The sequence below is a fragment of the Macaca nemestrina genome, chromosome 12 (assembly GCF_043159975.1).
Source record: "Macaca nemestrina isolate mMacNem1 chromosome 12, mMacNem.hap1, whole genome shotgun sequence".
Classification (NCBI taxonomy): Eukaryota; Metazoa; Chordata; class Mammalia; order Primates; family Cercopithecidae; genus Macaca; species Macaca nemestrina.
In genome coordinates this window covers 58766191-59342906 of record NC_092136.1, presented here as the reverse complement: position 1 = coordinate 59342906, position 576716 = coordinate 58766191, and the positions used below count along the sequence as shown (strand labels likewise).

Here is a 576716-nt window from a genome sequence, read left to right as displayed (position 1 = left end):
ACAGACATTTCTCAAAAGAAGACATTCAGACAGCCAACAGACACATGAAAAAATGCTCATCATCACTGGCCATCAGAGAAATGCAAATCAAAACCACAATGAGATACCATCTCACACCAGTTAGAATGGCGATCATTAAAAAGTCAGGAAACAACAGGTGCTGGAGAGGATGTGGAGAAATAGGAACACTTTTACACTGTTGGTGGGATTGTAAACTGGTTCAACCATTATGGAAAACAGTATGGCGATTCCTCAAGGATCTAGAACTAGATGTACCATATGACCCAGCCATCCCATTACTGGGTATATACCCAAAGGATTATAAATTATGCTGCTATAAAGACACATGCACACGTATGTTTATTGCGGCACTATTCACAATAGCAAAGACTTGGAATCAACCCAAATGTCCATCAGTGACAGATTGGATTAAGAAAATGTGGCACATATACACCATGGAATACTATGCAGCCATCAAAAAGATGAGTTTGTGTCCTTTGTAGGGACATGGATGCAGCTGGAAACCATCATTCTTAGCAAACTATCACAAGAACAGAAAACCAAACACCGCATGTTCTCACTCATAGGTGGGAACTGAACAATGAGATCACTCGGACTCAGGAAGGGGAACATCACACACCGGGGCCTATCATGGGGAGGGGGAGGGGGGAGGGGGAGGGGGGAGAGGGGAGGGATTGCATTGGGAGTTATACCTGATGTAAATGACGAGTTGATGGGTGCAGCACACCAACAAGGCACAAGTATACATATGTAACAAACCTGCACGTTATGCACATGTACCCTACAACTTAAAGTATAATAATAATAAATTAATTAAAAAAAAAAAAAAAAGTCAGTGTATCTGAACAATCCCAAAATAACTTCTCTTTACAATTAGAACTGGTATGATTTGGCTCTGTGTCCCCACCCAAATCTCATCTCATAGCTCCCATAATTCCCACATGTTGTGGGACAGACCTGGTGGGAGATGATTGAATCATACGGGCTGATATTTCCCATGCTGTTCTAGTGATAGTGAATGGGTCTTATGAGATATGATGGCTTTGAAAACCGGAGTTTCTCTGCACAAGCTCTCTCTTTGCCTGTGGCCATCCACGGAAGATGTGACTTGCTCCTCCTTCCTTCCATCATGATTGTGAGACTGCCCCCCCCAATCGTGTGGAATAATAAGTCCAATAAACCTCTTTCTTTTGTAAATTGCCCAGTCTTGGGTGTGTCTTTATCAACAGTGTGAAAACAGAATAATACGGTAAGCTGGTACCAGTAGAGTGGGGTGTTGCTGAAAAGATACCTGAAAATGTGAAAACAATTTTGGAACGGTGTAACAGGCAGAGGTTGGAACAGTTTGGAGGGCTCAGAAGAAGGTAGAAAAATGTGGGAAAGTTTGGGACTTCCTAGAGACTTGTTGAACGGTTTTGACCAAGATGTTGATAGTGATATGAACAATTAGATCCAGGCTAAGGTGGTCTCAGATGGAGACGAGGAACTTGTTGGGAACTAGAGCAAAGATGACTCTTGCTATGTTTTAGCGAAGAGACTGGTGGCATTTTGCCCCTGCCTTAGAGATTTGTGGAACTTTGAACTTGAGAGAGATGATTTAGAGTATCCAGCAGAAGAAATTTCTGAGCAGCAAGGCATTCAAGAGGTGACTTGGGTGCTGTTAAAGGCATTCAGATTCAAAAGGGAAACAGAGCATAAAAGTTTGGAAAATTTGCAGCCTGACAGTGCAATAGAAAAGAAAATCCCATTTTCTGAGCAGAAATTCAAGCCCACTGCAGAAATTTGAGTAAGTATTGAGGAGCTGAATATTAATCACCAAGACAATGGGAGAAAATGTCTCCAGAGCATATCAGAGACCTTTGCGGTAGCTCTTCCCATCATAGGCTTGGAGGGCTAGGAGGAAAATGTGGTTTTGTGGGCCAGGCCCAGGGTCCTCATGCTGTGTGCAGCCCAGGAACTTAGTGCCCTGCCTCCTAGCTGCTCCAGCTGTGGCTGAAAGGGGCCAACATAGAACTCAGGTCATATCTTCAGAATGTGCAAGCCTCAAGCCTTGGCAGCTTCCACGTGGTGTTGAGCCTGTGAGTGCACAGAAGTCAAGAATTGTGGTTTGGGAACCTCCACCTGGATTACTAGATTACAGAAGATGTATGGAAACATCTGGATGCCCAGGCAGAAGTTTACTGCGGGAGGAGGGGGGGTTCCTCATGGAGAACCTCTGCTAGGGTAGCGCAGAAAGGAAATGTGGTATGGGAGCCTCCGCACAGAGTCCCCACTGGAGCACTGCCTAGTGGAGCTGTGAGAAGAGGACCACCGTCCTTTAGACCCCAGAATGGTAGATCCACTGACAGCTTGCACCGTGCACCAGGAAAAGCCACAGACACTCAGTGCCAGCCTACAAAGGCAGCTGGGAGGGAGGCTGTATCCTGCAAAGCCACAAGGGTGGAGCTGCCCAAGACCATGGGAACCCACCTCTTGCATCAGTATGACCTGGATGTGGGACATGGAGTCAAAGGAGATCATTTTGGAGCTATAAGATTTGACTGCCCCGCTGGATTTCAGACTTGCATGGGTCCTGTAGCCCCTTTGTTTTGGTCAATTTCTCCCATTTGGAATGGCTGTATTTACCAAATGCCTATACCCCCATTGTATCTAGGAAGTAACTAACTTGCTTTTGATTTTACAGGCTCATAGGCAGAGGGGACTTGCCTTGTCTTGGATGAGATTTGGACTGCAGACTTTTGAATTAATGCTGAAATGAGTTGAGGCTTTGGGGGACTGTTGGAAAGGCATGATTTGTTTTGAGATGTGAAGATATTAGATTTGGGAGGGGCCAGGTGTGGACTGATATGGTTTGGCTCTGTGTCCCCACCCAAATCTCACCTTGTAGCTCCCATAATTCCCATGTGTTGTGGGAGGGACCTGGTAGGAGATGATTGAATCATGGGGGCAGGTCTTTCCCCTGCTGTTGTCGTGATAGTGAATGGGTCTGATGCGATCTGATGGTTTCAAAAATGGGAGTTTCTCTGTACAAGCTCTCTCTTTGCCTGCTGCCATCCACATAAGATGTGACTTGCTCCTCCTTGCCTTCCACCATGACTGTGAGGCCTCCGCAGCCATGTGGAACAGTAAGTCCAATAAACCTCTTTCTTTTGTAAATTGCCCAGCCTTGGGTATGTCTTTATCAGCAGCATGAAAATGGACTAATACAAGAATCTTTATCGTTTCCAGTTTTTAAAATGAAATGCATGAAAATAAATCAAATAACACATCAAGAGTTGAGGATTTCCAGTAAAAGGACTTCATTGCTGTCTGTCTCAATTCCTTCTGGTTTAAAAACAAATTAGTAAAATACGTGAATATATAATGAAATCAAATAACATTCATTTTAGAAACTTCATATCTTAAAATATTATTCTAAATATTGGTTTTTTAATTTAAAAACATATAAAGTCTCCATAAAAAGTCATTTTAACAGAGGAAAATGAAAATAATTTCAGACTGCCACAAATGTCTATAGAATAACTATCTCAATATTTTAACCAATACACAAGTCTTGACTGTAAGCTACAAATTGACTTTTTAATTTTTAAGTGGATTTTGTTCGCTCTTTGAAGTTTAGAGGAAATGTTATTAATTCTTAAATGTAAAAGATTCATGAAAAGTTCATGATTCTTAAGCACAACAATATTTAAGCATATTCTGTTCTAGGAAAAATAAACCAGAGACTTGACCAAAATAGAAACATCAGCAATTCAGGAAGCATTATCAAGCGAATATGGGAAATACAAATAAAATAGCGGTTTATCTTGTTTATTCATCACTGTCTTCTTCCTAGTTATCTTGCAAATTCCCTATGCATGCTAAGGAAAAAAGAAAACACAAAGCTTAGGAATTGAAAGCAGAGTATTATGTACAACTCTGAGAACTGACTCCTGGAACAAAACGGTGAAAAGTACCACTTTAATCAAGTGTGTGGACAAGGTCAGATTTAATTAAATCACTAATGAATAAAAAAATTCCTTAAGAAAAAACGTTTAAAAAGCATATAGTTCTTGCAAATCAACTAGTAAACTCAATTGGGTTCCAATATTTCAATAAGAAATTTGTTTTTATACATAAAAGTGTAATGAAATGCTTTCCTCCAAGTTGGGCATATTTGTGACTCTTCCCATCTTTTGAGTCATAAGTTCATAATCAGAATAAAAATGAAGAGTACTCTGAATCCAAATAGGGCCTTAGAAGGGAAGGAAATCACCCTTCTGCAAACCTATACTTTATGCTAGTTCCTGAAAGCTGATGATCTAAAGCATCTGACAGTTGATGATCTAAAGGAATCCTAGTGCAAAGAAGAAAATTTCTTCAAGTTGGGCATAAACGCAGCTGACTTCTGACTTCCATTTACAGGTTTACTCATTATCCTCCACAGACAATGAAAATAGACAGCCCAGGGAGCAGCAGCTGAATGTCTCAGATCTTCAGAGTTTGGAGTTAGGAATGCTGATGTTTATCTCCTTTGTCCCTTCAAAGGGCTTCAAGCATATTCTCAGTGTCAGATCAAATGACTCATGTCTCCAGAAGAAGTTTTGGGACAGGAAAACTGCAAAAGAAACAGGTGTTGTTGAACAGTTGGTTTTTCTTTTGTTCTGTGGAAAATAGTCTCAGCGATAGGAGGATCTCCTAAAATGATAAAATTGAAATGGTGATGGAAACAGAACCCCTGCCTCACATGGTGCCTGTCTTTCACATCGTTGCAACCTTCAGGACTGCTCAATGTTCACTTGACATTTTCTGAATGCTTTTATATTTGTTTAATTAATTCATAAAAGCCTTTAGCTAAAGTGAAATAAGTAGTCGGGCACAGTGGCTCATGCCTGTAATCTCAGTGCTTTGGGAGATCGAGGCGGGCGGATCACCTGAGATCAGGGGTTCGAGACCAGCCTGGGCAAACATGATGAAACCCAATCTCTACTGAAAAAAAAAAAATTAGCCAGTGTGGTGGCACATGCCTGTAATCCCAGCTAATCCCAGTTACTCAGGAGGCTGAAACATGAGAATCGCTTGAACCTGGAAAGCAGAGATTGCGGTGAGCCAAGATCGTGCCACTGCACTTCAGCCTGGGCAACAGAGTGAGATTCTGTCTCAAAAATAATAAAATAAAATAAAATAAAATATAATAAAATAAAATAAAGGATAAGTAAAGTGAAATATGCCAGGCATAGAAAGATAAATTCTGCATGTTCTCACACATAGGTCAGGGCTAAAATGTTGATTTCATATAAGTGGACAGAATTGTGGTTACTAGAGATTTGGAAAGGTAGGGGGAGATGAGGAGTAGAGAGAGGTTGGTTAAATAATACAAAATTGCAGCTAGATAGGAGGAATAAGTTCTAGTGTTCTATAGTACTGGAGGATGATGATAGTTAACAATATTTGTACATTTTCAAATAGTGAGAAGAAAGAATTTTGAATGTTCCCAACATGAAGAAATGATAAATATTTGAGATAATAGATATAGCAATTGTCCTGATTTGATTAATTACACATTGTATACGTGTAGCAAAATCTCACTCGGTCTCATAAATACCTACAAATATTTTGTGTCCATTAAAAAATTTCGTACAGTTTTTAACAAAAGGTATAATGTATGTTAACTTTGATTTCCCAGCCAAAATCAGTGAGTATAAATTTAAAAAAATCTTTGATAAATTCCTTAGAATTGTAAGCTGTATGATTATTAAATGAGATTCAAAGGCTCTTCTCAAGAGATCACACAAAAAAGTAGAAAAAGGTGAATTGGGATAAAGAAAAAACTGTGTAGAGATGGGGATTTCTGTGATAGAAGTGGAGAGAGTAGTGCTGCCGTCAAAGTGGGGTTAGGATTGGAGAGGATTACAGTGTCAGTGGGTTGGGTGGTACTAGGGCAGGAGACCTCATGAGTCACGAGGGATGAGATCTCAAGAAGGGGAGACACTGGGTCCAGGTACAGCTCACAGGATTAGAAGTGTCCAGAGTTATGAGGTTGGTAGGGATAGGGTTCCCATGGTCAGTGGAATGGGTCTCCCTGAGTCATTGAAACTGGGGAACATAGATACATGGGAATTTAAGATCACTTCAGTAGATTTAGGGATGTTCCAGTTAGTTAAGGCAGAGATGCAAGTATAGTGGGAAAGGAGTCACAAGGCATGTAGGGATGGGGCTAGGAGGGTGATGGATTCTAGGACAACATCAAATGACATGAATAAGATGTGAGTTACTCACTTACATGTGGAATGTGAAATTTGAAATCATACAGGTGGAGAGTAGAATGTTTGTTACCAGAAGCTGGGTGGCAGGGTGGGTGGGGGGAAGCAGAAATGTTGGTTAAAGGGTACAAAGGGAGAAAGGAAGCAAGAAGGAGAGGGTAATTCAAGATGAAGAAGCAGATATAATTCAAGTCGAGAATGCGAGCTTGCGGATGTCCTTAAGAGCACAAACTCAGAAACTTGGCTGTTAATTGTGCGAAGGGCCTCCACTACTTACTAGATGTGTGACCTCGAATGAGTTAGCTAAACTGTCTCTGCTTCATTTTTTTCATGCATAAAATAGTGTGATCTCAGGGAAGTGTAAGAATAACTGAAAATAATATATATTCCTAGAACATGGTATATGTCCCAATAATATTAGAGTAGCACTGCCAATAGCAGTGGAAGCAGCAATGAAAGCAGCAAAAGTCACATTAATACTGAAATGTAGTTGTGCATACACTCCAATCTCAATTGTATGGTCCAGAAGAAGAGGATCCAGGTTCTATATTTTGACCCAAGCAGTGGTTACAAATGTGTTTGCTTCATTGTTTCTTGTGTCTATATTTTATTTTCTCTGAAAATCAGTTTCAAGATAAAGTAGAATTTGAAATATATACCTCAAAAAGGGGGTGAGGAATGGAGGGAAGAAAGGTTCCTAGGCCCAGACAGATTTAGAGCATTGTTGGGTTCCTGTGGCAACAGTTATCCCATGTCATTGTTATTTTTAATGAAATTCAAGGGATCTTTATTTATTCCAAAATGGAAAAGATATGAACCAGGGCATGTTCTCCTAGGAACAACCTGCCTGATAGTTTATGTATCTTTGATGATTTTCCTTTGAACCATTGGAACAATCATGGTTATCTTGTAGTTTACACTGTTATTCCCATCCACTCCTCCATGAAGACACCCAGATCCTCCTTTGAGAGAAGACTTGCTGCCCAGCTCTGGGAAGTGAAGTAAGAAGCCAAGCTTCAGCTGTCAGATCTTCCCAATCTGCCTCAATTGCAGACTTCACCCAAGGCCACATCATTCCCGGGACAGCCTAAGTGACACAGAAAATTAAGAAAGGCCCAACTATTTCAGCCTGACACAGGATCCTCTTCTAATCTTCACTAACTCCAGAGCTCCCCACCTGGTTCAGGGTTTGTGAGGCCCACATCACCGTTCAATTACTTCCTCTGCCAAATCAAACTTTCACCCCCTTTCTTTCACAGATGTTGATACCAAATAAACATCTTGCATCCCACAGGTTTCACCATCTGCTTCTGAACAAAAAAACAATCTGAAACATCCTTCAAAGCCTTGGTAAAGATGGTTACATCAAGATAGATTTGAACAATGAAGTGGTGGATAATAAAGAAACAGTACAGCTGGGTGCAGTGGCTCATGCCTGTATTCCCAGCACTTTGAGAGGCCCAGGCAGGTGGATCACCTGAGGTCAGGAGTTCGAGACCAGCCTGTTCAACATGGTGAAACCCCATCTCTACTAAAAATACAAAAATTATTCGGGCAAAGTGGCACATGCCTGTAATCCCAGCTACTTGGGAGGCTGAGGCAGGAGAATCGCTTGAACCTGAGAGGCAGAGGTTGTAGTGAACCAAGATTGTGCCACTGTACTCCAGCCTGGGCAACAGAGTGAGATCTGTCTCAAAAAACAAGAACAAAAACAACAAAAAAGAAACAGTAGAAAAATAAAGTATAGGCTGTATGGCATTCTCCTTTCACAACCCCTGTAGGAAGAGAGCAGCATCCTTTCAAGGGGTAAAAGAATGCAGGCATTCCAGAAGTGATCGATAGGCAAGAAGGTAAACATGATGCAGGGAAGGTGATCCCTAAAGTAGGGCTTAGCCTGTAAGGGTGCTTGGCTTTGCCCAAGAAAGAATTCAATGGTGAGCCAGTGGTAGGGTAGAAGAAAACAGCTTTATTGAAGGGTCAGTGTTACAGCTCCAATGGTGTTACAGCTTCTTCAGAGCCCTGTAGCAGAGCAGGGCTACTCCACATGGACAGTGGGCTGAAGGTAGCAGCTCAGGGCAGTTTTGAAGTCATATTTATAGATTAAAGGGCAGTTTACACAGAAATTTCTCAGGATGTAGTAGTAACTTTTGAATCATCATGTTATTGCCATGGAAAAAGGTGGTAACTTGTGGACACTGCCATGGCCATAGTAAACTGACATGGCACACTGATGGGCATGTCTTAGGGAATGCTGCTTCTGCCCTGACCCTGTTTTAGCTAGTCTTCAATTTGGTCCAATGTCTGAGCCACACCTTTGGAGTTGAGTCCCACCTCCTACCTCATTCCCTTCTCAGAGGTAAGATACCCCACCCTAAGGGACTGCAGAAGGTGGAGACCCATCTTCTGTAACTGCTTCCTACTGAGTTTATGGGCATAAGCTCTTCTTAGTACCAGAGGAATAAAAAAATCTCTGAATACCTGATCCAAGGTGCCTAAAGTCAGGATGCTTTCATTCTCTGGGTTGGCAGGCAGGATAGGTTGGCAGCCTTGTGCCAGCATTGTCTTTTCCTGAAACTCCTGTAATCTTGAAGACACAGTTTACTAAGAGGTTAAACAAGCAAGGGGCAAAAATTAGTAATAAGAAGACAACTATCAGACCTCCTAAGAAGGGTAAAATCCAGCTGAAGCTTGAGAAGGCCCTTTTGATAGTTGACCAGTTATAGTTGGGGTCAGTGCCCAGGGTATATCCATGTAACCAGGTAGCTTGCTCGTAGATCATTAGAATGTTAATCTTGACGTTTCCACAATAGTTAATGTATGTGCAGTAGGTTTTATTAATAACTGCACAGACCCCACCTTGTTCAGCTAGTAAATTATCCAATGCTAGTTTTTTTTTTTTTTTATTGAGAACTAAATTTGCCAGAGAATCTAGGGACTCTTGAATTCCCTTTAATGTCTGACCTGTGCTGGTGGCTAAGGAATCTAGAGTTTGAGTTAAGTTCTTTAGGATTGACTCGTGGTGGACAGCACTGATATACGAGGGAAAAATGGTCTTAAAAATAACAGGTGGCTTCCTGGGGACTTGAGAACAGCTATGGGGTGTTCCTTTCTCCCACTCATGGCCACAAACAAAAATGAGCCCAGTAGGACCCAAACAGAAGCCCTAGGTGGTATGATGTTTATGCTTTGCTGCCACGTTGGGTCTATAGAGATAGTTTTGTCCTGTTTCAGTGGGGGTGGTTGAACAATCTTTGTTTTCCAGAAGAGAGTAGTGCTCCCACCTTCCCAGACTAGGCAGTTGTTTTTCCCTTGTGTGTTCTGATCTGGGAGAAGGCACGATATATGGTCTCCCCACTTACAAGTGGAATCCCATGTACCTTGCTGAGGCATTGGGAGCATGGCAGCTAAAGTTGGATCAGAGCATCACAGGGAAGCTTCCACTTTTTTGCCATTAGTGAAACGGTGGGGGACAAAAGATAGAATCATTAGTGCACTGGAGGTATAGATATCCAGTTTCCCAGGTCCAGGTAACAGTAGTGCTGGGATTCAGGAGGAATCCATTTAGTGGGGGAACTGGTGACCCCAATTTACAGTCTGAAACATTTTCTTAAGAAGATTTGAGAAACTAATTTGAATAGAGAGTCCTGTCTCAATTTAAGGAGTTATAGAGATACTTAACTATTTTCCTCTGCTTAGCCTCAGGGAGGAAGAGTGTTGTTGCCTAGTAACCATAAGAAAGTTCTGTCCATTTAACTTCCTCAGAGGTATAGTATGACGTTGCTGACATGGGCGGAGTACCTGGCATTAATGCAGTGGTCTGGAGTACTGGTGTTTCTTTAGCTGTGACCTTAGCTACTCTATCTGCCAGAACATTTCCTCCCTGAAAATAGAGGTACCCCCTTTTGGTGTCCTGGAAGTGAATAACTGGCACTTCCTTTGGGAGCTGGACAGCATCTAAAAGTTCCAAGATCTTGGAGTAATGTAGTGTGAGGGATCTCTTAGCTATTAGTAATTCCTTTTCTTTCCATATAGCAGCATGAGCATGGAGCACCAGGAACTCATATTTGGGATCAGTAAATATTTTAACTCTTAAGTCTTTCCCCAATTGGAGGGCCCCGATTAGAGCAATTAGTTCTGCTTTTTGAGTGGAAGTCTGGGGTGGCAAAACTTTTGCCTCAATGACCTCTTATTGGCTAACTACTGCATAATCTGCCCTTCTTACTCCCTCATGCATAAAGCCACTCCTACCTGTAAACTACTCCACATTGGGATGAAGCAGGGGCTCATCTTTGAGGTCAGGCCTGCTAGAGTAGGTCTGTTCTATGGTTTCCACATAAGACTGAATGGGTTAGAGATCTGTTTCCTGGAACATGAAGTCTGGCAACAGAGTAGCAGAGTATGAAACTTGACATACTTTAATGGTAACATCTAGGGTATCAAGCAAAAGGGCCTGATATTTAAGTAAGTGACCTCTTATCACTGTGATTGGTGTCCTTTTGCTTCTAGGAAACTCTGTACTTGGTGGGGGGCCATGGCATCTAATTCTTGTCCCAAGGTAAACTTACTGGCTTCTTTTATCAACAGAGTGGTGGTGGTCACAGCTCAAAAGCACCCTGGTCACCCAACTGTCACCTGGTCTAGGTGTCTAGAAAAAATAAGTCATTGGTCTAGGGCTAATCTGGAGCCTTTGAGTTAGGGCGCCCAAAGTCCTTGCTTGTTTTTCAGCCACACAGAGGGTGAAAGGTTTTTCTAAGTTAGGGAGTGCCAAAACAGGAGCTGTTTCTGGTTTTCTTTGAGTTAAGAATGCCTATTGGCAGGTTCTATCCCAAATCAAAGGTTTGTGATCACTGCCTTTTAGAGCTTTATAGAGTGGTTTTGCCATAAGACCAATCCTGGGAATCCAGATCTGGCAGAATCTGGCCATTCCCCAAAAGGCTCTTAACTATCTCTTAGTTTGAAGGGACTGGAGTGTCAAAATTGTCTCTTTTTTTTCCTGGGCCAAAGTCCTTGTCCCAGGAGTGAGCACATACCCCAAGTATTTAACCTTCCGAACAGAGTTCTGGACGTTATGAGGGGATACCCAATACCCTTACTTTTCCAGAAAATTAAGAAACTGGATTGTGTTTCTTTCAGAGTCTTCCCTGTAGGGCTCGAAACTAATAGGTAATCTACATGTTGTAAGAGGGCCTCATTAGTTAACTACAGTTCCCTTAATTCCTTATATAATACATTGCCAAAGGGATGGGAGTTGTCCTTAAAACCTTGGGGAAGGACTGTCCAGGTAAGCTGAGGTGCAGCATGAGTGTCTGAATCAGTTCATTCGAAAGCAAAAATATACTGGAAGCCTGGGTATAAAAGTATACAAAATAAATCATTCTTTAAGTCTAACACTGTGAACAAATGAGCATCTTCAGGGACACAAATCAATATTGTATAAGGATCAGGAACTATTGGTTGAACTAGGACTACTTCCTCATTAACTGCCCTTAGACCTGAACAAATCTATATTCCCCATTTGGTTTCTTTACAGGCAAAATGGGAGTGTTACATGGAGACTGACAGGACTATAATAACCCAACTTTAGGAACTTTGTTATTCAGGGCTGGATGCCCCTATGAGCTTCAGGATCAAAAAATATTGTTTTTTTTAAAAAAATTTATTATACTTTAAGTTCTAGGGTACATGTGCACAACGTGCAGATTTGTTACATATGTATACATGTGCCATGTTGGTGTGCTGCACCCATTAACTGGTCATTTACATTAGGTATATCTCCTAGTGCAATCCCTACCCCTCCCACAATAGGACCTGGTGTGTGGTGTTCCCCTTCCTGTGTCCAAGTGATCTCATTGTTCGATTCCCTCCTCTGAGTGAGAACATGCGGTATTTGGTTTTCTGTTCTTGCGATAGTTTGCTGAGAATGATGGTTTCCAGCTGCATCCATGTCCCTACAAAGGACATGAACTCATCCATTTTTATGGCTGCATAGTATTCCATGGTGTATATGTGCCACATTTTCTTAATCCAGTCTGTCACTGATGGACATTTGGGTTGATTCCAAGTCTTTGCTATTATGAAGAGTGCTGCAATAAACCTATGTGTGCATGTGTCTTTATAGCAGCATGACTTATAATCCTTGGGTATATCCCCAGTAATGGGATGGCAGGGTCAAATGGTATTTCTAGTTCTAGATCCTTGAGGAATTGCCACATGTTTTCCACAAAGGTTGAACTGGTTTACAGTCCCACCAACAGTGTAAAAGTGTTCCTATTTCTCCACATCCTCTCCAGCACCTGATGTTTCGTGACTTTTTTTTTTTTAATATATATATATTTTTATTATTATACTTTAAGTTTTAGGGTACATGTGCATAACATGCAGGTTTGTTACATATGTATACTTGTGCCATATTGCTGTGCTGCACCCATCAACTCGTCAGCACCCATCAACTCGTCATTTACATCAAGTATAACTCCCAATGCAATCCCCCCCTCCCCCCTCCCTATGATAGGCCCCAGTGTGTGATGTTCCCCTTCCCGAGTCCAAGTGATCTCATTGTTCAGTTCCCACCTATAAGTGAGAACATGCGGTGTTTGGTTTTCTGTTCTTGTGATAGTTTGCTAAGAATGATGGTTTCCAGCTGCATCCATGTCCCTACAAAAGACACAAACTCATCCTTTTTGATGGCTGCATAGTATTCCATGGTGTATATGTGCCACATTTTCTTAATCCAATCTGTCACTGATGGACATTTGGGTTGATTCCAAGTCTTTGCTATTGTGAATAGTGCTGCAATAAACATACGTGTGCATGTGTCTTTATAGCAGCATAATTTATAATCCTTTGGGTATATACCCAGTAATGGGATGGCTGGGTCATATGGTACATCTAGTTCTAGATCCTTGAGGAATCGCCATACTGTTTTCCATAATGCTTGAACTAGTTTACAATCCCACCAACAGTGTAAAAGTGTTCCTATTTCTCCACATCCTCTCCAGCACCTGTTGTTTCCTGACTTTTTAATGATCGCCATTCTAACTGGTGTGAGATGGTATCTCATTGTGCTTTTGATTTGCATTTCTCTGATGGCGATTGATGACGAGTATTTTTTCATGTGTCTGTTGGCTGTCTGAATGTCTTCTTTTGCGAAATGTCTGTTCATATCCTTTGCCCACTTTTTGATGGGGGGTGTTTGTTTTTTTCTTGTAAATTTGATTGAGTTCTTTATAGGTTCTGGATATTAGCCCTTTGTCAGATGAGTAGATTGCAAAAATTTTCTCCCATTCTGTAGGTTGCCTGCTCACTCTGATGGTAGTTTCTTTTGCTGTGCAGAAGCTCTTTAGTTTAATTAGATCCCATTTGTCAATTTTGGCTTTTGTTGCCATTGCTTTTGGTGTTTTAGACATGAAGTCTTTGCCCATGCCTATGTCCTGAATGGTATTACCTAGGTTTTCTTCTAGGGTTTTTATGGTTTTAGGTCTAACATTTAAGTCTCTAATCCATCGTGAATTAATTTTCATATAAGGAGTAAGGAAAGGATCCAGTTTCAGCTTTCTACTTATGGCTAGCCAATTTTCCCAGCACCATTTATTAAACAGGGAATCCTTTCCCCATTTCTTGTTTTTGTCAGGTTTGCCAAAGATCAGATGGCTGTAGATGTGTGGTATTATTTCTGAGGACTCTCTTCTGTTCTATTGGTCTATATCTCTATTTTTGTACCAGTACCATGCTGTTTTGGTTACTGCAGCCTTGTAGTATAGTTTGAAGTCAGGTTGCATGATGCCTCCAACTTTGTTCTTTTGGCTTAGGATTGTCTTGGCATAGAATTGTCTTGGCAATGCGGGCTCTTTTTTGGTTCCATATGAACTTTAAAGCAGTTTTTTTCCAATTCTGTGAAGAAAGTCATTGGTAGCTTAATGGGGATAGCATTGAATCTATAAATAACCTTGGGCAGTATAGCCATTTTCAAAATATTGATTCTTCCTATCCATGAGCATGGTATGTTCTTCAATTTGTTTGTGTTCTCTTTTATTTCACTGAGCAGTGGTTTGTAGTTCTCCTTGAAGAGGTCCTTTACATCCCTTGTAAGTTGGATTCCTAGGTATTTTATTCTCTTTGAAGCTATTGTGAATGGAAATTCATTCATGATTTGGCTCTCTGTTTGTCTGTTACTGGTGTATAAGAATGCTTGTGATTTTTGCACATTGATTTTGTATCCTGAGACTTTGCCAAAGTTGCTTATCAGCTTAAGGAGATTTTGGGCTGAGACAACGGGGTTTTCTAAATATACAATCATGTCATCTGCAAACAGGGACAATTTGACTTCTTCTTTTCCTAACTGAATACCCTTGATTTCTTTCTCTTGCCTGATTGCCCTAGCCAGAACATCCAACAGTATGTTGAATAAGAGTGGTGAGAGAGGGCTGTCTTGTGCCAGTTTTCAAAGGGAATGCTTCCAGTTTTTGCCCATTCAGTATTATATTGGCTGTGGGTTTGTCATAAATAGCTCTTATTATTTTGAGGTACGTTCCATCAATACCGAATTTATTGAGCGTTTTTAGCATGAAGGGCTGTTGAATTTTGTGAAAAGCCTTTTCTGCATCTATTGAGATAATCATGTGGTTTTTGTCTTTGGTTCTGTTTATATGCTGGATTATGTTTATTGATTTGCGAATGTTGAACCAGCCTTGCATCCCAGGGATGAAGCCCACTTGATCATGGTGGATAAGCTTTTTGATATCCTGCTGGATTCGGTTTGCCAGTATTTTATTGAGGATTTTTTCATCGATGTTCATCAGGGATATTAGTCTAAAATTCTCTTTTTTTGTTGTATCTCTGTTAGGCTTTGGTATCAGGATGCTGTTGGCCTTGTAAAATGAGTTAGGGAGAATTCCCTCTTTTTCTTTTGATTGGAATAGTTTCAGAACACATGGTACCAACTCCTCCTTGAAACTTTGGTAGAATTCGGTTGTGAATCTGTCTGGTCCTGGACTTTTTTTGGTTGGTAGGCTATTCATTATTGCCTCAATTTCAGAGCCTCCTATTGGTCTATTCAGGAATTCAACTTCATCCTGGTTTAGTCTTTGGAGAGTGTAAATGTCCAGGAAATTATCCATTTCTTCTAGGTTTTCTAGTTTATTTGCGTAGAGGTGTTTATAGTATTCTCTGATGGTAGTTTGTATTTCTGTGGGATCAGTGGTGATATCCCCTTTATCATTTTTTATTGCATCTATTTGATTCTTCTCGCTTTTCTTCTTTATTAGTCTTAGTAGCGGTCTGTCAATTTTGTTGATCTTTTCAAAAAACCAACTCCTGGATTCATTGATTTTTTGGAGGGTTTTTTGTGTCTCTGTCTCCTTCAGTTCTGCTCTGATCTTAGTTATTTCTTGCCTTCTGCTAGCTTTTGAATGTGTTTGCTCTTGCTTCTCTAGTTCTTTTAATTGTGATGTTAGAGTGTCAATTTTAGATCTTTCCTGCTTTCTCTTGTGGGCATTTAGTGCTATAAATTTCCCTCTACACGCTACTTTAAATGTGTCCCAGAGATTCTAGTGTGTTGTATCTTTGTTCTCATTGGTTTCAAAGAACATCTTTATTTCTGCCTTCATTTCGTTATGTACCCAGTAGTCATTCAGGAGCAGGTTGTTCAGTTTCCATGCAGTTGAGTGTTTTGATTTTCTTAGTCCTGAGTTCTAGTTTGATTGCACTGTGGTCTGAGAGACAGTTTGTTATAATTTCTGTTCTTTTACATTTGCTGAGGAGTGCTTTACTTCCAACTATGTGGTCAATTTTGGAATAAGTGTGATGCGGTGCTGAGAAGAATGTATATTCTGTTGATTTGGGGTGAAGAGTTCTGTAATTGTCTATTAGGTCCGCTTGGTGCATAGTTCAGTTCAGTTCCTGGATATCCTTGTTAACTTTCTGTCTTGTTGATCTGTCTAATGTTGACAGTGGGGTGTTAAAGTATCCCATTATTATTGTATGGGAGTCTAAGTCTCTTTGTAAGTCTCTAAAGACTTGCTTTATGAATCTGGGTACTCCTGTATTGGGTGTATATATATTTAGGATAGTTAGCTCTTCCTGTTGAATTGATCCCTTTACCATTATGTAATGGCCTTCTTTGTCTCTTTTGATCTTTGATGGTTTAAAGTCTGTTTTATCAGAGACTAGGATTGCAGTCCCTGCTTTTTTTTTTGGTTTCCATTTGCTTGGTAGATCTGCTTCCATCCCTTTATTTTGACCCTATAGGTGTCTCTGCCTGTGAGATGGGTCTCCCGAATACAGCAAACTGATGGGTCTTGACTCTTTATCCAATTTGCCTGTCTGTGTCTTTTAATTGGACCTTTTAGTCCATTTACATTTAAGGTTAATATTGTTATGTGTGAACTTGATCCTGTCATTATGATATTAACTGGTTATTTTGCTCGCTAGTTGAAGCAGTTTCTTCCTAGCATCGATGGACTTTACATTTTGACATGTTTTTGCAATGGCTGGTACCGGTTGTTCCTTTCCATGTTTAATGCTTCCTTCAGGATGTCTTGTAGGGCAGGCCTGGTGGTGACAAAGTCTCTAAGCATTTACTTGTCTGTAAAGGATTTTATTTCTCCTTCACTTATGAAACTTAGTTTGGCTGGATATGAAATTCTGGGTTGAAAATTCTTTTCTTTAAGAATGTTGAATATTGGCCCCCACTCTCTTCTGGCTTGTAGAGTTTGTGCTGAGAGATCTGCTGTTAGTCTGATGGGCTTCCCTTTGTGTGTAACCCGACCTTTCTCTCTGGCTGCCCTTAACATTTTTTCCTTCATTTCAACTTTGGTGAATCTGACAATTATGTGTCTTGGAGTTGCTCTTCTTGAGGAGTATCTTTGTGGCATTCTCTGTATTTCCTGAATTTGAATGTTGGCCTGTCTTACTAGGTTGGGGTAGTTCTCCTGGATGATATCCTGCAGAGTGTTTTCCAACTTGGTTCCATTTTCCCTATCACTTTCAGGCACACCAATCAGACATAGATTTGGTCTTTTCACATAATCCCATATTTCTTGGAGGCTTTGTTCATTTCTTTTTCCTCTTTTTTCTCTACACTTCACTTCTTGCTTCATTTCATTCATTTGATCTTCAATCACTGATATTCTTTTTCCAGTTTATTGAGTCAGTTACTGAAGCTTGTGCATTTGTCATGTATTTCTCGTGTTATGGTTTTCATCTCTATCAGTTCTTTTTAAGGTCTTCTCTGCATTGATTATTCTAGTTATCCATTCATCCACCCTTTTTTCAAGGTTTTTAGTTTCTTTGCGCTGGTTATGTATTTCCTTCTTTAGCTCTGAGAAGTTTGATCGACTGAAGTCTTCTTCTCTCAACTCGTCAAAGTAATTCTCCATCCATCTTTGTTCCATTTCTGGTGATGAGCTGTGTTCCTTTGGAGGGGGAGATGCACTCTGATTTTTTGAATTTCCAGCTTTTCTGCACTGCTTTTTCCCTATCTTTGTGGTTTTATCTGCCTTTGGTCTTTGATGATGGTGATGAACTGATGGGATTTTGGTTTGGGTGTCCTTTCTGTTTGTCAGTTTTCCTTCTCACAGTCGTGACCCTTGGCTGTAGGTGTGTTGGAGATTGCTGGAGGTCCACTCCAGACCCTGTTTGCTTGGGTATCAGCAGCAGAGGCTGCAGAAGATAGAATATTGCTGAACAGCGAGTGTTGCTGTCTGAGTTTTGCTCTGGAAGCTTCATCTCAGGGGTGTACCCCTCCATGTGAGGTGTGAGGTGTTGTTCTGCACCTAGTGGGGGATGTCTCCCAGTTAGGCTACTCAGGGGTCAGGGACCCACTTGAGCAGGCAGTCTGTCCATTCTCAGATCTCAACCTCTGTGCTGGGACATCCGCTGCTCTCTTCAAAGCTGTCAGACATGGGCATTTACTTCTGCTTTTTGTTCCAAATATTGTTTTTTTTCCCATGGGTAATTAACACTGGGTTTTAAAATAACCTGGATTTGGGAGTACATTAACAGCTCTTCCAGGAACTTCCATGTCCCAAATAGAGGGGTCTACTCAAGAAGCAATATGTGATGCAAGAGAGGTCTTCTCCTTATCTTTGTTAAGGCCAGCACTTAGAGCTAGGAGAATCATCACTTCCTGGTCTGTTGCCTTTTTATGAGGCACCCCAAATTGAACTATATCCTGTAGTTAGGAAAGTAAGTCTCCCTCCAGTAGAGGGCTAGGACACTCAGGCATAAGTAAAACTGAGGGAAAATGTATGGTCCTCAACGGTGTAACCAAGGAGGTGGGCAGATCTCCCAATTTTTGGTTGGCCATCAATTCCTGGTGCTGGACAAGAGTGGTAAGACAGCAGCCCTGAGAAATTGGTTAAAAATAAGTAGCCAGCTCCTGTGTCCAATAAGAACTCAGTACTCTTGCCTGCTCTATCAGGGGTTATTGAGGCTCCTCTGTGGCAATGGTAAGGTGTCTAGTGGGACCCATAGAAGACCTCAGGCCTTCTCAGGCCTCTGCTTTCTTAGCCATTATACGTATGGGTGTTTCAGACTCCCTCTTAATCCTGGGGCAGTCCTTCTTCCAGTGACCTTCTTGATTACAGAAGGCACAGTGATGTTGGTCTCGAGGCTGGTCAGTGAGGGTCTCTCATCTGAGCATCCCAGATGCCAGTCTCACCACATTTCCTTGAGGTGGGTAATCCTGAGGCAGCAGCGCCTAAAACAGCCACTAACAATTGTGCTTATTGGCCAATTCCTTTGGTGCTTGCCTCTTCCTCTGCACTGTCCCTATTAATGTAAACTCTGAAGGTAATATCTAAAAGTTGGCTCTTGGGGGTTTGGGATCCCATTGCTACTTTTTGGAACTTCTTCCTAATGTCAGGGGCAGACTGAGTAATACAATGTGCACCCAGGAGAGCTTACCCTTCTTTGGAGTCTGGGTCTGTATTAGTATATTTCCTGATTGCTTCAACCAAATGGCCCTGAAATGAAATGGGATTTTCATCTTTCTTTTGAGTTATTTCTTTCACTTTACCATAATTAACTGGTTTAACCACACCCTTTTTTATACCACCGATTAAACAAATTAGCATATGATTTCTGTGTTCAGGATCTTGACATCCTCTCTGATAATCCCACTGAAGGTCTAGATCTGGAACTGCATCTACTCCCACATAAAATGGCAAGGCCTGGGTTATGCACAGCCACCCCATCTGCATGTTCATGAGCAATACCTAGAATTCTTTGTTTTTCCGCTACCGTACAAGAAGCGGATAATATTTGCATGGCATACCAAGTTAAATAAAAAGACATGATCAACTTAACAAACTCCTCTACATATTTCCCTGGATCCTCCAAAAACTGACCACATTTTTCCCTGCACAAAGCCAAATCAGGCATAGAAAAAGGTACATATACTCCAGCCACTCCTCCATGTCCATCAGCTACCCACCACAATGGACACATGTTCAATTCTGGGGGCTGATATGGGGCCCCATTTCTGGTGGTACTGGTTAGGCTTACTTCTTCAGGCAGTAGAGGATATGGGCCATGGCTTGTTGGATAAGTGGGAGGGGTGCCTGACGACCTTGAGGTGGAACCTTGCACTAGAGAACTGGTAGGGGATCTAAAGAGGGCCACAAGTCTCCTAGGAGTAGTAGCTAGGAGAGGTCATCTAAGATATCTGGCATGTTTTCTGGGTGCCTGGGGTATCATGAACCAGACATATTCTACAGGTAGTCCTTAAGTTAGAATCCTGGTAGAGGGTTATAAAAACCTGCATATTAAGGAACTTCTTCCCATTTTTCTTCCTTTTTACAAAGCAAATCTAATTGTACAATATCATTATAATGTAAAGAAGCATGCCTAGGCCAAATCTGTTGGTTTACCAATTTGTATTGAATTCAAACATTATTGCAATAGTAAATGAGTCTTTTTCCTTTTCAATTTGTCTAATAATTTGAATTTACTCCAACTGTCTAAGAGACACCCTAGTGGTGAGTCTTTTGGGATGCTTATTTTTGTCCCAACGTCTAGTAAGGGTCTCTACAGGGGATTTCAGTTAGCCTAAGTTTAGCAAATGCTTAATTACTTTTTCCTTTTAGTTTCCCACTTTCTACAAAATATAGATAGCAACGTGTTACAAAAATGGATTATGAGCTACAAATGGGCAGTTGGATTTTTTTATTTTTATTTTTTAGATGGAGTCTCATTCTGTTGCCCAGGCTGGAGTGCAGTGGCATGATCGCGGCTCACTGCAACCACCACTTCCCAGGTTTAAGCAATCCTCCCACCTTAGCCTCCCAAGTAGCTGGGATTACAAGCATGTGCCACCACACCTGGCTGATTTTTTGTATTTTTAGTAGAGAAGGGGTTTCACCATGTGGTCCAGGCCGGTCTCGAACTCCTGACCTCAAGTGACCCACCTGCCTTCGCCTCCCAAACTGCTGGGATTACAGGTGTGAGCCACTGCAGCTAGCCCGGCAGTTGGATGTCGAGCCTAAATTCCACAGAGAGTGAGGGTTGGGTAGAGAAGGGCTAAACAAATGGTGACTGTGGAAGGGAAGAAGGAGAGGTGCAAATGGCATGGCCCAAGGAGAGACCCTGGAGGTTTTGACTTGCTAGAGAACCTACCCAGTAACAGAGACATCAAAAATATATTCTGGTGGCCACTTGTCTACCACTGTGGGTGGCTATGCATCAGGCCAGGTGACTGGGGACTCCCAGTTCCTTTGATCAAGAGGGTCTTGAGCAAAGTAGCAGTAAGTCAGTACATTGGAAAGGGCCTGCAACCGGCTATTAGGAAAATAATACTTCTAACTTCAGGGCAGAAAAAGGTAGGACTGCTATTGTGGGTCCTACCACTATTGTGGGCTATAACCCACAATCCTGGAGGGAATGTCAATGCCAAATACCCCAGGGCATCTCCAAGACAACCAAAATCAATTCTGGAAACTCGGAGTGCCCTAGTTTCAGCCAATGAGGGTCACCACACCAAATGCTGATACCCTCAAGGCACCCAGGGTGCAGCTAACTGTGAACCCAAGACCAAGTTGGGGTCACCAAGCAATGTGACTCTGCCATCTCATAGTTGACACAATGGGAGACCTCTCACAACAAAGTGTCTTGCCTTAAGCAATTACCCAAACACAGTTAACAGGAAGTTAAAAGCAAACTGCAAACAAAACATACATTTTAAAACTGAAAATAAAATGACTGATGGAACAATAAAATGGAATCAAGGAGAAAGGACTTAGGGGAGGAGTGACAAGGATGTGTTTTGGGATGCTCAAATGATGGGAGACTTCTAGCCAATCACCTAGCCAAAGGCTTTTATTATATTTCCTAGTTCTCTTGATACTGTGCGGGTGGGAGCAGAGGGGACACTCACCCATCCACTAGAGCCAAAATGGCACTGACTATCTTCCACGTGGAACCTGGGTGGAGATCTCTCCAGGATCCCTCAGTGGGGTGGACTCAGCTGCTATGGAGGAAGGGGCCAGCATGAGGGCTGCTAACCTACCAGCCTGCTGGTCAGAGCAGGTCTCACATGAGGCAGTGGCACTGTGGCCACTGGTGGGCTCAGCTGCCATGGTAGGGGCCAGCATGAGGCTGGTAACTCAGCAGCCTGCCAGGTTGAGTGGGAGGTCCCACATAAGGCAGTGGCATTACAGCCACTTGACTGTCCTATTGTCTCCACTGCCTGCCAGGGAAAATGATGGTTCTGAAAAAAACCTTTGATTAGCGTTAGAGCTGTTAGGTGTTACAGCTCCACTTTGCTGCCTCTCTGCTTGGTATCCTGCAGATCGCTGTTTCTCACCATCTTGTTGACTGCTTTCCCACCCACTGCCATCTCACCATCACCCTGCCATTCATTTCTCTTGCCATCTTTTATGCCTCTGTCTTCTTTCTTGGCCCCACGTTGAGTGTCATGCTGATGCAGGGCAAGGAAGCCCCAAAGTAGGGCTTAGCCTATGAGTGTTCTTGGATTCATCCTGGAAAGAATTCAACAGTGAGCCAATGGTAGGGTGGAAGAAAACAGCCTTTTTGAAGCAGGAGTGTTACAGCTCTGGTGGTGTTACAGCTTTGTGACTGCTTTTGCAGAGCAGGGCTACGCCATAGGCAGTGTGCTGAAGGTAGCATTGCCATAGAAAGGCGCGGTAACTCCCAGATGTTGCCATGAGAGAGGTGAACTATCATGGCACACTGGTGGGAATGTCTTATCAAAAGCTGCTCCTGCCCTGTCCCTGTTTTAGCTAGTCCGCAATTTGGTCCAGTGTCTGAGCCCCATCTCCGGAGTTGAGTCCCACCTCATACATCAAACAGTGACCCACAGCCCTGTTGAGAGTAGTAGAGAGAATCATGAGACATAGTTGTTAGATGGGGAACTCATTAGTAAGTGATCATTAGATAACAGAAAACAGGCAAGTAAAAATAAAGCAGATAAAACCGATGAGCAGAGCCAGAACAGATAGATTTTTTTTTTTTTTCCATATGGACTTGGAATTGGGGGTAGAAGGGCTAGAGTTGAAGATGGAAGCCTAGGCCTTGCAAATGTATTCCTTAGGAGGAGGAGGAGTGAGATGGACATAGTAGTTAAATCAAGCCAAAACAAGAAGCCTTGCCTTGTTCCTATGTGTTCCAGTCTGAAATTGTTCTTGGAAGAGCTAAAGCTTTATCATCCTATGTACTGGGGAGGCACCTATGTGTGCAAGTAGAGATTTCCCCCTTATATCAGCCAGGTTAACTCCATAAAGTTTACCCAAAGCCTTTTCTGCCTCAGCATGTAGTTTTTCTTGGTCTCTGGAGTTCCAATGAGGTTAAAAAAGGGAAATCATAATATATAATTTTATAGATACAGAATGGCAGTGTCAAAAGCAACTACTGGTCTTAGTAAGAGCATCATAGACAGTTCCATGATGAATTAATTTGCTCTTTTTCTGACTCCCATGTTAACCATAGATATCCTTCTTAGGCTTCCCATCTTAGCTCTGAGGCCCTAAGTTTGGCTTCTGGCTAAAATTGCACAGAAGTTGCAGACATGTCTTTCACCAACAGATGGTGATAAAGAGCTGATCAGGATACTGAATTCTGAGATTTTCCCAACCCCAGTACAGTTAACATTTGGGGCCAGATAATTTATTGTGGGGAACTGTCCTGTGCATTATAGGATGTCTAGCAGCACCTCTGGCCTCTACTCACTAGATGCTAGCAGCACTGTTCATAGTCATGACAACAAAAATGTCTCTAGACATTGTCAAATGTCCTTGAAACATCTGGATTGCCCCATTGAGAGCTACTATGAAATGTGATGTTTAACTTTTAAATATGAAAACAAAAAAGAATAAAATTTTGAAGGAATTTTTGAAAATCTTTGTTGTTGTTTTTTAAAATAACGTGTATTCATTGAAAAAATGTTTAAAAATATAGAAAAACATAAGAAAGAAAAAAGCACAGAAAATCCCATCATTTAAATTACCTTCTGTGAACATTTTAATAACAATTCTTTCAGGCATATAACTACACAGTTAAATATGTATAAATTTGCATTTATGGCAATGTATAGTATACATACTCTCCTATAATCTTTTCACTCAAAATCAACTAAGGATATCTTTCTAGGTCAACAAATATTGGTGTAGTTTAATAATTAACTTTAATGCCTATATAATATCCCTTTATATGTAATTAACCAGGTCACTACTGATAGCCAACAAGCTTCCTACATTTTCACTATTATAAATAGTATGACAATTAACATCTTTGAGCATATGTTTTTGAACAGCTTGAGAGTGAGATTATTTCACACTCATTTCCTATGTGTCTACAATTTTGCCAGGACCCAGACCTTTAGGGAGTAGATCAGACATAGATTTTCTTCCAAGGATGTGCAAAAACTGGTGGAAAGAATGCAAATGGTATAATGGGAATGTTTCTAACACAAAGAAATATAAAAGCTTGAGGTGATGGGTACCCCATTTACTCTGATGTGATTATGATGTATTGTATTCCTGTATTAAAATATCTTATGTACCCCATAAATATATATACCTACTATGTATGTGTGTGTATATATATGTGTATATATATATACAAATTAAAAAATAAAATGAAATTCCTTTATATACCAGAAGAATGTGAACAGAAGACAATAAAATATAAGTAGCATGGAAATGTAGGGTGTAAACATTGACAAAAGATGAAGGCATAACTGATTGGATGTCAGGGATATCTTCACAAACGTAGGCCTTGAAATAGGTAATAAGCAAATTAATCTCAGCTCCTTTTTCTTCAACTATAGTTGTTACAACAATCACTTGTTTAAATGCCAATTTCTCTATTTCCCCTGCTCCCTGTGTGAGGACCATAGCCAGCTTTCTCTTCTTTTTCTTTTTTATATCCTATATTTATTACAGGATCTCACACTTATCTTTAGTGAAGTTTGCTGAATGGAGGTATTCATGAGAAACTTTCCTGCCTGAAGAGCATTCTCCAAATTAGAGAGAAGGAAGAATTACATAGCAGAAATAGGACTATGGATTCAAGTTCAAATTCTCTCTAATTTCCAAAACTCAAAGACAGATCAGGAAACAGAAACAGGAAAGAGGGAGTGGAAAAGAAAAAGGTAAATTAATATGCACTTCTGTGATCTCTTACTCTTTCTCTTTCTGTGATTCTCTTTCCTCTTTTGAAAACCTTATCCAAGGAGAAATATCAGTGACTTCAGAGGTGCAATTGGGGGTGATCCTAAGGCTTACCTATGACTCAGATGATGTACAGAAACATTTTACTTTCTTTATTTTAGTCTATAATTTGATATTCCTCTCAAATCCCCATCCACTGGTTAGCAGGAGAAAAAAACAACAACAAACCAAACTAATAGTTCAATCTAATTTTCATTTAGTCTAACCTGACAATTTAATATATTTTTAGGAATTATTCATGCTCTATTGGATAAAATGATGCTTGATCACTAAGGAAGCCTTCCCCTGCTTCTCATCCCAATGTGTGATGGAAAGAATGTGGTTTATTCCAGCTCTTGGTGTTGAGAAGGAACTCTAGTCTCAGGCTGGTTTTACTGTTGTGGCAGTTCCATCTGCTGGTCTCTCGAGCACTGTTTTTTATGAACCTAGTTGTTCAACATTCTGCAGGACACCACTGCTGAACTGCTAGTTCACATGGGTTCTACACTTTCTACAGGGACAATGTTTCTGAGTTGCTAATGCTGTAAGAAAAATTTTGCTGTCTGCAGAACCCTGAGTTGACTGCCACATCCTCCAGCCTGCAAGTTGGTCAGCAGTCCACACTCTTTTATTGTCAAGTCAACTCATTCAGCTATGGAGGCCTATTAAGAGCCCACAGGGTTTCAATTCAGTATCTAAATCACAGAAAAACTCAAGGCATCTTTGTAAAGTTAAACCCTAGGGGCTCTCTCTACTTGACTGTGATGTGCTACATGTCTGTGACTGAGTCCTAAAGTTGATGCATGGCATAATTAATCCATTTGGATGTCAAAAGACTGATATTACCTCAGTCTTATTTCTCTCTACTTTTCTTTCATAAAGAATTCTAACTCCTTCCAGACAAATGAATGTCTCTGGTAGAGTAAGAAGAAACTTTAAGTATGACATTTTTATCTACATCCTCATCTTCACTTTTGTTGTCTGATAAGGTCGAAACCTTATCCTGTGCTCTCTTCACTGCACCTCCAGGTGTTTAGTCTGGAAAGCTTGAGATTTGGAAGATCAGTGGGAGAGAGACTAGAAGAAAACAGCCTGCACACACCACATGATACCGGTCTTGAATTCTCACAGACAGAAACGCCTTTCTTTATTTCTAAAATTCTTTCATCATAATTAAGAATCATACGTGTTGGAAGATTGTCCATTCATTCAACACACATTCGCAGAGTACCTATTATGTGCAATGTGCTCTGGCCAGCACAATGTGTAACCCACTGTGTTAATTTCTATTCCTGCTGTAACAAATTACAACAAATTTGGTGGCTTACCAGATTTATCTTAAGTTCTGGAGGGTAAAGTCCAAAATTAGGTCTCATGGGGCCGAAAACAAGGCATTGGCAGGGCTTCCTTCCTTCTAAAGGCTCTCAGTAACATTCATTCCCTTGTCCTTCCTGCATCTAGAAACTGCCTGCATTCCTAGACTCCTGACCCCCTTCCACCTTCAAAGCCAGCAATGGCCATTCAAGGTTTTCAGTGTATTGTTCAAATTCTGACCCTGCTACCTCCCTCTTATAAGGACCCTTGTGATTATATTGAACCCACCTGGATAATCCGGGATAATTTTCTTGTCTCAAGATTGGTAATTGTATTACATCTACAAAGTCCTTTTTTTTTTTGCCATCTGAGGTACCATGTACAGGTTCTGGGGAGTAGGAATGTGGACGTCTTTGGGGGACATTTATTTATCAATAGCATACTCAAAGAGAGACTAGCCCTCAGTGAGTCAAATGACTACAAAACATGTGGCTAATCTTTTTTAAATACTTTTTTTTTAGCTAAAATATAACTGTTAAACAAATACTAAAAAATGCTCAGAATGTATATGTACAGCTCAATGAATCTGACACAAGACATACACATTCCAGTAACCACCATTCAGGTCAAGTTATGGAGCATTACCAACACCCCAGTATTCTTTCCTTATGCCCTCTTCTAATCACCATACCTTCTCTCACTCCCCAAAAGCAGTTTAACACCATAGATCAGTTCTGTTTCTTAGACAGGAATTGAAATGATACAATATGTATGTTTTGTGCCTGACTTCCTTCACTCAATATTATGTTTGTAAGATCTGTCCATGTTACTATATGGGGCTATCATAGTTCATTTTCTTTTCTTTCTTTTTTTTGAGACAGAGTCTGGCCTTGTTTCCCGGGCTGTAGTGCAATGGCACGATCTTGGCTCACTGCAACCTCTGCCTCCCAGGTTCAAATGGTTCTCCTCCCTCAGTCTCCTGAGAGCTGGGATTACAGGCATCTGCCACCATGCCCAGCTAACATTTACATTTTTTTTAGTAGAGACAGGGTTTCACCATGTTGGCCAGGATGATCTCGATCTCCTGACTGTGATCTGCCTACCTTGGCCTCCCAAAGTGCTGGAATTACAGGTGTGAGGCACTGTGCCCGGCCTCGTAGTTCATTTTCTTTGTTGTATAATGGATTGTATGACCAGATCACAGTTTATTTATCCTTTATGCTGATGAACATGTGGGTTGTTTTCAGCTTGGGGGTATTTTAAATAGTGTTTCTATAATTAGTTTTGCACATGTCTTTGGTGCACATATACAAACATTTCCATTAGGCATATACAATAAGTAGAATTGTTTGGTTATGGCATATATATATCATTAATGTCAGTAGAGAATACCAACCAGTTTACATTTTTTAAAATTACACTTTAAGTTCTGGGGTACATGTGCAGAACATGCAGTTTTGTTACATAGGTATACACATGCCATGGTAGTTTGCTACACCCATCAACCCGTCATCTACATTAGGTATTTCTCCTAATGCTATCCCTCCCTCAGCCCCCTCCGCCCCACAGGCCCCAGTGTGTGATGTTCCCTGCCCTGTGTCCATATGTTCTCATTGTTCAACTCCCACTTATGAGTGAGAAAATGTGGTGTTTGGTTTTTTGTTCTTGTGTTAGTTTGCTGAGAATGATGGTTTCCAGCATCATCTATGTCCCTGCAAAGGACATGAACTATCCTTTTTTATGGCTGCATAGTATTCCATGGCATATATATGCCACATTTTCTTCATCTAATCTATCATTGATGGGCATTTGGGTTGGTTTCAAGTCTTTGCTATTGTGAATAGTGCCGCAATAAACATACATGTGCATGTGTCTTTATAGTCACATGATTTATAATCCTTTGGGTATATACCCAGTAATGGGATCACTGGGTCAAATGGTATTTCTGGATCTGGATCCTTGAGGACTCACCACATTGTCTTCCATAATAGTTGAATTAATTTACAGTCCCATCAATAGTGTAAAAGTGTCTCTATTTCTTTGCATCCTCTTCAGTATCTGTTGTTTCCTGATTTTTTAATGATCGCCATTCTAACTGGTGTGAAATGGTATCCAATTGTGGTTTTGATTTCCATTTCTCTAATGACCAGTGATGATGAGTTTTTTTCCCCTATGTTTATTGCCTGCATAAATGTCTTGTTTTGAATATCTGTTTAGATCCTTCATCCACTTTTTGATGGGGTCTTTTTTTTTTTCTTATAAATTTGTTTAAGTTCTTTGTAGACTCTATATATTAGTCCTTTGTCAGATAGATAGATTGCAAAAATTTTCTCTCATTCTGTAGATTGCCTGTTCGCTTTGATGATAGTTACTTTTGCTGGGCAGAAACTCTTTAGTTTAATTAGATCCTGTTTGTCAATTTTGGCTTTTGTTGCCATTGCTTTTGGTGTTTTAGTCATGAAGTCTTTCCCCATGCCTATGCCTGAATGGTATTACCTAGGTTTTATTCTAGGGTTTTTATGGTTTTAGGTCTTAGGTTTAAGTCTTTAATCCATCACATCTTGACTTAATTTTTGTATAAGGTGTAATGAAGGGGTCCAGTTTCAGTTTTCCCCATATGGCTAGCCAGTTTTCCCAACACCTTTTATTAAATGGGGAACCCTTTCCCTATTGCTTGTTTTTGTCAGGTTTGTCAAAGATCAGATGGTTGTAGATGTGTGGTGTTATTTCTGAGGCCTCTCTGTTCCATTGGTCTATATATCTGTTTTGGTACCAGTACCATGCTGGTTTTATTACTTTAGCCTTGTATTATAGTTTAAAGTCAGGTAGCATGATGCCTCCAGCTTTTTTCTTTTTGCTTAGAATATTCTCGGTTATGCGGACTCTTTTTTGATTCCATATAAAATTTAAAGTAGTTTTTCCAGTTCTGTGAAAAAAGTCAATGGGAGCTTGATGGAGATTGCATTGAATCAATAAATTACTTTGGGCATGTGTGAGGAAGGTACTTGTTCTAGCATTCACCAAATTCCAGATAAGAGACATGAAGTTCTCCAGTAGTACTTTTCAATCTCTCATCCACAAACTTAAGATTAGTTTCTTCTTTCCTTATTTCTCTCCACCAACCTTCAACTATCTCTCTCTTTCATACCCTAAAAAAGATGAAGGCTTAATGCTTGTAAGCCATCTCTTGATCACCTCCATGTACATCCTCCCTAATGGTATAGCACCTCAGTTTAGAATGTGGAGGTAAATGGCAAATGTTGCTTTATTTTTAGATTTCAGGTAATATTTCTATGGTAGGACATTAGTATAGAGGCAATAATGTAACTGAACTTTTGGGAAGTTGAGTCAAGGAGTGTAAGTTTAAAATAATGTACCATAATATTTTAATTCATGCTCCACCAGACTCATCACTCAATTATTTCTTTTTCTTTTTGAACATTCTAGTAAATTTAAGAATATACTTCTGGAAATTCATTATTATAAATATTATTGTTTTACAGTACAGCAAATGAGGGCAATGCCCACTTTTAATTTATCATTTCAGGGCATGCTGACATCTGACAGCCATCTTTTGCAACAGAACTTTCTTTGGCTAACATGCCAGTTATGCCTACTTGCCCAGAAGATCAGAATGGCCTAAGATACTAATGTGCCCTACACCAAGCGGCCTTAATTGATAATTGATGAGAATTATTGCGTAAAAACCCCTAGATTTCTGATATAGTTTGGATGTTGTCCCCTCTAAATCTCATATTGAATTGTAATTCCCAATGTTGGAGGAGGAGCCTGGTGGGAGGTGATTGGGACATTGGTGTAGATCCCTCATGGCTTGGTGCTGTCCTCACAATAGTGATTACTCACAAGATCTGATTGTTTAAAAGTGTGTGATACCCTCTTTCCCCTACTCTCTCTCTTGCTCCCTCTCTCGCCATGTGACATGCCTGCTCCCACTTTGCCTTCACCACCAAAAGTAAAAGCTCCCTGAGGCCTACCCAGATCTGAGTAGTTGCTAGTGCCAGGCTTCCTGTACAGCCTGCAGAACTGTGACCCAATTAAGTCTTTCTTTATAAATTACCCAATCTTGTTTATTTTTTATAGCAATGTAAGAATGGCCTACACAATCTCTTACATAGGAGGTGAAATATACTTCTGAGATACATGTTTTACTCTTTCCAAGAATTCCTTAGGAAGATTAGGATTCAATTGCCCACAAAAACTTGCCTGATAACTCACTCATTATTGAGTCTTTTCTTTGTCTGTTTCCCTCTTGCAAATTCTACTAGTTTTTCCCGGAATTGCTTCCTAAATATACTATGTATTCAAATTCTTGCTCAGAATCAAATTCTGAGGGAACCCACATTAAGATAAACTGACTGTTCCTAAGCAAAAAGAACAAAGCTGGAGGCATCATGCTACCTGACTTCAAACTATATTACAAGGCTACAGTAACCAAAACAGCATGGTACTGGTACTAAAACAGAGATATAGATTAATGGAACAGAACAGAGTCCTCAGAAATAGCACCACACATCTACAAACATCTGATCCTTGACAAACCTGACAAAAACAAGAAATGGGGAAAGGATTCCCTATTTAGTAAATGGTGCAGGGAAAGCTGGCTAGCCATATGTAGAAATCTGAAACTGGATCCCTTCCTTACACCTTATACAAAAATTAATTCAGGATGGATTAAAGACTTAAATGTTAGACCTAAAACCATAAAAACCCTAGAACAAAACCTAGGCAATACCATTCAGGACCTAGGCATGGACAAAGACTTCATGACTAAAACACCAAAAGCAATGGCAACAAAAGCCAAAATAGACAAATGGGATCTAATTAAACTAAAGAGCTTCTGCTCAGCAAAATAAACTACCATCAGAGTGAACAGGCAACTAAAGAATGGGAGAAAAATTTTGCAATCTATCCATCTGACAAAGGGCTAATATCCAGAATCTACAAAGAACTTAAACAAATTTACAAGAAAAAAACAACTTCATCAAAAAGGGGGCAAAGGATATGAACAGACACTCCTCAAAAGAAGACATTTATACAGCCAACAGACACATCAAAAAATCTTCACCATCACTGGTCATCAGAGAAATGCAAATCAAAACCACAATGAGATACCATCTCACTCCAGTTAGAAAGGCAATCATTAAAAAGTCAGGAAACAATGGGTGCTAGAGATGATGTGGAGAAATAGGGACACTTTTACACTGTTGGTGGGACTGAAACTAGTTCAACCATTGTTGAAGACAGTGTGGTGAGTCCTTAAGGATCTAGAACTAGAAATACAATTTGACCCAGCCATCCCATTACTGGGTATATACCCAAAGGATTATAAATCATATGACTATAAAGACACATGCACATGTATGTTTATTGCGACACTATTCACAATAGCAAAGACTTGGAACCAACCCAAATGTCCATCAATGATAGACTGGATGAAGAAAATGTGGCACATATATACCATGGAATACTATGCAATAAAAAAGGATGAGTTCATGTCCTTTGCAGGGACATGGATGCAGCTGGAAACCATCATTCTCAGCAAACTATCACAAGGACAGAAAACCAAACACTCAATGTTCTCACTCATAGGTGGGAATTTAACAATGAGAACATATGGACACAGGGCAGGGAACATCACACACTGGGGCCTGTGGTGGGGTAGGGGACTGGCGGAGGGACAGCATTAGGAGAAATACCTAATGTACATGATGAGCTAATGGGTGCAGCAAACCAACATATTACATGTATACCTATGTACCAAATTTGCATGTTGTGCACATGTACTCTAGAACTTAAAGTAAAATAAAATAAAGTAAAATAAACTGATTGCTTATAATTTTTTCCCTTGGCTGAAAATTATCTTTGAATTCATGTTGTTTCTGCATACTTTGGAAGTATTGCTCTGATACCAAAGACAGAAAATGACACTATAAGAAAACAAAATTACAGGCCAATTCATCTAATGAACATAGTTGCAAAAATTCTCAAAAAAAGTATGCCCAAACTGAACTCAACGAGTGTTGAAAGGATCATTCACCATGATCAACTGGGATTTATTTCATGGATGCAAGGATGGTTCAACATGTGCAAATCAATAAATGTGATATGCCACATGAATACAATGAAGCTTCTGCATAGCAAAGGAAATAATCATTAGAGTGAAAAGACAACCTATAGAATGCATAAAAAAAATTTGAATCATACATCTAATAAAGGGTTAATATCCAAAACATATCAGGAACTCAACTCAGCAGGAGTAACCTGAGTAAAACATGAGGAAAGAACCTAAATTGACATTTCTTAAAATTAGACATAAAAATGGCCAACGGGTATATGAAAAAGTTCTCAAGATTCATAATCTTCAGGGAAATGGAAATCAAATGAGATATCACCTTCCATCATTTAGATTATCCAAAAAACAAGATGCGGTAAGTGTTGGTTAGGATATGGAGAAAAGGGAGCTCTTGCACACTGTTGGTGGAAATGTAAATTGGTACAGACATTAGGGAAAGCAGTATGAAAGTTCCTCAAAAAGTTAAAAATAGAGCCGATATAACCAAAGAATATGAAATTAGTATGTTTAAGAGATAGCCACACTACTGTGTTCATTGCAGTATTATTCTCAATAGCCAAGCTCTGGAATCAACCTAAGTGTCCAACAATGAATGAATGGATTAAAAAATGTGATACACACACACACACACACAAGAAAATCTTTCCTTTTTAAAAAAGAAGGAAATCTGGTAATTTGCAACAACGTGAATGAATCTGGGGAACATTATTTTAAGTGAAATAAGCCAGGTATAGGAAGAAAAATTTCACATGATTTCACTTATATGCAGAACCTGTAAGCTGAATTCACAGAAACAGAGAGTAAAATGGTGGTTACCGAATGTTGAGGTAGGGGGATTTGGGAGATGCTGGTCAAAGGACACAAAACTTCAGTTAGACAGGAGGAATGAGCTCAAGAGATTTATTGTAGTTCATGGCGATTACAGGTAATTAGAACATATTGTGTACTTGAAAATTGCTGAGAAAGTAGACTTTAACTGTTCCTGATGCAAAAAAGATAAGTATATGAAGTAAAGCATATGCTAGTTGGCTTGATTTAGCAATTCCATAAAGTATACATATTTTAAAACATCATGTTGTACTACATTAATACATACAATTTTTGTCAATAAAAATAATAAACAAATGTTTCATTTCTAAAAGGAAACAATAAAATAATATTGATTCTTTAAAAGGCTTTCTACTATTTATCCATATAGCAGCCAAAATGTTTTAAGCACTATTTACTAAGTAGTTGTCTAAGTACCTGATACTTATTATCTTATTTAATCTACCCAACAATATCATGAGAGGAGGCCTGTAAATATCACCACTTTTGACATCAGCAGACTAAGGTACAAAGGATTTAATTTAGCATCCAAAGATGCATAGATGACCAAAGGAAGACAGGGATTCAAATGCAGGCACTCTGGTCTGCTTTCTCATCACTACTCTAAAATATCCCCTCATAGCAAAGAAGAAGATTCACCAAATTTCAAATGAAAAAAACCCAGGACCTTCATCATCACAGACATTTAAATTCAGTAAAATACATATATGTACAACAAAAAGGAAAAATTTATAAGTGATTTTTGATTCATTCCAAATTTCTTAATTTTCTCAGTTTTTATAAAAAACAGATTAATTTTATAGATTAGCTTTACTTTTTATTTTTTAGGGTTTAGCTTTACAGATTAAATAATGTAATATTATTTCTGTAAAGAAAACAAGAATTACTGTGTTTTGACAAAGCACTGTTCTCAAGAATAGTAACGCCTATGTAAGCCAAGGTATTTTGGGAATTCTGCACTCAACAAATTTAAGTTCCCGAATTTTGCTATAAATCTTCCCACACCGATGAGTAGAATAAAAAAAATAAGGCATATTTAGGCTAGCTAGAAAGTAAATTATAAATTTTATATTTCCTTTTCTATGGACACGCACATATACTCACCTCAAGAATATAACCTCTTTCAATTGTTTTAATGTTCAAAAACACATTCATATATCCACAAGTCCACAATTTAAAAAATTTAGACAATATGCTCAACAAATTTCTCTCATTGTTATTGTACTCACTTTAAAACTGGTACTTTCAATTCTATTTTATTCATTCTTTATTTTAGTTTTAATTTTAGACCATGTAAAAATGCCCATTTTCAAAAAGACTGTCAAAATTTCCAAGTAGAAATATCTTTCTTTATCCTTTTCCATTCTTTCTTTCTTTCTATTATTTATTTATTGAGATAGAGTCTCTCTCTGTCACTCAGACTGGAGTGCAGTGGCGCCATCTCGGCTCACTGGGACCTCCGCCTCCCAGGGTCAAGCAATTCTACTGCCTCAGCGTCCCGAGTAGCTGGGATTACAGGCGCCCGCCACTATGCCCCACTTATTTTTGTATTTTTGGTAGAGACCGGGTATCAAAATGTTGGCCAGGCTGGTCTCGAACTCCTGACCTTAGGTGATCTGCCCACCTCGGCCTCCCAAAGTGCTGGGATTACAGGTGTGAGCTACCGTGCCCGGCCCCACGCTTTCAATGTAATTATTTATCATTACTCAAGTAACCCATATGAAGAACCCTCAGGTCTAGAGCACAAATGCAGTCATATAACCCTTATTCATTTCCACTAACTGCTCAAACAATCATCTACTAATAAACAGGAAATCAAATATATCTTCTGAAAATTGTTCTCTCTATTAATAGTTTAAGAATCGGCTTCAAAGGGAACACTCCTCCTCTGATGCTGAGAGGCTATTGGAATTTGGTCAGTCCAAAACTACTGCTGCTTCTCACTGCTACATGACGTTCAAATGGAAAGCTAATCCCCTACCATGTCTACTTGGTAATGTGTCAGGAAGATGCCCTACCACAGAGTGAGTCTACAACACCCATTCAAGGTTTTTCCCCCCATCTGGATATTGTATAACGTGGGTTTCCAAAGTCAGGATGATGTGTGCCAAATGAGTTTAAGTCAAGGTCATTGTACACACCAGATTCGCAGTTGAATAAAAAGTAAAATTTTAAAAATGTATGTATCATCTGAGAGTATAGTATTGAAGAATGAGTGAGTTGAGAATTTTATTTGGAGCAGGAATGAGTGAGTAGAGAATTTTATTTGGAGCAGGAATGGTGAGAGGCAGCCATGATCCTTCCCTAGAGCGTGGAATGTACCAGCAGCCTGTATTTTCCCAGGACCCTCCTCAAGGCCCCCATGACCTCCTTATTCCTCAGGCTGTAGATGAGGGGATTCAGGGCTGGAGTGACAATTGTGTAGAAAATAGAGATGATGTTGTCTTGTTTGGGGCTGTGGAAAGAACTGGGCAAGACATACATGAATGTGGCAGCTCCATAGAACATCCCAACCACAGTCAGGTGGGAAGAGCAGGTGACAAGAGCTTTCTTCCTCCCCTCATTTGATGGCATACGAAGCACAGTGAATAGAATTAGTGTGTAAGAGGCCACAATGGCAGAAATGGGGAGCAAGAGGAAAGTCACACCTGTCATGTATATTATAAGCTCATACCTGGAGGTATCACCACAGGCCAACTTCAGCAAGGGTGGGATCTCGCAAAGCAGATGCCGGATTTCCCAGGACATGCAGAAAGGGAGGTGCATAGTGTACATGGTATGTCCTAGAGCTACCAGGGATGCCAGGATCCAGGATGTGGCCACCATAAGCCAGCAGACTCTTGGGCTCATGAGAGTCATGTATTTCAGAGGATGACAAATGGCCACAAACCTGTCATAGGCCATGAAGGCCAGTAGGAGGTCCTCAGCACTACCCATTGTCAGTGCCAGGAACATCTGAAGGGCACAGCCTCCAAAGGAGATGGTGTTTTCTCTGCGCAGAAAGTCCGCGAGGACCTTAGGAGTGACAACAGATGTGAACAGGAGGTCCATGAGAGAGAGCTGCCCAAGCAGGAGGTACAAGGGCACGTGGAGCCGGGCTTCCATGGTGATGGCCAGGAGCAGCAGGCCATTGCTGGTCAGGGCCAACATGTATAGTACTGTAACTGTAGCACAGAGCAGTTCAGGAAACCCACTGTCATTCAGAATCCCCACCAAGATGAAGCTGCTTCCCAAGGTGGAGTTCCGGAGCTCCATGCTGTGGTTTTTTAGTTGCCTAGAACCAAATGTATTATTAGTGGAAGCTTTTCTGATGGTGTGCACTGTAGCTTTGGATTGTTCTAGGTCAATGTGCATTGGCCAATAGGAATCCCATAATACCGTATCTTTTCCATCTGTTAGTATGCCTCTGATTCCTGAATGCTGGTATTGGATTACAATAAACCATCAGGTAAACTGGTATTAGGTAATTTGGCATGTCATTAAGATAATCATTTAGAAATCCCTTCAAATAAGGTATCCAGAAGAACGAGCCTAAGCAAACATCTTTGTAGATAGATGAAAGCATCTCTCTCTTCACAATGAACAAATACACTGGGCATTGGTTTAAGATCTAGCTATTTTTTTCTGCCTTAAATGTACTTGGAATTCCAATTCAGTTTTTAAAGTTTTATTTATAAAAAAAACTCTTTACTGTCTTCTCCCTTAAACCAGTCTCACTGTTGTTGATTACCTTCCTCAATGGGAGAATCTCTGGGCTCTTGGGCTGCTTGGTCACCGGGACTCTTCAAATGCTACCCTGTTGGAGGGAAAGAGAATTCTGGGCTGAACTTGACAGTCATGGTAGTATAGATTTTAGAAATAAATCTAGAGGAACAGTATCAAAGGTGTTTTCCTAGATAATGATAAGATTTTTTCTCAGAAACAGGCAGGAATAAAGGCAGTAAATGATATTTGTGGCGGCACGGCAGGTGTTTGTGTTTAGGGCACATGATACAAGGAGTGAGCCACAAAGGAGGAGACGTTGTAGACACGGCCCAAGGCAATAGCATTACCTGTGAGCCACAGCAACACACTCGAGGTGAGAAGAAGATTTCTCCCCACAAATCTTAGGAATACAAGGAAAATGTTGGTTCTGCTGAACCCTGAATCCATATGGTAGCTCTGCTGCTAGGGGTTGAGGAAGAGAAGTGGAGTGTGAGGTGCATGTGGGACAGCGTTCATTTGGCTTGCTTTTTATGAATTCAGTTTTTTTCAAAGTTGGATGGAAGACTTAGGAGGCCTTTTGGAAGAGAAAAATAATTTTCGATCAAATTATTCATCTTTCCCTTCCATAATCTGCACCTACTTCTCCAAATATCCATTTATGTCACTATGCTGGTCAACTCAGAGTTAGAACCTTTAAGTGCTAATGTCATATAAAAAGCTGACATTGGAAGGCCCTTCTGTTCCAGCTCCTTTCATTCATTCAATAAATATTTACTAAAGACCTATGAAATCTCAGGCATTACACTTGGGCAACTGTGTAGATGTGAAAAATCGATCACACAAACACCTACATACATTCAATGATACATGAAAAAAACACACTAGGATAATATGTAAATGAGGTTTCAGGAAAGGATTCACTAAGGAAGTGGTATACAAACAACATGCTGAGGATAAATAGGAGCTGGCTAAATCAAAATGGCTCAGGATATAATTAAAAAACAGTGAAGGATGGTATCGTGAAAGTCAGAACCTTAAAATATAGTACAGGAATGTCCTCTTTGCATTTTTACCCAGTGAAGTGTGGACAAGAAACAAGCCAGAAAAATACCCCTATAAAACTGTGTTTCGGCACTCATTGGAGTCTAAGATCTTTCTCCTGCCTTACAAAACCAAAATTATAATTTTGACCTAGGAACCACTGACCTACTGACTGGAAAACCTTATTTGTCTGTTGAAAATGAAAAGAGAAGTCCAAAGACAATTCTAAGCACTATTTCTGCTAAATATTAGATTTGAAATGCCTTTATTTTTCTTGAATAAAAAGATGAATGGACAGGAAAATAAAAGGAGGAAAATAATTAGTGGGGTGTATTCCTCTAGCTTCCTATAACAAATGTTTGCACAGGATTTCAAAGAGAAGAAAAATCAGGGCTTGGGTGAAGTGGGGTGACTAGGACCCAGGATCCTACATACCTACCTCCTCCCTCTGATACAGGACTATTGTTTTCCCTCCTTTCCATTCACTGGGTTCTCCCCTCTGGGGTCACCTAAAGGGAAAGGCCAGAGAACACACACTGGGCTTACAGAGGAAGAGCTTCTTTCTGGAAAACTGCTGGTGGTTGTGGGTATTTAAAACCAAGAGAAGTCAGCAGAGCTGATATTAAGAGAGACATTGTTGTATTTCATGGAAAATGGTCAGTCAATTCACAAGGTAGAGCTAAATTTTTGGAAGTATATTGATATAAGTTTTTTTTTTTTTTGCACCTCTGCTCAGTATATTTATTTTTTGTATTTACTTCTATTGGCTTTTTATGTGGCACTGGACTTAATGCCAAGCAGTCCCACAGGGGAAAGGTGCTTCAGCATATTTTAGATCGTCTTCCTTTGAGGTACTATTCATTTGGGGACTCACATCAAACTATTGGAGGCCAGGAAAATCTAGATGTAACAAAAGGTAAGTACTGAGACTTTTACCAGGAGGCCATTATCAGGACTTCTAGGAACTCACGGCTGGTCGGTGGCAAAAAATTATTTTGGGTGTCCCCATATGTGCAAGATGGGTACATGTACAAAGTGGATAAGGTATAGACGGGAGTGAGTGTAACATAAAGCCTGAGGAACTAGAGAATCTGAGAATGAGAGCAGTGGAAGGTCTTGACCGTGTTTCTCAGGACTTCAGACTTCCCATATTGCCTTGAAACAGAGACACAGCCCTTACCTCATATGGGAACGTGCATAGCTTCCAGATAAAGAAGTTCAAGAAGGCCAAGAAAGAAGAGTTGGTTCTTCTGTCAGGGATGAACATAGGTGTGTGTATGGCTGCCTCTGGGATCAGAGGTCAAAGTCTCCTCCAGTCACTGGCACTGCAAGTCCTCTCTGGAAGTAGAGATAGATGCAGACAGGCAGCTGAGAACCTAGAGTAGGATCCTGCAGAAGTGAGGGGCTGAATCTCCTCCAAAGTTCTCTCATCCACTATCCGTGTGAGAAAGTCCTCACTGCTTTGGAATGACTCTGGCTGAGCTCTGGAGTCCAGGTCCTCAGATTTCACACATTCCCCTCATGCTGTGTTTCATGATAAAAGAGGAGCACAGCAGGAATGTGGGAAAAGAGGTATAAGAAGAACTGCTTAAAAGAGATCCGCCAATGCCCAGCCTTCCTGTCTCTGTGCCAACAGTGAGCCCTGTCCTGGGGGAGGGTTCATAGTCTCACCCTCTCAGCTGACATGACCTCCCCTGAAAATATTGCTCCAGCAAATGGGATTTTAATGAATCCCCTTGGGCATGTCTCCTGGCCTGCCATTTCTTCAAACTTTACCACCAAATGAGCTCTGAACCTTGAGGCCTTGTTCTGCCCCCTACGGACTCGCTGTATCTCACGCCTCATTGGAGTCTAAGATGTTTCTCCTGCCTCGGAAAACCAAAACTATAATTTTACCCTAGAAATCACTGACTGGAAACCCAGTCAGAGGTTGTTTCTGACCAAATAGACAGTGTCAGTAACTGATCTGAGAAGCAACACCTCCCTGTCCAGCCCTCTGTCCAAGTATAGAGTATGTTTCATGGGTTCTATAGACCCTGCCACTTACATGTCCATCTTTGTGCCACTAGCCTCGGCTATTACCAGCTAAAGGGAGTTAACTATGCTTTTGTTAGTATCAAGTCTTCCTTCATTGAGCTTTAATGAGGATCCAACACTAATTTATTTTTCAGTTCTTTGTTTTTCCTTTCTATTCCCTCTTGTGTGTGCACATTTGTGCACGGGCCTACATACTCTGTGATCAGTCAGCCGAGCTGCTCAGAGTTTTGGGCTGGTGACACAGCACCTGCTTCCACTCACCGCTGCTTTTAGTTCAGGCTTTCCCATCTTTCACCCAATTCTTTGCTTAATCTTCCTCTTTCTTTAGTATCTCTTTAATCACTCATTTTACCAGGAAATGCTGAAAATTGCTGCTGGAGTTAACACCTCTTTTATCTTTGAACTTAAACAAATTGAAAATAAGTTTCCACTTTCTGTTTATATAAAAAATATAATCAAAATTATTTCAGAAGTGCAACAGAAGAACTAATATAAAAATCTTTTTATTTTTTAGTTATAAAAGAAATGCACTGAAAAGAAGGTTTTAAACATGTAAAATATAAGAGCAGCATTATTCACAATGCAATAAAAACTGGAAGCAGCCTTTCTGCCCATCAACAGTGGAATAGATAAATGTGCACCAAAGAGTTACTATGTAGCAATCAAAACAAAGGAACCAGGGCATACGGCAAAAGAAGCAACTGAGGAAATTAACATTAAGGGAAAAAAGAGAGACCTTAGGATTATATATCATGGTACTTCTTTTACAGAGTTAGTAACTTAAGTGAAAATAAACTTTCTAAAAATATGTGCACATTCAATAAAACCACATACAAATGAAGAAGAAGAATGATGGATACAAAATTTGGGTTAATAGTTATAGTGAAGGGAGGCAGAGAGCTGGACTGTTGATGACTGTTGTCGAGTCCAAATCTTCTACTACTTGCCACAAGACAGCCAATAAGTGGAGAGACAAGGTGTTGGGGCAAGGAAGACAACCTTATTTCAGAAAGCTAGCAAACTGAGAAGATGGTGGACTAACATCCTAAAGAACTATCTAATGTTGATTAATTTTAAGCTCCTTTTATGTTATAGGGAGGGGGAACAGGGATGGGGCTAAGGCCAGGAGGTGACTGGTGACCACAGATGTCTGGGCATCAGCAAGGGTCTGAGAAGGTGGCAAAACTTCTTTGTTTATGGTCAACTACTTGTCAAGTCCACCTTGTTTCTATAAATCTTTAATCATTGCTATTTACATGCATACTTCCTTATCTCCTTGAGGGTCTGTTTCAAAAGTGAGAGAGTCATTAGTTCTAAAGTATAATCCAAACTCTTTTTGTGATAGCTTGGTCCACATGTAGGAATGAGCAGAGGCAGTCAGCTTGTGAGGTCAGAAGTATGATGGAGTCAGTGACATTAGATTTCTCTCACAGTTACATGACCTTATGGGAAGGTGAGGATATTATCAAGGTCCTAGCTTGCATTCTGGGAGCTGAGTTTATGGTAATAATCAATTAGTCCCTACATACCTGACATTCAACCTTTCTTTCTATTTCATGGGTAAAAGTAAAGATCACAGATGATTAAGTTTCTCAGATGAAAACTTTCTTACCCCTTTTCATTGTCTTATATAGGAACTGTTTTTACTCCTTGGCCTTTTGTTTCAGAGGAGTAAGTTCTCCTTCTCCACGTTAGAGTTGGCTTCTCCAATTATTACTGAGATTCCTCCTTTCTCATCTTCATTCCCTACTCTCTCTTCCTCTACTCTTTCATTTATATCTTCTTCTTTTATCCCAAGACCTCTCTCAATCCTTCGGTTTGGCCTCCAAAGATGATCAAGACTTCTCAGTTCAAAAAAATAATCTCTTGATTTTCCATTTCTTTCACGTTATTTCTCTAAATTGTTCTCATTTTTTAATAGGTTTTAAAAAAAATTTTAGTTGAAAAGTAAAAATTGTATGTATTTGTGTACCACATGATGTTTTGAAATAGGTATACATTTTAGAATGGATAAATTGAGCTAATTAACATTGACATTGCCTCACATATTTATCTTTTTTGTGGGGTGAGAACACTAAAATATACTGTCAGCAATTTCCAAGAATATAATACATGGCTACTAACTGTAGTTACTATGTTGTACAATAGATCTCTTAAACTTACTCTTCCTGTATATCTGAAACTTTGTATCCTGTGCCCAACATCTTCCCAATGTCCTGCACCTCTACTGTCCCCTAGTAACCACCATTGTACTATCTGCTGTTGTGAGTTCAACTCTCTTAGATTCCACATATGAAGAGAACATGTAGTATCTTTCTTTCTGAGTTTGGCTTACTTCACTTGACATAATATCCATGAAGTTCATCTATGTTGTCACAAATTAAAGCATTTCATTTTTTTTTCAGATTTCTATGTGAAAAGGTTTGTTTTATAAATTATGGATTCAATTTCTACAGCTGTTCAAATTTATCTTTGATTTTATGTTCAAATGTTTTTTTTTTTATTATACTTTAAGTTCTAGGGTACATGTGCACAACGTGCAGGTTTGTTACATATGTATACATGTGCCATGTTGGTGTGCTGTACCCATTAACTCGTCATTTACATTAGGTATATCTCCTAATGCTATCCCTCTCCCCTACCCCCTCCCCACAATAGGACCCAGTGTGTGATGCTCCCCTTCCTGTGTCCAAGTGATCTCATTGTTCAATTCCCACCTATGAGTGAGAACATGCGGTATTTGGTTTTCTATTCTTGCTATAGTTTGCTGAGAATGATGGTTTTCAGCTGTATCTGTGTCCCTATAAAGGACAAGAACTCATCCTTTTTTATGGCTGCATAGTATTCCATGGTGTGTATGTGCCACATTTTCTTAATCCAATCTGTCACTGATGGACATTTGGATTGATTCCAAGTCTTTACTATTGTGAATAGTGCCGAAATAAACATATGTGTGCATGTGTCTTTAGAGCAGCACGACTTATAATCCTTTTGGTATGTATTCAGTAATAGAATGGCTGGGTCGAATGCTATTTCTAGTTCTAGATGCCTGAGGAATCGCCACACTGTTTTCCACAATGGTTGAACTAGTTTACAGTCCCACCAACAGTGTAAAAGTGTTCCTATTTCTCCACATCCTCTCCAGCACCTGTTGTTTCCTGATTTGTTAATGATTACCATTCTAACTGGCATGAGATGGTATCTCATTGTGGTTTTGATTTGCATTTCTCTGATAGTGAGAGATGATGAGCATTTTTTCATGTGTCTGTTGGCTGTCTGAATGTCTTCTTTTGAGAAATGTCTGTTCATATCCTTTGCCCACCTTTTGATGGGGTTGTTTGTATTTTTCTTGTAAATTTGATTGAGTTCTTTATAGGTTCTGGATATTAACCCCCCTTTATCAGATGAGTAGATTGCAAAAATTTTCTCCCATTCTGTAGGTTGCCTGTCCACTCTGATGGTAGTTTCTTTTGCTGTGCAGAAGCTCTTTAGTTTAATTAGATCCCATTTGTCAATTTTGGCTTTTGTTGCTGTTGCTTTTGGTGTTTTAGACATGAAGTCCTTGCCCACGCCTATGTCCTGAATGGTATTACCTAGGTTTTGTTCTAGGGTATTTATGGTTTTAGGTCTAACATTTAAGTCTCTAATCCATCTTGAATTAATTTTCGTATAAGGAGTAAGGAAAGGATCCAGTTTCAGCTTTCTACTTATGGCTAGCCGATTTTTCCAGCACTATTTATTAAATAGGGAATCCTTTCCCCGTTTCTTGTTTTTGTCAGGTTTGTCAAAGATCAGATGGCTGTAGATGTGTGGTATTATTTCTGAGGGCTCTCTTCTGTTCCATTGGTCTATATCTCTATTTTTGTACCAGTACCATGCTGTTTTGGTTTCTGTACCCTTGTAGTATAGTTTGAAGTCAGGTAGCGTGATGCCTCCAGCTTTGTTCTTTTGGCTTAGGATTGTCTTGGCAATGCAGGGTCTTTTTTGGTTCCATATGAACTTTAAAGCAGTTTTTTCCAATTCTGTGAAGAAAGTCATTGGTAGTTTAATGGGGATGGCTTTGAATCTATAAATTACCTTGGGCAGTATGGCCATTTTCATGATATTGATTCTTCCTATCCATGAGCATGGTATGTTCTTCCAATTTTTTTGTGTCCTCTTTTATTTCACCGAGTAGTGGTTTGTAGTTCTCTTTGAAGAGTTACTTTACATCCCTTGTAATTTGGATTCCTAGGTATTTTATTCTCTTTGAAGCTGTTGTGAATGGGAGTTCATTCATGATTTGGCTCTCTGTTTGCCTGTTACTGTGATTAGATTGCTTGTGTTTTTTGCACATTGATTTTGCATCCTGAGACTTTGCTGAAGTTGCTTATGAGCTTAAGGAGTTTTTTGGTTGAGATGATGAGGTTTTCTAAATATACAATCATGTCATCTGTAAACAGGGACAATTTGACTTCTTCTTTTCCTAACCGAATACCCTTTATTTCTTTCTCTTGCCTGATTACCCTAGCCAGAACTTCCAACACTATGTTGAATAGGAGTGGTGAGAGAGGGCATCCCTGTCTTGTGCCAGTTTTCAAAGGGAATGCTTCCAATTTTTGCCCATTCAGTATGATATTGGCTGTGGGTTTGTCATAAATAGCTCTGATTATTTTGAGATACATTCCATCAATACCGAATTTATTGGGAGTTTTTATCATGAAGGTCTTTTGAATTTTGTCAAAGGCCTTTTCTGCATCTATTGAGATAATCATGTGGTTTTTGTCTTTAGTTCTGTTTATATGCTGGATTACATTTATTGATTTGCATATGTTGAACCAGCCTTGCATCCCAGGGATGAAGCCAAGTTGATCATGGTGGATAAGCTTTTTGATGTGCTGCTGGATCCGGTTTGCCAGTATTTTATTGAGGATTTTTTCATCGATGTTCATCAGGGATATTAGTCTAAAATTCTCTTTTTTTGTTGTATCTCTGTTAGGCTTTGGTATCAGGATGCTGTTGGCCTTGTAAAATGAGTTAGGGAGAATTCCCTCTTTTTCTTTTGATTGGAATAGTTTCAGAAGGAATGGTACCAACTCCTCCTTGAAACTTTGGTAGAATTCGGTTGTGAATCTGTCTGGTCCTGGACTTTTTTTGTTTGGTAGGCTATTCATTATTGCCTCAATTTCAGAGCCTCCTATTGGTCTATTCAGGAATTCAGCTTCATCCTGGTTTAGTCTTTGGAGAGTGTAAATGTCCAGGAAATTATCCTTTTCTTCTAGGTTTTCTAGTTTATTTGTGTAGAGGTGTTTATAGTATTCTCTGATGGTAGTTTGTATTTCTGTGGGGTCGGTGGTGATATCCTCTTTATCATTTTTTACTGCATCTATTTGATTCTTCTCTCTTTTCTTCTTTATTAGTCTTGCGAGTGGTCCATCAATTTTGTTGATCTTTTCCGAAACCAGCTCCTGGATTCATTGATTTTTTGGAGGATTTTTTGTGTCTCTATCTTCTTCAGTTCTGCTCTGATCTTAGTTATTTCTTGCCTTCTGCTAACTTTTGAATGTGTTTGCTCTTGCTTCTCTAGGTCTTTTAATTGTGATGTTAGAGTGTCAATTTTAGATCTTTCCTGCTTTCTCTTGTGGGCATTTAGTGCTATAAATTTCCCTCTACACACTGCTTTAAATGTGTCTCAGAGATTCTAGTGTGTTGTATCTTTGTTCTCATTGGTTTCAAAGAACATCTTTATTTCTGCCTTCATTTCTTTATGTACCCAGTAGTCATTCAGGAGCAGGTTTTTCAGTTTCCATGTAGTTGAGCGGTTTTGATTGAGTTTCTTAGTCTTGAGTTCTAGTTTGATTGCACTGTGGTCTGAGAGACAATTTGTTATAGTTTCTGTTCTTTTGCATTTGCTGAGGAGTACTTTACTTCCAACTATGTGGTCAATTTTGGAATAAGTGTGATGTGGTGCTGAGAAGAATGTATATTCTGTTGATTTGGGGAGGAGAGTTCTGTAATTGTCTATTAGGTCCGCTTGGTGCAGAGTTCAGTTCAGTTCCTGGATATCCTTGTTAACTTTCTGTCTCGTTGATCTCTCTGATGTTGACAGTGTGGTGTTAATGTCTCCCGTTATTATTGTATGGGAGTCTAAGTCTCTTTGTAAGTCTGTAAGGATTGTTTTATGAATCTGGGTGCTCCTGTATTAGGCGCATATATATTTAGGATAGTTAGCTCTTGCTGATGAATTGATCCCTTTACCATTATGTAATGGCCTTCTTTGTCTCTTTTGATCTTTGATGGTTTAAAGTCTGTTTTATCAGAGACTAGGATTGCAACCCCTGGTTTTTTTTGTTTTCCATTTGCTTGGTAGATCTTCCTCCATCCCTTTATTTTGAGCCTATGTGTATCTCTGCGTGTGAGATGGGTCTCCTGAATACAGCAAACTGATGGGTCTTGACTCTTTATCCAATTTGCCAGTCTGTGTCTTTTAATTGGACCGTTTAGTCCATTTACATTTAAGGTTAATATTGTTATATGTGAACTTGATCCTGTCATTATGATATTAGCTGGTCATTTTGCTCACTGGTTGATGCAGTTTCTTCCTAGCATTGATGGCTTTACCTTTTGACATATTTTTGCAATGGCTGGTACCTGTTGTTCCTTTCCATGTTTAGTGCTTCCTTCAGGATGTCTTGTAGGGCAGGCCTGGTGGTGACAAAATCTCTAAGCATTTGCTTGTCTGTAAAGGATTTTATTTCTCCTTCACTTATGAAACTTAGTTTGGCTGGATATGAAATTCTGGGTTGAAAATTCTTTTCTTTAAGAATGTTGAATATTGACCCCCACTCTCTTCTGGCTTGGAGCGTTTCTGCCAAGAGATCTGCTGTTAGTCTGATGGGCTTCCCTTTGTGGGTAACCCGACCTTTCTCTCTGGCTGCCCTTAACATTTTTTCCTTCATCTCAACTTTGGTGAATCTGACAATTATGTGTCTTGGAGTTGCTCTTCTCGAGTAGTATCGTGGTGGCATTCTCTGTATTTCCTGGATTTGAATGTTGGCCTGCCTTACTTGGTTGGGGAAATTCTCCTTGGTGATATCCTGAAGAGTGTTTTCCAACTTGGTTCCATTTTCCCCGTCACTTTCAGGCACACCAATCAGACATAAATTTGGTCTTTTCACATTATCCCATACTTCTTGGAGGCTTTGTTCATTTCTTTTTCCTCTTTTTTCTCCACACTTCTCTTCTTGCTTCATTTCATTCATTTGATCTTCAATCTCTGATATCTTTCTTCCAGTTGATCAAGTTGGTTACTGAAGCTTGTGCATTTGTCATGCAGTTCTCGTGTTATGGTTTTCATCTCTATCAGTTCTTTTAAAGTCTTCTCTGCATCGATTATTCTAGTTATCCATGCATCCAGTCTTTTTTCAAGTTTTTGTTTCTTTGCACTGGTTACGTAGTAACCTTTATCTCTAAGAAGTTTGATCGACTGAAGCCTTTTTCTCTCAACTCATCAAAGTCATTCTCTGTCCAGCTTTGTTTCGTTGCTGGTGATGAGCTGTGTTCCTTTGGAGGGGGATATGTGCTCTGATTTTTTAAATTTCCAGCTTTTCTGCACTGCTTTTTCCCCATCTTTGTGGTTTTATCTGCCTTTGATCTTCGATGATGGTGATGTACTGATGGGGTTTTGGTGTGGGTGTCCTCTCTGCTTGTTAGTTTTCCTTCTAACAGTCTGGACCCTCAGTTGTAGGTCTGTTGGAGATTGCTCAAGGTCCACTCCAGACCCTGTTTGCTTGGGTATCAGCAGCAGAGGCTGCAGAAGATAGAATATTGCTGAACAGGAAGTGTTGCTGTCTGACTGTTGCTATGGAAACTTCATCTCAGGGGTGTACCACACTGTGTGAGGTATGAGGTGTAAGTCTGCACCTAGTGGGGGATATCCCCCACTTAGGCTACTCAGGGTCAGGGACCCACTTGATCAGGCAGTTTGTCTGTTCTCAGATCTTAACCTCCATGCTAGGAGATCCACTGCTCTCTTCAAATCTGTCAGACAGGGGCATTTACCTCTGCTGAGGTTTCTGCTGCTTTTTGTTTAGCTATGCCCTGTCCCCAGAGGAGGAGTCTACCGAGGTAGGCCGGCCTCCTTGAGCTGAGGTAGGTTCCACCCAGTTTGAGCTTCCCCTTTGTTTACCTACTTAACCCTCAGCAATGGCGGGCGTCCCTCCCCCAGCCTCGCTGCCACCTTGCAATTAGATCTTCAACTGCTGTGCTAGCAATGAGGGAGGCTCCATGCGCGTGGGACCCTCCGGGCCAGGTGTGGGGTTTAATTCCCTGGAGTGCTGTTTGCTAAGATCCTTGGTAAAGTGCAGTATTAGAGTTGGAGTTACCCGGTTTTCTAGGTGTTGTGTGTCTCAGTTTCCCTTGGCTAGGAAAAGGGATTCCCTTCCCCCTTGCACTTCCCAGGTGAGGTGATGCCTTGCCCTGCTTCAGCTTTTGCTGGTCAGGCTGCAGTAGCTGACCAGCACCAATTGTCCGGCACTCCCCAGTGAGATGAACCTGGTACCTCAGTTGAAAATGCAGAAATCACCCGTCTTCTGTGTCACTCACACTGGGAGCTGGAGGCTGGAGCTGTTCCTATTCAGCCATCTTGGGTATGCCCCAGCATTTCGTTTTTTTAAAGCTGAATGGCATGCCATTGTGTGCATGTGTATGTATATGTACACACACACACACACACACTCCACATTTTCTTTATGCACTCATCAGCTGATGGACACTTAGGTTGATTTCAAAACTTGCCTATTGAGAATAGAAATGCTACAAACACGAGAGTGTAGATATCTCTTCCACATCCTGATTTCATATCCTTTGGGTATATTCCCAGTAGTGGGATTGCTGGTTCATATGGTAGTTCTATTCTTATTTTGTTGAGAAACCTCCATACTGCTTTCCCTAATGTCTATACCAATTTACATTCTTACCCACATCATTCAAGTGTGCTCTTTTCTCCATGTTTTTGCCAACACTTTTTGTCTTTTGTCCTTTTGATGATTGCCATTCTAACAGATGGGAAATGATATCTCATTGTGGCTTTGATTTGCATTTTCCTGATGATTAGTAATGTTGAATATTTTTCATATATCTGTTGGCCATTTTTACATCCTCTGTTGACAAATGTCTGTGAGTTTCTTTGCTCATTCTTTAAGCAGACTATTTTCTTATTATTGAGTTGAGTCCCTTATATATTTTGGTTTAAATCTCTTATCAAATGTATGGTTTGCAAATATATTCTCTCATTCCTTTCATATTTCAATCACTTTCATAATTGTCTCCTTTGCTGTGCAGAAGCATTTTAGCTTGATGTAGTCCCATTTGCCTATTTTTGCCTTTGTTTTTGGGGTCATATTCAAAGAATCTTTGCCCAGACCAATGTCATGGATCTTTTCCCTATATTTCATTCTAGTAGTTTTGCAGTTTCAGGTCTTACATTAAAGTCTTTAACCCATTTGAAGTTGATTTTTTTATATGGTATAAGATAGGGTCTAATTTCATTCTTCTGCATGTGGATATCTAGGTTTTCTAACACTCCTTATGGAAAAAACTGCTCTTTCCTCATTATAATTTCCTGGCACTTTTGTCAAAAATCAATTGACCAAAGTTGTATGGATTGATTTATAGGTCTTTATTCCATTTCATTCTATTGGTGTGTGTGTGTGTGTATGTTTTTATGTTATCATGCTGTTTTGATTATAATAGTTTTTTTTTTTAATTATACTTTAAGTTCTAGGGTACATGTGCAAAACGTGCAAGTTGTTACATAGGTATAAATGTGCCATGTTGGTTTGCTGTACCCATCAACTCATCATTTACACAAGGTATTACTCCTAATGTTATCCATCTCCCAGCCCCCCATTCCATGACAGGCCCCGGTGTGTGATGTTCCTCTCCCTGTGTCTAAGTGTTCTCATTGTTCAATTCCCACCTATGAGTGAGAATATGCAGTGTTTGGTTTTCTGTCCTTATGATAGTTTGCTGAGAATGATGATTTCCAGCTTCATCCATGTACCTGCAAAGGACATGAACTTATCCTTTTTTATGGCTGCATAGTATTCCGTGGTGTATATGTGCCACATTTTCTTCATCCAGTCTATCACTGATGGACATTTGGGTTGGTTCCAAGTCTTTGCTATTGTGAATAGTGCCACAATAAACATATATGTGCATGTGTCTTTATAGTAGCATGATTTATAATCCTTTGGGTATATACCCAGTAATGGGATCGCTGGGTCAAATAGTATTTCTATTTCTAGATCCTTAAGGACTCACCACACTGTCTTCCACAATGGTTGAACTAATTTACACTCGCACCAACATTTATTTCTCCACATTCTCTCTAGCACCTTTGGATTCCTGACCTTTTAATATTCCTCATTCTAACTGGCATGAGATGGTATCACATTGTGGTTTTGATTTGTGTTTCTCTAATGACCAGTGATGATGAGCATTTTTTGATGTGTCTGTTGGCTGCATATATGTCTTCTTTGGAGACATATCTGTTCATATCATTTGCCCCCTTTTTGATGGGATTGTTTGTTTTTTTCTTGTAAGTTTGTTTAAGTTCTTTGTAGATTCTGGATATTAATCCTTTGTCAGATGGATAGATTGCAAAATTTTCCTCCCGTTCTGTAGGTTGCCTGTTCATTCTGATGGTAGTTTCTTTTGCTGTACAGAAGCTCTTTAGTTTAATTAGATCCCATTAGTCAATATTGGCTTTTGTTTTCATTGCTTTTGGTGTTTTAGTCATGAAGTCTTTGCCCATGCCTGTGTCATGAATGGTATTGCCTAGGTTTTGTTCTAGGGTTTTTATGGTTTTAGGTCTCACATTTAAGTCTTTAATCCATCTTGAATTAATTTTTGTATAAGGTGTAAAGAAGGGACGCAATTTCAGCTTTCTACATATGGCTAGCCAGTTTTCCCCGCACCATTTATTAAACAGGGAATCCTTTCTCCATTTCTTGTTTTTGTCAGGTTTGTCAAAGATCAGATGTTTGCAGGGGTTGTGTTATTTCTGAGGCCTCTGTTCTGTTCCATTTGTCTATATTTCTGTTTTTGTACCAGTACCATGCTCTTTTAGTTACTGAAGCCTGGTAGTATTGTTTAAAGTAAGGTAGTGTGATGCCTCTATCTTTGTTCTTTTTGCTTAGGATTGTCTTGGCTATGTGGTCTGTTTTTGGTTCCATATGAACTTTAGAGTGGTTTTTTCCAATTCTGTAAAGAAAGTCATTGATAGCTTGATGAGGATGCCACTGAATCTATAAATTACCTTGGGCAGTATGGCCATTTTAATGATTTTGATTCTTCTTATCCGTGAGCATGGTATATTCTTCCATTTGCTTGTGTCCTTTTTTATTTCACAGAGCAGTGGTTTGTAGTTCTCCTTGAAGAGGTCCTTTACATCCCTTGTAAGTTGGATTCCTAGGTATTTTATTCTCTTTGAAGCTATTGTGAATGGGAGTTCATTCCTGATTTGGCTCTCTGTTTGTCTGTTACTGGTGTATAAGAATGCTTGTGATTTTTGCACATTGATTTTGTATCCTGAGACTTTGCCGAAGTTTCTTATCAGCTTAAGGAGATTTTGGGTTGAGATGATGGGGTTTTCTAAATAGACAATCATGTCATCTGCAAACAGGGACAATTTGACTTCTTCTTTTCCTAATTGAATATCCTTTATTTCTTTCTCTTGCCTGATTTGCCCTAGCCAGAACTTCCAACACTATGTTTAATAGGAGTGGTGAGAGAGGGCATCCCTGTCTTGTGCCAGTTTTCAAAGGGGATGCTTCCAGTTTTTGCCCATTCAGTATGATATTGGCTGTGGGTTTGTCATAAATAGCTCTGATTATTTTGAGATACATTCCATCAATACCGAATTTATTGAGAGTTTTTATCATGAAGGTCTTTTGAATTTTGTCAAAGGCCTTTTCTGCATCTATTGAGATAATCATGTGGTTTTTGTCTTTGGTTCTGTTTATATGCTGGATTACATTTATTGATTTGCGAATGTTGAACCAGCCTTGCATCCCAGGGATGAAGCCCACTTGATCATGGTGGATAAGCTTTTTGATGTGCTGCTGGATTCGTTTTGCCAGTATTTTATTGAGGATTTTTGCATCGATGTTCATCAGGGATGTTTGTCTAAAATTCTCTTTTTTTGTTGTGTCTCTGTCAGGCTTTGGTATCAGGATAATGCTGGCCTCATAAAATGGGTTAAGGACGACTCTCTCTTTTTCTATTGATTGGAATAGTAGGAGCTTGGTACCAGCTCCTCTTTGCATCTCTGGTATAATTCGGCTGTGAATCTGTCTGGTCCTGGACTTTTTTTGTTTGGTAAGCTATTCATTATTGCCTCAATTTCACAGCCTGTTTTTGGTCTATTCAGTGATTCAACTTCTTCCTGATTTAGTCCTGGGAGGGTGTATGTGTCCACAAATTTATCCATTTCCTCTAGATTTCCTAGTTTATTTGTGTAGAGGTGTTTATGGTATTCTCTGATGGTAGTTTGTATTTCTGTGGGATCGGTGGTGATATCCCCTTTATCATTTTTTATTGCATCTATTTGATTCTTCTGTTTTTTCTTCTTTATTAGTCTTGCTAGCAGTCTATCAATTTTGCTGATCTTTTCGAAAAACCAGCTCCTGGATTCATTGATTTTTTGGAGTGTTTTTGTGTCTCTATCTCCTTCAGTTCTTCTCTGATCTTAGTTATTTCTTGCCTTCTGGTAGCTTTTGAATTTGTTTCCTCTTGCTTCCCTAGTTCTTTTAGTTGTGATGTTAGGGTTTCAATTTTAGCTCTTTCCTGCTTTCTCATGTGGGCATTTAGTGCTACAAATTTCCCTCTACACACTGCTTTAAATGTGTCCCAGAGATTCTGGTACATTGTGTCTTTGTTCTCATTGGTTTCAAAGAACATCTTTATTTCTGCCTTCATTTCGTTATGTACCCAGTAGTCATTCAGGAGCAGGTTGTTCAGTTTCCTTGTGGTTAAGCAGTTTAGAGTGTGTTGTTTCTTAATCCTGAGTTTTAATTTGATTGCACTGTGGCCTGAGAGACAGTTTTTTGTGATTTCTGTTCTTTTACATTTGCTGAGGAGTGCTTTACTTCCAATTATGTGGTGAATTTTAGAATAAGTGTGATGTGGTTCTGAGTAAAATGTGTATTCTGTTAGTTTGGGGTGGAGAGTTCTGTAGATGTGTATTAGGTCCACTTGGTGCAGAGCTGAGTTCAAGTCCTGGATATCCTTGTTAACTTTCTGTCTTGTTGATCTGTCTAATATTGACAGTAGGGTGTTAAGGTCTCCTGTTATTATTTTCTGGGAATATAAGTCTCTTTGTAGGTCTCTAAGGAGTTGCTTTATGAATCTGGGTGCTCCTGTATTGGGTGCATATATATTTTGGATAGTTATCTCTTCTTGTTGAATTGATCCCTTCACCATGACATAATGGCCTTCTTTGTGTCTTTTCATCTTTTTTGGTTTTTAAAGTCTGTTTTATCAGAGACTAGGATTGCAACCCCTGCTTTTTTATTGCTTTGCATTTGCTTGGTGGATCTTGCTCCATTCCTTTAATTTGAGCCTATGTGTGTCTCCGCACACGAGATGGGTCTCCTGAATTCAGCACACTGATGTGTCTTGACTCTTTATCCAATCTCCAGTCTGTGTCTTTTAATGGGGGCATTTGGCGCATTTACACTTGAGGTTAATATTGTTATGTGTGAATTTGATCCTGTCATTATGATGTTAGCTAGTTATTTTTTCCATTAAGTGATGCAGTTTCTTTATAGCATTGACGGTCTTTACCATTTTGCACGTTTTTGCAATGGCTGATACCAATTTTTCTTTTCCATGTTTAGTGCTTCCTTCAGGGGCTCTTGTAAGGCAGGCATGGCGGTGACAAAATCTCTCAGCATTTGCTTGTCTGTAAAGGATTTTATTTCTCCTTCACTTATGAAGCTTAGTTTTGCTGGATATGAAATTCTGGGGTGAAAATTCTTTTCTTTAAGAATGTTGATTATTGGCCCCCACTCTCTTCTGGCTTGTAGAGTTTCTGCTGAGAGATCCACTGTTAATCTGATGGGCTTCCCTTTGTGGGTAACCCGACCTTTCTCTCTGGCTGCACTTAACATTTTTTCCTTCATTTCAACCTTGGTGAATCTGACAATTATGTGTCTTTGGGCTGCTCTTCTTGAGGAGTATCTTTGTGGTATTCTCTGTATTTCCTGAATATGAATGTTGGCCTGCCTTGCTAGGTTGGGGAAGTTCTCCTGGATAATATCCTGCAGAGTGTTTTCTAACTTGGTTCCATTGTCCCTGTCATTTTAAGGAACACCAATCAAATGTAGATTTGGTCTTTTCACATAGTCCCACATTCCTTGGAGGTTTTGTTCATTTCTTTTTACTCTTTTTTCATTAACCTTGTCTTCTTGCTTTATTTTATTAATTTGATGTTCAGTCACTGATATCCTTTCTTCCAGTTGATGGAATCAGTTATTGAAACTTGTGCATATGTCATGAAGTTCTCATGCCATGGTTTTCAGCTCCATCTGGTCATTTTAGGTCTTCTCTACATAGTTTATTCTAGTTATTCATTTGTCTAACTTTTTTCAGGGTTTTTAGCTTCCTTGCGATGTGTTAGAACATGCTCCTATGATATATGATAACATGAGCTATCAGAGAAATTTGTTATTACTGAACTCTGAAGCCTACTTCTGTTAGCTTGTCAAAGTCATTCTTTGTCCAGCTTTGTTCCATTGCTGGCAAGGAGCTGCTATCCTTTGAAGGAGAAGAGGCCCTCTGGTTTTGGAATATTCCTATTTTCTACTCTGGTTTCTCCCCATCTTTGTGGTTTTATCTACCTTTGGTCTTTGATGTTGGTGACCTACTCATGGGGTTTTCGTGTGGATTTACTTTTTGTTGCTGTTGATGCTATTCTTTTCTGTTTGTTAGTTTTCCTTGTAAAAGTCATGTCCCTCAGCTGCAGGTCTGTTGGAGTTTACTGGAGGTCCACTTCAGACCCTGTTTACCTGGGTATCATCAGCGGAGGCTGCAGAATAGCAAATATTGCAGAACAGCAAATGTTGTTGCCTGATCCTTCCTCTGGAAGGTTCGTCCCAGAGGGGCACCCATCTGTAGGAGGTTTCTGTTGGCCTCAACTGGGAGGTGTCTCCCAGTTAGGTTACATGGGGGTCAGGGGACCACTTGAAGAGGCAGTCTCTGCATTATCAGAGCTCAAATGCCATGCTGGGAGTACCACTGTTGTCTTCAGAGCCGTCAGTCTGGGATGTTTAAGTCTGCTGACATTTCTGCTGCCCTTTGTTCAGCTATGCCCTGCCCACAGAAATGGAGTCTATAGAGGCAGTAGGCCTTGCTGAGCTGCGGTGGGCTCTGCCCAGTTCAAACATTCTGGCCACTTTTACCTACTCAAGTCTCAGCAATGGCAGATGCCCCTCCCCCAGCCAGGCTGTGATTCAATCTCAGACTGCTGCACTAGCAGTGAGCAAGGCTCCGTGGGTGTGGGCCCTGCCAAGCCAGTCATGGCAGATAATCTCCTGGTCTGCTGGTGCAGTGCAGTATTTGGGTGCAAGTGTCCCGTTTTTCCAAGTACAGTCTGTCATAGCTTCCTGTGGCTAGGGAAGGGAAATCCCCTGACCTCTTGTGCTTCCCAGGTGAAGTGATGCCCCACCCTGCTTCTGCTTGTCCCCCATGGGCTGCACTCAATTGTCCAACCAGTCCCAGTGAGATGAACCATGTACCTCAGTTGGAAATGCAGAAATCACACGTCTTCTGTGTTGATCACGCTGGGAGCTGCAGACTGGAACTGTTCCTATTTGGCCATCTTGGAAAGGACCCCCCTATTACTATAGTTTTGCAAGCATATTTTGAAATCACATAGTGTGATGCTTCTGGCTTTGTTCTTTTTGCTCAAGATTGCTTTGGTTAGTTGGGGCCATTTGTAGTTCCATATGAATTTTAGAATTGGTTTTTCTATTTCTGTGTAGAATATCATTGAAATTTATTTCATTTCTTTTCATATTTTTATTGTACTTTAAGTTCTGGGATACATGTGGAGAATATGCAGATTTATTACATAAGTATACACATGCCATGGTGGTTTGCTGCACTCATCAACCCTTCATCTACATTAGGTATTTCCCCTAATGCTATCCATCTCTTAGCGTCCCACCCCCCTGACAGGCCCTGGTGTGTGATGTTTCCCTCCTTGTGTCCATGTGTTCTCTTTGTTCAACTCCCACTTATGAGTGAGAACATGCAGTGTTTGGTTTTCTGTTCTTACGATAGTTTGCTGAGAATGATGGTTTCCAGCTCATCCATGTCCCTTCAAAGGACGTGAACTCATCCATTTTTATGGCTTCATAGTATTCCATGGTGTATATGTGCCACATTTTCTTTATCCAGTCTATCATTGATGGACATTTGGGTTGGTTGCAAGTGTTTGCTATTGAGAATAGTGCCACAATAAACATATGTGTGCATGTGTCTTTATAGTAGCATGATTTATAATCCTTTGGGTATATACCTGGTAATGGAATCGCTAGGTCAAATGGTATTTCTGGTTCTAGATGCTTGAGGAATCCCCACACTGTCTTCCACAATGGTTGAACTAGTTTACACTCCCACCCACAGTGTAAAAGCATTTCTGTTTCTCCACATCCTCTCCAGCATCTGTGATTTCCTGACTTTTTAATGATTGTCATTCTAGCTGGCATGATATGATATCTCACTGTGGTTTTGATTTGCATTTCTCTAATAACCAGTGATGGTGACCTTTCTTCCCTGTGTTTGTTGGCTGCATAAATGTCTTCTTTTGATAATTGTGTGTTCATATCCTTCACCCACTTTTTGTTTGGGTTGTTTTTTCTTGTAAATTTGTTTAAGTTCTTTGTAGATTCTGGATATTAGCCCTTTGTCAGATGGATAGATTGCAAACATTTTCTCCCATTCTGTAGGTTGCCTATTCACTCTGATGGTAGTTTCTTTTGCTGTGCAGAAGCTCTTTAGTTTAATTAGATAGCATTTGTCAATTTTGGCTTCTGTTGCCATTGCTTTTGGTGTTTTAGACATGAAGTCCTTGCCCATGCCTATGTCCTGAATGGTATTGCCTAGGTTTTCTTCTGGGGTTTTTATGGTTTGGCATCTGCATATGGCTAGCCAGTTTTCCCAACACCATTTATTAAATAGGGAATCCTTTCCCCATTTCTCATTTTTGTCAGGTTTGTCAATGATCAGATGGTTGTAGACATGTGGTGTTTTTTTCTGAAGCTGCTGCTCTGTTCTATTGGTCTATATCTCTGTTTTTGTACCAGTACCATGCTGTTTTGGTTACAGTAGCCTTATAGTATAGTTTGTTGTCTGGTAGCATGATGCCTCCAGCTTTGTTCTCTTTGCTTAGGATATTCTTGGCTATTTGGGCCCTTTTTTGTTTCTGTATGAAATTTACAGTAGTTTTTTTTTTTTTAATTTTGTGAAGAAAATCAATAGTAGTTTGATGGGGATGCACTGAATCTCTAAATTACTTTGGACATATGTGAGAAAGGTACTTTTTCTAGCATTCACCGAATTGCAGATAAGTGACAAGGAGTTCTCCAGTAGTGCTTTTCAATCTCTCATTGACAAACTTAATATTAATTCTTTCTTTCCTTATGGAGGGAGAGGTAAAAGAGTACTGTGACAGACAGCTTCAAAATATTCCTTTTCACCAGCCTCCAACTTTCTCCCTCTTTCATACGCCAAAAAGGTTGAAGTCTTAATGCTTGTAGTCATCTCTTGATCACCTCCATGTACATCATCCGTAGTGGTGTAGCATATAAGTTTAGAATGTGGAGGATGACAAATGGCCACATGCTTGTCATAGGCCATGAAGGTACATGGCAAATATTGTTTTATTTTAGATTTCAGGTAACATTTCTATTGTATGACACTAGTATAGATGCAATAATCTATACTGAACCTTTGGGAAATTGAGTCAAGAAGTATAATTTTAATATAATTACCATAATATATATATTTTTAAGTATTAGTCACATTTTAATGTGGACATATTCAATGTTTGTACAAGAACTCCCGAATCTTCTGAAAGCATTATCATCACACATGGGTGAATTTCAATTAACGATGGTGCCACCAATTCAGTGTTCTTCCTGTATTATGATTACAGATGAAGGTGAGTTTTTAGATGGTCAGTGACTAAAGACTTTGAAGCAACTGATGTCACTTGCTTTCCATTTGTATCCTTCCTGCTCTTAATTGTTGCTTCTGCTAGTAAGCAAGATGTATTCTCCAAAACATACTAGGCTTTGAAAATGCAAGCTCTTTTGCTATGCATTAATATGATCATTTCTCTAAGTTAATGCATCATTGTTACTTCCCACTTGGCACATGGGAAAACGTAGCACAGGCAGAACTAGGGTTTGAAGGCAAACCTCGAAAAAGAAAAAAAAAAATAGATTTTGCTCTTCAATAGAAAAGAAGAAGTAAGGGCTGCAAACAAAACAAAAATAACCCTTGAGTTGTATTTGGAAAATGGCTGCTAGGCAGGCAGAATTTCTTGAGCACTTGGACTGAAGATGGCCATACAGTATGAGATGTTTGCTTTTTCCATTCAGGCAGAATGTGGTTGAAACATGCTTTCTTTTTTTTAAAATTTATTTATTTATTATTATTATTATACTTTAAGTTCTAGGGTACATGTGCATAACTTGCAGGTTTGTTACATATGTATACTTGTGCCATGTTGTTGTGCTGCACCCATCAACTCGTCAGCACCCATCAACTCGTCATTTACATCAGGTATAACTCCCAATGCAATCCCTCCCCCGTCCTCCCTTCACCCTCCCCCCACCCCATGATAGGCCCCGGTGTGTGATGTTCCCCTTCCTGAGTCCAAGTGATCTCATTGTTCAGTTCCCACCTATGAGTGAGAACATGCGGTGTTTGGTTTTCTGTTCTTGTGATAGTTTGCTAAGAATGATGGTTTCCAGCTGCATCCATGTCCCTACAAAGGACACAAACTCATCCTTTTTTGTGGCTGCATAGTATTCCATGGTGTATATGTGCCACATTTTCTTAATCCAGTCTGTCACTGATGGACATTTGGGTTGATTCCAAGTCTTTGCTATTGTGAATAGTGCCGCAATGAACATACGTGTGCATGTGTCTTTATAGCAGCATGATTTATAATCCTTTGGGTATATCCCCAGTAATGGGATGGCTGGGTCATATGGTACATCTAGTTCTAGATCCTTGAGGAATTGCCATACTGTTTTCCATAATGGTTGAACTAGTATACAATCCCACCAACAGTGTAAAAGTGTTCCTATTTCTCCACATCCTCTCCAGCACCTGTTGTTTCCTGACTTTTTAATGATCGCCATTCTAACTGGTGTGAGATGGTATCTCATTGTGGTTTTGATTTGCATTTCTCTGATGGCCAGTGATGATGAGCATTTTTTCATGTGTCTGTTGGCTGTCTGAATGTCTTCTTTTGAGAAATGTCTGTTCATATCCTTTGCCCACTTTTTGATGGGGTTGTTTGTTTTTTTCTTGTAAATTTGTTTGAGTTCTTTGTAGGTTCTGGATATTAGCCCTTTGTCAGATGAGTAGATTGCAAAAATTTTCTCCCATTCTGTAGGTTGCCTGTTCACTCTGATGGGAATTTCTTTTGCTGTGGAGAAGCTCTTTAGTTTAATTAGATCCCATTTGTCAATTTTGGCTTTTGTTGCCGTTGCTTTTGGTGTTTTAGACATGAAGTCTTTGCCCATGCCTATGTCCTGAATTGTACTACCTAGGGTTTCTTCTAGGGTTTTTATGGTATTAGGTCTAACATTTAAGTCTCTAATCCATCGTGAATTAATTTTCATATAAGGAGTAAGGAAAGGATCCAGTTTCAGCTTTCTACTTATGGCTAGCCAATTTTCCCAGCACCATTTATTAAATAGGGAATCCTTTCCCCATTTCTTGTTTTTGTCAGGTTTGTCAAAGATCAGATGGCTGTAGATGTGTGGTATTATTTCTGAGGGCTCTGTTCTGTTCCATTGGTCTATATCTCTGTTTTGGTACCAGTACCATGCTGTTTTGGTTACTGTAGCCTTGTAGTATAGTTTGAAGTCAGGTAGCGTGATGCCTCCAGCTTTGTTCTTTTGTCTTAGGATTGTCTTGGAGATGCGGGCTCTTTTTTGGTTCCATATGAACTTTAAAGCAGAACTCAAACAAATTTACAAGAGAAAACAAACAACCCCATCAAAAAGTGGGCAAAGGATATGAACAGACATTTCTCAAAAGAAGACATTCAGACAGCCAACAAACACATGAAAAAATGCTCATCATCACTGGCCATCAGAGAAATGCAAATCAAAACCACAATGAGATACCATCTCACACCAGTTAGAATGGCGATCATTAAAAAGTCAGGAAACAACAGGTGCTGGAGAGGATGTGGAGAAATAGGAACACTTTTACACTGTTGGTGGGATTGTATACTAGTTCAACCATTATGGAAAACAGTATGGCAATTCCTCAAGGATCTAGAACTAGAAGTACCATATGACCCAGCCATCCCATTACTGGGGATATACCCAAAGGATTATAAATCATGCTGCTCTAAAGACACATGCACACGTATGTTCATTGTGGCACTATTCACAATAGCAAAGACTTGGAATCAACCCAAATGTCCATCAGTGACAGACTGGATTAAGAAAATGTGGCACATATACACCATGGAATACTATGCAGCCACAAGAAAGGATGAGTTTGTGTCCTTAGTGGGGACATGGATGCAGCTGGAAACCATCATTCTCAGCAAACTATCACAAGAACAGAAAACCAAACACCGCATGTTCTCACTCATAGGTGGGAACTGAACAATGAGATCACTTGGACTCGGGAAAGGGGACATCCCACACCGGGGCCTATCATGGGGAGGGGGGAGGGGAGAGGGATTGCATTGGGAGTTATACCTGATGTAAATGACGAGTTGATGGGTGCTGATGAGTTGATGGGTGCAGCACAGCAACATGGCACAAGTATACATATGTAACAAACCTGCACATTATGCACATGTACCCTAGAACTTAAAGTATAATAATAATAATAAATAAAAAAAATAAAAGAAAAAGAAAAAAAAAGAAATGCAACTGCTTTTTATACATTGATTTCGTATCTTGCAATCTTACTGAATTTGTCTTTTAGTTTTAACAGTTTTTTTTAGTATTTTGGGTTTTTTATATAAAAGGTCATTTACAAATAGAGAAAATTTACCTTTTTCTTTCAAATGTGCATGCCTATTTCTTTCTTTTGCCTTATTGCCCTGGTCAGGACTTCCAGTACTATGTTGAATACAAATGGCAAGAGTGGACATGCTTGTCTTGTTCCTGATACTGGAGGAAAGCTTTCAACTTTTCTCCACTAAGTATGATGTCAGGTGTGGGCTTGTAATATATGGCCTTTATTATGTTGAGGTACATTCTTTCAATGTGTAATTTGTTGAGTTTTTCTCATGAAAAGATGTTGAATTTTATAAAATGTCTTTTCTGCCTTTATCAAGATGATCATACAGTTTTGTCCTCTATCCTATAAATGTGGTGTATTATATTATTTATTTGCATATGTTAAGCCATCCTTGCATCACTGGGCTAAATCCCAGTTGATCATGGTGAATGATCCTTTCAATAGGCTGTTGAATTTTGTTTTCTGGTATTTGGTTGAGGAGTTTTGCATCTATGCTTATCAGAGATATTGGCCTGTAATTTTATTTTCTTGTATTGTTCTTCTCTGGTGTTGGTATCAGAGTAATACTGGTCTTGTAAAACGAGCTGGGAAGTATACTCTCCTTTTAATTTTTTTTGAAAGATTTCGAGAAAGATTGGCATTAGTTCTCTGTTAAATGTTTTAGTCTTGGTAGGTTGTGTGTGTCTAGGAAAAACTTCATTTTAATGACTATATAATATTTTATCACATGAGTTCTCTAGTGTATACATAGGCATTTGCTGATATTTAGTTTTACTCCTCCAAATATTCTTATATGAAAGTCTGATTTTATCTTAGATCAAATTTCTAAAAGTGAAATTACTGTGATAAAGATCAAGACTCTGTTTAAAATTCTTGTTACAAAGAGCCAAATTGGTTTTCAGAAAGTTAGAAACACTTTGTTTTTTGGCTAGCATTATGTGAGAATGCCTGCCTTACTATGTTATTTCTAATTCTGTCTTATCATTGCTAATTTATTAAATACTTCAAGGAAATAAAATAGATGTTTTAATTTACATTATTTTGTTTTTTATAATGATGTTGTACAGATCTTTATAGATGAAAGTCACAAGCAATTTAACACTTATGTATGTGGCAATTTTTTTTCAGTTTTTAAATTTAGCTACATGGTAGGATTTGTTAGACAGGGAAGTATCACAATATTTATGTAGTTATAAAAATCCATATTATTCTTTATAATTTTCAGGGAATTTTACTCTTAAAATTTCCATTCTTATTTTAGAAAATACTTGCATATCTTTCTTTTACATATGCTTAATAATTTTGTTAATGATATTTAACTTTTTATTTCATCTCCAAATTATTTAGGTGTATTATGTATGTTGAGACTTTATTATGTTTTCAAAGATTTTCCTGTTAGCATTTTTAGTAACCTTAAAAATGCATTATTATTTATTGTAATTGCTTGACCATATACTGACTTCTTATACATATAGTAATAAAGAGTTTTTCTGAGCTAGCTCTCTAGTTCCAGTAGTCTCTCAAGGCTCTCCTTTTCTGTTTCTCCTCACTGACCTTTTAGTATGTTTTATTATCTGTTATTTCTGACAAGCTTTTAATTCATCTGCCAAATGTCAAAAAATCCCATTATTATATTCGTTGTGGTTATATTTAACTCATAAATTAATATGGGAATGTTGGCTCTTTGCAATATTCAGTCTTCTGCACCAAGAACATAGTATCTTGCACAGCCCTAATACAACCTCTTTCTTATTCTCTAAAAATACCATTTTATACCTTCACTCTCAGCTTCTGAAATTGCCTCATACATCATTGGAAAACTAGAAGCAATCATACAAGACTTCCTCATTTTCCACTACCAATTTACCATACATCTTCACATAACTTTTGGTCTTTGAAAATGCCTATAAGAGGCCAAATCCTCCACTAATACTCTTCATATCTTATTATTTTAATAGCCAAAGAAATTGGTCTTGCAATTACCTGATTCTCTTCTACATCATCTCTCTACTGGAAAATTACTATAGGTTACACACATGCTCCAGTATCTTCTATCTTAGGGAAGTCTTCTCTCGAAATTACATTTCCCTTGCAGTTCCCCCAATTCTCAGAGCAAATCATCTTGAAAGATGTGTCTATACCCAAAGTTTTCACATCCTTTTCTACCATCCATGGCTAATGTCACTGTAATCAGGCTTCTCTGCTCTCAGTCCCACATTACCACAATTGTGCTTGTCAGAGTCAGCAATAATGTTCCTATACCAAACTCAGTATCACTTCTTTATCTTCATCCTGCTCACACATTCAGCTACATTTGACACAATTGGATCGTTTTCTCCTTTTGGGAGCATCATTTTTTACTCTCAGGCCACTGCAACCAATAGGTTTTCTAACTACTCCACTGGATTCAGTCTTTACTTGGTCAACTTTTTCTCTTCAACGTGACGTCTAAGTATTGAAGCGGCTTGTGGCTCCATTGCAAGCCTCCTTTTCTTCTCGTTCAATATTCTCTGGCAATTTCATCATCCCATAGGTTTAAATGCATATCAGTTCCCAAGGACATGACTTCCTCTGAAGCACAAACTCATTTAGCTAATTGCTGATGTGACCTTTCTGCCTGGATGGCTAGTAAGCATTTCACTTTTAATCCAAAACTTAATGTTTGACTCGGTCTGCTAAAATTTGTTCATACCACAGTTTTTCTTGTTACAAAAAACAGCAGGCTGGGTGTGGTGGCTCACACCTGTAATCCCAGCACTTTGGGAGGCTAAGGCGGGTGGACCATGAGGTCAGGAGTTTGAGACCAGCCTGGTCAACATAGTGAAACCCCGTTTCTACAAAAAATATATTTAAAAAATTAGCCGAGTGTGGTGGCATGCACTTGTAGTCCCAGCTACTTGGGAGGCTGAGGTGGGAGAATCGGTTGAACCCACAAGGCGGAAGTTGCAGTGAGCTGAGACCATGCCATTGCACTCTAGTCTGGATGACAGAGTGAGACTGCATCTCAAAAAAAAAAAAAAAAAATTCTGAAGATGGATGTTGGTGATGGCAACACAACAATGAGTGTACTTAATGCTGTTGAACTGTACACCTTAAAAATGGTTAAGGTGGCCCAGAGATAAAAGGATGGTTCAGCATACACATCAAACAAGGTGATACATCATATCAACAGCATGAAGATTTCTTGTAATCTTATATATTTCAACAAGGTAGACGTGTTCTAACATTAACTATTCTTCAAATGCTTTATGAATCAGATTTACTATCTTGCAAACTTTCTTATTAAGTTAACATATATATCATTTTATTTTTGTGGGCATCATATTTGTAGCTTTCCAAAAATTATATTTTGACACAAAGACTTTATGACTCAAGGTTTATGACTCACATGTCTGACAAAGAATATTTTTTTTATGTTTTATAAACTGTTAAGTGGGAATTTTCATATCATTACCTATGATGACAAATGAGTATAAAAGGGCTTAGAGATTAAAAGCTATATTCCATAGTAAATAAAATAAATGTTTATAATTTACATATCTCAAAAAAATTTCAAGCAATTTTGTAAGAACATTTTCAATGTTACCATGTAGACAGCACTTAATTGTGATAATGTTTTCAGTCTCCAACTCTAAGCATATATACATATATGTGTTTTCTTAGATGACCTCCTGTTTGGAATTGTACCTCCTTCTTTATCTGCATGAATAATCCTGTTTCCTTTACAAAACTCTTCTTTTTTCTTTGCATGTTAATTGGGAAAATTTGAAATGTAAGGCCTCAGGCAATATTTCATTCATTTTGAGTTAAAATTTAGAAAGCCTATCCTATACAGCTTAAAAGAATGCAAAATGGAAATAAAATTGGGAATGCAAAATGGTTCAGTCAATATGGAAAAGTCTGGCAAAGTTTTATAAACCTAAACATACACTTACCATATAACCAATCAGTTTTACTCTGAGGTATTTTCCCAAGTGAATAGACAATTTATGTTCGTGTCAAAACCTGTACATGAAAGTTTATAATGGCTTTTTCATAATCAACAAAATAGGAAACAACAGAAATATCCTTCAACTGGTGAATGGATAAACAAATGATGATAGATCCATACAATTGTATACTATTCAGTATTAAATGGGAAAGGACTGCTAGTACGTAGATACAAGAATATGGATGAATCTCAAACATATTATTCTAAGTGAATGAAACTAGAATCAAAACCTTTGATGTCATTTGTATGACGTTTTGGAGAAGACAAAATAATAGTGACAGTAAACAGATCAGACAGTTGGCAGGGGCTTGGGAGGGGGAGGGGAGGAATACAAACAGGCACCTGAGAATTCTTGTGGCTGATGAAACTTCTGTGTCTTGATTTTGGTGGTGGTCTCATGACTACATACATTTATCAAAACTTGCAAAACTGTATACTAAAAAAGGTGAATTTTACTGTATGTAGATTGCACTTTAATAAATAATGAAAAAAGGAAATTATAGTGTTAAATAAATGAGTATGAAGCTTTTAATATTCTGCTTCTACAGACTTCAAGTACCCACAGGAAAATTCCACTCATGTTATGATTTTGTGAATAATTTTAGTTTGACTCTTTAAAAAATATAAACATTTTATTTTTCACGAATTAAACTTGCCTATTCACTTATTGAATCAATTTCTAAGTTCATTATTTCTCCTTGTATACATTTTCTAGGTGCCACTTTTCTCCTTGCTGAAATTATTTTATTGGGAGTGTTTGGGGATAAATACTTTTCAATGTCATTTTTAATTTGTCCTAATTCATTAATGATGGCTCAGCCATGCCTGGAATTCTAGGTGTGCAGTTACATTTTCTCAGCATTTTTTAATATATTTCTCCCTTGTCCTATTGATAGTCCACTATTATCTAGTTGTCTTTACTTAGTGGGTAATCTGTCTTTTATTTTTGGGAGAATATAAATTGTTTTCATTGATATTGATACTCTACAAGTTCAGTACTGTATGAATTCCTTTTTGTTTTCGTGCCCAATACTTGGAAAACTGTCTGCTTACTCTTTAATATCACTGGTGGCAGAACACGGTAACACCAAGACATGGAAGCCATACTGGATTGCCAAAGGTCAATGAGGGGAAGACCTCACATTTACAGACTCCTCAGGGAGCAGTCATATTGAATAGTAAATGGTCCAGGGTAAAAGAACCATAAAGAAGGAAGCAGCATGCCACATAAGTAAGGAAACCCACCTTATATTCTGGGACAGAGGGCTGGCCACATAAGGAGTCTTTGTGTCCTGCTCTATTTAGTTAATTTAGAAATGAGCCATCAGTGCCTCCCTTGTGGAATAGAAACATAGAGCCTAGGTGCTTATTTAGTGAAAGAAGAATACAGGAATACCAGGCGAGGAAACACACCCACGAGGATTAATTGTCATCCTGATCCTGGGCCAGCATTTCCAGGGAAGCCATTTGAGTTGAGAGGATAAGTCCCTTGGAACATAGGGGTACAATAGAGGGAAGAGATCATGGATCAGAAGACAGGGCAGCTTCTCTCAGGACAAGGCTCTGGCTCACCTTTGGCTCCAGGGAAAGTAAGGCAGGGGACGATAGAATATCCTTTGGGCAGCTCTTTCAATATTGACTCAATATCTACTTCCTCCAGGATGCTGCAGCTTTTATCTTTGCTCCCTGACCCTAGCAAGAATGAAGGAAAGTCTGAGTATCTGAACCCAATAACTCAGTCTGGTAACTGCTCTAGGGCTAGAGGGGCTCTCTTCCTGGGAACCTGTATAAAAGTAGTTTCTACTAGTGTTTCACAGGTGTGAGAACAGGAAAGTAATCTTCTTATGTAGGAAACTACCCAAATTCTGTATTAGCTGTCTGTCTGCATCCACTGCTATCTCTAGGGTAGACCTGCAGATAAGTGGAAGGAATAGAAGGGCCCTGATATCTGATCTCACTCGGACTTTTCAGACACTTAACCCAACTTTGCAAAATTAAACCATCTGAACACTGCTGAAGAAAGCTGCGTCCTTTCTGCCCATTTCGACTGGAACATCCTTGAACTTCAAACAATCCCTAGGAAAATCTGAGTGGTCGCACAGCTAGGCTTCTCACCGCCTGAGGTAAGGACTTTGTATTTTTTTCAGGGAATGGTGTGTCTCTAGGTAAGCTGAGTAGGAAAAATGGAGTTCAAAGCATACCCTAAGAATGTAAACTACCCGTTCTGCCAGATTCCCTAGTATAATGTTTAGGCTTCATAGCTTCTTCCAATTTGTCTATTCTTAATTTTCTGAACCTGAAAAGAGAACCAGTAAGGACCATGCTACAGCCCAGGCATGGGTATCTGCTTCCTGGTGGAAATTGCAATACTCGTCTTTAGACCCTGTGTGCTCTGCTGGCTCCTGATAACACATTTTTGCATCTATCAGATGATGAATATCCTAAAGGGCCATCTAAAAAGTGATGATATATCCATTTCATGTTCTTATACCTTTTAACCATTAAGGTACTAATGGCCGCATAAGAGGCCAGTGGAAACCAGTGAAATATGAAAACACAGATGCCATAATATGGGGAAATGATTTACAGAAGGATGCTTCACTTCAAAATCTTTAACTGCATGTTCAGAGTTGGCTTTATCTATCAAGTTTCATGATATACACAGACTCCTGTCAATCTTAGGCCCTTGTCCTTCTCCTTGGCTTCTCCGTGGGATTGGGTACCACGACATCAACAGCTGGTTTCTGGAAAAGGAGTTCCTCCCTATCCCTGTGGTCCTTCCATCCAGTTTAAATGTTCTGTCCCTGCAGGAGGGAGAGTGAACATCTGGTCAAAGGCAGGAGAGGGGATAGAATTATTGAGCATAATTACAGCATATAACAGATGCTCTCTTGTTCCCTTTCACCATTTCTCCCAAACACAAACATTCTGATCTTCCTAGGAAGGACCTCATATGTTATATTTTGGAGCCTTTCCAAGCTCACATCTTAATGTAACCTGTTTTAAATAAACACGTTTGCATTGACCCTAAAGTATTTAGCTCTAAATGCAACATTTTCCCAAACATGACATTCTCTTGTCTCAGTCCCTCATCCCTTCTCTCTCAAGCTTCTGTAGAACGTGTGGCTGGTCAAGAGAGGTAACTAAGGTGGACAAGTTTTAGCCTACTAATGAGGCTTTCATCTACCGCCTTGAGTACTGCAAACAAATGTGGCTCTAAGTTCTATGGAGAAAGAAGTGGAAGTGCTTTATTGAAATCCAGTCTCTGTACCTGTTTGGAATTTCATATCAAAACAAGTCTATGATGAAAACTAACTGGATAGGTACAAAGATAATCAAGGATGTGTGCAGCAGAATATTTCTTTAATCTTAAGGGAAAGGTAATTTGTTGTTTTTGGAAAGATAATGTATTGTTTTTGGAAAGATACATGTTCAGGTTTAATGTCCTAAATAAGATTTTATGTATGACGTCTTAATGTTTAGTTACTACTGTGATGTCTGTTCTCCATTTAGATGGAACTTTTATCAAAATACAATGAGAAGTCAGACGTTCAGAAATCAAGAGGCAAAGTCAGTTATCAGTGGAAAGGGTATCATCTCAGTGGATTCATGTCCTAAGGAGCCTCTGATATTACAAAACTAGAGTTAATCTTAGCAAAAATTCGTGGATATCCATCTTGTTCTAGGTGATGAAAGAAACCACAGCATGGAGCTCCAGAACTCCACCTTGGGAAGTGGCTTCATCTTGGTAGGGATTCTGAATGACAGTGGGTCTCCTGAACTACTCTGTGCTACAGTTACAGTCCTGTACATGTTGGCCCTGACCAGCAATGGCCTGCTGCTCCTGGCTATCACCATGGAAGCTGGGCACCATGTGCCCATGTACTTCCTGCTTGGGCAGCTCTCTCTCATGGACCTCCTGTTCACATCTGTTGTCACTCCCAAGGCCCTCGCGGACTTTCTGTGCAGAGAAAACACCATCTCCTTTGGAGGCTGTGCCCTTCAGATGTTCCTGGCACTGACAATGGGTGGTGCTGAAGACCTCCTACTGGCCTTCATGGCCTATGACAGGTATGTGGCCATTTCTCATCCTCTGAAATACATGAATCTCATGAGCCCAAGAGTCTGCTGGCTCATGGTGGCCACATCCTGGATCCTGGCATCCCTAAGTACCCTAGTATATACCGTGTACACCATGCACTATCCCTTCTGCAAGGCCGAGGAGATCAGACATCTCTGCAAATTCCCACCCTTGTCGAAATTGGCCTGTGCTGATACCGCTAGATATGAGCTCATGGTATATGTGATGGGTGTGACCTCCCTGATTCCCTCTCGTGCTGCTATACTGGCCTCCTATACACAAATTCTACTCACTGTGCTCCATAAGCCATCAAATGAGGGGAGGAAGAAAGCCCTTGTCACCTGCTCTTCCCGCCTGACTGTGGTTGGGATGTTCTATGGAGCTGCCACATTCACGTATGTCTTGCCCAGTTCCTTCCAGAGCCCCAAACAAGACAACATCATCTCTGTTTTCTACACAATTGTCACTCCAGCCCTGGATCCCCTCATCTACAGCCTGAAGAATAAGGAGGTCATGGGGGCCTTGAGGAGGGTCCTGGGAAAATACATGCTGCCGGCACACTCCATGCTCTAGGGAAAGCTCATGGCTAGCTTCCAAAATTCCTTCTCCTGAGAGTCAGAAGATTCATGCTTTGAATCAAAAATTAATGGTAAAACCAATACAGTGCAGAGTATAGCATGTAACAGAAAAGTGGATTTGTCAAATTATCTTTAAATCTTCTCTCCATGAAGTAATTTGTAGGGCATGATTTACACTATCTAAAACTACTCTTCGTCCTATTTAAAATTTACCCTTTATTTTCCCAGGAAGGTACTTAGTTAAATGGGTTCCCACCTTGGGACATGACCGTTAACCTTGGAAGTTTATATTGGATCAGAGAAAGGAAAGTTTCAAGTGGGTGGCCTAAGCAAAACCCAAACATCAAAAGGGGAGATGTCTTGAGATTTGCAAAAATTTAGACCAACTGACCTTATTAAAAGGCTGTATAGACTTCTTGTCTAATGCCCCGACTAGTAGTAGTTTGCTTGCATTTGCATTGTACTTGCTCTTTTTTTTTTCTTTCTAAACTTCAGCCGTATGAAACACTCCAACGAATGTCTTTGCTTGTTTGCTTTTGCTTGTTGGTTTTTGACATGGAGATACCTTGTAGTTCCTAAAATTCAATTATTAATAAAGTGAAGAAAATAGGAGGTGAAGGTAGTCCATAAGCAAGGTTCACAATAAACAACTCTACTTATTTCTTGCTAATAAAAAAAAAAAAGAAGCAAAATAGTGATTTTTCCAATTATCCAAGGCTATCTTGTAACATTCAAACCATTTCAGTGTTCAGATGCATAATGGGTGTGGATATTTAAGTCAGTGTGTCTGTGTGTTTGCGCTAAAGAAGGGGAGGACAACACAATGCATTTTCACACCAGCTTAATTATGCTGCACTATTATTAGTTTATAAGTCTGAGAATACTGAAAACAAAAGATGTGAACAAAAGCTGTGAGTTGCATTTTGAAGATTAAAAATAATATAAAATAATATGGCCAATTAAATGACACTCTTTTGGAGGATATTGCTGTTTGAAGATTCGCAAACACTTTTTAAGTCAATTCCTATAGTAATTTAAAACAGTAACTGAGACTAGGTTCAGAAAGTATAGTAGTATATCACGTTTGGAAGGCAAGGCTGAGTAGAGAGAATTCCTACACATATTTATATGAATTTCCTTCCATTTTAATATAGACATGCATTTTACTGAGTTGATGTGTCTGTGTAAAACAGATTTTTTTTTAACCTACTAGCATATTGTTATTTTACTTATATTATATAGTGGCAGTATACAGCGCTGCAAAGAGTCTAGGTTCAGTTATCAGCGTACAGAAGTTAGAATTGAATACACCCCACTTATTTCTGTAATTTTTAGCATATGACTTAGCCTGTTTGTGCCCAAGTCTGCAAGTCTGCAAGTTTGCAAAGTGGAAATTGACATTAACAATAAGACCTACTTTGTAGTGTTGTGAGGATTAAACAAGTTAATAAATATAAATATAAGGGATCTTTATATTTGTAATCAGTATGTGTCATGTAATAAGTGTTTAATAAATCTAATGCCTACAGAATAAATGGCCCTGGAAATACTGTTAAGTGATGGTATAACGTTATATCATATGGGTGTTTTGTAACATTATTAGCTATTTTATCATTGTTTTACCTTTAACATTGTCGTGTGTGTGTTTGTGTGTGTCTCTGTGTGTGTGTGTGTGTGTGTGTGAAATCAGTAATGTCAGTCTCTTGGATGTGTGACCTTTTTTTCAATAGAAAATTCCTATGAGTGAAATTACTCAAACCAAGGTTAAAAATCTGTTTAATACCCTTGATATGAAAAGACAAATTGGTTTTTTAAAATGTTAAATATTTTGTATTCTTACCAGCAGCATGTAAGTGTACTTAACCCACTACATTGTTTTTCATGTTAAATTTTACATATAAATAGTCTTCACTAACTGATAAGGTATAAAATTTGCCTATTTAAATTTGCTTAAGTAACTTGTTCACATTTTTCTTATTGATTTGTTGAAGTTTTTTTACAGGTTAGGGACATGGAGACTTTGTTATATTTGTGGTAATAACTTCTTTTCAATTTGTTATTTGGCTTCTAATATCTGCATGGCAGAGATTTTTAGACAGAGAAATATTTAAAATATTTGTATAGTGAAGGATATCTTTTATTCTATGTTTTTTTTCCCAGTGATTTTTACTGTTAGGATATAATTTTCTATTCTCATCGATGTCTTTGCTGTCCATCGTACAGTTCAATTTAGGTAACAATTTATATATTTTATATGTTTTGTCACACACTCTGCAATTTATGTTTAACAATAAATGTCAAATTTATCTTTACATGTGAAAATGGTGACGTTTCAACTTTTGTCAAAGCTACAATTTTTCTAGTAATATTTTAAAGTAATCCTTTCATTTTCTATTATTTTACTACCTTCATCAGACATGTTCTAATAAGCTATATTTTGGCTAACTCTTCAGCTCTAGCTTCTTTCTCTTCTTTACTCCTTTGGAAGACATTTAATTCTATCATTCACATCTTAATAGCTCACTGGTAATTTGATTGTGAATATATTTAACTGATAAATTAATTTGCAGTTTGAGCATTTTTACAATACTCAGCCTTGCCTTCCTGAACATGGTGCATGACTATACTTCTGGAACCTAGTCTCAGTCAGTTTTAAAATGACCATTCTACACCATCCTTCTAAGCTGATGCCTTGCCTCACACTTCACTGGAAGAGAAGCAGTTGGCTACAAAGCCCTCTTCAAATCTTCCACACATCTGTGCCTACACGTACACTTCCTGTTTTCCCTCATTATAACTGCTTGAACTCGGGAGGGGGAGACTGCAGTGAGCTGAGATCGCACCACTGCACTCCGTCCTGGGCAGCAGAGTGAGATTCTGTCTCAAAAAATAATTAATAAATTAAAAAAGTAAGAAGGCTTTCCATGACTCCAATCCCACTTAGTAACTGTAGCATTATTTTCAGCTTCTCTTCACAGGGAAAGAAATACAAAGGGAATGTTTATGCCCATTTTCTCCTCTGCTGATCTTCTATGCACATCTTAACCCACTTTCAATCAAGCTATGGTCTCTTTCTATGGACCTGTTCTTTGTCAAAATTATCATTAATGTGCTAAATAAAATGTTCACCTCCATATTCTCCTCCATCAACCTTTCAGCAACATTGATGTAATTGACCACATTCTTCTGTTGGGAATTTTTTCTTCTTTTGACTTCCAGACACCACACAACCCTGACTTACTTCTTTAATCCCTAACTTTTTTTTGCCATATTGGATTCCTTTTCCTTTTTGAATGTTTCCACATTCAGATGATACTAATATGGACTTCCCTGTCTTCTCAATCAAGAATCTGTTTCTGAGTAATTTCATCCACTTACATAGATTTAAGTTCTGTCCATATGCTTTTGAGTCCCAAAGACCTCACTATTTGTATAATCCACAGATTCATATGTTTAACTGACTACTTCTCATGTCTAATAGGAATTTTAAACTTAATCTAAAGTATAATTTTGATTCATCCCCCTGCTAATCTGTTCTTCCCTCAATTTGTTCCACCTAAATCAATAGCATCACCATCCACCCACGTGACCAAACTGAAAGCTTAAATATAACCATTGTTTTCTCTCTTTGCCTTACCACATAAACAAGTAAATTCTATTGGCTTCATGTATACAATAGATTCCACATATATGTATTTCTCTTGGTTTCCCTTACAAGTGTCTCAGTCCAAGTCAACATAACCTGTTTACTGTTGCTCTACGACACATTCCTAATAGGTCCTTCTTTTTCCACTCTTCCCCCAAGGTAATCATTTTTTCCCCTCTTACACAGAATGACCTTCATAAATATAAATCGGATCAAGCTATTTTTCCACAGATGCCCATTATCTAGTTTCTGCCTACCTTTCAGCCCACGTCCGAAACTCTGTTCCCTGACACTCACTCTAATCTCAGCCCATTGACCTTTTTGTTGTCCATCATACAGTCCAAGATTGCTCTTGCTTTAGGGCCAATTAGCAGCTATTCTCCTAGCCTATGATCTCTGTTAAAGCTTGTCTTAGTACTTCCCAGCATTTAGTTCTCATCTTAAATGTTAACTTCTCAAAGAAGTTACCAACGTAAGTAACATGCACCCAAACCAAAAGGCATTATGGCACACTTTGTTTGTCTTAATTGCACTTACCATTATATTAAACTTTCTTTTTTTATATTTTAGTTTACTTGATTACTCTCTGACTTCACCCTCCAAAATGAAAGCTCCTTGAGAGCATGAATTATGCTTTGTGTTTGTCATCGTTTATCTCCATAAAATCTAGGAATACCTGTGGCATAATATCTACAATAACAATGTGAAAATTATGAGCATGAGAGTGTGTGTGTGTGTATCTCTTCGCTGAAGAAGTAGAGGACAATGCTATGCTAATTAAAAATATTCAATATTTTTATTTCAGAATGTTAATCTTTTGATAAATAACCTATAAATTCAGTGTATGAAATTAAAAATCTCATGGCATATTCTGTTGCAATCGTTTTTGCCAAGGTCAGTAATGACATAATTGACAAATTTAGTAGCCTTTTATCAATACATAAAACTCTTGAAACATTCAGAAATCTTTTCTAAAAGGTCTCTTTTCTTGTCACTCCTGACACGCCTTTATTTGGCTTCTCCTCCTGAATTTCTGACTCTTGCTGCTCCAGGCTTGATTAGCTACTTTTCACTTCCCCAGAAATGTTGGTAACTCCAGGTTTGTGTCCTGGATTCTTTCTTTTTTTTTTTTTTTTTTTTTTTTGTGGTGGGGTTTTGCTCTGTCATCCAGGCTGCAGTGCAGTAGTAAAATATTGCCTACTAAAGCCTCAAACCCCTGGACTCCTGGACTTCTGGACTCAAGCAATCCTCCCAACTCAGCCTCTCAAGTAGTTCTTTCCCATTATCTTTCTGCATCGTCACGTCTCATCCAGGATTGCATTACAGATTTAAATTGGGATCTTTTAATAATTATACATATATATTTGTGTGTATGCATGTGTATATATACACACATATGGAGATATATATATATATATAAACACACATCTCATATATGTCTATACACATATACATATGTGTATACATATACATATATATGTATAATTATATATATGTTTATATTCACATTATATACACATAATAACCCATATGTATATGTGTATACACATATATATGTATATAAGAGAGAGACAGTGTCCATTTTCATCACTCTTATGATCTGCTGTAGGACCGGGCACCTGCATTTTAATGAAACCACCCATACATTTGGTTTTCTGTTTAAAATTTGCATACATCTTTAGGTGTGTCAAGTTGCATTTGCATTTATTTAACATCCAAATTTATTTCTCTAGTCCATATTTCTTTCCTAAACTGCAGTTTTATTCATTAATTCAAAAGTCTATTTCTTGAGCAGCAACAATGGTTGTACACTTTATTACAGTAGTAATATAGAGATCAGCAAAACAGCCACATCCTTTACTATTCTTTGCCATGGAGCTTACAATCTATGGAAGATTCAAACTTAAGCAAATAATTACATCCTTAATTTATATTAAAAGTTATCTTATTACCTAAAAAACAACATACGTTTTTTAGTGTATTAAGAATCACCTTGAACCTGTTATAAATGGAAATTCCTGAGATAAACTGCCCCACCCTACCCTTTGCTGAGAAACATTTTTAACAAGCAATCTAGGCACCATTGTGGGTCATGTTATGCAAAACTACAGCCTACATTATGAAATTCAAATGCCTGTCCTATAGTTTCTAAGGCATAAAAAGTGCCCCAGACTTCCTTTGTCTTACCTTTATCTTCAGTTTTCATCACCATCTCACAAATCCTCTAATCTTCAGCTTTCTCAGAATTACGTGCTGGGAATTCTTTAGTATTGAACCCAAGGCACTTCTCAGTTTGGACCCTTTGTCTTACTTTTCAGCTTTATAGCTCACTACTTTTCTAACTTTACATGTACTCTTAGAAAAATTCTACCATTTGTTACTCTTCAAATGTGCTCTCTTTTCAGTTTCAGATATTGTTAAATTTAGAATCCAAGGTCATGTTAGAAATATGACACCCTGAAGCTTTGTTTTTCATATGTATATCTCCAGCTTCATAAATGTACCTAGGATATATAATACGTGTTTAAATGATGTTTGGTAAATGGATGCAAGAAAGAAGGAAATGATTCCATTTGCCAGGATAAGTTCTCATGTTTGTAATAGTTATAATTATTATTTATTAGTACTTTGGTATTGACATATAGTCATATTCCTACTTGTTTTAACTTCCTTATTAGCTTGTATGGGCCAGAAGAGAAGTGACTGTTTGCTCCCCTTCCTTCCTTCCTTCTTTCCTTTCCTTCCTTCCTTCCTTCCTTCCTTCCTTCCTTCCTTCCTTCCTTCCTTCCTTCCTTCCTTCCTTCCTTCCTGCCTTCCTGCCTTCCTGCCTTCCTGCCTTCCTGCCTTCCTGCCTTCCTGCCTTCCTGCCTTCCTTCCTCATTCTCTCCCCTCCTCTCTTTTTTCCTTCCTTTGCATTTTCTTTCTTTTTTTTTTTTAAATTTATTTATTATTATTATACTTTAAGTTGTAGGGTACATGTGCATAACGTGCAGGTTTGTTACATATGTATACTTGTGCCATGTTGCTGTGCTGCACCCATCAACTCGTCATTTACATCAGGTATAACTCCCAATGCAATCCCTCCCCCTTCCCCACTCCCCATGATAGGCCCCGGTGTGTAATGTTCCCCTTCCTGAGTCCAAGTGATCTCATTGTTCAGTTCCCACCTATGAGTGAGAACATGCGGTGTTTGGTTTTCTGTTCTTGTGATAGTTTGCTAAGACTGATGGTTTCCAGCTGCATCCATGTCCCTACAAAGGACACAAACTCATCCTTTTTGATGGCTGCATAGTATTCCATGGTGTATATGTGCCACATTTTCTTCATCCAGTCTGTCACTGATGGACATTTGGGTTGATTCCAAGTCTTTGCTATTGTGAATAGTGCCGCAATAAACATAGGTGTGCATGTGTCTTTATAGTAGCATGATTTATAATCCTTTGGATATATACCCAGTAATGGGATGGCTGGGTCATATGGTACATCTAGTTCTAGATCCTTGAGGAATCGCCATACTGTTTTCCATAATGGTTGAACTAGTTTACAATCCCACCAACAGTGTAAAAGTGTTCCTATTTCTCCACATCCTCTCCAGCACCTGTTGTTTCCTGACTTTTTAATGATCGCCATTCTAACTGGTGTGAGATGGTATCTCATTGTGGTTTTGATTTGCATTTCTCTGATGGCCAGTGATGATGAGCATTTTTTCATGTGTCTGTTGGCTGTCTGAATGTCTTCTTTTGAGAAATGTCTGTTCATATCCTTTGCCCACTTTTGGATGGGGTTGTTTGTTTTTTTCTTGTAAATTTGTGTGTTCTTTGTAGGTTCTGATATTAGCCCTTTGTCAGATGAGTAGATTGCAAAAATTTTCTCCCATTCTGGAGGTTGCCTGTTCACTCTGATGGGAGTTTCTTTTGCTGTGCAGAAGCTCTTTAGTTTAATTAGATCCCATTTGTCAATTTTGGCTTTTGCTGCTGTTGATTCTGGTGTTTTAGACATGAAGTCTTTGCCCATGCCTATGTCCTGAATGGTACTACCTAGGTTTTCCTCTAGGATTTTTATGGTATTAGGTCTAACATTTAAGTCTCTAATCCATCTTGAATTAATTTTCGTATAAGGAGTAAGGAAAGGATCCATTTTCAGCTTTCTACTTATGGCTAGCCAATTTTCCCAGCACCATTTATTAAATAGGGAATCCTTCCCCCATTTCTTGTTTCTCTCAGGTTTGTCAAAGATCAGATGGCTGTAGATGTGTGGTATTTTTTCTGAGGACTCTGTTCTGTTCCATTGGTATATATCTCTGTTTTGGTACCAGTACCATGCTGTTTTGGTTACTGTAGCCTTGTAGTATAGTTTGAAGTCAGGTAGCGTGATGCCTCCAGCTTTGTTCTTTTGAATTAGGATTGTCTTGGAGATGCGGGCTCTTTTTTGGTTCCATATGAACTTTAAAGCAGTTTTTTTCCAATTCTGTGAAGAAACTCATTGGTAGCTTGATGGGGATGGCACTGAATCTATAAATTACCTTGGGCAGTATGGCCATTTTCACGATATTGATTCTTCCTATCCATGAGCATGGTATGTTCTTCCATTTGTTTGTATCCTCTTTTATTTCACTGAGCAGTGGTTTGTAGTTCTCCTTGAAGAGGTCCTTTACATCCCTTGTAAGTTGGATTCCTAGGTATTTTATTCTCTTTGAAGCTATTGTGAATGGAAGTTCATTCCTGATTTGGCTCTCTGTTTGTCTGTTACTGGTGTATAAGAATGCTTGTGATTTTTGCACATTAATTTTGTATCCTGAGACTTTGCTGAAGTTGCTTATCAGCTTAAGGAGATTTTGGGCTGAGACAATGGGGTTTTCTAAATATACAATCATGTCATCTGCAAACAGGGACAGTTTGACTTCTTCTTTTCCTAACTGAATACCCTTGATTTCTTTCTCTTGCCTAATTGCCCTAGCCAGAACTTCCAACACTATGTTGAATAGGAGTGGTGAGAGAGGGCATCCCTGTCTTGTGCCAGTATTCAAAGGGAATTTGTCCAGTTTTTGCCCATTCAGTATGATATTGGCTGTGGGTTTGTCATAAATAGCTCTTATTATTTTGAGGTACGTTCCATCAATACCGAATTTATTGAGCGTTTTTAGCATGAAGGGCTGTTGAATTTTGTGAAAAGCCTTTTCTGCATCTATTGAGATAATCATGTGGTTCTTGTCTTTGGTTCTGTTTATATGCTGGATTATGTTTATTAATTTGCGAATGTTGAACCAGCCTTGCAACCCAGGGATGAAGCCCACTTGATCATGGTGGATAAGCTTTTTGATATGTTGCTGAATCCGGTTTGCCAGTATTTTATTGAGGATATTTGCATCGATGTTCATCAGGGATATTGGTCTAAAATTCTCTTTTTTTGTTGTGTCTCTGCCAGGCTTTGGTATCAGGATGATGTTGGCCTCATAAAATGAGTTAGGGAGGATTCCCTCTTTTTCTATTGATTGGAATAGTTTCAGAAGGAATGGTACCAACTCCTCCTTGTACCTCTGGTAGAATTCAGCTGTGAATCCATCTGGTCCTGGACTTTTTTTGGTTGGTAGGCTATTAATTATTGCCTCAATTTCAGAGCCTGCTATTGGTCTATTCAGGGATTCAACTTCTTCCTGGTTTAGTCTTGGAAGAGTGTAAGGGTCCAGGAAATTATCCATTTCTTCTAGATTTTCCAGTTTATTTGCATAGAGGTGTTTATAGTATTCTCTGATGGTAGTTTGTATTTCTGTGGGGTCGGTGGTGATATCCCCTTTATCATTTTTAATTGCGTCGATTTGATTCTTCTCTCTTTTCTTCTTTATTAGTCTTGCTAGTGGTCTGTCAATTTTGTTGATCTTTTCAAAAAACCAACTTCTGGATTCATTGATTTTTTGGAGAGTTTTTTGTGTCTCTATCTCCTTCAGTTCTGCTCTGATCTTAGTTATTTCTTGCCTTCTGCTAGCTTTCGAATGTGTTTGCTCTTGCTTCTTTAGTTCTTTTAATTGCGATGTTAGAGTGTCAATTTTAGATCTTTCCTGCTTTCTCTTGTGGGCATTTAGTGCTATAAATTTCCCTCTACACACTGCTTTAAATGTGTCCCAGAGATTCTGGTATGTTGTATCTTTGTTCTCATTGGTTTCAAAGAACATCTTTATTTCTGCCTTCATTTCGTTATGTACCCAGTAGTCATTCAGGAGCAGGTTGTTCAGTTTCCATGTAGTTGAGCGGTTTTGATTGAGTTTCTTAGTCCTGAGTTCTAGTTTGATTGCACTGTGGTCTGAGAGACAGTGTGTTATAATTTCTGTTCTTGTACATTTGCTAAGGAGTGCTTTACTTGCAATTACGTGGTCGATTTTGGAGTAAGTACGATGTGGTGCTGAGAAGAATGTATATTCTGTTGATTTGGGGTGGAGAGTTCTATAGATGTCTATTAGGTCTGCTTGCTGCAGAGATGAGTTTAATTCCTGGATATCCTTGTTAACTTTCTGTCTCGTTGATCTGTCTAATGTTGACAGTGGAGTGTTGAAGTCTCCGATTAGTATTGTATGGGAGTCTAAGTCTCTTTGTAAGTCTCTAAGGACTTGCTTTATGAATCTGGGTGCTCCTGTATTGGGTGCATATATATTTAGGATAGTTAGCTCTTCCTGTTGAATTGATCCCTTTACCATTATGTAATGGCCTTCTTTGTTTCTTTTGATCTTTGATGGTTTAAAGTCTGTTTTATCAGAGACTAGTATTGCAACCCTCACTTTTTTTTGTTCTCCATTTGCTTGGTAAATCTTCCTCCATCCCTTTATTTTGAGCCTATGTATGTCTCTGCATGTGAGATGGGTCTCCTGAATACAGCAGACTGATGGGTCTTGAGTATTTATCCAATTTGCCAGTCTGTGTCTTTTAATTGGAGCATTTAGTCCATTTACATTTAAGGTTAAGATTGTTATGTGTGAACTTGATCCTGCCATTATGATATTAACTGGTTATTTTGCTCGTTAGTTGATGCAGTTTCTTCCTAGCCTTGATGGTCTTTACATTTTGGCATGTTTTTGCAATGGCTGGTACCAGTTGTTCCTTTCCATGTTTAGTGCTTCCTTCAGGGTCTCTTGTAAGGCAGGCCTAGTGGTGACAAAATCTCTAAGCATTTGCTTATCTGTAAAGGATTTTATTTTTCCTTCACTTATGAAACTTAGTTTGGCCGGATATGAAATTCTGGGTTTAAAATTCTTTTCTTTAAGAATGTTGAATATTGGCCCCCACTCTCTTCTGGCTTGTAGAGTTTCTGCCGAGAGATCTGCTGTTAGTCTGATGGGCTTCCCTTTGTGGGTAACTCGACCTTTCTCTCTGGCTGCCCTTAAGATTTTTTCCTTCATTTCAACTTTGGTGAATCTGGCAATTATGTGTCTTGGAGTTGCTCTTCTCGAGGAGTATCTTTGTGGCGTTCTCTGTATTTCCTGGATTTGAATGTTGGCCTGCCCTACTAGGTTGGGGAAGTTCTCCTGGATGATATCCTGAAGAGTGTTTTCTAACTTGGTTCCATTTTCCCCCTCACTTTCAGGCACCCCAATCAGACGTAGATTTGGTCTTTTTACATAATCCCATACTTCTTGCAGGCTTTGTTCATTTCTTTTTCTTCTTTTTTCTTTTGGTTTCTCTTCTCGCTTCATTTCATTCATTTGATCCTCAATCGCAGATACTCTTTCTTCCAGTTGATCGAGTCGGTTACTGAAGCTTGTGCATTTGTCACGTATTTCTCGTGTCATGGTTTTCATCTCTTTCATTTCGTTTATGACCTTCTCTGCATTAATTACTCTAGCCATCAATTCTTCCACTTTTTTTTCAAGATTTTTAGTTTCTTTGCGCTGGGTACGTAATTCCTCCTTTAGCTCTGAGAAATTTGATGGACTGAAGCCTTCTTCTCTCATCTCGTCAAAGTCATTCTCCGTCCAGCTTTGATCCGTTGCTGGCGATGAGCTGCGCTCCTTTGCCGGGGGAGATGCGCTCTTATTTTTTGAATTTCCAGCTTTTCTGTCCTGCTTTTTCCCCATCTTTGTGGTTTTATCTTCCTCTGGTCTTTGATGATGGTGATGTACTGATGGGGTTTTGGTGTAGGTGTCCTTCCTGTTTGATAGTTTTCCTAACAGTCAGGACCCTCAGCTGTAGGTCTGTTGGAGATTGCTTGAGGTCCACTCCAGACCCTGTTTGCCTGGGTATCAGCAGCAGAGGCTGCAGAAGATAGAATATTTCTGAACAGCGAGTGTACCTGTCTGATTCTTGCTTTGGAAGCTTCCTCTCAGGGGTGTACTCCACCCTGTGAGGTGTGGGGTGTCAGACTGCCCCTAGTGGGGGATGTCTCCCAGTTAGGCTACTCAGGGGTCAGGGACCCTCTTGAGCAGGGAGAATGTCCCTTCTCAGATCTCAACCTCCGTGTTGGGAGATCCACTACTCTCTTCAAAGCTGTCAGACAGAGTCGTTTGCGTCTGCAGAGGTTTCGGCTGCGTTTGTTATTGCCCTGTCCCAAGAGGTGGAGTCTACAGAGACAGGCAGGTTTCCTTGAGCTGCTGTGAGCTCCACCCAGTTCGAGCTTCCCAGCAGCTTTGTTTACCTACTTAAGCCTCAGCAATGGCGGGCGCCCCTCCCCAGCCTGGCTGCTGCCTTGCCGGTAGATCACAGACTGCTGTGCTAGCAATGTGGGAGGCTCCGTGGGTGTGGCACCCTCCCGGCCAGGTGTGGGATATGATCTCCTGGTGTGCCTGTTTGCTTAAAGCGCAGTATTGGGGTGGGAGTTACCTGATTTTCCAGGTGTTGTGTGTCTCAGTTCCCCTGGCTAGGAAAAGGGATTCCCTTCCCCCTTGCGCTTCCCAGGTGAGGCAATGCCTCGCCCTGCTTCAGCTCTCGCTGGTCGGGCTGCAGCAGCTGACCAGCACAGATCGTCCGGCACTCCCCAGTGAGATGAACCCAGTACCTCAGTTGAAAATGCAGAAATCACCGGTCTTCTGTGTCGCTCGCGCTGGGAGTTGGAGACTGGAGCTGTTCCTATTCAGCCATCTTCGCATTTTCTTTTCTTCTTTTTATTTCATGTGTCTACCAAGGTGCCTTGCTTTGAATAGGCAATTTGTTGAATTGATCTGAGAAAAGAGGTAGGAAAAGAGAAAAAAGAAAAAAGTGGAGGAGTGGGATGAAAATGGAAAAAAATTCCAAGAAAATAACTTCTTTCCAAATCCCTAAAATGGTCATCTATTTATTTTACAGTTATTCTCCTGAGAGCTCCTTTGACACCCTTGTTCCTTAAACTATAAATGATGGGGTTCAGCATGGGTGTCACTGCTGAGTAGAACACAGAAATCATTTTATCCCTTTCATTCATTATCTTGGAGTTTGGCCTCATGTAGGCAAATATTGCTGAGCCATAGAAGAGAACAACGACAATGACATGGGACGCACAGGTAGAGAAGACCTTCAGCCTCCCCTCCCTGGACTGCATCCAGATCACTGTGGAGATAATATTCTAGTATGAGACAAGGATGGGGGAGCCAGGAGCCAGGAGGATTACCACATCCATTGCAAAGATGGCTATTTCTGTGCTGTAAGTGTCTGCTGAAGCCAGCTTCAGGAGGGCAGGAGGTTCACAGAAAAAATGGTTAATAATATTGCTTCCTCGGTAGGGTAGGCTCATTGTGAATGTGGTGTCCACCAGAGATACAAACACTCCACTGGCCCAGGACCCTATGGCCAGCTGGACACATACCCAATGTGTCATGATGGTGGAGTAGTGCAGGGGCTTGCAGACAGCCACGTACTCATCACAGGACATCACTGCCAGCAGTGCACACTCTGTACCTCCAACCAGCAGTAAGACAACAATCTGTGTTGAGCATCCAGCAAAGGAAATGGTTTTCCTCTTCACCAGGAGGTGGATTAGCACCTGAGGGACAGTGGCAGTAGAAAAACAGAGACCAGCAAAGGACAAGTTTCTAAGGAAAAAGTACATAGGTGTGTGGAGTCTGGAGTCTATATGAATGAGTACAATGATCACCAGGTTTCCCAGAACAGTGAGCAAGTAGATAATCAGGAAAACGAAGAAAAGCAGAACTCGTGTCTCTGGATCCTGTGAAAGGCCCAGGAAGACAAATTCATTCACATAGGTTTGGTTCTCTTCTCCCATGAAGGTTTTATTCCTGTTTATAGGTCAGCAACAAGAAAAGGAACACATATTGATGAGTAATTTAAAAACTGCGAGTAACTTATGTATTTTATTAATTAGAATTCAAAATGGAACTACTGATTTTTGTCTCTTAATAGCTTCCATATGAAAAAAACCTGCATTTTCCTTTTGCTCAGTAGCACTGACAATTGAAAACCACTTCTGATATTTTCTCCCTTTGAATCTTTTAAGAGCACCCTCAGGGGAGAAATCATCCTGAGTGTGCTATATGACCAAGCCTTGACTGGACCACCTAATGATTAAGAGTCCTTAGCTATGTCTACAGTGCTCATTACAGTGCATTCTTCCTTTTGTGTAGGTTTGAGAAGCAAACAAAATGATTTGCTTTAAACCAATTAAGTTTTTATATGCTAACTGATAACATTTATGAAGGCTGATTTTTAAAATTATATTAGCAAAATGATCCCAATGAAGCACTCTGAGTAGCAATGGGAAATTAGGCTAAAGGAAAATATAGTAGTCTGTGACCCTGTCCCTCACCCAAATTCTCCTGTCATTTATTTTCAACACATAAAGGGTGCTGATACACAATAAAAATAACTGCTTTATTAGTAGCTGTACTCAGTAACATCCTTAAACTATCCTCTAATGTGTCCTCCATATTCTTTTCCTTTTTTCTTTTTTTGCACAGGGTCTTTATAATAATAACATTAATTATTTTGTATTAGGCATTCTCCTGGTGGCCAGTCATTATTGAATTTTTTTTTTTTGCGTTCCCTGAAAAAAATCCTCTTGAAGTCAATATGAGGTAGTTATAATTCTCTCTGTTATACAGTTGATAAGACAAAGGCTTATAGAAATTCTCAAACTCGTTCCTGTGAACCTTGCTCATTATTTCTGTATTTTGCAATTATTTTTCTTTCTTCCTCAAAAACTGCTTGCAGAGATTAAACTTTTACACAGTTCTCTCTATCTTTCACATCCACTTCTGGGAGACAAGCCCACACAGCGTTTCCATTTCCATAGTTTTAGGACTAAGCCACAATAACAGAGTGATCAATAGGGACAAAAATAACAGTCAAGCATATTTTAACAGTTATTTTTCAACATTTTGGGAGGCTCTTACCCACTGGACAACAGGAAGTATTAAAGGAATAAATACTGAGAGGTGACAAACATGATTTGCCGATAATTTGATTATATATACTAAAAGAACCAAAAAGTCAATTCAACCTTGATAACTGATTGGAAATGTGGTTTGATGCAAGACAAGCAATTAAACATTCTTGTGTTACTATATACCAAAGATAACCAAATAAAAATTATTGCAAAAATAATTCCTTCACAAAAGGAACAATACCTAAATTTAACAAGGGGTACACAAGAAACATCCAAGACCTATTTAAAGAAAAGTGTGAAACATGATATCTGAATAGATAAACAGACACATTGATTTTATAAATAGAACCACAAAGTCTTACAGAAAAAATTCACTGAAATTCCAACCATGTTTACAGAGAATTTTTATAGAGGAATTTAACATACTTATTCCAAATTTTATCTAGATGAGTAATTCAATGACAAAACATATTTTAAATTTCCCCTTATTAATGTAATGAATACTGAGTAGACATAAAAAACTTCCCCAATAAACATAGTGTATGGACATATCTCATTACATATGGAAATTTGATACATGATAAATGTGGCATCCTAAATAAATATATTTATTAAAACAATAAAGGACAATTACTTCTTCACTTTTAAAATTATTTACGTATGCATGTATATCCATATCTATACACACATAATGTAAGGATAAGCAATAATTCAACCTAAATGTATTACATTTAAAAAAAATTTAGTTTTTTTTGGTGGGAATGCAGATTGGTACAGCCATTATGGAAAATAGTATGGAGGTTTCTAAAGAAAATAAAAATGGAACCACCATATGACCCAGCAATCTGTCTTCTGGGTATGTACCAAAAAGAAATGAAGTCACCACCTAGTAAAGATGCACTCCCATGTTCAATGCAGTATTATTCACAATGGCCAAGATATGGAAACAGTCTGTCAATGGAAAACTGGCATTTTAAAATACTAAAAAAGTGAGATACACACACACACACACACACACTTACACAATGGAATACTATTCAGTCCTTAAAAAGAATGAGATCTTGCCATTTGTCACAACATGGATGAACCTGGACAACATTATGCTAAATGAAATAAGTCAGACACAGAAAAAAAATAGTGAACAATCTCACTTGTATGTGGAATCTAAAAAGCAAAAATCAAATATACAGAGATAGTAAACAAAACAGTGGTTAACAGGGACAGGGCTGGGGTTGGAGGAAGAAATGGGAAGATGTAGGTTGAAGGAAAAAAGGTACAGATATGTAGAGATCTAATGTACAACATGAAGACTATTGGTAACAAAATTGTACTGTATTTGGGATTCATGCTAAATAAGTAGATTTTATCTGCTCTTGCCACAAAAATTATGAAAAATAGGAAACTGCATGAGATAATGTATACATTCGTTTCACTAGGTTAACCTTTTTGCTATTTATACATATATCATAACATCACATTGTTTACCTTAAATATACATAAATTATATTTTAATGAAACTCAGCTTTATATAAAATCAGGTAGTCTTTCTGTCTAGCTGATTATCTATCTATCTATCTATCTCTCTATCTATCTCTCTCTCTATCTATCATCTGTCTATCTATCATCTATCTCTCTAATTTTTGGATGGTGAAAGCTTTCCTAAACAGGTACCCAAATAAATCATAAAGGAAAATGCTAACAACTTGACTATTTACAAATATCAGATTTCTATGTAGTGGATGCCACTACATAGTTTGCTGAGAATGATGGTTTCCAGCTGCATCCATGTCCCTACAAAGGACACAAACTCATCCTTTTTGATGGCTGCATAGTATTCCATGGTGTATATGTGCCACATTTTCTTCATCCAGTCTGTCACTGATGGACATTTGGGTTGATTCCAAGTCTTTGCTATTGTGAATAGTGCCGCAATGAACATACGTGTGCATGTGTCTTTATAGCAGCATGATTTATAATCCTTTGGATATATACCCAGTAATGGGATGGCTGGGTCATATGGTACATCTAGTTCTAGATCCTTGAGGAATCGCCATACTGTTTTCCATAATAGTTGAACTAGTATACAATCCCACCAACAGTGTAAAAGTGTTCCTATTTCTCCACATCCTCTCCAGCACCTGTTGTTTCCTGACTTTTTAATGATTGCCATTCTAACTGGTGTGAGATGGTATCTCATTGTGGTTTTGATTTGCATTTCTCTGATGGCCAGTGATGATGAGCATTTTTTCATGTGTCTGTTGGCTGTCTGAATGTCTTCTTTTGAGAAATGTCTGTTCATATCCTTTGCCCACTTTTGGATGGGGTTGTTTGTTTTTTTCTTGTAAATTTGTTTGAGTTCTTTGTAGGTTCTGGATATTAGCCCTTTGTCAGATGAGTAGATTGCAAAAATTTTCTCCCATTCTGTAGGTTGCCTGTTCACTCTGATGGGAGTTTCTTTTGCTGTGGAGAAGCTCTTTAGTTTAATTAGATCCCATTTGTCAATTTTGGCTTTTGCTGCCGTTGCTTTTGGTGTTTTAGACATGAAGTCTTTGCCCATGCCTATGTCCTGAATGGTACTACCTAGGGTTTCTTCTAGGGTTTTTATGGTATTAGGTCTAACATTTAAGTCTCTAATCCATCGTGAATTAATTTTCACTATAAACAAAATAAAAATATAAGTAAAATAATCTGGGGAAATATCTGCAAAAAATTAAAAAAGAATTTTATTATTATATTTAGTACATAAAGACCTCTTAAAAATTAGTAATAGGCCAGGTGCGGTGGCTCATGCCTGTAATCCCAGCACTTTGGGAGGCCAAGGCGGGCGGATCACAACGTCAGGAGTTCGAGACAAGCGTGGCCAACATGGTGAAGCCCTGTCTCTACCAAAAACACAAAAAAATTAGCCGGGCGTGGTGGTGCGCGCCTGTAATCCCAGCTACTCAGGAGGCTGAGGCAGGAGAATCGCTTGAACCCGGGAGGCAGAGGTTGCAGTGAGCCGAGATCGTGCCGTTGCACTCCAGCCTGGGTGACAGAGCTAGACTCCGTGTCAAAAAAAAAAAAAAAAAAAAAAAAAAAAAAGAGTAATAAAAGACTTATAACTCATTATGCAAGGTCTTTAATTCCTGTCCACAAAATGGATAAAACTGAACAATAAACATGAAACAAGAACATGTACATTAAAACAACAAACGAGATATAATATTTTGCCTTTTAGGTAAAATTTCTAAGGATATTACTTCTAAGTTTGATAATATAGTAAGACTACTATAATAGGTAATTAAGTGAAAAGCAAGTCATCATGCTTTATATGTGATACATCATTTTAATCTTTTAAATGAAGTGTAAATGGGTGCGTATGTTTGGATATATATGGGTATATGGGTATTTGTGTTTATATTTGTACAGATGTTTCTCCTACAGTGAGAGTCCACAGATCATGAACTGCTGTCAGCTATAAGGGGGTGGCACAGCTCTCTGATTAGCTCTGGAGGTTCTGAAGGTGTACTGCAGATTTGAATTTTGGCCTCTCTAGTTGATGTTTGGCCAACAGCAAATCACTTAGCTTTTCTGGGCCTAGCTTTCTTCAACTGTAATATGGTGTTGTAAGTAATACATATCTAATAGTGTTTATGTAAAGATTAAATAAAATATAAGCCATTTAAATAATTAAGGTCAGTAAACAAGCCTAGCTCATAATATTATATAATATCCCATTATAATAATGGGATCATGATCTATAAGTAACTAAAAAATTATGATGGTAGCTGTTAAGGACAAAACATAGTAACACATGGCTGATGTATTTGACTGAGGAAGATGATTATTGTCATTAACTATTTTTACCCTTAACATTCTTTTTCTTTGCTTATCCTTTGAGACTGAAACTGTATTGCTAGCAAAATTCAAAGTCAAGGCCAAATGTGGTAAGAGAGAATGAGGGGCATCTAAGCATATAGAATAAAGGACAAGGGCAAGCATTGGTTAGATTTAATCAGGTTAGTCTCTCTCTCTTTTTAGAAACTCTTTTTGTATTATGTTAAAATTTCAAATATATAAAGTGGAAAAAAACAGTAAATTAAATCTCAAGTACCTAACCTTAAGATTCAAATGTTCTGATCAATTTTGCTTAGTTAATCAGAGTTTGACTATAATAACAAAGTATATCTAAAACAACATAAAAACTTCTGTATTATTGAAAGTCTAAAAATTAAGATTGTCATATAAGTCTGACAATAGAACCTAAACTTTCCCTAAAGTTAAAAATAAAAAAACCCCCATACATAAGGATTCATAGAAATTCATTATTAAGTCATAGCAGAAGAGTTTATATACATGGTTTGTAGATCCATAGAAAATTGTTAATAGTGATTAACTCCGGGGAAGTGGAATTCTGTTGGGAACAGGGCAAATGGATACAGGGGGAATTTCATTTTTTAATGCTTATCTATATTGTTTTATTTTATAACCTAGATCTCATTTTTTAAGTAAAGAAAGAAAACAAGAATGTTTTAAAATAAGTGCATTTAAAAATAAAATATGAATAAATTATGATGATAGAATACAGACAATATAAACCGTAACTAATAATAAAGATAATGTTAGAGTGTTGCAAAAACAGAAAGACAAATTGTTGGATCAGAGTAGAAATCAGAATCAACAAAGGCTGCCTAAGAATAAGATAAATGCTAAAGTTAGCATTTTCAATAGACAAGTGCATATAATTCAACAAATCATGCACCAAGTACACACTAGAAAAGAAAACACTGATACATGTGACTCAAAATATTTTATATATATATATAGTTCACAAAGTAAAATGTGAATAATGAAATGGAGAGATTACTGTAATGTATGTAGCAGATCAAGTATTAATATCTTTAGTATAGAAAGTATTATGAAAAAATAATAAGGAAATAAATGATAAATATTACAAGAGAAAAAGTGTAAGCATGAATTGACAATTCATGGTAAATTTTAGTCTCAGTACCATTTAACAAAGGGAAATTAAAATTAGATGTCTTTTTTACTCATCAGATTGACACAATATTTAAAAATTTATAATATTCAGTAGTAATAAAGTTCTTGTCTTACTGGAAATACAAATTATTAAAATCTGCATGAGTGGTAAGTTGTTAATATAGAGCAAGGTATTAAAATGAATAATATACTTTAATAAAGTGTATTTAATCTTAATACTTTGTAATAAAAATAAAATGTTTTGTCAAAGCTGTGGACAAAATAAATTTGTGTGGATGTTTGTTATAGTATTAGTTATAATTACAAAGCTTGGAAAAAAAGACAAATACTCTTAAGTAAATATAGAACATCCAAATGATAAAATACTATGCAGCCACCAAAAATCTATGCCAAATATTTCATAACATAAAAAATGTCTGCAAGATGTTTAAGACAAAAAAGTGGAGTAAAAGTATTTTCCACTGTAATTATCATTTTAAAATTTGGCTCTTCAAGGTGTGCATGTGTGTTTTTCTGAGTGATGAGATTACAAGTGTCTTTTCCTTTTCATCTTTTTGCGATTTTATAGTTTCTATATATGCTATAACAAAAATATTTTTTACAATCAGAAAATAATTAATAATCTGGACCCTTCTTATTTCTTTATCCTCATCTCTTCCCTTTTTCTATCCTCCAGCTTTATGTTCTGGAAAGTTGCACACATCCTTTCCTAAAGTTGCTGTTTATTGAGAGGCCCTGTATTAAGCTGTTTGTATGCCTTATCTCATTTGATCTTCAGAATGTTCTTACTCTGCCCATTTTATGTAGATAATGGAACTGACCAGTAAGGTGATAAGGTACATTTTCTAGGAGTGAATACCTGGGATTGGACCCCAGGTGCCCAGATCCAAGTTCCATGTTCTTCATCACTACACATATTGCCTCTTTTAAAAAATTTAATAATTTTGAAATAATAATTAAGGAGATAGAGCAGGCCAAGAGTGAAATCAAGCTGACTCTAATTTTGCTGTACACTAATACCAACACTAGCTGCCTTTCTTAAAACTTACTAGTTTTGGCCGGGCGTGGTGGCTCACTCCTGTAATCCCAGCACTTTGGGAGGCCGAGGTGTGTGGATCACTCGGCCAGGAGATCGAGACCATCCTGGCTAACAGGGTGAAACTCCGTCTCTACTAAAAATACAAAAAATTAGCCGGGCGAGGTGGCAGGCGCCTGTAGTCCCAGCTACTTGGGAGGCTGAGGCAGGAGAATGGCGTGAACCCGGGAGGCGGAGCTTGCAGTGAGCCGAGATCGCGCCACTGCACTCCAGCCTGGGAGACACAGCGAGACTTCCTCTCAAAAAACAAAACAAAACAAAACAAAACAAAAAAAACTTACTTATTAATTTTTTCTTTGCTTTTCTTGATTTTACTTTTATTCCTTTAATTCCATTATCAAACATTCCCAATACCTCTCACTTTAAAGAGAAAAAAACAACACAAGTCACAATAACCAAGAGTTGGAAATGTCTATCAATGAATGAAGGGATAAACCAAATTTGGTATGCACAAAAATGGAATATTATTTAGCCTTTAAAAAGAAGAAAATCCTTCACATGTTGCAATAAGGAAGAATCTTGAGGACAATTATGCTAAGTGAAATAAACCAATCATAAAATTACAAATGCTGAATGATTCCACTTACATAAAATATCTAAAGTAGTCAAACTTCATAGAAACAGAAAGTAAAGTGATGGTTTGCAGTGGCTAAGGAGAGGGAGAAATGGGGAGTTGTTGAATGAGTGTAGAATTTCAGTTTTGCAAGATGAGCCGCTAGAGATCCGTTTTACAGCAATGTGAATATAATTAGCGCTACTGAGCTGTGTGCACCTAAAAATGGTAAAGATGATAAATTTTGTGTGGCTTCTAAACCACTATTTATAAAAATTATATTCTTTGAAGAAAAGAGAAAACCAGTGCAACCTCCCTTGATTCTATTATTCTTTGTATCTATTATATAAATTTTGTTTATTCTTTTATTATTAGATTTATTAAATACATGTCCAGCACTTACTGCTTCTACTTTGTATCACATCACTGGCCTCTCAAATCCTTTCAATCTCATGTTTGTTTCCATGATTGTATTGCATCCATGATTCTATCAAAGCCATTATGTTTTCTTATCCCATATCCTCTTCAGTCTTTATGAGACTTGGTATAATTTAACTATAAATAGTTCTGAAAATCTGTTGTTTCTGTGATTGTAGGATACTGTATTTTTCTGCATTTCTTCTTGTGTTCTACTAATCATGCTCTCTTAACCTTATTTCCAAGTTGATACTTCTGTTTTCTTCTATATTGTCTACATCTTATATGGAAAAACAAATCACAAAAAAATGCAAAATGCTACTACTAGAAAATTGTTAATTCTTATCTCAGTTTCTTATTTTAAACAGCTTTATTGAGGTATAATCAACATATAAACATTGTATATGCTTAACGTGTACAACTTGATATTTTGATATATACACATTGCAAAGTGATCACCACGATCAAGCTAATTAACATATCCTTTTCATACAGTGGTAAAAAGGAGATGTTAATTTTCATTTCCTTTTTCACCCTGTGTTGAAAAGACTTAATTTAAGATCTACCCTCCAAGCAGATTTCAGTGCATAATACATTATTATAATGTACATGATGTACATGTACATTAGATCTCAAGGTCTTACTCATTTTGCCTAAATTATATTTCGTACGCTTTGATCATCACTCCATTTCTTCCATTCTTTTAATTGTCTTCCAATTCTTTGAGTGGTTTGTCTACTGCCAATGTGCACAACAATCATTTTTACCTCTTTTCTCAACTTTTATCCTAGGCTTCAGCCAAAAATACTCTGCAGTTCTCCTAAATTTCACATTTCTCACAAGAACATTCTGACTTCTTTAGCTTTAACCATTCATTAATTGCCTAGAGACAGCTTTAATGTGATGACTTTCTAAAGTTCTTTACTTAGTCTAGAAGGCATTATTGACCTTTATCTTTACAATGTCCAGAAAATATTTGCACATGCTTCCTTTCATGCAGTTGTTACAGTCTTTTATATTTGTTTACTCGTTTGTTTCCCTGGACAGACTTGCTGTTTGAAGGTAGTGGAACATAAATCATTTATTTCTATCATCTGTATTTCAATATCACCTGACACACAGTACAGTTTTAATAAAAATTAGTTTAATGAATTGAATAAGCAGACTCATGCCTAGAACCACATCAACATAATCACTCCCTCAAGAGAAGTGTGAGTGAGCAGAGGGGGCTATGTTGGCTGTTGAGACTTTGGACTCTGACCTGGGGGTGGGAAGATCTTGACTTAGAAAGTTCCAGGATTGATCACCCGGTGAAAGGGAGATTATGGATGCACTGTCAGCAACATCTCCATGAAGACGGGTGAGGTCAATGTGACAGGGACTAAGGATAGGGAGGAGGGCTGCATGCCTGCTCATGTAGACTACCATGCTCACACAGCCTTGTGTGGCAATCCAGGGATGTCTGACTACAAGCAGTTTCTGTCTGTGTATCTGGGGCCAGAGGCTCAGGTTCTATCCTAATCTTGCTGGCTCTCAATGCCTAAACTCACCTGGCTAAGAAGAATGAGGAAAGGAGCCCTGAATGGGGTGCACTTAGGCAACAAGGGGCAGAGAAGAATCTGATAAATTAGCTTTTATTGCAGAAGGAAAGACAGCAGGTATCTATAGCCCTTGCAGTCTCTCTGGCATCTTTGGTCGAGGAGGAGTTACAATACAGAATTCATGAGGGCATTACTCAGAGAAGCAACAAAGGAGAGCACATATTCTCTCCAGAAGCCTGATGATAAACAGAGAGAAGCAAAGGAAGGAAAGGCAAAGTCCTCATGAACAGAATCAAGATTTCACACTTCTTAAAAAGATTAATTACTCCTCAGCATCCTAACCACTCTCACCTGGAGCACTGGCATGAGACAAGCACAGGACAAAGTGCAGCGATGAAGAGATAAGCAATGAAAGAAGAAAGTTGTGATTTCTGCAGGGTGCTAATCCATATTCTACTAGGCACTCTCCTCTTCAATTTACCAAATATGCTGAGGTTGGGACATCATCTGGGCCAAGCGTTATTCCAACTCAATTCAAGGAGCACCATCTTATTAAAGGACACAATCCCAAATTCACCTGGGAATAAGCCTGGAGGATTTCCTTAAAGGAAATCTTTAAACCCGAGGTCCAAGAGCTATCACAATCAGGATATTCCCTGGAGCAGTCAGTGATGTTAACTTTTTAAACTTTTCTACAATAAGAAAAATCAATGGGCATTTTAAATTGTAATCTCAAACTGAAATACCTGAATCTCATCTGATGTCAGGTATTAGACTGTTTCTCAAACCAACCTGTGGACCTCTGGGGTCTCCAAGTACTTTGTCATGTTTTTTAAAATAGAGGTTTCAGTAATGATAATGTAAAAGGTAACTGACGTAAACATATTCTGCATCTGGATGATGCCTGCTAAACTGAGAACTACCAGAAGAATTCAGAACTCTGCATTTGTACTCAAAATGCTCTAATTGTCTTCTGCTAATGGGGAAAACACACTAGAGGTACATGGTGTAGTACAATATGTCATGACTGTTTAAATGAAGGCTTTATTGTATCTTTCAAAATGCAGAAGAACAATGTGAGAACTAAGTCAGCACATAACACAGGACCATATAAATGTGTCCAAAGGATAATTCTTGATTTTCCCAGAGTCTTCCTTTTGAGTTTTCCCCAGAATCCACAGCATTGCTCAGGCCAAAGATTTAGTAAGGATATTTCTTTCCTCTCTCTTTTCAGTTTTCACATCCTATATACTCATGTGTTAGTATCTTCTCTGCCTCTCCATTGCTACAATCCTAGTTTAGCCCATCATTTCTTACCTGGGCTACTACAATAGAACCAATCTCACTGGTCGCTTTTCCTGCTTCCATGCTTATCCCCACAATTAATTACAGCACTCAAAGTGACCCTCCAAGACATAGTATCAAATGGCTTTCCATTGAACATAAAATAAAATCAATCACGTTTGAGAACTTCCAAGGCTACCATAGTTTAATTTGTGTCATTTAAAAAGGTATGTCCACCTGGAAGCTCTGAATGTGACCATCTTTGTAATAAATATTTTTGCAGATGTAATTAAGGAAAATCTCAAGAAGAAATTATCCTGGATTAGGGTGGGTCCTACATCTGGCCTCTGCCTGTTCTGTGACATTCATTACCACTCTCTTGTCACTCAGTCTCCAGACACATCTTCTTTCTCCGCCCTGATCTCAAACATCGTATTTCCATCCAAGCCATTAGACTCCCTATTCTCTCTGCCTGGACCCTTTTCCCTCACATCTTTCCTCGGTTGGTTCTTTGTTCTCCACCTTTTTGTCACAGCACAAATATTAATTGCTGTGAATATAAAATGTCCTTTAACCATCAGATGGTCTTTCTACCTACTTAAAATTGCAACCTACCTCCTCTTGTTTTTATTTTCTCACAGCACTTATTAACATCAGACATATTATGTGCTGTGCTTATTTGTTTATTTTGTATCACCCTCTTTCAAAATATAAGTTCTAGAAAAGAAGGAATTGTGACCATAGTTTATTGCTATGCATTCAGCATCTAGAAGATTAATAAATAAGTTAGATGGACTCAGTCTGTTACTAAAATTGATATTATATGAGTTGATTAAATACAAAAGTAATGATCATACAACCTGTGGCAGAAGTGAAAGAAAATTTATTACCTTTAAAATGTGAAAAACTATTTGTTCTAGAAAACATGGATATTTCCCAGAACAATGTAACTACAGTAGCCTGTTAATGTCTCAAGTGCTATACATTCATCTAGACACTGCTGCACAGTCATTGATGGTCTGGCATCTAGTCAGAAGTTGGTGCTTTCATTTAAAAATTATTGTCACTATTTGTATTTTCTTACCTTGTTGACTCCACCACTTTCTTGTTGGTGACCAGTTATATAATGTTTTATGAACTCAAAGTGATTCAGGAGCACTTTTTCATTGATCATTCCAATTATATTATATAACTTCCCTATTACTTAATGGCAAGAAAAGAGAGCGTGGTCATGAGACAGCAGTATGTCTAAGAATAGCTGCTCTATTTAACACTGCTTCTCAAAGGATCTGTAGTGCAGAGCCAGTTTTTTTTTTCTTTTTTGTACTTTTGAAATTTTCCATACACTAAGGACTGATACTTTTGTAAAGCATATATATCACTTGCAGTTCACAGAAAGGTCCTAGCTCATGGATCACACTTTGAGTAACACTGATTTATAGTATTGGATTTTATAACACAAGCAGAAATGTGAGATATGAATTTCTAGGTAATACTATACCTTTGTTAGTTGTGATTTTCGAAGATTTTGTTTCAATGCCTCCTTAGGTTGAGAACCTAGTGATCTTTCTATTTATGAAAGGAGAATGGCATGCTAGTCACTGTTTTTGAACAGTTGGACACAATTTTTCTTCCATTTCCAAGGAGTGCGATTGTCCCTTGAGATGGGCTTTTCAAACCACTACAGTCTTCCATCATCTGTGATGCACATGATACCTTGCACACAACTTGACCTCTGTGGGACAAACATTGCCTATTTTTTGAACTTTCAACTTAATCACTTAACAAATCTGTAGGTTGATAAAACCAAAAGTGCTGGTATTGGTATACTGACAATTGACCAGAGCTTTAGGTTGGGAATGTTATAATCTGACTAAATCAATATATAGGATTTATTCTGTGAGCAGTTTTATAAGCTTATGTCTGCATGATAATTCTCTGTAGCATGCCACATATTAAGACCCTTTTGTAGAGTCATCCTTATCTCAAAACTGTTTCACAGTCTCAGTCTTTTCTAATAGGTAGTAACCATTGTTTTAAAAGCCAGCATGCTACTATTTGTCACTCTCTACCCACCAACCCACTTTTCATGGGACAACAATATGCAGATGACTCCAGAATCTTGGACTGACCATTATATGTGCAAAACAAACATATGGACTGACTTTTTCTGTCCTAATATTAATTATTACATAAACTTTGGGTAGTCCTCATTCCCTTTGATAGCACAGACGGCAACATATTAAGTGCTGTAGGGTACAAAATTGCTTATAGCAGTAGGCAAGTTACCAGGGATGTGGGTTTAGATATTTACATGATTAATCAAGAAAGGTCTTTGATAGATAAGCACCGAAATGAAATGATTTCAGTAGGATTTATTATCTCCTTTCTTATACTGCAATTAAACAATACTTCTCAGTTTTGTTTTTTTATATGCCATATTTGATATTATAAGCTATGTATATATTCCTATATATATCTACAAAAAACACATATTGATCCTAAAATTCTGCCTAATACTTTAGAAATATCAATTTATATGTGTTAGTTCACACATTTTAGGTACGTTAGCCTTTGAATTATTAGCCTTGTGTATTAGTTCGTTCATGCAGTGCTTTAAAGAAATACCCGAAACTGGGTAATTTATAAGGAAAAGAGGTTTAATTGGCATATGGTTCTGTAGGCTGTGCAGGCTTCTGCTTCTGGGGAGGCATCACCAAAACTTACAATCATGGTTGAAGGCAAAGGGGAAGCGAGCACATCTTACATGGCAGGAGCAGGAGTTGGGGGCGGGGAGGTGCTATACACTTTAAACAAGCAGAACTCTTGAGAACTCTGATAAGACAGCACTAGGGGGATGGTGCTAAACCATAAGAAAGCATCCCCATGATCTAATCACCTCCCACCGGCCCTCTCCTCCAACACTGCGGATTACAATTTGATGTGAGATTTGGGTGGGGACACAAATCCAAATTACATCACCTTGCATTTTTACAGTTCGTAAGTCCAACTTTCTTTTATTACCCAACATTTAGAGATAGTTCAGTGGCTGATGAAAATAGGATGCCAATTTCACAAAAGATCTGCTTCTTTTTATATTATCATCTTAGTCCACATAATCTGAAAACCGTAAACACCATATGTATACAGTGAATTGACTATTTCATGCATTTATTTTCCCACACAGAATCAGTTTATATACAATACATTCAATTCAGCAAGGACACCATCATATAGAATAAACAGCACTAGATAGTAAGGACAGGCCATGGACACTGAAGATGTAGCAGCTAGAAGTCAAGACAGAAAGGTTGACTCGTATCAAGGTCAACCCATTTTCTATGGCTCATGTCATCCTTCACCCATAATTGCTTTATTTGTAGATACATTAAGAGGATATAATGAAGTGAGACATGAGCTCCAAGTTTAAACTGCTTCCAGGAAAAAAATAAAGTGCCTCTATACTTTTCCCACTTCACAAAAAGCAGGTTTTCCTAAGGTTAGCGGCACTAGTTTTTGTAGGACTAGAGCTCCTATAGAGGGCTACATAGCAAATGGGTAGGATGAGTCAGGGGATATATGTAAATCTAGAAAAGAAGACTTCTCTATACAAAGTAATGGGACATGTTTGTGTCATGGGAAATTTTCCAAGAGATATGAACCATGGAGGGGAGAATGAGCAGGACAGGGATGGTGCTCAATTTACATGGCTCACAGGCCTGCATCGGGGGTGGAAATTGGTAGTTTCTTACATACCAATAAAGTATTGGGTCCATTCCGCTTGATATCTAGTGTTAGACCTTCAGTTTGAGGGTAGGGAACAGGATAACAGTGGACTTTCTTCTAAAAGAGAGAAGTGTGCCTGATGAACACAGGTGAGAATCTAGGTATGTCACTGATAGTGCCTCTGCCATAACAGAGAACTGTTGCAGTAGATAAAAGAGACTGAATGGGACCAACTCATCTCTCAGAGAAAACTCTACCTTCTGGGATTGCTTCCCATGTGTCAGTCATTCTATTGCACTTCCCACAGAGGAGAACTTTATGGATACTGGCAAAATCAAACTTACAGAGGAGAGGAGAGCTTGTCTGAGGGGGATCAGCTGTGGAGTGTTGGTGTCACAGGGTTTCTGACATGACAGTTTTGGTGTGAGAAGGTTGCTTTTCAATTCCAGTTTCCTCAAGCCGGCAATTATCCTTAAAAGGAGGCAGTGGGCAAGGTATCAAAGATATTTGTTAGAGTGTGAGATCCCAAACCTTGTTGTTTAGGACAACAGCTTCCCTATGTGTGATTAAACTGGCTATAGTGGTAGATTGGAATTCCACAAATCAAAGAAATATTCACAGTATCAGAGCTTCATGGGAAAAAATCATTGACATTTCCCCACTGGAAATTGGGGAATCTAGCTTACTGACCTCTGCTATGATTTCAAAATCAATGGATAGCTATAGATGACGTTGGCATGAGATGAGTTTAACAAGCAGCTGTGGAGTTTAGAGACAAAAGGGGATATCCCTAGGTGAACATGGATTGGTGCACTGTAAGGCACAACATGTAAAAGAAGATTTTATTCACTGTAAAAATATTCTTTCATATACTAGCCAAAAAGCGTTATGAGGCAAATGAGTTGCAGCCTCAGAGAATAAGCCTGAGCAAGACTGCATTAGACAAATCTGAAAACATTCCTAGGGATGCAAGGGCACCTGTATGACTTTTGCTGATGTCTCAGACTAGAGATGTTTCAGGGAAAAAAAGCTGTTAAAGATGTTGAACCACTTTGGAATGTCTCTGCCCCCTGATTATATACCAATATGAAGACTACTGCCTCTGAGAGACACTATTTTCCAAATACTTTCCTAAATGCTTCTTTCACATCCTTGTTCCTCAGGCTATAAATGAAAGGGTTAATCACTGGTGTTATGACTGAGTAGAACACTGAGACCACTTTATCCCCTTTATTCATTTGCTTCAAATTAGGCTGCATGTAGGTAAATATTGTTGACCCGTAGAATAAGAAAACAACAATGAAATGGGATCCACAGGTAGAGAACAACTTTAGCCTCCCCTCCTCTGACTGTATTTGAATTACAGTGGAGATAATATTCCAGTAGGAGAAAAGGATGAGAGAGGCAGGACCTAGCAGAATTACAACACCTATTGCAAAGATGGTCATTTCTGTGCTGTAGGTATCTGCTGAAGCCAGTTTCAGGAGGGCAGGAGGCTCACAAAAATAATGATTAATTATATTCTGTCCCTGATATGGGAGACATAAAGTGAATGTGGTATCTACTAAAGACACAAATGCTCCACTGGCCCAGCACCCCGTGACCAGCTGAACGCAAATTCTCTGGGTCATGAGAGTGGAATAGCGCAGGGGCTTGCAGACAGCCACATAGCGGTCATAGGACATCACTGCTAGAAGTGAACTCTCTGCACACCCTGCTGTTAGGAAGAAAAGCATTTGAATTGAGCACCTAGTAAAAGAGATGGTCTTTCTCATGACCAGCAAATGGGATAGCATCTGGGGAACAATAGCTGTAGAGAAACAGAGATCAGTAAATGAGATTTTTAAGGAAGAAGTACATTGGTGTGTGAAGTCGAGAGTCAACCTGAATTAGGAGTATGATGAGCAGATTCCCAAACATAGTCAACAGGTAGATGATAAGAAATATCACAAACAGCAGAATCTGGGTTTGATGATCAGAAGAAAAGCCCAGCAAGATGAATTCAGTCAGATAGGTTTGGTTTTCTTTGTTCATTGACATTTATTTCTGTCTATAAATTAGCATAATTAGTACAATCAAACATTGACTATGATGGCGTGCCAAAAACCGAAAGTGAAGGTCTCATTGGAGGAACAAGTGTTCTGATGTAGAAAAATTTTGTAAATATTGAGCACACTTGATTTATAATTTTTCTATCTCTATATTTCTACTAAAGCCATGTGGTTGGTAGATACAGAGAATTCAGGAATATGCCTTCTTGTTGCTCCTTGTTGGTAGAACGTTATCATTCATAGAGCCATTGTTCAACAATTGTGTGGCTAATGTCAAAAAATGTCTTTATGGAAAATTACATGTTGTTTGTCTGAACTAAAGAAAAAGGATGCAAATATATGAATTTGAAAATAAAAAAGATTTCTTTCTCTTGCCTGATTGCCCTAGCCAGAACTTCCAACACTATGTTGAATAGGAGTGGTGAGAGAGGGCATCCCTGTCTTGTGCCAGTTTTCAAAGGGAATTTTTCCAGTTTTTGCCCATTCAGTATGATATTGGCTGTGGGTTTGTCATAAATAGCTCTTATTATTTTGAGGTACATTCCATCAATACCGAATTTATTGAGCGTTTTTAGCATGAAGGGCTGTTGAATTTTGTGAAAAGCCTTTTCTGCATCTATTGAGATAATCATGTGGTTCTTGTCTTTGGTTCTGTTTATATGCTGGATTATGTTTATTGATTTGCGAATGTTGAACCAGCCTTGCATCCCAGGGATGAAGCCCACTTGATCATGGTGGATAAGCTTTTTGATGTGCTGCTGAATCCGGTTTGCCAGTATTTTACTGAGGATTTTTGCATCGATGTTCATCAGGGATATTGGTCTAAAATTCTCTTTTTTTGTTGTGTCTCTGCCAGGCTTTGATATCAGGATGATGTTGGCCTCATAAAATGAGTTAGGGAGGATTCCCTCTTTTTATATTGATTGGAATAGTTTCAGAAGGAATGGTACCAGCTCCTCCTTGTACCTCTGGTAGAATTCGGCTGTGAATCCATCTGGTCCTGGACTTTGTTTGGTTGGTAGGCTATTAATTATTGCCTCAATTTCAGAGCCTGCTATTGGTCTATTCAGGGATTCAACTTCTTCCTGGTTTAGTCTTGGTAGAGTGTAAGTGTCCAGGAAATTATCCATTTCTTCTAGGTTTTCTAGTTTATTTGCGTAGAGGTGTTTATAGTATTCTCTGATGGTAGTTTGTATTTCTGTGGGGTTGGTGGTGATATCCCCTTTATCATTTTTAATTGCATCTATTTGATTCTTCTCTCTTTTCTTCTTTATTAGTCTTGCTAGCGGTCTGTCAATTTTGTTGATCTTTTCAAAAAACCAACTCCTGGATTCATTGATTTTTTGGAGGATTTTTTGTGTCTCTATCTCCTTCAGTTCTGCTCTGATCTTAGTTATTTCTTGCCTTCTGCTAGCTTTTGAATGTGTTTGCTCTTGCTTCTCTAGTTCTTTTAATTGTGATGTAGGGTGTCAATTTTAGATCTTTCCTGCTTTCTCTTGTGGGCATTTAGTGCTATAAATTTCCCTCTACACACTGCTTTAAATGTGTCCCAGAGATTCTGGTATGTTGTATCTTTGTTCTCATTGGTTTCAAAGAACATCTTTATTTCTGCCTTCATTTCGTTGTGTACCCAGTAGTCATTCAGGAGCAGGTTGTTCAGTTTCCATGTAGTTGAGCGGTTTTGATTGAGTTTCTTAGTCCTGAGTTCTAGTTTGATTGCACTGTGGTCTGAGAGACAGTTTGTTATAATTTCTGTTCTTGTACATTTGCTGAGGAGTGCTTTACTTCCAATTATGTGGTCAATTTTGGAATAAGTGCGATGTGGTGCTGAGAAGAATGTATATTCTGTTGATTTGGGATGGAGACTTCTATAGATGTCTGTTAGGTCTGCTTGCTGCAGAGATGAGTTCAATTGCTGGATATCCTTGTGAACTTTCTGTCTCGTTGATCTGTCTAATGTTGACAGTGGAGTGTTGAAGTCTCCAGGAAAAGAAGAAGTCAAATTGTCCCTCTTTGCAGATGACATGATTGTATATTTAGAAACCCCATTGTCTCAGCCCAAAATCTCCTTAAGCTGATAAGAAACTTCAGCAAAGTCTCAGGATACAAAATTAATGTGCAAAAATCACAAGCATTCTTATACACCAGTAACAGACAAACAGAGAGCCAAATCAGGAATGAACTTCCATTCACAATTGCTTCAAAGAGAATAAAATACCTAGGAATCCAACTTACAAGGGATGTAAAGGACCTCTTCAAGGAGAACTACAAACCACTGTTCAGTGAAATAAAAGAGGACACAAACAAATGGAAGAACATAACCATGCTCATGGATAGGAAGAATCAATATCGTGAAAATGGCCATACTGCCCAAGGTAATTTATAGATTCAATGCCATCCCCATCATGCTACCAATGAGTTTCTTCACAGAATTGGAAGAAACTGCTTTAAAGTTCATATGGAACCAAAAAAGAGCCCGCATCTCCAAGACAATCCTAAGTCAAAAGAACAAAGCTGGAGGCATCACGCTACCTGACTTCAAACTATACTACAAGGCTACAGTAACCAAAACAGCATGTTACTGGTACCGAAACAGAGATATAGACCAATGGAACAGAACCGAGTCCTCAGAAATAATACCACACATCTACAGCCATCTGATCTTTGACAAACCTGACAAAAACAAGAAATGGGGAAAGGATTCCCTATTTAATAAATGGTGCTGCGAAAATTGGCTAGCCATAAGTAGAAAGCTGAAACTGGATCCTTTCCTTACTCCTTATATGAAAATTAATTCAAGATGGATTGGAGACTTAAATGTTAGACCTAATACCATAAAAACCCTAGAGGAAAACCTAGGTAGTACCATTCAGGACATAGGCATAGGCAAAGACTTCATGTCTAAAACACCAAAAGCAATGGCAACAAAAGCCAAAATTGACAAATGGGATCTAATTAAACTAAAGAGCTTCTGCACAGCAAAAGAAACTCCCATCAGAGTGAACAGGCAACCTACAGAATGGGAGAAAATATTTGCAGTCTACTCATCTGACAAAGGGCTAATATCCAGAACCTACAAAGAACTCAAACAAATTTACAAGAAACAAACAAACAACCCCATCAAAAAGTGGGCAAAGGATATGAACAGACATTTCTCAAAAGAAGACATTCAGACAGCCAACAGACACATGAAAAAATGCTCATCATCACTGGCCATCAGAGAAATGCAAATCAAAACCACAATGAGATACCATCTCACACCAGTTAGATTGGTGATCATTAAAAAGTCAGGAAACAACAGGTGCTGGAGAGGATGTGGAGAAATAGGAACACTTTTACACTGTTTGTGGGATTGTAAACTAGTTCAACTATTATGGAAAACAGTATGGCAATTCCTCAAGGATCTAGAACTAGATGTACCATATGACCCAGCCATCCCATTACTGTGTATATACCCAAAGGATTATAAATCATGCTGCTATAAAGACACATGCACACGTATGTTTATTGCAGCACTATTCACAATAGCAAAGACTTGGAATCAACCCAAATGTCCATCAGTGACAGACTGGATGAAGAAAATGTGGCACATATACACCATGGAATACTATGCAGCCATAAAAAAGGATGAGTTTGTGTCCTTTGTAGGGACATGGATGCAGCTGGAAACCATCATTCTTAGCAAACTATCACAAGAACAGAAAACCAAACACCGCATGTTCTCACTTATATGTGGGAACTGAACAATGAGATCACTTGGACTCGAGAAGGGGAACATCACACACTGGGGCCTATCATGGGGAGGGGGGAGGGAGGAGGGATTGCATTGGGAGTTATACCTGATGTAAATGACGAGTTGATGGGTGCTGACGAGTTGATGGGTGCAGCACAGCAACATAGCACAAGTATACATATGTAACAAACCTGCACATTATGCACATGTACCCTAGAACTTAAAGTATAAAAAAAAATTTTTTTTTGTAAATGTCAAACACACTTGATTTTATAATTTTTACATCCCTATGTTGGATGGAAATGTTGAATCTAAGGTAATGAAGGGTGAATCTAAGATAATGAGTAAATAGATCAGAAAGAGTTAGGAAAGGTAACAGAGTCATGGGAAAATGGCTGGGACTCAGAGCTGGAATCTGATATCCCTGGAAAATATTGAGCTCCCTGTTAGAAAGAACAAGGTATCAAAGCAGAAATTCAGCCCTCCTGGCAGAACTTTCTTGAGATAGGGAAAAATCAAAGATGACAAACATATAAGTGTTTTTTTTTCACACAGAAGTTTCTATGTCTAGCTGGCAGTATAGGAGAAATGTGAACAGAACTATTGTGGCTCTAACACTAGCTCATGAGCTGTCGAGTATGACTTAACTTCAAGACAACTGGGTCACAGTGAAGTTTCTAATCCTGCATTTCCAGGAAGACTGGATCTGAATTTGATCCATCCTGAATCTATAGGAAGGTCCAACCTGCTGGAGGGTCTATTGGCTTTGAGGGACCAGAAAGGCAGAGGCAGGGAACACTTTGAGGAATTGGTAAAATCAAATGAGAAAGATTTTCCCTTTAGCTTCACTCTAAGGAGATGACACAGAGAATCAATGATAAACTCTGACATCAAAAGCCAATATAACCTCTTGCTTAAGTCAGTGTTTTTGAAACTGATTTATAACACATTCATGGTTAATGAGATAGAATTACTAAGTTAACAACAGTATTTGTTAAAATTTGAAGAAGAAAAGAAAAATACTATTTCTTACAATAATATGTGCATAGTTATGAGAAAATATTAATTTCAATTTGTGTGTGTGTATGCATGTGTGTGCACTGGGTTACAATGGAAACTGTGCTCCTGATTAAGGGTTTTTGTCAACAACTTTAAAACGAATACTGCTGTAAGTCAAATGTTCTTAAAGACATAAATAAAATAATTCATTACTGATCCAATTTCCAATAATTGTTGATAAGTACATATTTTTTACTGCTTCATTATTGTGAATTTTTATGCAATAAAGTGCATATTTCATGTGTAGAATTTGATGTTTTGATATATATATAAAATGATATACTTTTAAAAGATACTTATTAAATTGTACATGATTATTTGTTTATGAGACTGTCTCCCTGACATAACTGAGTTTCATGAGGGTAGTAACTCTATCTCACTCTATATGTCTGAATCCCCAGGTATGTAGTAAATTTTCAAGACATGTTCTCTGAGTGACTGAATTAGTGTATGAATACCTGAATGCATCCAGGAATGAATGAACTCCTCCTTGCGCACAGGCACTGTCACACCCACACACTCAAATAAATGTTGCTAAGCACTATTCATCCTATCTAGAGCATAGTATGAAATTGGGAAGACACAGCAGATGCTGGTCCACCTAGGTGATCTCTTTGGAATGGGGATTTTCTTGTATGTAACAAGGAGGAACATGAAGTATGATTACCTGGGCTACTCATGTACATGAGAGGGCATCGTTGGTAGTTCCATCTTCCAATGGAAGTAGGAACAAACCCTCAATCTGCAAACCTGTTCTCATTCTCATTCTTACCCCTACAGAGTTTATCAGTACTTCTGAAGACTACTGTACTGGCGCTTATAGTGCACACACACCCAACATAGTACTCACCGAGCTCTGGCTTCCCCCTATTTCCGAGACAATGGGTGGCCAATTTCAGGAAGCTCTGTCTTGCATATTAGGCAGTGCCTTGTGAGTCCAGAGGTTTCACCAAGAAGAAATCATGAGAAAAGCAACAGAGGAAGAGAACACCAGTGGTGAAATGACTGAATGATTAGAGGACAAGGATATCCTAGTAGTTGAAAAAGGGTAGATAGTTTGAACTACAATCATACTTTTGGTTTTTTGGGACTCTCAGCACCTAAACTGACTCCCCTCAAAAACAGCCCAGTAGTAAGATTTATAAGGCTGAGGATTCTAGAGAAGGGGAAAAGAAAAATCTCCTCTCTCAAATATGCTTTGGGTTACAAAAGTAAAGATTTGGGTTTCTCCTAGGACAGACAAGATTTCTAGTTTTGGAGGTTCTTGTTCCCTTCAGAATCTTTCTTGGTCACTTTAGCACCTCCTTTTTACCTGGCGTCTTAGCATGAGTTTTTCCTCACAGCAAGTACAATAGACATCCAGAGAGCTAAGCTGCACATCTGGAGTTAGGTATTGAATCCTGGTGATTCTCAACCATATCTCCTGACAGCTAAGCAGCTAAGCAAAACAGAGCTTTATAGCAGGTTTCATTTCAAACTCTCGCTGTATTCTTGGATGGAGTAAACAATTCTTTTTCAAGCACCAACACTGATTTAAATCTTTTTCTATGAGGAATTCTTAAAATATTGAGGTCCTGAGAGGTGATGCAAACAAGATTTTCCCTAGGGGTCTCTTGGAAGAAGTTCACTTTATTACCTCTTTACACAATGAGATACCTTGGGAGTTTTTTTTCTTGTATTTGTAGACTGAATTCTGTGAATCTTATCTAATTCGCATTACTTAATTAAACAAAGAAAAAACTGTGTATGCTCTGAGCCTCAGAAAAACTCAAGAAGCCACCTATACCTGTTTCGTTTCTCTGCTTAGCAGCAGAGTCAAGAGTATAAAGTACATGCAGACAGGTATCTTTACATCCTTTACTCATTTTTTTTTGTATTTTTACTGATATATCATTATTGTACATATTTTAGGGTTACATGTGATATTTTGATACATGTATAAAATGTGTGATGATCAAGTCAAAGTAATTGGGATATCCATCACCTCATTGATCTTTCCTTTGTGTTGAGAGCATTACAATTCTTCCCTTCTAGCTATTTTAAAATATACAATTAAATTATTAACTGGCTGGGCGTGGTGGCTCACGCCTGTTATCCCAGCACTTTGGAAGGCCGAGGTGGGAGGATCACGAGGTCAGGAGATCGAGACCATCCTGGCTAACATGGTGAAACCCCATCTCTACTAAAAACACAAAAAATAAGCTGGGTGTGGTGGCGGGCGCCTGTGGTTCCAGCTGCTCAGGAGGCTGAGGCAGGAGAATGGTGTGAACCCAGGAGGCGGAGCTTGCAGTGAGCCAAGATTGTGCCACTGCACTCCAGCCTGGGCTACAGAGTGAGACTCGTTTTAAAAAAAATTATTAACTGTAATTTCCCTACATTACTATTGAATACTAGAACTCTTTTTTTTTTAATCTAGCTGTATTTTTGTACCCATTAACCAACTTCTCTTGGTTCCCTCCTCCCCTCTTCCTTTTCCAGCCTCTGGTAACCAACTTTCTATTGTCTACTTCCATGAGACCCACTTTTGTACCTCCCACATATGAGTGAGAACATGTAACACATTTGTCTTTCTATGCCTGGCTTACTTCACTTAAATAATGACCTCTAGTTCACCCATATTGCTGCAAGTGACAGGATTTAATTCTTTTTCATGGTTGAATAATACTCCACTGTGCATATATATCACATTTTTTTCTGTCCATTCATCCATTGGTGGATACTTAAGTTGACTACATATCTTGGCTTTTGTGAGTAGTGCTTCAGTAAAGGGAGTGGAGTTATCTCTTTGATATGCCAATTTCCTTTCTTGTGGATATACCAAGCCGTGGGATTGTTTAATCATATGGTAGTTCTATTTTCACTTTTTTCCAGAAACCTCCATACTGTTCCACAATGGCTGTACTAATTTACAGTTTTACCAACAGTGTAGCATTTCTCTTTCAACTCATCTTTGCCAGCATTTGTTGTGTTTTTCTGTTGTTTTGAGGTGAGATATCTCATTGTAGTTTTGATTTGCATTCCCCTGATGATTGGTAATGCTAAGAATTTTTTCATGTGTCTGTTGGCCATTTGCATGTCTTATTTTAAGAAATGTCTATGTAGATATTTTGCCAAGTTCTAAATCAGATTATTTGTTTTTTTACTATTGAATTTAGTTTTTTATATATTCTGGTTATTAATCTCTTGTTGGATGGATAGTTTGTAAATATTTTTTCCAATTTTTTGGTTCCTGTCTTCACTCCATTGATTGTTTTCATTGCTGTGCAGAAGCTTTCTAGCTTAATGTAATACTATTTGTTTATTTTTAAAATTTTTATTTGTAATTATTATGGATAAATAATAGTTGTATATATTTGTGATATACATGTGATGTTTTGATATATGCATACAATGTGTAATAATCCAATCAGGATAATTGGGGTTACTACCACCTCAGGCATTTATCATTTAAGCATTTATAACTTTTTGTGTTAGGAACATTCCACTTGACTACTTTTGCTTTTGTTGTTTGTGATTCTGAGGTCTCACCCAAAAAATCTTTGCCCAACCCAGACCCGATAACTTATTCTCAATGTTTTCTTCCAGTATTATTATAGTTTCAGGTATTACATTTAAGTCTTCAATACATTTTGAGTTGTTTTATTTTATATGGTAAATATGAGAATTTAGTTTCTTCTGTATATGGATATCCAGTTTTCTCAGCACAATTTATTAGAGACTGTTCTTTCCATAATGTATGTTCTTGGTGCTTTTGTCAAAAATGAGTTGGCTGCAAATGGATTTATTGTTGAATTCTTTATTGTGTTCCATTGGTCAATATGTCTGTTTTTATGCAAGTACCATGCTCTTTTGGTTTTGTTGTGTAATTTAAAATCAGATAATATGATGCTTCTAGCTTTGGTCCTTTGTTGTCAGGATGGCTTTAGCTATCTGTGAAGAATGTTACTGGTATTTTGATTATAATTGTGTTGAATCTGTAATTACTTTGGGTAGTTTAGACATTTTAACAGTATTAATTCTTCCAACCCATCAGCATGGAGAATACTTTCATTATTTTGTGCCTTCTTTAATTTCTTTCATCGGTGTTTTATAGTTTTCCTTGTAGAGATCTTTCACTTTTTTTTGTTGTTGTTGTTAAATTGAATCCTAGGTATTTTTTTGGAGCTATTGGAAATGGGATTGCCTTATTTCTTTTTCAGATTGATCATTTCTAGGGTACAGAAATGTTGTTGAATTTTGTACGTTGATTTTAAATCCTGCAATTTCACTAAGTTTACTTACCAGTTCCAAGAGTGGAAGAAACATGAGTACTGATCTGCTTTACCACCAACTGACTAGAGTAGTGAAGAACCCTAGAGTCTTAAATAAATTTCAGTGGCAATCAGGCCATAGTCACCACAGTCATTGGTTAAGTCCTAGTGCTGCACTGAGATAGGACATCATGTTTGGGATGCAACCCAGCATGACATCAGCTGAGGTGGCCATAGGAGTGCCTGTGTCACTTCTCTCCAAATTCCAGGTAGCACAGTGTGGAAACAGATGGAAGGGCTCTGGGGACATTACCTAAGAACCCAGGGAACTCTCCTTGATTCCAAGTTCATCAGAGGTGAAGGACCTAGGCGTCTGCAAGAATTGCAGTGTACCTGGGCTTAGGGTACCTTCTAGTGCTGAAATGGCTGCAATCAGCACAGGTTTAGACATCTCAGCAGGCAGTACCATTTGAATCCCTGGAAGGCTTTCTGAAGAACCGGTACAAACAAGACCAAACTGTGAGGAATGAAATAGATACTTAATTATCCAGTGCCCAGATATTGATGAATGTCACCAAGCATCAAGAACATTAAGGGAAATATGACTTCACCAGACACACTAAATAAGGTGCCATTGAGTGATCCTGAGAGACAAAGATGTGTGACCTGTCAGACAGCAAATTAAAAACAGTTGTACCAAGGAAGCCGAATAACATTCAAGAAAACACAGAAGCTCAATTCAGAAATATATCAGAAAAATTTAATGGGGATTAAAATAATTTTAAAAAATCAAGACTACATTCTGGAATGTAAAAATAGACATCTACAGAACTCTCCATCCCAAATCAACAGAATATACATTTTTCTCAGCACCACATCGCACTTATTCCAAAATTGACCACATAGTTGGAAGTAAAGCACTCCTCAGCAAATGTAAAAGAACAGAAATTATAACAAACTGTCTCTCAGACCACAGTGCAATCAAACTAGAACTCAGGACTAAGAAACTCAATCAAAACTGCTCAACTACATGAAAACTGAACAACCTGGTCCTGAATGACTACTGGGTACATAACGAAATGAAGGCAGAAATAAAGATGTTCTTTGAAACCAATGAGAACAAAGATACAACATACCAGAATCTCTGGGACACATTTAAACCAGTGTGTGGAGGGAAATTTATAGCACTAAATGCCCACATGAGAAAGCAGGAAAGATCTAAAATTGACACCCTATCATCGCAATTAAAAGAACTAGAGAAGCAAGAGCAAACACATTCAAAAGTTAGCAGAAGGCAAGAAATAACTAAGATCAGAGAAGAACTGAAGGAGATAGAGACACAAAAACCCTCCAAAAAATCAATGAATCCAGGAGCTGTTTTTTTGAAAAGATCAATAAAATTGATAGACCGCTACTAAGACTAATAAAGAAGAAAAGAGAGAAGAATCAAATAGACCCAATAAAAAATGATAAAGGGGATATCACCACCGACCCCACAGAAATACAAACTACCATCAGAGAATACTATAAACACCTCTACGCAAATAACCTAGAAAACCTAGAAGAAATGGATAATTTCCTGGACACTTACACTCTACCAAGACTAAACCAGGAAGAAGTTGAATCCCTGAATAGACCAATAGAAGGCTCTGAAGTTGAGGCGATAATTAATAGCCTACCAACCAAAAAAAGTCCAGGACCAGATGGATTCACAACCAGATTCTACCGGAGGTACAAGCAGGAGCTGGTACCTTTCCTTCTGAAACGATTCCGATCAACAGAAAAAGAGGGAATCCTCCCTAACTCATTTGATGAGGCCAACATCATCCTGATACTAAAGCCTGACAGAGACACAACAAAAAAAGAGAATATTGGACCAATATCCCTGGTGAACATCGATGCAAAAATCTTCAATAAAATACTGGCAAACTGAATCCAGCAGCACATCAAAAAGCTTATCCACCATGATCTAGTGGGCTTCATCCCTGGGTTGCAAGGCTGGTTCAACATACGCAAATCAATAAACGTAATCCAGCATATAAAAGAACCAAAGACAAAAACCACATGATTAACTCAATAGATGCAGAAAACCCCTTTGACAAATTTCAACAGCCCTTTCTGCTAAAAACTCTCAATAAATTCGGTATTGATGGAATGTACCTCAAAATGATCAGAGCTATTTATGACAAACCCACAGTCAATATCATACGGAATGGGCAAAAATAGGAAACATTCCCTTTGAAAACAAGACAAGGATGCACTCTCTCACCACTCCTATTCAACATAGTGTTGGAAGTTCTGGCTAGGACAATCAGGCAAGAGAAAAAATCAAGGGTATTCAGTTAGGAAAAGAAGAAGTCAACTTGTCCCTGTTTGCAGATGACATGATTGTATATTTAGAAAACCCCATCATCTCAGCCCAAAATCTCCTTAAGCTGATAAGAAACTTCAGCAAAGTCTCAGGATACAAAATCAATGTACAAAAATAACAAGCGTTCTTATACTCCAGTAACAGACAAACAGAGAGCCAAATCATGAATGAACTCCCATTCACAATAGCTTCAAAGAGAATAGAATACCTAGGAATCCAACTTACAAGGGATGTTAAAGGACCTCTTCAAGGAGAACTACAAACCACTGCTCAGTGAACTAAAAGAGGACACAAACAAATGGAAGAATATACCATGCTCATGGATAGGAAGAACCAATATCGTGAAAATGGCCATACCGCCCAAGGTAATTTATAGGTTCAATGTCATCCCCATCAAGCTACCAATGAGTTTCTTCACAGAATTGGAAAAAACTGCTTTAAAGTTCATATGGAACCAAAAAACACCCTGCATTGCCAAGACAATCATAATCCAAAAGAACAAAGCTGGAGGCATCACGCTACCTGACTTCAAACTATACTACGAGGCTACAGTAACCAAAACAGCATGGTACTGGTACCAAAACAGAGATACAGACGAATGGAACAGAACAGAGCCCTCAGAAATAATACCACACATCTACAGCCATCTGATCTTTGACAAACCTGACAAAAACAAGAAATGGGGAAAGGATTCCCTTTTAATAAATGGTGCTGGGAAAATCGGCTAGCCATAAGTAGAAAGCTGAAACTGGGTCCTTTCCTTACTCCTTATATGAAAATTAATTCAAGATGGATTAGAGACTTAAATGTTAGACCTAATACCATAAAAACCCTAGAAGAAAACCTAGGTAATACCATTCAGGACATAGGCGTGGGCAAGGACTTCATGTCTAAAACACCAAAAGCAATGGCAACAAAAGCCAAAATTGACAAATGGGATCTAATTAAACTAAAAAGCTTCTGCACAGCAAAAGAAACTCCCATCAGAGTGAACAGGCAACCTACAGAATGGGAGAAAATTTTTGCCATCTACTCATCTGACAAAGGGCTAATACCCAGAACCTACAAAGAACTCAAACAAATTTACAAGAAAAAAACAACCCCATCAAAATGTGGGTAAAGGACATGAACAGACACTTCTCAAAAGAAGACGGTCATACAGCCAACAGACACATGAAAAAATGCTCATCATCACTGGCCATCAGAGAAATGCAAATCAAAACCACAATGAGATACCATCTCTCACCAGTTAGAATGGCAATCATTAAAAAGTCAGGAAACAACAGGTGCTGGAGAGGATGTGGAGAAATAGGAACACTTTTACACTGTTGGTGGGATTGTAAACTAGGTCAATCATTGTGGAGAACAGTATGGCAATTCCTCAAGGATCTAGAACTAGAAATACCATATGATCCAGCCATCCCATTACTGGGTATATACCCATAGGATTATAAATCATGCTGCAATAAAGACACATGCACACGTAAGTTTATTGCGGCACTGTTCACAATAGCAAAGACTTGGAATCAACCCAAATGTCCATCAGTGACAGACTGGATTAAGAAATGTGGCACATATACACCATGGAATACTATGCAGCCATCAAAAAGGATGAGTTTGTGTCCTTTGTAGGGACATGGATGCAGCTGGAAACCATCATTCTCAGCAAACTATCGCAAGAACAGAAAACCAAACACTGCATGTTCTCACTCATAGGGTGGAATTGAACAATGAGATCACTTGGACTCGAGAAGGGGAACATCACACACTGGGGCCTATTATGGGGAGGTGGGAGGGGGGAGGGATGGCATTGGGAGTTATACCTGATGTAAATGACGAGTTGATGGGTGCTGACGAGTTGATGGGTGCAGCACACCAACATGGCATATGTATACACATATACCCTAGAACTTAAAGCATCATAAAAAAAAAGAAAGCTTATTGAAAGAATAATAATAGAAAACTTTCCAAATCTAGAAACAGATATAAATATCCAGGTATAGGAAGGCTAAAAATCACCAAGCATATTCAACCCAAATGAAAGGCCAAGGCATAAAATAGTCAAATTTTCACAGATCAAGGACAAAGAAAGGATAATAAAATTAGCAAGAGAAAAGTGGCAAATAACCTGTGAAGGAGCTCTGATATGTCTAGCAGAAGACTTGTCAGCAGAAACCTAAGGTCTCTTATCTTATCCTATACCATAAGTGAAGTTTGTTTTGTGATATTGCAGAAAAATCAGTAGTAAAAGAATTATTTGTTGTCTTGACAGTAGAATAATAATTTATGAAGTCCTGAATTAAAAAGATGAGTATAAATAGGTTTAGTGGAGTAGAGTCATTTGTTTGCTGTTTTTTAGTAAAATAAAAGCAGATTTTAGTTCCAAGAATAATAATCACTTAAGTTATCCTGTTTGTTACAGATCTGGAGAGGCAGTATCCTGTTTCTCTCAAACCAGATATAACCCACAGAATAATAGCTGAAGAAAAAAAATATAAAGCTACTTCTCAATGATAGGGCATTATTGATCAGAACCAGGTATATTCTGTCCATGTGCAGTAAATCAATCACTGTGACAAGGGTTTTGAAAAAGAGAGTTTGTTCACAAGACAGACACATGAGGAGTCAGGAGAATAGGTTTTAAATCTGTTGCCTTGAAGATAAGGCTTAGGGATATTTATGAGTTAGAGAAGTAAGGTGGTTTAAAGCATGGATAAAGGTGATTGGCAGTGAAGTAATGAGTGAGATACACAAGCATATTCAGTATGATATGTATTCAGAATGATTCTAGAGGAACAGATTCCTAAAGATAAATTTTCAGAATTGGTTTTGAGCTTTCTGAAACTGGTTTCCCAATATGACTAAATTTGAAGGCACTAATAGCTTTATTTCTAGCACTGAAGAGAGCACTGGTAGGCCATCACATGATGGGGCAATATAGCTATGTAAAACATCACCGTGGAATGCTTCTAATCAAATCCCTATGGAAGAAAAGGTTTTGGGTAATAAGTATCTGATGCCTAAGAACATCTTAGCCAAACCAAAAAGCATAATGGGATTGACTGGTTACCTGCAACTGTCTGGAGACAGTGGGGAAAGAAAGGAATGAACTCAGGGCTTCAAATTTCCAGCTTAAACTATGCACAAATGGCCTGAAATCTTCTAAACATCCCTAGAGAGACTTTGATTTCCTATAGCCTTCTAACTAAGATTTCTAAAAGCCAAACTCAGTCCTTCATCCTGCCAGTAGCGCATTATAACACAAACTGAATTCGAAAGTCCAAAGGGTGTCTTCAGGTAAAATTGAGGCACTGATTGAGAAGAACAGGATTATGAAAATGGGCAGGGTGGGGGGCAAGATGGCTGATTAGAAGCAGCTGAAGTCTGTGCTCTCATGGAAAGGAATGAACACGTGAGTGAATTCTGCATCTTCAACTGAGGTATCCAGTTTCTCACATTGGGACTGACTAAGTGGACAGCTTGACCCACGGAGACTGAGGAAAAGCAGAGTAGGGTGACAGACCACCTGGGAACAGCAAGGAGCCCCCAACCCCAGACAAGGGAGGCATGAGTGATTGTGCAGCCCCACCAGGGAAACCACTCTTTTCCCATGGACCTTTGAAACCCATGGATCATGAGATCTTGTGTGCTCACGTCTCCAGGGCCTTGGGTCTGAAGCACAGAGCCATAAGGAGTCTCAGGGAAGCAGCCACTTGGGCATACACAGAGACCCAGGAGTTTTGCATACTGTGTCTCTGGAAATTCTGGTGAGGCAGGAGATCTATTTGGGCATTTCCCTAGGAAGGGAGCTGAATCCAGGGAGCCAAGTGGCGTTGTTCTGTGGGCCCCACTCCCACGGCACCTCACAAGTTAAGACCCACTGGCTTGTAATTCCAGCTGGCCAGCAGCAGCAGACTGGAGACTGCCTGAGAAGGACCAGCTTCCCAAGGGGAGGGGCGGCCGCCAACTCTGTTGTTCAAGCCACAGTTCTAGCCTACCAGCTCCGGGAAGTCTGGGAGGTCCAGATCAGAACTCTGATCTCTCTCTGGAAGGAAGCCCCTAGGAGGAGGGGGAGCCACAGTCTCTGTGGTTCAGCCGACTTAGTCTTTCCAGACTGATGGCTCTAGAGAGTCTCAGTGGTCTGGAAGAAAGGAGGGAACCCCTAGTGCAGTGCATGTGCTCTGCCAAGGGGCAGCCAGACTGCTTCTTTAAGTGGTTCCCTGATCCCATTCCTTCTGACTGGGCGAGACATCCTGACAGGAGTCTCCAGACACAACCTACAGGAATGTTCAGGGTGGCATCAGGTCGGTGGCCCCCTGGGATGGAGCTTCCAGAGGAAGGAGCAGGCGCCCATCTTTGTTGTTTTGTAACCTTCACTGGTGATACGGACCAAAGAAACTAGGGTCTGAAGTGGACCCCCAGCAAACCACAGTAGTCCTATGGAAGAGTAGTCTGACTGTTAAAAGAAAAATAAACAAACAGAAAGCAACAACAACAACCACAACAAAAAGACCCCACAAAACCTCATTCAAAAGTCAGCAATCTTAAAGATTGAAGGTAGATAAGCCCACAAAGATGGGAAAAAAATCAACACAAAAATGCTGAAAACTCAAAAAGCCAGAGTGCCTCTTCTCCTCTAAATGAAGGTAACATCTCTCCTTCATTCACAGAACTGGGCTGAGGATGAGATGGCTGAATTGACAGAAGTAGATGTCAGAAGGTGGGTAATAATGAACTTCACTGAGCTAAAGGAGCCTGTTATAACCCAATGCAAAGAAACTAAGAATAATGATAAAATAATACAGGAGCTGATAACAGGAATAGCCAGTTTAAAGAAGAGCATAACTAACTGGATGGAGCTGAAAAACACAGCACAAGAAATTTACAATGCAATCACAAGTATCAATAGCTGAACAGGCCAAGCAGAGGAAATAATCTCAGAACTTGAAGACTACCTTTCTGAAATAAGACAAGCAGACAAGAATAGAGAAAAAAGAATAAAAATAAATGAATAAAACCTCCAAGAAATATGGGATAATGTAAAAAGACTAAACCTATGACTGACTGGGGTACCTGAAACAGGCAGGGAGAATGGAACCAAGTTGGAAAACGTACTTCAGTTTATCATTCAGGAGAACTTCTGCAACATTCAAATCCAGAAAATCCAGAGAACCCCAATAAGATACTCCACAAAAAGAGCAACCCTAAGACACAGAATCGTCAGATTCTCTGAGGTCAAAATGAAAGAAAAAAATGTTAAGGGCAGCCAGAGAGAAAGGTTAGGTCACCTACTAAGGGAAGCCCATCAGACTAACAGTGGACCTCTCAGTGGAAAACCTACAAGTCAGAAGAGATTGGGGGCCAGTATTCAACATTCTTAAAGAAAATATTTTCTAACCCAGAATTTCATAGCCAGCCAAACTAAGTGTTATAAGCAAAGGAGAAATAAAATCTTTTTCAGACAAGCAAATGCTGAGGGGATTCATCACCAGTGCCTTGCAAGAGCTCCCAAGGAAGCAGTAAAAACTATTAACAGCCACTACAAAAAACACACTGAAGTACACAGACCAGTGACACTATGAAGCAAATACGTAAACCAATCTGCAAAATAACCAACTAGCATCATAATCTCAGGACCAAATTCACACATAACAATATTAACCTTAAATGTAAATAGGCTAGATGCCCCAGTTAAAAGACACAGAGTGGCAAGCTGGATAGAGTCAAAATCCATCAATGTGCTGGATTTCAGAGACCCATCTCATATGCAAAGACACATGTAGACTCAAAATAAAAGGATGGAGGAAATTTACCAAGCAAATGGAAAACATAAGAAAGCAGGGACTGCAATCCTAGTTTCTGACAAAACAGACTTTAAACCAACAAATATCAAAAAAGACAAAGAAGGGCGTTACATAATGGTAAAGGGTTCAATTCAACAAGAAGAGCTAACTATCTTAAACATATATGCATCCAAAACAGGAGCACTCAGATTCATAAAGTAAGTCCTTAGAGACCTACAAAGAGACTTAGACTCCTGCAGAATATCAGCAGGAGACTTTAACACCCCACTGTCAGTATTAGATCATAGAGACAGAAAATTAACAAAGATATTCAGGACTTGAACTCAGCTCTGGATCAAGTGGACCTGACAGATATCTACAGAACTCTCCACCCCAAAACAACAGAATATACATTCTTCTCGGTACCACATGGCACTTATTCTAAAATTGATCACATAATTGAAAGTAAAAGACTCCTCAGCAAATGCAAAATGACTGAAATCATAACAAACAATCTCTCAGACCACAGGGCAATAAAATTAGAACTTTAGAATTCAAGATTAAGAAACTCACTCAAAGCCACACAACTACATAAAAATTGAATGACCTGCTCCTGAATGACTCCTGGGTAAATCATGATATTAAGGCAGAAATCAAGAAGCTCTTTGAAACCAATGAGAACAAAGAAACAACGTACCAGAATCTCTGGGACAGAGTTACAGCAGTGTTAAAAAGGAAATGTATAGCATTAAATGCCCATATCAAAAAGCTAGAAAGATCTCAAATCAATATCTTAGCATCACAACTATAAAACTAGAGAACCAAGAGCAAACAAACCCCCAAACTAGCAGAAGACAAGAAATAACCAACATCAGAGTGGACTGAAGGAGACAGGGACATGAAAACCCCTTCAAAAAATCAATGAATCCAAGAGCTGGTTTTTTGAAAAGATTAACAAAATATACTGCTAGCTAGACTAATAAAGAAGAAAAAGAAAAAAGCCAAATAGACACAATAAGAAATGATACAGGGATATCACCTATATTACCACAGAAATACAAACAACAATAAGAGAATACTATAAACATCTCTATGCACATAAACTAGAAAATCTAGAAAAAATGGACAAATTTCTGGACATATACACCCTCCCCAAGACTGAACCAGGAAGAAATTGAATCCCTGAGTAGACCAATGATGAGTTCTGCAGTTGAGGCAGTAATAAAAAGCTTACCAACCAAAAAAAAAAAAAAAAAAGCCCAGGACCAGATGAATTTACAGCTGAATTATACCAAAGGTACAAAGAAGAGCTGGTACCTTTCCTTCTGAAACTATTCCAAACAATTGAAAAGAAAGGTTTCTTATCTACCTCATTTTATGAGGCCAGTATCATTCTGATACCAAAACTGGTAGAGATATAACAAAAAAAGAAAACTTCAGGCCAACATCCCTGATGAACATCGATGCAAAAATCCTCAATATAATACCAAAAAATCGAATCCAGCAGCATATCAAAAAGCTTTACCACCATAATCAAGTTGGCATCATCTCCAGGATGCAATGTTGGTTCAACATATGTAAATCAGTAAATGTAATTCATCACATAAACAGAGCTAAAGAGAAAAAACACACGATTTCAAAAGACACAGAAAAGACCTTCAATAAAATTCAATATCCCTTCATGTAAAAAACTCTCAATAAACTAGTTATTGAAGGAATACACCTTAGAATAATAAAAACCATTAATGACAAACCCACAGCCAATATCATACCTAATGGTCAAAACATGGAAGCATTCCCTTTGAAAATCAGCACAAGACAAGGATGCCCTCTCTCACCACTCCTATTCAACACAGTATTAAAAGTTCTGGCCAGGACTTTCTGGCAAGAGAAAGAAATAAAGCATACTCTGATAGGAAGAAAGGAAGTCAAATTATCTTTCTTTGAAGGTGACAGGACCCTATATCTGGAAAACCCCATCATCTCAGCACAAAATCTTCTTAAGCTAATAAGCAACTTCAGCAACTTCAGCAAAGTCTCAGGATACAAAATGTGTAAACATTTCTAGCACTCCTACAGACTAACAACAGGCAAGCAGAGAGCCAAATCATGAATGAACTACCATTCACAATGGCTACAAAGAGAATAAAATATCTAGGAGTGCAGCTAACAAGATGGAGGACCTCTTCAAGGGGAAATACAAATCGCTCCTCAAGGAAATCAGAGAGGATACAAACAAATAGAAAAACATTCCATGTTAATGAATAGAAAGAATCAATATCGTGACAATGACCATACTGCCCAAAGTAATTTATAGATTCAATGCTATTCCCATCAAACTACCATTGACATCCTTCATAGATGTAGGAATCACTATTTTAAAACTTGTATGGAACCAATAAAAGCCTGAATAGCCAAGACAATCCTAAGCACAAAGAACAAAACTGGAGGCATCACATTACCTGACTTCAAACTATACCACAAGGCTGCAGTAACCAAAACAGCACAGTACTGGTATATATGGACCAATGAAACAGAACAGAGGCCTCAGAAATAATGCCACACATCTACAAACATCTGATCTTTGACAAACCTGACAAAAACAAGCAATGGGGAAAGGATTCCCTATGTAATAAATGGTGTTGGGAAAACTGTCTAGCCATATGCAGAAAGCTGAAACTGGATCCCTTCCTTACACCTTATACAAAGTTAACTCAAGATGGATTAAATACTTAAAAGTAAAACCCCAAACTATAAAAACCCTAGAATAAAATCTAGGTAATACTATTGAGGACATAGGTGTAGGCAAAGATTTCCTGATGAAAATGCCAAAAGCAAAAATTGACAAAGGACATCCAGTCAAAGTAAAGAGCTTTGCACAGCAAAAGAAACTATCATCAGAGTGAGCAGACAATTTTGTAATCTATCCATCTGACAAAGGTCTACTATCTAGAATCCACAAGGAATTGAAACAAATTTACAAGTAAAAAAAAAATTAAAAAGTGGGCAAAGGACATGAACAGACCCTTCTCAAAAGAAGACACTCGTGTGGTCAACAAAACATATGAAGAAAAGCTCGATATCACTGATCATTTGAGAAATGCAAATCAAAACCACGATGAGACACCATCTCATGCTAGTCAGAATGTCAATTATTAAAAAGTCAAGAAACATCAGATGCTGGTGAGGTTGCAAAGAAAACCCGTTGGTGGGTGTGTAAATTAGTTCAACCATTGTGGAAGAGAGTGTGGTGATTCCTCAGAGATCTAGAGGCAGAAATACCATTTGACCCAGCGATCCCGTTACTGGGTATATACCCAAAAGAATATAAATCATTCTCTTATAAATATACATGCATGCATATGTTTATTGCAACACTATCTGCAATAACAAAGACATGAATCAACCCAAATACCCATCAATGTTAGACTGAATAAAGAAAATGTGATTATATATACACTATGGAATACTATGCAGTCATAAAAAGAAACAAGGTCATGTTCTTTGTAGGGACATGGATGGAGCTGGAAGCCGTTATCTTCAGCAAACTTACACAGGAACAGAAAACCAAACACCAAATCTTCTCACTTATAAGTGGGAGCTGAACAATGAGAACACATGGACACATGGGTGGGGGAACAACACACCCTGGGTCCTTTTTGGGGGATGGGGGGAGGGAGAGCATCAGGAAGAATAGCTAATTGATGCTGTGCTTAATACCTAGGTGATGGGTTTATCTGTGCAGCAAACCACCATGACACACATTTACCTATGTAACAAACCTGCACATCCTGCTCGTGTACCTCTGAACTTAGAATAAAACTTGAAGGAAAAAAGAAAAACTGGAATGGGGACATATAGACAGATACCAATGCCTCTGGTGACATGGGACTCCTGAGTTCTGCTAAGTTTCTTTATCATAGAAATAGCTCTTATATCCCTGTCTGGCAAGTTTAATCCTCTTCTGCCTTAAGAATTTGTACTCCCCTGAGGCAGCAAAGCACTGTTGATTTTCCTCAGGGCCAACCCTCACCACCTCTCTTTTCTTCTAAACTTATTAAGTAGACTCATGTCACAGCAGCCCTTAAAGGGTGAAACACAAAGTGTGTCCCATGAGATGTACTATATACTAAAAGAATGGCATAATTTTTTCAATTTATACAGACAGAAATCTGGGAAATATATGTGGATATGGAACTTGAGGGTTTGGAATTATAGTGGAAGGAACAAAAAGTTGGATCAGGCTGAATTTATTAATATGGATGTGCTAAGCAAACATGCTGAATTTGATGTTTCAGCTCAAGAGGTTAGAAAGGCTCAAAGTTTATTTGCTTTGTTTGCTGAAACATGGACCCACAAGTGGCCTACACTAAATAAAACTGAAATGGCAGGATTGTCTTGTAGGGTAAGGTATCCAAAAGCTTAGGGAGATTAAACTGTTAGAGTGTATTTACCATGTAGCACCTGCTTACCCACTCTAGGAGAACATACCTTTCACCACCACTGTGAGAAATACATTTGTGAGGGGAGATCCAGCATCCTTGGAGAATTCTGTGATTTATTTTCTCCTTAGGTCAGAAATTGCAGTGGAAGATGTTATCATCAAACTGGGAATCCTAAATGCAATGGGAATAATGGTATCCCAGGGTGGCATTGATCAAGTGATTGCACTTAATCATCACATATAAAGTGAGTGTGGTTGCTGTAATGGACAGAGGAGTTAAAATAGTAATCACAGTAGCCTGACACAGTTACTTATAGCATGGTTGGTTAATGATAATGTCCCTAGAAAAGAAATGGATGGGAATTTTGCTACAGTTTTACTTGGACAATATAAGGAATTCTAGATCAAGTGAACAGAATTCTACTTTAATCAATGACAAAGAGAGCCATAGCCCATCAACAAATCCCCAGACTTAAATCAGTTTATAGATGCACAACTCCTTGGATGAAGGACAGATTGAGTCCTCTTGAGGAAGGACCTTTACCACACTGCCAAAACTTTTATGCTGTTAATCTTTCTTTCAGTCTTCTGCAAAGGGACCTACAGCCATATTCCAGACTGATGTGTGTTGGTGAAAAAGAAACAATCAGCCTTTGGGGGGATTATTTGACAATGACTCTGAAGTGACATTGAATTCTGAAGACTCAAACATCACTATGGTCCACTAATAACAGTAGGGAGTAGTTGCTTATGGACATCAGGTGATCAATGGAGTTTTAGCTCATGCATCTTTCTCACAGTGGGTTCAGTGGGTCTTCAATCAATCCTGTGGTTATTTTCTCAGTTCCAGAATGCATAATTGAGATAGACATACTCAGCAATTGGCAGAATTCCCGCAATGATCTCCTGACATTTCAAGTGAGGGCTATTATGGTGGGAAAGTCCAAGTGGAAGACACTATATCTCCCTCTGTAAAAGCCACACCTCATTCTGGAGGGATTGCAGGGATTAGTGATGCCACCAGGGACTTGAAATATGCAGGGGTGGTAGTTTCTATCATCTCTCTGTTGAACTCGCTCTTTCATTTGTGCAGAAAACTGATGGATATTGGAGTATATCATCAGATTATTATAATCTTGTCTAGATGGTTACTCCAATTGCAGCTACTGTTCAGATGTGGTCTTATTGCTTGTGCAAATTAACACAACCCCAGGTACCTGATATGCAGCTATTGGTCTGAAAAATGTTTCATTCCTTTATGCCTGTTAATAAAGACCAATAGAAGCAGTTTGCTTTCATCTGGCAAGGCCAGAAATACATCTTCACTCTTCTACCTCATGGGTATACAAACTCTTCAGTCCAGTGTTATAATTTAGTTCATGAAGCCTTGATCATCATTCCCTTCCCTAGGAAATCATGATGATCCATACATTGATAATATTATGCATATTGGGCCTGGTTATCAGGATGTAGCAACTACTCAAGATATATTTATTAATATATTTTTATATCAGAGGGTTGGAGATAAACTCAACAAAAATTCAAGTGCTATCTACTATAGTAAAATATCTAGGAGTTTGGAGGTGGGCGAATGTTGAGCTATCACTTCTAAGGTGAAAAATAAGCTGTTGTATCTGCCCTCTCCTACAATTTTTTAAAAAGGTACAATACCTACCGGGCCTCTTTGAAATTTGGAAATGGTTTATTCTCCTCTTGGGTGTAGTTCCACTCATTTACCAAATGATCCCAAAAGCTTCTAGTTCTGAGTAGGACCCAGAACAAGAGAAGGTTCTGAAAAAGGTCCAGCCGGCTATGCATGAAAACTGCTCTGCACTTTGGGCCACACAATACAGCATATTAATGGTGCTTGAAATGTCAGTGGAAGATCAAGTTGTTTATTCAAGCTTTGTCAGACCGTCATAGGTGAATCACAGCAAAGAGCCGCCTTAGGATTTTGGAGCAAATTCTTGCCATACTTTGTGGGTAACTACTCTCCTTTTGAGAAACAGCTTTTGGCTTGCTACTGGACCTAGTATGCACCAAATGCATAACCATAGACCAGTAAGTTACTATGTAACCTGGTTGTCCATTTGTTAACTGTTATTTGCCCCACCAAGCCATGAGGTTGGACATGGAAAGCAGCAATTGATTATTAAATGGAGTGGTGTATATAAGATTAGGCTCAAACAGGCCTTGAAAGCATACTTTACATGAAGAAGTGGGCCAAATGCCCCTGGCCCTTACTTTTGCTGCATTACCTTCTCTCTCTCAAGTCTTACATATGGCATCCAGTTCTCTATGATGAGCTGGCTGAGGAAGAGATAACTTGAGATTGGTTTACAGTTGGCTGTCTGTAATATGCAGTAACCATACAAAAAGTCTACCAAGCACAGAAATACAACCCCCTTTCTGGTAAATCCCTGAAAGACAATGGTAAAAAGAAATCATCCCAGTGGGTAGGACTTCAAGCATTGCATTTGGTTGTTCATTTTGTGTAGAAGGAGAAATGGCCAAGGGTAAGCATTAATAGAGTCTATACATTTTTAGGCTGTGATAAATGATTTGGCTAAATGGTCTGGGACTTGGAAACAACATGATTAGAAAATTGGTGAGAAGGACGTCTGGGAAGGAGGTATGTGATTAGATCTCTCTGAGTGAGCAAAACATCATATCTGCGTTCCATGTGAATGCTCACCAAAAGTTACCTCATCAGAGAATTTTAATAATTATGTAAACAGGATGACCCCTTCTGTGAATATCAATGACCTCTTTCCTCAGCCATTCCTGTTATCACCCAATGGGCTCATGAACAAAGTGGCCATGGTGACAGAGATAAAGGTTGTGCATAGGCTCAACAACATGGAATTCCACTCATCAAAAACCTGGCTACTGCTAGTTCCCAAAATACCAACAGCAGGAACCATTACTGTGTCCAAAATATGGTATAATTTCCCAGTGTGATCAAAGAGTTACCTGGTGATGATTGAATACAGCATGCTGTGTGGAATACCATGCCAATGGAAAAGTCATTCTGTAAACCCATGGATGCTAGTTTTGATAGAAGTCTTGTTTTCAGAAAAAGGCAAAGTCATATCTAGAGTTATTATCTCTTTTAGTTTGAACAAAGTGCTGCCATTACTTCTATGGTAGAAGTAATGAAATGTATTCAGCTCCATCCACGTTTCTGCAAAGACGTGATCTCATTCATTTTTGTGGCTGCATATAATTCTACGGTCTATATGCATAATATTTTCTTTATCTGATACAGTATTGATGAAAACTTAGGTTGATTCCATTCTTTGCTATTGTGAACAGCACTGCAATGAACATATGGGTGCATGCGTCTTTTTGATAGAATGAACTATTTTCCTTTGGCTGTATGCCCAGTAGTGGAAATGCTGGGTCAAATAGTAGTTCTATTTTAACTTCTTTAAGAAATCTCCAAACTACTTTCCACAGTTGCTGAAGTAGTTTGCATAAGCATTCTCTTTTCTCTACAGCCTTGCCAGCATCTGTTGTGTTTTGACTTTTTATTAATAGCTGTTGTGACTGGTGTGAGATGGTATCTCATTGCAGTTTTGATTATCATTTCTCCGATTAGTGACGTTAAGCATTTTTTTGGATCTTTTTTGGCCACTTGTATTTATTCTTTAGAGAAGTGTCTATCCATGTCCTTTGCCCATTTTTAATTGGATTTTTTTTGCTTATTCATTTGTTTAAATTCCTTGTAGATTCTAGATATTAGATCTTTGTCGGATGCATAGTTTGCAAATATTTTCTCCAATTCTGTAGGCTGTCTGTTTACTCCGTTGGCAATTTCTTTTGCTGTGTAGAAATTCCTTAGTTTAATTAGGTCCCACTGGCCCGTTTTGATGTTTGTTGCAATTGCTTTTGGGAACTTAGCCATAAATCCTTTGCCAGAGGCTATGTTAAGAAGGATATTTCCTAGGTTTTCTTCTAGGATTATATTATTTATTTTTTGTATATTTAAATATTTTAAGACAAATATTTTAAATATTAAAGTAAAAGAAATATAAAATGTAAATTCATAACAATAAAAGGAGAGAGAAAATGTACTGTTATAGAGGTAATTAAATAACTCACTTGGAAATTCAATTTATCAAGTAAAAAATCCAATGACAAATGATTTGTACAATGAATGATCTAGTGGTTCCATATAAAACTTTATTTATTTAAATATTTATTAAGCTATTAAACTCTATTATATAAAACTCTATTAATTATATATTTAAATAAATAAAGTTTTATATAGAGCCATTAGATCATTCATTGGAATGGTGTTTGCTTATTTATTACCTTTTTCAAATTTATTGAGATACAATTGGTATGCAAAAATTGCACATAATTAATGTATACAATTCGTTGAGTGTGGACACATGCCTACATCATGTTGTCATCATCACACTCAAGGTAATAAATATATCTAGCATTCCCGAAAGTATCCTGATATGCTTTGTGTGTGTGTGTGTGCCTGTGTGTGTGTGTGTTAAGAACACTTAACATGAGATCTACCCTCCTACAAATTTTTAAGTGCACAATACCTTATTGTTACCTCTAGGCAAAATGCTGTACAGCAGATTTTTGGAATGTACTCATCTTGTATAACTGTAACTTTATACTCACTGAAACATAACTCCTTATATTTCCCTCTTATCACCCTCCATAACATATAAAACTTAAAAATCAGATGGTCTAAACCCCAGAAAGTGAATGTCAGGTTACAAATATATATGACAGTTAAGTTATAGTAATGAATGACCATAGATGCTGAATTAAAATTAAAAAAAACATTTTTTTATTGACAAATAATAATTATATGTATTTAAGGGATACAAAATGATGTTTTGCTATTTATATACATTGTGGAATTATTCAATAAGGCTAATAAACATATCCGTCATTTCACTTATTATTTTATTGTGGTCGGAACATGATAAAAATAACATTGCAAGATCTCATAATAGCAATAATTGTCCATTAGTAATTAGTAAAGGTTTTTAAGCAGAAATGTATACAGCAGAGACTGTTCTCTTTTGAAAAAAAGATGAGAAATTCTAGGATTGGGGTAAAAAAGTATATAATCCAAGTCAAAGCATTTTATACTATTTTTAGTGCTCCTGTAAGGGCCATGGCCCATGACACTTTTTCTGACTAAAGGAAAATGGTACATATCATTGGGAATACACAGTGTTTAGGCTAAAAGTAATGATATGATTTCTTTCTCCACTAAGAAGAATTATCCTTTAGTCAATTTTAACAGCTCTGTCAGAAAGGTGAGTTTTGCTCAGAAGGTATAATGCAGTATGGAAGCACATAGTCTAAATCCAAACAACTACAAAAGAAGGATGTGAAGGAATTTTTATATGTGAGTGCACACTCAGTCATGTCTGATCTTTCAGGAGTCATAGAAGACATAAGAGTAATATAGCAAAAGACTCAACATGGACAAAAGGAGCAGAATTCTAGTCCATGATATATCACTTATTACCCTTATAATCTGAAGCAAACTTCAACATGTCTAAATTTCAATCCACTTATGAGTGAAAAAAGGCTATACTATAATACTAAAAAAATGCCACAAATCACAAATACAGAAATTTTAGCATTAGTAGTGATTATGATAAAGATCTATTGAATACTTATTTGGGGCCTTGGCTCCACACTGGGTATTGAAAACCTAATAATGAAAAAGTCAGATTCTTCCATCCATAATCTTAAAGAAGAGACCAACAGATAAGTAAGGCATTACAGTCCAATGTGTTCCAGCCACAAGAAAGATTTAGGTTCAGGTAACCTATTGGAGGAAGGACCTAACACTGCCTGCAGCAGTAGCCTTCAAAGAGAGCAAAAGGACTTTCTTCTTAACTGCTCCCAAACAGCTGTGACCTGCTGGAGAAAAATCACACAAGGGGATAGATGATACCACCATACATTTATGGTCATTAGCTCAATTGGGCCACAAAAATTGGCTACCTGTCCTACAATGTGTTTTCAGAAAATTAACTCTCCACTTCTCCCAAAGACTCTTGACTTTGATCTTCAGTCTGCAACCCCACTCCATCTGCCAGCTCTTACAATGTCACTTCTTACTTTACAAAGATAAATGAGGGTATCAGATTGAATTTTATTTGACTTCCCACTACCAAACCATTAATGTTCACCCTCCATCTTACTTTTCTCATCTTTTCTTACTTCTTATCTCTATCTGCTCTTGATCCTATTTCTCAGGAAACTCATCTATCAGGTATCATATCTCTTTGTGTATGTTAACTTTATTCTAACCACAATCATTGAGCACCTATGTGATATGTCTATTCTAGTCATTTGGAATAGCTCAGTTGACAAAACAGACAAAAGTAGGCAAAAAGCCTTAATCTCAAGTAGCTACATCCTAGTGAAGGGAAACAGGCAGTAAACAAGAAATAAACAAGAAATAAAAAAAAGATATAAATGTAGGAATTGATAAGTTGTGTGGAAAAATAAATAGACCAAGGAAAGGAAAATCAGGAGTCCAGGGAGCAGTAGCAGGTTGATATTTTAAATAGAATTGTAGGAAGAAGGGGTGCCCAAGATGGCTGAATAGGAACAGCTCCAGCTTCCAGCTCCCAGTATGAGTGACACAGAAGATGGGGGATTTCTGCATTTTCAACTGAGGTACCGGGTTCATCTCACTGGGGAGTGCCAGACATTCGGTGCTGGTCAGCTGGTGCAGCCCGACCAGCAACCAGCGAGAGCTGAAGCAGGGTGAGGCATTGCCTCACCTGGGAAGTGCAAGGGGGAATGGAATCTCTTTTCCTAGCCAAGGGAAACTGAGACACACAACATCTGGAAAATCAGGTAACTCCAACCCTTATACTGCGCTTTACCAAGGGTCTTAGCAAACGGCACACTAGGAGATTATATCCAACACCTGGCCGAGAGGGTCCCATGCCCATGGAGCCTCCCACATTGCTAGTAGAGCAGTCTGAGATCTGACTGCAAGGCTGGACCGAGGCTGGGGGAGGGGCACCCCCATTGCTGAGGCTTAAGAAGTTAAACAAAGCCACTGGGAAGCTCGAACTGGGTGGAGCCCACCTCAGCTCAAGGAGGCCTGCCTGCCTCTTCTGACTCCTCCTCTGGGGACAGGGCATAGCTAAATAAAAAGCAGCAGAAACCTCAGCAGAGGTAAATGCCCCTGTCTGATAGCTTTGAAGAGAGCAGTGGTTCTCCCAGCACAGAGGTTGAGCTCTGAGAATGGACAGACTGCATGCTCAAGTGGGTCCCTGACCCCTGAGTAGCCTAACATTCCCCACTAGGTGCAGACCTACACCTCACACCTCACACGGTGGGGAACACCCCTGAGACGAAGCTTCCAGAGCAAGAATCAGACAGCAACATTCACTGTTCAGCTGATACCCAGGCAAACAGGGTCTGGAGTGGATCTCAAGGAAATTCCAACAGACCTACAGCTGAGGGTCCTGACTGGTAGAAGGAAAATTAAGAAACACAAAGGACACCCACACCAAAACCCCATCAGTACATCACCATCATCAAAGACCAAAGGCAGATAAAACCACAGAGATGGGGGGAAAGCAGTGCAGAAAAGCTGGAAATTCAAAAAATCAGAGCACATCTCCTCCTCCAAAGGAACGCAGCTGATCACCAGCAACAGAACAAAGCTGGACGGAGAAGGACTTTAATGATTTGAGAGAAGGAGGCTTCAGTCAATCAAACTTCTTAGAGATAAAGGAGGAACTATGTAACCAGTGCAAAGAAACTAAAAACCTTGAAAAAAGAATGGATGAGAAGATAACTAGAACAATCAATGCAGAGAAGACCTTAAAAGAACTGATAGAGATGAAAAGCATAACATGAGAAATATGTGACAAATGCACAAGCTTCAGTAACCAACTTGATCAACTGGAAGAAAGATTATCAGTGATTGAAGATCAAATGAATGAAATGAAGCAAGAAGAGAAGCGTGGAGAAAAAAGAGTAAAAAGAAATGAACAAAGCCTTCAAGAAGTATGGGATTATGTGAAAAGACCAAATCTACATCTGAATGGTGTGCCTGAAAGTGACAGAGAAAATGGAAGCAAGTTGGAAAACACTCTTCAGGATATCATCCAGGAGAACTTCCCCAACCTAGAAAGGCAGGCCACATTCAAATTCAGGAAATACAGAAAAAGCAACAATGATACTCCTTGAGAAGAACAATTCCAAGACACATAATTGTCAAATTCACCAAAGTTGAAATGAAGGAAAAAATCTTCAGGGCAGCCAGAGAGAAAGGTCGGGTTACACACAAAGGGAAGCCCATCAGACTAACAGCAGATCTCTCAGCACAAACCCTCCAAGCCAGAAGAGAGTGGGGGCCAATATTCAACATTCTTAAAGGAAAGAATTTTCAACCCAGAATTTCATATCCAGCCAAACTAAGTTTCATAAGTGAAGAGAAATAAAATCCTTTACAGATAAGCAAATGCTTAGAGATTTTGTCACCACCAGGCCTGCCCTAAAAGAGACCCTGAAGGAAGCACTAAACATGGAAAGGAACAACAGGTACCAGCCATTACAAAAACATGTCAAAATGTAAAGTCCATCGATGCTAGGAATAAACTGCATCAACTAGCGAGCAAAATAACCAGCTAATATCATAATGACAGGATCAAGTTCACACATAACAATACTAACAGTAAATGTAAATGGACTAAATGGCCCAATTAAAAGACACAGGTTGGAAAATTGGATAAAGAGTCAAGACCCATCAGTTTGCTGTACTCAGGAGACCCATCTCACATGCAGAGATACACATAAGCTCAAAATAAAGGCATGGAGGAAGATCTACCAAGCAAATGGAAAACAAAAAAATAGCAGGGTTTGCAATCCTAGTCTCTGATAAAACAGACTTTAAACCATCAAATATCAAAAGAGACAAAGAAAGCCATTACATAATGGTAAAGGGATCAATTCATCAGGAAGAGCTAATTATTCTAAATATATATGCACCCAATACAGGAGCATCCAGATTCATAAAGCAAGTCCTTAGAGACTTACAAAGAGACTTAGACTCCCATACAATAATAATGGGAGACTTCAACACCACACTGTCAACATTAGACAGATCAACGAGACCGAAAGTTAACAAGGATATCCAGGAATTAAACTCAACTCTGCACCAAGCAGACCTAATAGACATCTACAGAACTCTCCACCCAAAATAAACAGAATATACTTTCTTCTCAGCACCACATCACACTTATTCCAAAATTGACCACATAGTTGGAAGTAAAGCACTCCTCAGCAAATGTAAAAGAACAGAAATTATAACAAACTGTCTCTCAGACCACAGTGCAATTAAACTAGAACTCAAGTCTAAGAAACTCAATCAAAACCGCTCAACTACATGGAAACTGAACAACCTGCTCCTGAATGATTACTGGGTACACAACGAAATGAAGGCAGAAATAAAGATGTTCTTTGAAACCAATGAGAACAAAGATACAACATACCAGAATCTCTGGGACACATTTAAAGCAGTGTGTAGAGGGAAATTTATAGCACTAAATGCCCACAAGAGAAAGCAGGAAAGATCTAAAACTGACACCCTAACATCAAAATTAAAAGAACTAGAGAAGCAAGAGCAAACACATTGAAAAGCTAGCAGAGGGCAAGAAATAACTAAGATCAGAGCAGAACTGAAGGAGATAGAGACACAAAAAACCCTTCAAAAAAATCAATGAATCCAGGAGCTGGTTTTTGAAAAGATAAACAAAATTGGTGGACCACTAGCAAGACTAATAAAGAAGAAAAGAGAGAAGAATCAAATAGACCCAATAAAAAATGATAAAGGGGATATCACCACCGACCCCACAGAAATACAAACTACCATCAGAGAATACTATAAACACCTCTATGCAAATAAACTAGAAAACCTAGAAGAAATGGATAATTTTCTGGACACTTACACTCTCCGAAGACTGAACCAGGAAGAAGCTGAATCCCTGAATAGACCAATAGAAGGCTCTGAAATTGGGGCGATAACTAATAGCCTACCAACCAAAAAAAGTCCAGAACCAGAAGGATTCACAGCCGGATTCTACCAGAGGTACAAGGAGGAGTTGGTACCATTCGTTCTGAAACTATTCCAATCAATAGAAAAAGAGGGAATCCTCCCTAACTGATTTTATGAGGCCAACATCATCCTGATACCAAAGCCTGAGACAGATAAACAAAAAAAGAGAATTTTAGATCAATATCCCTGATGAACATCGATGCAAAAATCCTCAATAAAATACTGGCAAACTGAATTCAGCAGCACATCAAAAAGCTTATCCACCATTATTAAGTGGGCTTCATCCCTGGGATGCAAGGCTGGTTCAACATACGCAAATCAAAAAACGTAATCCAGCATATAAACAGAACCAAAGACAAAAACCACTCGATTATCTCAATAGATGCAGGAAAGACCTTTGACAAAATTCAACAGCCTTCATGCTAAACACTCTCAATAAATTCGGTATTGATGGGAATGTATCTCAAAATAATAAGAGCTATTTATGACAAACCCACAGCCAATATCATACTGAATGGGCAAAAACTGGAAGCATTGCCTTTGAAAACTGGCACAAGGCAGCGATGCCCTCTCTCACCACTACTATTCAATATAGTGTTGGAAATTCTGGCTACGGCAATCAGGTTAGAGAAAGAAATAAAGGGTATTCAATTAGGAAAAGAAGAAGTCAACTTATCCCTGTTTGCAGATGACATGATTCTATATTTAGAAAACCCTATCGTCTTAGCCCAAAATCTCCTTAAGCTAATAGGCAACTGCAGCAAAGTCTCAGGATACAAAATCAATGTGCAAAAATCACAAGCATTCCTTTACACCAGTAACAGACAAACAGAGAGCCAAATCATGAATGAACTCCCATTCACAATAGCTTCAAAGAGAATACAATACCTAGGAATCCAACTTACAAGGGATGTGAAGGACCTCTTCAAGGAGAACTACAAACCACTGCTCGGTGATATAAAAGAGGACAGAAACAAATGGAAGAACACACCATGCTCATGGATAGGAAGAATCAATATCATGAAAACGGCCGTACTGCCCAAGGTAATTTATAAATTCAATGTCATCCCCATCAAGCTACCAATGACTTTGTTCACAGAATTGGAAAAATCTGCTTTAAAGTTCATGTGGAACCAAAAAACAGCCCGCATTGCCAAGACAATCCTAATCCAAAAGAACAAAACTGGAGGCATCACTCTACCTGACTTCAAACTATACTACAAGGCTATAGTAACCAAAACAGCATGGTACTGGTATCAAAACAGAGATATAGACCAATGGAACAGAACAGAGCCCTCAGAAATAATACCGCACATCTACAGCCATCTGATCTTTGACTAACCTGACAAAAACAAGAAATGGGGAAAGGATTCCCTATTTAATAAATGGTGCTGGGAAAATTGGCTAGTCATAAGTAGAAAGCTGAAACTGGATCCTTTCCTTACTCCTTATATGAAAATTAATTCAAGATGGATTAGAGACTTAAATGTTAGACCTAATACCATAAAAATCCTAGAAGAAAACCTAGGTAATACCATTCAGGACATAGGCGTGGGCAAGGACTTCATGTCTAAAACACCAAAAGCAACGGTAACAAAAGCAAAATTGACAAATGGGATCTAATTAAACTAAAGAGCTTCTGCACAGCAAAAGAAACTCCCATCAGAGTGAACAGGCAACCTACAGAATGGGAGAAAAATTTGCAATCTACTCATCTGACAAAGAGCTAATATCCAGAACCTATAAAGAACTGAATCAAATTACAAGAAAAAAACAACCCCATCAAAAAGTGGGCAAAGGATATGAACAGACACTTCTCAAAAGAAGACATTCATACAGCCAACAGACACATGAAAAAATGCTCATCATCACTGGCCATCAGAGAAATGCAAATCAAAACCACAATGAGATACCATCTCACACCAGTTAGAATGGCAATCATTAAAAAGTCAGGAAACAACAGGTGCTGGAGAGGATGTGGAGAAATAGGAACACTTTTACACTGTTGGTGGGACTGTAAACTAGCTCAACCATTGTGGAAAACAGCGTGGCAATTCCTCAAGGATCTAGAACTGGAAATACCTTTTGACCCAGGCATCCCATTACTGGGGATATACCCAAAGGATTATAAGTCATGCTGCTCTAAAGACACAGGCACACGTATGTTTATTGCAGCACCATTCACAATAGCAAAGACTTGGAATCAACGCAAATGTCCATCAGTGACAGACTGGATTAAGAAAATGTGGCACATACACACCATGGAATACTATGCAGCCATAAAAAAGGATGAGTTTGTGTCCTTTGTAGCGACATGGATGCAGCTGGAAACCATCATTCTCAGCAAACTATCGCAAGAACAGAAAACCAAACACTGCATTTTCTCCCACTCATAGGTGGGAATTGAACAATGAGATCACTTGGACACAGGAAGGGGAGCATCACTCACCAGGTCCTATTGTGGGGAGTCGGTAGGGGGGAGGGATAGCATTAGGAGATATATCTAATGTAAATGATGAGTTAATGGGTGCAGCACACCAACATGGCACATGTATACATATGTAACTAACCTGCACGTTGTGTACATGTACCCTAGAACTTAAAGTATATAAAAAAAGAAATATTGAACACTAAATAATTGCAGATATGCTGTATAAATGTAGTTTTAAAATTATGTTTTTAAATTAATAGACTATTTTTAAGAACAGTTTTAGATTTACAGAAATAATTGAACAGAAAGTACAGAGTTCCCATATACTTCCCTAGCCCCCTGAGATAATTTCCCCTATTAACATTTTGCATTAGTATGGTACATCTGTTATAATTGATATACAAAAATGGATGCAATATTAACTAAAGTTCATAGTTAGCATTAGAGTTACTCTTAGTGTTGTACATTCTGTGGATGTTGACAAATGTATACTGATATGTATCCACAATTACAGTATAATACATAATGGTTTTATTGCCCTAAAAAAGAAAAGAAAAGAAAAGAAAGGTAGGAAGAGGCATTTTCCTACCATAAGCAGTGATCATGAAGGTGAAGGCATTAGCCATCTGGCTGTCTGATGGAAGAGATTTCCAGACAAAAGGAACAGGTAGTTTGAAGACTCTAAGGTAAGGCACAATGTGAAAAACAGCAAGCAGTCCTGTATGATTGGATCAGAGTGAGTGAAGGGGGAGAAATGAAAATAAGTAAGGGGTTGGAGAGGTGATGATGAGCACAATATTATAGTCCCTCTAAGCAGTTGTAATCACGTTGTCTTTTACTGAGTGGATTGGAGACTTTGGAAAGTTTTGAGCAGTTGTGTAATCTTATTGATGTGTTAAGGATTCCTAAAACATCTTAATCTTATTAATGTTTAAGAATCATTTTGGTACATTCTTCTGAATGGAATCACTTCCTACAATTTTAAAAAATGGTCAATGAATTATCTCTCTTTCTAAAAATAATTCTCTCGTTCTTTACTTGTCATATTTTTGTATCTGTTTAACTACACTGTATTATCATGTAACCCCTCTCCTTCCTTTTCTTCCACTGCATACTTTCTATTGTTGTTACTTCTCTGGAAATATTGAGGTCTTTTCCATGTTAAAAATGTTTGTTTCCCTCTCCTTGACCCCTCCCCTCATCCCATCTGCTACACCTTTAACCCTACCATGAGCTAGGTAGTTCCAAGCATAGAAAACACCAAGACAAACAGATACTGGAGCTGTCTAGCCCAGGAGGGACACAAAAAAAGAGAGAATTATACTGTACTAAATATTTCAATAGAAGATTGAGGGTAGAGATTAATTCTTTCTGATTGGAAAGCCCAGAAAGCCCTCACCAAGGAGGTGCCATGTGGACTGAATGAAGCATTGCAGAGTTTTGGAGGGGAAAAAACTATCAAGGAGAGAAAATAAAAAATGTACAGGCACAGAGAAGAGAGATAAAAAGTTAATGATGGAACGACTCACATTTTCATTCAAAAGACTCAGTGGTGTGGATGAGAGAAATGGACAGAGACAAGGCTGCAGGTTGAGGTTATATATGATTGACACTTTTACTTCACATGTTTTCCTGTAACCTTCTACTAATTCTCCCCATTTCCCACACACTGAGTCCTGCAATGCCTGACAGAATATCTCTTGTTACATCAGTTGCCTGTGGAAAATGAGATGAATCCCATTTACATGGTCTCTAATTAACCTGAGCCCCCTTGATTTTTGAAGTTTATATTTTGTTCTTGACACTTCGAAACTCACAGGACTATATTGCTTAGGACATTACCTAGATGTCTGCCTACACTCCACTATTCTGGATAGATGAATGAGGGACACATGGGACTGCTGTCCTACATTTTCTCCCCGCTGAACACTCGTGCGGTTTTCCTACTTTGCCTTCATATTTATTGTTCATCTCGGCCTTTGCTATACTTAAGCCCATGTAATCTGTTCAGTAATGATAATACTCATTATTTATTGGGTATTTATCACAGGGCAGATTTTGTACTATGTTCTTTCCAAACATTATATCACTGAACTCTAACAATAACCTGAGATGTTAAATATTATTGATCACACATTACAGATAATAGTTTACCTAAATTTACACAAATAAAAAGTGTAAGGGCCAGGAGCAGTGGCTCATGCCTATAATCCCAACACTTTGGGAGGCTGAGGCAGGCAGATCACCTGAGGTCAGGAGTTTGAGACCAGCCTGGCCAACATGGTGAAACCCTGTCTCTACTGAAAATACAAAATTAGCTGTGTGTGGTGGTGGGCGTCTGTAATCCCAGATACTCAGGAGACTGAGGCAGGAGAATTGCTTGAACCTGGAAGGCAGAGTTGCAGTGAGTCAAGATCGCATTATTGCACTCCAGCCTGGGTGACAAGAGTGAGACTCTGTCTCAAAAAAAAAAAAAAAAGTAAGTCAGAAATGGAATTATAATCTATGACTGCCAATCTCCAAAATCTATACTCTTTCTACTATGCAATAATCCTACTCTGTCTCTGCCCATTGCCACACTCCCAGTTCACACACCAAATATTGTGTATCCATAGTCTGCTCTTTCCCACCTCACCCACTCTCCTGAGCCATTGTCTTGACCCTTATAATGAAAGCAATTTTTCTTTTGTTCAAGTCTCTTATGTCCAAGCTCCTCACCCCTAAATTTAGCCTTTACACCCCAACTGAGCTTTCATGATTAAAGTTCCCGAACCTAATTGGTCATTTCCCCTGGGCAACTTGCCTCCCAAGTCTACAGAAATTCAAGGCCCACTGATATTTGTGATGCTCCTGACCCATCTTACTTGAAACCCTATACGAGTCTAAAGGCTGAATCTACATAGCTTCCCCCTGACATCGTACATTGAGTTCTGATGCAGTCAAGAACACATGACACTACATTGTGACTAGGTGTGTTCCACCCACTTCCTAACTTTAAAAGTCTTCGTTAGGAATAGAGGGTTAGTTCATCCCAAGAAGGAGGCTCACCTGCTGAGTCAAAGGAATAGAATTGATATGGATTACTCAGAAGATGCTACAGGGGGGAAGTAGGTTTTCTCAAGAAGGAAGAGGTAGTTATATGAGAACAAGGAGAATCGTGCAAATAAAAGAAGGAAGGTTATTTAATTAACCTTCTTCGTCTCTTTTGATCTTTGTTGGCTTAAAGTCTGTTTTATCAGAGACTAGGATTGTAACCCCTGCTTTTTTTTTTTTTTTTTTTTTTTCCATTTGCTTAGTAGATCTTCCTAGATCCCTTTATTTTGAGACTATTTGTGATGGGTTTCCTGAATACAGCACACTGATGGGTCTTGACTCTTTATCCAATTTGCCAGTCTGTGTCTTTTAATTGGCCTATTTATGACAGGACCCTCAGCTGCAGGTCTGTTGAAGTTTGCTGGAGGTCCACTCCAGACCCTGTTTGCTTGGTGGCTGCAGAAAAGCAAATATTGCAGAACAGCAGAAGTTGCTCCCTGATCTTTCCTCTGGAAACTTCATCTCAGAGGTGCACCTGGCTGTATGAGGTGTCAGTCGGCCCCTACTGGGAGGTGTCTCCCAGTTAGGCTAGTTGGGGGTCAGGGACCCACTTGAGGAGGCAGTTTGTCAGTTTTCAGATCTCAAACTCCATGCCGGGGGAACCACTATTCTCTTCAAAGCTGTCAGACAGGGACTTTTAAGTCTGCAGAAGTTTCTGCTGCTTTTAGTTCAGCTATGCTGTGCCCCCAGAGGTGGAGTCTACAGAGGCAGGCAGGCCTCCTTGAGCTGTGGTGTGCTCCACCCAGTTGGAGCTTCCTGGCTGCTTTGTTTACCTACTCAAGCCTCAGCAATGGCAGATGCCCCTCCCCCAGCCTCACTGCCTCCTTGTAGTTCCATCTCAGACTGGTATACCAGCAGTGAGCGAGGCTCCGTGGGCGTGGGACCCTCTGAGCCCGGTGCAGGATATCATCTCCTGGTGTGCTGTTTGCTAAGGCCCCTGGAAAAGTGCAGTATTAGGGTGGGAGTGTCCCGATTTTCCAGGTACCGTCTGTGGCGGCTTGCCTTTCCTAGGAAAGGGGATTCCCTGACCCCTTGCACTTCCCTGGGTGAGGCGATGCCCCACCCTGCTCCATGGGCTGCACCCACTGTCTGACAAGCCCCAGTGGGATGAATCCTGTACCTCAGTTGGAAACGCAGAAATCATCCATCTTCTGCCTCGCTTACGCTGGGAGCTGCAGACTGGAGCTGTTCCTATTTGGCCATCTTGGAACCTGGCATATGTCCTACTATTCCCAGTTTTCAAACAAGAAAATCAAGGTTCAGAACATGCAATAATTTCCCTAGGGTGACTATTAGTCAATGTTATGTTATAAATAATAGAATCCGTTCTAGGTAGTTTAAGCAGAAAGGGAATGTGGTTCTTACAAAAGTATTGAAACGACTGGAGAAGAATGTTTTAGACTAAGCCCCAGGAACAACTTTCAGCTTCAGAACTTTTTGTCTCTTCCCAATAGAGCAAGTTACTGTTGCTGCTGCTTCCACTATCAGGCTGATGAATCAGAAGATGCAGGCTTCAGATCTTTGGCTGTAATCCACCTCAGCTAAATGCATGCCCTACTCCCTGCCTCCCTCTGCATGTGATGCATGGGAATCAAAGTCACACATAACATTTTTAGGTTCCACATATAAGTGAAGTCATACGGTATTTGTTTTTCTGTGCCTGGCTTTTTTCACTTAACAGGATGTCTTCTAGATTAATCTGTGTTGCCATAAATGAAATGATTTCCCTCTTTTATAAGGCTTAATCAATGGAAGTGATCTATTGCACAGGAAGGTGACTAAAATAATAATACAGCCAGCCATGGTGGCTCACGCCTGTAATCCCAGTACTTTGGGAGGTCAAGGCAGGTGGGTGTTCTGAGATCAGGAGTTTGAGACCTGCCTGGCCAACATGGTGAAATCCCATCCCTACTAAAAAAAAGAAAAAAAAAATTAGCCAGGTGTGGTGGTGGAAGCCTGTAATCCCAGCTACTCGGGAGGCTGAGATACGAGAATCGCTTGAACCCAGGAGGCGGAGGTTGCAGTGAGCTGAGATTGTGCCATTGCACTCCAGCCTGGGGGACAAGAGTGACAAGGTACAATGATGAATAAGGTTAGTTTCTACTCTAAAGGAACTCACAACATAGTGAGGAAGTCAGACATATAAATACGATGGATATCTGTTATTCAAAATCAAAAGGTACTGTAGATGAGGCCAAATATTTAGTCAACTCACCTTGTCCCTGCCTTACCATATTAGTGACTACCATTCACCTGGTAGAAGTACTAGAGGTTGAAGATCTAGGAGTTGTAGAAACTGAAAAATGCCTTTATAGAATTTATTGTGTATTCACAATTTTTAAATAAGAGACAATTCAGAAATTGCAAGATTTTTATCGGTAAAGATGAAACTATTTCCTCATGTAATCCCTTTCTTTTTCATGCCCCTTAATACTCCAGATGTGCTAATCATCTTTCAGTCTTTCAGTGTGCTGTTATCTCTCATGATTCTTGTCCTTTCCTCTCCCTGCATCCCCTGACCCTCACTATTACCCACCACCTTTCATCTGTCTAATTGCTTCAAGCATTAGCCTAAATGTCTCTCTTACTAGAATACATCTCTGACTATCCTAGTCATCTGCCTACCATTTGCTTCCATAGTACACTTTTCCTTTCCTGTATCTTCAACCTATAACTTGTAATATAATTGTTTTTATCTTCCATACTCATCTCTAAACTATTTATTGGAAGAATTTGTGTCTATTTGTATTGTTTTGTTCACCATGATATCCTCACATACAATCACAGTGTCAGGCATAGAATAAAACATAAGAAATAATAAATACATACATTAAGCAAAGAAAGAACTGATATAATTACTGATTATATATTAGTGACTCAGAATGGATGTTTCATGTTGGTGATAAGTAAAATATAAGATGGATTGGTATAGATGGAGAGAAAATAAGATTTACGAATGCTAGAATAATTCTAAAATAATAATAATAAAATAATGGATAGGTCCTATTTAATTCAAATCAAGAATTCTTAAGCAGTAGAGTAATATTATAAGAGCAATATATGAGGACTGCTAATCAGGTATTTTGAATAATTTTAAAGTTATAAAAATGGTAGACAAATTTTGGACTTCCACTTAAAAGAGTCAGGATATACAGTGAGAGTGGCTCTTCCCGATTATTTCTTGTATATTTAGTCTCAATTTAATGAAATTTTGTAGAATTTTCTCTGGTACACTGTATTTCCTTATCTAGTCAGCACATGCCTCAATGATATTTAATACTCTCATTTGTCTTAGAAATTTTGCATTTGTTTTTCACCTAATTTTATGTAGACCTATGTTGTAGCAATATATTGAGAGTTTAAGCTCAGACATATATCAATGGAATGAAATTGCATTAGTTTGCTGATGGTAGTCATGATATGGCATGGACGGCCATAAAAATTCAAGAGCTCAAAAGAAAGTGTCTGAAGAGATGCAAATGTATGGCAAAGTTGCAGTAATATTATTTACTCCCTCATGAAACTATTGATTCACTCTTGTAATGAGAAATTAGCTGTTACAGACTCAGAAGGAGGCAAATATTGGAAGAAGATTGTAAAATGATCAACATTATTATTAATATCAATAGTAATTGATAATCACTAACATGATTTAATCACAGCTGTCATTATCACCACCATCACTACAACATAATTATCAGTTATCATCATATCTATACTAACCACTAGATGGCTTGTTCCTTTCAGACATCAACATTTGTTAGCTAATATGCCTCTTGAGCTACTAGCACAGAATTTTAGGTATAGAGAGACTCTAATTCAATGGCTTCTGGAGCCCGACTTGGGCTTAAGTAGTGGCTTTGATATAAATTAGGTATGTAGCTTTGGACAACGTATGTAACCTGTAAGTGCTTCAGTTTTCTGATCTGCATTATCAGGCAACTGATCATAACTAGTTCCTAAGGTACTATGTAAATCAAATAATTTATTATGTGTAATGTGCTATGAACAACATCTTGTACATGTTAAATATTTATTATATTATTTCAAGGTACTTATTAAGTATCTACAATGTATATTAATACTAGTTAATGCTTAAAGCAATATATATCAAGTATCCTGTTTCTCTTTTAATTTTTTTTTTTTACTTTGCCCGTGTTGTGATTTATTTAAGAATCCAGGCCTGTAGAGCAGTGATAATAATAAGCAGGGCTATGATAAATGTCATGGGAATGGAATCCTGCATGGGATACTGTCTTCTCCTCAAAGCAGCAGGGCTCAACTGAGCAGGAGACATTAGCCACCCCTCAAGGTCTTTTTGATAGCATTCTTGACTTCCTGGTTCCTTAGGCAGTAGATGAATGGATTTAGCATGGGTGTGAGGATTGCATACACAGCTGAGATTAGTTTGTTGGAATTAAACGATGCAATAGCTCTGGGCTGAATATATATGAGCATATATGAGCACACGAACATGTATGAGCACATGCTCATATATATATAGGAGCACACGCTCTGTGCAGGCAAGTGAGATAAAGAAGTAGAGCTGGGTCATGCAACCTGTGAAGGAGATGTACCGTCTCTGCAGGAGGAATCCATCCAGCATCTTGGGGACTGTGACAGAGACATACCAGACCTCCAGAAAGGACATGCTACTCAGGAAATAGTACATTGGCTTATGGAGGGAGCTAGTGACCCAAACAGTGAGCATGATGACAAGATTCTCTACCACCACTAACAGGTAGACCACAAGGAAGAGGAAGAAGAGCAGGACCTGCAGCCATGGGGCAGCAGGAAAGCCCACCAGGATGAACTCAGTGACCAGAGTGATGTTTAGCCGCAGCATCATTAAAAGCACTGAGCAGCACTGAAGTCTTCTATGGCAACACCACAAATAATAAAGAGGACCATGGCATCAAATATAAGACAAAAGTACGTTAATAATTCAGTCTTTTCTGTGAATGAGACTCCTAAGATAGTTTATGTTAATGGGGACTCATCTTCAAATGTGAAGCACATATTTTCATTGATGTTTTATTTTTAAAATAAAAGTCTCTTGAAATCAAAATGGACTTCCATCCCAATCTCATGCACCTGATGGCAATGATTGAAATGGCAATATTTACATCATTCCTAATTCCTTTGACAATGAATATAGACCTATTTGTCTGTCCCATATTGATTTCAGTTATTGGTTTAATTAGGAACTCATTGCACAAACATTTATTCTTATCTGAAAGGAAACATAGAAGATAGCATCAAGTCAGAAAAAGTTAAGAAGTTTAATATTTGGGTGACCCCTGAGCCTTGATCCACACAGATTATGCAAATTAGAGTCTGAGGAAAATTGGAAATTATAACTAAGGTAAGGTAGGCATTCTTACAGCTTTTCTCATTTTATAGGAGAGAATGTAATGGTTGAGTGATCTGTTCGGTATGACACAACTGCTACGAAATGAAAATAAGACTGAAATATTGTTCTGACTCTAAATCAGTGTCCTTAAATTCTATGCAGAGGTGAATTTTTGGTAAATTGTGTGGCTGATGATGGGATTGTGGATTGTTACAAATGTCCTGAAGGGTAGAAGCCTCTACGTTGGTGTTGCTTCCTACTGGGGCTAGACCATAGGTAAAGCTAGCCACTCTGTGCTTCCAGAATAGCTTCTTTTCCTCAAGAAAGTCACTTGATCAAAGGTATTGAAGCTAGTCCAGAAACTCTTGGCTAGTAAACTATGAGTGAAGTATAGCTTGGAGGCTGGGAGTAAGGGACAATCTTTTCCCACCCAGAAAAGAGTGCTGAGCTCTGCCAGTGTGTGCTGCTATGGAAAGGAGAAAGTGGGCCAATAATATGCATTTGACACGTCATCGTTTAATTCCTTGTCATGAACTCTGCCCAGAATATCTCTAGTCCAAGGAAATGTCAGAGTGAACCCTGATTGACCTACTACTCTTTCTGTGTAGTGAGCCTTGGTGCTAATTCACTTGGTAGGTCAGGGTTTCTAAATATCAGTTATTTTTTCATTCTCTGGCCTGGAAAGTTGTGGAGACAAAGGAAGGCACATAAATGTAGAAGGACAGATAGATTTTGTAATGCTGGAGGGAAGAATTTTTTGTGAACTAGACCAACTAGCTTACTAATTGATTTTATTAAATGTCCCCTATCCTTAAAGCATATATTCAGGTGCTGCATTCAGACCATTGTTCATCTTTTCTGACAACCTCTTGTCCATTATGTTCTTCTCTTGGCACAGAAAGAATGGTACGTCAATCAAGGTTCACTCTGACATTACCCTGGGCTAGAGATATTCTGGGCATAGCTCATGGCAAGGAATTGACTGATGCTGTGTCAAATGCATATTATTGGCACCACTGTCTCCTTTCTATAGCAGCACACACTGGCAGAGCTCAGCACTCTTTTCTGGGTGGGAAAAGATTGTCCCTTACTCCCAGCCTCCAAGCTACACTTCACTCATAGTTATCTAGCAAGGAGTTCCTGGCCTGGTTCTTCAATATCATTGCTCAAATGTTTTACTTGGGGAAAAGAAACTGTTCTGGGAGCAGAAGTGGCTAGCTTTACCCATGGTCTAGCCCCAGTAGGAAGCAACACCAATGTAGAGGCTTTTACTCTTCAGGACATTTGTAACAACCCACAATCCCATCATCTGCCACACAATGTACCAAAAATTCACTTCTGCATAGAATTTAAGAGCACGGACTTTAGAATCAGAACAATATTTCAGTCTTATTTTTATTTCGTAGTAGTTGTGTCATACCGAACAGATCACTTAACCATTACATACTTCGTTTTCCTCTCCTATAAAATGAGAAAAGCTATAATAATGCCTGTCTTCCTGGATTGTGTTGTGAGAATTAAATGTGAGAATGCATGGAGGACCTTTATCATAGGACCTGATGAAAAGTTATTCTCTACAAGCATCAATTACCATGTCATATTAGACTCATACATATTTACTTAATTATATATGCTCACATGTTTTTACTCATATATTCAGAAACACACACAGTCATTTACTTTCTCTTTACTCACTTTTCCTGGTATAGTCTGGTGAAGAAAATAACCCCAAATTCCTGGAGAACAGGATTGTAGACCACTCACGCCGTATTCCTAGTTTACTTTTTAATGAATTATTTTTATTACTTAAGCATACCCATGTTTCCTTCACATTTTCCTCCACTTTTTGCAACAAATATAACTCCAGCATGCTCTAGTTTTAAGCACGTAGGGATATAGAACAATGTCATTCTAGTGTCTTTGTTTTAGAACCAATAACCTTGAGCTTTGGGCACCCTATGGGGAAAAATCCTTTCATTATACTGTAAAACTTCTTTTTTGCAGTATTGAACATGGTGGTTCTTAAGAGAAAACAACACTCTGACAGACTTCTTTAGGAAAAAGAAACACATCCCTTATGCATTTGGCCAACATCCAGAGGGTCCAGGGCTGCCCAAATTTCCCCAACTTGGAGTAAAGATGTGTGAGATCTACTTTCCCATTTGCCACCTCAAAATACTCTTTATCCTGTTCAGTAATGATACCTTCAGTCATTTCCCCAAGTTCTTCCTCATCTTCCCTGGAGCTTTCTTCAGGAATCAATCAATCTGTCTTGGTTTCTCCAGCCAATCAGTATGGTCTGTCTGTCCTTACTCTGAGAATAGAAAATCCTTCAGATATTTATGCTGATCATGAGAAAGCAAAGTGTTCCACAGTTTCTTGTACTTTCTAACAATATGTGTATGGCCATTGCTTAGTCTGCATGGTGGGTATTGCAGCTCTAAGGCAAGAAGACATGAGAAGGGACAGAATAATATATTCAGCTCTAGCCTACCCTTTTCCCATGTCTTCTCTCCAGGGACCAACTTACACTGTCTTTCCTAGCTCTAGGGAAACTTGGTGTGTACTGCCAAGATATGTCCAGGGGACCTGGGAAGCTGAGTCTCCATTCATGTCTAAATTCTTGTTTGATCCTGGAACAGTGTTATTTATACCTATGAGTATGGCGTAGTCCTTTTTACTAACTGTTACATGCAAGGTGATATAACATCAAATGACTCAGAAAGCACGTAAGAAATATAAGTGGGTTAAAGGTAATAGAGACATTTATTTGTTTCATTCTTTGTATAACACATGCTTCCTGCTTTCACTTATCTCATATTATATATAGGGCACGGTGCTACGTGTTCTCTGGAATAAAAATATATGTCCTGATCCCTATGTTTTGGAAGCCTATGATGTTTCAAGTAAAATAAGAGGTATATAGTATAACTAAGAGTGTGATATGTGCCATAAGAGAGTTAAAACAAAATACTCTGAGAACTCCAGTGAGGGAGAAATTCTTTTTGACTGAGAAACCTGGAAAAGATTTCACCAAATAGATGTTATCTGAGGCTCATGGAAAAATATAGTTTGAAAGTAGTATTAAAGAAAGTAATTTTTGTTCACCAATCACAAATCTTTGTTTCTAATCCAAGTTTCACTAACATTTTTTGACAACTGACTGTAGAAACTTGTCTTTATATTTCATTTTATTCACCCATAAAATGGGATAACAGTATTTTCCTTGTCAATATTATATAATTTATATTAGCACGGAAAGTTATATGTATAAAGGGAGCCGTTTTAACAAGATTGCAGAGTAGGAGATGTCAGCCTTCAATCCCCCCACAATAATTAGACAGCTATCCTTGATAGAAAATAATTCTTGGAGAAGTCAGGAGGCCATTTTAAAATGTGTTGCAACTAGTGCAGAAAAAAAATCCTCAGAATACTTACACAAAAAGTTAGTTAGAAATTTTTCATTTTATCTGCATCTCATCCCCTAGGCCAAGAATGCTCAGGGCTGAGAGGAAACTCCCCAGCCCATGAGTTTCACTCACAGAGAAAAGGAGAGCAGGGTGACCAACCAGCATCCCCACCATTTTGGAGCATTGCCTGAAGGACCCACTTCTGTTCCACACCACTAGGTCACTGGTGAGCCTGGGATAGCAGAGACATCTGGAGATGGCTAGGAATGAAGAAGGGTTGAGGCCTTCAGCATGTGTGATGCAAAAGGAGCCACTGCATTTCCAGGTGACCTGCTCTGACCCCAGCAACTTTTGTTGTTGAAGACATCAGCAGCCCTTGCAGCTGCCACATACCCTCTGCAGCTTTTGCTACTGAGGAACCTACAGCGTTTGTTATCATGGACCCCAGCAGCCTGCTTCACAGGGGATCCCCCAAAGTTTTTGTCTCTAAGGGTACTGTAGTTTTCCACCATTGCAAAGCTGAGCTGTCACCCTTCCCAGTCACTCCTTATCAAAAACTGCCCCAGGTGGTGATGCCATGGGCATTTGCAGCTGATCCCATAGCTGTGTGTGTGCATGCAGCTGACTCTGACTCCTACTACAAGCCCCTACCACTGTCCAGGCATCTGAGGATGATTCCTGCAGCTTCATACATGTACACTGCCAGACCTAACCCATGTAGCTTCATGTATGCACACCGCTGACCTCCATGCATATGTCTGTGGTTGGTCATGGCCCCTGCCACTTGCCCAGGCTTTTGCAACCAGACCCAGTAGCACTGCTAAGAGGACCCTAACAGCCCTTGAAGCCACCCTGGACCTTCTGCAACTTTTGCAAGTGGGGCCACACAATTGCCAATGTATATCTCAGTCATCTGAGCTAACAAGACTTTGTGTCTCCTTCACACACATCCACACTTGTTTTGTTAGCTCAGGATCCTTGTGACTGTGGGCCTGGGGCCAGAACATACTTCACTGTGCCTTCCCCAACTGGTAAAAATCTTTCCTTACTAAAGCCAGTCCATTAATTAGGAAGTGATGACTACTTCTTCAAATGTGCAAAACCCTATGCAAGACTATAGGATTATGGAGAATTAGGAAAACATGATGCCACCAAAGAAACACAATAAATGTCCAGTAACTTACCCTAAGAGTGAAGATGCACAAATAGCCTGACAAATAATTCAAAATAATTGTTTTGAAGCTATTCAGTGAGCTACAAAAGAACACAGATAAATAATTTAATGGAATCAAAAACAAAGTGATGGGTTTAAAAAAGAAATAGAAAACCTAAAAAGAACAAATTGTAAACTAGTTAAACCATTATGGAAAACAGTATGGCGATTCCTCAAGGATCTAGAACTAGATGTACCATATGACCCAGCCATCCCATTACTGGGGATATACCCAAAGGATTATAAATTATGCTGCTATAAAGACACATGCACACGTATGTTTATTGCGGCACTATTCACAATAGCAAAGACTTGGAATCAACCCAAATGTCCATCAGTGACAGACTGTATAAGAAAATGTGGCACATATACACCATGGAATACTATGCAGCCATCAAAAAGGATGAGTTTGTGTCCTTTGTAGGGACATGGATGCAGCTGGAAACCATCATTCTTAGCAAACTATCGCAAGAACAGAAAACCAAACACCGCATGTTCTCACTCATAGGCGGGAACTGAACAAGGAGATCACTTGGACTCGGGAAGGGGGACATCACACACCGGGGTCTATTATGGGGAGGGGGGAGGGGGAAGGGATTGCATTGGGAGTTATACCTGATGTAAATGACGAGTTGTTGGGTGCTGACGAGTTGATGGGTGCAGCACAGCAACATGGCACAAGTATACATATGTAACAAACCTGCACATTATGCACATGTACCCTAGAACTTAAAGTATAATAATAATAATAATAATAATAATAATAATAAAAAGAACAAAACAAATTTTGGAGATGAAAAATGCAATAACTAAATCAAAATATATAATAGAGAGTTTCAACAGTGATTTTATTGTGCAGAGAAAAGAATCTGCAAACTTGAGGACAGGTTATTTGAAATTATCCAGTCAGAGGAGAAAAAAAGAGTGACAAAGAATGAGGAAGTCTGCAGGATTATGAAACACAATTAAGAGAAAAAAATACATTATGGGAGTCTAAGAGGAAAGGGAAGAAAGCTCATTAAAAATAATGGTGGAAAATTTTCCAAATCTGGGTATAGACATGAAGATCCATGTACATGTAGCTCAAAAGCCTCTTAACAGGTTTAACCCAAATGTATCTTCAGTGAGACGTGTTTTAATCTGCTGTAGTCTCAATGTTTGTATCTACTCAAAATTCCTATGCTATCACTGCAATGGTATCATGAGGTGAAGTATATTAGTCTGTTTTCATACTGCTATAAAGAAACACCTGTGACTGGGTACTATAAAGGAAAGAGGTTTAATTGACTTAGAGTTCTGAATGACTGGGGAGGCCTTGGGAAACTTACAATCATGGCGAAAGGAATAGGAGAAGCACACAGCTTCTTCACAACATGGTGGGTGAAGTGAGATGAGGGTAGGGAAACTGCCATTTAAAAGACCATCAGATCTCATGAGAACTCATTCACTATCACGAGAACAGCATAGGGAAACCCGACCACATGATCCAGTCACTTTCCTTCCTCAACACATGGGGATCACTGGTTTCTTCCTGGACATATGGGGATTACCATTCAAGATGATATTTGGGTGGGGACACAGAGCCAAATCATGTCATGGGGTCATTGGAAGATAATTAGACGATGAGCATGAATCCCTCACAAAAGGGAATAATGTTTTAATCAAAGAGGCCACAGAGAGCTGCCTTGCCCTATCCACTGTGTAAAGACACAGCAGGAATTTAACATCTGCTAACCAGAAAGCAGGCCCTCACCAGACACTGAATATGCTAGCACCTTAACCTTAAATGTACTAGGCTCCAGAACTATGAGAAATAAATTCCCAGATGTTTCTCAGCTATTTAGTCTATGGTACTATTTTATAGAAACCCAAATGGAAAAGGAATAATCAAAAATCAAAGATAAAAAGAGTATTATGAAAGCAGCAAGAGAAAAGAGGTTTGTCACATAAATGTAACACCCATAAAGCAATCAGTGAATTTCTCAGCAGAAACTTTGCAGACTAGAAAAGATGGGATGATAAATTCAAAGGGTTGAAAGAAAAAAAAGCCAACCAAGAACACTTTACATGACAAAACTGTCCTTTAGAAATAAGAAGAGATAAAGATTTCTCCAGAAAAACACAAGATGAGGAAGTTCATTACCACCAGACTAGTTTAAAAAAAATGCTAAAGGAAATTCTTCAAGCACAAATAAAGGATACTATTTAATGACATGAAAATACGTAAAAATATAAAAATCACTAGTAAATGTAAATATGTAGTCAAATTCAGAGTAAATTTTGTAATTGTATAAGTCACTTATAACTCAGGTATAAAGGTTAAAATTAAAATATTGAAAGTACACCTATAATAATTTGTTAATGGGTGTTCAATATAAAAATATGTAAATTGTGACATCAGAAATACACATTGTTTCTGTGGGGGAGGTAAAAATGTAGAGTTTTGTATGTAATCAAGTTTAAGTTGTCAGCTTACAAATAGCCTGTTACAACTATAAGATATTTTATGTAAGCCTCATGGTAATCACAAAGCATAAACCTATAGTATACACAGAAAATATGAAGAGAGAAAAATCAAAACATACCATTACAGAAAATGATCAAGTTTCAAAGACAGAAAGAGAAGAAGAAAGCAACAAAGGTTCTACAAATAAAAAGAAAACAATTAACAAAATGACAATAGTAAATATTTACATATCAATAATTACATAAGTGTAAATGGACTAAACTGTCCAATTAAAAGACAAAGAGTGATTGAATTCAGTTAATGAATATCAAAAGAGCAAGACAAGGGGGGTGGAGCAAGATGGCCCAATAGAAACAGCTCGTCACCAGCTCCCAGCGCGAGCGACACAGAAGACAAGAACGCAGCTCATCGCCAGCAACGGATCAAAGCTGGACAGAGAATGACTTTGACGAGATGAGAGAAGAAGGCTTCAGTCCATCAAACTTCACAGAGCTAAAGGAGGAATTACGTACCCAGTGCAAAGAAACTAAAAATCTTGAAAAAAGAGTGGAAGAATTGATAACCAGAATAAATAATGCAGAGAAGGCCATAAACGAATGGGCAGAGATGAAAGCCAAGACACGAGAAATACATGACAAATGTACAAGCTTCAATCAACTGGAAGAAAGAGTATCAGCAATTGAGGATCAAATGAATGAAATGAAGCGAGAAGAGAAATCTAAAGAAAAAAGAAGAAAAAGAAATGAACAAAGCCTGCAAGAAGTATGGGATTATGTAAAAAGACCAAATCTACGTCTGATTGGGGTGCCTGAAAGTGAGGGGGAAAATGGAACCAAGTTGGAAAACACTCTTCAGGATATCATCCAGGAGAACTTCCCCAACCTAGTACGGCAGGCCAACATTCAAATTCAGGAAATACAGAGAATGCCACAAAGATACTCCTCGAGAAGAGCAACTCCAAGACACATAATTGCCAGATTCACCAAAGTTGAAATGAAGGAAAAAATCTTCAGGGCAGCCAGAGAGAAAGGTCGGGTTACCCACAAAGGGAAGCCCATCAGACTAACAGCAGATCTCTCGGCAGAAACTCTACAAGCCAGAAGAGAGTGGGGGCCAATATTCAGCATTCTTAAAGAAAAGAATCTTAAACCCAGAATTTCATATCCAGCCAAAGTAAGTTTCATAAGTGAAGGAGAAATAAAATCCTTTACAGATAAGCAAATGCTTAGAGATTTTTGTCACCACCCGGCCTGCCTTACAAGAGACCCTGAAGGAAGCACTAAACATGGAAAGGAACAACCGGTACCAGCCATTGCAAAAACATGCAAAAATGTAAAGACCATCGAGGCTAGGAAGAAACTGCATCAACTAACTAGCAAAATAACCAGTTAATATCATAATGGCAGGATCAAGTTCACACATAACAATATTAACCTTAAATGTAAATGGACCAAATGCTCCAATTAAAAGACACAGACTGGCAAACTGGATAAAGAGTCAAGACTCATCAGTCTGCTGTATTCAGGAGACCCATCTCACGAGCAGAGACATACATAGGCTCAAAATAAAGGGATGCAGGAAGATCTACCAAGCAAATGGAGAACAAAAAAAAGCAGGGGTTGCAATCCTAGTCTCTGATAAAACAGACTTTAAACCATCAAAGATCAAAAGAGACAAAGAAAGCCATTACATAATGGTAAAGGGATCAATTCAACAGGAAGAGCTAACTATCCTAAATATATATGCACCCAATACAGGAGCACCCAGATTCATAAAGCAAGTCCTTAGAGACTTCCAAAGAGACTTAGACTCCCATACAATAATAATGGGATACTTTAACACCACACTGTCAACATTAGACAGATCAACAAGACAGAAAGTTAACAAGGATATCCAGGAACTGAACTCAACTCTGCACCAAGCGGACCTAATAGACATCTACAGAACGCTCCTCTCCGAATCAACAGAATATACATTCTTCTCAGCACCACATCGCACTTATTCCAAAATTGACCACATAATTGGAAGTAAAGCACTCCTCAGCATATGTACAAGAACAGAAATTAAAACAAACTGTCTCTCAGACCACAGTGCAATTAAACTAGAACTCAGGACTCAGAGACTCAATCAAAACTGCTCAACTACATTGAAACTGAACAACCTGCTCCTGAGTGACTACTGGGTACATAACGAAATGAAGGCAGAAATAAAGATGTTCTTTGAAATCAATGAGAACAAAGATACAACATACCAGAATCTCTGGGACACATTTAAAGCAGTGTGTAGAGGGAAATTTATAGCACTAAATGCCCACAAGAGAAAGCAGGAAAGATCTAAAATTGACACCCTACATCACAATTAAAAGAACTAGAGAAGCAAGAGCAAACACATTCAAAAGCTAGCAGAAGGCAAGAAATAACTAAGATCAGAGCAGAACTGAAGGAGATAGAGACACAAAAAACTCTCCAAAAAATCAGTGAATCCAGGAGTTGGTTTTTTGAAAAGATCAACAAAATTGACAGACCGCTAGCAAGACTAATAAAGAAGAAAAGAGAGAAGAATCAAATAGATGCAATAAAAAATGATAAAGGGGATATCACTACTGACCCCACAAAAATACAAACTACCATCAGAGAATACTATAAACAACTCTACGCAAATAAACTAGAAAATCTAGAAGAAATGGATAATTTCCTGGACACTTACACTCTCCCAAGACTAAACCAGGAAGAAGCTGAATTCCTGAATAGACCAATAGTAGGCTCTGAAATTGAGGCAATAATTAATAGCCTACCAACCAAAAAATGTCCAGGACCAGATGGATTCACAGCCGAATTCTACCAGAGGTACAAGGAGGAGCTAGTACCATTCCTTCTGAAACTATTCCAATCAATAGAAAAAGAGGGAATCCTCCCTAACTCATTTTATGAGGCCAAAATCATCTTGATACCAAAGCCTGGCAGAGACACAACAAAAAAAGAGAATTTTAGACCACTATCCCTGATGAACATCGATGCAAAAATCCTCAATAAAATAGTAGCAAACTGAATCCAGCAGCACATCAAAAAGCTTATCCACCATGATCAACTTGGCTTCATCCCTGGGATGCAAGGCTGGTTCAACATACGCAAATCAATAAATGTAATCCAGCATATAAACAGAACCAAAGACAAAAACCACATGATTATCTCAATAGATGCAGAAAAGGCCTTTGACAAAATTCAACAGCCCTTCATGCTAAAAACTCTCAATAAATTCGGTATTGATGGAATGTACCTCAAAATAATAAGAGCTATTTATGACAAATCCACAGCCAATATCATACTGAATGGGCAAAAACTGGAAAAATTCCCTTTGAAAACTGGCACAAGACAGGGATGCCCTCTCTCACCACTCCTATTCAACATAGTGTTGGAAGTTCTGGCTAGGGCAATCAGGCAAGAGAAAGAAATCAAGGGTATGCAGTTAGGAAAAGAAGAAGTCAAATTGTCCCTGTTTGCAGATGACATGATTGTATATTTAGAAAACCCCATTATCTCAGCCCAAAATCTCCTTAAGGTGATAAGCAACTTCAGCTAAGTCTCAGGACACAAAATTAATGTGCAAAAATCACAAACATTCTTATACTCCAGTAACAGACAAACAGAGAGCCAAATCAGGAATGAACTTCCATTCACAATTGCTTCAAAGAGAATGAAATACCTAGGAATCCAACTTACAAGGGATGTAAAGGACCTCTTCAAGGAGAACTACAAACCACTGCTCAGTGAAATAAAAGAGAACACAAACAAATGGAAGAACATACCATGCTCATGGATAGGAAGAATCAATATCGTGAAAATGGTTATACTGCCCAAGGTAATTTATAGATTCAATGCCATCCCCATCAAGCTACTGATGAGTTTCTTCACAGAATTGGAAAAAACTGGTTTAAAGTTCATATGGAACCAAAGAAGAGCCCGCATCTCCAAGACAATCCTAAGTCAAAAGAACAAAACTGGAGGCATCACTCTACCTGACTTCGAACTATACTACAAGGCTACAGTAACCAAAACAGCATGTTACTGGTACCGAAACAGAGATATAGACCAAGGGAACAGAACAGAGTCCTCAGAAATAATACCACACATCTACAGCCATCTGATCTTTGACAAACCTCAGAAAAACAAGAAATGGGGAAAGGATTCCCTATTTAATAAATGGTGCTGGGAAAATTGGTTAGCCATAAGTAGGAAGCTGAAACTGCATCCTTTCTTTACTCCTTATACGAAAATTAATTCAAGATGGATTAGAGACTTAAATGTTAGACCTAAAACCATAAAAACCCTAGAAGAAAACCTAGGTAATACCATTCAGGACATAGGCGTGGCCATGGACTTCATGTCTAAAACACCAAAAGCAATGGCAGCAAAAGCTAAAATTGACAAATGGGATCTAATTAAACTAAAGAGCTTCTGCACAGGAAAAGAAACTACCATCAGAGTGAATAGGCAACCTATAGAATGGGAGAAAATTTTTGCAATCTACTCATCTGACAAAGGGCTAATATCCAGAACCTACAAAGAACTCAAACAAATTTACAAGAAAAAAACAAACAACCCCATCAAAAAGTGGGCAAAGGATATGAACAGACATTTCTCAAAAGAGGACATTCATACAGCCAACAGACACATGAAAATATGCTCATCAGTGGCCATCAGAGAAATGCAAATCAAAACCACAATGAGATACCATCTCACACCAGTTAGAATGGCAATCATTAAAAAGTCAGGAAACAACAGGTGCTGGAGAGGATGTGGAGAAATAGGAACACTTTTACACTGTTGGCGGGACTGTAAACTAGTTCAACCATTATGGAAAACAGTATGGCGATTCCTCAAGGATCTAGAACTAGAAGTACCATATGACCCAGCCATCCCATTACTGGGTATATACCCAAAGGATTATAAATCATGCTGCTATAAAGACACATGCACTCGTATGTTTATGGCAGCAGTATTCACAATATCAAAGACTTGGAATCAACCCAAATGTCCATCAGTGACAGACTGGATGAAGAAAATGTGGCACATATACACCATGGAATACTATGCAGCCATCAAAAAGGATGAGTTTGTGTCCTTTGTAGGGACATGGATGCAGCTGGAAACCATCATTCTTAGCAAACTATCGCAAGAACAGAAATCCAAACACCGCATGTTCTCACTCATAGGTGGGAACTGAACAATGAGATCACTTGGACTCGGGAAGGGGAACATCACACACCAGGGTCTATCATGGGGAGGGGGGAGGGGGGAGGGATTGCATTCTGAGTTTTACGTGATGTAAGTGACGAGTTGTTGGGTGCTGACGAGTTGATGGGTGCAGCACAGCAACATGGCACAAGTATACATGTGTAACAAACCTGCACGTTATGCACATGTACCCTAGAACTTAAAATATAATTAAAAAAAAAAAAGAGCAAGACCAAATTATATGCTGCCTACCAGACATATTTCAACTTTAGGGACACACATATACTCAAAGTAAATAGAAGGAACAAGATATGCAAATGCAAGCCAAGAGACAGCAGGAGAAGCTACATTTATATCAGACAAAATTGACTTTAAGTAAAAAACTGTGACACTAGAGAAAGGACCTACTTATATAATGATATTGGGGTCAATTCAACATGAGGCTATAACTATTATAAATATATATTCACCCAACATCACAGCACCTAATTATATAAAGGAAATCTGAGGTGAGGAAAAAAAACCTTTCAATAAAATAATAGTAGGAAACTTCAATTCCTCTCTTTCAGCAATGGGTAATAAGGCATAAAGATAAAAAATCAATAAGGAAACACTGGACTTGAACCATACTTTAGACCAAATGAGCCTAATAGACATATACAGAATATTCCATCCAACAGCAGCATAATACACATTTTTGAAAAATTATTTATTTGTATTACAAATTGATAAATTTTATATATATATATATTTACAGGGCACTAAAATGTTATGATTAATGTATACAATCTGTAATAATTAAATCAAGCTAATGTATATGTTCATCATCCTACTTATTTTTATTGTGAGAACTTTTGAAATTTACTCTTAACAATTTTGAAATGTACAATAAAATATTTTTAATTATGTTCACTACATTGTGCAAGAGTTCTCAATTTGAGATCCCTTGTTTGTCTCAAGTGCACATAGAATGTTCTCCAGGATAGATCTTATGTTAGGTCACAAAACATATCTTAATAAATTTAAGATTAAAATTATATTAACTATCTTTTGTTACCACAATGGTATGAAACTAGAAATCAATAACAAGAGAAAAACCAGAAAACTCACTAATATCTGAGAATTAAACAAAACACTTCTGAACATCCTGTGGGTCAATTAGGAATCAAAAAGGAAATTAAAATACCTTGAAACAAGGAAAAATTGAAACACAACATATTGAAGCTTATGGAATGCAACGAAAACAGTACTAAGGGGGACAATGAGTGCCTATGTTAAGAAAAAAGGAAGGCCACAAATTAAATACCTAACTTTGGCCGGGCACAGTGGCTCATACCTGTAATCCCAGAACTTTGGAAGGTTAAGGCCAGCGGATCATGAAGTCAGGAGTTCGAGATCAGCCTGGCCAACATAGTGAAACCCCATCTCTACTAAAAATGGAAAAATTAATGGTGGTGCATGTCTGTAGTCCCAGCTACTTGGAAGGCAGAGGGAGGAGAATCACTTGAACGGGAGGCGGAGGCTGTGGTGAGCTGAGATCCCATCAATGCACTCCAGCCTGGGCAACAGAATGATACTCTGTCTCAAAAAAACAAAACGATACAAAACAAAACAAAAACACCTTACTTTACAACTCACAGAACTAGAAAAACAAGAATAAACTAAGCCTAAAGTCAGTTGAAGAGGGAAAAGTAACAAAGAGCAGAAATATATTAAATAGTGATTAGAAAAACAAGAAAAAAGATAAATGAAACAGAGCTGTCTTTTTCAACAGCTAAAATTGACAAACTAGACTAGACTAATAGAAAACATTTAAATAAACAAATCATAAATGAAAGAGAAGATATGCAACTGATACCAGGAAACATTTAAAACATCGTAAGAGACTACTGTGAATAATTATGTACCAACAAAATTGATAACCTAGAAGGAAAGAGTATATTCCTAGAAACATGCAATGCAACATACCAAGACCAAATCATGAAGAAATAGAAAATCTGTACATATCAATACTGAATAAGATTAACTCAATAACCAAAACTATTCAAACAAAAATAGCCCAAGACCAGATGGCTTCAGGGAAAATTCTATCAAATGTTTAAATAACAGTTGAGCACCATCTTTCTCAATCTCTCTCCAAAAATTAATTTCGCAGGAAGGAAGACTTCCAGAATTGTATTACAAGGCCAGCATTACCCTGATACCAGTGTCAAACAAAGAAGTCAAGGACACACACACACACCCCCCCCCCACACCCCACAGGTCAATATCCATGATGAACATAGTTGCAAAAGTCCTCAACAAAATATTAGCAAACCAAATTCAACAGCACATTAAAAAAAATCATACACCATAACCAAGTGTGACTTATCCCTAGAATGCATGGATGATTCAACAATGCAAATTAATAAGTATATTATATTAATAAAAATAAAGTCTAAAAATGATATGATAATTTTGATAGATGCATAAAAACATTTGAGAAAAGTTCAACATCCTTTCCAATAAAAACTCTCAATAAACCGAGTAGAGAAAGAATGTACTCAACATAATAAAGGCTATAGATGAAGAGCCACAGCGAATACTTTTTAAGGGTGAAAAGTTGAAAGCTTTTTCTCTAAGATTAGGTAAAAGAAAAGGGTACCCAGTCTTACCACCTATTTTAAACATAATACCAGAAGTTCTAGATAGAACAATTAGTCAACAAAAAATAAAAATAAAAAGCATTCTAATTGGAAAAAAAGAAGTAAAATTCATTTGTTGGCAGATAGCATGTTTTTTTTTTTGTTCAAAAAACTTGAAATACTTCACTATAAAAAAGCAACTGGAAGAACTGATAAACAAATTCAGTAAACTGCATGATAAAAATTAGCATATAAAAATGAGTTATTTTTCATTGCTACCATTATACTGAATGGGAAAAAGCTGGAAGCATGCCCTTTGAAAACTGGAACAAGACAAGGATGCCTTCTCTCACCTCTCCTATTTAACATAGTATTGGAAGTCCTAGCTAGAGTAATTAGACAAGAGCAAGAAATAAAAGGCATCCAAATATGAAGAGAGGAAGTCAAATTATCTCTGTTTGCAGACAACATGATCCTATATCTAGAAAATCCCATAGTGTTGGCCCAAAAGCTCCTTTAACTGATAAACAACTTCAGCAAACTTTCAGGAAGAAAAATCGATGTACAAAAATCACTAGCATTTCTATACACCACCAACAGCCAAGCAGAGAACCAATCAGAAAGGCAATTCCATTCACTATTACCACAAAAAGAATAAAATATCTAGGAATACAGCTAACCAGGAAGGTGAAAGGTCTCTACAATGAGAATTACAAAACACTGCCCAAAGAAATCAGAGATGGCACAAACAGAAAAATATCCCATGCTAATGGATAGGAAGAATCAATATCATTAAAATGGTCATACTTCCCAAAGCAATTTACAGGCTCAGTGCTATTCCTATCTAATTATCAATGGCATTTGTCACAGAACTAGAAAAAAAAACTATTTTAAAATTCATATAGAACTTAAAAAGAGCTGGAATAGTCAAGGCAATCCTAAGCAGAAAGAACAAAGCTGGAAGCATCATTTTACCTGACTTCAAACTATACCACGGGGCTACAATAAGCAAAACAGTATGGTACTGGTACAAAAACAGGCACATAGACCAATAGAATAGAGTAGGGAGCCCAGAAATAAGACCACACACTTAGGACCATCTAATCTTTGACAAAGCTGACAAAAACTAGCAATCGGAAAAAGACTCCCTATTCAATAAATGCTGCTGAGATAATTGGCTAGCCATATGCAGAATATTGAAGCTGAAACTCTTCCTTACACCATATACACAAATCAACTCAACATGGATTAAAGACTTAAAGGTAAAACCCCAAACTATAAAAACTGTGGAAGATTACCTAGGCAATGCAATTCTGTACTAAAGAACAGGCAAAGATTTCATCACAAAGGCAACAAAAGCAATTGCAAGTAAGCAAAATTTGACAAGTGGGATCTAATTAAACTAAAGAGCTTCTGTAGAGCAAAGGAAACTATTAACAGAGTAAATAAACAATCTACAGAATAGGAGAAAGTATTCGCAAACTATGCATCTGACAAAGGTCTAATATCCAGCACCTACAAGAAACTTAAACAAATTTACAAGAAAAAAACAAAAAATAACCCATTACAATGTGGGTAAAATGTGGGCAAAGGACATGAACAGACATTTTTCAAAAGCAGACATATATGTGGCCAATAAGCATATGAAAAAAGCTCAATATCACTGATCATTAGAGAAATGCAAACCAAAATCTCAGTGAGATACCATCTCACACGAGTCAGAATGGCTATTATTAAAAGTCAAAAAATAACAGACACTGGAGAGGTTGCAGAGAAGAGTGCATTCATACACTGCTAGTGGAAATGTAAATTAGTTCAACCATTGTGGGAAGCAGTATGGCAATTCCTCAAAGAGCTAAAAGCAGAATTTGCATTTGACCCAGCAATGCCATTACTGAGTACATACCCAGAGCAATGCAAATCATTCTACCATAAAGACATATGTACACGAATGTTCATTGCAGCACTATTCACAATAGCAAAAGCATGGAATCAACCTAAATGTCCATCAATGACAGACTGGATAAACAAAGTGTCGTACATACACACCATAGAATACTATGTAGTAATAAAAAAGAATGAGATCATGTCTTATGCAGGAACATGGATGGAGCTAGAGACCATTATCCTTAGCAAACTAATGCAGGAATGGAAAACCAAATACCACACACTCTCACTTATAAGTGGGAACTAAATGATGAGAACTTATGAACACTAAAAAGGAAACAGCAGACACTGGGGTCTACCTGAAGGAAGAGGGTGGGAGGAGGGAGAGGAGTAGAAAAGATAACTATTAGGTACTAGGTTTAATGCCTGGGTGATGAAATAATCTGTACAACAAATCCTGTGACACAAGTTTACCTATGTAACAAATCTCCACATGTATCCCAGAACCTAAAATAAAAGTTAAGAAAATTTTATATTAACAGTAAACCATCAGAAAAATAAATTAAGAAAATAATTTCAAGTATACAATTGAATTATTATTAATTAAGGTGACCCTATGTACTATTATATATTAGATCCTTTTCATTCTTTCTTATATACATGTACGATGGATCCCAAAAAGTTTAAAATGAAAAATTATAAAAAAAGAAAATAATTCCATTTAAAATAGAGTCAAAATTGAATAAAATACTTTGGAATAAATTTAACCAAGGAAGTGAAAGATCCATACACTGAAAACTATAAAACAGTCATGAAAGAAATCAAAGAAGACACAAAAAATGAAAAAAAATCCTGTGTTCATGGATTGGAAGAATTAATACTGTTCGAGTGTTCATACTCTCCAAAGCAATCTACAGATTCAATGCAATTTCTATCAAAATTCCAGAGCAATTTTTTACAAAATAAGAAACCTAAAATTTGTTGGTACCACAAGAGATACACATAATTAAACCAATTTTGAGGAAGAACAAAGCTGGAGAAATCACACTGCCTGATTTCAAACTATATTACAAAGCACTACGGAAATATTGTGGAATTAACATAAGAACAGACACATAGACGAATGGAACAGAATAAACAGCCCAGAAACCTGTGCATAAACCATCAACTCTTTTTTCACAAAGGTGCTAAGAATACCCAACGAGAAATGGATAACCTCTTCAAAGAATTATTTTGGGAAAATTTAATTTCCACATGAAGAGGATAAAATTGGACCCTTATCTTACACCATACACAAAAGAATCTAATTAAAATGAATCAAGACTTAAAGGTAAGGCCTGACATTGTAAAACTCCCAGAAGAAAACAGAGGAAAAGCTCATGACATTGATTTTGGCAGTGATTTTTGAATTTGATTCAAAAGTCTAGGCAACAAATGCAAAAAACTGGTAGTACGTCAAACTATAAGTTTCTTCATGACAAAGGAAACAATCAACAAAATGAAAAGGAAAACTACAGAATGGGAGACAACATTTAGAAGCAACATATATTTTTTCTTTGAGGAAGAGGGTCTGGCTCTCTCACTCAGGCTTGAGTGCAGTGGTGAGATCACAGCTCACTGCAGCCTTGACCTCCTGGCCTCAAGCCATCCTCCTGCCTGAGCCCCTCAAGTAACTGGGACTACAGGCACCAGCACCACACCGAGCTAATTTTTGTAGTTTTTTGTAGAAATGGGGTTTCATCATTGGCCAGGCTGGACTCAAACTTTTGAGCTCAGGCAATCTGCTCGCCTTGGCCTCCCAAAGTGCTGGAATAACAGGTGTGAGCCACTGCACCCAGCCACAAATAGGGTGAACAAAAGGATTAGTATCCAAAATACATTAGCAACAAAAATAACTCAATAGCATAAAAACAAATAACCTGATTTAAAAATAGAGCATTTGAATAGACATTCCTATAAAGAAGACACAGAAATGGCCGAGAAGTATATGAAAAGATGGTCAGCATTGCTAATAAACAGGGAAGGGCAAATGAAAAGTATAGTGAGATATCACCTCATGCCCTTTAGTATTATTAAAAAAAAAATCAAAGCAAAACAATTGTTGGTAAGTATGGGGAGAAAATGGAACCCCCGTACATAATTTGTGGGAATGTAAAATGGTACAGCCATTATGGAAAACAGTATGGAGGTCTGAACATTCAAACCATTACTACTGTATGATCAAAGATTCCCACTTCTGACTATATATCCAAAAGTAATTAAATCATATTTGTTGCAGCATTGTTCATAATAGCCAAAATATTGGAAACAACTTAAGGGTTGTTTAACAGCAGATGAATGGATAAAGAAAATGTCTATAAAATAGAATATTATTTATCCTTAAAAGGGAAGGACATTCTGTCATTTTCAACGACATAGATCAACCTGGAGGACATTATGCTATGTGGAATAAGCCAGACACGGAAATGCTGCCTAATTTTGCTTAAATTGGAAGCTAGAAAGAGTCTAACTCAGTAATAGAGCGTAGAATGGTGTTTGCCAAGAGTTTGGGGTGGCTGTGGGAGAAAATGGAAAATATTTGTCAACAGATACAAATTTTCATTTTTAAGATGAATAATTTCTGAGGTTCCAATGTAATAGCATGGTGACTACAGTTAATACAAATGTATACTTGAAATTTGCTACTGAAGTAGATGTCACATATTCTCACAAAATACACACACAGAAGCTAAGTATGCAAGGTGATCGTTATTTTGATATGTTAATTAGCTTGCATGTAGTCATCATTTCACAGGGTACACGTATACCAAATCATTACATTGTATACCTTAAATACATCCTAATTGTATTTGTGAACTATATCTCTAAAAAGTTGGAAAAAAGAGAACTATGGGCAAATTATACATAATAATAAACATAAAAAAATTCTTTGAAAACAGTTCTAATACTGCTGGAATATGAACTACAGCCAGTATTTGAGTAGTAGAAATTAGATAAGAGGGCTTTCGGTGTTAAACTAGAACAGGAAGAAACATAGAGTAATGACAGCAAACAGTGAAGCTATAGGATAATAATTCCTCTTCAGTGACAAGAGGCCCCACCACTGCTTTGGACTCCAGGAAGCACTCAGACTTAACAGTTGTAAAGTGTGCCCGGCATGCTAAGAAGAGGGTGAACTGACAGACCCTTCTGTCCATCAAATCATCCACAGCCTGTTTATCTGTGTCTCTGCTAGTAATTGTGCCTCAAGTATCCATAAAATCTAGGGTCAACTGCTAGAAATTTTGCAAGAACAAAGGCCCAGGAGATGCACTTGCATCTTGGTGAGTAGCCAAAGTTAGCTACAGGGAGCTGAAGCAAGAGACTAAAAAAATGAGAAGTCTTAGAAAACTTTCTCCAGTCCTTGAGGATCTGAAAGCCTATATGTGACTGATATTTGGAGAAGAATGGACCTAGTTCTTTCCCCACTCCAACCAACCAAAATCTTTGTTGAAAGGCATATTGTGTATTGTCATTAATTCTGGGAAGGCCAGGACCATTGGTCTTCATGAAGTGTGACTATGAAACATGAAAATCAGACAAGGCAATCTTGCTCTGAGGAGTGCTTCTAAGAGAAAATGAAGACACCTGCCCTATAGGGTGTCTTCTCTATGGAAGACATGGCGCTGTCTAGTCATTCTTGTTGGCACCAAATGGTGATATTCTAAAGAGCTGGTATAATATATTAGAGTTGCTAAATATATAAAGCAGTAGCTGTGTGTCAATTATGCTTTATTTCATCTCTCTCTTATCCATTAGCTATATTAAAACAGCAAGGCATGAATGTCATGATAATAAAAAATCCAGGTAAAAATTCAAAAATCAAGTGGTGGCTGTACATATTATTGTAATTATAAAGGAAAGGACAGTGTATCTTTATTTTATGAAAGCCAATGAAATAAATCAAACTTCTACAAAATTATTTGGTATAAAAAACTAATAATGTGTTTCTTTTTGAAATAAACTTTTAAATTTTAGAATAAATTTGGCTTACAGAAAAATTATAAACATGCTAAAGAGAGTTTCTCACACACCTATTTCTCAGTTTGTTTCCCTTAATGTATTCATCCTTCATTAGCATATACACTTGTCAAAACTAAGAAATTAAAATTGATACATCACTATTAACTATTCAGATTTTGCCATTTTATTCAGATTTTATTATCTTTTCCATTAGTATTACTTTATGTTCCAGGATCCAATTCAATATACCATACTCCACGAAGGTATCTTGTCTCTTTAATCTCCTTTGATCTGATATTTCTCAGTCTTGTTCATAACTGTAAGCATTTTTAATGAAGGGAAATAGGATTTACAGAGGTGCAGAACAATTGTTATTTTAAAAATGCTCTTTATCAAGAAAAATGTTTGTTTCCTCATCCTGGTCAATGTGATGTGTTAACAAATAGTGAAAATTGGCTAGCCATAAGTAGAAAGCTGAAACTGGATCCTTTCCTTACTCCTTATACGAAAATTAATTCAAGATGGATTAGAGACTTAAATGTTAGACCTAATACCATAAAAATCCTAGAGGAAAACCTAGGTAGTACCATTCAGGACATAGGCATGGGCAAAGACTTCATGTCTAAAACACCAAAAGCAACGGCAGCAAAAGCCAAAATTGACAAATGGGATCTCATTAAACTAAAGAGCTTCTGCACAGCAAAAGAAACTACCATCAGAGTGAATAGGCAACCTACAGAATGGGAGAAAATTTTTGCAATCTACTCATCTGACAAAGGGCTAATATCCAGAACCTACAAAGAACTCAAACAAATTTACAAGAAAAAAATAAACAACCCCATCAAAAAGTGGGCAAAGGATATGAACAGACATTTCTCAAAAGAAGACATGCATACAGCCAACAGACACATGAAAAAATGCTCATCATCACTGGCCATCAGAGAAATGCAAATCAAAACCACAATGAGATACCATCTCACACCAGTTAGAATGGCGATCATTAAAAAGTCAGGAAACAACAGGTGCTGGAGAGGATGTGGAGAAATAGGAACACTTTTACACTGTTGGTGGGATTGTAAACTAGTTCAACCATTATGGAAAACAGTATGGCGATTCCTCAAGGATCTAGAACTAGATGTACCATATGACCCAGCCATCCCATTACTGGGTATATACCCAAAGGATTATAAATTATGCTGCTATAAAGACACATGCACTCGTATGTTTATTGCAGCACTATTCACAATAGCAAAGACTTGGAATCAACCCAAATGTCCATCAGTGACAGATTGGATTAAGAAAATGTGGCACATATACACCATGGAATACTATGCAGCCATCAAAAAGGATGAGTTTGTGTCCTTTGTAGGGACATGGATGCAGCTGGAAACCATCATTCTTAACAATCTATCACAAGAACAGAAAACCAAACACCGCATGTTCTCACTCATAGGTGGGAACTGAACAATGAGATCACTTGGACTCAGGAAGGGGAACATCACACACAGGGGCCTGTCATGGGGAGGGGGGAGTGGGGAGGGATTGCATTGGGAGTTATACCTGATGTAAATGACAAGTTGATGGGTGCAGCACACCAACATGGCACAAGTATACATATGTAACAAACCTGCACGTTATGCACATGTACCCTACAACTTAAAGTATAATAATAATAAATAAATTAAAAAAAAACAAATAGTGAAATATATTGGCTTATTAATCGCAAGTAAAATTTGTTCATCACAATCTAAAATTCACCAATACAAGGTTTGTAGTGGACAAGAAATTAAAATAAGAACCAAAAGGAAAGGTAGGAACACACTGTGAAGAAACTTAAAGGCAGACTGAGAAACTTGGAATTCACTCCACATTGGAAACCACTAGATATCTGAGGCACAGAAGTCATTTATATTAATCCTCTTTGCCCATAGATATTAGTTGCCTCTGGCCACTCTGAATAGCATTCCTATCTGAATAACCCGGGTGGATCCAGTACTCCCACCTCTTGTACTGATGCAAGAGATTAGAAGCTTCTCCAGATATTGTACTAGCAAAGGGAAATTACAAAAGACTTGTATTATGTAAGCAACACTTTGAAAGATTGGCAGATTACAAACATGGTCTAAAAGAAACAGGATCAAATGAACCAAAGATAAAATAAAGTTCTATATCTAGGTTTATGGGAAAATCAGTTACATAAATGGAGGATGGGGAATCCTTAATCTGATAATCAATAATACTTCATTTGAAAAATCTTAGGAGGTTTTGTGATCTAAATTTCAATATGAGCCCTGAAGGTCATATGCTTATTACAAATTCAGTCCAAGTCTAGGGAGGTGCCAATCTCACCATGGTACACAGGACTCAAACTCATTCATGGTTTATTGAAAGAAGAATATGTGCAGAACACTGGCTAAACCCTATTTCATACATTAAATCAGAATTAGAGGTGTTTTAAAGCATTTTATACTAAAAATCTTGGAAAATAAAGAAAAGCACATCAACATCATGTTTTTACTTCCTATTAACTGGAGTTAACCTATAAAGGAAGTTTATATAAGAGCTGTAATAGCAATGCCTAGAGGAGAACTCTCCTCTCCCTGTTTGGAATCCCATTTTGGACACTTATTCTACAGGGACACTGGATAGCTGAGTTTTGATGAACTTTATATCCAGTCATTTAAAAAATTAATATAACAAGATACTTATATTGTTTAGGCATGAATAAATATGCATATTATATTACAACTTTTAACAAGTATGGACTACCAAATAATGCATGATATCCTTGGTAGTATCCTTTTGTAAATTTTAAGTAATAGAAAACAATAAAGTTAGATTCCACATCTTGAGCAACAGTTGGATCCCACATCTGGAGATAGAATCTTCATTGTCTTCAGAGTTCTGGTTGTTCGGTGACAGTGGGGAGTTAAATTTCTGAAAATCATACTGAAATACCCTCTAACCATCTCTATTTTCAGATAAATAAAGTTACACATAGTATTCACTAAGAAAAAATCATTTAAATAAATATTTTGATAGAAATGCTTTGCCACAGAATGCAATTTACAGGAGAAAGCAGTCCAGCATAGCTACAGTCAACATTTTAGTCAAATTACTTCTAGTGTTGTTTAAACAAGCAAATATGGCTAATGCTTTTGATACTGTTATATAACATATTTTTAAAAATTATGTTAGGAGGCCAGGTGCAGTGGCTCACACCTGTAATCCCAGCACTTTGGGGGGCCGAGGTGGGTGGATCACGAGGTCAGGAGATTGAGACCATCCTGGCTAACATGGTGAAACCCCATCTCTACTAAAAACACAAAATATTAGCTGGGTATAGTGGCAGGTGCCTGTAGGCCCAGCTACTCGGGAGGCTGAGGCAGGAGAATGGTGTGAACCCAGTAGGCAGAGCTTGCAGTGAGCCAAGATTGTGCCACTGGACCTCAGCCTGGGTGACAGAGTGAGAGTCCGTCTCAAAAAAAAAAAAAATTATGCTAGGAACATTTTTTCTTTCATCATCTCTATTTAGATCACTTTATTTCAATTTCTGCATAGTTTTCCAAGTAACATATGACCTACAATTTGTTTAACTAGTGCTCTGTTTGTGAAAGTTAAGTATATTTCTCTTTTTCTGTATTTATAAGTAAAAGTGTCTATCTGCACAAATCTTTCCGAATTAGAATGGTTGCAACACTTTTAGGATTTGTAATACATGTTTTCAAAATATTTTTCTGGCAAGGCTGAGCCAATTTGTATCTCTCTGCACACTAGTAAAGTATGAGGGGTTTAGTTCCCACACCTACCAGCCCCACAAATAGGCATGACACACATGCCTTGCCTACATGGTTCCAAACTACATTCGTTCATTATATGTATTCATAGCCATCATACCCTAGATACTGTTCCTGCTCATGGTAATAAAAGGATGTAAAAGAAAATCTGATCCTGTTTCCATGGTGCGTATAGTCTAATTAGGGAAACAGAGTATTGAAGAAACAACAGCTCTCAGTCATTAGTTCAATGTGGACACTGGCCACAGTAAATTAGAAAATAAATCTAGAAACCCCTATGTTTCATCAGATGATATGTTTCAAACACAAAAGTTCCTAGTTTCTCATCTCTTTGTCTGTAACACACACTAGAATGATCACCTCCTGGGCCTCTGCTACCTAATAGGCTACAGTAAGTGACCTGTGACTGGAAGAGGTATTATCAAGAAGTTTTATGTTGCTTTTCCATAATGAAGCCCATGATTCCTTAAATGGAACCATGCCTATGCAAATTACAATGGGGCAGACAATAGTAGACCCAGCTCTATCCTGTATTTCATGGCGCTGTCCTGTAGAAATCCAGTTTCTAGTTTGCAACCTATCCTTCTTTCTCCTCTTGGACTAGTTACAAGCAAGTATTCCTAGTACCTTGGTGATGTCTTTGAAATTCTGGCCCCTAATGTAGACCCTAAGAACTCCACTGGACTTCATAGAATATATCGATGCCAAGTTTAGTAATATTTTACTAGACTTTGCACATCCCATCTACACATTTCTGATAGCTTTCTTGGGGTGAGGATCCTGGCACTGGTACAGGTGCAGAGTACAGCATAGGACTCTCTTGACCTCTTGATTGTGCAAACAGTAAATGATGGGGTTGAGCAGTGGTATGATGACTGCATAGAGTACAGAGACTAGCTTGTTGATGTCAAAAGCTGAGAGTGCCTTTGGCCGGGCATAGAGGAAGATACCAGCTGCATAGAAGATTATCACAACAGTGAGATGAGAGACACAGGTGGAAAAGGCCTTATAGCGTCCAGCAGCTGAAGGAATGTGCATCACAGCACCAGTAATGGCCATGTAGGAGGCCCCAGTGACAGAGAGTGGCCCTAGAAGAATAAAAATGGCCAGAATGAAATCTGTAAGCTCTGCTGTAGACATGTCAGTGCATGAGAGGTTGAGCAATGGAGACACATCACAAAAAAAGTGGTTGATGATGTTGGGGCCACAGTAAGACAGGTGAGAAATAAGAAAAACTTTGACCATGGAGATGCCAAAACCTCCAGCCCAAGATCCAGCGGCCATCTGCACACACAACTGGCCACTGACAATGACTGGGTAGTGGAGAGGATGGCAGATGGCCACATAGCGATCATAGGCCATAACAGCGAGAAGGACACACTCAGTGCAGCCCAAGCCAAGGAAAAAGTAGAGCTATGTCATGCATCCCTCAAAGGAGATTAGCCGTCCATGATCCTGTTGGACCTAACAAAGCCAGCAAGCATCTCGGGAATAGTGACAGTGACGTACCAGATCTCCAGAAAGGACATATTAGCTAGAAAGAAGTACGTGAGTTTGTGGAGGGTGGAATGGTTCCTAACTGCCATAATGACGAGTGTGTTCTCAGTCAGCACCAACACATAGGCCAGGAGCAAAAGGGCAAACAATAGTACCTGTAGTGGCACAGGAGCAGGGAAGCCCAGCAACACAAACTCACTCACTCTCCCACTATGGTTCCTCCACTCCATGTCATTGGTCTTTCTTACTGCTCTTCAGGACATGACAATAGAGTATTCAGTAGGCCGCAACAAGAACCCAGTCTCTCTTAGTGGGTTTATACTGGTAGAATGCTATGTATGGAGTTCATGTAATTAATCACAGAACTGAGGCCACTGCTCTCTTTTTAAATCTGGAAATGAGCTAAGACAAACATGTAGAAATAAATGGTTTTGTATTGGGGACAAGATAGGAATCTGTTCTGATCTTTGGAGAAGCATGCATTGACAAGCATAAGGTAAAAATGACACCAGTTTGTCCCCAAAGAACACAGATAAAAACCAAAAGTGGAAAGGGAGTCTGGGTGGCCTAAAATGAGAGTTTGTCTATGAGTTGGATCATGACTTTGTTTTGAGGAAATAAGTTACACAATGGAGGAATAACAATCACGTATAACGCAGTTGAGTTATTATTAGTTCAGACACTGCTCTAAACATTAGCAATATCAATTCACTTGATCTTCAGAACAATCCTGTGAGCTAGTACTACTAATAGCTACAACTTAATGCCTAAAGAAACTAAAATATAGAATTAAGTGACTAATTCTGGGTTGCAGAAATAGCAAGAAGTGGAACCAGGAAGTCAGGACCTTGGAGCTTCCAAAATATTTAGATGACGTAAAGGAGGGACTGTACAATACATCTTGGATTTACAGCTGGGAGAGAGGATCTTTGGGACTCATTTAGAGAAACAGTTCCTTCCTGCCAGATGGAAAGAAAAACAAAAGCAGAACACAAGAAGTTCACAGCACCTGTAGAGTGGAAGTCTATAGAACCCAGTACTTACAAGGAAGACTTGGGATTCACCTGGAAATCAGATTAGGAAATGGATGATGGATGGCAGAAAGACTAAGAATTCCGTCAGTTCTGAACGTTGTACTGAGTATCTTGAAATAAGAATAGAGTACCTTTGTTTAACATTAAGGCCCACATAAAAACATGCATTTACTAGGATACTCTCTTTGTATAACTTTGTATCAAAGATAAAATTTCCCTTTCTCTTTAAAAACTTCAAGCCATTTTTGTGTCTCATGATGAAAAGAAGTTGGCATTTTTACATGGGAGTTGATATGAAGGAAGGGTTATTTTTACCTTGTGCCCCTGTACAGTTTCAGCATTGGGAGAGAGTGTAGAGTTCCGAAAGGAGAATGGTGTAGAGTCAGCTGAGCATCTGGATGTAATCTTCTCAGATTTCTTAATTTTTAGTCTTAGATCTGTTCCTCTGAAGTTAGCAGGGTTAGAATGTGCTCTCAAATCAAACCAACCTACTAATGATTTTATACCATGTTTCTCTTCCCTTCATGCTCTGCTATCATTACTTGACCATTACTCAGTACTGGAGTCCTTGAAGTTTCTCTTAATATGGTAATGCAATTACAAAACACCTACGTCCCTGGCTTTCATTTCCCATCACTCCCATTCTTACCATCCACACCCACAATTTTACTTATTTCAAAATTTATGGTTGATCAACAATGCTCTAGACCATGGGCTAAGAGTTGTGGTATATAAAGGTTCATGGACACATGCTGAGTCTTCAGGATCTTACAATCAAGTTGTAGGGGCATATCTTATCTTTCCATCCATGAAAGTTTAAGCCACATGTCTATCCCTATACCATACATGTGGATACATAGAAAAGTGGGAACATTAAACCTACACTTGCCATTTATGACCTTAGCCTTGATCCTTTCTCAATACCTGCCTCATATACCCTTCTTTGTGTTTTTGATTCTCTTGGCCTCAGATTTTCATTCATATTTTCTAGCCACTTCAACCTTCATGTTTGATGTTCTGCACACTTGAAAAAAATAGCTTTTCACACATGGACCCCTAACTGATCTTTCTGCTTATAGTTTTACCCTTAAAGGTGAGACCTTAGCTCAAAACTGACCATTTTAGTCCCCTCCTTAAAACTCATCCATAGTGCCCCTTTGTGTACACAATAAAGTTTCAAATTATTTAGCCTACAGGTACAAGGCCTATAGGCACTTCTTGATTTTGCCACTGCTTTCACCTAAACCTTATTTCTTACCACAGTCTACAGTGTACTTTATACCCTGCAGCTCTCATCACACACCACGTGTATCACCTCATAGCTTTCCTCATGCGGCAATCTCCCTGAGTATGGCTAACTCCTATTTAACCTTCAAGTCTTGGCTCATGGGGTATCTCCCCATAGAGACATTAGTTACCCTGGTTTCTTCCTTTTCCCTTCACAGGTTTGGTGAGATTCCTCTGGTTAGAGCTCCCATTAGAGTCCATGAAAGCCTATACATCATTTTGCTTGCTGTATCACTGCTGTTGTTGCTCAGGTAGATGTAAGAAGGACCTCCGTAGCTGAAGTGGCCCCACATGTCCTTAATGGTGGAGTATGGAGTGGATAGTGGATATAATTCCATGGGTGTCATGGGTACCACAAATATACTATGTCTAGAATAACCTTCCCCAAGCAAGTTATTCCTCTATTACAATAAATGGCATTAGCTTTCATACAGTCTCCTAAGCAAGCCATTTGGAAATTTCCTAGACATTCCGTACCCATCCTCTTCTCCCCCCACACACATCCCACACTTAACTAATCCAATTTCTAGCTAAAATGCCTCTTTAATGATCTCTCATATCAGTCCCTTTTCTTCTGCCCTATTTCTACTGGCTTCCTCCTAGTTCCTCACAGCAGGTCCTTGGTATTTCTTGATTTAACTACTTAAATAGGATCTTACTTGGTCTTTTTTCCTCCAGTCTGTATTCTCATCTATATAACTTCCACTTATTATTAGAGTCATATTTCTCTGTAGAAACCGCTGACCACAATGGCATCCGGTTTTTGAGAGCACATACAAAATCCTCCCATAAAGCATCAAATGTATGTCCTTTTAACTGTTATACAACAGTTCAGTCATTGTCCACTATTTACCATTTTCTACACATGTCATGGTATTATCTAACTCCGTAACTTTACACATCTCTCTGCCAAAAACACTCACTCCAGGAATTTTTATTTTTTATGTTTTAGTCCCTTAGTTATCACCCCTCCCAAAGTACCCCAATTCCTATGCACTAGATTATTCGCTAGTGTGTCTGTCTTGCCTTCTGACAATGGTTCCTATTATAAGATCTGCTTTAGTTACTGATTATTAAAGGTGGCTGTATGGATGCTTGAATGCATGGAAAAATGCACAAAGCTGTGATGCGGGCAGAACAGATGAATTCCAGATAGGAGGAATAGAATATAAAGATGGAAGAATGTAAAAGGGATCTGGGTATAAATGGTCAGGAATAGAGAATTTAAGTGGTTAACTGAGAATATGACACAGCTGGAATTATATGCAAGTAAAACATACATTGATTTTAGATCTGCAGGGACTAGATAAAACACGAGGAAGTTAGATTAAATGCAGGAAGATTGGACTTATGTGAATAAGAGGTATAATATTTGGGTAGAATGAACTTGCTATTCAGGAAATAAATCCAATGGGAGACAAGGTGAAGATAACTAGAATATGGAAAGGATAGACTGGACATGGATGTTCAGAAATACTGTAGGGAGAGCAGGTAGATTATGAATAAATAAAGGACCAGCTATGAGAGGAAAAGATAAAGAAAGTGATATTAGTCTAAGTATCAACAGAATTAACCATATGTGGAAAATATTGAGGGATTTGGGATTTTATTAGCTATAGAGAGGAATAAGAATATGGATATATTAGACATAAGTAAAGAAAACCTGGGATAATTGACCACTTGAAGAAGAATCAGCAGATCCACTCACTTTATTCAGATGTCACTGACTCATCAAGGTCCTCCTGAGATAGCTGGGTTGGTTAGGAGAGGACTTAAAAGATGTTTGGAAAAGAAGGTTGAAGCATCAGGACAAAGAAAGATGATAAAGAGATTCCACTTTCTCTTCCTCCCATAGATAGAGAACACTGCCAAGCTAGGAAAGATTCCTTTATCCCGCACCTCACTCCTTCAGTCCCCATTTTCCCCTCCTCCTTCTGATGCTTTGGGATGGCTCTGAGGCAGAAGCCCAAGAGACCAAAAGAGATACAAGAGGGAAAAAAAGACTGGGGCAGAGGACAGGGAAGGGGAAGGTTTGGAAAGCTCAGGCCATAGGGTTTTATCAGGAAGTTTCATGAAAGAGAGAATGTCAAGATACCCCTGAACTCATATTTCCCTCTCTTGCCTTCCTGTTCCTTGTCAGTCTCCCCTTTCTATCATGTCATACTCCTGCTCAAAAGAAAGACACGGGCTGATATTCTAACTCAGATATGTAATTTTGGGCAATTTATTTAACCCTTTGGGCCTTACATTCCTAATCTACATAATAGGATTCATATGCCTGACAGGATTGTTGAGAGGAGTAAATGTCATTAATATATGTACAGATCCTGGAGCATGACAGGGGCTCAACAATGCTAGACAGTTCCTTCTTTGTCTCCTGATGCCATATAGTTGACACTCATTAACTCCATGATGTCATACAAGGAGCACTGAGTTGAGAGTTAGGGTTTCTGGGTTTGAGTTCCATGTTTGTATTGGATTTTTTTTTAAAAATTTGGGATTTTGTTGTATATGGTTGTTTTCCATATAATGATATCCATTATGAAAATAACATACATCATAGGCATTTTAAGTTTGTGACAAGATTTGACACCCCACTCAATCCACAGTATTCTGTGTCATATTGAGGTCCAGCAAATTAATTACATGGGATTCACAGTCACATTGCTGTGTTCAACTAAGGGATCTTGTGAAAATATTTAAACTCCTTGGGCCTCTGTTTTCTCAGCTGTAAAATGAGAATAATTCTAATGTCTACTTCATAGAGTTGTTGTGAGGATTAAATTAATTAATATATGAATGGAAGTTTCTTAGAACAGCACTGAGAACATAGCATTTCTCAATAAATATTAGCTATTGTTCAATAATATTTGTTGAATCTGAGTCTGTTGGGACAGGAGAAAGAATTATTCATGAGCATATTGGAGACATAAGAGAAAGATCTTGAGATTCTGAGTTTAAGAAGGATTTTTATAAGTAATTGGGAGGAAACATTTCCAAAAATTTAAATAATCAGAACAAACCGAGTGTTATTGGGCAGTTGTTATCTGTATCAGTGTGCTGCTCATAAGTCTCACAGATCCCATGTTAAGAATGAAACTTAGCGCTCCTGAAATAAAAAAGACACTCAGGAAATCATGGGGAATTGACCAAGCCAGAAGCAAATGATAAAATGAATTTGCAGCAGCAAAATGAATTTGCAGCAGCAAGGAAGAGTAGGGTATAAAAGACTATCTGAAAATACTCTTAAAATAAAAGCCTACTTTAGAGTAAAATCATATGCCATAGACGGTATAATAAACTCTATTTTGAATAAGAACATGTGTGTATGTGTGTGTATGTATGTGTGCACACACACATACACACGCATATAGTATAATTAACATTCTGTATTGTTAGTTGAAAAACCTTTAAAGCTAGCAATTGGTTGAATTAGTGTTTTCTTGGTTGCCAGGGTAGTGCTGTCTAAATGAGGCATGTTTTCAATTGTTTAGATTTTGCTTTTCTTTTTTTTTTGACACAGAGTTTCACTCTTTTCGCCCAGGCTGGAGTGCAATGCCATGATCTCAGGTCACTGCAAACTCTGCTCCCAGGTCAAGCAATTCTCCTGCCTCAGCCTCCCAAGTAGCCGGGATTACAGGCATGCGCCACCATGCCTGGCTAATTTTTTTTATTTTAGTGGAGACAGGGTTTCACCATGTTGGCTAGTCAGGCTGGTCTCAAACCTAGGAGTCTTCAACCTCAGGTGATCTTCCCACCTAGGCCTCCTAGAGTCCTGGGATTACAGGTGTGAGCCACCCGGCCCAGCCCAAATTCTTTAGATTTATTGAAGTTGATGTCAGTTTGCTTTTAGCTATTACCAGTTGATAGACCACATCAATAGGTCAAAATAAAATAAACCATATTCATTTCAATATATGCATTGTTTAATCCACTTGATAAACCTGACACCCATGAGGATAAAGGGGATACATTCTTAAATAAATAACAGGTCCACGTTTCTTTATCTACAACAAATTGGCTTTTTCAGATTTTAAAAAGCAATATGCAGCATATACCATACATTTCCCCAAATCCCCAAAGAGTTCTGAAGCACCATCTTATGATCTAACATATGAATATGTCTACAGTATAATATGTGACTATTTATACAATGTGAAATAAGTAAAGACCACAAACAATCTCATATCTGTTCACCACAGGTTTTATACATTCAGGTCCCAAACTTAGGAACAAACGTTCAGTTTTTAAAACTGCTTGGATTTTGGCACTACACATAAGGGCTGGTGGAATATTTACCTATTTAAAGCAAATGTATGTACCAAATGGGGAAATAGTAGATGTGTTCTCATTAAAACAGAAGATGGCAAGAACATTTTTTAATCTCCATTATTTTATGTTGCTTTGGAAATTTTTGTCGATACAACATGAAATAAAAAAATATAAATACTGAAAAGATAGATGCAACGATATTAGTTGAATATTTTATGAATATGCTCATGGAAAATATGAGGACTAAGCTAAAAACTGTTATATGGTTGTTAAATAATACAGAAATATTCCATGTGTGCTTTTCTCAGTTTCTCAAAGTGATAAGGTGTTACAAAATTATTGTACACTATCACACACTGTATATCCACACAAATACAGTCAGGATACAGAGGGTCCTCATTTCTTTCTTTAACCCCTGGCAACCACTAACCTGTTTTTCATTTTTACAATTTGTCATTTTAGGAATGCAATATAATGAAATCATATGTTATCTTTTGAAATTGACTTTTTTCACTCAGTATAATTCTCTAGAGATTTATCCAGGTCATTGTGTACATCAATCATTTATTTTTTTAATTGCTGAGTAGTATTGCATGCTATGGACGTAGCTCAGTTTTGTTTAAACATGCACCAGTTGAAGGACATATGGGTTGTTTTCAGCTTGGGGCTATTATGAATAAGGTTACTACAGACATTTGTGTACAGTTTTCATGTGAACATAAGTTTTCATTTCTCTGAGGAACATGCACAGAATGCAATTGCTGACTCATATGTCGATTGAATGTTCAGGTTTTAAAGAAACTTCCAAACTACTTTCCAGACTGGTTGTTCCATTTTAAATTACTGCCAGAAATGTGTGAGTGATACAGATTCTCTGCATGCTTGCCATCATTAAGTATTGTCACTACTTTATGTTTTCATGTTTTTTTTTTTTTTTTTTTTTTGAGACGGAGTCTCGCTCTGCCGCCCAGGCTGGAGTGCAGTGGCCGGATCTCAGCTCACTGCAAGCTCCGCCTCCCGGGTTCACGCCATTCTCCTACCTCAGCCTCCCGAGTAGCTGGGACTACAGGCGCCCGCCACCGCGCCCGGCTAATTCTTTGTATTTTTAGTAGAGACGGGGTTTCACCGTGATAGCCAGGATGGTCTCGATCTCCTGACCTCATGATCCGCCCGTCTCGGCCTCCCAAAGTGCTGGGATTACAGGCTTGAGCCACCGCGCCCGGCCATTTTCATGTTTTTAATAGGTGTGTTGTGATCTTATTGTGATTTAATTTGCATTTACCTAGAGGTTAATGAAATTGAACATCTTTTCATGTGCTTATTTGCAACCTATATATCATTGGATATATATATATCCAATGAAATGTTTTTCATTTCTTTTGCCTGTTTTCTATTTAGATGATTGTTATTATTGTTTTTTTAAATTATACTTTAAGTTCTGGGATACACGTGCAGAATGTGCAGGTTTGTTACATAGGTATATACGTGCCTTGCTGGTTTGCTACACCCATCAACCTGTCATCTACATTAGGTATTTCTCCTAGTGCTATCCCTCCCCTAGGCACCCACCCCAGACAGGCCCCTGTTTGTGATGTTCCCCTCCCTGTGTCAATGCGTTTTCATTGTTCAACTCCCATTTATGAGTGAGAGCATGTGGTGTTTGGTTTTCTGTTCCTGTAATAGTTTGCTGAGAATGATGTTTCCAGCTTCATCCATTTCCCTGCAGAGGACATAAACTCATCATTTTTTTATGGTTGCATAGTACTCCACGGTACATATGTGCCACATTTTCATCATCCAGTCTATTACTGATGTGCATTTGGGTTCATTCCATGTCTTTGCTATTGTGAATAGTGCTGCAATAAGCATACGTGTACATGTGTTTTTATAGTAGAATGATTTATAATCCTTTGGGTATATACCTAGTAATGGGACTGCTGGGTCAAATAATATTTCTGGTTCTAGATCCTTGAGGAATCTCCACACTGTCTTCCATAATGGTTGAACTAATTTACACTCCCATCAACAGTGTAAAAGTGTTTCTATTTCTCCACATCCTCTGCAGCATCTGTTGTTTCCTGACTTTTAAACTGGTGTTTTGAGAGTTCTTTATATACTACAGATCCTGTTTCTATACTGTTTGCAAATATATTCTTCCAGTTTCTCTTTTGATCCTCTTTACAGAGTCTTTTACAAACCAAATGTTTTTAATTTCAATGAAGTCCAATTTGTAAAACTTTTATGGATCTTCTTTTCTGTGTGAATTCTAAGAATTATTTGTCTGGCTCTAGATCCCATAGGTTCTTCCTGTTTTTTTTTTTTTTTTTTTTTTTTTTTTTTTCCCCTCAGTCAGTCTTATAGTTGCATTTTAACTTAAGTCCATGATCCATCTTGAGTAAATGTTTGTGTAAGATATGAAACTTGGATCGAGGCTTATCTATGGATGCTCCAAATCCAGAGATGCCCAAATGCTTCAGCACCGTTTGTGGAAAAGGTGTTCTTTCCTTAATTTAATTGCTTTTGGACATTTTTCAAAAATCAGTGAGCATATGTTTATGAGTCTATTTTTAGATTAGTTATTCTGTTTTATTGATTTATGTGCCTATGCCATCCTAAATAACACATAATCTTATAGTTCTATAATAAATAATATTGTAGCACTCTAACAAATAAATAGTCTACAATGTTGAAATTTGGTGGACTGATTCCCCTTACTTTTTATTCTTTTGAAGTTTATTTTAGTTGTTCTAGTTTATTTGCTTTTCATATGGATTTTAGAATAATCTTGTCAATACTGACAAAAAAAACTTGCTCTGGTTTTGAGAGAAATTGAACTAAATTTGTATGTCAGTTTGGAGAGAGCTGACATCATTCCTTTATTAAGTATTCCATTCCATGAACATAGTACATTTCTCAATTTATTTAGATCTTCTTTGATTTCCTTTATCAGCATTGTGTAGTTTTAAGCATACAAGTTTTGTAATGTGTTGTTATGTTTATATCACCTATTTCTTTTTTGAGTAATTTCAAATGGTATTGTGTTATTAATTTAAGTGTGTACATATTCACTTTAGAATACTTAACTATTGTATGTTTGTCATGTATCCTATGACCTTGCTGAAGTTATTTTTAGTTCTCAGCTTTTTGTTGTAGATTCCTTTGATTTCCTACATAGACAACAATGTTATATGCTTTAAGGACAGGCTTTTTATCCTATTCTTTTTCTTTCTTTCTTTCTTTTTTCTTTTTTTGAGACAGAGTCTTGCTCTGTCACCCAGGCTAGAGTACAGTGGCACGATCTCGGCTCACTGCAACCTCCACCTCCCTGGTTCAAGCAATTCTCTTGCCTCAGCCTCCCAAGTAGCTGGGACTACAGGCACATGCCACAATGCCCAGCTAATTGTTTTGTATTTTTAGTACAGACAGGGTTTCACCATGTTGGCCAGGCTGGTCTCGAACTCCTGACCTCAGGTGATCCACCTGCCTCGGCCTTCCAGAGTGCTAGAATTACAGGCTTGAGCCACCACGCCCAGCAATTTTTCTTCTATTCTGAGCTTTATGCCTTTAGTTCCATTTCCTTGCTTTATTTCATGAACTAGAACTTACAGCAACTGTGTTGAAGAGGAGGAGTGAGTGGGCCTTCTCACCTTATTCCCTACCTATGGGGAAGGCATTAAGAGTTTCACCATTAGGTTTCCAGCTGCATCCATGTCCCTACAAAGGACACAAACTCATCCTTTTTGATGGCTGCATAGTATTCCATGGTGTATATGTGCCACATTTTCTTAATCCAATCTGTCACTGATGGACATTTGGGTTGATTCCAAGTCTTTGCTATTGTGAATAGTGCTGCAATAAACATACGTGTGCATGTGTCTTTATAGCAGCATAATTTATAATCCTTTGGGTATATACCCAGTAATGGGATGGCTGGGTCATAAATCATTCTTAGCAAACTATCACAAGAACAGAAAACCAAACACCGCATGTTCTCACTCATAGGTGGGAACTGATCAATGAGATCACTTGGACTCAGGAAGGGGAACATCACACACAGGGGCCTATCATGGGGAGGGGAGAGGGGGGAGGGATTTCATTGGGAGTTATACCTGATGTAAATGATGAGTTGATGGGTGCAGCACACCAACATGGCACAAGTATACATATGTAACAAACCTGCACGTTATGCACATGTACCCTACAACTTAAAGTACAATAATAATAAATAAATTAAAAAAAATAAAAATAAAAAAATAAACAAACAAACAAACAAAAAAAAAGAGTTTCACCATTAGGTATAATGTAGGTCACAGTTTTTTGAATTTTATTTGATTTCTAACTGACAAATAAAAATTACATAAATGTATGGCGTACTGCATGATATTTGGATATATGTGTACCTTGTGCAATAATTAAATCAATTATGCTAATTCAGCATATTTATTACCTCACATGCTTATAATTTTTTTGTGGTGAGAACACTTAAAATATAGTTTCTTAGCAATTTTTAAGGATGCATTACATTACTATTAACTATAATCATTTTGCTATACAATACTCCGGAATTTATTCCTTTTTTTAAATAAAACTTTGTACCTATTGACCAGCATCTCCATGTTCTCTCCCATCCTTCCTCCTTCATTTCCTGATAACCACCATTTTACTCTCTACTTCTATGAGTTCAACTTTTTTAGATTTCACATACAAGAAGATCATGCAGTATTTGTCTTTCTGTGCCTGGCTTTTTTCACTTAACATGATGTCTTCTAGATTCATCCATGTTACCACTAAAGAAATGATTTCCCTCTTTTATAAGGTTTAATAGTTGGAAGAATAATCATTAGTGATCTATGGCACAGAATAGTGACTACAATAAATAATGCACTGTATATTTCAAAATTGCAATTTTAAATGTTTTCACCACGAAAAATGATAAGTATTGTGAGGTGACAGATTTGTTACCTGATTTAATCATTCCACATTGTAAACGTATATCAAAACAGCAGTTTTAAAGGTCAAAATTTGTTATTTGTTGGAATTTAGCGAACCTGAATGATTGAGTTAGAAGCAACAGGAAAAGTATATTGGAGAAATTCTTGAACGGATCTTAAGATAGAAGCTGATTTGCTTTGATGAGAGAATGAGAAGCCTAAAAGGGAAAAAGCAGAGGGGTGGTTCTCTGAGTAGCAAACTTATTCAACTAGTTCTACAGGAACTCACTGCTTCCTGATGGCAGATGGAGTCTTAAGATAAGTGGCAGAAAAACTGAAGCACAATATATTTAAAATTTCTGTTTAAATTTTCTGACCGTGTTAACTCAGACATCTCAGAATCAGTTGAATTTGGAAGTGGCATCATGGGGATGGAAGAACAGTAGAAGTTATTTATGGGGTAATACTTGAAAATGTAAACGTGGAACAAAAGGTTTTGTATTTTATTCAATTTCACCATTTATCATATTTAAGCAGAAAATGAGCTTTGCTTATGTTATTGATTTTAAAATGTAAACACTTGAGTTTTTACAATGATATATTTATTCCATGCATTGCCACTGAGATATGCTTCAATTTGACTAATATTTATCAAATGTCATACCAGTCAGCAAGAAACAGAAAGCAATTCTTGCATAAGTTTTTGAGTAGAATTAAATGTTACAACTATTAACAGAGGTCAGACAAGGTGAAAACAACCAGCAAGAGATGCTGAGTGACTTAAGGATGAGCAGTGCAGAAACCCAGTGGCAGCTGCATCCTTGGAAGGGGTGCCTCTGTTACAGAAGTTGTAGCCAGTGCCCGAGCCACTGAACCAGCCAGGGAGGAAAGCCCTTGTCTTCTCTTTGCAGCTTCCATTCCCTGCTAGTGCCTCCCATTGGCCCAACCAAATTGGAAGTCAGAGGCCAATACATCCAGAGGGATAGAGTCCACAGGATCAGTTTTTCTCCAACTACTTAAAGATGGGGTATGGAGAGGGATAGAGAGATGCAAAGAATGGAAAACTGGGGGCTAGAAGAGAGAAATAATCACCTGCACAGTACTTATTAGGTACTATGGCAGGTATTGTAAGGTACAATAACGAATAAGGTTAGTTTCTACTCTAAAGGAACTCACAACATACTGAGGAAGTCAAACATATAAATGATAATGGATATCTGCTATTCAAAATGAAAAGGTGCTGTAGCTGAGGCCAAATATTTAGTCAACTCAACTTGCCCCTGCCTCACCTTATTAATGACTGACATTCACCTTGTAGAAGTACTACAGGTTGAAGATCTAGTAATTGTAGAAATTGAAAAATGCCTTTACAGAATTTACTGTGTATTCATAATTTTTTAAAAAGAAAATTCACAAATTGCAAGATTTTTATTGGTAATGATGAAATTACTTCCTCATGTGACCCCTTTCTTCCTCATGCCCCTTTATTCTCCAGACATGTTAATCATCTTTTGGTTCTTTGAGTGTGCTACTATCTTTCTTGATTCTTGTCCATTCCTTTCCCTCCAAACTCTGACACTCACTATTACTCACCAATTTTTTTTTTTTTTTTTTTTTTTTTGAGACGGAATCTCACTCTTGCCCAGGCTGGAGTGCAGTGGCGGGATCTCGGCTCACTGAAAGCTCCGCCTCCCAGGTTCACGCCATTCTCCTGCCTCAGCCTCCCGCGTAGCTGGGGCTATAGGCGCGCGCCACCTCGCCCGGCTAGTTTTTTTGTATTTTTTTTTTTTTTAGTAGAGACGGGGTTTCACCGCTTTAGCGAGGATGGTCTCGATCTCCTGACCTCGTGATCCGCCCGTCTCGGCCTCCCAAAGTGCTGGGATTACAGGCTTGAGCCACCACGCCCGGCCACCATTTTTTATCTGTCTAATTGCTTCAAGTGTTAGCTTAAACGCCACTTCTGCTAGAATATCTCTGACTATCCTAGCCACTCACCAACCATTTGCTTTCATAGAACACTTTTCCTCTTTCCTCACACCTATACTTTATAATGTAATTATACTTATATCTTCTGTGTTCATCTCTGAACTCTTGAATGGAAAAATTTGTGTGTATTTGTTTTGTTTGTTCATTGTCTATTGTATCCTCATAGACAATCACAATGCCTGGCATGGAATAAAGCACAAGAAGGGATAAATAAATGAATACATTAAGCAAGGCAAGAATTGATATTTTATAATTACTGAGTACATTCTAGTGACTGATATTATCAGAATGGATGTTTCATACTGGTGATCAGGAAAATATAAGGTTGGGTTGGTATAGATGGAGAGAAGATATTATTAAGTTTTATGAATGCTAGAGTAATTCTAAAATAATAATAATAAAAATAATGGATAAAGCATATTTAATTCAAATCAAGAATTCTTAAGCAGTAGAGTAATATTAGAAGAGCAATATATGAGGACTGCTAGTCAGATATTTTGAATAACTTTGAAGGTGATTTAGATGAGAAGGGTAGACAAATTTTGGGCTCCCACTTAAAAGAGTCAGGATATACAGCTGGAGTGGCTCTTCCTGACTATTTCTTCTATATTTAGTCTCAATTAATGAAATTTTGTAGAATTTTCTCTGGTACACTATATTTCTTTATCTAGTCAGCACATGCCTCAATGATATTTAACACTCTCATTTGTCTTAGAAATTTTGATTTGTTTTTCACCTAATTTTTATGTAGACCTATATCGTAGAAATGTATTGAGAGTTTCAGCTCAGACATCTATTGATGGAATGATATTCCATTAGTTTGCTGATGGTAGTCATGATATAGCATGGAGGGCCACAAAAATTCAACATCTCTAAAGAAAGTGTCTGAAGAGATGCAAATGTATGGTAAAAGTTACAGTAATATCGATTCTTTCATCTCTCATGGAACTATTGATTTCACTCTTGAAATGAGAAATTAACTGTTACAGTCCTAGAAGGAAGCTAAAATTGGAAGAACATTGCAAAATGATCAATATTATTAATATCAATAATAATCCATAATCACTAAGTTGATGTAATCACAACTGCCACTATCACCACCATCACTGTATCATTATTGTCAGTTATCATCACGTCTATACATACCTTAATCACTAGATTGCTTGTTCCATTCAGACCTCAGTGTTTGTTAGCTAATATGGCTCTAGTGCTACTATCACAGAATTGTAGATATAAAGAGGCTCTAATTCAGTGGATTTTAGAGCCCAACTCCTTGGGCTTAAGTAGTGGCTTTGATATAAATTAGGTATGTAGTCTTGGACAACTTACATAACCTCTCTGTGCTTCAGTTTTCTGATCTGCATTATCAGGCAACTGATCATAAATAATCCCTAAGGTATTATGTGAATCAAATAATTTATTATTTGTAATGTGCTATGAACAACATCTTGTATGTGTTAAATATTTATTATTATATTATTCCAAGGTACTTATGATATATTTACATGTATGTTAATAATAGTTAATGCTTAAAGCAATATATATCAAGTATCCTGTTTCTCTTTTAATTTTTTTTCACTTCGGCCATGTTGTGATTTATTTAAGAATCCAGGCCTGTAGAGCAGTGATAATAATAAGTAGGGCTATGATAAATGTCATGGGAATGGCATCCTGCGTGGACACTGTCTTCTCCTCAAATCAGCAGGGCTCAACTGAGAAGGAGACATTAGCCACCCCTCAAGGTCTTTTTGATAGCATTTTTGACTTCCTGGTTCCTTAGGCAGTAGATGAATGGATTTAGCATGGGTGTGAGGACTGCATACAGCTGAGATCAGTTTGTTGGAATTAAATGATGCAATAGCTCTGGGCTGAACATACATGAAAATCATGGCTGTGTAACAAATTATGACTACAGTGAGGTGAGATGCACAGGTGGAGAAGGCCTTCTTCCTTCCCTGGATGGAGGGTATATGCAGAATGGTGGAGACAATGTAGATATAGGAGAGGACAGTGGTAATGAGAGGGAACACAAGAATGGCAATAGCCAAAGCAAAGTCCACTAGCTCAGCTGTGGACATGTCTTTACATGCCAGTTTGAGGATTGGTGAGATATCACAGAAAAAGTGGTTCATAACATTGGAGCCACAGAAAGCAACATGTGAAATGAAATAGACCTTGATGACAGAGACCATGAACCCACTCATGTAAGAGAAAGCCACCAGCTGCCCACAATAACCTGTGGTCATGATGACTGAGTATCGAAGAGGGTGGCAAGTGGCCACGTAGCAGTCATAGGCCATGGCCGCCAGGAGTATATGCTCTGTGCAAGCAAGCAAGATAAAGAAGTAGAGCTGGGTCATGCAACCTGTGAAGGAGATGCACCGTCTCTGAGGAGGAATCCGTCCAGCATCTTGGGGACTGTGAAAGAGACATACCAGACCTCCAGAAAGGACATGCTACTCAGGAAATAGTACATTGGCTTATGGAGGGAGCTAGTGACCCAAACAGTGAGCATGATGACAAGATTCTCTACCACCACTAACAGGTAGACCACAAGGAAGAGGAAGAAGAGCAGGACCTGCAGCCATGGGGGCAGCGGGAAAGCCCATCAAGATGAACTCAGTGACCAGAGTAATGTTTAGCCACAGCATGATTAAAAGCACTGAGCAACACTGAAGTCTTCTATGGCAACACCACAAATAATAAAGAGGACCATGGCATCAAATATAAGACAAAAATACGTTAATAATTCAGTCTTTTCTGTGAATGAGACTCATAAAATAATTTATGTTAATGGGGACACATCTTCAAATGTGAAGCAAACATTTTTATCAATTTTTAAAAAATGCACCTCCATCCCAACTTTCACGCACCTGATGACAATGATTGGAATGTCAATATTTACATCATTCCTAGCTCCTTTGGCAATGAACAGGAACCCACTTGTCTCTCCCATGTTGATTTCAGTTATTGGTTTAATTAAGAACTCACTGCACAAAAATTTATTCTTACCTGAAGGGAAACATAAATAAAAACATCAAGTCAGAAAAAGTTAAGAAGTTTAATATTTTGGTGATCCCTGGTTCTTGATCTAGCATAGTTTATTCAAATTAGAGTATGATGAAATTTTAAAACTGTTAAAACTATTGGAACATGTCTTAGTGACCCTTGCATTGACTTCACATAAACATGCAAAGGTTTCAGTTACCACACACAGGAGGCACTTCATGTTTTGATTCCTACGTATTTCTCCAACTTCATTTCTTGTGACCCTCTAAGTGATAGTCCATGCTCCAGACATACTCAACTAATGTTTGCTCCCTAAGCACACTATAATCTCTCTGACCTCCATGGCTCTCCATACTCTCTTCCCTCTTCCTATTGCATAATTCCATTTGTATGGAATTATTCCATGATACTCAAGATTCATAATTCCATTTAGGAGGTATCTACACAAACTGGGTCAAATGCATCATCAACATTTTCTTCCCAGTGCACAGCATTCACATGCATCAATATTTTTCCCTGCTGCACTGCAAGCTTCCCAAACTCAAGACCTTGTCCTTCACGACTCTGAGCGAAATGTCTAGAACAGTGACTGGGAAACACATAAGTTTTAATTGAATATGAACTAATATGTGGATTAATAAATCCTGTGGTGCTTTGGGATTCACAGGATATAGGTCAGAGACAGAAGGAAGCAATAATCTGGGTCTTCACTGGCAGGAAGCACATATCTATACGCTGCATATCTTTGAAATATCCACTGCATGCACACCCAGGACACTTTCATAGTAAACACATCCCTAGTGTCTGAGCACATTAGATTTCAGCTTTGTTGTTAATTCACTTGGTAGGTCCGTGTTTCTAAATATGAACTATTTTTTAATACTCTGACCCAGAAAGGTAAGGAGAGGAAGAAAGGCACATAAATGCAGAAGGACAGATCGATCTTTTAATGCTGGAAGGCAGAATGTTTTCTGTGAGCTAGACCAACTAGCTTACTAATTGATTTTTATTAAATGTCCCCTATTCTTAAAGCATAAATTCAAGTGCTGCATTCAGACCATTATTCATTTTTTTTTGACAACCTCCTGTCCACTATGTTCTTCTCTTGGCACAGAAAGATTGGTACGTCAGTCAGGATTCACTCTCACATTCGCCTGGACTAGAGATATTTTGGGCATAGCTCATGGCAAGGAATTGAATGATGATGTGTCAAATGCATATTATTGTCACCACTGTCTCCTTTCCATAGCAGCACACACTGGCAGAGCTCAGGGCTCTTTTCTGGGTGGGAAAAGATTGTCCCTTACCCCCAGCCTCCAAGCTACACTTCACTCATAGTTAACTGGCAAGGAGTTCCTGGCCTAGTTCTTCAATACCTTTGATCTAATGTTTTTCTTGAGGAAAAGAAACTGTTCTGGGAGTAGAAGTGGCTAGCTTTACCCATGGTCTAGCCCCAGTAGGAAGCAACACCAATGTAGAGGCTTCTACTCTTCAGGACATTTGTAACAACCCACGATTCCATCAGCCACACAATTTACCAAAAATTCACCTCTGCATAGAATTTAAGAACACTGATTTAGAATCAGAACAAAATTTAGTCTTATTTCCATTTCACAATAGTTGTGTCATACCGAACAGATTACTTAACAATTACTACGTACTTCCATATCCTCTCCTGTAAAATGAGAAAAGCTATAATAATGCCTACTTTATTAGATTGTGCTGTGAGAATTAAATGCGAGAATGCATGGAGGACATTTGACATAGGACTTGATCCAACATTATTACCTACAAGCATGAATTGTTATTATATCATATTAGATCCATACATGTTTACTTAATTAGATATACTCAGATATGTTTACTCACATATATTCATGAACATACATAGTCATTTATTCTCTTTTCTCACTTTTCCTGTTATATTCTGGGGAATAAAATAACCCAAAATTTCTGGAGAACAGAATTATAGACCACTTATGCCTTATTCCTAGTTCACACTTCAATGAATTGTTTTTATTACTTAAGCATATCTATGTTTCCTTCACATTTTCTTCCACTTTTTGCAACAAATGTACCTCCAGTATGCTCTAGTTTGAACCATGTAAAGACACAGACCAATCTCATTTGAGTATCTTTGTTTTAGAACAAAAGCTTTGAACTCTGGGCTCTGTACGATATCCTAGGGGAAGAAAAACGTTTCATTATACAAATATTTCTTTTTTACAGTTACGATCATGCTTGTACTCAACAGACAATATCAACCCTGACAGACTATTTTAGGAGCAAGCAACATATCCTTTATGCACTTGTTCAATATCCAGAAAATCCAGAGCTGCCCAAATTTCCCCAACTTGGAGTTAGGATGTACTAGATCTCATTTTCCACTTGCCTCACCAAAATACTCTTTATCATGTTCAGTAATGATACCTTCAGTCATTTTCCCAAGATCTTCCTCATCTTGTTGGAGCTTTCTTCAGGAATCAGCCAATCTGTCTTGGTGTCTTCTACCACTCATCATGGTCTGTCTGTCCTTACTCTGAAAACATAAAATTCTTCAGACATTTACACTGATCACGAGAAAGTGAACTGATCTACAGATTCGGATACTTTCTGTAGAAGTGTGTATGGCCCTTGCTTAGTCTACATGGTAGGTATTGCAACTCTAAGGCAAGAAGACATGAGAAGGGACAGAATAATATATTCAGCTCTAGTCTATCCTTTTTCCCAAGTCTTCTCCCCAGGGACCAACTTACACTGTCTTTCCTAGCTCTAGGGAAACTTGGTGTGTACTGCCAAGATATGTCCAGGGGACCTGGGAAGCTGAATCTCCATTTATGTCTAAATTCTTGTTTGATCCTGGAACAATGCTATTTATACCTATGAGTATGGTGTGGTCCTTTTCACTTACTCTTATATGCAAGGTGATATAACAAGTGGTTACTAATTGATTTTACTAAATTCCCCCTATTCTTAAAGCATAAATTCAGGTGCTGCATTCAGACCACTGAAACCACCATAAGAAACATAAGTAGGTTAAAGGTAATAAAGACATTTATTTGTTTCGTTCTTTATGTAAAATATGCTTCCTGCTTTCACTATCTCATACTATGTACAGGGCAGTGTGCTATACATTCTCTGGAATAAAAACATATGTCCTGATCCCTATATTTTGGGAGCCTATGATGTTTTATGTAAAATAAGAGCTATATAGTATAATTAAGATAGAATGTGATATGTGCCATAAGAGAGCTACAAACAAAATGCTCTGAGAACTCCAACAAGGGAGCAATTCTTTTTGACTGAAGAACTTGGAAAAAATTTCATCTAACAGATGTTACTTCAGACTCATGGAAGAAAGATAATTTGGAAGCAATATTATAGAAAATAACTTTGTTCACCAATTAGAAGACTTGGTTTCTAATCTAGATTTCACTAGCTTTTTTGACAATTGACCTTAGAAATGTGTCATTTTTCCTCAGTTTATTCATCCATTAAATGGGTTAACAATATTTTCCTTGCCAATATTATATAATTTATATTAGGATAAAAAGTTATATGTGTAAGGGGAGTGACATCAGCTAGATGGCAGAGTAGGAGATCTCAGCCTTCAACTCCTACGACAATACAATAATTAGACAGCTATCCATGAGGGAAAGTAGCCCTGGGAGAAGTCAGAAATCCATTTTAAAAGGTGTAGCAACTCAGTGCAGCAAAAAAAAAAAAAAAAAAAAAAAAAAAAAAAAAAAAAAAGATCAGAATAGTTACATAAAAAGGTTAGTAAAAATGCCATTTTGTTGGCCTTTTATTCCCCAGGCCAAGAATGCTCCCCAAGGAAACTCCCCAGCCCATGAGTTTCACTCACAGAGAAAAGGAGAGCAGGGTGACCAACCAGCATCCCCACCAGTTTGGAGCACTGCCTGAAGGACCCACTTCTGTACCACCCCACTAGGTCACTGGTGAGCCTGGGATAGCAGAGATATCTGGAGATGGCTAGGAATGAAGAAGGGTTGAAGCTATCAGCATGTGCGATGCAAAGGGAGCCACTGCATTTCCAGGTGACCTGCTCTGACCCAGCAACTTCTGTTGTTCAGAACATCAATAGTGTTTGCAGCTGTCACACGCCCCCTGCAGCTTTCACTACTGAGGACCCCACAGTGTTTGTTGTCATGGGCCCCAGTCACCTTCTTCACAGAGCTTCACCAAAAGCTGACCTGGGTGGTGATGCCATGTGCACTTATAGCTGATCCCATAGCTGTGTGTGTGCATGCAGCTGATGTGACTCCTACTACAAGCCCCCACCACTGTTCAGGCACCTGAGAATGACCCCTGCAGCCTCATACATGCAGACTGCCAGCCTTAACCCTTGTAGCTTCATGTATGCTCACCGCTGGTCTCCATGCATATGTCTATGATTGGTCATGGCCCTTGCCACTTGCCCAGGCCCTTGCTACCAGTCCCAGTGGCACTGCTAAGAGGACCCCAACAGCCCTTGCAGCCACAGTGGACCTTCTGCAACTCTGTCATCATGGCCACAGAATTGCTGAAGTGTATCTCAGCTGTCTAAGCTAACAAGACATTGTGTCTTTCCTACATACATCCACACTTGCTCTGTTAGCTCAGGAACCTTACGACACCAGGCTCAGTGCCACAGCTGACTTCACTGTGCCTTCTCCAACAGGTAAAATCTTTCCTTACTAAAGCCAGTCCATTGATTAGCAAGAGGTGACTGCTTCTTCAAATGTGCAAACCCCTATGCAAGACTTATGGAAGATAGGAGTATGGAGAATTATAGGATTCTAGAGAATTAGGAAAACATAATGCCACCAAAGAAACACAATAAATGTCCGGCAACCTAGCCTAAAGAAATGGAGATGTGCAAGTAGCCTGATAAATAATTCAAAATAATTGTTCTAAAGCTCCTCAATGAGCTACAAAAGAACACAGATAAATGTAATCAAAAACAAAATGAGAGGTTCCAAAAAGAAAGAGAAAGCATAAAAGAACCAAACAAATTTTAGAGATGAAGAATGCAATGACATATTTTGGTTTACAAAATATGTAATAGTTTCAACAGTGACTTGATTACACAGAAGAAAGAAACAACAAACTTGAGGACAGGAATTATCTAATCAGAGGAGAAAAAAAAGAGTGACAAAAAATGAGGAAAGTCAACAGGATTATGAAACACAATTAAGAGAAAGAAATTACATTATGGGAGTCTAAGAGGCAGAAGGTGGAGACAAATGGAAAGAAAATTTATTTAAAAAATAATGGTTGAAAATTTCACAAATCTGGGTATAGATATTAAGATCCATGTACATGTAGCTCAAAAATCTCTTAACAGATTTAACCCAAATATATCTTCAATGAGACAGGTTTTAATCTCCTATAGTCTCAATGTTTGTGTCTATCCAGAATTCATATGTTATCAATGTGATGGTATCAGGAGGTGGGATGTATTAGTTTGTTTTCACACTGCTGTAAAGAAATATTAGAGAATGGTTAGTTAAAAGGAAAAATGTTTAATTGACTCACAGTTCCACATGACTGAGGAGCCCTCAGGAAACTTACAATCTTGGCGGAAGGTAAAGGGGAGCAGGCACCTTCTTCACAAGGTGGCAGGGGGGCAAGTAAGAAGAGGGCAGGAAAATCACTATTTATAAAACCACCAGATCTCATGAGAACTCACTCACTATCATGAGAACAGCATGCGGGTAGCCACCTCCATGATCCAATCACTTCTCTCCCTCAACACATGGGGATTACAAGTTGCTCAGTTGACACATGGGGATTACAATTTGAGTTGAGATTTGGGTGTGCCCACGAGTCTCAAATCTTACTGAGCCAAATCATATAATTGGGCCTTCAGAAGATAATTAGACCTTGAAAGCAAATCCCTCACAAATGGGATTAATGTTTTAATCAACTCCCAATTATGAGTGAGAACATGCAGTGTTTGGTTTTCTGTCCTTGTGATATTTTGCTGAGAATGATGGTTTCCAACTTCATCCATGTCCCTTCAAAGGACATGAACTCGTCCTTTTTTATGGCTGCGTAGTATTCCATGGTGTATATGTGCCATATTTTCTTTATCCAGTCTATTATTGATGGACATTAGGTTGGTTCCAAGTCTTTGCTATTGTGAATACTGCCACAATAAACATATGTGTGCATGTGTCTTTATAGTAGCATAATTTATAATACTTTGGGTGTATACCCAGTAATGGGATTGCTGGGTCAAATGGTATTTCTAGTTCTAGATCCTTGAGGAATTGCCACACTGTCTTCCACAATGGTTGAACTAATTTACACTCCCACCAAGAGTGTAAAAGTGTTCCTATTTCTCCGTATCCTCTTCAGCATCTGTTGTTTCCTGACTTTTTAATGACTGACATTCTAACTGGTGTGAGATGGTATCTCATTGTGGTTTTGATTTACATTTCTCTGATGACCAGTGATGATGAGCATGTTTTCATGTGTCTGTTGGATCCATAAATGTCTTCTTTTGAGAAGTGTCTGTTCATATCCGTTGTCCACTTTTTGATGAAGTTTTTTTCTTTTTTTCTTGTAAATTTGTTTAAGTTCTTTGTAGATTCTGGATATTAGCCCTTTGTCAGATGGATAGATTGCAAAAACTTTCTCTCATTCTGTAGGTTGCCTGTTTACTCTGATGGTAGTTTCTTTTGCTGTGGAGAAGCTCTTTAGTTTAATTAGATCCCATTTGTCTATTTTGGCTTTTGTTGCCATTGCTTTTGGTGTTTTAGTCATGAAGTCTTTGCCCATGCCTATGTCCTGAATGGTATTGCCTAGGTTTTTTTCTTAGGGTTTTTATGGTATTAGGTCTTACATTTATGTCTTTAATCCATCTTGAGTTAATTTCTGTGTAAGGTGTAAGAAAGGGATCAAGTTTCAGCTTTCTCCATATGGCTAGCCAGTTTTCCCAGCACCATTTATTAAATAGGGAATCCTTTCCCCATTGCTTCTTTTTCTCAGGTTTGTCACAAATCAGATGGTTGTAGATGTGTGGTGTTATTTCTGAGGCCTCTGTTCTGTTCCATTGGTCTATGTATCTATTTTTGTACAAGTACCATGCTGTTTTGGTTACTGTAGCCTTGTATTACAGTTTGAAGTCAGGTAGTGTGATACCTCCAGCTTTGTTCTTTTGGCTTAGATAGTCTTGGCTATGTGGGCTCTTTTTTGTTTCCATATGAAATATAAAGTAGCTTTTTCCAATTCTGTGAAAAAAGTCATTGGTAGCTTGATGGGGATAGCATTGAATCTACAAACCACCTTGGGCCGGATGGCTATCCATGAGCATGGAATGTTCTTCTATTTGTTTGAGTCCTCTTTTATTTCATTGAGCAGTGGTTTGTAGTTCTTCTTGTGGAGGCCCTTCACATCCCTTGTAAGATGGATTCCTAGGTATTTTATTCTCTTAATAGTAATTGTGAATGGGAGTTCACTCATCATTTGGCTCTCTGTTTGTCTGTTCTTGGCGTATAGGAATGCTTGTGATTTTTGCACTTTGATTTTGTATCCCAAGACTTTGCTGATGTTGCTTATCAGCTTAAGGAGATTTTGGGCTGAGATGATGGGGTTTTCTGAATATACAGTCATGTCATCTGCAAATAGGGACAATTTGACTTCCTCTTTTCCTAATTGAATACCCTTTATTTCTTTCTCTTGCCTGATTGCCCTGGCCAGAACTTCCAACACTATGTTGAATAGGAGTGGTGAGAGACGGCATCTTTATTTTGTGCCAGTTTTCAAAGGTAATACTTTCAGTTTTTGCCCATTCAGTATGATATTGGCTGTGGGTTTGTCATAAATAGCTCTTATTATTTTAAGATGTGTTCCATCAATACCTAGTTTAGTGAGAGTTTTTAGCATGAAAGGCTGTTGAATTTTGTCAAAAGCCTTTTCTGCATCTATTGAGATAATCATGTGCTTTTCGTCATTGGTTCTGTTTATGTGTATGTTGAACCAGTCTTGCATCCCAGGGATGAAGCCAACTTGATCATGGTGAATAAGCTTTTTGATGTGCTGCTGGATTAATTTTGCCAGTATTTTATTGAGCATTTTTACATCAATGTTTATCAGGAAATTTGGCCTAAATTCTTTTTTTTGTGGGGTCTCTGCCAGTCTTTGGTATCAGGATGATACTGGCCTCATAACATGAGTTAGGGAGGATTCCCTCTTTTTCTATTGATTGGAATCATTTCATAAGGAATGGTACCGGCTCCTCTTTATACCTCTGGTAGAATTCAGCTGTGAATCCATCTGGTCCTGGACTTTTTTTGTTGGTAGGCTATTAATTATTGCCTCAATTTCAGAACCTGTTATTAGTCTATTCAGAGATTCAAATTCTTTTTGGTTTAGTCTAGGGAGAGTGTATGTGTCCAGGAATTTTTCCATTTCTTCTAGATTTTCTGGTTTATTTGTGTAGAGGTGTTTATAGTATTCTCTGGTGGTAGTCTGTATTTCTGCAGGATCCGTGATGATATTCCCTTTATCATTTTTTAAAAAATTATACTTTAAGTTCTAGGGTACATGTGCACAATGTGCAGGTTTGTTACATATGTATACTTGTGTCATGTTGGTGTGCTGCACCCATCAACTCGTCAGAACCCATCAACTCATCATTTACATCAGGTGTAACTCCCAGTGCCATCCCTCCCCCCTGCCGCCTCCCCATAATAGGCCCCGGTGTGTGAAGTTCCCCTTCCAGAGTTCAAGTGGTCTCATTGTTCAATTCCCACCTATGAGTGAGAACATGCGGTGTTTGGTTTTCTGTTCTTGCAAAAGTTTGCTGAGAATGATGGTTTTCAGCTGCATCCATGTCCCTACAAAGGACACGAACTCATCCTTTTTTTATGGCTGCATAGTATTCCATGGTGTATATGTGCTACATTTTCTTAAACCAGTCTGTCACTGATGGACATTTGGGTTGATTCCAAGTCTTTGCTATTGTGAATAGTGCCACAATAAACATACTTGTGCATGTGTCTTTATAGTAGCATGATTTATAATCCTTTGGGTATATACCCAGTAGTGGATGGCTGGGTCATATGGTATTTCTAGTTCTAGATCCTTAAGGATTCACCGTACTGTTTTCCACAATGGTTGAACAAGTTTACAATCCCACCAACAGTGTAAAAGAGTTATTTCTCCACATCCTCTCCAGCATCTGTTGTTTCCTGACTTTTTAATGATTGCCATTCTAACTGGTGAGAGATGGTATCTCATTGTGGTTTTGATTTGCATTTCTCTGATGGCCAGTGATGATGAGCATTTTTTCATGTGCCTGTTGGCTGTATGCATGCCTTCTTTTGAGAAATGTCTATTCATATCCTTTCCCCACCTTTTGATGGGGTTGTTTGTGTGTTTTTTTCTTGTAAATTTGTTTGAGTTCTTTGTAGGTTCTGGATATTAGCCCTTTGTCAGATGAGTAGATTGCAAAAATTTTCTCCCATTCTGTAGGTTGCCTGTTCACTCTGATGGTAGTTTCTTTTGCTGTGCAGAAGCTCTTTAGTTTAATTAGATCCCATTTGTCAATTTTGGCTTTTGTTGCCATTGCTTTTGGTGTTTTAGACATGAAGTCCTTGCCCATGCCTATGTCCTGAATGGTATTACCTAGGTTTTCTTCTAGGGTTTTTATGATTTTTGGTCTAACATTTAAGTCTGCAATCCATCTTGAATTAATTTCTGTATAAGGAGTAAGGAAAGGATCCAGTTTCAGCTTTCTACTTATGGCTAGCCAATTTTCCCAGCACCATTTATTAAATAGGGAATCCTTTCCCCATTTCTTGTTTTTGTCAGGTTTGTCAAAGATCAGATGGCTGTAGATGTGTGGTATTATTTCTGAGGGCTCTGATCTGTTCCATTGGTCTATATCTGTTTTGGTACCAGTACCATGCTGTTTTGGTTACTGTAGCCTTGTAGTACAGTTTGAAGTCACGTGCGTGATACCTCCAGCTTTGTTCTTTTGACTTAGGATTGTCTTGGCAATGCGGGCTCTTTTTTGGTTCCATATGAACTTTAAAGCAGTTTTTTCCAATTCTGTGAGGAAAGTCATTGGTAGCTTGATGGGGATGGCATTGAATCTATAAATTACCTTGGGCAGTATGGCCATTTTCATGATACTTATTCTTCCTATCCATGAGCATGGCATGTTCTTCCATTTGTTTGTGTCCTCTTTTATTTCACTGAGCAGTGGTTTGTAGTTCTTGAAGAGGTCCTTTACATCCCTTGTAAGTTGGATTCCTAGGCATTTTATTCTCTTTGAAGCAATTGTGAATGGAAATTCATTCCTGATTTGGCTCTCTGTTTGTCTGTTACTGGTGTATAAGAATGCGTGTGATTTTTGCACATTGATTTTGTATCTTGAGACATTGTTGAAGTTGCTTATCAGCTTAAGGAGATTTTGGGCTGAGATTATGGGGTTTTCTGAATATACAGTCGTGTCATCTGCAAACAGGGACAAGTTGACTTCTTCTTTTCCTAACTGAATACCCTTGATTTCTTTCTCTTGCCTGATTGTCCTAGCCAGAACTTCCAACACTATATTGAATAGGAGTGGTGAGAGAGGGCATCCCTGCCTTGTGCCAGTTTTCAAAGGGAATGCTTCCAATTTTGTCCATTCAGTATGATATTGGCTGTGGGTTTGTCATAAATGACTCTTATTAGTTTGAGATGTGTTCCATCAATACCGAATTTATTGAGAGTTTTTAGCATGAAGGGGTGTTGAATTTTGTCAAAGGCATTTTCTGCATCTATTGAGATAATCATGTGGTTTTTGTCTTTGGTTATGTTTATATGCTGGATCACGCTTATTGATTTGAGTATGTTGAACCACTATTGCATCCCTGGGATGAAGCCCACTTGATCATGGTGGATAAGCTTTTTGATGTGCCGCTGGATTCGGTTTGCCAGTATTTTATTGAGGATTTTTGCATCGATGTTCATCAGGGATAGTGGTCTAAAATTCTCTTTTTCTGTTGTGTCTCTACCAGGCTTTGGTATCAGGATGATGTTGGCCTCATATAATGGGTTAGGGAGGATTCCCTCTTTTTCTATTGATTGGAATAGTTTCAGAAGGAATGGTACCAGCTCCTCCTTGTACCTCCGGTGGAATTCGGCTGTGAATCCATCTTGTTCTGGACTTTTTTTGGTTGGTAGGCTGTTAATTATTGCCTCAATTTCAGAGCCTGATTGGTCTATTCAGGGATTCAACTTCTTTCTGGTTTAGTCTTGGGAGAGTGTAAGTGTCCAGGAAATTATCCATTTCTTCTAGGTTTTCTAGTTTATTTGCATAGAGGTGTTTATAGTATTCTCTGATGGTAGTTTGTATTTCTGTGGGGTCGGTGGTGATATCCCCTTTATCATTTTTTATTGTGTCTATTTGATTCTTCTCTCTTTTCTTCTTTATTAGTCTTGCTAGCAGTCTATCAATTTTGTTGATCTTTTCAAAAACCAACTCCTGGATTCATTGATTTTTTGGAGAGTTTTTTGTTTCTCTATCTCCTTCAGTTCTTCTCTGATCTTAGTTATTTCTAGCCTTCTGCTAGCTTTTGAATGTGTTTGCTCTTGCTTCTCTAGTTCTTTTAATTGTGATGTTAGTGTGTCAATTTTAGATCTTTCCTGTTTTCCCTTGTGGGTATTTAGTGCTATAAATTTCCCTCTACCCACTGGTTTAAATGTGTCCCAGAGATTCTGGTATGTTGTATCTTTGTTCTCATTTGTTTCAAAGTACATCTTTATTTCTGCCTTCATTTCGTTATGTACCCAGTAGTCATTCAGGAGCAGGTTGTTCAGTTTCCATGTAGTTGAGCGGTTTTGATTGAGTTTCTTAGTCTTGAGTTCTAGTTTGATTGCACTGTGGTCTGAGAGACAGTTTGTTATAATTTCTTTTACATTTGCTGAGGAGTGCTTTACTTCCAACTATGTGGTCAATTTTGGAATAAGTGTGATGTGGTGCTGAGAAGAATGTATATTCTGTTGACTTGGGGTGGAGAGTTCTGTAGATGTCTTTTAGGTCCACTTGGTGCAGAGTTGAGTTCAATTCCTGGATATCCTTGTTAACTTTCTGTCTCATTGATCAGTCTAATGTTGACAGTGGGGTGTTGAAGTCTCCCGTTATTATTGTATGGGAGTCTAAGCTCTTTGTAAGTCTCTAAGGACTTGCTTTATAAATCTGGGTGCTCTTGTATTGGGTGCATATATATTTAGGATAGTTAGCTCTTGCTGATGAATTGATCCTTTACCATTATGTAATGGCCCTCTTTGTCTCTTTTGATTTTTGATGGTTTAAAGTCTGTTTTCTCAGAGACTAGGATTGCAACCCCTGCTTTTCTTTGTCCTCCATTTTCTTGGTAGATCGTCCTCCATCCCTTTATTTTGAGCCTATGTGTTTCTCTGCATGTGAGATAGGTCTCCTGAATACAGCAAACTGATGGGTTTTGACTCTTTATCCAATTCACTAGTCTGTGTCTTTTAATTGGACCATTTAGTCCATTTACTTTTAAGGTTAATATTCTTATGTGTGAACTTGATCCTGTCATTGTGAGTTTAGCTGGGTTATTTTGCTTGTTAGTTGATGCAGTGTGTTCCTAGCATCGGTGGTCTTTACATTTTGGCATGTTTTTGCAATGGCTGGTACTGGTTGTTCCTTTCCATGTTTAGTGTTTCCTTCAGGATCTCTTGTAGGGCAGGCCTGGTAGTGACAAAATCTCTAATCATTTGCTTGTCTGTAAAGGATTTTATTTCTCCTTCACTGATGAAACTTAGTTTCGCTGGATATGAAATTCTGGGTTGAAAATTCTTTTCTTTTAGAATGTTGAATATTGGCCCCCACTCTCTTCTGGCTTGTAGAGTTTCTGCTGAGAGATCTGCTGTTAGTCTGATGGGCTTCCCTTTGTGGGTAACCTGACCTTTCTCTCTGGCTGCCCTTAACATTTTTTCCTTCGTCTCAACTTTGGTGACCCTGACAATTATGTGTCTTGGAATTGCTCTTCTAGAGGAGTATCTTTGTGGCGTTCTTTGCATTTCCTGAATTTCAATGTTGGCCTGCCTTACTAGGTTGGGGAAGTTCTCCTGGATGATATCCTGAAGACTGTTTTCCAACTTGGTTCCATTCTCCCTGTCACTTTCAGGTTCACGAATCAAACGTAGATTTGGTCTTTTCACATAGTCCCATATTTCTTGGGGGCTGTTTTCATTTCTTTTCCCTCTTTTTTCTCTAATCTTGTGTTCCCATTTTATTTCATTAATTTTATCTTCAGTCACTGATATCCTTTCTTCCACTTGATTGAATCAGCTAGTGAAGTTTGTGTATACTTCACAAAGTTCTCATACTGTGGTTTTCTCTCCAACAGGTCATTTAAGCTCTTCCCTACACTGGTTATTCTAGTTAGCCATTCATCTAACCTTTTTTCAAGGCTTTTAGCTTCCTTGCAATGAGTTAGAACATGCTCCTTTAGCTTGGAGAAGTTTGTTATTACCGACCTTCTGAAGCCTACTTCTGGCAACTTGTCAAAGTCATTCTCTGTCCAGTTTTATTCCCTTGCTGGCGAAGGGTTGTGTTCCTTTGTAGGAGAAGAGGTGTTTTGGTTTTTGGAATTTTCAGCCTTTCTACTCTGGTTTCTCCTATCTTTGTGGTTTTATCCACCTTTGGTTTTTAATGTTGGTGACCTACAGTTGGGGTATTGGGGTGGATGTCCTTTTTGTTGATGTTGATGGTATTCCTTTCTGTTTGTTAGTTTTACTTCCAACAGACAGGCCCCTCAGCTCCAGATCTATTGGAGTTTGCTAGAGGTCAACTCCAGACCCTGTTTGCCTGCGTATCACCAGTGGAGACTGCAGAACAGTAAATATGGCTGCCTGATCCTTCCTCTGGAAGCTTTGTCCCAGAGGAGCACCTGCCTGTATGAGGTGTCTGTTGGCCACTACTGGGAGGTGTCTCCCAGTCAGGCTACATGGTGGTCAGTGACCCACCTGAGGAGACAGTCTTTCTGTTATTGGAGCTCGAACGCCATACAGGGAGAACCACTGCTCTCTTCAGAGCTGTCAGGCAGGGACGTTTAAGTCTGCAGAAGCTGTCTGCTCCCTTTTATTCAGATATCCCCTGCTCCCAGAGGTGGAATCTAGAGAGGCAGTAAGCCTTGCTGAGCTGCAGTGGGCTCTACCCAGTTCAAACCTTCCTGCTGCTTTGTTTACACTGTGAACACAGAACCACCTACTCAAGCCTCAGTAATGGTGGACACCCCTCCCCCGACCAAGCTCCAGCATCCCAGGTTGATCTCAGACTGCTGCGTTAGCAGTGAGCATGCCTTGTGGGTGTGGGACGTGCAGAGCCAGGTATGGGAGGGAATCTCCTGGTCTGCCAGTTGTGAAGACCATAGGAATAGTGCAGTATTTGGGCAGGAGTGTACCATTTCTCAAGGCACAGTCACTCATGGCTTCCCTTGGCTAGGAAAGGGAAATCCGCTGACCCCTTGTGCTTACCAGGTGAGGTGACACCCCACCCCCCTGGCTTTGGCTCGCCCTCCATGGGCTGCACCCATTGTCCAAACAGTTTCAGTGAGATGAACGAGGTGCCTCAGTTGGAAATGCAGAAATCACCCGTCTTCTGCATTGATCTTGCTGTGAGCTGTAAACCAGAGCTGTTCCTATTTGGCCATCTTGGAAGCAACCTCCCATAAAACATACTTTAAAAAATTTAAGATTAAAATTATATTAAGCATCTTTTGTTACCACAATGGTATAAAACTAGAAATCAATAACAAGAGAAGAACTAGAAAATTCACTAACATGTGAGAATTAAACAACACACTTCTGAGCATCCTCTGGGTCAATTAAGGAATCAAAAGGAAATGAAAATATATCCTGAAACAAGCAAGAATGAAAACACAACATATTGAAACTTATGGAATGCAACAAAAGCAGTTCTAAGAGGGACAATGAATGCCTATGTTAGGAGAAAGTTAGGTCACAAATTTAAAACCTAACTTTACACAAGAAATACAAGAAATAAACTAAGCCTAAAATCAGTGGAAGAAAGAAAATAACAATGATAAGAGCAGAAATAAATAAAATAGTGATATAAAAAGAAGAAAAAAGATCTATGAAACAGAGTTGTCTTTTTCAAGAGTTAAAATTGACAAACCTCTAACTAGACTAAGAAGATAAAATATTTAATTAAATAAATCATAAATGGAAGAGAACATATACAACTGATACCAGAAAAAATCCAATAAGTGTAAGAAGACTACTGTGAACAATTATGCACCAACAAAATGGATAGCCTAGAAGAAAAGGGTAAATTCCTAGAAACATGAAATGCAACATACCGAGACCAAATTACGAAGAAATAAAAAATCTGAACATATCAATACTGAGTAAGGAGATTGACTCAATAATTAAAAATACTCAAACAAAAAAGCCCGAGACCAGATGACTTCAGAGAAAGTCTATCAAACATTTAGATAGTAGTTGGATACCATCTTTCTAAAACTCTTCCAAAAAATTAATTGCAGATGAAGGAACACTTCCCAAGCTTAAATTACAAGGCCAGGATTACCCTGATACCAGAGTCAGACAAGGGCACATACACACACAGACTACAGGCCAATATCCGTGATGAACATAGTTATAAAATTCCTCAACACAGTAGTAGCAAACCAAATTCAACAGCACATCTTAAAAAGTCATACACCATAACCAAGTGTGACTTATCCCAAGTATGCACGGATGATCCAACAATGCAAATCAATAAGTGTGATATATCATGTTAACAAAGATAAAGTCTAAAATAATACAATTCTTTTGATAGATGCATGAAAAGCATTTGACAAAAATGCAACACACTTCCTGGTAAAAACTCACAACAAATTATAGAAAGAATGTACTCAACATAATAAAGACAAGCCACAGCTAACATTGTACTTAATGGTGAAAAGTTGAAAGCTTTTCCTCTAAAATTAGGTGAAAGAAAAGGGTACCCACTCTTACCGCTTACATTCAACATAGTACTGGAAATTCTAGTGAGAGCAACTCAGCAACACAAATAAATAAAAAACATCCTAATTGGAAAAAAAAGAAGTAAAATTTATTTGTTTGCAGATGACCTGGCCTTTTGTACAGAAAAACTGAAAGACCTCACCATAAACAAAAAGCAACTGGAAGAATTTATAAACAAATTCAGTAAAATTGCATGATAACAAATTAGCATATAAAGGACTGGATGCAGTGGCAAACATCTGTTAATTACAGCACTTTGGGAGGCTGAGGTGGGCGGATTGCCTGAGCACAGGAGTTGGAGACTACCCTGGGCAACATGGTAAAAACCGTCTCTATTAAAATAAAAAATATTAGCTAGGCATGGTGGTGGGCACCTGTAGTCCCTGCTACTCAGGAGGCTGAGGCAGGAGAATTGCTTGAACCCAGAAGGCAGAGGTTGCAGTGAGCCAAGATCATGCCACTGCACTCCAGCCTAGGCAACAGAGGGAGACCCTGTCTCAAAAAAAAAAAAAAAAAATAGCGTATAAAAACTAGTTGTTTCCACAGCCAACATACTGAATGGAAAACAGCTGGAAGCATTACCCTTGAAGTCCAGCACAAAACAATGATGCCCTCTCTCACCACTCCTATTCAACATAGTATTGGAAGTCCTAGCTAGAACAATCAGACAAGAGAAAGAAATAAAGGGCATCCAAATATGAAGCAAGGATGCCAAACTATGTTTGCAGACAACATGATCCTATATCTAGAAAACCCTGTAGTGTTGGCCCAAAAGCTCCTTCAGCTGATAAACAACTTTAGTAAACTTTCAGGATAGAAAATCGATGTACAAAAATCACTAGCATTTCTATACACCACCAACAGCCAAGCAGACAACCAATCAGAAAGGCAGTCTCATTTACAATTGCCACAAAAAGAATAAAATACCTAGGAATATAGCTAACCAGAGAGGAGAAAGATCTCTTTGATGATAATTACAAAACACTGCTCAAAGAAATCAAAGATGACACAAACAAATGGAAAAACATTCCATGCCCATAGATAGGAAGAATCATTATCATTAAAATGGCCATACTTCCCAAAGCAATGAACAGATTCAATGCTATTCCTATCAAACTACCAATGGTATTTTTCACAGAACTAGAAAAAACTATTTTAAAATTCATATAGAACTCAATAAGAACTGGAATAGTCAAGGTAATCCTAAGCAGAAAGAACAAAGCGGGAAGCATAATTTTACCTGACTTCAAACCATACCACAGGGCTACAGTAAGCAAAACAGCATGGTACTGGTACAAAAACAGGCACATAGACCAATGGAACAGAATAGAGAGCCCAAAATAAAGCCACCTACCCACAACCATCTGATCTTCTACAAAGCTCACAAAAACAAGCAATGGGGAAAAGACTCCCTATTCAATAAATGGTGCTGAGATAATTGGCTAGCAAATATGCAGAAAATTGAAACTGGACACCTTCCTCCACCACAAACAAAAATCAACTCCAGATGGGTTAAAGACAAAGGTAAAGCCCCAATCTATTAAACCCCTGGAAGTCCACCTAGGAAATACCATTCTGGGCATAGTAATGGGCAAAGATTTCATGATAATGACAACAAAAATATTTGCAAGAAAAGTAAAAATTGACAAGAGGGATCTAATTAAACTAAAGAGGTTCTACATAGCAAAATAAAAGAGTAACACAGTAAACAATCTACAGAATGGGAGAAAATATTTGCAAACTGTGCATCTGACAAAGGTCTAACACCCAGCATCTATAAGAAACCTAAACAACAAAAACAAAAAAGAGAAAAACAAGAAAAGCCCATACAATGTGGGCAAAGGATATGGACAGACGCTTTTCAAAATAAGACATATATGTGGCCAAGAAGCATATGAAAAAAGCTCAATATCACTGATCATTAGAGAAAAGCAAACCAAAACCACAATGTGATACCAACTCACAGCAGTCAGAATGGCTATTATTAAAAAGTCAAAAAATAACAGATACTAGAGAAGTTGCAGAGAAGCGTACCCTTATATGCTGTTAGTGGGAATGTAAATCAGCTCAACCATTGTGGAAAGCAGTATGGTAATTCCTCAAAGAGCTAACAGCAGAACTCTCATTCGACCCAGCCATCCCATTACTGGTTATACACCCAGAGCAATACAAATCATTCTACCATAACATGCATGTGAATGTTCATTGCAGCACTATTCACAATAGCAAAGACATGGAATCAATCTTAATGCCCATCAGTGACAGATTGGATAAGAAAAATGTGGTACATACACGATGAAATACTATCTAGCCATTAAAAAAAAAATGAGTGCATGTCTTTTACAGGAACATGGATGAGCTGGAGGCCATTATCCTTAGCAAACTAACTCAGGAACAGAAAACCAAATACCACAAGTTCTCACTTATAAGTGGGAACTTAATGAAGAGAACTTATGAACATTAAGAAGAAAACAGCAGACACTGGGGTCTACTCGAGGGTGGAAGGTGGGAGGAGGGAGAGAAGCAGAAAAGATAACTATTAAGTACTAGGCTTAATGCCTGAGTGATGAAATAATCTGTATAACAAACCCCTCTGACACAAGTTTACCTATGTAATAAATCTTCACACGTACCACAGAACACAAAATAAAAGTTAAGAATTTTTTATGTTTATGTATTAACAGGAAAGTATCAGAAAAAGAAATTAAGAAAAGAATTTTAAGAATACAATTGAATTCTTATTAACTAAGGTTACCCTGTGTCTATCAAATACTAGATCTTCTTCATTCTTTCTTATATACACCTATTATGGACCCAAAAAATTGAAAATTAAAAATTATAAAAAAGAAAATAATTCCATTTAAAATATCATCTAAATTGAATATGATACTTTGGAATAAATTTAAACAAGGAAGTGAAAGATCCATACACTGAAAACTATAAAACATTGACCAAAGAAATCAAAGAAGACACAAAAATTGAAAAAAAAATCCTGTGTTTATGGATTGGAAGAATTAATACTGTTTAAGTGTTCATACATCCAAAGCAATCTACAGTTCAATGCAATTTCTATCAAAATTCTAGAGTGATTTTTTACAAAATAAGAAACCTAAAACTTTTGTGGAACCACAAAAGATACACATAACTAAACCAATTACGAGCAAGAACAAAGCTGGAGAAATCACACTGTCTGATTTCAAAGTGTATATATATATAACTATAGGCATATAACAAAGCACTATCAAATTAGTATGGGACTAACATGAGACCAGACACACAGACAAATGCAACAGAACAAAGAGACCAGAAATAAACCTGTGCATACACCATCAACTCTTTTTCACAAAGGTGCCAAGAATAAACAAAGGGAAAAGAGTAACCTCTTCAGTGAATTATTTTGGGAAAATTTAATCTCCACACACAGAGGAATGAAACTGGACCCTTATACTGTATACACACACACAATGCTACTCAAAATGAATCAAGACTTAAAGGTAGGACCTGACACTGTAAAATTCTCAGAAGAAAACAGAAGAAAAATTCAGCTCATGACATTGATTTTGGCAATAATTTTTTGAATTTGGCCCATAAACCTAGGCAACAAATGCAAAAATAAACAAGTGGAAGTACATCACACTAAAAGTTTCTTCATGGCAAAGGAATTGATCAAATGAAAAGGAAAACTACGGAATGGGAGAAAATATTTACAAGCAATGTATCTTTTTTGACAAAGGGTCTTGCTCTCTCACCTAGGCTGGAGTTGAGTTGTGAGATCATAGCTCACTGCAGCCTCAACCTCCTTGGCTCAAGCCATCCTCCTGCCTGAGCCCCGCAAGTAGCGGGGACTATAGGCACAGGCACCACACCTGGCTAGTTTTTGTATTTTTTTTTGTAGACAGGGTTTCATCATGTTGGCCAGGCTGGTCTCAAACTCCTGAGTTTAGGAAATCTGCCCGCCTTTGCCTCCCAAAGTGCTGGAATTACAGGTGTAAGCTACTGTGCCCAGCCACAAACCGTGTATCTTATAAAAGATTTAGTATCCAAAATACATTAGGAACACAAATAACTCAATAGCCTAAGAACACATAACCTTATTTGAAAATAGGCAGAGGATTTAAATAGACATTTCTTTTTAAATAAGACACAGAAATGACTGACAAGTATATGAAAACATGGTCAACATCATTAATCATCAAGGGAATGCAAATCAAAAATACAATGAGGCCGGAAGCAGTGGCTCATGCCTGTAATCCCAGCACTTTGGAAGGCCGAGGCGGGTGGATCACCTGAAGTCTGGAGTTTGAGACCAGCCCGGCCAACATGGTGAAACCCCGTCTCTACTTAAAATACAAAAAATTAGCCGGGCGTGATGGTGGATGCCTGTAATTCCAGCTACTTGGGAGGGTGAGGCAGGAGAATCTCTTGGACCTGCGAGGAGGAGGTTGCAGTGAGGCGAGATTGTGCCATTGCACTCCAACTTGGGCAACAAGAGTGAAACTCCGTCTCAAAAAACATACAAATAAACAAACAAACAAAAAATAAAAAACAATGAGATACCACCTCTTGCCTGTTAGTATTATTTTTGAAAACCAAAAAAGTCAAAGCAAAACAAGTGTTGGTAAGTAGGGGGAGAAAATGGAATCTGTGTACACAATTCATGGGAATGTAAAATGGTACAGCCATTATGGAAAACAGGATGGAGGTCTGAACATTCAAACTATTACTACTGTATGATCCAAGATTCCCACTTCGGACTATATATCCAAAGGTAATCAAATCGCTGTTTCCAAGACATATTTGCACTCCATGTTTATTGCAGCATTATTCACAATAGACAAAATATTGGAAAAAACCTGAGAGCCTATCAACAGACCAATGGATAAAGAAAACTTGGTCTATTTATACTATAGAATATTATTTACCCTTAAAAGGGAAGGACACTCTGTCATTTGCAATGACATAGACCAACCTGGAGGATATTATGCTATGTGAAATAAACCCGACCCAGAAATACAAATGCTGCCTAATTTTGCTTAATGTGGAAGCTAGAAAAGAGTCTAACTCAGTAGCAGAGAGTAGAATGGTGTTTGCCAAGGGTTTGGGGTGACTGTGGGAGAAAATGAAAAATATTAGTCAACAGATACAAAATTTTATTTTTAAGATGAACAATTTCTGAGGTTCCAACGTGTAGCATGGTGACAAGTTAATAAAAATGTGTATTTGAAATTTGCTACAGAAGTAGATGTCACGTGTTCTCACAACACACATGCACAGAGGGTAAGTATGTAAGGTGATTGATACGTTGCTATGTTAATTAGCTTGCATGTGGTCATCATTTCATAGGGTATACATATATCAAATCATCACATTGTATACCTTAAATACATTCTAGTCATATTTGTCATCCATATCTCAATAAAGTTGGAAAAAAAAGAAAGCTATGGGCAAGTTACACATAATAATAAACAGAAAAAATCCTTTGAAAACATTTCTAAAGCTGCTTTGTCCTCATTACAGAAATGTAAAATATTACCTCTGCTGGAATATGAACTACAGCCAGGATTTGAGTAGTACAAATTAGAAGAGAGTGCTTGCAGTGTAGAGCCCTCTAGGTTTTCAGCCTAGAACAGGAAGGAACATAGAGTAATGACAGCAAACAGTGAAGCTATAGGATAATAATTCCTCCTCAGTGACAAGAGGCCCCACCACTGCTTTGGACTCCAGGAAGCACTCAGACTTTAACATCTGTGAAGTGTGCCCGCATGCTAAGAAGAGGGTGAACTGACAGATCCTTCTGTCCACCAAGTCATCCACAGCCCAGTTATTTCTGTCTCTGCTGCTAATTGTGCCACAAGTAACCATAAAATCTAGAGTCAACTGCTAGGAGTTTTCCAGAACGAAGGCCCAGGAGATGCACTTGTGTCTTGGTGAGTAGCCAAAGTTAGCTACAAGGAGCTGAAGCAAGGGCCTGAAAAAATGAGAAGTCTTAGAAAATGTTCTCCAGTCCTTGAGGATCTGAAGGCCTATGTGTGACTGATATTTGGTGGAGAATGGACCTAGCTCTTTCCCCACTCCAACCAACCAAACTCTTTCTTGAAAGGCATATTGTATATTTTCACTAATTCTGGGAAGGCTGGGGCTGTTGATTTTCATGAAGTGTGACTATGAAACATGAAAATCAAACAAGGCAATCCTGATCTGAGGAATGCTTCTAAGAGAAAATGAAGACACCTGCCCTATAGACCCTCTTCTCTAGCAGGCACATGGAGATGTCCACTCATTCTTGCTGGCACCAAATAGTGATATTCAAAAGAGATGGCATAATTTTTTAGAGTTGCTAAGTATATAAAGCACTATTAATTTTTTAGAGTTGCTAAGTATATAAAGCACTAACTTAATCAATTTTGTTAATTATACTTCACTTCATCTCTGTCTTATCAATTAGCTAAATAAAAACAGCATCAATTCATGAGTATCATGATAATAAAAAATTCAGGCAAATATTTAAAAAGCCAACTGTTGGCTGTACATGTTATTGTGGCTGTCAAGGAAGGGAAAATACATCTTTAGTTTATGAAAGTCAATATGATAAATCAAATTTCTCTTAAAATATTTGGTAAGGAAAAACTAATAATGTGTTTCTTTTTAAAATAAACTTTAAAATTTTGGAACAATATTAGGCTTACAGAAAAATCGCAAAGATGCTAAAGAGAGTTTTTCACACATGTATCTCTCAATTTGTTTATTCTAATGTATTCATCCTTCATTAGCATACACACTTGTCAAAATAAGAAATCAAATTTGATACATCACTGTTAACTATTCAGATTTTGCCATTTTATTCAGATTTTATTATCTTTTCCATTAGTATTACTTAGTGTTCCAGGATCAAATCCAATCTACTGTACTCCATGTAGGTATGTTGTCTCTTTAGTTGGCTTTGATCTGATATTTCTCAGTCTTTACTTGTTCATAACTGTAAGCATTTTTTAATGAAGGGAAATAGGGTTTACAGAGCTGCAGAACAATTGCTATTTTAAAAATTCTGTTTATCAAGAAGGATTTTTGTTTCCTGATCCTGGTCAATGTGATGTTTTAGCAAATAGTGAAATACACTGGCTTATTAGCCTCAAATAAAAATTGTTAATTACAATCTGGAATTCATCTGTACAAGGTTTGTAGTGGACAAGAAATTAAAATAAGGATGAAAAGGAAAATTAAGAATGTGCTGTGAAGAAACTTAAAATGCAGATTGAGAAATTTGGAGTTCACTCAACATTGGAAACCTCTAGATATCTGGAGCACAGAAGTCATTTATATTAATCCCCATTGCCTGTAGATGTTAGTTGCCTCTGGCCACTCTGAATAGCATTCCTATCTGAATAACCCGGGTGGATCCAGTACTCCTACCTCTTGTACTGATGCAAGAGATTAGAAGCTTCTCCAGATACTGTGCTAGCAAAGGGGAATTATAAAAGACTTGTATTATATAAACAATACTTTGAAAGACTGGCAGATTACAAAGATGGTTGAAAACAAACAGGATCAAATGGAAAAAGGATAAAATAAAGTTCTATATCTAGGTTTATGGGAAAATCAATTACGTAAATGGAGGATGGGGAACACTTAATCTGATAATCTGATAATCAATACTTCACGTGAAAAAGTTTAGGAGGTTTTGTGACCTCAATTTCAATATGAGTTCTGAGGGTCATATGTTTACTAAAAATTCGGTCCACGTCTGGAGAGGTGTCAATCTCACTATAGTACACAGGACTCAAACTCATTTCATGGTTTATTGAAAGATGAATATGTGAGGAACACTGTGCTAAATCCTATTCCAATACCTGAAATCAGAATTAAAGGTGTTTTAAAGCATTTTATACTAAAAAGCTTGGAAAATAAAAGAAAAGCACAATGAAGAAATTGAACATTATGCTTTGACTTCCTATTAACTGGAGTTAACCTATAAGAGAGTTTATATAACAGTTGTAATAATAATACCTAGAGGAGGCCTCTCCCATTCCTGATCACAACCCCATTTCAGAAACTTCTTCTACGGGGACACTTTGACAGTAGACTTTTGATGAACTTTATATCCAGTCATTTAAAAAATTATTACAAGATATTTATACTGTTTAGGCACAAATAGATATGCACATTATATTAAAACTTTTAATAAGTATGGGCTAGCAAATAATGCATGATATCCTTGGTAATATCCTTTTGTAAATTTTATTAAGTAACAGACAACAATAAAGTTAGATTCCACATCTTGAGCAACAGTTGGATCCCATATCTGGAGAAAAAATCTTCACTGTCTTCAGAGTTCTGGTTTTTGGGTGACAGTAGGGAGCTAAATTTCTGAAAATCATACTGACATATCCTGTATCCATCTCCCTGTCCAGATGAATAAAGTTATATATAATATGGGCTAAGAAAAAAACATTTAAATAAATATATTGATGGCAATGCTTAGCCACAGAATGCAATTTACAGGCATAAGCAGTCCAGCATAGCTAGTCAGCATTTTAGTCATATTCCTTCTAGTCTTGTTTAAACAAGCAAATATGGCTGATACTTTTGATATTGTTATATAACATAATATTTTTATTAAGTTAGAAATAATTTTTCTTTCATTAACTCTATTTAGATCACTTTATTTCAATTTCTGCATAGTTTTCCATGTAACATATGAACTACAATTTATTTGACCAGTGCCCCGTTTGTGAAAGTTAAGCATGTTTTGCTTATTTCCTTTCCCTGTTTCTGTATTTATGTTTATTTTTTATTTTTATTTATTATTATTATTATTATACTTTAAGTTCTAGGGTACATGTGCATAACATGCAGGTTTGTTACATATGTATACTTGTGCCATGTTGGTGTGCTGCACCCATCAACTCGTCATTTACATCAGTTATAACTCCCAATGCAATCTCTCCCCCATCCCCTCTCCCTGTGATAGGCCCCAGTGTGTGATGTTCCCCTTCCCGAGTCCAAGTGATCTCATTGTTCAGTTCCCACCTATGAGTGAGAACATGCGGTGTTTGGTTTTGTTCTTGCGATAGTTTGCTGAGAATGATGGTTTCCAGCTGCATCCATGTCCCTACAAGGGACACAAACTCATCCTTTTTTATGGCTGCATAGTATTCCACGGTGTATATGTGCCACATTTTCTTAATCCGGTCTGTCACTGATGGACATTTGGGTTGATTCCAAGTCTTTGCTATTGTGAATAGTGCCGCAATAAACATACGTGTGCATGTGTCTTTATAGCAGCATGATTTATAATCCTTTGGGTATATACCTAGTAATGCGATGGCTGGGTAATATGGTACTTCTAGTTCTAGATCCTTGAGGAATTGCCACACTGTTTTCCACAATGGTTGAACTAGTTTACAATCCCACCAACAGTGTAAAAGTGTTCCTATTTCTCCACATCCTCTCCAGCACCTGTTGTTTCGTGACTTTTTAATGATTGCCATTCTAACTGGTGTGAGATGGTATCTCATTGGGGTTTTGATTTGCATTTCTCTGATGACCAGTGATGATGAGCATTTTTTCATGTGTCTGTTGGCTGTATGAATGTCTTCTTTTGAGAAATGTCTGTTCATATCCTTTACCATGACTATTTTTTATGTTGGTCATTTTATAGACTGGGCAATAGTTGGGTATATTTCAAAGTATTTTAACTTACTACATGAGAATGTGCTTTTAATGACCATAACAGCAAAGAAAAATGTTACCTTTATTTACGTTAGAATAATTATTTTCTTTAAGAAAGTATTTACCAACTCAGTAAAAAAGTACTTCTGTATTTATTTTTAAAAACAGAGAAAAGAAAGCGAGTATTCCCTCTAAACTCCTTTTTCTTCTTTAATCTTTCATGTGCTGAAGAAAGCTCTTCTGTTATGATGCTGTTCAGCACCTTTGGAGGAGAAACTTGTTTACGGTGCCTTCTTTTTCCTGCATTAATGGGAACTTGTAAATATATTTTCCATGAAGTATCCTCAAGGAAGAGAAAGCACTGTGAAGGAGTTGTCCTCAAGAGTCACTATCAATATTGTCTAAGTCATATGAAAATTCTAACTTTGAAGTTTCTCTATGATCCAAGCACAATCTAAATGAAATGATTTCCAGTTAAGTCATCAGAAGTTTGCTTAGTTGTATGTTTGTTGATTCATGTGTGATTTATTTGCTTTATATTCTTTTCAATTTCTACTTTAAAATGTTTTGTAACTTTACTAGTGGCTATAAATGTAATTAATTTTTGGAAATCAATTTTATATTAGGTATATTTTCAGTCTCTGGAGGAAAAGTGCTATTTTTAAATAATAAGTCTATTTATCACAGTCAGTTGTTTTAAGCTGATTATCTTTGTCTCTATAAATTCTGTAAAATCTGATTGTAATTTCATACATCCCTCCTTAATAAAACCTTTTCAAATATTAAACTTTGTTTCATTGAATAAAAACAAATCACATTGAATCTAACTTTTTAGATTATTCTTTTTAATCAAGAAATACTGTCTTTTTTTCTTTTTCAACTTTTATTTTAGATACAGGGGTTACATGTGCAGGTTTGTTACATGGATATATTACACCAGGTATTAAGCATAGTACCCATATGTAGTTTTCCAACCCACATTCACCTTCCTCCCTCCTCCTTCTAGTAACCCACAGTGTTTATTGTCCCCATGTTTATGTTCATGTGAGCTCAAGGTTTAGCTCCCAATTTTAAGGGAGGTATTCGGTTTTCTGTTTCTGCCTTAATTTGCTTAAGATTATTGCCTCCAGTTCCATCCATGTTACTGCAAAGAGCATTGTTTCTTTTTTCTGGCTGCATAGTATTTCATGGTGTATATGTACCACATTTGCTTTATCCAATTCACCAAACTGATGGACACTTAGGTTGATTTCATGTTTTTTCTATGACAATGAACATACATGTGCACATGTCTTTTTGGTATAATGATCTATTTTCCTTTTGGTATATACTCAGTAATAGAATTGCTGGGTTCAATAGTAGCTCTGTGATAGTTCTTTAAGAAATCTCCATACTGTTTTGCACAGTGGTTAAACTAATATACATTCTCACCAACAGTGTGTAAGCATTCCCTTTTCTCTGTAGCCTTATCATCATCCCTTGTTTCTTTTGTTTTTTTTTTTTCATAATGGCCATGCTGACTGGTGTGAAGTGGTATCTTGTTGTTGTTTTGATTTGCATTTCTCTGATGATTAGTGATGAGCACTTTTCCATTATGTTTGTTGGCCTCTTGTATGTCTTATTTTGACAAGTGTTTGTTCATGTGCTTTGCCCATTTTTTAATGAGGTTACTTGTCTTTTGCTTGTTGATTTAAGTTCCTTATATATTCTGGATATTAGACATTGACAGATGCATTGTTTGCAAATATTTTCTCCTATCCTGTAGGGTGTCTGTTTACTCTATGTATAGTTGCTTTTGCTGTGCACAAAGCTCCTTAGTTTAATTAGGTCCAATTTGTCCATTTTTGTTTTTGTTGCAATTGATTTTGGGAACTTGGCCAAAAAATCTTTGTGAAGGCTGATGCCAGGAAGGGTATTTCCTAGGTTTGCTTTTAGGATTTTTATAGTTTGAGGTTTTGAATTCAAATCTTTATCTTGATTTGATTTTTGTATATGGTAAGAGATACGGGTCCAGCTTTATTGTTCTGCATATGACTATCCAATTTTCCCAGCACTGTTCATTGAATATAGTGTCCTTTCTCCAGTGTCTATTTTTGTCAAGTTTATTAAAGACTAGTTGGTTGTAAGTTATGCGGTTTTATTTCTGGGTTCTCTATTCTGTTCCACTGACCTATGTGTCTGCTTTTTTACCAGTACTATGCTGTTTTAATTACTATAGTCTTGAAATATAGTGTGAGGGAAAGCGATGTGATGATGTCTTCAGCTTTGTTCTTTTTGCTTCGGTTTGCTTTAGCTACTCGTACATTTTTTCTTTTTTATTCCATATGAATTTTAGGATTTTTAAAATTCTGTGAAACATAATGTTAGTAATTTGATAGAAATTAAGTTGAATCTGTGTATTGTTTTGGATAGTACGGACAGTATTTCTAGATATTTTGTGTGTGTGTGCACGCGTGTGTGTCTATCATAAATGAGACTGAGTTTTTGATTTGGTTCTCATCTTGAACATTGTTAGTATATAAAAATGCTGCTAATTTTTGTATGTTGATTTAGCGTGTGTAGAAACAGTACTGAAGTCATTTATCAAGTCTAGTCTTTTGGAGGAGTCTTTAGGATTTTCTAGGTATAAGATCATATCATCAGCAAACAGATAATTTGATTTTTTCTTTTCCAATTTAGAGGCCTTTTCTTTCTTTCTTTTGCCTAACTTTTCTGGCTAGGACTTTCAGTATTATTTTGAATAAGAGTGGTGAGAGTGGGCATCCTTGTCTTGTTCCAGTTCTTAGAACGAATGTTTTCAACTTTTCCTCATTTAGTATGATGTTGGCCAAGCGTTCATTATTTATGGCATTTATTATTTTAAGATATCTTTCTTCTATGCCTAGTTTCTCAAAAGTTTTTATCTGTGGATTTTATTGAATGCTTTTTCTGCATCTATTAAGATGTTCACATGCTTTTTGTTTTTCATTCTGTTTATGTGGTGAATCACATTTATTGATTTGTGTATGTTGAACCATCCTTGCAATCCAGGAATAAAACCCACTTGATTATGATGCATTATCTTTTTGACATACTGTTGAATTCAGTTTGCTGGTATTTTGTTGTGGATTTTAGCACATATGTTAATCATGGATATTGGCCTGCAGTTTTCTTTTTTTATTACATCCTTGCATGATTTTGGTATCAGGGTGACACTGGTTTTGTAGAATGAGTTAGGGAGGAATTCCTCATTTTTTTTTGAATAGTTTCAATAACATTGGTACTAGCTCTTCTTTAGAAGTCTGTTAAAATTCAGTTGTGAATCTATCTGGTCCTGGGCTTTTCTTGAGAGATTTTAAATTACTGATTCAATTTCATTACTCATCATTGGACTTTCTGGATTTCTATTTCTTCCTGGTTAAATCTTGGGAGATATTATGCTTTCAGGAATTTATCCATTTCCTCTAAGTTTTCTAGGTTGTGTCTATAAAGATGCTCATAGTCATCTATGATAATCTTTTGTTTTTCCGTGGTATCAGTTGTAATGTCACTTTATTATTTCTGATTGTGCTTATTTAAATATTTGAATCTTCTCTCTTTATTGATTACTCTAGATAATGGTTTATCATTTTGTTTATCTTTTCAGAAATTCAACTTCCCATTCCATTGATTCTTCTTCTTCTTCTTCTTTTTTTTTTTTTTAGTTGCAACCTCATTTAGTTTTGCTCTGGATCTTTGTTATTTGTTTTCTTCTACTCACTTTGGGTTTGGTTTGTTCTTGCTTTAATAGGTTTTTGAGGAGTGAAATTAGGTTGTTAATTTGAGATCTTTCTGTCTTTTTGATGCAGGCATTTCATGCTATAAACTTTCCTCTTAACACCACTTTTGCTATATCCCAGAGGTTTTAGTATGTCATGACTTAATTCATTTCAAAAAATCTTTATTTCTCCCTTTGTTTTGTTGTTTACTCAAAGGCCGTTCAAGAGCAAGTTGTTTAGTTTTCATACATTTGTGTCATTTTGAGAGTTCCTCTTGGTATCGATTTTTAATTTTATTCCACTGTGGCATAACAGAATAGTTGATATAATTTTGAATATTTTGAATTTATTCATTATGGCCAAGCATATGGTCTATTGTGGAGAATGTTCCATGTACAGATGAGAAAAATATATATACTGCAGTTCTGGGGTTGAATGTTCTGTAAATGTGTTAAGTTTATTTGGTCTAAGAGTCCAGTAAGTACACAGTTTCTTTGTTGATTTTCTACCCCAGTGATATGTCTAGGGCTGTTGGTGGGTTGTTGAATTTCCACACTATTATTGTATTGCTATCAACCCCTTTTCATAGGTTTCACAGTATTTGTTTTATGAATCTAGGTGCTCTGGTGTTGTGTGCATACATATTTAGAATAGTGATATCTTCTTGTGGGATCAAACAATTTATCATTATATAATGACCTTGTTTGTCTTTCTTACTTCTCCTTCCTTCCTTCCTTCCTTCCTTCCTTCCTTCCTTTCTTTCTTTCTTGCTTGCTTGCTTGCTTTTGAAATGGAGCGTCACTCTGTCACCCAGGCAGGAGGGAGTGCAGTGGTGTGATCTTGGCTCACTGCAACCTCTGCCTCCCAGGCTCAAGCAATTCTCTGTCTCAGTCTTCTGAGTAGCTGGGGTTATAGGTGCTTGCCACCATGCCCAGCTAATTTTTGTATTTTTAGTAGAGACGGGGTTTTACCATCTTGGCCAGGCTGGTCTTGAACTCCTGACCTTGTGATCCACCTGCCTCAGCCTCCCAAAGTGCTGGAATTACAGGTGTGAGTCACTGCACCCAGCCATTTGTCTTTTTTTTAACTGTTGTTTCTTCAAGGTATGTTTCACCTGATGTAAGTATAGCTACTCTTGCTTGGTTTTGTTTTCTTTTTTCATAGTATATTTTCCCTAGCTCTTTACTTTGAACATACAGGTATTTTTATCTTAGTTGGGTCTCTTGTAGGCAGCAGATAGTTGGGACTTGTTTTTGTATCCAGTTTGCCCATCTATATATTTTAAGTGGAGCATTTAGGCCATTTACATTTAAGGTTAATATTGATATGTGAGGTTTTGTTCTTGTCATAATGATGCTACCTAGTTTCTTTGTAGTCTCAATTGTGTAATTGCATTATAGGATCTGTGAGCTTTACACTGATGAGTGTTTTTATGATGGCAAGTATTGTCCTTTTGTTTCCATGTGAGAACTCCTTTGAGCATTTCTCATATGGCCAATGTAATGGTGATAAATTTCCTTAGGGTTTGATGGTCTATAACTTTATTTCTCCTTCATTTATAAAGTTTACTTTAAGCTTTATTGAAAAACTCTTAAAGACTTTTTTTTCCTTAAGAAAGATAATAATAGGTCCTCAACCTCTTCAGGCTTGCAAGGTTTCTGCTGAGAAATCTTCTGTTAGTCTGATGGAATTTACTTTCTAAGTGATTACACACTTCTCTCTAGCTATCTTTAGAATTTTGTCCTTCATGTTGACTTTGGACAGTCTGATGACAATATACTTTGATAAGATTCATCTTGCAAAGAATCTTCCAGATGTTCTTTGAACCTGTTGTATCTGGATGTCTAATTTCTATCTAGACCAAAAATATTTTCCTGAATGACTTTATCAAATACATTTTCCAAGGTTTTTACTTTTTATGCTTATCCCTGAGTAATGGCTATTACTCATAGATTTGGTTACTTTATACAATTTCATATTTCCTGGCTGCAATAAAAAAATTCTCCTTTGTTTTCTTTTTTATATATAACTGGGTCAATTCAAAGGACTAGTCCTCAAGCTCTGAAATTCCTTCTTCTACTTTGTCTAGTATGTTGTTAAATAATGCAACTATATTTTATAATTCCTTCAATGAACATTTCATTTCCAGAAGTTCTGTTTGGTTTTCTTTTAAATATTTATCTCTTTAGTAAATTATTCTTCTGATTTCTTTGTGTTGCTTTCCAACTTTCTCATAGATCTCATTAAGCTTCCTAAAATCCGTGTTTTGAATCCTTTTTTTATTCATTTCAAAAATTTCATTTTGTTTAGGATGCATTGCTAGAGAGCTAGTGTAATCCTTTGGGGGTGTCAAAAAAAACTCTGTCTTTTTGTGCTGCCAGAGTTCTTACACTGATTCCTTCTCATCTAGAGAAGTTGTGACCTCTGATTTTTGAATTGTATTCCATTTGAATGGTGCTTTTAACTTTTTTATTCTTTTCTCCCTTGAGGGTATGACTATAACATTCTGTATGATACTTTGGCTTTGTTTCTCAGTGCTTTCAGGGGGCCAAGGTTATGTATGAACTCCTTAGTTATAGATAGCTTTTGTGCAGTGGGCTTTCTCAAATGTTGATTGTTTTAGTGATATATTGGGTGTATAAGCTGACTCATTATCTTCTGTGGGGAGGTTTCAGGGAGCTTATCTCATACCCTAGAACTATGCCCTTCTGTCAGCAGGTTTATTTGGTGGTGCAGTTCAGTCTCTAGTCCAGTAGATGGCGAGTAGGAGTAAGAGAGGGCTCATTCTCTGATGACAAATGGAAGCACCTGCTTTGACAGAGGTGGTGGAAGGAGCTTATGGTGGGATGGGCTGATGTCTTCAACGTGAGGGGTGCCACAGAGGGGCCTCACCAACTCCTTATCCTGGGCAGCCAGGAACACAATCTACATGTCTATCACACCCCTGTCACCAGGCTTGCTACTTTCAGTTCAGATAGACACTGACCTTTTTCTCCAGGTCTCAATGTAACTAGGGTCTGTGGAAAATGCCCATCTGCAGGTACCACTGAGATAGCCCTGATACTGAACCTCTTTTTCCAGTTTAAAACAGGTAACTCTGTGGCTGGTCTGCATTCCATCGCAGGAACACAGCAGCTTTGTGTAGGGAGGGGGAGATGAGCTTCACCTTTATGCAATTCCAGGAGGCAGGTACACTTTCAGTGGGGGTGTAACCACTCGGAATCATGCTGGAAAGGCTCACTCTAAGCGCACTCATGCCAATTCACAGTGGGAAAAACCTTGGTTCTGTCCACAACAGAGGACTGGAGGAGTGGGAGAAGATTCTCCTCATCCATTTCCAGCCACTGATGCTGCCTGTCTGCTTGGGCAGAACCACCCTTTTCCCCTGCAGAGACAACCACTGCACCCACCACTCTTCTGGGAGGGGCACAGTCACCCACTGGACACAGGTAGGGGGCTCTCAGGCAGGAGAGAGCTTTTATTTGGTTTCCTTTGTTCCAAAGGGTGCTTTGGTGGGCTGCACTGTGCCTTCTCCCAGGAGTAGCCCATGCTGTGAACTGGCTATCCAGGGATCTTGCAACTCCCAAGGATCCCACTGGTCCCTTGTGTTTGCTGCAGTTACAGCAGCATCTGGGAAATGTTTGTTGGGGATCTAGTGGTATGATGAAACAAAGACTGAGATTCTCTAGGCAGGATAGTAGCCCACAATGGGTGTACAACCAACATGGTGCCTACCATTTCAACTTGGGTTCAAGGGGAGTGTGTGTGAACCTGTACAAACTGGCTACCAAGTGTTGGGCCCCCAGGGAGTTTCCAAATTCCTGCTGACTGCAGTGCCTGGGCTTACAATAGCAGAGAGGCTCTTCAACAATTTGGTCCTCAGCAGCCTGTCACAAGGGTAAGGAGAACAAAGAAACACTCCCACCTACACTTCCTGTGGGATTGCAAGTTCTTCAGGAGTCAATCTCTGCCAGAGTCTTGCTGCCTTCCTTTTCTGCACCTGAGCTTCTCCCTGAGGCTTCTCTCACTGGTTTTGCATTTTTCCTCAGCATTCCACTCCAGCCATGATCAGTCACCTGTAACTTTGTCTCTTCTTTCTGTAGAGAACACACATCTGACATCCCTAGTTAGCTGTCTTGAAAAAAAACTGTTTTTTTTTTTCATAAATGCCCCCTTTCTCTGAAGATGGTGTAATTTCATATCAGTCATTTTTGGATTCCCACCTTTTCCCCAGATGTTATATCTAAGTTCTTGAGGACTTGCACAATGTTAAAGAATCAAAAAGGTGGAATGATGTTTATAAATGATTCTATATGTTGCACAGGTATACTTCTAAACAGCAGTCAGACTTTGTTTTATGCAGATCATTGCCAAAACTTTCCACACATTCTATGTTAAAGTCTTAGTCTTGGCCAGGCGTGGTGGCTCACACCTATAATCCCAATACTTTGGGAGGCAAAGTAGGAGGATCACTTGAGCTCAGGAGTTTGAGGACAGACTGAACAACATAGGGAGACCCTGTTCATATAAAAATTTTTAAAATTAGCCATGTGTAGTGGCACACACATGTGTTGTGGCCTCAGCTACTCAGGAGGCTGTGGTAGGAGGATCGTTTGAGCTGGGACGTTGAGGCTGCAGTGAGTCATGATAGTACCCCTGTACTCCAGTCTGGGTGACAGAATGAGACCCTGTGTAAAAAAGAAAAAAGTTTCAGTTTATCAAGTCATAGGGAACACTCAGCTAGACCTAACTGCTACTTTAGAGTTGTGGGAAGTGCTATTTTTAAGCCTCTCTCAAGCATTGAGGCTCAGTCTACTCGTAATACACTATTTTTGGAGAACTCTGTGAAGCTGTCTCAAATATATCTGTCTACACACACCACAATTTTTTTTGGTTACCATGTATGCTACACATGGGAAGACTCAAGACTTGCAAATATTCCTGGCTCTATCTCATTGGTCTGTGATCCCCATGTATAATCAAAAGTCCTTTTATCTCCTCACTCCTAAAAAGACTCAATCTGTAGGAAAATAAAGATCAGGCTTCAGAATATTTCTCAGGACCACAGTGTTTAAGTTATCTTTACTTCTCCACCTTCTCACCCTCCTTCTATAATGTGGTACTTTTATGTAGTTCTAGGAGAATAGTCTGACCCTATGTCTCATATTTTTTTATGCACTGAATCCCCTAATGCTTATGCTTTTCTAAAATTAAAGCATCAGACTTTTCTCCTGTTAGTAGATTAGTCACTTACCATAGTATAATCCAGTTTACTCTTCACAGAGGTAATTTCATGCTGAGCCCATGCAAAGCCCTCATCCTAACACTATGGCCAACTTTGAGCAATGACTGAGGCGAAGGTAGCTGAGGAAAGAGACTGGCTGCCTTCCATACAGTGGACTATTTTATCCATCTGATTGGTCAAAGTCTCCTTCACAGTGGATGCTTTTTGTTGGAACACAAATAATTCATAGTCTGTGCCTATTCAAAAAGTTCACTTACATACCTCTTTCCCAGACTTCTTTATCGTCAACATTCAAATCCTGTTCTTTCCAAGTCGCTTATCATCCAGCCAAACCACTGGCAACTGCTGATGAATTTGTGTAAGTCCACACTTTTGACCAAAATAACTAACTTCTGAGGCATGAAACAACATGGGTGAAACCTAAAAACATTATGCTAAATGAAAGAAGCCGGACACTATAGATTACCTAATATGTGATTCTATTTACATGGAATTCAAGGAAAGGTAAAATTATAGTGACAGAAAGCAAGTTATTGTTTGCCATTGTCCAGGGCGCACAACTAGAGGACTCATTGCAAAAGGGATGAGAGAAATTTTGGGGGTGATAAAAACGTTTTGATTTTGGTCAGGCACGGTGGCTCACGCCTGTAATCCCAGCACCTCGGGAGGCTGAGGAGTGTGGATCACAAGCTCAGGAGTTCGGGACCAGCCTGGCCAACATGGTGAAACCCCATCTCTACTAAAAAAATTCAAAAATTAGCCTGGTACAGTGGTGTGTGCCTGTAATCCCAGCTACTCAGGAGGATGAGTGGGGAGAATTTCCTGAATCTGGGAGGCGGAGGTTGCAGTGAACCGAGCCACTGCACTCCAGCCTGGGTGACAGAGCAAGACTCTGTCTCAAAAAAAAAAAAAAAGTTTCAATTTTAAATTATTATTATTATTATTTGAGATGGAATCTCGCTCTGTCACCCAGGCTGGAGTGCAATGGCATGATCTCGGCTTACTGCGACCTCCGCCTCCCAGGTTCAAGTGATTCTCCTGCGTCAGCCTCCAGAGTAGCTGGGATTACAGGCGTGCGCCACCATATCTGGCTAATATTTTTTTGTATTTTTAGTAGAGATGGGGTTTCACTATGTTGGTCAGGCTGGTCTCAAACTCCTGACCTCGTGATCCACCTGCCTCGGCCTCCCAAAGTGCTGGGATTACAGGCGTGAGCCACCGAGCCCTGGTGATTTTAAATTATTTTTAAAATTAAAATAAAAATTGTATATATTTATGATATACAACATGATGTCTTGACGTATGTATACATTATGAAATGATTAAACCAGACTAATTAACATATCCATTACTTTACATGCTTATTATTTTCTTGTGATGAGAACATTTAAAATTTACTTTCGGCAATGTTTAAGTATACAATATGTTAATGATATGGTTTGGAAACTTGTCCCCCATAAATTTTATCCCATTGTGAAATGTGATCTTCATCGTTGGAGGTGGGGCCTAGTGGAGGGGTTTAGGTCAAAGCTCACAGATGGCATGGTGTCCTTGTGGTAATGAGTAAGTTCTCACTCTGAATTCATGTGAGATCTGGTTCCTTAAAATAGTGCAACCCCTCCCTCCCGCCACACCTCTTGCTCCTACTGTCACTATGTGGTACATAAGCTATCCCTTTCCCGTCTGCCATGACTGTAAGCTTGCTGAGGACCTCGGCAGAAATGGATGCTGGCACTATGCTTCCTGTACAGCCTACAGAATTATGAGCCAAAATAAACCTCTTTTCTTTCTTCATAAACCACCCAGCCTCAGGTATTTCTCTATAGCAACACTGCACAAGGATGGACTAACACAATTAATATTAGCCATACATGGTATACACAATATATCTCCAGAACTTATTTTTACTGCTTAACTGAAACATTAAAGTTTTATATTATGAGTAGGAAGGTCATTAGATACTGCATATTTTAAATTAGTAAATTTTATTGCATGCAAACATTTCAAAAAAAGCAATTAAAAAGAGAAAGCGTGCTTAGCTCAATTTTCTATGGTGTCAATTGCTTCCTTCACTTATTATACTTTTCTACCTAATGTAGAATGGTTTGCTGACTCAGTAATGGTTTGCTCACTCACAAATACCTGTATGAGTCTACTTTTGTATTTAGGATGTAATGCAAGAATGCAGTCTGGGCGCAGTGGCTCACACGTGTGATCCCAGCACTTTGGGAGGCCAAGGTGGGTGAATCACGAGGTCAGGAGATCTTGACCATCCTGGCTAACACAGTGAAACTCCATCTCTACTAAAAAATACAAAAAATTAGCCAGGCGTGGTGGTAGGTGCCTATAGTCCCAGCTACTCAGGAGGCTAAGGCAGCAGAATGGCATGAACCCAGGAGGCAGAGCTTGCAGTGAGCCGAGATAGCACCACTGTACTCCAGCCTGGGAGACAGAGTGAGACTCCATCTCAAACAAGCAAACATAAAAAGAATGCATGCAGAAATGTAAGAATCTGACATCTTGAAAAACTTCACTCATATGTTTGCTCTCCTGAACCATTTATTGCCTAAGTTAAAATTTATGTATGATTGCAAATTAATTTCTTTTCCTCATCTTCAATGATAAACAATCACCTGTTTATTACATCTCCTTTGCAAAATAATAGATAATATTGAGTCATAATTATGTGCAGTATTCCAACTGCTTTAAATGAATTGACTCATTTATTCCTCAAAATTATCCTATAGATAAATTACATTACTATCTCCATTTTTCAAGGAGGAAACTAAGGTACAATGAGGATAAATAACTTGCCTCAAGGCACGCATCTAGAAGACAGCAGAGGTGGAACTTAATCCATGCAGTCTAGCTTCAGGTTCTACAGCCTAGTCTTCTGATGTAATGCACCTCTCATATCTTCACTTCTCTTCACAATTGCAATATTACTCACGTAGTTTAGCCTCCATCTCTGACCTTGCCTGTGTATAACTCAAGATACACACTGCTGCAAAAGTGATTTCTTAGTGATATAAGCAAAAAAAAAAACAAAACAAAAACAAAAACAAAAAACAACAAAAAAAACCTTCAAAAATCTTCTCTCTAAAAGCAATAAAAATAGTGCAAAAAATTTTCAAAACAACATTTTCAGAACTATGCAAATGAACTACAGGCTTACAACTATGCAAGGAGCATTTATTCAATAAAATAAACTGAAAAAAACAGTAAGCTTTGCACCATTTTAAACTGGTCTATTCCCCTCCCTCTCCAGTTCTGCAGTAGCCTTGAAAACCAACAACACTGCAGCATGGTAAAACCAGCAACCTCTTGATTTCAAATTTTAAAGCCCTCCATCAAAATGAGTCAGCAGAGCAAGCCTTAAGCAGAGACGACATCTCAGAGATAAATCACTGCTGCTCTGGACCACATCTACTCCTATATACCTGCAGGCCAGCCGGGACTTGAGCTGCAAAGGTGGCTGCTTGCCAAGATGAGTTTAAGTGGAAATTGAATCAGTAATAAAAAAATCTTTCATCAAAAAAAATTTTAGGACCTGATGGCATTACTGCTGAATTCTGCCAAATGTTTTAAAAAAGAACTTAACACCAATCCTTCCCCAACTCTTTAAAAAGAAAAAAATAGGAGGAAGGATTTCCCAAACTCTTTTTATAAGGCCAGCATTACTTTAACACCAAAGCTATAAAAGGACACTACAACAAGAGAAAATTCCAGGCCATTATCCTTAAACATACATGCAAACTTCCTCAGCAAAATACTAGCAAACTCAATTAAACAGTGCCTTAATAGGATCATCCACTATGATCAAGTGAGATTTATCTTTGAGATGTAAGAATAATTTAGCATACATAGATCAATAAATGTGATACATTACATTAACAGAATGAAGAACAAAATATGATCATCAGGTGCAGAAAAAGCCTTTGACAATACTCAACACCATTTCATTATAAAAATTCTCATCAAATTAGGTATAGAAGGAACATAGCTAAATGCAATAAAGGCCATACTGATGGTAGCAGTGGCCTGTCTGAAGCAGCTGCTGCAAAGATGCCAGATGCAGCAGCGGAGGCATTGCAGAAGGCTGCGGGCTCCAAGGAGCCAGCAGGAGCCAGAAACAGGCAGGAGCCCCACCCATTTCCAAGTTGACCAGAACAGCACCTGTGCTAGCGCCTGGAGCTGCCTACCCTCCCAGTCACAGTTGCAGCCACCTAACTGCGGCTGCAGACCTGGGCATTCCTTCACTCTTGGGGGCCCAGGAAGCCCCTGCTCTGCAGGCTTGGAAGTGTCTGCTCCAGCTGCCTGGCCTCTCCCTGCTCACAGGCAGAGCAAAGCTGTGGCTGAGCCTGGGTGCTGTTGCAACCCGGCCAATTGTTCACGCAATTGGGGCAGTGCTCACATGCCAGCCTCCTGTCACCTCAGCCTCCTCTGAACTTCGGGCACCAATGAGCATGGGAGGGGGACCAAGGCAGGCCTGAGGGCAGCTTGGCGCAGGCCTGCAGGCCCCTTCAGCACAAACAGCCTGGGTGTTGTGGACATTATTGATGGCAGCAGGAGGCAGACAGACTTCTGGGTGGAAAGGGGCATATCCCTGGTGAAGTCCCACCTTCAAGCCAGTGACAGCCTGCAGCATGGGGGCTGGGCTGTCAGTTTCAGGTGGAGTCCACAGACCACAGTGAGAACTTGTGGTACTTTTTCTGGGCCTACCCATGGCCACAGACCAATCAGCATGCACTTCCTCCCTCTGAGGCCATAAAATCCCCAGACTCATTGGGATGACCTGCCTGTGGATAGGACCTGCTCACTCTGGGTCTCCTCTCTGCTAAGGGCTGCATAGACATTGGTATGACCTGCCTGTAGATAGGAGCTACCCACTCCAGGTCTCCTCTGCTGAGGGCTGCACACACATTGGAATGACCTGACTGTGGATAGGAGCTACCCACTCTGGGTCTCCTGAGAGGTATTCTGTTGCTCAATAAAGCTCCTCTCCACCTTGCTCACCCTCCAATTGTCCACATACTTCATTCTTCCTGGACTCAGGACAAGAACTTGGAACCCACCAAATGGCAGGACTAAAAGAGCTGTAACACAAACAGTGCTGCTGAAACATGCTCCACCCAAGGTCACAACATTGCAGGCAATGAGGAGAAAAGAGCTGCAGGCCTTCAGGGAGCCTGGATTTAAAGGCTCCAGAGCCAGGGCTGTGACTGTCTTTGGGACTCTGCAGTTCCTGGCATCTCCACGCTTCTGGGCTCCACTGTGTTCCCCTTGTCCAGATGCAGGTGCCTGCAGAAGCAGCTGTATGCAGTACATCTGGTACAGCCACAGCCTCACATGGAGCCAGCACCTGTGCTAGTGCCTGGAGCTGCCTGCCCTGCCACAACCACCAGCGTGCCTGGCTGTGCGCAGTGGCCGGACCCCATGCTCACTCGCCCACACACCCCTCGCCACTCCACACCTGGCTTGCCCTGGACAGGTGTGGGATCCAGGCTGGTAGTATGAGCTGAGCACAGCCAGCCAGGTGAGTGGGCAGAATGAGCCCAGCAGACATGAGCAATACTCACGCAGAAGGCGCTGCCAGTCATAGAGGTTTCTGGCTGACAAAGCAATATCCCAAGGATCCTGTGACAATACATGTACAACAAACCCACAAATAACATTGTGCTAAATGGTGAAAAATTGTAAGCCTTTCTTCTAAAATGTGGAACAAGATAAGGATGTCCTCTCTTACCCTTACTATTCGACATAGCATTGGAAGCCCTTGCTAGAGCAATCAGTCAAGTAAAAAAAGGGCATCCAAATAAGAAAAGAGCAAGTGAAATTGATACTGTTTGCTAATGACATGATCTTATATATAGAAAACCCTAAATTACTCACAAAAAAACCGTTAGAACTAATAAATACAGTAAAGTAACAGGATACAAAATTAGCATGAGAAAAAATTTAATAGCATTTCTATACACTAACAATGAAGTATCCCAAAAACAAATCAAGAACCAATAGCTACATGAAAATATAAACTACTTAGGAACAAATTTTACCAAGGAGGTTACTATGGTTTGGTAGTTTGTCCCCCAAACCTTATGGTGAAATTTAATCCCAATGTTGTAGGTGAGGCCTAATAAAAGATGTTTGGCTCATGGTGGTGGATTCCTCATGATTAATTAATGTTCTGCCTCAGAGGTGAGTGAGTTCTCACTGTGTTAGCTGATTGTTAAGAAGAGCCTGATGCCTCCCACTTCTCTGTCTTGCTTCCTCTCATGTCATCTTAGTTCTGCACATGCAGGCTCCCCTTTGCTTCCACCATGAGCAAAAGCAGCAATCCTAGTCAAAATTCCAATGTCACTTTTCAGAGAAATAAAACAGAACGGGAGAAAATTTTTGCAATCTACTCATCTGACAAAGGGCTAATATCCAGAACCTACAAAGAACTCAAACAAATTTACAAGAAAAAAACAAACAACCCCATCAAAAAGTGGGCAAAGGATATGAACAGACATTTCTCAAAAGAAGACATTCATACAGCCAACAGACACATGAAAAAATGCTCGTCATCACTGGTCATCAGAGAAATGCAAATCAAAACCACAATGAGATACCATCTCACACCAGTTAGAATGGCAATCATTAAAAAGTCAGGAAACAACAGGTGCTAGAGAGGATGTGGAGAAATAGGAACAGTTTTACACTGTTGGTGGGATTGTAAACTAGTTCAACCATTATGGAAAACAGTATGGCAATTCCTCAAGGATCTAGAACTAGAAATACCATATGACCCAGCCATCCCATTACGGGGTATATACCCAAAGGATTATAAGTCATGCTGCTATAAAGACACATGCACACGTATGTTTATTGCGGCACTATTCACAATAGCAAAGACTTGGAATCAACTCAAATGTCCATCAGTGACAGACTGGATTAAGAAAATGTGGCACATATATACCATGGAATACTATGCAGCCATAAAAAAGGATGAGTTCGTGTCCTTTGTAGGGACATGGATGCAGCTGGAAACCATCATTCTCAGCAAACTATCACAAGAACAGAAAACCAAACACTGCATGTTCTCACTCATAGGTGGGAACTGAACAATGAGATCACTTGAACTCGGGAAGGGGAACATCACACACCAGGGCCATCATGGGGGAGGGGAGGAAGGATTGCATTGGGAGTTATACCTGATGTAAATGACGAGTTGATGGGTGCTGACGAGTTGAGGGGTGCAGCACACCAACATGGCACAAGTATACATATGTAACAAACCTGCATGTTATGCACATGTACCCTAGAACTTAAAGTATAATAATAATAAAAAAAATCCTAAAATTTATATAGAATCACATAAAATCTCAAATAGTCAAAGCAATCATGAGCAAAATAAAAAGCTAGAGGCATTCCACTGATTTCAAACTATACTACGAAGCTAAGTATTTAAAACAGCATGACACTGGCATAAAAATAGACACATTGATTAATAGAACAGATTGAGAGCCCAGAAATAAACTCATGCAGGTAGAGTCAATTGATTCTTGACAAAGGTGGCAAGAATACACAATGGGAAAAGGATAATCTCCTCAGTAAATGATGTTGGGATAAATAATCTGCATGCAGAAGAGTGAAATTGGATATTTATCTCACACTATCTATAAAAATCAACTCAAAATGAATTAAAGACTTAAATGTAACACCAGAAATTGGAGAAGAAAACATAGGGGGAGAGCTACACAACATTGGTCTGGACAATGGTATTTTAGATTTGACCTCAAAAATAACACAGGCAACCAAAGTAAAACTAGATAAGTGGTATAACATTAAACTAAAAAGCTCCTACACAGCAAAGAAAACAATTGACAGTGTGAAAAGACATCATATGATTAGGAGAAAATGTTTGCAAGTTACACATCTGATTGGGGCTAATATCGAAAATAAGAAGGAACTCAAATTTTAAAACGGGTGAAGTGCCTGAATAGACAGTTCTCATAAGCAGACATACAAATGGCCAGCATACATATGAAAAATGTACAACATTGCTAATAGTGAGAGAGATATACATTAAAACCATAAGGACATATCATCTCACACCCGTAAAAATCATTACTATAAAAAAAAAAAGATAACAAGTGTTGGTGAAAATGTGGGAGAAAAGGGAATTATTGTATACTATCACTGGGAATGTAAATTAGTACAGCCATTATGAAAAATTTTATGGAGGTTTCTCAAAAAACTAAGAATAGACTTACCATATGATCTACTTCTGGGTATTTAGCCAATAGATTTGAAATCAGTTTGTTAAGAAGTGACCGTACTCCCATGTTTATGGCAGCCCTTTTCACAGTAGCCAAGTTATGAAATCAACTGAAGTGTCTATCAACAGATGTATGGATAAAGAAAATTTTGTATACACTCATGTGCTGTGTAACAATATTTCAGTCAATGTGGAGCACATATATAGCAGTGGTCCTATGAGATTATAATGTTGAATTTTTTCTGCACCTTTTCTGTATTTAGATACAGTTAGATAAATAAATACTTACCATTGTGTTACAATTGCCTACACTATTCAGTACAATAGTATGCTGGTACAGGTTTGTAACCTAGGAGTAATAGGTTATACCATAGCCTGGGTGTGTAGTAGGCTATACCATCTAGGCTTATAAGTATACTCTATGATGTTCACACAACAACAAAATTGCCTAACAACGCATTTCTTAGAATGTTTCCCATTGTTAGACAAAGCATGATTGTCTATACAAAATGAAATACTACTCAGCCTTTAAAAAGAAAGAAATTCTGTCATTTGTGACAATATAGATGGAATTAGCATTATGTTAAATGAAATAATCCATGTACATAAAGGCAAATACTACACGTTCTCACTTATATGTGGAATCTAAAACAATCAAATTCATAGAGGCAGTGAGTAGAATGGTGGATACAGAGGCTGGGGAGGGGAGAATGAGGAGATGATGATCAAAGCATACAAGGTCTCAGGAGAAATAAGAGGTATTTTTGAGATGTATTGCAGTGTGATGAATACAGTTAAAATGGTGTATTGTACATTTCACAGTTGCTAAGAGAGCACATTTTAAATGTTCTAATCACAAAAAATGATAAGCATTTGAGGTGATAGATATGCTAATTAGTTCGATTTAATTATTCTATATTGTAAGAAATTATAACATCATTTTGTACCCCAGAAATATACACAACTATGAAAGGTCAATTTACAACAACATTTTAAAAATTAAAAGGAAATATTTCAAATAAATATCCTAACATTCCATCTGAAGAAATTAGAAATAAAACAGCAAACTGATCACAGAGTGAGCAGAAGGAGTAAAATAATAAATGTTTATATAAGGATTTTTAAAATCACAGCAAAAATTAATTAAATATAGAATAAAAAATAATAGAGAAAAGTTGATTCTTGGAAAACACTCACAAAATTGACCACCTGTTAGCTAGACTGATCAAGCCAAAAAGAAAAAAAGATTCAAATTACTAAAATCAGAAATGAAAGGGGCGGGGGACATTACAACCAACTTTACCAAAACAAAAAGGATGATAAGGGACACTGTAAACAACTGCATGTCAACAAACTAGGGAACCTAGATAAAATGCAAAAATTCCTAAAAGACACAAAACCAAACTGACTAAAAAGAGATAAAATTTCAACAGACCTATAACAACTAAAGTGGTAGAATTAATAATAAAAAATCCTCCCACAAACAAAAGCCCAGGGTTAGATGGCTTCACTAGTGAATTCTATCATGTTTTTAAGATGAATTAACACCAGTTTTTCATAAACTGTTTCAAAAAATCAAAGAGAGAACACTCCCAAATTCACTCTGTGAGGCTTATATTACCCTGATTCCAAAACAGACAAAATATGTATTTGAAATTTTGTAAATATGAATGAAACAGGTAAAATTAGTTGTACAGGTAAAATTATTTATACAGGTAAAAGAGGTCAGATAAATGAGAATTTTTTGGACCATCATATAGATTTTAGATTTTAGTCTAATGGAATGGACTGTTATGAAACATTTTGAGCAAAGAGTGGTATTTTTAAAGATAAATATGTCTTCTGGGTAGATAATTTATTACAGGTGGCAAGAGCATAAAGAGATTAGTGTAGGTCATTATGGTAGTAGTCTAGGTGAGAGCTTCTGGTAGTTTAGTGTTAGACTGGTGTCAAAGACTACACCCATATTTCTGGCATAAGCAACCAGTTTGGTAGAAGTTTATTGAGATAGGAAAAAATAGAGGATGAGCAGGGACATGACAGCAACAGAAAGGGCAAGAGCAGTTTCCAGTTTCCCAAAGAGGGTATAGTATATTTAAACAAGTATAATATATATTAAAATATTCAGTAATACCACTATAAGTTACTGAACCCAACTAAATACTTGATGTGCAAGAAGTCTCAGTTCAGTGGGGAGATGGACATGTCAACATTAGCATCCCAGGTCCTACTGTCAAATGATCAGAAGTAGCAAATTAAGAAATGTAAGAAGGAATGACAGCCATGATTTGAGGCTGCCTGTGAGATCAGCATTCCATGACAAGCCACTAGTGAGTGCAAAAAGTACAGAAGCCTAAATCTTCATGAGGTACAACATCATATGTAAGAGCATACACTCTGAAACCAAATGCCTGGGATGTAATCCTGTTTCTCTGAGTAGCTGTAAGACATAGGTCAAGCTACATGACGTATCTGCCTCAGTGTTATTCTAATAAATGAGGATTAGCCACAGCACCTATTTCATGGCATTATTGAGAGGTTTAAATATACTGAGGAACATTTGAACACTATGCAAATATTAATTATGATGATACCCATGATGGTTATGGTGATAAGAGTAATAATAATGATGAAATTGATAACGTGGGAGATAAGGGTGGAAGGGTAGAAAGGAAAAAAATTATTGAAGGGATTGGGTGCAGTGGCTCATGCCTGTAGTCCTAGCACTTTGGGATTGAGCAGGAGGCAGGAGGATCCCTTGAACTCAAGAATTAGAGTCTAGCTTGGGCAACATGATGAAATCCTGTCTCTACAAAACAGTACAAAAATTAACCGGGTGTGATGTCATGTGCCTATGGTCCTAGTTACTCAGGAGGCTGAGGTGGGAGGATCACTTGAGCCCTGGCGGTCCAGGCTGCAGTGAGCCAAGATGATGCCACTGATGCATCTGGAGTGCAAGATGATGTACTCCAGCCTGGGAGACAGAGCAACACCCTGTCTCAAATATATACACACACACACACACACACTCCTCAGCATACAATGCCCTTCTATATATAGAATGAATTGTAGGAAGACACAGCCTGTGAGACAGAGACCAATCGAAAGGCTTATACAATTGTTCATAACTCACAAACTCAGAGCAACACAAAACCACCTCTTGATTTCAAATGTTAAAACTCTCCATCAAAATGGGTCAGGAGAGCAGGCATTAAGCAGAGCTGACAGCTCAGAGGGAAATCGCCGCTGCTCTGAACCACATCTACTCCTGTCTACCTGCAGGCCTGCAGGGACTTGAGCTTCAAAGGTAGATGCTTGCCAAGATGAGTTTATTTGAAGCTATGGCTCTGCAGCCTCAATCATTAGCCCTCTCCCCCAGATCTGATTCCTTCTATTCACCTAAGCTTTCCCTCCACGCCCAAGATAGGCCACTGGGAACCTCAGTAGACTGTGCTTCCTGAACAACAAAGTGCCTCATTAGCTACTTTTTAATGAGGTCACAGCCTGTGACTGCTCATTAATAGACTGGTTAGTCAGCATCCCTAGGGGTAAAGGAGACTGAAGACAGAAGTCAGTGATAACAGAGATCAGCCAAGGCATAGCTGTGTTAGAGGGAGAAAGAACTTAGCAGAGACTCTTAGGCTTGTACTCTGATGTCTCCAGGGTCCCTTCCAGCTCTGAGACTATGATTCTGGAAAACAACATCCAGAGGGACCAGGTCTTTGGTGGGAGGAAGTGACAACAGAGTCAAGTGATCCAAGGCTAAGAACAGCTAGCTATTGGTCTAAAGATATTCTTGAAGAAATCAAATGCTCTTCAAGTTCTCTCGGATGCTTTTGTAAGTGGAATTTAGCTCTTGAAACTTTTTATAATCTTGCCTTCTATAACCATAGATTATAATGGTATCCCCCCATGTGTCCAAGTACAGATTCTTTGTGTTATTTTCCAAGTCTTTTAAAATTGTATTTGTCCTTGGAGTTAATCCATTGGCTCTCTTCTCTCCTCCCTGTGTACTGTCCCCTAGACATCCTGTCCATTCACGGGGTTCCAACACATCACTCCTGCGGAGATGAAACTTTGGCATTGATTCATTTCTTATGTCTCCCACCAGGATTAGTGTTGGAGCCTCCTAATGTTACTACTCCCATTCACAAAGGGCTCTCTGCCCAAAGAACGTGGAAGCCAATACCATGTCACTAGCTTTTGAGAAAAACAGCTTTTTTTGCAAGTCAACTGGCAAGGAAACAGAAGGAAATGCTCAAATCTGTCTCCCTGAGCTGGGGACTAGGGCAGGTTTCATAGACAGAGTAATGAGGTATGAATGAGGTAATTCTGGGAGGCATGATCTAACTGGATTATGCCATAGGGTGATGCCAGGGTTCAATCTGATTGGATCATGCATTATGCCATGTGTTGTCTGCTTCTTAATTTGGTCCCTGTTCCCTGACTAAGCCATTGGGTTCCACGCACGGTTGTGTACTTCTTTCATCTGGGCATGCTCAAATTACCTAACTTGCAACCTAGGGTCTATGGCAACCGAAAAATGACTCAATCCTTTGTTATATAAAAGTTGAACCAGATTGCTCGGTTTCACGGTTATACTAATTGGTCTTCCTGACACCCAGCCTGCTGCAGACTTACACATACAACTCATTCCAGTTCATACTCTTTATCTTTCCCAGAGTTTTGTCTAAACACACATATGATGATTGTCATTATCATGCTTAAAAACTCTTGATTCACTCTCATGATCAGAATAAAACTAATGCTTTTAGTATGTCATACATGAACCCTTATAGTCAAGTTCTAGCTTATCTTTCCAACTTCAATTCTTACCATTCACTTATTCATTCAATTATAGTCATACTGAACTTTTTTCTTTCCCCTTATACAATGCATTTTTAGTTTCTTTAAACAGTCTTTTTAGGCTGGGTGCAGTGGCTCACAGCTGTAATCTCAGCACTTCAGGAGGCATTGGTGGAAGGATTGCTTGAGGCTATGAGTTTGAGACCAGCCTGGGCAACATAGTGACACTCAATCTGTACCAAAAAAAAAAAAAAAAAAAAAAAAGAAAGAAAGAAATTTTTTTAAATTCACCAGGAATGGTGGTGTATGCTATAGTCCTAGCCACTTGGAAGGCTGAGGCAGGAGGATTCCTTGAGTTTAGGAGTTCAAACTAGAGTTCAAAGCTGTCAAAGGTGCAGTGAGCTATGATTGTGTCACTACACTCCAGCCTGGGTGAGAGAAAGACCCTGTCTCAAAAAACAAAACAAACAAAAAGCAGTAAAACAAACAAAACCATATTCTGTTCTATTCCCCTCAACAATTTACAGTCTGAAAGGTCTAGGTTCGAATCTTATATCTACTACCTACAAGCAGGAAGTTCTGGCTAGGGCAATCAGGCAAGAGAAAGAAATAAAGAGTATTCAGTTAGGAAAAGAAGAAGTCAAATTGTCCCCGTTTGCAGATGACATGATTGTCTATTTAGAAAACCCCATTGTCTCAGCCCAAAATCTCCTTAAGCTGATAAGTAGCTCCAGCAAAGTCTCAGGATACAAAATGAATGTGCAAAAATCACAAGCATTCTTATACACCAGTAACAGACAAACAGAGAGCCAAATCATGAATGAACTTCCATTCACACAATAGCTTCAAAGAGAATAAAATACCTAGGAATCCAACTTACAAGGGATGTAAAGGACCTCTTCAAGGAGAACTACAAACCACTGCTCAGTGAAATAAAAGAGGACACAAACAAATGGAAGAACATACCATGCTCATGGATAGGAAGAATCAATATCGTGAAAATGGCCATACTGCCCAAGGTAATTTATAGATTCAATGCCATCCTCATTAAGCTACCAATGACTTTCTTCAAAGAATTGGAAAAAACTGCTTTAAAGTTCATATGGAACCAAAAAAGAGCCTGCATTGCCAAGACAATCCTAAGCCAAAAGGACAAAGCTGGAGGCATCATGTGACCTGACTTCAAACTATACTACAAGGCTACAGTAACCAAAACAGCATAGTACTGGTACCAAAACAGAGATGTAGACCAACGGAACAGAACAGAGTCCTCGGAAATAATACCACACATCTATAGCCATCTGATCTTTGACAAACCTGACAAAAACAAGAAATGGGGAAAGGATTCCCTATTTAATAAATGGTGCTGGGAAAATTGACTAGCCATAAGTAGAAAGCTGAAACTGGATCCTTTCCTTACTCCTTATATGAAAATTAATTCAAGATGGATTAGAGACTTAAATGTTAGACCTAATACCATAAAAACCCTAGAAGAAAACCTAGGTAATATCATTCAGGACATAGGCATGGGCAAGAACTTCATGTCTAAAACACCAAAAGCAATGGCAACAAAAGCCAAAATTGACAAATGGGATCTCATTAAACTAAAGAGCTTCTGCACAGCAAAAGAAACTCCCATCAGAGTGAACAGGCAATCTACAGAATGGGAGAAAAATTTTGCAATCTACTTATCTGACAAAGGGCTAATATCCAGAACCTACAAAGAACTCAAACAAATTTACAAGAAAAAAACAAACAACCCCATCAAAAAGTGGGCAAAGCATACGAACAGACACTTCTCAAAAGAAGACATGCATACAGCCAACAGACACATGAAAAAATGCTCATCATCACTCACCATCAGAGAAATGCAAATCAAAACCACAATGAGATACCATCTCACACCAGTTAGAATGGCGATCATTAAAAAATCAGGAAACAACAGGTGCTGGAGAGGATGTGGAGAAATAGGAACACTTTTACACTGTTGGTGCTACTGTAAACTAGTTCAACCATTGTGGAAAACAGTGTGGCGATTCCTCAAGGATCTAGAACTAGAAATACGATTTGTCCCAGCCATCCCATTACTGGGTATATACCCAAAGGATTATAAGTCATGCTGCTATAAAGACACAGGTACATGTATGTTTATTGCGGCAGTATTCACAATAGCAGAGACTTGGAATCAACCCAAATGTCCATCAGTGACAGACTAGATTAAGAAAATGTGGCACATATACACCATGGAATACTATGCAGCCATAAAAAAGGATGAGTTCGTGTCCTTTGTAGGGACATGGATGCAGCTGGAAACCATCATTCTCAGCAAACTATCGCAAGAACAGAAAACCAAATACCGCATGTTCTCACTCATAGGTGGGAATTGAACAATGAGAGCACTTGGACACAGGAAGGGGAGCATCACATACCGGGTCCTATTGTGGGAAGTGGGTAGTGGGGAGGGATAGCATTAGGAGATATACCTAATGTAAATGATGAGTTAATGGGTGCAGCACACCAACATGGCACATGTATACATATGTAACAAATCTGCACATTGTGCACATATACCCTAGAACTTAAAGTATAATTTAAAAAAAAGTTGATATATATATTACTCTGAATTTCTGTCTTTACATTTTTTAATTTGTAAGTGGGCTATAATATAGTTATTTGATATATGTATAATATTATTTTATAAATAATACTATACAATAAAATGATTATAATATAAACCAACCACATCTACTTGTGGATCTATATGAACCTTTCTTTTTTTTTTTTTTTTTGAGACAGAATCTTGCTCTGTCACCCAGGCTGGAGTACAGTAGCATGATCTCGGCTCACTGCAACCTCCGCCTCCTGGGCTCCAGCAATTCTTTTGCCTCAGTCTCCCAAGTAGCTGGGACTACAGGCGTGCACCACCACGTCTGGCTAATTTTTGTATTTTTTAGTAGAGATGGGGTTTCACCAGATTGGCCAGGCTGGTTTCAAACTCCTGACCTCGTGATCCGCCCACCTTGGCCTCCCAAAGTGCTGGGATTACAGGCGTGAGCCACCATGCCTGGCCCTATATGATCCTTTCTGTACTTTTGTATTCCCTGCAATTCAGTATGGGAGTTTGGTTATGCAGAATTCTCAAGGATGTTTACTATAATTGTGACAGAAGAAATCTATGTAAGCACTATCTCCTCCCAGGAAGCAGGGTAAATTAAGTAACTAGCATTTATTGACAAGCAAATATGAGTTAATATTTTAAAATAAAGTCTTGATTAATTCTTACAGACATTACCACAATTTATAAAATAGCATGCCTGCTTCAAAAGAGTAACTTGTTCAACAGTTGCAATTATTTAAGTGTCAGAGCAAGGATTTTAATGCAGGTCTAAATTTGAAATAGCCTTTACTTTCAAAATATTGCATATGCCGTCTCTAAAAATTTAGAGACAGACACTAGATATAAAAGAAAATAGAATGAAGTTTAACATGGTTATTTAAAAAAAAAAAAAAGCCTTTAGCAGAGCGATAAGAAGAAATAAAACACAACAAAAAAAGAACGTTGGGACCAATTTAAATGGAGATTATCTGATCTATTGTATGTTGAGCTATTTCTTTGGGAACATTAAAAGTACTTATAAAGTGACTGTTATTTTCTAAAAGAAAAACTTGGCACATTGTAAGTGTTCAGTAAGTGGTAGAAATTCTTATTAAGTCCTTACGTCTTTATGAAATTTTTCTGTCAAAAATTCCTTCTTTCTCCTTACATCTTCTTCTAGAAACTCTCTGATTTTCTTTAGACAAAGCTGAGTTAATTTGACTTTGTAACATATATTGTTAATGGACTGAAAACAACATAATTGTACTTTATATATATATCACATGAATGTAAGCACAACTTCTCCATTTATGTTCATATTCCTGGGCTAGCACTCATGAACACTCAATAAATATTTTAATGAATAATTCCTAAATCACTACCTCTAGCAGTAGCCTCTCACCCAGCTGTGAATTTTGTGTTTCCAACTGCCTCTAAGACATTTCTGCTTAGGCAGCAAGGTATCTGTGTAGCACAATGTTCCCAAACTATAATGTATGAAATAAACCTTTATGAAGGATGCCTCCCTCTCCCTACTAACAGTGACAGTAAACATGGCTAATACAATCGAGATTGGTAAGCGATTTCCCATAAAAATGTTCTTTGGTTTGCAAATGTGTTTTTCTCAAGAGTCCCCCAAATTTTAACCCCAAAAGCTCCCAGAAATGTTACCCAAAATGTATGCCGAAAGATGTTTACCCCTCTGCTAATAAGCATATGTTGTTTGTGCTGGTTTGTTTGCATACACTGAGATGAGTAACTCACCCAGAAGGGATTAACATCCTGTATGTCCCAAAATTGTAAACAACTTACATTACCCACTACATGAGAGTACTTTGAGTATAGTCAAACAAAGCATCAATGATGCCATTGAGAGTCAACACAAAAGTCCACACCTTGTTAAACAGGAATCTAGGATCATGGTTTGTCAGAAGTGTCCTGAGATGGTTAACTGAGGGTCACATACAGACCAGAAGACAACTCTAACTCTGTGTAGCATGCCTGCATGATGACATGCTGAATCCCAGGTTTATCTAGAACAGAGTATGAACAAATTCATTGTTCCAATGACCAAATTTGGACAGTTTTTCTCTTATTGTTTACCTTTCTTTTTGACTGAATTTTTCACTGATTTAATTTTACATTCCATCAGAGAACATTTGATATACTGGGTCCTGAAGACACAACTGTGATTGAGCTGCTGCTCTCTAGTTGGTGCTGGCCCCGTAGATAAGACAGAGAAGTAAACAGACAATCGTAAAATGAAACATCATTCGATGTACTTCACTATGTGATAATGCCACAGCTTGATCATTGCTATCATAGAAGTATTCAACCAGTCTCCAAATAATTCCTTGGAAATGTTTTTTTTACTCATCCTCTATGCCTAATTCCTATTTGCATTGTCACTGCTACTGCCCTTATTACTTATTCCTTTTCCTTATTCTCATCTTTCATTGGCATATTTTTTCATTTAATCAATGAATATTTATTAATATATACTAAAACCCAAGAGTATAACAATGAGCTAGGTACTGCCCTCTAGGACCTCCTGCTCCTTCAGACAGACAAGTAAATCAACAGCTATGGAACAAAAAGTGCCATGCGAAGGGTTTCACTATGTTTTAATCTTACTCTGATATATACTATCATAGAAGTGTTCAACAAGTCTCCTGATCTTTTTTTTTTTTTTTGAGATGGAGTCTCGCTCTGTCACCCAGGCTGGAGTGCAGGGGCGTGATCTTGGCTCAGTACAATCTCTGCCTCCCAGGTTCAAGCAATTGTCCTGCCTCAGCCTCCCAAGTAGCTAGGATTGCAGGCACACACCACCATGCCTGGCTAATTTTTGTATTTTTAGTAGAGGCAGGGTTTCAACATGTTGGCCAGGGTGATCTCGAACTCCTGACCTCAGGTGATTGGCCCGCCTTGGCCTCCCAAAGTGCTGGGATTACAGGCGTGAGCCACTGCACCTGGCCAAGTCTCCTAATCCTGTTAATTCTTTGTTGGAAAAATTCTTACTGAAACTTTGGTTCAATTCCCATTTTCATTGCTACTGCCATGAGCCTAGCCAAGCCCTTATTTCTAAATTGTTATCATAAAAGCCACCTCACTGTTCTCAAATTCCATGCTCACTTCCGAATCCTCCTTTACATACACTAATAAGTACTGGATTTACAGTGGTGACCAAAACTGAGTCCTTGTCCTTAGAGACACTGTCACCCTATGAAAATTAAATAAAGAATTTACAAATAAATATATAATTATATATTGCTATTGTTGCTATGAAGATAAAGAACAAAATTCCCTGAGAAAGAATAAATGGGAATCCGGATACAAAAGAGTTAGGAAAGTGATTTTTTGGGAAATGACAACAGAAAATGACAAAGTGGTATGAGAAAACTGAATAGGAGTTAACAAGGTGAAAATTAGGAGGAAAGACATTAAAAAACAAATGTATTAGCTTACATAAAGGTCCTGAGACAGGAGAGTTTGGTGTATTGGAGGAAAAGAAAGAAGTCAATTTGACAAACATTGAGTGTGATTAAAGAAACAGTGCTGATGGCAGTAATAGTGTCAGTGATAGTCATCATATAGTCAGCTGGAATGCCCCTTCTCTTCCTTGATGGCAACCTTCAAGTTCAAGGTCAAATAGTATCGTGCTACAGCTTTATCATATATGACATTCACCAGGGTTTGGCATGTTTCCTACACTTTATCTCTTTCCTTTTCACAATGGGTATTGAGACACGGATTAATTTTAATATCTTTATTTGAGTCATGAGGCAAGAAATTATTGGGGAAATAATCAGAATGAAAGTGTTGTTTTGTTTCAGGTATCTCGCTTTTTCCAAAAACTTTAATAAACCTACATGATAAAATTAATTAAGTATGAAATAACATATAATTAAAATAGTTCCCTCTCAATGTTGACCTTTCTGGTTCCCCACATCCCTGTTCCAAAGTCAATAATATTAACATTTTTTGTCTATCCTTCCAGAAATGTTCAATTTACAGTCAACTCTCTATATCTTGGGCATTGGTTCTAGGAACCTCTCTACATGTACTGATATCTGTGCTGTGGAGACAAAAGTAACTCCATCTTGGATACTAATCTGCCATGTTGACTTTGGATTAGCCCAAGTTTCATGAATATTTCCTGATTCCTATTTTATTTTCCATCCTTATTGTAAGAACTTGTACTTACTACAAATTCTGCCTTTGTGTTATTATCATACAAGTTATAGGCTATGATGAATATAGCATTCTTTTCTGTTCCAGAAGATTGGCTTTAATTGTCTTGCACAGAGGACATCCACCCTTTCCCTATGGTGTATAAGCCCTTGGTCTGAGGGTTAACAGGTGCACAGATCTACCTGTTTTGCTGCTGCCCAAGACCATACTTCCAACCATAAGTTCCCCAATAACCCACCCTTTAGTGACTCTGGATTTGTCTCCCTTCTTCTTTGGTTTCTCAGCTCTTTCTGCACATTTGGGGGTTGTTTTCCATATTGTGCATAATAGAACTCAAATGATAGAACAAATAATGCACAATATAGCACTTATGGTGTATTAGATTTGGCTACTGCCTTCTTTAGCATCCCTTTACCCCTGACTCACAGGCATTATATTGATGACTATGCTAATCCCTGAAGACCTGTCATTGCGAGAGTAACACCTGGATGCACTGTGTACCGTTCTCCAATGGATAGGATAGGTCATCAACCCGCAAAAGATACAAGGCCCATGGCTGGCTGTAAAGTTCCCAGGGATCACTTGGTTGGGTAAGACACATCTTATCCCAGGCATAGTCATTGACAAAATACAACAGTTTTCCACATCTAAGACAGTTAAACAGTTACAAATTTCCTAGGTCTTTTGGGATATTTACTTCACTTTTAACCCAATGTTTGTGTCCCCTATGCCAACTAGTAAAGAAGGAATCTAGTTTGTGCTAAGATAAAGAAGAAGAGAACACACTTGAGAAAGCTAAAATACTAGTGCCTCAGGCACAAGGCTTAGCGTCCCCCGTTCCTGGGATACCAATGTCTTTGGATGTGACCATAATTCCTGAGGGACCAGTTGGGCCCTCTGGCAAGTCCAGCATGGGACAACGGTTCCCTTAGGATTCTGGTCACAACAATGAAAGGATGCCAAAACCTACTATTCCCTGATGAAACAACCAGTCCTGGGGGTAGACAAAGCTTTATGACAAGTTGAACCCATAACTGTTGCTTTACTGGTAACAGTAAGAAGAGTTCTCCCTACTAAAGGCTGAATAGAAGTGTTGTTTGCTAGGTATGTATCAGCTACTGCTCAAGCCTCCACTTTACAAAAGTGGCATGCATACCTGTAACCTGTAGTGGCTTCTCTACAAGTCCCTTGGGGAATGAATTATACGCTATCTTAGGGCCAGTATACTAGGAGGCCAGTGCTGCCCTTCTTGTGAAACCCCCACAGCAGACACCTCTAATGGTAGCCAAAGGCATGGCCCCCTTTCCTGAAAACATTTGGTACTCAGATGGGTACAGCTGAGGTAACACTTGTGTATGGACAGAAGTCGCTGTACAACCACAGACAGATGCTATCTGGTTTGAGATGGGAGTTCAGCAAAGCAGACAATGGGCAGAACTCTGAGCTATATGGTTGATTTGTACCATGAGCCATGGCCTACAGTTATCTGTACAGACAGTTGGGCAATGTCTAATGGTCTTACAACTTGGTTTGCCCAATGGTCCAAGATGATTTGAATGTGCTCAAAAAACCCTTCCGGGGAGGTGCAAGGTGGAAAGGCTACAAGAACCCCTTGTAAGCCTAATTGTGTGTCATGTTTCACCATACCAGTCGGATTCACCTCCCATCACCATGAAGGCAGATATCCCAGCCAAAATTAGAACACTGGCTGCCTTGCAATCATCTGAGCTAGCTGATTGAATGCATAAACACAGTGGGCATTGCAGAGCAGTAGTGGGCTGGGAAATAGCAAAAAGAGAAGGATTGCTTCCTCACTATGCAGATTTAGTGGCAGCAGTAGCAGCAGTGCTTCCACCTGTGCCCTGCCATATCCCACTCCCACCATATCCCACGTAATCCTAGACAAATACATAAGACAGCTGCCCCTGTGAGAGACTGGCAATTAGACTACATTGGACCCCTGTCAGTAAGCTTTGGACAAAAGTATGCACTAGCATGTGTAGATATTGCCATGGGATTGTTGCAGGCCTTCCCTTATAAAAGGGCAAACAAAATAGTCATCATCAAGGCCTTGGAACAACTCACTGTCATGTGCGGATATCTTTGTTCCATTGATAGTGACTGAGGCACACATTTCACAGGACATGATGTCCAAGACTGGGCACGTGAAAAAGCTATAGACTAGATAATTCACTTGCCACATAATCCACAAACAGCAGAGTTGATTGAAAGGAAAAATGACATTTTGAAGACACAACTGTGAGCACTCTCACAATCCAATACCTGGCAAGGGTGGGCAAAGGTTTTGCCTCAAGCCATTAGCTGTCTTAATTCAGTTGAAATGAATATGAGTTTGGTGTTATACCAATGACTCAGGATCACCATAGAGGAGGGTCCATTTATCAGAGTTATAAAAAAGGCCCAACCAGATACATTTCTACTGGAGCTGATAGAGAACAATGGCAAATGTTATTTAGCACTCCCCAAGATCTCAAGCCAGGGGAGGGGATGCATCTCCCAGGTTATATAGAGTATTTAACCTCCAAATAGGGGCTGGACCAGGAACATCCCCCAGGTTGAATAGTATATTTCTTGCCAGAAGGTGAGGAATTCCCCAGTTGACTAAAGTGGTCTCCGTTGATTCTACTGGAGTCTGAGCTAAGACACTCCACACATGAAGACACTGGAACACAGACCTATTTAAAGGGCAGTCTGGTCAGCCATTTCACATGGTTCTTTGCCACTCCTGTAACTTTACAGATAATACAAGCACCTTCACCCCTAGGGTAACATGCTTGGTATGTACCTCCAGCCCATAATTGTTGGCTTGCCCTTGTCTTAAACAACAGAGACAGAAGAGCTGCCCTGCCAAGCACCTATACTAAACACTTGTATTTCCACCTGTACTCTTCTGTTTCTGTTGCTTCTTGGCTTTATGCCTCTTGTTTTAGACCCTGAGGAACATGGTGGTAAAAGGCATTATTAATTGTGTGTCTTGGCATAAATATCATCACCTGTTGTCATTTGTATTGTTGCCGCAGCCTCTGCTTACAAACAGAAAACAAATTGAAGTAATATGTCACCCACACCATCAAAATGACTGCATCCCTCACCCCTGTCAGAGGCTCAGGGACCACCATGGTAGAGGTGGGTGCATGAAATTGTAAGAGCTGAATTAGAGAGGTGGAGTATGGAGACAAACGTGACTCTATCTCAGATGCTAATCCACCATGTTGACTTCTGATTAGCTGCATTCCTGTGAATGTCTCCTTATTCCTACTTTATTTACTGCTCTTAGTGTAAGAACATCTACTTACTATAAATCCTACTTTTAGATCAAAGCAACCTTGATGTTACTGCACAAATTATAGGCTATGATGCACACAACATTTTTGCCTGTTCTGTAGTGTTGCCTTTAATTGTCTGTATGGAGCATATATACCCTTTTCTTATGGAATATACATCCTGGGGCCGGGGGCAACACGTACAAACATCTACCTATCTGGTTGCTTCCCAAGACCACACTTCCATTTTTAAGTTCCCCAGTAAATTACCTTTTACCAACAAATTGGATTTGTCTGCTTTGTTCTTTGGTTTCTCAGCTCCTTCTGCATTTGGGGGTTGTTCTGCATATAAGGTCCTTTCATGGAACACACACATACTCAGGTCCCACTGTGTGCCCTGCGGGACCTGTGAATACAAAAAGTCAACCCTCCACATGGCATCCCATGGAAAAAGATCCACATATACTGAGCCCATGAAGTGCAAACCCATGTTGTTCAAGGGTCAACTGTGTATATTTTATATGTCTAAGTGTAATATTTATTTTTATAAGATATATTTAATTTGTGTGATGTGAGTATAATGTCACTGAATATAATGTCACTCAACTTGCTTTTCCCTCACATAAAAAATTATCTGGGAGTTTATTCCATGTGACTTTATCTCATATTAATATGATATATGTATAATTCACTATATTCCAATGGAAAATATACAATTTTTAATCAATTCCTATTGATGGAATTAAGGTAATTTTCCCATTCTTTTGCTGTTAAAAATTATAGTCCAATAAAAAAATCATAATTTTTCCTCTCTCTAAAATTGTGATTCTGAAAGCCTGAATCACTATTTCTATCTTGTGCTGCTCACTAACCATTTCAAAATCTTAAAGCCTCAATTCATTTGATCAACATTTGGACAAGAAATTACATCTTACACATTTTTCTTAACCATGACCAGCCTAAGATTAGCCAAAAAAACCCCAAATTTTATACTAAAGGAATTCTACTTGATCGAGTCCTTTCTGTCAGCAGTTTCCTGTTTCTCTCATCTCAAATTTTGTTTATAATGACTAGTCTTATGTACTTAATCATTCATTTGTTCAATGCCTGAATTCCACCATTCAAATAATGCTTTATGAGCACAGAGACTTCACATGTTTTGCTCATTCCTCTATCTCAGGGTCTAGAGCAATGCCTGGCATATAGCAATTACTCAATACATATTTGTTAAATAAATGAAAAATTATTGCCATACGATAGGTTATAGTAATATAATGTTAATGAGAGATATTTATATATATATGTTATAACATAATAATTTTAATATGATTGCTAATATATATCATCTCATCACACCAATTCTATAAAATGAGCCTTATGATCTTTGTCCAAGCCATATGGAAACTGAAACTCATGAAGTTTGATAAATCACTAAATACCTCAAGTCAGTGAGTTAGAGAGCTGGTTTTAAACTTAGATCACTAAGAATCCAAAACTTCTGTGCTTTACTTTGCCCAACCCTATATCCCTAGAGTATGGTTTTTCTTTTTGAATTAATCCTTTCAACATCCAATATTTCTTTGGGCCCCAAAGGACAATAGATTCAAGAAAGGTCAGGTGCTACTGAGTAAGCGAAAGAAGAGGAGCTTCAGTGAGCCCAGAAACATCAGGGAGGTGGCGGCGGGGATAGAGGTGCAGCCCTTCAACTGGCCCTGAGGACAAAAAAGGCACGACTGGGAATAATTTTCTGAAAGCCAGGACAGGGAGCATGGCTAGTCCTCCTACTGTGCTCACTCACCTCTGACATGCCACCGACACACAAGGCAGCAGTGAGCTGGCTACAGCTTCAGCCATTAATAGCTCAACCAGAACAAGGAATAGGACTTCCCTGATTTCTCTTTTGGCTTTGCTGAAACAGAGAGAAAGCTCTTTGATTACATTTATGAAAGACGTGCATGAAGGGCATGCATGAAGTATGGATGTCAGGAAGAGCTGGACAAGGCACATGTTCTTGTTGGACACAGGTAAGGTTTTTTGCCAAGGACCTAATTTACCAGGGGCCACTCTCCAGGTTCAGTTGCTCAACTGGACAAGGTTTGAGCAGGGTTTGTGGGATACTTAATTTCATTCCTCTACTCACACTAGGAAGATCTCCTCAGTTCCTCTCCTCTCTAAGTCTGTTTTGTTTGCCTGTGTTATAAGGTAAGTGAGATCTAAGGCTGCAGAAAAAATAAATGATTCAGGATTTTTTTCCTAACTCTGTCCTGTAAAGCTTTCTAGGTTAGAAAAATTTTAGTAGCAGGAGCTTCCATAGGACATACACCCCTTCCAGGTCTTGATTTTCCTCTGATTAATTCAGGGAAGACTTGCCTCACTAGAACATTCATGAGGCAGAGGACATCAGGAGACACTACTTCTTTTTTTTTTTTTTTTTTTTTTTTTCGAGACGGAGTCTCTCTGTGTTGCCCAGGCTGGAGTGCAGTGGCGTGATCTCGGCTCACTGCAAGCTCCGCCTCCCGGGTTCACGCCATTCTCCCGCTTCAGCCTCCGGAATCCTGGCTAACACGGTGCAACCCTGTCTCTACTAAAAATACAAAAAAAAAATTAGCCTGGCGTAGTGGCGGGCGCCTGTAGGAGACACTACTTCTTTAGGGCAGTTCTACGGTTATAGAAGGCCTAGGAGAGTGGGTTTATATTCCCAGGACAGTTGCTCAGATGATTAGCAAATAGCTGCTCCTGGGGAAGTTCTAGAGGAACTGTCAAGGAGCCTGTGGGCTGGCCATGGGCCATCAACTTCTTTAGTGTCTCCCACACCAGAGACAGGTCACCAGCTCTTCTTCCCCAGTAGGTTCCAGAAGTTCTATAGGAAGCTCAGCAAGCCCTTTCATCTCTGCCATTCCTCCTCCACAATCCCCTCCATCAGCATCACACACAACACAGCCGTCATAAAATGGAGCTTCTAGTGAAAGTGGTTTTTGGTTTGTTTGTTTGTCTGTTTGTTTGTGAGATGGAGTCTTTCTCTGTCGCCCAGGCTGGAGTGCAGTAGTGTGATCTCAGCTCACTGCAACCTCCCCATCCTGGGCTCAAGCAACTCTCCTGTCTCAGTCTCCCAAGTAACTGGGTTTACAGGTGTCCACCACCGTGCCTGGCTAATTTTTGTATCTTTAGTAGAGACAGGGTTCGCCATGTTGACCAGGCTGGTCTTGAACTCCTGACCTCAAGTGATCCACCCGCCTCAGCCTCCCAAAGTGCTGGGATTACAGGCTTGAGACACCGCGCCTGTCCTGAAAGTCATTTTAGTAGATGTAGTTGGATATGAAATCCAATGGAAACTTAGGAATAATGAACTCTCTGAAATTCATGTATTTATTCTTACACTCATTCATCCAAAAATATACATAAATTGCTTAACATGGACAGGCATTGGGCTTCTCCCTATAAATAAAATAAGCAGTTTCTGGTCTGAAGGAGTTTACAAATTAAATTTAAAAATTCAGATATCAATAGATAACTGAAATACAACTGAATAACTAAAGAATTTTAAGAGCACACTGGAATAACCCTATCTGGAAGCATCACAGGGGAGACACATTTTAGTTTTTAAGGTGAAGGAAGAAGTCAGCTAGGAGGAGGAGGGGGCGTGTGCAACCACAGGTGATGTCATGAGCAAAGGTATAGGCAGGGATTAGCAAACTACAACTCATGGGCCAAATTTGTCCAGCCCTGTTTTATATGGCCCACAAGCTAAAGATGATTTTTACACTTTTTAAATTGTCAAAAATGTCAAAAGAGTGATAGTTTAGAGCATCCTAGAATTTATAGCATCCTAGAATCCTAGAATTATAGTATCCTAGAATTAACTAGCATCAAAAGTTAATAAAACTTTTGATGTCTATAAAGTTTTATTAAACTTTGCCATGCACATTTGCTTAGGTATTGTATATGTTTACATACTTAATTATATATTTGTATACCTATATTATATATGTTAAGTATCGTATATGTTATTTATTTGTGTGTGTGTGTGTGTGTGTGTGTGTGTGTGTGTGTGTCTAGGTATTGAATAGTTATGACAGAGATCACATGGTCCACAAGCATGAAATATTTTATGTCTGGCCTTTTACAGAAAAACTTTTCCAACTCCTGGTATAGAATAATGAAAAGAAGTAATTTGTTCAATAACAAACAAATACATTTATCCTCAGCATTGGTGAAGATTAAGGTACCTGAATGACAAAGGGACAAAAAAATGAGACCTAAGGAATATGTTGTATTCATATTGCATATCTTGCTAAAAATCCAGGTGTTGCTTTTATTATGTTTTTTCTGATTATGGTTTTCAATGCAGACTCTGCCTTTTACTGCCCATGTAAACAAGTTATCAAATTTTTAAAAAATTACATAATGTATCTAAACTTCAGTTCATTGGGTGGCAATAAGGGGAAGATAATAATACGGTCTAGATCACACAATTATCGTAAAAAGAATGTGAAAAAGGAAAAAGTAACATATATAACATAATTCTATTATGTATTAGGCAAATGCTACCAACATGAAGTCATAATTTTTATTTTTATTATTACTGCTTTTATTACTGCTATATAATATGTGTAGCTCATTGTAGAATGCTTGAAACCCCAGGAAGCAAAATTAAGGAGATAGTCCCATCTCTCTTTCTACCACTTGAAAGTGACTATTGCTAAAAATTTGCATATTGCTATGCACATATTGATGAGTTTGGAATTTTACATGTAAATCATATGTATTTTTGTGCTTTTTTCCATTTACTATTATATGGTGAGTATTATTCAATAGTGGTAATGTTCTTTAAAAATGACTTATATGTTTACATGACATTTCCTTAAATGCTTGGGTCACAATTGACCCAATCATTTGTAGATTATTGACACAATTTTGACACTATAATGATGTAACATTGAACACGTTTATATGTGAAATCAATGTGCCTTTTGCTTGTGTGTATGTGTGTGTGTAAAGAACACTTAAAACATGGATCTACTCACTTCAAAAAATTTTGAGTACACAGTACTGTATTGTTAACTATAGGTACCATGTTGTACAGCAGATCTCTAGAACTTATTCATCTTGCCGAACCGAAACTTTATACCCTTGGAAAGCAACTCCTGACTTTTACCCTCTCCCCAGAACCTAATATGCACCACTCTACATTCATTTTCTGTAAGTTGGATTATTTTAGATACCTCATATAAGTGGAATCATGCACTGTCCTTCAATGACTGGCTTGTTTCACCTAGTATAATCCTCTCCATATTTATCCCTGTTGTTGCATATAGCAGAATTTCTTCTTTTAAGGCTAAATAATATTCCATTGTAGTTATATAGCACATTTTCTTTATTCACTAATCTGTCAGTGAATGTTTAGGTTGTTTTCATATCTTGGCTATTGTGAACAATGTTGCAGTGAGCATGGGAGTGCACATATCACTTCAAAATCCTGATATCAGTTCCCTTGGATATATTCCCAGAAGCAGGATTGTTGGGTCTATTTTTAATTTCTAGAGGATCCTCCATAGTTTTTTTTCCGCGGTGGCTGCAACATGTTACATTCCCACCAACAGTGCACAAGGGTTCAAATGTCTCTACATCTTTGCTAAAACTTGCTTTGTTTTGTTTCTTTGTTTTTGCCTGTGGGTTTATTTATTTGATAATAGCCATCCTGACAGGTGTGAGGTGATAACTCACTCTGGTTCGGATTGGCATTTCCCTGATGACTACTGATGTTGAACATCTTTTCATTGCCTGTTGGCCATTTGTATGTCTTCTTAAAGAAATATTGATTCAAGTCTTCTGTCCATTTTAAAATCAGCTTACTTATTTTCTTGGCTACTGAGTTGTAGGCATTTATTATATATTTTGGATATTAACCTCTTTTCAGATACATGTTTTGCAAATATTTACTTACATTCTGTAGGTTGTCTCTTTACTCTATTGACTTTGCTACATAGAAGCTTTTTAGCTTGATGTCCCACTTGCTTAATTTTGCTTTTATTGTTTGTGCTTTTGGTGCCATATCCAAAAAATTGTTACAAGACCCAATGTCATAAAGCTATTTCTCTATGTTTTTTTCCAGGAGTTTTGTAGTTTCAGTTCTTTTTTTTTTTTTTTTTTTTTTTTTTTTTTTTTGAGATTAAGTTTCATTCTTGCTGCCCAGGCTGGAGTTCAATGGGGCAATCTCGGCTCACCACAACCTCTGCCTCCCAGGTTCAAGCGATTCTCCTGGCTCAGCCTCCCAAATAGCTGGGATTACAGGCGTATGCTACCACACCTGGCTAATTTTTGTGTATTTAGGAGAGACAGGGTTTTGCCATATTGGCCAGGCTGGTCTTGAACTCCTGGCCTCAGGTGATCTGCCTGCCTTGACCACCCAAAGCACTGGGGAGTTTCAGTTCTTACATTTACATTTTTAATTCATTTTGAGTTGATTATTGTGTGTGGTATAATAAAAGGTAAAAGAAAATTTCACGGTTTTGCATATGAATATTCAGTTTTTCCAAAATCATTTGTTAAAAAGATTACCCTTTTCTCGATTATGTGTTCTTGGAACACTTGTTGAACATCAGTTGACCGTGTATGTGTGAATTTATTTCTGGTTTCTCATTTCCACTGATCTATGTTGGCTTTTATGCCCCCTCTACCTAAATTTCTACTCTTTGAAAATCTGTGGGAATCTTTTGCCATATATCTTAAGACATTTTCTTATTTTAATGTTATTTCTTTTTTAATTTTGTATTTTTACGTTTAAAATCATTTAATTTTTACTTGGGCTAATCAATCATCTTTTTTCTTCAGGAATTTTGTTAGAAATTTAGAAAGACCACAAACATATGTAAAAAAATATAAACATATTTTCTTCACACTCAACTAGAGCTTAATTTCAACATTTAAATCATCATCTATATTGAATGTAATTATTTATGATAAATGGTGAGAGTTTAACTGGGCTTGTTTTTGCATTGCTCCAGAGCTCTTTATTGTATTTTTCTTGTATATATACTATTTTTGGCCTTCATTATGTTTCCATGTCTTGTCTAATACAAATATAGTATACTTAAAGCATGTGTAGAGATATTATAAAATATTTTCATGTTATAAATAATGTGATAAACTATAAAATAATGTTCCAAAGTATTTTTACATATGGTCACAAACATAGAATTTTTTTATTTTGCAATTACTTTAAAGTTTTAATAATTTGACAAAAATTTATATTTTCATAAAACTATTTCTCTAGTCATAAACACAATATGACACGAAATTTGTTCAAGATTAGATTATGACATTTCATAAGGGTTTTGATTATTTTAAATAGGATACTAATTATTTCCTGATACATTTATTTCAAAATTTTTTTATTGATAACATGAAATTTATTTTGCAACTGCTTTTTCCTTGCATACAAGAAAAATATTAATTCTTAAAATACATTGTATGATTAGTCAACTCATTGAACAAGTTTTCTGTCATTGAACAAGTTTTCTGTCATTGAACAACTTTTCTTCTGAAAGTAATGATAATTGTCTATTCCTTTTTTTTTCTTTTCTTGGAGACAGAGCCTTGCTCTGTCGCCCAGGCTGTGCAGTGGCACGATCTTGGCTCACTGCAACCTCCTCCTCCTGGATTCAAGCAATTCTCCTGCCTCAGCCTCCCGAGTAGCTGGGACTGCAGGCTCATGCCGCCACGCCTGGCTAATTTTTTTGTATTTTCAGTAGAGACGGATTTCACCGTGTTGCCCAGGCTGGTTTTGAACTCCTGAGCTCAGGCAATCCACCTGCCTCGGCCTCCCAAAGTGCTAGGATTACAGGGGTGAGCCACCATGCCCAGTCCTTCTGTTTTCTTTTCCAATGTTGATGCCTTGTTTATTATTCTCGTCATATTATTTTGGCCAGAATTTTTAAACCAATAATGGCATTAGAATTTCAACAATATCTATGATCTTCAGAATATCTATAAACCCCCAAAAATTATATGCAAAATTTCACACATATGTACATTTGGGAGGAGAAAGAGTTCATAACTGCTGTCAGATTGTAAAAGTGTTCCATAGTCCCCAAATTCTCAGAACCATTGCTCTATTATTATACTACTAATCTCAGAATTGGCTATTGTTTATATAATATTCAGGATTCATTAAGAAAGTTTTCTCTTCAAAAGTTATAAAACTTTGCTGTGTTGGATTTTTTTTAGAGATAAATGTTGAACTTTCAAACAATTTTAGGATTTAATGAGGTTAACTTTTTTTATTGAAATGTTGATGAGATAAATTATATTTGATTATTTCTTAATTACAAATCATATTTGTATTCCTATAATAAATCCTACTTGGCCATACTATATATGTATGTAACTATATATGTTTTGGGTTTAAAATGATTGCATTTTATTTCTTAATTTTGCATTTATATTCACAAGTCAGATTGGTCTTTTGGCTTATTTGTGTGTATATTATATTTGCTGCTTTGAAAACAGGTATAGGTAATTGTCATAATATTAATTGGAAAACACTGCATCTTTTTCTTTGTCCTGAAACAGTTCATCTAAAGATAAATCACAAGATTTACCTGTTCTCTGAAGGAATAAATTACCTCATTCATTTTATCCTGGTTAATGAGCATTTGCATTACAATCTTTTGATAAAATTACTTCAAACCACTCATTTTTACCTGTTTTATTCAAGGCTAAACTTCACCTACTACTAGAAAGCTATTTCATTTTAAAAATCAGACATTTATTAATGTAGTAGTATTTGCTTATAATTTTTAAAGTTTCATTCCATATCTGAGATTATTTTACATATTTTATTCCTAAATTACATACTTTTGTTTTCTCTATTATTTCTTCATTAGATTTTCCAACAATTTTTTTTTTTTAAGAAGGTAAAAGACTTGTTTACTGAAAACTACAAAACACCAAATAAAGAAATTAAAGAACACAAACAAATGCAAAGACATCTCATGTTCACAGATTGGAAGATAATATTATAAAAATGTCCCTATTACCCAATGAGACCTATAGAGTCAATAAAATTTCTATTAAAATCCTAAAGGTTTCTTTTTTTTCAGAAATAGACAAAATAATTTTATATTTCATATGGAACCATAAAAGATTACAAATAACCAAATCAATCTGGAGAAAGAAGGATGAAGTTGGAAACATCATACCACCTGCTTTCAAAATACCTTACAAAGCTACAGTAATCAAAACAGTATGGTATTGCATAAAGGCAATCATATAGACTAATAGAACACAATATAAAATACAGAAATAAATCCATGTATATATGATCAACTGATATTCAACAAAGGTGCCATGAACACTCTTATTTTCAACTATTATCATGTCCATTTCTAACTGTATATACTATTTCTACATACATTTCTAACTGTAATTAGATATACATTTCCAACTCAAACAATTTTTTACTTAATATTTTGAATGGCCAAATCTCAGATTTATCAGTTTTAACTTTTTGAAATTAATTTCTGCTTTTAATTCTGTTTTCTCTTTCTGTGTCTATTTCATTTTCTAAGTTGATTTGAAGAGCAATTTAATTCATTTTTATTGTTTCTTATGTGATAAGATAAAATTATTCTCATTCGAATTCATACAAACCTGAATCTACTATATTTTGTCATATGTGTGTTCAGCAGAAATCTATCGTTCTTCTGAATTCTTTTATCTTTTTTTTTTTTTTTTTGGTATATAGCCTAAAAGGTGTTTTGATTGTGACTTGTGTGGCTTTGTGGGTTTGAGTCTTCTTTTTTATTTCTTTTCTATCTGCAAACTTAAAGCTTTCTCTACCCTCAAAGTTAAAAGGAAACTAGAACAATGATTAAGATATGAATGAGTATCTTTTTTTGCAACGGGTTTGCCGCCAGAACACAGGTGTCGTGAAAACTACCCCTAAAAGCCAAAATGGGAAAGGAAAAGACTCATATCAACATTGTCATCATTGGACACGTAGATTCGGGCAAGTCCACCACTACTGGCCATCTGATTTACAAATGCAGTGGCATCGACAAAAGAACCATTGAAAATTTTGAGAAGGAGGCTGCTGAGATGGGAAAGGGCTCCTTCAAGTATGCCTGGGTCTTGGATAAACTGAAAGCTGAGCGGGAACGTGGTATCACCATTGATATCTCCTTGTGGAAATTTGAGACCAGCAAGTATTATGTGACTATCGTTGATGCCCCAGGACACAGAGACTTCATCAAAAACATGATTACAGGGACATCTCAGGCTGACTGTGCTGTCCTGATTGTTGCTGCTGGTGTTGGTGAATTTGAAGCTGGTATCTCCAAGAATGGGCAGACCTGAGAGCATGCTCTTCTGGCTTACACGCTGGGTGTGAAACAACTAATTGTTGGTGTTAACAAAATGGATTCCACTGAACCACCCTACAGCCAGAAGAGATATGAGGAAATTGTTAAGGAAGTCAGCACTTACATTAAGAAAATTGGCTACAACCCCGACACAGTAGCATTTGTGCCAATTTCTGGTTGGAATGGTGACAACATCCTGGAGCCAAGTGCTAACATACCTTGGTTCAAGGGATGGAAGGTCACCCGTAAGGATGGCAATGCCAGTGGAACCACGCTGCTTGAGGCTCTGGACTGTATCCTACCACCAACTCGTCCAACTGACAAGCCCTTGCACCTGCCTCTCCAGGATGTCTACAAAATTGGTGGTATTGGTACTGCTCCTGTTGGCCAAGTGGAGACTGGTGTTCTCAAACCCGGTATGGTGGTCACCTTGGCTCCAGTCAATGTTACAACCAAAGTAAAATCTGTCAAAATGCACCATGAAGCTTTGAGTGAAGCTCTTCCTGGGGACAATGTGGGCTTCAATGTCAAGAATGTGTCTGTCAAAGATGTTCGTCGTGGCAACGTTGCTGGTGACAGCAAAAATGACCCACTAATGGAAGCAGCTGGCTTCACTGCTCAGGTGATTATCCTGAACCATCCAGGCCAAATAAGTGCTGGCTATGCCCCTGTATTGGATTGCCACATGGCTCACATTGCATGCAAGTTTGCTGAGCTGAAGGAAAAATTGATCGCCGTTCCGGTAAAAAAAACTGGAAAATGGCCCTAAATTCTTGAAGTCTGGTGATGCTGCCATTGTTGATATGGTTCTTGGCAAGCCCATGTGTGTTGAGAGCTTCTCAGACTATCCAACTTTGGGTCGCTTTGCTGTTCGTGATATGAGGCAGACAGTTGCGGTGGGTGTCATCAAAGCAGTGGACAAGAAGGCTGCTGGAGCTGGCAAGGTCACCAAGTCTGTCCAGAAAGCTCAGAAGGCTAAATGAATATTATCCCTAATACCTGCCACCCTATTCCTAATCAGTGGTGGAAGAACGGTCTCAGAACTGTTTGTTTCAATTGGCCATTTAAGTTTAGTAGCAAAAGACTGGTTAATGATAACAACGCATCGTAAAACCTTCAGAAGGAAAGGAGAATGTTTTGTGGACCACTCTGGTTTTCTTTTTTGCGTGTGGCAGTTTTAAGTTATTAGTAACTCAGTAATTTTAAAATCAGTACTTTTTAATGGAAACAACTTGACCAAAAATTTGTCACAGAATTTTGAGCCCCATTAAAAAAGTTTAATGAGAAAAAAAAAAAGATATGACTGAGTATATTTCCATACATTTTTTGTATAGTAAGAACTACTTTAAGTTTAAAATTATTAGCTCAATAATTTTTACTTTTTGCTAGCATTTTGTCTATCATTTCTCTACTTTGATCTGCCATTCTATGTTCCTAGAAATTTATCTATTTTTATTTCCAGAATTTTTAATTTATTCCATAATTTTTATCATTTCATAGTATTCCTCAATTTCTCAAACATTCTCTTAATTCAGTTTCCTTCAGTATCCAAGACTGGTTTTCACAGTCTTTTAATTTCCTTATGACATTTTTTTATTTCCAGGTGTATTTTTCTTACAGCATATTGAACAGGTTTATGACTACCTATTCAATAGTATTTTATTTTATGTTGTTGGTAGTACAGTTTACAGATGTTTACGTTTCTCCTATTACTTACTTTTTTTTTTTCAGAAGGGGGCCATCTCCTTTGATAGCTTAGATATGTCCCATTAGTTTAAATTGTTATGTTCCTATCTCCCATGACTTCACTCTGTTTATTCTGAAGTACAAAAGTCTAGAATGTCTTATAATAAAACAGTAGTTTCTAATTGATATGCTGTGTTTACCAATATCATTGATCCTTTCGTTTTATTCAAAATTGTATAGGTTTGTGTGTGTGTGTGTTTATGTGAATGTGTGTGTGTGAGAGAGAGAGGGAGAAAAAGAGAGCTTGAGCAATTACAGTTGCTAAAATCTCCAATATTTTCCTCACAATTATAAATTTTGTTTCTTTTTTCACTTGTTAGTGCCACAGAGCAGTCCAATTTCAGTGTGATAAGTATTATTTTAAGAAATAATTTTTTTCTGCATAGATTCTGCAATGTTTTTAATATATTCTTGAAAACCATATTGTTCACGGGGGCACACTGGTTGTTAGTCATTCTTTGATTTTGCCTGTTGCTTCATGAGTTCTTGCTATTATCTAATTGATTTGTTTGCTTAATAACATCTTCATTATCTTTCTTACTATTTATTATTCCAGCTCCATTTGTTTGGCTCAGTTTTTCAGGGACATTAATTATTTGTTACATTGTTTTCTGCTTTTTTAAGTTTTATCTCATTTTCATCTATTTCTCCATTTTCTGCATCTTATGGGAGAGCACTTCAAGCCTTTCCACGTAAATTTTCTATTTTAGGCAGAGTCAGAGTCAAATCCAAGGTTTATTGTTCTCAGTAAAAATTTTGTTTTTGCTATTGCAGTTCACTTTCATTACAATATTTTCCTAATTACACATAGCACCCTGTTTGTACCTACATTTTTTTAAGGACTGCCCAAAATCTAATTTTATTTTTGCATTCTTTATAAATAAAAAGCAACCAATAACCATTTTCCTCTTAGATCCAACTTCAATGACCATATTTTCAGGAACTACTGAAAGATTTCAAGTATGTTGTTTGTAAGGAATAGTTTATAATTACTGAATTTTACATTTTTGCTTAATATACAAAATTTTTGCTTAATGTATTAAGCATATTTTTGCTTAATATGTTTTGTAAACTATAGTTAACTCTTGGAATGTCTAAAATAAGCTACCTTTATTTTCATTAATAAAAATGAGTAATTTAAAATTTTATGCACATGTAACATTTTAAATATACAATTTCCTTAACATAAGGTAAAACAGTCTTAGGCAGGCTGCCACTGGGATTTTTTTTTTTTTTTTTTTTTTTTTTTTAATTAGAGGCAAGGTCTTGCTATGTTGCCCAGGTTGATCTCGAACTCCTGGGCTCAAGTGATCCTCCCATCTCAGCCTCTCAAAATGTTGAGATTACAGGTGTGAGCCACCACACCTGACCTGGGAATTTTTTTAATGTATGTGGTAATACACAGGTGTAGATCACATTTAGTTTATGACCAAGTTAATTAATAAGTCAAAGAACACGTAAAATTTAAGAACAAATAGACCAGTTGTGGTGGCTCACGACTATAATCCCAGCACTTTGGGAGGCCGAGGCGGGTGGATCACCCGAGGCCAGGAGTTCTAGACCAGCCTGGCCAACATGGCAAAACCCTGTCTCTATTAAAAACACAAAAATTAGCCAGGCATGGTGGGACACCTGTGATCCCAGCTACCTCGGAGGCTGAGGCATGAGATCGCTTAAACTTGGTGGGCAGAAGTTGCAGCGAGCCAAGACTGTACCGCTGCACTCCAGCCTGGGCAACAGACCGAGTCTCTATCTCAAAAAAAAAAAAAAGAAAAAAAAAGGTACAAATAGATCTTTGAAAAAGTTCTGACATTTATTTACGTCTGGACAAACAAATAAGTGGGAAGACTCATCAGTATAAACCTCTTTTAATTTTAGTCTTTATCATTAAAATTGCCTAAGTTCTTGGAACACAGAAAAAACAAATTTGAATGCATTTGTAACAGTTTAATAATTTATATGTCTCATTCTGATCTTTTAATGGAATGTTTTAAAGCCAAAGCATAATTTACTGCAAAGATAAATTAGAAAAGGCAAATAAACTTTTGAATAATATGTTATAATGACCTGGACAAAATTGATTATTAGCTAGTAATACAATTATTAGCACATGCAACAGATTGAAAAATTAAATCCTATACTACATACTCTTAAGTATTTTGTCAAACATGAGATATATTTAAATGTTTCTATCAATTGCATTCCTTTTGCCACATATATTAGTTTTTATTTAAAACACGAAAACAATTATCTTTCCTCCAGATTCTCATGTTAATCAGTGCAAAACATTGCAATTTTAGTAAAAATTATTTATTACAATGTTATTTTAGAAAGGCTTATTCCTCAAACTATTGAACATGTACTTAAAAGACGGCCAAATTATGAGAACGATCAACTTCAATGGCTTCCTCTACGCCCAACTTGGCTTCTCCATGTCCTTCCTGTGACTCATCAAGAGAGACCAGGACCTCATTTATGCCACTTGCAGAAGTTTCTCATGATATATCATTATCTTGAAAATTTAGACTTTTAATAGCTTATTTCATTTTTTTCATTGTGTTCTCCTCTTCCTAGCAGCTTTTTAATTTTCACATTCCTTTTGGTTTTCAATGTAGAAAACAACCTTAGTTTGTTCTTTGCTCATACTAGGAGTGTTTTTCAAGAGATTCAGAAAAACTCCACCCATTGTTCTTTGACGACCATTCATTATAAAGAGGACATTTCGTTCTACTTCAGCAGTTTCCATCAGATGTTCAATTGCCTTTTGTTCCCAATAATCCTCACTACTTGAGCCATCAGATCTTTCTTTGGTTCCTGTAACCCGAATGAAATTTCATTAGCCACTTTCTCTTGAGAATCTTCCTTTGTAGTCTCATATCGACCTTTATAGTTCATTTCTGGTTCTAGTCTGTTCCCTAGCCTGTCTTTTACAGGTCATTTCCTTTTGAGATGACCTAGCTCCTTTTCCTCTTCCTTTGATCCCATTTTTGTTTGTTTGTTTGTTTTTTGTTTTTTTGCCACCATGCATATATTCAGCTAGTTTCTCGTCTAGTCCTTTTATATGCTCTTGAGATTCCCTCTTAAGTTTCTTAGCAAGCAAACAATCGTAGGTCTTGAACTGTCCGCTTCTGTCAATAGCGCCCTCCATTCCCAAGATACCAACTTTAGTGGCCACTGAATCTTAATTCTGTTCCTGCAGTACAGCACCCCACATATTATTAATCTTCTTTGCTCCAGAAACAGGTGGTTTCTGACTGCTCTTGGCCAAACTGAAAAGACTCTGGTTTGGGAGGAGGGTTAAAACATTTCTGTCACTTACGCTTCCAAAGACAGCTATCATCGTCTGAATTAGAAAAACTCTCTTCACTTGAATCCACACTTTCAACAACTAGGTAACATGATACTGGTGCACATGCAGTTGCCCTGCTCTGGAAGGCCCTCATAAGCACTGTCCCCGCCTAGCACTTTCCACACTTGCTGCGGCCTGTCGCTGGGTGCCGCCCTTATGTCAGAATCTGAGTCATGTCGGAAAGCTGCCCATCTTCCATGTAGCCGGCCTCCAACACCCTCTTCCCGCGGTGCCTGTTCCTATATTTTAGCCATCTTTATTTTCATCTCTGTTGCCTAGAAAGTCTTTAAACACTATGTTATGTGTTCCTGTGCCCCTTTAAGGTACTATATATTTCTGCATTTTGACTTTCATTGTGATGTGTTATAATTGATTATTTAAATATTTTCTCTATTACATTCTAAGCTTCAGTGAATAATCAATCATTGTATCATCAGTGCTGTCATAGAAATTGAAGAAATACAGAGTTTCCTTTCATATTATTTAAGATCATATCTCTTGTTTCATAACTTTTTATCCATGAATGTTTTCCTTTGAAACTTCATTCTAATGTTTCCTATATTTTTTATAGATTTTTTTTTTGTGTGTGTGGAAATCTGTTTTTTCCAATTTTCCTGTTCTTGAAAGAGAAGTAGTGGGAATCTCCTTGGACACACTCACTTTCCACAGAGTTGTAGTATAATACTCCTCTCAGATCTTAATTTTGAGAGTCAGTGGATTATGTAGGTACTAAGAATCAGTTGTCAATTATAGATATGCTGGACCAAAGAGGAAACTGCTAACATTGTTTTCCATAGTCTGATTTGGCAAGAAAGAATAAGTATTATGTGATTTGAAGTAGTCTACAATTCTTACATTGAGTGAGAGGGGAAGTGCATTAAAACAACCACACCCTGTAAACATTATTCTCACTCATCCCTTCACCTCTATTTTTTCTACTTAGAATAACTTCAAAATAAAATATGATACAATATACATTTTTCACTGCATACCCTGTCAATTTTTTTGGAACTGGAGTCCCTAAATGCATACAGAAAGATTAGTAATAGTTTTGACAGCAGATGAAGATGAAAACAATATGTCTTTGATGAAGGCCAATATATAACAGGTATAAATAGAAACTTTCTACTGTTTTCTCATCTTACTTTGCTCCATTGCCTCAGGATCCCTTTCACTTAACCCTATTACAAAAGAATTAAGGGTGCAGAAGAAAACGAGTGTGTGTGAACAAGATCAGATTTGTTTTAGTAAATATGCTAACAAGATAAAAAAATGGAACATAAAAGAGAGGAGAAAGGTGACCTATGGCTCATTTCAGTGCTTAGGCTCTGACCACTCTTTATTGCGTCTTTATTCTTAGCCAACACAAGACCCTTCCTCTTCCAGCTGAGGTGCTGACCTTGCCTCTATCACTGACAGTAAGAGAAAATCTGAAAAACAGATTGAAAATCTGACTTCCAATCAAGAATTCCTCTCCAGGACCACAGTTGGGGATTTATGCCTATACTTATGGCTACAGGAAACCGGACAGAAATAAGTGAATTTATCCCCATGAGCTTCTCTTCCCTGCCTACTGAAATACAGTCATTGCTCTTTCTGACATTTCTAACCATCTACCTGGTCACTCTGATGGGAAAGAGCCTCATTATTCTGGTTACCCTAGCCGACCCCATGATACACAGCCAGCCCCATGTACTTCTTCCTCAGACACTTATCCTTCCTGGAGATTGGCTTCAACCTAGTCATTGTGGCCAAAATGCTGGGGACCCTGCTTGCCCAGGACACAACCATCTCCTTCCTTGGCTGTGCCACTCAGATGTATTTCTTTTTCTTCTTTGGGGTGGCTGAATGCTTCGTCCTGGCTACCATGGCATATGACCGCTATGTGAACATCTGAAGTCCCTTGCACTACCCAGTCATCATGAACCAAAGGGCACGGGCCAAACTGGCTGCTGCTTCCTGGTTCCCAGGCTTTCCTGTAGCTACTGTGCAGACCACGTGGCTCTTCAGCTTTCCATTCTGTGGCACCAACAAGGTGAACCACTTCTTCTGTGACAGCCCACCTGTGCTGAAGCTGGTCTGTGTAGACACAGCACTGTTTGAGATCTACACCATCACTGGAACCATTCTGGTGGTCATGATCCCCTGCTTGCTGATCTTGTGTTCCTACACTCTCATTGCTGCTGCCATCCTCAAGATCCCATCAGCTAAAGGGAAACATAAAGCCTTCTCTATGTGATCCTCACATCTCCTTGTTGTCTCTCTTTTCTATATATCATTAAACCTCACATATTTTCAGCCTAAATGAAATAATTCTCCTGAAAGCAAAAAGCTGCTATCATTGTCCTACACTGTTGTGACTCCCATGTTGAACCCCATTATCTACAGCCTGAGAAATAACGAGGTGAAGAATGCCTTCAGCAGGATGGTCTGCAAGACCCTAGCCCTCAGAAAATGTATCCCATAGACCTTAGGAAGTAAGGCTAAATTCTACTGAATAACAATTAGTTTCATGTTTGGGACACCTCTCTGCCTCTCTTCACATATCTATTGGAATGAAACTCAGCTATTGAAATGGCTATTGGAAAACTTGGTGGAGAGAAGAGAGCCCAGTGTTGATGTAAACCTGTCATTATCATCTTCCAGATTCCTTTACCTACCCATCATAGACTTAAACTGTTTTTCTTATTGGTGCAATTGGCACTTTGACACTTCTGTGGCCAAACCATTCGAGACACTCACTTTGCTAATGAGCACAAATGTGAATATATTGTGGACAATATGAAACTACTTGTAATATGACCTTGGGGACACACAATGGTCAAGACAACGATAATTATCAAATGTCATCTTGGCCATCATCTTGGTTTGGACAATTCTGACACCATTCAGTAGAAAACCCTATAACACTTCCAGTACATAATTCTTGCTCTTCCTTTCATTTTGCATGCTCCTAAGGAAGTGTTGGCTTTTATGTTTGTGGATATTTAGCATAGATAGAGAAAAGAGGGTCACTAATCCCCATACATGTTCCTTTATAAGCCCAATAGCCTTAAAAGACTCCTTCCTTAGGCTATTCTTCCCAGGCAGAGTGAGCTGTTTCCAATTGTCTCTTGCAGATTCATTTTCAAGTTCTTAATCCTTGTTAAAGTAATTTCAAAATTTCACAAACACAATCTCAATCATAATGCTGCTTTTTTCAAGGCTTACAGTGGATCTTAGCTGACTCCTATATTTGCTTAGTGCCTTTAAATTTTAAATTTTTATATATTGTTGACATGAAAATACAAAATATCATAAAGCACAATCATTGCCATCAGAAATGAATAATTTGATCAACAATGAGGGATTTAGATGAGGTAATTGCTAAAAGTAAATTCATTTTACAATTAAGCAAAGTAAGATTCAAGTTATTCCTCCCCAGAAGCCAAGCAGATGCCAGTGCCATGCTTTTACAGCCATCAGAACCATGAGTCAATTAAATACTTTTTCTTTATAAATTGCCCACTTTCAGGGATTTCTTTATAGCAATGCAAGAATTGCCTAACACAGAAAATTGGTAGTGGCAGTGGGGCATTGCTATAAAGATACCTGAAACTATGGAAGTAATTTTGGAACTGGGTAATGGGCAGAGGTTGGGGAGTTTGGGGGGCTCAAAAAAGACAGAAAGATGAAGGAAGGTTTGGAACTTCTTAGAGACCATTTAAATGATGGTGACCAAAATGCCAATAGTGATATGGATGGTGAAGGCCAGGCTGCTGAGGTCTCAGATGGAAATGAGAAACTTATTGGGAACTGGAGCAAAAGTCACATGTGTTATGCCTTGGCAAAGATCTTGGCTGCATTCTGTTCATGCCCTAGGGATCTGTGGAAGTTTGAACTGAAGAGTGATAATTTAGGGCATCTGGTGGAGGAAATTTCTAAGCAACAAAGTGTTCAGATGTGATCTGGCTGCATCTAACAACCTATGGTCAGATATGGGAGCAAATAAATGATTTAAAGTTGGAATTTTATGTCAAGGAGAAGCAGAATATAAAAGTTTGGAAAACTTACAGCTTGGCCATGTGGTAGAAAATAAAAGCCCATTTTCAGGAGAAGAATCCAAGCAGACTTTGGAGCAACAATTTGCTAGAGAGATTTGCATAACTAAAAATGAAGCCAAGTGCTATTAACCAAGACAATGGGAAAAGGTCTTGAAAGCATTTCAAATACCTCTGTGACAACCACTCTCATCATAGGCCCAGAGACCTAGGATGGAAGAATGGTTTTGGGGGCCAGAACCAGGGCCTCATTGCCCTGTGCAGCCTCAGGATACTGCTGTCCACATCCAGGCTGCTCTGGTTCCAGCTGGGGGTCAAAGGGGCCAAGGTACCCCTTGGGCCACCACTCTAAAGGGCACAGGCCAAAAGGGTTGGTGGCTTCCATTTGGTGTTAAGCTGGCAGAAACAGAGTACAAGAGTGAAAGAAACTTGGCAACCTCCACCTAGATTTCAGAAGATATACGAGAAAGCCTGGGTACCCAGGAATCCTGCTGCAGGGGTAGAACCCTCACAGAGAACCTCTACTAGGGAAGTGTTGAAGGAAAATGTGGGATTGGAGGCCCCACACAGAGTCTTCACTGGGGAATTCCCTAACGGAGCTGTGGGAAGGGGGCCACCATCCACCAGACCCCAGAAGGATAGATCCACCAGCATCCTGTACCCTGTACCTGGAAAAGCACAGAAACAGAACTGCCTAAAGCCTTGGGAGCCCACCCCTCACACCAATGCGCCCTGGATGTGGGACATGGCATCAAAAGAGATTATTTTGGAGCTTTAAGATTTAATGACTGCCCCCCTGGGTTTCAGACTTGCATGGGGCCTGTAGCCTCTTCCTTTTGGCCCTTTGGAGTGGAAATATTTACCAATTGCCTGTACCACCATTGTATCTTGAAAGTAAATAATTTGTTTTGATTTTACAGGTTCATGGCTGGAAGGAAATCAGCTCCAAATGAGACTCTGTACTTGAGACTTTGGACATGTGAGTGATGCTACAGTGAATTGAGACTTCTGGAGAACTGTTGAGAAGGCATGATTGTATTTTGTGATGTGAGAAAAACATGAGATTTGAGGGGTCAGGGGAGAAATAACATAGTTTGTATGTTGTCCAACTATATTATTCCTCCCCTAACCCCTCAAATCTCATATTTTTCTCTAAATGTCATGTTGAAATCCCTCTAAATCACATGTTGAATTATAATCCCCAATGTTGGAGGTAGGGCCTAGTAGGAGGTATTTGGGTCACAGGGGTAGATTCCTTAGGGCTTTGTGCTATCCTCATGATAGTGAGTAAGTCTCATGAGATCTGGTTGTTTAAAAGTGCGTGATACCACCCCACCCATCTCTTGTGTCTGCTCCAGCCATGCAATGTGCCTGCTCCTGCTTCACCTTTGACCATGGGTAAAAGCTCCCTGAGGTCTCTCCAGAAGCTGAGCAGGTGCCAGCATCATCATGCTTGTACAGTCTGCAAAACCATCAGCCAGTTAAACTCCTTTTCTTTGTAAATTACCGTGTCTCATCTATTTCTTTAAAGAAACCCAAGAATAGCCTAACACGTTGTTATTTCTCTCTTAACTATGCTTTTGGTAATATTTTATTCCTCGGGCTTAGGTGTCAAACTTGGGTCTACAAAAATATTCTTTTATTACTTCTATTAATACTTCTTTACTTTCATTGTTTAATATTTAAATCTTTTGCAATGTGGAATTTATCTGGTAGGAGGTATGTTTGGTTTTCTTGTTTGTGTATTTGTTTATTTTCCAATAGCCGGCCTTATTGTCCTAACATAATTTATTGAAAAATATGTTATTTCTCCTACTTACTTGAAACATCAATATACTCTTACATATAGTTACAATATTCATAAGAATATGCTTAGGAATTCTAGATAACACTAAGAAACTTAAAATTTAATGGTTTAAAGTTTTCAGAAAGTTTACAATACTGTACTTATTACCATGAAAAGATAATAGAAAATTATCAACTTCGCAGGAGTCTTCAAAAGATGTCAATACAATTGCAATTTATCCAATTGGGTTGCTGTAAATTTCATAGATAATTTTAAAAGGTAAAGTATTTATTCTTGCATTTGGCTTTAAGCAAGTTCTAGATGTACTGGGTAGTATTTAAATAAATGGTCTTATATTTATAAAATTAAAAGTTGTGAAAATTGTCCCAGAGGGAAAGAAAAAGGAATAACAAACAAATAATAACAAAATAATATTTTAGGGGTTCCTTAGATGATAATATGTAAGCTAATTTTTGCAACTAGGTTAAGAGGTAGGAAAATTGCATTCTAGACTGAAAAAGATCACAGAAGTCCCAGGTGAGGAAGAACTTGGTACATTTCAAAAGTACAAGAACACCGATATTTGCTGAAATGTTGTAAATATGGGAAAGAAAGGTGAAAAATGGCTTGATAGGTAGACAGAGGTCAGGTCATAGAGGAATTCCTTTTCAGCATGTTAAAGATTTTGGAGTTTAAACTGCATGCAATAGTGTATTAGTCCATTTTCACACTGCTATAAAGAACTTCCTGAGACTGGGTAATTTACAGAGGAAAAAGGTTTAATTGACTCACAGTTCCACATGGCTAGAGAGGCCTCAGGAAACTTACAATCATGGTGGAAGAGGAAGCAGACATATCTTACATGGTGGCAGGGAAGAGAGAGAGAAATAGAGAAAGAAAAGCCCAGGAGAAACTGCCATTTATAAAACCATTATGTCTTATGAGAACTCCCTCACTATCACGAGAATAGCATTGGGAAAACCGCCCCCATGATCCAGTCACCTCCCACCAGGTCTCTCCCTCAACACCTGGGGATTACAATTGAAGATGAGATTTGGGTGGGGACACAAAGTCTAACCGTATCATCCCATCCCAACCCCTCCCAAATCTTATGTCCTTACATTTCAAAACCAATCATTCCTTCCCAACAGTCCCCCAAAGCCTTAACTCATTTCAGCATTAACTCAAAATTCCAAGTCCAAAGTCTCATCTGAGACAAGGCAAGTCCCTTCTGCCCATGAACCTGTAAACTCAAAAGCAAGTTAGTTACCCACAACGGGATACAGGCATTTTATAAATGCTTCCATTCCAAATGGAAGAAATTGACCAAAACAAATGGCTACAGGCCCCATGCAAGTCTGAAGTCTGGTGGTGGGGGCAGCCATTAAATCTTAAAGCTCCAAAATAATCTCCTTTGACTCCATGTCTCACATCCTGGTCATGCAGATGCAAGGAGTGAGCTCCCACAGTCTTGGGCAGCTCCACTCTTGTGGCTTTTCAGGGTACAGTACCCATCCTGGCTACTTTCACAGGCTAGCGTTGAATGTCTGCAGCTTTTCTAGGTGCATGGTGCAAGCTGTTGGCGGATCTACCATTCTGAGGTCTGGAGATTGTGGGTCTTTTTTCACAGATCCACTAGCAGTGCCCCAGTGGGGACCCTGTGTTGGGGCTCCAACCCCACATTTCCCCTTTGCACTGCCCTACTAGAGGCTTTTCACAAGGGCTTCACCCCTGCAATAAACTTCTGCCTGGACAGTCAGGCATTTCCATACATCCTTTGAAATTTAGGTGGAGGTTCCCAAACCTCAATTGTTGACATCTGTGCACTCACAGGCCCAACACCATGTGGAAGCTGCCAAGGCTTGGGGCTTGCACCCTCTGAAGCAACAGCCTGAGTTGTACCTTGGCTCCGTTTAGCCATGGCTGGAGCTGAAGCAGCAGGGATGCAGGGCACCAAATCTTGAGACTTCACAGAGCAGGGAAGCCCTGGGCTCAGCCCAGGAAACCATTTTTTCCTTATAGGCCTCCAGGCCTGTGATGGGGGGGCTGCCACCAAGATCTCTGACATGCCTTGGAGACATTTTCCCCATTGTCTTGGTGACCAACATTCAGTTCCTTGTTACTTATGCAAATTTGTGCAGCTGGCTTGAATTTTCCCCCAGAAAATGAGTTTTTTTTTCTATTGTATAGTCGGTTTGCAATTTTTTAAAACTTTTATGCTCTGTAATCTCTTGAATACTTTGCTGCTTAGAAATTTCTTCTGCCAGATACCCTAAATCATCTCTGTCAAGATCAAAGTTTCACAAATCTGTAGGGTAGGAGCAAAATGCCACCAGGATCTTTGCTAAAGCATAGCAAGAGTCACCTTTACTCTAGTTCCCAATAAGTTCCTCATCTCCATCTGAGACCATTTCAACCTGGACTTCATTGTCCACATTACTCTCAGAATTTTGGTCAAAACCATTCAACAAGTCTCAGGGAAGTTCCAAACTTTCTCACATCCTCCTGTCTTCTGAGTCCTGCAAGACTCTAGGACGTTCCAAACTTTCCCACATCTTCCTGTCTTCTTCTGACCCCTCCAAACTGTTCCAACCTCTGCCTGCTACCCAGTTTCAAAGTTGCTTCCACATTTTTGGGTATCTTTATAGTATTACCTCACTCCTGGCACCAATTTAAGTTTCTGAAGGCCTTCCCAGCCATGCAGAACTGTGTCAATTAAACCTCTTTACTTAACAAATTATCCAGTCCCGGGAAGTTATTTATAGCTGTGTGAGAAGAGACTACTTACAATCATGGCGGAAGGGGAAGCAGGCACATATTACATTGCATCAGGTGAGAGAGAGAGCATGTGTCAGTGCAGGAAAAGCTACCATATATGAAACCATCAGATCTCATGAGCATTTACTCACTACCTTGAGAACAGCATTGGGGAAACTGCCCCCATAATCCAATCACTTCCCACAAGGTCACAACTCTAACCACCTGGGGATGACAATTCAAGATGAGATTTAGGCGAGGACACAAAGCCTAACCATATCAAATAGGTATCCATTGAAACATTTTGATTCAAGAGGGTGATTTTTTAAAATGCTGGTAGCTGCTGGGTAGAGCATGTACTGTAAGTTGCAAGAGTAGAAAGAGGGAGACTGGTATAGTTGTGGTTTATTTTTGGATAGTAACAATAAAGGTGAGAGTTCAGATTCAGAATATATTTGAAATATGAGATTGACAAGACTTGGTAAGATATATTGTAGGTGGTAATTGATGAAGAAGAAGGTTTCAAGGACTATAACCATACTTCTGGCATAAGCAACAAAATAGATGGGCATCCTCTTTTTTAAGATGAGAAGTGATGGAGAAAGAGCATTATCTTGTGGTCGGGGCATGGCAGGGACAAATGATAGGGAATTCAGTTTCCATTTTACCAGAACGGTCAGTTTTATGTAGGTACATGAATGCCACTATGTTTAGTCTACCAAAGTAGATACTTGAAGACAAGGTATAACCACTGAAATAGATACAGAGAAAAAAAAAGAACTGAGGTTAACATAATAATGCACTAATATAAAAGTAAAATTTGGTTTATTTGGTACCAAAAATCATACAGGAAGCATAACCAAACAGAAAATGGGGTTTGGCTTTCTTTGTGCTATATTTTTATAAATATGTTGTTGGTATGTGTTCCAAAATCAAGTGAAACTCCTATAAGTCTGATATATCTTAGTATACATTATCAGTAATAATTATAATTATGTTAAATTATTGTGTGCCATAGAGGTAACACATTTCCTTGTCAATTGTGTCTTTAACTATGGCTACCTTAAAACATTTTGTCATCCATAAACAATTGTTATCTTGTTTTGGTCCTCTTTAGAAGGTGGTTTTATAGTCAGCTATAAAGCTTTAACAGGTGCTCTTGAATGCAGGTTTCTGATAAATTTGGAGACTATGACATCAGAATAGAGGAAAAAACGTTCAGGACTCTTAAAGAGCTAAAATGTTCATTAACATCAAGCAGGACAGGAATTAACTGCATAAACTGAACTAATAGGAGACTGAAGTGATCTTTTTGACTGTTTGCTTAAATTGTTGCTAATCATTTATTTTGCTTTTCAGAGTCAAGGGAGCTTTTCTTTTTAGCTATTAACAGCTTTTAACAATTAAGTAAATTATACTCCTATGAACAAAATTTGGAGCATATTTGTTTCTCTCTGATTTCTCCAGAATTTGGAAACTATTTGTGAGTATTCTTAATTTATGGCAATATAGTTATTTGCATAAGTGCAATAAGAATATGTTTTCTTTTGTTACAGGACACAATTGGAGAAACTAGTTATTTTACCAAGGCTTTGACGAGAATAGTATGCTCTCCTTTAAGGAATCAAACTTGACTTATGGAGCCAATAAAGCCCTTGGAATTGGCCTCATATTTTGTGTACACAGTCCCTGTACAGGGTTTCTGGTCTGTGGTAAGTAAAGAATGTCACTTTCTGATAGGCCAGGAGCCCCAAGTTATCTTACAACTTCAAGAGGAGAGGAATTCACCTAACTCATAGATATTTGATTGTACAAATTCATAGCTGGGCTTGGCTTTAAAAAGGTCTTATCTCAGATTCTTTCTATGGAACACACTTTCATCAAAGCCAATTTAAAAGGTCTATGTGTAAAATAATTTTTCTTGCTGCACTGTGTACAAATAATTAGGCCAAGTATAAGAAAACAAATCAGTCCTACCATGATTTGTCTTTCAATAAAAATGGGAAACTGGAGGAAAATTATGTTTCAAAAACTATAGTACACCTGTTGTTAAATTCTAGTACTGCCTGATGTTTTAAAATTTTTTATTATTTTGTACAGTTTGGATTAAATTCTAATTTTTCTCGCTACAAGTCTCCAAAATAATGTCTTCAGTTTTTTCCTGTTTCTTTTCCGTTTTCCCCATTTTTCCTAATTGGAAATCACTGAAACTAAGCTGTGCTTTCTTAAAGCCCTGTGAACTGAAGACTAGGCAGCTTAAACTTCAGAAGAAAATTGAAGCAACCTATTTATATATGTTGCTGTTGCACACTATTATATTTCAGGAGGTGCTGCCTCTAACCCAGAGAGTTTCCGGGGGTTAGAGGCAGCAATCGGGAACAAATCGACTTCTTCCACTCCAGTATTGCATTTGGTGCCCCATAATGATGGCCCCCTCTCAGCAAGAAGTAGCCAGAAAGATTATGATGCTCCATCTCCCTATGATTCTTGTGATAAGTAAATATACAAGCATGATAGGAATCATGTGCAAATTGACAATGGGGATTGTGGCAGGCCAGGTCTCACTAATGCAGGCCTCCATAACAACTGTTTCAGTACAGACTGAGTGGTTAAGTTAAATATTAAAAGCCAGTGCCCTTATACAAAGGCTGGAACGTAAAAAATAAAATGCTCACCAAGAGTTTTGCTGAGGCTTTAAAGAATGAAAAAATAACGAAGGAATTCTTAACAGGACCATTTAGGACTAAACAAGTTTTATTGTGAGTCTGAAGAAACTCCCCAGGCCTCCACAAACAAGTTTGTTTATATTTATTTATTTATTTATTTATTTAATTTTGATACAGAGTCTCGCTCTGTCTCCCAGGCTGGAGTGCTGTGGCCCGATCTTGGCTCATTGCAAGCTCCACCTCCTGGGTTCAAGTGATTCTCCTGCCTCAGTCTTGCCAGTAGCTGGGACTACAGGCATGTGCCACCAAACCCGGCTAATTTTTTGTATATTTTTTTTTTTATTACAGATGGGATTTCACCGTATTAGTGAGGATGGTCTCAATCTCCTGACCTCATGATCTGCCCGCCTCGGCCTCTCAAAGTGCTGGGATTACAGGTGTGAGCCACCATGCCTGGCCCATAAACAAGTTTATTAAGGGGTCTGAAGGAACTCCCAAACCTCTGGGATTTAGCAGGAGACAAGATAAGTGTAATCACCCCAGCACCTGGACCCATTTAGATTCAGTAAATTTATTTCAGCTCCAGAAGAAGGTCTTTAGGACTCAGGCCTTAGTTATAGATTAAAAGAAGTTAATCATTAATGTCTTTAGATTAATGCACGCTTACATGTAGATATATGGCTTAGACAGTATGTAAGCTCTGGAAAATTTTGAGTTGGTTGGGCAATAATTTCCAGGCTTTCTCCTTGTAACCGGTTTCAGAAATAAAAACTCTCTTCCTCCCCAGTTCATCTGCATCTTGTTATTGGGCCACAAGAAATAGCAGCCCGGCCTTCAGTTTGACCTGGGAACAGGAGGAATAGTTTGATGAGGTAAGTAAGCATCAAATCTTGAAAGTCCTCTATGCTGGTGTTTGAATGCTATCTTGTGAACTCTGTAACTCAATTTAAGCGTTTTCAGCATGAAAAAATAATCAGATATGTATTTTGGAAAAATTACTTTGCCTGTGGTATGGCAAATGGGCCATAAGGGGACACAGGCTATAAGACAGAGACCAGAGACTTCTGGAAATGAGCAGTTAAGAGATATGAGACCAAAACTCAGTGCAAGGAAATCCTCTTAATCTTCAGAAATTGAAGTCCTTATCAAAATAGGGCAGCAGAGCAGACATGCTAACAGCTCAGAGGAAAATCACTGCTGTTCTGGACCACATCTACTCCTGTCTACCTGCAGGCCAGCAGGACTTGAGCTGCAAAGGTGGCTGCTTGCCAAGATGAGTTTGTTTGAAGCTATGGTTCTGCAGCCTGAGTCATTAGCCCTCCCTCCCATATATGATCCTTTCTATTCACCTAAGCTTTCCCTCTAGGCCCCAAGATAGGCCACTGGGAACCTCAGTAGACTGTGTTCCCTGAACAACAGAGTGCCTCATTAGCTACTTTTTAATGAGGTCACAGCCTGTGACTGCTCATTAATAGACTGGCTAGTCAGCATCCCCAAGGGTAGGAGAGACTGAAGACGGAAGTCAGTGATTATAGAGCCTAAGTGTAGCTGTGTTAGAGGGAGAAAGAACTTAGTAGAGACTCTGAGGCTTTTACTCTGAGGTCTCCAGGGTCACTTCCAGCTCTTAGAGACTATGATTCTGGAGAACATCTTGAGGGACCAGGGCCTTGGTGGGAGGAAGTGACACAGAGTCAAGTGATCCCAGGCTTGTAACAGCTGTTGGTCTACAGAGATCCTTGAGGAAATCAAATGCTCTTCAAGTTCTCTTGGATGCTTATGGAAATGGAATATTGCTTTTGAAACCTTTTGTCACCTTGCCTTCCATAACCATGGATTTTCTTGCTATTCCCCGTACATGACTAAGTGCAGAGTATTTGGGTTATTTTCCAAGTCTTTTTAAATTGTATTTATCCTGGGAGTTAATTTATTGGCCCTCTTCTATACTGCTTGTTTACTGTCTCCTAGACATCCCGTTCATTCACAGGATTCCAACACATCACCCCTCTGGAGATGAAACTTGGGCATTGACTTCTATCTCCCACTAGGATCAGTGCTACAGCCTCCTAATTGTATTCCCTGCCTCCAGTCATGTTGCAGATTTACACATACACCTCATTCCCATTCAGCCCTTAGTCTCCCCAGAGTTCTTTCTAAACACACATGTGGTAATCTGTCTTAATCATGTTTAAATTCCTTATGAATCACCCTCATAATCAGAATGAAACCACTGTACTTAGCATGTCATACAAACCTTATAGTCCAGTTCTAATTTCTCTTTCAAATTTCAGTTCTCATCATACCCCATCCATACATTTGAATGGGGTATGATGAAAATAGTTTATCATGCTGAACTATTTTCTTTTCCCTTATACCATGCATTTTTAATTTCTCTAAATGTGCTTTTTTGGTTCTCTCAAAAATTTAGAGTCTAAAAATCCTGAGTTCAAATTGTGTGTCTGCTACTTACCAGATATGAAAATCACTCTATGTTTCTCTCCTTCTATTTCCTCTTCTGTGAATTGAGTGATAATATCCTGTGGATTTAATGCAAAGATGAAATGAGAATAATGAAACCTACTGTGAAGATGTTAAGAGGCCAGCCATTCATGTGGCACAGAGGTGCCACAGCCTGGCACCTCTGTGACAGCAGACGTACCAGGTCGGTTAATCAAATGATATTAGCCAACAACTAACACCTGTGGAACTTTATGACTTTTTGTCTATTCTTTGTTATTTTTTACATTTAAAGTAGTATATCAGTTATGTAAATTTCCCAATAGGTATTTGCTATTATTCATAACACAAGTAAATTATTAGGTTCCCTCCTTTTCCCAGTGAACAGAGTAAAGAAAGGAAGTAACATGTTAAATATGAGCTACATATTTGTCAACAAAGTGTTATTTACTCCTCACAGGTATTAATAAGAAGTATAGAATATGGCAAAGTAACAAGTAATGGGTGTCAAAGTTTGGGTTTGAATCTAGGTCTATCTGATTCCAAAATATCAACTTTAAGATAGCATATTTAATCTCTAAAATATAAAGAAAAAATCTAAGAGTCTAGAAAGATATTTGGAAGTAAAGGAATGTAATATGGGCAGCCAAGAGGCTTCAGGAGAGTCATAAGAGAGAGAAAAAGAACCTTTGAGGCCAATAGACACAAATGGATGTCATATCACCATATTGTAAACTATTTCTTTGGGGTAATTGAAAGAAATGAATAGTTACTTTTTATTCTCTAATTCAAGCTCTTTATTCTCTAAATCAAGCTACTTGGGAAAGAATATGTCATCAACAGAAGGTAGATATTATTATTAAATCTTTATATCTTTACTCAATTCCTCTGCCTGCTATTCTTGCCTCTCACCCCATACTCACCATACCAAGTTAATCCCTACATATTATTTAAGATTCAACTCTAGTGTTTTCTCTCCTATGAATCTCTCCCTGATTCCTCTAGGCAAATCTGAGTTTGTTCTCCTTTGTACACATGTGATGTCTTGTATATATAACTTTTAAGCATTGAAGACATTGAAATTGTCTCTTTATAAGCATAGAGGATACAGTAAGAGCAGTTCATCATTCTTGTTTGTATCTCTGACACCTAGTCCAATGTCTGGCATATAGTAAGTACTCAATAAATGACTGAAGAAATGCATAGTTCCCAAATTGTTTCTCTAGCCTTGGCCTGTTCCATTCTTACTGAAAAGTGAGAATTGTCTCTGAGACATTTCTGCCTAAGTGTCAAGGCACATGTCAAACAACAAGCTCCCAGGACAAAATTTTCTCCCATTCTCTAAATCGTGAAAGAAAAATGTCTTATTACATATTTATTGCTTTTACCTCACTTTTCATTGACATATTATTTCATTTAATCAGTGAATATTCATACTGAATCCTGAAGGTACAACAATGAACAAGTTGCGTCCTCTAAGAGCTCATGGCTCCTTAAGTGAGACAACGTAAATACACAGATACAGACAAAAAGTGCCATGGAAAAGGCTTTACTATATTATAATTTTGCACTGATAAGTGCTGTCAAAGAAGTGTTCAACCAGTCTCCTAATCCTATTAGTTCCTCCTTGGCAACATCTTTTTACTCAAACCTTGGTTAAATACCCATTTTCACTTCCACTGCCATTAGTCTAGCCAGTGGATCTTCTCAGAGAACTTTCTGCCTGGGCATCCAGGCATTTCCATACATTTTCTGAAATCTAGGTGGAGGTTCCCAAACCTCAATTCTTGATTTCTGTGCACTCGCAGGCTCAACACCATGTGGAAGCTGCCAAGGCTTGGAGCCTGCATCCTCTGAAACCATGACTCGAGCTCTAGGTTGGCCCCTTTCAGCCGTGGCTGGGATGCAGGGCACCAAGTTCCTAGGCTGCACACAGCACGGGACCCAGACCTAGCCCATGAAAACATTTTCTTCTAGGCCTGTGGTGGGAGGGGTTGCCATGAAGCCCTCTTACATGCCCTGGAGACATTCTCCCCATTGTCTTCTGGATTAACACTGGCTGTTAGTTACTTATGCAAATTTCTGCAGCCAGCTTGAATTTCTCCTCAGAAAATGGGTTTTTCTTTTCTATCACTATAGGGAAAAGAATGAGAGATCAGACTGTTACTGTATCTATGTAGAAAGGGAAGACATAAGAAACTCCATTTTGACCTATACTCTGAACAATTGCTTTGCCTTGAGATGCTCTTATTCTATAACTTTGTCCCAACCTTGAGCTCACAGAAACATGTGTTGTATGGAATCAAGGTTTAAGGGATCTAGGGCTGTGCAAGATGTGCCTTTTTAACAAAATGTTTACAGGCAGTATGCTTGGTAAAAGTCATCGCCATTCTCCAGTCTCGATAAACCAGGGGCACAATGCACTGCGGAAAGCCGCAGGGACCTCTGCCCTGGAAAGCCGGGTATTGTCCAAGGTTTCTCCCCATATGATAGTCTGAAATATGGCCTTGTGGGATGGGAAAGACCTGACCATCTGCCAGCTCGACACCTGTGAAAGGTCTGTGCTCAGGAGGATTAGTAAAAGAGGAAGGCCTCTTGCAGTTCAGACAGAGGAAGGCCACTGTCTCCTGCCTGCCCCTGGGAACTGAACGTCTTGGTATAAAACCCGATTGTACATTTGTTCAGTTCTGAGATAGGAAAAAAGCTGCCCTGTGGCGGGAGGTGAGACGTGTTGGCAGCAATGCTGTTCTGTTACTCTTTACTCCACTGAGATGTTTGGGTGGAGAAAAGCATAAATCTGGCCTACGTGCACATCCAGGCATAATACCTTCCCTTGAACTTATTTGTGACACAGATTCCTTTGCTCACATGTTTTCTTGCTGACCTTCTCCCCGCTATCAACCTGCTCTCCTGCCACATTCCTCTTGCTGAGATCGTGAAAATAATAATTAATAAATACTAAGGGAACTCAGAGACTGGTGCCGGTGCAGGTCCTCCGTATGCTGAGCGCCAGTCCCCTGGGCCCACTTTTCTTTCTCTACACTTTGTCTCTCTGTCTTATTTCTTTTCACAGTCTCTTGTCTCACCTGACGAGAAATACCCACAGGTGTGGAGAGGCTGGCCCCCTTCAATCTCACATTGTCAGGCTGCAAATTTTCTGAACTTTGCAGTTCTAACTTTCTAAATTTTGCAGGGATACTCTGCTTCCCTTATAAAACTGAGTGCTTTTAATAGCACCCAAGTCACATCTGAATGCTTTGCTGCTTAGAAATTTCTTCTGCCAGATACCCTTAATCTTCTCTCTCAAGTTCAAAGTTCCACAAATCTCTAGGCCAGGGGCAAAATGCCACCAATCTCTTTGCTAAACATAACAAGAGTCACCTTTGCTCCAGTTCCCAACAAGTTCCTCATCTCCATCTGAGACCACCTCAACCTGGACTTTATTGTTCATGTCACTATCAGCATTTTTGTCAGTCATTCAACAAGTCTCTAGGAAGTTCCAAAGTTTCACACATTTTCCTGTCTTCTTCTGAGCCCTCCAAACTGTTTCAACCTCTGCCTGTTACCCAGTTCCAAGTCACTTCCACATTTTCAGGTATCTTTTCAGCAACACTGAGCTCTACTGGTGCAAATTTACGGTATTCATGTTCACACTGCTGATAAAGACATTCCTGAGACTGGGCAATATACAAAAGAAAGAGGTTTAATTGGACTTATAATTCCACGTGGCTGGAGAAGTCTCACAATCAGGCAGAAGGCAAGAAACAGCAAGTCACGTCTTACATGGATAGCAGCAGGCAAAGAGAGAGCTTGTGCAGGGGAATTCCTCCTTCTAAAACCATCAGATCTCATGAGAGCAATTCACTATCACAAGAATAGCATGGGAAAGAACTTGCTCCCATGATTCAATTACTTCCTGTTGGGTTCCTTCCACAACATGTGGGAATTCAAGATGAGATTTGGGTGGGGACACAGCCAAACCATATCAATTACTCTTTTCTCCCCTTTTCATACTGTACTCTTTGTAAAGAGGTCACCATGATAAGCCCACACTCAAAAGCTAGGGAGTAACGTTCCACCTCCTCATGGGCAAAGTAACTAAATAAATTATGTTGAATTCTTCTAGACAGACTTTTTGAGCCTTCCTCATTTATTTACTTATTCAATCATTTATTTACATCATATATACTCATAAACATTTATTTTATATTTTGGTTTATAATCCAATACTACCTTATTTGTTGTTCAAATATTACAGCTTTGGCTACTGGGAGCTCTTCATTTGGTTTCTGTGTTCCTTTGACATACCCAATAATGTGGGATTTTTTTCCATCACTTTCTTATTTTCTGCATTACAAGAGTCTCCAGGATCATCTTGCACACTTCCTGCCTCAGTCCCAGAATCAACCATTTCTCCAGGGAATACGAGTTCCTTTTAATGGAAGATTTTATTAGAAAGAAATATCTGAGTATTAGGTATCCATCTTAAGTTTTTGCATAAATATTAATGTATATCCCCAGTTACATTGTGTTCCATTGTAGTCTATGGAAAATCCGCAAGTTTCGAATCAGTCTCCAATTAATGAAATCGAGATTTTTTTTTTACATTATTTTTCAAGCAAAATGTGCTGAATTAGCAAAAGTATCAACAGATTAACAGACATCCTATAGAATGGAAGGAAATATTTGCAAATTATGCATCTGATAAAGGTCTAATATCCTGCAGCTATAAGGAATGTAAACAAATTTACAAGTAAAAACCAAAGAACTCCATTAAAAAGTGGGCAAAGAATATGAACAGACACCTTTCAAAAGAAGACATACATGTGGCCCAAAAAGCACATGAGAAAAAGCTCAATATCATTAGAGAAATGCAAATCAAAACCACAATGAGATACCATCTTACACCAGTCAGAATGGCTATTATTAAAAAGTCAAAAATTAACAGATGCTAGCAAGATTATGGAGAAAAGGGCATGCTTAAACACTGTTAATAGGAGTGTAAATTAGTTCAACTATTGTGGAAAGCAGAGTGGCAATTCCTCAAAGAGCTAAAAACAGAACTACCATTTGACCTAGCAATCCCATTACTGGGTATATACCCGAAGGAGTACAAATCACTCTACCATAAAGACACATGCATGCCTATGTTCATTGCAACACTATTTACAATAGTAAAGACATTGAATCAACTTAAATGCCCATCAATGGCAGATTGGATAAAGAAAATGTGTTACATATATACCATGGGATATTATGCAGTCATCAAAAAAGAACTAGATCATGTCCTTTTCAAGAACATGGATGGAGCTGGAGACTATTATCCTTAGAAAACCAAAGCAGGATAATTTATAATTCTTTGGGTATATACCCAGTAATGGGATGGCTGGGTCATATGGTACATCTAGTTCTAGATCCTTGAGGAATCACCATACTCTTTTCCATAATGGTTGAACTAGTTTACAATCCCACCATTGCAGCACTATTCACAATAGCAAAGACTTGGAATCAACCCAAATGTCCATCAGTGACAGATTGGATTAAGAAAATGTGGCACATATACACCATGGAATACTATGCAGCCATAAAAAAGGATGAGTTTGTGTCCTTTGTAGGGACATGGATGCAGCTGGAAACCATCATTCTTAGCAAACTATCACAAGAACAGAAAACCAAACACCGCATGTTCTCACTCATAGGTGGGAACTGAACAAGGAGATCACTTGAACTCAGGAAGGGGAACATCACACACCGGGACCTATCATGGGGAGGGGGGAGGAGGGAGGGATTGCATTGGGAGTTATACCTGATGTAAATGACGAGTTGATGGGTGCAGCACACCAACATGGCACAAGTATACATATGTAACAAACCTGCACGTTATGCACATGTACCCTACAACTTAAAGTATAATAATAATAAATAAATAAATTAAAAAAAAAAAAGAAAACCAAAGCAGGAACAGAAAACCATATACCATTTATTCTCATTTACAAGTAGGACCTAAATGATGAGAACATATGGATACAAAAAGGGAGCAACAGACACTGGGGCCTACTTGAGGGTGGAGGGTGGAAGGAGGGAGAGAATCAGGAAAAAAATAACTAATGAATACTAGGCCTAGTACTTGGGTGACAAAATAATCTGTACAAAAACCTCCCATGACATATATCCCTGAACTTAAAAGTTTTTTAAACAATGGTGCTACATTTAAAAAATAATTTCGGCCAGGCATGGTGGCTCACGCCTCTAATCTCAGCACTTTAGGAGACTGAGGCGGGTGGATCACAAGGTCAGGAGATTGAGACCATCCTGGCCAACATGGTGAAACCCCATCTCTACTAAAAATACAACAATAAGCTGGGTGTGGTGGTGTGTGCCTGTAATTCCAGCTACTTGGGAGGCTGAGGCAGGGGAATTGCTTGAACCAGGGAGTCAGAGGTTGCAGTGAGCTGCGATCATGCCACTGCACTCTAGCCTGGTGACAGAGCAAGACCCCGCTTCAAAAAAAAAAAAAATTTTTTTTCTAGCCTGGTGACAGAGCAAGACCCCGCTTCAAAAAAAAAAAAAATTTTTTTTTCCTTTCTCCAAAATGACTGGCTTTTAAAAGCCTGGATCAGTTTAATATCATTTTATCTCTATCTTGTACTGTTCACTAGCTATTTCAAAATTAGGTAGATTCAATTCACCTGAACACCCAAGAGACTGGGGATGATGTCTCCTACATTTTCCTTAACAATGACCAGCCTAGGACCAACTAACAACAGCAAAAATTCTTATGCTAAAGTCTACATGTCTGCGTCCCACTTTCTGTACAGTTTCCTATTTCTTCCTCCTGGATTTAATAACAGCTATATTAGTCATATGTTCTTGTTATCTTGTAGTTTACCTAATTGTAGCTTACATTTCCCCATTAAAATGTAAGTTTTATGAGTACAGGAACCAAATTTGTTTTTGTTTTTCGTTTTACTTCCATAACCTAATGCTTAGGAGAATATTTGACATTTAGTAGATACTTAATGAACAATTATTCAGCATGCGATAGGTTTAACTAATATAAGTCGTTTAATTTCATCATAACACTAACTCTGTAAAATAAGAACATTTGTTATCTTTAAGAAATGTGAAAACCAAAGCTCAGCGAGTTTAACAAAATTGCTAAGCATTACAAGCCAGAGAGTTCCAGTGCTGAGATCAAATTTAGGTTGCTCTGACTTCAAACTCTTGTAGCGCTTCTCTATACAATGCTGCTTCCCCTAGCCTGGAGTTTGGTTTTTCTTTCTTGAATTTTATCCTATTGGCATCTGAAATTCATTATATTCTCAAAGGATGATAGATTCAAACAAGACCAGGTTCCCTGAGAAAAGGAAGGAAGAGCCTAGAAACACCTGGGGGAAAATACAGGTGTCATCCCTTCGACTAGTAGCAAGGACAAAAGAGGCACAGGTGGGAACAACTCTCTCAAAACCAGGACCGAGAGCTTGGCCAAACTTCATAGTGCACTTACTTGCCTCTGACACACAAGGCAGCAGTGAGCTGGCTACAGCTCCAGCCATTAATAGCTCAGCCAGGACAGGGAATAAGACTTCCCTGGTTCTTCTTTTGGCTTTGCCAAAACAGAAATAGAGATGTTATATTACATGCTTGAAGGACATGCATGAAGCATGGATGTCAGCCAGAGCTGAACAAGGCAGATGTTCCTGTTGGACACAGGTAAGGTGTTTTTTTGTTTTTGTTTTTGTTTTTTTTTTTTCCCAAGGACTGAATGTACCAGAGGCCACTCTCCAAGTTCAGTTACTCAGCTGCACAAAATATGATCATAGTTTGGTGGATACCTAATTCTATTCTTCTGTCCACACTGGGAGATCTCATCAGTTCCTCTCTCCTTGGGCATCAGTTTCCCCATTCAATCTCATAAGATAAGTGAGATCTGGATTCACAAAAAGACTGACAGGCTTTTTCCAATTCTGTCCTCTAAAGTTTTCTGAGTCAGGAAGCTTCCAGGCTCTACAACCTTCACAGGACATATACCACCTTCAGGTCTTGATTTTCATCTAATTAACACTAAAAAGACTTGCCTCTGTGGAACATTTATGAGACAGAGAACATCAGGGCAAACTACTACTTTACAACAATTCTACAGTCAGGAAAGGCCTAGAAGAGTGGGTTCCAGGTCCTGGGACAGTCAGGTGATTAGCAAAGGGATGTTCCTAGGGAAGCTCTAGAGCAAGTTTGTCCAACCTGTGGCCCATGGGCCACATGCGGCCCAGGATGGCTTTGAATGTGGCCCAACACAAATTCGTAAACTTTCTTAAAACACTATAAGATTTTTTTGCATTCTTTTTGCTCATAAGCTATCATTAGTGTTAGTGCATTTTATGTGTGGCCAAGACAAGTTTTCTTTTTCCAGTGTGGCCCAGGGAAGCCAAAAGATTGGGTACCCCGTTCTAGAGGAACTGGAAAGAACCCTGTGGGCTGGCCATGGGCTGCCAACTTCTGCAATGCCTCTCCCGCACTGGAGACAGGGCACCAGCTTTTCTTCCCCAGTAGTTTTCAGAAGTTCTGTGGGAATCCCAGCAGGTATTTCTGCCCCTCCTTCTCCCCAATCTTCTCTGCCAGCACCACATACAACACATCTGTCATGAAATGAAGCTTCTAGGCCGGGCGCGGTGGCTCAAGCCTGTAATCCCGGCACTTTGGGACGCCGAGACGGCGGATCACGAGGTCAGGAGATCCAGACCATCCTGGCTAACACGGTGAAACCCCCTCTCTACTAAAAAATACAAAAAACTAGCCGGGTGAGGTGGTGGGCGCCTGTAGTCCCAGCCACTCGGGAGGCTGAGGCAGGAAAATGGCGTGAACCCGGGAGGTGGAGCTTGCAGTGAGCTGAGATCCGGCCACTGCACTCCAGCCTGGGCGACAGAGCGAGACTCCGTTTCAAAAAAAAAAAAAAAGAAAGAAAAAGAAAAAGAAATGAAGCTTCCAGTAAAAGTGCAGTTCTGACAAAAAAAAAAAAAAAAAAAAAAGTCATTGAGACAAATAAAAATTCTAATGGGGAACAAAAACTCTAAGAAGAATGAACTTTGTAGAACTTGTGTAATCCTTTGTACAATCAGTTGTCCAAAAACATGTATAAATAGCTTACTCTGTAAAAACACTGGGCTTCTTATAAAGATGACTAAGACAGTTTACACTATGGAGAAGTTTAAAGAGTGAGATATATATTGGTGGTAGAAATAGCTTAATAATTAAAAATATTTTTAAAGGATAGAGGAAAATACAGAAGATTACTAATCCTATCTGGAAGTATCACATGACAGACAGAGCTGAGTTTTGAGGATTTGAAGGAGTCAGACAGAGGAGGGGATGTGTGCAGGCAGACATGATGTCACATGCAAAGGCAGAGGCAAGCAAAAAGAACTCGGTTCAGTAAATAGTAAGAAGCTCAACAGTGAAGCAGAAGAAGGAGAGATGGATGTGGGAGACCAAAGATAACATTTCGGGTGTAGCTTAAGTTCATTTCACATGGCTTGTTGAAAACCCCAATTTTTTAATTATAAATTTTTCTCATTTAAGTTCAGGCTCTGCCATTTATTTTCCATATAATTACAAAATTTCTTATATATAAAAATATATATAATATATATTATATTATATATTATATATTATATATATATTTATATAATATATATTTAATAATATATATTTAATATATAATATATATTATATATATTTATATAAAATATATGTATTTAATATATATTATATATAAATGAACACATGTTCATTTTACAATGAATGACTTACATTGAATGTTATATTATATTTCATTTTATTATAATATTATGGTTACATAAAATTACATATCAGTTTGAAATTTGTTTATTCATCTCTAACATGGAGAGGATAATGGCACTTAAATCCTAGAGTTGTGAGAAAAAAATTAAGAGAATTACTATAAAGCACAAGGCATAAATATATTACGTACTCAGGGAATATTGCCAGCTTCATCATTATTATGATCATCACTTTCATTTTTGTGTTTTTATTGCTAATGCAGAGCAAATATACCTCACTGTAGAAAATTTGGAAATCCAGAAAAATAAAAATAAGAAAATTAATCCCCTTCTTTTACCACTTGAAATAGGTCACTTTTACATTTTGCATATAGCCCGTCAGTCTTTTTATATAGCATATATTTTTTAAAATTGATTCCTCAAGAAGCATAAATCACTTTTTTCTATATGTACCCATTTCAAGTTTATTAATAAATAGGTTAAATTTTGTATATACTACGTGTACAAAATGTACATGTACTTATTTTTACATGTTTGTCTTCCTCCAACTTTTCTGTAACTCTTCAAAAATAAGAGTTCAAGTGTTTCTGGTGTTTTGTTTTGTTTTGTTTTTGAGACAGGGTCTCTCTCTCTCTGTCACCCAGGCTGGAGTGCAGTAGCAGAATTATGGCTTACTGTAGCCTCAAACACCTGGGCTCAAGCCTCAGTCTCCCTAGTGGCTGGGACTATAGTTGTACATCACCATGCCTGGCTATTTAACTTTTTTTTTTTTTTTTTTTTTTTTTTTAGTAGAGACGAGTTCTTACTATGCTACCCCGTCTGGTATCAAACTTCTGAGTTCAAGCAATCCTTCTTCCTGAACCTCTCAAAGTGCTGGAATTACAAGTGTGAGCCATTGCATGCGACACAAGTATTTCTCTTTTCTTTTCTTTCTTTCTTTTTCTTTCTTTGTTGTTTTTGTTTGTTTGTTTTTTGAGACAGGTCTGCTCTGTTACTCAGGCTGCTGGAGTGCAATGGCACAATCTTGTCTCACTACAACCTCCGCCTTCTGGTTCAAGCAATTCTAATGCCTTAGCCTCTTGAGTAGCTGGGATTACAGGTGTGTCAAGCCATGCCCAACTTTTTTTTTTTTTTTTTTTGTATTTTTTAGTAGAGATGGAGTTTTGCCATGTTGGAGTTCCTGGCCTCAAGTGATCTGCCTACCTCGGCCTCCCAAGGTCTAGGATTACAGGCATGGGCCATGATTCCTGAAAAGCTTATGTTATGCAAACCTTTGCATTAAAAATATTATGGGGAAGTAGGGCTAGGGTTAGGACTAGACTCAAAATACATGCAACTTTAAAGACAAGGCATTAATCGAAACAACATTTGGTCCCCAGAGAGACAACTTAGACTGCCCAGGCAGGCAGGTCATTGAGGCTGGAGGTTGCCACAGTAGATATTTAAAATATACAACAACAGTAGAATGAAAATACCAACAATGCTTTGATTAGAACAGTCACGTTTGATGCTGAGACAGTTTGAACTGGGGTAGGGGGTAGTTCTTTTGTGGTCATGGGAATCAATGCCACTTGCCAGGAGCCAAAAGCTGCATAAAGCAAGGGATACTTCTCTCTGGGGATGAGGCCTAAGATTCAGGCACATTTTAAATTTTTTCTATAAAATAGACATAAGGGTTCCTGATGCCAAAGCCTAAAGACATTTACCTCATTGTTGAAGATTTGTCTTGCCCAAGAAAAACTTTCACATTACAATGAAATCACTCTCTGATTTTTCAGTTGTGTATGAAAGAAGAATAAATGAGTGGGTGGTCCAACTGAGAAATGATGGTGACCTGGAGTGGAATGATATGAGTAGGAACTAATTTAAAATAATTTTGGAGGAAGAATTGATAGGATTCTTAAAAGTAGATTACATGTGGGGAAATACATTGCTCAAGAGAAGAGGGCTGATTCTTGATCAGTTCCTGTAGTACAGCATAGGTGTTCTGAAAGCCTGGAAGAGATCCATAAAAGAGGTATAAAGTAAATGAATATTCTTTACACAGAAAGTCAAGCCTGAAGCTTTTTCCTTCATATCTCCATGTTATGAATCCCTTTCCACATTTTAAGAATATCTACCTTCAACCAATGGGAATTAGACTTGTCTTAGGACCAAAGACTTTCATCACAGGCCAGTTTTTCCTAGAATCAGATATGGAGCAAGGACTCAAGTAAAGCTGACTTGTTAAAGCAAAACCATTAATTGAATGGGGAAAGTTGAGTAGAAATGGAGAAGAGGCTAAACAAAGGTGCAATTTCAATTGAAATCCCAAACTCAAACTGATCCAGCAAGGAATTTCAGGACATTCATAAATCTCAGAGTTTGTTCACATTAGGACATAGGAAGTAGGCCACTCCAGCCATCCATTGGCTACTGGTGGACTGTGGGGTGAGCAAAGGAGACAAGTAAAACTCTCAGGCACCTCTGTGTCCTGGAGAGGGTTCCTAATGCCCAAGGACATTCTTTTGAAGGTTGCAGGTGTAAGCTGTTAGAAAGAAATCAAGTAAAGGCTATGCTAAGTGTTCTTACTGCCGTCCCACCCCCTGCCTGCTACCCCCCTCAAGGAAACATTTGGAGGTGATGGATATGTTCATTACCTTGATAATTTTTTTAAAGTAAAGCTTGAAGAAGCTGAGAAAGGAGGCACAGAGCCAGTAAAAGTGATTCAGAAGTATTAAGAAGGAACTACAACAGTGTCCACTACAGTCCTTGTTTTAGAAATGCTTGTCATCATCTGAGTGTATGAATCAAGAAAAAAACAAAAGAATTTAATCAGAACACTTAAAAATGACCCTGTTGACTATAGTTAAATAGCAATGTATTGTTCCAGGATGATGGACCCTAATTATTCTGACTTGATCACTTGATCATGCAGCATGTATATGTAACAAAGTTTCACATGTGCCCCATCAATTTGTACAAATAAAAAGATTACCATGGAAAATAATGACCACTAACACCCTAAATCTAGAACACAGTTCAATGTATGGTGACCTCTCCAAGTTCAACATCTACCCACCAGTGTGATTGTTCTATGAGTAATTTGAACCAAACACAAATATTCAAACCCATCTCCCAAAGATATGCATTAATTATTAGAAGAGTCTACACATATGTAGAAAATAAATATTTTCTTATTCATTATTTTGAAGGTATCTTTATTTTTCACAATGGACTCAGAACCATACATCATTACATAGGGTAGTGATATTTCTTTTCTTTCATCTCCTACTTTTATAGTCCTCCCCTTTGAGATTTCTGGGACTGAGAAAGTAGCTCATGATGACTGATTTACCTCATAAAGGCTTGTTGTTTAGCAATCCTAAAACATGGCTGAGGCTTTGGGGTTGCTGCTCATAATAACTTTATTAAATTATTATCCAGGTCTCTCATGCTTATAGTTTATATCCGGGGAAAGGGGAAATGGTGGTGCTATTTTTGAAGATACATAGCTTTCTTCTAGTTACATGTTGATTACAGTTGTAATTTCACATTTTTACATGGTTGTTTGATGTTTGCTTCCCCCTCTAAACTGTATGTTCCATGAGGCCAAGGACAATGTCCATTAAATTTATTATTTAATCTCTAGTGCTTGCTACTTTTTAGGCACTCACTAAATATTTGTTGGACGAATGAAGCAAGACCCAAAGTGGATCTTGTGCATTTGTTCATTGGTCATTGCAGCCTGTGTTACTATTGTTACTCCTCCAAATGCTAGAGAGCAGGACCAGGGGAGAGGAAGAGGACGAGAGGAAGAATGGCAGAGAGAAGTCAGGTGGCCATATCTATTCTCACATTATCTTTGGTTGTAATCTCAAGTAAGCATGGGAGCCAACAGGGATTTAGAGTATACACTGGAAGAAGATAAGAGTTATCGGGGGAACAATAAATAGCTATTAATTTTTATCCACTGAGTAACCTCTCTATTAACACTTTTTTTGGAGTAGGGGGGGGAATGTGGAGTATTTCCATAGAACAAAGTACAAGATGAGCATGCCATTCTAATCAATCAAAATAGAAAATCTCAAGTTATATAGATCGGAGTGAGACAGAAGGTCAGTACATTAAATATGCCTTGTGGAAAAATTCAAGCACATAAGTGCAGATACCATGCTAGATACTAAGCAAACAGTAACAAGGCAGATAAGATTGCTGCTTTCAGTAAGAAACATGCAATCAAAGGTCTCTTTCAAAAACAGTAAGAAATATTCAATGTCCATTTGGGTCTTTGAATGAAGCCCTTATTGTCTGGGGGGGAATTTTATCCCAAAGCATTGACTGTACCTTACTTCCTCAACTTCAATTCCTATTGCAGAAAGGTTAGAATGTTGACACTGTTAGTTGGAGTTTCTTCATCTTACCATGGAGTTAATAACCTCCCCAACCAACAGCATCCCCAATGAACTCTTTATGGTTTTTATTAATATTCTCTACTTCGTTTAGACAATGATTAATTGGTTATCTTCCTCATGACTGAAAACTTCTGAGTTCAGATCAGAAATACTCCTGAGAACCAGCCCAAAAGAATGAAAAGTGAGGGGAACTATGGAAAGAATACTGGTACACTCCTCTAATCTCTCTTGGGTACAAACCTTGGAGGATAGATAGACCACTGAGTTTTGTCCCTTTATACTTGTAGCCTCACAAGTGCAGAAAAATTTGGAGCTACTGTAAAGACCTTCCTCTAATTATAAGATTGCAGAATCTTCAAGAATTTTTGCACTCCTGGGAACTCCCCAAAACTCATACCTGTCAGAAAGTGAATCTATGACTTCACCTTAGGAAAACAAAGCACTGGGGGAATCACTTCCCTGCAGTAAACAGCAGGGAATGAAATAATCCTGAGACCCAGTCTGGAATCCTCTAGAGTGACTGCACAGACTCAGTGCAGAACTGCTCTAGAGTGACATGCTGCACAGCTGGGGGCTTCTTTAGAGGGACTGACCCAGCCACAGCCCAGGATTTGCCTGGAGTGACTGACACAACCCTGGGACAAAGCTTCTTTGAGAATGTGACAAAGGTATAATCCAGAATTCACTAGCATTGTGGACTGAGACAAGCACAGCCCAGAGCATCTTTGGAATGACTGATGCCTCCGACACAGCCCAGGGCTTCTCTGCAATGACTTACACAGACAAAGCCATAATTTAGGACTCCCCTGCAGTCACTCACTCAGAAATAGCCTAAGGCTGTTCTAGAGTGACTGATATAGACCAGGGTTTCTCTGGAATTTATACAGACAGATGTCACTGGCAGGAGGTGAGTAAAGGGTAAGAGGGTGGGGCACAGACTTGAAACCTCTTGTATAGAGGCTCACCATAAAAAATGTGTCTTTTTGGATACATTTCTCAAAGACAAGAAAAGAGAGCATGGGCCTCAAGCAAAGAACCTGGAGTTTTATAGGACTTGACAAATTAGGGAATCTAGGAAAGGATAGAACATAATGGTAAGATATGCATTGTGCTTTCGAATGTTCAAAATGTTTACGTATATATTATCTCTCATTTCACTCTCACAACTACCCTGTCAGGTAGGTAGGACATTTATTACAATTACCATTTTACAATTAATAAAAACATAATTCAGAAAAGGTCATGTCAGCAGCTCAGCATCTCAGTTAAAAATAAATAAATGAATAAATAAACAGCCAGAATTTTAACTCTGAACTTAAGGCTCCAAAGTCCTTGCCATTGCAACTATGTGGTCTCAGACCATCATTTATGTGGTAATTTCACAAAGTTCTTATGTTATCCAGTTCTTCCGTACTGAAACAAAACACAGACTCTCTAAGATATTATCCCTGAAAGGAAACATTCTGGACAGAGAAGCGGCTGACCAGGCAACCTCAACTAAGTTTCCGCCTAGCTTTTCCCTCCCGCTAGGGTTCTCTCCCATCTCTCTCTGATGGCTGCAGCCACAACCACACTTATCAAAGGTTCTGTGCTTTGCAAGACCAGTAGTAAAACAGTACCTGAATTATACTGCATGATAACAGCCTGACAGCTATAGCTACATGCGTGCAGTTATAGGAATACTTCACATCTTCCCAGGAACTTCCCCTCTACCATCCCTTCCCTACTTAGAGGAAAAACCTAAAAAACTAAAAACAGAAGAGAAGTCGAAGGGTATGAAAGAGAAAGTGAGGGAAGGATAAATCCAAAGAGAAAATATGAAGGAGAAGGTTAAAGAGGGATGAAGGCAAATGAAGGAAAATATAGAATTACAAGTATGAGAAGGAGGCACTTGAAAAGTCCTAAATCGGGTTTTCACATTGTATTTCTTGCAGCCCTAGGGCCCTTAAGATGCCTGAGGGGGACATTTCAGGGGACAAGAGAAAGTAAAACCCAAGCAGTAGAGCCCTGAGGCCCTGCCCCTGCCCTTGCTTTTCCTTATGGATTTAAGTATTGCAATTCCCTATAAAACCTGGTTTGTAAAAAAGGAGAGGACATCCCTGCTCTAAAAGCAAAAAACAAATAAACAAATAAAAAACCAAACCTACTATTAGGTATATGTGGGTTCTCTCAGCTTCATTTACTGAATATGCAGCAATACTCTGATAATGTCTGAATTTTCAGCCTTAGAACCTTTTTCTTCCCAGCCTTTAGTCACATGTTGGCCAGTGGCTAACTAGTATCTGGTTGTATATCTTCAGGAAATTCTCAGACTATGCTGTTTTGCACTTTTTTCTCTGGTTTCAACTATAATGGGCCTTGGTTACACTTCATTGGATTTTTTTCTATCTATCCAGCACTGTTTCACCAAAAATTTTTGTTCAGAGTTTTTTTTTTTTTGAAACTATAGTAATATCAGTGATAATAATAAGGACAATAAGAATTCAATTTGTACAGAGTTTTATAATTCTACATTTATTTCCATTTCTCTTATAATTTAAAACAGACAATAATTCAAAACGTTGTTAAAAGGATTTTTTACAAAAACTTAAAAAAATAACAATTACTTAAATCCATGATGGATTCACTAATAATTTCATGACAAAGAACATCATTAACTTTTTAAGATAAATACTCATATGGTAGGCCAATTCACTATTATTATTAAAATAAATGTTAATTCATAATTCAATAAATATTTATTATTACTTAATATGTACCAAGCAATGTAATATGGACATAATGATGGATGTGATTTTGTTTGTGTCTCCAAGGAGTATATAATTTGCAGGAGAGAACATATATGTAAAAATAATTAATATATAAAACCATTGTTATAATAAGGGTACTTTTAAATGTTATGATGAACACAAGGAGAAAACAATTAATTATACCCATATGGGGAATGAGGATGATCCAAAAGGCTTTACAAGGAAGTTGACATTAGATCTCAGATTAAGGAATGAGGGCCAAAATGGTTTAGCTGTGCTTCACCAAGATATTTGACTAATTCTTTCATGAGCTCTCTGTTGCCACATTAACAGATGACAGCACTTATAACTGTGTTTTTAAAAAACCCAACCGGTATCTGAAATGATTTAAGGTCACTGAGAGAAAAAATAGATAGCTTTGCGCAGAAAGTATAGAATAAAAAATTGGTGTCAATTTTAGGATATGGTTTAATTGATGTGTCTCAGTGTCTTGACCCTCTCCCGGAAAACATTTTGATTAAATATTTTAGGGGAGTGGATACCCAAGACACACTGAGAGATGTAAAACTATTATATTAGAATAAACCTTTTAAAATATTTTCTCAGAACACAGCAAAATATTTAAACAAAAGAAATATACCTTGGAAGACAAAACCCAGTAATATACCACCTATTAAAAAAAATCCATAAGAGTTCTGACTTTGTAGGCTCAGTTAGAGATCCAACAGTGTCATCAAAGTGCTATAAAAATAATTAAACTTTAGGCTGCATTAAATACGGAGCACTTGGAGTTAAGCAGTTTGTTAGGTGCAAAAAATACAGGATGAACAAATGGATTTGTCCTCATGTTGTTAACAATTAAGATAATATAAATAGATGCACAGGTACACAATTATAAAAATACTCTAAGAGTTTTACACAAAGCGTTATGAGACAGAAAAAAAAAAGTATTGATTCTGCCAAGGGAGGACAAGAAACTTCAAAAAGTGATGTTTTAGCCAATTCTTACAAGATGAGCAGAAGGTTATACTTTTAAAACTCCTACATATGAGTAAGAACATGTGATATTTATCTTTCTGTGCCTGGCTTATTTTACTTAACATAATGACCATCCCAACACAAAGAAATGATGCTTGAGGTGATGGATATCCCAATTATCCTGATTTGATCATTATGCATTGTATACATGTATCAAAATATCACATGTACTCCCAAAATATGTCCAACTATTACATATCAATTAAAAATATAGAGACTAAGGGTAAAGAATTTGAAGTAAAGCAAGTAAGAATAACCCAAAACCTAAAAAAGAAGTTATACATAGTTTCAGGGGAAGGATTCCAACAGAAGAGTGCTGGATGCACAAACACAGGAGTGCTGAGAGACTATGATGTGTGAAGGAACACAAAGTATTTTTGTGTGACTGAAAAATCAGCTGCACTGGGGATTTGAAACTGGAAAAATAAGCAGAGATCATAGGAAAACACCTTGTCAAAGGATTTACTTTATCCCAGGGGCCATATGGAGTAATTGAAAGACATTAAGCAGGTAAGTGACTTAACCAGAGTTGCTGACAGATCACATACAAGCCAAGGATGGTTTGAAGAGAATGAACCAGAAGCAGGTTCCTACCATATTCCAGGCCAGAAAATGAATCCAGAACCTAAAGGCAGTGGTGGTAGAGCTGAAGAAGTTGACACTGAATTAGTTTTTAGGAGTAAAAATAATCAAATTTGGGGGACAAATTGAAGGATTATATCCCAGTTCCTGGCTTGTACTTTGGGGTGGTGCCATTTACTGAAATGGGTAGCTATAAAGAGGAGGTTTGAGGTGGAGGAAGCAGACAAGTACATTTATATCTCTTATCATTGTTTAAGTCTGTGTTAATTGTATGATGCTATACTATATTCTTTTGTGCCTTTGTCTAAATTCCTTATGAATGGGGCTCACTGTACCTACCTTTGTGTCTGTGTAGATGTTTCCCTGATTATTTACCACATTTTCTTCATTATCTATTAATTCATTCAATAACAATTTATTGGGCATCTACCTTTCTAGGCATTGTGGTAAAAAATTGAATAACACAATTTCTATTTCAAGGAGTATGTCATCTACCATATGAGACAGATACATACAATAATGATTATTCTAAAATAAGAACTATGAAAGTGGTATTCCAATTCTCCAATGTTACTAATATATTGAAATTTTCTGCCCATCTTTAGAAATTGTGTTATTTGTTCTTACTACCATCCTGTACTGGATACTGGCTTGTCCTCACCTGTGGGCTCAGATTTATTCCCATTCTCAAAAAGTGAGTGCAAGTATCACTTGACAGCCAAATCCCTGACTTGGACTCAGACAACCCAGGATGCCAACACTTGCTGAAAAAACTACTCAGCTTCTCTGTGTCTCAGGTTCCTTGACTGTAAAATGGGTATAATAATACTATCTGTATCTTCAGGTGTTGTGAGAATCAAATAAGATAATACATGCAAAATACTTGGAACGATGTGTGGTGCTTATTTGATGCTTCAGAAATGTTCATTCTTACTATGAAAGTAGATGAGGTATCAAGGATGTTTTCATAAAAGAAGTGATTCTCTGGTTGAATTGTTTTAAATGAATGTGAATCAGCAAAAAAATTAAAATAGCATTTTCTCATTTTTTTCTCTTTACCGCCCTCTTTCCTTCACCAATCTAAATTCACCTCTTGCACCTGCTCAGAACTTTACTCAAATATCATATTCTCATTGAAGCTTTCTCTGACACTTTCCACCCCTAAATGTTTATCTCCTTCTCTACTACTTTATTCTTTTCCATTGCTCTTATATACTATACTTTTTACTAACATAATTTATTTATTTATTTATTTTTGAGATGGAATTTCACTCTTGTTGGCCATGTTGGAGTGCCGTGTGTGATCTTGGCGGCTCACCGCAACTTCCGCCCCCACCCCCCAACACCCCCCAACCGTGTTACAGCAATTCTCCTGCCTCAGCCTCCTGAGTAGCTGGGATTACAGGCACGCACCACCACGCGGAGCTAATTTTGTATTTTTAGTAGAGAGGGTTTCTCTGTGTTGGTCAGGCTGGTCTTGAACTCCCGACCTCAGGTGATCCGCCAGCCCCGGCCTCCCAAAGTACTGGGATTACAAGCGTGAGCCTCTATGCCTAGCCTGACATAATTTGTTTATAACCTGTCTTCCCTATGATAAGACGAGTTTTATGAGGGCAGAGATTTTTGCTTGTTTTATTTGCTAATATATTATCTTCAGTATCTAAAACAGAGAATAGCATACAGAATTATCTTCTGATAATCAACGTTTATTGAATAAATTATTTTATTTTAGAGATTGAATAGTAGGGGCTATAGTGAGTTTTGGCAATCAGTTGGATAAGAAGATTTTGGAAGATAGGTCTGGCATTATATCAATAATTATAATGGTTAACATTTATGGAGCATGTACAGTATAGCAGACAACATGCTAAGTGCTTCAGATTTTATTCCTCCATATGGTTTTTTTTTTTATTATATGTTAAGTTCTAGGGTACATGTGCACAATGTGCAGGTTTACATATGTATACTTGTGCCATGTTGGTGTGCTGCACCCATCAACTTGTCAGCACCCATCAACTCGTCATTTACATCAGGTATAACTCCCAGTGCAATCCCTCCCCTTTCCCCCCTCCCCATAATAGGCCCCTGTGTGTGATGTTCCCCTTCCCGAATCCAAGTGATCTCATTGTTCAGTTCCCACCTATGAGTGAGAACATGCGGTGTTTGGTTTTCTGTTCTTGCGATAGTTTGCTGGGAATGATGGTTTCCAGCTGCATCCATGTACCTACAAAGGACACAAACTCATCCCTTTTTATGGCTGCATAGTATTCCATGGTGTATATGTGCCACATTTTCTTCATCCAGTCTATCACCGATGGACATTTGGGTTGATTCCAAGTCTTTGCTATTGTGAATAGTGCCTCAATAAACATATGTGTGCATGTGTCTTTATAGCAGCATGATTTATAATCCTTTGGGTATATACCCAGTAATAGGATGGCTGGGTCATATGGTATTTCTAGTTCTAGATCCTTGAGGAATCGCCATACTGTTTTCCATAATGGTTGAACTAGTTTACAATCCCACCAACGTGTAAAAGTGTTCCTATTTCTCCACGTCCTCTCCAGCACCTGTTGTTTCCTGACTTTTTAATGATTGCCATTCTAACTGGTGATGGTATCTCATTGTGGTTTGGATTTGCATTTATCTGATGGCCAGTGATGATGAGCATTTTTTCATGTGTCTGTTGGCTGTATGCATGTCTTCTTTTGAGAAATGTCTGTTCATATCCTTTGCCCACTTTTTGATGGGGTTGTTTGTTTTTTTCTTGTAAATTTGTTTGAGTTCTTTGTAGGTTCTGGATATTAGCCCTTTGTCAGCTGAGTAGATGGCAAAAATTTTCTCCCATTCTGTAGGTTGCCTGTTCACTCTGATGGTAGTTTCTTTTGCTGTGCAGAAGCTCTTTAATTTAATTAGATCCCATTTGTCAATTTTGGCTTTTGTTGCCGTTGCTTTTGGTGTTTTAGACATGAAGTCCTTGCCCATGCCTATGTCCTGCATGGTATTACCTAGGTTTTCTTCTAGGGTTTTCATGGCATTAGGTCTGACATTTAAGTCCCCAATCCATCTTGAATTAATTTTCATATAAGGAGTAAGGAAAGGATCCAGTTTCAGCTTTCTATTTATGGCTAGCCAATTTTCCCAACACCATTTATTAAATAGAGAATCCTTTCCCCATTTCTTGTTTTTCTGAGGTTTGTCAAAGATCAGATGGCTGTAGATGTGTGGTATTATTTCTGAGGACTCTGTTCTGTTCCATTGGTCTATATCTCTGTTTTGGTACCAGTACCATGCTGTTTTCATTACTGTAGCCTTGTAGTATAGTTTGAAGTCAGGTAGCGTGATGCCTCCAGCTTTGTTCTTTTAACTTAGGATTGTCTTGGCAATGCGGGCTCTTTTTTGGTTCCATATGAACTTTAAAGCAGTTTTTTCCAATTCTGTGAAGAAAGTCATTGGTAGCTTGATGGGGATGGCATTGAATCTATAAATTACCTTGGGCAGTATGGCCATTTTCACGATATTGATTCTTCCTAACCATGAGCATGATATGTTCCTCCATTTGTTTGTGTCCTCTTTTATTTCACTGAGTAGTGGTTTGTGGTTCTCCTTGAAGAGGTCCTTTACATCCCTTGTAAGTTGGATTCCTAGGTATTCTATTCTCTTTGAAACAATTGTGAATGGAAGTTCATTCATGATTTGGCTCTCTGTTTGTCTGTTACTGGGGTATAAGAATGCTTGTGATTTTTGCACATTGATTTTGTATCCTGAGACTTTGCTGAAGTTGCTTATCAGCTTAAGGGGATTTTGGGCTGAGACGATGGGGTTTTCTAAATATACAATCATGTCATCTGCAAACAGGGACAATTTGACTTCCTCTTTTCCTAACTGAATACCCTTTATTTCTTTCTCTTGCCTGACTGCCCTAGAGAGAACTTCCAACACTATGTTGAATAGTAGTGGCAAGAGAGGGCATCCCTGTCTTGTGCCAGTTTTCAAAGAGAATGCTTCCAGGTTTTGCCCATTCAGTATGATATTGGCTGTGGGTTTGTCATAAGTAGCTCTGATTATTTTGAGATACGTTCCATGAATACCGAATTTAGTGAGAGTTCTTCTCTCAGTTCATCAAAGTCATTCTCCGTCCAACTTTGATCTGTTGCTGGTGATGAAATGTGTTCCTTTTGAGGGGGAGATGCGCTCTGATTTTTTGAATTTCCAGTTTTTCTGCCCTGCTTTTTCCCCATCTTTGTTGTTTTATCTGCCTTTGGTCTTTGATGAATGTGATGTACTGATGGGGTTTTGGTGTGGGTGTCCTTTCTGTTTGTTAGTTTTCCTTCTAACAGTCAGGACCCTCAGCAGTAGGTCTGTTGGAGATTGCTTGAGGTCCACTCCAGACCCTGTTTGCCTGGGTATCAGCAGCAGAGGCTGCAGAAGATAGAATATTGCTGAACAGCAAGTGTTCCTGTCTGATTGTTGCTCTGGAAGCTTCGTCTCAGGGGTGTACCCTGCCGTGTGAGGTGTGGGACGTCGGTCTGCACCTAGTGGGGGATGTCTCCCAGGTAGGCTACTCAGGGGTCAGGGACCCACTTGAGCAGGCAGTCTGTCAGTTCTCAGATCTCAACCTCCATGTTGGGAGATCCACTGCTCTCTTCAAAGCTGTCAGACAGGGTCATTTGCATCTGAAGAGGTTTCTGCTGCTTTTTGTTTAGCTATGCCCTGTCCCCAGAGGTGGAGTCTACAGAGACAGGCCGGCCTCCTTGAGCTGCTGTGGGCTCCACCCAGTTCGAGCTTCCAGGCAGCTGTGTTTACCTACTTAACCTCAGCAATGGCAGGCGCCCCTCCCCCAGCCTGGCTGCTGCCTTGCAGTTAGATCGCAGACTGCTGTGCTAGCAATGAGGGAGGCTCCGTGGGCATGGGACCCTCCCAGCCAGGTGTGTGATATAATCTCCTGGTGTGCCCTTTGCTAAGACCCTTGGTAAAGCGCAGTATTAGGGTGGGAGTTACCCAATTTTCCAGGTGTTGTGTGTCTCAATTCCCCTGGCTAGGAAAAGGGATTCCCTTCCCCCTTGCGCTTCCCAGGTGAGGTGATGCCTCGCCCTGCTTCAGCTCTTGCTGGTCGGGCTGCACCAGCTGACCAGTGCTGATTGTCTGGCACTTCCCAGTGAGATGAACCTGGTACCTCAGTTGAAAATGCAGAAATCACCCGTTGTCTGTGTCACTCACGCTGGGAGCTAGAGACTGGAGCTGTTCCTATTCGGCCATCTTGCTCTGGAGATCCTCCATATATTTATGGTCATCACAAAGAATTTCAGGGTCCCAATTTTGAAGCTTCGTTATTAAAGCCATGATGAAATCTTTTATTTCCTTTTCATGGGATTTCATATTATTAATCAAACTTGTATATTTAAGTTGTATTTTATTAACATGTAAAATGTGAGCTTCAAGTTTCTTGAGAGTAAAGACACAAGTCAACCAGGAGAGCTGATGAAAAAGTTCATGCTGAACCCATCTAGATTCTGTCCATGGTTCTGATGCTATCTTGACACATAAAACTACTTGGAAAATACTCATCCCTGGGATCAAGATAAGCCACACTGCCTATGTTGTGTGTCTTCTTGTTTACATGGCAATTTTCAGAGTGTATTGATATTCTTACAACACAGTGAAACCTTCCTGAGTATGGGTTTCTTGAGATTGAGACACATTTGGGTCTCCTCCTCAGGAATCATTTAGTAATTGTTGAATCAGTTTCTTTGATTTTTCTCCTTTCTACATTTTTGTTTTGCAAAAAATATACCTGCCTGACCTCACCAGTTTTCATCATATATCAAGACCTCTCTCTTCATAAATGCTTGGCCTGCCTTTCTTAGCACATTATTGAAGAGAGATAGGTAGGAGCATGAATGTAAAGCTGTGATTTTGGCCATTCTCTACAGAGAACAGAAAATCAGGACATGTATAGATATATATGATATATTAATTAAGTCTGGAAAAGTAGAATTCTTCCCCCCCAAAAACTGTGAATCTAATGGTCAAGTTTGTTTTATTATATTTTGGAGAGTATAGACGTTTCATCCTCAACAACTATAACAAGGAAAGTAGAGAATGAGGCCTTTATAAGAATATAATAGAGGTATAAATAACATATGAGATTTCTTCTACCTTCCTAGATTTTGAATGCCCAGTGAAGTCCTTGGCTGAAGAATGATGTGGGAAAACTGGACAATTGTCAGTGAATTTGTTCTTGTGAGCTTCTCATCCCTGTCCACTGAGCTTCAGGCTCTGCTGTTTCTTCTTTTCTTGACGATTTACCTGGTTACTTTAATGGGCAATGTCCTCATCATCCTGGTCACTATAGCTGACTCTGCACTACAAAGTCCTATGCACTTCTTCCTCAGAAATTTGTCCTTCCTGGAGATAGGTTTCAACTTGGTTATTGTGCCCAAGATGCTGGGGACCCTGATCATTCAAGACACAACCATCTCCTTCCTTGGATGTGCCACTCAGATGTATTTCTTCTTCTTTTTTGGAGCTGCTGAGTGCTGCCTCCTGGCCACCATGGCATATGACCGCTATGTGGCCATCTGTGACCCCTTGCACTACCCAGTCATCATAGGCCACAGATCCTGTGGCCAGCTGGCAGCTGCCTCTCGGTTCTCAGGGTTTCCGGTGGCCACTGTGCAAACCACATGGATTTTCAGTTTCCCTTTTTGTGGCCCCAACAGGGTGAACCACTTCTTCTGTGACAGTCCTCCTGTTATTGCACTGGTCTGTGCCGACACCTCTCTGTTTGAACTGGAGGCTCTGACAGCCACTGTCCTATTCATTGTCTTTCCTTTCTTGCTGATTCTGGGATCCTATGTGCGCATCCTCTCCACTATCTTCAGGATGCCGTCGGCTGAGGGCAAACACAAGGCCTTCTCCACCTGTTCCTCCCATCTCCTGGTTGTCTCCCTCTTCCACAGCACTGCCATCCTCATGTATTTCCGACCACGATCTAGTGCCTCTCTTGAGAGCAAGAAGCTGCTATCACTCTCTTACACAGTGGTGACTCCCATGTTGAACCCCATCATCTACAGCTTAAGGAATAATGAAGTGAAGGTTGCACTGAAGCGGGTTATCCACAGGATGCTGGGTTCTCAGAAACTATGATTGGCTTAGATGTAAACTGAAGGGGTAAAATGTAAGCACACACAAACAAACAGAAAAATGGATTCCTCAAGTGGGTTTTGTGTTTCTACTCTTTCCAGGTGACGCAGTATGCCTACTGAAATTTTATACTTTCTACTAAGACCTATTTCTGAAAGAAAGAACATGAGTAATGAAATAAAGCATTATAGTATTCCATAGTATCTATGGGATGGTGGTACCAGTGTCTCTGGAAATGCTGCTAGTTTATATAAATTAGGATCCTCTGAAGATCAATAATTACAATCCACCATTTTTTAAAATTTGTTTTAACCTTTCTTGAACTCCCACATCCATTTCATTTTATAATTTTCTGCTTTACTTTCTTCTATTTGTCCAAAACCTACCTGCATATTTCTAGGCTGTCTTTGTTTACAAAGTAATTAAAATAACAATAATAATGCTAATAAATAGTAGAGTTTTGTTTTATCCTTTTACTCATGTTTTTCAATGAATTTGAGTTTGAACTCAAAATTTTAACAAATTTTTATTTAGCACTCAGCATATGTCAGATTCCGTTTAGGCCCTGAAGACACACTGGTGACTAAAACAGATAAATTTCTTACCCCATATAATTTACATCCTAGTGATAAAGACAGAAAATAAAAAGATACTTCAGTCCTCCAGTGGTTTATAAAGTATACATGTTTAGAGGACTAGCAATGGAAGAGTTCTGTCTCTGCTACTAGTCAGTCTGTGCCTTATCTGGAGAAAGGTTACTCCACGATGACTATGTCTAAATCTCACATTATTCACCTGGTATATGAGAGCTGCTTGACAGAAAAGGTGTAAAGAACTCCCAGTCAAGTATAAGTGGAGAAATTATGGGGAACTGGTGTAAAGAACCCAAAGATTTTTTGCTTATGGGATTTTTTTTTCTGTAATCTTATTGTGATTGGATGGAATCAATTGTTTTTTTTCAAGCTTGTGTATCTTTCAGCCACATAGTAGCCTCTGTTTATGATTTTACCTAGTGAACACAGTCCAACTCTGGACTCAACAAACAGCAGCCTTGGATATGGGCAACATAACTGTGTGTAAACATACTCCTAGCAATTCATTGATAATTACAGGGTGAAATTATATCTACTACACAGGCATGTCTGCCTCACCAACTCTATAAACAACCCTATCTCTGTGTGCCATAGAAGTACCAGGACCAGTTTCCTTTCCTTCACAAAGTGTCCTTCAGCTCTAGTGATACAAGGGCTGAAAGACAGCTTATTCTGTAAAATGGCCATAAGAATTTTCAAAAGAAAAGGCAGATCATGGGGTTCTATTTGCATGATGGCAATCACACAAACAGATTGACACCATTAAAAATTGATAGTCTCCAATTTCAGTCAAACTTTAATCACTTCTTCACATTCCTTTTTCTTGACCTTGGTGGGTAAGGTAAATAGTGGCCCCCTCTAATATATCTATATTCTAGTCCTTGGAACGTGTGAAGGTGGTATCTTCCATGGTAAAAGGGCTGCAGATGTGATTTAAGGATTCTCATATAGGGAGATTATCCTGTGCTATCTGGATAGACCCAATCTAATCACAAGGATCCTTCTAAGAGGGAGGCAAGATGATCGGAAGGAGGGACAGAAAAATGTAAGCATGGAAGCAGAGGTTAGAGAAGACAGAAGGTGATACGCTATTGATTTTGAAATTAGAAGACAGGGCCATGATCCAGGAATGTAGGCAGCCTGTGGAAGCTGAAAAAGTCAAGGGGACAAAATTTTCCCCTAGAGCCTTCAGAAGATAACGTAGGTCTTGCTAACACCTTAATTTTAACTCAATGAAACTGATTTTGGACTTTTGAACTCTAGAATTCTCAGATAACAAATCCATGTCGTTTTAAGCAACTAGGTTTGTGGTAATCTTTACAGCAGCAATACGACACTAACGCATTTGGTCATACCTTATTCTTCTCAGCTAATATCCAGGTGTTTGCTACTTTTCCCTGTACCACTCTTCCTTCTTTTATTCAAGAAAACAACTTCTACTTCATCAAGAAAATTGGGGTGATCAGATTTAAATGACTTTTAATTATGCCCTTACATCTAAAAATGTGTCCATCTATGCCCACATCCATGCCTATTTCTCTTCATCTCAGAAATACTTGATTTCATAGCCTCTTGTCTATGAACCATGCTTCCTGTGGTATCTCATCTGTTTCACCTGTAACTTCAACCTCTTCCCCTCTTTTGTCTCAAGCTGTAAACATGCCCTGATCCTTAAAAATGAATTACAATCTTGATCACGTTTCTCTTATCTTTCTCATTTACTCTCAGACTTACTTTTGTACCATCTTTATTGAAATACCTTACATATTATAAAACTCACCTATTTAAAGTTTATAATTCATTTTTTCAGCATATTCACAATGTTGTGCAACCATCACCACAATCTAAGTTTACAACAATTTTATCACCCCTAAAGGAAAGCCCATACCCATTAGCATCAGACAATTTCTTAGGAAAAAAACTTTATAATTTCTATTTTATTTTCATTAAATTTACTATTTATTCGCTAAAATCTAGTTTCTTCCCCTATCACTTCATTGAAATAGATGTTTGAAAATCATTAATGGCCTCTATATTAATGTGTCCGGTGTTTAATCTTAATTTTGCTACTCTCTATTACAACTCTTACATTGCTCGTGTGTTTCTTTTGAAAATTTCTACACCTTTTATTTCCCAAATACCACTCTGTTCTGGTTTTCTTTCTACATGTCTGAACACTCGTTCTCAGTCTTCAAGGATTTTTCTCACAAACACTTAACCATTGGAAACACTATGTTCCCCAAAGTTCCAATAATAACCTTGGTGCTTTTTTTCACTCTTGCTTTTTTTTTTTTTTTTAAATAGCTATACTGAAGTATAATTTATATACAGAAACTGCATATATTTAATGTATACAATTTGATGAGTTTGTCCAAAGTCATATACCCATACCATACATACCATGAACAAGGTGAGAGAGGGAGAGAGAAAGAGAGAGAAACCTCATCACTCTAAGCTTGAGAGTAAGATATTTGCAAGTGTCCATAAGACATATCCACACTGATTTCCAAACGGCACCTTAAAGGTATCTTTTAACTCATGTCAAAAACTAAATTCATTTCCTTTATCCAATCCTGCTTCTTGAACTGAATTCATATTTCAAAGACTGTCGCTAGCATTACCTAGTCAACTAAATCAGAAATCTGATAATCAAATGAGGCTTATCCTTCATACCAGAAGATCCAATAAAAAGTCCTTACCTAACCAGCATGTTATCAGTTACTTTCTGCCACAATACTACATTATACATAATCTTCAATAAATTCTACAAAGACTATATGATTCTTTTTCTGAATCATAATTTAGAAATACTGTTTACAAAAAAGAGTTAAGCTTACTTCTTCCTAAAACTTTTTATTGCCCATTTAAAATTTTTATTACTATTCTGCTCATTCAAAATATTGTGATATATTTACATATTGACCAGACTTCAAGACATATTTCAGATATTAACTCTTTCATGGCGTGGGTTCAATTGCTTCCAACCTGACAGTATGTTCTTCTCTGAGAAAACATATGCACACAAACATATGATCTATTTTTATTCTGTCCTACTTCTTTGCTCCTTGATTATGATATTTTCTTGTAAGGACAGGGTTTATAACATACTTATATCTCCTACATGGCCTATCACAGTGACTTGAGCATGGTAAAAATGCAATTAATATACATTTGACTTCCCATGAAATAAATTGGAAGTGCTAAATAAGTCCAAACATTCAACTATCTAGGATCCTTCACAGATATCCATATATAATCCCTGCAGAGAAATGTTGACTTATCAATATTTCAGGTTTCCAATATTTAAAACAATTCTATATTTATGATTAAATGTGGGAATTAAAAATGATAAAAACTTTTTCATTTTGGGTGTCTGTATTATCCAAGAAAATGTGTAAAATACATTTTCCATCTACTCCCTGCCTGCAGTTAATCATTTCTATGTAAATTACATAATAGGGTTGGATTAGAAAATATAACGAAAAATGTGCATTTCTATAGTTTATAAGTTACATTTATAAAATTCTACTTTTATCTTTAAAACAGCCCTTTGAATTAACTATTGTTATTATTATTCCCATGTTAGAGATCATCTAAAAGATTTTATCTGGTTTCATGCCTTTATATACTATGTACAGAGTACTGATCCCCAAAATTATAACTTCAAATGTGATATCTCCACTGAGCTCAAATCCAATATCCAATTGTATTCTTCATCCCTCTGCATTTATGTCAGGTAGGCATCTCACACTTAATTCATCCAAAACACTTCCATAAAACTTGCTTTTTTATTCCCCTCTTCTACTCACCAGCAAATATTATCATCACCTTATTTACTCACTACCTTTCATCCCTCATATTCAACCTATCAGCAAACCTGACAAATGATTTCCAAAATATATGCTATATCCAATTTTCTTTGATCTATGCTGCTATTATCCTAGATCAAGACACAATCTTTCTTTACCTTGACTACTGCAGTACTTCCTAACATATGTTCCCATTTCTATCTTGCTTCCCTATAATCCACTATCCATGGAGGATCCTGAGTAGTCTTTTCAATATGTAAATAAGATTATATCATTCCCTTGCATGCAAACATTTCACAGCTTCCCATCACTATTAAAGTAAAATGCAAAACCTTTACTAATTCTACATTTGCAACTTGTGCTAGTCTCTATCCACATTTCCAGCCTCACTTAAAATCCCCTGGTCACTCAATTACATTGATATAGTACAATGATTTTGAATTGTGGATCAGAATCACCTGGAGAACTTTAAAGACACAATGTCAGCACTTCTCTTTTGGCCACAAAGAAGTAGCTTGCATTTAAACAATTCTCCCCAAAACAACTATACAACTATAAAAGATTGACAAAACACACAAAACAAGTGCTTAGAGATACAGGAGAGCAGCAAATACAGGACTTGAAGAGAAAAGCTAAGAGGAGGGAAGAACAAAAAAGTAAGTGCCACATTCACCCAAGTGTTTTCCCCAAGGGCATTTGTCAATTCTCTAAGAGGAAAAAAGGGTGTTAGCATAAAGTGGCAATCACTGAAATAAGAAGATAGAAATTAGAATTTAGGGTTGCCAAAAATGTTACCATTGAGAATCAAATCACGAAGATGAGGGTACCACAGATAAACAAGGCAAAAATTTGCATGCAATATACTTATAAGTTGTTTGTCACTCCTAAAAAGTGTATGCACAAGAAAAGACTCAAGGAAAGTCAAAAGAAAGCAGCATATGAAAGGCCCTCTCTTACCACTCCTATTCAACATAGTGTTGGAAGTTCTGGCTAGGGCAATCAGACAAGAGAAAGAAATCAAGGGTATTCAGTTAGGAAAAGAAGAAGTCAAATAGTCCCTGTTAGCAGATGACATGATTGTATATTTAGAAAACTACATCATCTCAGCCCAAAATCTCCTTAAGCTGATAAGCAACTTCAGCAAAGTCTCAGGATACAAAATTAATGTGCAAAAATCACAAGCATTCTTATACACCAGTAACAGACAAACAGAGAACCAAATCATGAATGAACTTCCATTCACAATTGCTTCAAAGAGAATAAAATACCTAGGAATCCAACTTACAAGGGATGTAAAGGAGCTCTTCAAGGAGAACTAAAAACCACTGCTCAGTGAAATGAAAGAGGACACAAACAAATGGAAGAACATATCATGCTCATGGATAGGAAGAATCAATATCATGAAAATGGCCATACTGCCCAAGGTAATTTATATATTCAATGCCATCCCCATCAAGCTACCAATGACTTTCTTCACAGAATTGGAAAAAACTGCTTTAAAGTTCATATGGAACCAAAAAAGAGCCCGCATTGCCAAGACAATCCTAAGTCAAAAGAACAAAGCTGTAGGCATCACGCTACCTGACTTCAAACTACACTACAAGGCTATAGTAACCAAAACAACATGGTACTGGTACCAAAACAGAGATATAGACCAATGGAACAGAACAGAGTCCTCAGAAATAATACCACACATCTACAGCCATCTGATCTTTGACAAACCTGACAAAAACAAGAAATGGGGAAAGGATTCCCTATTTAATAAATGGTGCTGGGAAAATTGGCTAAACATAAGTAGAAAGCTGAAACTGGATCCTTTCCTTACTCCTTATATGAAAATTAATTCAAGATGGATTAGAGACTTAAATGTTAGACATAATACCATAAAAGCCCTAGAGAAATCCTAGGTAATACCATTCAGGACATAGGCATGGGCAAGGACTTCATGTCTAAAACACCAAAAGCAATGGCAACAAAAGCCAAAATTGACAAATGGGATCTAATTAAACTAAAGAGCTTCTGCACAGCAAAAGAAACTACCATCAGAGTGAACAGGCAACCTACAGAATGGGAGAAAATTTTTGCCATCTACTCATCTGACAAAGGGCTAATATCCAGAACCTACAAAGAACTCAAACAAATTTACAAGAAAAAAACAAACAACCCCATCAAAAAGTGGGCAAAGGATATGAACAGACATTTCTCAAAAGAAGACATGCATACAGCCAAGAGACCTATGAAAAAATGCTCGTCATCAATGGCCATCAGAGAAATGCAAATCGAAACCACAATGAGAGACCATCTCACATCAGTTAGAATGGCAATCATTAAAAAGTCAGGAAACAACAGGTGCTGGAGAGGACGTGGAGAAATAGGAACACTTTTACACGTTGGTGGGATTGTAAACTAGTTCAACCATTATGGAAAATAGTATGGCGATTCCTCAAGGATCTAGAACTAGAAGTACTATATGACCCAGCCATCCCATTACTGGGTGTATACCCAAAGGTTTATAAATCATGCTGCTATAAAGACACATGGACACATAAGTTCATTGCGGCACTATTCACAATAGCAAAGACTTGGAATCAACCCAGGTCTAGTTTCAGTAATGGGGAATATTGTCCCTAGATTGAGAACTGCTTCAGATCCACCTAACAATTCATACAGCAAAACACAAAAGAACAAAATTATCTCCAAGTGAATTAACTGAACTCTAAAACAGAGCTCAAGAAGATTTATAGGAAGATTTATAGGAATACAAAGAATACAAAAAAATGCCCAGTAGCCACCAGAGTACAATTCACCAAGTCTGGCATTCAATAAAATATTATGAGTTATGTAAAGAGGCAAGGAAATCACGTCTTATATAACGAGGAGAAAAATCAGTATAAATCAACCCAGAACTGACTCATGTTAGAATTAACAGAGAAAAATATTAAAAGTTATAATGTTATTGCATATGTTTAAAAAGTTAAGTAGAGATGTGTAAGTTACAAATAAAAGACAAATTAAACTTCTAGAGATGAAAACCAAAATATCTGTGATAAAAGTGCTGAATGGGATTCATAGCAGTCTAAATATTACAGATGAAAGATGAGAAGATGGCCGAATAGGAACAGCTCCAGTCTCCAACTCCCAGCGCGAGTGACACAGAAGACCGGTGATTTCTGCATTTTCAACTGAGGTACTGGGTTCATCTCACTGGGGAGTGCTGGACGATCGGTGCTGGTCAGCTGCTGCAGCCCGACCAGCGAGAGCTGAAGCAGGGCGAGGCATTGCCTCACCTGGGAAGCGCAAGGGGGAAGGGAATCCCTTTTCCTAGCCAGGGGAACTGAGACACACAACACCAGGAAAATCGGGTAACTCCCACCCCAATACTGCGCTTTAAGCAAACAGGCACACCAGGAGACCATATCCCACACCTGGCCGGGAGGGTCCCACACCCACGGAGCCTCCCTCATTGCTAGCACAGCAGTCTGTGATCTACCGGCAAGGCAGCAGCGAGGCTGGGGGAGGGGCGCCCGCCATTGCTGAGGCTTAAGTAGGTAAACAAAGCTGCTGGGAAGCTCGAACTGGGTGGAGCTCACAGCAGCTCAAGGAAACCTGCCTGTCTCTGTAGACTCCACCTCTCAGGACAGGGCACAGTAAACAATAACAAGCGCAGCAGAAACCTCAGCAGACGCAAACGACTCTGTCTGACAGCTTTGAAGAGAGCAGTGGATCTCCCAACACGGAGGTTGAGATCTGAGAAGGGACAGACTCCCTGCTCAAGTGGGTCCCTGACCCCTGAGTAGCCTAACTGGGAGACATCCCCCACTAGGGGCAGTCTGACACCCCACACCTCACAAGGTGGAGTACACCCCTGAGAGGAAGCTTCCAAAGCAAGAATCAGACAGGTACACTCGCTGTTCGGAAATATTCTATCTTCTGCAGCCTCTGCTGCTGATACCCAGGCAAACAGGGTCTGGAGTGGACCTCAAGCAATCTCCAACAGACCTACAGCTGAGGGTCCTGACTGTTAGAAGGAAAACTAGCAAACAGGAAGGACACCTACACCAAAACCCCATCAGTACATCACCATCATCAAAGACCAGAGGCAGAAAAAACCACAAAGATGGGGGAAAAGCAGGGCAGAAAAGCTGGAAATTCAAAAAATAAGAGCGCATCTCCCCCGGCAAAGGAGCGCAGCTCATCGCCAGCAACGGATCAAAGCTTGACGGAGAATGACTTTGACAAGATGAGAGAAGAAGGCTTCAGTCCATCAAACTTCTCAGAGCTAAAGGAGGAATTACGTACCCAGCGCAAAGAAACTAAAAATCTTGAAAAAAAAGTGGAAGAATTGATGGCTAGAGTAATTAATGCAGAGAAGGTCATAAACGAAATGAAAGAGATGAAAACCATGACACGAGAAATACGTGACAAATGCACAAGCTTCAGTAACCGACTGGATCAACTGGAAGAAAGAGTGTCAGTGATTGAGGATCAAATGAATGAAATGAAGAGAGAAGAGAAACCAAAAGAAAAAGAAGAAAAAGAAATGAACAAAGCCTGCAAGAAGTATGGGATTATGTAAAAAGACCAAATCTACGTCTGATTGGGGTGCCTGAAAGTGAGGGGGAAAATGGAACCAAGTTGGAAAACACTCTTCAGGATATCATCCAGGAGAACTTCCTCAACCTAGTAGGGCAGGCCAACATTCAAATCCAGGAAATACAGGGAACGCCACAAAGATACTCCTCGAGAAGAGCAACTCCAAGACACATAATTGTCAAATTCACCAAAGTTGAAACGAAGGAAAAAATCTTAAGGGCAGCCAGAGAGAAAGGTCGGGTTACCCACAAAGGGAAGCCCATCAGACTAACAGCAGATCTCTCGGCAGAAACTCTACAAGCCAGAAGAGAGTGGGGGCCAATATTCAACATTCTTAAAGAAAAGAATTTTCAACCCAGAATTTCATATCCAGCCAAACTAAGTTTCATCAGTGAAGGAGAAATAAAATCCTTTATGGATAAGCAAATGCTTAGAGATTTTGTCACCACCAGGCCTGCCTTACAAGAGACCCTGAAGGAACCACTAAACATGGAAAGGAACAACAGGTACCATCCATTGCAAAAACATGCCAAAATGTAAAGACCATCGAGGCTAGGAAGAAATTGCATCAACTAATGAGCAAAATAACCAGTTAATACCATAATGACAGGATCATGTTCACACATAACAATATTAACCTTAAATGTAAATGGACTAAAAGGTCCAATTAAAAGACACAGACTGGCAAACTGGATAAAGAGTCAAGACCCATCAGTCTGCTGTATTCAGGAGACCCATCTCACATGCAGAGACATACATAGGCTCAAAATAAAGGGATGGAGGAAGATTTACCAAGCAAATGGAGAACAAAAAAAAAGCAGGGGTTGCAATACTAGTCTCTGATAAAACAGACTTTAAACCATCAAAGATCAAAAGAGACAAAGAAGGCCATGACATAATGGTAAAGGGATCAATTCAACAGGAAGAGCTAACTATCCTAAATATATATGCACCGAATACAGGAGCACCCAGATTCATAAAGCAAGTCCTTAGAGACTTACAAAGAGACTTAGACTCCCATACAATAATAATGGGAGACTTCAACACCCCTTGTCAACATTAGACAGATCAACAAGACAGAAAGTTAACAAGGATATCCAGGAATTGAACTCATCTCTGCAGAAAGCAGACCTAATAGACATCTATAGAACTCTCCACCCCAAATCAACAGAATATACATTCTTCTCAGCACCACATCGTACTTACTCCAAAATTGACCACATAATTGGAAGTAAAGCACTCCTCAGCAAATGTACAAGAACAGAAATTATAACAAACTGTCTCTCAGACCACAGTGCAATCAAACTAGAACTCAGGACTAAGAAACTCAATCAAAACCGCTCAACTACATGGAAACTGAACAACCTGCTCCTGAATGACTACTGGGTACATAACGAAATGAAGGCAGAAATAAAGATGTTCTTTGAAACCAATGAGAACAAAGATACAACATACCAGAATCTCTGGGACACATTTAAAGCAGTGTGTAGAGGGAAATTTATAGCACTAAATGCCCACAAGAGAAAGCAGGAAAGATCTAAAATAGACACTCTAACATCACAATTAAAAGAACTAGAGAAGCAAGAGCAAACACATTCGAAAGCTAGCAGAGGCAAGAAATAACTAAGATCAGAGCAGAACTGAAGGAGATAGAGACACAAAAAGCCTTCCAAAAAATCAATGAATCCAGGAGTTGGTTTTTTGAAAAGATCAACAAAATTGACAGACCACTAGCAAGACTAATAAAGAAGAAAAGAGAGAAGAATCAAATCGACGCAATTAAAAATGATAAAGGGGATATCACCACCGACCCCACAGAAATACAAACTACCATCAGAGAATACTATAAACACCTCTACGCAAATAAACTGGAAAATCTAGAAGAAATGGATAATTTCCTGGACACGTACACTCTTCCAAGACTAAACCAGGAAGAAGTTGAATCCCTGAATAGAGCAATAGCAGGCTCTGAAATTGAGGCAATAATTAATAGCCTACCAACGAAAAAAAGTCCAGGACCAGATGGATTCACAGCTGAATTCTACCAGAGGTACAAGGAGGAGTTGCTACCATTCCTTCTGAAACTATTCCAATCAATAGAAAAAGAGGGAATCCTCCCTAACTCATTTGATGAGGCCAACATCATCCTGATATCAAAGCCTGGCAGAGACACAACAAAAAAAGAGAATTTTAGACCAATATCCCTGATGAACATCGATGCAAAAATCCTCAATAAAATACTGGCAAACTGGATTCAGCAACACATCAAAAAGCTTACCCACCATGATCAAGTGGGCTTCATCCCTGGGATGCAAGGCTGGTTCAACATTCACAAATCAATAAACATCATCCAGCATATAAACAGAACCAAAGACAAGAACCACATGATTATCTCAATAGATGCAGAAAAGGCTTTTGACAAAATTCAACAGCCCTTCATGCTAAAAACGCTCAATAAATTAGGTATTGATGGAACGTACCTCAAAATAATAAGAGCTATTTATGACAATCCCACAGCCAATATCATACTGATTGGGCAAAAACTGGAAAAATTCCCTTTGAAAACTGGCACAAGACAGGGATGCCCTCTCTCACCACTCCTATTCAACATAGTGTTGGAAGTTCTGGCTAGGGCAATTAGGCAAGAGAAAGAAATAAAGGGTATTCAGTTAGGAAAAGAAGAAGTCAAATTGTCCCTCTTTGCAGATGACATGATTGTATATTTAGAAAACCCCATTGTCTCAGCCCAAAATCTCCTTAAGCTGATAAGCAACTTCAGCAAAGTCTCAGGATACAAAATTAATGTGCAAAAATCACAAGCATTCTTATACCCCAGTAACAGACAAACAGAGAGCCAAATCATGAATGAACTTCCATTCACAATTGCTTCAAAGAGAATAAAATACCTAGGAATCCAACTTACAAGGGATGTAAAGGACCTCTTCAAGGAGAACTACAAACCACTGCTCAGTGAAATGAAAGAGGACACAAACAAATGGAAGAACATATCATGCTCATGGATAGGAAGAATCAATATCGTGAAAATGGCCATACTGCCCAAGGTAATTTATAGATTCACTGCCATTGCCATCAAGCTACCAATGAGTTTCTTCACAGAATTGGAAAAAACTGCTTTAAAGTTCATATGGAACCAAAAAAGAGCCCGCATCTCCAAGACAATCCTAAGTCAAAAGAACAAAGCTGGAGGCATCACGCTACCTGACTTCAAACTATACTACAAGGCTACAGTAACCAAAACAGCATGGTACTGGTACCAAAACAGAGATATAGACCAATGGAATAGAACAGAGTCCTCAGAAATAATACCACACATCTACAGCTATCTGATCTTTGACAAACCTGAGAGAAACAAGAAATGGCGAAAGGATTCTCTATTTAATAAATGGTGCTGGGAAAATTGGCTAAACATAAGTAGAAAGCTGAAACTGGATCCTTTCCTTATTCCTTATATGAAAATTAATTCAAGATGGATTAGCGACTTAAATGTTAGACCTAATACCATAAAAATCCTAGAGGAAAACCTGGGTAGTACCATTCAGGACATAGGCATGGGCAAAGACTTCATGTCTAAAACACCAAAAGCAACAGCAGCAAAACCAAAATTGACAAATGGGATCTAATTAAACTAAAGAGCTTCTGCACAGCAAAAGAAACTACCATCAGAGTGAACAGGCAACCTACAGAATGGGAGAAAATTTTTGCCATCTACTCAGCTGACAAAGGGCTAATATGCAGAACCTACAAAGAACTCAAACAAATTTACAAGAAAAAAACAAACAACCCCATCAAAAAGTGGGCAAAGTATATGAACAGACATTTCTCAAAAGAAGACATTCATACAGCCAACAGACACATGAAAAAATGCTCATCATCACTGGCCATCAGAGAAATGCAAATCAAAACCACAATGAGATACCATCTCACACCAGTTAGAATGGCAATCATTAAAAAGTCAGGAAACAACAGGTGCTGGAGAGGATGTGGAGAAATAGGAACACTTTTACACTGTTGGTGGGATTGTAAACTAGTTCAACCATTATGGAAAACAGTATGGCGATTCCTCAAGGATCTAGAACTAGATGTACCATATGACCCAGCCATCCCATTACTGGGGATATACCCAAAGTATTATAAATCATGCTGCTATAAAGACACATGCACACATATGTTTATTGCAGCACTATTCACAATAGCAAAGACTTGGAATCAACCCAAATGTCCATCAGTAACAGATTGGATTAAGAAAATGTGGCACATATACACCATGGAATACTATGCAGCCATCAAAAAGGATGAGTTTGTGTCCTTTGTAGGGACATGGATGCAGCTGGAAACCATCATTCTTAGCAAACTATCACAAGAACAGAAAACCAAACACCACATGTTCTCACTCATAGGTGGGAACTGAACAATGAGATCACTTGGACTCAGGAAGGGGAACATCACACACCGGGGCCTATTGTGGGGAGGGGGTAGGGGGGAGGGATTGCATTGGGAATTATACCTGATGTAAATGACGAGTTGATGGGTGCAGCACAGCAACATGGCACAAGTATACATATGTAAGAAATCTGCACGTTATGCACCTGTACCCTACAACTTAAAATATAATAATAATAATTTAAAAAAAATAATAAAAAATTAAAAAAAAAGAAAGATGGGTGAGTTTGATGGAATAGCCATAGAAATTATGCAAAATAAAACAGAAAAACAAATACAAAATATGAGAAGAAAATCAGTGAGCTATGGGAGAACCTCAAGCTGTGTAACATGAAGGTACTTGTAGTCACCAAGGCAGAGGAGAGGACAGAAAAAAAAAAAATTGAAGAAATAATGGCTGAAAATTTTCCAAACTTAATTAAAACTATAAACCACGTATCACGAAACTCAGTAAATGCTAAGCACAAAAAAATGAAGACACATAACTAAAGGCACATAATTATCAAATTGCTCAAAACCAATGATAAAAAGAAAATGTCAAAAGTGGCCAGTGGGAGAGGCATTCTATGTATAGAGGTATAAAGATAAGAATAACATCAAATTTCTCATCGAAAACAATACAGGTAAATGGAAATGAAGCAAGACTTTTATGGTATTTAAAAGAATAACAATTTTTCACCCTGAAATTCTACACTTGGAAAAATATCTTTCAGAAAGAAAGGCAAATAAAGATGTCTTCAGGCATACAAGATCTCGGAGATTTATCACCAGCAGAACCCACACTATGAGAAATATTGAAGAATGTCCTGTTGGCAGAAGGAAAAATGATACACAGACTGGGTGTGGTGGCTTATGCCTGTAAATCCCAGCACTTTGGGAGGCTAAGACAGGTAGATCATTTGAGGTCAGGAGTTCAAGACCAGCCTGTCCAACATGTTGAAACCCTGTCTCTACTAAAAATACAAAAATTAGCTGGGCATGGTGGCATACACGTGTAATCCCAGCTACTCCAGAGGCTGAGGCAGAAGAATCGCTTGAACCTTGAGGTGTAGGTTGCAGTGAGACAAGATGGCACCATTGCACTCCAGCCTGGGCAACAGGGAGATTCTCTCTCTCAATTTTTTTTAAAAAAAGGATACCACAGGAAAATCTGGTATTTAAAGAAATGAAGGCCATAAAAATAGTAGTAATATAAGTAAATATATTGAAAAATTTACTTAGTATCGAAATCTTTTTTTTTCTTTTTACCAGAAACAATATTATTTAACGATAAAAGAGTCAATTTACCAGGAAGATATGACAATTATAAGAGAGTAATAGAAAACAACATAACAATAGTAGGAGATTTCAATATCCCACTACACACACACACACACACACACACACACACACACTCACATATACATTAAGTTCTGGGATACATGTGCAGAACGTGCAGGTTTGTTACATAGGTATACTCGTGCAATGGTGGTTTGCTGTGGCCATCAACCCCTCATCTACATTAGGTATTTCTCCTAATGCTATCCCTCGCCTAGACCCCCACCCCATGACAGGCCCCAGTGGGTGATGTTCCCCTCCCGGTGTCCATGTGTTCTCATTGTTCAACTCCCACTTATGAGTGAGAACATGCAGTGTTTGGTTTTCTGTTCCTGTGATAGTTTGCTGGGAATGATGGTTTCCAGCTTCATCCATGTCCCTGCAAAGGACATGAAGTCATCCTTTTTTATGGCTGCATAGTATTCTATGGTGTATATGTGCCACATTTTCTTTATCCAGTCTCTCATTGATGGGCATTTGGGTTGGTTCCAAGTCTTTGCTATTGTGAACAGTGCTGCAATAAACATACGTGTGCATGTGTCTTTATAGTAGAATAATTTATAATCCTTTGAGTATATACCTAGTAATGGTATTTCTGGGTCAAATGGTATTTCTGGGCAGATCCTTGAGGATTTGCCACAGTGTCTTCCACAGTGGTTGAACACAACAGTTGAATGAGTGAGTTTACACTCCCAACAGTGTGAAAGCATTCCTATTTCTCCACAGCCTTGAAACATCTGTTGTTTCCTGACTTTTTAATAATCATCATTATAACTGGTGTGAGATGGTATCTCATTGTGGTTTTGATTTGCATTTCTCTAATGACCAGTGATGATGAGCTTTTTTTTTCATGTGTCTGTTGGTTGCATAAATGTCTTCTTTTGAGAAGTGTCTGTTCATATCCTTTGCCCACTTTTTGTTTGCTTTTTCTTGAAAATTTGTTTAAGGTCCTTGTAGATTCTAGATATTAGACCTTTGTCAGACAGATAGATTGCAAAAATTTTCTCCCATTCTGTAGGTTGCCAAACAGACACTTTTCAAAAGAAGACATACAAGTGGCAAACAAGCATATGAAAAAATGCTCAACATCACTAATCATTAGAGAAATGCAAATCAAAACCACAATGAGATACCATCTCACACCAGTCAAATGGCTACTATTAAAAAATCAAAACAAACAAATAATCAACAACAACAACAACAACAAAAACAGATGCTGGCAAAGTTGTAGGGAAAAGGGAACACTTTCCTGATGGGAATGTAAATTAGTTCAGCCACTGTGGAAAGCAGTTTGGTGATTTCTTGAATAACTTAAAATAGAACTACCATTCAACCCAACAATGCCATTACTCGGTATATACCCAGAGGAATATAAATCACTCTACCATAAAGATACGTGCATGATTATGTTCATTGCAGCACTATTCACAACAGCAAAGGCATGGAATCAACCTAAATGCCCATCAATAGCAGGAAATATGGTATATATACACCATGGAATACTATACAACCATGAAAAAGACCAAGATAATGTCTTTTGTAGCAACATAGATGGAGCTAGTGGCTATTATCCTATCTTAACACAGGAACAGAAAATCAAATACTGTATGTTCTCACTTATACGTTGGAGCTAAATATTGAGTACACAAGGATAGAACTAATAGAACAACAGATACTGTGGCCTATTGAAGAGTTGAGGGTAAGAGAAGGGTGAGTATAAAACAAACTGCCTATCAGGTACTATACTTATTACCTGGGTGATGAAATAATCTGTACACCAAACCCTCGTGACATGCAATTTACCTATATAATAAACCTGCACATATACCCCTGAAACTAAAAGTTACACACACACACACACACACACACACACACACACACACATACACACACACACACAGAATCATCAGTAACTCAAATATTACAGGTAAGAAGTCTTAGGTTGCCACACCTGTTAAAAAAACTCCAGCAAGCTGAGCTTAAGGCAGAAAATAAGAAATCCATGAAAGGGTAGGGAAAGAACAAGCTATAATTATCAATTTATGTCTGGGGCAGGATTAGGAGCTACAGTAGCTATGTTTTCTGCTAATTATTTGCTTCTTTTGCTCTTCCTCTTTCAACTTTCTTACATGAATAATCATGACAGGAGCTATTCTTTTATGTATCAAGTAGAAATGTGAACTACTTGATATCATGCTGCTATGATAAAGTTCTTAATGGAACTTTATGTGTTCCCTGTATTAGGAATATGAATTAATCACTGAAAGAAGAAGGGGATGCTGAGGGAAAAAGGGGTGTACTTCACCAGTTGACCTTTCCAGATCTACCTTCTATCCTTTTTAGCTTGCTATGTGCTTCAGAATGTTTGATGTCTTTTATGAATTATACCAAAAGGCTCATTGTTCCCTGGCTTATAATTGGAATACAATAGCAGGGGATCGGAAGGTGGGTGGAAAATGGGCTTCCTTGCCTTCATATAGCCTAAGTCCACAGTTCCTATCTTGTGCCCTTAGTATATCACTACCCTCTCCAGGTTCTAGTTCCCTCCTCTTGGTCATTCAGGCTTAGTATTAGTTACAACTTCTCACTCTTGCCATATGTCATTATTCTTGGAATATTTCACTATTTCTTGCTGGTTTCCACAACTCCTGTATTCATCTTTATGAAGATGTATCCTGATAAATATGATCCTTATGTTTCTAAAAGAGTGTGAGAAGGACAGCAGAGCTCATATATTCTGCTTCATTGTACCCATGCTCTTCATTAACCATGTTAAGCACACATATAGGTACACATGCTAACACACATGTAGCAACTAGCTCATAGTAAGTGATTCAGTAATACCTGTTAATTTATTGATCATTTGATGATGCAGAGAGATTCAGAAGTACCAAAAGATAAAGGACTTGGAGTAAGATCGGAAATAGACAGGTGATAATACACAGCATTATTAAAAAGTTAGATTTTACAAGGCTTATAAAATGTGTGGGTTTATCAGGGGATTTCTTAACCCTTAGGTGTCAAAGGACCAACCAGAAGGAAGTGTATCTCCTTCTGATTGCTGCATGAATTATTGTCCTTCTCCTTCTATGAAAGAAACGCGGGATAAAGGATAGAGGGTGTGTCTATGGATAAGGCCCAAGAATAAGAATCTTACTATTTATTTATTAATTTTTATTTTACAATTGACATGACAATTATACATAGTTTGGGAATACAGTGTGATGTTTCAATGCATGGAAACATTGTATAGTAATCAAATCAGGGTAATTACCATATCCATCACTTTAAGTCTTACCATATTTTAGTTTCACAAAAAAGAGGGCTACCTAGCAAGACTTCTTTAATAATATAATTTTATTTTATCCAATATATCAAAATATTATTTTATTGTCACACCATCCATATAAAATTATTAATGACATGGTTTATATTCTATTTTCATATTGGTGTGAAAATTTGAGATCTAATGTGCATTTTTTTTCTTCTTTTCAACTTTTATTTTAAAGGCGGGGGTATACATGCAGGTTTGTTACAGAAGTATATTGCGTGATGCTGAGATTTGGAGTACAAATGAATCCATTACCCAGGTAGTGAGTGGGTAATAGGTAGTTTTTTTAACGCTTCCCCCTCCCTCCCATAATCTAGTAGTCCCCAGTGTCTATTGTTCCCACCTTTGTCTTCATATGTACCCAACGTTTAGTTCCTACTTATGAGTGAGAACATGAAGTATTTGGTTTTCTGTTTTTGTACTAGTTCACTTAGGATAATGGTTTCAAGCCACATCTATGTTTCTGTGAATGACATGATTTCATTCTATTTCACGACTGCATAGTATTCCAAGGTATATATGTACTTTTGTTTTCAGAGCAGGAGTGAAAGTTTATTAAAAAGCTTTAGAACAGTAAGGAAGGAAAAGGAAAGGAGAAAAAAGAAGGAAAGTATAACTTGGAAGGGGGCCGAGTGGGCGACTTGAGAAACCAAGTGTGCCAATGTACAGTTTAAAAATCCAATCCACCTGGGTTGATTCCATGTCTTCCCAGCAAGTCTTTGAATTAGGAAGCCAAAAGGGTCTCTGAGCTCATTGTCAGTGTGAGATTCCAAGCCTGCATGGGAAATACCTTGTGGTTAATTTCCTCAGAGCTCCCTTCACATCCTTGTTTCTCAGGCTGTAGATGAGGGGATTAAGCATGGGAGTCACCATTGCATAGAAAACAGACACCAATTTTTCCTGCTGTTTGGAAGACTTGGGTGTCATGTAAGTGATAATTGCTGATCCATAAAAAAGTATGACCACCATGAGGTGGGAGCCACAGGTAGAAAACGCCTTGAGACTCCCCACAGTTGACTTCATCTTGACCGCAGTTACTATGATATGGCCATAGGATACCAGAATCAGAAAAACGGGTATGAGGAGAATCACAACCCCCATAAGAAAAATGGCCATCTCCGATGTGTGGGTGTCTGTGGATGCCAAGATCAATAGTGCAGGGGCTTCACAAAAGAAATGAGCAATGTTGTTACTACCTCGGTAGGGTAGCCTCAGTGTGAAGGTGGTGTCTACCACAGACACCAGAATGCCACTGGTCCATGATCCTGTTGCCAGCTGGACACACACTTTCCAGGTCATGATGCTAGGGTAATGCAGAGGATTGCAGATTGCCACATAGCGATCATAGGACATCACTGCCAGAAGGGCACACCGTGTACACCCAAAAATGAGGAAAAAGAGAAGTTGAGCTGTGCAACATGTGAATGAAATGAACTTCTTCCTGGAAAGCAGGTGCACTAGTGTCTGAGGAACTATGTTGGTAGAGAAACAGAGGTCAGCCAGAGACAAGTTGCAGAGAAAAAAAATACATGGGTGTGTGAAGTCGGGAGTCAACAGGAACAAGGGATATAAGAAGAAGATTTCCAAGCAGAGTGACCAGGTAGACACCCAAGAATAAGATCAATAGCAGCTGCTGGGTGTATGGCCCATCAGAGAGTCCCAGAAGGAGGAATTCTGTCACTTGTGTCTGATTTATCTGTCTCATAGTTTGTTGTCCTTTTCAGTAAGAAGTCACTATGTGCTAACCATAGACATGCATACCTCTAAAATTATATAATTCAGAGGTGAAGGCTTAGGAATTGCCCCAATTGCTACTGAAAATTTCAAGAACCCCCTCCATAAGAGGATCATGTTTCTTTCATTGGAACATTTTCAATGTTGTAAAACAAACTTTAAAAGATGTTGCATTCATTGTTGGTGTCATCTGGCAAGAATAGGGTAGACTTTTAAAATTATTTTTCTTACTCCGAATAACACACTTTTAACAGCACAATATTAAATACAGACTAAATTCATCTATAAAGTCATGCCATTTAATTTCTGTTTGTTCTTAACTAAAACCCCTGAGTCTTAAGTGCTCTTATCACATCTCCTCTTCCCCACTTATGATTATATAGATTTCTGTTGTATTTTACCTGAAAGGACAGACACGAGGGTATAAGAAATCAGAAAGAGCCAAAGTCCTGGTATGTTTTATTTAAGAAACTAACCTGCTTTGTAGGAGCTGGGAAACCAAAGGGTAACTCAGGTTACCTTTGGGAATCCTATCTGAAGCCTCAGCTTGAGTTCTGTTCAGTCTCAACTGTGAATGAACTTCCAATATAACAAACACACCATCAAAACAGAATTTTCATTTTAAGCCACCAGCGTGGCTAGTTTCATACTCGGCCCAAACAGCACTACTCCCCAGCTCTCTCTGCTAAAAACTATATGCATTATCTGTCCACTACCCCCCAAAATTAAAATTTCCTTTTAAAATAGTTTCCATGTCTTTTAACCTCTGTGCCTTTTATAAGACATAGCAAAGAACTTCATTCCATAAATGACCATTAATTCATTAAATAGATAGTAATTTGATCACATAGTTAAGCAGAGCTGTTTAGAAGGTTTGCCAATATCCCTAGAGAGATTTAAAATAATTTGGAAATAATAATACAATTTTGTGGAGCTGTTCCAAAAAAAAGGGAAATAAATTTACTTTAAAGTATAAAGTTTAAGATCCTATGTACGGGTTGGGCTATCAATCCTTTAACTGTCTGGTGAAAGTATCTCAGAATAATGTTTTAAATGCATCACATAAAATGTATAGGATTACCAAGGAAACCAGTTATATCAAAATATAGTTATCGAAATAATTTTAGAAAACAGATTTGTAAACAGCAATATATGTGCTTCTTTATTAATACACTAAAGTTCTGAAATGTAGTGGTGGGTCTAACAACCATCTTCATTTCAAAATAATGATGAGCTTAAATATTTGGAGATCTCTTTAACAACTGCAATACAATATAAAAATTATTATAATTACTACTGCTGACAAAGTCATGGATACTTCCAATATTGGTGTGGGTTGGTTACTTGCATTCAAATTGGAAGGAAACATCAACTTTCAGTTAGGGGAAAATAAAAATAAAAAAGTAACATTTTACTCCAAGTTGAAGAACTCCCTTGGCTTACAGGAATCCCCAGGAGTTTTCTTTAAAAAAAAAAAAAAAAAAAAAAAAAGACATAATTACACCCTACATAATCTCGTAACAGAGTCTCAGCATCTGGATTGGTCTGTGAGTCAAAGAAATGAAAGATTTCAATTCATAATTGGTCTTCAGACTAAAGTTGGAATTTGGCATTGGGAGGAAGGTCCCTTTGTACTTCCACTTAACTGTTTGGTGCTTTAGGTTTTTAGCATTGCTCCTTGCTCACTTTGTAGGCAGAAGGCCTTAAGCAAACAGTTTAGTCCAACATGTATCACCTATATGATAAAATCCAATTTATAACCCTTCCACCTTTACCTACTACTGGTTAGCCATGGACTCTACACTACTTTCCTCACTTCTTGGGATTTCTCCTACAACATCTTTTCTCCAGACAGGAATTTAGTTGTCCTGGGCCAAAGTTACCACTAACAACCAATCTGGGAAATCTGTGGCCTAATGTCGCTTCTCTTCTCCACTTTTATTTTAACACCAGAGGAAGAATCCTGAAAACAATTTCACCTTACTGTTTTACTTTACAATGTACTGATTAGTTAATTATTTAAAAGATTCTTTTTTTAACTCAAAATATACATTTTCTTTATTCTTTATGTTATTCTCCTCTTTTACACATCTAGGAAAATCTGTCAAAACAAAAACAGTCTCATATCTAATCATATAAACGTAATGGTTACACAATATTACTGTTATATCAGGTAGATGGAGGTGTGGATGTTGATTCAATTGTAAAATAAAAACCAGTACCACCAAACTCTAAAATCTTTGAAAGGATAAAAGCCTCTTACCTAATCCCTAAGAGGAACTCAATATTCCTTCTCAGTTTTGAAGATAAGTCACTTAATATTAACATTTTGTTTGTTTAATTGTATTTTAAATATACACCAAATATACATTTTTCAGAACAAAAGAAAAAAATTGATAAATTGGACATCATCAAAATGAAAAATGTTTGTGTTTCAAAAGACATCATTAAGGGTAGTGAAAAGACAACCCACAGAATGGTAGAAAAATTTTGCAAATTATATATCTGATAAGGGACTTATATTTAGAATATATAAGAAACATAACTTGGTAATAAAAAGGCCAATAATATAATTAATAACTGGGCAAAGAATCTAAATAGACATTGTTTCCAGAGGAGGTATGCAAATGGCCAGTAGGCACATGAAAATATGCTGAATGTCATTAGCCATAAAGGAAATGCAAACCCAAACCACAATAGCATACAACTTTTCACCTACTAGGATGGCTAGCAGGTTACCATATGAATCAACCATCCCACCAGTAGGTATATACCCAAGAGAACTGAAAGCATATGTTGCACACAAAAACTTATACATTAATGTTTATGGCAACATTATTCATATAGTCAGAAAGTACAGTGATCCAAAGACAAAAAGTGAAATGTCTTTGAATGTATAAAGAAAAGGTGATATATCAGCTGGGCGCGGTGGCTCATGCCTGTAATCCCAGTACATTGACAGACTGAGGCAGGTGGATCACTTAAGGTCAGGAGTTCGAGGCCAGCCTGGTCAATATGGTGAAACCCTGTCTCTACTAAAAATACAAAAATTAGCTGGGCATCATGGCGCATGCCTGTAGTCCCAACTAGTTGGGAGGCTGAGATGGGAGAATCGTTTGAACAGGGTAGGCAGAGGTTGTAGTAAGCTGAGATCACACCACTGCACTTCAGCCTGTATGACAGAGAGAGACCCCATCTCAAAAAGAATAAAGGTGATATATCCATATAAAGGATTGAGCATGGTACAACATGAATAAACCTTTAAAATGTTATGGTAAGTGAAAAAAGTAGTCACAAAGGATGACATATTGCATGATTCCATTTATATTAAATGTCAAGAACAGGCAAATCTACAGAGAAAGAAAGTAGATTGGTTGTTGCCTAGGGCTGGGGGTATAGGAGGACTGGATGATGGTGACTAAGGAATGCATGATTTCTTTTTGGAGTGATGAAAAAGTTCTAAAATTGACTGTGGTGATGGTTGCACAACTTTGTGAATATTCTAAAAGCCATTGAATTATACACTTTAAATGGTAAGTTGTGTGGTATGTCCAACATGCATCACCCAAATGTATGGTAATAGTAAATCTCTTTCCAAACACCCTCAAGCCCGCTACCCTTTCCATTAGTAACCATAGATCACAAGTTGTATACATCTTTCCAGATGTCTATTAATTCAAATATGCATGTGTGTATGTACATGAGTATGTACACTTTTGTAATTAACATATGATTTAGTGACTTAATTGTCCCAACAATCGCTATTATCTTGGAGACACTTCTTGACTGATATATATAGCTATACCTATGTCTTGCTTTATATTCCACACTATAGGTAATTGATTATAGTTGATTGCATTATATTCCACACTATAGTTAAACCAAAACTTAGTTAACTATTCTCTTATTGATGAACAATAATATTGGGGCCAATTTATGCTACCACAAACAATTATGTTATGAACATTCCTATACATATATTATTTTTCACTGCTACCAATATATCTGTAAGGTAAACAACCAACATTCAAATTGCCAGATACGAGCTTTATCCAAGACAGAAGATATAAGGGTAGGCATATCTTTACTTTTGATAGATGCTGCCAATATCTAAAAACTGTAGTGCCTAGCAGTTATAGAAGTGCCTATCTTTATTTCAAGGGAAATCAACTCATTCAATAACTGATAAATAAAACATAATTATGAACAATTACATTTCTGCTTGATGATTACTTATGACCCCACACTGAATATAGATGAATTCCACCCTCCCTTATCTATCTGCAGGCAATCTTTCCAGTCTTATCCCATACCAACTAACTTGCAAACACTGCATTTTTACACTCCACAGTTTTTTGCTCAGCATGGTCCCTCTACTCAGAGACATGCCCACTAAATCAAGGTATCATTACTTTCCTTGGGCACTCATCATACTTTGAATATTCAATCAATCTTATTTTTTGAGTACATACTGTATACCAAGCATATGCTAAAGACTGGGGATACAGATTGAAAACCCAGTTCCTAACACTAAAGAATTCCGGTGGGGGGGGGGCAAATTGTTTCATCCCCAGTGCCTAGAGTGGTTCTTGGAATATCATAGATTCAGTCAATATTGGTTTAAGTAATCTATATAATCTATCACATCAAATTAATAAAGAATTGCTTCTAAAGAGAAAAATAATGTATTATCAAAACAGCTGCTATAAAAATAAATTTTAAGAATATAAGTAATTTAAACATTGCTACCTTTTTGAATTTCCATCCATCTGATGGCAGGTACTACCTGGTTAGTTCTTAGAGGCTCCAGGATTTAGTTCAGCTCAGGATCTTTAGACTCAGTCCTCTTTCTGCCACAATATTCACTCTTAGAGTAGAATTTTATTTTTTTAGAAATTGATTACAACTGTATCAATAATGTGTCTAAATCTCAAGGAAAATTAAATGATAGACAAATAATCTTTCTCAATTTTGACAAAAGAAGATATTGAGCATAAAACTAAGCATCTTTCACAAAATTTAAAGTGATGACTACAGTCAGTGGTTAATTTAATGAAAGTGAAGCTACAGGATATCGCTATGATTTCTACCCCTTCTTCATCTGGCTTCTAACCATAACCAGATGAATTTTTTAAGATTCTGCCTAGGAACAATATACTCCAGAAACAATTCCACAAACTTTCCCTATTCCTACCCCCAATACACATGGACATAAACACACCTATACACACACTCATAAACAACTAGTGTATCTTAGATGCAGAAGTATACCTATAGCATCTTGTACTTACCTCCTTCACAGCTCTTAACAAATTATATTAAAATTATTTGTCTTTTTCTGTGACTGTAAGATAGTCAAGGGCAGAGATCACATCTGAATCAGCTTTATTCACAGAAAATAAGAGCAGTCATGGTATAAGTGTCCAACACATGTTTCTTGAACTGATTTGACCTAAGTCAAAGTAGCAAGAGAGACAGAGAGGGGAATGTAAGGAAGAGATGAGTGTGATTTATGACTTGTCAGATGCTAGGAGTTTTCACTGACCCTGGGATTATGCACTAGAAGGCAGTACCTCAATCTCTTCTGATTTTTCTTTAAAAATGTTATTCTTCCATGCAAATGTAGAGGACAAAATGTTCCTCCAGGTGACATTGAATCCCAGGTTCAAGAAACTCCTATAAGAAAATCATGTTCACGTCAACCTTTCTGTCATTTCATTTTACCTTTTTTCTAGATTTAACATAAATGTGTGAGTTCATTTCTATAAAAATAAAATATGCCACTGGATATGGAAAAGGAAGACAGGGTCACAGAAAAATGCATTATCTAACCTGATGTGAATTTTAGGAAGAGGAGACTGAGTGAACCCCTAAGGAACCAAGAGAAAACTACTAAATTTCCCTTCTGATTCCAAGATCCTTCATACTTAAATCCTCTATTCCTCATCATTCATACCTATTTACTTTCTTCCAAATCAAGTTCAACAAGGCATGAGCACACTACCCAAAGGAACAATACTGACTCCATGAAAGTTCTGCTTTTATCTGCACGAGGTGAGCGTTAGGATTCTTCTTCTCGGGTAATTTCACATTGTAATTGTGGTTTGATAAGGTAGATCCACTATGGAATAAAACCTTGTTCAATCTATTACAGGAGATTTCGCTCTATGAATCAGATTATTTGGATTAAACTAGTTGAATTTTAAAAACCAAATCTATGACAATGTTAAAACCAATTCACTCCCAATATATCTCCGGTTATCCCTTCTTTGTTCATCTCATGCCTTATCTTCTCCTCCTTCTAATAGTCTTACCAATATTTTGTCATATGATGGAGAAAAAAAGATCAGATTGGCATATGAAAGCCAATAAAGACACTCCACTAGTGATGGGAAAGTGCTTCCGGTGCACTGGTGGCAGCATGGGCATGGCACAGACAGCAGGGATTTTTTTTCATAAAGGCAAAGGGCTCAGTGGAATCTCCAAAGTTAAGAACAAGGCAGGAAGAATCCCCACATCTCCCATGTCCTTCTGCTCCATCAAAGGTTTTAACATGGACTTCATGGTATATTGTGCAACAATAGTTTAATCTAAATGAGATGAACAGCAGGGATACTAGAAGCAGTCTCTGGAGCAAGTGAAGTGCTCAGGAGAATTCTGAATCATTAGGGGGAATCTTGAGCTGTACTTCCTCTCAGAAGGTTCCCAGATGGTTAGAAGGAAGGCAGAAAATAACATGCAGTTAGCAGTCACATCTCTGTTAACAGGTCCCATCATGAATTCTTACATGTTTTCTCTTTGGGGAAGCATTGTATTGTTGCAATTAAGTATTTGGTTTCTGGAGGAAAAAATACTAGGTTGCAACTTAAGTCTACTTCATACACCTATAATTTTGAGAAAGTTCATCATTTGTAGAGTATGAATGTGACGTGACTTAGATAATGATAATTAGATGAATGTGATTAACATAATGTATTCATGTAATAAGAGCTCAATAAATACTATCTCTAACTATTATAACCAGGGCTAGGGGATGGAGATTATAAATAGGTATCTGAGTTTTGGCAGATATCATATTTTGACATTGTTCAGGAAATCTATTGTACATAAATGAATCCTAAACTGCCCAGAAAGATGAGAGGCTGAAAAACCTTCAAGTACTCTGATTAGCTTTTTAAAATTCCTCCAAAGAGTACTTGAAGCTGGGTTGGGCATGAGTGGAGGCAGTGGAGATCAGGGTCTGAAAAGAAGAGAGCCTCTGGCAGAAACCCCACTCTTTCAGCTGCAGCTCCCGAGTGACTAACCTAAGACAAAACGCCAACTGAACATGGACCAGCTCTCACAAAACATGACTGAATAGAATATTCTATCAGGTAAAGTTTGTCGATTGGATGGTTAAAAATCTTCATATCTTTACTGATTTTTCTGTCCACTCATTTTTAAAGTTACTAAGGAAAGTTCATCAAAATACATGTGTAAATTTTATATTTGGTAAACTTTTGTTATTTTATAATTTTGTATTTTAAAATAATTTTAAATTTTCAGAGAAGTTAAAATAGTACAAAGACTCTCATACCTCCCTTACTGAGATTCTCCCATTATTATTTTGTCACATTTTCTTTATCATTTGTCTGTATTTACATACATATTATTTTAAGAACATGACAGTAAGAGATTGGTGTGATGCCCAGAATATAATGAACTACTAAAAATGAATAATAAAAGTTGGAAATTTCCAGTTTTTTAAAATGGGCAGAAGACTTGAACAAGCACTTTCAATACAGGAAATAAAAATAACTAATAAGCACATGAAAAGGTACACAACATAATTAGCCCCCAGGGCACATAAACTAAAACCATAATGAAATTCCACTAATCCTAATCAAAAATGATAAAATGACTGAGGATGTGCAGCAATTTACTTTGCTTATGGGAGCATAAATTCATAGAGTCAATTTTAAAATTCCATTTGGAAGTATCTGAATACAGAGCTAAACATGCCTTCTCTATGACTCAGTAATTCCACTCCTGAACATATACCTAATATAGATGAATGTTTATATCCACCAACAATGTATACAAAGATGTTTATAACAGCTGTATTCATAATATCTTACACTGGAAACTATGCATTTATATGGGCAATAGAAAAGATAAATTTTGGTACAGTCATGCAGTGGAATACTATCAAATAGTTTAAATAAATGAACTACTGCTACAAATAACCATATAGATGAATCTCACACAGTGATGTTTTAGTAAAGAAGCCAGGCACACAAAGAAGTATACACTGTATGACTCCAGTTATTTGAAGCTCAAGAACAGGCAAAACTAACTTATATTTTTAGAATTCCAAATAATGGTTACCTTTGAGGGAGTGATGACTTAGAGTTAACTGGGAGTCTTTTGATGTGCTGTGAGTGTTCTACATTCTGATTTATGTAATAGTTACATACATTACATATGTTAACAGTTCTTGAGCTATACTTAAGACTGGTGCATATTATTTTATATAAGTAATACCTCATTAAAAAACAGAGTAAAGAGAAAAACGGAGTTAAACATTTAATTCAAGTTGCTGGGGGTTGGGGTTGGGGAAAATATAGCAGAGTAAATTCAAAGGCACAATCAGGGAAATAATAAATATAAAAGGATAAATAAACCAAATAGATAACAAAATAAAAATAATATTAACAACATCTCAAACTTGTTCTTTGTGAAGATTACTAAGTCAAAAGTCTGTCAAATCACTTTTAAAAGTGAAAATAGTGAAGTAGGGGACTCCGATGGGTTATCATTCCTCCAAAGAAATGCCAAAAAAGGAAAAGGCCATTAAAAATACTATCAGAATAAACATCTGAATTCTGGAAAACAGTCAAATGTTTATAGCAATCAACTTAGTATTTAATTAAGAAAAAGACAGCTGAAACCAAGTAGGAAAGCTTTGTGTTATAAGAAACACACAAAATAATAACAATGTTAGGGACCAAACTTATTGGCAGATCACCTGAGGTCAGGGATTCAAGACCAGCCTGGGTAACATGGTGAACCCCATCTCTACTAAAAATACAAAAATTAGCTGCTCATGGTGGCATTCACCCGTAACCCCAGCTACTTGGGAGGCTGAGGCAGGAGAATCACTTCAACCCAGGAGGCAGAGGTTGCAATGAGCTGAGATTGCACCACTGCACTTCAGCCTGGGTGACAGAGTGAGACTCTGTCTCAAAAAAATAAATAAATAAATAAAAATAAAAATAAAATGCATAATAAAAGTGAAATGAAGATTTTGTTAATTTCTCAAGTAAGACAAATCAAACTTGCCTTTCTTGCAGACTATGTGGAATAATGTTTTTCTCTTATAATACATTATTTTAGGATAAAAACAAAAGCCACCATTTTTAGTTGAAATAATTTTTAAAAGGAGAAAACACACACAAAAATAGAGTATTTAAAAATAACTACAGAGAAGATTTCATTAAGTGAAAGCCTATTACAAACAACTACATGGCAATAAATTTTAAAATACAGGAAGTAAGTAAATTCACAGAAAGATATAAAATGCAAAATAATGTACAAAATAATTGATACAACTGAATGATAACTTGAAATGACAAATATCACTGAAAATAAAACGGCAAAGACCTCCCCTAATATAGTCCAGGTCTGAGTAGTTTTATAATTGAGTTCTACCAGACTTTCATGAAACAGTTCATTACTTTCTTTATGTATTTTCCCTAAAAAGTAGGAAAAAGGAGTTAATTCTTCCTGTCTTATTTGACAAGGCACATGTAATCTTGAGTAGTACAAAACTACATAATAGTGTCAATAAGTAAAGTAAAATATAGATTCATTTTACTTATGAATAAGTACAAAAATCTTAACTAAAATTAGAGCTAATTGAATCTACACTTTTTTAAAAAAATAAAACACTATGATAAAATATGGTTTATGTCTCGGATTCAAATATATCTCAATATCAGAAACCCTACAAAGAAATTCATGAATTATACTGAAGGATGAAAGTCAGATAATAATCTAAGTGATGTAGGAAAGACATTTGCTAAAACATAAACACTCATTTATTATTATTATTATTTTGAGACGGAGTCTTGCTCTGTCACCCAGGCTGGAGTGCAGTGGCTTGATCCTGGCTCACTGCAAGCTCCGCCTCCCTGGTTCATGCCATTCGCCTGCCTCAGCCTCCCGAGTAGCTGGGACTACAGGCGCCTGTCACCACACCCGGCTAATTTTTTGTATTTTTTTAGTAGAGATGGGGTTTCGCTGTGTTAGCCAGGATGGTATCAATCTCCTGCCCTCGTGATCCAACCGCCTTGGCCTCCCAAAGTGCTGGGATTACAGGCGTGAGCCACCACGCCCGGCCTCATTTATTTTTATTCTTTGTAAATTAAGAATATAACAAAAATAGCTTATCTGGGTTGGCTATACATGAAAACCTCATAACACGTCATATTTAATAAAAAAAATTATAGGTGTGGTCTCTAAGATTAGGAGTAACAATTATACTGCTATCACCATTACTCTTTAGTATAGTACTGACATCATTAAAAACATCATGAAAAAAGAAAAAGATTTAAGAAGTGTAAGAAGAGAATAAACTATATTACATACAATCATATGATTATCGAACTAGAAGAAAGAAAAACAAAAAATATACATGAGAAAATGTTAGAAGTAATAAGAAAGATTTGTAAGTTTCCTAGATAGGAGCTCAATTAAAAAAAATAGCAAATTTCTCTACTAGCAATGACCAGTTAGAAAATATAATGTTTAAAATAGGGTACAATTCACAACAGCAACAAAAAATACAAAGTATGTAGAAACCATTTAAGAATACACAAAACCTGCAGTGTTTGGTTTTCTGTTCTTGTGTTAGTTTGCTGAGAATGATGGGTTCCAGCTTCATCCACGTCCCTGAGATCAATGAGAACACATGGACACAGGGAGGGGAACATCACACACCAGGGTCTGTTGGGGTTGGGGGGCTAGGGGAGGGATAGCATTAGAAGAAATACCTAATGTAGGTGACAGGCTGATGGGTACAGCAAACCACCATGGCACATGTACACCTATGTAACAAAACTGCACGTTCTACACATGTACCCCAGAACATATACATACATATATATATATAAAATATCAGATAAATACCCCCAAAAATATACAAAAACTCCTTGGGAAAAAATAGTTGTAGTAAAGAACATAGAAGGTAATTTGAGTAATAAAGAGATATTTCCTCTCTTGGATCAGATGATGTAATATTGTACATATATTATTTCTCCCCAAATTGACCTATTAACTTAGTGCAATATCAATTACAATTCCAGTTGGATTTTTTTAGTAGCTCAATATATTTACTTTCAATTTTATGTGGAGAAATAACAATCCACAATTAGTTACTAACAATATTAAGAAGAGTGGTGTAGGATTTTCTACCAGATACTGAAGACAAGTCATTGAGCCAAAAAATAAAAGCCAGGTGGCACTGTTGCAAAAAATAAAAGACTAATAAACAAACGGAAGAGAATGAAGACCTCATAGATAGACCCATGTGGAAATTGAATATACAATGAAGTTAAGTCCAAAAATCATCAGAGAAGGGAAAATAGTTTACTAAGTAATGTTAGTAAAGTGGGTTTACTACATAGATAAAAATAAAGCTGGACTCCTACCTAACATGATAGAAGGTAAACTCTAAATGAATTAAATATCTAAAAGTTACAAGAGAACAATGGCACAATTGAATAAAACATAGAACATCTTTCTGACTAGAGTGAGGAGCTTCTAAAGCACAAACCATAATAAAAATTTTGATAAATTTGGTTTCATAAAAATCTGGTATTTGTCTTCAATGAAGGACATCATAGACAAAACTAAAAGATGAGAGAATCGATGAGATATTTTCACTGTTTAAAACCAAAAAGAAATAAAAATCTAATATCAGGAATTCACAATAAACTTCTAAAAACCAACAAAAGAGGAAGAAATCTCCAAAAGAAAAAAAGAGCAGAGGTAATAAAAAGGGTATTTATTAAAAAGTAACTTCATTGAGCTACAAGAATATAAAGCAATACTCAAATTCATTAGTAATCAAAGGTATGCAAATTAGAGCAACAAAGACATATCTAATAGGCATGCAGATATTCAGAAGTCAAATACTGTAAAATGTTGATAAAAAAGTAGAATATAACACTCATTTACAGTTGGGAAAGATGTAGAGAAGTGCAGCCCCCCGGGAAGGAATCTGGCAATTACTTGGTCACCTTATACTTGCTTATTCTGTTATAGTCACTATTGTTAAAGATAGAACCCAAAACATTGGTTGCAGATATATGTGCACACTCCTGAAATGTTTAGTGTTCTGTTGTTTGTGTTGCGGAGGTGTTGTGTAATTTGGATATTACTTTACTCACCGGGAGAGAAGATGAATGAAAGTGTGACAGATGTATACCAAAGAAGATCCCACAGCAGTTAGAAAGAGATTACATACACACATGGAACTTGAATGATCTTTTTAAAGACAGAGGTAGGTGGAAAAGTGAGAAACAAAGAGGCATATAGCAAAATATCATTTATGTAAATTAAGAATACAGGCACAAAAATGTCATTTTTCAAAAACAAAATAAAAGTATTGCATACCTTAGAATGGTTACAGGGTCAGCGGGAATCAAGTTTGGGTATAAATTAAGCAAAAAAACCCAATAAATAAATAAATAACAAGAGAGGGGCTTTGAAATGACTTTGAATGCACAGCAATGTGTCATATACTGAGGAATATTATTCACTCATTCCTCTGCATCTGATAATCAAACAAATAACAACAACAACAACAAAGAAGATAATTAAGATTGCATGGTATTTGTATGGAAATATAAAGTCAGAAAAGGAACAGACTACAGGAAACAAAAACAGACTGAATCCAGCAGAAGTTTAGTATCTTGTATAAAACACATTTAAAATCACTGGGACATTTTTCCATAACTGGTACTAAGAGAGCATTTTAGGAAAACATCTAAGGTGGATTCCTATCTTACTTATTACATCAAAATAAATTTTAGATGTATAAAGAGGTAAATGAAGCCATATATGTAAGTAAGCTAGGAAAATCTCAGAAGAAAAAAATGGGCGGTTTTTAAACAGCCTTTTAAAAACAGAAGCCTTTCAAATATTAACCAAAAAAAATCAGAAGGGTAAAGACTTCTTGATTTACTTAAATTATAAAATACACATGTGATGCAAAAATACATGCAGAAAGTCAACTGGAAAAATACTAAACAACTTACTTCCAAGGCAAAATCAAAGGGCTATTTTTTTCATGTTATTCAAGGGTTTTTCAAAGCAGTAAAAGAAAGTTGAACAGCCTAATTTTTAAAAAAACGAACAAAGGAAATAACAAGTCACTTCACAGAAAACAGAAATGAAAATGACCAACAAACATAGAATATTATATGCATCCTCAAGTATAAAGTATCACATAAAAATTTAACAATGAGATGCCATTTTTACATAACAAATTAGTGAAATTAAAGAGTTTGAAGATATCAAATGTTAGTAAAGATATAACTAAATAGAAAATGTATTTGATGGGAGTGTAAATTAATGCAACATTTTAATAGGGAAGTTGGCAATATCTACTGATATTTAAAAGAAATAAATCTTTAGACCCAGAAATTAAGCCTCAAGAAACTTTTCCTTCATGTGTATCTGACCAGGGCACAAGCATGCATATTTAAAGACTTTCACTGTGGCACTGTTTTAATGTCTAAAGATTAAAAATAACCTTTATTAGTCCATTTACATTGCTATAAAGGAATACCTGAGGGTGGGTAATTTACAAAGAAAATAAATTTGTTTTGGCTCATGGTTCTGCAGGCTGTATAGGAAGCAGGGCACCAGCATCTATCTGCTACTGGTAAGGGCCTCAGAAAGCTTCCACTCCAGGCAGAAGAGGGAGAAAGCATGTCATAAAGTGAAATGAGGAGCAAGAGAGAGTGGGGAGGCAACGTCAACTCAGAGTGAGAACTCACTCATTATGGGTAGGAGGGCACCAACCTATTCGTGAGTAATCAGCCTCCATGACTCAAACATCTCCCATTAGGCCCCATCTCCAATATTGGGGATAACATTTCAACATATGATATGGAGGGGACAAAACAGCTAAACCACATCATAACACAAGTGTCCATTCATATGGATTAATAGACACTTGGGTAATATTATGGAATATAGTTCAATTATTTTAATGAGTTAGGTTTATATATGCTATGAAACCAAAAATAAGCTGCAAATAATGTAGGAGCCAAGCTACAAAACCAATAAAACAATAAGATTCAAATTAATAACATGTACTTAATATGATGAGTGATGTTTTGCTGAAACGAAATTGCCATTTGAAATATGATTGAGAGATCAACTTCAGACCATTGTTTTGAACCTCACATGGCTATACTACCATCTAACTCAAGTCTTCCACCATTTTCCTCTTACATCTTTTGCCCTTTAGAGCAGTGGTCCCCAACCTTTTTGGCACCAGGGACTGGTTTTGTGAAAAGCAATTTTTCCACAATGACCTGGTGGGGATGGTTTCAGGATGACTCAAGCGCATTTTATTTGTTGTGTACTTTATATTATTATTACATTGTAAAATATAATTAAATAATTATACAACTCACCATAATGTAGAATCAGTGGGAGCCCTGAGGTTGTTTTCCTGCAACTAGACAATCCCATCTGGGGGTGATGGGAGACAGTGACAGAGCATTAGGCATTAGATTCTCATAAGGAGCATGCAACCTAGATCCCTCACATGTGCAGCTCACAATAGGGTTCGCACTTCTATGAGAATCTAATGTCGCCACTCATCTGACAAGAGCCCGAGCTCAGGTGGTTATGTGAGAGATGGGGGGTAGCTGTGAATACAGATGAAGCTTTGCTTGCTTAACTCCTGCTGTGCAGCCCAGTTCCTAACAGGCCAGGAATTGGAACCAGTCCATGGCCCATGGATTGGGGACCCTCTGCTTTAGAGGATATGGATGTACTATTTAGATATAAAATTTGCCTTTGTTTTGAATGTTATCATTAGCTAGAGAGAATTATAGGAATAATTCCATTTTGATGGGGCCAAAACAAGTTCTTGATTTAATGGTTTAACAAACTGAAGTCTCATTCTACAAAACTGTCCTTTAATGTGAATTATCCCCTCAAAAAAAAAAGCTCTAACTTTATGTCCAGTAAAAGCATGCAACTGTATTACAACACATTAAAAGCCTTCATTGTCATGTTGATATTAGGACAGTGCTAACCAAATTATACGCCACTATGTAAGGTGGTCACATAGCACTCAAATAATCATGAACTAAAATGAAAGCACAAGGCCTGAAATCAAGTTGTATTATTCAATTAGAAAGTCAGCATACAGGTGATCCAATACCTGCTCATTTTCATTTTTATTTAATTACCATGTAAACAAAGACACAAGTTTGAAAACTTATGAACCCCTGAGAATATATCTATTGATGCCATTTTTAATGACAATGGTGTAAGGTTTGGAAGAAGGGTAAGTATGATTTAGAAACTTTAGTCTGTGGTTTTGAACATAAGGCAAAGTGCCCCAGGGTGTCTCAGAGGATAGAAAAAAGTAATAAAGTTGAGGGTTTTAAAAGCTCCAGGGAATTCCCTGTTGCCATAATTCTCAGGACCTCACTTTTAATTATTTTCTCAAAGGAAAATACATTATTCAGAAGTGGAACCTAGGTAAATTAGAATTTGTACCTTGAGTAAAGTAAAAAGGCTTGGAATGAAGTCAGACTCCTAGGATCACTCTAGTACAGGCCTTGGGAGGAACTGCTCAGGAGGCAACCTCAAACAGGTGAATGTCCTTGAAGGTTGGATCTGCAGACCCTTGGTTCCTTCACCAGTGACCTCACAGTGCTGTTTCTGTTTTGTCTCTGCCCTCAGGTGAGAGAGAAGAAGCCACTGATAGGCCTCAAACTGTAGGATTCTGCAATACTGATTGGGGGTTGGAAGCAGGCAAGGTAATGGGAAGGTGAACTTTGTTATTTTCTCTCTTACACATCAATTTTTCCCTTGCTAGATTCCCAGAGACAACTCAATTCCCACTCTTCTCCTCCAGAATCCCAGCCTAAAAACCCTCCTCCAGATCTTCTCCTTCATGGATAAGACTGTTTTCAGAGAGATCATATAGGCTGTACCCTCCTACATTACTTTCCTCTTACTATTGAAAAGTACCTCTGCCTGATTCTCCCCTGCCCTTTGTCGTCAGCACTTGGGTCTTCATTGCCTCCCTCAGTTTGCATTTGTTCCACCATCTTCCCTAGTGGATGGCCCACTAAATAGGCAAAGAGCTGGAAGGACACTAGGAATCATGCTTTGAGAAGCTTCATCAAGAGCTTGGTCATGCTCTGGGTCTAAGAGATATGAAAGAACCAAGATTGCATGAATACACTGTTGTAAGAATGCTGGCACTGCTGGCTCCAATCCCCTGGTGATCTAAGGCACATAGAAGAGAGTAGGTCCAATTACAATCAGTGCTGCCCTCCCAGCATGGGTAAGGATACCCACTACAGGTGCCATCACATACACTCAATATGCAAATATGCTTCCCGTACAAGTCAGAATAAGTTCCCACATGACTCAGACTTGGTCAGTATCCAGTTGGCTCAGTACCTCCTCTGATACTGTTTATTATGTGGAAGATTTGATAGCCAAGGGGATGCATAAAAAGAATATAAAATAATTGTGTGAGCGTATCTTGAATATCTGCATGTTCTATGAGATACTAAGTTTGTAAAGCTGAGAGAAAGTCCATGTGGCTTGGGATGTGTGTGTGTGTGTGTGTGTGTCACGGAAGAATTCCCTTGTGTGCAACTCTGTGCCTGTGTGAGACTCTTAAGAGAAGATATCTGAAGGATATACTAATTAAAATGTTGTTAGGGCCTCAGAGAGATAACAGATGCATTGCTTGTCCTTTCAGTTTGGGAAAACAACCTGCCTTCCATATCTCTTCCTGTACTCCCTTTCCTCTTTCTGTCTTCTCTCTACATCTCTGAATTCCTGACTTCTGTGTTCAGCTTCCCCTCCCTGATTTCTTCTAAAGTCTATTCTCTTTATTCTATTTTTACCCGTTATTTTTTCTTCTTCATTTTCTCTCTGCATTAGATAAAGAGATACATTTGTTGAATTAATTAGGAAAGTTTACAAAGTTACATGAAATCTGCAGAGTGTGAAAGTATAATTATCCATGGTCTTCCTTGGAATATGAATGAGACTACATTTCATCTTAGTTAGTCCTTTTGATTTATTTGACTCCTTTCCTGTTTTCAGATTAAGCTACATTCTTCCCAATCCACATATACACACATATCCTGTCTTTGAGATATAGATAACCATTCTCTATATACTCTACCTGAATTCTAAATTTTTATTGTGTGTTAAGAATTATTAATGTGGTAAAGGTATTTTTTTAACCGAGTCATCTCTTGCACACACGCTCTCATTCTCTTTCTCTACACACTCACACTCACAGTCATACACACACACACAGGCACCATATATATAAATCATACTCATACATGCAATTTTGTAACCTACTTTTTAATTTCAACAGTATGTCAAACATCTTTCCATGGAAAATACACTCCTACCTAAATTTTTAATGACATAAATTTATCATATTATCATCATAATAATAACCATTAATGTTGCAGTCATTTCTTTAGTTTCCAGGCATAATGCAAATTTTCCACTAAGTTCTTAATTTAGTCTTTACATCTATGGTATGAAGTTGTGGTTTTATATTCATTTTACAAATTAGGAAAACAGACAAATGGAGTTAAATTGTCTAAAGTCACAGAGCTAGGAAATGGGGAACAAAGATTCAACCAGGTATGTGTGACTAAGACATCTGCCCTCGTACCCACTTCTCTATATGTATAGGTTCTATTATATAGGAAAACTATCATTTATTTACCACAACACCTATTATTTGACTGTGGGTTGATTTAGTCTGGAAATAATTCCGTGTATGAGTATCCTCTGAAACAAAGCTTTGGGCATAACTATACTTATTTCCAAAATATAAAGTCCGAAAACTTGAGCTGTTTAGGAAAAAGTATAAGTTCATTTTATAATTTTTAAATCTGTTCAAATTGGCTTGTAGGGAGATTTTATAAATGTACATGCCGACATTTTTCATATCTGTTCTACTGTCAAAAATACAGTGGGTGATTACAAAGAACATCTTTATTTCTGCCTTCATATCGTTATGTACCCAGTAGTCATTCAGATGCAGGTTGTTCAGTTTCCATGTAGTTGAGTGGTTTTGATTGAGTTTCTTAGTCCTGAGTTCTAGTTTGATTGCACTGTGGTCTGAGAGACAATTTGTTATAATTTCTGTTCTTGTACATTTGCTGAGGAGTGCTTTACTTCCAACTATGTGGTCAATTTTGGAATAAGTGCAATGTAGTGCTGAGAAAAATGTATATTCTGTTGATTTGGGGTGGAGAGTTCTGTAGATGTCTATTAGGTCCTCTTGGGGCAGAGATGAGTTCAATTCCTGGATATCCTTGTTAACTTTCTGTCTCGTTGATCTGTCTAATGTTGATAGTGGGGTGTTGAAGTCTCCCATTATTATTGTATGGGAGTCTAAGTCTCTTTGTAAGTCTCTAAGGACTTGCTTTATGAATCTGGGTGCTCCTGTATTGGGTGCATATATATTTAGGATAGTTAGTTCTCCCTGTTGAATTCATCCCTTTGCCATTATGTAATGGCCTTCTTTGTCTCTTTTGATCTTTGATGGTTTAAAGTCTGTTTTATCAGAGACTAGGATTGCAACCCCTGCTTTTGTTTTCCATTTGCTTGGTAGATCTTCCTCCATCCCTTTATTTTGAGCCTATGTGTGTCTCTGCATGTGAGATGGGTCTCCTGAATACAGCAAACTGATGGGTCTTGACTCTTTATCCAATTTGCCAATCTGCATCTTTTAATTGGACCGTTTAGTCCATTTATATTTAAGGTTAATATTGTTATGTGTGAACTTGATCCTGTCATGTGATAAAATAAAGATGTTCTTTGAAACCAATGAGAACAAAGATACAACATACCAGAATCTCTGGGACACATTTAAAGCAGTGTGTAGAGGGAAATTTATAACACTAAATGCTCACAAGAGAAAGCAGGAAAGATCTAAAATTGACACCCTAACATCACAATTAAAAGAACTAGAGAAGCAAGAGCAAACACATTCAAAAGCTACCAGAAGGCTAGAAATAACTAAGATCACAGCAGAACTGATGGAGATAGAGACACAAAAAACCTTCCAAAAAATCAATGAATCCAGGAGCTGGTTTTTTGAAAAGATCAACAAAATTGATAGACTGCTAGCAAGACTAATAAAGGAGAAAAGAGAGAAGAATCAAAGAGACCCAATAAAAAATGGTAAAGGGGACATCACCACCAACCCCACAGAAATATAAACTACCATCAGCGAATACTATAAACACCTCTACGCAAATAAACTAGAAAACCTAGAAGAAATGGATAATTTCCTGGACACTTACACTCTCCCAAGACTAAACCAGGAAGAAGTTGAATCCCTGAATAGACCAATAGCAGGCTCTGAAATTGAGGTGATAATTAATAGCCCACCAACCAAAAAAAGTCCAGGACCACATGAATTCACAGCTGAATTCTACCAGAGGTATAAGGAGAAGCTGGTACCATTCCTCCTGAAACTATTCCAATCAATAGAAAAAGAGGGAATCCTCCCTAACTGATTTTATGAGGCCAACATCATCCTGATATCAAAGCCTGACAGAGACACAACAAAAAAAGAGAATTTTAGACCAATATCCCTGATGAACCTCAATGCAAAAATCCTCAATACAATAGTGGCAAACCGAATCCAGCAGCACATCAAAAAGCTTATCCACCATGATCAAGTGGGCTTCATCCCTGCGATGCAAGGCTGGTTAAACATATGAAAATCAATAAACGTAATCCAGCATATAAACAGAACCAAAGACAAAAGCCACATGATTATCTCAATAGATGCAGAAAAGGCCTTTGACAAAATTCAACAGCCCTTCATGCTAAGAACTCTCAATAAATTTGGTATTGATGGAACACATCTCAAAATAATCAGAGCTATTTATGACAAACCCACAGCCAATATCATACTGAATGGGCAAAAACTGGAAGCATTCCCTTTGAAAACTAGCACAAGACAGGGATGCCCTCTCTCACCACTCCTATTCAACATAGTGTTTGAAGTTCTGGCTAGGGCAATCAGGCAAGAGAAAGAAATAAAGGGTATTCAGTTACAAAAAGAGGAAGTCAAATTGTCCCTGTTTGCAGATGACATGATTGTATATTTAGAAAACCCCATCGTCTCAGCTCAAAATCTCCTTAAGCTGATAAGCAACTTCAGCAAAGTCTCAGGATATAAAATCAATGTGCAAAAATCACAAGAATTCTTATACACAAGTAACAGACAAACAGAGAGCCAAATCATGAAAGAACTTCCATTCACAATAACTTCAAAGAGAATAGAATACCTAGGAATCCAACTTACAAGGGATGTAAAGGAGCTCTTCAAGGAGAACTAAAAACCACTGCTCAGTGAAATGAAAGAGGACACAAACAAATGGAAGAACATATCATGCTCATGGTTACGAAGAATCAACATCGTGAAAATGGCCATACTGCCCAAGGTAATTTATAGATTCAATGCCATCCCCATCAAGCTACCAATGAGTTTCTTCACAGAATTGGAAGAAACTGCTTTAAAGTTCATATGGAACCAAAAAAGAGCCCGCATTGCCAAGACAATCCTAAGTCAAAAGAACAAAGCGGTAGGCATCATGCTACCTGACTTCAAACTATACTACAAGGCTACAGTAACCAAAACAGCATGGTACTGCTACCAAAACAGAGATATAGACCAATGGAACAGAACAGAGTCCTCAGAAATAATACCACACATCTACAGCTATCTGATCTTTGACAAACCTGAGAGAAACAAGAAATGGGGAAAGGATTCCCTATTTAATAAATGGTGCTGGGAAAATTGGCTAGCCATAAGTAGAAAGCTGAAGCTGGATCCTTTCCTTACTCCTTATACGAAAACTAATTCAAGATGGATTAGAGACTTAAATGTTAGACCTAAAACCATAAAAACCCTAGAAGAAAACCTAGGTAATACCATTCAGGACATACGCATGGGCAAGGACTTCATGTCTAAAACACCAAAAGCAACGGCAACAAAAGCCAAAATTGACAAATGGGATCTAATTAAACTAAAGAGCTTCTCCACAGCAAAAGAAACTACCATCAGAGTGAATAGGCAACCTACAGAATGGGAGAAAATTTTTGCAATCTACTCATCTGACAAAGGGCTAATATCCAGAACCTACAAAGAACTCAAACAAATTTACAAGAAAAAAACAAACAACCCCATCAAAAAGTGGGCAAAGGATATGAACAGACAGTTCTCAAAAGAAGACATGCATACAGCCAACAGACACATGAAAAAATGCTCGACATCACTGGCCATCAGAGAAATGCAAATCAAAACCACAATGAGATACCATCTCACACCAGTTAGAATGGCAATCAATAAAAAGTCAGGAAACAACAGGTGCTGGAGAGGACGTGGAGAAATAGGAACACGTTCACACTGTTGGTGGGATTGTAAACTAGTTCAACCATTACGGAAAACACTATGGCGATTCCTCAAGGATCTAGAAGTACCATATGACCCAGCCATCCCATTACTGGGTATATACCCAAAGGATTATAAATCATGCTGCTATAAAGACACATGCACACGTATGTTCATTGCGGCACTATTCACAATAGCAAAGACTTGGAATCAACCCAATTGTCCATCAGTGACAGACTGAATTAAGTAAATGTGGCACATACACACCATGGAATACTATGCAGCCATAAAAAAGGATGAGTTCGTGTCCTTTGTAGGGACATGGGTGCAGCTGGAAACCATCATTCTCAGCAAACTATCGCAAGAACAGAAAACCAAACACTGCATGTTCTCACTCATAGGTGGGAACTGAACAATGAGATCACTTGGACATGGGAAGGGGAACATCACACACCGGGGCCTATTGTGTGGAGTGGGGAGCGGGGAGGGATGGCATTGGAGTTATACCTGATGTAAATGACGAGTTGATGGGTGCTGACGAGTTGATGGGTGCAGCACACCAACATGGCCCATGTATACATATGTAACACACCTGCATGTTGTACACATGTACCCTAGAACTTAAAGTATAATAAAAAATATATATATAGTGGGTGATTTCAATCTATTTCATCTTTGCTAAAACGATGAGAAAGAAACAGTAACTACTTGTTTTACATTTCTCTGATTGTAAGTGAGGATGAACATTCTTTATATAGGTAGCTTTTTGGATATTTGAATTTCTTTTATGAATTGCTTATTAAAATTTCTTTTTCCATCCTTTCCATTGAGAAGTCTTCATATTGTTGAGTTTTAAAAGCTCTGTGATGTTGTAGTTTTTTTATTTTTTACTTATATTTTACATATATGTGTTCTTTAACCATTCATTTAAAAATAGTTGTATAATAAAATATACCAATCTTAAGTTAATGTTTATGGTTTTCATGATGTCCTTAGAAGGTCCTTTCCCATTCAAAGATTACAGAAAATAATTTAATCTTTACATCCATATTATGAAGTTGTGGTTTTATGTTCATTTTACAAATGGTTTTCATGATGTCCTTAGAAGGTCCTTTCGCACTGAAAGATAACAGCAAATATTCACCTATTATTTCTCCTAGCAATATTAGGGGGTATTTTTATTTTGTTTTGTTTTACATTGAGATATTTAATCCATCTAGATTTTGGAGAAGAACTGATGTCAGAATACTTTCTTTTTCAACAGAGAACCAGATATTCTAACACTATTTTAAATAATATACCTTTCTATTGATTTCGATGATATCTTTGTCATTTGTTCCCCTATATACTTGAGTTTGAGTCATTTCTCTATTTTATTCCATTGAGGCATTGATATCTGCACTAGTACAATGCATATAAATTATCCTAATTTAATAGTAAATCATAATATCGGATAGGTTAAATCTCCACACTCTCCCCATGACCACAGTTCTTTTTCATATTTTTCAGATTTTTTCTCTGAATATTTTTACATGTATTCATCTGGGTAAACTTTAAAATTATTTTGTTAAGTTTCCCATCGGAGATTGTTTATTGGCTTTGATTATAACTGCAGTTATTTTTTAGATAATTACTGGGGACTATTTCTCAAAATATGATTCATGGAATACTCATATCAAAATCACCAAATAGACTTGTTAAAAGATAAATTTAATTGTTCAACCACAAACCTACTAAGAATCTCTAGAGTTCAGAAATTTTTACTTTTAACAACCTCTCACAAAGAGAATTATTAGGGATGTTAATATATGAGAATCAATAATTAACAATAGATATCTTTATAATATTTAAATCTTATTTAAATTTTAAATCTTACATCTAGAAATTAGATTTATTTCTCCATTTATGCATGTTGACTTTTCCTGTATTCTTTCTGAACAGATTCACGTTTAATTCATACCTACATATTTTGGCAAAAAATATATATCTATATCTAGATTTTTTTGAGATGGAGTCTCACCCTATCACCCAGGCTGGAGTGCGGTGGTATGCTCTCAGCTCCCTGTAACCTCTGCCTCCCAGATTCAAGTTATTCTTCTGCCTCAGCCTCCTGAGTAGCTGGGACTACAGGCGTGTGCCACCACGCCCGGCTAATTTTTGTATTTTTAGTAGACGGAGTTTCACCATATTGGCCAGGCTGGTCTCGAACTCCTGACTTCGTGATCCACCTGCCTCAGCCTCCCAAAGTGCTGGGATTACCAGGGTGAGCCACTGTGCCCGGCCATTAATTGTATATTTTTAAAATTAATTTTATAATTAGTTCTGATTAATATATAAGAAAACCATGCACATAGTTACATATATAACTTACCTGCTTACAGATTTTTTATTCTAATCATTTTTCAGATTATATTAAAATTTACAAACAGAAAATCAACCTACAAGTAGTGATCAATTTACTCTTTCCTTTCCAATAATTATACCTGTCATTTCTAGTTTATATTTCTAATTTTTATTTCATTAGCTAACTCTTGGCAAATAAACAGACACCTTTTTCATAACTCAGAATTTAATGTGAATATTTCTAGTATTTCACCATTAAGCATGATGCTAGCATTTCATTTCAAGTATCTATTATTACACAAAAGAAGAAATACTCAGATTTCTTCTTTAAAAAGTATGCTTAAGTTCCTGTTTGACTCAAAGTACTTAGCAAGAATGAAATATGAACTTTATCAAGTATCTTTTGAGGCACTTACTAAGATATTTTTCCCATTCTAATCTATTAATATGAAGAATTGTTTTAATAAATTTACTAATGTTGGCCTAAATTAGCACTTATGATAAAAGCTCACTTGATCACAGTGCTTTATTCCAATGTAATGCTGTTGGTATCTATACACTTTCATTTTATTTTGACTTTACATCTATTTTATATGTATTCATTTAATGTCAACTTCATGAAAAAACTGCCTTTTCCTTTTTTCTCTACGAATGAAGTAAATGAAATAGTAATTACCATTCCTTAAAAGTTCAAAAGAATTCTGAATTTGTTAAAATGCTGATATTTTTATTATAATGCAGTTTAAAATATTTTACAATTTCACTTGATTTCCTCTGTGACTCATGTGTTATTTAGAATTGTGCTGATTAATTTCCAAATGCTTGAGGATTTCCTAGATATCCTTTTGTTATTGGTTTATCATGCAATCCTGTCATGGTCAGGGAAATATGCCCTATGTTATTTCAATCCTGTGTTACTGAGACTTGATTTACTGCCTAGCATATATAGTCTAACGTTGGTGAACATTCCTTTTGCATTTGAAAAGAATATATACGCTGTACCTATTGGGTAGAGTAATCTATAAATGTCTTTTAGGCCAAGTTGGTTGTTCATGTTGTTCAAGTCTTCCGTATCCTCATGGATTTTCTATTTGTTCTGTCAGGAAGAGTGTTGAAATCTTCAAATATTTCTGTTTTTTTTTGCTAATTATCCTTTCAGTTACATCAGTTTTTCTTTGTACATTTTGAAGTTTCATTAAGTGCATTCATATTAAGCATGGTTTTGTCTTTGTGGTGAACAACACTTCATCATTACGAAATGTCCTTTGTTTCTGGTAATACTTCATATTCATATATTCCAGTTTTTCTATGGCTAGTGTTTTTGTGGTATATTATTTTTCATCCTTTTATTTTCACACAACTGTTTTTATGTTTAAAAATGAATCCCTTGTATACAAAACATTGTTATGTCTTCTTTTTTGTCCAATCTGACAACAATCACTGCCTTTAATTAGATGTTTAGTTCATTTCTTTTTCTTTCTTTTTTTTTTTTTTTTTGAACAGAGTCTTCCTCTGTCGCCCAGGCTGGAGTACAGTGGCGCGATCTCGGCTCACTGCAAGTTCCGCCTCCTAGGTTCACACCATTCTCCTGCCTCAGACTCCCGAGTAGCTGAGACTACAGGTTCCCGCCACCACGCACGGCTCTTTGTTATTTATTTATGTATTCATTTACAGCAGTGACAGGGTTTCACCGTGTTAGCCAGGATGATCTAGATCTCCTGACCTAACTCGGCCTCCCAAAGTGCTGGGATTACAGGCGTGAGCCACCGTACCCGGCCATCCATTTATTTTTCATATAATTATGGATAAAATTTAAGTCTACCATCTTACTTGCTTTCTAATATTCCTATGTATTCTTTGTTCTTTTATCCACCTTTCTTGCTTTCTTCTTGAGTACTTTAAAATTATTCCATTTTTGGTTTTATTTTTAACTATAACTCTTATTTTATATTTTAGTGGTTATTCTAGGGGTTACATTATGCATGCTTGACTCATCACGATCCTCTCTTACTGTCTACCCTCTCTGAGGTATCACCTCAGTGTCAGGGGTTTTCAATGAAGATTCTTCACTCTGACAGACTGAAATTCCAAAATCTTGTAGCCTTCCATGAGCCCCCTGGCAGTGGCTATTTTGGGACCTGGCAGTCCTATCCTGTGTATGTACAGCTTAATATTCAGCCAAGACTCAGGGAGATTCCTGAAGTCCCTTTCTGCAACTTATTCCATTCTGCTATTCACTTGCATAATTCAAACTATCAATTATGGATCTCCGTCTCATCAGTTCAGCAAGGGTCTCATGCTCTCCTTAGGCTCCCACTCCATGGACTACAGTCCTGAAAGTGCCTCCAGGCATAAAGCTAGTGTGATCATAGGGCTTACCTTGTTTGTTTCCTTGCTATGTCACATTATTTTCTGAGTTGGCTGTTTGTTGTTTAAGGTCTGAAAATAGCTGTTTCACATATTTTCTTTTATATTTGCTTTCTGCAAGAGGGCTAGTCCTATAACAGTTACTTTATTGAGACTTCCTATCAAGTAGAAGTAAAGAAGTGACTTTACAGCATCCTCAATTAGGTACTACTACATTTTCCCATTTTTATTTTTTTCTTATATTGGTAATATAGGGCTTTTAGAAAAGAATAAAAGTGTTTGCTCTTGCTTCTCTGGTTCTTTTAATTGTGATGTTAGAGTGTCAAGTTTAGATCTTTCCAGCTTTCTCTTGCGGGCATTTAGTGCTATAAATTTCCCTCTACACACTGCTTTAAATGTGTCCCAGAGATTCTGGTATGTTGTATCTTTGTTCTCATTGGTTTCAAAGAACATCTTTATTTCTGCCTTCATTTCGTTATGTAGCCAGTAGTCATTCAGGAGCAGGTTCTTCAGTTTCCATGTAGTTGAGCAGTTTTGATTGAGTTTCTTAGTCCTAAGTTCTAGTTTGATTGCACTGTGGTCTGAGAGACAGTGGGGAAAGGATTCCCTATTTAATAAATGGTGCTGGGAAAATTGGCTAGCCATAAGTAGAAAGCTAAAATTGGATCCTTTCCTTACTCCTTATACGAAAACTAATTCAAGATGGATTAGAGACTTAAATGTTAGACCTAAAACCATAAAATCCCTAGAAGAAAACCTAGGTAATACCATTTAGAACATAGGCATGGGCAAGGACTTCATGTCTAAAACACCAAAAGCAATGGCAACAAAAGCCAAAATTGACAAATGGGATCTAATTAAACTAAAGAGCTTCTCCACAGCAAAAGAAACTACCATCAGAGTGAACAGGCAACCTACAGAATGGGAGAAAATTTTTGCAATCTACTCATCTGACAAAGGGCTAATATCCAGAACCTACAAAGAACTCAAACAAATTTACAAGAAAAAAACAAACAACCCCATCAAAAAGTGGGCAAAGGATATGAACAGACATTTCTCAAAAGAAGACATGCATACAGCCAACAGACACATGAAAAAATGCTTGACATCACTGGCCATCAGAGAAATGCATATCAAAACCACAATGAGATACCATCTCACACCAGTTAGAATGGCAATCATTAAAAAGTCAGGAAACAACAGGTGCTGGAGAGGATGTGGAGAAATAGGAACACTTTTACACTGTTGGTGGGATTGTATACTAGTTCAACCATTATGGAAAACACTATGGCGATTCCTCAAGGATCTAGAACTAGAAATACCATATGACCCAGCCATCCCATTACTGGGTATATACCCAAAGTATTATAAATCATGCTGCTATAAAGACACATGCACACGTATGTTCATTGCGGCACTATTCACAATAGCAAAGACTTGGAATCAACCCAAATGTCCATCAGTGACAGACTGGATTAAATGTGGCACATATACACCATGGAATACTATGCAGCCATAAAAAAGGATGAGTTCGTGTCCTTTGTAGGGACATGGTTGCAGCTGGAAACCATCATTCTCAGCAAACTATCGCAAGAACAGAAAACCAAACACCGCATGTTCTCACTCATAGGTGGGAACTGAACAATGAGATCACTTGGACTTGGGAAGGGGAACATCACACACAGGGGCCTATTATGGGGAGGAGGGAGGGGAGAGGGATTGCATTGGGAGTTATACCTGATGTAAATGATGAGTTGATGGGTGCTGACGAGTTGATGGGTGCAGCACACCAACATGGCACAAGTATACATGTGTAACAAACCTGCATGTTATGCACATGTACCCTAGAACTTAAAGTATAATCATAATTTTTAAAAAGTGAAAAATTAAAAAAAAAAAAGAATTAAAGTAACCTACCCATTATTCCAGTACCCAGGGTCAACCACTCTCAACATTTTGGAAACTTTTTTCTTCTAGTCTTTTCTGTGCATTTTGGAAACATATATTAGCATTGGTCTCTAAGACAACAGCAAAACCACTTTTGGTAAGTACCAATGGGAGGTGATTCTCATTATTATTGATAATGATTTTAAGAATCACCATCTGTGGGATCCAAAGGAAATAGTAGTGATCATATAGACCTAGACAGCCAGAGAAGGGGAAAAAGAAAATGACAGGCCCCAACTATTCTGGGGCTGAGGTAGAAGCTTGGCTTGACCACAGGAGTTTGAGGCTGTTGTGAGCTACAATAGTACTGCTGCACTCCAGCCTGGGTGACAGGGTGACAGAGCAGACAGAGCAAGACCCTGCCTCTAAAAAAAAAAAAAAAGAAAAAAGAAAAGGAAAAGAGGATATGACAGACATTACTTTGGGTCTAACAGTGATATGTTCCTAAGAACATATAAGTTATTCTCTGTGGAATTTCAGAAATTATTGCAGGAGAAGAAGTGGTTCTTTGAATAGGCTGTTTCACTAATTTTGATAATTCCAATTACATCTAGATAGATACTGTGCCCTTATATTGTCGATATTTTGCCCATATTGTGCCCCCTTTCACTGCTGCAGTTACATATATTTGAAAACATGCTGTAAGTCAATTTTTGAGACTACATTTTGAGTATGGGGCAAATTTTTCCTTTCCATATTCTATTGAGAACTGGGTCAAAACACATGAATATTTAAGTCTTTTACTGTAATTGACAAAATTACTTTCCAGAAAGAGTAATACAAATTTTCCTAACCACTTGCTTTTGCAAATGTGTCCTGTTTTTGTACCTTCATTATACAGCTAATTAATTCTATACTTGCTAATTGTATGATTTGGGGACAGTAACTTAACCTTTCTGTGCCTCAGTTTCCTTACCTACAAGACAAAATTAATAGTATTTTAATTTACCTCATAATGCTATTGGGAAGATATAATCATATAAAACCCTAAAATTAATGCTGTTATGGGTTCAATGCTTAATGAATATACTAGCTATTTTTTGTTATGGTTTTGGTGTTAAAATCTTAGATAATTACCCAAGTGAAAATTTCTTTCATTGTTTCAATTGTACTTATTGAGCTTTAATAATATTGAATATTTTTCTTATATTTAGTAGCTATTTGCATTTCTTCTTTGTAAATAGTCTGTTCATATTTGGCCCATTATTTCTTGGACTTCACAACTTTCATAGAGTTTTATACAAACTCTTAATGTAATAAGGTCATTTAATTTGACTTCTTTTCCTATTTGGATGCCTTTTGTTTTTTTCTCTCTGCTGGTACTATGTTGAATATGATTGGTGAGAGTGGGCATATTTGTCTTGTTCCAGTTCTCAAACAGAATGGTTCCAGCTTTTGCACATTCAGTCAGATGTTAGCTGTAGGTTTGTTACAGATATACCATCTTTCACGAGTCAGATGGCTTTCATCAAAAAGTCAAGAAATAACAGATGATGGCGAGGCTGCGGAAAAAAGGAAACACTAATATGCTGTTAGTAGGAATGTAAATTAGTCCAGCCACTGTGGAGAGCAGTTTGGGGACTTCTCAAGGAACTAAGAATTAAACTCATACCAACAATCCCATTGCTGTATATACACCCAAAGGAAAATAAATCATTCCACCAAAAAGACACACACAATTATATGTTCATCACAGCACTATTCACAGTAAAAAAAAGACATGGAATCAACCCAGGTGCCCATCAATGGTGGATTGGATAAAGAAAACGTGTAACATATACACAATGGAATACTATGCAGCCATGAAAAAGAAGGAAATCATGTTCTTCACAGCAACATGGATGCAGCTCAAAGCCATTATCCTAAGCGAACTAAGGAAGGAACAGAAAACCAAATACTACATGTTCTTACTTGTAAGTGGGAGCTAAACATTGGGTACACATTGACATAAAGATGGGAACAACAGACACTGGGGACAACTAGAGTGGGGAGAGCGAGGCTGGGGGAAATGGCTGAAAAACTACTTCTTGGATACTATGCTCACTACTTGGGTTGCAGACTCATGTATACACCAAACCTTAGCATTTGTACTCCAAATTTTGTAATAAACTTGCACACGTACCTTATTCTAAAATAAAAGTTGAAGAAAAATAAAATTATTTAAATTTTTTTCTGACATCTCCCTCCAACATTTTTCTTGGTTTGTGGCTTATCTTATGATTCTATTATCTCACAGAAGTCTTTCAATTTGTGTGGCAAATTCTGCACATATTTTTCTTCATGGTTTCTTAGAAAGTGTTTGTGTTTTTCAAGTCTGGTCCTATCCAAATATCACAAAAATTTTAACTTATTTTTTCTTTTTGTATTGCTTTAATTTTAATATTTTATTTCTTAATCCAAATAGTTTGGACTTTAGTGTAGGATAGCTAAGGCTTTACTTTTAAACTCAGCAAAAGTCTGTTGCTTCTTAATAGGCCAAATTAAGTTTGATTCCTGAAAACCACTTCACACTTTTGAAGTATATGTTATAATTAAATATGTGGTATTTTAAATAGTTAGTGGTAGAGTTTTCCACATAAGGATAGTCCTAACAGTATATACAGTCATTTCCTAACAGTATATTTATAGCCAGTTAGTAAAATCCACATGAACTCTAACATCCTTACATCAGAACTAGCCAAGAGGGCTTTAACAGTATTATACTTTATTAAAAAGCGGTACTGTGGAGAGAGGATTTGGAAAATAACTAACTTGGTTTAAATTGCAACCAATTAATAACAATAAATATATGCATTTATTGTTAATCAGAACAAGCTGGATAGCAAAGAACTAGAAATACTCAACTAGGTGTCAGTTTTAACATGACCCTCTTCTACAAGATTTGATGTCATAGACCCAACAAAAATGTGTTCTTTCTTCTTGTGCCAAACAGGTAAACAGGCAAAAGTATCAATGGGAGAAGAAAACCAAACCTTTGTGTCCAAGTTTATCTTCCTGGGCCTTTCACAGGACTTGCAGACCCAGATCCTGCTATTTATCCTTTTCTTCATCATTCATCTGCTGACTGTGCTTGGAAACCTGCTCATCATCACTCTCCTCTTCCTGGATTCTCACCTTCACACCCCCATGTGTTTTTTTCTTAGAAATCTTTCCTTTGCAGATCTCTGTTTCTCTACTAGCATTGTCCCTCAAGTGTTGGTTCACTTCCTGGTAAAGAGGAAAACCATTTCTTTTTATGGGTGTATGACACAGATAATTGTCTTTCTTCTGGTTGGGTGTACAGAGTGTGCACTGCTGGCCGTGATGTCCTATGACCGGTATGTGGCTGTCTGCAAGCCCTTGCGCTACTCCACCATCATGACCCAACGGGTGTGTCCCTGGCTGTCCTTCGGGTCCTGGGCCAGTGGGGCACTAGTGTCTTTAGTAGATACCAGCTTTACTTTCCATCTTCCCTACTGGGGACAGAATATAATCAATCACTACTTTTGCGAACCTCCTGCCCTCCTGAAGCTGGCTTCCGCAGACACTTACAACACAGCAATGGCCATCTTTTCAATGGGCGTGGTAATTCTCCTGGCCCCTGTCTCCCTGATTCTTGTTTCTCATTGGAATATTATCTCCACTGTTATCCAGATGCAGTCTGGGGAAGGAAGGCTGAAGGCTTTTTCCACCTGTGGCTCCCATCTTATTGTTGTTGTCCTCTTTTGTGGGTCAGGAATATTCACCTACATGCGACCAAACTCCAAGACTGCAAAAGAACGGGATAAAATGGTATCTGTGTTCTATACAGTGGTGACTCCAATGTTGAACCCCATAATTTATAGCCTGAGGAACAAAGATGTCAAAGGGGCTCTCAGGAAACTAGCTGAGAGAAAGTCCTTCTCTCATAGGCAGTAACCTCTGAGTCTGACTTTTAGAGCTATGGTAACATCCTTTAAAAAGGAGCAAGATTTTAGTAGGCAATTATGAATTAGGTTATTTCAGGAAGAAGTGTGAAAATGAATATGTTTTAAAAACTGAATACTACAATCTAAACAAGAACATAGGAAAAAAATAAAAGCATGAAAAGTTAGGTCATTTCCTGATTGTAAAAGGTGTTGGGTGCTACTGTGAGGAGTTTGGAGTTAATTCAGCTGCCATGGGCATGTTTTAAGCACAGTCACAACTGAATCTAGGAGGTTTCAACCAGATTATTCTGAAATAACAGCTAATACAAATTGCAAGCATAATTCTAACATCAAAGACATCTCAAGTTTGTATGTCTTCGGCATACAAACCTTAGAATAGGCTCTGATTAAAACAATTAAAGTATCTGTAAGAATCTTTAATACTGGGTTCATTAGATCCTAGAGCATTTCAGCTTGTGAAAAGGTATCAGAGAAAATAATACTTCCTAGTTCTTCATGTTCTCTTCTGAAAATCCCCCAAAATTTTATATAATAAATTTCATGTAAGCATAGACTATCAGAGTAAAAAGGGAATTCAATAGTAATATAATCTGAGACTTAAATTATTCCATAATATCTCTATCGAATAATTGTTCAGCATTTGCCTAACCAGGAATGATACAGCTCCTTACTCCATTGGGCCACTCTCTTTCATATAAAGGTAGTTTTTAGTATTACAGAGATCTTCCTCATGATAAGTCAAAATCAATTTTCCTGTGTCTTCAACCTAGATTCTCTAGTTTTAGTCTTAGAGCAATTCTCGTTATTCTTCTGTACCAGAACACACTAGGTCAATTTCTGTATTTGCCCAAATTCAATTGTCTCTGCCAACTGCCATTAGTTTCTTTACAATTTCTTTATCTAATATGCTTTGGTACCCTGTATTCATCTTGGTCATCCCCTTTTGAATGAGCCCAATTTACCTAATGAGTATTTCTTTAAAAAACAAAAGAGAAATTAGAATTTTAGAAATTGGAGTTTACCATTTCTAGGGTGACCCCTCCATAGGCTTCAATGCCTGCACACCATGTCACACTGTGGCCCAACTTCTCTAAAATAGTCAATTCCAGAGTCTACTTCAGTTCCTCATAAACCCGTAATACAAATAAACTGGCTGGTAGCCACTTCGTTCTTTCACTTAAACTTCTAACATTCACATGTTTAGAGGTGGTTTTCTATGGTAACTATTCTATAGCCATCATGCACATGGGGTCCAGAAACCACAGACCTCAGATTGACTGTGTAGAAGTCCCCTCCAGTGAAGAGCTATCCCATAGCTGTACTTATTTCTTTCTTCTTTAATTCATACATACATACATACATTTTAAAACCAGCTATTGATCTTTTATTTCATTTTATCTTATCCAATTCTGAGTGTATTTGATATACCCAGAGTAATGACTGAGACATAATGTATTTTAATACACATTTTTTACTATCTTTTAAAAATTTACTGGAACTGTACTACAATAGGCAAACTTTAATCTGGGGTATGATAATCACTGAAAACCTTCATTCAAATGATATGTGTTAGTTGAGGTGATATAGAGAAGGATAGGAAATTTTTAGTTGAATTTGGTAACTTTGGCTGCTAGTTATGACCTAGATGAGATCTATTTCAGTGAATAGAGGAAAAATAAGAAAATGTAAACAGACATTTGGAGATGTTTTACCATGAGGAAGAAGGAGGAAATGAGGTGTGGTTAGAAAAGTGGGATTGTGGGGGTTTTATTCATTTTATTTTATTTTAGATGCTTAGGCTACTCCCCCACCCATTCCTTGCAGATTCTAGCCCCTGATTCACTGCCACTCTCCCAAAGATACTGCTCCTATGTTATAGTTCTTGGTTATTTTAATTTTCACATAGAATGAAATATTCAAATAGTTTGCATTCTGAGATTCCTTAATCCTTGCTTCTTTAATGATTTCAGTTACTCATTCCCATGGTCATATCTTAAATATTGACATTAATGATAACTGCCATTCCCCTCTGACCACATTTCAAACACACTCCTGAGTAAAATAAAATTATTGCTGTTTTAAAGCACTAAATTTTGAAATGGTCTGTATGCAGCAATGGATTACTGACACATTGAGAATTATGTTCCCACTCATTCCACCAAAATAGATGCCAATGGGGCTTCTTCATAAAGCTGTCTGCATGAAACCACTACTTCCCATGCTAGGGAGGGAAGGGGAAAATAAAGACTCTAAAAATTTCTAATGAAAACATACTTAATACATACACCAAGAAATCATCACAATGATGACACATCAGTCAGGGTTTTTAGTTTCAAGTAACAGAAACTAAGCATGATTTAAGTTAAAAGTAAAAATATTGAAATAATATTTGAGCCATATAGCCAGAACCACAGACCAAAATTGTACCACAGAATTCGTCCTACGAGGACAAGACTTCCATTTAGCACTAGAGGCATAATTTACCTGCCAACACCATCAGGACAAGACACTGCTTCCAGAGCTGCTGATTCTGGAAACTGAATATTGCTGCATCCATTGCCACTGTTGGAAAGAAAAAAATATGTCTTCTGACAAAAACAACCTGAGCCAGGTGATCAAATTGAACAACAACAAGGATAAGTCATGTTGATAGTATGTACCTGTGATGTGATGTAATAAAAATGGTACTCTATCTCTGTGACCTTCATCTCCAGTCTAACCACAGGAAAAACATCAGAAAACTCCGAATAGAGGGAGATCATACAAAACGCTTGACCAGTACTCCTCAACACTGCCAAGGTTATCAAACACAAAGAAAGTATGAGAAACCGTCACAGTCAAGAAGAGCCTAAAGAGACATGACAACTAAATGTAATGTGATATTCCAGTTGGGATCCTGCATCAGAGAAAAGAAAAAAGATAAAAACAAAACAAATAAACCAACTAAAGAAATCTGGTCTTTACCAACCTGGACAACATGGCAAAAATCTATCTCTACAAAAAATACAAAAAAAAAAAAAAAAATTAGCCAGGCATGGTGACAAGCACCTGTAGTTCCAGCTACTTGGGAGGCTGAGATGGGAGGATCACATGAGCTCGGGGAGCTCCAGGCTGCAGTGAGCTGTCACACCACTGCACTCCAGCCTGGCAGCCTGGGTGACAGAGTGAGAACCAGTCAAAAAAAAGAAGAAAGAAAAGAAGCAAGCAAGGAAGAGAAAGAAAGAAAAGAAAAGAAAAGAAATAGAAAGGAAGAAGGAAGGAAGGAAAAAAGAAAAGGAAAGAAAAAATAAAAGGAAAGAAAAAAGAAAAGAAATCTGAATAAAGTATTGTGGACTTAATAACGTATCAATGTTATTTCATTTTTTTATTTTTATATTTTATTTTTATTTTCTTAGTTGTAACAAATATACCATAATAATGTAAGAGGGTAATAACAGGGAAAACTAGTTGTGGAGTAAAAGGTAACTCTCTATATTACCTTCTCAATGTTTCCAAAACTGTAAATCCAAAACTGCTCTAAAAAATAAAGTCTATTTAAAAACAAATAAATAAAAGAAACTATATGGTGTGTCCTTGTTTTTTTTGTGTCACTAGCTATTCGAAGTTGCCATCTTGTTTTACCTTAGTCAACTCCTGGCCTAAATATAAAGCTCTTTCTGGTTTAAGTTCTTTCACTCTGCTCCTACATCACTGTTTACATGCCTCTGTGCAAGCACTAATCATATTATCATGTACTTAATGTCACCGAGCATTCTGTACTTTGTGACACACACATCCCTTCCCTCTGTGTCTCCGCACCCACCAGATTTCCTCCTACCTCTCAGGCTGATCCTCCTCTCTCTTTTTTTTTTTTTTTTGCAGGTCCGCCTTCCTGACTCAACCAATGGTGTTGGTGTTCCCCGGGCCAATCCCAGCCCATTTCCTTCTATTCTATTTTCTCTCTTCCTCTCTGTCTCTCCCTCTGCAATCCTATTCCAATGAATAGCATCAATCACTATCTACCCAGATTGACACAAATTTTACAGGTCTAGCCCCAGACATCTCTAAACTCCCAGATGCTTACATCCAAATACCTAACTGACAATGCTTCTCGGATGCCACAAAGTACCTCATTCTTAACAAGCCAAAACAGAACAACGAACTTACTTCCATACAAAACTGAATGAATGAATCTGTGAACTAATAAACCAATAAAGACCATGTAAGACACAGACAATGTCTTGTTGAAATTATCATTGTTTTTGATTCCAGACAAATGGGGTGTGGGGAAAAGAAAGGCGATTTGGACTCGTTTTCCCAGACGGGATGAGGAAGCGCCGGAAGTATGACGCTCATTTCTTTAAGCCACCAGAAGCGCCTTGTGAGTCCATTCAAAGGGCCAGAGTTCTAAGAGTGAGGCGTGGGCGGGGCCTGCAGAAAGGGGCTGGGTTTGAAAAGACCAGATCTACCTTACCCACCCAGGTCGCGGGGCCTACTGGGGGTTCCTTCCACAGCTGGTGCGCGTGCGCAAGAGTGCGCCGAGGTTGTACCGTCGCAATATATGAAACTCAGAGCGGGCTGTGAGTTGAGGGTTCGCGAGATCAGGGGTTCCTAGTTGCAGCGTGATTACCAACACCAGCTCCCTTCACTGTCCAAGACAGCGATTCCGCGGCTCCTCTCAGAACTGGCGCTTGGGAGTGATTGAACGGGCCCCTGAAGAGGAGCGGTGGCTCACAGGTATCACCCTCGTTGGTGGGCAGTGGGCAGTGGGCATTGGGAACGCGGGGGCTTGGGATTGGGAATCACGCTTGAGGGCGTCCATGCGGAACGTGCAGCTCCCCTCAGCTTGCTTGCAGTTACCCAATTTCCACGCTGCCCTCCAAGGTCTGTGCCTGAGAACCGGAGGAGGGCGCGAGCTGACTGGAGGGATGGAAACGTGGGCTGCGGAAGTAAGACTAGCGTGAGAGCAGCGACCGAGGGCTAGGGGTGGGCCGCGGGACGGCTGGGGTCAGGATCCAGCTCCGCTAAAGCAAGGATTTAACCACACTCCTGTCTCCTCTTCCATTCTGTAATAGGGGCAGTCTCCAGACGCTCAAAGTGGTTAGTATGTTATGATCAGCTGGTTTGGGAATGGCTGCTATTGATGCCTTATGGAAAAACCAAGTGTGACTGAATCAATCAACTGGGAAAGACAATGGAGTTTTAATTCCATATTGCCTTGTTTTCCCAGTCATTCCTGGCCACCTCCCTAAAACATTAAAACCTCCAAGTATCGTACTTATTTTAATATAGTTATTTCTCCATTTACTGTAAGTGACTTATATTCAGTCACTTATTTGCAAACTGTTTTCTGTTCCTCTTTATCTGAGCTAATCTCGCCACGTGGTTCTTACCTTAAGCAGCTGTCCCACCTACAACCTGTTTGATTAGAAATAACTCTCTTCACAGACAATACCCTTTTCCCATAATTAGCAGCTGTTCAAGTTCCTTGCGGCCGTAAAGCCGTAGAACTGGTGCCACCTGATTATATTCATCTAACCGTCCACTACGACGTTCGGGTCCCTCCGTCACAGTGGCACCGACTCTGTGTCTTAATCCTGAATCCCACCTTTATATCAGAGGCATCTATTCAGTACTTTAGAGTTTAACGGTTATATTTCTTGCCTTTGTATATTCCAGTGTTCATGACTTACCATTTAAGCTACTTGAAGACACGTCACACCTTGGATCTCTATCATCAAAACTGTTCCACCTCGGAAATCTTAATTAAATGCGGCATGTCATCCTAAACGTCTCTCCCTGTCCTAGCTCTGTAACTGTTTACAGTGAGTAATTCATTAATTTGTGTTTTTCACCTACAAACCTCCCAGTATATTTGTTGCTTTTTTTATTTCCTGAGTTGGATAGTTAATGCATCTCATTCTTGTTTAATTATATGTAAGGCTTTTCCATTGCCTATCAGGAGCTTCAGCTGTGCTCTTTAGATTTTGACGTACAATGTTTTTACTGTTTTTAGATACTTTGCAGTTGTACTTTTGATTCTCTTTTTTTTTATTTTTATTTTTTTTTAGTAGCAAACATTTGAATTTTAAAGTAGGTTAAATTGTTTTTTCTATGTGGTTTTAATTTCTGGTTTTGCATTCTAGTAATAAATGTGGTTTCCACTATTGTTTACCATTTATCAAGGATTTTCTATTTGGTAGCCTAATAAATCACTTTCATAAACATTCCCATAGGTGCTTGAATAGAAACCACATTTTATCTAGTTCTATTTATTAGGCTAAGCATATTATTTATATCCATTATACTATTACTTTTTCGACTTTATCTGTCAAAGTCTAAGAAAGTTACCTAATATCCCATTTCTATTGTATCATTGTTGACTTCATTTCTTGTTTTCTGAGAATTTTGCTAAAAATGTTTCAAGTATGTTGTACATTTAATGATAGTTATATTTCATTGAGTTATAATCATTTAGTTTCCTCTAATGTATTTGTGCTTTTAATGCATTATAATTTTAATTCACTACACTCTTGAATATTTTTTGTTTGCCTGGTATTTTTTAAAAATCATTTTACTTTCAGTTTTGGAGTTCTCATTTTGGATGTCTTTTGAGTTTTATGTAGTTTGAGTTTAAATTTTTACACAGTACATTTATTGTTGCAATTAACGTCTTTGTCACTTTTACTTTTTAGCATAAAGCCTTTTCTATTTTGTCTTTGACATATGGCCTGTGAGCTTTTATTTTTTTCCTTCTCCATTTTTGTTACTTTCAAAGTATCTGGGCCCATAGTTCATTTTTTTGTTGGACTCAATGATACTACTTCAGGACTATTCCACCAGTCATATTTAAGAGATCACTCTCGGCTGGTTGCTCACACCTGCAATCCCAGCACTTTGGGAGGCTGAGGTGGGTGGATCACCTGAAGTCAGGAGTTTGAGACCAGCCTGACCAACATGGTAAAACCCCATCTCTACTAAATACAAAAATTAGCTGGGCATGGTGGCAGGTGCCTGTAATCCTAGCTACTTGGGAGGCTGAGGCAGGAGAATCACTTAAACTTGGGAGGCAGAGGCTGCAGTGAGCCGAGATTGTGCCATTGCACTCCAGCCTGGGCAACAAGAGCGAAAACTCCGTCTAAAAAAAAAAAAGATTCTTTTCCCATAGCATTGTGCTTGTTTTCTTTAATTGAGCTAGAGTGTAGAGGTGGTTCCAATTTGTTTTCTATGTCAGGTGAGATCATGAGTCCTCTAAGTGGGCCTTTCATCTGCAGAAAACTTCACTGAGCCAGCTGCACCCTCATTGTTTTTTATTTTGTGTCCTCACGGGTTAAGGCTGAGTGGTATATTTTTAGAGCAAGTAAAGAAAGATCTGCCTGGAAATTGTTAGTGTCCTGAACAAATGCAATTGCATAAATCAAAAGTGGAGCTAATGAGGCCAGATCAGGAGGAGCGTGGATGTCAATAGTTGTGGCAGGTTTTCAGTCTATTGTATTACGGTGAGCCTTGGCAGATGTGAATGAGGAGAAAGATGGACTTGTGTTACGAGTTTGGGGAGATGTCAAGGAGCACCCCAGAGGGATTCATTGCAGGAAATGCTTGCTTCAGGGCAACCGGAAGCAATTTTCTATCCAGTGAGACCCAGGAATAGCCCAAGAAAGGCACCATTGCCCTTTTCCTCCCCGGGCCATGACAACATAAAAGGGATCTTTCAAGCCAGAAGACGCCTGCCTCTGTGGCTTTTCACTTGCTGTGGGAAATCCTTTGGGGAGCTTGCATTCACAGATAAAAAAAAAATTCTAAATAAATTGAATAAAGTTACAGGAAAATAGAGAAGATAGTACAACAGTGTGTCCATACACCCCTCCACTAATTTTTCCTATTAGTAACATTTTACATTAGTATAGTACCTTTGTTACAATTAATAATACTACATTAACTAAAGTCCATGCTTTATTCAAGTTTAATTTTTACCTAATGTCTGTCTTATATAGAATCCATCCAGTATACCACATTACATTCTGTTGTCATGCCTCCTCAGGCTTCTCTTGGCTGTGACAGTTTCTCAGACATTCCTTGTTTCTGATCATGCTGACAGTTATGAGGGAGTATTGGTTAAGTATGGAGAACCATCTGTTGGGATTTTATGTTTTTCTCATTATTAGACTGGGGTTATGAGTTTAGAGCAGGAAGATCACAGAGGCAAAATGCCATTTTCATCACATTATCTGAAGGCTACATCCTGCCAACATGACTTATTGCTATTGATGTTAATCTTGGTCACGTGGCTGAGGTGGTATTTGTCAGGTTTTTCCACTGTAAATTACCTTTCCCCTCCCCCAACATTTCCTCTTTGGCAGGAAATGCCTATGCAGAGTCCATACTCAAGCGGTGGGGTGGGGAGTTATGCTCTACCTTGTGGGTGGCTGAGAATTTGCATAAATTATTCAGAATTTTTCTGCATAGATTTATTCTCCCCCATTTATTAATAAGTTGCCATTTATATCAGTGTGGCTCATGAGTATTAATTTGTTTTAATTATCTAATATTCTGTTGCTTATATTGTTCCAGATTTGGCCACAAGGAGCTCTTTCATTTGGCTCCTGTGTACCTTTGATGTGCCCCAATAAATGTTTCAGTTTCTTTTTTTAAAAAAAAAAATTTTGAGCATTTTTTTACTTTCTGGCACTATAAGATGCTCCATGCTTATGTTGTATGAGCCTCAGTCCTAGAATCAGCCATTTCTCCAAGAAATCCTGGTTCCTATTGGAGAATGGTATTAGAAACCAAGATCTGGGAGCTAATTGTTCTTTTGCTGCTGGGCTGTTCTTGCTTCTAGACCTACTTAGCCAACAGAGCAAAGAAATATGTGTTTATACTAATCTATGTATATATACATATATGTAAATATTTATGTAACCATCTTCATCTAATTCAGCCAAATACAAGTTCACACGTAGGTCTCCAGCTCTAATCCATTATCACAAGGATCATTCTAGACTCCTTCCCTTGATTTTCTGTAAATTTCTAGTCAAACATTGAGAAACCTGGCTCTTACCACTCATCTGCCACTAAACTGTCTTTTAATAGTTCTGTGTGTCCTTCCCCTACTCTGTTCACTAATACTTATTTGAATGCTGAGTGATCTATTCAGGCAGGCATTGCCATGGACAAGGTCGCACAAGCTTTTGGCCAATAGGTAAGATCTAACATTGTAACATACATGTGTGCATATGATCTACTGAGTGCTTACTGTGTGTATCAAGAAATGAGATGAGAGCTCTTTTAATACCTATAATTTGATCAGATATTTTTATATCCATTTTACAGTTGAGAATGCAAATGCTCAGCTTTATACATATAGTAACTAGTACAGCTGAGATATAAACTCATGTATCTATGACTCCAAAGTATGTACTCTCATTTATATATTGCCTATAGCAGAGTTTCTAAACCTTGCAATTATCGACACTTTGGACTGGGTAATTCTTTGCTATTGGGGGCTATCCTGTGTAGGATATTTAGCAACATCCCTGGCTTTGACTTCCTAGAGGCCAGGTACAATCTCTAGCTGTAACAATCAAAACTGTCTCTAGACATTGCCAAATTTCCCCTGTTGGCAAAATCTCCTGATTGAGAACTACTAACCTTTGATGATCATAATCAAAATGACACCTGAATAGTAAATTGCATCTGGACTTGGAGAACTGTAAATCAAATAGAAAAAGTTGTATCTGGACAGCCCCGAATGTAGTGACACCTATAATTTGACAGGCTCTTTGAGACAACCCGTAAAGTTGTGCTCAGTTGTTATGAGAGATATTGGCTCCTGGGGGAATTCTTTTGAGTCAGAGTGTTTCCTACACCACGTTTATGGGTCTCATCTCCCTGCACTTGAGCTACACTCTGCAAAGACTCACACTGAAGAAAAATGCATATTATTCTGCTAGCAAGTTGTTTTTTGCCTTCTGAGTAAATTGGTGCCAAATATGACTAATAGTAGTCTTGTGAGTCTAAATGTTCAGTTGCGCCTAAGACATCCCTGGTGGGCATTGCATAATTGTCCATGGTAAGTCCTAACAGATACAAACTTTTCACTGTAGTCTGGGAATCCACTTTTTGATTTATTCCTAATAATAGTTTATGGATATTATTCTAGTATATTTTAAACAATTGTCTCTTACCTTAATTTCTAGTGCTATTGTCAGTTTCACTCATAGAATTTTATTAGCATTTTAATAAGAACTTGGGGTAAGGTTTTTCAGTCATATCTATTCTGAAACCTTAATATCCTACCTGAAGTTTTGTGTTGCTTAATTTTAAGGTAAAAATGGTTTGCTACTTGATATAGAATAAATCTAATTGTAATTCAATTATGAAGTCTTTTTAAATCAAAGGACTCTTCATCATTTGTTTCGGTATGTCTATTTATCTGTGTGTGTCCTTTGGGAAATTGGTTAGGAGAAAGGAAAAGCATATTTTCTAGTTTTAAGAAAGGAAAATAAAATAGAAGGAGAATCCAGATATGTATTTTTCTTAGGCAATTTTAATAACAATAGTTATGTTTTAAAACTATGCTAATATATGTTTGTTACCTGTGGGTTAATTTCTATCTTTTTTCAGTTGCTCAGGTATCTGAATATTGGCTTTGTGTATAAAGTTCCTGGAGCTTTCCTTCTTACCGTGAAATAACTTGGCTTAAATCACGCTGCATATAGTACGCAGGTGCTTAGCTCAAGCCTGAGAATTACTGCAATCTAGTAAGGTGGATTTGAACTACTGTGGGAGTTCTATTTAGGAAGATGCAGCCTCTGAGCAAGTTGATGGCTATCTCAAAACCTCAAAACATGTCTCTACATGAACAAAGAAAGGTTCTGAGAGCAGATATCTCTTGGCAGCAGGAAACCATCCCCATTGTGGAGACACATGACTCTGAGGCATCTCGTCAAAAGTTCAGGCATTTCCAGTATTTGAAAGTGTCTAGGCCCCATGAAGCCCTGAGCCAACTCTGGGAGCTCTGTCTTCAATGGCTGAGACCAGAGATTCATACAAAGAAGCAGATTATAGAACTGCTGGTGCTGGAACAATTCCTGGCAATCCTGCCTGAAGAAGTCAGAACATGGGTGAATTTACAACATCCAAACAACAGTAAAGATATGGTGACCCTCATAGAAGATGTGATTGAAATGCTTGAAGGTGAAGGTAAGAATATAAAAAAATTGAAGGTAAAATACTTGACCTTTCCCATGTAAAGAGAAACTATCTTTTTTTGAGGTCAGAGGGTATCAGGTGCCAGATCTTGAAGGACTTTATACTACTCTATTAGGCAGCCTTGACTTTATTCTGTAAGTAATAGAAATAGAGAATTAGATCTCACAGATTGGGTAGGGGAGTGAGAGAGTTTGATTTGCCAGTTAAAAATATTATGTTGACATCAATTTAGAGCAGGAGTTGGTAAAAAATGGCACACGGGCCAAATATTTTTTAAAATAAAGTGTTATTGGAACATAGCTATGTCAATTTACATTTTGTCTATGATTGCTTTTGTGCTATGAGGAGAGTTGGGTACTTGTAGCAGAGACTGTATTTTCCGCAAAGTCTAAAATATTTGTTATCTGCCCCTTTACAGAAAAAGTTTACTGATGTCTCACGTAAAGGAGAGAGATCTGAGGGTTCTGAAAATAGAAAAACCAGTTAGGCTATTGTGATAGATTAGATGTTAGAGAATGAGCATTGGGAAAGCAGGAGTTTGAACCTAAAGGAATTATAAACTTATAAATAGGATACCTTTTGACATAAATTCACATGTACTGGCCTGCATGAGTGGAATTTGGGAGTGGGGGGAGAAGTTGTAATACTTTAATTATGTGGCACGTTTTATTTGAGGTTCCTGTGGGACTTCCACAATGAATAAACCAATATATAGTTAACAGTATGCCTTCAGTGTTCAGAAAGAGAAGATTTGGAAGCTTATATGTATGAACAGAGCAGTAGGAGAAATACAAATCCTTAGGGAGCATCAATATTTAAGAGCTGGTCTAGGTGTAACTATCAGTTACAGGAAATATAGAGGATAGTGGAACATGTTGAACTATACCATGATAATACCATTTGTAAAATCCAAACTGGGAAACTATAAGACAGTCCAGTTTTTAAGGGAAGGAGTATGGCAAAGTGATATGGAGATTAGTTATACATCTTTTAAGTTTTTTAAATCATGTGAATGTGTGGACCTTATAAGATAAGAGGCCATGAACTGGATATTTAATGAGGAATTATTGATTGGGGAGAGTGACTGTGTTGGTATTGTGGTTATATTTAGTCTTTGTCTAAAAAATACTTTTTAATGAGCAAAAGAAGAGAAGCCTAATAATTCCTAGAAAGTAATAATCTAGGAAATCAGAGAACCAGAAAAGATTGGTATCTGAGTTAAGAAAGGAGAAATTTTCAAGAAGTGAATGTTCAACAATGGTATAACAAAAAGGTCCTATTAGGATCAATATTAAAGATAATTCATTGAAATTGTTGATTAGGAGTAATTTTAAGGTTTAGTTGGAGCAGTTTTAGAGGATTTGAGGGGTGCTTCTTTGTAGTGAGTTGTATTAGTTTTCTATTGCTACTATAATAAATTACCACAAACTTGGTGGCTTAAAACAACATGAATGTATTATTCTACAAGTCTGTAGATCAGAGATCCAACATGGGTCTCCCTCAGCTAAAATCAAGGTAAAGGTGGTACCGTTTTCTTTCTGGGGCTTATGTTCCCCTTCCCCTGTCTTCAAAGCTAGCAACAATGGGCCAAGTCCTTTTCATACTGCCACATCTCTGACACTTTATTCTGTTGTCATAGCTCTTGCTCACTCATGGTGCTTCTCACTGTCTCACCACACTGGGAAAGGTTCCTCACTTTTCAGGATTCATGTAATTAGGTTGTGATCACCTGGATAATTCAGGATGATCTCCCTCATCTTAAGGTCCTTGACTTTAATCACATCTGCAGAGTCCTTCTTGCCATGTATCCAAGGACTAAGACGTGGATATCTTTGCTGCCCATCATATGGGTTAAAAAACATAGGTTTGAGGTGGGAATGTGATCATGATTATAGACTATTCTTGAGAAATCTAGTAGAAAAGGCAAATGAGAGGTTGCAGGGTAATACAGAACTGAAGAAAGTCTTTTGGTTGTTTCTTTGGTTTGTCTGGTGGCTCTCTGAAAAACCTGCTCATAGGGCTTGCCCTTATTTTACCTAGCTCAAAAGTCACTCAGAACTGAGTTGGCTACCTGGGGTGTATTTGTCAAAAACATTTCATGGAAAATGTATTAGCTACTGCTGTCTGAGATAATAACAGTTGAGATGCTGAAGAATGATATGCTTTGAGGGAATAAGGGATTTTGAAAGCTCCCACATATTTCTGAAAATCTGGAAGACTGAAGACATGTTTAGAAAGACCTGAGAAAGCCCTAACTCTTATCTCTAGCTGACCTTCAGGTGCTACACAAGCAAGAAGTGAAGAACAATGTAGAGTTAAAAGTGTCTGAGTGAGTGAGTGTGCCCTAATATACACAATGCAGCTGCAGAGACCAGTTGATGGTTTTTGTTTTTGATATTATTTTTATGTTTCAAGGCATTTAAGAAAATCTCTGTGATATTACAAGCTGACCACTAAGCTGAGGGAACAGATTCATGCAGGTAAACACAACATGGAATATAGACTTTACAAAATTAGTTCAAAAGTTACTAAATGAGCAATAACTACAACAGTTCGAGCCTCAAAATATATGAAGCAAATACAGAAGTGAAAGAGAAATAGATCAAGAATAATTATTGGAGATTTCACCCCAATTTTATTAACAGATAAAAATACTAGAAAAAAGATTTAAAAGGAAATAGAAGACTTGAGAAACACTATAAACTGACTTGAACTAACAAATATACAGAGTGTACTATCCAAAAAACAACAGAAGATACATTTTCAAGTATACATGGAATAGTCTCCAGGATAGACCAAATGTTAGACTAAAAAACAAGTTTCAGAACATTTAAGTAGATTGATATCTCATGAAGTATCTTTTCCAACTATAGCAGAATTAGAAATCAATAACAGAAGGAAATCTGGATAATTCACAGATAAGTGGAAATTAACAGTCACATATCAATGGGTCAAAAAGGAAAGCACAAAGGAAATGAAAAAATATTTTGAGAAATGGAAACAAAAATACAACATACCAAAACTTATGACATACAGTGAAGGCATGGCTCAAATTATAGCTATAAATGCCTACATTAAAAAAAGAGATCTCAACCCTCTACCTGAAGGAACTAGAAAAAGAAAACCTAAAAGCAAGATGAAGAAAGAAAATAAATATTAGAGCAAAGATAAATGATGTGGAGAACACAAAAGTAGTAGAACCAACAAAACTGAAAGTTGGTACTTTGAAAAGATCAACAAAATTGACAAAGGTATAGCTACACTAACCAAGAAAAAGAGGACTCAAATTACTAAAATCAGGAAAAGTGGGGACATTACTACTGACTTTGCATAAAATGAAAGGGTTCATAAGAGAATACTATGAGCAATTAAATGCCAACAAATTAGATGCACTTAGATGAAATTCACAAATTCCAAAAACACAAATGACCAAAACTGACTGAAGAAATAGAAAATCTGAACTCAACTCACCAATAACAAAAGACTGAATTAGTTATTTTTAAAATTTCAACAAAGAAAACTCAAAGATGATATGACTTTACTGGTGAATTCTACTAAACTTTTGAAAAATTAACACCAGTATTCTCAAACTCTTCCAAAAAATTGGAGGAACACTTTTTAACTTATCCTGTGAGGCAAGTACTAATCTGATGCCAAAGCCTGACAAAGAAATCACAGCAAAAGAAAAATGGCAAACCAAATCCAACAGCATTTTAAGAGGACTATACAAAATGACTTAGTGGGATTTATCCCAGGAATGCAAATATGGTTCAACAAATAAAAATATATCAGTGTTGTACATCATATTAATACAGTGAAAAGGGAAAAGTGCATGATTATCTCAATTGATGCAGAAAAAGCATCTGACAAAATCCAATGCCCTTTTATGACAAAAAATTAAAAAAAGACTAGAAGTGAACTCACTCGACCTGACAAAGGGCATTTATAAAAAACCCACAGTTAACATTATACTTGATGAACTTGATGAACAAGTAAAAGCTTTGTTCTTAGAATCAGGAACAAGACAAGAATGTCCACTCTTGCCACTTCTATTCAATGTCATACTGAACGTTCTAGCTAGTGCAATTAGGCAAGAAAAAAAGAAAAGGTATCATGATTGAAAAGGAAGAAGTGAAACTATCCCTACTGGCAGATGTTGTACTCTTATATAGCCAAAATTCTAAATAACCCAGTAAAAAACTATTAGACCTAATAAATTCAAAGTTGCAGGATGCAAGATCAACAAAAATAGGTTATGTGCCTATAGCAATGAATGACCCTAAAAAGAAACCAAGAAAATAATTTCATTTATAATCTGTGAAAAATAAAAGAGAAGTGTAGGACTTGTCTGCTGAAGACTACGAACCATTGTTGAAATTAAAGACCTAAGTAAATCCTGCGTTCACGTATTGGAAAACAATATCATAAAGATAATACTCCCCCAAAGCAATATACAGATTCAAATGCAATCCCTATCAAAATCCCAGCTGCTTTTTTTTTTTTTTTCCTGGCAGAAATGGACAATTTGATCCTAAAATTCATATGGAATTGGAAAGGACCCAAGATAGTCAAACTGCCTTCATAAAGAAGATAGTTTTACAATGTACACTTCTCAATTTCAAAACTCACTAAAAAACTGCAATAATCAAAGCTATGTGGTATTGGAATAGGATTAAGAGTCCAGAAATAAACTCATACATCTATGTCCAATTAATTTTTGACAAGGGTGCCAAGGCATTAAATGAGAAAATAATAGTTTTTCAACAAATGTTGCTGGGACCACTTGATTTCCATATGCAAAAGATTGGAGTAGGGGCCTTACTTCATATCATGCACAAAAGTTAACTCAAAATGGGTCAATTGTCTAAATATAAGAGCTAAAGTCATAAAATTCTGAGTAGAAAATATAGAAATAACTCTTCATCACCTTAAGTTTGGTAATCAATGCTTAGCTATGACACCAAAAATACAAGAAACAAAAGAAAAAATAGATAAATTAGACCATCAAAATTAAACACTTTTTTGCATCAAAAGACACCATCAAGGCAGCAAAAAACCTACAGAATGAGAAAAAACATTTTGAAAATCATATATCTGATAAGGGTCTAATATCAGGAAAATATAAAGAACTCTTACAATTCAATAACAAGATAAGCAACACAGTTTTTTAAATGGACAAAGGACTTGAATGGATATTTTTCCAAAGAAGATATACAAATAGCCAAAAAGTATAGGAATAAATGTTCAGGATCACTAGTCATTAGGGAATTGCAACTCAAAACCATAATGACACCCACTAGGATGGCTATAATAAAGGAAAAAGAATAGGGTTAACTAGGATGTAGAGAAATTGTTTGGAATTGTATGTCGTTGTTGGCAATATAAAGTGGTTCAGCCACTGTGAAAAACAGTTTGGTGGTTCCTCAAAAAATTAAACATAGAATTACCATATACCCCAGAGAATTCAAGACACATATTCACATTAAGAAGTGGAAACAACCCAGATATCCATCAACTAACGAATGGATAAACTGTGCTATATACCTACAATGCAGTATTATTCTGCTGTAAAAAAGAATAAAAGTACTGATACATGTTTAAAAAAAATGTTTGGAACTCCAAAACATTATGCTAAGTGAGAGAAGTCAGACACAAAAGGTCACATACTATATGATTGAATTTATGTAGAATGTCCAGAATAGGCAAATTCGTAGAGACAGTATGAGGAAAGGGAGTGTATGGGAGTGACTCCTAAATGAATATGGGGCTCTTTCTGGGTAATGAAAATGTTCTGGAATTACATAGTGGTGATCATTGCACAACATTATGAATGTATTAAAAGCCACTGGATTATATTCTTTAAAATAGCTAATATGGTGAATTTTACATTATGTGAATTTTACCTTAAACTTAGTTCTAAGCTTAATAGAGAATGAAGTGACTTCACTAGAGCCATGATAGAATGGGAGAAAATTAAAGAATCAATGTAGTGTAGTGGGACTCTGATAAAAGTTGGAGAATATACAAAAAGCAAGGACGTGAAAATTGAAAGGATAGGAGGATGCAGTTATCGATTGATTTATCTAATTTCATATGCATGGTAGGATAGTTCTAAGTAATAAAGACCAGAGTATGAGCAAGGAAGTAGATTGGTTGCTGATGGTTATTAGAGATAAGAAAGTCAAAGTTCTATCAGTCTGGGTTGCTGGAAGGGGTGTCTGTGTCAGTGTTGAAGTAACCTATTAAAAGACTGTCAGGATTTGGGGTGAAAAGCAACAATGTGAACCAAGTAACCACAGTTTTTATTGGCCTAGTACAATTACTTTAGTGTTGGTCATTCACAATACACTAGGCTCTCTGAGGGCAGGTATTTCTGTATCTCGCACATAGGAGATAGTAAATATGTGTTGAAAAAATGAATGTGTGATAGCTTAATATATTATAACATCAAGAACAGTATAGTTAAATGGCATAAACTAGTAAGAAATATTTTTGCATGACAAAATACTAGGAAGTGGAAGGGAGGTACAAGTAGATCAGAACAATTTCCAAGATCATAGTGCTTACAGGATGGAAAAAGGTGCCTTTGATGATGCCAAGATCCATTTAGCAAGGGAGAAGGAAGAGTCTATAAAGAATTTGAGAATGTATATAGATGTTTCTTTGAATGGAATGAGGGTTTCGGAGAACACGATGCTAAAAGTTCAAGAAGGGGAGGTCAGCAGAGAAGAACTAAGGGAAGAAAATGATATTTAGAGAGAGCAATAAATAAGAGGATAGCTGATTGGAGGCATTTGTACCTTTCCAAGATACCTCAAGAATTTCCAAGAATGTCAGCAACAAGGAACAACATTGTACTGACCTAAAGATTATGGAATTGAGCAGACTGACATTTTACAAAGTGTTATATAGACTTGAATAAAGTTAACAGATCTCAGGGCCAGGCTCACACTTGTAATCCCAACTCTTTGGGAGGCTGAGGCAGGAGGATCACTTGAGGCCAAGAGTTCAAGACCAGCCTGGGCAGCATTGAAAGATCCTGTCTCTAAAGAAAAAAAGAAAAAATATAAAACAAAAAACAAACTTTATCCGAGCATGGTGGCACATGCTTGTAGTCCTTGCTATTCAGGAGGCTGAGGCAGGAGGATTGGTTGAACCCAGGAGTTTGAGACTGTAGTGAGGTGTGATTGCACCATACTGCACTGCAGCCTGGACTGAGCGAGACCCTCTTTTAAAACAAACAAAATAAAAAGTTAGACCATAATATTTACAGCATTCACATGGTACGTTGCTGAGAAATTTGGATTTTTGTTTGCTTTTATTCAGACAGGGTTTCTCTTGTCACCAGGCCTGGAGTGTGGTGGTGTGATCACCACTCACTGCAGCCTCGACCTCCTAGGCTCAGGTGATCCTCCTCCCTCAGCCTCCCAAGTAGATGAGACCACATACACACACCACCATACCTGGCTAATTTATTATTATTATTATTTGCAAAGAAAGGGTCTCCCTATGTTGCTTAGGCTGGTCTTGGATGCTAGGCTCAAGCATTCCTCCCACCATGGCCTCCCAAAGTTGTTGGGATTACAGGTGTGAGCCACCAGGCCTGCCCTGATAGTGTTTTAAGAAGTCCCCATGCAGTTGTTTAAATTATTGTTGAACCCAATTATACATTTATAATGGAGAATTCATGCTGATTATTATGTAACTGCATGGTTTTAAGATTTCTGGGGGGTTTCAAAGGTCATTAAAAGTTTTAAAATGGGGGTGGAGATGATACAGGTTTGCCAAATCTTTTTAAGTAAAACATTTTTTAAATCAATAACATATTAGAAGACATTTTAACATCAAAAGAAAGTCCCTTATATTGAATAAATATAATGTTATAACAAACTTACTACATTGTTTCTACTCTTTTCATTTCACCCTGAATCAGTGAAAACTTCACAGACCAGTGTGACACTTGAGGATCACTGATGTAACTCATGAATCTTCCACAGTGGCCCCTGGATAAACTTCTCACTGAATGGCTGGATAAGAGAATTGGTTGTCCCTCAGAATTTTATGTTTTGAAAGAAGCAATAGTTCAAGGTGGACAGGTTGCTTAGGTCTGTGTATAGTAAGCACAGAGCAACCTACAGGAAAACAATCCTTGAAAAGAATTCTCTTTGGAGTGTTTGAAGAAGGGATTGGTTGGATAAAATATTATAAGCTCCAAGTAGAATTACAGCCTGTGATGGCTACGCTGTAGTTTGGCTTTAGTTATGACAGAATTAGTTATTTTTTGGAATCTGCTATAAGCATAGATGAGGTCTGAAAATATTATTTTGTCCCTCTTTCTGATTCAATAGATCTCAACCCATGGAAGCATATCAGAATCACATTTAAAATATTTTAAAAATACAAGGTCTAGGCCTGACCTTTGAAGATTGTGTTTGCTGGTAGGGCCTGACATTATTTTTTTCAAAGTTCTATGGATAATTCCTGTGAATATCATATTAAAACAACTATAATTATTAGAAGTTGCTCTAGGGCAAAACTTGTCTCCCTAATATTTTCCTTCCTCTTCCTCAGATACGCCCTGCAAGGACTCTGCCCCACAGATGGGGAACATTAAGGAGAAAATGAAAGCTGGCTCACGAACAGGCAAACCACAGGTGAATTAGGATTCTAGTTGTTACTGAACATATATGCTCATTTTTAGTATTACCTGCTTTCAATTTTTTGATCTTTGAACTTTTGCCAAACATGGTTCCATCCAAGAACATAAGACTTTTATTTTCCCACAGGACACTGGACCTATTTTAGTTGGTGATATACTCTTAGCCATATAGTCGCTCTGTGTATCTGTTCCCTCAAGAATATAGTTTTATCTGTAGACGCTATGGATGTAGAGCCTACTCAGAAAACGTTGAGAATTAAGGCTCAAGAGTAGAATCCAGAGCAATGTCACTTACTACCCAAGAGTAGAAGAAACCTCAAAGCATACTAAAAAGACAGGACCAAAAGATGTAAGGGAAAACCAAGGAAATATGATGTCACTGAGGCCAAGGGGTAAGAATATTTAAGGGAGAAATGCTTTAAAGCGTCAAAGTAATACAGCCCAAGTAGTGTCTATTCACTCACGGAGATACTAAAATGCACAGGAATCTAAGCCAGATGTGGTGTGTTGAGGAAAGAGGAAGTGAGGAAGCAGACAAAATTAATGCAGACAACTTATTCATAAAGACTGGCTTGAAGGAGAGGAAAGGAAGACGTTTATATATTTCAGTGAGATTGAAGGTGCCACTAAAGACAAGGTTGAGGATGCTGGAGAGAGAAGTGGAATAATTGATGGTGTGATAAACGAGGGAATTTATTCATTAGCCAATATTTATGTAGTGCATAATATGCCAGATACTGTTCTGAGGGCTGAAAATACAATTGATAAATAAAACAAAATCCCAGCCTTGTAGAGATCACATTCTAGTAGAGGTATACAGGCAAATACAAGCAAATAAGGTAATTGTAGAGAGTAATAATTATTACATAGAAAATAAACAATGCAGTAGTAACTGATTAATAGGGAGGCTACTTTGGGCAGTCAGGCAATCTTGCCCATTTGATGAGTGATGTTAAACTGTGAGTCCCAAATTAAAACAGTTATCAGGCAGCATTTCTTAATTAAAGAAAATGCCCTACCTCTCCTCCCACCAGAGCCTACATTTTAATTACAAATTTCCATCAGAACTACCACAAATTCTTCCTGTTTTGAACTCCTTTTAAGTAAATTATTTGTATGGCATAGTAATTTTTTGTTCTACAGTTATTTCAGTTGTCTTTTTTTCCCCTCAACAATAATGTACGCTACTGTAGAATAAGGACTGCACTTCACTTTTCTTTTATATCCCTAACAGAGTATATATAGTACCAATTTGTTTGGCCCTTACTACAATTTGATTTTCATCACTTAGAACCTCCTATCAATTTCTGGTGTATTCTGACTCCTACCCTATTCCTTCAAATCCATTCCTCCTCTGGTAGTGTTTTGGGGAGTGACACCTTTGATTAAAAAGGAACTTGATGTTTTAGGAACCAGTGACATTCAAAGATGTGGTTGTGGAATTCAGCAAGGAAGAGTGGGGGCAACTGGACTCTGCTGTAAAGAACCTGTACAGGAATGTGATGCTGGAAAACTTTAGGAACCTGAATTCATTGCGTAAAGGTGGTTTCTATATGTTTACCTAATCTGTCCATTTAGTAGTCTCTTCCTACTGTTAAAAGCTATAGGACTGCTGAAGTGACTAAGTTCACTTTTGGGTCGGGGTTCAGGTTTGCTAATATCCTTTGGACACAGTAGCTGATTTTCTGACTGAATCTGGATGAAAGTCCTTTCTGATACTGAGCCAGAGATACACAAGTCTATGGTGCTCTTCTGGCCTTACCCTTCAGCAGCTTAGATTAGTGTGTCAGGATAGAATTATCTTCTCTATAAAAATGTCTGAAGTGTCATATATGTTTGCTGTTGTTGTTGTTTTTATTTTCTCCATGAACAGCATATCTACTTTCCAAACCAGTTGAGAGCCTTAAGTTGGAGAGTAAGAAAAAAAGATGGATAATGGAGAAAGAAATACCAAGGAAGACTGTTTTTGGTAAGAATCAGGTAGATACGAGGCCATAGTAAGAAGCTTCTGTTTCTTAAACATACAGACAATGCACAACCCAATCTTTGAATTGTTAGTTGGGAAGGAGATAGCAAAACCTAAACTTTAGTGGGGAAAAACACATCATTGGCTTTTGTTCACAGGTTCTTTTTCTTATGTGGTAAAATAGTCACATAAGGTTAGGGATAGGACCACAGACACTTAAAGCTATGTGACCTGAGAGAGCCTTTCTACCAGTTTCCTCATCTGTAACATAGAGTTAATAATAGTATCTACCTCCAGGTTACTGTGAGGACTTAAATGAGTTGGTGTGCCTAGTATACTTAGAATAGTGCATGGTGCAGCAGGGCGCGGTGGCTCACGCTTGTAATCCCAGCACTTTGGGAGGCCGAGGCCGGCAGATCCCGAGGTCAGGAGATCGAGACTATCCTTGCCAACATGGTGAAACCCTGTCTCTACTAAAAAATACAAAAAATTACCCAGGCGTGGTGGCAGGTGCCTGTAGTCCCAGCTACTTGGGAGGCTGAGGCAGGAGAATGGCGTGAACTTGGGAGGCGGAGCTTGCAGTGAGCCGAGATAGCGCCACTGCACTCTAGCCTGGGTGACAGAGAACAGTGCATGGTCATGGTAAGTGCTACATCAATGAAAATTAGTCCACCTAACTTTGAATGTTATTCTTTATTTTAAAGAAAATAAGTCAAGTTTATACTAGAGTGATTTCTAGTAATCTTCCATTTTTCCTTTTTTTTTTTAAACTGTATCACTTATTTTATTTTCTGGAAACGGAGTTCTCACTGTGTTGCCCAGACTGGCCTCAAACTCCTGAGCTCAAGTGATCCTCCTGCCTCAGCTTCCACCTGGAGAACTTCTTAACTTTTGCCTTAACTCCCTATCTTCATCATTTTTGTTTATTCTTCATTCTTGTTAATACTTTGTAAGAGAAAATAAAATTGTGATATTAATATAAGTTCTAGTAAGTATAGAAAAGTAAAACAAGGAATATAACTCGCTCATTACTTCAGTATCCAGAGCTATGCAGTATTAACATTTTTTTAAGCCATTTTCTTTGTGATGTTGTATCTCTGAGGTTTCTGAATATTTGTTTTCTGAAATTGTGGAACAGTTTTCAAAATTTTTCCAGAATTCATCAGGAACACGTCATTTTATATCCTCTTTTCACCTAACATACCATCATGAGTGATTACCTATTTCACTAATCTTCGAAAATGTGGTTTGTAATTCCCATAAAATATTCAATTATATCATAATATATTTAACCATTCCCCCCGCCCCGCCACTGTTGGACATTTAAGTTGTTGCCAATTTTTCAGGCATGTCTGATAACTTCCATAGGATACCCTATTAGAAGAAGAACTTGGCATTAGAGTATAAATTTATTTAGTTGTCTTATATTATGCTAAATTGTCTACAGAAAGGTTATACCAATTCATACTCTCACTAATAATAGAGTATTATTATCTCTTTATTATCATCCTAGCAAACACTGGGTATTATTTACCTGAATTCTTTATTAATTTGATAGGCAAATTATTCTTCTCTTCCTTTCTAAGGTAAATACCCTCCGTCCCTGCTCCCATTGTGCTTTGGACCTCATTTACCCCTACCTTTTCTCATTTATATTTTCACCATTTCTGTCTCATTTTTCCATCAGCTTTTTAACCTTTTCTGGTCATTACTGATTTTTAAAAGTTTTCTTTCAACCCTACATCCTCCTCTAGCTATTACTCTTTTTCTTACCTCTTCTTTGTAGCCAAACTTCTCAAGTACTTTATGCTTGTTTTTCTCATTTCCTCACCTCCTATTCCATACCCCATTTCAATTTAGCTCTTACCCCAGACATTCACCTGAAACAGTTGTTGCTAAAGTTTTTAATGACTTCATGTAGCCAACTCCAGTAGATATTTTTGAGACATTCCTTATCTCACTTGAATTCTCAGCAGTAAGTTCCACTGTTAACTATGCCTCTTTCTTAAAACATTTTTAGGTTCTTGTAATACTTCTGATGTTCCTCTTTGGTTGGCTATTCTGTCTTTTGCAGACTTAGCTTTCTGTAGCTATCTGCTAAATTTCAGAGTTTGCCAACATTTTATCTTGTTTTGTCTTCTCTTCTTGCTCTTTTCTTCCCTAGTTTATTACATCCACAACTAGAACTTAAATTATTTCACATGTATATAGGGGACTTACAGATGTATATCCTTAGATCAGACTTTTTCTCTGGAGATTTATATATGCTATGACATTTCTCTGGGATATCTTAAAGATGCCTTAAATTCCATGCAACCAAAGTCTGATTTTTTTTTCCCTTTCTACTCTTCTATTATTCCCTGAGTAAATGACACTGCCCTCTACCTAGTTACATGAGAGTTTATTCTTGACACAACTTCTTCTCCTTCACTTCTCTAATATTTGTTCCTTTTTACTTCCCCACTATCTCTTGAATGTCTCCACTTTTGTCCAACTGCAGTGCTGCTATGCTAGTCCAGGTACCATCATCTCTCACCTGAACCACCACCTTGGCATACTTCTTAGCTCTATTATTCTTGTCCCAATTCCAATCTTGGAACCATACTGCAACCAAGGAGATCGGATTTTGTGATCTGCATTTTTTAAATACTATATTGATTTCAGTATTGTTAATTTCACATTTTATTCTCTGCCTACTTCTCCAATCTCATCTTGCACCACATCCTCCCCTCCCTCTTTATACTCAAGCCACACCTATCTACTTTCAGCAAAGCAACATCAAATATATATTAAGCATCTACATACTGTGTCCTAAGCACTCTCACAGGTGTTGGTGTGCAGCAAAGAAAAGATGATTCTAAAGGAATGCATTTGCATTCTGGTTATCCCTGGAATGTGGCTTGCTGTCTCCCATCCCAGCTTTTGACATAGAACGCTCTTCCCCCTGTCCTTTACCTAATTGACCCTTATTCCTCAGATCCTAAATAAGTGCACATTTCCTTAAGGAAGTCTTTCTGACTTGGTTTTTTCTGTTGTACACTTGTACAGCACCTTACTCTTCCTTTTAGCAGTTATCACAATTATATTTTAAATGTATCTCTGTGAATATTTGTCTCCCACATTAGGCTGTATGTTCCTTGAGGGTAGGCATAATGTTTCTTTTTACCCTACCTTTACATCTCCAGCCTGTGGTGCAGATTCCTATAGGAATCAGAGAAAAAAGGATGGATGGATAGATATTAGATAAGAAAGGCAAAAATTATTTTTTGGGTTGTCATTTAGTAAAGGGCTGTTTATGTGCTTTATTGGTTAAAACCGTAGGGGTTTTTAATTAATGTATTAACATCTTATGTAAATTCTGTGGATCGCAGTTGTGGCAAATGGAATATCTCAGTTTTGTTTTTTACTTTTATTCATGGTGACTGCCACACGTTTTTTAAACTTGTGTAACTGTATTTCCCCATTGTTTTATATCTGTTCATTTCATACATGTTTTTCCATCCTAAAACTAGGAAACATTTTCTGAGTATATTCTACTTTTATCTATCTCCTCATCTAAACATAATAAATTAATCTGGAATTTACTTCAATAAATGTAAGTTATTTTCTCAAATAGTTAATGGATTGTGGTGGATTAAAGATGACTACAAAATCTATGTCATAGTCTCCATCATGATGTAGATTTTGCCAAGGCAGGAGGATTTCTTGAAGCCTGGAATTCAAGACCAGACTGGGTACCATGGCAAGACACCATCTCTACAAAAAATAAGCTGGGCATGGTGGTGCATACCTGTAATCATAGCTGCTTAGAGGACTGCTTGAGTTCAGGAGTTGGAGGTTGCAGTGAGCTATGATTGTATCACTGCACCCCATCCTGGGCAACAGAGCAAGACCTTGTCCCAAAAAAAAAAATAATAAAAAAGAGTGAGGAAGTTATATGAAAAATGAGTTGAGTAACAAAGATTTAATTAGGGAAATATAATTGGAAATTCTGCTATTACATAAATACTACTAGAACACTGTTTTTGGTTATCTGTTAAAAAGATTACCCAAAACATAGTGACTTAAAAGAGCAATCATTTTATTCTCAAATTTTGTGAGAAGACTGAGGAGTTCTTATGTTTCATACGATGTTAGCTAGGATTGCAGTGTTCCAGGGCTCAAATGGGATGGAATGTCCAAGATGGCACATCATATGGGTGAAAGTTAATGCTGGCTGTTCCTCGGAACTTAACTGTTCTTATGGGCCAGAGCACCTACATGTGGCCTCTCTTTGAGGCTTGGGCTTCTCACAGCAAGGTGGCTGGGTTCTGAAAGGCAACATTCTGAGAAAAATCAGAAGCTGTCACCTTAAAGGCTAGGTCCAGAAGTGGCAGAGTATCACTTCTGCCACATTCTATTGGCTTAGCAATCATTGGATCCGCCCAGATTCAAGGAGAAGCAGAATAAACTCTACTTCAGTATGGGGAGAGTGGCAAAGAATGTGCAGCCATTTTGATCTACATTAATCTGTCCTCTGGTTACAAAATACCTGTGTTCTTCCCCCTTGAAAAATACATTTACTCTCTCCTAAGACCCCCAAAGTCTTGCCTATTATGGCATCAAGGTTGAAGTCTAGGATCTCATCTAAATTAGGTCCAGGTTTGGAATACATTTCTCTCTCTGAAGACTTGTGAATTAAAGGAACAAGCTATCTGCCCCCACACACCTAGTGTACACTGGTGAGGCAGAGACAGGAAATTTTTTAAAAGAATAGAACCAAAGCACAGATTTGATATGGGAGATGAAGGACAATGGTTATTCAGTTTTTTTATGGACTCCAGTATAAATATTAGAAAAGCAATGACTCAAACAAAAATGAAGACATTGAAGTTTTTTTTCAACATGGAAGATGACTTCAGTCTCTCATTTGTTAAGCTAGAGGACTACGATAGTCAAGTGGAGATGTCCTAGAGAGTGATGAAAACAAGGAACAGTAATGTGAGTGCAAAGCTGACATGATTTGGTCACCAATAAATGTTGGAGAATAAAATTATTAGGCATGCTTGAAGTTACAAGAAAAAAGTCAGTGAAATTTTATTTTTAAAAAATTGCTAGAATATAGAGTATACAGAGTATATAGAAGCTAAGTGAGAGGAATTTTGAGAAATGAAGTGGAACATAAATAAAACAGAAATGAGGACAGGTGAAAGGAAAAGACCCAATCTTAATTAGAACAGGTAAAGTTTTGAGTTCTAGGAAGTACAGTAGAAAACTACCAAAGCACTAATGTTGGAATCAGGAGTTATTTTGAGCCCAGAAAAAGGACTTCCTGCTATCTTACATTATAGTTCTTTTTGCCTTTGTTATATTTAGGGAGTAATTGTGGCTGTATGGAAAAGGAGGGGCACTCAGATTGCAAGTTTGCTTTTAGCTGGTTAAGGTATGGTGCCTGGGAATACAGACATATTCTTAAAATTAGGAGTAAATTGGTATTTTATAGAAAGGAATATTTATTATTGGTGAACAGCTTGGGATAAACAAGATGCTAGAAGAAGGAATATTAGAGCCTTCACACACTAGTTACGAACCAGTGATAACTTGAATTATGATATGATATGCCACCTCCCATCCTTGTTCATATAACCATATTTTACTTGAGCCCTATATAGTTTTATATAGTTTTTTAATAGTCCCAAATAGCTCTATTTTATTTACTAACCTCTTTTTAACACTTTTGTACCATTTATTTATTTTATAAGTTTTTTTTTCTAACCTTGCCACATATTTCCATTCTGTGTTTAAGACCCGTGATATATGCATGTACCTTATACAGTTCAGCCTCCATTTCCTAATGAAGCAGTTTCCTTTCTAGTTCATGGCATTTTTTATTTCTCTTTAGACATGCAGAGTATTTCTGGAGAAGAATCATCCCATGGATTGATGATAACAAGGTTTACTGGAAGTGGACACCCTTCTTCAGATGTCTGGAAAGGTGAGAATTGGTTACATAGGAACCAGAAAAAATGGGACATAAATTTGCCACAAGAGGCTTTCATTCCTGAGACAACCTACACTGAGGAGGAAGATTTTGAGTGTAGTGAAAATAAGGAAAGCTTTGATATTAATTCTGTTAGCTCAATTTGTGCTATACAACAGGGAATTTCTTCAAGAAAGGGGTCTCCAAAATGTGACAAGTTTAAAACTCACTTCAAATTTAATTTAGACTCAGTAGGTAAGCAACATTTAGAATATGAATATGGGAATGACTTGAGTCTAAGTACAGATATTCACCAAAAAAGTCATACTACAATGAATTCCTATGAATGTTATCAATGTGGGAAAGCCTTCTGCCGAAGTTCATCCCTTATTCGACATCAGATCATTCACACAGGAGAGAAACCCTATAAATGCGGTGAATGTGGGAGATTCTTCAACCGACGTACAAACCTTACTAAGCATCAAAAACTTCATGCTGAAGCAAAGGCCTGCACAAGCAATAAATGTGGAAAGGCCTTCAGTGAAAGTGAAGACAGTAATAATCCAACACTCCGTTTTGGAAATAATTTCTATGAATGTGTTAACTGTGGAAAATCCTTCAACCGGAGCTCCTCTCTTATTCGACACCAAATGATTCATACAGGAGAGAAACCATTCAAATGTAAGGAATGTAATAAAGCCTTCAACAGGAGTTCAAACCTTGTTAAACATCAAAAACTGCATACTCGAGTTAAGTCCTGAAAAAAGAAAAAAATGAAAGATTAATTACCTTCAGTCAGAATGCAGAACTCATTCAACATCATGAATGTATGCTGGATAAAATCTCATGAATATAATGTAGGAAAACATTTGTCAGATTATTCTTTAAATGATATCACAGAATTAATATTGGATAGAAATATTATTGGATAGAAATCTGTTTGAAGGAATTTTCCTGGTTTTCAGATGAAGCCATAAGGCTTTGGAGTTAAACATGGTATCACCGTACAAGTGTTTGTGTATCATTATTTTGATATCCATTACCCTTACCTCTCCCTAGTTCATAAATAGGTCTATAGCATACTAATATCCACTTGATTTATTGATGAAGTAAACATTAGGCAAAACCAAACAATACTCTTGGAGTTGATATTTAACAAAATTCAGCCCTTATAAGAAGGTCACAAGAAATCAGGAGCTCATGAGAATATAAGAGAACACTTCTAAGGACAGAAATCTCTGAATTAATGGCTAAGACAACAGTAACAGCCATTTACTCCATTCCTGACAATACTCTTTGCTGTCTTGCTACTGAATGGAGACTAGAGTTGGGATAGGGTTATCAGCTGCAATGGGAGAAGTATGTATTGCTGTTAATCTATATGTATTGTTAAAATCTGCATTTGTTTAAAGTACAGCAGGTCCTTGAAAAATGTACAGCAGGTCCTTGAAAAATGTTTTGTTATAATGTTATAATTGTTATGATGTTGATGAGAAAAATATCGATTCCCAGCCAGGGACACTGTGTGGAGTTCGCACACTCTCCCCATGTCTCCAGGTGCTCCAGTTTCAAACCCCAAAGATGTATACATTAGGTTAATTGACATATCTAAGTTATCTCAGTCTGAGTTTGTAAGGGAGTGTGCCCTGCAGTGGAGTGGCTACTAATCAGGGTTGGTTCCCACCATTGCCCTGAGCTGCTAGGATGCTCTCTGTCTACTCATGGCCCTGTACTGGAATAACAGGGTAAATAATTATCTTACCTGTTTTTATTAATCCTCCTTAAATGTGTATATAGCTCAGATTTATTTTAATGTCTAATATTGGAAATATTTGGGGTCTTTAGAAGTTTGATGATGTTGTGACGAGACATTTGCCCTAGGAACTTAACTCTTGTTTGTATCCATTAGTCTACGGTAAAGTCGGTTTTGTTATACATCATTTCACTTAAAGTTGCAGTTCCTAAGAACCTATTAATGATGTTCAGTGCAGACTTACTGTACCTTTGGGAACCTAGGCTGGAGAGACATCCATAGCCTTAGGTATATCATTTATACCAGACATTATGAGGTTACTAAAGTCTCCTAATACTCTGTACACCAGAACTCTGCCTTCTGTAAACTACCTCAGGATCCCATCTGGTTCTTGAGCCAAGAAGTATGACTTAATCTGCCCCAAAAAATTCACACTGGAGACATTCCCAATTAATGATGATGGTAGCTTTTTGTGAAAGTTCATACTTTATTCAAAGGCAGAAAAGGTATACTGGAGTGAACTCCTATGATTAGTTAAATAATGTCAAAATCTATGTTTGTTCATCCTTTATATTGTAACACAAGTTTTATTAGGACAAAGCCCTACATAAGTAATTGATATAGAAATTCGTATAAACAAGAGGTAACTTGTAGAGAAGCCTAACAAGAGAAAAGCACTCTGAATGTAAAAAATTCTTGAGGTATAGTTCATTCATCAAAGTACTTATATTAATGGATTCTGACTTTTTAACTTTAGGTATTCCAAGTCCAATATTTCAGTTTTGAAAATAAGCTGTGATTTTCTTTTGGATGGTTGAAAGATAGAAGTACTATTTTCATTCCTTATATTCTTTGAACAACTAGCTATTTGAGCCTAAATAAAATACTTATTTTTTTCTCTTAAATCTCCAAGCTTTCTTTAAAAAGTGTTTACTATATTCACTAAGTTTAACATCACATAGTTTCAAATAATTTTTGGAGTACATTTAAAGCTCCTGCAGAGCATTTATAGCCAATTAACATCTTCTCACAGCCTTGTTCCACAAGCCTATTTATTTAGTACATTGTGTTAGAGTTCTCTAGAAGGACAGAACCAATAGGATAGATGTATATATAAAGGGGAGTTTATTAAGGAGTATTGATTTACACAATCACAAAGTGAGGTCCCACAATAGGCTCTCTGCAAGCTGAGGAGCAAGAAAGCCAAGTCCCAATTTTACATAGAGTCCAAGTCCCAAAACCTCAAAAGTAGAGAAGCCGACAGTGCAGCCTTCAGTCTGTGGTTGAAGGTCCAAGAGTCCCAAAGCTGAAGAACTTGGAGTCTGATGTTTGAGGGTGGGAAGCATCCAGAACAGCAGGAAAAAGTTGTAGGCCGGAAGACTAAGCCAGTCTAGTCATTCCAATTTCTCCTGCCTTTTATTCTTGCCACACTAGCAGCTGATTAGATTGTGTCCACCCAGATTGAGGGTCCGTCTGCCTTTCCCAGTCCACTGACTCAAATGTTAATCTCCTTTGGCAACACCCTCACAGACACACTCGGGAACAATAATCAAGTTGGCACTCAATATTAATCATCACATATTTGAGTTTTACTGTATACCATCAAAGGTAGATATCTAAGCTGAAACATGAAGAGTGTAGATTAACCAGGTTGTGTCTAGCAAGTATGGAAATGTTAGGAGAGATGATAAAGGAAAAACAAGGGGCACAAAGCTATAAAGGGATGAGGGCATGGCATGTTCAGGAAACAAAGTTCACTTACTAGAATACAGCATTGGGAAAGAATGGAGCTTTCATTTCACACAGAGGTAAAGCTACAGACAGACCCAAGGGGCACATCATGAGAGGTCTTGTAAGCCACTTTAGAAGTTTCAGCTTCAGCCTAAAGGTAATAGATAAAATTGTTAACTACACATTTAGTACTCTGAAAATGCTAATTGAAGTAACAAGACAAAACTCAAAAGGAGGAGAAAATCATTTGCTGCTGATATGGTTGACCATCATGACAACCTAATAAAATTCATTGAAAAACTGTTAGATTTAATACATGAATTTAGATAAGGTAAATATACCAACTTTTCTCAAAAATAATCTTGAATAAGTGGAAAGCTATGTCTGGATGGGAAGACTGCTATCGAGATTTTGAGTCTCTACACATTAAACGACAAATGAAAAATTCTAATCAGATATTCAATGGGGAGGATTTATTTCATAAAATGATTATATAGTTTACTTTGTAGAAGTAAGAAAATAGTTGTGACCATTTTTTTAAAAGCAAGGTAATAAGAACATTACTAGTAACATAGTGTGATACTAGTCTATTGACGTGTGAGACAATTGTTTATAATTAGACCTAGGTGTTTATAAGAATTTAGCATATAATAAACTGTCACTTCAAATTAGAGTGGAAACATTCAATATTTACATATATATCATATACAGATGTATACATATATGAATATATATGATATACGTTGATATATTTTTTGAAAATTTGACCATGCTCTGGAAAACTGGTCTAAAAAAATGCCAGTCTCAACCAATAAACAAGGGAAATTTTCTATTTTCACTAATACTAAAATACTTAAAGATCACATATTGGGCTGATAGACAACATATAAAAGGAACAATGATACTCAATTTTAGTGGGACTCTCAAGAAATGTAACTCACATGCCACTATGGGAATGCAAATAATTACTTTCTGGAGGGCCAACTTGACAATATATATTGAGAGTGTTTAAAAAGTCAAGTTACAGGAGGGAACAGCACAAGTTAGGATTCAAAAAATCACAAGACCGCATGAGCTCCAGAGAGTGACAAAGAATGCACAGTCTGTACAAAGGAAGAGCAATGGGAGTTGAAGAAAAGACCAGCATCTGGCCTACAAAAAGAGGAAGGAGCTGAAGAAGTCAGCCCGGATCAAGCAAAAAACAAGTATGAGTCAAGAACCACCAGATTCACACTGAGCAGCATCAACAATCACCTAGAGGTGAGGCCAAAGATGAGGATAATAGGGGTAAAGCAAGTGCTTCACCCAGACTCTCTTTCTTCTACTTAAATACATCATAAGCACCTTAGTAGGCTGTCCAGCTATTTCATTTTTAGAGAGTTGTAATCCAGGTGTCATTGCTGTAGATTGCCATGGATCGACACTCTGATTATCCATGTGCTTTTCTGCAGCCTAATGCTGAATCCCGCTTAGAGGATCTATTTTGTAGAGCTGCTTTGGTCCCAGTCTTCATTTTCCTCTGGGTCAGCAGGAAACAGATATCATTCTCAATTTTAGAATAAGAATAGTTTAATATTATGGGACTATTTTTAAAGGTGTGGGCAAAGTTTAGGGAAACCACAAGAAATAGGAAAATACCCAAAAGCTAGTAATCAGGGTTTTTTTGTTTTTATCCTCAGGCCTAAAAAGGCAAGACAAAGGAGTCATCACCAGAAGCTAGGAGTCATGCAAAGAGGGCACTTTGGTAAGAGCTGCAACCTGAGGTCTAGGAAAGCAACAGTCAAAATCAACCCTCCTGTCTCCTGCCAGGGACTCCCACTGGCTATAGCCATGGAGTTAAAGAGCCCGTTGATGTCACCCATTTAGGCCGGCCTCCCAGAGTGGAGAAAAGTGGAGAGTGGATCTAGAAGGGAAAATAGAGGATATCTGGTATGGGATCCAGATTGATCTGATAAGGGACTTATTGTGAACCTCAGCCCTGCCATATATATCTATGAGTCACATCCTTGGAAGTCCAACTCCTTCTTGGGCTGGTTTCTGTACCCTATTATGTTATCTAAAGCAAGTGGAAGTGTATTTTTTAAGTTTGGCCATCTCACTTGGTAATGCTTGGTGTCTTCACCTTGTAGTGTAAGTGGTTCTTACAGGGTGGTCCCCAGACCAGCAGCATCAACATCTCTTAGGATTTGTTAGAAATACTAGTTCTTGGGCCCCACCACAGACCTAATCAGGCAGAAATTCTGGAAAATGGACAGTAATTTTTCTTGTAACAAGCCCTCTAATTCTGATGGAAGTTTGCAAACCTCTGATCTAAGCTTGACATCTGGGCCTAATCTTACCAATGATGCTGATTGTAAGTTTACATAATGTTTCTAAAATTGGCCTTGCATCAGCTATCACCTATATTTTTCCTGTGTCATATTGTATGTCATAAGCCCTTGTTTCTGAAGGGCCCTTGTATTCTAAGTTTCTCTTCAGAGAGAAATAATATATTCAGAAACTATCAATTGTTGATGCCCTTCTCAAGCAAATTAACAGTTCTACCCATTTTCTTAGTGCCCAGTATTTCTAGTCTACTCATCCACCTTTCCTGGGCATGGTCTAATTTAAAGAGTCTTAGCATACATTTAATTAGTGAATTCAATTGACTTAATCATATAGTCATGTAACTACCACCATAATCCATATATAGAACAGTTCTACCACTACAGAAAATGCTCTCCTGTTCTTTTATAGTCAAGCTGTTCCCTCAACCCCAGCCTTCATGACCACTGATCTGGCCTCTCTGTATATAATTTTGCCTTTTTCAGAATGTGATATAGGTGGATTCATATGATATACAGGTTTCTTAGTCCGGCATCTTTCACTTAGCCTACCTAATTGAGATTCAAACATTGTTATTGCATCTTATTTATTGCTAAGTAGCAATAAAATATAATTACTATTAAAATGTGGTTACATATATTCTCAATATATGAACCATCTGAGTTATTCATATATGTGTTATTTTTAATTTTGTTATTTATTCATACATAGGAATAACTCAGTTATTCATTCACCAGTTGAGAGACATTTGGATTGTTGGAGTTAAGTATTAAAAAATCACAAATATTTTTAAGAGTTTGTGTTAAGATATGTTTTCATTTCTCTTGGTATATACCTAGGTGTGAGATTGTTGGGTCCTATGGTAAGTGTATGTTTATCTTCATAAGAAACTGTCAAACTATTTTACAAAATGGCTGTATCACTTGGCACTTGGTATTGGATGAGAGTACCTGACGTTCCACATACTAACATTGGATATTCCCAGTTTTGCTTTGCTTTAGCTATGGTGTACTAGAGTAAGTTCACATTAGCTCACAAAAAGTAACTGTTAAATTATCAGGAATTTTGTGAGCTAAGTGAAATTATGTTATAGCTTGGAATCAACCAAGATTTACACCACAAAAACTGACAAATGCTATTAATCAGGGTTTTTTTTTTTTTAATGTTTTTTGGAGACCTAGCTAAACATTTACCATACCACTATGTTAGCAATTGTAATAAGTATGTAATAGTACCTCAGTATCGCTTCAATTTGCATTTTCTGAATGATTATATTATATTTTCATGGGCTTGTTATACATATATTTTTGATGAAATGTCTTCTTAAATCTTTTGGCTATTTTTAAATCTAGTTGTTTTCTTAAGTTTTGACAGTTTTTTATATATTCTAGATGGAAGTCCTTTATTGGATATGTATTTTGTGTAAACATTTTTTGCACAGTCTATGGCTTGTCCTTTCATTTTAAACAGTGTCTTTCAAAAAGAAGTTTATAATGTTAATGAAGTTAATTTTATCAATTGTTTCTCTCATTGATTGTGCTTTCACTGTCATACCTAAAATATTTCTCCAATTTTCTTCTAGAAGTTTTAGAGTTTTAGGTTTTACATTGAGGTTTATGATCCATTCTCAGTTAACATTTGTATATTATGTGAGGTATGGGCCAACCTTTATTTGCTTATGGATATCCAGCAGTTTCAGTACTATTTGTAGAAGACTATAGATTGAATTACCTTTGAACATGTGTCAAAAGTCAATGAACTGCTATGTCAGTCCATTCCTGGAGTCTGTTTTCTTTCACTGATCTTTGTGCCTATCCTTTCAGTAATACATTAGTCTCTTCATTAATGAATATTTAGCCTTGAAATCAGATCATGTAAGTCTTCTTAGTTCTTTTTTTTTTTTTAATGTCTTTGGCTTTCTTGTTCCTTTGCAGTTCCATATAAATTTTTAAACTTAGCTTATTTTTACAGAATAATCAAGATGAGTTTTTATTGGGCTTGTATTAAATCTAAAGATCATCTTTTGTATATGTGTATTTTAACACTGTTTTACATACATTAGTGTGTGTTGAATGTAATCACTCACTGAAATAACATTCTCAAATGAGTGCCCAAGTAACATTCTAAGAAGACTCTTTTATACATTTGTATTTAAACAAAGTTTTACATGCATTACATCATAGTGAATACATCCATTTGTTGAAATACTACTACTCAAGCTGTACAAGTAGAACTCCTACATCATCTTTTATACATGGATCTTCACATGCATCATTTGTGGTGAACTCAGATGTGGCCACCACATTAATGTGAGTAAACAGTATTGAAAGACAAAGATACAGAAGAAATATCTGAGTGAAACTTCCACACCAAACTGAGAACAGTGTTATTTCAGTAAAGGTATATTGAACACTGTAATACATAATATACAGAGTTTAAAGTCACACATGTAAAAGTGTTTCTGAGAGTGCCACTTGTGTACCAGGTTCAGAATGGTGTTATTTCAGTGATTGGATGTATTCACTACTATGCAATGATGTAAAACTTGTTTTTAAACACATGTATAAAAGATGTTTCCAAAGTGCTACATGGGCATCAATTTGACAAACATGTTTTTAGTGTGCAAATATGCTCACTCTGTTCAAACAATGTTTAAAGGCACCTAAATAAAAGATGTTTCTAGGACTGATATTTACAGACAAATCTAAAGATCAATTTTGGGAAATTTCACATTTTAAAAATACTGTGTCTTCCAATACATAAACGTGGTGTGTCTTAAAGTTTTTTATATCTTTTGTCAGTCTTCTGTAGGTTTCAGCATACAGAACTTACAAAGATTTTGTTAGATATACTTCCATGTAATTAACATTTTTAGTACATTATAAATAGTACTGTTTTTGTAACTTGAATTTCCATTTGTTCATTCCAGTGTATACAAACAAAATTATTTCATATTGACTTAGCTTCCTATAAGGGTGCTAAATTCACTCTAGTAGTTTTTTGTTATCTCATTGAGTTTTTTTATATAGACAATCATGTCATCTGTGACTCCTTTTTAGTATTTTAGTTCTGTCTTCAGGGAGGATACTGGTCTTTTAATTGTACGTCTTGGTCTAGTTTGGATTAGACTAATGCTGGTATAATTAGGTGAGTTGGAAAGTTGTTCCTTATTTTCTATTTTCTGGAAGAATTTCGGTAAAACTGGTATTATTTCTTCCTTAAATATCTGATAGAATTCTCCAGTGAAACCTTTAGGCTTTGAGCTTCCTTCGTTGGAAAGTTTTAAATTATGAAATCTATTTTTAAGAGAAATAGAGCTATTGAGGGTTATTTGTTTCTTCTTGAGTGAGCCTTAGCACTTGGTGTTTCAAGAATATACCATTAAATATTACACAGCCATAGAAAAGAATGAAATCATGTCCTTTGCAGCAGCATGGATGGAGCTGGAGGCCGTTATCCTAAGCAAATTAATGCAAGAACAGAAAACCAAATACCGCATGTTCTCACTTATAAGTAGGAGCTAAACATTGAGTACACATGTGCATAAAGTAGAGAACAATAGACATTGGGCCTGGTGGAGGGTGGCATGAGGATTGAAAAACTACCCATCAGGTACTATGCTTATTATCTGAGTGATGAAATAATTTGTACATCAAACGCCAGTGACACACAATTTACCCATGTAACAAACCTGTACGTATCCTCCCCAAAACTAAAATAAAAAATAAAAGTTGGAAAGAAAAAACAATGTTTATATCATCTAAGTTGTGGACTCTATAGGCATAATATTCTATGGAAAGAATTGTTCACAATATTATCTTGTTTTCCTTTTAACATCTATAGGATCTGTGGTCCCTTCTTTCCTGATAGAGTAACTTGTATTCTCCATTTATCTCTTAGTCTGGCTAATGGTTTTTTTCATTGATTATTTTTCTATTTTTAATTTCATTTTTATAATTTTGTTCCTTCTGCTTGATTTGGGTGTACTTTTTTGTTTCTTAAGGTGGATGCTTATTTTTTTAAGTATATGGGAAGTTGACATTTCTTTTATTACTTATTACACTTTAAGTTCTGGGATCCATGTGCAGAACAGGCAGGTTTGTTACATAGGTATACACGTGCCATGATGGTTTGCTGCATCCATCAACCCGTCATCTGCATTAGGTATTTCTGTTAATGCTATCCCTCCCCTAGCCCCCTACCCACTGACAGGCCCTGGTGTGTGATGTTCCCCTCCCTGTGTCCATGTGTTCTCATTGTTCAACTCCTACTTATGAGTGAGAATATGCAGTGTTTGAGTTTCTGTTCTTGTGTTAGTTTGCTGAGAATGATGGTTTTCAACTTTGTCCATGCCCCTGCAAAGGACATAAACTCATCCTTTTTTATGGCTGCATAGTATTCCATGGTGTATATGTGCCACAATTTCTTTATCCAGTCTATCATTAATGGGCATTTGGGTTGGTTCCAAGTCTTTGCTATTGTGAATAGTGCTGCAATAAACATACATGTACATGTGTTTTTACAGTATAATGATTTATAAATCTTTGGGTACCCAGTAATGGGATTGCTGGTCAAATAGTGTTTCTGGTTCTAGATCCTTGAGGAATCTCCACACTGTCTTCCACAATGGTTGAACGAATTTATACTCCCACCAACAGTGTAAAAGGGTTCCTATTTCTCCACATCCTCTCCAGCATCTGTTATTTCCTGACTTTTTAATGATTGCCATTTTAACTGGCGTGAGATGATATTTCATTGTGGTTTTGATTTGCATTTCTCTAATGACCAATGATGGTGAGCTTTTTTTCATATGCTTTTTGGCCGCATAAATGTCTGCTTTTGAGAGGTGTCTGTTCATATCCTTTTGTTTGTTTTTTTCTTGTGAATTTGTTTAAGTTCTTTGAAGATTCTGGATATTAGCCCTTTTTCAGATGAATAGATTGCAAAAATTTTCTCCCATTCTGTAAGTTGCTTGTTCACTCTGATGATAGTTTCTTTTGCTGTGCAGAAGCTCTTTAGTTTAATTAGATCCCATCTGTCTATTTTGGCTTTTGTTGCCATTGCTTTTGGTGTTTTAGTCCTGAAGTCTTTGGCCATACCTATGTCCTGAATAGATTGCTTAGGTTTTCTTGTAGGGTTTTGATGTTTTAAGGTCTTACATTTAAGTCTTTAATCCATCTTGAGTTAATTTTTGTATAAGGTGTAAGGAAGAGGTCCAGTTTTAGTTTTCTGCAAATGGCTAAGCACTTTTCCCAACACCATTTATTTAATAGGGAATCCTTTCCCCATTACTTTTGTCAGGTTTGTCAAAGATCAGATGATTGTAGATGTGTGGCAATATTTCTGAGGCCTCTGTTCTGTTCCATTGGTCTATATAGCTGTTTTGGTACCAGTACCATGCTGTTTTGGTTACTGTAGCCTTGTAGTATAGTTTGAAGTCAGGTAGCCTGATGCCTCCAGCTTTGTTCTTTTTGCTTGGGATTGTCCTGGCTATATGGGCTGTTTTGTGGTTCCATATGAAATTTAAAGTAGTTTTTTCTAATTCTGTGAAGAAAGTCAATGGTAGCTTCATGGGGATAGCATTGAATCTATAAATTACTTTGGGTGATATGGCCATTTTCACAATATTGGTTCTTGCTATCCATGAGCTTGGAATGTTTTTCCATTTGTCTGTGTCCTATCTTATTATACATTTCATCTCCTGATTACTCTGAATTACATTTTAACGTCTCTGTGTGGCTCACATATATGGGGCTTTTTTTGTTTGTTTGTTTGTTTGTTTTGAACAGGCATTTTGGTATGTAACAAGGTTTGAAATCAAATTTAAACCTGGGCACAGGTGGCTCACACCTGTAATCCCAGCACTTTGGGAGGCCAAGGTGGGTGGATCCTTGAACCCAGGAGTTCAAGACCAGCCTGGGAAAAAGGGCAAAATCCCATCTTTACAAAAAACACAAAAGTTAGCCAAGCATGGTGTCACATGCTTGTAATCCCAGCTACCAGGGACGCTGAGGTGAGAGGATCACCTGAGCCCAGGAGGTTGAGGCTACAGTGAGCCATGAGCATGCCATTGAACTCCAGCCTGGGCAACAGAGTGAGACCCCATCTCAAAAAAAAAATTACTTATATTCATGTCCCTATTTTCTAGGTAAATGTTTTAATAAAACAAGGCTTGAATAAAACAAGCTGCTTCTGGTTTTCCAAATGCCTCTCTAATTGTTCATTACATTCTATGATTTCTTTGCATGAGAATTAGTCACTGGCCTATCTTTCCATTATTATGCCATGTGTTGATTCTTCCTAATAAACTGGGTACTTTGGTGTTGAATCACTGGATTTTATTCAGGTTTCCATTTCTAAATGAAAACCAAAATGTGAATTTATTCCATGTCCTTATGCTTTTAAGAAAGAAAGAGCCCTCATATTGACAATTAGAATCTCAGTAACAGTGACTTTGCTTCCAAAGATACACTTGTAAACTGTGAAAGAACATGTCAAGTACATTGTCACTTTAAAGGCCATTACAATTTCTGTTTACTTTCCTGTATCAAATTTTCTCTAAATATACATTTGAGCTACTCATTGTAGAATTAAGAAAACCCACATTTTTCCTGATTATCTTAATCTCTGATTACTGAGGTATGATTGCCACCACAGAGAAAAAGCTCTACTAAAAAGATATACTTTTTTTCCAAAAGCAAACAAGAAAATTTTCAACCTATGTGTACAAATAACTTGAATGTACTCCATTTTAAATTTTGACTTTGGAATCACATAAATGTTTTATATAATTAAACATAATTGCATCAGTAAAGTGAAAATAGCTTAAAAAAAATTAGTTAAAACTAATGAACCCAACTATATATTGGTAGTAGAAGCACAGAATTATCTCAAGATTTAAAATATAGTATACTTACTAAACATGATGGATTATATCCTAAGAAAAAAACTGCAAAGAGCTTTAAACTACATAATAATGCTCTCATCTTTCATAACTGATGTTAGCATTGGTAGTCTGTTATTTTTTATTGTTTGAGACGGAGTCTCGCTTTGTTGCCCAAGCTGGAGTTCAGTGGTGCAATCTTGGTTCACTGCAATGTCCACCTCCTGGGCTCAAGCAATTTTTGTGCCTCAGCCTCCTGGGTAGCTGGGATTACAAGCACCTGCCACCATACCTGGCTAATTTTTTGTATTTTTAGTAGAGATGGGGTTTCACCATGTTGGCCAGGCTGATCTCAAACTCATAACCTCAAGTGATCCGCCCGCCTTGGCTTCCCATAGTGCTAGGATTACAAGCGTGAGCTACCACACCTGGCCAGCATTGGTATTTTGAAATATATATCAACCCCTATGACATATTCTTGTTAAAACTCAATCTATTCAAACTTCTAGATCTATAAGTGCAGAAAAATATGGAAATATGAATAATACAGGATGATAACACTACAAAATGCAATCAGTGAAATAATATAAAAATCTGTACAGAAAAAAATGATCCAGTTTCTTTAACAAAATGCATGAGAACAAGTTATAGATGACAAGCGACTTAAGAGGCATATTAACCAAGTCCAATGTCTTGCCCTTGTTTAGATCCTGATCCGAACAAATCTACTGTAAAAAGATATTCTTGTAACAATTGGGAAAAATTAAACATGGACTAAATGTTAGAAAATATTTGGTATTTACTGCTATTAACTTTGTTAGGTGATAAAATGTATTTTGGTTATTTTTTAATCCTTGTATATTAACAGTACACACTAAACTGTTTACGGATGAAGTAGTGCTTAAGATTTGCTTGAAAATACAGATGAAAACGAGATAATTTAAACAAGAATGACAAATTATTGACAATATTTAAGCTTGGTGATGAATAAGTGGGCATTCAGTATACTGTTCTGTTTTTGAAATTTTCCATCCTGAAAAGTTTTTAAAATAATTTACCCTCTCTATCTCACTTGTGTCAGTGTGCAGGTACCTACTACAACATATGCTCTGCTTCTTACTGAGCACACAACTAGATATTCCCAGACTTCCTTCCTTGCAGGTACATGTATACATGTGATAGTTCTAAACAATGGAATGTGCACCAAACATGATAAATGAAGCTTTCAGAGCCGCCCCATACAGCCCTGTGGGGGAACTCTATCGTGTTCTTCTCCCTTGCAAGTGATTGGTAGAACAATGACTAGAGCAATCTTGAAAGCCAAGTGTTGAAGATGACAGAGTGCAGATATCCAGAGTAATCTGAAGGGTCATGTGGAGCAAATACCCCTTCAGCCAGCTTTAGCCCTGGACTGTCACATGAAAAAAAAAAAAATGGATTAAGTTTGGATCACTACATTTGAGCGTATTTCTTAGAGAAGTCTGCCTCCTTAACTAATAAGAATCATCTCTTGCCTGAATCCTGACTGCCTAGCACAGTGTCTGAACATAGCAGATGTTAAAAAATGTGTAAGTATAATAATCCTAAATCTTTTCCATCACATCTGTCAACAGTGAATCATATCTCCTTCTATGAGAGAGTATTCTTCCTCTGTAGCAGAGTTGTTGCTCCTCTGCATTTACATAGCTCTTTGGGCTAGCTTGTATTGCAGTCTTTTCATTGCAGTTTGGTAATACCTTCTCCTCTATCTCCCTGAAGATAGGAATAAATTTTTCTGTACTATTTTGTATCCCATCACCAATCAGAATGCCAGGAATATAGTAGATGCTCAATAAATGCTAACTAATAAATGCCCATCATAGAGAAAGCATAAAATGGATAGATTAAAACATGAAAATCTTTGAGTTCTTTGAGTGCATATCTTTAAAAAGGAGCAGAGAAGAAAAGTGAGAATTATTAGATTTTTCTTTAAGAGGATAAGCCAAGAAATAGGAATTAGAGATACAGAAAATTGTTAGGAAGAAACCTATGAAATGATATTATAAGTTCACACATTCTGATTCAGTCTTAGTTAAAATTGTTATCAAAACCATAGACATAAAGTCAAAACAATATTTAGCAAGAACTCAAGCTGGGAAGAGAATGTTGATACAGGTGTTTTGAGTACATAAAGCAGGGTTAGCCATTGTCTTAGGAATAAACTGGAAAATGTTAAAGAGTACTTACAGAATAGCTAACAAATTTTAAATTAAAGTCATTTTTAAACTACATATTGTCACTGTAAGGTTGTTTTTGCCAAGTCTGTTTACTAAAGGAAAATTTTTTCCCTGTACTACTCAGAGATTTGTTTTAATAGTTGTCTTCCCAAGACTACTCATCTGGAACCTTGAGACTGCCTACTATAATCTGGGAAACCACATTAAATGTTTGAGATAATTATATTTGTTAATTTAAAGTTATAGATCAGGCATCAGTAACCCCTCCCCCTTTTTTTCTGTAAAGAATGAGATAGTAAATAATTTAGGCTTTATAGGTTATATAGTCACTCTTTGTCAAAACTACTAAATTTTTTACGAAAGCAGCCATAAGCAATACATAATGAATGGGTATGACTATGTTAAAATAAGATTTTATTTACGAAAACAGGTGACAGGCCAAATTTGGCCCATATAATTCATCAGCCCCCTTTAGACTAAGTTTATCCTACGAGACTTTTTTTTTTGACCAATATTGTAGCAGTTTATTTCCTATAAATTCACAGATTGTTTTTTATATTTAACTCAATATTGAATAACTATAAACACTGTAAACTCTCCTACTAAATTGGGAATGTATCTAAGGTTTTCTCCTTGCAGGAGATTTTTGCAAGTAAAATTCATGAGTGATTTTAATAAATGGATTTTAAATTAGAGTGGAAGATCTTTTACTTTCATAAATTCCAAAACTCTTATATAAATCAATGGAAGGTGGAATTTCAAGGAAAGTAGAAATCTTCCCTGGCAAATGCCAAAGAAATTTTGACAGAGATGAAACTAAAATAATTCCATTATATTTTCCCATAAAATGATTACCAGGACAGTATTAGTAGAGTAGTGTGAACTATAAAATTGTAGAGCTCAAGAGGCTAGAAAGAGCTGATCTGTGGAGAAATTCAGACTCTGTATTTCCAATGTCATAAAATAGCCCTCAGCATTGAAAGGATTTTTAAAAATATTTTAATTTGGAATTTTTGTGGGTACATAGTAGGTGTGTATGGGGTACATGAGATATTTCGATACAAGCATGCAATGTAAAATAATCACATCATGGAGAGTAGGATATCCATCCCCTCAAGCATTTATCCTTTGTGTTACAATCTGGTTACACACTTATCTTTAAATGTACAGTTATTATTGACTACAGTCCCATTGTTGTGCTATCCAAGAGTAGGTCTTAATTAATTTTTTTTTTGTTCCCATTAGCCATCCCCACCTGCCTCCCTGCGCCCAACTACCCTTTCCAGCCTCTGATAACCATCCTTCTATTCTCTATGTCCGTGAGTTCAATTGTTTAGATCTCACAAGTAAGTGAGAACATGTGATGTTCGTCTTTCTGTGCCTTATTTCATTAACATAGTGATCTCCAGTTCTATCCACATTGATGCAAATGACTGGATCTCATTCTTTTTCATGATTGAATAGTACTCCATTGTGTATATGTTCCACATTTTCTTTATCCATTCCTCTGTTGATAGACACTTATGTTGATTCCAAATCTTAGCTGTTGTGAACAGTACTGCAACAAGCATGAAAGTGCAGATATTTCTTTGATATACTGATTTCCTTCTTTTGGATACATACCCGACAGTAGGATTGCTGGATCAGATGGTAGCTCTATTATTAGTTTTTTGAGAAACCCCCAAACTGTTCTCCATAGTGGCTGTACTAATTTACATTCCCATCAACAGTATACAAGGGTTCCCTTTTCTCTAAATTCTCACCAAATGTTATTGCCTGTCCTTTGTGTATACGCTATTTTAACTGGGGTGAAATGATATCTCATTGTAGTTTTGATTTGCATTTCTCTGATCAATTATGTTCAGTACCTTTTCATATGCCTGTTTGCCATTTGTGTGTCATCTTCTGATAAATGTTTATTCAAATCATTTGCCGAGTTTTTGACTGGATTATTAGATTTTTTTTCCTGTAGAGTTGTTTGAGCTCCTTAAAAGGAATTATTTCTTAAAAGTAAAAACAAAATAAATCTCATGTAAAAGTGGCCTGAGTATCATAAAATTGATTTATTTTCCAAAAAGTCCGATTAATGTCTTAAAATATGAAATGTTGAAACAGAGACCAAGGATGCTAACATCTTATGATGAAAATAAGGGCCCAGGTGAGGTACATGAGAATAAATTCAGAGAACTGGCAGCGTTTAATTGATGAAGAAGCACCTACATTGAATTCAGAAGAGCATATGAGCTAATCAGTATACAGAAGATATGTGAAAATGATGTTGCAGTATTGAGGGAACTTAGCTGACTTTTGTCTTATTCTCAGACAAAGGAAACTTAGAGGAGTTTTTGTTGTTGTTGTTTTATTTAATAATTCCATTTAAGAAGAAATTGGTTCCTCTCTGGCTAGCAAATACTTTTTGGTTCTCACCTGGAGAGGTAACTTACAGATTATTTTATTCTCCACTAATCATCACTCTTCCCCAAGGTCCAGCTGAGTGATTACAATTGGCTTGAAAAATCAGTATATTGTTTGTGGAGAGAAATGTACATGTATATGTTTTCTGTTTCTTCTCTCAGTTTCCTGTGGCTGCTATAGCAAATTACCACAAACTTAATGGCTTAAAACAACACATCTTTATGTTCTTAAAGTTCTAGATATCAGACGTCTGAGATCAGTTTTAATGAGAAAAAAGTCAAGATGTTGGCAGCATCGTGCTCTTTCTAGAGGGTCTGGGGAGAAGCTGTTCCTCACCTTCTCTAGCTGGCATTCCTGGGCTTGTGGCTATATCATGTCAATCTCTGTCTTTGTGGTCGTATCACCTTCTCTTCTGTGTGAAGTTGATAGGGACTGAATTGTGTCCTCCAAAATTCATGTGTTGAAGCCCTAATTCTGAATACCTCAAATGTGACTGCACAGTAGTCTCCCCTTTTCAATGGTTTCACTTTCTGTGTGGTCAACCATAGTCTAAAAATATTAAATGGAAATTTCCAGAAATAAATAATTCATAAGTTTTAAATTCTGAGCCATTCTGAGTAGTCTGATGAAATTTTGCTCTCCTGCTCTGTTCCACCATGTCCAGCACAGGATGTGAATGATCCCATTGTCCAGCATATCTGTACTATAAACTCTACTTGACAGTCACTTAGCAGATACCTTGGTTATTAGATTTTTTAAATTTTGGTGTATATAAGGCTCTGTACTCTCCGAGGTTTCAGGCATCCACTGGGGGTGTTGGAATGCATCCCCTGTGGATAAGGAGAAACTATTATATTTGGAGACTGGGCCTCTAAAGAGATGATTAAGTTAAAATGATACCATTAGAGTGGGCCATAATCGAATCTGTCTGGTATCCTGATAAGAAGAGGAGATTTTGACCCACAGAGAGACCCAGGTATGCATGCAAATAGAGAAGGAACATATGAAGACAGAACCTGCTGACACCTTGATCTTGGAATTTCAGCTTCCAAAATTGTGAGAAAATAAATTTCTGTTGTTTATGCCATCTAGTCTGTGATATTTTGTGATAATGAATACACTCTTGTGACAACAAACCCACTCCTAAGATAACATTAATTCATTCATAAGGGCAGAGCCCTAACAACCTAATCACTCAGAATTGAAATATATATACTCAACACTGTTACACTGAGTTTTAAGTTTCCAAAACATGAACTTTGAGGGACACATCTAAGCCACAGCAAAAGGAAATCATAAAGATCAGAGACTCAAATCTGGGAAAAGGCAATAGCTCACTGTTGGTGAATTTCACCTCCATCAGTGTAATATCTCTTTTTTTCTAACTAACATTACTGAACATTTACTACCCAGCAACTGATTCAAAAATAATGTTTTCTCCCATTTATATGAAATGTCTAATATAGGTAAAACAGTGTTCAATTAGTGAACCCAAGTGTTCAGTAGGAGAGTGGATAAATTTACTATGATATATTCATAAAAATAATACTCAGCAATAAAAAGGAATGTGCCCCTACACATGCAACATGGATGAATGTCAAAAATATGCTGAGTAAATGAAGCCTTAGAAGAGAAAATAATCTATGGTTTCATTTACATGAAGTTCTTGAACAGGCAAAATTCATCTATGGTGGAAAACATTCAGAACAGAGATTACCTCTGGTGGATGGTGTTGGGGACTGATTAGAAAAGGGCATTTGACAAAGCTCAGTGAATATACATTTAGGAGCCAAGTTGAAAACAAATATTGGACCCTGATTAATATGTATGCTGCAATATGTAGGAGACAGTATACTGATGTCTTTAGTTTCACTTGAAATGATTGAAAAATAATATGGATTGATGGATAACAGAAAAATAGACAGAGGGACAGATATGATAAATCCAATATGGTAGAAGGTGAATAGAAGATCAGGTGTAGTGGCTCACACCTGTTATTCCAGTGTTTTGGGAAGCTGATGCAGGAGGTTCACTTGAGGTCAGGAGTTCAAGACTAGCCTGGGCAACATAGCAAGTCTCCATCTCTACCAAAAAAAAAAAAAAAAAGTATTCACTGTAAAATTCTTTCAACTTTATGCTTGAAAATGTTCATAATAAAATGCTGGAAACATGGTTAATATAATCTACCTATATACTTAATTTTAAAACATTAATTGGAATTAGTTGAATTATAAGATGAATAAAAATGAGAAATGTAAACTCATAAAATTGAAATATGTTTTCCAGCTCTATCACCGCTAAGATAGTGTTGCTGCCTAACAACAGCAGCACTTCTGCTCACTATTGTAATAAAATTACCGTGTCTCCATTGCCTAAATTTTATACTGTTTTAAAGCTCTTATCCACCAAAAGGAACAAGCACACCTTGCCATATAATGGAATACAAATCTTGGATCAGGACAGCATAAGGAGGGATATATGTGCCAATTATCAATTTATTGTCTCTCAGCCCCCAGTCCCCCTTTCTTTGTCCAGCTCTATGATACTGTACTCTGAGTGACATAGTAGCAATACTGTTTCCAAGAATATCAGGGACAATGTTGAAAGGATAAAGGAATAAATCTAAAGGGACTCCTGCTAGCAAATTTTACAATTTGCTTATTGCATAACACAGTAATAATAAAATAATAACAATTGTGGTATATTAGAACAAGCTGAGTCTGTGAAAAACCACAGATTTATAATAACCTGATTTTTAAGCTTTTAAAAGAAGAGTTTATCTAGATGGACATTGTGTCTCTTCTGTTACTTATATCTGTTTATAAGTATTTGCTCTTTCTGTCTGTGTAAGCAGGAAAGACAAATACTGTGAATAAGCCAAATAGTCCAATTAAAAGGAGGAACTATTTTAGGAACAGTAATGAGTAATCAGTGCTGTGATTTCCACATAACATCCAAGTAGAAGAAGGAGGTTAAGCAGCATGTTTAAATGTCCTAAAGAGGAGAAGTAACTCAGCCGAATTGATTCTTCATCTCCTAACAGGTAGCTCTATTAATTATAATAAAATATTAATAAAAATTTGTTGCTTTTAAATGTTATTAACAGACTAAGTCAAAATATAATGACATATAATGACTTATAAAGTATTGACCAAGAAAATAATTTTAAAATATATTGCTGAGACGACTGGGGATAGCGGGGCAAGAAAATAAAACCTACATGACAGCTATAAATGTGATAGACTTACAGATATAAAATGTATTTTTTAAAAGTTTATTTTATTTTGTTTTTCAACCAACTTCCTGAAATGTAACCTAGAAAATTATGTCAATCATTAATACTAAAAAGCAACAAGCACACACACACACACACAAAATTTAAACGCTAAAAATGAAGTTCAGCCCAATGATCGGTGGTTCAGGATTATATTATTTTGGAAGAAGCATTAAGTTCCTTTGTCAAGAATCAATCAGTTAATAACAAATCTCAGAAGCTATGTATGTATGCCTTTTGTGTTTGCTCTGTTAAAATTACTGCAGTCATTGGAAGAAATCAAAATAATACTAAAACTCCAAGAAAAATTAAAAATACAGCTTATTTTGCTACAACAATTACATAAAAATTAAAATAATAAATGAAGTAAACATATGTTATTTTAGAACAGGTTTAGGTGTAACTATAGCAATGTTCTGGAATCATTATAAATACCAGTTTGATATTTAATGGTTTGGAAGTGATTCAGAAGGCTCTACAATACTAAATTCACTTGCAATTGTTTAAAATACTTCAATCAAAGTTTTAATAAGTCAGTGCTCTAGAAAAATTAGTTTTCAATGTTTGAATTATTAAACATTTTAGTTTAATAAACTAAGTGTACAAATAATTTCAGTTTTCCTTTTTGTTCCTGGGTATTAAGTAATCTATCAAAATCAGCCAGTCATTTGAAAAATGAAATTAAACTGATCTTAGTTTACTTTTTATAAGAATATAAATTCCAAATGTATCAAAGTTTTAAATATGAGAACTAAAATAATTTTTAAAAACTAAAAGAACATAGATATATCTTTTTAAAAATATTATGAAGTGGAAATAGCAAACCCAGAGACATTGTTTTAAACCTGTTAAAGCTTTTATATATTAGAAAATATGAATAAAACCAAATTAAACTGGGAGAAATCATTTCACTACATATGGCAAATGAAGTGCTAATATCTCTAACATAAAATGCTGATAAAAATAAGGAAAAATAAGAAAAAGACAAAGCATCAAGTAGAAATCTGGCAAAGGATATAATCCAAAATGCTACAGAAAATGTCCAAATGAATGTTAAATACATATAAAGGTGATAGGCTTATCTAATATTTAAAGAATTATAAAGTTTAACACCAATACAGCATTTTTTCTCTTATGAGACTAAAAGCCTAAAACATGTGATAGTACTCAGTATTGGTAAAAGGATATAAAAATTAACATACTCTCAAACTCTATCTTTGGTGGTATGAAGTGGTAAAATATTTCAGGAAGATAATTTGACAATGTCCATTATTATTATTATTATTATTTAAGATGGAGTTTCACTCTTGTTGCCCAGGCTGGAGTGTAACGGCACCATTTCAGCTAACTGAAACTTCCACCTCCCAGGTTCAAGTGATTCTCCTGCCTCAGCCTCCTGAGTAGCTGGGATTATAGGCACCCGCCACCACACCCAGCTAATTTTTTGTGTTTTTAGTAGAGATGGGATTTCACCATATTGGCCAGGCTGATCTTGAACTCCTGACCTCAGGTGATCCGCCCGCCTCGGCCTCCTAAAGTGCTGGGATTACTGGTGTGAGTCACCACGCCTGGCTGTCCCTTAACATTTTAAATGTGTCTATGACCTCCTTTATTCAATATATGCATGAAGATATTTGCCACAGCCTTGGTTGTAATAACAATATGGAATTAGGTCAAATATTTATCAGTAAGAGACTAAGTCATATTGTGCATATATTGAAATATGTGATAAAACTAAATTTACTGACAATCTGCCCATGATTTACTTTTATGGGAAAAAAGGAAGGTGAAATTTATTGTATATGGTATGATTCCATAGTTTGAAAACTAAAATATAAATTGGTATGTTGCTACCTGCACAAAGAGGGAAAAATTACATAAACTAACTTTTTAGAAGCCATTTTATCCAGATAGTAAGATTAAATTGGGTTTTCACAGTCTTTTACATTTCTCTTATTGAAGTAAAAAATAGTTAAAAAGAGAACAGACCAGTAATACGTTCCAAAATTGAATCAGTGATAAAAACCCTACCAACCAAAAAACTGCACTGGTCCAGATGGATTAACAGCCGAATTCCACCAGATGTACAAAGAAGACATAGTATCAATCCTACTGAAACCATTCCAAAAAATTGAGGAGTGGGGATCCTCCATAACTCATTCTCTAAAGGTAGCATCACCCTGAGACCACAACTGGCAAAGGCACAGTGAGAAAAGAAAACTTCAGACCAATGTCCCTGATGAACATAGACACAAAAATTCTCAACAAAATACTAACAAACCAAATCCAGCAGCATATCAAAAAGATAATTCACCATGATGAAGTAGGCTTTATTCCTGGAATGAAAGGTTGATTCAACATATGCAAGTCAATAAATATGATTCATCACAAAAATATAAAAGGAAAAAAATCTCAATATTTACATAAAAAGCTTTTGATAACATCCAATGTCCCTTCATGATAAAAAGCCCCAACACACTAAGCACCTAAGGAACATACCTCAAAATAATAAGAGCCATCTATGACAAACCCACAGCCAACATTATACTAAACAGGCAAAATCTAGAAACATTCCCCTTGATAACTAGAACAAGACAAAGATGGCCACTCTCACCACTCCTATTCAACTTAGTACTGGAAGTCCTAGCTGGAGCGATCAAGTAAGAAAGAAATGCATCGAAATAGGAAAATAAGTCCAGCTATCTCTCTTCACTGATGATATGATTCTATACTTAGAAAACACTAAAGACTCTGTAAAAAGGCTCCTAGAGCTTATAAACAATTTCAGCAGTTTCAGGATACATAATCAATGTACAGAAATCAGTAGCATTTCTATACACCAATAACATTTAAGCTGAGAGCCAAATCAAGAATGCAGTCCCATTTACAGTAGCCTCAAAAAGAATAAAATACCTAAGAATACAGATAGCCAAGGAGGTGAAGAATCTCTACAAGGAGAGTTACAAAACACTGTTAAAAGAAATCGAAGATGACACAAAAAGAAAAATGTCCCATGCTCATGTATTGGAAGAATCAATATCATTTAAATGGCCATACTGCCCAAAGCAATTCACAATTCAACACTATTCCTATCAAACTCTCAACATAATTTTTCACAGAATTAGAAAAAACTATTCTAAAATTAATGGAACCAAAAAAGAGCTCAAATATCCAAAGCAATCCTAAGTATAAAAGAACAAAGCCAGAGGCATCACATTACCCAACTTCAAACTATATACTACAATGCTACAGTAACCAAAATAGCATGATTCTGGTATAAAAACAGACACATAGACCAATAGAACAGAATAGAGAATCCAGAAATAAAGTCACACACCCACAACCATCTTATCTTTGACAAAGTCAACAACAATAAACAATGGTGAAAAAACTCCCTATTCAATAAATGATGCTGGGATAACTGGCTAGCCATACGCAAAAAAAAAAAAAAAAAAACAAAACAAAAAAAAAGAAACTAGACCCCTACCTAACACCATAAACCAAAACTAACTCAAGATGTATTAAACACTTAAATATAAAACCTCAAACTACAAAAATCCTAGATGAAAACCTAGGAAACACAGCTAAGTCCTCTTGCAACAAAACCCAAAATTGACAAGTGGAACCTAATTAAACTAAAGAGTTTCTGCACAGCAAGAGAGATCATCAAAGGAGTAAACAGACAATCTAGAGAATGGTAGAAAATATTTGTAAACTATGCATCCAACAAAGGTCTAATACTCAGAATCTATAAGGAACTTAACAAACAAAAACCCTATTAAAAAATGAGCAAAGGACATGAACAGACACTTTTCAAAAGAAGATAAACAAGCAGTCAACAAATATATGAAAAAATGCTCATCATCACTAATTATCAGAAAAATGCAAATCAAAACCCCAATGGGATACCACCTCACACCAGTAAAAATGACTTTTGTTAAAAAGTCAGAAAAATAACAGATGTTGATGACGCAGCATCTGTTTCTCTGTTTCCCTGCAGAGAAAAGGGAATAATTATACATTGTTGTGGGGATATAAACTAGTTCAGCCAACCGTGGAGAGCAGTTTGGAGAATTCTCAAATAACTGAGGGTCGGACTACCATTTGACCCAGCAACACAACTTCTGGGTACATACACAAAGGAAAATAAATCATTTTACCAAACACCAATATGTTCATAGCAGAACTATTCACAATAGCAAAGACATGGTGACCACCAATGGTGGATTATATAAAGAAAATGTGGTACATATATACCAAGGAATAATATGAAGCCATAAAAAAGAATATTATGTCTCTCACAGCAACATGATACAGCCAGAAACCATTACCTAAGCAAAATAACACAGAAACAGAAAACCAAATACCACTTGTTCTCATTTATAACACGGAGCTAAATATTGGGTACACATGATCATAAAAATGGGAAAAATAGACACTAGGGAATACAAGAGGTAGGAGGAAAGGAGTGGGAAGAGTTTAAATAAACTACGTTTGGGTACTATACTCACTAACCGGATGACAGATTAATTTGTGCTCCAAACTTCAGCATCGTGTAATATACATTTGTAACAAACTTGCACATGTACCCCCTGACTGTAAAATAAAAGTTGAAAAAAGATAAAAGCAAAAGAAATAAAAAGAAATCCACATGTATGCATCTGGTATGTATATCTATCTTTTGTGATCTTTTCAAGAATTCGTTTAGAATGAGCCAGTTGCCCTGCAGCTTATTAACTCAGAGAAACTAGTCACAGTCAAGTTTCTGAAAATGCAAAGATGCAGGTAGATGATAAAGCACTCACCAAAGTAATAACATCCATTGTAGTCTCTAGTAACCAGTCAATTGTTCTTCTACTATAAACCTGACATATCACAATATGCCGCCTTTCAAATTGCACCAACGCCACCTCTGACAAATTACATGGCATTTCAGCATGGAGGGAGGAAGGACTTACCTGGGATTTGGCTGTTTCTTCTTCTTAGGAGAGTGGGAGAACTGAAAAAAAAAAAAAAAGAAAAAGAAAGAAAAAGAAAAGTAATTATAATCAGAGCGTGCCTTACAGCTCCAGATTGATCACTTTTAAAACTTCACTTATCGGCCGGGCACGGTGGTTCACGCCTGTAATCCCAGCACTTTGGGAGGCCAAGGCGGGCGGATCATGAGGTCAGGAGATCGAGAGCATCCTGGCTGACACGGTGAAACCCCGTCTCAACTAAAAATACAAAAAATCAGCCAGGCGTGGTGGCAGGCGCCTGTAGTCCCAGCTACTCGGGAGGCTGAGGCAAGAGAATGGGTGAACCAGGAGGTGGAGCTTGCAGAGAGCCGAGATCGTGCCACTGCAGGCCAGCCTGGGTGAAAGAGCAAGACTCCGTCTCAAAAACAAGACAAAACAAAACAAAACAAAACAAAACCTTACTTATCAACTATATCTAAGAACATTCTGTAGGAGACCGAATCCCTGCATCCTATGTAAGGAAGAACCATGTCGAAGTAGTAAGACTTGTCAGATTCAATGTTAAGTAAAAATTTGGAGCAACAGCAATTCATAATCATAACCAATGCATAATCTGTTCAATTACCTTGTAGAGAATTATACCCATGACTTCCTCACATCGATAGGGAGAACACACTGAAGGAGGCAGAATGAGGAGCACTAAGCACTGCAGTAGAAGATGGGGACGGCAGACTCAGCTTGACTAAAGAAATCAATCACATCTTGGCAAAGTAAGCCACTCTCATTTGTGTCTGGATTGGAGTATGATGAACATCAGAAAAGGGCTCTGTAATCAGCCTTCTTTACTAGGCCTTAATGTAACTGATTTTCCCTTTATTATCTCCTAAATTCCGAATTTTAAACAGCATATAATACAGCCTTTTTGTGCAGCTTTCTATCCAGGCACCAAGAGGGGAAACCAGCTCTTATATGCAGAACTGACATACAATGCCTTCCTCCAAAATGCTAACAACGACCAACCCTCTACCCTCAAAAGTGAACTGGTTGAGGGCAAGACTTAGGTGTCCTATCACACCAAATCCCAGATAAAGCAAACAAGACAGAACTAAATTGGCCTGTGTTTGTTCTTCAGCCTCCCCATCAGAGTTGAACTAGAGGTGACTCAAACACAGAATCATTAGGGTTCCTGGGGTTTGCGGTAAAATGGAATATGAGATATGCTAAAGATGTTTTCACTACAAAACACTCATAATAACCAAATAAATATAACATGTTGATAATTTTGAACTTTACCTGAGCTATGTGATCCTAGAATCCTCTTAAGAATCTAGAGTGCAGTGGCTGATGCCTGCAATCTCAGCACTTTGGGAGGCCAAGGCAGGCAGATCATAAGGTCAGGAATTTGAGACCAGCCTGGCCAACATGGTGAAACCCCATCTCTACTAAAAATATAAAAATTAGCCAGGCATGGTGGCGAGTGCCTATAATACCAGCTACTCAGGAGGCTTAGGTAGAGAATTGCTTGAAGCCGGGAGGCAGAGGTTGCAGTGAGCCCAGATCGTGCCAATGCACTACAGCCTGGGTGACAGAGTGAGATCAGTCTCAAAAAAAAAAAAAAAAAAAATTATGTTGATGCAAAAGTAATTGCAGTTTTTACCATTAAAAATAATGGTAAAAACTTTTGCACCAAGCTAATACAATTGACCTCTGGGAAAAAACATCAGCACTCTGATCAAACATCCCACTTTCCCAAACCTACTTCTTTCTAGCCATGTTTACACCTCCCTGTAAAAGAAGTAGACATGGGCTCTGGAGCAAGGCCATTCTTTCTGGAGAAGATAATTATTCACCCTTTGAATAGAAGCTTCTGACATACTACTAGGCCCTAGTGGAGACTGAACACCTACCTAGAACATCAAATGACTAGGTCACCACACCCACCCATGAGCTGGGTACTGTCAGATCAACCAAGTTATAAAATTGGATAGGTACTATAGCAGTCCATCATAGGAGGGAAATGGTATGTTTGAGATTGATTCAGAGGGCTAAAATTTCATTAATAGGTGGCCCAGACTCATGTTCCCTAGTTCTGCTGCACTCTTGGCTCTTCATAAACTTGTATCCATGGCCCTAAAGGTAGTTTCCTGTGACCAGCTGACAGAGGAAGTGAAAACACTGGCCTGGGTCACAGAAGAATTGGCTCAATATTGCAATTGCACCAGACAAATCTGGTTCAACTTTTATGTAACAAGGTTGTGAGTTATTTTTCAATTCCCATGGACCCTCAGGTCATGTAACCTGAGTATGCCCAGATGAACCAAGCCTGCAACCATAGGGAGAACCTAAATGCTCAGACCTAGGAGCAGAAACTGACTTAAGAAGCAGACACTGTATGTCATAACTCAGGATCAAATCAAATTGAGCTCTGGCATCACCTCCATGGCAGGATCCAATCAGATAATGCCTCCCAGCACTACCTTATTGCAAGATCCAATCAGATCATGCTTCATTGCCCTATGCTTATAAAACCCAACCCTGTCCCTAGCTCAGGGAGACAGGTTTGAGCCTTTCTTCCTGTCTCCTTGCAGGTCAAGTTGCAATAAAGCTTTTTCTATTTTCGAAAGTTTGTCCCATGGTATTGGTCTCCATGTGTATCAGGCAGCAAGCCCATGGATTACTTCATTAACAGTATGTTGGAGCCAAAATCATACTGCTGCTGTTCCTCAGCCTCACTCAAGGATAGCCTTAAAGAACAATGGTGAAGGGAAATCTTTCCAGTGGCAAACTCACAAAAAAATGGTGAAAAACTTCATCTGTTAAAGTATTATACACAGAACTGTGTATAGAATATGCTACTATTTTTATTTTAAAAAGATAGATATGCATATGTATTTGCTCATGCATGTATTAAAAATGCTTTTAAAGAATTCATTAGATACCAGAAAAAAATGGCTGCCTCCAGAGATAGGTACTGGGTACGTGAGAGATAGAAGTGAGAGGGAGACTTACACCTTACAACCTCTGTATCTTTTGTATTTACAGCCACATTAATGTATTATCTATTTTTTAAAGGAAAATTAATGTTCAGTATACAATGGAATACTATCTTTCAAAAATTCTTAAGAATGTCTTTCTGTTGTCTTTATATATGAACAGCTATTAGGTGGATATTACCTAATTCTAATTTGTCAATTGCAGATCCCCAACACACACACACACACACGCACACACACGCACACACACACACAGTGGACTTTGAAAAAGAAAGGTGATGAGAATATATTTGTTCCTACCGGATATATATTCACATTATAAAATCGAAGTTATTTAAATTAGTGTGACACACCTGCAAAAATTCAGCAGACCAGGAAAAATGAGAATCAAAAACAATTATAAGAGCTTGTTTATGAAAAAGAATCACAAGCCAGTGACTGGAGAAGGCATTATGGAAATTGGCAAAATATGTAGGCATAGGCAAGAAATCAGGTTAGCATCACACTTGATATCCATACCAAAATTATATACTCCTTTTCAAAGCTTTCCAGCCTCTCACCATGTGAGAAGCGTGTTTTCATCAACGCCCTGACTTTAATCCTGGACAAGCTGCCTGGCCTGTGGGAAAGGGCATAGAGTCTCAGGTTGCAAACTTTATAATAATCATGGTAGAGTTCTGGACAACCGCTTACTATTTCTTTGCCTGCATTTCTTCATGGTCGAAATGGATGGGTCCTTGTTATCTGCGGTTCCACTTTCCCCCAGCCTCCCTGCTTCCCTCCAGGATGTACAGCATCAGCCAGTGTACAGGCCCAAGGTCTGGACACCCTCCCTGCCTCTGGCTCCTCTAGGACACTGCCCATGGCAGGGTTGGCGCTAGGGAAGCACACACCCTTGGGGCTGGTACTCCAGTGCTCCCCCTCCCGCCGCAGTGGACGAGGGCCCTACCCTAGAGTCCCTCAGGCCTCCTGCACTTACTGCCACCAAACTCCAAGTCACCCCTACACACCCACAACTGCTTTTTTACTTCCTCCTTAAGAGCTCAGGCTCAGCCTTCCTTTTCCCTCTGTGCTGTCAGTATCTCATCTCAGTTGAACATTTGTAAGTAAACTAAACAATGGTTTAGAATCTTTATGACTTCTACACTTCTAGAATTCTCATATTTTCATTGCATGGTTCATATTTTCATGATTTTGTGTCCAAATTCTACTTTGCCCCTGACTTTCTGTAGGATTAATTGTAACTCCTCATGTGCTAATATTTTAATACCACTTTTAATTTCCAATATAGTGTCTTAGATTGACCGGTTAGCCAAAGCAAGCTTATTATTACTACAACTAGTTACCTGTCAATTTGTCAGCATGCCACTGGCTCTACTGGCATCTCCCCATGAACCGCCTCTTGGTGTTCATAACATTGTGTAGTCCCCTTCCTGTGAATCTAGGGTGGTCCTGTGACTCTTTTTCCCTAATAGAATATGGCAGAAGTGATAGTTTGGACCTAAATTTCATGAAGGACTAGAAGTTTCTGCTCTTGAGCTCTAGGATTCCTGAGAAACCCAGGCAGAATCCAGGAATTCTGCTGGAAATGCCATGTAGAAACTATGTGAAGAGGGAGAAGTCCTGAAACTACACGGAGAGAGAAAAAGCACAGCCCAGCTTGTTCCTTAATGCAATCACACGAATGCACACTGGCAAGACCAGCAGAACCAAGTAACTCAGCTCAGCCTAGCCCAGACTTCACAATTGTGGGCAAATAAAATGGTTGCTGTTATGTAAAATGGCAATAGATAATCAAAACATCAGTGTTAGCAAAGTGGCATAATTAATATATTGTCAAAGTTGTATTTCAAGAGCCAAGACTGCTAATAATGGTCAAAGAATCTGTGATGCTTCCGCAACTATCAATAGGATAAACATGCTATAAATAATATGACAGGATATCAACTTTGTCTTAAATCAACCTTTTTACACTAACAGTAAAGTGTAAATAAAATGTGTAAATTGTCCTCAGAGGGAAAAATACTCAGCTATATTAGATTTCGAGGACAGGACTGACAGATTGTGCTGTGCCACAGAATTATGTCACATGCTGTGAGAAAGCTGTTCCTCACCAAGGGGCCCATAGAATCAACCATTGGGACTTTTCTTTCAGCGTCTACAATGAACACATTTCTAACAACATGTACCAGCTCTGAGGTCTGAACTAGTCATCCAACTATGTATGCTTTCATTTTGGGACATCTGACCCAGATTAAGGTTCTGGCTAGTCACATTATTGTTAAGTAAACAGGAGCACAGGAGAGCTATGGTAATATTATTTTTAAATCAACTCCATCTCAAAACTAGCAAGGCACATTCCTTGCCAGTCACAATGCATAGTCATAACATGTTTTTGGTTAAGGAAGCAGTTAATGCTTGCAAGGATAAACTCCTATGATGGCAGAATGTCCAGATGTCCTAATATCACATAACAATGTATGCTTTTAAGATATAGTCATGCTTTGATGTACTTATGCACTAAAATGCCAAAGAAAACTTTTTAAAAACAACAAAGTACTAAATTTTGTCATGCTGTCAGCCTACCCCCACATAGACATAATAGCTTTTACATAGACAAGACCCCTATACAAGAAGAGTTTAAAACAAAGAAGGCACATTCCTCCATTTCCTTTCTGAGGACACCCTACTCTGTATCTGCGTAGCTTTCAACAAACTCTCTTATCACTGTACTCTGCAATTCACCTTGAATTCCTTCCTGCTTAGACCCAAGAGTTCTCTCTTAAGGTCTGGATTGGGATCTCTTTTTCTGGCAACACTATTTCCTACTTCATTTTAGCCTCTGATCCTCAGAGGAATCACTTTGAGCTGATTCTTTTTGTATCTATCTACCTATTTCTAAATACTGCACTATGCTTATGTAGTAAAACTGACAATTTTAGGTACTCCGTTCTGATTTTTTTCTATTATGGGAGACGGAAATTTGGTGTTTACATACTCCCTCTCACTTCCCCTTCCCTGATCCTACTAACATAGTTTCTATCAATTTTTTGTTTATTTTCAGTGATAACATTTTTATGACTATGCCATATTGTCCAAATGGAGACAAGCAGTGTTCTGTGATTACATTTTCTTCCTTATCCTATTTTTTGTTCTTCTTATGCTTTTGATTGGCTTGCCTAGATTTTATATAGTTTAACCTCATTACTAATGGATTTCATATTTGTAAATTCACCTACTCACTACAATTTATTTATAACCAAATTCAATACTTGTAGCGCTTTCCCCAGTCATTTGTACACAGGTGCAGAGCAGAGCAAATTTCAAGTTGCCCAAGGTGCATGTGACCAGCTGAGGTTGAACAAAGCAATGCCGTACCTTCTTGTTTTAGCTCTCCTATCATAAAAAGCATACTTTTCACAATATATTTACTGCTGTTTTAGGATTTTTGTGCTTTCTGTTGATTTTTGCAGTTTAAAATGGTCCCAAGTATAGTGCTAAGGTGCTGTCTAGTGTTCCTAAGTACAAGAGGGCTGTGATGTATCTTAGGAAAAAATACATGTGAAAGAGAAGCTACCTTCAGGCATTATAGTGCTGTTGTCTTGTGAGTTCAATATTAACAAATCAATATAATAAATGTTATATATATTTTATATATTATATATTGTGATATATTAATATTGTTTATCAATAAATACTAATATCACATATTATTAAAGCCAAATTATGTATTGATCCATTGACAAAAATGTGATAAGAAACTCGTAGGAACCTCACCCTCTGGTGAATCATGAACTTTTCTATGCCACAATTTCTCTTGACTATAGAATGTGCCTTGTGGGACCTTTCTCAAAGCAGTTGTGAAATTTTAATGACATTAAACTTTTAAGACTTCTGAGAATCAGTGTGCTGTGAAAATTAACACTTTATTAACATTTATTATGTGAATAGGCACTATTCTAGAGAAAAGATAAATTGTTTGGGCAGTAGCCTAAGGACTCATTTTATTTCAACATTGTATTTTATAGCTGAGGCTGTGTAAGCTCAGAGAGGTCAAAAGATTATCCCAATCCCATACCCATCAGTAAAGGACAGATTATGGGTAAAACCCCAGTGAGCCTTTTGAATCCTTCAGCCACTGTGCTGTCACTGTTCACCAGGAAACTATTTTAAAGAATGTTAGAGTTGAATTCATCTGACAATTAATTTTAAAGTTCAGTGAAGGATATCTTATGGGTGCAGTGATTGTGGTCTGTATTCCAAATTTTAGGGCCTGATTAGACAGAAACAGAAACACACCATAGCATTGCCTTTTTGACTGGATCATACTTTTTCAGCCTCTGCATACCCCATATTAATATTCAATATATATTAGGATTTAATCATTCAATTTGATAGGAATTTCTGACAGGATCTTCCTGACTCTGATACTTTTCTCACCAGAATTGCCGATGAGAGTCTGTATTCCTCCCAGTTCACACTGAGCCAATGATTATGTTTGTTGACATTAGGTAGAAATATACCTTGTCTTCCCGAAAACTGATCTCAGCTCAGGAAGCCTTACTCTTAACCACTAGGCTATATTTATTCCTAAAACTGCATTTTTCTCACTTTGCTTGAAACACTTTTAACTCCTCCTTGTTCACCCCCTCAGGTTATTGCAATCTATTCTGGACTAAGATGAGAACCTCTCTCTGGAAAGCCTACCCTGACTCCCCAAAGTTGGGCATGACTACTCCCATGGCACAACTTGAACTTTATATTATCCAGATGAAAAATAAAACCCTCTAGTCCCTTAAGAGTAGCTTAAACCTCAAAATTGATATTTGAAGTTAATGTTTTAATCTTAAAACATTAATCTAGACAGACTGATTTCACTGTCCCTAAAACACTGTGTTCAACTGTAAGATTTTACAAGCAATTCTTCCTGTCTGTAAAGTAGTAAAGGATTTTGGCCTCCTTTTTACCTATTAAAATACTACTTAAAGTCCAGTTTTAAAATTAATTTCTGATATATTCATCATGGTCAAAATATATCCAAAATTTGATTATTTCTGTCACCTCCACTGTTAACACTATTTTAACACTTTATCTCTTTTAGGGGTAACTGCAATACCTCCTAATTGGAATCCCTGCTTTGGCTCTAGCCTCTACTTTGTCAATTCTTAACACAGCATTCAGAATAAGCCTGTTTAAATTTGTTAGATTATATCACTTAAAACCCTCCAGTGACTTTTTACTTCACTTAGAATAAAAGACAACACCTTTACAATTCCTTACAAGGGCCCCTATTACCTTTAACTTCATTCCCTATTTTCCTTCTCCCTTACAGTGCTGCAGTACATTCCAGGTCCATTCCTGGCCTCAGACCCTTTGCACTTGCTCTACCCTCTATACGGAATTCTTTTTCCATGGAGAGCTCCATGGCTCACTTGCTCCCTCACTTCTTTTAGTGAGATAACATCCTGGGATCTGTGTATGTGCATATGAGATTCTACCATGTGATGTTATATAACCCTGTTCTTTACATGAGATCACTTGAGTGGATCTCTGTTCTTTACAAGCCCCCTAACAGTATGAAACTCTACTTCCATAGAACATATTCCTATAGAATTACTGTAGCAAAGAGTAACAGCAATTTTAATGCTCAGGATTGGCCAAATTGTTTTTCCAAAAAGTCGTTACCAATTTACCCTCAACATAAGTATACATTACTCCATACTCTTGCTGAAAATTGCTATTGTCATTTTTATTAATAAAAGTGATACTTCATTGCTTTAGTCCGTTTATGTTGTCAACATTTTAAACTAGGTGTCTATTTAATTAAAAAGAGTTCATACTGTCATAATCATGGCAAATATTTCTCCTATTTTTTTCTGACTTACATGTTTTTCACCCACAGTTTAAAAATTTTTATGTGGTCAAATTATGTATTTTTTCTGAGTGTTTAAAAATCCACTCTAGAGAATTTTAAATATTTTATAGTGGAACCTCCTTTATAAAAATAAAATCTTAAGTTACTTTTGCATATGAAGAGATAAAATGTGGCTAAACTTGCAGTTCTTTTGCTTCTGAAGATACTAGTCTTCATGAAACCACATGGAGGTCCATGGAATACAGCTTAAAAACTTGTATTCAATCGATGTTTTATTCTGATATAGATCATAAAATGAAAGTCTTGTTAAAGAGTTAAATCATGATCTTAGCACTATTTACTGAATAATCCTCCTATTCACAGATCTTTATCATGTGTGAACTCTATAAGCATATGCACTATATGTTAAAATACACATATATAATCCATACACTGGTATATTTCTAAACTATTTAATGACTTAGAATCCTTTTTTTTTTTCAAATATACAATTAAATTCTCCATTATTACAACTTCATATACCAATATACAATTTATTATATGTTAGGGCAATATCATTAATCTTTCTTATAATTATCTTTGCTCTTCTCCAATGTCTATTTTCCTTAAAAGACTAGAACACCTTTATCTCAAATTCATTGGAATTTTCATGAGATCTAAAATAAATATATAAATTAGGAACATTCCCTTAAGGAAAATTAAGACTTCTCTAGTCAAGTCCTCTTTTATATTTCCCCTTTATTATTATTTTCATGCTGCATTTTTATTTGTTCCTCTTTAAATTATTAAAAACCAGATTTTTTTACCATTACATTTTCTGAATTATGCAAGAGTTTAGAATACTAATGATTTTATATTTTTACCCAACTTAATGAGTTTAACTTAGTGCATTTTTAACACCTTTAAAAACATATTGTAGGTACTCCTTTATGTTTGTCTAATAAACCTTCACCTGGTCTCACATTTAAGCAATATTGCCTTTTCATCTGTTATAGCACATAATTAGAAATTTTTAACCCAGTGTTTTCAACATTTTAAAATGAAGCATTGAATATATTTTGATACATTCAGCTTTAATCATCTTGATCCATTTATTTTAATATTTTAGGCCATCTTCTTGGGGATTGTTTTGGTAGTCATTGCTATAGAGACTGAATAATTTGTGCTTTTATCTTCTCCCATTTTGAAAGGTATATGAACTTTTTTAAGTTGTAATTTTAGGTTTGAAAAAAAATACCTTTCTTAAATTGTCAGTCAAAAAGAAAATGTTATTATGAGTCCCTGCTATTTAAGATCACAAATGTGGCACTTATGCTCTCTCTCCGGTTGCTGGATGTAGCAAATAAAAACAGAAATGACCAGTTAAATTTGAATTTCAAATGTATGACATTTTAGTGTAAGTCCCATGCAATATTTGGGACATCCTTATGCTAAAACAATTATTCTTTGCTTATATGAACTGGGTGTCCTGACTTTACTCTCCTACCCAGACTCAGCATTTGTACATTTTACACTCAGCATTTATATATTTTCTTGCACATTTAATTTTTTGAAGTTGTGGAAACTATTCAGACAACTGCATGTTTAATTGATTTCAGTGCTCATCACTAGTCCTTTTATACCATGATTTCCACATTCACAAACTCTTTAAGGCACATGTATGCTACACTGTTTTCTTGCTTATCAAAAATATTTGTTTCCTGAACATATGAAAGACACTTTTGTTATAAAACTGTTTGGTGATAATAAACTTTCCAAATCTCAAAATTCTGAAGGTGCTGTTCCATTGCCTTCTGGTTGCAGAGGTCTATATCCACCCTCCCTTTTTGGTTTTACAGATAACCAGAATTTTTCTTTCTGCATGCTTTTAATTGCTTCTTTCTAAGCTGTTTCTAAGGTTGCTTTAATACTGGTTTTGCCTAAAATTTAGTGACCGTATACTTTTAACTCAGAAAAAGTTTCTTAATGTCTTTGATCATTGATTCCATGCCAAATGTTCTTTCACCTTCCTTAGAGAAACCTATAATTCTCACACTGGACCTCCATCCTCTAATATTCCTATCTGTCTTTTCTTAGTTTTCATCTCATTATCCTTTTCAGATACATTTAAGATCAGATCAAGTTTATCCATTAACTATCAATTATTTTACATTCTTCAGTGTTAATTTTACTTTTTATTGCATTTATTTTGATACAGCATTTCAGAGCTCCGTGAAGTCCTTCTTTGTTGTACCTATTTCTCTTTTTACTTTAGAGACTCTTCTCTACTTGTGTTTTTCTACTCTAGTTTTATTGAGTTCAGGTTCTCTGTTATGCCACTGAGGACACCAACATTTTTGGAAATTTCCTCTGAAGCCTGCAGCAGCTAATTTTCAGGGCAATACGTTTCCAAGTCTTTAGGATGATATTCTTTTCTTCAGTATTGCAATTCCAATTTTCCTAAACATGCCCACTTTTTTTTTCTCTTGGTATTACTTATTTGTATATCAATAATTAGGACTGTGTATTCCTATTAACTTTAACTATTCTGACATAATGGCCAAACCCTCTTCTTACATAATTAGCTTCAGGGTTCATCGTTGCACAGAGTTCTGAGTTCAATGCTGTCCTTGCAGATATTTCTCTATTACCACTCCGTTCTACTGAGATTAAATAAAATTCTACTGCTTGGATCTCCAATTCCGAACCAATAGAATATCTTCCATTTCTAGCACTTTTGTCCATACCCTTCACACCTTACTTAGAGAAAATTCTGTACTTCTTGTTATTTGGTATCTGAACCTATTATTAAGCGTGGAAAACCAGGAAACGGAAGGGATAAGAGTGCACTGTGGTCACCTCAAAGTGAAGCACCCCTGCAACAGAAGGACAGTCCCTGGGTTTTCTGGTTGACAGAGATAACAACTCAGAGAACACTGTCTCAGACACAAGGTCATACAATGCTTTCCTATCTTTTATTAGGTGGCTTGTGTCCATAAACAACTGAATTCTACTGGCCAAAACTGAGTTTTAAGTTCTGCGTGTTTCCATCTTTTCTGTTACTTCCTAGGGACTTTTTAGGGGAGATAAGAGATGTTGTTTAACAGATGGCCAGCCAGTTTCAATTCAAACCAAAATTTAAGTGTTTTGAAGTCAGTGAAAATACAAAGTTGAACACACAATATAATTTCACGCACACTAAAATGCACAGAAAAAAAGACTAGAATGAAATAGAATGAAGAGTTTTCTCCTTAAATGTTTAATATATGACTGTATTATATTTATAGTAGGTAAAGAAAAATACACAATAATTTTAAATATATAGGGATTTTTCTAAAGATCTCCTTTTGAAGCAAATAATTCTTAGTGGGAGATGGGGAAACTGTAAATGTTGCTTGGGATTACTTGTGTTATTTATAAGATTTCCTTATCAGCAGCATTTTAGGATTTAAAGGTTAGGTAAACTTTGATTGAAGCTGTTAACTAAATGAACAATATTTATAAGTTTCCTCTTCTATGATTATTGTGAAGATGTGAATTATGATCAAATCCCTTATAATATTCATGGCATTTATAAGGTTTCTCTCCTGCGTGGACTCTTTGATGAATTCGAAGAGCTGAGCTATGACTGAAACCTTTACCACACTTAGCACATTGATAAGGTTTCTCTCCTGTATGGACCCTCTGATGAATGTGAAGATTAGAACTGTGACTAAAACCCTTTCCACAATCATCACATTTATAGGGCTTTTCTCCTGTATGGACTCTCTGATGAATGAGAAGATGTGAACGCTGACTGAATCCCTTGCCACACTCTTCACATTTGTAGGGTTTCTCTCCAGTATGTACTCTTTGATGAGTGTGAAGCTTTGAACTCTTACTGAAGCTCTTCCCACATTCAGGACAAGTATAGGGTTTCTCCCCTGTATGGACTCTCTGATGAATGCGAAGATCTGAGCTGTGACTAAAGTCCTTCCCACAGTCATCACATTTATAAGGTTTCTCTCCTGTATGCACTCTCTGATGAATTTGAAGATTTGAGCGTTGGGTAAAGCCCTTACCACAGTCTTCACATTTATAAGACTTCTCTCCTGTGTGTACTAACTGATGAATTCGAAGATTTGAGCTCTGGCTGAAGCCCTTACCACACTCATTACACTTATATGGTTTTTCTCCTGTGTGGACTCTCTGATGAACATGAAGTACTGAACTCCGATTAAAACTCTTACCACACTGATTGCACTTAAAAGGCTTCTCTCCTATGTGAAGTCTCTGGTGAATGTGAAGTAATGAATTCCTACTGAGGTCTTTATCACACTCAATTTTATAAAATTTCTCTTCTGTGTGAACTCTTTGATGATTGTGAAGACTAGAGATTCGGCTGAAGCTCTTACCACATGCATTACAGCTGTAAGGTACCTCCCCTATGTGAACTCTCTGATGAAAGTGAACTCCTGAGCTCTGATGAAAGTTACTGTCAACTTTATCACATCCATACAGCTTCTTACCTATGTGGATTCTTGGATGTCTACACAAGGCTGATCTCTGAGAGAAGCATGCTTTATGGATAGAACATTGACAGAGGTTTTCTCCAGGTTGATTTCTCTTGTGGAAAATACACCGTGAGTTCCAACAATAAATTTCTTTACACTTATTACATCCACAGTAGTTTTCTTCCATTGAATCTTTCAGTAGGTCTTTCTGACATATCACCCCAACATACTGTGGAAGGGCTTCCTCCACTGGGATATAAGAACGCTGAACTATGAGCTTCTGTTCTTTTTCCATGGAGAGGTTTTTCCTGGATATGCCAAGATGGTATCTGCCCCCTTGAAAACCATGTGAACCACTCATGTAGATTTCTCTACCATAGTCTTGGGTGGTTTTTGTTTCTAAGGACTGCCAAGGTATAAAATTTTTATATTTTAAGTTCCTGCGATTTTTGCTTTCAAAAGTCAGTTCATAGTTCCCACACCCTGGTACTTGTGTGGAAAGTATTAACCATTTCTGACACTGGGAGCGATCTTGCTGTGTTAAGTCTTTGGAATCTTTCCCTTGAACAGTTTCCCCATAGTTCTGATTCTCACACATCTGAGCACCAGCATTCCACCAGCCTTGCCAGCAGGAAAAATTTTCATATTCTAAGTATCTGAATTTTTCTTCTTGGGATTTGTAGCTCTTATTCCAGTTTTCTAGAAAAATAAGATAATCCCATAGTGAGATAAAAGTTGTGTTGAAAAATTTCCAACTATCTAAATCAATGATCTTTAAATGATAGGAATATATGTGTGGGTGGGGGTAGGAAAGGAGGGTTATGACTCTGGCTGCTCCATTTGGGTCTGAAATTCATTTGTTTTGTTCATTCATGTATGTATTCATTCATTCACTTATTTATTCATTCCACAAGCATGTTTTGAACAGGCACTGTTAGAAAGATTTAACTTCTATTTACCAGGCACTGTTAGAAATGAGAATAATGCCAACTGCTTAATGGAAATAGTCTTAAAGACTGAGATATAATTAGATTACTTTATTTTGGATATTATTATAAGAAACAAAATATATTGTTCCTGTTTTTCTGTTCTAGAATAGCACGGTAGATTGAGAAAAAATGACTACATTAACTCACTACTTTACCTACACCTTTGGTATTCTCCTTCCACACTCTCTCTATGCTTGGCTACACAACTTGCATTGGTAACTGGGAAAATAACAAAAGTCACACAAGCAGAGACTTGAAAAGCCCCTCCCCTTTCTCAATGCTTTTAAAAATCCTGTGACCCCCACCATGTAAGTGTGCTTGGGTTGGCTTGTTTGAAGAGAGATATGTGACCAACAAATTCCCACTACCTCCACTGATACTGAGCCAACTGCCCCACATGTGAGTCAGGCCAAGCAGCTTAATCTTAGACCAGTCAGCCACAACCAAATCTCTCCAAGATAAAAGATCTATCCAGTCAATGAGAATCATAAAAAATAATAAAGTTTGTTTTTAAGCCACTAAGTCTGGCACAGTATGTTATACAACAAAAGCTAACTTATACAAATAGCATGAAGAGAGAAAAAGTTTAGGACCACACAAAATTGACTACGTATGGAGATATGTGTTTTAAGGGCAATGCAGAAAATAACTAAAACTAATAATCACAAGTATCTATTAATGATACAACCTAGGTGTCCTGGAATCTGTCTTGCTTTATCTTTTATTTGTGACCTGATTTAAGAAACATTTTTGAGAATATCTCTTCTAACACCTCAATATAACACCCAGATAAAAAAACAAAATACTCAACAAAACTGTTCCTAGAAGAAACTCTGACTATTCCCTATGAGGTGGGATAATTTTACCTACTGACATGACATTTGTGTAGTTCTCCCACATGACCTCCCTGTAGAGCCTTTTTTGAGAAGAATCCAGGAATTTCCACTCCTCCCAAGTAAAAATAATAGTGACATCTTCAAATGTTACTGCCATCTGGTCAAAGATCAGGCTTTCTAGGAAAAAGAAATCTAAGTGAGAAGATGGACAAAGATAAAGACATTTGGCAGATTAACATAAGTGGCAAGCCAAAAAGAACTTCAACAAAGAAGAAAACCAAGAAAGGTAAGGAGAGGTATAACAATAGTAGTCAAACAGCTAAATAATATATCCAATCATGAAACATCATCACTATCAAAAGAAACACCTATACAGCACTTGTCTACTAACTACTAAGTTTTTTACCTATATTTCAGTTACTCTTCACAGAAATCCCATGTTGTAGGTAGCTTTCTACTACTATTATGCATTTTAGAATGGAGAAGAGATAAATATATGTATTAAAACTGCCTAAAGTAATTCTTTTAGTGGAAAAAACAGATCATAAATTGGTTATGTGGCAAATCCATTTTATTTCTTTTTAAATTTTTCATTGTATCTATTTGATCACACATTCTCAATTCTAAATTTCAATTTAAAATATTGAGTACCTACTAAGAATAAAGGAAACAGATACTTTTAAGGAGTTTACAATAAAATGGAAGGAAAGCCAAATGCTATCATTATCAGCAGCAGCACCATCTTAGCTGCAGCTATATCTTATTGAACATTTATGAATAGGGCTATGTTATCTCATTTACTCTCAGAACAATCCAATAAGGTATTGTTATTCACACTAAATGAATACGCAAACTAACGTTTAGCAAGACTAAGTTACTTGTACAAGATTATGTAGTTACATCATAGAGGTTTTTAAACTCAGCACTACCTATTAAATAAAAGTGAGATAAATTAAAAACGTTTGATAAAGTGTTTCAGTTGAGATTTCCATATACTGTCATAATGTGTTAATGTAGGGTAAAGGAAAGATGTACTGAAATATTCAAGGGTAAAAAATATGCAGCCAAACTACTATTTTCCAAATAAACTACATGAAAATATATGTCTAAACAACAAAACATTAACCACAAATAAGAACTCAAGAATGAGAACATTCAGAGCCATATATTTAAATATCTAGTGGCCTATTTTTAATGTTTATAAAATAAATTTAATAAGTTTTAAATATAATGAATCCACTTTAAATATATAAATTAAAAAAAGAAAAGAAATTTGGGATGCTCAGAAACTCAAACTACAGGAGTGAAACTGTGAAAGTTGTATCTGTCTAGAAAATAAATGGACTCACTGATCTCTAGTTTTATAAAAAGTACAATAAAAATAAAATTCAATCTGTAGTTATTGGATTTGTTATTTTTTAAAAAAATTTAAGGATTTATTTTAAAAACATATTAGCAATCAGGAGTCTAATTTCTTTTACTGAAAATAAGTTCATAAATATTTAAAACATTGAAATAATATAAGTAAAAATTAAAAGCCTACCTTCCCCCAAATAATTTAAGAAATAACCACTATAACCAGTTTTCACTGTGTTTTTTCTAACCTTCTTCCATGTATACACAACACACATTCATACTTCACTGATTTTTTTCCTTAATAAAGACATGGTAATTCTGCAATTTTCTTTTTTTCATTTAATATATAGTGTACAACTTCCCACTTCAGTACAGGTAGACCTATCTTATTTATGGTAATTTTTAAATATGCCCATAAATTATTTGATCCTTTCCTTTCAAGAAGTGAAGCCTAATTCCCCACCCCTTGAATATGGGCTGAACTTAGTGAGTAACTTCTGATGAATAGGAAATAAAGTGGATAAGGAAGTAGTGTTATGCAACTTTGGAGGCTGGGTCATAAAAGTCACTGCAGCTTCTTTCTTGCTCTCTCTAGGATCACTAGCTCTGGGAAAAGCTATATGCCATGTCATGAGACAACTTAAGCAGACCTGTGGTGAGGAATTGGGACCTTCTGCTTTCACTGAGAAATGAGACATCTTGCCAACAGCCATGTGAGTAAACTATCTTAGAAGCGGATCCTCCAACCACAGTGCAGCCTTCAGATGACTGCAGTCCCTGCTGACAGCTTCACTGCAACTTCATGAGAGACCTTGAGACAGCTTTGCTTCTTTCAGATTCCTCACCCTCAGAAACTGGGTAAGATAATGTTTGCTGTTTTAAGAATAAAATAATTTGTTTTGCAATAATAGATAACTAATATTATTTGCAAAACTTATGTAGCATTTCATTTTATTGATGTCCAAGACTTAACTGTTCCCATATTAATGGACATTAACATCGCTTCCAGTTTCTTGGCTATAACATATAGCAAAAGAATTCTCTTAAATATATAATTATTTCTATTGTAATAATATTTCTATATGACAATGTCTATATGATAAATACAAATATTTCTATATGATAAATAGATATATTTCTGTATGACAAACCTCTAGAAGTGAAATTGTCAGGTATCTGTATTTCAGTTTACTAAAAAATACTATAAAATGTCCCTTGAAAATAGTTTTTAAAATGTTACAAATATTTTCCCCTAACGGAACAATAAAAGCAAGACACCTATATTCAATATTAGCAAGTACAATAAATCTAAACAGAAAAAAGAATTATATAAACAATAAACTAAGATGACAAGTAAGCCTATTGATAGAGAAAAGGATACTAAAATTGAGTTTTAAAATAAAGTGGCATACTGCTTATAAGAGATATACTTCAAACTAATGAATTCTGAAGGATTAAAAATGATCTGGCTAATTGTTTTCTTGTGGCGTTTAAGTTCTTTATTTACTTCCTGTTAGCTGGTTCTTTTGTTCCAGAGACTTGATTAGACTACGGTTCATTTTTTCTGACAAGAATACCTGCGTATATACTTCCTATAGTACATTTTAGTTAGCTAAACTGAACAATGGCTTCAGGTGCTATCAGCCCAGTCCTTCCATTCCAAGATTCTCTTAAACCTTTCATTAAAAGTTTTAGCAATAAATGATGATCATTTCCTGGATTTGTGATTTCATTAGGTTTTACAAATTGGTTGTCTAATTCTGTAATTCTACCATTCCTTGTGCATACATATGCTATAATTCTTCTATAATGAAAAACTTGCCATTACAAATTTTCTGCTTATCCTGAAATGTAATCCTAATGAAAAAGATAAGATAAAATGCTTGATTATCTCCCAAACTTACTCTCTTTTAAAAATCAATTTTCAGAGTAATGAGATGGGGCAAAGCAATTACCAACTATGACCAATGAGATTTGTATTATTTTGCTTTTCAATGTTTACATACTCACTGATTCTTACATAGTGGATGGGTTGCAATTAAATTGCAATCATTTTTCTTTTAGATGTGCAAGATTCTCTCATCTCAGACTAGTAAAAATCCCTTCAGGTTGGCTCCTAGGTTTGTAATATGACCATTTTTGGTGTTTGAGAGCTTTCCTTACTTTCTGGCACAACAAATGTCCAGGTTCATTCTTGTTCCATTTCCTTGACGAACCAGGATGTAGTATTTCTCCCAGGAGTTTGGTAATTTTCCGGCTCCTTTTTTGGTATATAAGTAACCCTCCAACAATATTATATAAACTTGGTATCTCTTTTGTCTTCTCATCTATGAACATAGCTCTGATTATTAGTTTTCTTTAAGGTCCTTTTCAAGAAAGATCAGTTAAAATCATTCTCTATACATCTGGAGTTTTGATTCCTTCTTTTAATATTGTCAGATTTTGCTTATACAATTTGAAATGGATGCTTAGCTATATATTAGTTCATGCCTAATACATCTGCTTGATGGATCTTAACCACTGTTTAACATGATTGACCTTTTATTGTGAAATTAAATAGGTCTCTTGTAAAGAGCACAGAGCAAGATTTCTGTTTTTCACTCAATCAGCATGACTCAGTTATTTTATTATCCATGTTTATTTATTGTGATTACTAATATAGACTTATTTCTAACATATCGTTTTTTATTCTTCCTTTCCCATCTTTTAGATTGGCTGACAGTTTTATGCTTAAATTTCTTCTCATCACCACCTTTTCATCTATATAGGTTTCAATTTCACACATAGTTTCTATTATTTTAATAAGTAACCTAAATATATTTTAAACATATACTCTTACCTATTTTTCTAATAAGTCAATTAAGAAGAGAAAAAAATTCAGGAAAGGCTGCATGAAATATGACAAGAAAGGTGATCAAGTACCTTGGTAAAGTTTATTGTTATCATAAAACAAAACTAACAACAAAAAATATAGGAGAGCAAACAAAGAAAAAAGGAGACATAGAAAGTATGTCAATGCCTACATATCTGAACTACAATTCTTGACAATACAAACATGAGGGGAGAAAGAGACGGACATAAGAGTGTGTTGAAGTCCACGTCTTACTAAAAAAATGACCTAGATATTAATACATTTAAAAAGTCAGTAGGGGCAAATGAAAGTTATTGTGGGTTTTAAGTTAAGATATTAATACATTTAAAAAGTCAGTAGGGGTAAATAAAAGTCATTGTGGGTTTTAAGTTAAGCACAACCATCATAAGAACCAAAATGGAATCTATGAAAAACAAAATAAAAACAGAAGACAACTTGCTCCATGGGAAAACAGAAAATAAGAAAAGAAAAGATGGCAAAATAATATAATAATAATTAAAATAATTTTAAATAATTTAATCTTACAGATTAAAAGACCCATAGATTAAAAAATAAGATTTAGCATGTGGTTTAGAAGAGATACACTAAAAAGAAAAATATTTAAAAATACAAGGATAGAAAAAGATTACAAAAATATGAATCAAAAGAAAGCTGAAATAGCAAACTTAATTTCAGATGAGTAAAATTTATGGCAAACATACCATAAGGGACAAAAATGTTTTTTATATGAACAGTAAGAAAAAATATCCAAAATAAATTGCATCCACAAATAAAACTTCAAAACATACCAAACGACAAGTGTCACAAATGTGAGGGGAAATATATATACCATTAGTTGTAATGATAGATATTAATATGTCCCTCTCAAAAAATTATAGCAAGCAAACAAAAAAACACTAATAATATGAAGACTAAACACCACAAATAATAAGCTTCAGTTATTTTATCTGTGTTGAACTCTGCACCATCAAAATACAAAATACACATTATTTTCATGAACACATAGCACTATAAGATAGACCATGTATTAGTCCATAAAATAAATCATGATAAATTCCAAAGCATCAACATAATACAGAATACATTCTCTAGCTACAATGTAATAAAATTTGAAATTATTAACAATAGAATTTTAAAAGTCCACACTTCTGAAACCCAAGTAACATACTATATTATTAAGTAATCTTTGAATTTAAAAGAAAAAAATAACAATTCTTAATTTTTTTTCCTAAAAATTTAAATGTAATAATGACAATAATTACACAAAAAATGTGCAAGATCCAAATGAAATACTTGAAGGAAACAAAAATGGCTAGAGCAGCTGGGCAAAGTGGCACACACCTGTAATCCCAGCACTTTGGGCAGATCGCTCGAGCCCAGGAGTTTGAGACCACCCTGGGCAATATGGAGAAATCCCATCTCTACAAAAAATACAAAAATTAGCCAGGCACGGTGGCACACACCTGTAGTCCCAGCTACTCAGGAAGTTGAGGTAGGAGGAGCGATTGAGTCTGGGAGGTTGAGGCTGCAATGAGCTGTGATTGTACCACCGCACTCCAGCCCGCAAGACAGAGTGAGACGCTGTCTTAAATAAATGAATAAATAAATATTTTTTTAAAAAACCCAGCTAGACTAACATCATACTGAATAGGTGAAGGCTCAAAGTATTTACCTTGAGAACCGGAAAAAGACAAGAATGCCCACTCTCATCACTCCTATTCAACACAGTACTGGAAGTCCTAGCCAGAGCAATCAGGCAAGAGAAAGAAATAAAAGGTATCCAAATAAAAAGACATGAAGTCAAACTATCTCTGTTTGCAGATGATATGATTCTATACCTAGAAAATCCCAGAGTCTCTGCCCCAAAGCTCCTTTAGCTAATAAACAACTTCAGGAAAGTTTCAGGATATGAAACCGATATACAAAATACAGTAGCATTTCTATATACCAATAACATCCAAGCTGAGAGTCAAATCAAGAATGCAATCCCATTTACAATAGCCACAAAAAGAATAAAATATCTATGCATACTGCTAACCAGGGATGTAAAAGATCTCTACAACAAAAATTACAAAGCACTGCTCAAAGAAATCAGAGATGACATAAACAAATGGAAAAACATTCCATGTTCATGGATAAAATCAACATAACCAAAATGGCCATATTGAAGCAATATACAGATTCAATGATACTTCTATCAAACTACCAATGACATTCTTCACTGAATTAGAAAAAAAAACTATTTTAAAATTCACATGGAACCCAAAAGCAGCCCAAATAGCCAAGGCAACCCTAAGCAAAATGAACAAAGCTGGAGGCATCACGTTACCTGAGTTCAAACTACAAACCTACAGTAACCAAAATAGCAGGGTACTCATATAAAAACAGATACATACACCAATGGAACAGAATATAAAGCCCAGAAAAAAATGCCTCACACCTACCACCATCTGATCTTCAACAAAGTTGACAAAAACAAGCAATGGGAAAGGACTCCTATTCAATGAATGGTGCTGGGATAATTGGCTAGCCATATGTAGAAGATTGAAACTAGACCCCTTCCTTACACAGTATACAAAAATCAATTTGACATGGTTTAAAGACTTACATGAAAACCTAAAACTGTAAAAACCCTGAAAGATAACTTAGGGGATACCATTCTGGACACAGGACTTGACAAAGATTTCATGATGAAGACACCAAAAGCAACTGTAACAAAAACAAAAATTGACAAATGGGACCTAATTAAAGTAAAGAGCTTCTGCACAGCAAAAGAAATTATCAACAGAGTAAATAGACAACGTACAGAATGGGAGAAAATATTTGCAAACTATGCATCTGACGAAGATCCAAAGTCTAGAATCGATAAAGAATTGAAACAAATTAACAAACAAAAAACAACCCCATTAAAAAGTAGGCAAAGGACATGAATACTTTTCAAAAGAAGACATACATGCAGTCAACAAGCATATGAAAAAAATGCTCAACATCACTAATCATCAGATAAAGGCAAATCAAAACCATAGTGAGATACCATCTCATATCAGTCAGATGGCTATTATTAAAAATTCAAAAAATAGTAAGATGCTGACAAGATAGCAGAGGAAAGGGAATACTTAAATATGCTGATGGTGGGAATGTAAATTAGTTCAGTCATTGTGGAAAGCAGTGTGGTGATTTCTCAAAGAACTTAAAACAGAATTACCATACCCAGCAATCCCATTACTGGGTATATGCCCAAAGGTATATAAATTGTTCTACCATAAAGACAATAAGCATGTGTATGTTCATTTCAGCACTATTCACAATAGCGAAGACATGGAATCAACCTAAATGCCCATTAAAAATAGACTGGATAAAGAAAATGTGGTACACATACACCATGGAATACTACACAGGCATTGAAAAAGAATAAAATGATGTCCCTTGCAGCAACATGGATGGAGCTGCAGGCCATTATCCTAAGTGAACTAATGCAGAAACAGAAAACCAAATACTGCATGTTCTCACTTATATGTTGGAGCTAAATATTGAGAACACATGGCCACAAAGAAGGGAGCAACAGATACCAGGGCTTACTTGAAGGTAGAGGGTGAGAGGAGGGCGAGGATCAAAAAACTACCTATCTGGTACTATGCTTTACCTGGTTGACAAAATAAATTGAATGTCAAACACCCATGACTCACAATTTATCTATATAACAAAGCTGTATATATACCCCTAATCCTAAAATAAAAGTTAAAAAAAAGTCTAGAAATAAAGCATTCAGCTCAGGAGTGTAAAAAAGAGAAAACATCCCCCATTTAAAAAAAAAAAAAAAAAAAAAGATCAAACTTCAAAAAAGAAAAATAAAGTGGATGTCAAAGATATAAGAAACAAATAAATGATTGAGAAAATGCATAAAGCCAAAAGATGTTCTTAAAAATTTAATGTCAGATCAATGAAAGTCAGATTTCTAATAAGACAGTTATGAAAAAAATACTGGGCAAAATGTGGAAATAACTTTAGACATAAGATTTTTCAAAGATGCAAAGGTGTTCTCAACTATATATATAAGGATATTTATCAGCTACAGGCAAATACACCTAAATATGTACCTAAAGGGATCAACTCCCAGTAAAGTACAAAAAGGAAATAATAAAATGGCAAAATAGATGAAAGACTAATAAAAAATTATATAGACTAGTCAGTACTAAATTAAAATGGCAGCCACGCTCTTCCTCCCTCTCCGTAATCCCAAAGCTCTAAGAGCTTTATAGTTGAGTTCTAGCAAACATGTAATTAACTTAATTACTATTATAATACATTGAAAACAAAGTAGAGAGTGAAAATTGCCAACTTATTTTATGTAGCTAGTGTAATCTTGGATTCCAAGGCCAGATAAGAACGATACAAATAAAATTAAATTATGGGCACATTTGTAAATTTTGTAAATATACAAAAATCCTAAATAAAATATCAGCTAATTAAATTCAGTAACATATCAAATATATGCATCGTGATCAGTTTATTATAGGAATGCAAGGATCGTTCAACATGAGAAAAATCTATTAACGTAATTCACTGTATTAATAGAAAATAGAATAAATCCATGATAATCTCAACTGATGCAGAAAAATCATGTGATATAAAATTCAGGAAGCACAACACCCATATATTCTCTTAAAAACACTTTTAGCAAACTAGAGGAAAAAATAAACTCCCTACAGTAGCAAAGGTTAAATATCAAGAACTTTAAGCTTAATGGAGAAACTTCACATATATTCCCTTTACAGTGGTAACAGGAATGACCACCATCACTGCTGCTTTCAACATAGCACTAGAGATTCTGGCAAATACTATAAGAAAAAGAACTAAGAGGTATAAGGATTAGAAGCAAAAATATAAAATGTCATTATTTGCACAGTTACGGCCATCTACCTAGAAAAAGAGTACACAGTAAACTATGAGAGTTCAGCAAAACTATCAGATACAATACAGAAATAGTTTAACTGACTCAGCAATCAACTACTAGAAAGTAAGATACCATTCACACCAGAAAAAAAAAGAAAAAAAAAAACCCTATCTTAACCAAGAATACAAAGAATTCTTTAAAGAAAACTTTCACATTCCAATAAAGAAGAAAGATTATCTAAATAAAAGGAGAAGCATGCTTCCATGCTCTTGGATGCGGTGACTTAAATTCAATACATTCCAGTCAAATTTCCAGATGGCTATTCTGAGGAACAGAATAGACTTCTGTTCCTTAAAATTGACAAAGGAAATAAGTTGGTAAAGACAAGTAAACCGGCGGGGGGGAGGGGGGGGAGGGGGGCGGAGCAAGATGGCCGAATAGGAACAGCTCCAGTCTCCAACTCCCAGCGCGAGCGACACAGAAGACCGGTGATTTCTGCATTTTCAACTGAGTTACTGGGTTCATCTCACTAGGGAGTGCCGGACAATCGGTGCTGGTCAGCTGCTGCAGCCAGACCAGCAAGAGCTGAAGCAGGGCGAGGCATCACCTCACCTGGGAAGCGCAAGGGGAAAGGGAATCCCTTTTCCTAGCCAGGGGAACTGAGACACACAACACCTGGAAAATCGGTAACTCCCACGCCAATACTGCGCTTTAAGCAAACAGGCACACCTGGAGATAATATGCCACACCTGGCCGGGAGGGTCCCACGACCACGGAGCCTCCCTCATTGCTAGCAAAGCAGTCTGCGCTATCATATCCCGGCAAGGCAGCAGCAAGGCTGGGGGAGGGGCGCCCACCATTGCTGAGGCTTAAGTACGTAAAAAAGCCTCTGAGAAGCTTGAACTGGGTGGAGCTCACAGCAGCTCAAGGAAACCTGCCTGTCTCTGTAGACTCCACCTCTGGGGACAGGGCACAGATAACAACAAAAGCAGCAGAAACCTCTGCAGACGCAAACGACTCTGTCTGACAGCTTTGAAGAGAGCAGTGGATCTCCCAACACGGAGGTTGAGATCTGAGAAGGGACAGACTGCCTGCTTAAGTGGGTCCCTGAACCCTGAGTAGCCTAACTGGGAGACATCCCCCACTAGGGGCAGTCTGACACCCCACACCTCACAGTGTGGAGTACACCCCTGAGAGGAAGCCTCCAAAGCAAGAATCAGACAGGTACACTCGCTGTTCAGCAATATTCTATCTTTTGCAGCCTCTGCTGCTGACACCCAGGCAAACAGGGTCTGGAGTGGACCTCAAGCAATCTCCAACAGACCTACAGCTGAGGGTCCTGACTGTTAGAAGGAAAACTATCAAACAGGAAGGACACCTACACCAAAACCCCATCAGTACATCATCATCATCAAAGACCAGAGGCAGATAAAACCACAAAGATGGGGAAAAAGCAGGGCAGAAAAGCTGGAAATTCAAAAAATAAGAGCGCATCTCCCCCAGCAAAGGAGCGCGGCTCATCGCCAGCAACGGATCAAAGCTTGATGGAGAATGACTTTGACGAGATGAGAGAAGAAGACTTCAGTCCATCAAATTTCTCACAGCTAAAGGAGGAATTACGTACCCAGTGCAAAGAAACTAAAAATCTTGAAAAAAAAGTGGAAGAATTGATGGCTAGAGTAATTAATGCAGAGAAGGTCATAAACGAAAGGAAAGAGATGAAAACCATGACATGAGAAACACGTGACAAATGCACAAGCTTCAATAACCGACTCGATCAACTGGAAGAAAGAGTATCAGCGATTGAGGATCGAATGAATGAAATGAAGCGAGAAGAGAAACCAAAGAAAAAAGAAGAAAAAGAAATGAAGAAAGCCTGCAAGAAGTATGGGATTATGTAAAAAGACCAAATCTACGTCTGATTGGGGTGCCTGAAAGTGAGGGGGAAAATGGAACCAAGTTGGAAAACACTCTTCAGGATATCATCCAGGAGAACTTCCCCAACCTAGTAGGGCAGGCCAACATTCAAATCCAGGAAATACAGAGAACGCCACAAAGATACTCCTCGAGAAGAGCAACTCCAAGACACATAATTGCCAGATTCACCAAAGTTGAAATGAAGGAAAAAATCTTAAGGGCAGCCAGAGAGAAAGGTCGGGTTACCCACAAAGGGAAGCCCATCAGACTAACAGCAGATCTCTCGGCAGAAACTCTACAAGCCAGAAGAGAGTGGGGGCCAATATTCAACATTCTTAAAGAAAAGAATTTTCAACCCAGAATTTCATATCCAGCCAAACTAAGTTTCATCAGTGAAGGAGAAATAAAATCCTTTACAGACAAGCAAATGCTTAGAGATTTTGTCACCACCAGGCCTGCCTTACAAGAGACCCTGAAGGAACCACTAAACATGGAAAGGAACAACCGGTACCAGCCATTGCAAAAACATGCCAAAATGTAAAGACCATCGAGGCTAGGAAGAAATTGCATCAACTAATGAGCAAAATAACCAGTTAATATCATAATGGCAGGATCAAGTTCACACATAACAATATTAACCTTACATGTAAATGGACTGAATGCTCCAACTAAAAGACACAGACTGGCAAACTGGATAAAGAGTCAAGACCCATCAGTCTGCTGTATTCAGGAGACCCATCTCACATGCAGAGACATACACAGGCTCAAAATAAAGGGATGGAGGAAGATCTACCAAGCAAATGGAGAACAAAAAAAAGCAGGGGTTGCAATACTAGTCTCTGATAAAACAGACTTTAAACCATCAAAGATCAAAAGAGACAAAGAAGGCCATTACATAATGGTAAAAGGATCAATTCAACATGAAGAGCTAATGATCCTAAATATATATGCACCCAATACAGGAGCACCCAGATTCATAAAGCAAGTCCTTAGAGACTTACAAGGAGACTTAGACTCCCATGCAATAATAATGGGAGACTTCAACACCCCACTGTCAACATTAGACAGATCAACGAGACAGAAAGTTAACAAGGATATCCAGGAATTGAACTCATCTCTGCAGCAAGCAGACCTAATAGACATCTATAGAACTCTCCACCCCAAATCAACAGAATATACATTCTTCTCAGCACCACATCACACTTATTCCAAAACTGAACACATAATTGGAAGTAAAGAACTCCTCAGCAAATGTACAAGAACAGAAATTATAACAAACTGTCTCTCAGACCACACAGTGCAATCAAACTAGAACTCAGGACTAAGAAACTCAATGAAAACCGATCAACTACATGGAAACAGAATAACGTGCTCCTGAATGACTAGTGGGTACATAATGAAATGAAGGCAGAAATAAAGATGTTCTTTGAAACCAGTGAGAACAAAGATACAAATTACCAGAATCTGTGGGACACATTTAAAGCAGTGTGTAGAGGGAAATTTATAGCACTAAAGGCCCACAAGAGAAAGCTGGAAAGATCTAAAGTTGACACACAACATTACAATTAAAAGAACTAGAGAAGCAAGAGCAAACGCATTCAAAAGCTAGCAGAAGGCAAGAAATCACTAAGAGCAGAGCAGAAGTGAAGGAGATAGAGACACAAAAAACCCTCCAAAAAATCAATGAATCCAGGAGTTGGTTTTTTGAAAAGATCAACAAAATTGATAGACCGCTAGCAAGATAAATAAAGAAGAAAAGAGAGAAGAATCAAATAGATGAAATAAAAAATGATAAAGGGGATATCACCACCGACCCCACAGAAATACAAACTACCATCAGAGAATACTATAAACACCTCTACGCAAATAAACTAGAAAATCTAGAAGAAATGGATAATTTCCTGGACACTTACACTCTTCCAAGACTAAACCAGGAAGAAGTTGAATCCCTGAATAGACCACTAGCAGGCTCTGAAATTGAGGCAATAATTAATAGCCTACCAACCAAACAAAGTCCAGGACCAGATGGATTCACAGCTGAATTCTACCAGAGGTACAAGGAGGAGCTGGTACCATTCCTTCTGAAACTATTCCAATCAATAGAAAAAGAGGGAATCCTCCCTAACTCATATTATGAGGCCAACATCATCCTGATACCAAAGCCTGGCAGAAACACAACAAAAAAAGAGAATTTTAGACCAATATCCCTGATGAACATTGATGCAAAAATCCTCAATAAAATAGTGGCAAACCGAATCCAGCAGCACATCAAAAAGCTTATCCACCATGATCAAGTGGGCTTCATATCAAGGATGCAAGGCTGGTTCAACATACTCAAATCAATAAACATAATCCAGCATATAAACAGAACCAAAAACAAAAACCACATGATTATCTCAATAGATGCAGAAAAGGCCTTTGACAAAATTCAACAGCCCTTCATGCTAAAAACGCTCAATAAATTCGGTATTGATGGAACGTATCTCAAAATAATAAGAGCCATTTAGGACAAAACCACAGCCAATATCATACTGAATGGGCAAAAACTGGAAAAATTCCCTTTGAAAACTGGCACAAGACAGGGATGCCCTCTTTCACTACTCCTATTCAACACAGTGTTGGAAGTTCTGGCTAGGGCAATCAGGCAAGAGAAAGAAATAAAGGGTATTCAGTTAGGAAAAGAAGAAGTCAAATTGTCCCTCTTTGCAGATGACATGATTGTATATTTAGAAAACTCCATCGTCTCAGCCCAAAATCTCCTTAAGCTGATAAGAAACTTCAGCAAAGTCTCAGGATACAAAATTAATGTGCAAAAATCACAAGCATTCTTATACCCCAGTAACAGACAAACAGAGAGCCAAATCATGAATGAACTTCCATTCACAATTCCTTCAAAGTGAATAAAATACCTAGGAATCCAACTTACAAGGGATGTAAAGGACCTCTTCAAGGAGAACTACAAACCACTGCTCAGTGACATAAAAGAGGACATTAAAAAATGGAAGAACATACCATGATCATGGATAGGAAGAATCAATATCATGAAAATGGCCATACTGCCCAAGGTTATTTATAGATTCAATGCCATCCCCATCAAGCTACCAATGACTTTCTTCACAGAATTGGAAAAAACTGCTTTAAAGTTCATATGGAACCAAAAAAGAGCCTGCATTGCCAAGACAATCCTAAGTCAAAAGAATAAAGCTGGAGGCATCACACTACCTGACTTCAAACTATACTACAAGGCTACAGTAACCAAAACAGCATGGTACTGGTACCAATACAGAGATATAGACCAATGGAACAGAACAGAGTCCTCAGAAATAATACCACACATCTACAGCCATCTGATCTTTGACAAACCTGAGAAAAACAAAAAATGGGGAAAGGATTCCCTATTTACTAAATGGTGCTGGGAAAATTGGCTAGCCATAAGTAGAAAGCTGAAACTGGATCCTTTCCTTACTCCTTATACAGAAATTAATTCACGATGGATTAGAAACTTAAATGTTAGATCTAATACCATAAAAACCCTAGAAGAAATTCTAGGTAATACCACTCAAGACATAGGCATGGGCAAGGACTTCATGTCTAAAACACCAAAAGCAACGGCAACAAAAGCCAAAATTGACAAATGGGATCTAATTAAACTGAAGAGCTTCTGCACAGCAAAAGAAACTACCATCAGAGTGAACAGGCAACCTACAGAATGGGAGAAAATTTTTGTAATCTACTCATCTGACAAAGGGCTAATATCCAGAACCTACAAGGAACTCAAACAAATTTACAAGAAAAAAACAAACCACCCCATCAAAAAGTGGGTAAAGGATATGAACAGACATTTCTCAAAAGAAGACATTCATACAGCCAACAGACACATGAAAAAATGCTCATCATCACTTGCCATCAGAGAAATGCAAATCAAAACCACAATGAGATACCATCTCACACCAATTAGAATGGCAATCATTAAAAAGTCAGGAAACAACAGGTGCTAGAGAGGACGTGGAAAAATAGGAATACTTTTACACTGTTGGTGGGATTGTAAACTAGTTCAACCATTATGGAAAACAGTATGGCGATTCCTCAAGGATCTAGAACTAGAAGTACCATATGACCCAGCCATCCCATTACTGGGTATATACCCAAAGGATTATAAATCGTGCTGCTATAAAGACACATGCACACGTATGTTTATTGCGGCACTATTCACAATAGCAAAGACTTGGAATCAACCCAAATGTCCATCAGTGACAGATTGGATTAAGAAAATGTGGCACATATACACCATGGAATACTATGCAGCCATAAAAAAGGATGAGTTCATGTCCTTTGTAGGGACATGGATGCAGCTGGAAATCATCATTCTCAGCAAACTATCGCAAGAACAGAAAACCAAACACCGCATGTTCTCACTCATAGGTGGGAACTGAACAATGAGGTCACTTGGACTCGGGAAGGGGAACATCACACACCAGGGTCTATCATGGGGAGTGGACAGGGGAGAGGGATTGCATTGGGAGTTATACCTGATGTAAATGACGAGTTGATGGGTGCTGACGAGTTGAGGGGTGCAGCACACCAACATGGCACAAGTATACATATGTAACAAATCTGCACGTTATACACATGTACCCTAGAACTTAAAGTATAATAATAAAAAAAAACTTTAAACTTTTATAATAACATCAAATAAGAAAAGCCATATGATTATTCTAATGGATGCCAAAAAGTATACTTCTTAAAATTCAAAACGCATCTTTCATTTAAAACTACAGACAAAGCATGCAAAACAAAACAAACCAAAAGACATACAAACATATCTTAAACGCAAAGGTAAAACATTAAAGTCATTCTCGTTAAAACTGGAAAGTTGACAAGGATACTGCAAGTCCACAATTTTTAAACTACTGTGAAACTACATGATAATGCAATTAGACAAAATTAACTGTAGAGGATATGACTGCACATCTGAGAGAGCCAAGAAAATCAGCTGAAAACTAATGGCAATCATAAAGGAATTCATGATCCCAGAAATTCTGCTACTAGAATTATAAACTAGTGATTACACGTGTATACCAAAAGATCTGTACAAGAACAGAGCATTATAAATGTTGTAACAGCAAAAAACTAAAAACAATCCAAAAAGTCAGTAACAAAATAGATAAGTTGTTCATACTATGAAACAGTACACAGCTGTGAAAATGAACAACTACGTGAATCAACATTGCTGCACTGTAAAAGTTAACATTATGCAAAAGAAGCTATTCATGGAAGAATACATACAGTGATTCTATCTATATAATGTTCAAAAATATGCAAAACTAAACAATTGTGTTTAGAAATGTAGATGTAGTTAAAAGCACAGGAAAAAAAAAACTAAGGCATAACAACATTTAAGATAGTGGCTGCCCCTTTAGGAAAGGGGTGGGAAATAAATTTTGGAGTCATCAGGGGGCTTTTAAAAGTATATGTTGATTTAGGCTGGGCATGGTGGCTCATGCCTATAATCTCAGCCCTTTGGGAGGCTGAGGCAGGCAGGTCACTTGAGGCCACGAGTTCGAGATCAGCCTGGCCAACATGGGGAAACCCTGTCACAGAAAAAATATATATATATATATTACCCGGGAGGTGGAGGTTGCAGTGTGCTGAGATCATGCTACTGTACTCCAGGGTGGGAGAGAAAGCAAACAGTCTGTCTTAAAAAGAAAAAACAGTATATGCTGAGTTCAATGGTGGATATTCATGTTATTATAAATTGTACATATGTTTTCATATATTCTTTTGCTTATATGAAATACATCACAATAAAGTTCAAATTACATAAAATTTAAGAGTATAGAAAAAGAGTTCAGACATATAAATTATATATATATATATTTTTTGAGATGGAGTCTCGCTCTGTCACCCAGGCTGGAGTGCAGTGGCATAATCTCAGCTCACTGCAAGCTCTGCCTAAATGAAATGTGTAATAGCAATAAGAATATAAATTCCTAAAAATAAATTTACCAAAAATACTCAGAACCTATATAAAGATAGTCTTAGAATTTGAGGGCTAAAAATAAGGTTGGGGCCGGGCGCGGTGGCTCATGCCTGTAATCCCAGCACTTTGGGAGGCCAAGGCAGGCAGATCACTCGAAGTCAGGAGTTCGAGACTAGCCTGGCCAACATGGTGAAACCTTGTCTCTACTAAAAATACAAAAATCAGCCAGACGTGGCAGATCACACCTGTAATCCCAGCTACTTGGGAGGCTGAGGCATGAGAATCACTTGCACCCAGGAGACAGAGGTTGCAGTGAGCCAAGAGTGTGCCACTGCACTCCAGCCTGGGCAACAGAGCAAGATGACTCTGTCTCAAACACACACACACACACACACACACACACACACACACACACACAACAGTTGAAAAAACAAGATGACTCTGCTCAATCTTAGGAGAAATAAATATAATTTTGTTCCAACTAAACTTATCTCTGTTTTCAAGCAGGTTTAATCAAGATGTTAATCTTGATTTTGATGTGGGGGAGAAGGAGCTGTAACAAACTGATTTTCAAATGCTTTTGAAAGAAAACCATTTTGAAAGTGGAATAATGAGGAAAGGCTAATTCAATGGCATATTAAAACTTTAACAAGGACTCTGTAATTCATAACATGACTTGACATAGAAGTAGAGAAGATCAATGGAAACGGGTACAAATCCAGAAATGGACACGAGTACAACAGTGCATTTTACACATGAAAAAGGTTACATCAAATTTGTGGGGGAAAGATGGCTTATTCAATTAATGATGTTGGAACAAACGATGACATCTGGCAGAAAAAAAAATTAAGCTTGATTCTCTGTCTCAGTTCTTATGTCTTAGTGACTAAAAAAATTATATCAGATATGCATTATAGTTCAAATAATAGCTAACTTAACACAATCAATTATTAGTGAGTTCTTCATGTCCAGCACTGTTGTAAGTTATTTTTACATGTATGATCTTGTTTAACATTCTTAACAGCCCTACACAGTAGCTGTTATTTCTCCAATATAAAAATAAAAGACTGGCTAACTGATTCAATCTAGTTCACAGTACTAAGAAGTGATAGACATGCAATAAGCTTAGGTAGTAGATGTGGAGCCTGTACTATGACCAATGTGCTATATTGATTAAATATAATGAAAGATTAACATATACTTATTATTGAAAACTTATTATATATATGTTCCTTTTACATCTTTTTGTCCAAAATGGAAATCATCAGAATATTATTCTGTGGAAAAAGTCATCCTCTCTCCTTTTTATCTTCATTGAGTGAAAAAGAAAGGCTACATTCTTCTTCATTGTCTATTAAATGCACTACATATAAAGGACAACAATAAAAACATTCTGATATCAGTATAAGAATTAAGAAGAGGGTCCACAAAACAAGACAGCCTCAAAAGTAATCTTCATATACATAATGTATATGTGTAATTTTGTAGATGAAAAGGTAGCACCACAGTCAGTAGAGAAGATAAATGTTAGCAGAAAAATTAAATAACTAGGAAGTAAAAAGAATGTTTAAATCCTGTCATTTCTCACATCAAAATCAATTCTTGACAGGTTAAATAAACAGGAAAATTAAAGCAATTACATATTAAATTTGGAAGTGAAGAAGAGATTTCTAAGCACAAAACCATATAAGTAAAAGAAATAAGATTTCATTTTATGCAAATTTAAAACTTATATAAACAAGTCCTTAAACTAAAAGGCAAATGATAAACTAGGAGAAATATTTATAACATATGACAAATGATTTATATGTTTTACACACAGAATATCTACTATCAAATGGAAACAAAAACTTCAGTAGGAAAACAGTGACATATATCAAAAGGCGATTCATCAAAGAAGGAATATAAAGAGTCAATGAATATATGTAAAAAAATCAACCCTACTGAGGATTAAAAGGATGCAAATCAAGGCAAAATTTAAAAATTAATACTCAATGCTGGCAAAGGCTCAGTAAGACAGAATCATTAATCAAATGGTTGTAGGAGTTCAAGATCATGTAACATTTCTAAAAGAGAACGTGAGTTTTTCAAAAGCCTAAAACATGCTTATATCCTTTGATTCTGTTTTCCTATTTCTCAGAGTATATCTTGAGAATATAAAAAGACATATACTTAATAAATTATGTTAAGTATTATAAGATATTTATAACAACAAAATATTGGGAAATACTTAAATTTTCCCCAATAAAAAGCAAACTTAATGGGAGGCCAAGGTGGGCAGATTGCCTGAGCTTAGGAGTTCAAGACCAGCCTGGGCAACATGGTGAAACCCCGTCTCTACTAAAAATACAAAAAAATCAGCCGGGTGTGGCAGCATGCACCTGTAGTCCTAGCTACTTGGCAGGCTGAAGCAGGAGAATTGCTTGAACCAGGGAGGCTGAGGTTGCAGTGAGCCAAGATCACGCCACTGCATTCCAGCCTGGGCGACACAGCGAGACTCCGTCTCAAAAAAAAGAAAGAAAGCAAAGTTAAATAAAGCATAGTATATACCTAGAATGGAACACTATATAGTCATTAAAACTCATGCTACCAAAGTATGCTTGGAAAAATGCTCATTATATGTTAAGTGAAAAATGTACATAAATAACAGCTATTCATACATTGAATAAATATTTACTGAGTGCTTAGTATATGCACAATACAATTCTATATACTGGGAACATTTCCTTCCCTCATGAAGCCTATTTGTCATGACTCAAATTGTTTAATAATATTTTATATACACTAATCTTTTTATATACATGTGTGCACACGGGTGCATATATGTTCACATTTTAACATGTGTAAATACATGTACAAATGAACATGTATACATACATATCAGTATTTGTACAGACAAGTGAGTATGTATATACAATAAGTATTAGATAAAAGACTACAAGTAAATATACCCAGAGGTCAACAATGGCTATCTGTCAATATGGTTCATGTGAAGAGATGCACAAGAATAAATAACAAATTTAAACATTAATTGCCCTCCACAATGTGGCTTTATACATTCATGTTACATTTCCTTGTCAATAGCCTGGTTTCCTTATTTGTTCCCTCAAATTGTACCTGAGACTAAATGATGGCTTTCCTATTTAGAATGATATCTTCCTACTCATAATTGTTCAAATCTGAGTTTCTGTTGCTGTGTTTTAAGTGCCACTCATTCTGGCACTGTTTAATGTGGATAACTTCAGAAATTATTATTAATCTCACACAATTTGTTACCCTCAATGTTAAGACTTTTTTTTTTTTTGAAAGGGAGTCTTCCTCTGTCGCCCAGGCTGGAGTACAGTGGCACCATCCTGGCTCACTGCAACTTCAGCCTCCCGGGTTCAAGCAATTCTCCTGCTTCAGCCTCCTGAGTAGCTGGGATTACAGGTGCCCACCACAATGCCTGGCTAATTTTCATATTTATAATAAAGATGAGGTTTCACCATGTTGGCTAGGCTGGTCTCAAACTCCTGACCTCAAGTGATCCACCCACCTTGGCCTCCCAAAGTGCTAGGATTACAGGCCTGGCCATGACATTTATTCCTTTATCTCAGAACACCAAGAACAGCATGAATTATAAAGTAGACTTGAGTGACTGAATGAATGAATGAGTAAACATTGGGAAAAGACACTGGGTTGGGGCAGGGTCAAGTCTGCATGCTTGAAAATTTCTCAGGCAAGCGAGGAACATTTTCTGTCCAGTCATCCATCCATCCTCATTGCCACTTCCACTACTTCCACCACCCATGAAGAATGCAGGGACAATCATCCTCACCTGGGATCAGACTATGAGGAAAACAGTGTACATTCCTTCCTCCTTTGTGTTCCTCTTCTCGGGAAGGGTAGTGCTGAGATGGCTGAGCTGAGGAGGAAGGGGGATTGAAAACCCGGTATGACTTTAAATTCCCAAACTCATTAAATTCCCCATATACTAACTGGGTACGATGCACAAATCTCCTAGCATGAGGTCAAAAAGAAGCCTATGAATGTTCTTGTTTCCTTTCAACGACCAGAACGGAGAGCTATGAACACTGGCACCTTGAAATTTATTTGCAACCCTCTAGAAACTTCAAAAGATGCAACTCATTTATTGAGATTATTACTACTACTACTAATAATAATAGAAAAGCACTAGCAAACTTAAATAGTATCTATTTTCAAGGTATTTTTCTTATTTTGTTCAGTTTAAGTAGAAAATCATTCCGTTGTCCTCCCCTACTTGCTAAACAGGAATACTGGATTTACTATCAGAAAGGTACCCGCAGTCTTAGAGAAGTATCCCAGAACTGGAGCTCCCAGGTCCTGATCAAAGTCTCAACTCTGTCATCAAGCACTTTAGAACTTTAAAGCAGACCAAACTTCTAGATCTTCAAGGTCTCAGTTTCCTTACCTGTAAAATGGGGGCATGAGCCTTTGCCAACCCAGTCCTTCCTTGCTGATCACAGGTAGGTTCCTGGGCAAAATGATAAGCAATTAGTTAAGAGCCCTTATTCTCTAGGAAAAAAACGTTTCATGCGTGCTCCAAGAGCAGGACAGGTTTGGGCTCCCCCAACGCGTCACGGGCTGCCCAAGTGTAAGCACCAGAGAACCAGACACACAACGGTTCTCTAGGAGCGGGATCTCCAGGTCTTGGCCACAGATCCGGGGGTCCTCTGCTCCTGCAGTGAAGACGCGCGCGGCCTCCGTTGCTTATCCAGATCCCCGGCCAGAACTCTGCCCCAGCACCGAACGCCGGGCACCCATACCCCAGGGACCAAGCTGCTTCTGCCCTCCTCTACTTGCCTTTATTCAGTCTTAACGTGGGAAAGAAGCCGTGATGTACCCACCTACACCGGTGTCTCCGGTGTTTCTAAACCGGAGTCGCTTCTCAGTCCCTGACCCTCGATTTTCTGCCCCTCTTCCTTCAAACACAGCTCGTCTTGCCCTGTCCGCTTCTGGGTCAGTCCTCCCAAGAGTTCACGTCACTTAACGGAGCCTGTGAGAGTGGACCGTTATGGCCAAAACACTCAGTCCACACAAACAATGGCCGCAGCCCTGCTGGACCGAAACGGAAGTCCTAGGTCTTGGAGTAGACACTTGCGGTGTTTCCGTGGATACGGGAGGGGCGGGGCGGGAAGAGACAGCGCGGTGGAACGTGACTCCTGATTGGCCAGAAGGATCCCGCGCCTCCCGACCTTTGGCTGCTGGCATTCCGGCGCAGGAGAGCAGTGCGCTCGGGAGTTGCGGGCGCTCGGTAGCTGCGGGCGCTCCCGGAATGAGGCGAGGACGCACCGGCATTAACGGAATAGGAGTACTACCGAAGCATTTAGGGCCCCGGGAAAGGGGGCGTGGCTGGAAACGGAGCGACTGGCTTCGGAGAATTCTGTGACCCTCACCGCCGCGACCGACCCCGAGGAAACGCTGGCAGGTCGCCTTTGGTTGGCAAGGCGTGGTTGTCCTCGCTGTCCCGCGCCCTCGGCGGAATGAGCACCCTACTAGCCCTGGCACTAGCTAGCATCGCTCTAAACTCGAGGTTAGAGCTTTTCAAATTCCGTCCTATTGTTGCCAGAGACCCTCTTCGTTCCTGCTCCAGTGAGGCTTGCCTCCCTCCCGCCTTCCTGCCAAATCCCAGGCTCCTCTGGAGACTCCAGGCAGAGAAGGGAAATGCACAGTGGAGCTGAAATGAAGCCATGAAAAGGAGCCCCTCCTCAGTGTCCTGGGACCACAGAGTTGCAAGAGCCTGTTCTGTTATTTACCTGAGTGTGTTATATTAGGAAAATATTTTCGCATCTTTGGGCCCTGTCCCTCAAACTTGGGCTTGATCAGTAATATTCAAACATTTTATCAGGCAAGGAACTTTTGGTAGGATAGTCGTTAAAAGCAAGGGACTCCTTGGATTCTAATCTGGCAACACTACTTATGAGATCTTGGCTGGACTACCTAACCTTTAAGCATCAGCTTAATAGGCATAATATTGATGGCCAATAATAATAGTAACTATTTCACAGACTTGTTAGATTGAAATGAGTTAGTGTAATTAAAATGCTTAAACCAGCCCCTGGCACATAGGAAGTACTCTGTGAACTATATGTTTACAGTTTGATGTTTAGCAGGGATGGGTGGCCCAGCGCCTATCTGCTTGAATTCACCACACAATAAACACCTGCATTTTTTATGACTCTGGAGACTACGTTTTGAAAATTACTGGGCGTGGACCCTCCCTCGTTTGAGCATTCAGAGAGTATAGCATAGCATTTTAAAAATGTGGGCTTTGTTGTCTGACGGAACTGACGTTAAAAACTATCAATCATTGTTATCTACTAGGTGATGTTGAGCAGGTTGTTTAACCACTCACCCTTAAGTATTTTCACCTGTAAATTGCAACATATTTAAAGCCACAATTGATAGTTGAATTACTGAATGCAGAGACATTGACCAGTAAGAAGGAACACTGGAAGTGGGCTGTTCTGCCACACTGCTTCCAACCTGAGAACCTGAACCTCAATGAACTAACCAAAATTAAAAGAAAAAAAAAGCTAAGAGGATCCAGTTTTCAGAGAAACAAAATGTGTATCTGAAGAAATATACCTGCTAAAGGGTAGAGGCCAATATGAATAACGAAGAGCACCAAGTATAGCATACACAAGACTTTTAGGAATGAATTCTACCCAGTTACAGTTTGGGGTTTAGCAGGGGTGGGCAGCCCAGAGCCTATCTGCCTCCGTCCACCACACAATGAGCATCTGCATTTTTTATGACTCTGGAAGCTACATTTTGAAAATCATTGGTCATGGACCCACCCTGGCTTGAACATGCAGAGACCCAAAGCACCATCTTTGATGAGGGTCCTGGGAGCAGTCACCAGATGCCTAGAGATGTACCCAGGGGAGGAGTGAAGAAACTGCCTTGCATGGGAAGAGAGGGATAGCCCAAGTTCCTAGTCCAAGATGTTGCAGATTCTTCATAGCAAATAATTGAAGAATCTAAGAATAGGACTGTGGCTTGAGGGCATAGAATTTTCCGTAATTTTGGTCAGTGTCACGTAACTAAGAACACAAATTGGAGTCAAGTCTGACAAGACAGCAAGGAATGTAGGGGCCAAGATCCTGATGAAAAGGGAATCTTTAAGCAGCCAACCTAAAACCTGGTGGTTTTCTCTTCAAACATTAGCAGAATTCTTAAGATGAACAGGAAAAGAAGATAAGAAGAAAACTGTTGAAGTGCACAGAAAATTTTCAGAGGTCTCATCACAGATCAGAGGAAATAGGAATTATAGTTCAAAACCCACCAAGAAAGAGATACCCAACTAGAATTCCTGGAGAGCAAAAGAATAAGTACAGAAGCAAACTGGCAATAAATAGAGATGGAGCTGCAATTCAACTTTGAGTCAGCTCCATACCTGACTGGATTGTTATTATCTGCCCCCTCTCTAACTGCCTATGAGAGGAACTCTCTCAGGAGGAATGTTATCATTCAGAACTACTACAGTGTTTCATATACAATGTCTGATAATTCAACCAAAAATTATAAGGTCAGAAAAAAAGACAATAGAAACAAATTCATGGATGACTAAATTATTGAGCTAACAAATATATATTTAAACATAATTGTGATTAATATGTTCAGTAATGGAGAAGAGTTGACAAGATCGGGAATTTTAATTGAAAATCAAATTTAAATTTTATGAATAAAAATAAAATTGAGAATGTAATAGATGTGTGTGACAGCAGATCAGATCCACCAGAGAAAAAGAGGAAAGAATACAGATACCTAAATGAGAAGATAAATTTTATATACACATATAAATAGATATTTTAAGATTTATAAAGTATATTTGTAAAATTAAATTATATAAATTTATAAAATTTTAAATATATAATTTTAATTATGTTACATATAATTATATTACATGTATAATATATTACATATAATTTTAATTATATTACATATAAAATATATATATTTCATATGTTTAGCTTGGAGAGTTTTTAAAAACATTTTATATAAAAATGTTTACTATAAAATTTTTATTTTATATATAAATCTATTTTTACGTATAAAATATAAATATATAAGCATTTATAAATATATAAAATAGATTCATATATAAATATTTATATTTATATGAATATATTTTATTTATATTTATGTATAAAAATCTCCAAGCTAAAGTACAGAGAAGAAAAGAACATAAATTGTATTAGGTAATTCTTGCATTGTATAAATAAATAACTTGAGACTAGATAATTTATAAAGAAAACAGGTTGAATTAGCTCACAGTTCTGCAAGTTTTACAGGTAGCATGGTGCTTGCATCTGCTTGGCTTTTGGGGAGGCTTCAAGAAGCTTACAATCATGATGGAAGGTGAAGGGGCTGTGGGCATGTCTCACATAATGAGAGGAGCGAGAGAGAGAGAGTAGGAAGGGAGGTTCCACACACTTAAGCAGATATCATGAGAACTCACTATCATAAGGACATTACCAAGCCATGAGGGACCCACCCCCATGACCCAGATACTACCCACCAGGCCACACCTCCAATGTTAGGGATTACATTTCAACAGGAGATTTCGGTGGTAACAAATATCCATACTATATCAGAAACATAGGGAACACAATGAAAATATCTAACATACACAATTAGAGTCTCAGAAAAGATAAAGTGAGCAAAGATCAATATGTGAAGAAATAATGATTTATAATTTTCCAAGCCTGATGAAAAATTCTAACTCACAGTGTATAATTTCATTGTAAGTCTGAAATGGTATATTGAAATCCTACAAATATTTCCAGGGATCCCTGGAGCCATGGTATTGATCCTTGACCAAACCAGAATAGAATATACTACATAGGAATTAATGCAGTTTTGTGCTAATGTAGTTTTCCAAAAAATACCAAGAGGGAAATCTGTAACAGCTTGCCAATATTGTTTATAGAAAATGTATTGATGAATGGTTTGCATCTGGTTTCTGTTATGCTATCTTGGTTTCTGCTATTGAACCTGGTCCCATAGCTTGGTTTCAGCTACATGACAGTTGTAGTATAAAAGACCCCTACTTGAATGAGCTGTGGCTTCCCTGAAATCAAAATATCTTAGTGGTTCACTTGCTGGCCATAAAGCACAACCTTGTGACTGAGAGAGGTCTCTGGAATCTGTGTAGGTATTGTGGACCACCTTTCTTACCCCTGCTGCTTTGTATCCATGTCTGTCACAAATCTTTCATGAGTGTGTGTGTATGTGCATGCATGCAAGTCTATGTTACATTGTATTTTTATAAATATCTCTAATAACCTTAGAATATTTGTACATTTGAATGAGAAAAATATGTGAGTACAATGTGAAAAAAGTCTAATTTTTTCTAATCAAGCATGTTAGCAATTGAGGTGGAGGAGGAAAAATGGTCACTTTTTGAGCCAAAATGTATCCTTTATGATTTGGTTAAAGAAATACCTGAAAGCATAGAAGAGGAATAAGATAGAGATGGAAATAATGAAAAAAGATCATAGGCTTAAATAGTAGATCTATAAGACCTAATATGCAGACACAAAAGTTTAGAAAGAAAGAGAGAGAGAGAGAGAGAGAGAGAGAGAGAGAGGGAGAGGAAGGAAGGAAGGAAGGAAGGAAGGAAGGAAGGAAGGAAGGAAGGAAGGAAGGAGAGAGAGAGAGAGAGAGAGAGAGAGAGAGAGAGAGAGAAAGAAAGAAAGAAAGAAAGAAAGAAAGAAAGAAAGAAAGAAAGAAAGAAAGAAAGAAAGAAAGAAAGAAAAAGAAAGAAAGAAAGAAAAAGAAAAAGAAAGAAAGAAAAGAAAAAAAAGAAAGAGGAAAGGAGAAGAAAAAGAAAAAGAAGGGAAAGGAAAGAGAAAGAAAAAGGAAAGTTTATAAAAGTGAAGAAACAAATGACTAACAGAATAATAGAAAATGCCTTTTTGTGGAAAATTTTTGAGAAGGCATGAATGTAGACCAAATAACTCACTACATTTCAGTCTGGATTAGTGAGTAAAGACCCACTAGACATAAAAAGGCATACTTTCTATACTGTAAGGATAAAGAGAAAAGCTTTTAGGTTAAAAGGGTAAGTTATCTAAAAATAAAAATGACATTGGACATCTCTTTTGTAATGTTGGAAGCTAAAAAATGTTCAATAGCAGTATAGACTAGTAGGCTAAAGGGGCTTCAATACATCAGCCAAAATATCATTTCTCCCTAATGTAGTGAAAGAAAGGTTTAAGGATTTTCAAGAATTCAGAGCCTGTATCACTCAGATGTCCCCCGAGTTAACAATTCAAGAAAGTACTCCAAATAAATAACAAACCCAAAACAGAAATACCCCACAAAAAATTATAGACAAGGAAACAGAGAAAGCCATGATATAAATAATAAACCAAAAGTTGCATGTATAAAGAATGCAATAAATTATTAGTCATTGTACTAAATGTGAATGGACTGAATTTTTCAATAGAAAGAAACTCTGAGTCACTCAAGTAAAAAAATCCAACCATATGCTGTTTTCGAGAAACATCTGTGAAGTAAGTAAAAAAAGATACCAGGCAAATGAGCAAAAATTTCAAATAATCGAAAGTTAATTTAAGAACTAAATAAAGAGATTGACCTTATATTTTGATAAAAGATACAATTTATGAAGAAGTATAATGCCATCAAACCCACTAAATACATGGAGCAAAAATGCATAAATTTGACTACTTGATTAAAAAAATACAGTTCTATGGGGAAATTCAATATATGTGTTTTAGAATTAGAACTAGGATACAATAAAATAAAGCCATGCACAGTTTGAATCGTGTAATTAATAATCTGAATTTCAAAGGTATATATAGAAATCTTGTAACCCTAGAATTGATGGTATATTTTGTGTCCATAGAACATTTTCAAAACTGATTATGAGTTTTGCCATCTTCATCCTCAACTGTTGAATGTGTTTTTAATTGCTCTGAGAATATAAGCAAAGAGAACTTCCATACCCTTGCCCATCCACACAATGCATTCACACACCTACCTGCATCAGTGCCCCTTTTCAGCTAGAAGCCTGTTCATGTAGTGACTAGTTTCTATCCATTCTTGCTCACATGACCTAACTCCAGTAATTCCCCTCCCTTGCAATGTCAATTTTTCCCTCTATACTATATCCTTCCCATTATCAAGTATGCTGTCATTTCTCCAAAACAAAACAATAAAATTTTCTATGGCCCTGTTTTAGTTAGTGTGGGCTGTTATAACAAAATACCATAAACTAGATGATTGACAACAACAGAAACTTGTTGCTCACAGTTCTGGGGGTTGGAAGTCCAAGATCAAGGCACTAACAGATTCAGTTTAGTGAGGGGCTATTTCCCAGTTCATTTATGGCTGTCTTCTTGTGGAGACCTCACATGGCAGAAGGGACCAGGGAGCTTTCTAGAACCTCTTTCATAAGGGCACCAATTCCATTCATGAAGGCTCTGCCCTCACAACCCAATCATGTCCCAAAGTCTCCACCTCCTAATACCATCAGACTGAGGATTAGGTTTCAGCGTATGAATTTGGGAGGACACATTTAGTCTATAGCAGGCCCACTTCTCCCTCAGCTACTGTATCATTTCTGTCCTTCCTTTTGAGCCAAACATCTTAGAAAGTAGTCTATTGTCTTCCATTTTTTCTCCTTCCAGTTTTTTTGGCCTTATTTCAATTAGGGTTTCACCCTACCGTCTCACTGAAACTACTCTTCTCAAAATCACTGATGGTCTCAATGTTGCTAAATTCAATGGTTAGTTTTCAGTCTCATCTCATTCTATCAGCAGAATTTGGCACAATTGATTTCAAGAATTTGGTACAATTAATCTCTCTTTCTACCTTGAAACATTTTCTTCACTTGGAGATTTAGATAGCACACTCTTCAGGTTTTCCTCTCCGGATGTTCTTTTCCATGCTTTTTTGAAAACAATTGTATTGCCGCCTCCCAGGTCTGCTCCCTCTCTGTGACTTCTAAACAGTATAGCGATTCCTCAGGGATCAGTCTTTGAATGTTCTATTCTCACTCCCTGAATGATCTTCCATGGCTTTAAATTCCACCTATAAGCTAGTGACTTATAGTTTATATCTCCTGCTCAGACTTTGAATTCTAATTCCAAACTCCTTCTTTGTCAATTTGACTTCAATGTTTAATAGGCATCCCAAATTTACCAAAAATGTACTCCTGAAATGCCTCACAAACTTGCTTTTTTATTTTTTTGCAATCTTCAATCTCTCTTCCAAATTCCCAAGTCAGTATCTTAGATTTCCCTTTGACCCCTTTCTTTTCTCTTACCTCCCAATCTGTTCTGTCAGCAAATCTTTGCAGTTCTATCTTAAATACTCAGAATATGACTACTTTCACTACCACAACTGCTACCAGCCTCGCCCTAGCCATCATTTTCTCTCATCTGGATTATTATAATAGCCTCTTAATTGGTCTGCTTGCTTCTGTCATTACTCTGCTCCAGGATACTTCATATAGAACCAGGATGATTATCTTAAAACATAATAGTTATTATTCACTTTGCCCCAAACCCTCAGTTGGCTTCCTAGTTTACTCAGAGTGAAAGCCAAGGTATTACAGTGGCTTATAGGGCACTACATGATATCTCTCTTCTTACCTTTCTCATTTCCCCCCTGTTTTTCTGATTCGTATTCCACTATTTTGCTCCCTTATCCCACATTAGCCATTCTGGACTAATTGTTATTTCTTAAACTTGCCATTCTTGTTTTCACTTTACTCTCTTCTTTCATTAATGAAGTGCTGTTGATTGATTCATTCACTGCTTTAAGTGCTGAGAATAAAAAACAGAATGAAATAAATAAAAATCTTTCTTTTATGGATCCATTCTCTAGGTGGGGAGGTGTGGAGTAAGGAAAGATCAATAGCCAGTAAATAAATAAGTAAAATTATTTATTGGATGAGAGTAAAAATACAAACAAAAGAGTAATTCAAATTTTGTTATTCATTGTATTTGTGTATGTGACTGTTAATTTAATTATGCAGCATGAAGAAAAAAATGTAAAAGGATACATACCAGAGAATTGATATGTTTAATGTGTATTGTTTATTGGGAGGGATTGATGTAAGTACAGACAGGAAGAAATTAGGGGCCTATAAGGCAATCTCTCAAACTCTTAGTAAAAATGGAATACTACCACTTTTATTTTGCCTTTGTGCTTGTGATAGAGAAGCAAAGTGACAAGTTCTTTCAATTTGACAAAGAAATCCTACAAGCATTTTTACCTTTTTACAACACAGAGATGTCATTTAAAGTATATTAAGAGCAATGAATGAACAAGTACTACAGTCACTCATATTTGCAGACCTTTTAGATATTAAAGATCACTTTCACAAGGCATTGCAATAATTTCAAAAGTCCAGGTTTCTTATAAGATCCCTCTGAAGAAATAACACTTCCAAATATAAGTTTACATATAAACGCCTCTATCCTCTTCCACACATTTACCACAGAAGATATAGTGTTCAATATAGGATCCTCTGTGCTCAGCAAACCTGTGGGCGCACGTCCTTCTGAAACGAAAATAGAACAAGATAATAACAGTATGAATATTTATACAGATATCCTTCATGGGACAGCAAAAATGTTCTATTTCGTGGTTTTCTGTGCATGTTAGAAACAATTTCAAAACCAAACCTTCTAGAATTTATAGTTTCTCTTCAGATGTACATATTCGTGAATGTAATATTCAGCACATTAGCACATTATAGCAATTTAACATAGTATGTTGGAACCAAACTAAAAAGAGTTTGCCTTTTCTCTCACCCTACACTTGGCTATCCTTTTGAGGTAGTTTTTGTATGAATACTTATAATCTAAACCTCTGATTTCTGGCTGTTATTGAGGTTGTTGGACCTGTCTTGCTAACTAGCATGCCTGAGTCCTTAGTATCAGTTGCCTAGAGTGCATATTTTCTTAATGCCAACGAATACTGGCTCCTCCTTTGTCAATAAAGCTTGAAGTTCTCCATGAAGAGTCCAGCTGGAAAAATGCTACCTTAAATAAGGATAAATCACCCAAATCTTGCTGCTATATGAATATGAAAACTTGTTCCAAATGGGTAATCCTTAGAAAAAGGAAGCCATCCGAACAGAGCATCCATTTACCCATGCGATCCAGAGGTTTCTCATCTGAGAGGCAATTCTCAATCCTGAAGCTCCTAGATCTATTAGCTTCTAAGACCGTCTTCAGGGTCCAAGGCCATGAATTCATCTTAGAACAGTTCTAGTCATGTGGGATTTGAATGAAATTGCACTATCCATAAATCAACACAGAGCCTTGGTGACTACTGTGGTCAATTTGACTCAGATGTTCCTTAAATATGTCGAGTAGGCTCTTAACTGAGGGTCTCTGCGCTTGCTATTTCTTCCTCCTGGAATGCTCCATCTCCCAGATATCTGCATTGCTCACACTTTCACGTTTTGCAAATATCACCTTAGTAGTGTCTTCTCTTCCTATTCAAAGAGAAATAGGACCCATCTCCCACTTCTCACCCCCAGCGCTGTATTCCTTGCCCATTCTGATTTTCTCCACAGCAATGATCACCACCTGGTATACTACAATTCATTATCTGCGCCCCTTCAACAGAATGTAAGCTCCATGGAGGTAAGGGCTAGATGAGCAAGACTTTGGATATTTTATTCACTGCTAGACAGGGCCCAGAAAACTGACAGGCACAAATAAGATGCTCAATAATTGTACGGATATTAGATGGACGAATAAAGGGACACTGCTTATTGGGAGTCAGCCAGTCTGGGAAAGGTCCTTCAAAGCTAGGGTTCAATTCCCCGACTTCCTCTTCCCCACATCGGTAAGGCAAGGAGGAAAGACGTGCGTCCACAGGTTTGCTGAGCGCAGAGGATTCTATATTGAACACTGAATCTTCTGCGGTAAATGCGGGGAAGAGCATAGAGGTGGAGAGTGAGAGCAGCGTTCCCTTGGCCCCTCCAGCCAATGGGAAGAGAGATTCGCTAGGTCAGGCGGTGGGGTCCAACCACCCAGGCTGGCCCGCAGCCCTCTTAAAGGGTTTGCTCCTCTCGCAGGGGAGGAGGGAGATGAGGCATTAAGGGCCAGAGTGCGTTCCCCTTTGTCGTGGAACAACAAGTGCCTGTTGATACTTTCCTGTCCCTCTGAGGCCTGGCTTTCGGCGCTTTTACCCTTTGACACCAACGCCTGGTGAGACCGAGGTATGGAATGACTCTCCTCTTCTCTGGATGCGTACTTTGTCCACTTTAAAATGGGAAGTTGGGTTCTCTGTGAGTCCATCCAGCGCCCACATTCTGCGTGGAAAATGAAAGGAATGTGGACTCAGGGCCCAAGAGGATGAGTTGCCAGGACATCCCAGGGTGGGACACTTTGGGGCATGGCGCCGGACACGACCAGAGTGGAAAAGCGACCTTGAGGGTGCGAGTCCACGGTCACCTGCAAGTAGCCTTTGGCTGGAGACCTAGTGTGGCCTGTATCCATTTGTCAAATTCCAAAGAGATAAAGAAATGAATGCCTGCCAACTGTACTGGAATTTGGCAGGCACTGCCTGCGGTGCCCACTTCTAGAATCTCCTGGATTAAAACGATATGAATAGTCCCACTTTCACCAGGCTTGACGAATGCAGGCAAGCCCCTCGCCTCTCTACCCAGGAGCAGGTGTTCGTCCTTCAGTCTGAAGCTATTCCCGCCACCTGTGTTCTGCCGTCTTTCATTCACTCTGGGTCTCCTCCTAGCCCCTCTCCCTACTGAAAACGAAACAAACCACCTAAAAACTGCTCTGCAGGTGCACCAGGTTATCAGTATCTGTCTCTCCACCTCTCCCTAGCAAAGTTCAAGAAATATTAGTAAGGTAGTACATGCTTGCTCCCTGCGTTGGTATTCCTCTAGCCTATAGTGCTTTAGTGCTTTAACACCCCCACTCCCTCCACTCCAGCAGTGACCCAAAATTGCTCTTTCTATGCAAGTTAGCAATTATTGTCAACACGCCAAATTCAAGTAGAGATGCCAGGCATTCATTTCTTTAACTCTTTGGAATTTGACAAATGGATATTGCCTTTTTACCTTTTTATTTCTCCACTTATTTAAGGAATGTATTCTGATGAAAGATAATTGTCACAAATTGTGCTAAACTCTGTTGTGTTTTGAGTTAGGACAATTTGTGACAATTATTTTAAGTACTTTTTTATGTAGAGGTTTTGATTGCTTAGTTGTAATCTTCATATAACTGCCATCTGTTTTGCTGTATGATGAGGACATTTTAATGACTAAAAAAATCAAGTGTGTGCTATATTTTTATACATTTATTATAATTGAATCCTTATTGTCAATTATTTACTATTCTAAACAAACACTCTTATGCACAAAACTTTCTTTTCTGTATTTAGGATTTTTTTTTCCCAGTGGAGAATTTACCAAAGAAGATACTGCTTGAAAACTCATGCATGTTTGTAAAATTCTCAGTAGACATGCAGACATGCAGTTTTTCAAGAGTGTAGCAATAACATATTAACTCCTTACTTTTATATGGTACTGTTTTTTAAAGCTTATTTTTGTCATTTTGAACTTTGAGAAGGGCTGTTTCCTGGTTTGCATTAGTTGTGCTAAATGCTTAAGTTTGAAAATTTTCTGAAATACTTGTTAGCCATTTGCTTTTTGCTTTTTCCCCCTTCTATGAATAGGCTATTCACGATAAATTTGCCTTATTGCTATTCTGATCTATTTGTATCATGTCTTTTTAGGGATATGAACCTTTTTAAAACAATATTTTAATGTGAACTGTAATTCATAAAAGACTGCACTAAGTATAAACAAGCACCTTAGTAAATGATTACCAAGTGATGACTCATGTAAACCATCTGCAGGTCAAGGAATAGGACATTAATTACCAGGACCTAAGGCCCCCTTCATCCTCCTCCACCTCATCTCCACAGGGGTATTAGGAAACCGACTTTTATGATAGCTACTTCATAATCGTGTTTGATTTGGCTTCTTTCACTAATTACGAGATTTATTCTAGTGGCATATAGCTGCAATAATATATTTTCTTTGCTGTTTAGGATTTTGTTGTATGAATTTACCACAGTGTATTGATTGGTTCTACTATAGATGAACTCTTGGATCTTTTCAAGTGCTTAGGAATTACAAGCAGTGCTGCTGTAGTTATTGCATATCTCCTGCTATACCTACACACATATTTCTATTGGATGTTTTCTAAGAACTTTAATTGCTATTTCATAGTGTATGTATATTTCCAGTTTTAAGGAATAACCATTTAGAATAGTATTTATTAGAATTACAGAAATTTCTTGTGTACCTGTCACCCAATTTCCCCAATTTTTAATATTGTGCATTACAATGGTATATTTGTCACAATGAAGACAATAAGGCAATTAAGTTGCACTTAATTTGAATTTCACTAATTTTTCCATATTGTTCTTTTTCTATTCCTGAATATTACATTTAGTCATTTTGTCTCTGTAGATTCCTCTGGTCTGTGAAAGTTTCTCAGTCTTTCCTTGTTTTCTGATGACCTTGACAGTTCTGAGAAGTACTAGTCTGGTAATTTGTAGTTTGTCCCTCACTTTAATTTTTTCTTATGGCTAGACTAGGATGCTGGGTTTGGGGAAGGAATATCACAGTGGTAACATGCCATTCACAGTGTCAATAGTACATGCTATCACAGTGACTTATGGCTGATAATAGTAGTCTTGATCTTGGGAGAGTGTTTGTCAGGCTTCTCACTAAAAAGTTTCTCCACTCTCCCCACCTACTTCCATACTCCTCTCTTTGGGAGGAAATCAATAAGCACACTCAGTGCTCTGGAAGGTGGGGTGCAGTTGGGTTAAGAGCCATTTCCTGGAGGGGAGAATATCCTACATAAAGTATTTGGAAATCTTCTCTAAGAGAGATTTGTCTCTTTTCTCACATATATTGGGACATTTATCTGTATCTATATGGACTCATGGATACTTGCTTTGTACTTTGGGCTATAATCCAATACTGTTGTTTATTTTGGCCATTGGGAACTCTTTCCAGTTGTATCTTCAGTCTCTTTGCATACCCCATTATTTTCCTTTCCTTATTTCTGGCACTATGAGATGCTATAAGCTCATCGTATCTATTCCCTATCCTAGCCCTAGAATCAGCAGTTTCTCAGAGGATCCCTGATTCCTTTTATTGGCAAATGGTACAGGTTAGAAACCAAAATTTGGACCTGGGTGGACATCTCCAATTTTAGTACTTAATACAAACAGTTTTAAAGTGGTTTTATTAATTTACACTTCAACTGCTTATTTGCCATATTCCCTGTAAACATTTTGCTGTTTTTGTTTGGCCATTTGTGTTTGAATTTTAAGGACAAGAGGTTTTAATTTCAGCATCGTTAACAATATGTCTTCAAATATTCATTGTGGTTCTTGGTCAGTTCCCTTATTGTGTCCAAACTGGTAAGTCCCATCTTTCCTAAGTTGTGATGAATGTTCTTTGCTGTTTTCTCCTCCCTGGTTTGAAGTATTAATGATACTTTCCAGATATAATTATACCTGGGATGATTTAAGAGGATACTAATTAATTGTCAAAATGGTTTACAAGTTGTCCTAATGAATGACACTGAATTCTTTCCTCCCAATTATGGTATCTCTTCTATAATATATTGAAATCCAATGAGAATGTATTTTCTTGGCTGTCTACTCTTTTTCTTTGATTTAATTATTATGATAGAATTAAATCATTTGTACATTTAGGCCAGGCACCATGGCTCATGCCTGTCACTGTAATTCCAGCACTTTGGGAGGCCTAGGTGGGCAGATCACTTAAGGTCAGGAGTTGGAGACCAGTGTGGCCAACATGGTGAAACCCTGTCTCTACTAAAAACCCAAAAATAAATAAATAAAAAATTAAATTAGCCAGGCATGGTGGCAGGCACCTGAAGTCCAAGTTATTTGGGAGGCTGAGGCATGAGAATTGCTTGAACCCAGGAGGGAAGGCAGAGGTTGTAGTGAGCAGAGATCCACCACTACACTCCAGCCTGGGTGACAAAGCGAGACTCCATCTCCAAAAAAAAGAAGTTGTACACTTAGCAGTAGTGGTTAGACTCTTGAATTTTTTTCAACTGGGGGGCAGTTTGCTGCCCTGGGGTCCTTTGTCAATATATAGAGACATTTCTTGTTTGTCAGAACTGTAGAAGATCCAGGGTTCTAATTGGCATCGAATAGGTAGAAGCCGTGAATACTGCTCAACATCATATAATGCACATATAGTGTCCCCCAAGGAAGTATCCAGCCTAAAATTTCAGTATTACTGAGGTTGCTATAGGAGATTTAGTTAGAGCGACCGAGAAAGGAAATCAATCCAGACTGTATGAAAAGGGTGGAAACACCCGACTTCCTAGGTCAAATCTTACTTCCCTGAGACCTCCATATTTCTACCCTCTCTAGGTAAGAATCCCTTGTCCCTTTGTGTTCTCCTAGAACTACTCTGGCCCAAATGATAGTCATGCTGTATTTAGAGGTCTTCCTCTTCCAGTCATGTTCAGCACAGGGTCTGCTATCACAGAGCATGGCCACACAGATTTTGTATAACTCTGAATTTCCAGTGCCTAGGAAACTGAAGTGAAATTAAAAGGCATTGCTATGTAGTAGAAAGAGAGTAAGCTTTGTAGTATGATAGGCCATTTGTCAACTTTATGACCTGGGCAAATTTCTTAATTTCTGAGACTCCGTATCTGTAAATGTGGATAAAATCAAACTTTCAGGTCTGTTTTAAAGTCTAGAGAAAATTTTTATAAAGAACCTATACACACTAGGTCCTCACAAATGTAGTCATTAATATGAGCTAATTATTTTGAACAAATATGTTTTGTTATAGGCAAAAATTTACATCAATTTGCAAATTGAAATCCTTGTAGACCATGGGTTCCCATTTTAGTTCAGGGCATTTTTGAATGAATGAATGCCTTCCTATAAGAGAAACAGCGCCAAACATGTGTTCCTTTTTCTAAAAAGGTAAAAAGACAAAACAAAACAAATTTCTTCAAGAACAGCATAAAACCTTTGGGAAGGAGACTACAGTATATTGTACTCTATTATAATTGTAGATATCATATAGTAGAAAGCTAATAGGATTCAGACTCGTATAGATCTCGGCTCAAAGGGACACCCAGAAAGGAGGAGGAAAATGAAAAAAGTGTGGGATTACAACAGCAAAGAGGCAAGTAAATATCAAGATGTACGGCTTTGTTAAAATAGTATTATTGACGTATGGCACCTTGTTGAAGTTAGGTGCATGCATTAGCTTTTTCAATCCTTGCAGAGGTAGGTACTCTTGCTACTCCTGCTTACAGACGGGAAAATTGAATCCCAAAATGCCCCTTGAATTTTGTAACAGGGAAGTTATTGGTATGAGTTATTTCAGTGGAATTGTGGTGGCAAAAGTTCTATCGCAGTGGATTGAGGAGGTATAATAGGTGATACAGTATAGAAGACTGAAGGAGTTTGACTATGAAGATGAAAGGGATTTGGAGTAAAGGGAAAGTTTGTAAAAGACTAAGTTAAATTTGGGCACATTTAAGTGCTAATGAGTAGGACTTAGTGGACAGGGAGAAGTTGAAGATCAAGAAGATAGATTTCTAATGGATTAAATCCCTTTGGGAACAATTGCTTATGAGATTTAGATAAGAGGTGGAGAAATAAGCTATAGAAAAGGGAAGAGAGCTCCCCTCATTTGTTACAGGAAAGACAAAGATAAAAATGAACCCACATGCAGTGATATCTGTAGATTTCTAGATAGGAAGTAGAAGATGTGTTCTGTGCCTTGCTTTCCCTCACCTACCATATTCTGTATGTCCTGGAGAAATTTCAGAGTTCTTTTTTGAAGTTTCCTCAAATCTTTTCCTTTTCGCTTTTTAGAAAATTACTATAGGACTTGTTTTGTCAGATTTATCTGTAATCTAGAATGTTTGTACCATGTAGTTAAACAAACAACTTTAAAACAGCTGATAGCTCACCAATTACTGTAGGATAAAATCCAGATTTACTATATAAGTTTGGAGATAATTCACCTTCTGTTGAAAAGGAAAACTCTCCCTTCTATCTACTTTTATTTCCCCATCCATCTTTCTTTTCCAATCAAATTAGCAAGAATCGGGGGAGACATTATGAAAGACTGGAAAGGGCAGGAATTTTAGTGAAAGATCTAAGTTGAGTTCCAGCTGCACCATTTACTAGCTCTATCTCTTCAGGCAAATCACCAAAAAAGATTAAGAAAACTTGATGGTGCTTTGGAGAATATGGATTAAGTGATTAACTGGAGCACCCATGTTGACTAAGAAATTGAATAAGCTGATGAGGGGAAAACACAGGGCTCAAAAGGATTTGATGGTGTTTGAAGAACTGTCACCGAGTAAGGGCATGAAACCACTCAATTAACCAGAAGATATTAATAGAAAATGGGTTATAGGAGTTTGCAATTTAAAAGTCTGAGTAGTCATTGATAAAGCCTAGGGTGAGAGCATCAGAGTAAATTGCTGGAGAGCAGTAAGGTCATGGGAGTTGATGTCAAAGACATGAGATGAGGATGTTTTGGATGAGCTTTAACACTGAACTCACCCAGAACAGCTGTGGTGTTGGGGAAAGTATACTAAAGGAGCTTGTGTGCTAGGGAAGACTATTAATAATTATGTATGAGTTTATGACCAGAGATGACATGACAAGAAGAGGTAGATGGTAGCATATTCTATTGCATGTGTTTGATGAATAATAATGTGTTGGCAGGGGTGCAATAACAATGTTTTATGGACTGAGATATATATTAGATGTTGGTGGGGGATAGAAGGGATGAGGACGGGCAGTTAGCAATACTTAGGAGGAGCCAGTTCTGTGCCAAGTGATATATGAACCCTACCTTATTTGATCCACATGAAAATTAGAGGTTGGCTCTGTTATCTCCACTTAGTAGAAGAGTAAATTGAGGTTCAAAGAGAGGAATTACCTTTATTTATATCGCTCATAAGTGGTAGGACTGGGACTAAATCCTAAGAAGATGGAATAAATATACAGTATAGTGGTCTATATTAGAGGAATGGTTTGTGAAAGAAGATGTATTACAGAGGACACTAGGTCAGTACCAAGCCTAATACAGTGGGCTTCTGCACATGTTTGTTAAATTAATCTATGTAAGTATTTCATTTTCAAATCTTTTTCATGTGTCCCATTTATTCCATGTGCTTTTGGTTATTTTTTTCCCCCACAGAGGCCTGAATATTTGGACAAGATGGCAGATTCATCATCATCTTCCTTCTTTCCTGATTTTGGGCTGCTATTGTATTTGGAGGAGCTAAACAAAGAGGAATTAAATACATTCAAGTTATTCCTAAAGGAGACCATGGAACCTGAGCATGGCCTGATACCCTGGAATGAAGTGAAGAAGGCCAGGCGGGACGACCTGGCCAATTTGATGAAGAAGTATTATCCAGGAGAGAAAGCCTGGAGTGTGACTCTCAAAATCTTTGGCAAGATGAACCTGAAGGATCTGTGTCAGAGAGCAAAAGAAGAGATCAACTGTGAGTGATGCTGGGGCAGATCTGGGGCTAGGCAAGAAGGAAGTGTTTCCTGGAGTCCAATGGAATGTTTCTGTAAGAGGGATTTAGGGATTAAACCATGTTGGGGGACATAAGCTCCATGGTGGTCTTGTGCATGGGGAGCTTGTTGGATTATCTGAGGAAGGAAAGGCAGATGGGTTTTGAGTACTGTTACTCAGCCTAGCTCCTTAATCGGGGGCAATTCATCCATCTTGTACCAGTTGAAATGATCAAAGGAATTGAGTGATAGGAATTGTCCCATAAAGTGCCTTCACCTAAACTACAAGTTATAAGTTAGGCAACATTTTGAGAAATCAAATATGATTTAATGTATTTGCTGAAATATGAGGAATGGGCTGAAAATTATTATTGGACATAATCCAAGCCAGTATTTATAGTCATTCTCAGGTATGAAATGTAAACATCTAGAATTCCTTACTCATACAAGGCTTTAGATATATATGTATATATCTCAGGAAACTGAGGCTTACACTACACTATTTGCCCTGGAGCTACAGGGTGGGGGCCATGGCAAGAGGTCTCCTACTTCAGTGTTGTCTGTATCACATTGTTTCTTCTCTCAACTAAGCTTATGGAGTCTGAGGCTCTGGCAGCTTTAGTTTTCTTAAACCCAGATAGTCATAGAATTGGACCACTGATGAGAATGCTGGCCTCTGTTCTAGGCATCGTGAAAGCTCACTTTGTTTTCATTAAATATCATGATCCTATTGGAACCTGTTGCAGGGTCAGCCCAGAGTATAGGACCAGATGATGCCAAAGTTGGAGTGACACAAGACCAGGAGGCAGTGCTGGGTGAGTAGTTAGGCCTTTCATCAGATTTGGGAGGCATTCAAAGTTTTGATACAGGATGGGGATTTATCTCCCAGAGGACTTTTGTTCAAATCTTGTTAACTTCTTCTAATACCCCACCTGTTCCCTGAATGTCACCCAAAAAGAATTAGCAAAACACTCTCTGGCCAAAGTCAGGATCAGGGCCTTGTTAATTCGGGTCCTCAAGAGAACAGTGTTTAGAATGCCCGCTAAAAGAAGGGCTGATGCACAAAGGTATATTAATGTTTATATTTTATGTGCTAAAAGTCACTGAGTTGGCAGGAAACTTTTCGTTTATCACACCTACTTTCTTTAAAGATGGTACTGTAATTAAATTCTAGGAGTGGTGACCAACTGGTTCATATAAAAACTCATGTCTAGAACTGAGTCTTCTCAGTCATAGTTAACACAGGGGTCCCCAACTCCTAGGCCACAGACCCCTACTGATCAGCAGCCCCTCAGGAACCAGGTCACATAGCAGGAGGTGAGTGGTAGGCCAAGCGAGCCTTACCACCTGAGCTCCGCCTCCTATCAAATCAGCAGCTGCATTAGAGTCTTATAGGAGCACAAAGCCTATTGTGAATTGTGCATTCAAGGGATTTAGGTTGTATGCTCCTTATGAGAATCTAATGATAAATGTAATGCAATTGAATCATCCTGATTCACCCCTGCCCCCTACATCCACGGAAAAATTGTCTTCCACGAAACTGGCCCCTGGTGCCCAAAAGGTTGGGAATTTCAGACCACTGGCTTATTAACACCATTTCCCTACTTTGTTTTGAATTCTACATAATTTAATTCCAATTTATATAAGTGGAATTACAGTAGAAAGAAAATTAGATCAAGTGAGAAACCTTTATTCTTAACCCAGCCACATTCTAACAAGCCACATTATTTCATTCAAGAAATAATTGAAAACTTCATCCCAAGCACTAAAATATAAAAATTGCTTGTTATATTAAATGACCTTCAATATAACTTCCCACTGTGACTTTCATTTCTGATTCAATATAAAGAAGTTTATCTTTGTGGTATGAGAAAAAACTCATGGGCTAATAATTTTTGTTTTATTATTTCAAACCTAATGGCTATTTCCCTCTTATGTGCAGATAATTGCACACAGATAGCTAATAAATGCCTTCAAATTATTATTTGGAAATTGTGATAAAAGTAAACTATTCATTATAGGAACTTTGGAAAATACTGTAAGTACAAAATAGAAAATAAGAAGTACAGCAATGATTTACTGATTATTTTCTCTGTGAGTGTACCAACATTATGCTGTTTGAATTACTATAGTTTCATGGTAGGTTTTAGTTCTGGGTAAAGAGTGTTTTTCTTCTCTCTGCCTGGCCAATCATTAGTTTTGCTTTTTGGAATTTCTTAGTTATCATTTGTTTATGTTTTATCTTTGTTTTTAAACTTCACATAAGCAAAATGAGCTATTTTTTAAAAAAAAGATTCAAATACTGTAAAAGTACATAAAGTGAGTTTCTCAGTCTGTTCCACTCCCCATCCCCAATCCTACTATTCAGAAATAACCAGTATTAATGTATTGGTGTATATGGTATAGGTTTTCAGATACATAAAGTTTGTTCATTTTATTTCCAGGAGAGGATCATATTTTACATAATTCCTAGAAACTTCATATCTTTTCTTGTTATTATTTGGGGGGATATTAGTACCTATAATTATACCTTATTCAAAAGTTGTAAAGTACGCAATTATATGATTGTATTCTCTTGTTTTTTTATTGCACAAATGTATTTGACACTTCTTATGTGCAAGATGTGTTAGACACTGAACATGCAGTGATGAAGCTGCCAGCCAAGTGCATCATTTATTTAAACAATAAAGTAATTATAGCTAGTGACATGTACTGTGAATGAAAAATATACTACTGTTTTGAGACTATATAAAAAGGGGAAATACTCTAGCGATGAGGTTCAGAGAGGTCTTGCCTGAGATCCTATATTTTTAATAGAGATCTGAAAGAGAGATCCGACTGAAACAGGTAAAGATTAATTATATTTTCATTCTATTTCACTTAGGATGTTTTTCTTTTTTTCAAAATATTATTTGAGCCATGATTCAATGTTTATTTCTATTAACTTTTTACTCGTACAGAGAAAATTATTTTGACCTGTAGATTCAAATCTGTCTTGGGGTCTTCCCTATTATTGCTAATGGTTGCCTCTGCTCTTTTTTTATCTGGATGACACTTCTGTTCTCCACGTCTGTCATCTTTTTTCTCTGTAGAAGGAAAAGTACAAAGAAGAAAAAAATATCTCTAAAGTATATCCAGTTTTATTTCCCATCACAAATTAATTTTTCTGCATCAATTCTGGTTTATATTACAGTATCTAATATAGGTTTTAAATCTATAGGAATATTTTTATTTGATTTATATTATTTTTAAAAAATCAAAACCAGCTCTGATTTCAGCCTACATTCTTTCTTGTTCCTAACTGCAAGTTCGGTATTCTTGACATTACATTTCATAGAATTTGTTTTGATTATGTGGTTTTCTTGTTTTTGTTTTTGTTCTGTTTTTACCTTTGCCATTCTGACTTAGGTGATGGAACAGAATACAGAATTAGAATAAAGGAAAAATTTTGCATCACTTGGGACAAGAAGTCTTTGGCTGGAAAGCATGAAGATTTCCATCATGGAATTGCGGAGAAAGATAGAAAACTATTGGAACACTTATTTGATGTGGATGTCAAAACTGGTGAACAGCCACAGACCGTGGTGCTTCAGGGAGCTGCTGGAGTTGGGAAAACAACCTTGGTGAGAAAGGCAATGTTAGATTGGGCAGAGGGCAATCTCTACCAGCAGAGGTTTATGTATGTCTTTTATCTCAATGGGAGAGAAATTAACCAGCTGAGAGAGAGAAGCTTTGCTCAATTGATATCAAAGGACTGGCCCAGCACAGAAGGCCCCATTGAAGGGATCATATCCCAGCCAAGTAGCCTCCTGTTTATTATTGACAGTTTTGATGAACTGAATTTTGCCTTTGAAGAACCTGAATTTGCACTGTGCGAAGACTGGACCCAAGAACACCCAGTGTCCTTCCTCATGAGTAGTTTGTTGAGGAAAGTGATGCTCCCTGAGGCATCCTTATTGGTGACAACAAGACTCACAACTTCTAAGAGACTAAAGCAGTTGGTGAAGAATCACCGTTATGTAGAGCTACTAGGAATGTCTGAGGGTGCAAGAGAGGAGTATATTTACCAGTTTTTTGAAGATAAGAGGTGGGCCATGAAAGCATTCAGTTCACTAAAAAGCAATGAGATGCTGTTTAGCATGTGCCAAGTCCCCCTAGTGTGCTGGGCCACTTGTACTTGTCTGAAGCAGCAAATGGAGAAGGGTGGTGATGTCACATTGACCTGCCAAACAACCACGGCTCTGTTTACCTCCTATATTTCTAGCTTGTTCACACCAGTAGATGGATGCTCTCCTAGACTACCCAACCAAGTCCAGCTCAGAAGGCTGTGCCATGTCGCTGCCAAAGGAATATGGACTATGACTTACGTGTTTTACAGAGAAAATCTCAGAAGGTTTGGGTTAACTAAATCTGATGTCTCAAGTTTTCTGAGCAACAATATTATTCAAAAGGACACAGAGTATGAAAACTGCTATGTGTTCACCCACCTTCATGTTCAGGAGTTTTTTGCAGCTATGTTCTATATGTTGAAAGGCAATTGGGAAGCTGGGAACCCTTCCTGCCAGCCTTTTGAAGACTTGAAGTCATTACTTCAAAGCACAAGTTATAAAGACCCCCAACTGAGACAGATGAAGTGCTTTTTGTTTGGCCTTTTGAATGAAGATCGAGTAAAACAACTGGAGAGGACTTTTAACTGTAAAATGTCACTGAAGATAAAATCAAAGTTACTTCAGTGTATGGAAGTATTAGGAAACAGTGACTATTCTCCATCACAGCTGGGGTTTCTGGAGCTGTTTCACTATCTGTATGAGACTCAAGATAAAGCCTTTATAAGCCAGGCAATGAGATATTTCTCAAAGGTTGCCATTAATATTTGTGAGAAAATACATTTGCTTGTATCTTCCTTCTGCCTTAAGCACTGCCGGTGTTTGCGGACCATCAGGCTGTCTGTAACTACGGTATTTGAGAAGAAGACATTGAAAACAAGCCTCCCAGCTAACACTTGGTAAGTGTATTAGGGCCATTCCCTGGAAGTGCCCTGTAAGGCAGAGAAGAAGTAGATTTTGTCAGAGGGAGGAGTTGTTTAGCTGAGGTCCCAGAGCTGAGATAATCCTTCAGAGTTGTCCCATCTTGAGGCAGGGAGGCTAAGCATTTAAACCCCTTACTGACCAATCATGGCTACTGGTGAGGAGTGGGCAAAAACTTTCCTGAGATGGCTTTTTTGGCCTGAAGGCAATACCAGGAGAGGGACTGGGCTGAGGACTCTCAATTGTTGACAATCCCAACAACTCAGGGGGAATGAGCACTTCAGTCTTGAAGGAGGAATGTGGCACGGCACAAACTTGCATCCATGATAATAAGTATGTTTAATTTATAAAGATAATGTCATCCAGAATAATAAGGGACCAGAAATTTCCTTCTGAACCTGGTAAACACAGGTTATTTCTCTGTATTACATTCCTCTGCACTCTACTGACCTAGCTTACTTTCCCCATTGCCCAGACAATGATTTTGGCCTTTGTTTTGTAGTTTGTGAAAGGTCTCAGCCCTTTAATGCCTATCTGAAGACATTGGAGGTTAGTAAGAAAGAGTAGGTGCTAAATAAACATTTTTGAAAAAAGAAATGAACCTTAAGTATTTTATGTATATTCTACTCTACCTCCTTTCTCAAGTTGCCTTTTCTGACTACCTGTCTAAATCTGAGGAAAGAATTGAACTATGGAATTCATTCCCAGATGTATATAAAATTAATTGAGGACTTTCCATGTGCTATATAGTTGTATAGTGAATTGGATATTTAACATAATATCCAATTTAATGTTGTTGGCAACCATCTCTATGTATTTTTAAGATTACGAAACTCAGAGACATATACCTAGAAAATTTCTTGATTCAAACACATGTCAAATAATAATTAAGTTGCTGAGTGCTTGTCACATAACCTGACAGTTTTCTAAGTCCTTGATCTCGTTTAGTCTTCTGATAGTCCTATTAGGTAGGTGCTATTTCCATTTTACTTAGGACACACAAAATTGTGGTACCAAGAAGGCATATAACTTGACTGAGTTCACACATCTGATTGTAATTTCTTGGTTTGCTAACTTTATCCAAGCTGTTTCAGTACCATTATATACAATTCAGAAGCACTCATTTCTTATAAGAGCATACATTTCATTTATTTGCAAACTGTGGGAGTAGAAATTGTGGGCCCTGATGCTATGACCTTTACCTACCTTGGAAAATTGTGAGTAATCTTCAGTCAATTTTCTTAATTCTGACTTCAGAGTTCTGTTTAAAGAATATGTGATTTAACAGAGCATTAAAACGTCTTTTATGCCTAATAGTAAATGTTAGAACAGTATTCTGGCCACTAGATTGCCAGTTCTCCTGCTAGCTTTCCTTACCTATGTTGTAGAGTTATCCAGTACTAGAGTTGGCATTGTTGCTAAAATAAGGAGCCAGAGAACCCAATGTTTTGAAAGAAAAACTGTAGGTGACCTCAATCTCTTCTATAATATAACTACATCGTAAGCTTTATGAGAGCAGGAGCTCTGTTTGGTTCACCATTTTATCTAGTGTTCGCACAGAGGAAACACTTGAATGCTTGAATGAATAATTTATGATCTTGTTTTTATAAATTTAAGACCTCAAGTGATATAGAACATCACTATGAATTGTCATTCATTCCAAATTAAGATATGGGAATGAATATTTACTGAGTAGCTATTATATATAAGGCAACATACTAGACTTTTATATATTTTAATATATATTATACTTAATATATACACATATATGTATATAACAGTTACTGATTACTAGGAACACTTACAGCATGAGACATTTGCTAAGCATTTTCTATATATTGCCTTATTGAATCTTCACAGTAATCCTAAAAAATAGATACTGTTATCTTCATTTATCAAGATGATGAAGCTGAGGCTCACATGGGTTAGTAAATTTTCCAGAATAACTCAGTTTAGTGAGTGGCCGAGCTGAATTGGGACTCAGAGCTGCTCCATTGTTGAGCTTATAATCACCAGGTTGTCCCCTGTTTTATTACCCTTTATTTGTTCATGAGTTTATTGACAATATTTCTAATAATTAAATCATAAAGTATTTAAAGTTTACAGTGTGCTTTTGTGTACCCTTTAAAATGCACTATTAAATTTCCACAACTCTGTGAAAGGAGATAACATTTCCATTTTATAGATGATGAAAACTTGTAACTTAAAGAATTGATGCAACTCTCTTAAAATAATATGGCTAGTAAGTGGTAGACCTGGGTCTCAGGCCTGTGGTTTTTAATCTACACCACTTTATACCTAATGTCTACCCACTAATCCTAATCATATTCTTTGTGACCGAATTTTATTTTTCTTTTTGATATTGGCTCTTCAAGTATTTGAATACTTCTCTCTTATCCCTCCTGAGTTGCTTCATCTAAAGTAAAGCCTCTCTGGTTTTTATTTTGTGTGTGTTGAGGGGAGTGGATGGGAAGTGGGAGAGCTGTTGGACAAATAAGGCCTCTAGAGTGCCCAGAGGAAGACTTCCTTATGGACTGTGCCCATGGTGGAGCTGCACTGTATGCTCTTGCCTTTCCAAAATACACTTACTTTTACCCCAATACCATCTTCTGAGAGTTGCCTAGGCTGAAATAAAATCAGCATTGTTTTTCTTTTTTTAATTATTTATGCAAAGGGATGGTGATCGCATTACTCACTGGTGGCAAGATCTCTGTTCTGTGCTTCATACAAATGAACATTTGAGAGAACTGGACCTGTGCCATAGCAACCTTGATAAATCAGCAATGAATATCCTGCATCAAGAACTAAGGCACCCAAACTGTAAACTACAAAAGCTACTGTAAGTCTGGTATGAGAAAATTTAATGGAGTAATTCTAATTTCTTTCTGTGTTCCACCTTCCACTCATACTCGTTAGGGGAAGCCAATGCTAGCAAATACTTACAAGCCACTGTGTAAAATACTCAAACAGGAACAACAGAATCCTCTGGGGACATGAGATCATTACTAACTTGTTCTCAGAGTGATTCCACAGGGCATAGGAGCTGTTTATATGGGTTTTTCAGGCTTGATTAAGAACTTTCTAAGTGAAGAGCACAGAGCTAAAACATTCTAGGCAGGTCACCAATGCACTTTCAAGGACATGTTCTGGAACTTACTATCTTCTTAAATTTTTTCTGTTGAGGAAAAATTTGCATTTAATAAAGTGCACAAATAATGTTCAGTTTGTTGAGTTTTGACAAATGTAAACATCTTTGTAATCAACACATCCAAAACGATAGAAAATATTTTCATTTATCTCAGAAAGTTCCCTTATACCCCTTTTCTTTTTTTTTTCTTGAGACAGGATCTTACTCTGTTGCCCAGACTGGAATGCAACAATGCCATCGCAGTTGGAACTCCTGGGCTCAAGCAATCCTGCCACCTCAGCCTCCCAAGTAACTGGGATTACAGGCATGTACCACCATGCCAGGCGATTTTTTTTTTATTTTATTTCATAGAGATAGGATCTCACTGTGTTGCCCAGGCTGGTCTGAAACTTCTGGGCTGAGGAGATCCTCCTGCCTCAGCCTCCTAAAGTGCTGGGATTACAGGCATGAGCCGCAATGCCCAGCCTATCCCTTTCTGTTCAATTTTCTCACCCCATCCAGTCCCAGAGACAATAATTTGTGTCTTTTTGGAATCATTTTGATTGATTCCACAGCATGTATTTTTTTTAAAATTTATCTTCTTTCTTTTTCTTTTCTCTTTTTTTTTTTTTTTTTGTGACAGTCTTGCTCTGTTGCCAGGCTGGAGTATAGTGGTACAATCTCAGCTCACTGCAACCTCCGCCTCCCAGGTTCAAGCCATTCTCCTGCCTCAGCCTCCCGAGCAGGTGGGACTACAGGCACGTGCCACCACACCTGGCTAATTTTTGTATTTTTAGTAGAGACGGGGTTTCACCATCTTGGCCAAGCTGGTCTCGAACTTCTGACCTCAAGTGATCTGCCCACCTTGGCCTCCTAAAATGCTGGGATTACAGGCATGAGTCACCACACCTGGCTGTATCCATCTTCTTGTGCTCAACAAAACATCTTCTAAAATTTATCCATGTTGTTGCAACTTTCATTAGTTTCTTTTTTACTGCTGATTAGTATTCCATTGTATAACAATACTATAATTTGTTTATCCATTCTCTTGTTAAAAGACCCCTGGCGGTTTCCAGTTTTTAACCTATTAAGAATAAGGGTAATCTTTGCCAACATTTGCTGCTGTCAGTCTTTTTAAAATTTTATCTTAATTTGATTCTAGATACTCAATCACTTTAAAACGTTGAATGTTCACATGTCTCTTACCCTTTTCTGTAAGGACTCCACTAGGAGCTGAAACTGATCCTAATTTCCTCTGTATTTTGTGTCTGTAAATGTGTGCAAGGTACATTTGTCGTTTGGTATGAACTGAATGCTGAACAAATGATAGATCTTCGTTTCCATTAGTACTAAAAATAGATGTTATTTTGGGCGGGGGGTGGGGACAGGCTTCTCATCAAATATTTTCCTCCCAATCTCAGTGTTTTTAGTGAGTTCTGACCTTGGATTTCAAGCATCTAGAGTAGGTCTGGCCTTCCATATAGATGTAGTAAGGCAACTAGATGTATGTTATGATTAAGGGGTTCCTGGAAGTCCTTTCCACTCATCCCTAAACGTTTACCCCATATTGTCCCTTCACAGGATGTCATCAATTCAGATCTTCACCATAGCCAATCCCTTCTGGGTTAATTGACTTCCTTTCTTAGAATGGGAGGGTTGCATCAGTGGGAGGATGCCATGATGACTGTTCTCTGTCTGCCACCTTAACGTGGTCTTACTGTGGTCTCTTTTCCCTAATAAGTGAGATGGTGCCATTTATATTTACTGAGTGCCTTAGGCACTTTTACTAGATGAGGATGGTTAGTGCTGTAAATGGGTAAAATCTTTATTTTCCTGTGTGTACTTGCCTGGGGTGAGGGGAGTGAGGGTGGGTGGTGGGCAGAAGGGAGGAAAGGTGGTGTTACAAAGCAAGGTTTTGGACAGTGAACAGAAGGGCATTGGGGACTAGCAGAGACACTATAGAAGAATCAGAAATATCTGACATTGACTGAGTTAGCAGGTAGAAAGTAGGACAAAAATTGGCAGATTTAACTTCATTATTTTGCTTGGGCTGCCTCTGTACACCTGCCTCCTACAACTAGCAAAGTCCCCAAGATGACATAGTATGTTTTGCAACAGTGTTTTGTTATTACTGCACATCAAACAGTTGATGCTAATTGTGAATTAACCTTGGATTATTTAAAGATTTGGCTATTGTGAATTAATGTTATTTTAGTACTTGGAATGGCCCTGATAATTTTTGATAGTCATTCCTGGGATTACAAGTTTAAGAGGCTCCTCTTCTGCTTTTCATGATGTTATCACCTTCTTTTGCCTTAAGGTAAAAAAAACTTGGGAGTGTCAATTATCAGGACATAAATAGAAATTGAAGTTATAACCCAATTGTTTTAGATGAAAATAAGATAAAAGAATATTCATGTAATATCCAAGAATTAGATTGAAAAGAAAGATCCTGTAACCAAGGAGAGAAATGATTTTGTAATACCTCCTGCATGCTTTTCTTCTGAAGGTTGAAATGTATCACTTTCCCTGATGGTTGTCAGGATATCTCTACTTCTTTGATTCATAACCAGAATCTGATGCATCTTGACCTAAAAGGGAGTGATATAGGGGATAATGGAGTAAAGTCATTATGTGAAGCCTTGAAACACCCAGAGTGTAAACTACAGACTCTCAGGTAAGCTTTGAGTTGTTTTCTCTTGTTTTGTTTTTATAATTGAGGTTTTTGTCTATCCAAGTAGACTCTTACAGCCTGGATTTGCTATTCATAAGACTGGCTTAAATCTACTTTCATGATATGGGGTAGCAAGCATCAGTAGAATCAAGCTGATTTCGTTCTGGTAGGACTTTCACTCCTCCTATCTCCCCAGGAAGATTTCTCATTGTGTGGTTCTCTGTGTCTCCTAAATCTGCTGGTGGAGGGAATAAGAGCACATTCAGAATTTATAAACATTTAACACCTCTAATATTTAAGTGCTGGAATAGATTTGTTGTATCTTTGAACTCTCATAGAAAATAACACACTGGGGGATGTTCTTTAAGTAACTGGGGGCAGTGCTGGGACAGACTCACTTTTATTTGATTTTTGATGGTGACTCCCCCTCAATTTAGAACTGCAACTCAGTGACCAGCCCAGAAGGCTGAGAAAGAACAGCGTGGAAATGGTTCTCTTTCAAGGTGCTTGCTGGCTACCACACACTATTGATCTTAGTGGTGACTCTTCTTTGGCTGATGAAAGCGAGAGGATTAGCAATCATACTGTTCTCCACATTGTGTGGCAGGTTCTAAGAAATATTTTATTTTCCAATGAAAGGCAATGAAATAGGTTTCTGACAAAACCAGACAAAACAAATAGTTACAGTAAGTTTTACATTAGAAGTTTTTATAAGCCCTGGACTCAGTTCAAGGTGGCCAAGACTGAAGCTTGATGCATGAAGGGCCAAAGTAGATCTGTATTTGTAGGAAGCTAATTACAATCCAGGTGTAGGAAAAGCAAGTGAAGTCTGGAATAAGACTTTCTTTGACATTTTTAAAACTCTTATCAGTTTTTGTAAGATGGAATTCACTTACAGCATATCTGGAAAGTTGTTGGATAATTCTCAAACATAGGTTGAGTTCAGTTGTTAGCAAGACAGGTCAGAGTAAAGGTTTTACCTACTAAGTAGTTTTAAGATATTATGAGGAATTTTCTGTAATCTACATCTCTGGTCTGAAACTCAGGTGAGAAGTATGTCACTGATTCCTATGTCTATAAATAAAATGTATTAGTAGCAAAAAGCTGTTAAATTGAGGAAAAGAGGAAAGATGTTTTCTTACAGTGGGAGCTGTGGATCCAAGACAAAAAAAGCTTGGCGCTTGACAGACCAGTGGGACTTGATAAGGTCCCTTCCATTTGAGGTTTGAGTAATGTTGTCTGCTGGTAAGCCTTGATACAGACCAAGTTGCCAGGATTTCAAATAGAAAACCATCTTTCTGAGTCAACTAGTAGGGCTCCTTGCAACAGTGAATACAATGCTTTGGCAAAAGTCATCAGAGCTTTGTAATAATCTAATACTCCATTATGTGGGACTGCATGTTCCCCCAGTGTGGGTGGCCACTGAGGAGTAATCAGTGGCCTTACTAACATTTCCTGTGGGAGAAGGTCCAGTTTTCTGTTTGCTTCGTATCTCATGTTATAAGAGTCACAGGTAGTATGAATATCCTCATTAGTTTGGTTTGTGTATAGACCATGCACAAGTTTCTAGAATCGCATTTTGGTGTTATACTCTCTGTTTCTAGATGATGTAAGCAATGTTGATACATCAGTAGTGTTGATACATCAGTAGGACTTTGCCAGCCTGTCTTGCAACATATGATCCCCAGTTATTATTAGAACTTGGCTAATTTATAAATAAAATATCTTTTAAAACTTTAAATTGCTCACATGAGCCCCTGTACATGAACATACCGAAAGGATACATAATCGCTAATTTTCTTCTTTCTTTTTTTGAAACAGAGTCTCGCTCTGTCACCCAGGCTGGAGTGCAGTGGTGTGATCTCTGCTCACTGCAGCCTCCACCTCTGCCTCCTGGGTTCAAGCGATTCTCCTGCCTCAGCTTCCTGAGTAGCTGGGACTACAGGCCCATGTCACCACGCCCGGCTAATTTTTGTATTTTTAGTAGAGATGGGGTTTCATCATGTTGGCCAGGATGGTCTCAATCTCCTGAACTTGTGATCTGCCTGCCTTGGCCTCCGGAAGTGTTGGGATTACAGGTGTGAGCCACCGCACCTGACCCATAATCACTAATTTTCATGAGAATACCTTACTATAATATTTACCAAAGGCTTCCCTCAAGAAGAGGAGAAAGATCTATTCTCTTTGTCTTGATAGATTTTTCCACAGTATAGGCCTTATAATGGGTCTTAAAATATGCTTTAAGGTGAGTTCTTAAAATTTGCTGAGCAAGGAGAGGACAAAAACAAAAACAGAAACCTTGGCATAGTCCAATAATTTCTAATTGTGACCAGAATCTCTTCTTAGTTTGCATATGCTCTGCCACTGGGGCTTCGTAAGCAAGGTAAGGGAACGATTGTTGCTTCCACAGCACAGCCACCTAAAGGGTACCAAAATGGCATATAAATGCAGAGCACTCTCTATATCTTCATAGACTTTGAATTAGAAGACTAATATTTCAGAAAGGGGGCATCTAGAAGAGTTAGATAAGGCCAGGTGTGGTGTCTCACGCCTGTAATCCCAGCATTTTGGGAGGCTGGCCACTCTGGATCACTTGAGGCTAGGAGTTCAAGACCAGCCTGGCCAACATGGCAAAACCCCATCTCTACTAAAAATATAAAAACTAGCCGGTCATGATGATGCACACCTGTAATCCCAGCTACTTAGGAGGCTGAGACAGGAGAATTGCTTGAAACCTGGGAGGCGGAAGTTGTAGTGAGGCAAGATGGCACCACCGCACTCCAGTCTGGGCAACAGAGCAAGACTCTGTGTTAAAAAAAATGTCAAAAAGAAGGAAGAAAGAAAAAAAAATAAGCTGGCTAAGAGGAACTTGCCTGAGAATGGCAAATATCCACAGCTGTGTCTCATTATCAACTAGCGTGAAATATTACTTAACAGGTAGATAGCATATGGACCAATAGAAATTTTTGCTTTTTCGGGAGTGAGGAACCTTTGTGACTCATTACAGTTGTTTATAATCATGAAGTGTCTAATGAGTCATCATAAATGTAAACAGAATTTGGAGAAATGAGAATACACACTTTAAAACCGAGGTTCTGCCACCTGGGCAGACTACCCAGCAAGCAGAGATTAAACTACCAGTCTTCTTCTCCATTCAAAATGTTTCTTTTATTCATTAATAAACCATGATATATATAGTATACACAGCTTCATAATCATACCAAATAAAGTTTAAGTGAAATATCCTTTAAAGGTTGAGATCATAACGTTTTGAACAGAAATAATATGGATTATAAGGCAATATATTGATTTTTGCTGTCTTTATTTTAATATGAAGAACAAATTGTGTGGTAAGACAGTAATTTATTTTCCCACTTTGAAATTAAACCTCTCTAGAAACATTTAGATAAACTGTGAACTAATCTTTAAAATACTATATTACTTCAACATTTCAAAATCAGTAAGTTTGGAAACTGTATTTAAGTTAATATTAGGAATAATATAACCACTGTTGATAACTAACAATATAGCCAAACAATGCGATACCTCAAAACTTGACCACTTGACCCAGATAGTATAAAATATTTATAATCTTGGCTGATTCCCAGATTTATAAGCTTCTGGTTTATAAGATGCTGGTCATTTATTTAACTCATTTAACTCATATCTATATCTATATCTATATCTATAGTTATAGCTATATATATATATATAGCTATATATATACACTTTAAAATATAAGTGTAAGTAATATGTCCACAGGAGAATTGTAGGATACTTAGGAAATGCTTTAATTTAGATTTCTCATTAAAGAAATGTAGAACATTTTGTGATCTCAAAAGCTATCATTTGTATTTTTTTCTGAGAGGATTTTGCATTTTTTTACTTTCACTTTTGTATTTTCAATTTTTGTAGATACATAGTAGGTGTGTATACTTATGGGTCACATGCAATATTTTGATACAAGCATGCAATGCATAATAATCACATCAAGGTAAATGGGGTATCTATCACCTCAAGCATTTATCCTTTGTATTAAATAATCCAAGTATACTCTTTTAGTTATTTTAAAATGTACAATTATTTTTTACTATAGTCACCCTGTTGTCCTAGCAAATACTCAGTCTTATTCATTATTTCTAACTATTTTTTGTACCCATTAACCATCCCCTCTTCCCCTCTTTCCCCCACTACCCTTCCTAGCCTCTAATAACCACCATTCTACTCTCTGTCTCCATGAGTTCAATTATTTTCATTTTTCACTCCCACAAATAAGAACATGGAAAGTTTGTCTTTCTGTGCCTGGCTTATTTTGCTTAATATAATGATCTTCAGTTCTATCCATGTTGTTGCAAATGACAGTATCTCATTCTTTTTTATGGCTGAATAGTACTCCATTGTGTATATGTACCACATTTTCTTTATCCATTCACCTTTTGATGGACATTTAGGTTGCTTCCAAATCTTGGCTATTGTGAATAGTGCTGCAGTAAACGTGGGAGTGCAGATATCTCTTCAATACACTGATTTTCTTTCTTTTGGGTATATACTCCACAGTGGAATTGTTGGATCATACGGTAGCTCTAGTTTTTGTTTTTGTTTTTGTTTTTTTTTTTTTGAGGAACCTCCAAATTGTTCTCCTTAATAGCTGTGTCAATTTGCACTGCTACTAACAGTGTAAGAGGGTTCCCTTTTCTCCACAACCTCACCAGTATTTGTTATTGACTGACTTTTGGATAGGTCATTTTTACTGGAGTGAAGTAATTTCTTGTAGTTTTGATTTACATTTCTCTGATGATTAATGATGGTGAGCACCTTCACAGATGCCATTTGTATGTCTTCTTTTGAGAAATGTCGATTCAGATCTTTTGCGCATTTTTAATTGGATAATTAAATTTTTTTCCTGTAGTGTTGTTTGAGCTCCTTGTATAATATATTCTCATTATTAACCCTTTGTCAAATGGGTAGTTTGCACATATTTTCTTCCATTTTGTGGGTTGTCCGTTCACTTTGTTGGTTGTTTCTTTTGCTGTGCAGAAGCTTTTTAACCTGATATTATCCCATTTGTCCATTTTTGCTTTGGTTGCCTATGCTTGTGGGGTATTACTCAAGAAATCATTGACCAATCCAATGTCCTGGAGCATTTCCCCTATGTTTTATTTTAATAGTTAAATAGTTTGAAGTCTTAGATTGAAGTATTTAATCTATTTTGGTTTGATTTTTGTATATGTTGATAGATAGAAGTCTAGTGTCCTTCTTTTACATATGAATATCCAGTTTTCCCAGCACCATTTACTAAAGAGACTGTCCTTTCTGCCATGTATGTTCTTGGCACCTTTGTCAAAAACGACTCCACTGTAGATGTGTAGGTTTATCTCTGCATGTTGTATTTTTATTTCTCATTGTGGTAAAATCAAAATCTCAAATTACAGAGCCAATCAGTTTATCTAATGATTCACCTTGATTTAGAATAGGCACATGAAGCCTATCCTGTTAGTGGAAATGGTCCTTCTCTTGGAAATATCATTCCTCTGTCACCTGCAGTACATTTATATTGATCCTTAGAAACAGGTCCTGAAACCATATAGCTTCAGCAACAACTCTCCTGTTATCTCTTAATTTCTAATACATATCAGAAAAATAATCTCATACTCAAAAAACAAAAATAAATTATGAAGTTCTTGAGAAACCTGGAAATTACACAGCAAACATTTTCAGAAGGGAAAAATACATTTACATGGCTTCTCTGAGTTCCTGGGAGTTCATCTTCAGGAGTAGCAGTTCCTCTTTACTGAGGAATGGCCCCTTTTTCAGGTAATGGCAGTTTTCTGATTCTTGTTTGCTAGCAGGACAGGAGAACTTACTCCAACAGGGCTCAACTCATAAAGAAAGCTCCAGTGTCTTGCATCATTTAAAATCCTACCCTGGCCAACTCTCAAACCAAGAGCATATTCCAGGTAGATGGAACATGGGTTCTCTAAGTCGACAGCATCCGTACCATCTTACAGACCTATACCCAATAACAGCCGGTCAGTGCTACAGACAGCAAGCAATAAGGACAACAAAAACATTCATAACTTGCTTACTTTTAAGGAGCTTTGGGCTTTGGAAATTTTTAGCCAAGGGTGTCATTTTGGTAGCACTATTAAGAGGAAGTTGTGCAGGCTCCTAAGAAGGACCTAAATATAAGTGATAAGCTAATTTGTCTCCCATTTTGCTGGCTTATATTTAGGGGTCAGTTTGGAGCCATAATCCTCAGCTTTTGGCTTCCCTTTTGATTGAATCACTGGTGATTGATGTTACATATTAATACAGGTGAGAAAAAAACCTCCAAACTATAGAAAATTAGGAAAGGGTTATATTTTTTATTACTTTATACATGTGAGAGGAGAGTGTTAATGATTTTTTTCTGATTTGAAAAAATCTTTTCAATATTTGTAAAATTTAGGAATTCAGAAATATCAATGTGAATATTACACCAGTGACACAAAGTAAGACAACTGATAAAAAGTACAGACTTAATAGTAGGTAAGGGTTGTTTTCACAAGGCATAGCAATAATTTATAAAGTCCAGGTCTCTTATAAGATTTCATTATTACAATAAAACAAAATTATCCTTATAAAAGATTTTCTGATTTATAATACTCTCTGCTTTTCTTTGCAGCTGCAGGGGAAAGAGGGAACATTTTGTTTTAATGAGGCTAATATTTCATACATAAAGAATTAGGCAGTCCCATAGCTGAAATTCTATTACCACTAATACAAAAAAAAAAAAAAAACCTCAAGAAACTCATAACATGGGAAGGATAACAGAAAATGAGCTACCAACTATTTAATAATTGTATCTACAGTTAGAAACTTTTTGTTTTGTTTTGTTTTGTTTTTTATTATTATACTTTAAGTTCTAGGGTACATGTGCATAACGTGCAGGTTTGTTACATATGTATACTTGTTCCATGTAGGCGTGCTGCACCCATCAACTCAACAGCACCCATCAACTCGTCATTTACATCAGGTATAACTCCCAATGCAATCCCTCCCCCCTCCCCCCTCCCCATGATAGGCCCCGGTGTATGATGTTCCCCTTCCCGAGTCCAAGTGACCTCATTGTTCAGTTCCCACCTATGAGTGAGAACATGCGGTGTTTGGTTTTCTGTTCTTGCGATAGTTTGCTGAGAATGATGATTTCCAGCTGCATCCATGTCCCTACAAAGGACACAAACTCATCCTTTTTTATGGCTGCATAGTATTCCATGGTGTATATGTGCCACATTTTCTTAATCCAGTCTGTCACTGATGGACATTTGGGTTGATTCCAAGTCTTTGCTATTGTGAATAGTGCCACAATAAACATAGGTGTGCATGTGTCTTTATAGCAGCATGATTTATAATCCTTTGGGTATATAATGGGATGGCTGGGTCATATGGTACTTCTAGTTCTAGATCCTTGAGGAATCACCATACTGTTTTCCATAATGGTTGAACTAGTTTACAATCCCACCAACAGTGTAAAAGTGTTCCTATTTCTCCACATCCTCTCCAGCACCTGTTGCTTCCTGACTTTTTAATGATTGCCATTCTAACTGGTGTGAGATGGTATCTCATTGTGGTTTTGATTTGCATTTCTCTGATGGCAAGTGATGATGAGCATTTTTTCATGTGTCTGTTGGCTGTATGAATGTCTTCTTTTGAGAAGTGTCTGTTCATATCCTTTGCCTACTTTTTGAATGGGGTTGTTTGTTTTTTTCTTGTAAATTTGAGTTCTTTGTAGGTTCTGGATATTAGCCCTTTGTCAGATGAGTAGATTGCAAAAATTTTCTCCCATTCTGTAGGTTGCCTGTTCACTCTGATGGTAGTTTCTTTTGCTGTGGAGAAGCTCTTTAGTTTAATTAGATCCCGTTTGTCAATTTTGGCTTTTGTTGCCATTGCTTTTGGTGTTTTAGACATGAAGTCCTTGCCCACGCCTATGTCCTGAATGATATTACCTAGGTTTTCTTCTAGGGTTTATATGGTATTAGGTCTAACATTTAAGTCTCTAATCCATCTTGAATTAATTTTCGTATAAGGAGTAAGGAAAGGATCCAGTTTCAGCTTTCTACTTATGGCTAGCCAATTTTCCCAGCACCATTTATTAAATAGAGAATCCTTTCCCCATTTCTTGTTTTTCTGAGGTTTGTCAAAGATCAGGTGGCTGTAGATGTGTGGTATTATTTCTGAGGACTCTGTTCTGTTCCATTGGTCTATATCTGTGTTTTGGTACCAGTACCATGCTGTTTTGGTTACTGTAGCCTTGTAGTATAGTATGAAGTCAGGCAGCATGATGCCTCCAGCTTTGTTCTTTTGACTTGGGATTGTCTTGGCAATGCAGGCTCTTTTTTGGTTCCATATGAACTTTAAAGCAGTTTTTTCCAATTCTGTGAAGAACCTCATTGGTAGCTTGATGGGGATGGCACTGAATCTATAAATTACCTTGGGCAGTATGGCCATTTTCACGATATTAATTCTTCCTATCCATGAGCATGGTGTGTTCTTCCATTTGTTTGTGTCTTCTTTTATTTCACTGAGCAGTGGTTTGTAGTTCTCCTTGAAGAGGTCCTTTACATCCCTTGAAAGTTGGATTCCTAGGTATTTTATTCTCTTTGAAGCAATTGTGAATGGAAGTTCATTCCTGATTTGGCTCTCTGTTTGTCTGTTACTGGTGTATAAGAATGATATTCAATCGCCGATCCTCTTTCTTCCAGTTGATCGAGTCGGTTACTGAAGCTTGTGCATTTGTCACGTATTTCTCGTGTCATGGTTTTCATCTCTGTCAGTTCGTTTATGGCCTTCTCTGCATTAATTATTCTAGTTATCAATTCTTCCACTCTTTTATCAAGATTTTTAGTTTCTTTGCGCTGGGTACATAATTCCTCCTTTAGCTCTGAGAAGTTTGATGGACTGGAGGCTTCTTCTCTCACCTCGTCAAAGTCATTCTCCATCCAGCTTTGATCCATTGCTGGCAATGAGCTGCGTTCCTTTGCAGGGGGAGATGCACTCTTATTTTTTGAATTTCCAGGTTTTCTGCCCTGCTTTTTCCCCATCTTTGTGGTTTTATCTGCCTCTGGTCTTTGATGTTGGTGACATACTGATGGGGTTTTGGTGTGGGTGTCCTTCCTGTTTGTTAGTTTTCCTTCTAACAGTCAGGACCCTCAGCTGTAGGTCTGTTGGAGATTTCTTGAGGTCCACTCCAGACCCTGTTTGCCTGGGTATCAGCAGCAGAGGCTGCAGAAGATAGAATATTGCTGAACAGCGAGTGTACCTGTCTGATTCTTGCTTTGGAAGTTTCCTCTCAGGGGTGTACTCCACCGTGTGAGGTGTAGGGTGTCGGTCTGCCCCAGTGGGGGATGTCTCCCAGTTAGGCTACTCAAGGGTCATGGACCCACTTAAGCAGGCAGTCTGTCCCTTCTCAGATCTCAACCTCCATGTTGGGAGATCCACTGCTCTCTTCAAAGCTGTCACACAGAGTCGTTTGTGTCTGCAGAGGTTTCAGCTGCTTTTTTGTTGTTGTTGTTGTTGTTTAGCTGTGCCCTGTCCCCAGAGGTGGAGTCTACAGAGACAGGCAGGACTCCTTGAGCTGCTGTGAGCTCCACCCAGTTCGAGCTTCCCAGTGGCTTTATCTACTTAAGCCTCAGCAATGGCGGGCGCCCCTCCCCCAGCCTCGCTGCTGCCTTGCAGTTAGATGGCAGACTGCTGTGCTAGCAATGAGGGAGTCTCCGTGGGGGTGGGACCCTCTTGGCCAGGTGTGGGATATAATCTCCTGTTGTGTCCGTTTGCTAAGATCCTTGGTAGAGCACAGTATTGGGGTGGGAGTTACCCGATTTTCCAGGTGTTGTATGTCTCAGTTCCCCTGGCTAGGAAAAGGGATTCCCTTCCCCCTTGCGTTTCCCGGGTGAGGCGATGCCTCGCCCTGCTTCAGCTCTGGCTGGTCAGGCTGCAGCAGCTGACCAGCATGTACTGTCCTGCACTCCCTAGTGAGATGAACCCAGTACCTCAGTTGAAAATGCAGAAATCACCTGTGTTCTGTGTCACTCGCGCTGGGAGTTGGAGACTGGAGCTGTTCCTATTTGGCCATCTTACTCCGTGTCTAGAAACTTTTAAAAATGTTTTCGGTACCATTTTTGCTTCATAAGTGGTATATATTTTTTTTCATTTTTCTTTCTGTACATTTATGTCCAGAAACTTCCAAGTACTATTGCCTGTTTTTAACTTAAGGTGATTATTAGTTATGGGTTGGTGCAAAAGTAATTGTGGTTTTTGGGCAAGCTGAGCTTTTTCAGCCTTAGGCTATGTTCTAGGTCATCCATTAAGATCTAATTCTGGGCTTAGGAGGAAGCTTCTCCTGTTCCTTCCTCTATATATCCTGATTTTGATGAAAAGAAACAATTCTTGAGTGACTCAAGTTGGTAAGTCCTTGATTAAAGGGAATACCCAGAGAAATTCCAAATATCAGAAATGCTGCTGCTGCTGCCTGACTCATTACAATGGGTTAGTATTACTCCCAACCATGTACAAGGCACAAGTTGTCTCTAAATATGAGTCTCTCTACATGTGCTTTTTCTGTTTCTCTTAATCTTTAGAAATAGTTTTGTTTTATTTATGATTTACGTATTGTTTTTCACTCTTAAGGACTGGATTCCTCAGAAAACATGGGCTCATGGATAAATGAGCTCACGGGAGACACAGCTTTTGCTCCCAACTTCCTATCTATTTCTGTTCTGTTTCAGAAGTCAGAGTATAGAAGAATACACTCATCCTTCAAGCCATATCTTCCAAGTTGTAGTTAGAGGAAATTCCTCCCAGACTAAAAACTATTATCATTTAAAGATATTTTTGAATGCTCTCAAATATATTTTTATAGGGAATTAAGGGGGTGGGAATGTGATAAACAATCTCTTTCCCTTCCCTCCTTAACTCTGTCAGAGCCTTATGCTTTAGTTAAACAACTTTTTTCCGTGTAGAGAAGTTGGATTTTCAGGCAAGATCCCAAAGATTAGGAAACTTCCTACCTTTGGGCTCGGTGGGTGTTGGTTGTACTACTTCTCTAAGGATGGTCATTCTTGTCTTTCTGTGTTGTTTTCCAGGTTGGAATCCTGCAACCTAACTGTATTTTGTTGTCTAAGTATATTTAATGTTCTCATCAGAAGCCAGAGCCTGATATTTCTGAATCTGTCAACCAATAATCTGTTGGACGATGGAGTACAGCTTTTGTGTGAGGCCTTAAGACATCCAAAGTGTTATCTAGAGAGACTGTCGTGAGTGTTTCTGTTTTGTTTTCTGTAGAGTCATTTTGCTTGGTTCTGTGTAGCTTAATGATGATCTGATGGGGGAACTGCTTGGGTCTTGACACTAACTGACTCATTTGTCAATCCTGAATAAGCTCTACATGTATCCCCCTTCTCTTCTTCTACTTCCCTCTTTTACTTCACTTTTAGACCTATCTTTTTTTCTGATTGAGCTCTTTACTTTCATTCTTTTCTAAGCTTCCCCTCTCCCCTTCCATGTTTTATATCCTGCAAACAGCTGCAATGGAATTCATAATTTAAATAGGTTTGTTGAGGTTAATTTTATAGTCAAGATATGGGGGTTACAAGCACCACTGATTTCCCTGTGAAGTAGAAGAGAAGCATGAGCTTTGGGAATTGACGGATCCCTTCTCATCTCTGTTTCTTTTTCAGCTTAGAAAGCTGTGGTCTCACAGAGGCTGGCTGTGAGGATCTTTCTTTGGCTCTCATCAGCAATAAAAGACTGACACATTTGTGCTTGGCAGACAATGTCTTAGGAGATGGTGGAGTAAAGCTTATGAGTGATGCCCTGCAACATGCACAGTGTACTCTGCAGAGCCTTGTGTAAGTGTCTTCAAGTTTTATCCTTAATATATATTGTACATTTTGAAATATGTTTAAAATAGTAAAATGTTATGAACACATTCTGTTCCTTGCTTTTTCCCTGTTACCCTTAATGAAGAAGAAGGTGAAAATGATATTAATAATTGACATTTATTGTGTCCTAACTCTACCCTGGATCTTGTGTTAAACATGCTCATTGTGCAAAATAGTATCTAATGCTGTCAAATTGGCCACCCTATTTTGAGGGGCCTCCCTCTACAGATGAGGAATGTGAGCCTTAGGAAGATAATACACCTTGTTTAATATCTCACAAGAAAATTATGAATTCAGAACTAAAGCCTACCACCTATCCTACTCTAGAATCTGAGCTCAGAACAGAAATATAGCACTCTGTTGTATGTCTGAATCACATTGTGATTATTCTGTTCATTTTTGTTAGATAATTTTCTAAACATTGAATTAATAAGCCAAGGTTTTAATTTGATCAAATATGGTTAAGTTGCCTTCCAGATAGATTGTTTATATTTCCAGCAGCAGTCTAGGGACCTGCATTTTAACACCCTCATTGGACATCTATAATCTTTTTGACCTATATTAATTAAAAAGTTGAAAAGTAACTTTTAAAGTAATTTAAATGTTGAGCATCTTTTCAAGTTGTTTTGATCTTTTATATTTAGGAATTTCCTCTTCATAGGCTGTTTTTTCCTGATGTTTTCTATTATATATGTTATATATTATAGTTATTAATATCACATATACAATATTATTTTATATATATTGCAAACAATTTTCTCAGCATGTTGCTTTATTTCTAACTTTATGGTCATTTTTAGAATAGATAAGTTTAAAATTTTTTGTGATGTCAAATTCTGCCTCACGACTTCAAGAAGTTTTGTCGTAATTGGAAGTACATTTCTTTTTTTTAAAAAAATACACATATATAGTCTCATACTCTTTATGGCTTACTTTTAACATTTACATGTTAAATTATTCCAGATTTATTTTGTTATAAGGCTTAAACTTATTTTTCCCCATATATCAGATCTATTGCACAAAAGCAATAATGGCATAATACGGATTTTCCTTACTGTTTGAAAATGCCGCTTCTATTACGTACAAAGAGTACTTACCTTATTATGACTACTCTTATTCTACTCCATCTGTCTGTTCTTCTAGTCCATGGAGATACTTCTGCAGTAGAGTACTATGTATATGTGTAATGTAATGAGATTAGCATTTGATTTATTGTAAGAAAAATGCTGAAGAATATGAGTCTAGTTTGTAGCCCAATTTGATGTAAATCTGTTTCCCAAGTGAGACAGGCTGACAGTGAGGGTGTTTCATCTGAAATGGAATGTTGACAAATAGATAAGGGATCAAATCATGAAATCTTTTCAAAGAGAGAAATCTCTGGACAGTACTGCAGTAATTCCATCTTTCTTCACATTGTCCTTCCTGTAGGCTGAGGCATTGCCATTTCACTTCACTTAGCAGTGAATATCTGTCAACTTCCCTTCTACACAACAAGAGCCTGACGCATCTGGATCTAGGATCAAACTGGCTACAAGACAATGGAATGAAGCTTCTGTGTGATGTCTTTCGGCATCCAAGCTGTAATCTTCAGGACTTGGAGTAGGTTTTCTGTTGCTTTCCTTTTGTGTAGTTTCAACAACAGTGTCTGGGAGATACTGAAAGAAAGGCTGAGAACCGAGTATCTGTCAGAGAAAAGAATATACAGCTGATTTTCCCTCTCTCTTCTGCCTGAGACAAGCTGGGGAAGTCTGCTCATCAGATTTGTAAAAATAATTACCATAGTAATTCTAATAAACTTTCCTCAGGTAATAAGGACCAGAGGCATCAGGCTGAACAGTGGCCATTTTATTCTTTCCTTGGTTGTGCCCCAGTGAATCTACTGTGTGTCTTCTACTTTTAATCCAGAAGCTGAAATTGTTCTCTACTAGTTTTTCTCTTAGATTTATGTTTAAACTCAGGTTTATAATTAGGTCGACTTCCAAATAAATTGGGAAGGGGATTTTTACAACATCCTACATTCCACTGCTGAACAGCAGCCATTTTATTCTTTCCTTGGTTGTGCCCCAGTGAATCTACTGTGTGTCCTCTCCTTTTATCCATGAAGTTGAAATTGTGATCTACTAGTTTTTCTTTTAGATTTATATTTAAACTCAGGTTATAATTAAGTAAACTTGCAAATAAATGGAAAGGGGATTTTTAACAATGTCCTACACATTTTTAAACTCCAACTATTTTCATTAATATTATGTTTTCTCAGTCTGTGAGCAGGTATACATACATATGAATTGCATGTGTATACATAATTTTGATTGCTGTATGGATATGATTTGGGGTTTCCTTTTCACTTGACAGTATTTCAGAAATACATTTATCAAGGTGTGCATGCTGAGAATAAAGAAGAAATACATTTAAATACTTATTTCAAATTATCTTCTTGATTATTTTAATGACTGTATGGTATTTTGTATTTCATTGCATAAATACTTTGGCCGGCATGAATCAAGACAGAGGCATCACTTAGCAATCTCAGCTCCCTTTCCTACCAGGGCCTCCCAAGTGACCAGTAACTTTGGTGAGTCATTAAGGGTCTAACCCCAGCATAGTTTTTCAGATCTGTAAAGTCAAGCTCTTTGGTAGACCAAGAAGTATTTGTCTTGACCAGACTGACTCATGATAACTAAACTTCCAAATGAGTTTAATAGTTTAATGTGACAACTCTAAACACAAAGGCAATTACACCATAGGGTCCAATCAATACCTTTACTTACTTTAGGAAAGTGTAGATGATATGGGTTATTTTGTGATTCTCTGATTCTCTGGAATTTCATTCATCATTATTCAACTGGAAGACAAAGATTTACTTAATGGATGTTGTTAAATCCAATGTCTTCATTTAACTACAGAGATACAATTTCTAAGTGACCTATATACTCAAGGTCTTTGCTAGCCAACTTTCTCTCCTTAGCAATGCTGTAAACAATGCTGTACTTGCTTAGTTACCTTCCAAAGCCTCTATGCAGACCATGTCAATTCTCTTAACCAATATTTTCAACCAATATGAACTAGATGCTAAGGAAACTAAAAGTCACTGAGGTGATGCTTTTGTCCCCAAATAACATAAAATGCTGATTACAGGGAAATAAATATAAAGCAAATTACAATATATTCCATACATTGTTATAAGGATATGACAACAGTCTCAGGGATTAAGGTTGGGACTTCTCAGTGGAGACAGAGTTACTTTAGGCTAGAAAAATGACGAAGATTCTGTTATGTGGGGATATGCTAAACAGAAGGAAAGGAGAGAGAATAGAAGAGAAACAACAACAAATATGGTTTAGTTGGAGAAAAATTCATGTGCGTGGTTAGAAAATACTGTGGGGACAAAGTATGGAAAGAGAAAGCTTGAGGTCAGATTGTGAATGCTCTTGAATACCACGCAAAGGACCTGGAATAAATATCTTTTTATATGTAGCTTTCTTCTTTGAAGATAATACTTTGAGATGGATTCCAGGAAACTTTTTTCACTTAAAGATATATTAAAAACTGAAAGCACAGAGATCTATTGGTTCCTTGGGAAGGCTTATATTTATTTTTTTTAACTATTGGTAAAAATAAATGTTTATACCCTTGATTTTTAAAGCTCTGTAGATAACAACCTGTTTGTGGAAGACAACAGTTTTACCTGCTGGTTTCTTCTGCTCATTAAGAAATCCCATCTGTTTTTACTGATAAATTAGACTCTCCCATGTATGTCCTGGATTGTAGATAGAAAAGAGGTTCAAATACCTGGGTGTATCTCCTAGGAGGAAACTTATTAAGCCTCACAACGGAAGGATTCACTTTTCCTATTGTAATTCTTACAGATTGATGGGCTGTGTTCTCACTAATGCATGTTGTCTGGATCTGGCTTCTGTTATTGTATACAACCCAAACCTGAGGAGCCTGGACCTTGGGAACAACAATTTGCAGGATGATGGAGTGAAAATTCTATGTGACGCTTTGAGATATCCAAACTGTAACATTCAGAGGCTCGGGTGAGTTCATAGTTTTCCTTTAAGAAAATGATGCCTATTTGGTAGCTAGTATAGCTAGAAGATAATTAGTGTATGGAGAGAGGATACAAACTAAATGGGGCTAGAAGGTAAGTTACTCTCAGAAAAAAGAATCTAAATTTCAAATAAGTGGATCAATGTACTGCGTGTTCTTTACTATAGAAGCCATATTTCACATTTTTTGTGTCCCCTTTAGTACTTTGGACAGATGCTTAGTACCCAAGTGGTACCTGGTTTGGGTCTTCCATGTTCTATCATTCATCAGATAGTCCACTTGTCTTTGAATTAATTTTTTATTAAATTGAAGATTTTTACTAATTATCTTCTATCTGTAAAATGCTATGTTCTTAAAGAGCTTGTAATCTAATAAAATCACATTCTGCGTTGTGGACATTTCTTATGTTCAATTCTGTATTTAGATTTTTGTTTAATTTTGAACTGATACTGGCTAGTACATTTTCACTTATACAACATGAATTATTGACCTCAGGGTCAAGAATTGTGCTCTGTGTGTGGGAAGCTCAGACATAATGACATATGTCATCCTTTAGAAATTTAACAGTCTTCCAGAGATTATCTCCCCTGACTCTTCCAAGAAAATGAAGCTTTTATGTTTTCATTGACTATATATTTTTATAATAGCAATGATGATGATGTAACTGTTAGGTCTGAGATTTAATTTTATCCTACTTACAACCTAATAAATTCACCTGTTACTGTTTCATGGATGCTGGCCAAAAAACAAAACCAAACTCACAAGACTCTTATCAGAGACAAAGGACTTTATTGCTTGTAGCAGAGCAAAGCATGAGTATTAGCATGTTTGTGTCAGTTCCTTTTGTCTCCCAAGTCTCACAGGGCTGATGAAGAGGGTCCAGATGGAAGAGGGTCCAGATGGAGATTGAGAGACCCAGGATTTTACAGGAGGCAGTAATAAGCCTGTTCTTTGTCCCTCAAGGTTGCTCATTACAAACACAACCCTGGAAAATGGCCGAGGTAAACAGTTGTCAGGGCCTTCCATTTTTGTTAGCAAACATGTAGGGGAGAGAAAGACCTATGGAAGAATATCTCCCCAAAATGTCTACCCCTTGTTTCTACACAGTAAAATCTTGGCTTCTGGTGAATTTTCACATGAATATGCTACTCCACTGGCCACTCTGATTAACAGAGATTGGGACCAAATCTGTTCAATTAATCTCATCTACCATTTAATTAAGGCCACTAATAACAAAACTCCAAGCATGGGATGAGGCCAATGTGTAGTATTGATTTCAAACATTCCCACAGGGGTCTGACTCAGTCAACTGAGTAAGTTCCAGGAAGGACTACTAGGTCTTTTATGCATTAGAACTCATACAAGGGAGTCTAAAATGACCTACCATTCTTTGATGTCACTGGCAATAAATAAATAAAGATTGGCCAAAAGCAGTCCTCATCCCCAGTAAAGAGACAGTTAGCAGTCCGCTCTTCCCCACAAGCAAACACATAACTGAAAGTAGAGGTCACTCTAATTTTCGATTTGCTGTTATATTTTATTTGGTTAGCCATTGCACTAGTTTGATTAAGCCAGGTGAGCAGTCTCACTGGTAGTTGTAGCTGTCTCATTCTCATACATGGTATATTCCAAGGCTGTTCTGGCATCAAGAGAAGCTTGCAGATTTGTATCGAATTGAAACAAGGTTGTGCTAGTGATTGTATTTGTATACATATGATAAGGCTCCATATTGGGAGGCTGCTATTGACGGCATCAGGCACAGCAAAGTAGTTCAGGACCTGCTATGTCTATATTAGATTTTCTGTTTTCATAGTGTATAGACAGGCATAACAAACCAGGTTGTGGGTCAGTCTGTTAGCTGCAGTTGCTGCATAGACTCCATGGACCACATAATTATTTTGCCAGGCTGAAGTTTTGGATCTAGGTGAAAAAATAGAGCACGAATTGTTCTCCTCACTCGCCACACCTCCAGGTTCTAAGGTGTTCCATTCCAAATATTGTTGCTGCTCTTCCCCTACACCGATGAAATCAGTTTGTCCCATCCTAGTGGCTAGAACTTCATCTATTCTCCAATTATCCTTTACTTGCATGGAGACCTTCGGTCTGGAGGAATCATACAAATGGGAGAGAAAAACATCTTTACAATATTTACAGAAACCCATTATATCTTATACATTATATTCTAATTCTATATTATCTCTGAAATATCAAAGGCAAATTATGAAGCTTTGGAGCCTCTAATCTACCTTTTAAAAATATAGGTAGATGTAACGTTTTATTTTATAATTTTCCTATATACTCATTTTTTTTTCCAGCAAAAGGTATTGAAATTTTTCTCCCCTCTGCTTGGTAGGGACATCTTTGTTATAAACCACATTTTCATTGGTGCATGAATCTGTTCCTGGGTTCTGTTTTCTCTTCCACTGACCTGTTTGTAATTCCCAGTTCTAACAATGCTGTCTTAATTAATATAGCTCTATATAAGCCCTGGTACCTACTACAGCGAGTATTCCCATCTTCCTAAAGAGAATTTTGGCTCTCCTTCCCCTTTACATTGGCAAATAAATTGGAAATATCAACTTATCAAGTTACATACATATGCACTGCCCCCCAACCTACCTATATGTTGGTGTCTTGAATCAAATTGCATTTATTCTATCAGTGAGTCTCCTGATACACCAAAAAGACATATCTCATTTATTTAGGTCTGTAATAAAGCTTAGTAATTTTTTCTTGAGTGGTCTTGTATTTTGTTGCTGGTTAACTTTATTCCAAAGTGCTTGCTATATTTCATGCTGTTGTAAATGATTGTTTTAGTTATTTTTTTCATTGTGTTTATACATAGAAACATAGGATTTTTTAAAAAGTTGGTTTCTTATCCAATAGCCTGCCACATTCTCTTGCTTATTCTAGTTGCTAATTTGTAGATACTTTTGTATTTTCTAGGTATACAATCACATCATTTAGGAATAATACAATGTAGTTATTTTTTCCTTTTCTGTTCTTACATTCTTTTTTTTCGTTTTTTATATGCCTTAGTAACTGTTAATATATGTGATATAATGTTAACATGTCTGGGGATAATGAACTATCATATGTTGTTCCCAATGTTTAAAGCACAATTTCAGTGGTTCACCAATTTATCAATTTAAGGAAATTGCCTTCTACACCTAGTTTGCTAGGAATATTCTTTTTCTTTTTTTAAATTATACTTTAAGTTCTGGGATACATGTGCAGAATGTGCAGGTTTGTTACATAGGTATACACGTGCCATGGTGGTTTGCTACACCCATCAACCCATCATCTATATTAGGTATTTCTCCTAATGCTATCCCTCCCCTAGCCTCTCATCCCCCAACAGGCCCTGTTGTGTGATGTTCCCCTCCGTGTGTCCGTGTGGTCTCATTGTTGAACTCCCACCTACAAGTGAGAAGATGGGATGTTGGATTTTCTGTTCCTGTGTTAGTTTGCTGAGAATGATGGTTTTCAGCTTCATCCATGTCCCTGCAAAGGACATTAACTCATCCTTTTCTATGGCTGCATAGTATTCTATGGTGTATATGTGCCACATTTCCTTTATCCAGTCTATCATTGATGGACATTTGAGTTGGCTCCAAGTTTTGGATATTGTGAATAGTGCTGCAATAAACGTATGTGTGCATGTGTCTTTACAGTAGAATGATTTCTAATCCTTTGGGTGTATATCCAGTAATGGGATTGCTGGATCAAATGTTATTTCTGGTTCTAGATGCTTGAGGAATCGCTACACTGTCTTCCACAGTGGTTGAACAAATTTACACTCTCACCAACAGTGTAAAAGTGTTCCTGTTTCTCCACATCCTCTCAAACATCTGTTGTTTCCTGACTTTTTAATGATCACCATTCTAACTGACATGAGATGGTATCTCACTGTGGCTTTGATTTGCATTTCCCTAATGGCCAGTGACAATGAGCTATTTTTCATGTGTTTGCTGGTCACATAAATGTCTTCTTTTAAGAAATATCTGTTCATATCCTTTGCCCACTTTTTTATGGGATTTTTTTTTCTTGTCAATTTGTTTAAATTCCTTGTAGATTTTGAATATTAGCCCTTTGTCAGATGGATAGATTGCAAAAACTTTCTCCCATTATGCAGGTTGCCTGTTCACTCTGATGACAGTTTCTTTTGCTGTACAGAAGTTCTTTAGTTTAATTAGATCCCATTTGTCAATTTTGGCTTTTGTTGCCATTGCTTTTTGTGTTTTAGTCCTGAAGTCTTTGTCCATGCCTATGTCCTGAATGGATTGCCTAGATTTTCTTGTAGGGTTTTCATGGTTTTAGGTTTTACGTTTAAGTCTTTAATCCATCTTGAGTTAATTTTTGTATAATGTGTAAGGAAGGGGTCCAGAGCCTGTTTTCCCAACACCATTTATTTAATAGGGAATCCTTTCCCCATTGCTTGTTTTTGTCAGGTTTGTCAAAGATCGGATAGTTGTACGTGTGTGGTGATATTTCTGAGGCCTCTGTTCTGTTCCATTGGTCTATATATCTGTTTTGGTACCAGTACCTTGCTGTTTTGGTTACTGTAGCCTTGTAGTATAGTTTGAAGTCAGGTAGCATGATGGCTCCAGCTTTGTTCTTTTTGCTTAAGATCGTCTTGACTATACGGGCTCTTTTTTGGTTCCACATGAAATTTAAAGTAGTTTTTTCTAATTCTGTGAAGAAAGTCAATGGTAACTTGATGGGGATAGCACTGAATCCATAAATTACTTTGAGCAGTGTGGCCATTTTCATGATATTCTTTCTTCCTATCCATAAGCATGGAATGTTTTTCCATTTGTTTGTGTCCTCTGTTATTTCCTTGAGCAGTGGTTTGTAGTTCTCCTTGAAGAGGTCCTTCACATCCCTTGTAAGTTGTATTCCTAGATATTTTATTCTCTTTGTAGCAATTGTGAATGGGAGTTCACTCATGATTTGGCTCTCTGTTATTGGTGTATAGGAATGCTTGTGATTTTTGCACATTGATTTTGTATCCTGAGACTTTGCTAAAGTTGCTTAGCTCTGAAGAATTTTGTCAAATGTGATGAATCACATTGATGTATGCATTATATGAACTTTGCATTTTTGGAATCAAACCAACTTGGACATATCTCCTATGTACATTGTGTAATTTACTTTATTAATGTCAATATTAGTGACAGCATTTAACAATTTTGTTCATAATGGACATAGGTTATAATTTCTTTTGCAGTCTTCATCAAGTTTTTGCATCAAAATTACCGTATTTTCATGAGTTCAGGAGTGTTCCTTATCTTTTAGTTTCCTGAGAGAATTTTTGTAAGATTGGAATTACTTCTTCCTTGAATTTTGTAAAAATTTCTGGTAAAGCTGTCTAACCTGGAGTTTCTTTGTGTGTAAAATTTTTGACTTCTGATTCAATTTTTTAAATAATTAGGTTTTCTCTTTCTCATAGAGTACTTTTGTTAAGTATATACTGTTGATTTTATCTATTTCATCTAAATTTTAAAACTTATTGGCAAGCATCTAATATTATTTGCTTAACTTCTTAATCATCTATAGTGATATGTTTTTTCTCATTTCTGATATTGAATTTGACCCTTTCTTTATTTTTGTATTCAAAGAACACAACGTTGATCCACTCTGTTGTACATCTGCATTCTGTTTCATTAATTTCTGTTTATATCTTATTTTTTCTTGTACTTTTGTTGGGTTTATTTTACCATTTGCTAAATTCTCGAGTTGGATGCTTAGACATACATAGTCCCTTTCTTCTTCTCCAACAAAAATATTTAAGGTTACAACTTCCCTTCAAATGACTGCATTAACTTAATCATAAAATTTTGATATTGTATGCAGTATTTTTGTTATTTTTGAGTCCACAACATTTGTAAACTTACCTAGAACTTTTTTCTTCAACTAACAGATTATTTTTAAACATACTCCTTAATTTTCAAATACGAGGCTTTTCTTTTTATATTCAGTCTGTAGAATTGTTTTCTGAGAACATACTGTGCATGAGTACAGTTCTTTGAAGTTTGTTGTCATTTGCTACATGACTTTTTAAACATACTTAAGAACATGAAAAATTGTTATTTCTAATTTAGTTTTTAGTTTTTCTAAGTACAGGGGGTTTTTCTGTCATGTCTGGCTTTTTTTTTTTTCTTTTTTGGGCTGGGGGCGGGGGGCGGGGGAGGAGTGATGAGGTCTTACTCTGTTACCCAAGCTGGTCTTGAATTTCTGGCCTCAAGCTACTCTGTTTCCTTGGCCTCCCAAAGTGCTGGGATTACAGGTGCCAGCTACTGTGCCCAGGCAGTTGCAGTATTCTGTATCAGTGGATTAAGATTATTAATTCTGTTTAAACTATCTAAATTTTAGTGACCTTTTTCCCAGATAACTCAGTTACTGTGAAAAATGTTAAAATTTTCATTAAAATTATAGATTTGAGTCTTTCACTTTGCAGTTCTGTTCGTTTCTGTCTTCTATATTTTGAGACTGTAATTTGTGACTGAAAATATAAAATGATTATATTTCCTGATGAATTCATGATAACACTTTATGTTTTATGATGCTTTTTCCACTAAGAAAGATTTTGTGTGATATTTACATACCCTGTCTCATAATTAGTGGGACCATCTCTTCATCACATAAATGTGATCACTTAACAAAAAAAAGTTTCGTATGCTCAGCATCTGTATAGGCACTCAGTTGTTCAATGGCCAGGTAAACATAAGGTAAAAATTAGATTCAAATTGTTTAGGAGAATGTTAGATGCAGAAGGTTGAGTTTGACATGCTTCCTCAGTTCATGTATATACTATTATCGGCTTGTGCAGAGGCCCTTGACTGACAGATGGGTGGGTTGGTTAATTTATCTCAATTAGCCATTTTCTTTCCCACCTATAGGCAGCTGACCTAATGTATTCAAAATATGCCATAGAATTGCATTTTTATTTGCATCAATGGCATGATGCTAGAGACCTTATTATGTTTCTTGCTTATTTTATTTTATTTTATTTTTTTGATACTGAGTCTCATTCTGTAGCTCAGGCTGGAGTGCAGTGGTACGATCTCAGTTCACTGCAACCTCCACCTCCTGGGTTCAAGCGACTCTCCTCTCTCAGCTTCCCAAGCAGCTGGGATTACAAGTTCATACCACCACCCCCAGCTAATTTTTGTATCTTTAGTAGAGACGAGGTTTCACCATGTTGGCCTTGTCAAACTCCTGACCCCAGGTGATCTGCCCGCCTCAGCCTCCCAAAATGCTGGGATTACAGGCATGAGCCACCATGCCTGGCCTATTCCTTGCTTTATAAACACTCACTACCAAAATTCCTATATCTAGTTATAGTGATGTATTTTTAGTGATGTTCAAGGATTCAACTGCTTCATAGTATTTTGTAACATGAGTGTATGTTTTATTTATTCCTTAATAATTACGAATTTGTAATTCATGATTTTGGAAGGGATAAGTTCAGCCTGGAAATATCTGGTAATAATGAATATTATAGGTGCTTATAGTCCTTGAATTTATACTGTGCTCATTTTTTAAAGTTTCTGGAATTATCCTCCATTCTGAGTTCACAGATCTCTTGTGGGCTTTGTTGTGTCATCGAATAAATTCATTTTTGTCTTTTGTCTCTCTTCTCTACAGGTTGGAATACTGTGGTTTGACATCTCTCTGCTGTCAAGATATCTCCTCTGCTCTTATCTGCAACCAAAGACTGATAAAAATGAATCTGACACAGAATACCTTAGGGTATGAAGGAATTATGAAGTTATATAAAGTCCTGAAGTCTCCTAAGTGTAAACTACAAGTTCTAGGGTAAGTCTCCATTAGTTTCTCAGGGGGAGCATTTCCTGTAAGGAAGGATTTGGGGAGCCACTCATTTACTACAGGCCTCAGAATCAACCTAATTATGTATCCTTGGGTATTTTCTAGACACTTATTTGTTTTTCTCTCATAGAACACTGAATTTTGAGAGATATAATATAGCACAGTAGTTGAATATTGAGCACCCTGAAACCAGCCTAGATGAGTTTGAATTCTGTCCCTACCACTTACTAAATGTTTAATTAAAGCTAGTCCCCCATTGCTCTTTGTTTTGATTTGCTTATCAGTAAAATGGGTGAAATGATAAAATCTACCTGTAAGGTTATTATGAGCATCTGAGTCAATATAGACCAAGTACTTAGAATGGTGCCTAGCATAACAATAAACAATAAATGTGTTAGTTGTTTTCATTATTATCAGTAGTAGTATTAATTTTGTTTGGATAGCAAAAGGCTCTTGGAGGATCCTTTTTAATTTTAATTGATTTCTCTTTCTCTTCTGTTAATTTCTTCTATTTTCCTTCAACTGCTGTATCTCCCTCACTATATCTCTCAGTTCCCTTCCCCACTCCTCACCCATGTTGTAATATTCTCTCTCTATTTTAACAGAACAGTTTTTTTTTTCTCTTGAAATAAATCCTTTACAGAGAAAGTGGAGGGCTGTAGGGAAATTGAATACAGGAAAAGAGATGTTCCCTTGTTTTCTCAGGTTGTGCAAAGAGGCATTTGATGAGGAAGCCCAGAAGCTGCTGGAAGCTGTGGGAGTTAGCAATCCACACTTAATCATTAAGCCAGATTGTAACTATCATAATGAAGAAAATGGGTCTTGGTGGCGGTGTTTCTGATTTGAAGAAACTGACATTCCTTTAAAAATATAAATATAAATACATACATACATAGATACATACCCAGACTTGGGTGCTTAACTTCAGATACTCTATGCCCAGAAATTGTGCACTTGGCAGCTGTCAGATACCCACTTCTCTGTAAAATATCTGTTCTACTTCACACAGTGGTTGAGAGGCTAAAATAAAATAAAAAGCATAAAACTCTCTGAAAAGTATAATATGTTTTTAATTGGATACAGAGCTTAAGAATGCGGATAAGGGAATCCTGGATATGAGGCTGGAGGATACGGACAGGGAAGATCAGTTAAAGTGCCTTGTTTTTTCCTTACTTCCACTGACATGGCTTAGCTCACAGCCTCACTGTCTCTGGCACCTTTTATTAAAATGTGTCTCCATGTGTGTTCTTGGGATCACCAGTGTCAAGATCACTTGGGTATCTGTCTTAAAATGGAGATTCCTGAACCCCACACTAGACTTACCAAATCAGAATGTCTGGGTAAGGGTCCTTGGAAACCAGCATTTTGATAATTTCCCAGGCAAATTATTAAGTATACTAATAGTTGAGAATCACTAATTTCAATAGAAATAGGAGTCTACTTCTACAATGAACACTTTCTATAGCTTATTGTAAAGATAAGGAGGATTAATTTCCTTTAAGGGATTATAAGGTTATTTGGGCTAGAGCTAGAAAGAGAGTCTTTCATTTGGCAAAAACATGACACAATAAAATTTTTTTGTGTGTGAAAGACTGTTCTGGTTATTTATTGGTTGTATAACAAACTATCCCAAAACTTGGTGGCTTAAAACAATAATGATTTTATTAAATCTCATAACTTGGATTGGAATTCAGAAAGGGCCCAGCTGAGCATTTCTTATACTCCATAAGGTATCACTTGGGGTCCCTTGGTGGTATTCACCTGGCAACCCGATTGCTCTGGAGGTCCCAGATAACTTTTATACGTCTGCTGCCTTGGCAGGGAGGGCTGAAAGGCTGGGTTGAGCCAGACCCCTCTTCCTGTTATCAGCCAGAAGACTAGTGATTCTCAGCAGTTTTGGTCTTTGCCCCCTCAGAGGAAAGAATTCAACTGAGAGGCAGAAGTAGGTTTAAAGCAGAGGCAAAGTTTATTAAAAAAAAAAGCAAAGTACACTTTAAAGAAATCAAGCAGGCCACTTGAGAGATTCAAGTGCCTCTCTTGATCCTTGGTTTGAGACTTTATACATTGACTCGTCTTCCAGGCTCTTCTCCCCTGCTGATCCTTCCCTTGGGCAGGTTGTTGCTTGATTACCCGTGTGCAGTGGCCTGCCAGCACTTGTGAGGGGTCCCGTGCACAGCGTGTTTACTGAAGTTGTATGCATGCTCCTTTGGGACGACTTTTCCTTACTGGTCATATACAGGAAGGTCATATACAGGTCAAAGTCCACCATCTTGCTCCCCTTTGCACACACTTGATACTTTATCAGGGATTGTGGTTCGCTGGCTCCAGGTGTTTTCTATCTGTTGGAGGACTCCTTTCCCTTCTGGTGGCAGTTGTGGCCACTTATTGTCTCAGAGGGATAGTTTTATGCTCACCTGTCCTTCACCTGATGAGAGCCAGACATTTCTGGGGGCCCTCCCTTGTCCTGTTCATTATCTCAGAGGAAAAGGTTTATGATTGCTTGACTATGGCTCAACCATTGCTTGGCATTCCTGGGGGGCCTCTCTCCTACCCTGCTCTCATATCTGTCCACTTACTCTAGCATTGCCTCTAGTCTTAGGACCTCTCCATGTGGTTTCCGCAGGGTAGGGATTCAGGATTTCAAAGGGCCAAGAGGAAGCTGTCAGTTATTTTAAAAGCTAGGCCCAGAACTGGCATAAAGTCACTTCCATAATCCTCTATTGGTGAAAATAGTACAGGCCAGCTCAGATTCTAGGGCAAACAATTGTTGATGGGAGTAGTGTCAAATAATTTGTGGCCTTCCTTAGTTCACCACAAACTTAATGTTTTTCTCCTTGTCTGTGGGAGAAAATAAAGCCTCTTAGCTTATTGTAAGGCAAAAACCAACACTTTTTCTTTGATAACACTGTCAATTCCTGCACAGTTCTGGTCACCAAAATATGTGGGTTTATACCACACCAAGCAATTTTCCAAAACCAGCTGGGTGTCCTATAATTCAATTCCATTCTGACATTATCATCCTGGAGGTAGCATCATGTCCCACAGGTGAAGATCTCAGTCCCACAAGACTCTGCCCTATTTGAAGTACCAATTGCAAGTTCCAGGTTGTGACCTGTACTTCTGACAAACTGGCCATAAGTCAGGGTTCCCACAACTCTCTTTTCCCTGGGTTCCATAATTTGCTAGGATGGCTCACAAAACTCAGGGAAATACTTATGTTTACCCATTTATTATAAGAGAATATTTCAAATGATACAAATGAACAGCCATATGAAAGAGACACATAGGGCGAGGTTTGGAAGGTTCTATCCCTGTGCATTTGGCTTGTGCCACCTTCTCAGCACATGGATGTGTTTAGCAACCAAGGAGCTCTCTGAATCCCATCTTTTAGTGGAAGCTTCATTAGGTAGGCATGATTGATTAAGTCAGTGGCCATTGTCATAAACTCAACCTTCAGCACCCCCTTGCTTCTTTGGAGGCTGGTATGGGGAGTGCTGAAAGTTCCAACCCTTTAATCACATAGTTGGTTCTCCTAGCAACCAGCCCCCATCCTGAGACTATCCAGGAGCCTCCAGCTACCAGCCATCTCATTAGCATACAAAAACACTTATTGCTTCAAATATTCCCAACGTTTTGGAACCTGTGTGCCTTGAAAGGGGCCAGGAAATCACACTGTATAATATCCCGTGGGTCAATGTGGAGGACTGGAGAACAGACCTTGGCAGTCAGAGGGGGCAAATGGTTTTCGTAAAAATTTGCAAGTAATGTTACTGGGGCTTTTATCCACACAGAACAGTAATACTGCTGCTGACATTTGGCATAGGTGATACATAGAGAGGTGGCTTTACTGAGATTGATTCCCAGTGAGGACAGTCTTGCTAGTTAGAGAAAGCTAACCAGCGCTATTATAACAAACACAGAAAAGAAAGTATATACCAAAGTGGCGACTTCTTTCACGTGATAGCCTTGGGCCAGTCACCATCTCATCCTTCACAGACAACAGGATTTCCAAGCTGCCCAAAGAAAAATCCAACAAAAGTAAATGTTTCTTAAGATAATTTCTACCAGACTGTCAGAAAAAGGAAAATTCTTATATTTCTGAAACCATTTCAGGGCATTATAGAGGAAGACAGCTTTTCTAATTGATTTTTTAAAGATGAAAACTATTGATAATAGAGCCTGACAACCAAAATGAGTGATTGAGGCATAAGTCTCAAATCGTCAAGATTTATTGAGCCAGCTTGAGAATGCATCTGGGAAAAATAGGGGTCACAGGTGCATCTGTGGCTGTTTTTTCTTTAGAGGGTCTCAAAAGGTTTAGTATTTATATATTTTCCTTTAAAAAGGGGATGTGGCAGTGAGATTAATGATTATATAGTTTTCAGACTTTAGTACCCAGTAAATCTACATTTTATATAAGGTAAACATTTGAAGAAAAAAGGAATACAGGAAGCAGATGTCTCAGGAGTGAAGGAATAATTAATCTATGTCTTTTTGGCGTACCTGGGAAGATAAACTAGTCATTGACATTTTCAGTGTGGAGTCTTTTGAAAGGGCTGGTTTCTGTTTAGACTGTAGGGAAGAAAGCCTAATGTTAGTTAGCTAAGGGAAGGGAATAATGTGGTGTGTCTGACCTCCCATCTCTCCTGACATGAATGGGAACTCAGCTTCTGAGGTTTTTCCAGAGTTCCCTTGGCCAACTGGGGGTCCATTCAGTCAGTTGGGGGCTTTGGATTTTATTATTTCTCAAGCCTAATGGCACTATCAAGAAATTTAAAGATGAATGTCACTTATGACTATGCAAAGACCCAGTATTAAAATTTTTGAACATTTCAACATTTAATTAAAATATACTATGATTAATGTGACTTAGAAGTGCAAGAGTGGGCTGATGTTAGGAATATTATAATTTATCACATTAATTGGATGGTGAAGAAAAACCAATTACCACAATTTATGTTGAAAAGGTGTTTAATAAAATTCAATCTCTTTGTGGGGTAGTTTCATAACATGAGGAATGTTTATCTTAAATTAATAGCAATACACTTAGAAGCATTAGCACTTAAATGTTAAAAACATGCCTGGTGGTATAACTGAGCCTATGTTATAAAAATCATTATGTGTTCATTTTACTTTGTCCTTTTCTTCTTCCATGCAAGCAAGCATGGAGTATAGAGTCATTTTGAGAGAATATAGTCACTAGTAATTGTTTAACTTCATATCCTAAATTCTGGGGGCAACCAGCAGGATTAATGGACTCGTTTTTCTTTTAAAGAACAATGATCCTTAGGTCATGCAGACCTCCTTGATGGCATGCAGAAGTTTGATCACCCTAGAGACGCAGACAACTTTGATGATCGGGGATCTCCCCTCCTGCATATCTACCTTACTCATAAAAGCCCACAGTTATGTTGAAAGGCAGGTCAGATTTGAGAGCTCATCTCTCCTGCCCTCTCACTTTAGCCAAATTGAATAAACTTTTCTCTGCTCCTAAGTGCTGATGTGTCAGTGTTTTACTTACTGCACATCAGATATATGAACCTAAATTTTGGGGTTCTACAACAGTGTCACTGCTGTAGAACAGTGGTGATGGTTAGAATAAGTCAAATGAAAATTTTGATATTTTGATCATTATGGATATTTTTGCACTAACTTTTATCTCCAAAAATAGTATTTCTCTTGATTACTAAGTTTTTTTGTATCTCCTTAAATTTGTGCATCAGGCAAGTCACTCCCCTCATGCTAAAATCAGCTCTGGGGAAGAAAGGGTTTGCAATTTTAAACAGAGTCGAGTTGGATTGTCAAAAAAGCAAATAGAGTCTTCAAAACTAACTTTAGTTTTTTTATTCTTTATGTTTTATCTTTGTTTTCTTTTTAATATTTTGTGAATTGTTACTGCATTATTTCTGCTGTCTTTAAATTTATTCTGTTAATATACTAACTTCTTAAGTTGGATTCTTCTGATTCCCAGCCTTCTCTCTTTTATTATAAGCATTAAGGCTATTAATTTCCCTTTACATAGCTGATCCTCTCTGGCCACTCAGCTCCTCTTCCTGCTCCTTACAGAGCTGGCTCTGGATGATCCCTTAACCAGCAGTTGAAATATCACCTCCTCAGAGAGGTTGAGCACTCCATCTTATATATCACCATCTCCCCCTCCCCTGTCCTACCAAAGCACCGTGTTTCTTTTTTTTTCTGCCACTATCACAGATATGTAATTATTTTATTTCCCATCGCTTATCTCCCTCATCACAATGTAAGTTCTATGAGAACAGAAACTATGGGCCTTTTCTTCACTGTTTTATTCCAGCCTACAGCACAGTATCTTCTTGCACATGTGGGCTATGATTCAAGAATGAATGAATGAATGAATAAAAACTGATGAATGAATGAAGAATGAATAGAAGCAAAAGCATCCTACTCTTCCAGGGAACACTTGTATTATTTTCCAACTTCCCAGCAACTCGGTGAAGTAGGTGATCTGGTTATCATGGGAAGCCCCACAGACTCCAGCAGCCTGGGAAGTCACTGCCCAAGACACCTAGCTCTCTGGAGACTCCCTAGAATCGCATCCAGTGGGAGTCCTGGGATTCTGTCCCAGGGTGCCCCACATTTCTGGTTGTATTTTTACATTTCTTTGTGTGTGATGAATCAGCTCTCAAGCCCAGACCTTCCACTCCTCCTTCTGTGTCCCTGAGCCAGACGCCCTCAAAACTCAGTGCGGGGCGCCTGGTAGGGGCATGGATGCAGCTGGAAAGGAGGTGACCCCAATTCTGCTCTCCATCACCAGAGAAAGCAGGACCCTGGACAGCGCCAAGCGCCCACAACCACTAGCATTCCTCCCTTTAGTTCTCAGTTCCTTGCCCACAGGGAGCAATTTCGCCAATCTGAGCCGAGGTCCCAGTCTCTGAAGCCACTCTTCTAAAGACAGAAATGAATTCCTGAAAAGTGGATGCTTACCGTTCATTGAAGTAACATAAATATATGTGAATTAAAAGTCAACCACTCTTTTGGTTCATACTGTTTGAATAAATGAGGGTGTATTAGTCGGTTTTCACGCTGCTGATAAAGACATACCTAAAACTGAGCAATTTACAAAAGAAAGAAGTTTAATGGACTTACAGTTCCATGTGGCTGGGGAGGCCTCACAATCACGGCAGAAGGTGAAAGGCATGTCTCACATGGCTACAGAAAAAAAAAAAGAGCTTGTGCAGGAAAGCTCCTCTTCTTAAAACCATTGGATCTTGTGAGACTTATTCACTATCATGAGAATAGCATGGGAGAGACCTGACTATGTGATTCAGTTACCTCCCACTGGGTCCCTCCCACAACATGTGAGAATTCAAGATGAGATTTGGGTGGGGACACAGCTAAACCATATCAGAGGGGGTGCCCAGTAGTCAAATTCATAGAGACAAAAGAATGGTGGTTGCCAGGGTCTGGAGGTGGGGTGGGGGGACACTGGGGTTGTTTAATGGGTATAGAGTTTCAGTTTTGCAAGACAAAGAGTTCTAGAGTGTTTGCACAACAATGTGAATGTACTTTACTGGACTATACATCTAAAAATGAGACGGAAAATTTTATGTGCATTTTTACCACAATTTAAAAAATAAATTGAATTAAATTAAGTTTAAAAATTGAATTAGGCTGGGCGTGATGCCTCACGCCTATAATCCCAGCACTTTGGGAGGCCAAGGCGGGCAGATCATGAGGTCAGGAGATTGAGACCACCCTGGCTAACACAGTGAAACCCTGTCTCTACTAAAAATACAAAAAATTAGCTGGGCATGGTGTCGGGCATCTGTAGTCCCAGCTACTCAGGAGGCTGAGGCAGGAGAATGGTGTGAACCCAGGAGATGGAGCTTGCAGTGAGCCGAGATCACGCCACTGCACTCCAGCCTGGGCAAAAGAGCGAGACTCTGTCTAAAAACAAACAAACAAAAAAAAAATGGAAAGAGAGATTAAACTATATTTTAAAGAAATTAGAGGGCTGGGCATGGTGGCTCACACCTGTAATCCCAGCACTTTAGGAGGCCGAGGCGAGTGGATCACCTGAAGTCAGGTATTTGAGACCACCCTGGCTAGCATGGTGAAACCCTGTCTCTACTAAAAACACAAAAGTTAGCCAGGCATGGTGGTGGGTGCTTGTAATCCCAGCTACTTGGGAGGCTGAAGCAGGAGAATTGCTTGAACCCGGGAAGCAGAGATCGCATCATTGCACTCCAGCCTGGGTGATGAGTGAAACTCCGTCTCAAAACAACAACAACAACAAAAAGATTAAAACTTTTAAAAACTAGTAGGTATCCAAATTGGGAGTCCCCCTCCCTACTACCGAAGAATTGTGGGGTGGTATAGAGCCATGGGGTTGCTCCTCGTGTCTGGACCATTGAACCAGAACTCAATCCCTGAAGATAGTGGAAACAAAGTAAGGGTCCCAGGCCACAGGCACTTGGCTCTGCTGCAGGGAAATTTCCCTGACCTTTCTAGTTGGAAAGAGTCTCCTTTAATTGTCTTAGGGACTTATAGCCTGAGGAGATAGGGATTTGCAAGACAATTCTTTGCATTCTCCAACTTTTCCTTGTCAGGACATAGCCCTATGCAGATTTTCTGGGGGGGGCCAGGGGAAGGTGATTCCTCTTTCTCTATGGTGGATACACTTATCTTCCTCATCTTGGAGCTTCTCTGCCCCCTAAATTCCCATCTAGAGTTACCTGTTGCAGTTACTCTCTTGGAGGATACTGAGTCCAATGTAGCCACTAAGATACTCTGTAGAGAATGCCCCCTCTTTGCCTGGTTCTCGTTCCTTTGGTGTACTCTTCTTTGTTCACCGATATTCACACCTTCACTCATCATTCATATCTACCACAATTCTCTGCCATTAGTTGTAAAAGGAATAAAAAATAGTCATTCTTTGTCATGGTCACACAGAGAACAGTGTATAAACACATAAAATATTCATTGATTATATTTTTGCAATTTCAAGTATTATAAGTATACATTAAATTATTACTTAATTTTTCAAAATAAGTGGTCTAGACCACGGGTGTTAGAATTTATGAAGCCCATATATGTTAGAACCTCTTCATTGCAGTTGACTTGTGTTGGAAGCAAATGCTCAGTGCCACAAAGAAGAACTAGCACTGAGACAAAGGACAAAGGGCCTCTCAGCAAGGCAAATTTACTTCTGCAGAAGGGTATATCTCATGTATGGAGCAAGGGCGAGAGCACATAGAACAAATGAAAGCAGGGGTTTTTATTATCTCTAATGCAGCTTCTGTTTCTGTGTCTTTCCCCTATTGGCTAGGGTTGGACCCCACAATCTAAGCTGAACCCGGTTGGCTAATTTGAAAAGTGCAGGAATACAGTTACACTGGTGGGAAGGCAGGAAGATCAGTGTCAGTGTGAGAAGCCATTGTGATGGGAGGGGTAATTCATAGCATGGGTAGCAGATGTGGAATGTGGGCTCTATAGAATAGGACTGGCAGGAAGGTTGTTTACCAGGGAAGGGGGAACACAGAGAGTAAGGAAGTCTGGCTTTGAAGGCAGGAAACAAAGGACAAGGAAACTTCAGCAAGCTAAACCTTTGAAGAAGAATTTCTTACTGTATCTAACAACTTGCCAACTGTTTAGGTATCCTGGGGACCCCATTTGCAGCTGGCATCTGAAGTGAGGGCAGCCTTATTGGGACTAAACCCTTAAAGTGTGGGTCTACACTAATTCCTGGTACTTAGTGTCAGAATAGAATTGTAGGACACATGGTTGGTGTTGGAAAATTAAGAATTGCTGTTGGAAAATGATATACTATCTATCCTTGATTACTACAGTAGTCTCCCAGCCAACTTGGGGGCTCCTACAATCCCCTCAGATTCAATAATTCACTAGAACCATTCACAGGACTCAAGAAAGTACTATACATTTTGTCATGAGCAATGCAAGGTTAGAAATGACCAGGTCCATGCATGTGTGTGTCTTTTCACAATGTCAGACTTTTATTGATGCTATTTCAATCACAAATGCCACCTGGAGTTCCACGGAGACAATTCTCCATAGCACTTCCTGTTTACTCCCTAGCCAGAGCTATGGTCACACAGGTTCAAGTCACTCCACAAGTCAGCCAATATGGCAAACCATACATAGTAGTGTGCTTAACCAATATTTAAATGTTATATGTTAAACATTTCACAAAAGCAAAATAATATTTATCACCAAGAGGAAAAAGAGAAATGTAAGAGTTAAAGAGGAAAGAAACATGAAATATGGCTTGGCAGTCAAAGACAGGTTTTCTTTAGTTAAAACATGAAAGGTGCTCCTGGCTGATTGTGGTCAGCAGCACTTTCTCTTACAGACTAAGAGTATATATTGGTTTTAGGGTGAGGGAGCTTATCACAAGCTTGGAATGTTTATGTGTGTGGAGAAGTTTATGGCGGTGTTGGAATCTCTCAGGGAGGACGGGAGGTTGTCTTGCGGCAGAAATCTTTCTGGCCCGGAGAGGGGTTATCTCAAGGCTGGAATCTTCCTGGTCGGAGGGGTCTTATCTAGGGGCTAGCATGTCTTTGGTTGGGGAGGAGTTTGAAATGTTTCTGGTTGGAGATGTTATTTGTGGTTTATGGTCATGCTGACCTTAGCCATTAGGCTGATGCCCTTTGGATTTAGGCAGTTTTTTTTTTTTTTTTTGGTTTTTTTTAAGGTGAACTTTAGAATTAGGGCCTCGACCAAGATGGTGATGCTCCTGCTCTATCAGATAGGAGAAATGGTTAACGAATCAGTCCAGGGAAAGTGAAGAAGAAAGAGTCCTGGTCTGAGCCAAGTGGTCTGGGTGGTCTGTTGGTCTTGCAAGGCAGAGTCTTTTTTTTTTTTTTTTTTTTTGAGATGGAGTTTCACTCTTGTTGCCCAGGCTAGAGTACAATGGCACGATCTTGGATCACCACAACCTCTGCCTCCCAGGTTCAAGTGATTCTCCTGCCTCAGCCTTCCTGGTAGCTGGGATTATAGGCATGTGTCACCATGCCCAGCTAATTTTGTATTTTTAGTAGAGACAGGGTTTCTCCATGTTGGTCAGGCTGGTCTCAAACTCCCAAGCTCAGGTGATCCACCCGCCTCAGCCTCCCAAAGTGCTGGGATTACAGGCGTGAGCCACCACGCCCAGCCCAAGGCAGACTCTTTGACTGCAAGATAGTATCACCCAAGATGGCCATTTTGAGCTGCTCAAGGGCTAATCTTTTATAGTCACGTTGTCCTTTGATGAGAACTGATAGTGGAAGAGTTCTTGTTTGTGTCTTTATGTGATTGGATGCCATCTTTTTTTTTTTTAATTTGCTTATTAAACAAAACATCCTTGTTGGCAAAGTGTCCTATGAAATATAAAGTGGAGTCTTTTTCTAAGATGGAGTTAGTTATGTCAAGGGTGCTCTATACACTTGTGATTACAGTTTATTATAAAGGATAGGAGGGAACATCCAGATGAGGAGGTACATAAGGCAGGGAAGGGGGAAAAGTGTACAGTTTCCATGTTCTCTCTGGCATGCCACCCTCCCAGAACATCCATGCGTTTATCAACCTAAAAATTCCCTAAATCCCACTGCTTGGAGTTTTTGTACGAGATCTCATTATATAGATGTAACTGATTAAATGATTGGCCATCAGTGATTAAACACAACCTCTAGTGCCTCTCCTCTCTCTGGAAGTCAGGGTGGGAGGTTAGGGCTAAAGTTCTGACCCTCCATTCACAGAGTTCGCTTCTCTGGTGAACAGCTCCCATCCTACAGTAATCCAGGGCCCCGACTATAAATCACCTCATTAGCATAAACTCAGGTATGGTCAAAGGGGCTCTTTATGGATAACAAAAGACAGTCCTACCACTCAGGAGTCTCCAAGGGTTTTAGAAGCTCTGTACCAGGAACCAGGATAAAGACCAAATATATATATTTTTATTATATCACAGGATACCCCTTGGTCTTTGAGCATGGAGCAAAAGGATTGCCTGTCTGAGCAACATTTTGAGGAAGGAGTGTGGTATAGGAATAGGAGGCTTTTAACTCATTTTTTCCAATTCATTTGACTATTGGTATTGGTATTATAATTTTTATCAACAATGCAAGTGTAAAACAATATTACATTATGGTAGATGTAACTAAAAAATTAAAAGTCAAAAAATGCTGGCATACTAGTAGAGTCCCATTCAGTCCTTAATAATTAGTTCAGTCTATTATCATATTTCATGAAAATGTCTCCTGGGATGAGGTCACTCCAGTTTGCAGGCTTTCATTTGATCCTGCCTAGTTCCAATACCAGGAGTGGTGTCAGCAATAGATGGTTTCACCCTTCGAGGCATCAGATATAACTGAGTAAAAGATAATAACATCTTTTGCTCTGAGCCTCTTTCAAGGTGTTAAAGTACTACTGAGTTTCCCTCATTACAGAACCCATTTTTTTGTTGCATTATCCTCATCTACTATTTCTCCTTCTCTCCATTTATACAAAATTTTCTACCTTTGGAAGTGACATTAGGTTCAACCACTGTGCTGGTCTAATTGCAGGCAGCAATACTAATCTAGTAAGTACCTCTCCATCAGCCCACTACCATTCATATAGGTAGTGTTAAATAGTTATAGAAATGGGCTATTTTTACCATTAGACAATATAATTGCGTTCACAGTCAATCCCATTATTTCTAGATGAGGTGAAGGCACAATCTGCCCCATCAGGCCCACAGAAATTCTGACATAAAGTTTAGAATGCAGCTATACTTTATTGTTTAGGAATCATCACTGCCTTCAGCACTTGCAGTTGCAGCCTTGAACCTGTGGCCATGAAGTAGGAAAAACAAAGTTAAGGTGACATGGGGAAGAAAGTATAGTCATCAGTCACCTTTCCTGTGGGAAAAATTGCATAGTCATACCAGCATCTTCTCCCACTCCCTATCCTGCTGATCTACCAGAAAACCAGGAATCTATCTAGGAGACTCTTGTCTCCTTGTTGAGTGTGAGCACACATTTGCAAAGGCGTGTAAGCCAGCTCTTCATGCTTTTATATTCTCCCATTTTAGGCAACCAGTGTTTCAAATGCCCATTCCAATTCTCTATTGAATTATTATATTACTCTGAGGAAAATACCTCTCTGCCCATTCTTGAAATTATAGATTGTGAAAGGTGTTTCTCAGTCTGAAGAAATGTTACTTGGTAGTACAAATTGATGCAATATCTTATATTCTGATTCTTTGACTGTTCTCTGAACATTTGCATCTATCACTGGGTAAGGAAAGCCAAGTCCAGTGTCTATTCCTGTCAAGACCCACTCATAGCCAGCATCAATCCCACCTACCAGCTTGTTCAAGGTCTTCTCCCAGGAACTGTTGACACACAGCCATCTGCAGTGTCTATCTCTTATTTTTGGAAGACAAAACAGTTTTTAGTGGTATTTTGTGCTTCAGAGGTACAAGAAGAATATGTCTAGAGTTAATCCATCTCTACATTGCTGCAGGCCCCCAGTGTCCCCTCATTTCATGGACCCAGGTGGCCACTTCAAGCAAGCATACTGGGATATCTACTGGTCAATTGCAGTCACCTGCTGAACCTACAAATGTATTCTTCTGTTGGGTGTCAACGTGTTCTACCTTAATGCACTCCTCCCCAAATTCCCTTGCTGGTTTTCCTATGGGTATGCCTTTAATAGGCAGTTTTCCATTGCTCTCTGTCTGGCCATATGGTCAGGCCACTGGTCACCATCCACAAAGCAGTAAAAACTCAAGCAGGGGATTTTTATCTTTGTTCAATTCTTCCATCACTATAAGGAAAGTAACACATAATATTTCCCATTAAACTGGTTTGTTTTTATGTTCTTCAAACATAGAGGTGGTCTTCCAAATAGGATGCTGTCCATTTACCTTGAAACTGCTATTTATAAACCAAACAACTTTCTGCTGGTCATTTGAGAACTATTCACAGGGTACTATCCATAGTATAGAATCTGACACCTCCTCACAATATTCCAAGTCAGTCCTGGGGAAAAGAATCTACCTGCTCCCCCAGTAGTGTATTCCTATTGTGACATAAGAAATATGTTTCATTTCTGCTCACAGTTACTGACACAGAGGTCTTAAAACCTTTGGAACTTCCTGGGAGATACGAGTACCCTTTGTTTTATTGAGGTGACCCTTGGCGGGCTCCTGGATAGCTTTGGGATGGCCACTGGTCACCAGAAATACCAAGCCATGATTAGAGGTTGATAATTTTCAGCCTCACACTCCATCCTCCAGGGAGGGGAAATGAGCTATAGATTGACTTAATCAATTGTTTCTGTGTCGTGAAGCCTCCATAAAAATCCCAAAAAGGCTGCCTTTGGAGAGCTTCCAGGGCATAATGTCCTTAAGGTTCATCCATGTTGTAGTATATGTCAGAATTTCCTTCTTTAAGGCTAAATAATATTTCATTATGTGTATATAGAATAGTTTCTTGGTATTTATGGGGAATTGGTTACACGACCACCAAGGATACCAAAATCCAAGGGTGCTAAGTCCCTGATACAAAATGATGTAGTATTTGTACATAACCTGCACATATTCTCCCATATACTTTAAATCATCTTTGGATTACTGATAATACCTAATACAATGTAAATGCTACAGAAATGTTTTTATAAGGTATCGTTTATGAAATAGTGACAAGAAAATGAAGTCTGTACATGTTCAGTACGTACACAGTGTTTTGTGAAATATTTTTGATCCTCAGGTGGCTGAATCCATAAATGTGGAACCCACAGATATGGAGGGCTGACTATGCTACATTTTTAAATTAATTAATCTGTCAATGGATACTTTCATTGCTCCTACTTCTTGGCTATTGTGAATACTGTTGCTACATGTGTGGGTGTACAAATATCTAAGAACCTGCTTTCGAATCTTTTGGTTATATATCCACAAATAGGGTTGTTGAATCCTATGGTAATTCTATTCCTAATTTCTTGAAGAACTGTTAACTATTTTTAATAGTTGCTGTACCATTTTATACTCCCACCAGCACTACACAGGGGTTCTAATTTCTCCACATCCTTACCAACACTTATTCTTTTTGTGCTTTTGACAATAACTATCCTAATTGATATAAGATAATAAGATTATTACATTTTCTTCAGTCATGGGGCAGTTTCAATTAATGTCTGAGATTGAGCTAGTAATCGACTCAGATGTAAATTCTCCACTTCAAAGTCCCTGTAGTTGTTGGTTGGAGGCCCTCCAGGCTTTTGCCACAAGCCCTAATCTACCCTCCACACGGGTCCATTGTACACAGAATTTGTGCATCCTAGCACTTCAGGTTTTATTCTACACTGTGTGGGCTTGAACAATCTTGTTCCTTCCTATTTAGCAAATATAATCAATATTGCTTAAAGGTGGAATTTATATGCCTTGTGTTTTATAACACTAGGCAGGGAAGCATTCCCCAGTCAGACACAATATCCATTCCCAAAATACATTCAGGTAAAAGAGACACAATCATTTCACATAAAGCCCATGTAAGCATTCCAGTTTTCACCCAAACTTTGATATTGATCCTATCATTTTTTTGCAGAGCAGAGACCCTGTTTTAGGGGCCTGTGCAACCCCTCCCCTACAAATATGGAAATAAAGGAAAATCTGGAGTTCCTTTAAGGGAAATTCCATGCACCTAGCTAGCCCTGAGGAATGAAGTGAAGGAACTTCATCAAATTCCTTAAATGAATAAGGAAATTAATAAGCAAGAAAGTAATAGGAACCTAAAACAATAACCATGGAAGTTAGAGTCAGGAGATTTTTTGTTCCCCTATAGACACTAAATATAATGTCTTAACATATGTCCCTGAGTTGTCTTTCCGAAACCCAGATCCCACCAAACAATTCCACAGGCAGGTAGAACTCAGATAAGAGGGAACTGAGGACTAAACTCTGACAATCATTTTTTGTTCTAAATATCTTCCTGAGGGGCCTGGATGGAGTCACACTCAGGAGCCAAAGCTCATTCTTCTCTGCTGACTGCAAATTCTCTTCCTTCACCAACTGCAAATCAGAAAATCTTTGAATCTACCTATGACCTGTAAGCCCCCCGACTTCAAGAGCTATCTCTCTTTTGGGCCAACACCAATGTGTAACCTCCATGTATTGACTTATGATTTTGCCTGTAACTTCTGTTTTCCTGAAATTTACACTTTCCTTTAAAAATCTTTACCTGTAAGCCATGAGGGAGGTCAGAATTTTAGAGTAGCTGCCTGGTCTTCCTTGCTTGGAGCCCTGCAAATAAATGCCCTCCTTTTTCCTGCTGCACACCTCGGTGTGGATATCTTGTCTTATTGTGCCAGGAGAGCATATCTCAGGTTTGATTAATAAGTGGCACAAGTGAACCATCTGGAGTGATGGAAATGTTATAGATTTTAATGTGGGTCATGGTTACATGGATATACAAATATATAAAAGTTAATCAAGCAGTAACTTATAAAGATTTACTTATAAAGTAAATCTACTTTATAAGTAAATTTATTTATAAAACTTGATTTTATAAGTAAATTTATAGACAGCATTTTTAAGTTAGCATTCAATAAAAACATTAAGGGCAGTCATTCAAAAAAGTAGAAATAGAAGGCATAACTTCTTCCATAGTAGAGGAAAAAGAAACAAAGACAAATCACTTATTACAAGAAAAGGCATGAAAGATGGAAAAAAGGAAGAGGAAAAGGCATGGCTGATAGCAAAGATTTAGGAAGAAATCGCAAAAGTACTGAAAGATATAAGCGTCACACAAAATGGACTAAGGAAAAAAGATTTTTACGAATGATGAGGATCATTACATAAAAAAGGTATTCACCAGAATACGTAGCAATTCTCATTTTTTATATATCTCAAAATATAACCTTAAAATACATGAAGCAAAAACCAGACATAAAAACAGAGAAATTTACAAATCCACAATTATGGTAAATTTTAAGAGAGTGCTAGTGTTTGCCAATTCTATCAAATAAAAAATAAGTTAGAAAAGGGAAGATTTAAATACCACAAAATAAGAGAGAACTTTGTCAAACATTTAGAGAATACACTTTCTGCTCAGTATATATGGAACATTAATTACACCATATTAGGTCACAAAGCAAGTCTCAATAAAAAACAATGGATATCGTACTGAGCATATTATAAAATAACCAACAGGTACATATGTTTGAAAATTTACAAACATACTTCTTTAATACGTGGTCCAAAAAGGAAATAATAAAAATGAGAAAATATTAGGAACTGAACAACAGTGAAAACAACATATATAACTGCTCAAGGCATGATATTAACCGGTGCCTAGAGAATAAGTTCTAACCTTAAATATAACAATTAGAAGAAATATTTTTTAAACTCTTAATGTGCTAAGTGCCTTATTTAAAAAATTAGAAGAGAATAATATAAACAATAAATCCAATAAATGTAGAAAGAATAAAGACAATAGCACCAAATCAAATCAAAACAAGATCGAAAAGGCTAAAAGCTGATTATTTTTAAAAGATCAGTAAGATAAAATTTAAACTTGTAAACTGTTATTACTCTATTTTTCAATAATTGAAAAATGATTTTTAACTTAATAATTTTAGTAATAATTAAAATTTAACTATTTTTTTCTGTTTGAAAATGGTTTGGGTAACTTAGGTTTGGGATCATTATAATTGTTCTCATTAAAAGAAATAGAAAAAAATTTTTTCCACCTAACGGCTTTTCCCTGAGCTTTCAGGAGGCCATTAAAGCCGTTAAGCCCGGGTCAGGTGAATAGGAAGTTAAAGACTAAAAAGGAGACACAGAACTGCCGACTTTCCCGACGGCGAATCTGCCCTCCGCAGACAGCCGACCAATCACAGGCAGTAGGGGCGCGCCCTGCAGCAGGCTAAGGCAGCGGCTCCGGGGACTAAGCCACTACGCGCCGCCCGACCGGTAGGAGCCGCCCTAGACGAGCGAGCTCGAAGGCCTCGACTGGCGCCGCCTCATCGCCTCCCACCGCCACTGACCGACCGTTCGACCGGCAGACATGGTTGAAGCGGATCGCCCGGGGAAGCTGTTCATTGGAGGCCTCAACCTCGAAACCGACGAGAAAGCCCTCGAAGCCGAGTTTGGCAAGTATGGCCGCATCGTCGAGGTGCTCCTGATGAAAGACCGAGAAACCAACAAGTCGAGGGGCTTCGCGTTCGTCACCTTCGAAAGCCCCGCAGACGCCAAGGCCGCCGCCAGAGACATGAACGGCAAGTCCCTGGATGGTAAGGCCATCAAGGTGGCCCAGGCCACCAAACCGGCGTTCGAGAGCAGCCGGCGAGGCCCGCCGCCTCCTCGCAGCCGCGGTCGCCCGAGGTTCCTGCGCGGAACCCGCGGAGGTGGCGGCGGCCCGCGGCGTTCCCCCTCCCGGGGCGGGCCCGATGACGACGGCGGCTACGCGGGAGATTTCGACCTGCGGCCCTCCAGGGCCCCGATGCCTATGAAGCGCGGGCCGCCGCCGCCGCCGCGCAGGGCCGGCCCACCCCCGAAGAGGGCCGCGCCGTCGGGTCCGGCTCGCAGCAGCGGCGGTGGAATGCGCGGGAGGGCCCTGGCTGTGCGGGGGCGAGACGGCTACTCAGGACCACCGCGCCGAGAGCCGCCGCCCCCGCGCCGCGACCCCTATCTGGGCCCGCGGGATGAGGGCTACTCGTCCAGAGACAGCTACTCGAGCCGAGACTACCGCGAACCCCGGGGTTTTGCCCCCTCGCCCAGAGAGTACACCCACCGCGAATACGGCCACTCCAGTGTCCGGGACGACTGTCCCTTGAGAGGCTACGGCGACCGAGACGGCTACGGGTGTCGTGACCGTGACTACGGGGATCATCCCAGCAGAGGTTCCTACCGAGAGCCCTTTGAGAGCTACGGAGACCTGCGCGGCGGCGCCCCAGGACGGGGGACACCGCCATCTTACGGAGGAGGAGGCCGCTACGAGGAGTACCGGGGCTGCTCACCGGATGCCTACAGCGGCGGCCGCGACAGTTACAGCAGCAGTTATGGCCGGAGCGACCGCTACTCGAGGGGTCGAGACCGGGTGGGCAGACCAGATCGTGGGCTGTCTCTGTCCATGGAAAGGGGCTGCCCTCCCCAGCGTGATTCTTACAGCCGATCCGGCTGCAGGGTGCCTAGGGGCGGAGGCCGTCTAGGAGGCCGCATGGAGAGAGGAGGAGGCCGGAGCAGATACTAAGCAGGAACAGACTTGGGACCAAAAAGCCCTTTTCAAAGAAACTAACAAAAAGAAGAACCTGTTGTATGGTAACTACCCAAGGACTAGTACAAGGAAGAGTTGTTTTTACCTTTTAAGAATTTCCTGTTAAGATCGTCTCCATTTTTATGCTTTTGGGAGAAAAAAACTTAAAATTCGTTTAATTTAGTTTTGGAATTGTTAACGTTTCTTTCAACAAGGTCATGTTAAAAGTATATGAACCTGAGTACTAGTCTTCTTATATTTACAAGTAGAAATTCGATTAATGGCTTCTTCCCTTGTAAATTTTCCTGCTAAATGAGGCAAACAGTCCTAAGATCTTTCATAAACATCTGCTCACCTAAAATGGAAAAATGGATCATTCTGCTCATTTAAACCAACTAGATTTTGGGTGGAGAGTGGGAGGGATTGGTGTATGCTACTCTTAAGATTTCAGGGTATCTTTCAAACTGAATCTCTGTTTCCAGTATTAAAAACCAACCAACCAGCAACAACAACAACAAAAGTGATTTAGATCAAATGTTTATGTAAAGAAAATTATATTCAGTCAGTAAATCTGAAAAGTAAATGGATAATGTTGGCCATGTTTTGCCTTTTTGCCTTTTCTTTGGGAATCTACAGGATCACCTGTCCCCTCAGTCCCAAAAGTACTATTTATGTTTTGAACAACAGTGGCATACTATATAAAAGGTTTGGCCAACCAACCACAAAGCTACAAAACAAGCAAACCCAAAATCCTTCAATTGATAGCATTCATTTTCACCACCAACAAATTATTAAGAAACAAGTAGAAAATAAACCAGTGGTGGATTTGGGGACCATAATGGCTTCCATTCCTAACTCCAAGCTACTTGCCTTTGGCTCTAGAGCCAGCCACTGAGTCCTGTGGAGAGAATTGAGCTTCTTCTCTTAGGGGTGGAGGAATCAAAAGTGAGCAGCTTCAGAGCTCGGGAGCAAAGGTCAGAGAATCCCTGAAAGAGCTTGGCGTTTCAACCTCAGAGGATCTCAAACTGGCATGAAGGGGCTGGTTTTCCTGTCCACTAAAGGCGAGGGGTTGGATGGGTTGTCTCCTAGTTCTAAGGTAGGGAGAAGGGCTTCAACCGAAAAAGATTAGAGTCTTTCTCCAAGGTGTGTCAGGAGGAACATAAGTTTCCTCTTAAACATCTTTTCCATTCAGTACCTGTGGATTCCCCAATTTATCTGTGAGAAAGTTAATTGTATAGTCAAGGGACTGTAGCAACAAGAGAAAGAAGGATCGGGTTAAGGAGTATGACCCATGTTCAGTGTAATAATTGCTGGAGGAAACAGATAAGGGAACAACAACAAAAAGTACTTAAAGGGATCTGAATGCAACACACTCACATACACAACTTTTAAAAACATGATTTTTTTGACAAAATAATAAAGTAGGTGCATTAAAGGAGAGGACACACTAGTGGCTCAGAAGATCAAATGCAAGAAATAGCTAAAACATGATCCAGGAATTAATCTAGCAAAAATAAGATCTTTATGAAAAAATTACTAATCTTTATTAAAGGACATAAAAGAAGAACTATAAGAGATTGATATGCTTATGGTTGGGAAGACTTTATTATAACTATTCTCAACCTCATCAAATTAATTTGGAAAAACAATACAACTTTAAATGAAGTCACTTCACGATTTCTTTCACACAGCTCACCTCCCCTCTTGCCTAATAACACTGTTTATTTGTGTTGATCAATGATGGAATAATAAAAGATTTGGTAAACCAACCACAAAAAATATCAATAGCTTCATTTCACCACCAACAAATTATTAAGAAACAAGTATTTAGAAAAGAGACACTACTGGGAGAGAGCTAATCCTCAAATTTGCATGGTGGAATAAAGAACAAGAAAAGCCAAATCAATTCAGATGAACAGTTGTTAGGAAGTACTCATCCTACAGATACCAAGACTTATTACAAAGCTCTAGCAATTTAATGGTATGGTATCAGCAAACAAGGATAGACCAATAGACCAAAACTGTGATCTTAGAAACGAGTCCACTTCTGTCACATTATACAACAGAGGTAATTTTTAAAAAGTCATTGGTGGCAAAATGAACTTCTAAAAAAAAAAAAAGACTATCTGTTAAAAGATAAACTGAGATTCCATAACAGCATATACAAAAATACATTCCAGATGGTTTGAAGATTTAAATGTGAAGAGGAAATTTTTAAACACTTAGAAGAAGATGAAGAAATGTGTTCACCACATTGGGGTCGAGAATTCCATTTTAAGACAAAAAGCACAAACTTAGAAGGAAAGTATTGATAATGTTTTCCACATTATTATTAAGGTATTTTAATGATAAAAGTGATGATTAACAAAGTGAAATTTCAAGCCATAAATTGGAAGAATATATTTACATTGAAATGACTTCCAAAAGAATGCTTAAAAATCAGTAAGAAGAAAAAAATACCAAGAAAAAAATGGACAAAGGACTTATATTTTTGATAGATGTGTAAATTGATACAATCATTTTGGAAATACTTTTAGTAATGCCTAGTAAACTTGGAGGGTGCATACTTTAGGACCCAGAAATTCCATTTCAAGGAATGGACTTAGAGAAATTTGCACATGTTCACAAGGAGATATGCACAAGATTGGTCAGTAAGGCACCCTTTGAATGTTTACAACAAAAAATAGTCTACCTGGAGTGGATCAACTGAGATTTACTCTTATGATGAAGCTCAGGGTAGAAGCCAATATGAATCAGCCAGGTCTACATGTATCATTGTGGGTAAATATCAAATTATTAATATTTGGTGGAAAAGGCAAATTGCATAAATATAGGTATAGTAAAAAACAAAATAGAATTTGAATGATAGCATGAAAAGTCAGGATATTTAGAGTTAAGAGGAAAGGAAAAAGATGGGATGAGGAGTGGACTTCAGTAAAAAAATAAAATTTGAATGATAGCATGAAAAATCAGGATATTTAGAGTTAAGAGGAAAGGAAAAAGATGGGATGAGGAGTGGACTTTAGCTGAATGTTTTATGTCTTTAAAAGTGATGGCTCTTAAGCAAAACTGACAAGTTTAACATCTTAAATTTCTGTGGTCTGTACATTGGCATCTCTTAATCCATAAGTTCAAAATATTTTATAATACAAATTTTAATATTAAAAAATAGAGCTTAGCATACCACCCAGCATGTAACTACTGAAAAACGTTTGTTATTAATATGCTGAAACTCAGCTGCAACACTCTTGGCAATCATTATTTCTCCTGGCTTTGTTCTTTCATCAATATGGATGATGCCTTACTCTATTTTAATGAGTTCTTAAAACCTTTCTATCCTGGACTGTGCCCACAGCTTGTTTACCATAATCTCAAGGGTAGAACCTGCAATACCTGAGAACCAGATCTTAGAGGAAGGTGCAATTTTTCCCTCTGTCGTCTGTTTTGAAGTGTAATAGCGATGAAAAACATTTTCCAATCAACAAATAAGCTGTTTCTGAGGAGTAATCTCCTGAATATTGAAACTATTAATAAAAACAAAGTATTAACATTAGGAAACTAAAGATTCACTGGAGTTCAATGAGTTAATTTAAGAGATTGTAGCATACAAAGGTTGTAGAGCTCTCATAATACAACAGTCTCAGTATTTACTGAAAATTAATTTATTAGAGCTATCTTTGTAGGAAAATATGCCAGAGGTCTTGTCAATTGAGAACTCTTTATAATCACTTTCATAGTGATGAGAGAGAGAGAGACCGCGCTTATCACATGTTTTCCAGAACTCACCCACTGAGTAAGATGTAAAGAATTTGTATCTCAGTGAAAAACCTTTATATTTTCTATCATGTACTTTTCTCTGATTACTCCTGAAACCCCATCTCCTCCATATTCCCTTCCAAAATGGTTTCAGGAGCATTCAAATTGTCCACGTGGCAACTGACAGCATTACTGAATCCCCCACAAGGTGAAGCCTGAACATCTGTTTCTGATCACAACCTGAATCCTACTGTGGCTCCTGGGACTATCTTGGAGTGCTAGAGGTAGAATTTTTTTTTCCCCCCATAGGGCAATAGTTTCCTTTTCCCCCTTACCTCAGGCCAAGTGAGATAGAGAACGCTTTTCTGCTAGTGTTCCTCCTAACTGGGGCCTCTAACATTTTCAACCTTTATGTGGTTTCCATGCCCCCTCCCTTTTAGCCTTTATTTTAAAAGTGATATAACTTTCCTTCTTTTCCTCCATATAAATGTTCTCTCTGGGGATAGTTACTATGTTCTCATAAATGTTTTCCTCTTTAGAATGTGTTTAAGAACTCACCAAGCAAAATGAGGCTATATTGCTGTTGCTGTGCACACATGATATCCAATGCTCATGGAAATTTCTTTCAGAACCTACATGTTCTATTTGTGGTGAAGTTTATTCTGAAGCTAATTACTCTTACAGTGTAGCACATCTAAGAACGATTTAAAATGATTTTGATAAATATTTTGTTAGTAATATTGAATAAAAATATCAAGCACAGAAAATTAGAGGAACTACATAGCAATTATGTCCTTGTTGAATGTATCTCACTATCATATTTATTGAATTGCTCAAGGGGAATAAAAAATATGAGGACCTATTATGAAAGTTTTAGAGAAAACTTTAGGAAGAAATAGTAAAGCTTTCTCAGGTTTGAAGGCTGCTTGTTATAGTAGAGAGATAATCTTTTGGTCATATACATAAGCTCTCATTCTGTTATTCATATAACTTGGACAACTTTCTTAAAACTTTGGACCTTCCTTTTTTTTCATGTGTGGGGATAATACAGTTTCATAATATTTGTGGAAGTTTTAAATAAGATGACTCATATACAACACCCAGCACAATGCCTGGAATGCAATGGGGCTCATTAAGTGGTAGTATTACAGCATTCTACAAAGTAGTAGCACAGACTTTCCTTTGGAATTTATCATTTATATTCCTCGAAAAATTGCTTCTGTACTCAAAAGTCTTAAGAAAAATTACACTTGAGAGTTTTAATTGTATTTACTCAAGCTGCACTTATCCAGCTTGACATCTTGAAAATACATTTGACTCTTTATAGTCCCCATTAATTTTCTGCTACCTCTTCCTTCTTCACCTCTTCGGTTGAGGGGACCAGAACTTCCGCCATGGGCCCCATTCCTAACCAGTCTAAAGTAAGGCAGGTTGATGTTATTGTAGAGGCTTGATTCCTTCTTATCTAGTAGGGTTTAGAATTATTGCTCTCTGGCATAATTGTCTTAGACTCAATTTTGCCCCAGAAATAAAGTGCCTAGTGCAGTGCCTAGATTTTTTTTAAATGTAGCTATTTTTATTGTTATTTACAGTTGACTCAGGCTTTGAGGCACCTAAAGAAATCTCTGAGTTGAAGAGTGTAGTAATTTAGAATAAGTGATATGTAATCTCGTAGACCTGAATTTAAATCCTGTGTCCACCATTCACTAACTGTGATCTTGGTCAGGTTACTTAATTACCCTTTGTGGTTTTTTCTCCCTTACCTATAAAATAGGAGCAAGAATGCTCCCCTCATGAGATTGGTTGTCCATCTATCCATTTATTCATTGAATCTAATTTTTATTTATGTAGTACCCACCAAATGGCAAACACTGTGCTAATATCACGCCAACTAAGGCAAACAGCAAAGCAGCACCAAGATCACAGTTAGTGAATGATCTTGGTCATGTTGCTCTTTGATTTTTTCCCTTATCTATAAAATAGGGACAAGAATGCAATCATACTTGTTTGCCAGATTAATATTCATTAAGGATGATTCACAGAGACAGTGGAGTAGTAGTTGTGAGTTGCCCAGATGCATTCTATGGGAATACACAGATTTAGCAGGATTGGACATCAGCTTTGAGAGAGGAACTCCCACATTTGGGCTGTGGGGCTTTTGAGTTGCATAATATAGGAGATTCCAGCCACTACCCTGGAATAATTAGGGGTTAGGATATAATAGCAATATGTCATGGCAGAAATAGCTATAACCCTGTCACTTCAGTGCTCATGGTTGTGGATTTGCAGGAGTTGAGGACTTGATAATAACATCAGTCTGCCTTAGACAGGTTAAGAATGGGTCACTGAACCTTGCAGTCAACAGCTGGAGAAGGGAGAGACAGTAGAATATAAATGGGGCTGAGAAGAACACGTTTTTTGTGAATAATGCTTTTATCTAAGATGGTAAAGGGCTGGAGTCAAAGTCTTGCAATTGAAGCTGTATGGCAGCAAACTAGAGTCAGGACTTGCTACATCAGCATTCATGATTGGGAATGTGCTAACATTATAGCTGCAGGGGTAACTGTGGCCCAAGCTGTGCAGCTAACCATGATTGATTGCATTAAAAATTGTCTAAAACCAGTTTTCAGTGAAATTAGCAGAAGGCCAATCCTTTCCAAGGTGCCAATCTACTGTGGATTAGTTTTGGATAAATTAATCCTTGTCTCTTAGCTAAGCAATGGAGAGCCAAAGTAGACATTATTAATTCTCACATGGAACAATGTTCAAAAGGTAAGATAGACTGGTTAAATTATCATACAAAAAGCAACATTTTAACCATGACAAGTACTGTGAAAGAGAGATACATAGCACTATGAGACATATTTTTAAAAGCTTGGTATAATATAACAGGGGTCCCCAACCCCTGGGCTAGGAACTGGGCTGCACAGCAGGAGCTGAGTGGAAGATGAGCTGGCAAAGTTTCATCTGTGTTTACAGCCGCTCCCATCACTTGCATTACTGCCTGAGCTCCACCTCCTTTGAGATCAGCAACAGCATTAGATTCTCATAGGAGCATGAGCCCTATTGTGAACTGCAAATGTGAGGGACCTAGGTTGCATGCTCCTTATGAGAGTCTAATAGTTGATGATCTGTCACTATCTCCCATCACCTCCAGTTGGTACCATCTTGTTGCAGGAAAAGAAGCTCAGGGCCTCCACTGATTCTACACTATGGTGAGTTGTATAATTAATTCATTATTTATTACAATGTAATAATAGTAGAAATAAAGTGCACAATAAATGTAATGTGCTTGAATCATCATAAAACCATCTTCCCCGACTCCCTGGTCCATGGAAAGTTGTCTTCCACAAAACTGCCAAAAAGGTTGGGGACCACTATAGTATAGGACACCCAGAGAATGCATCCTTAAGTGATAATTGAACTAAGATGTGAAGGACGTATAAGAGCTAAATTTCTATGAAAATTAAATGAGATAATATATAAAAAGCATGTAGCACATAGTAACCCTCAATGAATGGAGACTGATTTTCTTATAGCTATTCTCTTTTCACGTCAAAGTAGTTTTTGCTAGGAGTTTGTGCTATATAAATAAAGGTGAAGGAATGCAGATGAATTAGTAACAGACACTAATTTAAGAGAGCATATCTTGGGGTTGATTTGCGGGAGAGGAAAAATGAGAAACATAAAATGTGAATTAACAAGTGAGGCAAATAATATGAGATCAGTTCAAGGTCAAACTAGTAAGAAAAAAAAACCAGATAAAATGAAGAAGTTGGGGAAAAGACAAGGATTGGCAAAAAGACAAGGATTGGCTGGATTAATGCCCCGGGAATAACTACTGATACCCCCTTTAAAGTCTCAGAGCCAAGTTCACAGAGAAAGTCGCTTTTAAAGGCATCAGGGTTGTTTGAATCTGAGATGAATCAGACACTCTTTATCCGTCAGGCACTCAGAGTTTAGTGTGGGTAACCTTTTTCTGCATAAACTACCTAAAATGCAAAACAGAGCAAAGAATGTTATCAAATAGGCGTGAGCAATGTGCTAAGCAAACCAATTCTGATTAGGAGAAGGCTTTCCAGAGGTGGTGAAATTTCAAGATTTTCCATGAAACAGGGAAACCCCTCTTTAGTATGTGTATGTTGTCCGCTTTAAATACAGCTAGGTTCATGTGTTTCTATTTGTAATTAATTTTAGGAGTGTCCTCATCTTGTTGATTTTATATCCCATCTCTGCTAATTTACATGGAAACTATTGAAACTTCTGAAGATGGGAGTGATTATCTGAGCTGCAGTTTGGCACCTGAGAGATGGACCGAAGAGAAAGGCTGGAGGGAGAGAGCCATCCTAAACATACCTAAGGCTTGCATTTTTTTTTTGTATTTAAAATTGCCCTAGTTGATTAAGTGGCTGAGTGGAGGAAAACGTGGTTCCTGACACTGAACAGAAGTTACCGTATGATAACAGTCCACTAGATGTCACCAAAAGCTCAAGGATTGGCGCTTTATGTTTCCTTCCTTGAACCTGCTCCCTGGAACTTGGACTCTAGGGTCTGTGGATTTAGGCTAGGTGCTGCTTATGCTTTTAACTGGAAATCCCCATATAATCAGATACTGCACATTATGTACAGTTGAAAAGAGCAGAAGTATATCCAAGTATATATAAGCATTCAAATTGGTGGGAAAAGTAATTCAATCACTGATGCTTATTTAGTTGGCTAACCACTTTGGAAAAAAGTCCTAATGATTTTGGTCATTATACACCAAAATGAGTTCCAGGTGGATTAACTTTTTTTAGGCAGGATTTAAACTTTTTTAAAAATGTGGTAAAATATAACAAAATTTACTATCTTAGCCATTTTTAAGTGCACAAGTTTAGTGGCATTAAGTACATTCACATGGTTGTGCTGCCATCACCACCATCCATCCATAGAACTCTTCATCTTGCAAAATTGTGGATTAACGTGCTTTTTTTGGCGGGGGGGGATGGAGTTTTGCTCCAGGCTGGAGTGTAGTGGTATGATCTCGGCTGTCTGCAACCTCCACCTCCCGGGTTCAAGCAGTTCTCCTGCCTGTCTCCTGAGTAGCTGGAATTACAGACGTGTGCCACCACACCTGGCTAATTTTTGTATTTTTAGTAGAGACGGGGTTTCATCATGTTGGTCAGGCTCGTGATCCGCCTGCCTCAGCCTCCTAAAGTGCTGGGATTACAGGTGTGAGCCACCGCGCCCAGCCAGATTAACTTTTTAAATGTAAAAAATAGAAACAATAAAAAGTTTAGAAGAAGATCTATTTGTGTTTTGATATAATTGAGTTTTGGAAAATTTTTCTAAACTCAACAGTAAAGGAGGTATCACGAGTTATATATTGATAAATTTTATTACCTAAAGATTAAAATTTTGTTTACATCTAATTAAGCCTCAAAGTTTATTCATTTATTATATATATGAATAATTTATCATATATTCATTATCGTGTGGTTATAGGACTTGTTGGTTTTCAGCAATGGAGCTGCTGTCAGTTCCTAGGGACCTCTCACAATTCCTTGCCACCAGCTCCTAGGGACCTCCCACAATTCCTTGCCATGTGCTCCTCTCACAGATCCTTTCACAATATGGCAGTTTATTTCTTCAAAGGTAGCAAGAGAGAGTCTCTCTCTCCAATCTGCTAATGCAGTTCTTATATACCATAGCAACACAATCTTTTTTTGTCATATGGCATAATCTAACTAAGGGAGTGCCATCCCATGCTTGTTTATAACATGGAGGAAATGTGCAATACAAGTTTTAAGAAGATACTAAAACATTGGAGGCTATGGTGGAAGGAGGATGCCTTGAGCCCAGGAGTTCAAGGCTGCAGCGAGTCATGATTGTGCTGCTGCACTCTCTGGGCAACAGAGCAAGACCCTGTCTGTTTAAAAAAAAAAAAAGATACTAAAATATTGAATAAAATAGAGGTTTTGTGGGGCTTTGTTGTATAATATAGAGATTATATCAGAGATCTGGAAAAAGAAACCGTTTTTATATTTTCAATTAGGAGGAAATGTTCTTGGGAAAATAATCACTCTGGGCATTTAGACAGCCTGGAAATGCAGTTCCACTTTTCAGATGCTTACTGGTATTCAAGAAAATGTTCACCCATTGAGGAGGAATGAAGAGGCTCATGACAGGGAACCACTTTGTACTTGGCGTTGTCCTCAGCCTTCTGTTCACTCATTTAGTACAGATCAATTCAATCTATAGATTGCAATGTTAATATATTGTATTTCTTAATACATTTAAAGTCTAAATTCACATTGAAGCATTGCTATAAAGAGGCTGTACAGTGAAAAAAGTAGTTGGTATAATTAGAATAAAGAATTGACTATTAGTGAAAATTATGCATTTAGTCTGTTAGCCTAGTATTCTTCAAATTTAAAAATTAGAGGTTGAGAGAAGTTAAAATAATTTTTACATATCTGTTCTCTAAGTTACCTTTCTGGTTCTAATAATAGTCATAGAAATAACTAATATCTTTGACTGATTCCTCTCAGCAGGTATCACTGCTGATACCTGCAAGATAATTTACCTCATTTGGTCTTCTTAACAACTCTATGAAGTAGATATCATTCTTATAGCCACATTACAGGTGAGGAAACTGAAGCCTAAAGAAATTAAGTAACTTGACCAAGATTACGGGAATAGAAATTTGGTAGAATAATAACTTTAATCTGATTAACTGACCTCTAGAGCCTAAAGTTTTACCCACTAGGTTATACTGCCTGGAAGTTACCTGTGCCGGGTAAGCCATAGCATAAAAGCTCAGATCTCTCTTTTTTGATATCAATCTAAGTAGCTCAGTTCTCAGCCTAAAGTCTTAGGAAAAATTTATAAATGAGGAGTATTCACTCTCTATTTAATAAGCATGCATATTATAGAAAAATATGTAATGAGAAGCAGAAATACATTAAAAATTAGCGTATAGATTACTTAAAGATAAAGCCCACACAAGATCTAGTTTCATCCAATATGTTAATATCTTTTTATAACTCCCACTTCATACTTCCTCCGTGGAAAAGATACATGGGTAGGGCATGAGGACATCCTAGGTATTTGCTGTGTTGTTCTTTGCTGGGTACTGACGATTCTTAATTATTTTGACCATCAGCTTCCTTACAGTTAGCATATGATCGCTTAACTTGACAGTTGTTTTGAATTAAGAAATCTCACAATGAATCTTGAATGGAACAGATATGTATGCTTAAAAAAAAAAAGTCTATAGTGTTGTTTGGTATCAAATCCAGAGTTAAGCTCAGCTTTGTCAGAATATTGGGGCATACTTCCTTCATAATGGCTGCTTTCTAGTGACAGTTGTCAGGATATAACTTGAGGTGAAAACATTCTCAGTGTTCCATTCCCCGGTTTAATCATGCCCTCACCTGAATCCTTCAACTACCTCACAGGCAGCAACTCATTGACTCCTATCTGGTATGAGATTGTAAACTGAAAGATGTCCTGATTTCCCCATTACAAGATGATACTGTCTTCTGTTTTATCCGTCAGCTATCTTTATCAGTAACACCAGAAAATTATATGTAATAAGACTTTATCTCTAGTCTCAAATTTGTGCTGAGGAACTTAATCATCATAACGTTCTTATTATCATTTGTGTTTTATCTTATTATGTGGCCTCAAATACATAGACAGTGTATGTGGTTTTAGCCTTCCATTGTATCTGGAAATTTAATTGTTATAAGTCTTTTCTTGTAGACCTTATTCTGTATTTGAATGAGATTCTAAACCTTCTACAGTTGCTACAATTATGTTTGTCCCTATCATAATCAGAGATCTGGGAAAACAAACCATAATGTTTATATTTTCAATTAGGGGAAATGTTCTGGGGAAAGTAATCACTCTGGGTATTTAGACAGCCTGGAAATGCCATTCCACTTTTCAGATGCTTACTGGTTTCCACGAAAATGTTCACCCATTGAGGCGGAATGAAGAGGCTCATGACAGGGAACCATTAAGTGTTTGGCATTGTCGTCAGCCTTCTGTTCACTCATTTAGTACAGATAGGTATATACTACTGGCTGAGCATGGTTCTGAAGGGTAGAAATGCAAATATGAGACACTAATTATGATCTCTATCTTTGAGGATTTATTTCTCAGTCTCGTGAGGAAGAAAAACACTAACTAGAAATTGCAATCCAACTCACATATGAGTACAAATGAGAACACTTCATCCTGGAAGCAGAAAATACGCTTCTGCTTTGGAATAGGAGCAAAATTGAAGACTACAAGTGAACTGAAAAGAAGGCAGAAGTGAAGTAGGAGCTGGATAAACTGTTACATGTTTTCTCTTTTATGTCCAGTGAAATATATTTGACAGTAGAACTGCAAAAAAAATTAACATTGAATTGAAAAATTTCTTTTTAGAAGTGTTGAAGAAACACCATTTCTCTGATTTAAGGAAGTCATAAATATATTTGAATGTTTGATATACTAAAATTGCTCAGTAATATTAGTTTTCACTAAATGGATTTTATGACCTCAGTAATAACACTGCTTTATTTACTTTTATTATTTCCAATGGAGTAAGCAGTCCACATATAACTAATATATTTGGATTAACTCCTCCGTGCTTCATTTGTTTTAGGAAGGATTAGCAACAAAGCTAGATTTGGGATCCTTGTGGGAGGGGTGTGCTTTTATGAAACACTCATTTGATTTTATAAATGTTTCTAGATGTCCAGGAGAGATGGAATTAACCAGTCCTCAGCTCCTTAAGGATATAAGTGTTGGCTAACCAGAACAATAACTATCAAATTAAAAATAGCAGTGGGGCAGTACTCAATCAAGGACTAATCCAGTACTATGGCAACAAGCACTATTTTTGGCCCTATGTGAAGGTCAGGTACTGTGCCTCCTAATCATTTTGGATTGCTCTTTCCCCAGCCTCAGATAGCTTCCTCACACATTTGCATGAATCAATACTTGGCTAAATATTCTAGGTGGACCCTCTGGAGATGTCTGGAGATTTTTCTTAGTGCAGCCTCTTTTCTCTGTTACTCTGGCCTGCAAATGGTAGCACCTTTCTTCCCTTCTGAACTGTTGTCTCTGTATCCTCAGCTAAAGTTACCAGCCAAGCTCTGCCTGAGTTCCTCCTCCCTGATTTCCATAAAAATAGGTATTTTGATAGAAAAATATAATTCATAGAAATTGACTCAAGGATAGGTAGGAGATATAAATAGGATAATAACCATGTAAGCAATTTTAAATCTGTGAAAGAATTCTCTGAAAGCATGCTTATTTTGGTTAGATTGCAAATAAGTAAAATAAAATAATTTCCCTGCTATATAACTCACTGAAGTATATTTTAAAATATAGACGATATTTAAGTTCATTTTATAAGCCAGTATAAACTTGTTATCAAAACCTGGCAGATATGAAAACATGAAAATTATAAACACTTTTTACCCATGAATATAGATAAGAAAATATTCTAAATAATAGTAAGAGTTGAATCACACAACATATTAAATAATATCATGAACAAATAGGAATGTCGTTTTCTAAAACTTATTAATAATTTATATTGGTAGACCAAAAAAAGTCACATGAGCATCTCCATAGATGCCCATGAAATATTAATAAAAATTCAGTATCCACTTTTGATACAAACTCTTGGTAAACCAAATATAGAACATGACAAAATGTATCATTCTCAAGGTATCAGCTGACAGAAATTTTAATAGTAAGAAGGAATCTGAAGTAAGAAATGAGAAATTTACAATTGATCTAGAATGTCAGAAAATGGATAAAAGCAAGTTACAAAGGGAAGTAAAGGAAGAAATAATATTAAAATATATTTGCTGACAACATGATTATTTACATTTAACTTTTTAAAATGAGGAAGGACCTATCCTTTCAACGTCAAGAATGAAAGTATTTTTGCCCCCCACCCCATATTTTAAAAGGAAAACTATAATGTATCAGTTTCCTAGTTTCTTCCCATCTCCCTTTGGCAGTTTTGAATGAAGTTGTTGGGATTTGAAACTTTTACAATTTATGTTGTAGATGCTCTGCCAAAAATAGTGATAAATTACATTCAATTCCATTTGGATATTTTAAAATTACATAGATTAAATTTTGTTTTCAATACTTACTACCAATTTTTTTAATACCATCTTCCCTTTTATAAAGTTAAAATGTTAACAGTTGATTTTGTAGTTGGCTGAAGTAGGACCAGTAATAACTTTTAAGAATGGAAATGTGATTGGTAGATTTTTCTGAGTTCTTATATGGTTGGTAATATCTTTCAGCGAATTTCCTAATGAATGTGTGCTTGATCAAATAGAAAATGTTCATACTGTATGTCTGTTGTTTTTAAGATTCTTTAGCCAATGCTAAACTGGCTTTTTTTTTTTTTTTTTTTTTTTTTTTTTTGTTATGGAGCAGAAATCTGAGGTCAGCAGGACACTATTTTTCCTTTCACCTTTTCTTTTTACTGAGAACTTATTTTTTTAATCCTTAACATGCACAACGTTTATGAAAATATGCCCTCTTAAAAAGTATATTTGCTTTCAAGTAAAGTTAGACATTTCACCTCCAAAATTCAAGCAGTCTTTTAGTTTCAGGCGTGTTTGTCTTTTATTTTGCTTTTCTTCTGTTGGTTTCTCATTTGGGGATGCTCTTTGCATGCCTATTCCATGTTCTTGATTTGTCCTCCATGTTGCTAACATTTTCTCTCCTCAGTTAAGTCTATATTGGGTGATATCGAGTTATTTCTCTTAAGGTTTAGTTTTTCATAAAATGTATCTATATCTAGTTCATTTTCTCAATTTTTTCTCCTGACAAATCTTGTTTGCTGACTCCATTAAAATAATTCAGCTACTATGCTTTCCAAATCTTGAAAAAAAATTTCCTGATCTCATATTGTGCTTTTTTCATAATTTTCTATTTTAGTTTCATAAATCGTAATGTCCCCCCAAATCTTTTTGAGTGTGTAAATTGTAGATTTTTCAATGATTTTTTCTTTCAAGGAAACAAGTCAGTTTACTTGGGGTGAAACATTGCTGGGATTTGTCAGCTTGATCACTCTTTTTCAGTGCTGAGCATTTTTATAGTCCAATTATCTTTTTTTATTTTTCATTATATCTACTGAGGGATGTCTCTGTTTTATCAGTAGGAAATCAAGGTGGCTTTTTCAGAGACTGTGTTGGTTCCTTTCAAATACTTGAAACACTGACAGAAGGAGACATTTTAGATTTCCTCAAAGTTTACACTGCCATTTTAGAAATCTAGAAGCCTATAAGGAAAATTAAAACTGTAGCACTAAGAGCAGCCAACACAGAGAACATTCTCTTGGTGCTCAAAAGCTAGGATTCCACAATTACTGTGACAATTCAAGTTAGAGAGCTATGTGTCCTCATCTTTCCTCCTTTTCTTCCTCCTTCTCCACTGTCGTCTTCGTCCTAGTAGTAGTATTTATTTTGTCTTAGTTTTCTATTTAATGTTTATTGAAAGATGTATCATACCTGCATACAAGAGTGTAAAATTATTTGTACACTTTACAGTAAAGCTGTAAAGTGAACACATGTGTAATCACTAACTAGATCAAGCCAGCACACAAGAAGTCCTTCATTGCCTCTCCCCAAATGTAACTCCTCTCCCTCCTGGAAGTAACTACTTTCCTGACTTTTATAAAATCATGTTCTTGCTTTTCTTTATATTTTAATAACCTAGTTATATTCTTAAATAATATGATATAGTTTTGCTGAATTTTATAATTTTATGTGAAAGGAATTATGTATGCTTTTTTGCCTTTTCTTTCCATCAGTACTTTATTTGGGATATTTATTTTTTGAATGAGGTTATAATTTTTTAATTTTTGTTGCTATCTGGTATTCTATTGCATGACTATAACATAATTTATTTTTCCATTTTATGGTTGTACATGTCAGCATCATTTCTAGTTTGGGACAGTTATAAACAATGCCACTCTCAACAATGCCTAGGTACACCATTTCTGTACCTAGAGTGATTGCTAAGTAATGCCAAACTGCTTTCCAAATGTGATAATTTCAATATACCATTCACCTAACTGTAACTATCTATTGTTTCACCCCTTTCCAACCCTTGATATCGTCACATGTCTGCTTACCAATCCGTTTAGTGAATGTTCAGCTCAGTGCCAAAGCAATCCCCAGGCTGTGTGAGTAGGTGAAGCAGTTTATGTCTGTCTTGCTCTTACACTGAGGGCACAGCTCTTTAGATTCCCAGCTCTATTAGAGGAAGGTCTCCTTTCGGAATCCTCACCAATGTGTACCTTGGATTTGGTCTGTCTTCCAAGCTACAACAAGCCTTGGAAACTACTGTTAAAGTTCAGAGGACTTGGCACATGCTCTCCTATCAAAAGTCCCTTCGCTTACATATTGACTTGATAATTTCTTACTATTTTGGCATATCTTTGATACATTTAACATTTTTTATTATGTCTTTTGTTCAGTTTTTTGAGTTTTTACGAAATGTCTCCAGAACAGATTGGGTGGGTCCAAATATTCTTAAGCCCACACGTTTTGGACAATGTAATTTCCCCTAAGTTAATTGATTGATTGTTGTATAAGCATCCCCCTTTCTCTGCAATCTCACCAACATCTGTTATTTTTTGACTTTTAAAAAAATTTAGTTCAATAGTTTTTGGGGGAGCAGGTGGTTTCTGGTTACATAGATGAGTTCTTTAGTGGTGATTTTCGAGATTTTGGTGTACCTGTCACACAAGCAGGGTACACTGTACCCAATGTGTAGTCTTTTATCACTCACCCCCATCCGCCCTTCCCCCGGAGGCCCCAAAGTTGATTATATTTTTTTGTGAAGATTTTCTCCCACTCTGTGGATTGTCTGTTCTCTCTACTGATTATCTGTTTTTCTGTGTAGAAGCTTTTTAGCTTAATTAGGTCCCATGTATTTATTTTTGTTTTTGTTACATTTACTTTTGGGTTCTTGGTCATATTCTTATGCTTTGTGTCCTCATAGCTTAGTCCTACTGATAAGTAAGAACGTACCATATTTTGTTTTCCATTTTTGAGTTATTTAAGTTGGTGCAAAGGTAATTGTGGTTTTTGCCTCAATTTCAGTGGCAAAACCATGATTACTTTTGCACCAACCTAATACTTCACTTAGAATAATGGTCTCCAACTCCATCCAGGTTACTGCAAATGCAGTTATACACACACACACACACACACACACACACACACACACACAGAGAGACATAGATACACCACATTTTCTTCATTTATTTGGTTGTGGACATTTAGGCTGGTTGCATATTTTTGCAATTGCAAATTTTGCTGCTATAAACATGCATGTGCATGTGTATATAATGTGTCTTTTTTATATAATGATTTCCTTTCCTCTGGGTAGATACCCAGTAGTGGGATTGCTGGATTGAATGGTAGTTCTACTTTTAGTTCTTTAAGGAATCTCCATACTGTTTTCCATAGTGGTTGGTTGTACTACTTTACATTACCACCAGCAGTGTAAAGTGTTCCCTTTTCACCACATCCATGCCAACATCTATTTTTTTTTTTTAATTTTGGCCATTTTTGCAGGTGTAAGGGTGTATCTCACTGTGGTTTTAATTTGCATTTCTCTGCTAAGTAGTAATGTTGAGCATTTTTTCATGTTTGTTGGCCGTTTGCATATCTTCTTTTGAGAATTGTCTATTCATATTCTTTGACCACTTTTTGATGAGATTGTTGTTTTTCTTGCTGATTTGTTTGAGTTCCTTGTGGACTCTGGATATTAATCCTTTGTCAGATGCATAGTTTGCGAATATTTTCTCCCACTCTGGGTTGTCTGTTCTCTCTACTGATTATCTGTTTTTCTGGGCAAAAGCTTTTTAGTTTAATTAGGTTCCATGTATTTATTTTTGTTTTTGTTACATTTACTTTTGGGTTCTTGGTCATATCTCTTTGCCTAAGCCAATGTCCAGAGAGTTTTTCCCCTGTTATCTTCTAGAATTTGTATGGTTTCAGGTCTTAGATTTAAGTCTTTGATCCATCTTGAGTTGATTTTTATATAAGGTGAGAGATGAGGATCCAGTTTCATTCTTCTACATGTGGCTTGCTAATTTATTCCAATATCATTTGTTGAATTAGATATCCTTTCCCCACTTAATGTTTTTGTTTGCTTTGTTGAAGGTTAGTTAGCTATAAGTGTTTGACTTTATTTCTGTGTTCTCTATTCTGTTCCGTTGGTCTACATGCTTGTTTTTTTTTGTTTGTTTGTTTGTTTGTTTTGTTTTGTTTTATTATACTTTAAGTTCTAGGGTGCATGTGCACAATGTGCAGCTTTGTTACATATGTATACATGTGCCACGTTGGTGTGCTGCATCCATTAACTTGTAATTTACATTAGGTATTTCTCCTAATGCTATCCCTCCCACCTCCCCTCACCCGACGACAGGTCCCGGTGTGTGATGTTCCCCATCCTGTGTCCAAGTGTTCCCATTGTTCACTTTTACACTGTTGGTGGGACTGTAAACTCGTTCAACCATTGTGGAAGACAGTGTGGCAATTCCTCAAGGATCTAGAACTAGAAATACCATTTGACCCAGCGATCCCATTACTGGGCATATACCCAAAGGACTATAAATCATGCTACTATAAACACACATGTACACGTATGTTTTTTGCAGCACTATTCACAATAACAAAACCTTGGAACCAATTCAAATGTCCATCAGTGATACATATCTGTTTTTATACCAGTACCATGCTGTTTGGTTAATTATAGCCTTGTAGTTTCAAGTCGAGTAATGTGATGCCTCCAGATTTGTTCTTTTTGCTTAGTCTTGATTGACTAAGTGGGCTCTTTTTAGGTTCCATATGAATTTCAGGATTGTTTTTTCTGGTTCTGTGAAGAATGATGATGGTATTTGGATGGGAGTTTCATTGAATTGGTAGATTGCTTTTGGCGATATGATCATTTTCACAATATTGATTCTGCCCATCTATAAGCCTGGGATGTATGTGTTTCCATTTGTTTGTGTTGTCAGTGATTTCAGCAGTGTTTTGTAGTTTTTCTTACAGAGATCTGTCACCTTCTTTGTTAGGTACATTCCTAAGTATTTTATTTTATTTTTTTTGCAGCTGTTGTAAAAGGGATTGAGTTCTTGATTTGATTCTCAGCTTGGTGATTGTTAGTGGATAGCAGTACTACCAATTTGTGTATATTGATTTTTTATTTTGAAACTTTACTGAATTTATTTATCAGGTCTAGGAGCTTTTTGCATGAGTCTTGAGGGTTTTCTAGGTATGTTATTATATCATCAGTGGACAGCAACAGTTTGACTTCCTCTTTACCAATTTGGATGGCCTTTATTTCTTTCTCTTGTCTAATTGTTCTAGCTAGGACTTCCAGTATTATGTTGAATAGAAGTGGTGAAAGTGGGCATTCTTGTCTTGTTCCAGTTCTCAGAAGGAATGCTTTCAACTTTTCCTCATTCAGTATAATGTTGGCTGTGGATTTGTCATAGATGGCTTTGATTACATTAAGGTATGTCTCTTCTATGTTGATTTTTGAGGGTTTTAGTCACAAAGGGATACAGGATTTTGTAAAATGCTTTTTCTGTGTCTATTAAGATGATCATGTAATTTTTGTTTTTAATTCTGTTTATGTCGTGTATGACATTCATTGACTTGAGGATGTTAAACCATCCCTTGTGTGAAACCCACTTGATCATGGTGGATTATCTTTTTGACATGCTGTTGGATTCAGTTAGCTAGTGTTTTGTTGAGAATTTTTGCATATATGTTCACTGGGGATATTGCTCTGTAGTTTTCTTTTTTTGTTGTTATGTCCTTTCCCGGTTTTGGTATTAGGGTGGTATTGGCTACATAAAATGATTTAGTGAGGATTCCCCATTTCTGTATCTTTTGGAGTAGTTTCTGTAAGATTGGTACCAATTCTTCTTTGAATGTCTGAAAGAATTCAGCTATGAATCCATATGGTCCTTGACTTTTTTTGTTGGCAATTTTTTTTATTACTGTTTCAACCTCACTACTTGTTATCAGTCTGTTCAGAGTTTCTGTTTCTTCCTGATTTAATCTAGGAGGGATGTATATTTCCAGGAATTTATCCATCTCCTCTAGATTTTCTGGTTTAATGATCTTTTGTATTTCTGTGGTATTGGTTGTAATGTCTTCCATTTTGTTTCTAATTGAGCTTATTTGTATCTTTTCTTTTTTGGTTAATCTCACTAATAGTCTAAATAGTCTATCAATTTTATCTTTTCAAAGAAACAACATTTTGTTTCATTCATATATATATATGTATTGCTGCTTTTGTTTCATTTTCATTTAGTTCTGGTCTCATCTTTGTTATTTCTTTTTTATTTATATACTTTAAGTTCTAGGGTACATATGCACACCGTTCAAGTTTGTTACATATGTATACATGTGCCATGTTGGTGTGCTGCACCCATTAACTGGTCATTTACATTAGGTATATATCCTAATGCTATCCTTCCCCCCTACCCCTTCCCCACAATAGGCCCCAGTGTGTGATGTTCCCCTTCCTGTGTCCAAGTGATCTCATTGTTCAATTCCCACCTATGAGTGAGAACATGCGGTATTTGGTTTTCTGTTCTTGCAATAGTTTGCTGAGAATGATGGTTTCCAGCTGCATCCATGTCCCTACAAAGGACACAAACTCATCCTTTTGTATGGCTGCATAGTATTCCATGGTGTATATGTGCCACATTTTCTTAATCCAGTCTGTCACTCATGGACATTTGGGTTGATTCCAAGTCTTTGCTATTGTGAATAGTGCTGCAGTAAACATGCATGTTCATGTGTCTTTATAGCAGCATGACTTATAATCCTTTGGGTATATCCCCAGTAATGGGATGGCTGGGTCAAATGGTATTTCTAGTTCTAGATCCTTGAGGAATCGCCACAGTGTTTTCCACAATGGTTGAACTAGTTTACAGTCCCACCAACAGTGTAGAAGTGATCCTATTTCTCCATATCCTCTCCAGCACCTGTTGTTTCCTGATTTTTAAATGATCGCCATTCTAACTGGTGTGAGATGGTATCTCATTGTGGTTTTGATTTGCATTTCTCTGATGGCGAGTGATGATGAGCATTTTTTCATGTGTCTGTTGGCTGTAGGAATGTCTTCTTTTGAGAAGTGTCTGTTCACATCCTTTGCCCACTTTTTGATGGGGTTGTTTGTTTTTTTCTTGTAAATTTGATTGAGTTCTTTATAAGTTCTGGATATTAGCCCTTTGTCAGATGAGTAGATTGCAAAAATTTTCTCCCATTCTGTAGGTTGCCTGTTCACTCTGATGATAGTTTCTTTTGCTGTGTAGAAGCTCTTTAGTTTAATGAGATCCCATTTGTCAATTTTGGCTTTTGTTGCCATTGCTTTTGGTGTTTTAGACATGAAGTCCTTGCCCATGCCTATGTCCTGAATGGTATTACCTAGGTTTTCTTCTAGGGTTTTTATGGTTTTAGGTCTAACATTTAAGTTTCTAATCCATCTTGAATTAATTTTCGTATAAGGAGTAAGGAAAAGATCCAGTTTCAGCTTTCTACTTATGGCTAGCCAATTTTGCCAGCACCATTTATCTGTTAAGTCCTTTTGTTTTAGGGTACAGTTTAAGTCCATTGTTTCTGTGTTGACTTTCTGCCTTGATGACTTGTCTAGTGCTATCAGTGGAGGATCAAACTCCCCCACTATTATTATGTTGTTTTCAATCTCATTTTATAGGTCTAATAGTAATTGTTTTGTAAATTTGGGAGTTCCAGTGTTAGGTGCATATATATTTAGGATTGTGATATTTTTCTGTTGAACTAATTCTGTTAGTTTTACTGGATACACAGTTCTTGGCTGACAATTATTTTGTTTCAGTAGGCTAAAGATAGGACCCTAATCCCTCTGGCTTGTAAGGTTTCTGCTGAGAAATAGACTGTTAATCTGATAGGTTTACCTGATGCTTTTGTCTCACAGCTCTTAAGATTCTTTCCTTTGTCTTGACTTTACTTGATGACTTTGTGCCTAGGTGATGATCTTTTTGTCATAATTTTCTCAGAGATTCTTTGAGCTTCTTGTATTTGGATATCTAGATCTCTAGCAAGGTCAGGGAAGTTTATCTCAGTTATTCCCTTAAACAAGTTTTCTAAAGTTTTAGATTTCTCTTCTTCCTCAGGAGCACCAGTTATTCTTAGATCTGGCCATTTAACATAATCTCAAATTTCTTGGAGGGTTTGTTCATTTTTAAAATTCTTTTTTTCTTGGTCTTTTCCTGATTGGGTTAATTTGAAAGCCTCATCTTCCAGCTCTGAACTTCTTTCTTCTACTTGTTCTAGCCTATTGTGGAAACTTTCCAGTGCATTTTGTGTTTCTCTAAGTGTATATTTTATTACTAGGAGTTGTGATTGTTTTTTCTTTACGGTGTCTATTTCTCTGAAGAATTTCTCATTCATACCTTAATTTTTTAAATTTATTTATGTAATTTTTACCTTTCTTTGGTATCTCCTTAAGTAGTTTACTAATCAACCTTCTGAATTCTTTGGCAATTCAGAGATTTCTTCTTGATTTGGATCCATTGCTGGGGAGGTAGTGTGATCTTTTGGGGGTGTTATAGAACTCTGCTTTGTCATATTACCAGAATTACTTTTCTGGTTCCTTCTTATTTGGGCAGACTATTTCAGTGAAAGGATCTGCAACTCAAGGCTTGCCGTTCAGATTCTTTTGTCCCATGGGGTGATCCCTTGATTTGGTGCTCTCCCCTTTTCCCTAGGGATGGGGTTTCCTAAGGGCCAGACTGCAGTGATTGTTATAGCTCTTCTGGGTCTTGCCACCCAGCAGAGCTACCAGGCTCTGGGCTGCTACTGGGGGAGTGTCTGCAAAGAGTCCTGTGATGTGATCTGTCATCAGGTCTCTCAGCTGTGGATACCAGCACCTGCTCTTGTGGAGGTGGCAGGGGAGTGAAGCAGACTCTGTGAGAGTCCTTGGTTGTAAATATGTTTAGTGTGCTGGCTTTCTCAAATGCTGATTATAATAGCAGTGAAATGGTCACATGGACAGACTCAAGACCTCTGATTAGCCAGGATGTTGCAGGCAGTGGAATTAGCTGTTGTTTTCTCCTTCCTGGGAGCAAGGTTATTCTCTCCAGTAGTATTTCAGTGGGCCTCTTTTCCTGAAAATGTCCTAGCCTTCTCTTCAACATCAGAAAAAGGCACAGCAAAGATGACCGTGGAGCCAGCTTTGATTAATTAGGAGTTATCTTGGCATTGATTTCCACTTATTCCCAGACAGGCTTTCCTGCTTCATGAACGGTATTGTAGTTTGGTGTTCCTTTTTACTTCCTTGTATTCATTATATTTTTTGATATATGCTCAATATAGCTGACATGTAAAATACAACCTTCCATAGTCTGCTCACTGATTGATTTCCCGCCCCATTCATTATAATCCTTTGGCCCTTTCAATGGCAATTTGGAAAGGATTGAATGTAGATGTTAAACTATTATGTTGGTGATGCCACCCTAAGCAAAAATTTTGTATACCCTGAAACTGTCTTTCAATAAATGTTCATTTTGTTATAATTTTATTCTGGGATTTACTATGCCCCTCAGGTATTTAGCAGGTATTTAGGAAATTTCTTTCTTTTTTATTTCAGCTTCTCCCCTTTGACTAACTTTTCCCCATCAACATTTAAATTTGCTCAGATCTCTTAAACTTAAAACTTTCATGACCCTCCACATCCTCTCTAGCTATCACCTATGACCCTCCCTCTTCACAGCCAAATTTGTCTCCATTTTTTTATGTCTCAAGTCTTGTCAAGTTTTACCTGTATTATAAAATCGGAAATCAGCTTGTAAAGTTTCTTAAAAATTATTTTAGCTTTTGATTGGGAATATATCAAAATTATAGATAAATGTATGAACTGGTATTTCTAAAATATTGGATTTTCACATCTAAGAATGCAGTTTGTTTCTCCATTTAATCAAGTTTCTTTTATGTCCTTAGGTGAAATTGAGTCACTTTCTTCATAGAGATTTTGCACATTTCTTGTAAGATTTATTCCAAGGTATTGAATAATTTACCTTCTGCAGTTAATGCTTTTCCCTCTCAGTCTTTTCTAATTATTATTACTGGTTGATAAAGGAGGCTATTGATCTTTGTAGAAATGTCTCATATAATACCTACTTACTCAATACTTTTAATTTCAAATAGTTTTCAGTTGATTGTATTGTATATTCTAGGGAGACAATCGTATTGTTTGTAAGCCAGGAACAGTGGCTTACATGTGTAATTTCAGCACTTTGGGAGGCCAAGGTGGGCGGATCACTTGAGGCCAGGAGTTTGAGACCAATCTGGCCAACATGGCAAAACCCTGTCTACTAAAAATACAAAAATTGGTGTGGTGTGGTGGTATGTGCCTCTAATCCTAGCTACTTGGGAGGCTGAGGCAGGAGAATTGCTGAACCTGGTAGGTGGAGGTTGCAGTGAGGCTAGATCCTGCCACTGCCCTCCAGCCTGGGTGACAGAGTGAGGCCCTGTCTCAAAATAAATAAATAAATAAATAAATACCCATTTTTATTAGTAGCAGTAATAATGAGAATCCTTATTAACTTTACAGTTGATTAGTGGGGTTGTTGTTTCATGGGATTGCTTTTGATATTTAACATGAGGCATGTTATTTGCTGTGGGGTTTGTTAAGGGAATTTTACTTTATTCCTAGTTTACTAAAAATACTGGAGCTTTTATTTGTTTTTACCAGGAATGTTAACAATGTTCAGTTGTTGAACATTAACAACTGCTTATGGGAAGTCTCTCAATCAGGTTATATGTTTTCTTTTAAACCAACAATGTAGAAATGTCTTCAGATAAACCCTACGGAGTCATGATGTGTTATTTTTTAATGTAGCACTAGATTCAGTTTTCTAAGATTGATTTATATTTTTTTCATCTGTGGTCGTAACTGAGATTAGTCTGTAGTTTGTGTTTATATTTTTTCTTTTACTTTTCTAGTTTAGCTATTAGGGTTAGATTAGCCTGGTATAATGTTACTATTTTGCTGTAAGTCTGTGCATTACTTGAAGATAATATGATTTCCATTATAATACCTCAGATAACCAATAGAAAAGCTATAATATTTGAATTAATGAGAGAATTAGGCAAAATTACTAGATATTAACTTATAAAAATAAATGTCATTCCTCTAAATGGGCAATTACTATTTCTAGAAAATAGAAAAGATAATATAACAGTAATGGCAAAAAGTGTAAATTACATGGAAACTAACTTAATGAGGTTTTTCTAAGACTTTTTAAATAGAAAAATACTAAAGCTATATGAGGATCTAAAGAAAACCTCGTATGCTAAAATACTAAATACTAAAAGCTATATGAGGATCTAAAGAAAACTTCATATGCCATGTTTAAAGACAGACTGACTTAAGATTGTAGAGGTTCAAATTTCTTCAAGTAAACATATGCATAAAATAAAATTTGAACAAAAATCTAGCAAATTTTTTGAGAAAAAACATATATTCCTCGACATATAGAGTCGCTATATATGAATGTCGTCTCAGTTTTAGATTTGGCAGGTATCTTCTTCCAATTGATAATTCATCTGTGTCCTTTTTCTGTGATAACCTTCGCTAAAAAGTAATCCTTATTTTTTATGAAAGATATCAGTGCTTTATTGTCTGATTTTAAAAGTATTTTTCCACTTCAAAGATACAAGGATATTAACCTATATTTTCTTCTATTAGAAAATATATATGAGATAATAGGAAAAGAACAAAAGGAAAGCTCATTCTACCACACTTTAAGACCAATTACATAGCCAAGTAAGGTAAGAATGACAAAAGAACAATGGAACAGAGTACAAAGCCCAGAAATAGGTATAGATTTGTGTGTATATAACTTCACATATAATACGAGTAGCAGTGAGGGAAATCATTGTTCAATAGATTTTGTTGGGGAAACTGGCTTGTTCTATTGAGAAAAATAGAATTAGATCACTGTCTTATATCATAAGCAAAGGTAAATTTAAGACCGTGTAAGTTGAAAACCAATAGGTAAACAGTTAAATTATGAAATTAGTTGACAAGGGATTAATATCTGTAATATATGTAGAATTCTATATAAATCAAAATAAATAGAAAGAAATGGGCAAAGGAGAGCTATTTACAGAAAAGGAACACTGAATGGATAACAAGTATATGATGAGATGCTTAGTTTCACTTGTAAACAGAAAAATACAAATGAAAACCATGAAATACCAACCCATACTTATACTAACAAAAATTAGGAGGTCGAACGTGGTAAGAACCTTTATGCTCCGCTGGTGGGAATATAAACTAGTACGGTTATTCTGGAGAGAAATCTGGCAGCATATGAGGAAATTAAAAGGCTGTATAGGCTGGGCGTGGTGGCTCATGTCTGAAATCCCAACACTTCTGGAGGCTGAGGCAGGCAGATCGCCTGAGCCCAGGAGTTTGAGTCCAGCCTTGGTAACATGGTGAAACCCTGTCTCTACCCCGCCCCCCCAAAAAAAGAATAACCAGGTGTAGTGTTGTGTACCTGTAGGCTCAGCTACCAGGGAGGCTGAGGTAGGAGAATTGCTTGAGCCTCAGAGGTTGAGCCTGCAGTGAGCTGTGATCACAACACTGCATTCCACCCTGAGTGCCAGAGTAAGGCCCTCTCTCTCTCTAAAAACGGCGTATATTTTATAATCCAACAATCCTGACCTTGGAACTTAACTGAAGAGACTCTCCCATGGGTTTAATGAAGAGAAATGTAAAAGAATACATGTCACTGCATTTGGGGTGGGGGACATAATATTGTAAGCCCATTGTCATACTTTGAAACTAGTCATTGCATTTTAATGCAATCCCTCCATTACCTCTATTCCTACTTTTTTCTCTCAAACAAGAAGCTACCACCTTATGCTTCATCTTTTAGGCACCATCTCTATTGCAACCAGGAATCCATTTAAACCTACCATTTTTCATAAAACCTTCCTTTTTTCATGTCTTCACTTCCTTCCTACCTAGGTTACATTTTATGGTTCAACTTAATCACTTCAGTAACTCCTTTGTCTCTCTGTTGCTCTGATATTTTTCACCTGGCAAAACCCCAACCCTGTTAGATCTAACTCTCCACACTTCACAACTGTACCAAGGGCGCTAAATATGGTTAGGGAAATTTTCAAAACATTGCTGGCTGGTATCACTTTAAATTTATGGTCATATATATTAAGTAGATTCTTAGTGCTACCAGCAAACAATGTGTTGCCAAATCGGTTCATCCTCCTACTTTTCAGAATCAAAGCATGTGTTATACACAGAGCAATATGGGAAGATAATTAAAACAATGTTGATTGAAAAATAAGAGAGTGAAATCTACAATAAAATATCCTTTAAGTAAGTTTAAAATGCATATTGCAAAACAACACTAAAGTATATATAAGATGTTCCCATTTTTCATGAATACATACATGTTTAAGACCTTATGGAATGCATTTAACTGGGTGCCCATGAAGGGAAATGGAATAGGAGGGTGGATGGGAAATTAAGAGAAAAAAAAAAAAAGGACTAAGCTATAACAAGAGAAGTGCCTCGCACAGACTGTCAGTGACCTGTGGAGTATGATTGATTCCCTGCACCTGGAGTTTAGTTTTTATATTGAATAAAGGAAAACAGACAAGCAAATGATCTGTCCAGAGACAGCAAGGGCAATTAGTCGGGTGTGGCACTTCAGAATAAAGTTGTCTTCATCCTACTATGTGAAAATTCTCCAGCATAAAGTTTAGTCTCCTGCCTGCTTACTCTCAAGTAGATATTTTCAGTTCTGATGTCAATAAGAAGCAGATAGGTCGCACATATACACATGTGTAAAATGGGCTTCAAGCAGAATAGGTACCAACTTGTCTGCTGACATTTGTCAATATGGGCCTAGTGTTGCTGGAACATTTACAGTTATTTTTAAAAAGAAATCAGAAATATAAATTTTATGTGAGATTTCCCAGTTTTAGTTTATTTGCAATCTAATTTATAGAGTTCAGATCACTACATGAGTGTGATTAGGCTCATGGGTCAATAATTTGATATATATGAACAGACGTGAAGCCAGTTGCTAAATTCCACCCATTTACACAGAGCTTCTAGTCAATACCACTCCCTTATTTTTTTTTTTAAGTTAAAATTAATTTTATTTAATATAATTTAAAAAAGTAAAACCAATGGTTAATGAGTCCTTAAAGATATAGAATTAATACCTTTTCTAAACCAATCAAGATATAAAAAGAAAGACATGTGTTATCAATAACAATAATAAAGGTATTTCACTACAAAGACTACATAAATTAAAATTGATAATGAATAATATGAGAAGTTTATGCAAATAAATTCAACAATTAGATACAATGTGTAAATTCTTTGAAAGAAAAGTTACCAAAATTGATTCTAGAAAAAATATAGAATAAGAATAGCTCTATATGAATTAAAGAAATTGAATTGTCTACCAAAAAACTTCCTTAAAAAATATTAATTTTCTTTTTTTTAATTTTTTAATTTTTATTTTATTTTATTTTATTTTAATACATTTATTATTATTATTATCCTTTAAGTTCTAGGGTACATGTGCATAACGTGCAGGTTTCTTACATATGTATACTTGTGCCGTGTTGGTGTGCTGCACCCATCAACTCGTCAGCACCCATCAACTCATCATTTACATCAGGTATAACTCGCAATGCAATCCCTCCCCCCTCCCCCTCCCCATGATAGGCCCCGGTGTGTGATGTTCCCCTTCCTGAGTCCAAGTGATCTCATTGTTCAGTTCCCACCTATGAGTGAGAACATGCGGTGTTTTGGTTTTCTGTTCTTGCGATAGTTTGCTGAGAATGGTTGTTTCCGGCTGCATCCATGTCCCTACAAAGGACACAAACTCAACCTTTTTTATGGCTGCATAGTATTCCATGGTGTATATGTGCCACATTTTCTTAATCCAGTCTGTCACTCATGGACATTTGGGTTGATTCCAAGTCTTCGCTATTGCGATTGGTGCGACAATAAACATACGTGTGCATGTGTCTTTATAGCAGCATGATTTATTATCCTTTGGGTATATACCCAGTAATAGGATGGCTGGGTCATATGGTACATCTAGTTCTAGATCCTTGAGGAATCGACATACTGTTTTCCATAATGGTGGAACTAGTTTACAATCCCACCAACAGCGTAAAAGTGTTCCTATTTCTCCACATCCTCTCCAGCACCTGTTGTTTCCTGACTTTTTAATGATTGCCATTCTAACTGGTGTGAGATGGTATCTCATTGTGGTTTTGATTTGCATTTCTCTGATGGCGACTGATGATGAGCATTTTTTCATGTGTCTATTGGCTGTAGGAATGTCTTCTTTTGAGAAGTGTCTGTTCATATCCTTTGCCCCCTTTTTGATGGGGTTGTTTGTTTTTTTCTTGTAAATTTGTTTGAGTTCTTTGCAGGTTCTGGATATTAGCCCTTTGTCAGATGAGTAGATTGCAAAAATTTTCTCCCATTCTGTAGGTTGCCTGTTCACTCTGATGGAAGTTTCTTTTGCTGTGCAGAAGCTCTTTAGTTTAATTGGATCCCATTTGTCAATTTTGGCTTTTGTTGCCATTGCTTTTGGTGTTTTACACATGAAGTCCTTGCCCATGCCTGTGTCCTGAATGGTATTACCTAGGTTTTCTTCTAGGGTTTTTATGATATTAGGTCTAACATTTAAGTCTCTAATCCATCTTGAATTAATTTTTGTATAAGGAGTAAGGAAAGGATCCAGTTTCAGCTTTCTACTTATGGCTAGCCAATTTTCCCAGCACCATTTAGTAAATAGGGAATCCATTCCCCATTTCTTGTTCTTCTGAGGTTTGTCAAAGATCAGATGGCTGTAGATGTGTGGTATTATTTCTGAGGACTCTGTTCTGTTCCATTGATCTATATCTCTGTTTTGGTACCAGTACCATGCTGTTTTGGTTACTGCAGCCTTGTAGTATACTTTGAAGTCAGGTAGCGTGATGCCTTCAGCTTTGTTCATTTGACTTAGGATTGTCTTGGCAATGCGGGCTCTTTTTTGGTTCCATATGAACTTTAAAGCAGTTTTTCCCAATTCTGTGAAGAAACTCACTGGTAGCTTGATGGGGATGGTCTTGAATCTATAAATTACCTTGGGCAGTATGGCCATTTTCACGATATTGATTCTTCCTATTCATGAGCATGGTATGTTCTTCCATTTGTTTGTGTCCTCTTTTATTTCACTGAGCAGTGGTTTGTAGTTCTCCTTGAAAAGGTCCTTTACATCCCTTCTCAGTTGGATTCCTAGGTATTTTATTCTCTTTGAAGCAATTGTGAATGGAAGTTCATTCATGATTTGGCTCTCTGTTTGTCTGTTACTGGTGTATAAGAATGCTTGTGATTTTTGCACATTAATTTTGTATCCTGAGACTTTGCTGAAGTTGCTTATCAGCTTAAGGAGATTTTGGGCTGAGACAATGGGGTTTTCTAAATAGACAATCATGTCATCTGCAAACAGGGACAATTTGACTTCTTCTTTTCCTAACTGAATACCCTTTATTTTTTTCTCTTGCCTGATTGCCCTAGCCAGAACTTCCAACACTATGTTGAATAAGAGTGGTGAGAGAGGGCATCCTTGTCTTGTGCCAGTTTTCAAAGGGAATGCTTCCAGTTTTTGCCCATTCAGTATGATATTGGCTGTGGGTTTGTCATCAATAGCTCTTATCATTTTGAGATATGTTCCATCAATACCGAATTTATTGAGCGTTTTTAGCTCGATAAATGAATTTTGTCAAAGGCCTTTTCTGCATCTATTGAGATAATCATGTGGTTTTTGGTCTTTGGTTCTGTTTATATGCTGGATTATGTTTATTGATTTGTGAATGTTGAACCAGCCTTGCATCCCAGGGATGAAGCCCACTTGATCATGGTGGATAAGCTTTTTGATGTGCTGCTGGATCTGGTTTGCCAGTATTTTATTGAGGATTTTTGCATCGATGTTCATCAGGGATATTGGTCAAAAATTCTCTTTTTTTGTGTGTGTCTCTGCCAGGCTTTGGTATCAAGATGATGTTGGCCTCACAAAATGAGTTAGGGAGGATTTCCTCTTTTTCTATTGATTGGAATAGTTTCAGAAGGAATGGCACCAGCTCCTCCTTGTACCTCTGGTAGAATTCGACTGTGAATCTGTCTGGTCCTGGACTTTTTTTGGTTGGTAGGCTATTAATTATTGCCTCAATTTCAGAGCCTGCTATTGGTCTATTCAGGAATTCAGCTTGTTCCTGGTTTACTCTTGGGAGAGTGTAAGTGTTCAGGAAATTATCCATTTCTTCTAGATTTTCTAGTTTATTTGCGTAGAGGTGTTTATAGTATTCTCTGATGGTAGTTTGTATATCTGTGGGGTCGGTGGTGATATCCCCTTTATCATTTTTTATTGCGTCGATTTGATTCTTCTCTCTTTTCTTCTTTATTAGTCTTGCTAGCGGTCTATCAATTTTGTTCATTTTTTCAAAAAACCAACTGCTGGATTCATTGATTTTTTGGAGGGTTTTTTTGTGTCTCTATGTCCTTCAGTTCTGCTCTGATCTTAGTTATTTCTTGCCTTCTGCTAGCTTTTGAATGTGTTTGCTCTTGCTTCTCTAGTTCTTTTAATTGTGATGTTCGGGTGTCAATTTTAGATCTTTCTAGCTTTCTCTTGTGGGCATTTAGTGCTATAAATTTCCCTCTACACACCGCTTTAAATGTGTCCCAGAGATTCTGGTATGTTGTATCTTTGTTCTCATTGGTTTCAAAGAACATCTTTATTTGTGCCTTCATTTCGTTATGTACCCAGTAATCATTCAGGAGCAACTTATTCAGTTTCCATGTAGTTGAGCGGTTTTGATTGAGTTTCTTAGTCCTGAGTTCTAGTTTGATTGCACTGTGGTCTGAGAGACAGTTTGTTATAATTTCTGTTCTGGTACATTTGCTGAGGAGTGCTTTACTTCCTATTATGTGGTCAATTTTGGAATAAGTGCGATGTGGTGCTGAGTAGAATGTATATTCTGTTGATTTGGGGTAGAGAGTTCTGTAGATGTCCATTAGGTCTGCTTGCTGCAGAGTTGAGTTCATTCCTTGATATCCTTGTTAACTTTCTGTCCTGTTGATCTGTCTAATGTTGACAGTGGAGTGTTGAAGTCTCCCATTATTATTGTGTGGGAGTCTAAGTCTCTTTGTAAGTCTCTAAGGACTTGCTTTATGAATCTGGGTGCTCCTGTATTGGGTGCATATATATTTAGGATAGTTAGTTCTTCCTGTTGAATTCATCCCTTTGCCATTATGTAATGGCCTTCTTTGTCTCTTTTGATCTTTGATGGTTTAAAGTCTGTTTTATCAGAGACTAGGATTGCAACCCCTGCTTTTGTTTTCCATTTGCTTAGTAGATCTTCCTCCATCCCTTTATTTTGAGCCTATGTGTGTCTCTGCATGTGAGATGGGTCTCCTGAATACAGCAAACTGATGGGTCTTGACTCTTTATCCAATTTGCCAATCTGCGTCTTTTAATTGGACTGTTTAGTCCATTTATATTTAAGGTTAATATTGTTATGTGTGAACTTGATCCTGCCATTATGATATTAACTGGTTATTTTGCTCGTTAGTTGATGCAGTTTCTTCCTAGCCTCAATGGTCTTTACATTTTGGCATGTTTTTGCAATGGCTGGTACCGTTTGTTCCTTTCCATGTTTAGTGGTTCCTTCAGGGTCCCTTGTAAGGCAGGCCTGGTGGTGACAAAATCTCTAAGCATTTGCTTATCTGTAAAGGATTTTATTTCTCCTTCACTTATGAAACTTAGTTTGGCTGGATATGAAATTCTGGGTTGAAAATTCTTTTCTTTAAGAATGTTGAATATTGGCCCCCACTCTCTTCTGGCTTGTAGAGTTTCTGCCGAGAGATCTGCTGTTAGTCTGATGGGCTTCCCTTTGTGGCTAACCCGACCTTTCTCTCTGGCTGCCCTGAAGATTTTTTCCTTCATTTCAACTTTGGTGAATCTGGCAATTATGTGTCTTGGAGTTGCTCTTCTCGAGGAGTATCTTTGTGGCATTCTGTGTATTTCCTGGATTTGAATGTTGGCCTGCCCTACTAGGTTGGGGAAGTTCTCCTGGATAATATCCCGAAGAGTGTTTTCCAACTTGGTTCCAATTTCCCCCTAACTTTCAGGCACCCCAATCAGACGTAGATTTGGTCTTTTTACATAATCCCATACTTCTTGCAGGCTTTGTTCATTTCTTTTTCTTCTTTTTTCTTTAGATTTCTCTTCTCGCTTCATGTCATTCATTTGATCCTTAATTGCTGATACTCTTTCTTCCAGTTGATCGAGTTGGTTAGTGAAGCTTGTGCATTTGTCACGTATTTCTCGTGTTATGGTTTTCATCTCTGTCAGTTCTTTTAAGGTCTTCTCTGCATTAATTATTCTAGTTATCAATTCTTCCACTCTTTTTTCAAGATTTTTAGTTTCTTTGCGCTGGGTACGTAATTCCTCCTTTAGCTCTGAGAAGTTTGATGGACTGGAGGCTTCTTCTCTCATCTCGTCAAAGTCATTCTCCGTCCAGCTTTGATCCGTTGCTGGCGATGAGCTGCGTTCCTTTGCAGGGGGAGATGCACTCTTATTTTTTGAATTTCCAGGTTTTCTGCCCTGCTTTTTCCCCATCTTTGTGGTTTCGTCTGCCTCTGGTCTTTGATGATGGTGACATACTGATGGGGTTTTGGTGTGAGTGTCCTTCCTGTTTGTTAGTTTTCCTTCTAACAGTCAGGACCCTCAGCTGTAGGTCTGTTGGAGATTGCTTGAGGTCCACTCCAGACCCTGTTTGCCTGGGTATCAGCATCAGAGGCTGCAGTAGATGGAATATTGCTGAACAGAGAGTGTACCTGTCTGATTCTTTCTTTGGAAGCTTCCTCTCAGGGGTGTACTCCACCGTGTGGGGTGTGGGGTGTTGGTCTACCCCTAGTGGGGGATGTCTCCCAGTTAGGCTACTCAGGGTTCAGGGACCCACTTAAGCAGCAGTCTGTCCATTCTTAGATCTCAACCTCCATGTTGGGAGATCCACTGCTCTCTTCAAAGCTGTCAGATAGAGTAGTTTGTGTCTGCAGAGGTTTCAGCTGCTTTGTTGTTGTTGTTGTTGTTGTTGTTTAGCTGTGCCCTGTCCCCAGAGGTGGAGTCTACAGAGACAGGCAGGACTCCTTGAGCTGCTGTGAGCTCCACCCAGTTCGATCTTCTCAGGGCTTTGTTTACCTACTTAAGCCTCAGCAATGGCGGGCGCCCCTCCCCCAGCCTCGCTGCTGCCTTGTAGTTAGATGGCAGACTGCTGTGCTAGCAATGAGGGAGGCTCCATAGGCATGAGATCCTCCCAGCCAGGTGTGCGATATAATGTGCTGGTGTGCCCGTTTGCTAAGATCCTTGGTATAGCGCAGTATTGGGTTGGGAGTTACCCGATTTTCCAGGTGTTTGTGTCTCAGTTCCCCTGGCTAGGAAAAGGGATTCCCTTCCCCCTTGCACTTCCCAGGTGAGGCGGTGCCTCGCCCGGCTTCAGCTCTCGCTGGACAGGCTGCAGCAGCTGACCAGCACTGAATGTCCTGCACTCCCTAGTGAGATGAACCCAGTACCTCAGTTGAAAATGCAGAAATCACCTGTGTTCTGTGTCACTTGTGCTGGGAGTTGGAGTCTGGAGCTGTTCCTATTCGGCCATCTTGCTCCACCTCCAATGGCATTCCCTTATTCTTAAATATGAATGGGCAACTGTGAGTCATTAGATATTAAGGAATGCCTGTAGCATGTGACTAAGGTATACATATTGAAAAAAGCAATCTCTTGGGAAACAGAGATAATTCTGGAAACAGAAAAAAAATTTAATGATATCACACATCATAGTAATCTCTTTTCCAAATCTAATGACTATTTCTGAGTTCCTACACTGACTTTTAGGAGGTCAAAACTTAGTTTCCTTATTGCCTAGCTGGGCTTATTGGACATTATATATTTATTCTAGAATGTAACTCATGTTGTAAAATACTACCGTGTTCATGGATTGGTTACTTTTGACTTTTCTTCTCCATATTGTCTTCAGAATAAGATAAATGTCACCACACCACCAGAGTTCTCCGGTGGCTGGCAGAATGATGACAAATTTAATTATTGCAAGAAACACCACTGTGTATTGGTGCTGTGCATTGTTCTTGAGAAGGAGTATCAGTCTCTCCAGACCTAAATCCAGATTTGATGACAGGAAATCAACTGCACTATGTTACCCTATTAACTCTAAATAAAATATTTATAAAGTATATTAATAAATAAATATTAAATAAAATATTTATAAAGTATTTTATTTAGAGTTAATAGTTTTATTATTTAGTTAATATAAATAAAATATTTATTTTATAATAATAAAATATATTTATATTAAAATAAAACTAAATAAAAATATATTTTTAGAGTTACATAAAAGGAAAGTATCAATTCCTCATATCTTTTATTTTTTTAGAATAATAAGACAGAAGAAGCCCAAGAGCATGTGTTTTATTATAATGGGCTATATGCTTTTAAGGGATAAAAAGAGTGAATTATAGATATGCTTCATTTGAACTCCAGTCTTACCAGGGATTTTAAGATTGATGAATTCTGATCTTTTAATAGAAAAGTAAAATAAAAAATTGCATGGAAATCTTGGACATTCATTAAAGTTTTGTGCCTTTATTGATTTTTTTGGTGACTAAAGTTTACATTTCTCCATTCAGAATTATTTGCCACTTACCGTAGAGTTGTTTTTTTTTTTTTTTTTTTTTTTTTAACTGAAATGTACTGAGCAACTGGCAAAGCACAAGGCCTGGGATGGGGTGGAGGAGGGATACAAAGATCAATCAGATGTAGGCTGTGCCGTCAAAATGCTCATGCTCACCATGCTGAAAACTGCTGGTAATTTGCATTAGGTCCCAAAAGAATGCTGTATTATACTTTGCCCAAAATAGAATAATTGCAGGATATGGAGTCAGGCTGCTAAAGTTCAAATCAGCTGTGCAACTTAATAGCGGTGTGACCTTGGATAAATTGCTTACATTTTCTGTTTCTCTGTTCTTTTTTCTGTACAGTTGTAGTAAAAAGTGCAGACATAAATCGTTGTGAAGATTTAATACAACACTACTTGTGAAAGGGAAGTGAATTGCCTCTGGATTCTCACATTATATAGAAATTTGGGGATTTAATTCTTGTAATTATCTTTGAAATAGATTTTATTATGCCTGTTTGGTGATTAAAAAAGCCAAGGGTTTGAAAAATTGAATAACTTTTTAAAAATTTATAGGTAATACCAGAGCAAAAATTGAAATCTTATTCAATTTTTACATTGCAAACAGGGTTATAGAATTTTCTGAGGGAGTCACATTTTCAGACGTTCTGTGTCATTATACCACAGTGTTCCAATTTTGGGTCCGTAAAATATAATCTCTATAATCTTCACTGCCTCTTATGAATGCCTGGCATTTTCAAGACTCAAGTCCCAAAAAGTGATTAGAGAAGGAGAAAAGGAGCAACTCCTGTTACAGGGAAAATTAAGAGATTTTGGAAGACCATGCTCTGCTTGTATTTTCCCTTCAACCCACAAGCCTGGTCTTGCACAGTGATGCCACTTGGTATGATTCAAGGAAAATCTTCCTGTATCAACCTACTTTCCTGAGAGGTTCAATGAACAAACACCCAGAAAGGCATAAAATGGCTATCAGGAACTAACACACTAGTGTGGCTTCATTTAATCAGCTTGCTTTCCTAATGCAAAGTCAAGTCCAACTGAAGGAGCAGTAGGAATTGTGTCAAGTTAAGGCACAGGATAAGAATAAAGTGAGGAAGATAATGACATTATTGAATGCCCAGAATAAAAGCTACAGATGCATAGTGGATGAGGAAAAAGAAGGAGAGGGCATAGTAAGGTTGAAAGAGGCATCAATGGGTAAATAAAAGGGCAGAGATTGAGAGACCATATATAAGAATATATGTTATAAACAGGTGGAGATGTGAGAAAAACCCTTGCTACTCGAAGTGTGCTCCTCAGATCAGCAGCAATGTATCAATTGGAGCTTGTTAGAAATGCAGAATCTCAGACTCCACCTATAATTAAAATCTGCATTTAACAAGATCACCGCATGATTTCAGTGCACATTAAACTTTTGAGAAGGGAGCATCAAAGGTACACACATGGATGATGAGAAAGCCATGCAGATGGGTGGTAGAGAGGAGCAGCTTGATGGATGAGATGGAGATGTATATACATATCCAAAAATGCCAGGAGGAAGGTGGTCATGGAGTAGTTTGTGAGTAGTTGAGCTTATTATGAATTATTATAGTTTCCACTCATGTTTTCAGAGCCTCACTGGTATGAGACAAAGCATGAGAATGTTAAGGAATGAAGTGGGAGATTCCTAAAAGATGCTGATGTCATTAGGAATCGGTTTTAATTTTAGCTTTTGTCACTGAATGTACATTTTTCTTCCCTTTTGTTTGTTTGGTTATTTTTAATTGAGAAAGTTGTATTGTGGGGCTTCAAAAGTGACTTAAAGCAAGAAGTCACTCCCATAAGCTTGGCTTCTGAACATTCTTGCTTCTTCCTCTCATTCTTCAATCATTTCCTCATAGGCTCTTTTGCAAGTCTTCAAATCTTCTAGGCATTCCTTGGATGTTTTTGTTTTCAGGATTTGTTCTTGGCTGTCTCTTCTCTTTTCACATAACAAACTTCTCTAGGTTGTATAATCGATTATGCAGTTTCCACTACCACCAATACACTAGTGACTTTCAGAGTTTTATCTTCAGTCTTGTTCAATTGGGAGCACCAGACCTACTGCTCAGTTCACATATCTTACTGGATATACAACAGGCAACTCAGATGGTTATGGACTAAATGTCTGTGTCCTTCCGAAATTCAAACATTGAAAAATCCCAACCCCTAGTGCAATGGTATTGGGGGAGGGTCTTTGGGATGTAATTAGGTCATGAGGGTGGGGCCCTCATGAATGGGATTAGTGCCCTCATTAGAAGATACATAAGGGAGGTTATATCTATTTCTGCTATTTGAGGATATAATGAGAAGATGGGCATTTGTAAACCTGGAACAGGGCCTTCACCAGAACCCAAACATACTGGCACCCTGATCTTAGACTTCTAGTTTCCAGAACTGTGAGAAATGAACATTTATTCTTCAAGCCACGTAGTCTATGGTAATTTGTTATAGCAGCCTGAGCTGACTAATAGAGAGACTCAAGAAGTCACAAGCTGAATTCATCATCTTCTTCCTAAAACACCCTCTCTATTCTCTACTAGTGAATGTTACTACCATGATCTCAGTCTCCTATGCAAGGATGATAGATGTCCCTGTATGTTTCAATTTTTTCCACATTATCCATCTCTAATTACCATTAAAACATATTGATTCTATCTTCTTAACACTTCTACATCCACCTTCTTATTTTCATTCACATGGCTATTGCCTTGGTTCAGTGCTTTCTAGGTCCCTTCTCTGAGATACCAGAGCAGTCTTTTAACTATTTCCCACCTTCAGTGTAGTCCCATTTCAATTTTAATCTCAATGCTTCAGAAAGAGTGGCATTTTAGAAACTAACATTTAGAACTAAAATACCTCCCATGTTAAAACTAGACAATAGCTCCCCATTAACTATTGAATAATTTTTAAACATCTTTGTAAATCATATATAAAACTTGTATCCTGCGTATTGTACAGCTTTATCTCTCATTGCAGTTATCTCTGCAGGTTTTGTCTTCTGCCTAAAATTTTCTGAATAGAAAAATCTGTTTCTATTCATATCTTTGCTCATATCTTTGAGATAAAGATATCTCCACATCTTTGCTCATGCTGTGCACTCTGTCTGTCCCTTCTCTATCTCTTCTCTCTGCCAGATATAATTTTAAGGGCTGAACAGTGGTAAGCTTATACATAAAGTATTTCCTAACCCCCTCCTCCATCTTTTGTATGTACACTGAACCTTATGCAGCCTTGTATTATCACTCACATATTCCACCACCCTGGCAGTTCTAAGGCCCTGGTCTGTTGACATTATTGTTCTTACTCTTCCAAAGCTTAATTGCAAAAATGTCTGTTCCTGCAGGACTGCAGGGCCTGGGTGGAGGAGGCATTCAGGGCCTAGGAGACAGCATTGGCTAATGGATCCTGTGGGCCTAGAGCTAAAGAGGCATTGTTAATAAATAAAGGAAATGACCAAAAGTAATAGGAGCCAAGTTTCTCACTGTAAGAGAATGGATATTCAATAATTTAAAGGGTGAAAATTAGAACAGAATGATGTTCCATCACAATTGGAGATACCAGTATGATGAACTCTTGAGAAAGATATATATTTATATTATACACACACACACACACACACACACACACACAAAAGAGAGAGTGAAAGAAAGAAAAAGGACATAGCCCTGTATGTGCATGTGTAGACCGATACGTGTGTGTACGTTTTATATATTTTCTAGCTTTTCTGCTGAGACAGCCTAAAAACAATGGAGCCCCAGCAGCAAAGAACACACTTAGTGTCCAGATCTTGACTTTTATATATATATATATATATAAATATAACTTTTATATATATAAAATATATATATTATATATATTATAAAATATTTATAAAATAGTTATAAAATATAACTTATATATATTATATATATTATATATATATTATATATATATAACGTGTATATATATATGTTTCTCCAATAAGAGAAACAAAGACGTTTTAGAGAAATGTTTAATTTCAGGGCTGGGGCAAGGAAAGTACAAGATGAGCCCAAAATGTCTTGATTTGTCATAAAACAAGACAGTGATTAAAAATAATGTGGACTTATCAAAATGACACAGTAAGCGGCCTGAAGGACTACTGGAACAGTTTCAGCATCAAAATAAATAAAGATAGAAATGGATTGTAACCTATTGATTAAAGTAAGGATCAATGAGTCCATAGTGAGATAAATGATTAAAGAAATATGGGAGAAGCAAAAGCTCTTTCTTACAGTACAGAATCAACTAGTAAAAGTAGAAGGAATGATATAAAGTTGGAAAGTCATTATTAGCAAACATCATAGTAATTATTTAGGTATGAATCATCAATAGAATATAAAACTAGTGGGTAAAAGTTTGATGAGGAATAAGATATTAATGTAATATCAAAGGATCTCTCCACAAAATACTTAATTGTAAAGGGAAGACTACAAAGTTATAGTGAAGAAATTTGGCAAGCACCACCTTTACCCAGTGGTAAAAATTAACATCACTTAGAATGGTACAAATCAACATTGTGTTCTTGTTATGATCCGCTGAGAAGAACACAGCATCATTTCTGTGATGTTCCTGCCATAAATGCATAACCCGAATCTAATATTGAAGCAGGATTATTAAACTCAAGCTGAGGGGAATTCTACAAAATAGCTAGCTTGTACTCTTCAAAAACGTCAACATGATGAACAAGAAAAGAAACTGTTTCAGATGGAAGAAAATAAAAAGTGACGATGAATGGTAACATTTAACCCAGGCAGACCTTGAACCAGAATATTCTTGTACTTTCTTTTGCTATAATGTACACTATTGGGACTATTTGTGAAATTTGAATGGGATTTGTGAATTATATGGCCTCAATATTCATTTTCTCAATTTTGTGCTTATATAGGAGAGTGTCCTTTTCTTAGAGATATAGGCATAATGGATTATCATGGCTTCCACTGACTTTCAACGGGTTTAGGGGGAAATGTGTGTGTGTAGATAAAGGCAGGGTGGAGTGGGGAGAGAAAGTGGTAAGGAAATTGTGTCAAATGTTAACAATTCGGAACCCTGACAAGGCATACTGAAATTCTTTTTACAACCTTTCTGTAACTTTGAAATTATTATAAAATAAAGTGTTTTTAATCACTCTTTCTTTGCCACTTTTTTTACTTCTGTTTTCTTTCCCAACTTCAACTACCTTCTAATAATCTCCAAAGGCTCATGGAAATAAATTTATAAACTACAGAAATGAATTCATTAAAATAAGAAGTAGTAACATGGTGTTTGAACTTCTGTGCTCTTGAATTAAACGCCTGAGTTCAAAATCCTAACCCATATGTGGTTTTAATAAGGGGGGAGACCACCCTCATATTGTCTTATGCCCAATTTCTGCCTCCAAAGAAAGAAGAAGTAAAAACTAAAAGGCAGAAATGAAATCCACAAGCAGACAGCCCGGCACTACACCCTGGGCCTGGTAGTTAAAGATCTACCCCTGACCTAATCAGTTATGTTATCTATAGATTACAGACATTGTATAGAAAAGCACTGTGAAAATCCTGTCCTCTTCTGATCTAATTACCGTTGCCTGCAGCCCCCAGTCACGTACCCCCTGCTTGCTCAATCGATCACGACCCTCTCAAGTGGACCCCCTTAGAGTTGTGAGCCCTTAAAAGGGACAGGAATTGCTCAGTTGGGGAGCTCAGCTCTTGAGACGGGAGTCTTGCCAATGCTCCTGGCCGAATAAACTCCTTCCTTCTTTAACTAGGAGTCTGAGGAGTTTTGTCTGCAGTTCGTCCTGCTACTTTAAGGCAAATCACTTAACTTCTCCATGTCTGTTTTCTCATCTGTACGATAGGAATGATTTTTAAAAATATTCACTTTATGACTGGGGAGAATTACATCATTTAGCATATTTAAAACACACAGCACAGTGCCCAGCACATGGTAATAATTAATGTATATTCAAAAAATTTTGAAAGATTACTGCAGAAAAAAAGCTGGTTTGTGTAGCATTTTGTTTACTGGAATCTCTGTAGAACCTGAGTGGCTGACAATCCTAAAGAACCTCCCATATGCATGTAATAATAATTTAATATCTCCAAGTCATGAAAATCTGACCAGAAGACTGAGGAATCAGTCCATGTGAGAATTTTAATTATAATAATGAGTGGGTTTTCTTATTAACATACTTAAAAACCACTGCCACCACTACCCAGATTCATTAGACAATATGGAGGATGGGGAAGTGTAAGGCAGTTGCTTTTACTGAGATTCAGAACTGAACAAACCCTGGGTACTGCAGGCAATGCTCAACAGTGTTTCCATGAGCTATTTAAAAGCTTATTTTAAGAAGTATTGGATTTTATGAGGTCAGTCAGTGAAGCAGGAAAAGCTCAGCTTGCCTGTGATGCTCCTGGAATACAAGTAACATATCTGCATTAGAGCAGAGGAGCAATGTAGGGAAGGAAATGTAAGAAAACTGGATGAAGAGAAACACAATTAAAATCACATGCTCCAAGCTCTCAGTCCAAAATAAAATCCTTCCCAAGTTATTGTCTACGAAGGATATAATGGCAGTCAAGAGCACTGATTTTAGAGCCAGCCAGATCTAAATGTGAATCTTGGCTTTGTCACTTGATGCTCAACTGTTAATCTTGAATAAGTTACAGAAACTAGGACTTAGATACCTGAAATAGAAAATGGGATGATACAACTTGCCTCAGAGTTTTACGTGAGCACCAAATGAGGTAATATTAAAATGACTCTCACATGTGTTCAATATACATATTTATTGCTCCTATTCTGATAGAAAGCGTAAAGTAACAAGAAAGACAAATTTGGGAAGAAAAAGTTTTTATTTACTTTTCAATATTGTTAATATTCTTGTAGGTTTTTGGTTAACTTTTTATTTAGAGATAATACATTATTAATATAACACATTATTAAGAAATAATTAAGAAAATATTAAATTATTAAGAAATAATACAGAAATATTCCAGTTTGGAGTACCTTTATTCAATTTACTCAGTTTAGAGTAACCCTCACTAAATTCTTCCAAGCACAAATCTCTTCTCCATTTCTATAATTTTGTATTTTTAAGAATGTTATATAAATGGAGGGATACAGTGTGTAACCTTTAAAGATTGGCTGTTGTGTTTTTAAACTCAACAAAATTCTCTGGAGATGTGTTCAGGTTTTTGCATGTTTTAATAGTTTGTATCTTTTTATTGCTGATTAGTATTGCAAGGTATAGATGCATCACTATTTTTTTTCTTTTGTTTTTTTAGACAGTGTCTCACTCTGTTGCCCAGGCTGGAGTGCAGTGACTTGATCTTGGCTCACTGTACGTTTGCCTCCAGGATTCAAGTATTTCTCATGCCTCAGCCTCCCAAGTAGCTGGGACCACAGGTGCCCACCAACATGCCTAGATAATTTTTGTATTGTTAGTAGAGGCAGGGTTTCACCATGTAGGCCAGGCTGGTCGTGAACTCCTGGCCTCAAGTGATCTGCCCACCTCGGCCTCCCACAGTGCTGGGATTACAGGTGCAAGCCACTGAGCCCAGTCAGATGCATCACAGTTTAATCATTCACTCCTTGTTTTTTTCCAGTTTTTGAGTATAATGAATAAATCAGCTATAAATATTTGTTCACAGGTTTTTGGGTGAACATAAGTTTTCATTTCTCTGGGATAAATGCCCAGGATCATAAATTGCTGGATCATATGGTAGTTGCATGTATAACTTTTTTAAAACACTGCCAAATTGTTTTCCACACAGGCTGTACCATTTTACATTTACACCAGCAGTGTAAGAGTAAGTCATTTTCTCTAAAAACTTGCCAGCATTTGCTGTTGTCACTATTTTTAATTTTAGCCATTCTGATAGATATGTAATGAGGTCTCATTTGTGGTTTTAATTTGCATTTCCTGCGTGGCTAATGATGTTGAACATCCTTTCATGTGCCTATTTGACATATGCACATGCCAGAGGATAACTATGCATATTCTCTGGTGAAATGTCTCTTCATATCCTTTGCCTACTTTGTAATTAAGTTGTTTATTACTGGTTAGTTTTGAGAGTTCCTTTTATTTTCTAAATATTAGTAATTTGTCAGATATGTGGTTTTCAAATATTTTCTTCCACCATGTAGCTTGCCTATTCATTCTCTTAACTGTTTTTCACAGAGACAAATTTAAATTTTTGATGTTCAATTTATCGGTGTTTCCTTTTATGATTAAGTGTATCAAGTCAAGGAAATCTTTGCCTAACCGTGATTCCTTAAGATATTTTCTTAGGTTTTTTCTAAACTTATCATAAGTGTTACATTTTACATTTATGGGCATAATTTATATTCATTTTCGGTTAATTTTGTATAAGGTATAAAACAGGTTGAGGGGTGTGTGTGTGTGTGCACATGCTCACACGCACGTGTGGCTGCTTTTGGTCTATGGATGTCCAGTTGTTCCAGCACCATTTGTTGAAAAGGTAATCTTTCCTTTGTTAAATTATCTTTATTACCTGTGAACTTTTGTCAAAAATCTATTGAACACTTTTGGGTACATTTCTGAATTCTCTGTTGTGTCCCATAGTTCTATTGATCTATTCCTCCACTAGTACCACACAGTCTTGTTTACTGTAACTATACAATAAGTCTTGAAATCATATAAACCAATTCTTTCTGATTTTTGTTTTTAATATGTTTTTTAGCTTTTTTCATTCCTTCACCTTTCCATATAAATTTTAGGATTGTCTATCTCATCTCTCTATATGAAAAATCTTACTGAGAAATTGATAGGAGTTGTGCTAAACCTACATATGAATATGGGAAGAATTGACATCTTTACTGTTTTGAGTTTTCCAATCTGTTAAACCAGTATGTCTTTCCATTTCTTTTGATCTTTGATTTCTTTCACCAGCATTTAGTTGTTTTCAGCATCCAAATCTTGTACTTTTTTTTTTAGATTTATACCTGTGTCATTTTTCAAGTGATTATACATGGTACTGTATTTTAAATTTCATTTTCCATGTGATTTTTACTAATGAATAACATTTGTATATTAATCCTGTATCTCATTACCTTGCTGAACCCACTTACTAGTTCTAGGAATTTAGAGGGGTTTTTGTTGTTGTTGTTATTTTTTGTAGATTCGTTGATATTTTCTACCTAGACAATCATTTTGTTTGCAAATAGGGGCAGTTTTATTTCTTCCTTTTCTGTTTGCCTTTCATTTCTTTTTCTTGTCTTATTGCACTGGATGAACTTCCAGCATTATTTTGAATAAGAGTGGTGAATGCCTTATTCCCAACCTTAAGGGAAAAGCATCTTTCTCCATTAAAGATAATGGTATTGTAGATATTATATAGATATTCTATCAAGTTGAGGATATTTCCTTCTATTCGTATGCTTCTGAGAGTTTTTACCATGAATGGGTGATGAATTTTATTAAATATCTTTTCTGAACTTGTTGCTATGTTCATGTGGTTTTTCTTTTATAGTCTGTTAAAATAGTGGATTATACTGGTTGATTTTTTTTTTTTTTTTTTTGAGATGGAGTCTTGCTCTGTCGCCCAGCCTGGAGTGCAGTGGCTGGATGTCAGCTCACTGCAAGCTCCGCCTCGCGGGTTCACGCCATTCTCCTGCCTCAGCCTCCCGAGTAGCTGGGACTACAGGCGTCCGCCACCTCGCCCGGCTAGTTTTTTGTATTTTTTAGTAGAGACGGGGTTTCACCGTGTTAGCCAGGATGGTCTCGATCTCCTGACCTCGTGATCCACCCGTCTCGGCCTCCCAAAGTGCTGGGATTACAGGCTTGAGCCACCGCGCCCGGCCTGATTTTTTTTTTATTATTATTATACTTTAAGTTCTAGGGTACATGTGCATAACGTGCAGGTTTCTTACATATGTATACTTGTGCCATGTTGCTGTGCTGCACCCATCAACTCGTCAGCACCCTTCGACTCGTCATTTACATCAGGTATAACTCGCAATGCAATCCCTCCCCCCTCCCCCTCCCCATGATAGGCCCCGGTGTGTGATGTTCCCCTTCCCGAGTCCAAGTGATCTCATTGTTCAGTTCCCACCTATGAGTGAGAACGTGCGGTGTTTGGTTTTCTGTTCTTGTGATAGTTTGCTAAGAATGATGGTTTCCAGCTGCATCCATGTCCCTACAAAGGACACAAACTCATCCTTTTTTATGGCTGCATAGTATTCCATGGTGTATATGTGCCACATTTTCTTAATCCAGTCTGTCACTGATGGACATTTGGGTTGATTCCAAGTCTTTGCTATTGTGAATAGTGCCGCAATTAACATACGTGTGCATGTGTCTTTATAGCCTAAAGAGCTTCTGCACAGCAAAAGAAACTACCATCAGAGTGAACAGGCAACCTACAGAATGGGAGAAATTTTTTGCAATCTACTCATCTGACAAAGGGCTAATATCCAGAACCTACAAAGAACTCAAACAAATTTACAAGAAAAAAACAAACAGCCCCATCAAAAAGTGGGCAAAGGATATGAACAGACATTTCTCAAAAGAAGACATTCACACAGCCAACAGACACATGAAAAAATGCTCATCATCACTGGCCATCAGAGAAATGCAAATCAAAACCACAATGAGATACCATCTCACACCAGTTAGAATGGCGATCATTAAAAAGTCAGGAAACAACAGGTGCTGGAGAGGATGTGGAGAAATAGGAACACTTTTACACTGTTGGTGGGATTGTAAACTAGTTCCACCATTATGGAAAACAGTATGGCGATTCCTCAAGGATCTAGAACTAGATGTACCATATGACCCAGCCATCCCATTACTGGGTATATACTGGTTGATTTTTAAATATTGAGCCAGCCTTGCATTTTTGGAATCATTTCAACTTGGTCATGGTATATAATTCTTTTTACATATTGCTGAATTGTATTTGCTAATATTTTGAGGACTTTTTCACTTATATTCATGAGGGATATTGTTCTTTAGCTTCTTTTTCAATATACTGTCTTGTTTTGGTATCATGGTAATATTACCTCATAAAATAAATTGGGAAACAATCCCTCATCTTCTATTTTTTGGAAGCAGTTATGTAGAATTTATGTTAATTATTATTCTAATATTTGGTAAAATTCTCTGGAGAAACCATCTGAGTCTGGAGATATATTTTGGGGGAGTTTTTAAAATTCAATTTTATTAATTGTTATAGAATTATTCAGATTATCTCTTTCATATTGGGTGAATTGTGGTACTTTGTGTTTTTTGAGGAACTAGCTCATTTCATCCAAGTTAGCACATTTATGGTTTCAGTGTTGTTCATACTATTTCCTTACGATCCTTTTTATGTGTGCAGGGTCTATAGTGAGATCTTCTGTTTCATTCCATATATTGGTAATTCGTATTCTCTTTCTCTCTTTCTTAATATCAATTTTGTTAAAGGTTTGCCAATTTCATTATCTCCCCATCTTCGTCCAAATGATTTTTCTCTTTTTTTCTGTTTTCAGTTTTATTGATTTCCATTTTTATCTTCATTACTTCATCTCTTCTGCTTGCTTTGGGTTTGTTTTGTTTTCCTTTTTCTAGGTTCTTGAGGTGGCAGCTTAGATGATCAATTTGAGACTTTTCTTCTTTTCTATTGTATGCATTTCTTTCTTAACACTGCTTTAGCTGTGTTCTAAAAGTTTGATATGTTGTATTTTCATTTTTATTCAATGAGATATTTTTAATAATTTCCTTTGAGACATTCTCTTAAGACCTGTAGGTTATATAGAAGTGGGTTTACATTTTCCAAATTATTTAGACATTCTTCTGTTATGTTTCTGCTTTTGATGGTTTGATTATATTAACCACACTCTCTAGAATTTCATTTATTTTAGTTTTGTTGAGGTTTGCTTTATGGACCAGGATATGGCCTATCTTGGTATATGTTCTTTGGGCACTTGGAACAAAAATGTGTTCTGCTGGTTTTAGGTGTAGTGTTCTATAAGTACTGATTAAATCCCATTGGCTGATAATGTTGTTGAGTTATTCCATATCTTTGGTGATTTTATGTCTAGCTGTTCCATACATTGTTGAGAGAGGTCTCCAAATGTAACTGTGGATTTGTCATTTTCTTGTTTCAGTTATATCAGTTTTTGCTTTGTATATTTTACAGCTCTTTTCTTTAGGATATAAACATTTAGGATTACTATATGTCTTTTGGTTGCGTTGACCTTTTTACCGTTATATAATGTACCTCCCCGTTACTGGTAGTTTTCTCTGTTCTAAAGTACATTTTATCTGATAATATTGCCACCTCTGCTCACTGGTAGTTTTCTTTGCTCTAAAGTATATTTTATCTGATAATATTGCCACTCCTGCTTTCTTTTATTTAATGTTTGCACAATATCTATTTTTTGATCCTTTTACTCTCACTCTCTATATATGCAATATTTGAAGTGAGTTTCTTATACACAGCATATAGTCAGGTAGTGCTTTTTAATTTCACTTTGCCCATCTCTGTTTTTCAGTTAGTGAATTTAGATAACATATAATTATTGATAATGCTATGGTTTAAGTGCACTCATTTTTCTTTGTTTTCTGTTTTTTTCTCTTTTATTTTCTTTTTCTTGTCTTCTTGTGGTTTACTAGAAATATTTTAGAATTCCATTTTGATGTATGTGTAATGTTTTCTAATGTGTCTCTTTATATAGATTTATCATATGCTCTAGATATGAGCTGATCTCTATCTGTATTTATAACTGTCTATATCTATGTCTTTGTCTATCTGTATATCACTTATCCTAGTCTACTGGTATCATTTTACCAGTTTGCCTGAAATGTAGAAAATTTATTTTCTATTACATCCCTTTCCAATCCCACATTTATATTATCATTGTCTTAAACATTTCTTCTACATGTATTTAGAATCGTGTCAGGCAATATTATGACTTTCTGCTTTAACCATCAAATGTAATTCAGAAAACTCAAGAGGAAAAGAAAAGCCTATTGTAGTTTATATTTTTGTTTAGCATACTTTTTTCTTCCTAATCTTCCACAATATTTTCTGCTGTCATTTCATTTTTGTTTAGCCATTGTTTTAGGTAGGTCTGTAGGTAACACATTATTTTCTTTCACTTGACAATTTCTTGATTTCACCCTTCATTTCTGAAGAATATTTTCACAGAGAATAGGATTCTGAGTTGACAGTTCTTTTAGCACTTGAAAAATACTGTGTTACTTCCTTCTGACTTCAGTGGTTTCTGATGAGAAATCCACTGTCATTCAAATTGGTTTTCCTCTACAGGCAAAGTGTCATTTTCCTCTGACTGCTTTCAAGACTTTTCATTTATCTTTAGTTTTCAGAAATTAAGTTAATATAAGTGTGGTTCGATTTCTCTGGGTTTATCTTTTTCGCTTCTTCAGTATATAGTTAATGCTCCTTTCCAAATCTGGGAAGATTTTATCCATTACTTCTTTGAGTACTTCTTCAGTCCCTCCCTCCTTCTCCTTTCTTCCTGAGATTCTGATGACACGAATATTAAATCTTTGTTATAGTCTCAGTCTCACAGGTCTCTGAAGCTCTGTTAGTTTAGACTATTTTTTTCTCTGTTGTTCCAAGTAAATAATTTCTACTTTTCTTTCTACAAGTTCACTGATTCTTTCCTTGGAAAATTTATGGCAGGCCTGAATATGTACAAGTCTTTAGGCCATCAGCTTGAAAACATGATTGTCAGCAGAATGAATGCCTAGATCTGAACCTCAAAGTGTACTCACATTAAACAAGCTCATGGAGGCTAATGACGAAAACCTTAAATGACAATTAGTTTACTTAATTTAAAATAAGAAGTTTAGCCATCAGATAGACTTAGAACAAATGGTTTCTCAATTATAACGAAAAGGCTGCTTAGTGAGCCTGCAACTAGTAAAAAAGGAGTTAGTTGGCGATTTTAATGCCTGATATCACAGATCCCTGGAAATTACTAAGTACATCTCCACCACAGGATCATATCAGCCATATCACCTTGGTTGGTTTTGATACTGGGCCAGGACACTCTCTCTTCTGATCATGAAATAAAATACTACCAAGGATTGACTTTCCTTTTTCTCAACATCTTTTATTGGCTAAATATCTTAAGGATAGTCATGTTTTTACTCTATACGTGTTAGTACATTTAAACAGTTTTGTTCAAGTCTTGGCTAGAGCTTATTCTGTCTCAGCTTTGTGACTTTATATACCTCTCTAATTTAAATAATTATTTTAAAAATAGTTTAAAATTCAATGTACAACTTTCTTCCCAACTTTCTGAAGGTGCTTTCATTGTTTTCTCTGTGAACCACATACTAAAATTACTGGACAACAAAGACCAAGTGAGAATTGGTCTTTTTCTTTTGGGCAAAAGCTTTTTTTTTTTAATGGAGTCACAGCTGACAAGGCCATGTCTGCTCTGTAAAATCAACTTTAAGAAATAGAAAGAGAAATTAGAGATTTTAGAAGGTGAGAGAGAGTGAATTCAGTTTCATGCCTATATTTCTGATTTTAGGGGTTTGAGGGAAAGAGTGGCAGTAGGGGGCAAAAGTTAGGCTATGAGGACCATGTCCAAAAGTCCCTCAGGTTCTGTCTTTGGAGAATTGTAGACTGTCTTCAAGGGAACTGCAATGTTTCCTTTAGCGTATGTTGGATTAATCGGTTCCTCTGGTTAAATAGTTACCATGCTTAGTTTTAATACAGCAAATTGATTTCTTATCTGTCTAATAATTTAGTTCAAATTCTTTTCCATTTAAGGACAGAATTCAAATGTTCTCACATTTAAGAAGGAAATTTAGCCAGATGCAGTGGCTCACACCTATAATCCCAGGACTTTGGGAGGCCTAGGTGGGTGGATCACCTGAGGTCAGGAGTTCAGGACCAGCCTGGCCAACATGGTGAAACCCCATCTCTACTAAATACACAAAACAAAAATTAGCTGGGCATGGAGGTACATACCTGTAATTCCAGCTACTCCGGAGGCTGAGACAGGAGAATTGCTTGAATGTGGAGGCAGAGGTTGTAGTAAGTCGAGATCGCACCACTGCACTCCAGCCTGGGTGCCAGAGCTAGACTCTGTCTCAAAAAAAAGAAGGAAATTTGTATTCTCTCCTGTTTAATTGTTCAATAACAACTTGCTGAGTGGATAACTAATCTGTTAAGCATAAATCAATTTCTATCATTGAAAGTAAGACAATAGTAAAATTTAAAAAATCTCAGATATGATATTTCATTGCCCATGTAATAACTACTGACTTCAGAGTCAAAGTCAAGATCCTTAGCTTAACCCACAAGTCTTTATGGCATAGCCTTTGCTTAACTTCATCTCTCTCAATTCTCTCTGCTTCTAAAAGAAAACTTTCTGACCATAGGGAGCAAGGAGTCTAGTAGGGAAGGTGGGAGAGAGTGAGTTTGGTTTCATTCCTACATTTCTGATTTTAGAGGCTTTGGGGGAACAGTGGCAGGAGGTCAAATAATCAGACAATTAGAAGTAATATCATAGTTGTAATAAATGCCACGAAGGAGAAAACTATGTTTTTATAATAACATAAAGTAAAATGTATTTCATTGTATCCAGGATGTAAGGGAGGTCAAAAAAGTCTTCTCCGAGGAAATGATTCCATTGAATTCTAAAGGAAAATATAGAATTAACAAGGCAAAGAGGGGGAGGGAAAATGTTGATGTAAGGAGGAAATAGTATGTTCAGAAACCTTAGCATGAAGGCAGACTGTCATACACAAAAGACCATGTGTGTTGTGTAAAGTATGTGACTGAGGTACATGGCTTCAGATGTAATTAGAAAAATAGATATGAGATGAATCATATTGAGGAATTTATCTTTATTATAAGAGCAATGAGAAGCTGCTGAAATATTTTAAACAGAAAAGTAACATGATAAGATATATATTTTCAAAATAACATACTGACTGCTATGTGAAAAACAGGACAGATGTGGATTCAGGATGACCATTGATTTGTAAGACTATTGTAATAGACTAGTTAATTGATGACAGTGGCCTACTCAGGGCAACGTGATAAAAATGAAGTTTAGATGGATCCTAGAGACATTTGTGAAGCAAAATCAATCTGATATTGTGCTGTGTTAGATGTGGGGTTTTGAGAGGGAGGTGGGAAACCTTTTTATTTTTATTTTACTGCATGCTCCCCAGGATTGGGTTAGGAGCACCTTCTATATATTCCTGTAACTCCTTGTACTACCATCTCAGGATTTCTCATTTGATATTAAAATTACTTGCTTACCCTATATATTGTATATTGCACGCTCCATGTCTAGTACACAGCAGTTCTCAGAATTTGTGCAAGGAAAAAGTAGAAATACAGAGACTTTAAAGTTGAAATTATTTTCATAGATGTTTAGAAAAAGGACAACTAGCTTTCAATATGAAAAACAGTAAGGTGTACTGAAAAGCAGTAAGATATCCTCAATGCTTAACTCTCAGCAGTGTTATAAATATTTTCAAGTTTAAAAATGGGCAAAGCATGCTTGCATATGCCAATAATGTCCACCTCCAATGAAAGCAAAGCAAACAGCAATTCCATTTGCAGTTATGCAGGACCTCAAGAAAGGGGCTTATAATAAACACCCTCAGATGCAGATACTAATTCTAAGACCTAATAAATACAGCATTTCTTCAACATTCTCTTCAGCAGTTATACTCAGAACCTAAGTCAATTCTTAGAGCTACTACCTGTGGCTGGATTGGTGGTGTATCTCATCTCCAGAGTATCTCAAAATGGAAAAGAGTACTCTGCATGCACCTTCATCTCAGGGAATGCTATTTTCTCAACTCTCTTCTTTTCTTTTGGCCCATCCTCCCATTTTGTTTGTAAAATCTATGCAAGGATACCAATCAATGTTTCTAATAATTTGTATTGTTTTTAAATCCTCTTCTATTCCCTCATGAACCATCTTGAGTCACATTTCACATTTGATTACCTTGGTCTTTTCCTTTTATATTTCAGATTTTTTCCATTTATCTGGTAATTCTCTTTTGCCTACTGTGGCAGCCAGCCTCCAAGTAAGATAGTCTCCAGTGATCTCACCTTCTGACATTCATGTTCTCTCTTTGAAAAAAAAATAGAGACAGGACCTCACTCTGTCACCGAGGCTGGAGTTCAGTGGTATGGTCATGGTTCACTGCATCCTTGACCCCATGGGCTAAAGCAATCCTTCCACCTCAGCTTCCTGAGTAGCTAGGACTACAGGTGTGTGCTACCATGCCCGGCTAACTTTTTAAATTTTTTGTAGAGATGGAGTCTAGCTGTGTTGCCCAGGCTGGTCTTAAACTCCTGGCTTCAAGCAATCCTCATGCTTCAGCCTCTGAAAGTGCTGGGATTACAGGTGTGAGCTACTGTGCCCAGCCAGATATTCATGTTCTTTTATAGTTACCTTCCTCATTGTATTAGATTTGGTCTGTATGACCAGCAGAATGTGGCTGAAATGATGGTATGCAATTTTGCAGGTTAGTTCATAAAAGGCACTGTAGTTTCCTGCTTCCTATTTTGGCCTATTTTGGATCACTCACTCTAGAGAAAGCTGACTTCCATAACATGACAAGTGGCCCACATAGCAGGAAACAGACCTCTTGCTAACAGCAATGTGAATGAGCTTAGAAGCTGATCCTTCAGCCCCAATTAAGCTTTCAGATAACTGCAGCCTCAGCCAACATCTGGATTGTAACCTCAGGAGAGACTTTGAGCCAAAATGGCCCAGCTAAGCAGCTTTTGAATTCCTTACCCTCAGAAAGTATGTGAGATAGGCCGGGCACGGTGGCTCAATGCTGTAATCCCAGCATTTTTGGAGGCTGAGGTGGGTGGATCACCTGAGGTTGGGAGTTCGAGACCAGTCTGACCAACATGGAGAAACCCCATCTCTACTAAAAATACAAAATTAGCCAGGTGTGGTGGTGCATGCCTGTAATCCCAGCTACTTGGGAGGCTGAGGCAGGAGAATCACTTGAACCTGGGAGGAGAAGGTTGTGGGGAGCCAAGATTGTGCCATTACACTCCAGCCTGGGCAACAAGAGCAAAACCCCATCTCAGAAAAAAGAAAAGAACAAAGGAAGTATATAAGATAATAAATGTTTGTTATTTTAAGTCATTGAGTTTTGAAGTAATTTGTTACATAGCAATAGATAAGTTAAACATCTATCATTTTTAAGAATAGAGGATAGGAGAGCTGACTAGGAGGTCTGTGTTTTAGGTTGGGCTTGGTAACTGGAAGTTTTTCCTTAAAATGAATTTTTAGAAAAGGAGAAAGCTTTGTGAAAGTAGGGGCTAACTTTGGTATGATAAGAGCTTCATTAGACACCCTCATTTTCCCTTAAGAGTTCATTTAATTTATTCATAATTATTTTTCCTACTGATGATTCTTTCTGTTGTGGTGAGGGTTTGAAGACCCTGTTCTATACACAGATCTTTAATTAATTTTTTAGTCTGCAACCAACTTCTGCCCTCACCTAGGGTTTTGTTAGGCATGTAGTTTCCTTTTCCCTTTGGTGCCTTGCAGCTGTACTCAGACTATGATTCCCTCCAATTTATTGAATTTGTCAGCATTCTTCTATCTGCTTTTCACTTACAGAAATATGTTGAAATATTTGCTGGAACTGCATCTTCACACTTTCTTTTACCTTCTGTTGTTCTCTTTGCTATTTTGATTATATAAGTTGAAAAGTTTATTTTACTATTCTTTTCATAGGATTCAGGGATTAGGGAAGGCAAAATATGCTCAATCTGCCATCTAGAACCAGAACTCTTCCATATGGCATATTTTATTCTATTCATTCAGTACACAGCACTTCACTTTTAAGGATCTACAGCAGGGTATGGCTGTTTTGTGGTCTTTATCAAGAGATCTCATGGGCCATTGCTCTCCCTTCATTCACTCTTCATATTGCCTTGCCAGTGAGGTCACTATCCTCTCTCCAAGCTATCTTTCCTTTCATTCCAAAATTTCCTTCATTTCCCAAGACTATCATAGATATCTTATGGAATCTTAGGCCTCTGGAAGAATGATCCTCTCATGTCTAGGGTCACACAGTGGAACTCAGTTGGGAATGATCCAGTGACACAGACCTCTGTTCAAGTCCGGGTCCTCTTTCATGTAGCTATACAAAATGGAACAGGAAGGAACAATCCCTACTACCAAGGCTAACATAGAAAGTCAGTATGATGAGAGATGAAGACTCCATTCACCTTTCCCCTGCCAGAAGTAACCTCAATCTCCATGGTCTACAATATACTCCTTCTCATCAATCCCTGTATCACAAGAAACCCCTGACCACAGAAAAAGAAAATGTAGTTCTTAGAATAAAATAACATCTCTTCCTCCCTAAACTAGAGAAAGGCAGCTCTACAAAAGATACTCTTGATAACTGTCCAAGTTCCTAAACTATCTGTGCATATCTATTTCACATCAAGGTTTATAAAAGTAATGATTGCAATTTTGGCATTTTATGTTTCTGAGGGAGTGGTGCTGTCCATGTCTGGATGGGTAATTTCTCCTTTTTGCCTGTAAAATATTGATGAACAAAAAAGACAATTTAAAATTTTGAATCTGGATCCTTTATTACGACCATATTGACCCCTGAAAAGATGTATTTCTTTTATGTCTTTCTTTTTCTTTAAGTATAGGGAAATGATATTTATTTATTTATGTTTTCCTTTTTGTATTTCTTCTTCTAAAAAAAAGAGGGGATACATGTGCAGAAGATGCAGGTTTGTTACATAAGTATACCTGTGCCGTAGTGTTTTGCTGTACCTATTGACCCAACCTCTAAGTTCTTTCCCCTCACCCCTCAACCCCAACAGGCCCTGGTGTGTGCTGTTCCCCTCTCTGTGTTCATGTGTTCTCAATGTTTAACTCTCTCTTACGAGTGAGAACATGCAGCATTTGCTTTTCTGTTCCTGTGTTAGTTTGCTGAGGATGATGCTTCCAGCTTTGTCCATGTCCCTGCAAAGGACATGATCTCATTCCTTTCATGGCTGCATAGTATTCCATGGTGTATATGTACCACATTTTCTTTATCCAGTCTATCATTGATGGGCATTTTGGGTTTGTTCCATGTCTTTGCCATTGTATATAGTGCTGCATGTGTGCATGTGTCTTTATAGTATGTATCTGTATAGTATGTGCATGTGTCTTCATAGTAGAATGATTTATATTCCTTTGGATATCTACCCAGTAATGGGATTGCTGGGTCAAATGGTATTTCTGGTTCTAGATCCTCAAGGAATCGCCATACTGTCTTCCACAATGGTTGAACTAACTTACATTCCCACCAACAGTGTAAAAGTGTTCCTATTTCTCCACAGCCTCACCAGCAAACAGACATATAGACCAATAGAGCAGAACAGAGACCTCAGAAGTAACACCACGCATCTGCAACCATCTGATCTTCAACAAACCTGACAAAAACAAGCAATGGAGAAAGGATTTCCTATTCAGTGATTGGTGCTGGGAAAACTGGCTAGTCATATGCAGAAAACTGAAACTGGACCTCTTCCTTACACCTTATACAAAAATTAACTCAAGATGGATTAAGGACTTAAATGTAAAACCCCAAACTATAAAAACTCTAAAGGAAAACCTAGGCAATACCATTCAGGAAATAGGAATGGGCAAAGACTTCATGACTAAAACACCAAAAGCAATGGCAACAAAAGCCAAAATTGACAAATGGGATCTAATTAAACTAAAGAGCTTCTACACAGCAAAAGAAACTATCATCAGAGTGAACAGGCAACCTACAGAATGGGAGAAGAATTTTGCAATCTACCAATTTGACAAAGGTCTAATGTCCACAATTTACAAGGAACTTAAACATATTTACAAGAGAAAAAAAAAAAAACCTATCGAAAGCAGGCACAAGATATAAACAGACACTTCTCAAAAGAAGACATTTACACGGCCAAAAAACATACAAAAAAAAAAAAAGTTCAACATCACTGATCACCAGAGAAATGCAAATCAAAACCACAGTGAGATACCATGTCATGCCAGTCAGAATGGCAATTATTAAAAAGTCAGGAAAAGGTGTATTTTGTGTGAACAGGCAGTGATAAAGAAACCCAAGAGAATTGCCTGGTATCTTAAGAATACAGTGTAAATGGTATTTGGAATTATCTGGGCAAGTTTTTGACATTTGGAGGATCTGATCACAGAGACAGGGTCCCAGATTGAGGATTCACTTAGGAAATAAACTCCAGTACACTGGGAATGAGTTTTTCAAGAATGTGGCAGAACCATGGTTACAGAAAGGAACTGACAGATGAGGCAGGCCATAAGTCAGGAAGTAAGGGCCTCAAAGAACTTCAGTTTCATCAGAGACCTTGGGGAATTGCCAGAATTGGACAATGTGAAAAGTGTATGCTGTTTTTCTTCTTGCTTGAACTGAGTTTTAAAGAACTTACCCCCATCAAATAAAGAGAAACCTAGACTTAGTATGGTTTATCTCTGGAGGAAGAATTTCCAGGAGTGGAAGGGCTGCTTAAAATAGTGGTGACTCTGTGCTCTGAATTTTATTCACTCCTTGAAGGACTCTCTCAGCTCAGTTTCAACTGAGCCCATCCTTCTAGGCCTGGTAATCACCAAGTCTTTGGCCTTCGCAGGTCCAAGACAGACTGAAGCTGCCAAAGACAGAATAAGAAGGAAAAGCATAGAAAAATAATCAGAAATAGGCTGGGTGTGGTGGCTCACGCTTGTAATCCCAGCACTTTGTGAGGCCGAGGCGGGTGGATCACAAGGTCCGGAGAGTGAGACCATCCTGGCCAACATGGAGAAACCCCGTCTCTACTGAAAATACAAAAAAAAATTAGCTGGGCGTGGTGTCGTGCACCTGTAGTCCCAGCTACTCGGGAGGCTGAGGCAGGAGAATCACTTGAACCCGGGAGGTGGAGATTGCAGTGAGCCAAGATTGAGCTACTGCACTCCAGTCTGGCAACAGAGCAAGACTCCGTCTAAAAAGCAAACAAACAACAACAACAAAAATCAGAAACTGATGGAATGTCAAAATACTTTATTTAACAAAATCCAGTGATCTAATCCCTTCATCATAGTTTTGTAGCATTTTACCATGCCTTTGTAGATTTGTATTGGCCCTAGTTCATTGAAATCTCATCTGTGTCCCTTGCTTTTTAGTTTCTGGTCAGTCTCTATGTATCAGTTTTAATTTTGACCACCCCATTTCCACCCCCTCACTGATGAACTTCATTAAAAAATTTCATCACTTCTCAGGCCAAATGAGAATTTTTAACATATCTGTTACATATATATCTTTTGAATATCTATTTGTCTACTTTTTCAGTTCCAGTTTTCAATCTGAAAAATGGGCTTATTCGTTATGTGACTGACACCAGGAATAATTTTATATACCTACGGCTTTTATTGTAGGCTGAGATGTTTAGCCATCTCATTCAAATGCAAACACATTATCCTTACGACCAGGGTTACACATATACTCTGTGATAACGGGTGAGTTATTCCCTCATATAAGGACCAGTTACATATATATTAAAAGCAACTTAGTCTTTCTGTTTCTTAGGAAGTAGAGGAGTATAAGAAAAGTTCCTCTACTCTTTTACTTATGGGGAGGACACAGAGTTACCAGGGAAAATGGGGGAAATACTGTAAATAGTCAACCTGAAAGTACAGGGTCCTAATGAACTGAAGAATTAAAGCCTGATCAAGAGTCAGGGTATGGAGAAGGGTACTTAGAGCAGGAAAAGATGCAGAAGAAACTCTGAACAACTGGAGGTGATTCCTACAGAGGAGAAGACAGATTCAGGGGAGATAGCTCAAAATAAGTAATGTGTCCTTGTCAGGAAAAAAAAAAAAGATTGCATTTGGTAAACTGCAGGTGTTACTATTTTCAGGGAATCTAGGAATAACTGAATTGTGTGTCACACCAAACTACACATCCCCATTAAGTTCCCAAGAGAAATCTTCCTACAAGGAGTAATGGAAAATGGGAAGCCAAATAGACTGGGCCCTTAGCTTTAAGGCTGAGAATGCATCTAAGTTGTACTGGAGGACACAGTTAAGGGGCTTCTATTTCATGTTCCTTCTTAGAAGCCCCAAGACACAATCTCAGAATTGTGCACCTACCAGGAGTGGTCCAAAGGCAATTTGCCATTTTGTGAAAAAGTGGAAAAGAAAGGAGAGAGAACCAATATGGGCAATTTTTAAATCTATAATGACCCTTTTTCATTATTAAATGTGGCCCAATTAGTGATCTGGATCCAACTAATCAAAATGATGTTCCTTTTTGGTAGGAAGAATTAAGAAAAGGCAGGCACGGTATGCAAGTATTGATAATTTTGTAATTATCTCTGAGTTTCTGTTCCCAGTCCAGCAAGAGGTACAGATAAAAAGGATGTTCTGGTGAATGCTCATTTTAAAAAATAATCTTACTCTAAACCATTCCAGCTCTCTTCATAAAATTTTACATGAATGCTGACCAATTCCTTCTTCCTATCTATGTAACTGCTTTTTGTTTTTGCCTTTTGTATGATTGCTCCTTTTTTCTACTTGATCTATTAAATCTTAATAAAGTTAGATTAAAATAGCCCTTTGTGATGGTAGACTTGTTAATTTCCCCTTGTAATTACAATAAGTTTTGCTTTCTACGTTTTAAAGTTATGTCATTAATGCCCACAATTTTAAAATGTTGATATTTTTCCAGTGAATTGAAACTTTTGTTAATTAACAGCACCCATTCACAATGAAAATGAAAGCTCTATAGGCACATGCATCAACATAGATAAATCTCAAAGACATAATGCTGAGAAAAACATGCAAATTATAGAAGAATACAAACATTATGACACAAAAATTCAAAACATTAAAAAAATAGGAACACATTATTTAGGAACACACTATATAGATGGTAAAAATCTTTAACAAAATCCAGGATAGTGCCAACTTATGGGGAAGTGTGAAGGTTGTGATTATGGAACAGTACTCAGGGGACTTGAGAGGTTCTAGTGATGCTCTGTACCTTATGTAGGTTGGTAAGTATGCAGGTGTATATTTTATTTGTATTACATATTCTTTTGTAATGATATATTTCATAATGAAAATCACTAAATAATTGTATGAAAAAAGTGGTTAAACACAATTTTAAGACTGACCTGCCCGAATACTTAAAGCCTGGGGTCGTTACCTCCTCACCAGAGATTCTTAAACATGTGCTTATAAGGTCGGGCTAATCTATAAAGCCACACTCTCAGCAAGGGTCTCTAGAGCTGGACCAAGTGTACCAAGATAGATTGTTTTCACTTCACTCCCACATTTATGACTATGTTACAGTCACCCAATCTCCTGTTCTGAGAAAATCTTCACTAAATTTTTCAAACACAAAATCATCCCCAATTCTCACTTAATTTACTCCCTATAATTAGCCTTCTGCTTTAGTTCCTATTGAGATAACCTATAAAGTAACAGCAGAAATTAAATTGGAATGTTTACATATTCTAATTGCGAGGCTTTACATATTTTAGTTTACATATATTAATTTAAACCACTTTATAACAGTCCTATGAAGTGAGTACTTTTAGTTTTTTTTTTTTACTTTGCAGATGAAGGAAATCAGGATAAAAAGAGATTAAATAGTTTTCCCAATATTTTTTGGCTCTGAAGTGAATCTAAAACCAGACATCCTGGCTCCAGAGTCTGCACTCTTAACCACCAAAGTCAGGCCTTGTTCTTGCCAATTATCTTTCCAAAAACTGTTGTCTTGTCCCTGAACTTCAATCCAGTCAATTAAACAAAAATATTTGGGGGTGCCAGCAGCCTGTCTCTGGTCATTCAGAGTTTTTCCCACAATGGATTCCCCATCACTTCACTCTATTTCCTGTTGCTTTAGCAGCAACTTCGGTACCATCTTTCTGCCCAACACTCAGTAGTTCTCCAACACTGAGATTGTGGACATGGCTTTATAACCACTGTTAGCCAAGAGGGTCACTCAGTGTCTCTTTGCCCTGTCCAAGTGGGTTAACCCGTTGCCAGGTTGTGCAAGGAGAATTACAAACCATTGTCATTTCCTACCTGTATTTATCTTACTGTGAGTAAATGACTAGCTTTGCCTATGAGTTACAAGTCATAAGTAATGTGCAAAATAATAAATAAATAAAATTAAAAATCCAACAAGAAGTAAGAAAAATACTGCTTGAATATGAAGAAGAAAAGTGCCTGCAAGGAAACCCAGAGACTGAGCATGGACCCTCTTCTCAGAGAGTGTGGACAAAGCTGGCAGGAGAGAGTAATAGAGAGGAATACGGGTGTCTGTAGGCCCCTGAGCAAGATGAAAGAAGTGGATGATTCCTGGCACAATACCTGCCACATAATAGGTGATCAAGACAAAATATTTGCTTGTGGAATAAATGATTGAATAATGTGCATACCTGATGCAAATTATGAACCTGGTAGGGACAGGATATTTATTGTATGAAGGAGAATAAGCATTAACTGGATATTGTAAGAAACCTTCCAGCAGTCTGGAATGACCTGGATTCTTCTCTGAAATTTTATTTTCCAAAAGTAGAACAAACACTGGGAGATATAGCTACTAAGGGCCTGTGGTGATTAATCTCACGACGATTAATTTTATGTGCCAACCTTACTGGGCCACAGGGTGCCAAGATATTTAGTCAAACATTATTCTGAGTTTGTGCATTTCTGGATGAAATTAACATTTGAATTGGTAAACAATTCAAATTGTGTATTGGAGTATACATTTGGATTGGTATCTAATGTATCTAATGTTTAACAATGCAAATGTGTACATTGAATATATACAATGTCTACAAATGTATACATTGGCATATACATTGGTGCATACACTTTAATTGATGAACAATTCAAATTGGTAAACAAGCCAAATTGTGTATTGGAGTATACATTTGAGTTGGTTAAAATTGGATACATTGGATACCAATTCAAATGTATACATTGGAGTATATATTTGAATTGATAAACAATTCAAATTGTCTATTGAAGTATAGCAGATTGCCTTTCCTAATGTGGGTGGGCCTCATCCAATCAATTGAAGACCTGAATAGAATAAAATGACTAAGAAGGTACCCCTCCTGCTTGACTGCTTGAGCTGAGACATCAGGGTTTTCCTGCCTTCATACTGTACCTAAAACACTCATTCTTCTTGGTTTTCAAGGCTGCAAGCTTTCAAACTGGATCTTGCACCACTAGCTCTCCTGGGTCTCCAGTAACTGCAGATCTTGGAACTTCCCAGCCTCCATAATCATGTAAGCCAATTCCTTTTAATAAGTCTCTCTCCATGTATAAGTGTCTGCAAGGAAATCCAGAGACTGAGCATGGACCTTCTCCTCAGAGAGGGTGGACAAAGCCAACAGGAGAGAGTAATAAGAGTATATATATGTATAATATAATATATGTATATATATAATATATATATATACACACACACACAATACACACACACACAGTTTACCAATTCAGTTATGTGCTGCATAACAAAGTCTTGCTCAATGACAGACTGCATATATGGTGGTGGTCCCATAAGATTATAATGGACCTGAAAAATTCCTACTGCCTAGTGATGTTGTAGCTGTCATAATATCAAAACACATTACCTTCTCTGTGTTTACATGTGTTTAGATGCACAACTACTGCCATTGAATTACAGTTGCCTACAGTATTCAGTACGGTAAAACACTGTACAGGTTTGCACCCTAGAAGGAATATGCCATACCATTCAGTCTAGGTGTACAGTAGGCTGTACCATCTAGGTTTGTGTAAGTACACTCTGATGTTTGGACAACAATGAAATTAGCTAGCAACACATTTCTCAGAACATATCCTTTCAATTAAGCAATAATATGACCATAACAGGATATATATATATTTTATATATATATATATATAAACAGGATATATTTATTTATATATATATATATACACACACACATATATCCTCTTGGTTCTGTTTCTCTGGAGAATCCTAATACAGGACCGAATTCTTGTAAATAAGAAGCAATTTTTTGCTGATGTAAAAATTGCAAAGAAGTGAAAGGGTCATATTAAATTTGGAAATACAGATATGAAATATTTAATGTGGTAGATATTCTAAAGATAAGAAAAATGATGATCATAGTTCTGCACCATGAGACTTTAAATTGAAAGTTGGCTTTGAAAGTATTGGAAAATTCTGATTTAAAAAATACAAAATATACTAAGTAAAGAGAAAAAAATGGAAGAGGAACATGAAGATGCTAAGAAGACCATAGAGGGAGCTGTCTGATCAGCTTAGGACAATCTAAGATGAAAGAAAAGAACACACAACCAAAGACTGCCTTACATGCGCTATTCACTGAGAAGTAACTTAATAAATATTTGTGTGAATGAAGCTGAAATGAAAGACAATTATATATAAGAATTGTGTCTAGGAAATTTATGTTCAAGTATGCTAGAATTGCAACAAATGCTGTGTGGGAAAGAAAGGGTAGGGTGCTTTGTTTTTAGCCACTGGCAAAACTAAGAAAGAGCAGAACAGACCCTGCTTGAGGATCATGCTCTAATAAATATTTTTGCAGAACAGACCTTGCTTGAGGATCATGCTCTAATAAATATTTTTGCAGATGGAGAGAAAGTAGATGTCTCAGTCCTGGTTTGGTTCTCTCTTCTCTTTCAAGGTATAATGCGCTGGGAAGGACTCTGGACTTTTGAAAGAAGGAAAAGAGTGCAGAGGGAGGGTGGAACATCAGAGTTTCAGCTCATATCAGACCTAGAGTTTACAGTCTACCTTCTAAGAGTTTGCAAAGGGGATTCTTAATATATTCACAGTTTGGTCATTTAAATAATCATTTATCAAACATTCTGTCCTTTTCCTGGCACCAGGCCAGACACTGGGAATACAGATGAAGACAATACGATATAATTTCCTTGGGAATTTGAAGAATTCCAGAGTATAGGACTGGAGCTGGAGATGAGGAAATGTTCTGATTTCTCCTAGGGGAATGAAGTGTGTTCCCTGAACTACTGGCTTCCTGGTTTTTAGACAACAAGGCTTCAAACCAGGTTGACACACCCCATGTCAAACATTTGGTGGGCAACAAAAGTGAGATTCGGTCTTCTGAATTATAGACTCATCTTACTTTGATTTTGCTCTAGCCCCTAGTCCTTCTTCTTTGCTATGTCCTCCTAGCTTCTAGTCCTTAGCTTTGTCTCTTGGCTATAACTCTGTCCTCACTCTCTGAATAAAACACTGAATTGACTTTAATTAATTCATTTAATCAACAAATATTGACTGAATGTCTGTCATATGCCAGACTCTATTCTAGATGCTGGGAATACACCAGTGAGTAAAGCAATGTCTCTGTTTTAATGGGACTTACCTCTGGTACTGGTCAAAATATAAACTCTCTCTCTCTCCTTCTCCATAATATATATATATATTATGGGTATATATATATATATATATAATATGGTCATTTACATAGATATATATACACATGCTGTATGCCATGTATTTATGGTACACAATAGTGTTATGAAGAAAAATAAAATCAATGTAAGAAAGACAAGGAGACTGGGGGTTACTATTTTATATATGTGATCAGAGAAGGCTTCTCAAGATAACACCTGAACAGAGATTGAAAGGAATTAAGAGTGAAA

The 576716-nt window shown here is 37.7% G+C and overlaps 12 protein-coding genes, 2 long non-coding RNA genes and 3 pseudogenes across 44 annotated transcripts; 8 read left to right on the top strand and 9 right to left on the bottom strand.

The window, feature by feature from the left end:
- Positions 1–35365: 35365 nt before the first annotated feature.
- Positions 35366–36699, bottom strand: LOC105488700 (olfactory receptor family 2 subfamily AG member 2). The gene has a single exon (XM_011753014.3). The coding sequence runs from the start codon at positions 36513–36515 to the stop codon at positions 35466–35468; it is 1050 nt and encodes a 349-aa protein (XP_011751316.2). The 5' UTR covers positions 36516–36699; the 3' UTR covers positions 35366–35465.
- Positions 36700–68914: 32215 nt separating this feature from the next.
- On the top strand, positions 68915–70019 carry LOC139357334 (olfactory receptor 2AG1). Its single transcript, XM_071073944.1, has one exon. It carries the CDS (start codon positions 68915–68917, stop codon positions 69860–69862), a length of 948 nt encoding a protein of 315 aa, XP_070930045.1. The 3' UTR covers positions 69863–70019.
- Positions 70020–82768: 12749 nt separating this feature from the next.
- Positions 82769–83692, bottom strand: LOC139357333 (olfactory receptor 2D3-like; annotated as a pseudogene).
- Positions 83693–99520: 15828 nt separating this feature from the next.
- On the bottom strand, positions 99521–100465 carry LOC105488787 (olfactory receptor 2D3-like; annotated as a pseudogene).
- A 67964-nt stretch (positions 100466–168429) lies between these two features.
- Positions 168430–169412, bottom strand: LOC105488701 (olfactory receptor family 6 subfamily A member 2). The gene is given in 2 exon segments (XM_011753016.3): positions 168430–169145; positions 169148–169412. Coding segments are annotated over 2 exon segments (981 nt in total).
- A 14869-nt stretch (positions 169413–184281) lies between these two features.
- Positions 184282–185343, bottom strand: LOC105488788 (olfactory receptor 6B9-like). Its single transcript, XM_024795040.2, is given in 4 exon segments — positions 184282–184515; positions 184517–185084; positions 185087–185276; positions 185278–185343. Coding segments are annotated over 4 exon segments (921 nt in total). The 3' UTR covers positions 184282–184418.
- A 30634-nt stretch (positions 185344–215977) lies between these two features.
- LOC139357520 (uncharacterized) lies at positions 215978–356137 on the bottom strand. Of its 2 annotated transcripts, none has more exons than XR_011610879.1 (4): positions 355851–356137; positions 352963–353040; positions 272685–272751; positions 215978–219815 (listed from the first exon to the last, which is right to left on the bottom strand). It is a non-coding gene; the product is annotated as an uncharacterized lncRNA (long non-coding RNA). The 2 variants fall into 2 exon arrangements; XR_011610878.1 differs by lacking the exon at positions 215978–219815 and adding an exon at positions 257882–258433.
- Positions 253418–255057, top strand: LOC105488714 (putative elongation factor 1-alpha-like 3; annotated as a pseudogene).
- Positions 260478–261435, top strand: LOC105488713 (olfactory receptor family 10 subfamily A member 5). Its single transcript, XM_011753037.3, is given in 2 exon segments — positions 260478–260651; positions 260653–261435. Coding segments are annotated over 2 exon segments (957 nt in total).
- Positions 297319–298405, top strand: LOC105488709 (olfactory receptor family 10 subfamily A member 4). The gene has a single exon (XM_011753036.3). The coding sequence runs from the start codon at positions 297434–297436 to the stop codon at positions 298379–298381; it is 948 nt and encodes a 315-aa protein (XP_011751338.2). The 5' UTR covers positions 297319–297433; the 3' UTR covers positions 298382–298405.
- Positions 316372–319693, bottom strand: LOC112427864 (olfactory receptor family 2 subfamily D member 2). The gene is given in 2 exon segments (XM_024795039.2): positions 316372–318006; positions 318008–319693. Coding segments are annotated over 2 exon segments (948 nt in total). The 5' UTR covers positions 318188–319693; the 3' UTR covers positions 316372–317238.
- LOC105488708 (olfactory receptor family 2 subfamily D member 3) lies at positions 349475–350467 on the top strand. The gene has a single exon (XM_071075159.1). The coding sequence runs from the start codon at positions 349475–349477 to the stop codon at positions 350465–350467; it is 993 nt and encodes a 330-aa protein (XP_070931260.1).
- Positions 356138–356146: 9 nt separating the features above from the next.
- LOC105488707 (zinc finger protein 215) lies at positions 356147–421033 on the top strand. 9 transcript variants are annotated; one of them, XR_011610873.1, is made up of 8 exons: positions 356147–356282; positions 361081–361659; positions 370240–370322; positions 371737–371869; positions 372201–372296; positions 378175–378267; positions 404440–404577; positions 420924–421029. XR_011610873.1 is itself a non-coding variant. In XM_024795036.2 (8 exons), the coding sequence occupies exons 2-7, from the start codon at positions 361260–361262 to the stop codon at positions 383454–383456; spliced, it is 846 nt and encodes a 281-aa protein (XP_024650804.1). In that variant the 5' UTR covers positions 356147–356282; positions 361081–361259; the 3' UTR covers positions 383457–383480; positions 420924–421033. The 9 variants fall into 9 exon arrangements, 8 of the variants coding, with proteins under 8 accessions (XP_024650804.1, XP_024650802.1, XP_024650803.1 ...); XM_024795036.2 differs by lacking the exon at positions 404440–404577 and adding an exon at positions 383416–383480 and having other exon boundaries at positions 420924–421033; XM_024795034.2 differs by lacking the exon at positions 420924–421029 and adding an exon at positions 383416–383480 and having other exon boundaries at positions 404440–404638.
- Positions 378878–441115, bottom strand: LOC105488705 (zinc finger protein 214). Of its 15 annotated transcripts, XM_071075152.1 has the most exons (9): positions 440863–441111; positions 440427–440489; positions 439812–439898; positions 435636–435710; positions 419003–419149; positions 407811–417846; positions 403808–403848; positions 381768–381887; positions 378878–379009 (listed from the first exon to the last, which is right to left on the bottom strand). In XM_071075152.1, the coding sequence occupies exons 4-6, from the start codon at positions 435667–435669 to the stop codon at positions 416153–416155; spliced, it is 1875 nt and encodes a 624-aa protein (XP_070931253.1). In that variant the 5' UTR covers positions 435670–435710; positions 439812–439898; positions 440427–440489; positions 440863–441111; the 3' UTR covers positions 378878–379009; positions 381768–381887; positions 403808–403848; positions 407811–416152. The 15 variants fall into 15 exon arrangements, 14 of the variants coding, with proteins under 14 accessions (XP_070931253.1, XP_070931254.1, XP_070931257.1 ...); XM_071075153.1 differs by lacking the exon at positions 381768–381887 and having other exon boundaries at positions 378906–379009; XM_071075156.1 differs by lacking the exons at positions 378878–379009; positions 381768–381887; positions 435636–435710 and adding exons at positions 397567–397659; positions 438376–438497.
- On the top strand, positions 421102–499111 carry LOC105488704 (NLR family pyrin domain containing 14). Of its 6 annotated transcripts, none has more exons than XM_011753019.3 (12): positions 421102–421186; positions 458277–458586; positions 459349–459417; positions 462011–463607; positions 466304–466468; positions 469266–469433; positions 480551–480721; positions 481145–481315; positions 482777–482947; positions 485215–485385; positions 493049–493219; positions 493937–494821. In XM_011753019.3, exons 2-12 carry the CDS (start codon positions 458298–458300, stop codon positions 494070–494072), a joined length of 3279 nt encoding a protein of 1092 aa, XP_011751321.2. In that variant the 5' UTR covers positions 421102–421186; positions 458277–458297; the 3' UTR covers positions 494073–494821. The 6 variants fall into 6 exon arrangements, with proteins under 6 accessions (XP_011751321.2, XP_011751326.2, XP_011751320.2 ...); XM_011753024.3 differs by lacking the exons at positions 421102–421186; positions 493937–494821 and adding exons at positions 441222–441548; positions 498507–499111; XM_011753018.3 differs by lacking the exon at positions 421102–421186 and adding an exon at positions 441222–441548.
- On the bottom strand, positions 487025–509557 carry LOC105488703 (uncharacterized). 3 transcript variants are annotated; one of them, XR_011610875.1, is made up of 7 exons: positions 509428–509557; positions 506552–506612; positions 501943–502103; positions 500354–500416; positions 497168–497244; positions 494136–494251; positions 487025–487501 (listed from the first exon to the last, which is right to left on the bottom strand). It is a non-coding gene; the product is annotated as an uncharacterized lncRNA (long non-coding RNA). The 3 variants fall into 3 exon arrangements; XR_011610877.1 differs by lacking the exon at positions 494136–494251; XR_011610876.1 differs by lacking the exon at positions 506552–506612 and having other exon boundaries at positions 509428–509515.
- Positions 509558–510890: 1333 nt separating this feature from the next.
- LOC105488702 (RBMX like 2) lies at positions 510891–512595 on the top strand. The gene has a single exon (XM_011753017.3). It carries the CDS (start codon positions 511255–511257, stop codon positions 512437–512439), a length of 1185 nt encoding a protein of 394 aa, XP_011751319.1. The 5' UTR covers positions 510891–511254; the 3' UTR covers positions 512440–512595.
- Positions 512596–576716: the final 64121 nt, after the last annotated feature.

What these genes read in the sequence shown, in the direction of transcription:
- LOC105488700 (XM_011753014.3), bottom strand. Translation starts at nt 36,515, where the DNA reads ATGCACATTGACCTAGAACAATCCAAAGCTACAGTGCACACCATCAGA.
- LOC139357334 (XM_071073944.1), top strand. Translation starts at nt 68,915, where the DNA reads ATGGAGCTCCAGAACTCCACCTTGGGAAGTGGCTTCATCTTGGTAGGG.
- LOC105488709 (XM_011753036.3), top strand. Translation starts at nt 297,434, where the DNA reads ATGATGTGGGAAAACTGGACAATTGTCAGTGAATTTGTTCTTGTGAGC.
- LOC105488708 (XM_071075159.1), top strand. Translation starts at nt 349,475, where the DNA reads ATGTGTTCTTTCTTCTTGTGCCAAACAGGTAAACAGGCAAAAGTATCA.
- LOC105488707 (XM_011753031.3), top strand. Translation starts at nt 361,260, where the DNA reads ATGCAGCCTCTGAGCAAGTTGATGGCTATCTCAAAACCTCAAAACATG. An exon ending in CCTGAATTCATTGCGTAAAG is followed by an intron (nt 371,870 to 372,200) that starts GTGGTTTCTATA and finishes CTCCATGAACAG; the next exon opens with CATATCTACTTTCCAAACCA. An exon ending in ACCAAGGAAGACTGTTTTTG is followed by an intron (nt 372,297 to 378,174) that starts GTAAGAATCAGG and finishes ATTTCTCTTTAG; the next exon opens with ACATGCAGAGTATTTCTGGA.
- LOC105488705 (XM_071075152.1), bottom strand. Translation starts at nt 435,669, where the DNA reads ATGATCTCAGCACACTGCAACCTCCACCTCCCGG. An exon ending in CTGCAACCTCCACCTCCCGG is followed by an intron (nt 419,150 to 435,635) that starts GTAATATATATA and finishes TCTTTTTCCTAG; the next exon opens with AAAGCCTGATCTTTGACCAG. An exon ending in CACAAATGTCATGTCAGTAG is followed by an intron (nt 417,847 to 419,002) that starts GTAAAATTATCC and finishes TTATTTTTCTAG; the next exon opens with AAAACTGGAATAAGAGCTAC.
- LOC105488704 (XM_011753019.3), top strand. Translation starts at nt 458,298, where the DNA reads ATGGCAGATTCATCATCATCTTCCTTCTTTCCTGATTTTGGGCTGCTA. An exon ending in AGCAAAAGAAGAGATCAACT is followed by an intron (nt 458,587 to 459,348) that starts GTGAGTGATGCT and finishes AACCTGTTGCAG; the next exon opens with GGTCAGCCCAGAGTATAGGA. An exon ending in TGTAATCTTCAGGACTTGGA is followed by an intron (nt 482,948 to 485,214) that starts GTAGGTTTTCTG and finishes TAATTCTTACAG; the next exon opens with ATTGATGGGCTGTGTTCTCA.
- LOC105488702 (XM_011753017.3), top strand. Translation starts at nt 511,255, where the DNA reads ATGGTTGAAGCGGATCGCCCGGGGAAGCTGTTCATTGGAGGCCTCAAC.